At 39.9% G+C, this 576716-nt stretch overlaps 4 protein-coding genes, 1 long non-coding RNA gene, 2 other non-coding genes and 1 pseudogene across 10 annotated transcripts; 6 read left to right on the forward strand and 2 right to left on the reverse strand.

The window, feature by feature from the left end:
• Nucleotides 1-48525: 48525 nt before the first annotated feature.
• LOC138989581 (UDP-N-acetylglucosamine transferase subunit ALG13 pseudogene) lies at nt 48526-50726 on the reverse strand (annotated as a pseudogene).
• Nucleotides 50727-78127: 27401 nt separating this feature from the next.
• On the reverse strand, nt 78128-216235 carry LOC138989413 (uncharacterized). 3 transcript variants are annotated; one of them, XR_011465706.1, is made up of 4 exons: nt 216103-216235; nt 215259-215325; nt 79505-79834; nt 78128-78858 (listed from the first exon to the last, which is right to left on the reverse strand). It is a non-coding gene; the product is annotated as an uncharacterized lncRNA (long non-coding RNA). The 3 variants fall into 3 exon arrangements; XR_011465704.1 differs by lacking the exon at nt 78128-78858 and having other exon boundaries at nt 78866-79834; XR_011465705.1 differs by lacking the exon at nt 78128-78858 and having other exon boundaries at nt 78866-79834; nt 216019-216155.
• On the forward strand, nt 122507-122578 carry TRNAW-CCA (transfer RNA tryptophan (anticodon CCA)). Its single transcript has one exon. It is a non-coding gene; the product is annotated as a tRNA-Trp (tRNA).
• Nucleotides 216236-216304: 69 nt separating the features above from the next.
• Nucleotides 216305-225732, forward strand: ZNF770 (zinc finger protein 770). The gene is given in 5 exon segments (XM_070378262.1): nt 216305-216421; nt 220825-221276; nt 221279-221537; nt 221540-222414; nt 222416-225732. Coding segments are annotated over 4 exon segments (2142 nt in total). The 5' UTR covers nt 216305-216421; nt 220825-220880; the 3' UTR covers nt 223028-225732.
• A 7505-nt stretch (nt 225733-233237) lies between these two features.
• Nucleotides 233238-320516, forward strand: AQR (aquarius intron-binding spliceosomal factor). 2 transcript variants are annotated; one of them, XM_070378263.1, is made up of 36 exons: nt 233238-233509; nt 236774-236830; nt 238745-238785; nt 241895-241930; nt 247357-247477; nt 249491-249631; nt 251360-251428; nt 252502-252602; nt 255246-255322; nt 258130-258194; nt 259329-259445; nt 261211-261324; nt 263181-263284; nt 265973-266075; nt 268612-268732; nt 270599-270740; nt 273882-274060; nt 277010-277177; nt 278259-278428; nt 279493-279734; nt 281655-281801; nt 282548-282617; nt 284927-285037; nt 287682-287791; nt 290193-290328; nt 292402-292611; nt 294851-294988; nt 297499-297570; nt 298574-298761; nt 299455-299626; nt 301461-301631; nt 303471-303556; nt 308322-308496; nt 309176-309289; nt 313964-314324; nt 319868-320516. In XM_070378263.1, the coding sequence occupies exons 1-35, from the start codon at nt 233435-233437 to the stop codon at nt 314273-314275; spliced, it is 4455 nt and encodes a 1484-aa protein (XP_070234364.1). In that variant the 5' UTR covers nt 233238-233434; the 3' UTR covers nt 314276-314324; nt 319868-320516. The 2 variants fall into 2 exon arrangements, with proteins under 2 accessions (XP_070234364.1, XP_005892531.1); XM_005892469.2 differs by having other exon boundaries at nt 313964-320516.
• A 58977-nt stretch (nt 320517-379493) lies between these two features.
• Nucleotides 379494-384913, forward strand: ACTC1 (actin alpha cardiac muscle 1). Its single transcript, XM_005892470.3, has 7 exons — nt 379494-379633; nt 380221-380371; nt 381502-381826; nt 382597-382758; nt 382887-383078; nt 383860-384041; nt 384589-384913. The coding sequence occupies exons 2-7, from the start codon at nt 380243-380245 to the stop codon at nt 384730-384732; spliced, it is 1134 nt and encodes a 377-aa protein (XP_005892532.2). The 5' UTR covers nt 379494-379633; nt 380221-380242; the 3' UTR covers nt 384733-384913.
• Nucleotides 384914-416136: 31223 nt separating this feature from the next.
• GJD2 (gap junction protein delta 2) lies at nt 416137-419000 on the forward strand. The gene is made up of 2 exons (XM_005892471.2): nt 416137-416691; nt 417678-419000. Exons 1-2 carry the CDS (start codon nt 416621-416623, stop codon nt 418570-418572), a joined length of 966 nt encoding a protein of 321 aa, XP_005892533.1. The 5' UTR covers nt 416137-416620; the 3' UTR covers nt 418573-419000.
• Nucleotides 419001-471291: 52291 nt separating this feature from the next.
• Nucleotides 471292-471363, forward strand: TRNAY-GUA (transfer RNA tyrosine (anticodon GUA)). Its single transcript has one exon. It is a non-coding gene; the product is annotated as a tRNA-Tyr (tRNA).
• The last annotated feature ends 105353 nt before the right edge of the window (nt 471364-576716 follow it).

Below are 576716 nucleotides of genomic sequence, written 5' to 3' on the forward strand. Positions count from 1 at the left end.
GAGGTGAGTTAAGAGAGAGCCTACTCCTTGAAATGAAAGGGTTGAACAAGATGACCTCTGAGGGTCCTTCAAGATCAAAATAAGCCTCTGTAGTAGACTATAAATGGTAGAACTGGATTCAGATTTCAAAGCTATCATCAGGGCCATACATTCCATAAGTCCTTGAAGGTTTTAATTGAGTATACAGATTTCATACCTTGCACACTGACCCCTCCTCAGATTTTCCTTGACAATATTAAGGAATTGTATAGGCTTTCTTCTAGTTTAAGAGTTTCCACCTCTGTTTTTAAAACTGATGCACCTGAAATGCACTGTGAGTAGAGCTTATGGCTGCTGCTGCTGCTGAGTCGCTTCAGTCGTATCCGACTCTGTGCGACCCCCTAGACGGCAGCCCACCAGGCTCCCCCGTCCCTGGGATTCCCCAGGCAAGAACACTGGAGTGGGTTGCCATTTCCTTCTCCAATGCATGAAAGTGAAAAGTGAAAGTGAAGTCGCTCAGCGACCCCATGGAGCTTATGGCTAGGCCAGGCAAAGAGAAACGTAGCTTCTGACTGGTGAGCAAGGCAGACTTTTCTGCAGTTCTGTTTCCCTTTTACAAAATGAGAAGACTAAAGTGATGATGACTATGTCTTTGTCTAGTCCTACAGTTTAATAATTCTATGATTTTTTAATACTTTCTGTACTCAGAAATCTTCATGTAAAAATTGTCATGTACTTGGTAGCAGCTACCACCTGAAAGGTTTATTACTATTTACAACTCTGCCTTCCTATGTGGTAATCAGACTGAATGTTTCTACTGAAGATCAATAACTCCATGCCCTGTAGCTGTTACTATCCCTACGACTACTACTATTACTAATACATACCAGGTTGCTGTGTCACCTAATGTCATAGTCACCTACATTGGAATCCAGATTGCTCTAGTTTCTGCTTCAGTAGTAATTTAGAGCATTTCTCTGCCCTCTCTGTTTGGAAATATCACATGTGAGAGTGTTATACTCCAATTCGTTGCATATCATGCAGTTGTCTCTTCCTCATACAAGGCCAGTCAGCAGAACTATGTTTTGATGAGCATCCTTTCAGTTCTGGTCATCAGGCTGCTTTTAAGAACTTTGTAGTTATTACTCTTTTCTTGTCATTTGATTTTCAGGTGGGATGAAATTATTTCAAAAGGTTTGTTTTAGCAGTTGTTCATGTTTACATACCTGTTGAATATTAGACAGTAGGTTGTTGTTTTTATATTTTCATGATTTGCTGTGGTTTGGGTTTTCTGCCACATTAGAGCTATTTTTCTACATATGTCAAATTTTCTACATATGTATCTCTTCATTCAATTCAATTCTATTACTCTTGGTTAAGATCTAATGAAACCTTACAGAGTACATCATGAGGAAGGCTGGGCTAGATGAAGCACAAGCTGGAATCAAGATTACTGGAAGAAATATCAATAGCCTCAGATATGCAGATGACACCACCCTTATGGCAGAAAGTCAAGAAGAACTAAAGAGCCTCTCGATGAAAGTGAAAGAGGAGAGTAAAAAAGTTGGCTTAAAGCTCAACATTCATAAAATGAAGATCATGGCATCCGGTACCATCACTTCATGGCAAATAGATGGGGAAACAGTGGAAACAGTGGCTGACTTTATTTTGGGGGGCTCCGAAATCACTGCAGATAGTGACTGTAGCCATGAAATTAAAAGATGCTTACTCCCTGGAAGGAAAGTTACAACCAACCTAGACAGCGTGTTAAAAAGCAGAGACATTACTTTGCCAACAAAGTCAAGACTATGGTTTTTCCAGTAGTCATATATGGATGTGAGAGTTGGACTATGAGAAAGCTGAGTGCCGAGGAATTGATGCTTTTGAACTGTGGTGTTGGGGAAACTCTTGAAAGTCCCTTGGACTCCAAGGAGTTCTAACCAGTCCATCCTAAAGGAGATTAGTCCTGAGTGTTCATTGGAAGGACTGATGTTGAAGGTGAAACTCCAATACTTTGGACACCTGATACAAAGAGCCAACTTATTGGAAAAGACCCTAATGCTGGGAAGGATTGGGGGCAGGAGGAGAAGGAGACAACAGAGGATGAGATGGTTGGATGGCATCACCAACTCAATGGACTTGGGTTTGGGTAAAGTCCGGGAGTTGGTGATGGACAGGGAGGCCTGGCATGCTGCAGTCCATGGGGTCACAAAGAGTTGAACATGACTGAGTGACTGAACTGAACTGAATGAATGAAACCTTAAAGCAGAAATCCCTATAAATTTGCAGTTCCGTACTTCCAATAGAGAACTTTATAAACTGCCTGCACAATCTATGCTGCTGCTGCTGCTGCTAAGTCGCTTCAGTTGTGTCTGACTCTGCGGGACCCCAGAGACGGCAGCCCACCAGGCTCCCCCATCCCTGGGATTCTCCAGGCAAGAACACTGGAGTGGGTTGCCAAAGGCATCACTAAAGGAGCTCAGTTATGTTTAGAGCTATTGAAACTGCACACAGAATACTAATACCATAGAGTGACCTACTGTCTGAGTATCCTTTAAGGACACACAGTTCCTGGGCATTTGTTACCTTGACTTCAAATGTTACCTACAACCTATTGAATTTGAAGAATAATCCAGGTTTCCAAAAGCATGATCTAACTGATTGAAACTCATGGGCTCCAGCTGCATCCAAAGATACACAAAAATGTTTTCATTAAAGAAGATTGTTAGGAAACCCAGTTTCCCTCCATTTCTCCTGGAAAATGGGGCAAGTGATTCAGAGCAGTCAATCAACCTTAGTGCATAGGTAGCTATTTTTAAATCAACTTTTCATACTATAATGATCCTCCTGACCTTGCCACCTGAGTTTCCATGAAATGGAGCAAGTTTAATTAACCTTGCTTGGAGGTTTAGATCTGCTTCAGGCTTTGATGCCAATCCCATTACTTTGCAGAAGAAGGATTATGAATTTACTTTTGTAGCCTAGAAGACTCAGAATATGAGTTCCACTATCCCAGTTATTGCACTTCTTGGTTTTCTTTTTCTTTCCTTGAAAGATATAGAGTAGCTTTCCTAGAACACCATTGTCATTCTTCTAGAAGCATCTTGTCTATCAGATGGCTGAATGAATCCATTGCAGAAACTAAACCTACACAAACACAGCAAACAAACATAAGCATCAGCTTTGAAAATAATTTACAGAATTGTAAGAATATGCAGGTAATTTAATAATTGTTACATTTACATCTGTCACAGTTTGATTTGTTGGAAATTACATGAGTTGGATTCTATAGCATGTGTTTATTTTACTAAACAAACTGTGTCCCAACCTGTCTTATCTATCCTGGACATCTAGAATCTAGCAAGTGAATTTATGCTGATGGTTCATCAGCATCAACAGTGCTTTGGCACATCTAAGTACTACTTTTAGCCCCAGGAAAGGATCCTAATCTCTAGGAAAAAATTTTAAATAAAACCTTGGTAATATTCACCTCTGTAGGCACCTCAATTTGATTGATATTGCTGTTTCCTAAAAGATGATTATATTTGAACGTTGCACATGAAAGAATAAATCTTAGTTTAATAATTTGAGGTTGTGTTTTATCTAGCAAAAGTCATTTGCTTTTAGTTTGTATCATAATCAGTGTATTGCTTTGGCCCTTACATGGTTATGTTTTACCAATTGTGTAAGACTGATATATATTCTAAATGTTGTATACTGGTAATATACTGAATATTAGCTATTGCATGATATTTCAAGGAAATTTAACTTGAGCAATTACTGATTTCATCCAGATTCTGGTGTCTCTGTTTGTCAAGAAGTTAATGTTTTTTTAAAGATAAAATGACTTTATAATCTATCATTATTTTCTTATCAATTACAATTTTATAATCTCCTGATTAGCTGGCACTTGATGCTTAACTTTACGTGTTAGCTCTGCAGGGTCCTTTTAGACATTATTATTGCAAAGAAAAATCAAAAATCAAAGTGAATTCTTAGTATTATACTTGAAGCAATAAGGTACAATTGCTGAAACAGCAGCCAAGCATTGTACTATAGAACTAACTCACAGCTTGGTGCCCAGTCCCTGCTGAGAAGGAAATGTAGGGGAACTGGCAGAGTTTTCCTACATCTGCTCCCTGCTGCTAATGAGCTTTAACCTGTTTCATTCTTATTATGCTTACTGTTTAGATATTTTGCTTGCAAAATTAATTCTTTAGCTGAGAGAACACATGAAAGAGGATATGATTTGTAAAGTAGGACTGTTTAAAAATTAAAAGGTATCAACGAGGGAGATTAGAGGCTATAATGAGTGATGTGGTTACTTAACATCAATTCAAGGGCAGAAGCTCAGGGGGTAAGGCTGGCACTGCTTCTCAGTTTCTGTAATGTGGGCTACAGCTTTAGGAAGAACAGTTTTTGTTTTTCATTGTGCATCTACACCAATATGCTTCACATTTATCGAAAAGATGTGTTTTTTTATTTGAAAGCTACCTTGATCCTCTAAAAAGTGCCAAAGTTTTAGTGATGTGTAGCCTCTGAAAACAATTGTGTTTCAGCAACAGTACTTTATTATAATCAAGAACTAATGAATACCTATGCCCAACTATTGTAACCTATCCCTGATCACCCAAGCAAAAGCAATAAGAACTCAGAAAATAAATAGGCAGGCCCTGAGATTATTCTCAATAAATAATAATAATCATCATTTTTATAGCCATAGACTCTTGCTATGTAAACAGCTTTCACATATTCCTTTGTTCCTCACTTTAACTTTCTAAGGCAACCCTATAGGTATTGTTCATTTTATAGATGTAGAACTGGAAACTTGAAAGCACATTATTTATCTTAACTGGGTGAAAATTTGCAATGGGTCCATATAAATCAGCGCACATCCAATCAATGGGGAACAGGATGGTAATCTAGATCTGCGGAATCAACCTCACCATGCTCATTGTCTTTGTCAATAATCATTCACAAAGCTATCCTGCTTCTTGAATAGAAGCCAAATGGATTAGCTTTTCAGCCAAAATTGCACATTATTTTTGGTGATGACATGGTTTGAAACATTCTGCAAAAAAAAGCAAGTTACTCTACTACAGCATTTCTCAAACTTTTTCTTTAAAATGCTACAAAGTAAGAAAAAATGCTTTACTATCTATGCCAAAGCCTTTGACTGTGTGGATCACAACAAACTGTGGAAAATTCTTCAAGAGATAGGAATACCAGACCACCCTACCTGCCTCCTGAGAAATCTGTATGTTAAGAAGCAACAGTTAGAACCGGACATGGAACAACAGACGGGCTGCAAATTGGGAAAGGAGTTTGTCAAGGCTGTATATTGTCATCCTGTTTATTTAACTTATATGCAGAGTACATCATGGAAAGTGCCAGGCTGGATGAAGCACAGGCTGGAATCAAGATTGCCAGGAGAAATACCAATAACCTCATATACACAGATGACACCACCCTTATGGCAGAAAGCAAAGAGGAAATGAAGAGCCTCTTGATGAAAGGGGAAAGAGAGTGAAAAAGTTGGCTTAAAGCTCAACATTCAGAAAAGTAACATCATGGCATCCAGTCCCATCACTTCGTGGCAAATAAATGGGGAAACAGTTGAAACTGTGACAGACTTTATTTTCTTGGGCTCCAAAATCACTGCAGATGGTGACTCTAGCCATGAAATTAAAAGATGCTTCCTCCTTGGAAGAAAAGCTATGACCAACCTAGACAGCATATTAAAAAGCAGAGACATTACTTTGCTGACAAATGTCCATCCAGTCAAACCAGAGTCACCAGAGTCATGAATGGACGTGAGAGCTGGACCATAAAGAAGGCTGAGTGCTGAAGAATTTATGCTTTTGAACTATGGTGTTAGAGAAGACACTTGAGAGTCCCATGGACAACAAGGAGATCAAACCAGTCAATACTAAAGCAAATCAGTCCTGAATAAACATTGGAAGGACTGATGCTGACACGGAAGGTCCAATACTTTGGCCACCTGTTGCGAAAAACTGACTTATTGGAAAAGACCCTGATGTTGGGAGAGATTGAAGATGGGAGGAGAAGGGGACAACAGACGATGAGATGGTTGGATGGCATCACCGACTCAACGGACATGAGTTTGAGCAAGCTATGGGAGTTGGTGATGGGGTGGCTCAGACGTTAAGCATCTGTCTACAATGCGGGAGACCAGGGTTCCATCCCTGGGTTGGGAAGATCCCCTGGAGAAGGAAATGGCAATCCACTCCAGGACTATTGCCTGGAAAATCCCATGGACAGAGGAGCCTGGTAGGCTACAGTCCATGGGGTCGCAAAGAGTCGGACACGACTGAGCGACTGAACTGAGACTGAGACTGATGGACAGGGAGGCCTGCTGTGCTGCAGTCCATGGGGTCACAGAGAGTCTGACATGACTGAGTGAATGAGCTGAACTGAACTGAAGAAAAAATTCATGCAGATGTCCAGTTGTTGACTTCATTCTTTTTATTATAGTGTTACTTGTACATGTAACACTATAAAACTAGCTATGAGCTCCTCTCAGTTCAGTTCAGTCACTCAGTCGTGTCCATCTGTTTGCGACCCCATGAATCACAGCACGCCAGGCCTCCCTGTCCATCTCCAACTCCCGGAGTTTACCCAAACTCATGTACACTGAGTTGGTGATGCCATCCAGCCATCTCATCCTCTGTTGTCCCCTTTTCCTCCTGCCCCCAATCCCTCAAGCATCAGGGTCTTTTCCAATGAGTTAAGCCTTCGCATGAGGTGGCCAAAGTACTGGAGTTTCAGCTTCAGCATCAGTCCTTCCAATGAACACCCAGGACTGATCTCCTTTAGGATGGACTGGTTGGATCTCCTTGCAGTCCAAGGGACTCTCAAGAGTCTTCTCCGACACCACAGTTCAAAACCATCAATTCTTCGGTACTCAGCTTTCTTCACAGTCCAACTCTCACATCCATACATGACCACTGGAAAAACCATAGCCTTGACTAGATGGACCTTTTTTGACAGAGTAATGTCTCTGCTTTTTAATATGCTATCTAGGTTGCTCATAACTTTCCTTCCAAGGAGTAAGCGTCTTTTAATTTCATGGCTGCAATCATCATCTGCAGTGATTTTGGAGCCCCCAAAAATAAAGTCTGACACTGTTTTCACTGTTTCCCCATCTATTTCCCATGAAGTGATGGGATCAGATGCCATGATCTTCATTTTCTGAATGTTGAGCTCTAAACCAACTTTCACTTTCACAAAGTGAAAGAGTTCCTCTTTCACTTTCATCAAGAGGCTTTTTAGTTTCTCTTCACTTTCTGCCATAAGGGTGATGTCATCTGCATATCCGAGGTTATTGATATTTCTCCCGGCAATCTTGATTCCAGCTTGTGCTTCCTCCAGCCCAGCGTTTCTCATAATGTACTCTGCATATAAGTTAAATAAGCAGGGCGACAATATACAGCCTTGATGTACTCCTTTTCCTATTTGGAACCAGTCTGTTGTTCCATGCCCAATTCTAACTGTTGCTTCCTGACCTGCATACAGGTTTCTCAGGAGGCAGGTCAGGTGGTCTGGTATTCCCATCTCTTTCAGAATTTTCCACAGTTTATTGTGATCCATACAGTCAAAGGCTTTGGCATAGTCAATAAAGCAGAAATAGATGGTTTTCTGGAACTCTCTTGCTTGTTCCATGATCCAGCAGATGTTGGCAATTTGATCTCTGGTTCCTCTGCCTTTACTAAAACCAGTTTGAACATCTGGATGTTCACAGTTCACATATCGCTGAAGCCTGGCTTGGAGAATTTTGAGCATTACTTTACTAGTGTGTGAGATGAGTGCAATTGTGCGGTAGTTTGAGCATTCTTTGGCATTGCCTTTCTTTGGGAGTGGAATGAAAACTGACCTTTTCCAGTCCTGTGGCCACTGCTGAGTTTTCCAAATTTGCTGGCGTATTGAATGCAGCACTTTCACAGCATCATCTTTCAGGATTTGAAAGAGCTCAACTGGAATTCCATCACCTCCACTAGCTTTGTTCGTAGTGATGCTTTCTAAGGCCCACTTGACTTCACATTCCAGGATGTCTGGCTCTAGGTGAGTGATCAGAACTTTGTGATTATCTGGGTCATGAAGATCTTTTTTGTACAGTTCTTCTGTGTATTCTTGCCACCTCTTCTTAATACCTTCTGTTTCTGTTAGGTCCTTACCATTTCTGTCCTTTATCGAGCCCATCTTTGCATGAAATGTTCCCCTGGTGTCTCTAATTTTCTTGAAGAGATCTCTAGTCTTTCCCATTCTGTTGTTTTCCTCCTTTACCTATAGCTTTGTATCAACTATACAATCAAAGAAAACTTACAGGGTAAATAAAAATAAACCTACAAAACCAGTACAACTATGATTAAAGCATCACTTTATTGTGACACAGACTTTAATTAATTTTAAAATTATATAACTTTCACAAATATATACATCTTTATTGAGAAAGACAATTGTTTTAATAATCCTCACACAAATTAATAAATTTCAGGAACAAAGACATCCTATTATATATTTATTTCTACTCACTGTTAATGAACTGCTGCACATTAATATTTAAAATATAAGACTGACAATATATCTCCTGACCAAATAGTTGCTGACTCCTGTGTTTGACTTCTTTTCTGGCTGGTATAGCTATATTGCTGTAAACTCTAGAAGATGGTGAGGGACAGGGACGCATGGTGTACTGCAGTCTAGGGGTCGCAAAGAGTCAGACGCAACTTGGTGACTAGTCACCAACAACAGCTATACCGCAATGTGACAGATAAGGACTCATTTCTCCCACTGTTCCTCTCTGTATGTACCATTGTAAAACCTTCTTGGCCTCTACCTGTCATGAGGGCATCATTCATGCATTAAGTCCACCTACGTTCTCTTCCTGTTAGTGTAAGACTCAGTAGTACATTAATGTACTGCAATTTCCTGATGTCAAATCATAACCTCAATGTTATGTTTATTAAATGTCAGGACTCTGAAGTTTTATTCTATTAAAATATTTTTAAGGGTGAATTTTTACTACAAAGCAGTTTTGTTCTTATAACTGACAAAAGATCCAGAGCAATAATAGTGAATGACTGCAACATTCAGTGCCCATGTTTGTGTATGTACGCAGTCACTCAGTGTGTTCAACTCTTTGTGACCCCATGAGCTCTGCCAGGCTCTTCTGTCCATGGAATTTTCTAGGCAAGAATACTGGAGTGGGTTGGGATTTCCTTCTCCAATGTTTGTATATGTTAGAGGCAAATGATCACTTTAACCACTAGTACTTTAAATGGTCACTGTAATCAACAGGTCATAAATATATGTGCTGCTGCTGCTGCTAAGTCGCTTCAGTCGCGTCCGACTCTGTGCGACCCCAGAGACGGCAGCCCACCAGGCTCCCCCGTCCCTGGGACTCTCCAGGCAAGAACACTGGAGTGGGTTGCCATTTCCTTCTCCATAAATATATGTAGAAGTATCCAAATAAAAGGTGATCATCTAGACAAATCTAAATGTGCTTATATTATTCTCATAATGACACTGAGATGGGAATTGATCTATCCCTATTTCACAAGTGAGGACACTGAAAAGTTAAATGACTATTCTAAGATCACACAGCCAGTAAGTAGCAGAGCCAGGATTCAGGCCTCAGTTGTCTGGCAAGTATCAATATTCTTAGTCACTGGCGTTAACAGTTGGAAGGACAGTAATGTCAGCACAGCTGCATTCGTTAGTTTCTTAAATGCACAGGCTTATTTTTCTACGTGCCCTTTTTTAATGAAAAATATACAGAAATAGAATTTTTAAAATTACTGTTAATGAATGCCTATTTAATTGTGGGCACAACTAATGTATTTTTTTTTCACTAAAATAAGATCTTTCCTTTTTTCAAGAAAATAGAGTAAGCAAATTTATTGTTTGACTAATCAGGCTGTATAGAACTCACTGGACAAAAATATGTGTATGTGTGTGTATTCTATTGTAAAACCAAGTATCTTATTTCAAAGGCAACCCTAATTGAAAAGAGTCACTGGAGCTTCTTATATTGATTGTAAATATAGCAATTTCCATTTGAGAATATACTTCAAAGTCTTCCTCAAAGCTACCATTTTTTAAAGTTGTTCATTCATTGACTTGTTTGCTTATCCATCCATTTGACATTTAAAGAAAACATTTTTCTTATTATAATAGTAATGCATATTCATTACAGAAATTTGAAAAATCCATTAAAGTACAAAGAAGGGAATGAAAATCCCCTTCTCCCTTCTGTACCCAGAGCTAATGACTATTTTGTACCTGGTGCGTGTTCCTTCATAAAGATACCCTGATGTGGGTGGGCCCCTTAGGCAGCCTTGCTGTTTGCCTCTCAGCAGGACTCAGCACCTGATTGTCACCCCTCAAAGAAAATCTACCTTTACAAAGTACAAGATAAAAGTAAATATTTTGCTGAAATTTTCAGGAGGAGGCAGAGAAGAAGAAGAGTATAGCTTGCACAGAAAAACTCAATAGAGAATCTCCATTAGATATTCGGGTTCTCTGCCACATCCCTCGATGCTATTAACTGCCAACTGCCATAGTTCCTTGCTCATCGTTAATCCTGCCACACACAACCCAGCCTGTCCTGGGCTTCAGCCCCTCTTCTCTGCGCTTTCTCTCACAGATCTCTCCACTCAGTAAGTAAGGGCTCATCTTAACACCCTCCGGGTAGCACTAGTGGTAAAGAACCCTCCTGCCAATGCAGATGCAAGAGACGTGGGTTCCATCCCTGGTTGGGAAGATCTCCTGGAGGAGGGCATGGCAGTCCACTCCGGTATTCTTGCCTGGAGAATCCCATGGACAGAGATCCTGGCAGGCTACAGTCCATGGGGTTTCACAGGGTCTGACACGACTGAAGCGACTTAGCACGCCTGCATCTTTATACACCAGCACGGGTCTGCAAGATGCACTTGTTGATTTGTTGTTGTTGTTGTTACTTATAATGTATAAATGTTATACATTATAAGTAACAAATGTTGCTTATACTTACTTTTTTCTTATCTCAGATATATATGCACACACATATTATCTATGCATTTTAAGAATCTGTACCTGCTATTCTTTGATTTTTCTTCCACACAATGTATTTTATTTTCCTTTACTATTAAATGTTCTTTATAAGCATGGTTTTTAATAGGTCATCTATCAGAAGACTTCATTATCTGATATCTTATAATGTCTTTGACCCCTACTTCACTGTTGGGTATTTTGCTTGTTAATAATTTTTCTATTACATATGGCACTACAATAAACATCCCATATATCTCTTTTCTTTGTGCTCATCTCTATTTTATCAAATTAACTCTTTAAACTTGGAATTTGAGTCAGATTGAATGACCATTGGGAAATTGATTATAAATTGCCCTCCAGAAAAGTGTTAGCATGAAACACTCATTGAAGACGTTAAATACCAGGCACCATGCTACCTACTGAGGATTCAAAAATATGTAAAATGTATTCCCTGTTATTAAAGAGCTTATAGTTGAGTATTTGCTTTAATTAGATGGTGGCTCCTGCTACTGTCTCTGAAAAGTGTATTTGAATTTCCACTCAGTGAAATGGTTGAGAAGCTGCTGGCTCTAATCCTAAATTTAAAAAAATTATGTGTATGTATATATATATATATATATATATATATATATATATATATTTATACACCACTCTATTCTTAAAGTCAAATAAACTTTCATATACAATGTTTGCCAGCATCTAAAGCTATGGGCATATAAAATAGCTTTTGCCTTAGCCCCCAGATTATAATTTTTAAAAATGTATTACTTTTTATTTATGGATTAAAAATTATTTTCATTTGATCTTGAAGAGGAAATCATTGTTTTGTTCATATGTATATATTATATATAAAAACTAGCATTTTAAAACTTGGTTACAAATGAATGGACATTGATTAAACTCATGGACTTTGAAGAGTCAGCTGAAATGTACTTCACATTTGTTTTCTCCTTGTGTCTGGACACGGTAAACATTTACAGCCATTTTCAAGAGTACCAGAATGCAAGGGACATGAGACGGGGTGGACAGAAATGCATTAACCTCTGGGAAAGGCTGAATAACAGTGATTTCCCAGATTAGTAGAAGGGTAATGTAAACTGGCAAATATTGTACAATTACATTCAACTCTATGAATAGAATTTTAAGTCAGTTCTTATCGCCAACATGTTTAGGCAGAATCATGTGTTATGTGCTGTCTGTAATCATCTCTTACAAATGCAAAGGGACAGAATTCACATTTATGGTCTGAATTTGGTAGTTAAAAGAGACTTTTTGTGCAAATAAAGCTGCTAAACAATCTAAATGACAATAGAATTCTTTAAAGACTTTACAATGCGTAATTGATGGATAGCAAAGGTAGGCCTTGGAGAAGGCAATGGCACCTCATTCCAGTACTCTTGCCTGGAAAATCCCATGGATGGAGGAGCCTGGTGGGCTGCCCATCTATCGGGTCGCACAGAGTCGGACACAACTGAAGTGACTTAGCAGCAGCAAAGGTGGGCCTACCAACAGCCAAGCTTTTAGATGCCCTTCTCCTTCCTTTGTTTCTCATTTTAGGTGACTAAATGGTCCTTATTTTTCTAAATGTGACAGCACTTTTCTTAGGCCTGAATTGGAGATAGTTATTTTAAGAGGATTTAAAAAATCACTTGACTGTGTGGATCACAATAAATTGTGGAAAATTCTGAAAGAGATGGGAATACCAGACCACCTGACCTGCCTCTTGAGAAATCTGTATACAGGTCAGGAAGCAAAAGTTAGAACTGGACATGGAACAACAGACTGGTTCCAAGTAGGAAAAGGAGTACATCAAGGCTGTATATTGTCACCCTGCTCATTTAACTTATATGCAGAGTACATCATGCGAAATGCCAGGCTGGATGAAGCACAAGATGAAATCAAGACTGCTGGAAGAAATATCAATAACCTCAGATACACAAATGACACCACCCTTACGGCAGAAAGCAAAGAAGAACTAAAGAGCCTCTTAATTAGAGTGAAAGAAGAGAGTGAAAAAGCTGGCTTAAAACTCAACATTCAGAAAATGAAGATCATGGCATCCGGTCCCATCACTTCATGGCAAATAGATGGGGAAACAATGGAAACAGTAACAGACTTTATTTTTTGGGCTCCAAAATCACTGCAGATGGTGACTGCAGCCATGAAATTAAAAGACGCTTGCTCCTTGAAGGAAAGTTATGACCAACCTAGACAGAATGTTAAAGAGCAGAGACATTACTTTGCCAATAAAGGTCCGTCTAGTCAAGGCTATGGTTTTTCCAGCGGTCATGTATGGTGTGAGAGTTGGACTGTGAGGAAAGCTGAGCACCAAAGAATTGATCCTTTTGAACATTGGTGTTGGAGAAGACTCTTGAGAGTCCCTTGGACTGCAAGGAGATCCAACCAGTCCATCCTAAAGGAGATCAGTCCTGGGTGTTCATTGAAAGGACTGATGTTGAAGCTGAAACTCCAATACTTTGGCCACCTGATGCAAAGAGCTGACTCATTTGAAAAGACCCTGATGCTGGAAAAGATTGGGGCAGGAGGAGAAGGGGACGACAGAGGATGAGATGGCTGGATGGCATCACCAACTCAATGGACATGACTTTGGGTAAAGTCTGGGAGTTGGTGATGGACAGGGAGGCCTGGCACGTTGCAGTCCATGGAGTTGCAGAGTCGGACATGACTGAGTGACTGAATTGAACTGAACTGAACTGAAGAGTAAGGATAAAGGCAGATTTAATTTTAACAGCTCCACCACTATGACATACACAATACCTTACATTTTGAAAGAACTTACTACACTCAAAAGGAAAAGAAATATGTGGGTTTTGTGTGTACAGTGGCTTACACAAAATGATTATCATTTGCTCTCTGGAAATGAAATCCATCTTGGTCTTAAATTCTTATATTTCTTCACAGAGTTGAAATGCCATTTGAAGGCATTCAGAAATTTAAAGTAACTGATTTAACAACCTTGGACAAAGAGAGCATGTCTGAAAGTTTGTCTCAATGTTTGGCTTGACCTAGGAGAGTTTCTCTGAGACTTATTTTCTAAACAGTACCCTAGCACCTTGGGCCAGCAAAATGGCCTTTAAGCTTGAGTGAACAAGGTATTTCTTTTCCTCTATTGCAAAGCTTCACTATTTCATCTTTTCAAACTCTTTTACTGCACTCAGTGAGGAATTATATTGACAAGGGTAGAATTTATCTCCTAGAGGAGAATGCTATGCTTCTGTTAAGTGCTAATATAACATTTATGTGTTGGTACCTTAATAACAGCCCCAGCTTACCTAATGAAAGTTGAAAGCAAACAGTACTCTCTGAGATTTTATTATGACTGAAGTGACTGCAATTTGAGGCAAATTATCCCTATTTTTGTTCCCATATCAAAAACAGCGATGCTAAAGCAATTGCTACATGTTTGGTATGGAATTAGGTTCCACTCTCATTAATCTACAAGGAAGAGCATTTTTCATGTAAACAGCTCACGAGGGTCAGAGAGAAGAGCTGTTTCTGTGAAAAATGCTTGTCAATAACTTTGTGAGTGAATTCTGAAATAAAGTGCCTGTAACCTGTCATTATTCCTTCCTCTCAAAGTCGAGAGTGAGTGGATGAAAATTGAGCATGTGAATTGAAAGCAGGGTGAGTGTTATGGCCTTATCGACTTCAGGTAAAATGACTGTTTTAACTTGTTATTATTTTTCCATTCAGAGGTCAGGCAATGTACAATATTACCAGCATAGACTGCAGTGTAAGCAAATTGGTATACAAAAAGGCTATTACCCACACTCACAAAGCAAAGGAAAGTAGAAGTCACTAATATCAAGTGGGCTTGTGATCTCTACAAAAACGGAACAACCAACAGTGCTTTGAAAGAGAATGGCTCAGTATTTTAAGTATAACGCACTTTGGAGACAAAATATAAACCTGTTTAAATACAGATGCATATGTTTAGAAAGCAGTGACCATTTTTAAAATCACATATTAATCTTAGTTGTTTTTCAAAGGAATTATGGGACCTAAATGCTGAGTGTTAGCACCTCAACTATATGTCACCTTAAATCTTTTTTCTGCCTAAAATCATCTTTTTTAAAAAAATCTTTACTTATTTATTTTTGGCTGTGCTGGATCTTCATTACTGCAGGGCTTTTCTCTAGTTGTGGCAAGCAGGGTCTACTCTTCAGTTGTGGTACACAGGATTCTCATTGCAGTGGCTTTTCTTGCTGCAGAAGCACAGGTTCCAGGGGAAATGGGCTCAGTATTTGCAGCTCCCAAGCTGTAGGGCGTAGGGGCTCAGTAGCTGTGGTCCACAGGCTTAGTTGCTCCACAGCATGTGGGATCTTCCCAGATCAGGGATCGAACCCATGTTTCCTGAATTGGCAAACAGACTCCTATCCACTGAGCCACTAGAATCCCCTAAGATCATCTCAAAAGTAATAGGCTGTTGAGTTTTTGAAGTATATCCGATATATTCTTATCAAAAGAAAAATATTGCTGTGGTTTTCCTTTTCACCTAGAAAAAAAAAAAAAATCAATGAGACTTCAGTACACCAAAAACCCTTTCCTTGTTTTCTAAATTTTTATTTCTAATTCTGACAGTTTAAGAATAGTGTGGCTCTTTTAGGTATGCAAGGAAACATCTTTTCTCCAAGTAATCTCAAGCCCATGGAAAGTATACATTTAATACTATTGTTCAAACACCTTATCTTTTCTGTTTCAGAAAACCATCTAGCGTTTTTGTCTTTAATACTGATTTTTCCATTACAGACTCTATTGGTCAGAAAATGAGCAGATTGGCCTAGAAATTAAAAGAGGTTATAGAAGGATTCAATGATCGAAACCAAATTTAGGAGGAGAAAGGATTACAATAGAATTTTGAAGACATGTTCATATGCCTATTCAGCAGATTTTCCCCCAAATATCAAAGGTTTGCATTCTTTTATTTCTAAAAAGTTTTTCCTGCTTCAAAATAATTATAATAACCTAAGATAAATATATTGGCATTTCTTTGCTTTGTGTTTCCTCAGTCTGTTTCTTTAAACAGATGTTTACTACTTGGACATTGTGACAAGCATGATAATACAATAACCTCAAGCTCCATGGAGGCAAAGGTTTTTATCCACTTCTGTTCAGCAACATACCCTAACCACCTAAACCAGGACCTGGCACACAGCAGACATCTGACTGATATTTGTTGAACGCTGAATAGACATGATTGGGGCTTGCACAGTGTGTTTAAGAGGCTGTGAGTAGGTCAGGGAAGACTTTTCCCAGAGAAACATAGGTCTAACATTCAGGAATACTGACGTGATTAAACTAGAGAAAGTTGGAACAGAGCCTTAAGTATCAGAAGAGCAGAGAATTCCAAAACTGAAGTTAGCAGAAAGAAGACCACCTGCTGTTAATTCTACGTGGCTCGAGCTACAGAGTCGGGGTAGGGCAGACAGTTGTTTGAAGCACACAGGGGCCAGACCTGAAAGGCCTCAGAAGCCATGCTAAGGAGTTTGACGTTAGGTCAAAAGCCACTGAATGATATTAACCATAAAAGGGCTTTTAAAAAACCGATGTATCTTAGAAAAAGATTACTCTGGCTGAAGTATAACAGATGGATTGAAGAAGATTGGAATTGGTGAGACCAGTTAGGTCTCAGAAATCTAAGCAACATGTAAATGACAGTGGTCTAAATTAAAATCAAAGTAAGGGCACAGAAATAAATAGGCATATTTTCAGTGATTTAAGGAGTTAAAAATGACAAGACTTGTGACTGCTTCGAATGAAGTAGGGAGAAGCTACAGAAGACAGAAAAGACAAGGACAAGACTCTGCTCTCCAACTTTGGGCCACAGAATGGATAAATGCCATTTCCCAAGATGAGGCAACTGTATTTGGTAGAGAGGATGGCACATTTATTTTTGGACGTGCTGAGATGTTTAAAGTATCGAGTTGTTGTAATCTTGGTTTCTGTACCGATTTTCTTTTTCCTACACTCCCAATCTAGACTTGCACAAATCCATCACAAATGAACAAAACAAACCTAAGGACCTATCGGAGTAGTTATGAGCCTACTTTTCTCACAACAACACAATTTGTATTTTTCAATATAAAAATATTCTTTTTCCCCAAAAACGTCTTTTTCAAACACAAAGGAATGCAAAGAGTAAACTGTTTCTAAGACTTAATTGTAACTATCCTGAATGGTGACTAATAAATGAAAAGCATGACACCATAAACAAAGGCACCACAAATGAGGTACTGTTCCCTTAACGTGTTAATGTCGAGTGTTATCTGTACAGGTAAATATACTTCAATAGTTTTGCATTTATAGTTGTATGACATGCAGGAACTAACATTATAAGTTGAGCTGAATGTATATAGGCCCACATATGCGTTTGAATATAATATGATTTTTAATCTTTTCTCTCTCTTGATTCCACCAAAGACATTAAAATGAAGACTCAAAATGCAAACATATATGATAGGGCTCCTAGTTTGTATTGTAATCATGGGCAAAAATTATTAATTAATTAATTAAGAGCTAGTAAACAAAAATATGTTATATGTCACCTGTATTTCAACCTGTTTCCATTTATTACATAACTATTTAATTTACTAAATTCTTGCTCAAGTGTGTATATGTGAACCTAATATGGTTTCCAAATTATAGCAGATCTATTCTTCTGTCAACCTCCTGCTTTTATTTTGTTTAATTTCTAGGAAGAACACGAGTGTCGTGGCAATGCCAGGGACACAGGTAGCACCCTGGTGGTAGCGGTAGTTCCCTATCTTTCCAGAGATGCTGCTGTTGAATGGCATGTCATTGTGGTGGCAGATGAGCCATCTAGAGGGAAGCATTTTGCTTTGAAGAAAATATCTGGTGGTCTTCAAATTGAATGTAAAGCTATGATTTCCAGTCCTGCTTCTAGTTCATCTTTCTTCATTGCTTTAAGGTAGATGCTGCCCCCAATTTCCTCACCTGATTTAAACAGAACTCTAGAAGATCTGATGACTGTGTTTGTACAAGCAAGGAGAAGGCTCTCTGAAGACAACCAACCTGCACCACTGTGTTTTAGAATAAGACAGCATTAATGCCAAAAAAAGACAGCGTCAATGCCCATTTACTGCAAGTAGGTAACAGAACTATTAGAAAGATGAAAGGAAAGTACAGACTCTAGAATCACATCATGTATGCTTGTCAGAAAGAGAATTTGAGAGAGAAAGAGAGATGAATAACATGAGTAACGTAAGTAGCATGGGAGACTACTGGACTGCCAGTCTAGTTAGTGAGGGTGAATGTAAGATTGGAAACATGAACCCACTCTTTCCTCTATTGATCTCAGCTCTCTTATGCCTTTTGTGTTAACCTCTCACAGTCCTATAAATGATTGTAGTGTTTAAAGATATTTTTCTTCTATATAACCCTCTTTGTTATATTCCAAACCATACTGTACACTTTAAACATTTATCCGTACATATTAGTGAATAGGTTTGTGTACACAATACCATAAATACTATACTTTAGGGATGATCTATGGGATTTAAGGGCTTCCCAGGTGGCACTCAACATAAAGAACCTGCCTGCCAATGCAGGAGATGAAAGAGACACAGGTTTGATCCCTGAGTTGGGAAGATCCCTTGGAGGAGGGCATGGCAACCCACTCCAGTATTTTTGCCTGGATAATCCCACAGACAAAGGAGTCTGATGGGCTACAGTCCATTGGGTCACACAGAATCGGACACAACTGAAGCAACTTAGCAAACATGCATGCATGGGATTTAGACTAACCCAAACAGAAGCAGAAGATATTAAGAAGAGGTGGCAAGAATACACAGAAGAACTGTACAAAAAAGAGCTTCACAAACCAGATAATCACGATGGTGTGATCACTCATCTACAGCCAGACATCCTGGAATGTGAAGTCAAGTGGGCCTTAGAAAGCATCATTACAAACAAAGCTAGTGGAGGTGATGGAATTCCAGTTGAGCTCTTTCAAATCCTGAAAGATGATGCTGTGAAAGTGCTGCACTCAATATGCCAGCAAATTTGGAAAACTCAGCAATGGCCACAGGACTGGAAATGGTCAGTTTTCATTCCAATCCCAAAGAAAGGCAATGCCAAAGAATGCTCAATTTGCACTCATCTCACACACTAGTAAAGTAATGCTCAAAATTCTCCAAGCCAGGCTTCAGCAATACGTGAACCATGAACTTCCTGATGTTCAAGCTGGTTTTAGAAAAGGCAGAGGAACCAAAGATCCAATTGCCAATAGCTGCTGGATCATTGAAAAAGCAAGAGAGTTCCAGAAAGACATCTATTTCTGTTTTATTGACTATGCCAAAGCCTTTGACTGTGTGGATCACAATCGACTGTGGAAAATTCTGAAAGAGATGGGAATACTAGAGCACCTGACCTGCCTCTTGAGAAACCTATATGCAGGTCAGGAAGCAACAGTTAGAACTGGGCATGGAACAACAGACTGGTTCCAAATAGGAAAAGGAGTATGTCAAGGCTGTATATTGTCACCCTGCTTATTTAACTTACATGCAGAGTACATCATGAGAAATGCTGGGCTGGAAGAAGCACAAGCTGGAATCAAGATTGCTGGGAGAAATATCAATAACCTCGGATATGCAGATGACACCACCCTTATGGCAGAAAGTGAAGAGGAATGAAAAAGCCTCTTGATGAAAGTGAAAGAGGAGAGTGAAAAAGTTGGCTTAAAGCTCAACATTCAGAAAACGAAGATCATGGCATTTGGTCCCATCACTTCATGGGAAATAGATGGGGAAACAGTGGAAACAGTGTCAGACTTCATTTTTTGGAGCTCCAAAATCACTGCAGATGGTGACTGCAGCCATGAAATTAAAAGACGCTTACTCCTTGGAAGGAAAGTTATGACCAACCTAGATAGCATATTCAAAAGCAGAGACATTGCTTTGCCAACAAAGGTCCTTCTAGTCAAGGTTATGGTTTTTCCAGTGGTCATGTATGGATGTGAGAGTTGGACTGTGAAGAAGGCTGAGTGCCAAGAATTGATGCTTTTGAACAGTGGTGTTGGAGAAGACTCTTGAGAGTCCCTTGGACTGCAAAGAGATCCAACCAGTCCATTCTAAAGGAGATCAGCCCTGGGTGTTCATTGGAAGGAATGATGCTAAAGCTGAAACTCCAATACTTTGGCCACCTCATGGGAAGAGTTGATTCATTGGAAAAGACCCTGATGCTGGGAGGGACTGGGGGCAGGAGGAGAAGGGCACGACAGAGGATGAGATGGCTGGATGGCATCACCAACTCGATGGACATGAGTTTGAGTGAACTCCAGGAATTGGTGATAGACAGGGAGGCCTGGTGTGCTGTGATTCATGCGGTCACGAAGAGTTGGACACAACTGAGCGACTGAACTGAACTGAACTGAATGTGAATCTGACTCTGTATACATTACAAACTGCAAGCCAAGGTCTCATTCCCAAAACCAAGTCTGACTCAAAAGGGAGCCCCACTATTTGTGTTCCAAAGGTATTTTACTAATATAGCTTTGATTTATCCATCTAAGAGACAGAAACTACCAATGTGCACTTGGCATATTTCACCATGTGGCTGGCTACCTCAAACAGGAGGTCTGAACCAAAGGGCACTTTATTCTCATTGAGTCATGGTCAAGAGTCAGAACTAGTATCTGACCAACTGGTTAACTTCCAATTTGGATTGCAATGGGAAGTTCTTACTCTTCCTGGGCCCGTGGAAGTGCTCCCTCTTCCAGACCCATGGAAGTTTTGGTTTTCTTTGGACCAGCCTCATATAAATAAGACTGACTGAATTTGATTCAGAGTGGTCAATCCAAATTTGATATACTATTCCTTTATTGTATTAGCTTAAATTGTGTGCAAAGCACCTCAGTGGGTTTTCAATGCAGTTGGACCTCAGGCCTTGGGGTAGGTGAATTTGAATTCATTATTTGCAAATTGAATTGTGTTTTGAACATTTTATGGAAGTTAGCTTTTAAAATGCATTATTTCTTGTGTCAGATAGTTCTTAAGTAAGGTGAATAATTCCCTGCTCATTTATCTTTTGTTTAAGCACAGATTTTAATGTATAGAATCTGTCTAAATCAAGAAAGTTTCTAATATCTAACTAACATCTTTTCTTCAGTTTGTTGTTGATTGTTTTTTTGCAGACTAAACAGAGTAAAAACAATTGCATCACAACAATCCTGTGGTATTAATATTTCTCTATAATATGGGGAAGAGAGCAAGTCACAGGTGGTTCTGATCACCATGCCAAGAGTGGTCATTTGGTTCCTTAGGGGATGGTAAGGTATAGAATCCTCGTTATCTGCATTCTGAGTCCACTTCCTTCTCGCTACTCCAGGGTATGCTACAAGAAGGGGAAATAGGTGTATGGAAATTAAAGAAGTGGCTGCTTCCACATGTCATTAGAAAGCCTACCATAGCTTTGAAATTAGCTCATAAAGGGAAAAACAGAGACTATACTAATAAATTCAGTGCCTAATGAGCATAACTAAATCTTTTTTGCAGCCTTGAGATTTCCATAGTTTAATCCTTTGTGAAATAAAATTCACCATAATGGCCATCACAAGCCACCTTGGGACAACTCTAGTTTTGGAGAAATACTTACTACATACGCCTTCATAAAAATACTTCTGGGCATATCTCTTTGTACCTGTACGTTAGCATTTAAGGGCAGGGTCTATACATTCACATTTTATGAATATGATATGAAACATTAATCTGGATTAATTTAATAATGTAAAAGATGGTACTCTAAAGTCCCAGTATCCTATTTTCCCCTATGTAACCTGAAGCGATGTTAAAAGGAAATTCAACTTGACATTCTTTAATATATTTAAAACATAAGACAAAGAAAGCAATGAAAACACAGCAAAGAACAAGCTCCTCTCATCAGGAAGGAAAGATCAAACATAGAGCCAAACAGAATATGATGGCTTATTCTATAAGGATTAGTTTTAGAGGAAAAAAAAAATCACCTGGTTAAATGTATTTCCTTTCTGCAGCATGCCTACTTGATTGGACAATGCACAACATCATGATATTTTTTGAATAAATTATACTCATTTTGTTTGAACAAGAAATTTAACATATATTTAAAGAGTACAGTTCTGCGGGGGAGAGGAACTGTGCTGAGCTATGCGTTATACTAATGGCATAGGGTGTAGAATGAGTCATCACGGTTTTTATTTATTCATTCATCCTTAGATCCTTTTAAAAGTCTCCAAGGCCCTAACGACCATCATCATTATCATCAGTAAAAACTGCTTTCTGGTGAAAAGGCAATAGGCATTAAATTTAGAGGCAGCATTAAATTATCAGTAGAGAGGACCTGAAATAGTACTACGTGCTTATTCCAGGACACAGTATACTGAAAGTTCACACAGCACCGGTCAGGCACTCATCTTTATAAAGTCCGAGATTAAGATGTTCTCTTCTCCTTTATAAGACAGTGTCATTTAGCCCAGGAGAAAATAAAGGCCAGTTCCTATGCTCCAATGTCAAACACTGTAAGTCCAAAGAATGTCATAAGAAGATTCTTAATTATAAAGAAAACTTTAAGAATTATGAGTATCAAAACTTTAGTTCCTTGCAGGTATTAAATAAACACTGTCCACTGAGTGAAAAAATCAGTAAGAAGTGTTTTGAACTAAACCTTGTTAAGTCCTTTCTATCTCAGAAGAATTTAAAATATTCCATCATCCGTCAGCAAACATAATAGAGGCTTTACTCCTCTGGGTAATCTCCAGCACCAGATTCAGAGTCAAATTCCACTCATCTGCTCATCTGGTGATGAACTTAGTGTGTCATCTAAAAACAGGGAAAGTCAGTACCTTGTGATCAATTCAGAAGGGCTTCCCAGGGGGCTCAGTGGTAAAGGACACGCCTGCCAATGCAGGAGACATCGGTTTGATCCCTAGGTTGGGAAGATCCCCTGGAGGAGGAAATGGCAGCCCACGCCAGTATTCTTGCCTGGAAAACCCCATGGACAGAGGAGCCTGGCCAGCTAGAGTCCATGGGGTCTCAAAGATTCAGACATGACTGAGCAACTGAGCACGCATGCAAGATCAACCCAGAGGATTGTTATGCTTGCCAGTCCCAACCACCTTCCCTTACCCATGGTTCTATCACCATGTGGGCAGTTGATGCAGTTCAGAAAGTTATCATGGAAAGAGCAGACCAGAGAAGATGACTGCATTCCTTTGTGGAAACCTTGTTGGTAGTGCAGAGTGCTTTGAATTTTGAGCAAGACTGTTAGAGATTACTCTCTGCTATAAATGGTCCAGTCTGTTAAACTCCCTAAGCGTTATAAAAACAAAAACAACAGACATAAAGCCCTATTATGAAACAAAAGAAGTACCCTATATTGTAAAATATAACTTTTAGTATACTACTGTGGACAGATTTTTCCATCTGCATGAATGTGGTTCTTTTTTTATTTGGTCAAACATTTTTTAATCAAGAGTGACAAGTATCTTTTCGAAAGCAACTGGGAATTTCTTCAATGCCTCAACGTCCTTTTCCATAAAATGGAAATGCCAGCTAAGCTTGTCCACACACAGGGTGCCGACAGTGATCAACTGAGGCAACGTATGTAAAAGCGTTCTTGTTCATTGTTAAGTATTGCACCAGTGCAAACTGTTGCTGTTGTGTTTGTCGCTATCCTTCTGAGATTCCTAGTGGCTTTAAAAAGGATATAACTGGGGATTGACTCTGTAGCACATTCTTTAATACATAGGCCTCTGTTTGCCCCTATATTTGAAAGCATAGTTTAAAGATACATTTAGTTTTATTGTTGATCTTTATAAATAAAATTTCCTAGTCCAGACATATACTGAAATAGAAGTCCTCAAAGGGAATTTATGTTCATTCACACTCCTAATTCTTTTAACTCCATAGTCCTGCTGCTGCTGCTGCTAAGTCTCTTCAATTGTGTCCGACTCTTTGCGACCCCATAGATGGTAGCCCACCAGGCTCCCCTGTCCCTGGGATTCTCCAGGCAAGAACACTGGAGTATGTTGCCATTTCCTTCTCCAATGCATGAAAGTGAAAAGTGAAAGTGAAGTCGCTCAGTCGTGTCTGACTCTTAGCAACCCCATGGACTGCAGCCTACCAGGCTCCTCCATCCATGGAATTTTCCATGCAAGAGTACTGGAGTGGGGTGCCATTGCCTTCTCCACCGTATTCCTTCTAAAAAGTGGAAAATACATCCTTCCTTGATCAGAACCTTTCCTTCTATTGCTTTTTGCAAAATGTTTACTTCCCCTAAACTCCTCTTTCTCACTGTGGAGAGTGATAAGATATTCAACGTCCATTATGCCCGGCTTCCCTTACCAGAGCAGACTGGCCAATGCCTTGTCCAAGGTAGCAGGCTTACAGTGGGGTCCCCTGTGGGGAAAGAGTCCTACAATTCTGTTTTTCAGTATTCTTTTTGTTGTGATCCTTAACATGCAAAATATAAGCATTTCCTCATTTTTTAAAAAGAACTTTGAACAAAACATAGGGAGGGCTTCTTTTGCATTCTCGCTTGTTACTGGAGCATTATTATCATCTTTGTGTGTGTGTTTTGTTGTGTATTTGTGTGACTGTTTTTTTCGGTGCTGAAATCCAGGAATTAAATGTTATCATCTTTATAAACTCTATAAAATGCTAATAGGAGCCTAAGTGAGATGTTGTATTTCTGTGATTAATGATTTGGGGCTGGAAAAATTATTCTTAATTATTGGTTTCAAAAGTAAAATAATGTTTTATATTGGCATCAGTTTTGATGTGTATGTTCAGAATCCAGTAAGGAAGTCCTTTTAATGATGCTTTGACAGTAATTGGACTATTTTTGTTACTATAACACCCAGAGTTATTTGAAATGAGTTATATAAGAGCTAGACTTTATAGACTTACAGAATTTTACTGAACTCTGGGAGTTTTTGAACAATTCAGAACTTTCTAAATCTTGTACACTCTACACACTTCTGGAAGTAAAGTTGCAATTTAGGTTGTTCAAAATTTTAGACTAAGATTAGCTGGCTAGGTAGACTTAGGTCTTCAAATTAATAATCACAATGCCTTAACTAAACATGTCTAAGCTAATTAAAAGTTTAAGCTATGTTTGCAGTTAAAATAATTTCTGAACTCAGCATTTGTTTTATTTTACCTTACCAAGAACATGGTAAAATAATCCTCAGAAGAGGTTAAATTGATGCTGGCAAATTCAATTTAATACAGAATCTACAAGTATATTTATAAAGAACTGAAATTTGTAAAATAATTTGAGTTTCAAAACCTGTAGTTATGAAACCTGAAGCTGTAAGAAACAGAGAGCATTTATTGTTAATGATATAATGAAGGGTTCCCCAATGATGCTACCCTCCTTGACAAATTTTACATGGTTTAAAAAAGAAAATTCTTCTCTTCAAAATTAATTTTCATTTCCCAAAAGTAAATCAAAGGGTGTTTTCTGCCAGAGTGAACTATATAAGGTGAGGTATTGTTTTAACTGCACAAAACTCAGAACTCAAAATATTTTAGCAAGGGTACAGAGATTAATAACCCCTGCCTATTTGCAATTTAAGTGTTAAAATAAAGCAGGGATACGTAATGAAGGTGTTAGACTGAGAGCTCAGTGTGTGTCGCGACTGTATGGGGGTAATCATAGTAGTCCTAAATGCTAATCTGGAAGACATCTTATAAAGCATTTCTTTATCACACACCCTTTTACTCATCATGAAATAAAATTCATATTTTAAGACCAGACAAGAAATATTTTAACATAAATTTTTTTTCTTTACCCATTTGGGTCTCCTTCTTCTCTAGTGTGCATTGCTGTATGGTCAGGACACTCAAGTTGACTGTTCTCTTGCTCTCTGTGCATTCCCTGCTTGACCAGGCCCTGCTTCACTCACAGGACTATCCAATCCTCTTAATTATGGGGCTTAATTAGTAACTGCCTACGTGCTGTTCCCCCCTCTGGTTGCTGGTTTCCCTGGTGACTAATGAGCCAACCTGAGGTCCACTCCCCCTATAAAAGGAAGCTTCCCTCTCCCAGGAGCAGTGAAGGTGCTGTCATGTCCTGTTTGTTACCTGCTGAATGCCATGGGATATTGTTCCAGGCCCTCAGCCTCTGACGTTTTAAGACCCCTCAACAGTCTTGAGGCTGAACAACTCCAGGGCTTGCAGGCCTGTGGGGTGGAGCACAACAACTGGCAAGCCAGCTATGAGGCCAAGGGAACTCTGTGAGTGCCAGGTTGTCAGGAAATAAGAATGGGAAACTAAGTTTGGGGAGTTAATCTGTGTCTGTAAGCAATTATAGACACAGGCTTTAGGGGTTTTAACTCAGGCACAGGCTTATGAATTGGACGTGGCCTGTAACCCAGAAGGGTTTGGCTGGGGCCTGTGACAACAGCAAAATAATAAGAGTACCCTTGGGCTTCTGGTCCCAATTAGGGAAGCAGGCAGAGCAACAATACATTGTGATGGAACAACAGCCATACACATCTACAATGAGTTACAACAGATGGAGGACCTTATAGAAGGCCCACCTGAGTCATGAAGCAAGCCAAAAGAGCATGCAACATATGGGAACCCCGTGGATATGCATAGCAACCATGGAACTGAATTTACTGGCCAGGAAGTTTGGAATGGGCCGATAAAAATGACAAATGCTGGCATGTCCACCTGCCTTACCACTCCACTGCTGCCAGGCTAATGGAAAGGATAAATGGACTACTTAACAACAATTGAGATGGAATCCTGCCCTCTCAGCTGCAGACCAGGAGGCTAACTCATGTCCTGTGAGCCATAACTGAACATCAGGGCCTACACCACGTTCACCCAGAGGCAACACCATCCAAGTTCAGCTGTTGACCACCGAAAGACTGTTGCCAACTCTCGGACAGGACAGTAACTCACTTTTGCCCTGACTGCAGGGCTCGTCTACACCAGAGGAGCTCCCTGTAACACAGCCCTGTGACTGGCGGGTAAGTCCCCGGTGGCTCAGGTTTGCCTCCCCATGAGGTTAGGGTTGTAAAGGGACCTCGCCTGTCTTCTACCCAGCCCCACTTAAGACTACTAAGGCAATTAATTGAGGCCCCCCTACTGGAGAAAGGCATCATTGTATTAATCTTGTGGTCTGTCATTACACTGCCTCGGCCCTCTATTTGGCCCTGGCTGTGGGGAATGACGGAGAAGGCAATGGCACCCCACTCCAGTACTCTTGCCTGGAAAACCCCATGGATATAGGAGCCTCATGGGCTGTAGTCCATAGTCTGAGCAAAGGGAATCTGTTCATGGACTGGGTGACAACCGTGGCTTCACTGAAGAATGAATCTGATTGCTAGGTTGACAGTGAGATGCCATTGTCATCTTCCTCTGGACTTCTGTGAAAAATTGACCTGATACTCTTTAGCTGTTGGTGTCTGTAGTGCATTTGTGGTATTTGGTTTCCGTGCACCTCCACATACCTGACTGTGGCAGAAGAGGGGTGGACCAAGATTGTAAGAGTCAGGGAGGGTAAGTAGGGGTGGAGCGTGTGGTCAGGCCGTTCAAGCTGGCTATTCTCTTGCTCTCCGTGCATCCCCTGCTTGACCAGGCCCTGAGTCACTCACGTGACTATCCAAACCTATTAATCATAGGGCTTAATTAGTAACTGCCTATGTGCTTGCCCCGGAGAAGGCAATGGCATCCCACTCCAGTACTCTTGCCTAGAAAATCCCATGGACGGAGGAGCCTGGTAGGCTGCAGCACATGGGGTCGCTAGGAGTCGGACACGACTGAGTGACTTCACTTTCACTTGTCACTTTCATGCATTGGAGAAGGAAATGGCAACCCACTCCAGTGTTCTTGCCTGGAGAATCCCAGGGACGGGGAGCCTGGTGGGCTGCCGTCTATGGGGTCGCACAGAGTCGGACACGACTGAAGTGACTTAGCAGCAGCAGCATGTGCTTGCCCTCTGCCCCAGCCACTGGCTTCACTGGTAACTCATGAGACTACCTGAGGTCAATTTCCCCTATAAATGGAAGCCTCCTAGATATCTCTCTAGGATCTTTGCCTCTGACATGGATAGGAAATCTTAAAATAAACTGTCAATGTTTCCAATACTGTCTCTGGGCTCTTATTTGGATTTGAGTCTGGGCAACTGCAAGGCTCCCAGACCTGCAGTGGACAGACAACAGTTGTTCATCTGATTATGCATTAACCAGGCCTCACAATGGCAGAAATATTTGCTCAACTGTAAAGATCAATTTTTTTTTTTCAGGCACTAGCAATATAACTTCACAGAAGGTAGCATTCCTTTCTCAATCTTGCAAAGGGTCAAGATGACCTACCACTCACTTTTGTTCATGCAGAACTTTATGTACAATGCCAATATGTCATTTCCTGTAAAGATACTAATTGTTGTGGAACAGACTGGGTCAGACAGCCTGGAGAAATACTGAGCTGCACCTAATGGAGGTTCTTAGCTTAAACACTTACTTATGACCTTATTAATATTACTAGCTGTATTACTTGTATTTTGCCCATTTTATTGTTTCTTGCATTACAAATGTGTGACTGAACCTCAGATAAAAATGGAGACTAGCAACTTCAAATGACTGCCCAAATATATAGTTCTATAAGATCAATGATGATAAGAGTGTAACTCTACATACGGAAGAAGCAACAAGAGAGAACTATTTCCTGGACCATAAAAGACTAGTGAGACAGATGGTCCAGAGGCCTTGTTCTGTTAACAGAACTTAGTCCTGTAATAGCCCACTGAGTAGCTTGTCAATGAAACTGTCCCCTGACTTGGGAATGAGTATTCCTAATGCTATGGGACCAGTTGGTCATCATGAAATGCCTCGCAAATCTTGGCCAAAATTAAGTCCAACAGAGGAGGAAATGATAACATAATGTTGCTCACCATCCAGTTCCACAAGACCCATCATTGGCCACAGCAGTTGCTGACTTATAGTACACCCTCAAAGGAATTCAGTGTGATCAGTATGAGGCATCTGTCTTCTGGGGAAATGGCAAAACTGGCCCTTAGGTAGTTAAATATTTTCAGAAGAAAATTTTATGAACCCAGTTTCTTGTATCTTCCCATACACAGAAAAGCACTAACCATTAACTAAAATGCCTGTCCTTCATAAATAGCAGTACACTTCTACCAAGATGTGTGCTTAATTGTGTGTACTCTTTCACCAGAATCTCATATACATTGCCCTTCCCACTTAGCTCTTCAGAAAAGTTCTCAGAGCTTTTTAGTCTCAGCTAAAGACTGTCTCCTGGATTATAATCCTCAGACTGGCTTCATCAACCCTCACAACTGAGATGGGCCTCACTTAGGAGAAAATGTTATGTATGTAAACTTAGCAAACTGGTAAGTTTGGAGGGAGAGAACAGGTAAATTTATTCCATTATAAAGTAGGGGGGGTCAAGCTCTTTTCTAGAAAATTTATTATAAGATTATTTAAGTAGCAAACACTTATGGTAATAATAGTATAGAATCAATTTTTCAAAAATTCCACTTAATTCAATTTTCCACAGGTGACAGCCCATAAGACCAAAGCCTGGGGTGGTGATGGTTATAGATGAACATTTTGTATTAAGAGGACGTCTTTCAAAAGTTATACTGGATGCTTGGGGCTAGTGCACTGGGACGACCCAGAGTGATGGTATGGGGAGGGAGGAGGGAGGAGGGTTCAGGATAGGGAGCACATGTATACCTGTGATAGATTCATTTTGATATTTGGCAAAACTAATACAATTATGTAAAGTTTAAAAATAAAATAAAATTTAAAAAAATAAAATAAATAAATAAATAAATAAAGACTTTTTTTATGTTGACAAAAAAAAAAAAAAAAGTTAACATATATGGTTGGTATTTTTAACTCTTAAACTGACAGTATACCTCATTGCCTCAGCCAAAGCCGAAGGATAGCTATAAGGCATGGAGTGAGAATATTGAATATGACCCTTCTAAAACCTGGCTTTTCTCCCCACCCACACACACAAATAAACCCCACTACATTATGACTGAAAACAGAGTATAGGCAATGAACCTCTTTTTAATACTAGATTGTTAAGATGAATGCATTTAATATTTTAAAACTGGGAAACCATTGCTGACTGCATCGAGGAGGAAATTTCACAGCTGATTCTTAGTTTTTTGTTAAGAAAGCAATGATCTTGGCAAGTTTCATAGTTCAGGCATCAGAACTCTGCTGCTGTTCCAAAAAATAAAAATAAATAATAACTAGTTAAATTAGTGTTTGGGGAAATGGATTAGAGTGTAATGTATGCAAGCAATTAAGCAACACGGACTTGATTCACTGTGATGTCTAAAGTGGCATTTTAAAAAATGAAAGTAGCTAAATTTGGCCCTGATAAAATATATAGCAGCAATGGGTTAGGAATTTTGCAGTTTTGCCCAAAGAGTCCAATCAAACAACCCATATATTAGGTGGCTGTTAACATGCTGGCAGCTGAATTTTTTACATCAGTTTCCAAGGTTGCACAGTAATTACATCTACTGTGAGTCATTTTTGCAGCATATTTTATAAAACTTTTACAGGTTTGCTGGGAAGGGATTATTCAAAGTCACCTTTTATAGATTCTGCCATGAATATTAGACAGTTCTTTGAAAATGTTAGTGTTTACCACTTCCATTGCTTCTGGTTTAAGCCTAGTTGGCATTTGAGAGTTTATGTATGAGTGGAGCTTCCTTTTCTGTGTAGACCTGCTGTTCCCTAGCATTGCTAGTTTATGTTCCCACTGAGCTGCTGCCAGGATAAAATAAATCCAGTTGCCTTTTGCTGCTCAAGGCCAGCCTAGCAACCATGGAAAGAATTAGTTGCTCTGAGCACTTGTCCTTGGATGTCATTGGAAGGTAGTGATGTGCAGTTTCATGGTCAATACAGTCCACAGAGAGTGTGTTCATTTGAATGGCTGACTAATTTAGATTTAATATTTTGGTCCTTGCTCTTTATTCTTACTCTCAATTATATCCAGCCAGTGCCCAAAGATGTGTTGAAGACTGTGATTGGATAAATTACTTTGTATAACATTTAGATCCACTGATTATGGATAAATAACTTAGCATTACATTAGGTCCATTGCTTATTAAGTCATTTGTGCTTTAGTTTATTCTATTTACATTAGCACATTTTCACACCTGAGTGAAAAGTCCTGGTTGTTTCAGGTTAATATTTTAAACATACTCTTATATTTCATGGATGATATTGCATTCATTTTAGAATATTAAAGCCTGGTGAGAAATTTATTACATTTTGGAGATGGTGCATGATCTTCTTGGGAGCTGATGTCAGTTTTGGAATTTAGGATGGAGGAAGATAAATGTCAGGAAAGCTGGAGCTCCTTGGGAAGCTGAAAGGAGGGAAGGAAGCACACTGGTCTTCTCCACTGGAGTCATCAGCAACCTCAGCACCATCTTCAGCAAAGCTCCAATGAGGTGTGTTCACTCTAGTTCAAAAGATGTGGGACTGTGAAGATTGTGGGTGAGCAGTAGAACCAGTCTCTGCTCTCACTCAAGGATCCAAAAAAACATGTAATTTTGTTTTAAACACCTAGTTTCTCACATTATTTTTATGAGAATGGTTGTTGAGCTCTGCTGATACTCTAACTTGCCACTCTGAATCTTCTTGTCTTTCAAAAAACTAGTCCTGGCTATTGTGCCATTTGGATCTTTTTCTTTTCATTCAAAGAAGAACAGATTTTGAAAATAGATTTCAAACTTTAATGTTTGTAATTAGCAATGTCAGTATCTTTGGAAACTTCATTCAGCACATTTATTGAATGTTTATTCTTTAGTGGGATCTCTTCTGAGCATTGGGGATTCAGGGCTAAACTGATCTCAGAACAACTAAAAGACCTTGATCTCATCAGGCTTCTATTCTGGTGGAAGAAAAAGGTGATAAAGAAATTATTATAAGTGCAATGGAGGTAAATAGAGCAGATCAAGGGAGAAGGGAAGACAGGGTAGTAGCTATTTTAGATTCGGTGCTCAAGTGAAACTTTTGTAAACTGTGCCATTTGAACAGAGACCTAAAAGAAGTGAGGATGGAAGTGTTGCAAAACCCTGGAAGAATAGCATATCAGAGGGAATAATGAGCTCCCACAAAGATCCCAGAACAAGAACTAGATTGGTGGATTTAGAAGAAGCAAATGTAGTAAGAGTTAAGAAAACAAAAAATTAGAAGGAAGTAAGGATAGGGATACAAACAGTGGTAAGATCACAGAGGACCTTCAAGATCCACATAGGTATGATTTTAAAACCCAACAGGTAGGTTGGATTCATTCTGAACATCCTAAGTTACCATAGTAGTTTTCAGGCAGAAGTAACATTTTCTGATTTAACCTTTCTAAACAATGTCTCTGCCTGCTGTGTGGAGAATATTGGGTTGGTTTAGGGGATGGAGATATGAAAGTAGAAGCAGAGGACCCATTAGGAGACTTTGCAATAGCTTATGCTAAAGATGTAAGTATCTTGAGCTAGGTTAGTAGCACTTGAGGTGGTAAAAAATGGTCAAGATTCAGGAAATATTTTGAAGGAAGACCTGATAGGATTTGTTGGTGAATTAGGATGAGGAATGGTGTGTCTGGTGGTGGTGGTGGTGGTGCTGGTGGTGGTGGTCGGAGGGAGTGGAGCACTGGTAAAGAGTCAAGGATGCCTCCTGGCTCTCTGGCCTAAACAAGTAGATTCCTACTGGTGCATCTTATCAAAATGGGGTAGACTGGAGAGAAGCAGGTTGGAAGGCAAAGGGAATTGTATTAATCAGCACAGACTACCGTAACAAGATACTATATACTACTGAGCTTAAACAACAGAAAATCACCTCTCATGGTTCTAGAGGCTGTGAAATCTGAGATCAAGGTGTCTGCCACTCTGATGTCTGGAAACAATTCTCTTCCTGTTGGTAGACGGCTGGCTTCTCGTTGTGTTCTTACATAAAACCCAGGCTCTCTCCTATCTCTTCTTATAAGGGCACCAATCCCTTCTTATAAGGGCACCAATCCCATCAGAGTTGGGGTCCCAGCCTTATGACCTCATTTAACCCAATTTTCCTCCAAAAAGCTTATGTGCAAATAGCATTGTCTTGGGGCTTAGGGGTTTGACATATTAATTTGGGAGAGGAAACATGAAAATTTGGTCCTTAACTGGAAGATACAGTTTTGGCCATTTTTGTGCTTTTCTCTACTGCAAATATATCAATGATTTAAGTAAAAATGACCAGGCAGTGCATCTGTATGAAACTCAAGGAGACTATGAGGCTGGAAATATAAATAAAGAAGGCATCAGCATTTAGATTTTAAACCACAAAAGGGATGAAACATCTAGGGAGTTGAAAGCAAAGATAGAATGCTAAGAACTGGGGCTCCTTTTGGAGGTGAAAGAGTTGTAGGATTCAGCAAAGGAAACTGAGGGGGACAAATCTCACTGAGGCAACAGGAATGCTAGCAATGTATGGTATCTAGACATCAAAGAAAGAATGAGCTTCAAGAGAGACAGCTCAACTGTGTCGAATTCTGTTAGTAAGTCCAGTAAGCTGAGAACTAAGAAATGACCGTTGAATTTTGCTAGGAGAATTCTGGGGATCCTGATAAGAATGGTTTCTGTGAGTCTGTGGAGAAAAAAAAATGCTGAATGAAATGGGTTGAGGAAAAAAGGCAATGAAGAGATAGATACGCAGAGTGTAGACACAGAAGACTTTTACTCAAGGGAAAAGTTTTACTCAAGGGAAAGCAAAGAAATAGGACAATAGTTAGAGGTGATTTGGGGTTTAGAGAGAAGTGTTTTTTTTTGTTTGTTTGTTTGTTTTAAGGAGAACTACTATAGTCTGAATTTATGCTGATTGGAAATAATGGAGTAGAAAAGCAGAAACTTAAGGTACAAGAAAACGGCAGATTAATTGTAGGAGTGAAGTCCTAGAATGGTCCAGAAGGAATGTGATCCTTATACAAATGGAAAGGTCAGCCTTACATAGGTACATGGTCCCCCAGTGCAAAGGAAGAAAAGTCAGGTTACACGGAGTCAGGTTTGATAGTGGGAAGATGAAGTAATTCTCTTATTTTCTCAATTTTGAATTGAAATAAATGGTAAGATCACTAGCTGAGAGTGAGGAGGAGAGACAAGTGTTAGAAATTGGAGGAAAAAGGATAGAGTGTGGGTGTGAAACTGTTAGCTTAGAAAGTAGAAGAATAAACTGACTAGGTAAATGTAGTAGAATTGCTGAAGGCCCATTTAAAACCAGTAAATGTAATCTAGGGTGAGAAGAATGAGAATTTCTCTACTTAACGTAAGGTCACCTGTGTTTTTTCCTAACCACCTTTACTCTTTGGTGCAAGCAGGAGTAGGTGGAAATTTGGGTTTTAAGAGAATTAAGATTTCGCTAGGTGGGTAAGAGGAGAAGGCAATGGCACCCCACTCCAGTACTCTTGCCTGGAAAATCCCATGGGTGGAGGGGCCTGGTGGGCTTCAGTCCATGGGGTCACTAAGAGTCGGACACAACTGAGCGACTTCACTTTCACTTTTCACTTTCATGCATTGGAGAAGGAAATGGCAACCCACTCCAGTGTTCTTGCCTGGAGAATCCCAGGGACGGGGGAGCCTGGTGGGCTGTCATCTCTGGGGTCGCACAGAGTCAGACATGACTGAAGCGACTTAGCAGCAGGTGGATAAGATAGAAGAGAAAATGGATTTTTAAAGCTATTTCTAGTTGTCTTTTGCTAAAACTAATTTCCCTAACCAAAACTCGCTGTGTATTCTGATATGTAGGCATTCAGCTTTTTTCTTAGTCATGCCATAACTAAAAAACTCAAAAGCTGAAAAACAGCTTTCCCAACATAAGTACTATAATTTTTTCTCACTTATTTAATTCAAGTTGAGGACTCTATTTTTAAATTTTTTTAACCAGTTTTTCTTACCTAACAGCATAAGCTGTAGAGAAATAATTATGCATGTTATTAACATTGGTACTTTTGAGTTTCAAAACAACTTGTTATAAGAATGTCCAGGAAAATATGCTATTCATACAAAGAAGTTTATTTAAAAATTATTCAGATTATACTAAGTGAATGCATGAAACTCCATAATACCATGAAAACTATATGTGAATTTAGTTTTATTGAGCACCATGATGAAGGTAGTGTTCCAAACTGATCAAACAACTTGAAGAGATGGCAGAAGAGATGGCTATATAGCCTAACCAAGATATAAAAGCAGAGATCTTCATTCATTTGAAATATAGACTTTAGGTCTCACCTCTTTTTTTTTTTTTAATTTCCTTCCTTTCAATTCCCTGTAGAGAGGGGCCAGGATGCAAAGTGGTCACAAATAAAGAATTGGACACTGTAGAAATACAAAATACAGGAAGTTGTCATAATTAGAGCTCAGGGAAGGTAGATATTCCCTTCCCTTTCTGACTGGTTAGAACATGGTGCTAGTGGTAAATTACCTGCATGCCAATGCAGGAGACATAAGAGACCCAGCTTCAATCCCTGGATCTGGAAGATCTCCTGGAGAAGGGTGTAGAAACCTATTCCAGTATTCTTGCTTGGAGAATTCCACAGACAGAGGAGCCTGGCAGGCTACAGTCCATAGGGTTGCGAAAAGTCAGACATGACTGAAGCAACTTAGAAAGCAGGGATCCTAAGACTTAACGTGAAGTTTTTTAAATAGGAAAAGCAAAGTGATTATAAATCTAGAATAGTTGAAAAAGACTTCTTATTGGATAGATTTTTGGCTCCTGTTTGTAAGTACCTATGACTTGCATTGCTATAGCATCATGTCCAGGTAAAACTCAGAAAACTGCTTGCTTCAGGCTCTTATCTTAAAAAGGAAAGTGAAGAAGAAAACTTCAGTTCCTTTCATAGTTGTCCAACTAATTTATCAAAAGCAAGAATGACAGTTACAATTCAGGTGGATACCTTATTCAGAATTTAAAAGTGGGTATCCAGTAGAAGCAGCCATTCTGTATGTCTCTCATTATTAACTTGATTATGCTTGCATAGAAGCATGGGACCAAGGCTGAACCTCAGTGCTAGGCATAGTGGAGAGCGCTCAAAGGGGAGCCAGGAAAGAAGAGAAAGGAGTATTTAAACAGTCTAAGAACTTCTGTTTTAATAACTCTTGGGTACAGTTGTCTGCTTATTTATTCTTGGTGGTTCTTAACTTTCCTTGAGAATATAATAAATGCCATAGTTCACACACATATGCACAGCAACATTTTATACATATATATAAAACTTGGAAAAACATCAAAATTCCTGACCCCAAAAGTAGGGATACCCACATTATGATCTTAAAGATGCAACCAATCAATAAGTTATTTATGGTGTGACATCTTGAATTTGTAATGGGGGTGTAATGATGTCTTGGGTACATGTTTTTTGTGTGTGAAATCACCTTTATTTTCTCCATTAATTTGAAAGATATGCTGAAACAGAAATGTTAAAACAATCACTAACTGAAATGTTTATAGAATGTGAAAGAATATAATCAGAAACCTCATCAGATATTTTTAAGGTCTAACAATCTGTACTCGCCCTTCTCAGACTTGGTGCTATCTAATCCTATAGAAACTGCTTTTGTGAATTAGATTGGATCTTGATTAACCAGAATTATTGCACAGTTGACAAACTCAAAATTATAGCTGTGTTGTCAAGTACTACAGAAGACAATGTTTCTAAATCTCCAAAATATGGTTAAAAGAAGGCTTTTCTCCCATGGAATGTACCTAATAAGGTTCTGTAAACTGGATATGATTTCTAAGCTGGAGGCTAAGAGAGTTCTAATTCTGTGGTAGACATCTCCCTCAAATGTTTAGGTTAACATTTATTTTCACCACAGAGCACCTACAGACTGTATTTCTCTTTTTCATGGCCCAATGGGGCTTTCCTGTGCATCAGACTTCAAATAGTAATAGGATTTTTAGAGGAAAGGGAAAAGAGAATAATCAGATGAAGGCAGATAATCCACATCTCCAAGTCAAAACAAAGGTGTAAACAGCCTTTCTCAAATAGCCTGAATAAATTTGCATTCCCTAGTCTTTATCAGTTCAATTCAGTTGCTCAGCCCTGTTGACTCTTTGCGAGGCCATGGACTGCAGCACGCCAGGCTTCCCTGTCCATCATCTACTCCCAGAGCCTACTCAAACCCATGTCCATCGCGTCGGTGATACCACCTTTTAATCTCCCTCAAATAAAAGTGCCCCTTTCCTCATGTAGCCCTTCCCCCACAGCCCTCCCCACACATAGGTAGAAAGTTTAGTAACGCGGTCTAAACTTTAAAAAGAAGGTACAACTCTTTTCTCACATATCATACTAATTCAGATAAGAGGATTTAAATGTTAACATTGCAGATGTTTTAAAAAGGAAATCTAGTTTACGATTCCCAAATCAATTTGTGTTTTTTAATTGTAAAAAAATAAAAAAAGAAACTTGATATAGGCCATGTATCTCATATTTAATATAAGGAAAAAAACATAATGTTTTCTTTAAATCTGGGCTGGGATTCTCTAAGAGGGAATACAAGAATCATTAAGTATTCAAGATTCTCTTAACTTCTCAACTGTGAATCTCAATAAAGGTAAAAGAAAGGTAAAGCCATTTAAGCATCATCTGTGGAAGGAATCTTGGTCAAACACCAAATTTGCTCCATGTCCTTAGTAAAGATATGATTCCATAATATAATAGCTTTCAAGATAAATTTTATGTAAAATATTTCAAACTATGCCCAGGAAATATAAACATTTAAAAATTGGTACAGGTCTAATTTATTTTCAGTGAAACAAATATATGATTCAAGGTAATAATAGTAGCATCTCATAAAATAGTGCCATTCTCATGGAAGAACACACAATTCAAACAAGATTGAACTTCATCTCTGGTTACCTTTTCATAAACGTGACCCAGTCTCCCTCTAGCAGAGTGTCACTTTTACATGCGCATTCAAACATGATAAATGTCATCTTGGCATGTGTTTCACATAAGGACGGCCAAGCCCTTGGCTAACACAATGCACGCCTGAAGATGTGTGGTCTCCCTCTGCCCTTTACCCTGGGGTTTCATGAACCAAGTCCAGGAAATGCGGTAGAAAGGGCAGTGAACCAGGAGTTGAAAGACCCCACCTATCTCCGCACTTTCTAACTACGCAAGGGTACGTGAAACCCTTAATCTCTCAGCTTCAATATGCTTCTCTATAAAATGCGGGGCAGTCACACCCTCTTGGCCCACAGAATTGTTATAAGAATCAAATGAGATAATGTAAGTGAACACACTTGAGAAACCACACTGCACACACACAAGGTAAAGGAAAATCTGGATTCAAGCTTTTATAGTTCTTTGGCTCTTATGTGAGTTATGAGGAGTTTCATAAATCCAGTCCATTTTTATGGTTAGCTCTAATACTTTATAATGATCCAAAAAGGGTTGGGAACATGTGCTATAATTGTGCAGGAGAAGAGCTGCGACTTTTTCTTTTCCATCTCAATTAACCTCTGCTGAAGGTCACAGACAGGCCAGAGCTAAAAGTCTATTTTCCGTTTTGATCTTTTCACACCTTCAAATGTAAAGGAAAAAAAATAGCCAGTTGTAGAGTATTCAGTTTTCTAAAATACTCTGAGGAGAAAGGAACATTTTCCTCATGTGGGTCCTTTATTCACATTTTGCTTAAATGAATAGATTTTTTTCCCAATATCTTCTTTGCCTCTTTGTCTCAATCAAATTTGTGTGTGTCTGATTATAGTCATCAATGGTCTATGACATTTCTATGTGATATCTTACAACAGTGGAGGGCTGATTTGTCTCTGGGGCCTCATAGGTTTGACAATGTTAAGGCTAGTGTAAGTAAAAGGAACTTACCACTATAATAATCCTAATTTCATAACAGTTCAGGCAATTTGTCTTACTGGTGTTCCTTTCGGTCATAATCAAAATGTAAAAGCGCAGCACTTTTTAAAAGGTATACGTTGTTTCACAGTGGGTTACCATTTGTCATGGAGAGAAAAGTTTTTTATTTTATGTGCAACAAATACTGTTTGAACACCTATCATGTGCATGACAGTATGATAAGAATGATGACATAAGAGTAATGGAAATAATATTAACCACTACTTGAGACCCTACTAAGTGCCAGATACAGGGCTACAAGCCTCATATGAATGGTCTCATTTAAGCCTCACAAGTAAGTATTCTTGCCCCCATTAAACAGTAGAAGAAAGAGACTCAACAAAGATAAGTAACCTGTGCAATATCATCATTCAAAGATACTGATTGATTGTACAAGTCAGATACTAGCTGTGTTTTCCTTCCTCTGGAGATCTAGGTGAGACTGTCTTGAACAATTCAGTTACTCAGCTTTCGAATCCCAGTGCCTTCCCAAACTTTCCTGCCAATTCCCTGGTCTCCCTTCATCTCTTGGGTTCCAGCTATACCTGAAATATTAAAAATTTAATATAAAATTTATTTCAATTTACATTTAAATATAAAGCTTAAATATAAAGTCGTTCTTAGCTTTGGGAGAAATATCAATAACCTCAGATATGCAGATGACACCACGCTTATGGCAGAAAGTGAAGAGGAACTAAAGAGCCTCTTGATGAAAGTGAAAGAGGAGGGTGAAAAAGTTGGCTTAAAGTTCAACATTCAGAAAATGAAGATCATGGCATCTGGTCCCATCACTTCATGGGAAATGGATGGGGAAACAGTGTCAGACTTTATTTTGGGGGCTCCAAAATCACTGCAGATGGTGACTGCAGCCATGAAATTGAAAGACGCTTACTCCTTGAAAGGAAAGTTATGACCAACCTAGATACCATATTGAAAAGCAGAGACATTACTTTGCCAACAAAGGTCCGTCTAGTCAAGGCTATAGTTTTTCCAGTGGTCATGTATAGATGTGAGAGTTGGATCGTGAAGAAAGCTGAGTGCCGAAGAATTGATGCTTTTGAACTGTGGTGTTGGAGAAGACTCTTGAGAGTCCCTTGGACTGCAAGGAGATCCAACCAGTCCATTCTGAAGGAGATCAGCCCTGGAATTTCTTTGGAAGGAATGATGCTAAAGCTGAAACTGCAGTACTTTGGCCACCTCATGCAAAGAGTTGACTCATTGGAAAAGACTCTGATGCTGGGAGGGATTGGGGGCAGGAGGAGAAGGGGACGACAGAGGATGAGATGGCTGCATGGCATCACTGACTCGACGGACGTGAGTTTGAGTGAACTCTGGGAGTTGGTGATGGACAGGGAGGCCTGGCATGCTGTGATTCATGGGGTCGCAAAGAGTCGGAATGACTGAGCGACTGAACTGAACTGAACTGATGACAGTAATTGGCACTTTTTCCTGTAAAGGAACAAATAGTAAATATCTTTTTACTTTCAGGCCATAATCACGGTTGCAACAACTTAGAAAACACATTAACAAATGGACAGGGCTGTGTTTTGATAAAACTTTACTTATGAACACTGAGATTTGAATGTCATATAATTTTTGTACATTATTAAATATTTCAGATGTTCAAGCTGGTTTTAGAAAAGGCAGAGGAACCAGAGATCAAATTGCCAACATCCACTGGTTCATTGAAAAAGCAAGAGAGTTCCAGAAAAACATCTATTTCTGCTTTATTGACTATGCCAAAGCCTTTAACTGTGTGGATCACGATAAACTGTGGAAAATTCTGAAAGAGATGGGAGTACCAGACCACCTGACCTGCCTCTTGAGAAACCTATATGCAGGTCAGGAAACAACAGTTAGAACTGGACATGGAACAACAGACTGGTTCCAAATAGGAAAAGGAGTATGTCAAGGCTGTATATTGTCACCCTGCTTATTTAACTTATATGCAGACTACATCATGAGAAACGCTGGGCTGGAAGAATCACAAGCTGGAATCAAGATTGCCAGGAGAAATATCAATAACCTCAGATATGCAGATGACACCACCCTTATGGCAGAAAGTGAAGAGGAACTAAAAAGCCTCTTGATGAAAGTGAAAGAAGAGAGTGAAAAAGTTAGCTTAAAGCTCAAACTTCAGTAAACGAAGATCATGGCATCTGCTCCCATCACTTCATGGGAAATAGATGGGGAAACAGTGGAAACAGTGTCAGACTTTATTTTTTGGGGCTCCAAAATCACTGCAGATGGTGGTTGCAGCCATGAAATTAAAAGACTCTTACTCCTTGGAAGGAAAGTTATGACTAACCTAGACAGCATATTAAAAAGCAGAGACATTACTGTGCCAACAAAGGTCCATCTAATCAAGGCTATAGTTTTTCCAGTAGTCATGTATGGATGTGAGAGTTGGACTGTGAAGAAGGCTGAGTGCCAAAGAATTGATGCTTTTAAACTGTGGTGTTGGAGAAGACTGTTGAGAGTCTCTTGGACTGCAAGGAGATCCAACCAGTCCATTCTGAAGGAGATCAGCCCTGGGATTTCTTTGGAAGGAATGATGCTAAAGCTGAAACTGCAGTACTTTGGCCACCTCATGCGAAGAGTTGACTCATTGGAAAAGACTCTGATGCTGGGAAAGACTGGGGTCAGGAGAAGAAGGGGACAACAAAGGATGAGATGGCTGGATGGCATCACCAACTCAATGGACACGAGTTTGAGTGAACTCTGGGAGTTGGTGATGGACAGGGAGGCCTGGTGTGCTGCAATTCATGGGGTTGCAAAGAGTCGTACATGACTGAGCAACTGAACTGAAATACTCTTTTGGTGTTTTGGAACCAATTGAAATATTAAAATTTTAATATAAAATATATTTAAATTTACACTTAAATATAAAGTCATTCTTAGTTTCATACAAAAATGGCCATGAAGGCTATAGCTTGCCAACCCCTATATCATGATATCTTTTATAGTTGTGAAGGAAACATACTAAGTATTGTTAAATTTTTTTCTCTGCCCTGCCCTAGCTAAATCTCAAAAAAGATAATATACATAATAGAAAAAAGAGATACTTTTCCCACCAAGTACAATAAGCCTATCATTTCTTACCCCTTCCTCTTAAAAATGCAATGCAACATATTTAAATTTAGGGGATCTTTAAAAAGATACAAATGAACTTATTTACAAAACAGAAATAGGGTAGATGGTATGATATTTACCATTTAACTAAATGCTCACAGGAGTAAAGCTAAGCCTGTTTTCTTCTTAATTACAGACCCTTAGGTTTTTCAGAGCTTTTAATATCAAAATCATTTGAAACTAATGTCAATTATGACTCTTCAAGAGAATGATATATTGTTCAGTGATTCCTGTCTGCTAGCTATAGAACTCTTTCTTGAAACATTTCTAGAATGAATATTCTCAGATCTAAGTATCTTCTACTCAAAATGTAACTCATGGGGCAGCAGCACCAGATATACCTGGGAACTTGTTAAAAAGTACTCTCAGGCTGCACACCAGATCAGAATCCTCTGAATCAGAATCATTTTATTATAACTCCTAGGTGTTTTGAATGCACAGTAAAAATTTTAAACATTGCTATAGACCATAGTTTTGTAAATATTACTTTAAGCTAAAATAATAGCATAGATCAAGAAGCTAAAATAAGTCACATGAATTACTACAAAGTTTGGCTGCTCTGAATATAAAATTCATCTCTATTGGTAAATTTCAGTACCTCAACTTGTTACTTTCATTTTTTACTTCCTTTCTCATCATATTCTGATGTTTGCTTTTATTTATTTCTCTTTTTTTGGGGGGTTGGGGAGCGGGTTGGCAGGGCAGGAGAGAGAGAGCACAGTTGGAAAATACAACTTAAAGATACAATAACTGACTCCATACTCTGAATGTTTTCAAAGATTTAAACAAAATCATCTGGGAGCTAGAAATACGCCTCTTTTTTTGTTTCTGATTCTTAATAGAAAACAATAATCATCATCATTGTCTTTCAATATATCCACAGTTCTCTCCAGGAGCATCTGAATCTTTATTATCTATATTATTTTAGTGAATACAATGATTTTCCAGGTAAAAGTCCTAACACATGTTCTTCACCACAAATCTGCGTATGTAGGTAGGAGTAACAGCTAAATCTGACTGATGTTTACTGCAAGAAGATTTCTAAGGGCCTTATATAAAATTTACAACACAAGCTCTGCCTTCCAGACATATATCTGTTCAAAATCCCCATGATCCATGGGCAAATAGTTTTCTTATATTTGTAACTGCTTGTTATGAATAACAGCTGTGAAGTTGTTCTGTACTTCTCCATTGGCAGATACTGTTTGGAAACCAAATGAGATTCTTAAATGGGTTCAGATAACTTTTCATTGTGTACCACTAGTTCAAATAGCTAAAGAACCTCTCTATTGCTATTCTCAAACCCCACTTTTGTTGGTGGTTATTAAATTGCACCATATGATAAGAAATATGTTCCTGATTTTATCCTCCAGGTACAGCTCTAGATCTGTCATTTTCTCTCTCTGACACCTCAGAAAGAGGAATCTGATTTTAAAAGGTGGACATGAAGCACAATTGAAAATAACATCCACATTGTCTTTATTTGCAAAACTCTTTCCAGTTTCCAATCTGTTGGTCCCTTTTGTAAAACGGTTCAGCATATAAAATTAGAAAGTCATAAGACTTCCAGTGAACTGGATCCTCATTCTTCTCGGAGAAAGCCATTGAGAATATTCTGCATTAAAGAGCTATGTGGGCCATGATGCCGAACAAGCATCTGGACCACATGTGTAGTTAACACGGATGGAGATAAGTGATAAAAATATTTCTGTACTCACTGTGCAGTAGTGGCACTGAAAAGACCCTAACTCCAGCAATAATTCAGCATAACTCTAGTGCAATGATAGCCTGTGAACAGTTGACCCTAGCTGTGGTCTACTGCAGGATACTAAAGCAAGGTTTGTTCTTGTGTACATTCCCTGATGCTTAAGGCTTTCAGTTATTATAAAGTTCATCTGCTCAAATGTGTCAGCTGAAGATCCCTATAAAACTGAAATCTTTGGATCATATTTGATTATTCCCAAACAGTCAATAACTAGTTATTCAACTAAAAGGTAACAAGCCTGAATTACACCTCAAGTTCTTAAAAAGCTAACATGTGACCCAAGTTGATTTTTTAATTCAATTAAACTAAAACAAAATCAGTTCACCCATTTCTCTCATGCTCCATCCCCTGCCTCTAGCAACTACCAATCTGTTCTCTGTATCTATGCCCTTGATATATATAAATATATCTTTTAGATTCCACACATAAGGGAGATCCAGTACAACATTGTCTTTTTCTGAATGGCTTATTTCGTTTAGAATAATGCCCTGGAGGTCCATACAATTTGTCACAAATGGCAAGATTTCATTCTTTTTATGGTTGAGTAATATTCCACTGACACATACATAAGTATATACATATATATACATGTATATGTGTGTATATATATATATCATAATTTCTTTATTCACTCATCCATCATTGGAATGTTGTGCTTTAGTTGCTCATTCATGTCTGACTCTTTGTGACCGCACGGACCGCAGGCTCCACTGTCCATGGGGATTCTGCAGGCAAGAATATTAGAGTGGGTTGCCATGCCCTTCTCCAGGGGATCTTCCCAACCCAGGGATCAAACCCAGGTCTCCCACATGGCAGGCAGATTCTTTACCATCTGAGCTAACAGGGAAGTCCATTGCAAACTTAGGTTCTTTCAGTATATTACCTATTGTAAATTATGCTGCAGTGAACATGGGGTGCATATCTTTTCAAGTTCATCCTCTTGTTTTCTTCCAATAAATACACAGACATGGAAATTCTAGATCATATAATTTTTTTTTTCTTTTTGAGGTATCTTCATTCTATTTTGGATAGAACCTACATCAATTTACATTCCCACCAATAGTGCACGTGTTCATCTTTCTTCATATCATTACCAACACTTGTTTATGGCTAGTCTTTTTTATAATAACCATTCTAGTCGGTGTGAGATGCTATCTCATTGTGGTTTTGATTAGCATTTCCCTGATGATTAATGAGGTACAGCATATCTTCATGTGCTTCTTGGACATCTGTATGTCTTCCTTGGGAAAATGTCTATTCAGACCTTCTCCATGCTTTTAATTGGATTGTTTGTTGCTGACTGGAAAAGGTCACTTTTCATTCCAATCCCAAAGAAAGGCAATGCCAAAGAATGTTCAAACTACCACACAATTGCACTCATCTCATATGCTAGCAAAGTAATGCTCAAAATTCTCCAGGCCAGGCTTTAACAGTATGTGAACCATGAACTTCCAGATAGTCAAGCTGGATTTAGAAAAGGCAGAGGAATCAGCGATCAAATTGCCAACATACATTGGATCATCAAAAAAGCAACAGAGTTCCAGAAAAAACATCTATTTCTGCTTTATTGACTATGCCAAAGCCTTTCACTGTGTGGATCACAACAAACTGGAAAATTCTGAAAGAGATGGGAATACCAGACCACCTGACCTGCCTCCTGAGAAACCTGTATGCAGGTCAAGAAGCAACAGTTAGAACTGGACATGGAACAACAAACTGGTTCCAAATCGGGAAAGGAGTACATCAAGGCTGTATATTATCACCTTGCTTATTTCACTTATATGCAGAGTACATCATGCAAAATACTGGGTTGGATGAAGCACAAACTGGAATCAAGATTTCTGGGAGAAATATCAATAACCTCAGATATGCAGATGATACCACACTTATGGCAGAAAGTGAAGAAGAACTAAAGAGCCTCTTGATGAAAGTGAAGGAGGAGATTGAAAAAGTTGACTTGAAACTCAACATTCAGAAAACTAAGATCATGGCATCTGGTCCCATCACTTCATGGGAAATAGATGGGGAAACAATGGAAACAGTGAGAGATTTTATTTTGTAGGGGCTCCAAAATCACTGCAGATAGTGATTGCAGCCATGAAATTAAAAGACGCTTACTCCTTGGAAGGAAAGTTATGACCAACCTAGATAGCATATTAAAAAGCAGAGACATTACTTTGCCAACAAAAGTCCATCTAGTCAAAGCTATTGTTTTTCCAGTAGTCATGTATGGATGTGAGACTTGGACTGTAAAGAAAGCTGAGCACCGAAGAATTGATGCTTTTGAACTTTGGTGTTGGAAAAGACCCTTGAGAGTCCCTTGGACTGCAAGGAGATACAACCAGTCCATCCTAAAGGAAATCAGTCCTGAATATTCATTGGAAGGACTGAAGCTGAAGCTCCAATACTTTGGCCACCTGATGCGAAGAACTGACTCATTTGAAAAGACCCTGATGCTGGTAAAGATTGAAGGTGGGCAGAGAAGGGGATGACAGAGGATGAGGTGGTTGGCTGGTATCACCAACTCAGTGGACATGAGTTTGAGTAAGCTCTGGGAGTTGGTGATGCAGTGAAGCCTGGCGTGCTGCAGTCCATGGGGTCACAAAGAGAGGGATACGACTAAGCGACTAAACTGAACTGTATGAATTATTTATACATTTTGGATATTAGCCCTTTATCAGCTATATGATTTGAAAATTTTTTCTCCCATTTAGTATGTTCCTTTTTCATTTTATTGATGGCTTTCTTTGCTGTGTAGAAAACTTTTAGTTTGAAGTACTCCCACTCATCTAATTTAATATTGTTGCTTTTGCTTTGGTATCATATTTAAAAAATCATTGCCAAAACCTGTTGTGAAGCTTACCACCTATGTTTTCTCCTAGAAGTGTTGTAGCTTCAGGTTTTGTTTTTTTGTTGTTTTCTGTCAAACCTCAACATGAATCAGCCATAGGTATATATATATCCTCTCCCTTTTGAAACTCTCTCCCCTCTCCCTCCCACCCCACCCTTCTAGGTTGGTACAGAGCCCCTGTTTGAGTTTCCTGAGCCATACAGCAAATTCCTGTTAGCTATCTACTTTACATATGGTAATGTAAGTTTCTTTTTTTTTTTTTTTATAACACAACCACATTTATTTAAGAATGTATTCCAGTACAAAGGCAAATTTCAACAACACAAAAACCGCAATTACTTTTGCACTAACCTAATATTTCCTACTGTAGAAATCTTGATCATATCCAAGTCTAGTCGCAATGCAGATACTAAAATGTAATGGAGGACTGTAATTTAAACACTTTCTTAGTGTCTTCTCTTGCCATAAAAACCTCAAAATCACTAGCACCAGGAACAGTGTTGCTAAAAGAAAGATGTCCATCTAAAGATACAGCTAGGAACAAGGGTGGATAACTGGTCAGATGCATCCTACAAGCAGGATGTAGTATAACCCAAACATCATTCTCCTTTGGTTCAAGACCTTGTCTTTGTGAAAGCAAAAATGATTTTAAAGCACTCAGGATTATGCATGACAGATTGTCATGACAGGAAAATAAACTAGCAGCAGAAACTGGTACTCATAGTAAGAACACAGAAGAAATCAGGGGAAGTAATTAGAGAAACCAAGAGGAACCACAAAGTGACAAAGACAAGCACAACTTAATGTCAACCTAAAGAGTGAACATTTCAAAAGTTTGGTTTCAAGTACAGCACAAAGTGAAAGTGTTAGTAACTCAGTTATGTCCAATTCTTTGCCACCCCATAGACTGTAGCCGGCCAGGCTCCCCTAATCCTCAGAATTCTCCAGGCAAGAATACTGAATGGGCTGCCATTCCTTTCTCCAGGGGATCTTCCCGACCCAGGGATCAAACTCTGGTCTCAGGAAGCCCCAAGTGCAAACCAAATACCTGCCAAAAAGTGAACTCAGCCCTGGCTCAGAAGGCCCAGTGTGAATTCCAAACAATTCTAGAGAAGGATTTAGGTGAGACTTAGGCGTGAAAGTAAGAAAAATAAATGCTGTGGTTAGAAGAAGAGTCTGTGCCTGGAAATCTTTAAGTCCTGCAGAGGTCCTCTCCTCTCAGAATGCTGTGGAAAAATTACTTAGAAACTTGGTGACTGGGGCTTGGGAGCAGAACACATCATGAAGAGATTGAAATCTACTGGGGATGTATGATAAAGTAAGTTCAGAACAAAAAGGAAGATGTAACAAATGAAATTAAAGAGACAAAAAGAAAATGTCTACTGTCATTCCTGAAGGTGAGATTTTTCACTTGCCTTTTCAACTTGGGTGGCTATTTCAAGAAATGGTATAAAAAGCATGTGATACTGAGAATAGTAATGACAGAGGGAAGGGAAAAACTATTTCTCTAGCAGGGACAAAGGAAGGGAAGGAGAAATAATGGGAAGAGAATTATATATTACAGTTTTCTTTACCTTCCTAAGATGTACTGCCTAAACAGTAAAAACAAAAATTAAGTACATGAAGCTATCAAAGTTTAAATTAATCACAGAAAACAGAAGGTAGTCATTCAACTTCTTCACAGATATTCCAGTTCTCCTCCTAGGTACATGGGTATGTTGCTCTTCCTGGCCTCATCTAGTTAGGTATGGCCTTGTGGTTTGGACAATGACATATGAGCAGAAATATTGATACCCAGTGTTTAATTTCCTTATCTTCAGCTCTGCAAGATGACTATGAAAGTACATGGTCCATCAGCTTGGGTTCTTGAGTGACTCTGATGAACAAAAGCCTGCTACCAACATGCACTGGACCAAGTTTGCAGTAGATTCAGCTGTGCTATAAACACCTGAAGTGTCATAGTCTGGTTCTGAAGGATAAATATAATCTTCATGATATCCCCACTGTCACTCTGGCCATCACCCTCCTCTGAATTCAAAGGCTGTTTGCCTGAGCTATGTCCTCGCCTTGCAACACAGTATCTCGAAGAAGCAGGAACCATTGTAGAGGGCCCTCCATGATTAGGTAAAGCTGGATAAGCAGTTTCATCCCCTTCTTCAACTTCATAAAAAGTAATGGTTTCTTCCAAGCCCCTGGGCATTTCTGGAGCAAAGCTAAACTGGCACTCCTTATTCATACAATGCATCTGGCGGTGACTACGTCTAAAGGAACGAGATCTATAGAAGTTGTCATAGCTCTGGCAGCACCTTTACCCGGACCAGGTAAAACCGTTTTTAGGGCCTGCCATGTTGTGCCTGTTTATAAAGTGAAAAGAATCCCTGGGCATCCCATATCCCCGACCTTGTCTCTGAGATGAATGTTGAGGATGAAAATGTTCATTAGACATAACATTGCCAGCTGTCTGTGAGTAGTGCATTGGAGGGCCATGCCCATAATGCATACTGTGCTGAAGCCTGGGTGGGAGAAGGGTTCTGCCCTGCTGTAAGCCATAGTCATATAAACCTCTTTCCCTCTAACTTTCTTGAACATCTTCTTCCGTTGCTTCATGTCCATCTCTGACATAGCTATTTCTGGGATATAGCCCCAGAAATTTTCTGGTAACTTCTTCCTTTCCTACTGGGCATAGCATTCCAGGCAGGAACAGGTGTCACTTGGGTAACTGGTTTTAAGTCAACTAGTGGAACAACATGCTTTTCTGCCAGCTCTTCAATGAAGACTGTTACTGAACTGTTTTCATTTCCAACTTCCTGAATATGAGCATTATAATATCTTCCACCTGATTCCAAGCGAACCTGACATTTGTCTCCCAAATAGTACTGTCTCCCAGCATACTCCATATAATCAGATTTTTGAAGTTCTTTTCTGCTGTCCAACCAAACATCAAATTCTACATTACGATAGATTTCTGGATCCAGGGCTTTGAGCACCTTATAGGGAAGAGCATCTTTGATGGATTTTCTGGAGACTTTGTTTCGTCTGTTCCTTGATTGTACCCCTCTGGTATATTTTCAACATTGCAGCAGGCACCCCACTCTTCAGTCCTATCTTGAATTGAACTCTTGTAGTCAATATGGACATCCTCATTGCCAGTCACAGCATTGTTCCTGTTCTTCTTGGAACCACTTGAAACAACTCAACTGCAGTCTTCAACTCTTCTTCATCCACAACAAACACATCTTTATAGAGAATTTCATACAATACAGCTTGACAAACAGCTGCACTTGACTGAAATTGCTTTGAGTACACTGAATCATAATGACCATTACTTGAATAGCAGAGTAGAATCTTGTCTTCATAGCCATTATCTGTGACAGAAGTTGGAGGCTTGCCAGGATAGCGATAAAGAATGAAATCCGATTATAAATTAGAGAAAGAGCTCTTATTTCCAGCTGGCCAGCACTTTCCTTGGGATCTCCCAACCGTTCCAGGTATTTCTCAAAAGATCCCTCCACATAAGATTCAAAAGTTTGTTGATTTTTCTCTCATATATGAGACACAAGCCTTCCTGATTTCCAAGTGATGGACCTGGCTGCAAAACAACTGCTCTGAAATAGCACGAAAGAGGCAAGAGGCATCCTTGGCAGTCAGCTTTCGAAACAGCCCTAAGCTGCCTAAATATTCATCCATTGATGCCTCATTCAGAGGCTTCTGGCCGCAGTACTTTTTCCATCCTTTATGCATTGTGTACAAGGGATAGAGGTGGGCAGGGGGAGAAGGGAACACACGTGTGGCAAGAAGGAAAAAGCAGAGCGCAGGGAGGAATAGGTAGCAGTGACAAGGGCTTGCTTATGCAGGTATCCGGAAAGCAGCCCAAAGTCTAGGCATGAGAAGGCAGTTGGAGTCAGCGCTGCAGAATCTTGGCACTTCTCAGGAGCAGAAGCAACGGGCTGGCTTGCCCAGGCTAAGTCAGGACCCTGTGAAAAGAAGAGGAAGAGCCGATGCTCCTACAAACAAAGAACTTGATTTGAGAAGGAGACATGAGAGGGAGAAGGAACTTGCAGAGCTACCCAGTTGGGGAACGGTGGGATTAACCCAACCAGCCCAAGGTTGAGAGAAGTATTCACAAGCAGCTGAGCTTTCTGACTGGTAATGTAAGTTTCCATGTTACTCTTTCCATACATCTCACCCCCTCCTCTCCCCAAGGCCATAAGTCTGTCCTCTATGACTGTTTCTCCATGACTGTTTCTCCATTATTGCCCTGTAAATAAATTCTTCAGTACCATTTTTCTAGATTCCATATATGTGCATTAGAATATTTATCTTTATGTAATATAAACAATATTTATCTTTCTCTTTCTGACTCACTTCACTCTGTATAATAGGTATCTCCCTCATCAAAACTGACTCAAATGTGTTCATATTTATGGCTGGGTAATATTCCATTGTGTATATGTACCACAACTTCTTTATCCATTCATCTGTCGATGGATATCTAGGTTGCTTCCACTTTCTAGCTACTGTAAATAGTGCTGCAATGAACAATGGGATACTTGTGTCTCTTTCAGATTTGGTTTCCTCAGGGTATATGCCTAGGAGTGGGATTGCTGGGTCATATGGTGGGTTTTTTTCCCCTAGTTTTTTAAGGTATCTCCATACCGTCTGATACCTAACGGTGAACAATGTCAGATTCATGATCTCCAAAGAAAATTTAGCTTCAGGACCAGGGAACAGTCTTGATCACTCAAGAGCTTTTGTGTAGCGGAGTTTTATTAAAGTAAGAAAAGGGACAGAGAAAGTTTCTGATGTAGACATCAGAAGGGGGATGGAGAGTGCCCCCCTTGCTAGTGTTAGCAAGGGAGTTATATATGTTTTTAATTAGTTATTACAATAAATCAAAAGAATGTCTCAATGTTGTAAAGTTCTTACTAGACCCACTCCCATAATTTATGTTTTAAGATAACAGGATTAGCCAGAAGGTTTTCAGGAAGAAGAAACTGTCCTCAAGCAGGATACATTGTTGTTATATAATCCTTCAGTCAGTGAGTCAGTTCAGTCGCTCAGTCGTGTTCGACTCTTTGCGACCCCATGAATCCCAGCACACCAGGCCTCCCTGTCCCTCACCAACTCCTGGAGTTCACTCAGACTCACCTCCATCGAGTCACTGATGCCATCCAGCCATCTCATCCTCTGTCGTCCCCTTCTCCTCCTGCCCCCAATCCCTCCCAGCATCTGAGTCTTTTCCAATGAGTCAACTCTTCGCATGAGGTAGCCAAAGTACTGGAGTTTCAGCTTTGGCATCATTCCTTCCAAAGAAATCCCAGGGCTGATCTCCTTCAGAATGGACTGGTTGGATCTCCTTGCAGTCCAAGGGAAACTCAAGAGTCGAGGGTGGGATGATTTGGGAGAATGGCATTGAAATATATATAATATCATGTGTGAAACGAGGCACAATGCTGGTATGGGGAGGGAGGAGGGTGGAAGGTTCAGGATGGGGAACACATGTATACCTGTGGTGGATTCATTCTGATGTATGGCAAAACCAATACAATATTGTAAAGTTAAAAAATAAAATAAAATTTTAAAAAAAGCATCAATTCTTCAGCACTCAGCTTTCTTCACAGTCCAGCTCTCTCATCCATACATGACCACTGGAAAAACCATAGCCTTGACTAGACGGACCTTTGTTGGCAAAGTAATGTCTCTGCTTTTGAATATGCTATCTAGGTTGGTCATAACTTTTCTTCCAAGGAGTAAGTGTCTTTTAATTTCATGGCTGCAGTCAACATCTGCAGTGATTTGGGAGCCCCCCAAAATAAAGTCTGACACTGTTTCCACTGTTTCCCCATCTATTTCCCATGAAGTGATGGGACCAGATGCCATGATCTTCATTTTCTGAATGTTGAGCTTTAAGCCAACTTTTTCACTCTCCTCTTTCACCTTCATCAAGAGGCTTTTTAGTTCCTCTTCACTTTCTGCCATAAGGGTGGTGTCATCTGCATATCTGAGGTTATTGATATTTCTCCTGGCAATCTTTATTCCAGCTTGTGCTTCTTCCAGCCCAGTGTTTCTCATGATGTACTCTGCCTTAGTACAGAGTTTAAACTGAGTTTTGTTATGTAATCATCAGTTCCTTGCTTAAAGAAAAAACATTTTATGTGATTAAGAGTAAGGAATGTAGAGAAAACAAAAAGATGTTTGTCCTTTCCTCCTCCATAATAATTCCAGACGTCTCTCTCCTCGGGGACCCCCAGACTTCTTATCAACCTTCCTAGGAATTGATTCTCTCATTTCCCCCTTCTGATGTCTATGTCAGAAGCTTTCTCTGTCCCTTTTCTTACTTTACTAAAACTCTGCTACACAAAAGCTCTTGAGTGAGCAAGCCTGGTCCATGGTCCCAAAGCTAAAAATTCTTCAGAGATCACAAATCTGACATTGTTCACTGTCAGCTATCAAAGTCTTCCATACTAGCTGTATCAATTTACATTCCCACCAACAGTGCAAGAGCCTTCCCTTTTCTCCACACCCTCTCCAGCATTTATTTTTTGTAGACTTTTTGATGTTGGCCATTCTGACTGGTGTGAGGTGATACCTCATTGTGGTTTTGATTTGCATTTCCCTAATAAACAGCAATATTGAGCATCTTTTCATGTGTTTGTTAGCCATCTGTATGTCTTCTTTGGAGAAATGTCTGTTTAGATCTTTTTTCCACTTTTTGATCGGGTTGTTTGTTTTTCTGGCATTGAGTTGTATGAGCTGCTTGTTACTTTGGAAATTAATCCTTTGTCGGTTGTTTCATTTGCTATTATTTTCTCCCATTCTGAGGATTGACTTTTCACCTTGCTTATAGTTTCCTTTGCTGTGCAAAAGCTTTTAAGTTTAATCAGGTCTCATTTGTTTACTTTTGTTTTTATTTCTGTTACTCTAGGAGCTGGGTCATAGAGGATCTTGCTTGATTTATGTCATAGAGTGTTCTGCCTATGTTTTCCTCTAAGAGTTTTATAGTTTCTGGTCTTATATTTAGGTCTTTAATCCATTTTGAGTTTATCTTTGTGCCTGGTGTTAGAAAGTGTTCTAATTTCATTCTTTTACATGTAGCTGTCCAGTTTTCCCAGCACCATTTATTGAAGTGGTCGTCTTTGCCCCATTGTATATTCTTGCCTCCTTTGTCAAAAATAAGGTACCCATAGTTGCATGTGTTTATTTCTGGGCTTTCTGTCTTGTTCCATTGGTCTCTATTCCTGTTTTTTGTGCCAGTACCATACTGTCTCAATGACTATAGCTTTGTAGTATAATCTGAAATTAGGAAGGTTGATTCCTCCAGCTCCATTCTTCTTTCTCAAGACTGCTTTGGCTATTCAGGGTCTTTTGTGTTTCCATATGAACTGAGAAATTTTTTGTTCTAGTTCTGTGAAAAATGTCACTGGTAATTTGATAGGGATTGCACTGAATCTGTAGATTGCATCTGGTAGTATAGTCGTTTTCACAATACTGATTCTTTCTACCCAAGTACATGGACTATCTCTCCATCTGTTTATGTCGCCTGGTTTCTTTCATTAGTGTCTTATAATTTTCTGTGTACAGTTCTTTTGTTTCCTTGGGTAAGTTTATTCCTAGATATTTAATTCTTTTTGTTGCAATGGTGAATGGGATTGATTCCTTAATTTCTTTTTATGATTTTTTATTGTTAGTATATAGAAATGCAAGTATCCTGCAACTTTGCTAAATTCACAGATTAGCTCTAGTAATTTTCTGATACTATCTTTAGGGTATTCTATGTAGAGTATCATGTCATCTGCAAACAGTGAGAGCTTTACTTCTTCTTTTCCGATCTGGATTCCTTTTATTTATTTTTCTTCTCTGACTGCTGTAGCTATTATTCCAGAACTATTTTGAATAATAGTGGTGAGAGTGGCCACCCTTGTCTTGTTCCTGATCTTAGGGGGAATATTTTCAGTTTTTCACATTGAGAATGACACTTGCTGTATGCTTATCGTATATTGCCTTTACTATGTTGAGGTAGGTTCCTCTATGCCCTTTTATTGAAGAATTTTAATCATAAATGGGTGTTGAATTTTGTCAAAGGCTTTTTCTGCATCTATTGAGATTATCATATGATTTTTATCTTTCAATTTGTTAATATGGTGTATCACATTGATTGATTTGCATATATTAAAGAATCCTTGCATCCCTGGAATAAACCCAACTTGATCATGGTGTATGAGCTTTTTGATGTGTTGCTGAATTCTGTTTGCTAAAATTTTGTTGAGGATTTTTGCATCTATGTTCATCAGTGGTATTGGCCTGTAGTTTTCTTTTTTTGTGTTATCTTTGTCTGGTTTTGGTGTCAGGGTGATGGTGGCCTCATAGAATGAGTTTGGAAGTGTTCCTTCCTCTGCAAATTTTTTAAAAGATCTTTAGAAGGATGGGCATTAGCTATTCTCTAAATGTTTGATAGAATTCTCCTGTGGAGCCATCTGGTCCTGGGCTTTTGTTTTTGAGGAGATTTTTGACCACAGTTTCAATTTCAGTGCTTGTAATTGGGTTGTTCATGATTTCTATTCTTCTTGGTTCAGTCTTGGAAGATTGAACTTTTCTAAGAATCTGTCCATTTCTTCCAGGTTATTAATTTTATTACCATATAGTTGTTCATAATAGTCTCTAATAATCCTTTGTATTTCTGCATTGTCTGTTGTAACCTCTCCTTTTTCTTTTCTAATTTTGTTGATTTGATTCTCCTCTCTTTTTTTCTTGATGAGTCTGGCTAAAGGTTTCTCAATTTTGCTTATCTTCTCAAAGAACCAACTTTTAGTTTTATTAATCTTCACGATTGTTTCTTTCATTTCTTTTTCAATTATTTCTGCTTGGATCTTTATGATTCTTTCCTTCTACTAATTTTGGAGTTTTTTTGGTTCTTCTTTTTCCAGTTGTTTTAGGTATAAAGTTAGGTTGTCTATTCAATGTTTTTCTTGTTTCTTGAGGTAGGATTGTATTGCTATAAAATTCCCTTTTAGGACAGCTTTTGCTGTATCCCATAGGTTTTGAGTTGTCATGTTTTCATTGTCATTTGTTTCTAGAAATTTTTTTTATTTCCCTTTTGATTTCTTCAATAATCTGTAGATTATTTACAAATGTGTTGTTTAATCTACATATGTTTGTGTTTCTTACAGTTTTTTTCTTGTAATTAATATCTAGTCTCATAGCGTTGTGGTCAGAAAAGATATTTGATATGATTTCAATTTTTTAAAATTTACTGAGGTTCGATTTGTGACCCAAGATGTGGTCTATCCTGGAGAATGTTCCATGTGCACTTGAGAAGGAGGTGTATTCTTCTGCATTTGGATGGAATGTCCTGAAGATATCAATGAGATCCATGTCATCTAGTGTATCATATAAGACTTGTGTTTCCTTATTAATTTTCTGTTTTGATGATCTGTCCATTGGTGTGAGTGGAGTGTTAAAGTCTCCTACTATTACTGTGTTACTGTCAATTTCTCCTTTTATGTCTGTTAGTGTTTGTCTTATGTATTGAGGTGCTCCTATATTGGGTGCATAGATATTTACAATTGTTATGTCTTCCTCTTGGATTGATCCCTTGATCATTATGTAGTGTCCTTCCTTATCTCTTGTAATATTCTTTATTTTAAGATCTATTTTGTCTGATACGAGGATTGCTACTTCAGCTTTCTTTTGCTTCCCATTTGCATGGAATATATTTTTCCATCCTCTCACTTTCAGTCTATATGTGTCTTTAGGTCGAAAGTGGGTTTCTTGTAGACAGCATATATATATATGGGTCTTGTTTTTTTATCCATTCAGCCAGTCTGTGTCTTTTGGTTGGAGTATTTTAATCCATTTACATTTAAAGTAATTATTGACATATATGTTCTTATTGCCATTTTCTTCATTGTTTGGGGTTGATTTTGTAAATCTTTTTTCTTCTCTTGTATTTCTTGACTATATAAGTCCCTCTAATATTTGTTGTAAAGCTGGTTTGGTAGTACTGAATTCTCTTCACTTTTGCTTGTCTGAAAAGCTTTTTATTTCTCCATCAATTTTGAATGAGATCCTTGCCAGACACTGTAATCTTGATTGTAGATTTTTCCCTTTCAGTACTTTAAATATATCCTGCCATTCCCTCTGGCCTGCAGAGTTTCTGCTGAAAGATCAGCTGTCAAGCATATGGAGTTTCCCTTGTATGTTACTTGTTGCTTCTCCCTTGCTGCTTTTAATATTCTTTCTTTTAGTCTTTGTTAGTTTGATTAGTATGTGTCTTGGCATGTTTCTCCTTGGGTTTATCCTATATGGGACTCTGTGCCTCTTGGACTTGGTTGACTAGTTCCTTTTCCATGTTGGGGAAATTTTCCATTATAATCTCTTCAAAAATTTTCTCATACCATTTCTTTTGCTCTTCTTCTTCTGGGACCCCTATAATTTGAATATTGGTGCATTTGATATTATCCCAGAGGTCTCTGAGACTATCCCCAGTTCTTTTCATTCTTTTTACTTCATTTTGCTCTTCAGAAGTTATTTCCACAATTTTATCTTCCAGCTCACTGATTTGTTCTTCTGCTTCAGATATTCTGGTATTAATTCCTTCTAGAGTATTTTTAATTTCAGTTGTTTGTCTCTGCATGTTCATTCTTTAATTCTTCTAGGTCTTTGTTAAATGATCCTTGCATTTTTTTCCATTTTGTTTTCAAGGTTTTTGATCCTCTTTACTATCCTTATTCTGAATTCTTTTTTAGGTAGTTTGCCTATTTCTTTTTTATTTATTTGGACTTCTGTGTTTCTAGTTTGTTCCTTCATTTGTGTAGTATTTCTCTGCCTCTTCATTATTTTTTTTTTAAACTGATTGTGTTTGAGGTCTCCTTTTCCCAGGCTTCAAGGTTGAATTCTTTCTTCCTTTTGGTTTCTTCCCTCCTAAGGTTGGTCCAGTGATTTGTGTAAGCTTCTCATAGGGTAATTTGTGCTGAGTTTTTGTTTGTTTGTTTTTCCTCGATGGGCAAGGCTGAGTGAGGTGGTAATCCTGTCTGCTGATGATTGGGTTTGTATTTTTGTTTTGTTTGTTGTCCAGATGAGGCATCCTGCACAGGGTGCTACTGGTGGTTGGGTAATGCTGGGTCTTGTATTCAAATGGTTTCCTTTGTGTGAGTTCTCACTGTTTGATACCCCCTAGGGTTAGTTCTCTGGTAGTCTAGGGTCTTGGAGTCAGTGCTCCCACTCCAAAGGCTCAGGGCTTGATCTCTCGCTCAGCCAGAGAGGGGCTCAGTAGAGAGGGAGCCAGGTTTTAATGCATTTTAGTTAATTTTGTGTATTGTATAAGACAGTGGTCCAGTTTTGTTTTTTTTTTTTTTTGATGTGGCTGTCCAATTTTCCCAGCATTATTCATTGAAGAGACTGTCCTTTCCCTTGTATATTCTTGCCTCCTTTGTGATAAATTAATCATTTTTTTGTGTGTGTGGATTTACTTCTGGGATCTCTATTGTGTTTCATTGAGCTATGTGTCTGTTTTTATGCTGATACCATACTGTTTTAATTATTATAGCTTTGAAATACAGTTTAAAATCAGGGCATATGATGCCTCTTCCTTTATTCTTCCATAACAATATTGCTTTGGATATTTGGGGTATTTTATGGTTCCATACAAATTTTAGGATTTTGCTCTATCTGAAAAATGCCACTGGAAATTTGATAGGGATTGCATTGAGTCTAGATTGATTTTGGTGGAATGGCCATTGTAACAATATGAATTATTCCAATCCATGAGCAAGGGATATCTTTCCATTTATTTGTGTGTTATTCAATAACTTTTATTATTCATGTAGTTTCCAACGTACAGGTATCTTACCTTCTTGGTTAAATTTATCCCTATTCTTTTTGGTACAATTGTAAATGGGATTTTCCCTGAATTTGTTTTTCTCATAGTTCATTATTGGTGTATACAAACACAACAGATTTTTGTGTATTGATATTTTGTATCCTGCAACTTTACTGAATTTATTTATTCTAACAGTTTTTGATGGTCTTTAGGGTTTTCCATATATAATATGTCATAAGCAAAGATTGACAGGTTTTTTTTTCCTCTTTCCAATTTGGATGGCTTTTATTTCTTATTCTTGCCTGGGTGTTCTAGTTAGGATTTCCAGTACTATGTTGAAAAGAATGGTGAGACTATGCACTTCTCTCTTGTTTCTGATCTTAGAGGAAAAGCTTTTACCTTTTCACCATTAAGTATGATGTTAGCTTGTGACTTTGTTATAGATGGCCTTTATTATATTGAAATACATTCCTTCTATACTTTTCTATGTTGGTGTTTTTATTATAAATGGGTATTGAATTTTGTCAAAAGGTTTTTATACATCTATTGAGGTGATTGTATGTTTTTTATCTTTCATTTTGTCAGTGTGGTGTGTCACATTGACTGATTTGTGTATGATGAACCATCCTTGCATCTCTGGAGTAAATCCCACTTGATCTTGGTTTATGGTACTTTTTTAATGCTTACTATTGACTTCAGTTTCCTTAATATTTTGTTGAGGTTTTTTGTATCTGTGTTCATCAGGGGTATTGGCTTGTAACTTTTTTCTGTGTGGCATCCCTGGCTGCTTTTGGTAATCAGGGAAATTCTGGCTTTATAAAACAAGTTTGTAAGACTGCTCTTATTTTCTGTTTTTTTGAAAGAGTTTGAGAAGATTGGCATTTGCTTTTGAATGTTTGGTAAAATTTACCAGTGAAGCCATCTAATTCTAGACTTGTTTACGAGAAGTTTTTTTTTTTCCCTCCAATTCAATTTTCTTGTTAATAATTGGTTTGTTCAGATTTTCTATTGCATCATGATTCAGTTTTGAACTGCATTTTTCTAAGGTATTCATAGTAGTCTCTTATGACCTTTTGTATTTCAGTAATATAGCATCTCTTCTTTCATTTCTGATTTCATTTATTTGAGTCCTCTCTCTTGGTAATTCTAGCTACAAGTTGTAAATTTGTTTATTTTTTCAAAGAACTAGCTCTTAGTTTTTCATTGATCTTTTATATTATCTTTTTAGTCTCTATTTCACTTATTTCTTCTCTAATCTTTATTTCACTTACTTCTAACTTTGGGCTTTGATTTTCTTCTTTTCTAGTGCCTTAAGGTATAAAATTAGGCTGTTTATTTGAGGCCTTTCTTGTTTCTTGAGGCAGGCACACATCACTTAAGAACTTCTCTCTCAAGAACTACTTTTGCTGTATCCCATATATTTTGGTATGTTGCATTTCTATTTTTGTCTCGTTTTTTAAATATCTCTTTTGATTTTATCTTTGACACATTGGTATTCAGAGGCATGATATTTACTCTCTACATATATGTAAATTTTCCAGGGTTTTTTTTTTTTTTTGCCTTTACTTTAAAATTTCATAATATTGTGGTCATAAAAGGTGCTTAATATGATTTCAGTGCTCTTAAATTTATTAAGATTTGTTTTGTGGCCTAACATATGATCTACTTTGGAAAATGTTTCATGTGCACTTCAGAAGAAAGCCTATTCTGTTGCTTTTGAATGGAATGTTTGGTAAACATCTGTTAAGTCCATCTGGACTAATGTGTAGCTTAAGGCCCATGTTCCCTTATTGACTTTCTGTCACTGGATGATCTATCCATTGACATAAGTGGGTTATTAAAGTACCCTACTATTACTGTATTGCTATTTATCCTTTTGAAAGTGAAAGTGAAGTTGCTCAGTCATGTCTGACTCTTTGTGACCCCGTGGACTATAGCCCACCAGGCTCCTCCATCCGTGGGATTCTCTAGGCAAGAATACTGGGGTGGGTTGCCATTTTCTTCTCCAGGGGATCTTCCTGACCCAGGGATCAAACCCAGGTCTCCTGCATTGCAGGCAGACACTTTAACCTCTGAGCCACCAGGAAGCCCATTTATCCCTTTAGGGCTGTTAAAATTTGCTCTCTATATTTAGGTGCACCTCTGTTGGGTACATAAATATTTACAAATAAAACTTCTTGCTGGATTGACCCCTTTAGTGTTAGTGTTAGTCACTCAGTCATGTCTAACTATGATCCCATGGTCTGTAGCCCACCAGGCTCCTCTGTCCATGAAATTCTCCAGGCAAGAATACTGGAGTGGGTAGCCATTCCCTCCTCCAGGGAATCTTCCAGATGCATGGATCAAACATGGGTCTCTTGAATTGCAGGTGAACGCTTTACCTTCTGAGCCACCAGAGAAGCCCATAATCATTATGTAATACCCTTATTTGTCTTTTATTACATTCTTTGTTTTAAAATATATTTTGTTTGATATAAGTATCAGCTTTTTTGGTTTCTCTTTGTATGAAATATCTTTTTCCATCCCTTCAGTTTCTGTCTGTCTGTGTCCTTACTTCTAAAGTGAATCTGTATATGCTGTAGGCAGCATATAGATGTGTCTTTTGTCTTATTCATTCAGCCACTCTGTCTTTTGATTGGAGAATTTATCCCATTTGCATTTAAAGTAATCATTGATAGGCATTGCTTATTGCCATATTACTGTTTTCTGACTGTTTTTTTATAGTTCCTCTCTATTTCTTTTTTGCTTGCTCTTTGTGGTTTGACTTTCTCTGGTGGTATACCTATATTCCTCTTTATTTTTTGTGTATCTGCTATGAGTCTTTGCTTTGTGGTTACCATGAGGCTTACATATAACAACTTTTATATATGAGTTTATTTTAAATTGATGACAACTGAAGTTTGACACCATTGTAAAGCTCAACATTATTCCTATGTTTTTAATGTCACATTTTACATCTTTTTATCTTGTGTGTCCCTTAACTAATTGTTGTAATCAGTTATTTTTACTACTTTTGTCTCAACATTTATAATACCTTTATAAGTGATTAATACACTACCTTTACTATATGCTTACCTTTCCAGTGAAGTTTATTATTGTGTTCTTGTTACTATTTAGTGCTCTTTCTTTTCAGCTTAAAGAAGTCCCTTCATAACGTTTCTTGTAATGCTAGTTTAGTGGGTATAAACAGGTAACTTTTGCCTGTTTAGAAAACTTTCTCTCCTTCATTTCTCATAATAACTTTGCCAGGTTATCCTTTAAGCAATTTGAATATATCATGCTACTCCTTTCTGGCCTGCAAGTGTCCACTGAAAAATAATCTGCTAGTATATTTATGTAGGGGTTCTCTTGTATGTAACAAGTTATTTTTCTCTTACTGCTTTTAAGATTCTCACCTAGTCTTTAAATTTTGACATTCTAATTATAATGTACCTTGGCATGGGTCTCTTTTGGTTCCTCTTATTAGCACCCTCTGTACTTCTGAATCTGTATATCAGTTTCCTTTCTCAGGGAGTTTTCAGCCATTACTTCTTTTCAGCCATTACTTACTTTCTTCTATGAAATCAGAATAAAATTTCTGCCCTTTTCTCCCTGTCTTCTCCTGGGAGCCCTATGATGCAAATACGAAACCATTTGATGTTGTCCCATAAATCCCTCAAGCTATCTTCATTTTTTTTTTCTTTTTGCTGCTCTGATTGGGTGAGTTCCATTGCTTGTCTTTGAGTTGATTGATGGTTCCTCTGCTTCATCTCATCTGCTGTTGAACCCATGTAGAGTATTTTTTTAGTTTGTATTCTTCAGCTCTGTAACTTCTACTTGATACTTTCTTATATTGGGTTGGGCAAAAGTTTGTCCAGTTAGTGAATATGTTGTTCAATAAAGTTCTTGGTGAAAATAAATAAACATCTTTTATTTTCACTTAAAACCAAATAAACTTTTTGGCCAACCTGATATTTTCCATCTCTTTGAATTTCTCCCTGTATCCATCCATTCTTCTCCCTAGTTCAGTGAGCATCTTTATGACCTTTTCTTTGAATTTTTCATCAGGTAAATTAATTATCTCCATTTCATTAAAGTTTTTTCTTTGGTTGTTCTTTTGTTTGGAACATATTCCTCTGCTCCTTAATTTTGCTGACTCTTTGTGTTGATATCTCTATAGTAGATGAAACAACCACCTCTCCCAGTCTTGAAGGAATGACCTTGTATAGCAGATGAAACTTGACATTCAGCCCTGCCTCAAGTCTCGATTGTTTCTCAAACCTTTGTGTTTGTCCAAGCAGCCTACTATGTGTTCAGCGACTCCCAGTAACTGAGGATGTGCCAGTACCTGTCAGTGCACCAAAGGGGAGGATCTCAGCACCTATATTCAGGCTGACCAGAAGCCAGATCCTTAAACATCAGATTTTAATGGTTTTCAAATATATACAGATCTGTAGAACTGCAAGTTTTGTAAGTCCCACTGGCCACCAGAGACAAGCAATCTGGAGGTGTCCATTGGTCAGTAATCACAATAATCAGGTCTTCAAACAAATGTAGAAGCTCTTTTCTGGATGACACCAGTGAGCTGGAGAAATAAAGAGGGAGAGCCAAGATGGTACTGCTCTTGGAAGCAACAAGATGATGTCCACAAGCCTCATTCCTTGCGAGCAGGTTTTTAGGTCACTAAAGGTGCTAAATCTGAAGCCTCCCCCTCAGGATGAATCTCCAAGATAAGTAAAGGGGCCTTCACAGAAAGACTGAGGACTATACCTCAGTCTTCTGTCTGTGCATAGCCCTGGTGGTGATAGCCAGCCAAAAATTTTCTGTCAAACTTCCATAGTACAAAGCAACCCTGGAAAGAAAGCCTCTTCAGTCACCAAAGCCAGGCAATCAAAGGGTGTCCATTGGGCAGCAGCTACACAAACGGGGGCACCAGACACAAAGGCCAAGGCACCAGACAAATGACAAGCTCCCCTCCAAGAGACACTGGTGCTCAAGAGCATGGCAGAGGATGAACATTAGGATGGAACTGTCCTCTGAGGTCTCTGAAAAGGATTGCTGTGTGCCTCAAGATGCAAGTGTAATTAGAAGCCTGCCCCTCAGGCCACAATCACGATTAGTTAATAGGCCTCCTTCACAGAAAGACTAGGCTTGTAGGTGTGTTGTCTCTTGCTGTGCCCTGGAGGTGTTAGCCTTTTAAGAACATGTTCTCCTTTGGTTACAGTCCCATTGGTCCCACGGTTGAAAGTCCCACTGGCCACCAGAGCCAGGTGATATAGAAGGGTCCCCTGGCAGCAGTCATAAAATTAGGGTATCAATAGGGATATGAATTCCTTTCTGGGTGACTCTGATTATCACTGTGCCATGGGACCGATACAACCAATTCCCTGGCCTCCAGTCAAGTAATCATGAAGTGTGCCCTAGGTGGCAGCCACAAAAATTGGGGTATCAGCTATGTGTAAAATTTCTCTTCCAGGAGATACTGGTACTCTGGAGAAAGGGAAAGGGACAGAACACTAAGATTGTACCCATCAGTCTCTGTCCCCAGAGAGTGTTCCCTCAGGCTCAGAGATGTGTGTGTTAAATGAGATGCCTGCTGCTGCTAAGTCGCTTCAGTCATGTCCAACTCTGTGCGACCCCATAGACAGAAGGCCACCAGGCTCCACCATCCCTGGGATTCTCCAGGCAAGAACACTAGAGTGGGTTGCCATTTCCTTCTCCAATGCAGGAAAGTGAAAAGGGAAAGTGAAGTCGCTCAGTTGTGTCTGACTTTTCGTGACCCCATGGACTGCAGCCCACCAGGCTCCTCCATCCATGGGAGTACTGGAGTGGGGTACCATTACCTTCTCCGGAGATGCCTGCTCCTCAGGCTAATTCTGTAATATCAGCAGGAGAGTCTCTAGTATAAATCTGAATGCTGTTGGCTGCCTATGAGCTGAGCCACGGGGTGGATGAGCCCGAGTATGTGAGCCATTTAAGAGCCATTTCTCAGATCACTACAGTCTTATGAGTCTTGGCTGCTGATTCTGAGAGTTAGATATTTTGGGGGCTCTTCAAGTGTATGTCCTAGAAGTTAAGATGCCTGATGAGGGGTTTGAATGCTGTGCTCCTCAAGGAGAAGCTCTGAGTTTCAAGTTCTCTCCCAGTTGTGGGGCACCACACTAGGTGTGGGGTTTATGGCAAGTTTGCGTCCCAGCCTATCTTATACACACTGATGTGCTTTTCTTCTCATTGGCTCAATGTGTAGTCATCACTCAGCCAGGCGTTAGGTTTTTTTTTTTAAAGAGGACTTGTTCTGTATGTAATTGTAGACTCACTGTGTCCATGGAAGGAGGTGAGTTTGGGATCTTCCTATGCCTGCATCTTGAACCAGCAGTTACTCCTGGAATACCCCATGTTGATTGAATTAAGGTTTGTACAGTATTTTCACTGTTTTACTGATCACCTTACATCATCTTTCTGAGCTTAAATTCTGCTGTTTCCATGAAACCATATTTATTTCCCCAACCTGATAGCTTTTCCTCTTTTGAATCTCTAAAATATGCTGTCTCTCTCTCAAGGAACATATAATGTGTTCTGCCTTGTCCTATTTTTACATTCACGTGGAAGTGATAAGAGTACCTATTTCAAATGGTTGTTACAAGGATTAAATAGGTAAAGCTCTTCCTTGATAGCTTAGTTGGTAAAGACTCCACCTGAAATGCAGGAGACTCTGATTCAATTCCTGGGTAGGGAAGATCCCCTGGAGAAAGGCTAGGCTACCCACTCTAAGTATTCTTGGTCTTCCCTTGTGGCTCAGCTGGTAAAGAATCCGCGTGCAATGCGGGAGACCTGGGTTTGATTCCTGGGTTGGGAAGATCCCCTGGAGAAGGGAAAGGCTCCCCACCCCAGCATTCTGGCCTGGAGAATACCATGGACTGTATAGTCCATGGGGTCACAAAGAGTGGGACACAACTGAGCAACTTTCACTTTCTAAATAGGTAAATATATGTAAAACTCTTAGGACAGTGTCTTGCACATAGTACATGCTATGGAAACATTAATATTAGCTTCTAACATCATTAATGTAATATTTAGAAGGCCCCTTAGACTTCACATCTATGAAGGAATTCACTTGTTTTTTTTCCTAGAATGTTTGATTTTATTTTACATTTAAGTATTTGATCCATTTGGTCTTTCATTCTGATGAACAGGGTAAAGTATACAACTTTATATTTCTCTATACTGCTGCTATATAAAGGACTTCCCTGGTGGCTTAGAGGGTAAAGCATCTGCCTGCAATGCAGGAGACCCGGGTTCAATCCCTGGGTCGGGAAGATCTCCTGGAGAAGGAAATGGCAACCGACTCCAGTATTCTTGCCTGGAAAATCCCATGGACAGAGGATTTTAACCTGCTGCTCTAGAACCTCACTATCACTTACTGTCTTCCATTTCTCCCCCACTGATTTGAGAAGCCACTTTGATCAGATACTAAATCCCCATAGGTAACTAAATTCCCAGAATGGCACAATTCTCAAAGTTTGTAGTTTGCTTCAGTATCTGATAGATATAATCTCCCCATCAGTGATTTTCCTCTGGCTACACTTGCCATAAATTCCCAAATGACTCGAATTAGCTTGTTCAGTTTGGGCAGAGAGGCTGCTGCTGCTAAGTCGCTTCAGTCGTGTCCAACTTTGTGCGACCCCGTAGAGGGCAGCCCACCAGGCTCCCCCGTCCCTGGGATTCTCCAGGCAAGAACACTGGAGTGGGTTGCCATTTCCTTCTCCAATGCGGAGAGGGAAGAACAACAAAACCTGGTGGTGTTTTTTTAGAGGGTGAGGATGTTGTTAAATCTGCAAACTACCCTGTATGTGTTGTCACGCATCCCTCAGTACCTGACTCGTCTTCACATTTGTTTCAAGTGTACTTTGTGTTAATAAGGACTGTTTCTTCATATGTCTCTCACATTTTTTGTAGTGTTTATTTCTAAATATTCACTTTTTTATACCATTGTAATGTTTTTTTCAACTTTATCCTCTAAATGGATATTTGTATCATGAAGCCTTTTTAAAAGTATATTAATATAAAGCATCTTCCTAAACTATCTTATTGTATATAGTTTTTTAGCCAAGTTTCTTGGGTATTCCAGGTATATGATCATACCATCTGCAAATAGTATAGCTCTGCATCCTCATTTACAATTTTTACACCTGTCTCCTATATAATGTTATATCTTTCTCTTATACAAGTCAATAATTTAACATATTAATAATATTATTATGATTTTACATAATCACTTTCTCATATACAATTATGTTGCCTAATATCCCAGGTCATTACTGAACAGTAGTATGATGGCAAATAACCTTGTCTTGGTCTGACTTTAGGAAATATCTCCAGCATTTTTTTATTAGGTTAGATGCTGGCTTGGGGCTGAGATATGTGCATTTTATTAAGTTAATAAAGTATCTTGATTCCTTTTGTATTGGGTGCTTTTAAAAAAATAGCAGTTTAATTTTGTCAAACGCCTTTTGAGTGTCTTATGGAGATTATCATGATTTTCTCATTGGAGTTATAATATGATGAATAGTATTAACCTACTTCCTAATATAGAACCATTCTTGCATGTCTGGCATAAATCCTCTAAAGACAAAAATGATTCTGTAATTAATTGTTGGATTCTATTTGCTAATATTTTGTATTTTTGCAGTAGTATTTATAAGTGAGCTTATTTCTGTATTTTGTTTTGTATAAAATTTACCTAGATCCTAAAGGATAAGCAAGCAATATTATAGTTATATAGTTTATTAATCATTAATTCTATTCATTATTAGAGGGACTACATCTCTAAGGAGAAATTTTCCTTCCTCAAACACTTGGTTATACCCAGGTCTAGCTTATACTGAAAAGGCTAAATGCTCCATTTACTAATTTTTAGAATAATGAGTTTGTTTCCAATATTCCCCAAAGATAACGAATGAGGTTTTGTGGATCTCCTTCAGTATTTCTATGAATTCATTAAGTTTTAAGGTACTGATGTGTTTTAACTATTGCCATTTTTATTCTTACTGATACTCAAATTACCTCATTTTTGGCAAGGGAAAGTCTGTTTAGCTTGACTTCAGAGTCTTAAATAGTTTTCCTGCTTTCTTGTGTGTCAAGATTTCCAGGTTCATCTTGCGCAACTACCCTCTTAGGCCACAGCAGCCAGATCTTCACATTTCCCCTTGCTCAGCCATTGGCTCCAGTCCTACAAAAAAAGCACAACCTTGGGTGAGGTCGTTCAGCTCAGGCTGACTTTGTAGAACTGTCATTTGGAAGCTGTGTGTTGACTGCACCCAGCACAGCTGAGTCTTCAGTCCTTCCTGAAACTAGACTGGGGTAAAGTATCCTGTTCACTGCACATGTAAACATTTAGTCATGTGAGGCAAACAGGAGGAGTGGGTAATGTCTAGCCAATAGTGATTATGTGTTACAGCAACACTAAAAGGGTAAACAAAAGAGAAGCCCACAGAGGAAATGGTTTTTTTTTTTAAAAAGACCACCAATGAAGAAGGAAAACCAGGAAACTGTCCCCCCAAATTGTGTCCTTTGCACCTAGAACAATGCCTGGTCTATGGAAAGAATTGAATAACTGTTAAATAAACAAACAGTCCACTGTGTCAAATTCTAGAAAAGTCGTGGGAAAGTATTTGCTTTGTCAAAACAAAGGTGATGGGAATCATGACAATGGTAATGCAGAAGCTACTGTGGGTTGAGGAGTGTGTGGTACCCAGACAGTAAAGAGAGACCATGCTAAGGTCTGCTCTGGAAGTAGCTCAACTAAAGACGAGAGACTTATGATTTTCTTAATAAAGGGTTTTTATTGGTTTTGTTTGTTTTGCTCTATTTCTTAAGTTGGAAGGCACCTAAGGATATTTATAGGCTGAAAGGGAAAAGCAAGTGGGGTGGGGGAGATGTTACATACAGGAGAGAAGGGATATTATTTCCGAAACAAGTCTTCTGAGGAGGCAAAGCAGTTAAGACTCACAGTACACAGGTAGAGAGATTAACTTGAGCAGAAGAAAGGCCAAAGTTTCTTCTGGGAGGAGGAAAAGGATGGAAGCATGGTGAACATTCAGTAAGAAGTTTTTCAGTAAAGCATAAGAGTGATAAATTCAGAGCTTGGTGTCATAGGTAATGTTAATAGTCTTTTATATACACTCATAGTAGGTGGTATTTCTGTGCCCTTTTCCTAGTGTTGCAAGGAGCTAGTGTTTACAACATTTCATTACATAGTTACAAATTGAGACAGATTAGAATTAAAACAAAGTCCCTCTCTAAAAGCATGATAGCAGATTAGAGACAGGGCTGAACCAGAAATTGGAAAACCCAGGTTCTAGACTCAGCAGGACTACATAGGCCTCTCGGTTCAAAGAAATACTTAGCTTTTATGATTGTACACACTATAAGATATTTAAGAGAGATAATCAAGATCACATGTTGACTAGAAATGACATGGGAAGGGAGAAGAAAGAATCAAGAATGACTTCCAGTTTCTAATTTTGAATAACTGGATGGATGGTAGAAATACTGGAGAGAAAATAATAATACCAGATTATTAGGATAAAATGAGATATATTTAACCTACATGTAAATTGAGTTCTACAAAAGACACTGATGTTAAGAAACTGATACATAATGTTCACTGAAAATATGAAATATATAGAATAAATTATAATTAGCTAAAATGCGGTGGCAAACTATAGTACAGTCTTATAGCATGTGAGGTAAAAGGAAGAAAAATAATCTTACTGTTAATTTAAAAGAGATGGCAGGAATAGATGTAGAAGATTTCTAACAATTTAAATGTTCCTGTATTTTTCTTTATCCGGAAGTGCCATTGGTCTTGTTATTTAACTTAAACCTATTATTTCTTCTGAAACAACTGCATCACAGTAACAGTAGATCCATGTAACCCTAGAGTACGGTAGATCACTGAAATGTTGGTTGCTTTAAACAAAAAGAAGTATAAAATCCAGCCAGTATTCCAGATTGCTGTTCTCCTGGGCACTGATTCTTTGTTCAGGGCTGTCAAACAGTCTTGTCACTCCCAAGCTTCTGTGACATGCAGCACTAATTGTTTGCAGCCCAAGGCATTGCGTGTTCCACTTTCAAAGGCATCGAGACAAGCATCTTCTGAATTATCTAATCACTCTAATTCTATATTAATGGCACAATAACGGTGTTTTAAATTCTTTTGTTTATGATAGTAATTCTCACTCACCTACTGGGGTTTAATCAAGTATTCACTCTACTCACAGATAATTCAAATTATTTCAAACCATCTGGCTTAGTTTTAGATGCATTTTTAAGCTATTTATATTTTGAATAACTTTCTTTATAGAGCATAAAATGTATCTCAGTCTTTGGTCCAAATCTCTCAAAAGTCCAGATATATGAAATCTTTACAAATTTCTCCTACCTTTGGTGATCTGGCCATCTTCAAAATCCTAGAGAACTCATCTGAATGATTCCTTTATTACAGCGTCTATTGCCTGGTATTGTTTATAGTTTTATATTGTTCGCCCTGTCTAACTAGATTGAAAACTTCTAAGGACAGCAACAACTAATACCATTTTTCACATTCCTGTGCATAGTATAATAGTCTATATATTTTAAAAAATATGATCAAATATTTGCTGATAATATGGGATAATATGGCACTGGGATTAATATGAGATTAACATGGCCTGGTGTGAAATGCCAGCTCTGCTCCATAAGAGCTCCGTGACTTATCCAAACATTCCTGCTCCTCAGTTTCCTCATCTATTAAACAGGGATTTTGCTGTACACATTCATATAATTATTAGAGGAAGAAAAAGGTTAATATGTGTCAAACATTTAGATCAAATCCTTTTTTTTTTTTTTTTTTTTTTGCATACAGCCTGCGGCATGCAGGATCTTAGTTACTTGTCCAGGTATGGAACCCATGCCTCCTGTATTGGGAGTGCAGAATCTTAACCACTGTGCAGCCAGGGAAGTACCTGGACCAAATTCTTGCCATATAAATATTTGCTTGAGTTGATAACAATCCCTATTCAACTCCATTTAATTTTAAAGCTTAATTTATTCAATAACATTATATATAAAATATAATATCTATGAAGCAGTGTTTCCTTCAGGAAGAAAGTAATCAAAAGCATCATCCTCACCCTAATTTTTCTAGAGTTAGTAGCAATAGCCCCCAGGACATCTATGAACAGACTAACATTATGCTAGATCAGCAAAACAGCCTGATTAACTTCTTGGTGACATGTTAGATGATAAAGTAATGGTGTACATTCACTAAGTGAATGCCATTTTAAACAAAGGAACCTAGCCAATTTAGAGTTCAATATACCACTAACGTGCAGACCAAAGCAATGCCAAGAGATGCTGTGATGACAAACATTGTAAAGTCTTTCAAGTTCACTTTCAGTAGAACCATTAGTTGGTGCTTCTGGGATATGGCAAATCAACATGATTATTCTAGGAAAGAGAGGAAAAGAGTGGGGAAGAAAAGGGGGAAACGATATAGAAGGGCAGAGAATGGTAAAAGATGCACACACATGCACACACACAAAACTATAAGCCATTACATTCATCTAACCTGCAGCCATGAAATTAAAAGACGCTTACTCCTTGGAAGGAAAGTTATGACCAACCTAGACAGCATATTCAAAAGCAGAGACGTTACTTTGCCAACAAAGGTCCATCTAGTCGAGGCTATGGTTTTTCCAGTAGTCATGTATGGATGTGAGAGTTGGACTGTGAAGAAAGCTGAGCGCCGAAGAATTGATGCTTTTGAACTGTGATGTTGGAGAAGACTCTTGAGACTCCCTTGAACTGCAAGGAGATCTAACCAGTCCATCCTAAAGGAGATCAGTCCTGGGTGTTCTTTGGAAGGAATGATGCTAAAGCTGAAACTCCAGTACTTTGGCCACCTCATGCGAAGAGTTGGCTCATTGGAAAAGACTCTGATGCTGGGAGGGATTGGGGTCAGGGGGAAAAGGGGACGACAGAGGATGAGATGGCTGGATAGCATCACCGACTCGATGGATGTGGGTTTGGATGAACTCCGGGTGTTGGTGATGGACAGGGAGGCCTCAGATCAGATCAGATCAGTCGCTCAGTCGTGTCCAACTCTTTGCAACCCCATGAATCGCAGCATGCCAGGCCTCCCTGTCCATCACCAACTCCCGGAGTTCACTCAGATTCACATCCATCGAGTCAGTGATGCCATCCAGCCATCTCATCCTCTGTCGTCCCCTTCTCCTCCTGCCCCCAATCCCTCCCAGCATCAGAGTCTTTTCCAGTGAGTCAACTCTTGGCATGAGGTGGCCAAAGTACTGGAGTTTCAGCTTTAGCATCATTCCCTCCAAAGAAATCCCAGGGCTGATCTCCTTCAGAATGGACTGGTTGGATCTCCTTGCAGTCCAAGGGACTCTCAGGAGTCTTCTCCAACACCGCAGTTCAGAAGCACCAATTCTTTGGCGCTCAGCCTTCTTCACAGTCCACCTGGCGTGCTGCAATTCATGGGGTCGCAAAGAGTCAGACACAACTGAGCGACTGAAATGAACTGAACCTTTATATATTTTGGTGTTTCCCTTTAAGTGTGTTTGGATTTTTTTTGTTTGTTTTTATTTGGGTACAGGTCTATGAAATATTACACAAATACTACTGCAAAGAGGATTTAAAATATTTCATTATCCTATTTTTTAAATTATGCCTTATTTTAAAAAATAAAGCTATTTAGGAGAATATTTTGTGCTTCAAAAAAGTACATTGATAGACAGGTGGATATATAGACAGACATATCTCCAGCCATCCTTTACAGAGGGCAGAAATAAAGTTGTTCTTCACTTGCTGGTTAAGGTCACTTTAGAACTTGAAGATATTTTCATCCGTGTGTTCCAGTAAAGACAATGATTGTTAAGTGTTTGGGACTATATTGCAGCAAAGAGAAATAGCAGAATTTTGACAAACCAAAAGGATTTGTAACCAGCAGATAGGATGAGGGAACACATGTTTCTGAGGAAGCATGTTCTGGGCTCTTTAGAGGAGCTGCCAGTGTGTAGAACACGATAAGGGCTGGCTCCCCAGAACACTCATGTTGTCTTCTATCAGCCAATCACCTTCTAAGCAACATGTCCACCTTCTAACTCCTCTAATGGAGAGTCATGTCAATTGCTGGTCTTCCTGAATACAGGCCAGTGTGTTTTACATACAGAGGGTAGCAAAAAAGCAAAACTCACTGTGAGTGTAAAACATATAAAACATAGACCCTCCATGCTATAAACTCTAGGATGAGTTACATGGCAATGTAGGTATGCACACAAAAAGCTGAAAGGAAATTCACCAAATGTTAACCTTATACAAAGGTGGGATTATATGATTTTGGCTTTATTCTTTACATGTGTCTTATATGGCAGAAAAACATATTGTTAAAAAAATCAGAATAATAATTTTAATGAATAACCTAAAGAAGAAAGGCAATTAAGATGTAATTAACCATAAAGTTAGCATTTTTTTCCTATACTTAGATCTCAATGTGAATCTTTGCCTGAGAATCCTTAAAATTCAAAGCTCTTACCAAGAAAAGAAAAAGGACAAACCAAAATTCACTAAAAATGATATTATGAAAAAGTTTTCTTCAGTTCTTTTATTTATATCAACAATTTTAGCCAGGTTCTAACTAGGCCAGCAACTCAATTGCTAAAGCCCTTGGTTTATCAGTATGGCACCAGCCCCAGATTAACAATTATGAAAAATCCCTGTTTATTGGCACTGATTTTAAATAAGTTGAGTTAGATTTTTGAGAGGAAAGGAGACAGGAAAAGTCTAATCTTAAGGGCAGATGAAAAAAATATCTAACAAAAGATAGCTCTCTCACAAAATACTATGTATGTGCTAGAGGTGATAGAAATTAAGGCTTTGGGGGAATGGCCCCCAAAATAAGAAAAGAATATTTCAATTAAAATGAAAAGTTAATGGTCCCTAAGGTAATTTCTAACCTGAAAAATCTTTAAGAGGTTAACAACTTCATAAAGTTATCATTAATAAAACAGATTCCAGTCTTTCTTAATAGTTTACACCTTTTAAAATAGACTCCTGTAGACTATAAGTGATTTCCAACTACATTAAGTCTCTTAGAGTTATCAGTGTTTGGGGCTTTTTCTTTACGTTGTTTTTTTGTTGCTGTTGGGTTTTCTTTTAAATTAGTTTTCTGGTCCAGTTTATGTCAAATTAATTCTTCAATGGTTCTCAAAATGAGCCTTCTTCAAGAAGAATGAGGGTGAGACTTAATCACGTTCTCCTAGTATTGCTGTGGTAAGATTCATATTTAGATTAGGTATGCATTAAGTCTAAGTTTATATAAAGTAGAATGTAGACAAGTTTAGCAGTCAATGGATCAACTTTGGGTACCTTTGAATCGAATTTTCCTTTACACCCTTCATTTTGCCTGTGAAATACCATAGTAAGAAAAAAACCCAAGGCTCACACTAACAAAGGGAGGATGGTTAGCTTAGAAGATCCAATGCATGTGTGCTAGTCATTTGAGTCATGCCTGACTCTTTGCAACCCTATGGACTGCAGCCCTTCAGGTTCCTCTGTCCACTGGATTCTCCAGGCAAGAATACTGGGGTCCACTGCCATGCCTTCCCCATGGGATTTTCCCAACCAGGGATCAGGCCCATGCCCCTTACATATCCTGCATTGGCAGGCGAGTTCTTTACCACTAGCACCACCTGGGGAGCCCATATGGAAATCTTAAACAGGGCAGGTGGGGTGAGGTTCCCAAAGGCAATGAAGGAAACAGAGGGATCAAGAGGACCTAGCAGTAAGACAGAAGAGTCTGTCCAGTGCCCACCCCTTCAGAATCTCAGAATCTTCAGAAATCAGAATCTCCCCCACTGTTTAAGGGATTTTTACAATATAAATTATGGCCTGGATTAGGCTCTTATTCTGCTAATCCTCTTAAGGATCACATTTGAGATCCTGTGAGATTCTTTGAGAAACCAGAGAAAACTGAATGATTATGAAGTTGCTATGAAATGCTGACTAGAAAAGTCTGTCCTGAGGTGTCTGAAGCATTTGGTTTGTGAACTCACCCCAGCATTGCTTTCCTGTGTCCTTTGTCCTCTTTGCATTTATGCTGAATCCAATTCCCACTTCACTTAGAGATTATTACCCTGAGGATCTCATAATAGAGACAAGTTGTATACAAATTCCCCACACCCTGAGGAAGGACCCTTAGCCCCAGCCACTCCAAAGAGGGATGGCCACCTGCAAAACGGACGCATGACCACCAAGCACTACACTGCTTCATCTGACCTGGTTTCCTCATTTCAGATTTCAGGCACCTCTTTCTGGGTCCTATAATCTCTTTTAACTCACTCTAGCACTTCAGCAAAACCATTGTATCTTTGTACTACTTTTAAAAATGTAGAGTTTTCAAAGTTTTTTTTTTTTTTAGAGTAGTGCCTATCTTGGAATAGCTATATAGCTTTACTCAGTAATAAATAACTCTCTTTGAAAAAAGATGCTTAAGATGGATATCCTGCAAAACTCCAGAATTATTGTGAAATCACATTTTTATCTACCATTTTTAGAGTCCATTTGATTTATCCCAGCTTGGCATATTAGAGTAGACATGGGAATACAAACAGCCTGATAGTTAAAATTTTGTCTGCATATGAATCTCCTCTGGCTTCCTTCTCTGCCAGGAAAATTTTTCCTGTTGTCAGTCAACTGATCCTAATATCTTCTTGGAACAGAGCAAACATTTTAAAGTGCAAAGCAAAAGTCCTCCCCCAGCCTGGAGAGAAAACTTTTTTTTTTCCTTGAGCTGTTGATGTCTTTAAGAGAAATGACTTTAGTTGAACCAGTCAGATGATAGAGGACACAGTTAACTCCATATAAAGGAAAAATGTTTGAATACCAGTACCACTGATTTCAAGTAAGGTTTATTTGGGTAACATTGTTTAGGAAGATAATCTGAGTCATAAATTGCACAGAGGCTACATCCCTCTTATGCAACAGCAGAGGACTAATTTTGTTGTAGTTTTGAATTCTGTATGCTTATTTGAAAAAGTCTCATATTTGTATGCATTTTGAAATATTTTATCAGCTTAGAAAGGAACTCAGTCTTCCTAACTATTGCATTGCTTTAATTAACTGATCATTTCCAATTTTTTTAGAGTTTTGGTCAGAATTGGTTACTCTGAATCTAAAGAATAAAATGACACAGCTTTATTTTAAACACTAATAAAAGGTCTTATTTTAAGGTAGACAAAACAAGTCTTCTTAAGACAGCCTTATGATAATAGACCCAGAGTCTCTGAGCTTATTTCAGCTATTATCCAAGCACACATTAACTGTTGGCTAAACGTAAATTGATAGAAAACAGTCACCAGAGAGAACACCTAAAAACCAGACCATACTACTGATAGTCACAGAAAAGAGATTTAAACCGAATTTTTTTTTAAAAGCTATGTTAGAGTGTTCATAAAGCTCTTCAATGATCTTGTATTTTAGAAACATGAAGTATGTGTCAGGGATGATTCATGGACTGGATAAAAAAGGGGTGAGGAGCTGGGTAGAGGTAGAGAAAGAAACAACTCAGAGGACAGGAATATTGGGTAGAAAGAAATTCTCTTGAGCTTTTATAATTTTCATTATCAGTTTGAGATAAAAGGAATAAAATATTTTGGATCAGTTTAAACAAAGCAAATGAAAGGTACACAAAATGAGAATGGAGAATTACTTTTTTTTTAGACGTAATTAAGGTTAATGTCTTATTTGCAAAATGTTTGGGCAGTAATAGCTATTTAGGTAGGGTTCGCTTGAGGGGAACAGATCCAATAGGAGATGGGTCTTTCTTTATTTCTATCATCTATCTGCCTGCCTGCCTGCCTGCCTGCCTACCCACCAACCTATTTATAGAGACAGAAAGACAGAGATTTTTATGAAACTGACTTATACAATTTAGGGGGCTAGAAAATCTAAAATCAATAAGGCATAAGAAAATCATAAAAGAAATAAGGCAGGCCAGCAGGCTAGAAACTCAAATAAGAATTGATGTTTGCAGCCTTAAGCCCAAAATCTGCAACACAAGTCAGCAGGTGGGAAACTTGGGCAGTGTTTCTACGCTGCAACCTTGAGAAAGAATTGCTTTTTTCTCCATCTTTGCTCTTAAGGACTTCAACTATTTAGATGAGACCCACCTGGATTAAGAAGGATAATCTGCTTTATTTAAAGTCTTCTGATTGTTAATCATATCTAAAAGCTATTTTCATAACAACATCTAGACTGGTGCTTGACCAAATAATTGGGCACCATAGCCTAACTAAGTTTTCACACCACAATAGCTTTAGAGACTACCCTTAATTTTGTATGTTTCAGTTTTCTCATAGTGTCCAGGAAGAGTGCGATGATGTATTAAATAGTCAGTGGAATGTTAAATAGGATATGTATTTTCTAAGATTTTGGAGTTTGGTGTGCATCTGTATGTCTGTGTGTTAAAGTTTGTGCCATATGCTCAAAATTATTAGTGGATGCTTCTAACTTATACTTTCAAAACAAATATATGCTATTATAGCAATTCTCCTGCAACTTTGCAAAAGGAATATAATCTATACATTTCAAATATACAGTTAAATATGCCTCTAATAATTACACTTGATAAAAACTTCACTCCAGATTGTGAATCATATGGCTAATATCTTTGAAGAGGAAGGTACTTAATCATAAAAGAAATAAATGATCCATTAGGATATATGACTTCAGTAAATCTAGACATTTATCTTTTGCCCTTTGTTTTTTTTTGTTGTTGTTGTTCTTTTTTTTTTATTTTTTCCTTTTTTTTATTTTTTATTTCAGGTATACACATGCTCCCTTTGTTTTAACATTAGCAAGATAACAACATAGATACATGACAGAGTTCATTCAAGCCATGTGCATCACTTTTCAAAAATGCTTATAAACTTCAAATTCTTTGTTTTGCTTTTTTTGTTTTTACTTATATTTGTTTGCAGAGTAAGTCATTTTGTTGGCTGAGTGATTCGTTGGTTGGTTTTGGGACTCAAATTAAATATTTTATCAGGCTTAGGAAAAAAAAAGAACCTATGAATATAAATGGGAATTTAGAGAATTATTTGGAAGAAAATGATCATAGATTTTAGTTGGTTTTATTGGAAGTACCGTATCCTAGTAAGTATAAACAGTTTCACTTGCTTCTATAAAATAATGCATTTTTATCTCTCTAATACCTGCCTTTTTTTGTAATTGGATAAATAGTATATAAAGGAAAACCATCAAGAGTAACTATAAAACATATTCAAGTAAGTCAGAGTATCTAATTTGCAATTTATGTAATGGAGATAAGTAGTTAAACAAAAATGGCACCATTTTTGTTTAACTTAAATCATTTAAATGATAAAACTAATCATATTAGCAATTTAAATACTTATTTAACTTTGGTACATATATTTAAATATCTTTTATAGATATTCAGATTTATGTCCATTCCTGTTGTATTCAAAGCCAACAAATAAAAGCACTGTCTTTCTTTGCTAGGTTTCTAAATACTTGTTTTACTTAAAAATACAAAGAACTTTTTAACATTGTCCTTAAGGATTATTTTTTTCCATTTCATATTTTGACAGCCTTTCTCTCTTTTTTTAAAAACGTGTTTTCTATAGCTGCTAAAAAATTTACCTAAAACTTAGTAGCTGAAAACAACACGAATTTATTATATTTCTGTAGGTAAGAAATCTACAAGAGGTCTCACCAGGCTAAAATCGAGGCATCAACAGGCCCGCAAATCATTAGGATGCTCTAGGTGAGAATCTGTTTCCTTGCCTTTTCAGCCACATTTCTTGGCTCAAGACCCCACTCCTCCAGTGTCATTCAGCAGCATCAGCCAGGACCTTCTCACATGGCTATCTATTTGGGTCTCTCTCCTCTGCCTCCTTCTTGCACTTACAAAGATGCAGGTGATTAGACTGTTCCCTCTTGGAGAATCTTAATTCCATCTGTTACCATGATTTTTGCTTACCACGTAACCTAACACATTCACAAGTTCCTGGCTTCTTCAGGACATGGACATCTTTCAGGGGCCATTATTCTGTCCTTATAGGTTAATCATTCTTGCAGCTAGGTGATGGGTGCATAGGGTTCATTATTCTAGTCTATCAATTTTTAAGAGGCTTTAACTTTTCCAAAACAAAGAGGTAAAACATAAATTTAGGATCCTATATCACCCAAGGAATTGTGTCCAGAAGAGAATTCTAAATTTATTTACAAACTCATTAGTATTCAGCCACTTAGGAAATTTCCATATTTATTTTCATATTTATTTCCAGTGAGGTATCTGAAAAAAAGATAAGATAATGCAACAATTTTAATACTTAGAAGTATAAAAACATAGACATACATTTTGCCTCCAGCAAACAGCCCTTCCTCAGATTTCATGCCAAAATTTTTTTTAATAATTTTTTTCTAATGTTGATTACAGATTCTTGGAACTTTTAGGTTTTGAGAGCGCTTTCATATTATCTGGCCCAAGAAATCTCTGACACATGACTTTCATGCCAAATGATCACCCATACGTCTACTGAACATCCCTAGGGTAGGACTGGGTCACAATCTCCAAAGCAGTCTAATGGACAACTATGATTACTAAGATTTTGTTTAACCCATAAGGCTTTGGATGAAAAGTATAAAACTACGTTCACATAACAGTCTACAAATATTTGAAAGCAGCTCATATGTCACGCTGAGGCTAAAATACCTTTAGTTCCTATAGACCTTAGTGGCAACCTGAAATTGGTAAAGAATGAAGACCGTGTCCCTATGGAAATTTATGCTTGGAGCAAAATTTGTCAATTTAAATGAAAATCCTCAAACAACTCATTTATCTAATAAATTGAATCACAACACATTGGGAAAATCTAGAGAAAATTTTACTCATTTCTTTACTCCAAAAGCCATCCCCACAGACTTTTTGGGATTCTTACCCTTCCACAGAAAGGTATTTTAACTGGGTGGGAAGTAACCATTTTTATCCTGGATTGTTGTTCTTGTTCAGTTGTCAATTCATATCTGACTCTTTGCGACCCCATGGACTGCAACACGCCAGCTTCCCTGTCCTTCACTATCTCCTGGAGTTTGCCCAAGTTCATGTCCACTGAGTCAGTGATGCCATCCAACCATCTCATCCTCTGTCGCCCTCTTCTCCTTCTGCCTTCAGTCTTTCCCAGCATCAGGGTCCATTCCAGTGTGTTGGTCGGTTAGTCCTGGACATAACTGTCCTGCACACCTGTGAGCCATGAGGACAGATGACGGACCTAAGGAGACAAGAGTTGCTCAAAGTGTGATATGATTGAACTGAAGGGCTTTCAACCTTTACTGAAGGTCTTTCATTTCTTAAAGACCAGCTGAATTTCTGCTTCTGTAACTTGAGGGAGAAGGTAATATCTTTTTACCAATTAGCAGATTTGAAAACCGATTTTACCTGAAAAATAAAATGACAGAAAATGCACATTCCACTTTTCTAGTACCTAACTAGACATGATTTGCTGAGAAGCTTACAATGACAAAACTAAAAAAGAGGCCATGGCTTTGTAAAATTTAAAGCTTTTAAGACTTATTTAATATTTAATATATTTTATTACCTCAGGAAAACCTTAGTTCCAAGAAAACCTTAAAAGGGCCAGAGCCATGTTTTAGATTTCATTAGACAATATGGATAAACTCTAGATAGAGTTACAAGTCTGAAATGAGTGGGGGAAAATTTATAGAGGCCCAACTGATAGGCAGGAGGCTAAGTTCACACCACTGTAAGAGACAGTTAACTGCCTCAGCTTTTTGTCAGTTGGGGCCTTTATCCTGTACGGCTGATTGAAAATATAAACCAATAAAAGCCCTGGTTAAGACATTTTTTCCTCAAAGCTATTCAGTGACTTTTCAGAACTGAGACCGTTCCTCTTCAATGGCTTGTTTTACGTGTTTATTGACTCTGGCATAGAAGATCCTGGTGCAAGTCTATCATTTGTTCCTTTTCCAGAAACGATCACATATGTTTCCCCAAATTGTACACTTACTAGACCGCTGGACTCTTCACTCAAATTGTATACAACCCACATGCCTGACCAGTTATTAGCCTTAGTTATGCAGGGCTTTAAACTTAGCTATTGTGCTACAAAGGGCTACCACACCATCCTGCCAGTGACCACTTCATGACAGTATCTACCCAGAACATTTTTAGATTATGTGCAGCTTTTATTAACTTTTGCCTCTGTGGACAGGAATTAGTTATGGGTCAGAAATATGAGCTCAACATATACCATTCTCCTCACCCTATCCCTATTGTTGTTGTTTAGTTGCTAAGTCGTGTTCAGTTCTTTGTGACCCCATGCACTGTAGCCCACCAGCTCCTCTGCCCATGGGATTTCCCAAGCAAGAATACTGGAGTGGGTTGCCACTGCCTTCTCCAGGGGATCTTTCTGACCCAGGGATTGAACCCACATCTCCTACATTGGCAGGCTGGTTCATTACCACTGAGCCACCAGGGAAGCCCCCTCCCCCCGCCCCACCCCGCCACACCATCCCTATATTTACACAGAAATCATCAGATTACTGACATAAGAGTTAGTGTTAACCAGGATGTCTTTTAACACAGCATTTTATATTTTCATAGCTTGTGTTTCCCTCTCTTGAACTTGCTTCTAAACAACCGTAGAAGCATGTCTGGATATACTCAATTAAAACTTGCTTATAATAGAAACTATTCGGTTAATGCAATTTAAGTCTTGCAAACTCAGAGTAGCCTGAATACTCAACTGCCCCTACTAGCTAATCATTGCCAGAAGGAAAGGTTACATGTCAACCATTCTAAACCCAAAGTTAGTGTATTTGTTAGGTGGTGTTTAAAAATAACAAGCCAACCAGTAAGTTATTTATTTATTTGGATTGGTATAAATGTCACAAATAAGTCATCTTGGCAAATATTCAGGCAGTAGAATTATTAAAGACAGGCATTACATGAGCACTTTATTAAGACTGTGTTCTGGTGAAGGGGACATCTGGTTATATCTCCTTAAAAAAAAACTCTTTTCAAATGAAAATCATATCCACCATGATATAAGAAATAGAACATTATGGCCTCTATCACCCATCTGTCCCTCTGATTAAATGGTTCCAAAATCATTCTTTTGAAATACCCTGACCTTTTCAGTGGGTATAGTTTCAGCTTACTTAGGGGGTAGCTTGGCTTTCTCTCCTCAATTGGTTTTTTAACATTCATACAGAGATGGAAAATAGCTCCAGTGTCTGCCAAGGTTCATGGACATCTGCTCAGCGAGCCTTATTCCTAACTCCATTATATCCTCTCCTTCATCTTTTCTATCACTCTCATTTTTACTCATTTTATGCATGATTTTTGTGTACTGCATAAAATCATATATATATATATATATATATATCATAAATAAATGTGTAGATGTACAGAGGAATAGATGAACAAACTTGTCCTGCTTAATAATGAACCTGAGCCCTTTTCTGTAGTATGGCTTACTGTTTATTATATACACTCCTGAAGATCTTTCTAACCTCATCTCTTGACATTCTCCACCATATCCTTCATACACCAACAAACTGAAGTAGTTACAACTCCATAAACATACCGGTTTTTCTTTGGGACAAGTTTCTAAAACATTTGGGACCTGCTATTCTCATCAGAAAAATGGAATAACACCCATTGGGGTGGTTGTAAAGATTAAAACCATTAATTTATGAAAAGCTCATAACAGATACCTGCCCATATACCTGCCATATAGTAAGGGCATAGTACACATTATTTGTTTTTGTGATTGCTGTAATAGTGATGATCATATTTTTCCCCAAATCCATGGTTTTATGCATATTCTTCTTCCTAAAACACTGCCGTGTCCACCTGGCAAATTTGTATTTATTTTTCTCAGAGAGGCCCTTCCTTAACCCCTATAGGACAAGTTAGGGTCTTCCTTCTCATACTTTAAAACATTTTTGTAGACGTTTGTTTTTGTGCTTAATACATAACACTCTAATAATGCCTGATGTCTTCTCTTCCCTATGAGATTGTTAAAGGTCATGTCTCTTTAAAGATACCTCTTAGCACAGAACAGAGCACCAGTGTCTGGGGAGATGGAAGGAAGGAAAGGGAGAAAGGGGAATGAAAGGTTAAGGAGGGAAGAAAGTAAACAGAGGAAGGAAAGAGCAAGCAAATAAATGAATCCAGTCTTCTGGCAGCTGTCCTGTCCTCCATCATTCCTGGAAGACCCCCAACAGTGATGCATTGATCTCATTTACAAATTCTGTCAGTGCGCTGATTAACAGTTCCCAAGTTTATCACTCAGGGCATAAATAACTGTAGTTCTGCAAGATATTAATTCATTTGCAGTGACTAATTTGCCTCCTATTTGATGATAATGCCAACTATTGACTAAGGCAAAATCTCTCAGCTTGCCAACCCCCCAAAAATCACTTATTCAGAAAATGGCTCATATAGGAAAGAAGCAGCTGCTTTTGAAATTGACACAAATGAGCCAAAATTTTTTTCTTTTAGAAAAAAATCTTATTCAAGAGATCCATTTAGCTCCAGTGGTGAGGTTTTGGTGAAGACAAGTGGAAAATGAAGGATAAGGGAGCACAGAGTAAGTAAGCATATCGATTTTTGTCATCATTTGCTTTCTCTCTGATGATCTTCCCTGTCTTGATTTTCTAAGTTATAGATGCAGGGTTCTTATTGATCTAGCCTGTTATAATGGAGAAAGAAAATTCCATCAGAAAAATAAAATTAATTGCAAACTGGAAACATTTTCTCATAAAGAACAACAGTTTTTCTCTCTTGATGTGACAGAGATCCTCTTTAAAAACATCGGTTTTGGATACACTGTTCATTGGCAACAGAACTCATGAACGTGAGAAAAATCTTCCCATTTTATGAAACGATATTTCAAGCTCTGAAAATGCTACAAATATGTAAGTTTTATCCGATATCCTGTTATACGATCCTAATAATAATAAAGATCACCAATTTTTTTTCTATGGTGAAAAGATATGTGCTAACTAAAATAGAGATGAAGTTACTTTTCTCACACAAACACACACGTTCCCTCACCACTAATAGAATGACCAAGTGTAGATCACAAAGTCATCTCTCTTCTTTCAACCCAGGTTCCTTTTCAAGACAGTCTGTGCGTGAGACCCACGCACAGCTGGTGAACTCCGCTCTTTGGAGCAGGCTTGGTCCTTCTCCCAGGAACTTGTGGCACTTTCTCCTTTCTGCCCTCTGCATATTTCTCAAAACTACCAACCAAGACACATTCTACAGTTAATCCTACCCTCCTTACTCTTTTTCCATCTTCAAATAAACACTTGTGCTTTCTACCTGTTTTTTATTTGATTTCTTTTCTCCTTTTTGGCTCTTTTATAATTATTCTTGTGTTTTTGACTCTCTCTCATAACCCCCACCCCTCCGCCGCCATTCTTACTCCCCAAATCCTACAGCAGACATGTGATTTCTGCCCCTTTCAGCCCATCCTATCCACCAATGCCATATTACGTTCCTAAGTCACCATTCAGAAACAGTTCAAATTTCTGAGCTTATTGTAAGCCTTTGGCAGTCTGGTCACAGTAGCCTACTTTTCAGTCATATCACTCACCATTTGGACTTTTGATTTCCACCCTTCTCACCCAAACCTGCTCCCTCCATAGTCTTCTCTGGAGCAGCAACTGACATGACCAGACAGCCAGTTACTCAAGTGAAAAAAATCCTAGAAATTTTCCTTGAGTCCTCTCTTGCAGCCCCCACATCTAATCCATCACCAAGCTCCCTGATTCTACTTCCATAACATATGCCTACTTTGTTCATTTCTGTTCACTTGTACCACTGCCTATGCAAACCATCATAATTCAGCTGGACTACTGTTTGGTCTCTCCTGCATCTCCACAATCCAGTTCCCACACAACATCTGAAGAGAGTTTTGTGAAAACATAAATCAAATCACATCACAGCCCCACTTCTGCCTTTATGTCATCTGGCTCATATGAACCTCTTGGACCCAAGCCTTTACCACTTTATCTTCTCCCGCTATGCACCAGCCACTCTGGCCTTCCTTATAATCTTCTTACTCACATTTTTACCTGACAGCCTTAGCACTAGCTTTTTTTTTCTGCCTGTGGTGCTTTTCTTCCTAAACTTTGCATAGCCACTTTTGTCTTTCATCTCACAATCTAAATGTCACTAAATTCTTTACCCAATATAAAGTAGCTGCCAGGTCCTGTCATCATACCCTGAATGGAATTTATCTGATATTTCTTTTTATTTTCTATGCTTATCTTGTTCATTGCTGAATTCTCTCATATCTAGAACAGTGCTTGGTTCTCAATGAATATGTGTTTAATGAATGAATGAAAACATCTTTCCCATCTCTGTGCCCTGTCCTCAACACTGGACAATATTCCTAATGGAGAGTAAGAGAACCAACAACCAGAGGTGGGTTGAGTTGGTATGGAGACAGTAAGGCTGAGAAAAAGGGAGAGAGAACAACATGCCTAGAGGGGAGCATCTTTGTTGAATGATAGTTATGAGACACAATCAACTAGGATCTTCAACATTAGATTCAGAAGGTTTGGCTCAAACATGATTTATAGAGGATTCTTCTTAAACTTAGGGAAACAAAAACTGAGCTCCATGATGTTTGTTTTATCAATTCCTTAAACCCAATACCTAGAACAGTATTTGACACACATTGGCAGCTCAATAAATAGTTGAAGGCATAAATGAATGAATGAATATGATCTAACCATTGCTGCTGCTGCTGCTAAGTTGCTTCAGTCATGTCCGACTCTGTGCGACCCCATAGACGGCAGCCCACCAGGCTCCCCCGTCCCTGGGACTCTCCAGGCAAGAACACTGGAGTGGGTTGCCATTTCCTCCTCCAATGCATGAAAGTGAAAAGTGAAAGTGAAGTCACCGAGTTGTGTCTGACTCTTAGTGACCCCATGGACTGCAGCCTACCAGGCTCCTCCATCCATGGGATTTTCCAGGCAAGAGTACTGGAGTGGGGTGCCATTGCCTTCTCTGGATCTAACCATTAGCATTCTTACTTAGCAATAGTTTGTAACAGCAGTTCCCAACCTTTTTGAAACAGGGACCTGTTTCATGGAAGACAATTTTTCCACAGACTGGGGGTGGGGAGATGGTTTCTGAATGATTCAAGAAAATTACATTTATTGTGTACTTTATTTCTATTATTATTATTATATCAGCTCCACCTCAGATCATCAGGCATTAGATCCTGAAGTGTGGGGACCCCTGGTTTATAAGACCCAAAAGAGATAAGAAAAGTGTAGAATAAAATTTCTCAAAACCTGGGCAATGGATTATATTTAAGTGATTTATTAAAATTCAGCTTCCTGTGCCTTTCCTGAGACCTGCTGAATCATCTAAGACTGGGATCAGGAATCTGAATGTTATGAGTTTCATGTGTATTTTTTACACACAAACTAAAGTTTGAGAATTATTGCCTTGAGAGAGGTAAGATGATGAAAGACCTAAAGTAGGATCTATATTTGAGGAAATTAGTGAGAGACAAGTTGCCAGAATTTTGAGAAGTAGGGAGAAGAATCAAAATGACTGTGCAACCTGGCAGACAGAGAATTACACTGTCATTGGTAAAATATAGGAGACTTGTGCATCATTTTAAAAACATATAAGGTAGTAGATTTTTCACCTTTTGGAAGACAAAGTAAAGGCATATGTGTAAAGGTGAAATGTGAAACTAAACTAAGAAAACTATGTGTTCCCCAAACCACAGAAGGTAAGAAATAGCAAAGGTATTGCCACTGCATTCCACAGTGTGAGAACGCTAAAGACAAATAAGTCTCGTTTCTTATTGTCAAAACCCTTATTAAAGTCATGTCATTCCTGTTTATTTCACAGTGAAAGCACTGCATATGTCTCAGTAAATAGTTCCTTGTGCAAAAGATCCTTGAAATTAGCTTCCTCCCAGCCATAACACTGGAACACTGCTAGAACACAAGGAATGCTAGCAATCTAATCAGAGGAAAGATCTGAGTGCAATTATCTCCAGTAAACAGTAACATTTTAGAAAGTTATTTGGTTTTCCATAGTTCAGGTTTTATGCATAAGTGTAGGTTTCAGAATCTAGAATCTATACTTAGAATCAGATTTTTTTGATGTAAAGATGGGTTGAGGCCAGTGAATGCGACTCATGAGAAGAAATCTTAAAACTTGGGAACTACTTCCAGCATGTTAGCCTCTGTACTTTTGTACTGAGTAACCTGACATTTAAAATCCCCAGTGAGTTGAATACCCAAAAATAAGTTAGCCCTTCCCACCATGATGGACAGATGTTTAATATATACTTGAAGAATGTTCAAGTTCCTCTTGGCAGGTTCTAATTAATGACTATAATATGAAAGAAGTAAAAGAAGGCAGGTCGGCTGATAAGCAGTATTGGGAAATACCTGTAACTGTGCTCAGGAGACTGCTCACTTCACTGCAACCATGTGGAGACTGATTTTCTGAGTCTGTTGCAAAAGTAGAGGAGATTCTATGCAAAAGTATTAGGAGATTTTATGTGAATTGCTCTGCAGATAACACCTCTGTGTTTTCCTCTAACTAGAATAATAAGTAATGTTGACCTCAACTTTTAAACAATAGCAGAAAAAAAAAAAAACCACTGCTTAAAAGTTTACGCAACAAAATTTGGGACACACATTAGTAAGGTGTGGGGTACAATAACTAATCACTTCATTGTTCCTATCAAGGGAGCTATGAATGTGTCTTGCCAAAAAAAAAAGTCATAATCTAAGTAAGGCAGCATACCTGAGAGGAACAATTTCTGCCCCTGCCTGCCCCACAATCCTAGAAAGATTGTGAAGAGATTATTCTCTTCACCTGGTGAAGAGAATAAATTTAAATATAAGAAGAGCAGAATTTCTTTCATGGAGTTCTATCCTTCATAGATGACCATTCCTAGGGCATCTTTCATGCAGAAATTCTAGATCAAGAAACTACTGATGAGGGAAATAGTTAAAATCTTTAAAGTGTGCTAAAAATTACTACTCAACAATACCAATTCAAATACTGAAAGAAGGATCTTGGAGTTATTTATGCATTCTGTCAAATATCTGTGTACAACCTTAACTCTGCATGATATAATTATGTTTCAATATCAATTATCAGAATCTTACTTGACTTGATCCTACAGTAAGAAGGAAGTAAAATAATTCCTTGAAGATCCTCAGATCTAAACCACTAATTGGCTCAGGCTTAAACCACTAATCAGCATATAGCCCATGGCCTCTTTTGCTTGGTCCCCTCAGTACCTGAGCTACCTCGAGGATGTCCAGTGCAGAAGCAGTGGAGGGGGAAAGAAGTGATCCTTATCCAGAGGCTCAGAACACTGGACATAAAGCCAAGTCAAAGGTTTCAAAAGACAGGGAGCTTTTTTCTGTGTCCTTGGCTTGTTGTGAAATGGCTGACTTTAAATATGAAGATTCTCTCCCTTCATCTTAATACTGCATACTTCTATCATTTTTATCACTTTCCTCCACATGGATAAAGATCTAGTCATACACTAGAAGGAAGAAATGTTTTCTTTCTGAAGAGAGATATGTTTTCTATGTGTTAAGGACAACTGAACACAGAAGGCACAAATTAGATTTATTTAGAGGTCCGTCTTGTCAAAGCTATGGCTTTTCCAGTAGTCATGTATGGATGTGAAAGTTGGACTATAAAGAAAGCTGAGCACCCAAGAATTGACGCTTTTGAACCGTGGTATTGGAAAAGAATCTTGAGAGTCCCTTGGACTGCAAGGAGATCCAACCAGTCCATCCTAAAGGAAATCAGTCCTGAATATTCATTGGAAGGACTGATGCTGAAGCTGAAACTCCAATACTTTGGCCACCTGATGCAAAGAGCTGCTTTGAAAAGAACCTGATGCTGGGAAAGATTGAAGGCAAGAGGAGAAGGGGATGACAGAGGATGAGATGGTTGGATGGCATCACCGACTCAATGGGCTTGAGTGTGAGTAAACTCCAGGAGTTGGTGATGGACAGGGAGGCCTGGCGTGCCGCAGTCCATGGGGTCGCAAAGAGTCGGACACGACTGAGTGACTGAACTGAACTGAATTTTGCCCATCTCTGGTCCTTCTTTCAACAATAGCTAGTCTAATATGTTTAGAAAGGAAAAATTAAAATAAAATTTCATTCATTATATTCAACAACTACAAAATGCATTTAAAATTTTCTTTGTCATAAGATTATAATGTTTTTCTGTAAGGCATTAAAAAGACTTAGCACCAGAGACATAAATATAAAGAAATAAGTTACTTTCGATAATTTAGTTTTAAAAAAATTAGCTCTGGGCCATTTCTCAAAGTCAGTCTTCTGGGTTAGGAAAATGGAAAGTAATTTAGAGAAGCATAATACCTTTTACTAAATATTTCAAAGCCAGGACATCCATCTATATTATAAGTGAGTAGAGAAAAAAATTATTTAGCAGCAGTTCAGACACTGCCCAGCTATGAATAACCAACTTGCAAACATCAACTCTTGAGTAAAGGGATGTACACTTTCCTCTCCCCACAACAAAGCTCAACTGATGCTGCTTCTGAGAACTTTCCAACTTACATTTTCCTCTGTCCATTCCCTTCTTTACTTCAAGAAGACTGTGCACAAACCACACACAGCAGGTTAGCTGGCTTTTCTGAGATGGAGAGGGACTCAGCTTCCTTCCATTTATTGAGACTCCCCATATGTTGAAAATTTTAAATGTGTTAAAATGAGGTTACAAAATTTGTAGCATATTTTAAAAGTTCAGTCTTGGAAATGAGTCTCAGTGACAGTGTGGATAACCTCATTAGGAGACAACATCAAGCATCTGAATTTGAGGCCCTCATGAAGATGAGAACAGACTAATGGCTCCCCAAATTCTCTTTATAAATAGCCCCGCTATTTCTGCCCAGCGCTCACTCTGGCAGTTTCTAGCAGGTTTCCCTGCCACCAGTATTTCAGACTTCCAATCTATCCTCCACAATGCTTCCAGAATGATCTTTCTAAAATGCCCATTTGATCATATTATTCCCCTGTTTGACCCTCCTCAGATCTCCAGTCATCCGTAGAATAAGGCAGGCCACTTCACACGGGGACCACAGCCCTACCTGGCTGACGCCTTCACTTACGTCTCCTGGCAATCCTCCTCTCCCTCTAAGCCTCCTACTCTGCGCACTCTCATTTGTTCACACAGTTCCCAGAACCTGGATTGTTCTTACTCTCTCCCTCTGCCTGTAAAGTACCTGCTCAGCATTCACCACAAGCCTTTGAGGACCCCTTTGGGAGGCTCTGGCCATCTTTTTCTTTTTTGACCCCACGTAGCCTGGTGACTTTTTCACAGTCTTTATCACAAATATTGGGCTTAATAGTTTGATTCACCTTACTAAGCTTGAAGTTTCTTGTGAGCCAGGACTGTGTTTGATCCATTTTTTTTTTTTTAATCATCAGTACCTGGAACACAGAGAGTATTAGATTACCTCATATTGCAATATTTTCATCTCTGCTGTTGCTCTTCAGTTTACTTGATTTTTCTTCACATTTGTTTCTTTTCCTCTTTTCACTATTCTCTTTTTGAATTTTAAAAAGCACTTTCATCATAGCTGATAAGAGTTAAACCAGTGTTATTCAAAGACTTTTTATCATGGATAAGCAGAATTATGTTTTGGAGGGGAATTATACATAATTTTTAAAAAGCCATCAGCTTCTAAATTTCTTGAGAATATAAGCCTCTCCATGACAATTTCCATACCTCTCTTCTCTCATACTTAAATCTGTTTCTCTCCAAGCACTGAGAGACAAGAAAATTTTAAGGTTTTATTCAATTTTATTATTTCTATCTTTGGTTTTATTGCTGCAGTATTTTTTTTCTGCTACTTGTTCATTTCAAATGTATAATGTTTCTGCTATGTTGTAGATTAAGTGACTTTCATGGGCTGGCCTGCCAACCCCTGTACCATCCATAATAGTTTTTTTCTGTGGGGAAATATATTTTAAGTTGCAACCAATATGCCTCAAAATTCTTTTAGAATTCAGCATATTTGTAGGTTGTGGATTTCCACTAAGATTCTCCAGTGAAATTAGAAAACTTGTATTAATTTGTTATTCATGCAGCAAGTATTATTAACATTTAATCAATGTGTTGATGAACTTCAGGATGAGCTTCAAGTTCTGAGGATAGGGAGTGAGATGAATTAGGTGCCTGACTTCGGGGTGTTTGCAATCTACACATAAATTTTCCTAAAAGTCAGCCTGCCTCTTTAGTATTTGTCGTCCCTTGTGCAAACATATAAATTCTATTTATGATCTTAATGACATAAAAATAGTTATTATGAGAACTACAGTAACTTTCATCCTTCTGAGAAACACTTCATAGATATAAGAAATATTTTGTCATGTTAGTTTCCTTAAACACTCATTTGAGATCATAATCATCCAAGAATGGTTTTTGTTTTCACTTTTGTTTTCTGGCTGCACCGTACGGCAGGTAGGATCTTAGTTCCCCAGCCATGGATCTAACCATGCTCCCTGCAGCAAAAGCAGAGAGTCTTAACCAATAGACCTCCAGGACAGTCCCAAATGTCTTCTTTTTTAATGAGCTTCCCTCCATCTCAAAGAGATTTGTAATATTTTGTTATTTCATAATAACTACATTGATCCTTGAATACTCTTCTGGAAGCACTCCTCAAACGACATACTTATTTTTGTAGGCCTCTTTTTCTTTGGTCTAGACAGATGGATCCATCCACTATTTAAGGCTCTCATTTATTGTCTTCTACCAAGAGAAAAAAGATAATGGGTCTGGAGATGTAAGGTCTTTAACGATGTACAATCTTGAGCATTTAATATGTGAATTAGTGGTCTTAAATGGTTATCCTTTAATCAGATAAGAATTATTCTTGGAAACTAATGGATGTAATCTGTAAAATAAAATTTGTTCATTAGTGATAGGAAGGTTTCTAAGGGTCTTTTAACATGAAATAAATAAAGCAGTAGATCAACAGATGATAGGTACATTTCATAATAATCACTCTGGAAGAGCCATTCCAAGTAATAATTACCTACTCAGGAATGATGAGGAATTTCTAATGGTTATAACTATCAGGTTCACTTACCACATGGCAAGCTTAAAATGGAAACATTCTTTAATGGGAAAATAACGTCTTAATTTACTCTCTTAAAATTTTTAAAATAAATTAATAAGTGCAATGTTTTCATGTCTACAGTTTTATTTATTATTTTCCTAAGGATAATAGTTTTTAATTTATCCTCCCAAGAATTAAAATATTATAATAATAATACATTACAAATAATTATAAAATATAAATTAAACTACTGGCAAAACAGTATACTCTTTTTCTGTTTCCACAGAAGCCTTCCTTCTATAAGACATACCTTACATTTCCTGATAAAAGTTTTTATTTAACCTTTTCAACTTTTGGTGTCCTTTTTCCCAAAATCTTGAGTTTAAATCAGTTTATATTTTGTGGCTTGTCTAACTGAGGAGACCTCCTACTCTGAAATGGGTCACACTACCCAGAAAAAAAAATAGTTTTTTGGTGCCAGTCTGGAAGGAACAAAGAGGTCAGCTCCTACTATTTAGATGGTGATTGCAGCCATGAAATTAAAAGACGCTTACTCCTTGGAAGGAAAGTTATGACCAAACTAGATAGCATATTCAAAAGCAGAGATATTGCTTTGCCAACAAAGGTCCATCTAGTCAAGGCTACAGTTTTTCCAGTGGTCATGTATGGATGTGAAAGTTGGACTGTGAAGAAAGCTGAGTGCCGAAGAATTGATGCTTTTAAACTGTGGTGTTGGAGAAGACTCGTGAGACTACCTTGAACTGCAAGGAGATCCAACCAGTCCATTCTGAAGGAGATCAGCCCTGGGTGTTCTTTGGAAGGACTGATGCTAAAGCTGAAACTCCAATACTTTGGCCACCTCATGTGAAGAGTTGACTCATTGGAAAAGACTCTGATGCTGGGAGGGACTGGGGGCAGGAGGAGAAGGGGATGAAAGAGGATGAGATGGCTGGATAGCATTACCAACTCGATGGACATGAGTTTGGGTGAACTCCGGGAGTTGGTGATGGACAGGGAGGCCTGGCATGCTGCAATTCATGGGGTTGCAAAGAGTCAGACATGACTGAGCAACTGAACTGAACTGAAAGAGAAAGAAATTGTCACCATCTTTCTTGCCAGTTAATTCATTTGTTACCTATTCATTCAACCCAATATTTACTAAGTATCTATTTTAGACAGGCACTACTAGCTTGGGAACTAGCCAGGGAATGTCAACACACACAGTGAAAATTACTGTACAATACAAGACAAAACACCAGAAGTTTATGTGTGGCTCTCTAGCTTAGGGAAAGCACTAGACCTTCACAATACTGTTACAATTAGGTAATTTTTGTCCACTTAATAGATTCTACTCTTCCTAAGATTTCATGGTTTCTCTTACCAGGGAACTTCTGAATTATATGTCGGTCAAAGATAAGAACTGATTTCAGAAACTCCTTGGAAAGCTTCTATAAATAACCCCTCATATGGTTTTTAGAGCATCTACTGTTACCCTATCATTTTTATTGGAAAAAATGCATAGATCCTCAGCAATCATTGGTTGAATGTTAATGATTTTTACTGTTCTCAGATAATAGTTTCAAGCATGTACCTATGCTTAAGGCATCTATTGAATGAATCTAGCAACATCCCCTATACATCTCTTACACAGCTAACTCAACCAGACTTGTTTGAAACCAGGTTTCTTGGTGTGGGTGCCGTGGAACCTGAAAGATACTAATCATAAGAAGAGTTAATCTACCTCATGAATCAATCAGAAGCCTGAACTCAGAGTCTTGCCCTTTGTGTTAGACTTCCTCCTCCTGCACCACCTCTATCCCTTGAATTTCCCGTCAGGAAGAACTTTGAACCTTCTCTCAGTGGTGTGGCGCCTCCCTGCCTGTCCAGTAACAGATTCATCTTTAATATTTTTCAGCTTTGGTCTTTATATGTTGATTTTGACATATAAAAGATATACAATGTGTATTTTTCTAATCTAAAAATTATAATGTTTACCACATGTGAGACACTTTTCTTAGAACCTTGCAAGTCTGAACTCATTTAAGTAGCAATTTGTAGTTTTTCTAAAGTGAGGACTGGAATCACAGATACTTTTAAGATGCATCATTTAAATCAGTGAATGAGCCTGCCTGATTGCCCAGTATTTCTGTCTTACCATCTAGCACCTTATTACTGTTCAGCCTTGTTTTTCACTTGTTTTTAACAGTAACTGTCATGAAGAGTTATGAAGAAAATTACTCAAAAAAAGAAGGCCAAATGCTAACTAAGGCTGTTGACAGAAATAAAAAGGAAGGAAGTAATTTGGGAAAATAATGTTTCTGGATCAGACATGTAACATGAAAGAATTCACAAAACCCTCTACACAGAACAAAAGAAAACCATTTTAGAGAGAAACCATTTCATCTCCCAGCCAATACAGTAGCTGCATACCATGGAGAAGAAAGGTCAATGAAAGTTGAATTCATTTCCTTGGTGTTAGGAGGCTATGTACCAGAAAGAACTATCAGTGCAAAAGTAACTAGGGAGTAAGTCAGAAGTCAGAATAAAGTCAGAACAAATATTCCCACAATATATAAAATTGAGGATTCACAAAGGTCTCCAAATGTCGTTGTAAAAGTCATGAGTCTACTACACAGTTTAGGATGATTGCCTATGACATGGTTTTTGTTATTCACTGTGAACTTTTGAATTTTTATTTTATATTGGAGTATCATTGATTAATAAAGCTGTGTTAGTTTCAGGTGTACTGCAAAGGTGATTCAGTTATACATATAAATGTATCTAATCTTTTTCAAGTTCTTTTCCCATTTAGGTTATTACAGAGTATTGAGCAGAGCTCCCTGTGCTACAAAGTAGTTCTTTGTTGTTGTCAATTCCAAATTCCCAATTTATACCTCCCCCCATACCTTTTCCCTTTGGTAACTGTAAGTTTGCCTTTGAAGTCTGTGAGTCTGTTTCTGTTTTATAAGTAAATTCATTTGTATCATTTTTAAAAATTCTGCATGTAAGTATTATCAAGTGATATTTGTCTTTCTCTGACTTACTTTACTTAGTATAATAATCTCTAGATCCATCCATGTTGTTACAAATGGCATTATTTCCTTCTTGTAATGGTGCAGTAATATTCCATTGCATTTATATACCATATTCTTTTATTCTTTTTTATTTGAGTATATTAAAAGCAGTATTTATTGCTTTATACTGCTGTGTCAGTTACTGCTATACAGCAAAGTGAATCAGCCATGCATATAACATATATTCCCTCTTTTTTGGATTTCATTCCTATTTAGATCACCACAGAGCACTGAGTAGAGTTCCCTGTGCTAGACGGTAGGTTCATATTACTTATGTATTTATATATAGTGTGTTCAACTCAGTTTAGTTGCTCAGTCATGTCCGACTCTTTTCGACCCCATGAATTGCAGCATGCCAGGCCTCCCTGTCCATCACCAACTCCCAGAGTTCACTCAAACTCACGTCCATCGAATCGGTGATGCCATCCAGCCATCTCATCCTCTGTTGTCCCCTTCTCCTCCTGCCCCCAATCCCTCCCAGCATCAGAGTCTTTTCCAATGAGCCAACCCTTTGCATGAGGTGGCCAAAGTATTGGAGTTTCAGCTTAAGCATCATTCCTTCCAAAGAACACCCAGGACTGATCTCCTTTAGAATGGACTGGTTAGATCTCCTTGCAGTTCAAGGGAGTCTCAAGAGTCTTCTCCAATACCACAGTTCAAAAGGATCAATTCTTCGGTGCTCAGATTTCTTCACAGTTATTTGTATATAATATATATTGGAATATATATATCTCCCAATTCATCTCACCCCTCCTTCCACCTTGTCATCTGTTCTCTATGTCTGTGTGTCTATTTCTGCTTTGCAAATAAGATCATCTATACCATTTTTCTAGATTCCACATATATGTGATAATATGTGAATATTTCTCTTTCTGATTTCATTCTGCATGGCAGTCTCTAGGTCCATCTACATCATTGCAAATGACACAATTTCATTCCTTTCATAGCTAATACTCCATTGTATGTATGTACTATATGTCTTTTATTCATTCCTCTGTCGATGGACAGTTAGGTTGCTTCCGTATCCCAGCTATTGGAAACAGTGCTGCAGTGAACGTTGAGGTGCATGTATCTTTCTGACGGTTTTCTCTGGTATATGCTCAGGAGTGGGATTGGTGGGTCATGTGATATCTGTTTTCAGTTTTTCAAGGAACCTCCATATTCCTGTCCATAGTAGATGTATCAATTTACATTCCCATCAACAGTGTAAGAGAGTTCCCTTTTCTCCACACATTTTTCAGCATTTATTTCTCATGGATTTTTTTATGATAACCATGGCTCCCCAGGTGGCAATACTGGTAAAGAACAGCCTGCCAATGCAGGAGACATAAGAGATGCAGGTTTGGTCTCTGGGTCGGGAAGATAACTTGGAGGAGGGCATGTCAACCCACTCTGGTATTCTTACCTGGAGAATTACATGGACAGAGGAGCCTGATGGGCCCCAATCCATAGGGTTGCATAGAGTCAGACATGACTGAAGTCAGACATGAGGACATGACTTAGCATTCTGACCAGTGTGAGGTGATACCTCATTGTAGTTTTTATTTATATTTCTCTAATAATTAGTGAAGTAAGCATCTTTTCATGTGTCTCATAGCCATATGTATGTCTTCTTTGGAGAAATATCTATTTAGGTCTTCTGCCCACTTTTTGATTGGGTTGTTTTTTGATTTTGAGCTGCATGAGCTGTTTTTATCATTTGTATGCATATATAATTTATATATTTTTATATATGTTTATAATTTATATACACATTTATCCATTCATCCATTGATGAATATTTGGGTTGCTTTCACCTTTTGATTATTATGCATAGTGCTGCTATGAATACTGGTGTACAAGTAGCTGTCTCCGCCTTCAATTCTTCAGTGTATACGCCCATAAGTGGAGTTGCTAGATCAATGGTAATAGTACCTTTAACTCTTTGAGGAAACTCCATATTTCAACAGAAATATTTTCATAGAACTAATGCAGTTGGTATAATGGTAGTAAAGCTTAATTTTAAATAATACATGCCCCCACTATTGATTTTAGTAAACTAATTAAAAATCACATCCACCCTTTAATAGTCCTTATTTGCTGGTGCAGATATCTTGCAAACTTCTATTCTTTCTAGACCAGGATGTCTATGGCCATGAGTGTTCTCTGTCTCTCTGTGAGCTGTCCAATGATTTTCCCTGGTGATTCATAGCTTCTTGTTCTTAATTATTAACTCTTGGTTTGATAGCAGAAACTTAAAAGCTGAAGAATTATCTACTGTGAAACACGTTCATCAGAATTTAGGTTCATATTTTCTTTTGCCTGTAGTTCTTGCTTATTTTCTTATACAAGTCAGAAATAAATTACAGTTATGATCATGGTCTATTAACTTTTGATAGTTTATTTTACAATGTTTTCTGTCCACATTTGTAAGGAAATAACTTACTTAAATGATTGGGGATCTTTTTTCCTCCTTTGATTGCAGCCCTGTCAGTGGTAGTTTCGGCGGGTTTGTTGAGTGTCTTAATGTCAGAATACAGCTGTTACCCATCACAAAGACTTTTAAGAAGCCTTTTAGGTCAAAAGCTCAAATATTCAAATATCCACTAAAGTTAATACATTTATGAAAATAGTTTTTTTATCTCAAAGTTTGTATAAGAATCAAGTGTCAGACAAGCTGTTTTGTGTCTCTTGTTAACAGCAAAACTGTAGTTTAATTAAAAATGTCATTGATGAATTATGCAGGAAAAGAAAGGAATTAAAATAAAATTCGTGAAACATTTTCCCTAACCTATTTCATTTATGCATTACACTGCTGGCCCAGTAATGAACCAGATTTCTGTAATAATATTTACTTCACCCTGAAAATATGTGTAGCATCACATGTTGTGATAGTATAATCAAATTATATATAATATTCTTATTCTGGGGCTGTGATGTATATTGCTCTAAATTTGAAATCTGCTTACCTTTCTTTGCTTCAGAGTCTTAAATCAATTCAGATCTATAAGTGTGTAGCTTCATTTATTCTGAACCAAATATAATTTCCTTTTCAGGGTTGTAGTGTCTTTAAGAGGCTCATTAATAAAATCCAAATGAGGTATCTTGGGACTTAGGAGAATACTCATGTCATTTTTATGAGTTAAGTACAAATAGTTATATACATATAAGATTTCCTATCAAACACACAATAGCAAAATGTTCCTGACAAAGTCAGAACATTCTAAAATAGCTGAAAACTTTTCTAATGCCTTTGAAAAACACCAAAGCAATTATGCTGGTATCTTTTGAACCAAAAATTCTATTTTCTCATTGTGACTGAGTTTAGCTGACATACCTTTAAAACAAAGTGGAACTCCTCACTGGATTTGTAGCCCAGGTGGCCTTACACCTTTAACTTTGAGGCACAAATACCCTACTTCTAGAACTGTGTAAATACACAAATAACCATTCCATGCCAATTTACAAAATGAAAGGACTAGTTGAAGAAATATATAGGTAAATTAATAGGAATCCATGACTGAAGAATTGATGCTTTTGAACTGTGGTGTTGGAGAAGACTCTTAAGAGTCCCTTGGACTGCAAGGAGATCCAACCAGTCCATTCTGAAGGAGATCAGCCCTGGGATTTCTTTGGAAGGAATGATGCTAAAGCTGAAACTCCAGTACTTTGGCCACCTCATGTGAAGAGTTGACTCATTGGAAAAGACTCTGATGCTGGGAGGGATTGGGGGCAGGAGGAGAAGGGGACGAGAGAGGATGAGATGGCTGCATGGCATCACTGACTCGACGGACGTGAGTTTGAGTGAAATCTGGGAATTGTGATGGACAGGGAGGCCTGGCGTGCTGCGATTCATGGGGTCGCAAAGAGTCAGACATGACTGAGCGACTGAACTGAACTGAATGGCTAAAACTAAATATGGACAGATAATCATTGTATTTAATAAGAGCGCAATGTAAACCCAACAACAATAAAATTTTACCTATTAGTTTGCATCAAATGTAGGACCAGTGATCTGGAAGCATAAGAAAGGCATCAAAATTTTGGAGGCTGTTAAAATCATCAAAGGTCAAAATGCTTTTTCTAAATTTAGCAACAAATCCATCCTCCAACTCGGCTCATACATGGCCTTATGCCAACAGCTTACAGTTTATTACTGGGATCTGTAATACTGATAGAAATAATCACAGAATCATTGATCTGCAAGGAAGCTCAAGAAATTATCTGTTCTGCTCCCCAAACAGGAAGACAACCCATTTAAGACAAAGTATCAACCTGCTAGTTTTAGAGTTCTTCAGGAGAATTGCTGCTGCAGCTCTTTCTGTTCAAAGGTGATCTAACACATTTATCTGTTTTGCTTTGTGGCCCCTGAGTTCAGAACATAAACTACAATTATGTTTAATTAAACCAGCTTAAAAGTTTTGCTTTCTTCAATTTCTCTTTATCTAATCCTCAAAACTGCTGAGCTGATTTTAATATTAAAAAAAAAAAGACTTATTCCTAGGCTGTAACCCTGCATGACGAATTCCAGCCCAGAGCAACATTTTATGATCCAGTGTCAAGTTCTTGAAAAATGAAAACTGAGAGGAAAGAGAGGTTTAACTATAACATGGATACACTTTGGACTAGATGTTAGCCACCTGAATAAGGTGTATGTGTTTAATCATAAAAACTTACTGTTATTTTCCTTTTCTGGTTTGAGCATGTAAAACCTGTTATTTTCATAATCGGGACCAAATGTATTTTGTACTCTGAAATTGAACCAGAACTCAAAAGGGGGATGAATGAACATTACCCATGCAAGTAATAGGTTTGAGACAAGGTTTAATTGAAAAGGAAAATCCCACCACCTATTCACTTTTAAAGCATGAATTGCATTCAACACACAAATCCTTTATTATTCATACATGGAAATATGTGCTTAATGATTAAGTCTCTAAGGATTTGCTTGACAGAATAATCTAAATTTCTTCTTTTAAAAAGAGGCAAATGAAATGTAGTTTTTAATTCTTTAAAGGACAAGTCACAAAACATGTAAAAATATAACACAGGCTCTTAGTTTTTAAAAGTGTATCTATAATTTGCCTATCCATTGGTTTGTTCATCTGGATATCAGTAACATACAGACTTGATCTAATAATGGCTAATTATGCAGTTGTTTATCAGCTCATTTGAAACATTTTGAGATTCAGTCTAGCTCAGCAAATTACTGTGCTTAAGGCAGTTCTATATTCTAGAAAATTATAATATCCCCAGAAGGCAAAGAATTAATAAAAATCCTCTTTTGTAAAAGATTATCATTGCAGAGCAAATGGAGCAGATCTTCTCTATCCTACTGCATTTAATATTCTCATTTTTCCCTGAAACTTTGATGGAGAGGCAATGAGAATATCTCTGTTTTATTAACTTATTAAGAGGCACATTTATAGAACTCATGCACCATATTGATTTCTAAAGCCACAGTGCTGCTAAGAGCCAATAATCACATAAGAGCAGAATGATTCAGTTTATCCCAGAATGTTTCTGAAACTTGGTAGAGCCCAAATTTTCACCCAATTCAGAAAGCCTGGTTATTTAACATCAGTACAGTCCATGGGGTTGCAAAGAGTCGGACACAACTGAGCAACTGAACTGAAGCCTCAATTTATTCATGTATAAAATAGAGGTAATAAGAAAAGACAACCTCTGAATGTTATGACAAATAAATGAGACAGTGCATGCAATGCACCTAATACAATGCCTGTAGTAAATAATGTTAGTTTTGGTTATTATTATGATGAGTATTATCATTATCTCTTATGGTTTAGGAATCAAAGATATATGCATTTAATTAGCCATTTGCCTAATATTTATATTTTTCCAATAGAAATATCTTCATATCAGCTGGAAGTTTAACATGAACTTTCTGCTCCAGCACTTTGTGACCCAGAACTGCCTCAACAAGCTAACATCAACCCAGCCAGAATAGGTGAGCTACTATTACACAAGATAAATTATCTAGGCTGTAGTTGGGAATCATTCCAACTTCATAGCAGCTGGGCTTGACAACATAGTATTTTAAAAAGCACTTGATGCTGCCTCAATTGAACTATCCCAAAGAGTTTTGAACTTTTTCATCATGACTCAGATGTTTTTGTAGATTTTGCCACCTTCATTTCCTCCATATGGGATCATTGTATCATATTTTAAGAAGAAAAAAATCTTTAAAAAGAACTATTCAGTTACCTTAGCTAGAACATATGAGACTCTTTGCTTTATAGCATTATTTGCACAGAATACATGTACTGCCTTTTCATCTATTTTGTCAACCAGGACTACTTTTGGACTACCAGTAAAATTCAGTGTGCTATCTTTAGTTTATAAATATGGTTGAAGCCAACATATATGTGTGTGTGTGTATATATATATATATATATATATATATTTTTAAAACAACCAACATCTCCATTTGTATACTTCAAGAACTAAGTTAATAAGTGTTCCCTTAAAACCAGAAATCAACCCTAAAGGTAAACTTTGGAACTGATGATGACCCAGTTTCCCAATTCCTGGCTTCCAGATGTCTCTGCTTCTCTTTGTTCAAGAAAACAATTCCTGACGCAGGGCATTTCAACTTGGTGGAAATGGACACATTACTGATTTATTTTTTGCCCTAATATGTGAAAAGCAGACTATCCAAACATCAGGAATGAACTGCAGGCATTAGCTGCTCTTCTCATTGTTCAGTTGCTAAGTTGTGTCTAGCCCTTTGCAGCCCCGTAGACCGCAGCACTCCAGGCTTCCCTGTCCTCCGCTATCTCCCAGAGTTTGCTCAAGTTCATGTCCATTGAGTCGGTGATGCCATCTAACCATCTTATCCTTTGTTACCCCCTTCTGCTTATGCCTTCAATGTTTCCCAGCATCAGGGTCTTTTCCAATGAGTTGACTCTTTGCATCAGGTGGCCAAAGCATTGAAGCGTCAGTTTTAGCATCAGTCCTTCCAGTAAACATTCAGGGTTGATTTCCTTTAGGATTGACTGGTTGGATCTCCTTGCTGTCCAAGGGACTCTCAAGAGTCTTCTCTAGCAACACAATTTGAAGGCATCAATTCTTTGGTGCATAGCCTTTTTCATGGTCCAACTCTCACATCTGTACATGACTACTAGAAAAACCACAGCTGTAACTAAACAGACCTTTGTTAGCAAAGTGATGTTTCTGTTTTTTAATACACTGTCTAGGTTTGTCATAGCTGCTCTTCACTTCACTCTGTACCTAGTGTTTGACTTCTTATTTTAAAGTGAAAGTGTTAGTTGTTCAGTCGTGTCTGACTCTTTGCAACCCTATGGACTGTAGCCTCTGTCCGTGAAATTCTCCAGGCAAGAATACTGGAGTGGGTTGCCATCCCTTTTTCCAGGGGATCTTCCCAACCCTGGGATTGAACCTGGGTTTCCTGAATGGTAGGCAGATTCTTTACTGTCTGAGCCAATATCCTCGCATAATGGCATTTAGGGTATGGTTGTAAGTAAAATATTTACACTGAAAAAATATGTATGTGTTAGAAAACAAAATTCAACCCAGTAAATTTGAAGATACAATTGGCTTTATTCAAAGATTCATGAATCAGGCAGCCTCCCATCTAAGCAATTTTTATTAAATTTTAAAAACACCTAGTAATAGCCTCTTTTCCTTAATTATTCCTCAAATTTTCCTAAGGAAGATAGAATCCATTACACGGGCTACATATGTAGAAAAGAAAAAACGAGACCAAACAAATTAAAAATCCATGTAGGGTGCACCCCATGTTCACTGCAGCCCTATTCACATAGCCAGAATGTGGAAGCAACCTAAATATCCATTGACAGTGGAACGGATAAAGGAGATGTGGTGCATATACATATAATGGAATACTATTCAGCTATTAAAAAGAACAAATAATGCAATTTGCAGCAACATGAATGGACCTAGGGATTGTCATACTGAGTGAAGTCAGACAAAGAAAGACATATATGATATCACCTATATGTGGAATCTTAAAAAAATAGTACAAATTAAGTTATTCATAAAACAGAGTCACAGATGTAGAAAACAAACATGGTTACCAGGGGAGAAAGAAGGTGGGAGGGATAAATCAGGAGATTGGAATTGTCATATACACACTACTCTATATAAACTAGATAACTATATATAAAACAGATAAATAAGGACCTACTGTAGAGCACAAGGAACTCTACTCATTATCCTGTACTGACCTATATGGGAAAAGAATCTAAAAATGAGCAGATATATATATATATATATATAACAGATTCACTTTGCTGTACACCTGAAACTAACACAACATTGTAAACCAACGATACCCCAATAAAAATTATAAAATAAAGCTAACTTAAAAAAGATTGGATATATGTATATGTATAACTCATTCACTTTGCTATACATCTTAAACTTACACAACATTGTAAATCAACTATACTTAGCAAAAGATTTTTAAAAGAAAAAAATCCATGCAGGGTACAGAAGCTAACAGCTTTAAAAGAAGTGAAGACTTTCTAGAAAGCAGTGACTCTGGAGTGCATGTTTACTCTGTAGACTAATGAGACTTGGGCATTCTGAAGGAGAATGTTTTGAGCCCTTTCCATTACTAGAAACTGTTAAAATGGGTTATTGTCACTCTGCTTAATATAGTGGTGGTTTAGGAAAAAGCTAGACTGGAGAGGGCAAAGTGTCTTTCACCAGAGGCTTCCAGAATCCCAATCAAACCCTTTAGCATGGGGTCATGAAAGCACCACCTTTTCATCACTACCATCACAGCTGTGGTTGTGTTGCTGTTATTGTTTAATCTCTCTGTGTTCAGCCTGCAATAATCACCATAATTCACCCTAATGTTATGTGATTAGCAGTCTCAGTTGTGGTGAAAATTAAACACCACTCACATAGCACTTGTGACCTTTCACCCCTCGTGGAATGGGTCAGGGCTGCAATGGCTGAGAGACAAAATGCAGAAACTCACATGGTGCTGCCTGCACTCTCTCACGCTGGGGAATCAATGGAAATTTCATCTTCCAACCATATGTGTTGATCCCTCAGCAGCCATACTATGAAAGTTCAATTCTTCCACTTAATTTATTCTTATCCTGTGAAGATTGCAAAAGAATTTTGTAAAGTATTGCTGCAGTGCCTTAATACAGAGGCAAAGTGTCATTTTTAATAGCCAGAAATTCAATTTCATTCACACCATCATCTACAGATTAACTGAATATTGGACGTATTAAGAAGTTTGGCAAATTAGAAGCTTCTTGGTCTTACGCTGAAGCCAGTACAGACAAGTCCACTGAAAAACAACTGGCAAGAATGTACAAATAACTATCATCCTTTTCTATAAGGAATACATTTCCTTACATGCTAGAGTTCTAAGTTTCGTAGAACACCGTTAATAGTAAACACTATAGGAATCTGTTATTAATTTACAGACTTTTCAGATTATAGCAATGATTAGAATTTGAAAATTATTTCCTGACAACTAATTATGGCAGGGTGAAAAAGTGGTAAATTTTTCAATATATGAATGTTTAGGCATTTATAGAATGTTGCTATTTATCATGCCTATACTTTTAACCAGATTTGACAATATGTGGCATGATGAGTTTAATTTTCTATAGCACAGTACAAACTCTGCATTTTTCCTAATTATAGCTTCCTACATGTCAGCTCAAATAGGAATAGACTCACTTGGTTCAGCTCAATTTCCACAGCCTGACAGGCATGGATATCAAAATTAATTCTAGAATGAAACTTCATAAAAGAAAATCCTATTTGACAAAAGAACTACTGAGCTTGAATCACAGTTGCATTTGCATTGTGAAGTCCCATTTTTATTTTTACTGTATATAAAATAATGCCAAAGGAGAGACTGAATACCCAGAGAGAGTTCATTTGAGGCATCCTGAGAGTATCTGCCACGTGCAAGTAAAGCAGAAGCCTTTTTTATGACATCTTCAGAACTTGACGATTGAATTACAGTTTTAGTAATCATCCGTTCCCCTTCTCCAGTGTCACTTCTTTTGTAATATAGTGCATAGAAAAGACTTATGGTTCCAGTTTTATCAGCCTGCAATAAAAATATAACAACTGTTGTATTAAATTATTTAAGTTGTAAACCATTGTGAAAAAGAAAAAGTTTTATCGACAGGCAGGCTGAAAAACTGATTATAATGGAGAGCCAAATGTATTGTGCTGATTATTCCCAATTTTTCCCCTAGTTTAGCATATTGTAAATCTTCAAGATATCTTTCAAAAAAGGTCTGGGTATGTAGGGTTCTTTCATTTGTTGCTTATTTAGAACTGGACATGGCAAGAGACAAACAAAACCTGTATAGTTCCAGGTATCAGTTTATTTTAGTAGAGTTGTGAATGCAAATGGAGTAAGGTATTTGCATATAATACAGAGATACTTAAGGTTATGCAATGGAACAACAAGGTTAATATAGAATATATTAAGGTTAATATAGAGGTATATCTCTCAAGATAATATAGACAGACATTATATGGATATGGAAATCACTCAGTTGTGTCCGACTCTTTGCGACCCCATATTCTGTAGCCTACCAGGCTCCTCCATCCACGGGATTTTCCAGGCAAGAGTACTGGAATGGGTTGCCATTTCCTTCTCCAGAGGATCTTCCCAACCCAGGGCTCAAACCCAGGTCTCCCGCATTGTAGGCAGACGCATTACCGTCTGAGTCACCAGGGAAGCCCAGACAAACATTAAGTATCAATAAAAAATGATAACTGAAAGAAATTTAAATGTAAAATGAATGCATTTCTCCAGAGTGATACAGACCCAAGAGACTGTCAAGTCTTTTCAGAATTTTTTTTTTCTTATATTGATTTTACAGTCACTCAGTACTGCTACTTTCTATCAAATTATAGTATTCTGATGCTGCGTACAAAAGTTACTAGGCTAAGAACTTTTCTCACTCCAGTGTTCCTCCATTCCTCTAATAGGTATTTCTGTCTGTTGTTCAAGGGCTAAGTCATGTCCAACTCTTTGTGACCCCATGAATTGCAGCACACCAGGCTTCTCCATCCTCCACTATCTCCCAGAGTTTACTCAAACTCATGTCCATTGAGTTGATGATACCATTGAACCATCTCATCTTCTGTCACCCTCTTCTCCTCATGCTCTCAATCTTTCCCAGCATCAGGATTTTTTCCAAAGAGTTGGTTCTTCACATCAGGTGGCCAAAGTATTAGAGCTTCAGCTCCAGCATCAGTCCTTCCAATGAATATTCAGGGTTGATTTCCTTTAGGATTGACAGGTTTGATCTCCGTGCAGTCCAAGGGATTCTAAAGAATCTTCTCCAGCACCACAATATGAAAGCATTAATTCTTCTGTGCTCAGCCTTTATTATGATCCAACTCTCACATCCATACATGACTACTGGCAAAGTCATAGCTTTGACTATACAGACCTCTGTGGGTAAACTGATGTCTCTGCTTTTAATGTGCTTACTGTCTAGGTTTGTCATAGCTTTTCTTCCAAGGAGCAAGCGTCTTTTAATTTTGTGGCTGCAGTTATCATCTGCAGTGATTTTGGAGCCCAAGAAAATAAAATCTGTCACTGATTCCACTTTTTCCCCACCTGTTTGCCATGAAGTGATGAGACCAGATGCCATGATCTTATTTTTCTGAATGTTGAGTTTTAAACTAGCTGTTTCTTTTTTTAATTAACTCATTTTAATTGGATAAATCACTTTACAATATTGTAATGGCTTTTGCCATACATTACCATGAATCAGCCACAGGTATACATGTGTCCCCCCATACTGAACTCCCCTCCCATCTCCCTCGCTACCCTATCCCTCTGGGCTGTCCCAGCGCACCGGCTTTGGATGCCCTGCTTTATGTATTGAACTTGCACTGGTCATCTATTTTACATATGGTAATATACATGTTTCAATGCTATTCTCTCAAATCGTCCCACCTTTGCCATGTCCCACTGAGTCCAAAAATCTGTTCTTTACATCTGGGTCTCCTATGCGGCCCTGCATGTAGGATCATCGCCACTATCTTTCTAAATTCCATACATGTGCCTTAATATACAGTATTTGTCTTTCTCTTTCTGACTTATTTCACTCTGTGTAACAGACTCCAGGTTGAGACTATACTATATAAAGCTACAGTCATCAAGACAGTATGGTACTGGCACAAAGACAGAAATATAGATCAATGGAACAAAATAGAAAGTCCAGAGATAAATCCACGCACCTATGGATTCCTTATCTTTGAAAAAGGAGGCAAAAATATACAACGGAGGAAAGACAATCTCTTCAACAAGTGGTGCTGGGAAAACTAATCAACTATGTGTAAAAGAATGAAACTAGAACATTTTCTAATAACATTCACAAAAATAAACTCAAAGTGGATTAAAGGCCTAAATGTAAGACCAGAAACTATAAAACTCTTAGAGGAAAACATAGGCAGAACACTCTCTGACATAAATCACAGCAAGATCTTCTATGACCCACCTCCTCAGTTCAGTTCAGTTCAGTCACTCAGTCGTGTCCGACTCTTTGCGACCCCATGAATCGCAGCACGCCAGGCCTCCCTGTCCATCACCAACTCCTGGAGTTCACTCAGACTCACGTCCATCAAGTCAGTGATGCCATCTAGCCATCTCATCCTCTGTCGTCCCCTTCTCCTCCTGCCCCCAATCCCTCCCAGCATCAGAGTCTTTTCCAATGAGTCAACTCTTCGCAGGCAGAGTACATCATGAGAAACGCTGGACTGGAAGAAACACAAGCCAGAATCAAGATTGCTAGGAGAAATATCAATAACCTCAGATATGCAGCTGACACCACCCTTATGGCAGAAAGTGAAGAGGAACTCAAAAGCCCCTTGATGAAAGTGAAAGTGGAGTGAAAAAGTTGGTTTAAAGCTCAACATTCAGAAAACGAAGATCACGGCATCCAGTCCCATCACTTCATGGGAAATAGATGGGGAAACAGTGGAAACAGTGTCAGACTTTATTTTTGGGGGCTCCAAAATCACTGCAGATGGTGACTGCAGCCATGAAATTAAAAGACACTTACTCCTTGGATGAAAAGTTATGACCAACCTAGATAGCATATTGAAAAGCAGAGACAAAAAAAAGAAAAACAGAGACATTACTTTGCCAACAAAGGTCCATCTAGTCAAGACTATGGTTTTTCCAGTGGTCATGTATGGATATGAGAGTTGGACTGTAAAGAAAGCTGAGCGCCGAAGAATTGATGCTTTTGAACTGTGGTGTTAAAGACTCTTGAGAGTCCCTTGGACTGCAAGGGGATCCAACCAGTCCATTCTGAAGGAGATCAGACCCACCACCTAGAGTAATGCAAATAAAAACAAAAATAAACAAATGGGACCAAATTAAACATAAAAGCTTTTGCACGATGAAGGAAACTAAACCAGTTTTTTCATTCTTCTCTTTCATCCTCATCTTTAGTTCCTCTCTGCTTTCTGCCATTAGAGTGATATCATCTGCATACCTGAGGTTGTTGATTTCTCCTGGCAATTTTGATTCCAGCTTGTGATTCATCCAGCCCGGCATTTCACATTATGTACTCTGCATATAAGTTAAATAAACAGGGTGACAATATACAGCCTTGATATACTCCTTTCCCAATTTGGAACCAGACCATTGTTCCATGTCTGGTTCTAACTATTGCTTCTTGACCTGCATACAGGTTTCTCAGGAGACAGGTAAGGTGGTCCAGTATTCCCAACTCTTGAAGAATTTTCCACAGTTTGTTGTGATTCACACAGTCAAAGGCTTTAGCCTAGTCAATGAAGAAGAAGTAGATTTTTTTTTCTGGCATTTGCTTGCTTTTTCTATGATACAATGGATGTTGGCAATTTGATCTCTAGTTCCTCTGCCTTTTCTAAATCCAGCTTGTACATCTAGAAGTTCTTGGTTCATATACTGTTGAAGGCTAGCTTGAAGAATTTTGAGCATTAGCTTGCCAGAAAGTGAAATGAGCACAATTGTATGGTAGTTTGAATATTCTTTGGCATTGCTTTTCTTTGGGCTGGAATGAAAACTGACTCTTTCCAGCCCTGTGGCCACTGCCTAGTTTTCCAAGTTTGCTGGCATATTGAATGCAGCACTCTCACAGCATCATCTTTTGGATTTGAGACAGCTCAGTTGGAATTCCATCACCTCCAGTAGCTTTGTTCATAGTGATGCTTCCTAAGGCCCACTTGACTTCACATTCCAGGATGTCTGACTCCAGGTAAGTGATCACATCATCATGGTTATCTAGTTCATTAAGACCTTTTTTTGTATAGTTCTTCCATGTATTCTTGCCACCTCTTAATGTCCCTGACATTTCTGTCCTTTATTGTGCCCATCTTTGCATGAAATGTTCCCTTGGTATTTCCAATTTTCTTGAAGAGATCTCTAGTCTTTCCCATTCTTTTGCTTTCCTCTATTTCTTTGCACTGATCACTGAGGAAGGCCTACTTATCTCTCCTTGCTATTCTCTGGAACTCTACATTCAGGTGGGTGTATCTTTCCCTTTATCCTTTCCCTTTTGCTTCTCTTCTTTTCTCAGCTATTTGTAAACTGTTAATTTGTCTGTCTTTCTAGTACCATATCTCCTCCAGAACTTTCTGTCCATAAGGTGCCTCCTTTCCCTTGCACCTATAGGCCACACCTAGGGATCCTGGAGCATTTTCTGGTTTGGTCAGAATGTTGACATTTAACACTTTTGCTCTCCCACACTCCACTCCCTTTCTGCCTCCACAATTGCTGGATATTGAAACAGCTCAAATCAGTCACTCATACCTACCCTCCCCCTCACACACACACAAACACACACAGACGCCTCCTAGCCACCTGGAAAAAAAAAGGGATCCCCTTGACTAAATAATCAGACATTTCTTTAAAGGAAATTAGAATATGGAAGCCCTATATTTCCACCGAGTAAATCAAATCATACAGAGGATTCACAAAAACTATGGGTTAATGGATCCTTTATTCTTGTGCACAACAGTAATCCTGGCTCTCTTACCTGCTACCACAGATGTTTTCTCTAATCTAGACTCAACAACAAACTGGCCATATTCTCACTTTGATGGTGATTATAATAATGCAATTTCTATGTGCCAGGCCCTTTACATTAACTTATTCAACCCTTATACCATACCCATGAAATATGTATTATTCTGATTCTACAGGTATTTAAGACAGTTAAGTCTTGCTCAAAGTGGCATAGCTAAAAAGGGTCAGAATTATGATTCAGATTAAGCACATGGCATCCACATGCTTACCAAGTATACTACATTAATACAGAGTGATTCAATCTCTAAGTCATCATCACAAAAAGGAAAGAGTAGGATTAAAAAGAAGTGTGTTAGAGTGAAATGGTTTTATAAAGAAATTAAATTAATGTAAGCATTTTTAAAAAAAAAAAAAGAAAAATAAAAAGAAGTGTGGAAGACCTGGTGCTCCTCTCTGGCTTCTCTCTCTCACTCCTTTGTCATACATTTGCTGAGTACAGGTAATGTGCCAGTCTATCCTTGGTCTGAGAGTATAAAGAATAACATATGGTTACTGCCCTCATTATCCATTGAGAAGGAAAACCAGGTAAACAGCTGTGGTTCAGTATGATGTTGTAATTGAAAAACATAAACAAGGCATTATGGGAAGACTGGGAAGAAAATAAAGCCCAAGGAATTCAATGCTTTTACTAAACTTATTGACAGTCTATCTCCAGGAAAAGAGTAGGTTTTCTAAGGGAGAATCCAGACTAGCTCCATTCTAAACTAAGTTTTATGAAAAGTAACTGTCTGCTTGCTCTCCCTACACTAAAAAGGAAAAATACTAGCTAGGTCAACTCCATTCATTTACTTGAAATCAGAAATCATTTACTACCTTCTTCCTTCCTCACCTACAGTTTTATGAGGCAGGACTCAGATCAATTTGGACAATTTCAATCAGCAGTCTGGAACTGGCCACTTCCCTGACATCTAGACTCCCTAAAGGTACATTGCTTTGTTTAATTAGATCCTCCTACACCTTCCCTTCCAGTTCCACAGCAATGAGACTTGAAATTAAGTAAGCAAAGACACATGGATAACTGGTCTTTACTATTGATTCCTATTATTGAGACATTCTACCAAGCTGGTTTTATTATATATACATGGCCCAGAAGTAGTGAACCATACTGTTTCTTCCATACTTCCAGAAAGCACTAGATACTTCCTATTATTTATATTATTAAAAACCATGAACTTGAATTCAGAGTGCAGCAGTCAGTAGAGGTACCAGTCATTATGTTTAGCTTCCTAAATAGATAGCAGAGTTTCATTGTTGTTGTTGTTCAGTCACTAAGTCATGTCTGACTCTTTGCAACCCCATTAACTGCAGCATGCCAAGTTTCCCTGTCCTTCACAATCCCCCAGAGTTTGCTTAAACTCATGTCCATTGAGTCAGTGATGCCATCCAACCATCTCATTCTCTGTTGCCCCCTTCTTCTCCTGCCTTCAATCTTTCCCAGGATCAGGGTTTTTTCCAGTGAGTCGGCTCTTCACATTAGGTAGCCAAAGAATTTCATAGGAGAGCCAGAAATTGAAAACACCTTAGAAAAGCCAAGCCACAAAACTTCACAAACAATCCAGGAGAGCTAAAATCTCTTTTCTTTTCTCCTGAGTAACCCAGGTTCCATTCTCTCTTAACTAAGAATAGCTAGTATCTTTGTAATAAAAGTCTATTAATTTTTCAGTCAAGTCAAGAAACAAACAGTGTTTGGACCCTGGCAACAAAATCTATGGTATTACAACTAGAAAGGTCTAGAAAACAAGGTTACCTGACATACCTTGAATAAAGAAGGCTATTAGGAGCTTCAGCCAGAACAGGGGATGAAGGAAAGAGCATCTTCAGATGTTTGACCTACTGTGATGAGATCAGCTAACCAAAGACCAGGCCTGTGTGCTACCCAGCAGATCACTATGGATGCCCAGGTTGGGGTTAAAAGGTTCCTAAAGACAAATGTGTTAGAGAAGACTCTTGAGAGTCCCTTGGACTGCAAGGAGATCCAACCAGTCCATTCTGAAGGAGATCAGCCCTGGGATTTCTTTGGAAGGAATGATGCTAAAGCTGAAACTCCAGTACTTTGGCCACCTCATGCAAAGAGTTGACTCATTGGAAAAGACTCTGATGCTGGGAGGAATTGGGGGCAGGAGGAGAAGGGGACGTCAGAGGATGAGATGGCTGGATGGCATCACTGACTCGATGGACGTGAGTCTGAGTGTACTCCAGGAGTTGATGGACAGGGAGGCCTGGCGTGCTGTGATTCATGGGGTCGCAAAGAGTCGGACACGACTGAGCGACTGAACTGAACTGAACTGAAAGACAAATGAAGAATAACCATCTGACCCAAGAACTGCTAAGAATAATATTTATTCAGGGAATCTATCTATCTGCAGGACCTGGACCTGGAGTTTTTATTTAATGAGAAAAGATAAGAACACTATAACCTGCACTTCAGAAAAGACCTGAAAGGCAAACAAAGAAAGGAGACACACACATATAATCTCAGGAAAAGAAACATTTCTACAAAGGAAAGAATATATGATAGTTTGAGGCAACCAATCAGAGATCAGCTGGTTTCATTTGCAGGAAAATGTCCTACAGAAATAAATATTCGGTAACTAGATACAGCAAGCCTTGAAGATAGAAACCACTTTTGTTTACCATAGGAGATTATAAATGTGAACATATCTATGAATAATAACTAGCACTACTGATAATGCAATAATCTCTTACCTTTACATATAACTCAGACAATAAGTGATAACGTCTTTGAATACAAGGGACAATGAATTTGTGTGAGGGACTTAGTTGAAAGTACTGGTTTGTTTCACACCAGCTGTCAAATAGGCCTCTCAAAACTCCTTTAAGTATTGGAAACAGTGACCTGGGGATGAAAGGCCTGTAGCCCAGGAACTGATCCCTTGAGCCACCCAGATCTCGTCACTGACGATACTGATTAATCCATGCTGACAAACCAGATTTGAATCAATAGAAATTATCTGTAACAAGAAACTAATTGTGTATTTAGTAAGTTCAGGGAAATTTTGGGTGGCTTTAAATTTATATGGAAAAGACTCTATTGACTTTTGGAATCAAAATTCATACCACCTTAAGGCAATATTGCCTTGGGTTGTAATAACTTATGGTGTTCTATTTTCTCTCTTGAGTAACGTATGGTCTGAAGGCATGTAATCTGTTTACTCGTAGACTATGAAAATTCTGTAATTGTTATTTATGGGGACTTAAGATCTATGTACATAATGAGAAAAGCACAGAACATGTACCTCTTATACTACTTTCATACAAAACATCCCTGTTTAAATGAACCAGCAAATCACAGCCAATTTCAAGCCACTTTACAATCTCAGTTCAAATTATGCAGTGGCTTAGAATAGTAAAAAGATGTCCCTAAAGTTGCATCATCTTTAGGAGACAGGAGACCTCAGGTGTTAGAGAGCTGCTGAGAGGCAAAGTGGATGAACCAATGAACCAGTGCTGAATTTATATTGTACTTTTCACACAGGAAGATTATCTAGGCCTCCAGTACACCTACACGTGAATCCATGTGTGACATCTAACTCTTCACTTAATTTCCTTATGGACCATTTTTCTGGAAAGGAAGATGGAAAATTTCAGCCAGCCACAAATGGACTGAGACCCTCCGATCTCATTTCACATCGAGCAGGTGTCCCAGACAGGGTTTGAAACTGAGCTACAAAGGTGAAAAAAAGAGAGAGAAAATACTAATAGAGCTAAACAAATGGCCCTTCATAGGAGCTACGGCATCAGCTTAAACTAGGTTTGTCTCAGTATCTAGAGTAAAGCCTTGCCTTGTGCTCTTTGCAATTCAGTAGTATTAAAATCCTCTTTTTAGCAGAAACTGCTAACATATCTAACAGAAGGACCTTACTAATCGTTTCTCTCTCAAGGAGGAAAGAAGTCTAAAGGCCAGAGCTTGAGGTCACAGGTCTATGAGGGAATGTGGCAAGGTCTGTACTTTATCAAATGCAGGAGCCACAAGAAACCTTCACCTCTTAACCAGGTTGCTCTTTTTGTGGCCAAAAACAGAACTCTTCAAACCATTCTTTGCCTTAGATGGATAAAAATCCCTCTGAATATTCACCAGACCCCCTCTAGCATGACTGCATTGGTTATATTAAGGATTTTAGGCAGACTATTAGGATTTGTTCTGAATAGTTGCGCCACGGTACCAAGCACATGTAGGGCAATAGGTGAAAAGGTAAAGAACCTCTGTTTAATAGAGTTTACATGCTGTATGGGTCTAAATTGTTTAGCTGCCTGATAGAATTTTTATAAAGCCTAAAATAAATATCCATAAACTTAACAGATATGCAGGAGAACTTAAAAAACTGCTTGTTTTTTTCCTTTAAAGGTCACACTTTTTTCCCATAACAGTAAACAGCATGATAAAATGCCTTCAATATATCATAAATTATGGAAAATAACCACTGACTTTTCAAGATAGTTTAGGATATAAATACTTGGATAGTAATGCTATAGATGGTTTTCAAATATGAGTGAGAAGTATTTCCAAACTCATCACTGTTCAAATAAATTATGAATGTGATATAAATTAAAAATTAGAATATTAGCCACACTTAGAAAAAATAGTTCTAGAATAGTCCATTTACTCATTACATACATTGATTTGAAATTGTACAGATTTGAAAACCATTGACAATGGACCTAGGACCACTATTAATATATCTGAAAATCTATTTGATTTTATCCTTTGGCTGTCTCCCTGGTTCAGTGGTATCACCTAAAGATTCAAGTAATCCCTCAGTCCACTAATGTGTTTACCAAATATCCTAACTGATACCATTTAAAAGAAATAACAAAATAAAAGTAACCTTAAGAAGATATAACAGTAGTATCCTAGGCTGTCTTCAAAAATTTTCCCTATTCTCTAAACCACATCTCCAGCCCTGACTTGTCACAGAGCCCCATTCCTGTGTGTCATCTATGTATAACATATTTCCAATTGAATTTTCCTCAGTATCTCAGACATTATAAACCAGGGATGAGCAATCTATGACCCATGGCCAACTTTGGCCAGCAGTCTGTTTTTGTAAAGGCGTATTAAAACTCAGCTACCTATATTAATTTACATATGTCTGTGGCTTCTTTTGCCCTACAGTGACACAGTTGAGCAACAGATCATACAGTCCACAAAGTCCTTTACAGAAAAAAATCTGTCAATCTGTTATAAACACAAAAGAAAACTTACGATCTTTTCCCTAAAACATGTGCCTCTCTTCAGTTCCTACTTCCTGTTGTTGTTTAGTTGCTGTCATATCTGACTTTTGCGACCCCATAGACTGTAGCCCACCAGGCTCCTCTGTCCGTGGGATTTCCCAGGCAAGAATACTGGAGCGGGTTGCCATTTCCTCCTCCAGGGGATCTTCCTGACCGAGGGATAGAACCTGCGTCTCCTGCCTTGGCAGGTGGATTCTTTACCACTGAGCCACCAGGGAAGGTACAACTATAACTCTAATTTGGGGGCTTATCATGACACATTCATTTTATTGCCTAGCCTCCATTCTAGTTATATACTGCTGCGTAACAGAACACTCCAAACATAATGACTTTAAAAACCACCATTGTTTTATATCTCATGATTCTATGAATCAGAAATTTGGGCAAGATTCTGCCGGGCAATTGTTCTGCTCCATTTAGCATGAATGAGAGTTGCTCATTGGAATTTATCTGATAGCTGGCTTGTCTGGAGGGCTCAAGGCAGCTTCATTCACATGTCTGGTGCCTTCATGGGGACAGCTGGACAACTGGATTCAGCTGGGCCCTTTTGCTTGCCCTGTAGTCTTCAGTTTTGCTCATCTGACACCACCATTCCTTGGTGACTTTCACTGTGTACATCTTCCCTATGTTTGAGTTTGTTGAGGATGCTTTTGCTTGGCTCCTGTCTCCCAGAGTTTCCAGCACAGTGTCACTAAGCACTCAAATGTTATCCTATTAATAGGCTTTAACTTATGACCTGTTTGCTTCAAAATAATATCTTCTAGGCCTGACTAATTCTGTTATGCATCAGGGCTAGGATAATCTGCACTCCTGAAGAGCATCCTAAGGGAATTTAGGAGTGTTTTTCTGTTTAGTGCTACTATTACCTTTTGCCAGCCTGGATGAACATACTATGACAGAGACAGAGAGAGAGTAATTAGGGGTAGGGGTGGGGAAGAAGAACACAGGGTATAACTCAGTGTCATATATGAAGTAGATACCAAATAAATATTAAATGAAGACGATAAGCCCACATCATGACTGATGGATTTGTGCGGAGAAGCCAATGAATGACATTTTTAAACATGCCATAGTCCTTTGGGCACTTTTATAAAGCTCAATTAATTCTGGTATTAAGGAACAAATATAATTTATATCATTCTAAATAAAATCATAACAAAGGGGAGAAAAGTACCATAGAAAAGTAGGTATAATTAGCTAATTTAAAATTCAATCTCTTACTATGTTACTGAATCTGCGTTTGTTTATAGTTTCCCTAGAACCTTAACAGTGCCAGAAACATGAAGGTTAGTCAAGGAATACAATTCTCTGAAGCTATCTACTTGCCATGCTAGTATTCTATATGCTATAAACCCAAATAGATGGTGTTCCTGGCATGTAGTTACAAAACTATCTGAAGAAAAGGACTATTTTAGGCAAAATTAGGGGTTATATTTTGCAAAGTAACTAGAAATAAGAAAAGTTTGCTGTAATATTTACTGCTTTAGAACCCTCCTCCCCGCCACAAAAAGAATCTCTATTTTTTTTAATTTTAATTGGAGGCTAATTACTTTACAATATTGTAGTGGTTTTTGCCATACATTGACATGAATCAGCCATGGGTGTACATGTGTTCCCCATCCTGAACCCCCTTCCCACCTCTCTCCCCATCCCATCCCTCTGGGTCATCCCAGTGCACCAGCCCTGAGCACCCTGTCTAATGCATTGAACTTGGACTGGCGAAGATTCTCTATTTTGGACCAGAATATAGCTCCATTTGAATTGTTAAGATCTGGTATTACTTAACTTCACTTCCGGTGTTTTAAGATGACATCAGAAGGAGCCTTGCCTTTTCTTACAGAAAAGCCTAATGGCTAGCTAATTCTGGAAACGAATTTCTTCCCTGCTGCTATTCTTAGCCAGAGACAGTCATTTGAATGCTTTACACATACACACACACACACACAAAAAGGCCTCAAGCCTCCTCCTGTTTCACCTTTTCATTGCTCAGTGATCATTTAGAAAGCAGACTTGTTCCAGACAGCTTTAATTAAACTGTACCAAGGAAGCAGATAGATGTCAATGGGAATGATCCATAACATGAGGCTAAGCATGTATTTAACACTGTTCCATCCAGTTCAATCACCTTCTAGCATTTCAGTGGCTTTATATTCATGTGGCAAAGAATGAATGTGTATATGTGTGTTTTTTTAATCCATCCCATTAGTGGCCATATGCTTGGGCTTCAATGGATATAAGAACTGTCTGCAATCTGCCAGGGATTTAGGGACATCAATAATTTGTGAATAGTCATGTTGGTACTGGTCGAAGGGTTAAGTGCTCTGCACACCAGGGGCACCTCTTAGGGGATCTGAACTCTTAGTTGACTGTTAGGGACCTTATCCCCTGTGGGGCTTCCTACTACATGCTGCTTGTCAGATACATCCAGCTGTAGCTGGGAAGCATTATCAGCTTGGGGATTTAAAGATCTGTGTTAAGTACTGATAGAATGGTATCTTTGAGTTAAAAAGCGGGGAGTATATTGTGGCAAACTCAAGGAGGTTTTCACGGTCCATGTGAAGCATATGTTCTCTCCTTTTGCATGTTCTTTCATATATTCCTCATGGCTAAATAACACAGCATCCTTCTGAGAAGAGTTTATATTTAACATTTGCTCCCACAGTTGTCTGGTAGATTAGACTGTGTCAGTCAAAGTAGAAAGACAAATGTCTCTTTAAGAGAAATTTTGCCATAAAAGGCTTTTCTTCCTATTCCCCTAAAGAAGATGAGGGACAGGTAACGTGAATGAATTTTGAAGTACTGGTCTTCCCTGAAGATTTCTCAAATAAGGTTATTTTAATACTGAAAGAAACAGAGATCACATAAAACCTTTTGCATTATGTGTTAGCCCATGACTTCATGTCCACCTAAAGCCTTGTCTGTCTTACTCACTATTGCAGCCCCTGCACTTGGCACAGTGCCTGGCAGATGAAAGTGAAAGAGAAAGTGAAGTCGCTCAGTTGTGTCTGACTCTTTGCGATCCCATGGACTGTAGCCCACCAGGCTCCTCAGTCCATGGAATTTTCCAGGCAAGAGTACTGGAGTGGGTTGCCATTTCCTTCTCCAGGGGATCTTCCCAACCCAGGGATCAAACCTGGGTCTCCGGCACTGCAGGTAGACACTTTACCATCTGAGCCAAGTACTTAACAAATGCTTGTGGGACGAAAGGATGGATGGATAGATGGGAGAAAGAGAGGAAGGGAAGAAAACACTTGGGGGAATTCTTTTGTAAGTCTGACCTGCATGCAAGTAGTTGCTCTCTAGAATTTTCTAGGAGCTATTTTGGATCTGGGAATAGCTGTTTGGCAATAAAACTTTCCATAGTTTTAATGGATAGGGATTTCAGAGCAAACTTACAGTAGTATGACCTCTTAGTAATACTAGCACTTAGTTCTCTTATTGAGTAAAGATAGGAATAATTATGTTGTGATGACAGGTTTCCATCAGATTATTTTTGCTACCATATATCTAGATGTGGTTTTGTTAAAACAATATAACAATATTAAACAATATTAACAATATAAACAATATTAACAATATAAAACAATATTAAAATATGACTGGATACTACCATAGTAAAGCATACTGTGGTTTCTTAAAGGAGAGTAATGATGATGAAGTAAGCAGAGGGCTCTTCAGTCCTTCTTTCCTTATATGTGTAATCTGACCTTTATAAATATAGAGATAGTTTGTCTAGTTTACAGTTGAGATTCTATGTGTGTTCATTTCCAGTAATTCCAGCCTTCTTACCTTGGAGTCATTTTATCCATTCCTTAATTGTCCCTAGTTGATGTCTAGAAAGTCTTTTTAAACTTCTTAACTGCACAGTGAGGCCTCAGTGGACACCTAGATTGTGTCTGCTTGGGAAGATGCCAAGCACTAATGAGTATTTTGTTTAATGTAATGGAAACTGAAAGCGCATGGCTTCTTCCTTGACTGATCAATGCCCACTTCTGTTGTTTGAAGGTATCTATAGATTCTGAATTCTAGAAAAAAGGTCACAAAGGGGCAGCTACTTAGTGTCTGCCTAGGAAGTACTTGAGGATTCAGAAATTGTGCTTATATGGCGCTCAGTATAGGTAGAAAGTACTAGAGTTAGTACTTTAGCCTCTCTGTTCAGATAAGCCAGCCTTTCTTTCAAACCCAAATTCCATAATCTTAAACTTTGCCATGTTAATTTAAACTATTTCATGTTAATTTATTCCCTAATTATTATTTTTTTAAATCATGTTGTTAAATTTTAGGCCAAGCAATATACACTTCTATGTAATCATTTATTTTGGTATTATTTTATTATTATAAAGGAATTGGTATATATCATATTTGCTTTATTGTTTGCTTTTTCCAAGTTTAAGTCACAATGTGTTCAGCACAAATTTTAGTGTAAATAATTAAGACACTATTTCTTAGTTATATAAACAGATTTGCTGAAAAACCAAACCTTAAGCAATTCAGTAGGCCAACAAGATCAAGTATGTTTGAGTAAAAAGTAATGATTTCCATGTGTTACTAATGTTCTACACACAACTAAGTGGAAAGCGTAGAGGGTGTTTCTGAGATTTCATTGAACCATATCTGGCTGAACAGATACAGAGCTCCCTTTGGTTGTACTTATAATTTACAGCCTACTTGAATGTGCTAGATAATTTTCAAAAGTAAAGATTTCAAGCCACTTAAAAACTCAAAAGAGATTTACCTCTCATCTAAAGCTTCCTGGGTTTAAAGATCTCATAAAAGGTCCATGGAGATGGTAAGAAAAGATGGGTTTTAAATCTGAAGAATGGAAATAATTTAATTCTTCAACGTTGACTATAATGACTCACTTTCTCTTTGTTTATTTCCAAACTATCATCTTGCTTCAATCATACTATTATATACCTTTAAGAGACTCTGGAACAACACATCCCAAGCCTCCCTGAATTAGAGTTTATAATAGAAACCCTGCCTGACCCTTAATAATTGTTACTTTACTGAAATACTGTAATACTTAAACTAAGTTGCTTATTACACCAAACATGAAGTCCTTTGACCCTTAAGGTTCAATATTGATCAGCCCTACTTCTGTCAATACTCACCTCGAGTGTCAACAGTTTTCAATGTGGAATAAATTCAAGAATGGATAGTCTTTTTAATCCATAGAAATTTAAAACACTTCATTCCTACGCATTATAATTCTTACCCAGTTAAATAATTGCTTATTTCTTCCATACTCTGACTGGAGATGGGGCATCATTGTGAGTATATCATTCAATGTGATTACAATAAGTTAGCTATAAATGATTCTTACATTGGGTACAGGATTCATGTAAAAATTTTAACTGATAAAATGTTTCTCCAAAAGAAGACTTAAAGCAAGTGTACTGCAAATTCAACAAAAGTGGCTGAGCAATTTTTTAATCTTGAGATCATGAGGGGGAAATGCTTTTAAAAAGAATATTCAAGTGCTTGCTTTGCCCTTGGATAATGCAATAGCAAATTCACTTTTTTTAAGCTGTCATATTTTTCAGATTGTCAAATGCATATCAAAGAGCTATTCTCTTGGCAAATTTTATGAATTTCAGTTCCGTTTTCTTGACAATTTAAAATTCAATTATTCCAATTATAACTAAAGGTCATTAGTCTAATGTGGCAACTTCATGACAGTTTTAGTTACAAGAGAATTTCTCAGTTTAGACAGGAAATTCTGCCATATGAGAAATTTTTATTGTACTAAAAAGTTGGATGATAGTAGAAAAGATTTTGGTTTTCTTCTCATGCTTTTATTATTTACTAATGAAAACATATACTTATTATAAATATGTGATTGGAAGAAAATTACATAATATCTCATGCCTCACTTCTATGATTAACATCACCAAATTAATAGCAAATGCCTTCTGATATTGCTGGTTTTATCATCATTATATTTTTTCTTGAATATTTCTTTTGAATTGCATTCCTTTCTAATTTTAAATAACCTTAACCTGAACATCATTTTCAGATCTAGGGGAATACATTTTCATTTCAATCATGTTACAGGTAGAATTTCTATTAAGATGAAAAAGGAGATGAGTTGGAGACCTGGTAAATATTTTAACATTGGTTCTACTTGGTGTGATAATGGAGAACTCCTCAGGGAAAACATACCACAGAACCAGACACAGTGGGTGCTGAATGTCAGGCCCACAAAATACAAGAGTCTTTATCCTTGTCCTACCTCCAAAGAAACTGACTTTGCAGCGGCAGATAAATGGTAGATAAATGCATTCAACAGCTATCAGTTGTGCATCTGCTCTGTGCAAGGTCAATAGTGAAAACTCACCATTTTCTGTTTTTGCATTTTAGTGTTTCAGACCCTGTTAGAGGTACAGATGAACAAGATGGTACCTGCACTGGTCCCGGTACCCGTGATGCATTTACCCTGAGGAGAAATGGTCCATGTGGCTTGCCGGCAAGCACTTAGCTTGCTTGGGAGCAAGCTCTCCACACTAACTGTTCTCATCACCGTTCTGAAATCTCTGTGTCACGGACGCACAGCTGTCCTAAGGATTTTAATACTGCAATTCATAGGCCTTTTGTTACACAATAAGCCCCCAAATGCCTTTCTACCTAGATGTAAACATGTGTTTCCCTTCAAGATTTCAAAAATGTTCCCTAGCAACACAAACTCTCTGAACTTTTAGCTTCCTGCTAGAGTCGTGTAAAGTCAGCCTCTTCTGAGTCACTGGTTGATTTTTTTCTGGCAGTATGGTTTACCAATTGCCTCATCATTATCATTTCTTGTCCACTGACCAGAAAGGCTGGAGGTGTACATGACAGTTGTGTTTGGCATTCTATATGGTCTCCCTATCAGCTCACTTTTGAGGCCCAGTATTTAGCAGAGACTGTTCTTTTCTATACAGCAGCTCATTAGTTTCACCCACTATTGTGCTAAGCATGCATTTTACCTGCACTATTTCATTTCACCCTCACAGTGATCCTCTGTGGTGCAGAGATAAAAATGACTAGGACGTGATCACCACAAACTGAAGAACCAGGACATGAACCAGGAGGATCTGACTCCAGAGCTCTTGTTCTTAACCACTTCATTTATACTGCTTCTGCAAGAATGGCCTTTATATAATTAAAATTATATAATTTATTTTAAAAATTTATTAGAAGAGTAAATCCTAAGAACACAAAAACTAACTCTCGGTCAAAATGAACGCTTTTTTATTGGTGTGCTGAAGAGACTGCTAGAGAGACATGTACCTTTACTGTTAATTTACAAGTAGGACACAGGAGCAGAAAATGTGGTGATAAAAGACTATTTCTGTCTTTTTAGACATTCAGCACATTCTCCCATCACCTAATTGTTTAGATATGTATTCTGCAGTGTCCTTTAGCTTCCCTACCATAGTCAAGGCTTCCCTGGTGGCTCAGAGGTTAAAGCATCTGCCTCCAATGCAGGAGACCTGGGTTCAATCCCTGGGTTGGGAAGATCCCCTGGAGAAGGAAATGGCACCCCACTCCAGTACTCTTGCCTGGAGAATCCCATGGACGGAAGAGCCTGGTAGGCTACAGTCCACAGGGTCGCAAAGAGTTGGACACGACTGAGCCACTTCACTTCACTTCACTTCACTTCACCATAGTCAAAAGGTACTGTATAGCTATTTGCATGTAAGTGGTGAGGTTTATTTTGAATAAAGAGTGAATGTAACTTTCATTTTTGCCTGTAATATATAAACATGAATCGATAAAAATTCTTCCTGAATCTTCTCCAAGAAATGGCATGCATTTCCAATTAATCTCATAACTTTAACTGTTTGGCCATGTTCCACAATTGATAGATGTTATTTTAGTTCAGATACAAAGAAGAGAGAGAGAATACACCCAGGCCAGAGGATGGGGTGTATATTAACTTTTAATCACATTTTGCTCACCTAGTCAGTGTTTTTTTTGAAACCCAACATACTTTGGTTGATCTCTGGGACTATTGTTGTCAGTTCTTAACAAATTGCAAAAATGACATGCCCTACAGAATCCATCAAATTGGTGACAGAACTTACACAGGGTCTAGGACATCAAGGCTATCCGTTACCTTTCAAGGGTGGGTGTCCATGGAAAATCACTAAGCCTCTATAAAAGATGGCTTTTAAGGAGCAGTTTGGCTGATGGGCTGGGAGAGAAGGAACTTGAAGTCTGACTAAAGATATTCAATGAAAGTAAGAAAAACATAAGGCAGAAACTAAAGAACTTTTGAGATATTAAAAAACCATATATTTTCCTTCATTATTGTCTACATGACAGTATCCAAAACCCTTCATGCAAGGCCCTCCAGAAGCTGTGCTGACCTGTTTTTCAGGTCTTACTTCCCAGAATTCTCCCCTGTGTTTTCTGCCCTCTATCACACTGGGTGCTTTTTCCCAGCACCATGGTATACCTTCATGTCTGAGTGCCCCTGGTACCTTTCCACCTTTGCCCCTGTGTCATCTGCTTCACAAAATGCCACTCTCTTTTTATGAGAACTCTGCACCTCTCCTCTCTCCCACCTCCACTCACCACACCCAACAAGCACAAGTAACTGCCTTTTCCCCAAGCTCCTCTAGTTCTCTCAGTATCTTCTTTATCATGCTGACATTTGCTAAGGGTCAAATGCAGAGCCTCTTTCAAGGTCTTGTCTCCAAATCTAGTCACATAAAGTACTGGAGGTTAGGGCTTCAACATATGGATTCTGGGCAAACACAATTCAGCCCCTAAGAGTATCCACTACCTCATTCATCCTTACAAGCAACAGCTGCAGCCTCTCTGTACCTCTGCACTATTTTCACCATTAGTTTCGTCAAAAACACAGCGTTTCTGTGCCTAACTCTACTCCTTCCGGCTCCCACAGTCTAGACCTCAAGTCTGTTTATTTTGCAAAGGGACTTTGTTCCTTAATGAGTGAATAAAGACAATGGTTCCAAATTCCAGGGTTTCTTACAGAGTTTAAATTGTCAAATGCCAAGCCCTTGTGTCAATATAAGGAAACAGAAAAACAACTCCCTTTTTTAGCACCGAGAAAACAGAAAACAAATATATTTTGGAGAGGTTGCAGTCATTAAAAGCTTGAGAAAGGAATCTAAAGGTACATATACTAGCCATTTCAAGTGGACAAACGCTGGCCTAGTTAAGGAGGATGACTGGTGCTTACTACCTAGTGTATCAGCCTACATTCTGACCCTGGGACCTATGAAACACCCATGGACATGAAGGGATTCTTTCTTGTGAAAAAAAAAAAAGTGCTAACTTTTCAGAGGGTCCTAATTCCAGGCCAAAATGAGGAGCATTGACTAAAGCCTCTTTAGAATTCTGCAAACTTTCCTGTTTCCACATTCGTCAGGGGTAAGCAGGCGGACTCTTAGGCAGTATGAAGACACTATGTTAGAGGGCTCACCTATTTCCGTCTCCTCTCTCATAAATCATTCTCACACTGTGCCCAGAAAAAGCAATTACCTGCGATCCAACGCACTGCATTTGAGCTCCAAGTGGAAACCTGCAGTGGATGAAACTAACCATGACCTCAATTTGGAGCTGGCCTCATGTTAGGCCTCCTTACTTCAGAGGGGGAATCAGTATCCCCTGTGCTCTTTTCACTCAAGTGCTGCAAAGGGAGGAAACAATACAGACGTTCAAGACACGGTAACTCCTCTCCAATCAAGAATTCTTTTCCTTTTCTGCGTGGGAAAATTTGAAGTCATCCCTGTGGGAAGGATTGTTTTGGGGGTGAGGGACTGCTGATGCTACCCTTACCGAGCCTCTGTATTCTTCTCTCCCCCTTTCACTTCCTCGGGCTTTTAATAGATTACATCAAGCTTTTAACAGTTTACATCAGTATGGTGATGCAATTTATGCGTGTAAATAAATGGAAATAGCTAGTAAATATTCAGAAAGCAGCAGAACCATCTTTTAACACACGTTATACTGGTGAATATTTTTTCATACTTTCCCAGATCTACTGCTGAAGAGCATTTCCTAGAGATCTTTGTAGCAATGTATGCATCCAAATATAGTGTGAGGCATCACCTCACTGGAGTCAGAATGGCCATCACCAAAAAGTCTACAAACAATAAATGCTGGAGAGGGCATGGAGAAAAGGGAACCCTCCTACACTGCTGATGGGAATGTAAATTGGTACTGTCACTATGGAAAACAGAATGGAGGTTCCTTAAAAAACACTAAAAACAGTTACCATATGATCCTGCAATCTCACTCCAAGGCCTATATCCAGATATCTATTTAGAAAAGATACATGCATGCCAATATTCATAGCAGCACAATTTACAGTAGCCAAGACATGTAAGTTAAATGACCATCAACAGATGAATGGATAAAGAAATGTGGTAGATGTATACAATAGGGTATTACTCTGCCATAAAAAAAAGGGAAATATTGCCATTTACAAGAACATGGATGGACTGAGAGATTGTTATACTAAGTCAGACAGAAAAGACAAGTATATGAAATCATTTATATGTAGAATCTAAAAAATGGTACAAATGAACTTATTTACAAAACAGAAAGAGACTTACACACACAGAAAATAAACTTGTAGTTACCAAAAGAGAAGAGGGGATGGAGGGATAAATTAGGAGTCCGGGATTAACAGATACACACTACTATACATAAAATAGATAAACAACGAGGACCTACTGTATAGCACAGGAAACTATAATCAATACCTTTTAATAACTTATAATGGAAAAAAATCTGAAAAAGAACACATATATACATGTGTAACTGAATCACTGTGCTATATACCTGAAACCAACATACCACTGTAAATCAAGTATACTTCCAATTTAAAAAAAACTAGTCTATGCGGATGGCTATCAGAGCATCCAAAATACAAAGTTGTGTTAGAAGACTATCAGCACAAAGTTATAGGCAGTTATGGGAACATATGCATTTTTTAAAGGAGCCTTTAAAAAAGGCTTGTGTATATCAGGCTGTGAAAATACCTATTAGTAATTTTTTTTCCATATCAGTGTTGTGTACGTGCTTGTCTGCCTCGTTTGTTTCATCCTCTTTCTCATCACTCAGAATTCTTCCTGCTCTTTCTCTAATTGCTGGGCAGCACAGAGATGGAAGGATTAGGCTAAGCAAGTAGAGCCTGCAGAGAGCAGAAACAGATTTACTAACTTTGATGGCGGCTTCTAGTGAGTCCTTACCATACACATGGCTGGGTTGCCATAAAGCCAGCTGAGCTGATCACCCTAAATAGATTAAAAGATGACATCGACAGATTTTGAGCAGAAATGATTTCATTCTTTCCTCTCTCCAGTTACATGGTTAGCTGGTTCATGCACTGATTTGTTATAGCACATGGGGCTGGCTCGCAGTCCCTGCAAGCCTTCTGAAGTCTTGATAGCATCGGAAACTGTCTCCTGAGAATGTGCAAGAGAGGAGGTCTGAGCTCCTCTCCTTCAAGGACACTCTCTTCAATCCATTATCTCCTACTCAGGTGCAATAGTCTAGTCTATCAAAATACAGTGATTGAATAAAACTTTTATTTCAGATAATGAATGCACTGATTTAATAAAGGGTTTGTACTACATGGTATTATAGTTCCCTAAATGAACACTGAAATGCTAAAATGGAAAAATTTACCATTGGTCCGAGTTAAATCATAGCCACTTCTGTTAAACTGCATACCCTAACAAGATACCAATCCATTTGATACTTTTTTAAAAATGTGTTATCTTATATAAGTGCTTAACATTTTCCAGCTGTTTTAAAGCCAACTGTTTTTCCTATCATACGTACATCTGGCATCAGGCAAACAGATTATAGCCATGGACAACTGACTAATTTATGATGTTTTTGTATTTTCATATTTTTGGCAGACTAATCCAGGTTGATATATTAGCCTAGCTTTCTTAGATGAATCTTAAAATCTTGCATTCTTAACAACCCTTTTACCTTTTTCTCTCCCAAACCCTAGAATATTTTTGTCATGTCCTAAAATTTAATTAAAAAACAGAGACAGGGAGAATGAATTGAACCCTTATGTTCTGTCCTCTAGTGCCCCTTCTGCAGTTGACTTCCTAGAAGGAATTATGCATCTGTGTACCAGTGTTTCTTTTGAGAGATCTTTATACTTTTGATCATTTTTCTTCCTAAATTCATTAGGCACACTGACACTGGTGTTTGCATCCTACTGTTAGAATTGCATTTTGTCCAAATGCAATGGGAGCTTGGTAAGCCAAACCAAGCAGGAGTAGAATCAGTTGCTTGCCTTTGCAAAAGAAATATGAAGTTTTAAGCCACAGGGAATGGAGGCAAGACTACTTTCTGTGGTGGTTCTGTTTCTGCATCTTGAGTTAGAGAGGCCAAATCCACTCACCTTCTCAGACGTCTTTTTAATCTGACATCCCCTGGTGGGCCATCCCTTAGCTACTTATGGGAAATCATAACTGCTGGGTTGAATATGCCATATTCTTCCTTTAAATATCCGCCCAAGGCCTCAAAGTAATGGACGTGTTTTTAATAAATCTAATATATAAATCATTCATCAGATACACTTCAAAACAGAGCAGCTATCAGAACACCCTGAAAGATTCATTAGAACATTTTTTTTTGGCAGACATGTCACAGAGTTAAATAAATGTGTGTCAACTCAAAACTGAGATGAGAAATGGCAGAGTGTTTTATGGGTTGAGTCAAGAAGATAGGAATTCTAGTCTCATCTCTATTGCTGACTTGTTTAATGACTGTAGTAATATTTATGACTTACTCCTAACTACTCTTCCTCCTGGCCAAAAAAAACAGACAATGTCTACAGAGGATGTTGAGCTCCTAAGAGAAGGGCCCTAAATAAGTTCAGTTGGCAGTAATAAAGCCCTGCCTTTATAAGCATGGAACCAGTTTGCCTGGATTCAAGTCCCAGCTCCACCACAGCTCGGCATTCAACCGTGACTTAATCCACCACTGAAGTGCACTGGGTATTATACATAATACCACAATGAACATCTGTTAACACATAGATATGTTTATGCGTTTATATGATTATATCTGTAAGGAGAATGGAAAAGTGAACTTCTTCACTCTAAGGTTGGGGCAATTTTAAATGTTCATGTATATTCCTAAATAGTCCTCCAAAGAGGCTATACCAAATTTGTACTCTGGACAGTATACGTAAATTCCTATTTCTCTACACCTTTGTCCATATCATTCATTGGCGATTTTAATTTTTTTAACTTTTATCAGTCTCAGAAGTGAAAGATGGAATTTGACTTTAATTCAAATTTCTTTGAGTGAAGATACTCATCTTTTCATATTTTGATGGCCATTCATTAGTTTTATGCACATCCCAATCCCCATTTTCTACTGGATACCTGGTGAATTTTTTTTTCATTGAATCATAAAGTACTTGGTAGAGAAAGATTAAGATCTTTGTAAAAATATAATTTGGAAAGCAATTCTGATTAATTTTGGTCATGAGGGATATTAATAAATTTGAGAATTTTATGGCAATTGGCACTTTTTGTTGTTCTTGCTGTTCAGTCACTAAGTCATCTCTGACTCTTTTGTGACCCCATGGACTGTAGCACACCACGCTCCTCTGTCCTTCAGTATACCCCAGAGTTTGCTTAAATTCATGTCCATTGAGTAGGTGATGCTATCTAACCATCTCATCCTCTGCTACCTCCTACTAACTGAAAAAGGATAAAACCTCCCCAAGCATGAATAGTGAAAGGATATCACCTGAGTTATTACAATAACTATGGAAATAATCCAGATTATATGTAAAGCACAACGTAAAGGAGTCCAAGGTCTGATCTCTGCTGTTAAAGGATTCAAAGTAAATAACAGAAGACAAACTCACATGAAGTGATAAAAACCTCAGACGGTAAGAGGAAGAAGTGACCATAAATACTCTAAGAACCGAGGAAGGAAAGTTCATCTTCATTGGAGTGGTTAAAGGATACTGCTTAAAATAAAACCACATGCTGGAATAGACAGAGAAAGATTAATAAGTACAAAAGTGAGAAGCAAGGAGAGGAAACAGACAAAGGTGAATGGAACAGAGGCTTGGATGGAGGAATAGGGAAAAGTTTACACACAGAAAGGTGGGTTGGGTCAAATTACTGAAGGTCTTGGCTATCTGGTTTAGCTTGGATTCTACGTTGTTGGAGCAAATGATTTTTTTTTTTTTGTGAAGAGCACTGATATAATAAAAATAATTTTAGGATGATAACAAGTGAATGGAAAATACTGAGTTGCAAAAGGAGATGAGTATTTTATGAATACTTTCTGTGGGGAAGGATCAACTAATTCAAAGGAAGAGTGGTTTATATTTTCTTCAACTTATGAAACATAGAGCTATTATGGAACTAATGCCACATAATGTTACCTAAGAAAATAAGCAAGATCGCAAAACCCAGAATTCTTTGTGTATGTGTTGAGCATTCCAATGCAGTGCCTTTTTCTAAATCTGTGATTCAGCTTTCATACCCTTTCACTCACTCGTCCTAATGATGGTGAGCTTTTCTTTGTTCGGTCTGGAATTCATATTGGTCTTTTCACAGACTTAGAAATTCCAAACATGATATTGTCATTACACCTCATCTGTCATCCTAAGGAATGGCTTTATTTATTCCTGTGATTTAAAGAAATAAAGTGATTGTAGAAGGGGCTTAGAATAATGGGAGGAAGGTGCTGGCTACATAGAACCAGCAGTTTCTTTCTTACTCTATTTCCCTTACATGTTGGTAAGGGCTGGGCAATAGCTCTGAGAGTTCTCTGCACTGTAAATCAGCATTCATTCAACAAGTATTTACGGAGCACCTAGAATGCGTCATGGACCATGCAAGGCACTAGAAACACAGAGCACTGCTTGGAGGAGGGCACAGGGAGCTCTATTCAGTGCTCTGTGGTGACTAAATGAGAAGGAAGTCCGAAAAAGAGGGGATGTATGTATACATATCGAGGACTTCCAGGTAGCTCAGACTGCAAAGAACCTGTCTGCAATGCAGGAGACCTGGGTTCGATCCCTGGGTGGGGAAGATCCTCTAGAGAAGGGAATGACAACCCACTCCAGTATTCTTGCCTGGAGAATCCCATGGACAGAGGAGCCTGGCGGGCTACAGCCCGTGGGGTCGCAAAGAGTAGGACGTGACTGAGGGATTACCACTACTATTATGTATATGTATAGCTGATTCACTTCGCTGTACAGCAGAAACGAACAGAAAGCAACTATACTTCAACAAAAATTAATTTAAGAATAAAGCCAGTCTTTGCTCTTATGAAGCTTACAGTGTGGTGGGACAAATACAAACAAGGCCACATTCTATCGCTGCTGCTCATCACAGGTGACAGGGGGCTGGGCTCCTCTCTCAAAATTTTCCTACATAACAACTCTGTACTGTTGTTAGGGTTTACTTCATGTATTTCTATGTGTTCACTTTTGATAGGCATAAGTGGATAAAAGGAATTAAAGCAATAAGTATCTGGCAAACGTGAAATAGCAGACGTGCTAGTCGCTATGGAAATCACCAAAGAGTAACAATGGAAGCAAATCATAGAATTGGAGAGATACAGTAAATACATCCACCAAAGTAAACTTTCTAATGGGGGTAATGAGTACTAAATTGATGGCACAGATAGTAAGTGCCATGGAAACTCAGAGACTTCCAGAAGGCACCATGTCTCAAAGGATGGGTTGAGTTTGAACAAGGTAGAGGGCATATGAGGAGTCAGTGAGAGTTAGTGAAGCCCAACACAGACTGATTTATGCAGGAGTGGTTCGGGGATTCCCAGCATGGCTGCAAACTTGGGGTCCTATGATTTAAATTGGCTTCTCTTTCTCTCTCCATCTCTTGGCTTTGTGTTCCTCTGCACTAGACTCAGTCTCAGATGAACTGACTCTATACAGTAGCTGCAAGGCTTACATCTTGCTTCTTAACTACCCAAAAGACAGTGTCTCTTTTCCAATAGTTCTAAACAAACTCCTGGGATTCACCCTCATTGGATCAACTTATGTAATTTTCCCATCCTTGAGCCAATCTCTATAGTTAGGGGGTTGGAATTCACAGATTACCCAGGTCTGGGTTATGTCTCCACCCTTACAACAGAAGCGGGTGGGGTCAACCTTATTTAACTATATCAGAACAATATCAGGAAGGGGTTACTGGTTTCCCAGAGGAAACAAACTATGCTGTAATTAGAAAAATAAGAACCACCATCATCATCATTGGAAGCTCTCTATAATAAAGAATTACTATGTAAGTGGGTATTGAGCTAACCAACTTCTTTACATTACTTATTTACTCCTCCTAGCATCCCTGTGAGGTAGGTAATCATCCCATTTTCAGATGAGGAGACTGAGGCATGGGGATGTTAAGTAATTATCACATGGCTAGTAAATGGCAGACCCAGGAGTTGAACCCAGACTGCCAAGTTCATGCTCTTACCTGCTCTAGTACATTCAGATTGACTTCTATATGCATAGAGTAACACTTAGGTTCAGAAATGAGCAAAGTATATGAAGAACAATGAGAAGACCGGTAATTCAGCAAGATGGTAATTTTGATCTACTCTCACAGTTATGGAAACAATATCCAAAAAGCCAACAGGTTGGGCCATCCTCATGAAGAGGATGAGCAGTTTCGGGCAACCACTGACTGAACTCCCAAGGGAAATGAAATGGTCACCAGAGAAAAGGGAATAATTCCTCAAAGGCCTCTCCAGCCCAATTCTCTCAACAGCTTGTAGTTACACTTTGATACAATTTACCAAGGACTGATTTCATATCCATGTCTCTTTCTCTCCTGCTTTGAAACATCAGTCACACAACATATATAAATCTTAGTTAAAAACTAACAATGCATTCAAAAACACACACAAAATCAGAAGACTGCCATTTGGCATAGAGAAGCAGACCCAGGCTTGAGTCTGTTTATTGTGCATTTCGATGCAAAGAAAAGCAAACACAGTCGAGAAAACACCACAAACCATTATATGACGACAGCTCCTGCACTTCAGAAGAGAAATAGATACATTAGGAAAAGTTTTTCTCCCTTTGATGTAGAATATGCTATCTTTTTTGTATTAAAATGGGAGTTAACTTTAAATAAATAAAATTCAGCCTGTAGGCTTCAGAAAACTAATGCCCTATTTTGACAGTGTCATTTCTCTGATCCCTGAAAGCATTATGGGAGTTAACTTGGGCCTTCATCATGATTTTCCTTTACGGCGTGGAGAGCACATTACTTTTTCATCTCTGTTTTATTGATTTCCCCTCACTTCCTCCCACATTTTCTCTTTGCCAGCTGTTACCTGTGCCCCTTCTGCTCTCCCAAGCGCTATGAGGGTACATAGAGAGAATGTCCTCTGTGTTTTTGGCTGTGGGCAGAAGAAGGCAATGGCACCCCACTCCAGTACTCTTGCCTGGACAATCCCATGGACGGAGGAACCTGGTGGGCTGCAGTCCACGGGGTCGCTAGAGTCGGACATGACTGAGCGACTTCACTTTCACTTTTCACTTTCATGCATTGGAGAAGGAAATGACAGCCCACTCCAGCGTTCTTGCCTGGAGAATCCCAGGGACGGGGGAGCCTGGTGGGCTGCCGTCTATGGGGTCGCACAGAGTCGGACACGACTGAAGCGACTTAGCAGCAGCAGCAGCAGCAGTCCAGACACTGCTGCCTTAGTGCTCCATCCTCAAGTGAAAATCTCTATTCTGCACGATTTGGGAGGTCGGTGGGGGAAGATAAGCCAAGGACCTTAGACCTGCCTTCAAGAAGAGATCAAGATGAGCCTCATGTTCCTACAGTGAAATAGAGGAAGAATGTGCAATTTGTAGTTTCTGGTGGTTGTTTAGTCGCTAAGTCGTGTCCAACTCTGTGACCCCGTGGACTATAGCTGACCAGGATCCCCTGTTCATGAAATTCTCCAGGCAAGAATACTGAAATGGATTGCCATTTCCTTCTCCAGGGAGTCTGCCCGACCCAGGGATTGAACCCGCACCTCCTGCATTGCAGGTGGGTTCTTTGCCGCTGAGCCACCAGGCAAGTCCACAATTTGTATAGTCAGCATGCCTTTAATTGGACTTGAGGACAGGCCTCCTCCATTCAGGACACAGGGTGCATGAGACTGGGGGATAACAAACTTAATCTCTTTTGTGAGTTTTAGTTTTCCTAAAAGAGCCCCAAATAGTCAAATATTAGGTAATTTTAGTCCTCTAGAATTTGGTAATAGAATGAAGCCTTTTTTCTTTTAAACAAAATTACTCAAACAAGGTGTACTATGCGACATGAGAAAAACACTGATAACAAGTATTTTTACCCTTGCAATTGTTCATTTTGGCCATTCTTAGAGTTCTAGAAATTGCCTCTAAAAATAAGTGTATTTGAAAGATACACTTGTACAGGCAAGATTACAACTGGAAAAAGAAATTCTTTAATACAAAACAGTTGCCATGATTAAAGAGTTTTTCATAATTTCTTCATTATTAATAAGATTTGGAAACAGCTTCTACAGTTTAACTTTTTAAAACAAGAGGGGTGTGTGTGTGTGTGTGTGTGTGTGGCTAAAGAAGGTGGGGATTCATGGAATTTTATGCAAAACTGGGTATGCATATGCATATGTTCTTGTTCTGGAGAAAGGCTTGGTAGCTTTCATCAATTCTCAAGAGGGTTTGTGACAGGAAGCGTTCTCAATTTACTTGTCTCACTTGCTTTCCCCACACCAGCCCTCCTTTCTTCTTTGTAGTCAATAGTGCTCTGTCTGTCTTGCCAGCTTCCTATTTATCCCTCCCCAGATGAATTGGTTTTGTTTTCTGACCAAGTGAGGCTGGGCCAGGGGAGCTCAGGAGCTGTTTCGCTGGTGGTGATGCTGACAGACAGATGGCAAGACCGCTGGGAGTGGCAGTGAGTAGCTTCTGGGTTAGCTGTTAGGAAGATGAACGGAGCACCTTGACCCATTCTGAACAGCATCTTCTAGGTGGGAAATGGGGCATCCAAGATGCCACCCACGTAGACAAATCTCCATTAGAGTGAGGACAACGGCAAGGGGGAAACCTGAATCTGGCAGTAGTTTTCCCTGAATACTCCACTGTTATCTATTTGTTTTCATTCAATTATATTTTTATTTGATATTTTGGGGGATTTTTTTTTTTTTTTTTTGCCATTTTCCTTAGCTTCTGTACTGTCTTTCTATGGGACAAATAGGAAGTACTATTTCTGGCAAGACAGGATTTTCTGTCCTGTTGATTGATGGGTTAATTTTTATTGAGCACAGCACGCTACCAGCAGAACCAAAACTCCAAGACAGAATTCCAGCTCTAGGAATTTATGTTCTAATGAAAAGTATGACAGACAACACATGCAGTCCTCCTCCCAGTTTCTTTCTTTTATGAATATCCCCTCCTATTTCTCTCTCTTAAGATAAGTCTACATAAGCAAAAAGTGCATACTGAGGCAATTAGACATATAACTTGGGCCCAGAAAGGAAAGGAAAGGAAAGTGAAGTCGCTCAGTCGTGTCTGACTCTTTGCAACCCCATGGACTGTAGCCTATCAGGCTCCTCCATCCATGGGATTTTCCAGGCAAGAGTGCTGGAGTGGGTTGCCATTTCCTTCTCCAAATTTCCTTCTTCTTCTTCTCTTCTGGGCCCAGAAACATGCTATCAAAACAACAAAGACAGCCAATTGGATCAGGCAACCTGGTCAGGAGCTGGAGTCTGGTTTCATGGAAGGAGTTTCACTAATCATATTCGCTGAGCAGCTGCTCAATATCAAGCTTTAAAAGAATCAAATATTCCTCCAGATTCTTTTGGTTTCATTCTATATCAAGTTAGATTCAATTATGTCAGGTTAGATTTTTATTTATTTTTTTCAGGTTAGATTTTTAAAAGTTACATTCTTAAGAGTATGTAGTAGCTTAAAACAGAAATCCCTTCACTGAAATACAACTCAACACTGTATGGCATAACTTCATGAAGAGCTGATGATTTTTTGATTTTTTTTTTAAGTCATTTGAAGAATGTTTCATTGTCCCTCCAAGGCCATGATACAAGGATCCATATGATCATTTCTTCAATAAATTAGTGGCCCCGCCAAAGAAATTTCCCTTTCCAAACCATTCTCTCTCCCTTCTCTCAAGCACTCAGAGCTGAATAATTGGGTGGGTGTGTGCTTAGTTGCTCAGCCATGTCTCTTTGTGACCCCATAGACAGTAGCCTGCCAGGCTCCTCTGTCCATGGAATTCTCCAGGCAAGAATACTGCAGTGGGTAGCCATTCCCTTCTCCAGAGGATCTTCCTGACCCAGAGATAGAACCCGGTCTCCTGCACTGCAGGCAAATTCTTTACTGTTTGAGCCTAGAATGTTTTCCCATTTGCTTAAAGCAAATTTCAGTGGTCAAATGAACAAACTGTGTCACCCTGAATCAGTCACAGTATTCAGTATTTCCAAGCCATCATTTCTACATCTATAAAATGAAGTGTATTGGAGATGATGAAGTCCAGCTATGAAACACCAACACACACACACACACACACACACACATTCTTATATGACTTTTGAACTCATTCATATCTTTATTTAATTACAATAAAAGCTGCGTAAAAGCCCTGCCCATGGGCTGTATACCCTGGTTCCTGGCACATAAAAGGAAAATACTAAGGGGAGGCAGGTGGGAGGGGGGTTCAGGATGGGGAACACATGTGCACCCATGGCTGATTCATGTCAATGTATGGCAAAAACCACTACAATACTGTAAAGCAATTAGCCTCCAATTAAAAAAAAAAAAAAAAAAGGAAAACACTAAATACACCCTGAATGAATAATTATCCAATGTTCACAGCAATGTGTTCTGCTGCATGATGCTTTGATTCCTTCTTTGGAAGGAAGCAAAACCCATATTATAAATTCTCATAATTTATTTGTACATAATTCTCACACCCTATTTTAAAATCTTACATTTAATCTGCCTGTGTAGCTACAGCTAAAAACTTGCCATTTCTTTCTCCTCCACTTTTCTCTTACTGAACTCACTGTTGTGTACACTTTTCATAAAAGGCCCAATTTAAAATTAAAGCTAAAACATAGAACATGAAACTTGCAGGCAGGTGACTAGGGTTTGGCATGCTGGAAAAGAAGTGAGCATGGTCCCCACACCCATGGAGGCCAGGTTCGGTGCCGCCAACCTACCAGCGGACAGCCAATCCAACACCACCAAGAGGAAACAAAGCTCTTTGCTCCCTAACCTAACAATGTTAAACTCCCATGACCCCTAGCAATGGGCCTGATCCTGAAGAACTGGGCAGAATGAGCCAAACAGAGTCCCGGGAGACCCCTGAGATTCTTGCTGCCCATTGAAAGGGTCCACAGTGAGGCATATGGTCAAAACACTTCCAACAAGGTTAAATGTGCAGATTTTATTTGTTCCTAACGAGTCAGAGGTTCTCCTCTAAACAAAAAGCCTAGCCAGAATACGGAGATCGTGTCCTCGGATAGGTGGATGGCAGGGAGTTAAAAGGTGGATTATGGGAAAGACAGAAGAGGAACAGGAGAGATGGGAATGTAACTGTACCTGTGGAACTGGTTTTCCAGATACGAAACCTCCGGTGCATTTGATAGGCAATGCTTCCCTCTAGTGGACAAATGGGATAAGCACAGGTTCCACTTAAATGCCCATAACAATTTAGGACATGAGTTTGAATAAACTGGGAGTTGGTGATGGACAGGAAGGCCTAAGTCGGAGAAGGCAATGGCACCCCACTCCAGTACTGTTGCCTGGAAAATCCCATGGACAGAGGAGCCTGGTAGGCTGCAGCCGTCTATGGAGTCGCACAGAGTCGGACACGACTGAAGCACCTTAGCAGCAGCAGCAGCAGGGAGGCCTAGTGTGCTGCAGTCCATGGGATCGCAAAGAGTCAGACACGACTGAACTGTAATTGAACTGTAGCAATTTAGGAGCATTTCTTCTTGCTTGGGATTTCTGTCTAGTTTTAAGCTTCGCTGATGGCTCAGCAGGTAAAAAAAAAAAATCTTGCAATGCAAGAGACGCAGGAGACGCGGGTTCAATGGCTGGGCCAGAAATATCCCCCACAGGAGGAAATGGCAAATCACTTCAGTATTCCTACCTGGGAAATCCCATGGACAGAGGAGTCTGGCGGGCTACAGTCCATGGACTTGCAAAGAGTCTGATATGACTGAGCACATGGTACACACACACATCTAGTTTTAAGATTATTTTGTTTTTAAATATTAAAATGAAAAAACAAACCTTTTACCAAAACACAAAACTTCTTATAAAAGAATTTGTATGACTTTTCTCCTATTGCTTTCTCCACTTATTTCCCCATGATGTCCCTTTCTACTTCGGCTGTGCTGGGCCCTGTCAGCAAACCACTTGGTCCTGCTCCCTGAAATGGCCTGAGGAAGGTTGCACCTCATGTGCTGCCTTCTTGAGGCCCACAGGGAAGGGAACGGGGTGGAAATCTGCCCTCATTGCTCCCTTCTACTGGAAGGCTCTGTTCTTCCTTCCTCACATGGCTGCTTACTTCTCACCACTTAGCTCAGCTCAGAGGCCACCTGGCTATGGCAGCCCCAATCTAACCCAATCTAGCCCCACCTTCCCAGGGTGTCAATCCATGGCACATGATCATTCTTCTGGCTTCATACAATTCATCACTTTTCAAAATTATTTTGTTGTTTTCTTATTTTCTGATTCTCTCTCCCCCATCACAATATAAGCTTTATAACAGTAGGGATGTTATCTGGCTTTTTTTTCATTGATATATGTCCAAGCACTAGATAATGTTATAGGAGCTTGTCACACAGCAAGCTCTCAATAAATATTTTTGAATGAATGAATGATCAAGAATATTTATCTCCTAAGCCTCTCTTCCAATAGCAATGTTTTTGTCTAACATCTTGCCATCTCTAATGTTAGGAAAGTGGGGACATGGAAATGCAGAATTTCCCTTGGGAACTGCAAGGTATGAAACTTCTAACCACACACTGGCAGAGGAAGCAGATTAGGATTGAAAATTTCTAGTACTAGGTTTAATTTCTAAGTCTGATTATATATGTTTTTCCCTGTCTACACCGCAAAAAGTCCTATTTTATTCAGGCACGGTTATCTAAACAATAGAAAGTGAAAGTCGCTCAGTCATGTCCAACTCTTTGCGACCCCATGGAAGCTTTCAGGGAAGCATGGCTCTGTGCAAGGATGACACGCAAATCTGTGAAGTGTTCCATATTTGGGGGGGCTTCCCTCACAGCTCAGTTGGTAAAGAATCCCCTACAATGCAGGAGACCCCAGTTTGATTCCTGGGTTGGGAAGACCCGCTGGAGAAGAGATAGGCCACCCAGTCCAGTATTTGGGGGCTTCCCTTGTGGCTCACGTCTATGGGGTCGCACAGAGTCGGACACGACTGAAGCGACTTAGCAGCAGCAGCAGCAGCAGCAGCAGCTTGTGGCTCAGCTGGTAAAGAATCTGCCCGCAATGTGGGAGACCTGGGTTCAATCTCTGGGTTGGGAAGATCCCCTGGAGAAGGAAAAACAATAGAAATACACAGAAAAGATATAGAAAAGAACAAGATAACAAAGAAAAGTCTCACAGTCTTATTAATTATGCTTATTAATAAATGTCAGTTGGTAGTATGAGTCAGCCTAACTGATTTAAGAAAAGACATAAACTGAAGCAGATACACAACCCATCATCCCAGAACCATTTTTAAGAACACTGAACCCTTTTCTTGGTAATGCTAGTACTATGCTGTAGGGACCAAATACCTGCCTCCATTATGTCTTTTAAAGCAAATATTTTCATTTCCTTACTTAAGTGTAGAACCATCTTTATAAGACCTGTTTTGATAGCTTGCTTATATCAGGGCTACTTTTTCTTATTGTTTCATTTTTCCCTGCTTTTTCCCCATAGAAAATATAATGATATAATATACCACCCCAGTGCATAAAACAAACAAATCCTAGTTGCTCCGGTGTAAGCCATGTTAAGGTCCCGAGGTGGGGACCAGTGAGCCCCATCATCCTGTTCTCCCTCTTCCACCCTCTTCTCACCATGAAAACCACAGAGTTCTCTCTGTGAGGCTATAGGGCTCCTGAGTACAGATAGGAGCCAACAGATAATATCCATAGTGATCCCAAAACTTAAAAAAACATTCTAATATCTACTATTAATTACAGTTAAAAAGTGGCACTTGTTAAACTAGCTAGTGTGTGATTTTCATACATTTGTTCGTTTAGTAGACACTTTATTTGTGGATTGTGTTCTCATCACGTGTCAGGCTCTGCCAAGTGCAGGGAATACCTGTGAGACAGACAGGGACTCTGCTTTCACAGAGGTTAGTGTCGTGGGAGATAGTGGTAAACAAGCAGGTGAGTATAAGGAAGGTAGCAAGTGGGATGATAGAGCAAATACAGAGGGAAGAACATAGGGAGTACAGCCAGCGGGAGATTCACAGGCCAAGAAGGGCTTTCTGGAGGTGGAGATACAGATAGACGAGGAAGAGTTTGGAGAGAAGTTTCCAGCTAAGAGAATAACAAACATACACAGTTCCTCCTCAGCTGGAGGAACTGGAAGAAGCTGTTTCAATGGAGCCTCAAGTGTGTAGGGGACAGAACACGGAAAGGAGGGAAAGACGAGGCTGGAGAGGTGAGGGGGCGCACATCACAAAGGGTCTTGTTAGTCATTGTAGAAAGTCTGTATGTTAGTTGGACGGCAATGTAAACCTCTCGAGAGATTATAATACGGGAAATGATGTGACTGAGCTGCAGTGTGGAGAATGGCAGCAAGACTGATAAATGTGATCAATAAGGAGAATGTTGTAGCGATAGAGATGAGAGAAGATGGTGGTCTGAGTCAGAAAATGGTCATGGAGATGAAGACAGATGGATTCAAGAGATACTCAAGATTAGACCTGCTTAGTAGTATTCCCCATATTTGGGGGCAGCGGGGGTGAAGGTAACCAAAGTTTCTGTCTTGAGCCACTGACTGGATGGAGATTACATCACCAAAATAGGGGAACTAATATGGACATAAAGATAATTAGTTTTATTTGGACATGCTGGGGAACATACCTGAGGGACAAGCAAGTGTAAATAATCAAGATGTAGTTATGTATGTGAATTTGAAACTCAGAACTGTGGGCTACGGATAAAGATTCAGGAGTCATCAGCATTATGTGCTAGGTGGTCCTTGAAGACATGAAAATACTTAAGATATCCAGAAGATTTTATAGAGAAAGAAAAATAGAATCTACAATAGAACTTTGTGGGCCAACAATACCTGGAAGGGGCACACAGGGAAGGAGGAGGCCCATCGGAAACAGAGAAGGAAAAGAAACGGAGGTAGAAGGCACGTTTCTGGAAGCCAAAGGAGGAGAATGTCCCAGGAAGGAGAGTGGTTGTCTATGCTGAACTTCACTGGGAGATAACTTGAGATGTGTTCTTTAGATGTAGCCAGAAGGCAGTCCTGAGTGACCTTGGTGAAAACAGCATCGGCGGAAGTCATAGGATGAGAAGTCACACTGTTGTCAGGTCAAATGAAGATGGGAAAGTAGAAGCACTGAGACAATCCTTAGGAAGATTTTCTATAAAAGAAAAGCAAGTGGTATGGTGAGAGCACAATAGAAATGTGAGCTCAAAGGAGGTTTTCTTTTAGGTGTATGTGGAAATACTGACGGCAAGGAAAGTTATGATTATTTCTATTATATAGAAAATGAAAGAGGTGAAGCAATTTGCCTTAAAGTTATATAATCAACAGAACTAGGATTCAAACTTAGGTCTGTCTGGCTCCAAAGTCTTTGTTCTTAACTATAAAAAGTACACAACTTAATTCTGGGTACTGGCTTCCCAACAGAATTTACTGTGTTAAAATCATATTCCAATTAATACTGGGGAGAAAAGTATATATCATGTACCCCAGGCCTATTTAATAAACCAGGAAACTGAAGCTAACCGTGTCTGGCTTAAGCTTGCACAGCTCACTGGTAGCAAATCTCAGCTCTGAAGTTCAGTGCTGTCTTCTTTTATTCTAACTCTCATAACGTTTCCACTTGGTTTAGAAGCAGATGTGGAACTGGAAAGTAAAGCACAAAGTACCTTGATAAGACAACAAATTGGGTTATGCTACTTAGATTTGCTGTGTGAATATCTATGTCTCTCTTCATTAAGGCTAAACTGATCTCTAAAAACTCTGCTTAGCATTCTAAGATGTAAATAAGTAGAATTCTGAAGATACATATGGAGCCTCCCATATATTTATATTTCTAGTAAAAATTATCAAAATCAGCACTGTCAGCTCAGTCTCAGTTGGTCATTCACCTGGCTAAACAAGTATATAATTATTGCCAAAGTTATCTTCAGGGAAATAAGTGTATCATTTTTGCATGCCTGATTTGGTTTACCCAACAGGTACATAAATACAGATTGGATAATTTAGGGAAGTTATAAAAATGAGAGAATGTAAAACCATAGTGAAATAGAAAATAACTATTTACAAAACTCTGCAGTGGAAGCAGTCAACCTTTTCAAGTTTGTATGTGCATCAGATTCAGTTCAGTGACACAGTGGTTTAAAACATGGAAAAATAAGATTTACACACATATTCATAATCTCTTCATCAGATCTCAATACTTCCTAGTGAGTTCAGCTTCTGTCCTTCTCAACTGAATCTTTTTATAAATTTACTGATGAAAGTCTGTTCAGATTAGTATCTAGTTTTACTTATTGCTATTATTCACTTTTGCCTGATAGAGCTTTATCCATGCTATATATGCTTTTATTTTATGATTTTAAGAATCTTGCAGATATCATTTAATTAAACTTCCTGAAAAATAAAAAACAAACAAACATGGGAATGAATAAGTAGGTGAGGAGTGTCATCTAGACAGGGTAAGTCCTTGGCACCTGCCCAAACACCTCCTATATACACCTACCTGCACCCAAGTTCTTGTCTCAGATTCAGCTTTCAGTGATTCAAACTAAAATGCTACTTTCATGGAGCATGTGCTCTGAAATCAGATTGCCTAGCTCAAATGCTAATCACACATGTGCTAATTTTGTGACCTAAGGCAAGTTACTTACACGCTGCCCCTGCGCCCAGTCTCAGTTTATTCAGTAGACTGTGAGGATATACATAGTATCTTTTTGGGGGATACTGTCCTCTATGAGTCTCTCTTACTCCTACATACCTTGTTAAGACCCTGACAGCCCTTTGTTCCACACTTCTCATTTTGCCAAGCAAGCAGCCATGCAAGACAGAGATGACATCTTCCTCAGAGCAAAGCGTAGGCCTATTTACCACCCATTATAAAAGGTTCAGGTTTCCTAAGCTTAGGGTTCCCTTCCTATAACACCACACACTATATGCTTCTCTAGGGGATCTTCCCAGCTCAGGGATCAAATCCAGGTCTCCTACATTGCGGGCAGATTCTTTACCAGCTGAGCCACCAGGGAAGCCCCTATATGATGGCATTCCCACATAACTTCAGGGCTGGAGGAACTATGCACACACGTTGATGCTCATGCTGTGAGCTGAACTGTGAGTAATAAAGTCCTTTGTTTCTGACCCAGGAGACGTGTGTTCTGCCAGCATCCAAAAGCTTGCAAATAGAGCACAATTTCAGATCCTTTGCAGCTCCTGATATATAACAAAATTTAAAGATGAAATGAGTTTGTTCATTGAAAATGTTTAGCACTCTTCTTGGCACTTGGTAAGCACTCAGTAAATACTAGCTCTAACTACATTTGTGAACTCCTCTTTGCCATCAACATCTCAGTGACTACCACTATTCGTTTCTCATAGCAGAACCTCGCAGGGGAAGTCTTAGGACATGTTCATTTTATATGATTAGGAGAGATATTGTGAACATGAGGTGTTAGCCAAATAAACAAAGCTGAGTAGGAGCCACAGGTCTTATCACAAGGATGGTATCCATCAATATCTATCTTGCTCATTATTGTATTTCCAACATATAGCACAAGGCCTTCCAGGTGGCCCGCCTGCCAATGCAGGAGACATAAGAGGCTGGGTCAATCCCTGGGCTGGGAAGATCCCCTGGAGGAGGGCATGGCAACCCACTCCAGTATTCTTGCCTGGAGAATCCCATGGACAGAGGAGCCTGACAGGCTATAGTCCATGAGGTCACAAAGCGTCGGACACGACTGAAGCAACTTAGCACACACACACAGTACAAAGCCTGGCGTAAAGCAGAGGGTCAGCAAGTCTTTTGGGATGAATGAATGCTATTCCAGAGAGAAGTGAAGGGAGATTTTCTTTACCATCCATAAGACATCTGAGTCACTCCAGCGTTCCCATCCTCAAATTATCCCCACCAAACAGTGGGCAATCATTTTACCCACTACAAGGAGCTCCATCAAAAAATCTAAGATGAAAAGAAAATAACAAAACAAATTTTTGACCTACTTTGTTATGCACTGAAAGGCACACTTTGGCAGACAAAAAGGCTCAGTGCTATATAATTGTCATCAGTGTTTCACTTAATATTTTAATGAGCTGAACAACTGACATCTTGGCTGAATACATGTCTTTTGTCGGTCTTGTTACTAAGCAAAAAAAAAAAAAAAGTGGTATAAAAACTTGCCCTTTTAAAAAAACTCATAATTTCTTAAAACATAAATGTATCCCAATTGCCACTTGGATTTGTACAAAGATGATTCCTGTCACCCTTCCTCCTTCCTTGCAAGCCAGCTCTTCTCATATTTTCCTTCTCCTCCCTCAGAGTTGGGTTCCAGACTCCTATGCTGCTTCCTGGACTCAGAGAAGATCTTTCTGAGCCAGGACATGTCTGCCAGGACAGGCGGTGCCATTTTTAGCTATTTCTCTCCTCTCTTCTCCCTAATCCTTCCCAGAAAAAAACGTTGATACATTTATTTTAATATTCCTTCTTTCCCTTCTGCTGGCAAAGTCTTCTCTATATCAGATAATTTTCTCTCTTTGTTCCATGCAATTCTTCTTTCTTTTCTCTTTTTTCCCCCCTTTCATTTTCCTCTCTCTGGGGAGGGTGATGGACTGGGAACCCCAGGACCATCAAGAGGCAATTCTAGAAAAGCAGGGGAGACTGGTAACGTGATTCTAAATTGGGAGGGAACAACAGAAAGCTGACTATCCTTTAAGCAGTGTGGTATTTGCATTCCTTCTTTGCCAGCCTTTGAAAATAAGCATTAAAATTCTTCCCATCACATAGATGGAAAAACAAAGGACTGAAAGGTTAATTCGCCAACTAAGTCTAACAGAAGACAAATGGTAGCACCAAGATTTGGGCCCAAACAGTGACTCCAGGACCCCTGGTTATCCCTGTGCTTCTCCCGAGCCCAGATTTGAGAGACGCATGTGAGTTACCTAAACAAATGAAGGAGAAGCCAAGTTCTTCCAGGCAGAGGGCCGAGCATTATACAGAGACCTAAAGACGTGAACAAGTTTAACAAGTTTGGGGAACCACAGTGACCACAGGGAAGTAAGCAGGAAACAAAATAACTAGCAAACTTCAGAAACTCATTTATGACATAGCTGGGGAATGGCAAACACACAGAGTTCATATTCAGGAGATGATCTGCTGGAATGACAGCTCCATTTCTGGTTAGTGTGTTATTTAAACTCTCTAAGCAGCTATTTCCCCATCTCTAAAACTGGAACGACACACATTTCACAGTTTAATAGCAAAGATTTTAAAAAGATAACATAGGAAAAAGCTTGTAAACTGTGGCGTTCTATGCAAATGTCTTTCTCTCTTAGCTTCTCTCTCCCTGTAATGGAAAGTGGGTTCAGCACAGGGACTCAGAAAACAACTGTAGAGTAAAGGACATTCCAGGGGCCTGGAAAAATCTTGCAGGCAGCCTTCAGTCCAGAAGTAATTTTTTTCTAGCCTGAAGTCTGGGAGGTTTGTAAGACCCATCCTAACCCAGAGGTACAGAGAAAACGGTTTTGCCAAAGGCATTAGTCAAGCATTTTTCCACCAGAGGAAAGTTGTACCTTTGACCTTCAGCATTTTATGGATTTATGAAATATGATAAGAACATAAAAGACTAAAATGAAAAAAATACCAGACTCTATGTCTTAAAAATTGAACTTTGCAAAAATAACAAAGAATCTCCAGAATCTGTATGTACGTGTGCATGTGTGTGTGTTGGTCACTAAGTCGTGTACGATTCTTTGCGACCCCATGGACTGTAGCCTTCCAGGCTCCTCTGCCCACGGAATTCCCCAGGCAAGAATACTGGAGTGGGTTCCATGCCCTTCCAATCTGTATATTCGCTCTAATCCAATGAGCTGGTGTAGGGTGCAGGGTCAGCTTGGGACACAGACTGGGGTAAGAGCAAGGCTGATTAATAGGTGAAGAAATGGCCCGTGATGGAGGAAGATGCCAAGGCCGATGCAAGAGCCGCTTCCCCCAACCACCACTGGGTTTCAGTACATGGAATGATTTGGAGCCATTTGCAAGTTGTGTAATACTAGCTGGAAGAAAGGTCAAGCTGTCATGTTTGAGGGCCCTTCCCTATCCCCAGGCTCCACTCAAGGGCCCTCAGCAATAAACAGGCAACATCACTGCTCTCTTAGAGCTTATGTTCTGGGCCAGCTGGGTGGGGATAGAGAGTATAAATGAACTGAACAATTTCAGATAAAATGCTAAATGGCACATAGGAAGTGATTGGTAGTGTTTGCCAACTGGATGGATAGATAAATGAAGCCTAGGATCCTCTCTTCACCTTTGTACAGCAAGGCAGTAAAACCACCTGTCTTCATGGACAAAGCCATTTAAAGCAGTCATTCAAATTTAAGTCATTCAGCAAACAGTTCCTAAGTATCTAGTCTATGCCAGCCAGGCACTATGGTAGGGACACAAAGACAAAATATATCCCAGACACTCAACACCCTTTTATTGAGAAATCAGCTTCTGCTTGTTCTATCTTCTACTGAATTTGCCCATTTTCAGAACCAGCCTGCATGTACCTCCTTCCAGGAGGGACATAAAAGGCCTGATGCCTAAAGGTTTGCAGAGACTGGATGGTCCAGGCCTCCTGAGTAGGAGAAGCAGGAGGTGACGTTTTCATAAGGCAGGTGGCTCCTTGCTGGCGTTTCCCATCCCACTCAGAATCTCATGTTGAACCACTAGTGAGAATGAAGGTTAAGGATCAGGCAAGGCAGAGACCAATTCTCTCCCAAGCGTGAGTCCACATACTATTTAATTTGTAGACAAGTGATCCCACCACAGAATGTTCTGAAAGCCTAAGATGTCTAGAAACCTAGAATGTTTCAGAAGTCTAGAAGTTTGCCTTCTGTAAAGAGGAGTGGGAAATAATGACAGAGGAAGAGCATCCCTGGCTGCTATTTCCACACAGCTGAGAAGAGTCCCATGACTGTAGTATAGGTCCCCATACCACTGGCTCTCCAAGCCTACAAACATGCATAGAGACACAGGTAATTAGGATGGCTTTGGCCATCTTATTATTAATATTAAGATATGTGAGGAAACAAATCCAGCCAGTTTCTTCTCTAAATCCCATGGAACCTTTGGGGGAAAGCCTAATCTTTCTTGCCAAGATATAGAGCTTCTTCCAGGTGCTTGTTAATCCTCCTTTTTATTTTATTGTTTTTTATTGAGCTGACAAAACCATTTAATTTGTGGTCTCAAAGTTGCAACCAGAGAACACTGAATTTATGAGTTGTGTAAAGGTTTGGAAGGTGGAAAACAGCCCAGACAAGCATCTAGAAAGACGAAGGAGGAAATACAGGTGCTGAGAATGGAAAATAATCTACCCCAGAGGCAAATGAAAAACATAATACAGAACAAAAAAGAACACATGGGTCTACCTGCAACTTGCTGTGAATCTCTTTTCTTCAAAAAAAAAAAGGTGATTTAATATGTAAGAACAAATAGATGTGTCAACTGAAGTTGCCTTCAGGAAGAAAGTCAATCCATAAATCCAAGACATAAATAAACAAGCCACCATCTTAGACAATATGCTTGAAAAACTGACAAGGCAAATCTACTCTAAGTTGATAGGCTGAAGTTGGAAAAGTGGCCCTGGATTCTGCTTGCTTTCTGCTGATTTGATAAAGATTTATGATGGCGGTCCTCCCCAGCCTCCAGCCCTCCTCTCCCCACATTCATATACAGGCACTCCACTCAGAGATCAGTGTCTTTGTAGCATGTTGAGATATCACACTGAGGTGTCACACTCTGGCCTCTTTGGGTCCTAAGAGTCAGCAGGTCAGTTTTTCTAGATAGGCTTTGGTGTGACTTCTTACCCTTTCCTCACTTTAAGTGGTAGGAAACAGTTTTTTATTTGGAATTTACATGTATCATCACAGGACATGAGTGAGAACGACATGACTAATGTAAATTTTATATTCCATAATATCATTAGTATGGACTTTGATAACTCTCTTTTATTTTTGTTTTATTTCAATGATGGAGGAAGTCTGATTAGGACTCAAGCTTTCCTTCAAGGTGGAAAATTCTATCATGAACCCTAGATTCAGGACTCTGAATGGGAACCTTGGCCCTTTTTTTTTGGATACTGGGTAAGACTGATATATTCCTGGATAGATGGAAGGAGGAGGGTGGTCCCTGAACACAACCATCGCCCCTCTAGATCAGTAGCTATGTTTCATACCTTAAGTAACAGGACAAACTCAGTTGTAAAAGTCCTGTTCTAAAAATGAAGCTGAATGCTGTTCTAAAGAATGAATCCTGGAGGGGATAAAACAGACTACAAAGATGAGGGTTATCTTATCTTCAGTACTTAGTGTCTGGCATGGAGGAAATGTTCTATTAATAATATTTTGAATAACTGTAAGTACCCTTATCCTCATTGGTATATTTGTCAAGCATCTAACAAAACACTAAAAATCGAAGTGAAAGTGAAAGTCACTCAGTCATGTCCGTCTCTTTGTGACCCCACTTTATTCAAGTTTCTCAACTTCCCTCACTAATGAATATCTTGCTGATGGCAGAATGAACCTTCTGGACTGTCCTGTGCCCAGTCCTTCTCTCTTTAAAACCTGAAGGATCCCTCACCTATGAGACCTGCACTGGCCTTGGTTTGGTAGCTCAGATGGTAAAGCGTCTGTCTACGATGCGGGAGACCTGGGTTCGATGGCAACCCACTTCAGTACTCTTGCCTAGAAAATCCCATGGATGGAGGAGCCTGGTGCAGGCTACTGTCCATGGGGTTGCAAAGAGTTGGACACGACTGAGCGACTTCACTTTCACTTCACCCAGATTGCAGATGGCTGTTGCCTTGCAGCGCCCTCCCATCACAGAGATCAGAGAGCACAAGCTCTCAAGTCTTTTCTTATAAAGGTACTAATGCCATTCAGGATGGTCCCACCCCAATAATCTCATTACCTCCCAAAAGCCCCACCTACTAATACAATCAGATTGGTGGTTTAAGATTTTAGAATATGAATTTTGTGGGGACAAACATTCAATCCATAAGAGTGCCATCTGTCACTCCTGTGGCCTTGAAAAACAGACTTTGTATTTAATATTTTCATTTTTTACTTGTTTTAAGTTTGGTAAATCTTCTGAATGTAGACAAGATTAAAAATGAGTAATAAGTCTTAAGTTGTTCTTCCTCTTTTTTGCCTCTATCACTTGACACGTTTCCTGTTTCTTTGCTGGAGCATCTCCCTTTAGGTTTTAGTTTTTCTCTTTAGTTTTTAATAGCTCCATAAAGCCTCAGTCCTACCCAGCCCTACTTTGAGTTAGTTTGTCTTGTTATTTTTTGCTTTTGGTCAGTGGAGAAACTCTACAGCTTGTCAGGATGTGTCTCTGTAGGATGGGAACTAGAGAGAAAATTCTGACAAGCAGAGTATTTATTTGATAAGCTCTCTCATGTGAAGTCAAATCCTCTCTTTGACTTATCAGGACAGGTGGTAGAGAAGCTTTTTAGATCTTTTTTCTTCTAGGAAACCTTGCACATCTGGAGCAAAAGCCTCCTTTCTTATCTTTTGCCATATTGTTCAAAGCTTTTAAGGAAAAAAGAAAAAAAAAAACAACAACAACAGCAAAGAGAAAATCGGTTTTCATCTAGAGATGGCTCCTTTCGGAAGTCCTGGACTGCAGAGAGATATTTAGAAGGCAGGAGGTCACTCTTTTGAAGTCCGACAGCTGTCTCTTTATCATACTGACAATTTCTGGCTGAAAAGAACATCTGAAAAACATATTTCGCAACATGAAAGTTAAGGCAGCCCTTTACCCTGCCGTCTCCCGCTCTGGTCTCTACAGGAGTGCCTCCAAACAACCCTCCTGTTGTAGGAGTGGCAGCCACTCTTTCCATCCCATTCTGCTTCACAGCCTTTTGAAGGTCCCTTCTTATCCTCCTCTCTCTCAACCCCACTTCTGTAGCTGTTTTGAATTTTATACTTCAGAGATGAGAGGAAAGTCTAGTGTCTCAATGACAACATTCAAGTGGCATTTTGGCCCCTGCAGAAATGAATAAATCATCACATCCACTTTGAAACTGGGAACTGAGGGGGACTGTAGACCATATGAACTATAGGGACCTCACTTGGAACCCTCAGTAAGGTTCTGAGTGATGCTTTAGGAAGACATTTTACATCTTGCCATGATCCTGCCTGTAACCTTGAAAGGACATAGGGGCAACTATTTTCGCTAGTCAGAAAGCCCAGGAATGAGCTTCTCTGAGAAAAAAATAATTTATGCAATAAATATTTAAATAATAACAACAACCAATTTTATTGAAAATTTACTCTGTACCAAAAGCACTATAAAGTGTTTTTAGAAGCACTATCTCATTTAATCCTGCCACCAATCCTATAATTTCTTCATGTACAGATAAGGAAACAGAAATAAGTACAGCAAACCAGAAGGATATGTGTGTGTGTGTAGGTGTGTGTGTGTGTGTGTGTGTGTATGCATTGTTTGAAGTTGCCAACAAAATGGAAACGGAATGACCTGTCCATTAATAGAGAAATACGTAAGCATGTTTTTAAGTAAAAAAGTAATTTACAGTATAATAATGATTTTAAAACAACTCTCTTTTAGCCAGAGAGAAAGAAGAGAGGATCAAAAGAAATTTGGGTATGATTAAAAATGAACACACAGTAGGAGCCAGGAAGCCCAAAGCCTCTCAAAGAAAACTCTTGCCTCATTCTAGACCAGTTTCTTGGTCCTTAAGAAGCTTTCTGTATAGTATGTCTTACTGGACTGTCAAGCATAGCAACCTCTTTGGGATGCTGATGAAAGATCTAGTGAGGTGAACAGCTAGGGTGACAGAATTTATGATCCAAATCAGGACTCTCTTAAGAATAGAAGGGGTGTTATCACAACTGCTTTGGGCAACAGGCACGACCCAGGAGAATGCTGAGCAGACCAGAATGCATGGTCTCGTGCACAGGAGACCCTCCAGAGAACAAGCCCCAGATAACCCCACATACAGCTGTGACTCTGGTTCCAGGTCTGCCCTCCTTTGGCTCCAAGGCTCCATCCAGATCTAACATCCTGCTACTACATCTCGGTTTTCAAGTGTTATGTCTCTTTTCTTCTCATCCCCAACTTATTTCAGGTACCCCTGCCCCAGCAAACTCCCTGGGGTTAGTAGCTTCTACTCCTGTCTCCAAGGGGATGAGATCATTCTCCACCAAAGTCAACAGAATCAAGACCCTGTCTCACTCTCAGCCTCTGTGAATCACTATGTGACCACAGGCATCTGCATAGACTCACAGCAGGGCAAACACAACCGATGCCTGAGGAGAGAGAGACTGGCTCACAATCTCTTCTGCTTTGCTCAAGAAGACCAGACGGTCCTAAGCTCCAGGAGACTGAAGGAAAGCCAAAAAAACCCACAAAAAACCATGGCTGAGGAAATCCAGAAAGTAAAACTAACTCTATTCCACTCAAATTGTCTCCATCATTTGTCAGGAAGAAAGCCCTGGCCCTAAAATTAAAACATCCTCGTTCTAGCCTCTTTAAATGAAACAATGCAGATGGGAGATCCATCCTCTCCTTTCCTTGCTCACCTGCCACCGCCTGCCTCACATTAGTCACCAGAAGCCTTTTACGCAACATAAAATACAGCCCAGGAGAGGCCAGGCCCTTTGATTCATGAACTATATTTGTATCCATTTTATAGGGTTCTAAAGAATCCTAATTTCATGGAGCAAAAAACGTCACTTAAAATATTGTGCAGATGATTTATTAAATCCTCCTCCCTTATCTTTCCAGTGGTCGTTTCTTCTGCTTTGAGTTCCTTGGTTTAGTAGAAACACCTGCTAAACATTTTGTCCCAAACAGCAAGACGTGATAGAGGACTCTCTTACTCAGCTGTTGCGCTCAGTTGCTTCAGTCGTGTCCAACTCTTTGCGACCCTTTGGATTGTAGCCTGCCAGGCTCTTCTGTCCATGGAATTTCCCAGGCAAGAAAACTGGAGTGAGGCGCCATTTCTTTCTCCAGGGGATCTTCTCAACCCAGGGATTAAACTGACATTTGTGGCATCTCCTGCATTGGCAGATGGATTCTTTGCCACTGAGCCACCTGGGAAGTCAATTCAGCTTGTTACCCAGGTCAAATTATGTGAGTCAAATCTCATGCCATGGGAAAGAATGGCTTCCTGTGAAAAATGCCCCACCTGGCACCTTTAAGCAGTGTTTTCCCTGAGTTCTCATCCTAGCTGAGGTGGAGGATGAGTTGCTGCTAAGTCGCTTCAGTCGTGTCTGATTCTGTGCGACCCCATAGATGGCAGCCCACCAGGCTCCCCTGTCCCTGGGATTCTCCAGGCAAGAACACTGGAGTGGGTTGCCATTTCCTTCTCCAATGCATGAAAGTGAAAAGTGAAAGTCAAGTCGCTCAGTCGTGCCAACTCTTAGTGACCATGGGCTGCAGCCCACCAGGCTCCTCCATCCATGGGATTTTTCCAGGCAAGAGTACTGGAGTGGGGTGCCATTGCCTTCTCCGGAGGATGAGTTGAGGAGACATCAAAAGGACCCCAAGAACTCTGCTATTCAACCCAGAGTCCCTTGCCTCTGTAGTTACACCCTCAGTCAAGATGGAGAGTGGATGTGGTGCAGAGGGTCAAGTTTAAGGAAAGTCACCCTGGGTGGGGATTGGGGAAGAGGGACAGAGGAAGTTAGTGGACAGGCAAAGTGAACAGTGCTGTCCCTTCTCACACACCAACCCCTGTGCTTTCTGAATAATCACTAACACAAATGACTGAGCTGTCTTCAGTATCTCTAGCTTTAACTGGGGACAGAGGAAGATTCACAGAGACATCTACAGGTCACAGTTGGAACTGGATTAAAATAAAGCATGGCATATGCTAACGTGTCAATACACCCATTTGGACGATTCCCTCAAAAACTAAGGTCAATTTACTGGGAGTTAATTGGACTAAATCAACTAGGAAACAGTCATTTGTTTATCAGTATGAAAATTAATCAGTGTGAGGAGAAAAGAAGTCGACATTTGTTGAGCATTTACCATGTGATAAACCCTGATTAACTCTATATTCAGATGCCATCTGATCTCAGAACAGGTCTCGGAGGTAAGAGGTATGAAATCCACTTCACAGACAAGCACGGCTCATACGTGTCAAGTAACCCACCCAAGTTCCCACAGGGAGGAAACACAGTGGAAGAGATAGGTTCAAACCTAGGTCTACACAGGGTCTGAGCCTACCCTCTCTCCACTGTCCCACTACAGCCAGAAGCTTTCAAATGTATGAACTGACCAAACACACGGCTACTGACAATCATGTGTGTATGATGAGGTTGTAACCTACTCACTCTTCTAGTAGATGGGTAAAAAGGAAAACTGGTAGTTTTAGATAAATAGATGAACTATGTGAACTTCTAACTGCTGAGTAACCAGGAGAAAAATAATTAAGGTCCGATACGCTATAAACCTTGGTCCAAAGAAACCATTTAGTCCCTGTGTTTAATGCTCCACCTTTCTAGATAAAGGTACTCAGTGATGTCTCTGTCTTCCATCCCCCTTCCTGGCTCCTCTCCAGGACAGCATCTGAATACATGAGTACACACGAGATTGGGCTGTTGTTCTTAAACTTTGCAGTTTTGTGGTAGGGGGCCGGGGCCTCGAGCTCCTCGGTCTTCTGCAGGTCCTGGTCACCGGTCTATTCACTTGCGGGTGTGCTGTTCCTGGTGCTCGTAATGCCTGCAGCTTGTCCTCGGGTTTCTCTTTCCATGTCTGCTCAGTCGCTTCAGTTACGTCTGACTCTTTGCAACTTTATGGACTGCAGCCCACCAGTCTCCTCTGTCCATGGGATTCTCCAGGCAAGAATACTAGAGTGGGTTGCCAAGCCCTCCTCCAGAGGATCTTCCTGATCCAGGGATCGAACCCATGTCTCCTGCATCTTTTGCATTATAGGTGGATTCTTTACCTGCTGAGACATCAGGGAAGCCTCTCTTTAACCTAGGTTTCTCTTTAAGTTTGGCCAGATGCTGTGGTGCCCCCTAGCTCCTTAACAGCCTCACCTCCACTCTTGCTGGGATGCTTGCTTTGCTGGAGACCGTGTGGCCTTCCTACAAATCTCACTTGCACTCCAGACCAGTGCTGCCCTGAGTCTCCCCAGACATACACACAGACATATGTAGATACACACGAGCCAGGTGCCCCACTTAGCCTCTGGTGAGCTTGCCAGCCAATGCCTTCAGCAGTGTCAGCGCTTCTTCGGGATGCACAATGACCCCCGGGTACCTTCAGGGTAGGGTGGAATCTGGGTGAGACCCCCCAGGGAATTCAGGCCCTCCCTTTATGTCCACATGAGCCATGCCACAACTTTTCCTTTGATGTGGCTGCCACCTTCTCCAACACCAACAAATAATATTCAATCAGTTCTTCAGACTTCTGCACCACTCTTAGGTTTATTCAGCAGCCCAGCCAGCTTGGGCAAATGTGGGCCTTACTATTTTTACATAAGACAAAAATGAACTTGAATATCAAGAGAGGTCTTAAAAAGGGTGTGGGGGGTGGGGAGGAGTAGAAATAGGGAGCAATCTCAAAGACAGTGATCTGTGGGCTGAAAGATGACTGGAAGGGGAGGCAGCAAGAGGGCCCACTGCATGACAGATTAACAAAAGTAGCTGGAGAGAGAGTAGGGCAGAGGTGGTTTCTACTTATGTATTAGAGTGGCTGTTCATTCTCAATTAAATTTTTATCTTTTTCTTACTACCAACAAGATAACTTCCTTCTAGGAGCCCTGTGACAGTCTGGTCACTGCAGGGCAGCTGGGCCAACACAGAAATGAGCCTTTTTCTAGGCTGCCTCACCTCCCACCAAAGTCTCCCCAACTTCCCTCACCAGTATCTCCATTCCTGCTCTGTCTACTCTCAGGACCCCAGAGGATTAGTCCACGCACAGGGCCTGCCACCTCCGGGTCCAGCTATACCCTTACCCCAACAGGTTCAACACCACAGGTTGTATTTTATGCCTGGCAGATCTCTAACAGAGCTTTGTCTTTAATTTTAGGCTGTTTAAGCTTCCAGATGTCTAATTTCAAATATTTAAACCTTTTTTCCAACAAATCGCAAAAATACCAGATGTATAAATGTCCAGTATTAGAAAATATCTTTTTTCTCAAAATGTAACTTTAAATTTTATTAAAGTAACCAAATGTGCCTAAGTATTTCCAAATCTTTGACTGCCTCTGTTTAAAAGTTCAAATAAGATTGTTTAGGCTACCGTAGAAAGACCAGAAAGGCCCCTCCTAGGGGCTCAAGTGGAGAAGGCGATGGCATCCCACTCCAGTACTCTTGCCTGGAAAATCCCATGGATGGAGGAGCCTGGTGGGCTGCAGTCCATAGGGTCGCGAAGAGTCAGACACGACTGAGCAACTTCCCTTTCACTTTTCACTTTCATGCATTGGAGAAGGAAATGGCAACCCACTCCAATGTTCTTACCTGGAGAATCTCAGGGACGGAGGAGCCTGGTAGGCTGCCGTCTATGGGGTCACACAGAGTCAGACTGAAGCGACTTAGCAGCAGCAGCAGGGGCTCAAGTTCTAGCATCATCTATTACTTGAAATGTCTGTCCCCCCTAAATCTTGGTGTCAGGAGCTCAACATCACATTGATTGAAACCAGCACCCTGTGTCATCTGCACTCAGCCACTCTGCTTCATCCCCACAAAGCACTACTCACATAAGAATGTTGTAAATGCCAGCGACTTCCCTGGCAGTCCAGTGGTTAAGAATCCACCTTGCAATGCAGGGAATGCAGGTGTGATCCCTGGTCGGGGAACTAAGATCCCACATGCCGTGGAGCAACGGAACACACACGCTGCAACTACAGAATGTTTGCCTCAATGAAAGAGCCTGCATAACGCAACCAAGATCCCGTGTGCCTCAACTAAGACCGGTGCGGCCAAATAAATAAATATTAAAAAAAGAATGTTGTAAATGCCAGATTTTATTAGTTTGGGGGATTCATTCATTCATTTAGCAAGTATGTATTAAGCACCTACTACAGACTAGGCCTTGCTTGGGTTTTCAGGATTTAGCAGTAAACCAAAGAGAAAAAAAATTCTCTGCCTTCATGGAGCTTACATTCCAGCATAAATACTCAGATAATAGACACAACAAATAAGCCATTATAGACTGTGTCTGGTAATAGTAAATGTGCAGAGATTTAAACAAGGGGAAATAAAGGGGAAGCAGAGTGCTGGGAAGAAAGTGATTTTCTAAACAGGCGACTCAAGAAGGCTTCACTGAGAGGTCTTTACATTGAGCAGTCTTGAAGGAGGAGTTGGAGACAGGCATGCCCCGCCCCCTCAACCCCTTGCTCTGGGGGAAACACGTCCCAGGCAGAGGGAGCAGTGGAGCCTCTGATGGAGGAACAGCTAGACCAGGGTGGCTGCAGCACAGTGAAAATGCACTAGGGGAAAGAGGACACGTGATCAGAGAAGTTGGAAGTTGGCTGTGCAGGCCAGTAGGTCAGCATGGCAGCATTTGCTTTTACACAGAGTAAACTGGGAGGCTGCTGTAAGTCTGACTTACATTTTAGAAGGACCATCTGGCTCCTGGGTTGGAAAGAAGCTAAAAGAGGCAACAGTGAAAGCTGGATGACGAATTTGGAAGTTATCAGAATTACCCAGGATAGAGCTGGTGGCTGGAACCATTGTCCCAGCAGGGTGATGGTGAGTTTATGGGTATGTGTTGAAGGTCTGCCAAACAGGGTTTACTGATGAACCAAATGTAGATGTAAAAGAATGAGAGGAAGCAAGGATAAAACCAGGTTGGGGGCCTGTGTAACTTCAAGGTGAGCGTTTAATTTACTGAGACTGGAGAGGAGAACAGTAATAACAACGCAGTTCAGGAAAGAAGGCCAGGTTGGATGTTAGGCAGGTGAATTTCTCCCTGGTTGTGTCCTTCTCTCTCCAGGCTCTTTTTCTTTGCCCTCCTTCCCAGGACTCCAACTACCGACATTGAGCTACTAGACTAGAAACTCCAAGGTTCCTTTTTTTTTTTTTCCATCATATGCCAAAGAACAATTTAGTTCTTTCCATGTGATGAAAAAACTGAAGAAAGCAAATTATCAAATTAATTACAAGAAACATCAGCATTTTATTCTAAGCTTGCTACACTTCACACCAAAGAATTTGCTCTTAGGAGAAACATTTATGGAAAAGAAGAAAAAGGAAAAGGATGCAAAAGAGGAAAAAGGGAGAAGTTGCAAGAAAGAAGACATAGAGGACGATGAATAAATACAAGTCTGGTTGAAAACTGTCAGCTTGACACTGTCTGTTAGTAGATAGGTGGCTAACCAGCCTTCCAGACAAGGTCCTCCTCTCAGTAACATCAGTCCTGCACTTGACTGGAATGCTAATTACTTCCCATCAGAGGCCTGGTGCCTTTTAAACTAAGTAAGAAGAGCTCTGTCCACAGCAGGATTTGAGACTATGTTCTTTCTCAGTTGTCTCCCTTCTCTTTATCCACAACCAATAAATTCCAAATTCTGGCTAAGTGATGAGTACTACGCTTCCACTACGATGCTCAGAGTGACAACCATTTCTCTGTGTCTAGCCATAATATCTTTGTTCTGTTATGTTACGCTCTAAAAGAAAGGCTTTCACTGACACCATATTATGGTACCACTTCCTCACATGTTACTCTAAGCGCCATCAATGGCCTCCAGCCTACATTTTTGTGCCCAGAGCTCCACTGACTGTGGGCTCTAGAACAGGAGTCTGGTCAAAGAAGTAATGAAAGTACCAGCAGCTCTGAGAACCAACCGTGCTGGCATGGTTTTATTTAGGCTTTCTATGAAAAGAGAATTCTAACATACACAAAAAGTAGGCAGACTCGCATGATAAACTTTCTGTACTCATTACCAAGCTACAACAACTGTTAACTCAGGCTGACTGTATTCAACTGTTAACTCAGGCTGACTGTATTCGCCTATCTTCCCACCCACTTATATTCTTTTTGTATTATTTTGAAGTAAATCCTAGACATGGTATCAATTTAACTGCAGATTTTTCACTATGTATTTCTAAACTGTAAGGTTAATTTTTTTATATATAAACTACATATCATTATCAACATTTAAGAATTAACAATAATTCCTTAATATCATTAAATTTCCAGTAAGAATTAAAATTGTCAACTTCCTTATGAATATCATAATTTTATTTTACAGTGAGTTTGTTTGAACTGGGATCCATATAAGGTCTACTGTTTTGATTGGTTTGTTAAGTCTTTTGAGTGGTTTTTATAGGTTCCCCCTTTCTGAGTAAAGTCTCTCAGTCATGTCTGACTCTTTGCAACCCCGTGGACTGTAGCCTACCAAGCTCCTCTGTCCATGGGACTTTCCAGGCTGGAAAAGTACTGGAGTGGATTGCCATTTCCTTCTCCAGAGGCTCTTCCCGACCCAGGGATTGAACCCAGGTCTCCCGCATTGTAGACAGATGCTTTACCATCTGAGCTACAGGGAATGGCAATATCATTAAATTTCCAGTAAGAATTAAAATTGTCAACTTCCTTATGAATATCATAATTTTATTTTACAGTGAGTTTGTTTGAACTGCGATCCATATAAGGTCTACACGTTTTGACTGGTTTGTTAAGTCTTTTGAGTGGTTTTTATAGGTTCCCCCTCTCTCTCTCTCTCTCTCTCTGTCTCTCTCTTTCTCTCTCTCTCTCTCATTCTCACCTCGCAATTCGTTTGTTGGAGAAACCATTTGTGGTCCCGTAGGATTTCCCGTGGGAAGGACACTACCGCCCCTCACTGGCATAGTTTACCATGTTGCTGTTTACTTGCTCAGTCACATCTGACTCTTTTGCAACTCCACTGACTGTGGACCACCGGGCTCCTCTGTCCACAGGATTTCCCAGGCAAAAATACTGGAGTGGGTTGCCATTCCCTTCTTCTGGGGATCTTCCTGACTCAGGGATCAAACCTGGGTCTCTTGCATTGGCAGGCAGATTCTTTACCACTGAACCACCAGGGAAGCCCTAGTTTACCATGTACTGCCCGTTAATTAGTAGGCAGATCTAGACACTATTGGCTTTTTTTAAAAATCACAATTGCACTCTGTTAGTCCCGATGATCCATTATGAAATCTTACTATTTCTCACAAGCATCGGATTTCTCTTTCATGTTTTTTAAATCCTGCAATATTCTTTTAAGGTAAGAAATATTTGATACTTTTATTCCAAAAGGACTAACCACCTTAAATCAAATATTGAGAAAAAATTATTATTTTAGAACAAAGATCTGATAAGAACTTTTGATACAAAAGTTACATTCACATTGAGAATAAAAATTGTCCCAAACCTGGTCTAAGGCAGAACTTTCTTACATGATATAATTCACAGCCTCCTCTGGGATGTAACAGGTATTGCTGTTAAAATGCTTGAGCAATTTTCTGATAGAGCTAAATAAGATTAAGGACCTCTGGGAAGCCAGGGTTACCTACCCAGCTGACTGGCTAGCCTAATAATCTTTAACCAGACATTATTTTTTCCTTGTATTTGGTTTAATAATGATTAACCACTCACTTTTCTTACACTGACAGAGTCCTTAAAGGGAATCTTGAATCAGCACATTGAAAGGTCTCATCCCTTGTGACTAGCTCGAAACAGTTTTGGCCCAGTCTTTGAACTCATTTGTCTAAGAAGTTGTTTTAACATCATTTAGGAAGAAACATATTTTTTTTACTGCTTTGTGTGGCTACAAATTTTCATTGAAAGGTAGTAAATATATATAAATGTATATACAAGAGTCTTTAAATTAACAGAAAATTAGTTTCTTTGAATGTTCTGAGTACTTTGATTTGACTTATGGAGAGAAAATTCTACTTTGGAGAACATAATTCAAACTTAACTGCAATCCTCAAGTAAAAGATGTCCCTTCAGGTTCTTTCTATGAGCAAATTGGTGCCTTGGACATCAGTTCCAAGGGCCTTGAGAAAACATCTCTTGATAAGTGGAAACTGGTTTAACATTATGATGTAATTGTTGTATCAGATGTATCATGGATAATCTACAGACTCAAATGAATTTAATAGGTGAAGGCTGAGTTGGTAAGAAGTGAACTGACATCTGAATTTTAAAAAAATATATAAGCCCAATGAAAAGTAAAGGTGCATGCTTGGATAAAGTTTTAAACTTGATCATAAATAAAAATGGAATGAAAATATAATAAAAGGATAGATTATACATAAAATATGTATTTTAAAAATTATTTATCATGTCTGTACAATTTTGTTGACACTATCTGCAAACTCTTTTAGTAACCAAGGAAAAATATACAACCTTCCAATGTATATATTACAGCAGAGTTGAGCCCATACTCCTGTGTCTTTCAGAATGCCGGACTGTGTCAAATGGCTCACCTCAACCCCTGTGCTATGCTCAGTCTCTCAGTCATGTCCAGCTCTTTGTGACCCCATGGACTGTTACCTCACCAGATTCCTCTGTCCATGGAATTTTCCAGGCAAGAATACTGGAGTGGGTTGCCATTCCCTCCTCCAGAGGATCTTCCTAACCCAGGGATCAAACCTGCATCTCTTGCGTCTCCTACATTGGTAGGTAGATTCTTTACCACTGTTGCCATCTTAAACCTGTAGACCTCAAGGTCTGAGCAGGGCTACGAAGGGTAGGAGGGTAGGTTGAACATCACCTACCTTCAAGGGTTGACCAGCTAGATGTATAGGATTTTATGCTGATATGCAAAATAGCTGGCCCATTCTGGGAGCCAGCTCAGGTACTTTATACTGGGTTTTCTGCTTTCATTATCCCTGACTCTACATCAAAAGAGAACAGGACTCTTGTATGAAGAACATGATTCTAGGGGCCACAGGGAATAATAATAACTATTTCATAGAATTTTTAGGATTAAAAGCAATGGATGTATATAAAGTACTTAGCACAATGTTCAGTGGACTGGGAGAGACGATATGTTTTAATACATTAAATTATTAATAAATGTATTAAATATTAATAGACATATTAAGCTAATAATATTTATTAGATCCTTTTCTTTCCCAGAAAGTTGAGAGGTCCACTTGTGCCCAGAGTCACGGACTATCAATGAAGAAAGTATGATGTAACCAAAATAACTGTGTCTGCAGAGTGCTTTATAAACTACTAAAAGCTTTAACATGCATTACGCACTTGAACACCCAACCACCCAAAGTGTTCTGTGAGACAGGAATTAGTACTTCCACTTCACAGATCCCTGGGAACCTGGTGAGTAAGGATGTGATACGGCAGCCACACTCCTAGTGGACACCTGATTCTGTGGGCTCTGACTTTCAGATGTCACATCCACAGTCTCAGTTGTGGACCTCAAACCACAAACCAAACTCCTCTCCTCCACTGTCTTACCCTAGAGATCAACCTTCTTCATGAGACATATCCTGTAATTAGAGGAAGACTTAGAGGCGTCTCTCCCTTCTCATCCCTCACCACCCCCTCAACTTACGGAGGATCTGAAAACAGGGTTATTTGATCTTGGGAGAGAGAAGCAGACTTTTTGGACTTTCAACTGAGTCGTGGCCTCCCTCCAACAGCGCACGGTTGTAAGATTCCAATGTGGGTGACTGAGTACAGAGATTTCCGGTACACTAGACTTCCAGTGCTAAATCCAGGAAAATCCCAGGTAAACCAAGATGATTCAGTCACCCTAATCCCGAGAAAAATCAACACCAAACTCCATAGACCAAGAGTGCAAAAGACATTCGCCATCAGAGCCGTAGGAAACCTGCTGCTTAGCACGCACTGTAGAACTCCAAGGTTTACCTGGAGCGAGAACTTTACACGTTGTGAGCTCTCAGCTCTCCAAAGGAGGCAGACAGCAGGCTACAAAACATTTCTCTGCAGGGCCTCTGTCAAGAGGTTGGCACTGGTGCTAACCTCCCTCCGTGGTTTAACTGTACACTTTCTGAGGCTCGTCAGGTGTGTCTCAGCATGAGACTGGGTGATCACCCAGCTCAGGCTTCCCCGCTGAAGCAGGTGTCTGCAGGAGCACCAAGCAGATCTGCTACAGCTCCTCTAGGACAGCTGTGATGAGAAACTGTGTCACAGTGTAAAGGAGAGGGTACCATCTCCAAACCTCTCCTTTTAGGGAAATCTAAAAACTCCCTCTTGACATAGAGTTTTAAAACTTTGTGCGTTAAAAAAAGAGTGACGGCCTTTGCATTCAACGCTGATCCTCATTTTAGAGCCTGCATCCGGAGCTCATGGTACATTTCTCTTCCCCTTTTGGATCTAGTGTACATGAGCTCACTGCAGTACCTCTAGAATATCTGAATCTAGGGGGAAAAATCTCTAGAAGTAATGCTGAATCATAAAGCTGCACAGCAACACCTCAGTTCCCATCCAGAAAATCTACTTCTCTCTCCCAAGACCAAATAATTCAAATTCTCCATAAATTGGGAGCAGGGGAGGGAAGAGAAGGGAACAATCCCTCTAAGACTTCCTATAATTACAGGACATGTCTCATTAAAAAGGTTGATCTCTAGGATAAGGAGAAGAGGAGTTTGGTTTGTGGTTTAATGTCCATTGCTGAAAGGAATACAATTTAAAAAGGCATCAGAGAAAAATGCAGTTTCGTCATCAATGTGCCTACCAGGGGAGCAACCTCCACAAGACATGGGAGGCTAAAGAGCTATTGGACAAATCTGGAAGCCAAAGCCGCATGGAGACCCTAAGACTATAGGGCATCTTCTACCAACCATACTATATGACTACTTATAAAAATAGCTATCCACAGAGGAGAAATGACTATATAAGCTTATAAGAGAGAGTTCAGTGACATATTCGACTTACCACATGAAACCCTCTTATGGTATAAAGAGGCAACCTCAGCTGAGATCAATGACTCAGTGTGCCAGATATCTTCAGCACCAGCCCACCAGATACACTTTCTGCCCTCCCCAACCTTCTCTGTCCCCTGAGAGTTTGACTTATGCTCTTTGCATCATTCCAGCTCCTTTCCCCTCTGCCTTTTGATTGGATTCGCAAATGAGGAGATGCTTCCAAGAGATGGGTTGGAGACATGAGGATGGGAGAAGAAGGAAGCAGAGTGAGGCCAGAGGCCCTCCTTGTGTGACCAAGGGTTGGCAGTGGCTTCTTCCTTCAGGAGAAGTCCAGAACCCTCACCAGACTAGGTGCAGCGCTCTCTCAGACTGCTGGTAGCTTTTTCTTCCTCTGCCCCTACAAGCCTATCGCTGGTGAAGATTCCTAGCTTCTGCTAAGATTCCCTGGGGATACTTCACCATCCTCTTTTGGTTTCCCTTAAACCTGCCTACATCCTTATAAATAGCCTCTTTGTTAAACTCCCCTAATAAGCCCCTTTGAATGTGCCTTTGTTTCCTGTTGGGACTTGGACTGACATCCTTAGCATATCAAGGATGGTGCTAGTCTACACAGGGCATGCAGCAAAGTATACAAGCCAACAGCAAACAAGAGGTTAAGTGTTACGACTGTCTTCCTCCTCTTTCCCAGTTTCAGCTATCAGCCAAGGAATGTATACAATGAAGGGAGAGTTTGGTAATAAACAAGGGCTGTAGGGAATCTTTCTGAGATTTTGTCCCAGGATCCTAAATTCCTGGTCTTAATGACTTCTGAATGAAATGTCCAGAGGAGCTTTTCTAAATACAGTTAAAAGGGTCTTGAATAAATCATCATTTTGCTGACCCTGAAAAAGCTTGCTAACCCCTTCTTTTTCTAACAAAACAGCACATCTGGGTTTCTATTACTGTCTTAAAACTGAGCGGGACAGTTGGACAAACCAGGAAAAAAATGGAAACTTTCAGGGTCTGGGAGGCGTTAGAGATCCATACAGGAGGTCATCATGGCCAGACGATGACTGTTCTAAGAAATGATGCACGAGTCTAGGAAATGGGGCTGAAACAAAACATTTGGCTAAAGGAGAAAGGACAGGAAGAAGTGTAGACTCCGAGGACTAGAGAGCACGTGTCTATCCGGGCAGGCACAGAGCAGGCAGTTAGCAAGGATGTTCACTAGAGGCAGTCGGTGGGATCAATGAAGTCAGCAGCTGATATCGTGTCCCCATAGGGCACCTAGCCCAAGGAAAACAAGAGGAAAATAGCTAACACTCATTCTAGTAGAGCCAACAAAGAGGATCCACTCTGAGATGGCATGAGGCTCCTCACTGGCCCCATATTAAAGCCAACATTAGATCCCCATTTCTGAACAAGGAAGGCCCATAAGTGTGGGGTTAGAAACCCACTGCCAGAGCCAGAGGGATAGAAATAAAGCAACCATTGCAGCTAAATTGATGTGCCATAAATAAAGTTGGTGTTGAAATGTATTCATCTACCTAACTAGACAAAAGGGCACAGAACAAAAGATTTCTTTACAGAGAGTCTTTACAAAAATAAACAGTATTCTTATCTTACATTCAGTATGTGTTTAAGTAAAACTCCAAAACACCCACTATTTCTCCAAATATGATATATCAAAGAACAAAGGGAAGCAATGAATTCCTGCCAGAGATCTGATTGGGTATTTTCTATGCAACCAACTTACAGGTAAGGTTCTGAGCTGATGTTTTCCTTCTCATGTCAGTAAAACTCTTCTTTACCCCCCCCCCCAAAATAGGCAATCAAATATAGTTAGGGTGGTAGTCAGCAGGCAGCCGAAGCTGAAGAAGCAAGCAGTTGAAGAAAATACATGTAAAACAGGTGTGTGGCACATAATTAACAAGCAGAAATATGTACTACCTGAAGATAGAAGACAAAATAGTCTCCTAAGTGAGACATGAATTTTAGTCGTGTTGGGAAGGAAGAGCAAGAACAAGACACTTGAAGGATCTCACTTCTTAAAATGAAAGGAAATGTGGGAATTTGATCTTTCTCAAGACTCTGACGTTAACCATCACAGCTACATCAACATAAGGAGTTGAAAACACACAGGTGCGTGTGTGCCAAGTCTCTTCAGTCGTGTTAGACTCTGTGTGACCCCACAGACTGTAGCCCCCCAGGCTCCTCTGTCCATGAGATTCTCCAGGCAAGAATACTGGAGTGGGTTGTCATGCCCTTCTCTAGGGGATCTTCCTGAACCTGGGTCTCCCACATTGCAGGCAGATTCTTTACCATCTGAGCCACCAGGGAAGCCCAAAACCTGACACGCCACCTATTATGTACTGGCTTTGTATTAACAGAAAGACAGTACTTCTGTTGACCAGAAAACAAGTTGTTTCTCAATTGTTACATGAAACAATTACATGAAACATTCTCTTTCCTGGAATTCTGAATTCAAACATATATATGTTATGTTAAATATACTTTATATATAGTATATATAAACATATAAATATCTATATATCTACACACATTTATAATTATAGAATGAATGTCTGTATCTTTATATACCTATACTCATTTTATTCAGTCATTCATAAAAGAGTAATTGGCTATCATGTTTGATGCTGGGAATGCAGAGATGAATAAGATGTTTTCTCTATTACAACTGAGTTGAAGAAGCTAATTGATTCAATATATAAAATTAAAATCTAATGTGCTAATGTGCTATGCTATCAGAGAATAATAATAATTAGGTACCCACTGTCCATGGAGTACTATATACATACATTTATTAAAGCTCATAACACATTACTCAAGATGTGCTCTCATAGTTACTCCCCCAGCCTCTCAAAAAGCTGGACTACAACACTATTCACAGTGTGCAACAAGTGTTTGCTGTTTTAATAAGAATTAAATAGATAACACTATGAAAGTTCTCTGAAAAATATAAAATGTGACACAAACACAGGCAACTGTCATTGTCTATTCAATGAAGTTGAAAACAGAAACCCATTTAAAATAAACCCATTAAAGATCAAAGAGGGCCAACTCTTTAAAATAACAGCACTAAGAAGGTAAGTAGTATATTAACATGTCCAGGCAATATGAATCAAAATGGACCAATGTCTACCAGAGACCTGATAGCCAGATTTTAAATGATCACTCCCTTTTAAATCCAACCTCACATTCAGGAAAACTGTGAAATATTCACTATCCTAATAATTGTGTTATGATTTAAAATATTAAAGAAATCACTACATTCCAGCTTGCTTAATATTTCGCAGTGGAGATAAATGCTAATACAGGTTTTACTGAAAATTTCCATTTGTTGAACACAGTGGGAAAGTTAGTGGCAGCTGAGCTCTGCTGATGAGAAACCAATTTGGGTTAGACTGATATGAAAATTAAACTACTGTAGTGTATCAGGATGTGGTAAAGTGCTTTTAAATCTTAGCTTTAGTGATTTATTGAAAAGAAAGAAGTGACTTATTGGAAAGGAAGAAGTAAAGAAAGAGTACCGAGTGGAGTTAATGATGATGAAAAGATGGAAGAAATGATCAGGAAACCAGCCAGTTCCTTCCTTCAGTTTTTGCACCTGTGTTTTATTACATTAAAACGAAGGGCCTCCCTAATGGTTCAGTGGTAAAGAACCCACCTGCCAATGCAGGAGACTCAGGTTCAATCCCTGGTCCGGGAAGATTCCACATGCTGTGGAACAACTAGGCCCAAGCACCACCACTATTGAAACTGTGCTCTACAGCCCAGGAACTGCACCTACTGAGCCCATGTGCTCTAGAGCCTGTGCTCTGCAACAAGAGAAGACACTGCAGTGAGAAACCCGTATACCAAAACTAAAGAGTGGCCCCTGCTTGCCACAACTAGAGAAAAATAACTGATGCTTTTGAACTGTGGTGTTGGAGAAGACTCTTGAGAATCCCTTGGACTGCAAGAAGATCCAACCAGTTCATCCTAAAGGAAATCAGTCCTGAGTACTCATTGGAAGAACTGATGCTGAAGATGAAACTCCAATACTTTGGCCATTTGATGTGAAGAACTTACTCATTGGAAAAGAACCTGGTGCTGTGAAAAATTGAAGGTGATAGAAGGGGGTGACATAGAATGACATGGTTTGATGGCATCACTGACTCGATGGATGTGTTTGAGCAAGCTCTGGGAGTTGGTCATGGACAGGGGAGCCTGGTGTGCTGCAGTCCATGGGGTCACAAAGAGTCGGACATGACTGAGTGACTAAACTGACTAATGAGCAAAGAAAAGACAAAAATCTGAGCACTTAAAAAAAGGAAGGATATTATTTTCTCCCATTCTCAGGGTTGTCTTTTCACCTTGCTTATAGTTTCCTTTGCTGTGCAAAAGATTTTAAATTTAATCAAGTCCCACTTGTTTACTTTTGCTTTTATTTCCATTACTGTAGGAGGTGGGTCAGAAGAAGGCAATGGCACCCCACTCCAGTACTCTTGCCTGGGAAATTCCATGAACAGAGGAGCCTGGTAGGCTGCAGTCCATGGGGTCGCTAAGAGTCAGACACGACTGGGCGACTTCACTTTCACTTTTCATTTTCATGCATTGGATAAGGAAATGGCAACCCACTCCAGTGTTCTTGCCTGGAGAATCCCAGGGACGGGGGAGCCTGGTGGGCTGCCGTCTATGGGGTCGCACAGAGTCGGGCACGACTGAAGTGACTTAGCAGCAGCAGCAGCAGGAGGTGGGTCATAGAGGATCTTGCTTTGATTTATGTCGTCAAGTGTTTTGCCTATATTTTCCTCTAAGAGTTTTATAGTTTCTGGTCTTACATTTAGGTCTTTAATCCATTTTGAGTTTATCTTTGTACATGGTGTTAGAAAGTGTTCTAATTTCATTCTTTTACATGTAGCTATCCAGTTTTCCCAGCACCATTTACTGAAGAGGTTGTCTTTGCCCCATTGTATATTCTTGCCTCCTTGATCAAAAATAAGGTACCCATGGGTGCATGGGTTTATTTCTGGGCCTTCTATCTTGTTCCATTGGTCCATATTTCTGTTTCTGTGCCAGTACCATACAGTCTTGTTGACTGTAGCTTTGGAGTATATAATCTGAAGTTAGGAAGGTTGATTTCTCCAGCTCCATTCTTTCTCAAGACTGCTTTGGCTCTTTGGGGTCTTTTGCACTGTTGGTGGGAATGTAAATTGAAACAGCCACTATGGAAGATGCTATGAAGATTCCTTACAAAACTAGGAATAAAACAACCATATGACCCAGCAATCCCACTCCTAGGCATATACCCTGAGAAATCCAAAATTGAAAGACTCACGTGTATCCCGTTGTTCATTGCAGCACTATTTACAATAGCTAGAACATGGAAGCAACCTAGATGCCCATCAATAGATGAATGGATAAAGAAGTTGTGGGTATATACATACACAATGGAATATTACTCAGCCATAAAAAGGAACACATTTGAGTCAGTTCTAATGAGGTAGATGAACCTAGAACCTATTATACAGAGTGAAGTAAGTCAGAAAGAGAAAGATAAATATTGTATTCTAATGCATGTATAATGCATATATATGCATCACAGTCAACAAAAGAGTCTGAAATGCAGTACTTGGATGCAATCTCAAAAACGACAGAATGATTTCTGTCTGTTTCCAAGGCAAACCATTCAATATCACGGTAATCCAAGTCTATGCCCCAACCAGTAATGCTGAAGAAGCTAAAGTTGAACGGTTCTATGAAGACCTACAAGACCTGCTAGAACTAACCCCTGAAAAAGATGTCCTTTTCATTATAGGGGACTGGAATGCCAAAGTAGGAAGTCAAGAAACACCTGGAGCAACAAGCAAATTTGGCCTTGGAGTACAGGCTGAAGCAGGGCAAAGGCTAATAGAGTTCTGCCCAGAGAATGCACTGGTCATATCAAACACCCTCTTCCAACAACACAGGAGAAGACTCTACACATGGACGTCAACAGATGGTCAACACCGAAATCAGACTGATTATATCCTTTGCAGCCAAAGATGCAATCTATACAGTCATCAAAAACAAGACTGGGAGCTGACTGTGGCTCAGATCATGAACTCCTTATTGCCAAATTCAGACTTAAAAAAAGTGGGGAAACCACTAGACCATTCAGGTATGACCTAAATCAAATCCCTTATGACTATACAGTGGAAGTGAGAAATAGATTTAAGGGACTAGATCTGATAGACAGAGTGCCTGATGAACTATGGACAGAGGCTCGTGACATTGTACAGGAGACAGGGATCAGGACCATCCTCAATTAAAAAAAATGCAAAAAAGCAAAATGGTTGTCTGAGGAGGCCTTACAAATAGCTGTGAAAAGAAGAGAAGCGAAAAGCAAAGGAGAATGGGAAAGATATACCCATTTGAATGCAGAGTTCCAGAGAATAGCAAGAAGGGATAAGAAAGCGTTCCTCAGTAATCAATGCAAAGAAATAGAGGAAAATAATAGAATGGGAAAGACTAGAGATCTCTTCAAGAAAATGAGAGATACCAAGGGAATATTTCATGCAAAGATGGGCTCAATAAAGGACAGAAATGGTATGGACCCAACAGAAGCAGAAGATATTAAGAAGAGATGGCAAGAATACACAGAAGAACTGTACAAAAAAGATCTTCATAACCCAGATAATCATGAAGGTGTGATCACTCCCACTCACCTAGAGCCGGACATCCTGGAATGTGAAGTCAAGTGGGCCTTAGGAAGCATCACTACGAACAAAGCTAGTGGAGGTGATAGAATTCCAGTTAAGCTATTCCAAATCCTGAAAGATGATGCTGTGAAAGTACTGCACTCAATATGCCAGCCAATTTGGAAAACTCAGCAGTGGCCACAGGACTGGAAAAGGCCAGTTTTCATTCCAATCCCAAAGAAAGGTAATGCCAAAGAATGCTCAAACTACCGCACAATTGCACCCATCTAGTAAAGTAATGCTCAAAATTCTCCAAGCCAGGCTTCAGCAATATATGAACCGTGAACTTCCAGATGTTCAAGCTGGTTTTAGAAAAGGCAGAGGAACCTGAAATCAAATTGTCAACATCCGCTGGATCATCAAAAAAGCAAGAGAGTTCCAGAAAAACATCTATTTCTGTTTTATTGACTATGCCAAAGCCTTTGACTGTGTGGATCACAATAAACTGTGGAAAATTCTGAAAGAGATGGAAATACCGGACCACCTGACCTGCCTCTTGAGAAACCTGTATACAGGTCAGGAAGCAAGAGTTAGAACTGGACATGGAACAACAGACTGGTTCCAAAGGAGTACATCAAGGCTGTGTATTGTCACCCTGCTTATTTAACTTATATGCAGAGTACACCATGAGAAATGCTGGGGTGGAGGAAGCACAAGCTGGAATCAAGATTGCCAGGAGAAATATCAATAACCTCAGATATGCAGATGACACCACCCTTATGGCAGAAATGAAGAAGAACTAAAGAGCCTCTTGATGAAAGTGAAAGAAGAGAGTGAAAAAGTTGGCTTAAAGCTCAACATTCAGATAACTAAGATCATGGCATCTGGTCCCATCACTTCATGGCAAATAGATGGGGAAACAGTGGCTGACTTTATTTTTCTGGGCTCCAAAATCACTGTGGATGGTGAATGCAGCCATGAAATTAAAAGATGCTTACTCCTTGGAAGGAAATTTATGACCAACCTAGATAGCATATTAAAAAGCTTTACTTTTTAATTGTTTCGAATCATTACTTTTCCAACAAAGGTCCATCTAGTCAAGGCTATGGTTTTTCCAGTGGTCATGTATGGATATGAGAGTTGGACTATAAAGAAAGCTGAGTGCAGAAGAATTGATGCTTTTGAACTGTGGTGTTGGAGAAGACTCTTGAGAGTCCCTTGGACTGCAAGGAGATCCAACCAGTCCATCTTAAAGGAGACCAGTCCTGGGTGTTCATTGGAGGGACTGATGTTGAAGCTGAAACTCCAATATTTTGGCCACCTGATGTGGAGAGCTGACTCATTTGCAAAGACCCTGATGCTGGGAAAGATTGAAGGCAGGAGGAGAAGGGGATGACAAAGGATGAGATGGTTGGATGACATCGCCGACACAATGGACATGGGTTTGGGTGGACTCCGGGAGTTGGTGATGGACAGGGAGGCCTGGCGTGCTGTGGTTCATGGGGTCGCAAAGAGTTGGACACGACTGAGTAACTGAACTGAATGCATATATGTGGAATCTAGAAAAATGATACTGAAGAATTTATTTACAGGGCAACAGTGGTGAAACAGACATAGAGAACAGACTTATGGATATGGAGAGAGGGGAGGAGAGGGTGAGGTGTATGGAAAGAGTAACACAGAAACTTACACTACCATGTGTTAAATAGATAGCCAATGGAAATTTGCTGTATGGCTCAGGAAACTCAAACAGGGGCTCTGTGTCAACCTAGAGGGGTAGGATGGGGAGGGAGATGGGAGGGAGGTTAGAAAGGGAGGGGATATATGTATACCTATGGCTGATTCATGTTGAGGTTTGACAGAAAAACAACAAAATTCTGTAAATCAATTATCCTTCAATAAAAAATAAATAAATTTTTAAAAAGGAAGGATAAAAGTAAGAAAGCTGGCTAGGAAACAGACAGAATTGGTTCCTTTATGTAAGGTATTTTTGCCCTTCAAAATGGTGAAACAAAGTACCTTGGTAAAGGTTCAGTATTTTCTTTTTCTAATGTGTTCATCATCCTCCTCCTTGTTCTAGAATGTTTTTTAAACACTAACCACTATTATCCCCTCCTTCCTACTCTTTCCTTTAATATTTTACCATTTTCTTTAGGTGAGAATTTCAAGATCCATATAGTCTAAATATTGGAGCAACTGAATTAAGATTACTGTTTCCGGAACAAGAATACCAATTCTATGTGGTAAGACAGACCATCAAAAATGAACAGTGGCCCAAACTTTTGGAGTCCAAGCCATCCAAAGATTTTAGAGATGGTCAACTTGTACACATCATCCCTAAAGTTGGGATAAATATATCTGTAGGGTACAGAGTCATTGTTAGAATGAAATGAGTTAACGTTTATAAAGTTTCTAGCATGGGCTAGGTAATAGCAAGAGCTCAGTAGTTGGATTTTGAATTTAATTCAGTTTAAAAAAGGAGTTGTGCTTGAACTGTTTCAATAACTGAAGCATCAAAAATTTTCTTTAATCAAGGGAAATGCTTATTTTTAATAGATTCTTATTCTTTAATGCCTTTGAGATGTAAAACTCACAAAATACAACGACTCCAGGTGGCTCAGCGGTAAAGAATCTGCCTGCCAATGCAGGAGACTCAGGAGACATGAGTTTGATCTCTGAGTCAAGAAGATCCCCTGGAGTAGGAAACAGCAACCCACTCCTGTATTCTTGCCTGGGAAAGAGGATTATGGTGGGCTACAGTCTGCCATATGGGGTCTCAAAGAGTCGAACACAAATGAGCACACACGCACACACAAAGAGGTACTCAGAGAAGGAGTGATGGGAACTTTCCCCTAATGAAAACCTGGTCAAAGATTTCCTCCATTTTCAAAGAATAATCTGCCCCCATGCTCATGTTCTGACATCATGACCTTATACTCTTTCCTGTCAAGAAATGATCTCCAACCTTACATTCATCTAAACAGCACAGGCATGACTGCACCTCTCCAATTTTCTCCCAGTTTTTCTCACACGGATAGATAGTGTACGTAGATGCTAACACATCTGGCTGTCTTGCTAGAGGAGTACTTTAAAAAATAAATTCACGATGGCAATTTCCTCAAACGAAAGGGTAAAAAGTGTGCCAAGTAATTTAATTTTAAAAGTGACTCTAAGACAGGAAATCGGGAGCTAGTTTATGGGAATCTTGGAGAAGCCTGAGGATTAAGGTGGAGGCACAGATCCTGTACCACCCCAAACTTAGTGGAGTTGACCCCTGCCAGAAAAAGCTTGTAAGTCCTTTGTAGAACAATATCTTCCTTTCGGGCCTCTGACTGTCAGTCCTCTGCTCTGGTTAATGTCATCAAGGGAATCCTTGCCTGACAGAATTTAATTTAGGATCTATTAAATATGATTACTTGGCCTTGAAAATGATGGATATTGGACAGAATTATAGAATCACTTTACAAAAGAAAGGTCTCTTTTACATCCTTTCTTGTGGAGCCTAAAATGAAGCCTAGGGAAATCCCTCAGAGGGGTTGTGGCATTTATAGGTTAGGTTTATGAAAAAGGGAATTGATATTCATATTAAAAACTGTAAAGATTGAGCAAGGTGAAGATAGTGAGCATGCAGACAGCTGTGACGTGTGTCTGAAGGGTGAGTGGCACGTTGCCCAACTGATTTACTTGCTTTAATTATATTAGTAATGTGAAAGTCGACATGATTCGAAACAAGCTCTCCGGGTTTTTCATTCAAGTACTAGCCCCAAGTGACTACTTTTTATGGTCCTCCCAATTTCCAATTACTCAAATGTTCATAGCTGAAATACTTAAGAGTTCATTGCTGGGTTTGCTTTGGAGGTGGCCTGTGCTTGAGTTTTTATTTAATTACATTTTGTTCTTGGTTATAAAAGTAATATATGGTCACTGAAAAATTTATGGAACATAAAAACCTCCAAAAAACAAATTAAAATCACTAATAATTCTGCCACCCAGAGATTATCATTAACATTTTGCTGTATACCTACTAGACTTTTCTTTAATATATATGTATATATCTGTATTATTTTAATTACTTGATACAATGTCATATATACTACTTTCTAAAACTTTTAACAAAATTATAACATGATCATACTCCCATATTTTAAGTATTATTCTCTTATGAGGTATTTGGTGGTTATAAACTGTTCATTATATATATATGTACTATTAATTTTTAAACTGATATGCAATTGAGGAGGATTTAGAATATCTATTTACATTTCTTAACCATAATCAGATAACTTTTTTCACACATCCCTAGTTATTTCCTTAGGATACATTTCTAGAAAACTCACTATGTCCAAAAGTTTTCAAAATATTCAACTGTTTTTACCTGTGGCTGAATTGCAAGTTTTTTCTATCATTCAAAGTCTACATTACAGTTTTCCTTTTTTTTTTTTTTTTAAACCACTTCTGACTGTTTATCTTACAAGGACCAAAACAATGGAAGTAGCAGACAGAATTGAAATTACCACCATTTGAAGTTCTGGTTGGCAGTGAATTTTGTGTTAGGAATACTGTGGGAGCGGTATTAGAACTGTAAATTATCTCAAAAAACAAGAAAGCAGGAAGGGGGATGGGGAATTATTGTTTAATGGGTACAAAGTTTCAGCTTTGCAAGATGATAAGAGTTCTGAAGATGATGTTGATGGTTACACAACAGTATGAATACATTAATACAACTGAACTGTACACTTAAAAATGTTAAGAGTAAATTTATGTTACATGTATTTTACCACAGAAAAAATGGGGGGAAAATGAAGAAGAAAATGGGAAAAAATCTCTATTAGTACTACTTGTGTTGTAGAGAAGCACATTTGAAAAAAAAAAAAATAGGCTCCCCATATTCATGATATTTTCCTAATGTTAAAGAAGTCATAACCATAACAAACATGTATATGGCACTTTACAGTTTATGAGTGCTTTACAGCTTACAAATACATGTAATTTCATTGCCATAACAGTCTTGTGAAATACTTGACTATTCTCATTTTGTATATGAGAACTCCGAGACTAATGTAAAATAACTGTCCAAGATGATATGATTGGCAAAGAGTAAAAGCAAGACATCATTCCAGGGCCCCAGTTCCTTGCCCAATAGTACAGCAGTGAAGCTCTTGAGCAGGCAAAAGCACCAAGTATTTTCATTTGACAAGTCAAACATTTCATATACAAACTGAAAAGGGCAAGTATTTAAATTGCACTCAAAGAAAGGATTTAGTTCAGGAAACAACTTATTTTTCAAATAGCTTTGGATAGTTTAATAAAATACTGATTTTACTAATATCAATAATAACACTTCACTGCTTGATTCTTTATTTTGTGCTTTTTGCACTTTCAAATATCAATTTAATTTTTTAAATTGTCCCTCTATAGTATATTTATCATCCTAAAGGGGGAAACATGCAAGGTGACCAGTTATCAGAGTGGCCAGACAAGGTTCCAGAGATGAAAATTGTAAAATTTACAACAATTTAGCTCTCTTCATTGCCTCTTATCCTATTAAAATACAAAGAGAAAAGTTACACATTTTCAAATTAAATATTAGCATAAAAATAGACTTTTCAAATGTAGATTTTTCCCTTGCTCCTCAAGATTTCTTAGCATACTTTTGGATGAAGGATCTGATCAAAGATTAAAAATTGTTATTGGCTCTTATTTCTATTCAATATCTTTATTTGTAATAGATGATTTCTCCAACTTTTCAATATCTCCTAAGAGTTTTGTGTTTGGATGATTTCCAAATAATTTAATCTGACAAGCAGATTTTTTGGTAAACAGAAATCAGGTCTATGAGATTTATTTTGTCTGTCAGCCCATTTATCTTTGGATTTTTCCAAACATAAATTTATTCCATTTATCTTTGGAATTATAAGCATGGTAGATATCATGAATATTTCTTGTTCTCATATATGACTAACCACACGCATTCAATACCCTTTACTGTCAACCTGCTATGTGCCCAGTACTGCAAAAATAAAGACACAGTCCCATGGAACTCACACCATATTAATAAATAGAGAAATTAACACACACAAAAATTATTATAATATAATGAAATAAAATAAGTGCAGTACTAGAACAATGTATACATACTCTGGATGTCATAAAAGTATGATTTTTGCCTCTGTGAATAAGCTTCACAGAAGAAGAATCATCTGAATCGGAACTAAAAGGTTTTATGAAAAGGTTTTCATAAGGAAAGGGATGGGAAGGTTTATACACATATATTACTTTGTCCCTTGCCTTATGATTAGATATTTTTCTTCAATGAATAGTCTGGAGCCACCTGGTATCAGTCAACCTGACTGTAACATTAAAAACATCTTTAGATTTCATAGCCAATTCATCATTCTTTTGTACAGTCTTCATTCTCTTTAAATTCACTAAACTGTGTATCATTTTCTACTGTGCCTGCGATTGAGCAGACTGAAAAGAATTTATTGTTGATCAATAAATATTAAGCTTAACCATTAACTTCTTGATTCATTTACAACTGCATTTGTAGTGTCAGGATGCCCAGCTCCAAGGGATGCCATTCACGTGAACACTATCTATGGGCTGGGCAGTCTTCTGCACATCTCTCTGATCTAAAGCATTTGTTTCCATCGTCCTTGTACACAGTACTATTCTAACTACTGCATTTTCCTTTCCAGATGAACTATACACACAGCAGAATTTTAAGAAAACAAAAATTGCAGCTGACTATTTATACCAGCTACTTCTCTAGCTAGTTTGGTTAAAACAGATAATTCGGTTGAAATTTTTTAAAACAATAGTAATGACTTTCTAAAATATTGTATCATCATTTGGCCTAATCTCTTATTGGCATTGATGGAACATGTATCACTGGACAATGTAATCTCCATTGTGCAGTGGATATTGATAGTTTCTACTCAATTGATATACACCAGATTTATTCAGAAATCATACCAGCTTTGAGATTCCTGATCAACTCTGCTGAGTATTCTCAACCATTAATTGAATTTTGAAAAGGAATCTCATATATCTCTAACTTCTTTATTGATGGTCAATCAGGTCATAAATGGTCTATTGTCTAGAATTCTGAATGGCATCTACCTTACTTGTTCTTTGCTAACAAATATTTCAGGTTATTTTAACTATAGCTGTTTTTTATTACATATTTGAAATGAATGGATAATAGAACAATACTTAGATGCTTGCTCCAAACAAATTTGCTTCATTTTATAAAGTTGTATTATAAATTCCATGGACAGAAGAACCTGGCAGGCTACACAGTCCATGGAGCCCCAGTAAGTTGGATACAACTGAGTGATTGAATACATAGACTCTTCCATGCCTCTCAGTTCAGTTCAGTCGCCCAGTCGTGTCTGACTCTTTGCAACCCCATGGACTGCAGCACGCCAAGCATCCCTGTCCATCGCCAACTCCCAGAGCTTACTCAAACTTATGTCCATCAAGCTGATGATGCTGTCCAACCATCTCATCCTCTGTCATCCCCTTCTCCTCCTGCCCTCAATCTTTCCCAGCATCAGGGTCTTTTTCAATGAATCAGTTCTTCACCTCAAATGGCCAAAGTATTGGAGTTTCATCTTCAGCATCAGTCCTGCCAAAAAATATTCAGGACCGATTTCCTTTAGGACTCACTGGTTTGATTTCCTTGCTGTCCAAGGGACTCTCAAGAGTTTTCTCCAACATCACGGTTCAAAAGCATCAATTCTTTGGTGCTCAGCTTACTTTATAGTCCAACTCTTGCATTCATATGTGACTACTGGAAAAACCATAGCTTTGACTAGACGGACCTTTGTCAGCAAAGTAATCTGTCTGCTTTTTAATATGCTTTCTAGGCTGGTCATACCTTTTATTCCAAGGAGCAAGTGTTTTTTAATTTCATGGCTGCAGTCACCATCTGCAGTGATTCTGGAGCCCAAGAAAATAAAGTCTGTCACTGGTTCCATTGTTTCCCCATCTATTTGCCATGAAGTGATGGAACCAGATGCCATGATCTTGGCTTTTTGAATGTTGAGTTTTAAGCCAGCTTTTCCACTCTCTTCTTTCACTTTCATCAAGAGGCTCTTTAGTTCCTTTTGCTTTTTCCCATAAGGGTGGTGTTATCTGCATCTGAGGTTATTGTTATTCCTCCCAGCAATCTCCACACCTCTCAGTAAATGCCAAACTCACCTCAGTAGCTTTTTCTTTTCAGATGTTTCTCTAATGGTGAACGGACTTATACTAAATCTTTTACCTAATAATAACAAATGCTAATTAACTCTTTTTGAGCAATCAATATATACTGTCCCAAACACATAAGCATATTATCTCATTTAATCATTATCGCAACAATCAAAAATGACAGAATGATCTCTGTTCATTTCCAAGGCAAACCATTCAATATCACGGATATCCAAGTCTATGCCTCGACCAGTAACATTGAAGAAGCTGAAGTTGAAAAGTTCTATGAAGACCTACAAGACCTTTTAGAACTAACACCAAGAAAAGATGTCCTTTTCATTACAGGGGACTGGAATGCAAAAGTAGGAAGTCAAGAAACACCTGGAGTAACAGGCACATTTGGCCTTGGAGTACAGAATTAAGCAGGGCAAAGGCTAAGAAAATGCACTGGTCATAGCAAATATCCTCTTCCTACAACACAAGAGAAGACTCTACACATGGATGTTACCAGATGGTCAACACCAAAAATCAGATGGATTATATTCTTTGCAGCCAAAGATGGAGAAGCTCTATACAGTCAGCAAAAACAAGACCAGGAGCTGACTGTGACTCAGATTATGAAATCCTTATTGCCAAATTCAGACATAAACTGAAGAAAGTGGGGAAAACCACTAGACCATTCAGGTATGACCTAAATCAAATCCTTTATAATTATACAGTGGAAGTGAGAAATAGATTTAAGGGACTAGATCTGATAGACAGAGTGCCTGATGAACTATGGACCGAGGTTCATGACATTGTACAGGAAACAGGGATCAAGACCATCCTCAAGAAAAAGAAATTCAAAAAAGCAAAATGACTGTCTGGGGAGGCCTTACAAATAGCTGTGAAAAGAAGAGAAGCGAAAAGCAAAGGAGAAAAGGAAAGATATACCCATTTGAATGCAGAGTTCCAAAGAATAGCAAGGAGAGATAAGAAAGCCTTCCTCAGCGATCAATGCAAAGAAATAGCAGAAAACAACAGAATGGGAAAGACTAGAGATCTCTTCAAGAAAATGAGAGATACCAAGGGAACATTTCATGCAAAGATGGGCTCAATAAAGGACAGAAATGGTATGGACCCAACAGAAGCAGAAGATATTAAAAGGAGGTGGCAAGAATACACAGAAGAAATGTACAAAAGAGATATTCATGACCCAGATAATCATGATGGTGTGATCACTCACCTAGAGCCAGACATCATGGAATGTGAAGTCAAATGGCCCTTAGGAAGCATCACTATGAACAAAGCTAGTGGGGGCGATGGAATTCCAGTTGAGCTATTTCAAATCCTAAAAGATGATGCTGTGACAGTGCTACACTCGACGTGCCAGCAAATTTGGAAAACTCAGCAGTGGCCACAGGACTGGAAAAGGTCAGTTTTCATTCCAATCCTAAAGAAAAGCAATGCCAAAGAATGCTTGGCTTAAAGCTCAACATTCAGATAACTAAAATCATGGCATCCGGTCCCATCACTTTATGGCAAATAGATGGGGAAACAAGTTAAACAGTGACTGACTTCATTTGGGGGGGCTCCAAAATCACTGCAGATGGTGATTGCAGCCATAAAATTAAAAGACACCTACTCCTTGGAAGGAAAGTTATGACTAACCTAGACAGCATATTAAAAAGCAGAGATATTACTTTGTCAACAAAGGTCTGTCCAGTCAAGGCTATGGTTTTTCCAGTAGTCATGTATGGATGTGAGAGTTGGACTATAAAGAAAGCTGAGTGCTGAAGAATTGATGCTTTTGAACTATGGTGTTGGATAAGACTCTTGAGAGTCCCTTGGACTGCAAGGAGATCCAACCAATCCATCCTAAAGGAGATCAGTCCTGGGTGTTCATTGGTAGGACTGATGTTGAAGCTGAAGTTCCAATACTTTGGCCACCTGATGCGAAGAGCTGACTCATTTGCAAAGGCCCTGATGCTGGGAAAGATTGAGGGCAGGAGGAGAAGGGGATGACAGAGGATGAGATGGTTGGATGGCATCACCAACTCAATGGACATGAGTTTGGGTAAACTCCGGGAGTTGGTGATGGACAGGGAGGCCTGGCATGCTGCGGTTCATGGGGTCACAAAGAGTCGGACACAACTGAGTGACTTAACTAAATTGAAATGAATCATCATTGCAATTCTATGAGGCAAGTACTGTCAATAGTCCATTTTACAAATGAGTAAATTTACACTGAGGCACAAAGAGGCCAAGTGACAGCTTGAGGTTGCACAGCCAGTAAGTAGTAAAGAGTGTATAAAAAGTCAGATTTTTTGAGAGATGAGTGATACTCTGCAAGGAAAAAGCACGCTAGTCTTATAAAACAATGAGACAATTAAAGTTTTTCTTCTTCCATATGAGGATCATATTGGAATTTTTCCTAAAAGATTATTTTAGAAAGAAGGAGATGCACCATAAAATTATTCATGCTAAATTTTGGAGAAAAAAATTCCCCCAGGCAGTGACCTTTATTACTAAGAGTGGATTTGGAAGCCAATTTTTATAGCTCTGTTAAAAACTGCTAAACCCAGGCAGTTATATAATAGAAATGCTGACATGACCTTAATTCCAGAGGTGCAAAGGGTATAATTGAATTTAAGAACAATGTATCTCCTCCATTAAGTCATTAAATAGATAGTAATAATCTGACACATTTGGTAAGTACTACATGAAAGTGGTTAACAATGGTAATGCAAATAAAATGAGCCTGTGCTATTAGCTACTGTATTTTACTTGTGTTTGCCAAATATTATATTAAATTATAATATAGTCATTTAGAAAATATTACAGCAATATATTTTAAATGTTCCAGAACCTGATGCCAACATAGAGAAAAGAAATGTTAGATTATACAGGATATTGCCAAGTGCCTATGTGCAATTTAGATAAGTTATATTTACTATTCACAGAATTAAACTGAAGCAGAACTACATTCTTTTGACCCAAACCAGAGTTGCCCCGGTGGTATAGTGCACCTGGTTCAAGAGCATATACAAGGATGCCAACTAAATGCCAAAACCAGAACATTCCTCCACACAGATGTATATTTGGCTTTTTTGAAAAAAAAATCTAGATGTTTGGTATCATGCAACTAAATGCATAAATCTAAGTGAAATCATAAGTTAAACACACATTCAGGGAATATAATCAATGCAGACAATCACTTGGGCTCATTCTAGCATAAGCAAAATTAAGCCAAAACCCCATTCTTCTTTCATAAAAGCAGAGCTAGAGACCTGGATTTTCCATTTATATTGGTAAAAATCTTCATTTAATCTGACTGTTTCTAAGACCAATAATGAAGTGTACTAATCATTTCAGTGCAATAGAGAATCTAGGAGTGCAAAACACAATTATTTTAACTACATAGGACTTCCCTGGTGGCTCAGATGGTAAAGCGTCTGCCTACAAATGGGAGAGACCGGGTTCAACTCTTGGGTTGGGATGATCTCCTGGAGAATGAAATGGCAACCCACTCCAGTATTCTTGCCTGGAAAATCCCATGGACAGAGGAACCTGGAAGGCTACAGTCCATGGGGTCGCAAAGAGTCGGACATGACTGCGCAACTCCACTTCACACTTCTGTGTGTTTTATTTCCTTACCAAAATGCTAATATAGCAAATAACAGTTAATAAATAAGACTATATCTAATAGATTTTCCAGGTAAACAGTTGGTCACAATAACTGCAAATGTTTTCAAATGTCTTATTTTAGGTTTATATACGGCAGCAAGCCACAAAAACACATATAGATATATGTGTTAATGTAGGAGATATATGGGCTTCCCTGGTGGCTTAGACAGTAAAGAATCTGCCTGCCATGCGGGAGACCTGGGTTCGATCCCTGGGTTGGGAAGATCCCCTGGAGGAGGGCATGGCAATCCACTCCAGTATTCTTACCTGGAGAATCCCCATGGACAGAGGAGCCCGCCAGGCTACAGTATGGGCTCGCAAAGAGCTGGACATGACTGAGCAACTAAGTACACACATAAGAGATATACCATACAGTGATGTAAAAATTGAAAATGTCGGAAATCACTGCCATAGTAAAACAGATTTTTTTTTTAAATCAAGGATTTAAATTGTGTATATTGCATATAACTGACTCACTATGATAGATGATCACAAAAATGGCTCCAAGTTTTCCCACTTCTTACAATAAACCTATATAGCTCCTCCTATTACAATGTGACATTTATTTGTCCCACACTCTTACTCCTTGAATTAGGCTGTCTTGCAACTTGCTTTGGCCTCTTCAATGATTAGGTGCCATATTTAGCTGATCTTAAGTAGTATTATGCATACCCCTTGACTTGCTCTCTTCCTTTGCCATGAGAACAATTCTGGCCTGACCTGCTAAATAACAAGAGGCCATGGGAAGGAGAGCCAAACTGTCCCAGCTGGGGCCATACTAGACCAGCCAGCCTCCTGCTGACCCACCAGCTGATCACAGACGCACAAGCAAGCCCAAGAACAGCTGAACCTGGCACAGAAAAGCAGCTCCCACTCAGCTGATTTGTAGTCTGATGAAAAACAATACAGTAAATGGTTGTTTTAAGCCAATATGTTTTGAGGTGGTTTCTTATGCAGCAATAGATAACTTGATACAATTATCATCAGACAATATTTTTATAGCAAAACAATACAAATACCATGGTCATCTCCAAATATTAATGATCCTTGAATTTATATATATTTAATACTTTTAATGCACTGTCACAGACTTGGCTCATGCTACAAGTAAGACAAATACAATAATTCTCATTTTAAAGATGAGACTACTGACCCAAAAAAATTAAATCATGTGGCCAGGTATTAAGGAAAGGAGTGAAGGTAACATAGACAAAAGAGTAGAATCAAGTCCTTTTCTCTATAAGTCCATATCAATTTCCAATAATCTTCATGATCCAAACTGGCTTGATGGTGATTTTTGACTTAAGGATTAAAAATATCAGCATTCTGGTATCCCAGCTAATGTGGTAAGCTCTATCTTCACCATTAGGAGAACTAGGATATCACTGACTCCAACAAACCCACTAAACTGAAAAATGAGAAGATGCAAAAAAAACTTACAAATAATTTAACATTAACTGTTGCTGTTTTTGTCTTAGGCTTCTGTGTGCCTACCCTTCATTCAGAATATCTTAGGCATCTGTGGTGCTTACCCTTCATTCAGAAGAAAAAGGAGCAAGAGGAAAATTCACCTCTCTTACTCTGGTGTCAACCTTTAGACTACTTAATAAACCAGTTAAATTAAAGATTCAGAATGTACCAATCTTTACACTGAGATAACCACTGAGCAATCAATGATAATTAAAAAAATCAATTGGTCTTCTGTAGTAATTAAATTTGTCCACTTAGATATAATTGATATTGTTCACAACTAATTATCCAAGTAAAGGCTCTGAGGGACTTTTAGAGACTAAAGGATTGAGCCAAAGATTCTTCCTAATTTGAAATTGGACTGAATGCCATGTTTTCTCAAAAACTGATTAAGTCTTCCCTAGAAACACAGTATTGAACAAACTCAGATACAGTCAGGAAATCAGTCTTTCATTAGGAGCAGTTTAGCATACTCTCTGGTACTCCCTGTGTGACCATGGGCTAATCACTTAACCCCTGTTTTAGTGTCCTCATTTTCAAAACCCAGAAAATAACAGTAACCTACCTCATGGAGTTGTTGTAAGCATTAAATTATGAGTAGTAAAATGTTTAGAATAGTAAGCGCTGTGTTAGTATCATTTTTAATACGGTCATGTGGAACTTTTTTTTTAGAAAGGTAAGAAAGCCGCCAAGCATAAGTTTATTCCATCATTTTATTCTCGCTTGCACCTAGTTCCTATAGGCATTTTACATTCAAGGGTTACTACTGCCCTTTCCCATGTTACAAGATACGTTGTTTCCCATATTAAAAGATAAGTTGTTCTTTTGGGGATAAAAGATAGCTAAAACAGGGAAATAGGAAGTTCACATTTGCTGTGTGGCATATCTGATTACAAGTTATTAAGCCAACCTTCCCTTCCCTCTTCTAAGCAATTCATTTCTTAGCACCAGAGGGGAGGAATAATAATAAAACATGGATGATCTTATCACTGATGCTTAGCATTTGTATATTCACTTAAAAAGGTGGCAGAGCAATTTACTGCAGCCCTCAGGCGGCCTAAATGACATGTTAGCAAGTTATATAGATATGCTATTACCTATTTATTCTGATATTCAATGCAAAAACGTCAGGAGATCCCTACTTAAGTACATTAAATTACTGACTCCTAGGGCAGGAAAGTACAGTAGAAGCCATTAGCTATTGAACCCAGCCTCAAGATAAGAATCTATGGCCCATATAGATGCAAACCTTTCCAAGTTCTAGAGAAAGCTATTAAACTCTCTTCTATATTCTGATCCTCATTCTTCCAGGAAATTCTTTTTAAGGTACTCTGGCTTCAGCTTAAGTACATGTACATTTGTCCTGTCATCTGAGGGAATGAAAACAGCTGGTGAGTCTTCTGACCCATTGGCATTTTCTTGAATTCTCTCCTTCATCTCATACCTGTATTTCTAGTACCAGCAAGACAGCTTTATCTGAATGCCATCCATTTATCCTGTAACCTGTCTTCTCACCTGAGATTACATTTAAAATTCCCTGTGCACTCTGATTCTGAAAATGCAGGAATCATGACTTGAGCTGCAGTCCAGATATGGCTTCTCCAAACTTCTCCAATAGCTATCAATCAAATAAGGGTTAAGGAAAAAGAATACCCACAAGGTTAGATCCTTCTCAATTGTTAGTGCCAATATTGGGTTAAACTCTCTGGCCTAGGATCAGAACTTGAGCCAGAAGTCCAGCAACAATGGATCTTAACAGCACAGTTCATGGCACCTTGAAGCCCGTAAGTAAATGTAGAATTGAAAACAAGTAGATGTGAGTGAGATACAATAAAAAGCTCTTGGGCTTCTAAACATATTTCTTAATTAAGAAATTCTGGCATTAAACAAGTGGAAACAACCTGATGTTTCATGTAAGGAAAAACCAGAATTTGATTTTTTATATTAAGAAAGCTTTATAAAGCATCAGTTTCAGAATGGCAGACTGAGCACATCTATCTACCTCCATTTCTTTCCACTGTCATTAAAATTCCTATTTATTAATACACATTGGACTAGAAAACAAAAAAAAGGATCCAGCATCAGAGCACAAAGTTTCCAGTAATGTTAGAGGAAAAAAGTAGGACCAATAGAGAAAACAGAATAGGGAACTCTAAAGGCCAAATCACCAAAAGGTAAGAAAAATCCTCTCCAAGGAAGCCCTAAAGCAGGCCTGATTTGGGAATCAAGATTAAGCCTTGAGACACTAATCAAGGCTATTAATTTACAAACTTCATTCAGAACAACAGGGCGGGGTGGATTTCTCCTTTTCCTATTTCCCCACTTTCAGCTAAGCGTAAGACATAAAGCTAGAATCTGGTTTTTGTTCAAAAAGAAAAACCCAAACTTTTAAGAGCTCATCAAAGCTTTCAAAAAGTAGAAAGATAATTCACACAACAAAAAATGTTTTTAAAAATTCTAATTAGAAGATAGTAATGTCAGTCTAGGTTTTCCCAGGCAGCGATAGTGGTAAAGAACCCACCTATCAATGCAGGAGATGTAACAGACGTGAGTTTGATCCCTGGGTCAGGAAGATCCTCTGGAGGAGGGCATGGCAGCCCACTCCAGTATTCTTGCCTGGAGAATCCCATGGACAGAGAAGCCTGGTGGGCTGCAGTCCATAGGATGACAAAGAGTCAGACACAACTGAAGTGACTTAGCACACACATGCACAATGTAAGTCTATACATGTGACAGAATTGCACAGAGCTACACACACATATATGCAATCACATATCTGGTGAAATTTGAGTAAGCTCTATGGATTGTACTGATGTCAGCTTTTTGGTTTTGATATTGAAGGGGATCAGAACTTGCCACCTCAAAATATGCCAAGTTGGCATATTGATTATTTTGATCTGAAGGCACATGCAGGAAACAGCAGATGCAGGCAGGGCACTCTGACTTGCCCCTTTCTGCCTAAAAGCAAGTTTAAATTTTCCCATGAGAAAGGTGCCCTTCCTGTATGAGAATAGAAGAATACCCTATCAACGGAGATGAGGAACTGACCTGCACAAACCTACCTACCAAGATAACTCTTTATCTCCCACTGGTCTCCCCATATATTTCTAGTCACTTTCCCCTAATCTATCAACCCTAGAAGCTTAATCCCCTTTTCTTTTGCTACTTTTTCATAAGTTCATCATTATTTGTTAAAATGATATATAAGTGCTCAGTTATATCACCTTCTTTGAGTTTTTATTTCTTTTTATTGAGTTTATTAAACAAGAACTGCCTGCTATGAAAAAAAAAAAGAGTAATAAGAATAATAACAGAGTGCTAGAAAATCAGAAATGTGATTTTTTGAAATTAAAAAATTCAAGTTCTAAAAATAACTAACATGAAATAAAAATGAATTGGACATTAACAAAAAGACACTATGAAGAATAAACTGGACAGTACTAAAAATCAGACAAATAATAAAGAAGGTAAATGTAATGAAATTTTCTATTACCTAAAATAGAAAAACAAAGAAACAGAAAATATGAAACAAAATTGAGGGACAGTTGACATATGGGGAGAGGATCCAGGAATTTCAACATCTTTAGGCCCAGAGACAGGGTTGAGGGAGCAGAGTGCAGGCACAGAAGGAAAAAGAAAAAGAGAAAATTTTTCTGAGTTCAAGAAAAATATGAGTCTTGGGATAAAGATACCTACTGAAATAACCAGATAAACATAAGAGGAAAAAATAAAATGGATCCACTTCTCACACAAAAGCAAAATCCGAACAGATCAGATTTAAATGTAAAAATTAAAACCATACAAGTACTAGATGAAACTATGGATAAATTCCTCTACAACTAGGAGTGAGGGAAATCTTTCTTAACTATGACCCCAAATTTAGAAGCATTAAAAGAAAATATTAAGAATCTTGATTACATACAAATTTTAAATAATGTGGGTTTGTTTGTATTTTTGCGAGGCAGGAGTGTTGTTTTTTGTTATGGCCAAAAAAATACATCACAAACAAAGTAAGGTCAAATGATGTATTAAGAAAAAAATCTGCAACTTATATCACAGACAAATGGCAAAATTCTACAGCTTATATTACACAGAGCTAAAGTTTCTAGTGTATAAAGAGTTTCTAAAATTATTTTTTGAGAAGATACACACCAATGATCATATTAAAAGAAAAAAGGACTAGAGATAGGAACATACATCTTACAGGAAATAAAATGCAAACCACTTTTAAACATATAAAGGGATGGTCAAAAGCACTTACTATAAAACAAATGCAAATTGAAACCTCAGTGAGATACCATTTCTCACCTTTGCTTTTGGCAAAAATCCAAATGAAAATCCAAATGTTTGACACGTCTTGGAAAGGTAGCCATATATACTGTTAGCTGGAAAACAAAATGGTACTACCCTCTTCAGGGGAAATCTGACAATAACTAGCAAAAATACATATATACACTTACCTTTTAACCCAGTAATCTCATTTCTGTGAATTTATCCCAAATATACACTCTCCAATATACAAAAACTGATGTATGCACAAGGCTATTCATTGCACCATTATGTGTAATAGCAAAAGATTGCAAACAAGCCAAATGTCCACCAATGGACTGATTACATAAAGCAAACATCCATACAACAGAGTACTGCTGCTGCTAAGTCACTTCAGTCGTGTCTGACTCTGTGTGACCCCATAGACAGCAGTGCACCAGGCTCCCCCGTCCCTGGGATTCTCCAGGCAAGAACACTGGAGTGGGTTGCCATTTCCTCCCCCAATGCATGAAAGTGAAAAGTGAAAGTGAAGTCGATCAGTCGAGTCCGACTCCTAGCAACCTTGAGGACTGCAGCCTACCAGGCTCCTCCGTCCATGGGATTTTCCAGGCAAGAGTACGGGAGTGGGGTGCCATTACCTTCTCCGACAACAGAGTACTATGCAACTGCAAAAAGAAGTGAAGACTATATCTATGTACTGTTATAGAAAGATCTCCAAACTACAATATCAGGTGAAAGAAAGCAAAGTTAAAAAAAAAAAAACTATCTAATAAATAAAGTGAAAGTGAAGTGGCTCAGTCGTGTCCAACTCTTTGTGACCCCATGGACTGCAGCCCGCCAGTTTCACTCATCCATGGAATTTTCCAGGCAAGAGTACTGGATTGGGTTGCCAGAGGGAGGATACAAATATATTTTGTATTTGCTTAATTAAAAACAAAAAATGGAAGTATAAACCATGAAGAAATACTTATTTATCAGGGGAAGAGCATGAATAGAAGCTAAATTTCTCTGAATACACATTGTTTAACAGATTTGATTTTGGAATCATGGGAAAGTTTTCTGTAGTAATAAAAAAAGTCATATCAAAAATGTTAAAGGTATTTCTATCACTTAAAAGCAAAATGATACAAATGAACCCAACTGTGTATCAAATCCGTGACAACAATGCAGAGAAAATATATTTCAAATGACTTTAAAACATAGTCATTTGACTATGTATCCCTGGTGAGATCAGACCTAGTGATGAAGGGGAAAAAAGTCCTCAACTTTTCTCAGTAATCACATTATTAATACTATAATTCAGGAACCATACAGAGAGAAGTACAAAATGAGTAAGTAATCATATTAAAGTCTGAAGAACAAGGATTTCTGAGCAAGAGAAAAGAGATACTAACATAAAATCAAAGAAGTTTCATAGAGCCCTGAAATCCTAAATTCAAGCTAGAAATACTAGTGAAGAATTCATGATGTATTCCTCTTTTTAGGAATGTGTATCTTCTAGCTCTCACCACTAGAAGGACTAAGCAATAACCAATCCAGTAGCAGTGAGCACCACCTGCAACCAGGTTCTGGCCTCTAACTATGACTCTTCCTTAAAGGAGCCAGGACTCCACAGAGGAAACAAGCAATCACAGGTCTGGGACAGGAACTGTACCAGTTGAGCCTGGATATGCTGTCATCAAGAAATCAAGGAGGTTATCAAAAATTATGTGGGGTCATGTCAAAGGGTTCATGAGCTAACTTGAGGGAAATCAACAGAAATAATTACGGCAGTGGACTGCAAACACATCAAATATGTTACGTTAAAATCCATGAGTTTATGATGTTAAAAAAAATCTCATTGGTAACTTTTGGAGAATGCTAAGGAGCCAGCTCATAATTCTAAAATCTGGCAAATAAACAGAAAGAACCAAGCAGTTAACCTGCCTTTTTGTGTTGGATAATTCAGAGCACCACCCAAATCCCCCTCTTCAGGACTGAGACACTCATTCAAGTGCCAGGAGCATTCCCAGGAACTGTCTTTAAATAAAAGGAGCTATCTTACCCAAGCTTATATCCTCAACCCTGGGGCAGCCCACAAAAAATGATTAGTCGATGCAAGGATGGGAATGGGTACAAAGGTGCAGCCTCCACTTTCAAGGGCTACCCCAGCCTCAAAGCTCCTGTGGGACTGACTCAGTGAATCTGCCATCAGAGTTCAACTCCTCCCCCAGCCAGTCCCTGCTTCCCTCAATGGGTGTTTTTCCCTAGTGCTCTGCTTTTTAAGCCTCTCACATGCAAGCTTCATCTCAGAGTCTGTTTCCCAGGAAACCAGCCTAAGATATTTCCCATAAAAAACACAACTCAGGGTAACGAAGTAGCTGATGAGGTGATTCAACGAAAAGTGAGACCACTGGGTATTATGTGTATGAAATATTCTTGCAAAAAAAATTTAACGTAAATTAAACTGAAGGTCTGGATTCAACCATCAGTTTACAGGAAATGCAGAGACAGAGGGTCATGTTAAATGTATACCATAGGGATACAACAAAAAACTCAATGTAGGAGACTCAACTGAACAACCAGCTTTCTTCAATAAACAGCTTGCAAGGGGAGAAAAAAGGAAGGAGAAAAGTATCAACAAATTACAACAAAGGGATTTAATTTGGTCTGGTTTCTGATTTTAAAAAATAACTATAAGAAATTTATGAAACATTATTATTAGGCTACTTTGAACTCTCATTACATACTGGATACTATATTAAAGAAGTGCTGGGGTTTTTTAGGTATGATTATGATATTGTTGTGAATATTTTTAAAAGATCTTTATCTTTTTAGAGATATTACTAAAATTTCTCTCATTTGAAAAGACCCTGATGCTGGGAAAGATTGAGGGCAGGGGAGAAGGGACAACGGAGGATGAGATGGTTGGATGGCATCACTGACTCAATGGACATGGGTTTGGGTAGACTCTGGCAGTTGGTGATGGACAGGGAGGCCTGGCGTGTTGCAGTTCATGGGGTCGCAAAGAGTCAGACACGACTTAGTGACTGAACTGAACTGAACTGAAATTTTAATTTGAAATTTCAATATAATTTAATACAATATAAAATAATATAGGAAAACAATCCCACTGAGTGCTGAGCAGAATGAACAAAATGCAGTACCCTACCCAACATTTTCCACTGTGTAAAGTGGTGATTTCTTTTACTTGCCTTCAAATAATACATAGTGATATTATTAACTATAATATAATAAAAGGAACATAATGATAAAAATTCTTATTGACTTAAGGTTAAAACACAGGAGATTCCCCAAAATACACAAAATAATTAAAAAGGTAAAATAATCCTAATCTCCTATATAAAAAGATGAGTGAAAAACAATGTCTATTTTAAAGGCAAATGTAATTTTAAAGACACTAAATGAACTACAGAATGAATATTGCTACAGAACATTTTATTTTTTCACTACAGAATAATTAAAACAGAACTAAGGAAAAAGGAGAGGCCTTCAATTAAAGGATGCCTGATAAAAATACAGGATACCCAAATACATATGGATTTCAGATAAGCAATGAATATTTATTTTAGCATATGTCTCAAATAGGGCTTTCTTGGTGGCTCTCCTGCCGATTCAGGAGACCTCGGTTTGATCCCTGGGTCAAGATGATCCCCTGAAGAAGGAAATGGCAACGCACTCCAGTATTCCTGTCTGGGAAATCCCATGGACAGAGAAGCCTGGCAGACTATAGTCCACAAGGTCGCAAAAGAGTCAGACATGATTGAGAACTAAAACAACTGTCCTGAATATTTTTATTTGCTATATCTGGCAAACCTACTTCTAATTCCTTACCTTTCTTTTTTTCTAACCTTTTTGAGATATAATTGACACTTAATATTGTGTAAGTTTAAGGTGTACAACATGATGATTTGCTATACCTATATATTGTGAAATGTTTTCACTTATTTTTATAATTGATTTTTTTCTTTCTCACCACCGTTTGACTGCCTGTCTTAACATGTTACCCATATGGTACTTCATTAAAGCAACTATTATTTAAAACCTCTCCAGTTAAGAAGTCAAGGGAAATTTCTAGCACTATCACCTTGAAGATGACAGTTCTGGTACAGGTATTTAATTTTGAAATATCGGCAGAAAAATTATCCCCTAGAGAAAAAGGAATCTGGAAAGTGTTTTTGACAGATCCACCACAGTTTTACACCAGTAAATGCTGCCACTTACTTGGTTCTCTCTCCTCCTCCTATTTCCTTTGCAATAACACACAAACTGTATTAATCAACCAGATAATGGTGGTGGTGAGTGGGAGCTGATGAGGGCTCCACTGTACTGACTGTGCTGACTCTATCAGACGTGGATTGAGGTGGGGAAAATGGTAACCAGAGCACAGTCCCTTAGTTATAACCACAGCCTTTTAAAGATGATCACATACATACACTGCTGCTGCTGCTGCTGCTGCTAAGTCACTTCAGTCGTGTCCGAGACTCTATGTGACCCCATAGACGGCAGCCCACCAGGCTCCCCGTCCCTGGCATTCTCCAGGCAAGAACACTGGAGTGGGTTGCCATTTCCTCCTCCAATGCATGAAAGGGAAAAGTGAAAGTGAAGTCGCTCGGTCGTGTCTGACTCTTAGCGACCCCATGGGCTGCGGCCCACCAGGCTCCTCCATCCACGGGACTCTCCAGGCAAGAGTACTGGAGTGGGGTGCCATTGCCTTCTCTGATATACACTACTACATATAAAATAGATAACTAATGAGAACCTATGTATAGTACACGGAGTCTACTCTGTAATGGCCTAGATGGGAAAAGAATCTACAAAGAGTGGATATATATATATGTATAACTGATTTACTTTCTGTATACCTGCTAACACAGCATTGTGGATCAATGATACCCCCCCAATTTTTTTTTAATACAATAAAGATGATCCCATCTCTTCTATGTCTCCACTACTTCTATGTCTCCACTACTATCAACTCATATTGTTTTCAAAAGACTTCCCCAGACTGTCCTTCACTACTCAGAAAAGCTCTGAAAGATAAAGAGGTTAAGCAACTGGCCAAAAGTCACACATCTGTGTGAACCGTGTAGTCCTGACTTTCATCCTGGGATTCTTCACAGGATAATCTGAATAAGGCTGGGTTTTGGTAAAGTTAGGGATTCTTTCCAGTAGAATTCCTGTGACTTGATCACAGGTCCTGACCCAGCCTTGAATTCTTTTAAGTGAGGGGCTCACTACGCACTTAGTCTCAGATTCTCAGCTCATTCAGTCCTCAACACATACTTAATGAACACTGGACTAACTATGAGGAAACAATAGTGGACAATACAAAAAAGGCTCCTGTCTTCACTGAACTCACAGTTTAGGGGTGAATAGGCAATTAGGTATGCAATAACAATGAAATGTGAAGAGTACTAGACAGGAGGGTTGTTGGAACATGTACAAGAGCCTCTAACCTCTGTGTTGGGAGGCCTCCCTGAAAAAGGGATGCTTAAGCTGAGACAACAAGACCCATAAGACTAATACAAGTGATGGGAAAGAAGATGAGAGAGAACAGAAGAGTATTCCAAACAATGGGACTAGATGTGCAAAGACTTGGAGGAAAGAGGAGATGATGCAGGGGTGGAGTGAGAACAGGGCAGGACCAAAATGTGGGGATGCCTAAGCCAAGTCAATGATTTTGTGTGGGGAGAACACTAGTGGCCTCTCAGCTACTCCTCTGTGGTCCTAAACATGGACACACTTTGACCCAAACTTACAAAGCCTCTCAGCCAAATACAAGATCCGCACTGAGCAGGGCATGTCCTCCTTAGAAGTTGTTTAATGACCATCTATTGCTGAAGCAAGCTCCTTGAGGAGGGGCTGGTCCTCTCTTCCCATTCACTACCCCAAGAGGTTATTTTTCTTTTCAATTTTAAACACAGTTGAGGTTTCAGTAGAGTTCTACTAAAAATAATTTCTTCTATCTTGGTACATTTATATGTTTCATTTTAGCACCCTTCCCAACTGGCTGGTTTTCCACAATTCTGATATTATGAGAGAGACAGATGAAACTGAAGAATCAACAGGGGCCAAAGGTAGAGGGTTTTGTGCAGGGTGTGCAGTTCACATGAATTTCCTCCAGCATCACTCACTCACTGGGCAGAGTCTTCAGGTCCAGGCACAAGAACATCACCTGCCTTGTGGCTGATATGGAAACAGCAACGTGGAATGGAACAGCAGGCCTCAAACCTCCCTGACCAGCAAATCAAGAAGGCTTTTTAAAATACAAATTCCTTGGTCCCATTCCTGACCTAATAAATCATCAGAATTTCTAGGGATAGGATTTAGGAATCTATATTTTCCAAATTCTCCTTGAGTGAATCTGGTGTTAAACAGTTCTGGGACTCATTGGACTTTACTGTAAAAAACCCAAATTTCAGAGCCAGTAAAACCTGATGTCAAACTCCAGCTCCAGCACTTATTAGCTGCTGGTAAGTTGGAAGAGGGTTAAAATAGATTCTTAGGAAATACAAGAAGGCAGTAAGCAGGGCTGCAGCTGAGGCTGGAACCAGAATTAACTTGGCATCCTGGGAAGGTAAGATAAGGTAAGGTAGGTCACACGATTAGATCACACGATCTTGGATGAGATGTTTTGCCTCTCTGAGCTTCCAGTTTAAAATGAAAAGAAAGAGGAGGAGGAAAAAGAAATAATCTAACTAAGCTCATATTTTTAGAGGACTGAATGAAATCATGACTAGCAAGTACTTGACACAACAGTCTGTGAATGGTAGTAGTTACCTACCTTACCTTAGCTTAGCTTCCCAGGATGCCAAGCTAATTCTGGTCCAAGCCCCAGCTGCAGCCCTGCTTATCGCCTTCCTGTATTTCCCAAGAACCTATTTTAACCCTCCTCCAACTTACCAGCAGCTTCTATGGGGAATGACATGAGATAGTGGCTGCTGCCTGCTGAGAAAGAGGGCTGAAATTGAAGCCACAGGAAAAAACAAGAGTCTGTCTACACACTTCCCACCTCAGGCACAAACACTTTCCCAAAGAGTTTGCCATCCCTCCTGATGACTGGATCAAGTTGCTATTTAACCACCAAGGTCTCTTTGACTCTTTCTTGGACACCAGGGTCAGCATATAAAACTAGATCTGAAGTGGTAGTGGCTATCCTGTGCCTTTCTGATGACAGGGACAATTACTTCCAGGCACCTCCATTCATTATCAAGGAAAAAATGCTATGCATGGAGACATTGGTCAAAATTTTCTTTTAACATAAATACTTAGACTGTTTAGCTCATGTCTGTCAGAATTCAATTTAAGCTCCTGTTATTTCATTTTACTCACAACATCCTTATGAATTAGGCTAAAGCAATTCTTTCTATTAAAAACAACATATTTTCCTTATGGTAGTATCAGTATTTGTCCATTAAACACAATTTGGAAAGTAGTGAAAATACTATAGGAAGAAGAAAATTAAATCCATCTCTAGTTACCATCCGGAGAAGGCAATGGCACCCCACTCCAGTACTCTTGCCTGGAAAATCCCATGGATGGAGGAGCCTGGTGGGCTGCAGTCCATGGGGTCACTGAGAGTCAGACACGACTGAGCGACTTCACTTTCACTTTTCACTTTCATGCACTGGAGAAGGAAATGGCAACCCACTCCAGTGTTCTTGCCTGGAGAATCCCAGGGATGGGGCAGCCTGGTGGGCTGCCAGACGTCTATGGGGTCGCACAGAGTCGGACACGACTGAAGCGATTTAGCAGCAGCAGCAGCTAGTTACCATCTAAAGATAATAAAATTAACATTTTGATGTATTTTATAATCATCTATTTTTTAAAACTGGCATAACTCAATATATATACTTTCTGAATCATGCTTTTTCTCTCAGCATTATATTGTGAATTTTTCGTACATTGTTAAAAATTTTCAAAACTGGCATTTTAATGTTGATAATATTGTAGCATATAATATTGCATAATTTTTTATTTCCCTGTTGCTTCTATCTGGGCTTCCCTGGTGGTTCAGACGGTAAAATCGCCTGCTTGCAATGCTGGAGACGCATGTTTGATCCCTGAGTTGAGAAGATCCCCTGGAGAAGGAAATGGCCGCCCACTCCAGTATTCTTGCCTGGGAAATTCCATGGACAGAGGGTCCATGGGATCACAAAGAGTCCGACACGACTGAGCGATTTCACTTTCACTTTCTACTTTTTTTTTTTCTGTCATAAATATTAAGAGCTAACTTTCTTATTTGCAGTTTACCTTTGGGAAAACTTTCAGAGGTTAAATGGCTTGCTGCAAGGCTACATCTGGAATGCAAATTCTGTACTGTGGTTTAATTCTTATTTTCATAGGCCACAAATATTCATTTGTTTTAGCACTATCAATAAATGCTTAGACCATACTTGCCACTTGAGTAGATTTTATTTCCTGGCCTTCGTTTTTAAAACAAACAATACTAACAGTGTAGCAGAGTATGAACGAAGTTGAAATAGAGTCCCAGTGGGAGGCTAAATAAGACTGAGAGACTAATTCAAACATCTTACAGCTCCTGCTTCATTCCTACCTTTTCTCATTGTACCAACTTCCCCAGTTGAGTCATTTAACAATGATATCACTTCCTGGTTTTGACTCACAGGAAGAGACAGAGCTTCTCTGATGCTCAACATCCCCACCAAGACATTGGGCCCTGTATTTTAGTGCTTTCCCTCTCTTTCTTACCTGATTTTCTGCTTCTCTCTCTATCTCTCTCTCTCACACACACACACACACACACAGGCTTCTTGGTCTTTGATTTTCAGTGGAAACCATTGGTATCTGCCATTCTGCTCTGTCACACTGTTGAAAAGACCCACTTATAGTTTAAGAGCTACCCAGTGACCATCCTTCTTCCATGTCACTTAAAGTTAGACATCAAAAGGATTCAGCGCAGGGTTGTGGGAAAAAACCCAGTCCTGAGAACCTGGCAACCCAAGTTTCAAGTTTTCGGCTGAACTCTATTACTAACTTGCAGTCTGACCCTGAGCAAGTTGCCTTTCTTTGTAGTCTCAGTCTGTCTTTATTAGCTGATCTTCACAATTCCTTTCAGCCCTGACATGACATACTTTTGAATAGTCTTATTCTTTTAGATGCCTTTTTCAATCTCTTGAGACCTCCCTGTTTAAAAAATGTCTTGCTTAAGGTAGCTCCTTTCTGGCCAACAAAAGTCTTTGATTCCATTCTTTGTACAGGTCCAACCCAAGACAATGTCTATAGGAGGGCTCTATCCCAAAGGTGTTTCGTTAGCAGTACTGCTCTTGATCCAATCAACCAGAACTTCCTTCCTGGGTTCCACACTTTAGAAAGACATATTCTGGTCCTCCTCCTCCCTACATGAACCATGTTGGGGCTGTGAGCCCAAGGGTGTTCAACCATCTGTAACCTTCTTATCCTCTTCTAGACCAAGTTCTCCCTAACCAGAATCTTTAGAATTCCCTGCTCATGAATCTCTGCTTCCCTGCTTCCAGGGCCTGCTTGGGCTTCTGCTCCTCTCTGAACAATAAAGGACAGACCATATGGCCCAAAGTGAAGCCAAAAAATAGTCGTTTGTGTAATTTGTATTTGGAGTTATGGACAGAGCTTGAATATATAGGGTGTAGTCAGCATACTTATACACAGGTTTCTTTGAGGTCAGTATGAACAAAGGGTTGCTGCTGCTACTGCTGCTAAGTCACTTCAGTCATGTCCTACTCTGTGAGACCCCATAGACGGCGGCCCACTAGGCTGCCCCGTCCCTGGGATTCTCCAGGCAAGAACACTGGAGTGGGTTGCCATTTCCTTCTCCAATGCATGAAAGTGAAAAGTGAAAGTGAAGTCGCTCAGTCGTGTCCGACTCTTAGCGACCCCATGGACTGCAGCCTCCCAGGCTCCTCCGTCCACGGGATTTTCCAGGCAAGAGTACTGGAGTGGGGTGCCATTGTCTTCTCCAAACAAAGGGTAGGTGGCCGACTTAGCTTCGGGATGTGCGGAAATAATCATTTGTACATTCATCTCAGGCTCACAAATGGTAGAGATGTGCCTGCTTGTGGGGTATATTATCTTGCAAAGAGAGGTACAGGGCAGTCAAGAAGAGTGGTTCTTCAAAGATTCTGTGGTATTTGTGGCTACATAGATGGACGTACTAACTGGAATGAGGGGATAGTAGGAAGAGAATGGGGAAGCTACAGACCGCTCACCTTTGGCTCTAGCTGGATGCAAGTTTGCCAGGTGGTGAATTGGTAAAGAACCTGTCTGCCAATGTAGGAGACGTAAGAGACACGGGTTTAGTCCCTGGATCAGGAGGATCCCATGGAGGAGGAAATGGCAACCCACTCCAGTATTCTTGCCTGGACAATCCCATGGACAGAGAAGCGTGGAGGAGTGGCAAAGAGTTGGACATGACTGAGCGATTTGAGCACACAGTGAGAGCACAGGTGCAAGTTACAGACATAAAGGAAATTTATAATTTCTTACTGGTCTTCATACTGTCCACCTAGAGTCATGATCTTGTGGCCACAAAGTGTGATATTCTATCAATAGTAATGGCAATAGGTTATTGAGCCTCACTGATTCCTATCTTGATATTATTTTTCTCTATTTGTGTTGGTTCATTTCCCCTCAACTCCCTCCCTCACCAAACTTAGATAAAGTAAAGCAATCTCTTTTGGCTCACCTAGCCAACCTTCAACTAACTTGTACACCTGAGACCAGCGTGGCAAAAAATTGCCTATTAAAAAGTACGTTAATTCCAAATCTGTTTAACTGTCACATCACGATGTTTTTCAGAATTAGGAGTCCTGATTTTATAAATTTGAAGGTGTTAATTATATACATATGGTATTTCAAAAGGACAAAGATGGAGAAGTACATGGCCTTTAAAATGGCTTTAGTTGTAGTTCTACCCAAGCAAAAAAAAAAAAAAATAGCTTGGGAAAATTCTATCCAGCTTACAAAGTAACTGGATGACACAGAACAAGTTATTTACCCTCTTAGGGACTCAATTTCTTTAACTATAAAATGAGAGGGTTGGATTAAATGGTATCTAAGTTTCCTTGGAAGGAAAGTTATGACCAACCTAGATAGCATATTAAAAAGCAGAGACATTACTTTGCCAACAAAGGTCCGTCTAGTCAAGGCTATGGTTTTTCCAGTGGTCATGTATGGATGTGAGAGTTGGACTGTGAAGAAAGCTGAGTGCAGAAGAATTGATGCTTTTGAACTGTGGTGATGGAGAAGACTCTTGAGAGTCCCTTGGACTGCAAGGAGATCCAACCAGTCTATCCTAAAGGAAATCAGTCCTGGGTGTTCATTGGAAGGACTGATGTTGAAGCTGAAACTCCAGTACTTTGGCCACCTCATGTGAAGAGTTGACTCATTGGAAAAGACTCTGTTGCTGGGAGGGATTGAGGGCAGGAGGAGAAGGGGACGACAAAGGATGAGATGGCTGGATGGCATCACCGACTCGATGGACATGAGTTTGGGTAAAATCTGGGAGTTGGTGATGGACAGGGAGGCCTGGCATGCTGCGATTCATGGGGTTGCAAAGAGTCGGACATGACGGAGTGACTGAACTGAACTGAACTGAAGGTTCCTTTAAAAATCTAAGGTTTTTATGGCTGCCTATGATTTTATAAGCAGTTATGTCGAGAGCTATTTAACAGAGAAAACTGCAGAATGTGAAAACCTTTAGGACATAGCTAAGAAATAAAAAGATCATTCATCAGGAAACAGGGTCAAGTTAGACAGTGAAGAGTAGTTGCCTGAGCAACTCTAAATAAAAAAGAAATCATTACAGAGTTAAACAGAGACCTATGCTGCAGGCCAAGGAGAAAGAAAAGAAACAAGATCTCCATTTTTTTTTTTTTATTGTCCTGTTAGAGGAATCATATGATAAATGCTTAACTTTCTGGAACAAGGTGAAGAATAAAATAAAACAAACATATACAATACCTATCATAAGGTAGCAACAGTTATAACTGCTACAGTTTCTTTCCTAGTGCTTTTTTTCTTTCCTCGTGAAAGTCTGAAACTTCGAATGGCAGCTCTCCATGGGTACTTTAGTGGCTACTCCCAGCATGTTAATTTTCCCTCCCTCTTCCTGTATCAGAAATCCTCTCCAAAATCCTACAAGTAGATTCTATGCTGAAGCTGGTGTCAAAAGCTGGTGTCAAGCCCTCCAATCCTGTAAGTGATATTATGAGGAAGTAGGACATTCAGCTCTATTGTGACACTAAATCATAACACATCAGACAAGAATATAAAACTATTTGGTCAGAGTGCTCAGTCCAAGGCTACAGTCAACCATTCCAGAGATTACAGATGCCCCCAGGAGGGACCCTTTTACTCTGTATCTTTTTGCTGAAGAGGAAATTAAAAAAATACACAGTTTGACTTGGAAGTTTAACCATGAGAGAAACAAATCCCCTACTTAACTTCACATGCTTTGAAACTGATCAAAACACAGGATATTGCAGGGGCAGGATAAGAAGAAAAGAATAACAGAATACTTGTAAAATCTCAAATCTGGCTAGCCAGCTCTTCATTAAATAAAACTTGGCTATACTTCTAATAGTTATAGTAGTAAAATTTGAAAATGTGGGTTATGGGAATTCCCTGGTGGACCAGTGGTTAGGACTCAGCATTTTCACTGCCAGAGCCCAGGGTTCGATCCTCGTCTGGGAACTAAAGGCCCCACAAGCCTCATGGTGTGGCCAAAAAAAAAAAAACAAAACATAGAAGGAAAAAAGAACATGAAAATGTGGATTATAAAAATAAACTGTCAGTGAGTTTTCTATTATTTTCTTATGTTCAGAAAGACATGACCCCTGAGAATCCAATCTGTTCCTGTACTTACGTTTCTGAAATCTGACTCAATTTCTTCCGTGATATACATTTTTGCAAATCTCCTCTTCTTGTTAGACTATTTCGTTGAATACAAAGAACGTGCCAACAACTGTGAGGAAACAGACACCCAAAATCTGTCCATTTTTAACCTGCTTTTTTAAACCTAAATATCATTTCTCATTAGAAGTTTAGACATCCAGCATAAATCATTGAAATATAGGGCGTCTGTGAACACTGAGTAGAGAAACCTCCACAGTGAAGATCTGATAGGGAGGAGAAGGGAGATTTTTCACAAGACATTCTGAGCAACTTCAGCTATCCTTGAGCTTTGGGAAAGTTTCTCGAACAGTTGTTTCTTTCGGAGACTTCACACTCTCCATATCATTGTGTTATTTTATCAAACAAACACCCACGTGTGTGCTCAGTCACTAAGACATGTCCAACTCTTGGTGACCCCATGGACTGTAGCCCACCAGGTCCCTCTGTCCATGCTATTTTCTAGGAATACTGGAGTGGGCTGCCATTTCCTCCTCCAGGATATCTTCCCACCCCAGGGATTAAACGTGTGTCTCCAACAAACACTTGGATAGTGGTTATTATGTGCCAGGCCTGATAGGTGCTTTACAAATATTAATCTTTGAGTGTTCACAACAACCCCACAGAATAGGCAATATCATCATCATCACCATCACCAACCTTGTTTTCACTGAGGTAGAAATTGCAGCACAGAGAAGTTAAGTCATTTGCTCCAAGCCCACAGCTAATGAGTACATAAGTCTTAAACACCACTCTCTGCTCCTCTCACAAGAGCTCATTATTTGAGGCAATGGTGGAAGCAGAAAGTTAGAAAAGGTCCTGGATGCCACAGCCCTTTAGCATGTCACTTCCCTAGTGAGGAAACACCACTTAAACTTCTAGCAACTTCACTTCTTTAATCTGGAGATTCTTCCTCAGGTCTGTGCCTCTCAGATGTTCTTAAGATAAAAGATATGATGAAGTAAACACCAAAGAAGAATTTTAAGAGTAATCTCTAGAATGACCTTGCATAAGAAACTGAGATTAGTGAGCAAAAGAAGAAAACAGCAAGATATTAATAGTTCCTACTGGACCTAATTAAAGCTCAACATTCAGAAAACAAAGATCATGGCATCCAGTCCCATCACTTCATGGCAAATAGATGGAGAAACAGTGGAAACAGTGGCTGACTTTATTATTTTGGGCTCCAGAATCACTGCAGATGGTGATTGCAGCCATGAAATTAAAAGACACTTATTCCTTAGAAGGAAAGTTATGACCAATCTAGACAGCATATTAAAAAGCAGAGACATTATTTTGCCAACAAAGGTCCATCTAGTCAAGGCTACAGTTTTTCCAATAGTCATGTATGGATGTGAGAGTTGGACTATAAAGAAAGCTGAGCGCTGAAGAATTGATGCTTTTGAACTGTGGTGTTGGAGAAGACTCTTGAGAATCCTTTGGACTGCAAAGAGATCCAACCAGTCCATCCTAAAGGAAATCAGTCCTGAGTATTCACTGGAAGGACTGATGTTGAAGCTGAAACTCCAGTACTTTTGGCCACCTGATGCGAAGAACTGACTCATCTGAAAAGACCCTAGTAGTGAAGTTGCTCAGTCATGTCTGACTCTTTGCAACCCCATGGACTGTAGCCTACCAGGCTCCTCGGTCCAAGGGATTTTCCAGGCAAGAGTACTAGAGTGGGTTGCCATTAGACCCTAATGCTGGGAAAGATTGAGGGCGGGAGGAGAAGGGGACAACAGAGGATGAGATGGTTGGCTGGCATCATCAACTCAATGGGCATGAGTTTGAGTAAACTCTGGGAGTTGGTGATGGACAGGGAGGCCTGGGCATGCTTCAGTCCATGGGGTCTCAAAGAGTTGGACACAACTGAGCGACTGAACTGAACTGATCTGAACTGGACCTAAACTCTTAGTCACTTTTATCATTTGCCTAAAATTCAATAAAATGATTTTTTGTTGTTGTATTTATGAGTTAATATGAATGATTTCCAAGAGAAAGTTTAAGAAAACAGATGGTATGATTCTTTACATAGAAAACCCTAAGGATGCCACCAGAAAATTACCAGAGCTAATCAATGAATATAATAAAGTCACAGGATATAAATTAATACACAGAAGTCTCTTGCATCCCTATACATTAACAATGCAAAATCAAAAAGAGGAATTAAGGAAACAATCCCATTCACCATTGCAACAAAAATAATAAAATACTTAGGAATAAATTTACCTAAAGAGGCAAATGACCTGTATATAAAAAACTATAAAACACTAATGAAAGAAATCAAATATGACACAAATAGATAGAGAAATACCCCACGTTCTTGGGTTGGAAGAAATAATATAGTGAAAATAATTATACCATACAAAGCAATCTATAGATTCAATGCAATTCCTATCAAACTGGTATTTTTCACAGAAGTAGAACAAATAATTTCACAATTTTTATGGAAATACAAAAGACCCCAAACAGCCAAAGTAATCTTGAGAAAGAAGAATGGAATTGGAGATATCAACCTTCCCAACTTCAGACAATACTACAAAGCTACAGTCATCAAGACAGTATGGTACTGGCACAAAAACAGAAATACAGATCAATGGAACAAAACAGAAAGCCCAGAGATAAATCCACACACCCGTGGACACCTTATCTTTGACAAGGGAGGTAAAAATATACAATGGAGAAAAAGTCTCTTCAAAAAGTGGTGCTGGCTGTTTATAATAGCCAGGACATGGAAGCAACCTAGATGTCCATCAGCAGACAAATGGATAAGAAAGCTGTGGTACATATACACAATGGAATATTACTCAGCCATTTGAATGAGCCATTACTCATACATTTGAATCAGTTCTAATGAGGTGGATGAAACTGGAGCCTATTGAGTGAAGTAAGCCAGAAAGGAAAACACCAATACAGTATACTAACACATATATATGGAATTTAGAAAGATGGTAATGATAACCCTGTATGCGAGACAGCAAAAGAGACATAGATGTATAGAACAGTCTTTTGGACTCTGTAGGAGAGGGCGAGGGTGGGATGATATGGGAGAATGGCATTGAAACATGTAAATTATCACATGTGAAACGAATTGCCAGTCCAGGTTCGATGCATGATATAGGATGCTCGGGGCTGGTGCACTGGGATGACCCAGAGGGATGGGATGGGGAGGGAGGTTGAAGGGGGTTCAGGATGGGGAACACATGTACACCCACGGCAGATTCATGTCAATGTATGGCAAAATCAATACAATATTGTAAAGTAAAATAAATAAATAAATAAAACTGAAAAGAAAATACTCGGACAAGGAAAAAAAAAGTGGTGCTGGGAAAACTGGTCAACTATGTGTAAAAAAATGAAATTAGAACACTGTCTAACACCATACACAAAAATAAACTCAAAATGAGTTAAAGGCCTAAATGTAAGACCAGAAAGTATAAAACTCTTAGAGGAAAGTAGTAAGCAGAACACTCTCTGTTATAAATCACAGCAAGGTCCTCTAAGACCCACCTCCCAGAGTAATGGAAATAACAAAACAAACGAACGGGACCTATTTAAATTAAAAGCTTTTTTACAGTGAAGAAAACTATAAGCAAGTTGAAGAGACAGCCCTCAGAATGGGAGAAAATAATCACAAATGAAACAATTGACAAAGAATTAATCTTCATAATATATAAGCAGCTCATGCAGCTCAAAACCAAAAAAATGAACAACCCAATCAAAGAGCAGGCAGAAGATCTAAACAGACATTTCTCCAAAGCATCGCAGGAGGATTCTTTACCAGCTGAGCCACAAGAGAAGCCCAAGAAAACTGGATTGGGTAGCCTATCCCTTCTCCAGTGGATCTTCCCAACCCAGGAATCAACCCGGGGTCTCCTGCATTGCAGGCAGATTCTTAACCAACTGCACTATTAGGGAAGCTCCAAAGAAGACATACAGACGGCTAAAAAACACATGACAAAATGTTCAACATCACTCCTTATTAGAGAAATGCAAATCAAAACCACAACGAGGTATCACCTCACCCAGCCAGAATGCCATCATCAAAATGTCTACAAACAATAAGTGCTGGAGGGGGTATAGAGAAAAAAGAACCCTCTTTCATTGTTGGTGGGAATGCAAACTGATACAATCACTATGGAGAACACTATGGAGATTCCTTTAAAAACGAAGAATAAAACTACCATAGGACCCAGCAATCCCACTATTGGGCATATACCCTGAGGAAACCAGAATTGAAAAAGACACATGTACCTCAATATTCATTGCAGCACTATTTGCAATAGCTATGACATGGAAGCAACCTAGATGTCCCCCGGCAGATGAATGGATAAGAAGTCGTGATACATATACACGGTGGAATATTACTCAGCTATAAAAAGGAATGCATTTGAATCAGTTCTAAGGAAGTGGATGAACCTAGAGCCTATTATACAGAGTGAAGTAAGTCAGAAAGAGAAAGACCAATATACTATATTAACACATATATAAGGAATCTAGAAAGATGGTACTGACAATCCTACATGCAGGGGAGCAAAGGAGACACAGATGTAAAGAACAGACTTTTGGACTCAGTGGGAGAAGGAGAGGGTGGGACGATCTGAGAGAAAAGCATTGAGACACATACATTGCCATAGGTAAAACAGATGACCAGTGTGAGTTTGATGTATGATGCAGTGCACCCAAAGCCAGTGCTCTGTGACAACCCGGAGGGACGGGGTGGGGAGGGAGGTGGGAGGAGGGTACAGGATGGAGGGGACACAAGTTTACCTATGTGTACCTACAGTACCTATTCATACTGATGTATGACAAAACCATCAAAATATTGTAAAGTAATTATTCTCCAATTAAAATAAATTTAAAAAAAAGAAAATATATGTTATTAGTTTCCTATAAAATATATACTTTGGCCAAGGACCTTAGAGAACAAGGTCTTTCAAGTACAACTAAGAAGCAGTACAAGGATGCTAATCTGAAGGATTATTTGTCATCATAAAAACTTTAAAAGCCTATTTACCATCAGTTACAGAATGGTTAAAAAAAACATTTCTGCAAGAGAACACAAAGCAATCATTAATATTTACATGAAGAAACATGTAACATATCAAGTGAAATAGGCAAATTAAGAATACTCTCATTGTATTATGCCATTCTGTGGGAAAACAACACAAGAAATAACATTTGTTTTTGTATGTCTATAACATTTAGGCAGGTTTGGATACAAAACTGAAAAAGTGTACACACACCTCTTAAGAAAGGTTACCTCCAGAGAAAGTGCTGAAGCGGGGATGAGTGGTGGTGAAAAAGAGATAAATTTTTATTGTATAGACTTCCACTTGCTTGCGGTTGGTGAGATTCACAAAACACACATGAATTAAAGCACAAGCAAGCATATGGAAACAATTACACAATTAGAGAAAGATTAGAAGTAATCAAATTATAAATAGGCTGTGTAATAAGTTTGACAAAGTGACTCATGAGATACATCATATAATCACTTTATGTACCAGTTCTTCCATAATTATGCATAAATTGCTGTGCTAACTTTACTAGACTTTTATTTTGCTTAATGTTATAGATGTTTTGGTTTTATTTTCATTAAAACTTGCCGGGAGCCAGCATGAGGAACTCCGCCCGTGGCAAAGGTCATGAGGAAGGAGGCTCGGCATACGCAAAGGCAGGATCGAGCCTCAGGAATCCCCCTGGAAATTCTCAAGCATCTACCCCCAAAACCAGAGTCTGCCTACTTTACTGCTTTGTGCTCTCACCTACACCTCTGACTTTATGGGGGGCTGTCCCCTACCACCTCTCTCTGAAAAAGAGTTAACTTACAGCTCCAGTTAATAAAGTTCCTGGGCATGCCAAGGGTGTTTCAACCTATAAACTCCTTTGGAAGTCCTCTAGCCTGCCTGAATAGATTCTTCCGGCCACATGTGATTGTTCAGAGCCTCCCAACCGTGAGAGGCATGAGATGTTCTAAACTGTCTAAATACAGATTGCTCTGAGCAGTTAAAAGATGGATTAGAAATTGTATTGGTGAAGGGTTTTTCACTTGTTGGGCCAATGTTTGCTGTTAAGTTTCCATATCGCTTACCTACTATGTCCCTGGCAGTGTATTGATTAATATAATTGGTGTATAGGAATGTAAGTAGTAGCTATAATATTTGTAACCTTGGACCCTTGAGTTAATTCTTTTCTTGTTATAGCCTACCACACCTTTGCCCTATAGGAATGCAACTTTATCTAATGCTTTTGGAGGGTGGCGCCCGACTTTAGAATAATCACCTTTAGAGAAAAATAAGTTTTCTGAAGAAAGGATCTTAAAATGTTAACAGGCCTCTTGGCCAGAAGATGATGTAATTCACCTAAACTTTTGCATATAATAAGTTTGCAGGAAGAAAGCCTGGCTTACTGCTAACTCTACCCTTTACCCCATTATTCTCTATGCACAGCTTAAGGTATAAAAACTACTTTGGAAAATAAAGTGCGGGCCTTGTTCACCGAAACTCAGCCTCCCCGTGTCGTTCTTTCTCTCACCTTCTGGCTGAATTTCCATCTGGGGCATGGAGGCTTGTCAAGCCTACTAATTTTGCCTGGGCTTCTAAGATCGGACTAGGGAGGCCTTAGTGTCTCCTCTCCTTCGGGAGAATGGGAGGATGCCTGCAGCCTACGTAGGTGACGTAAATTCTTTATTTTGGAATTTTATTAGCTTTCCACATAAACCAAGTTATTCAGCCTCTTTTCTCCACTGAATTTTCTCACTGAGCTATCCTTATTTAACCACTCTTTATATCTTTAATTCTATCGTATCCTGATCGCCGAAGCCGTCTCCCCTTTGAATTCCCTGGATCCACCGGGGCTGGACCCTGGCAAAAACTTAAAGAGGAAAAAATTGTACCTTCCAAAGACTGATAAGTCTATAATTAACGCACTATCTCCAAGAGACGGTGAAGGACTGGGAAGCCTGAGGTGCCGCAGTCCACAGAGTCACAGAGTCGGACATGACTGAGTGACTAAATAACAACAATGCACTAGTCTTTTATTTCTACATATTTTTTTCAGACCCTCAAGCACACATTTATGTGAACCATCACCATATCTCAGACTGATTGGATGGTGCTGTGGTATAATAAAAACAGCACGGCATAGAGTTATTAGAAGACCAGTCCAGATTCTATCACAGACTCACTGGGTAATTACTGCCACTTAACACCTATGAGTCCCTATTCATTCTTCTTAAAAAAGTACCTATGGTGTAAAAAAGCAAGGGAAAGGTATCTTTTTGGTTGATGAGCAATGAACTACATCTGCTGTGCTGGCAAAAAGTCTTGTTCAGTTCAGTTCAGTCACTCAGTCTTGTCCGACTCTGCAACCCATGGACTGCAGCACGCCAAGCTTCCCCGTCCATCACCAACTCCCGGAGCTTGCTCAAACTGATGTCTATTGAGTCAATGATGCCATCCAACTATCTCATCCTCTGTCGTCCCCTTCTCTTCCTGCCTTCAATCTTTCCCAGCATCAGGGTCTTTTCCAATAAGTCAGTTCTTCACATCAGGTGGCCAAAGTATTGAGCTTCAGTTTCAGCATCAGTCCATCCAATGAATATTCAGGACTGATTTCCTTTAGAATGGAGTGTTAGGCAGCTTACTAAGCAGTGCTGAGCATGACATTTGAAATTGTCACAGTCTCCTCTTCTCGTCCCCTGCAGGTGTTTCTCTGATTCTTCCATGTTCTGTTCAAGTGTCATCTGTGCAGTTGTGGGAGTCACAAGAGCCAGCCTTTCACCACCCTTTGCCTCTGCTGCTCCTTCTCTACTGTGAGGTACCAGAGAAATGCCAAACCCAGGCCATCCCATGCTCTGCTGCCCAGGAAAGTCCAATCCAGTTTGTGCATGATAGCCAGAGAGATCTTTGTAGAACATACCTAACCTTGTCACCCCCTTTAAAGGTCTTTATTATAGATCCCCACCATTTACCACATCCATACTCTTGGCTTGGCATAAAAGCCTCTTCCTGTCACAGCTCCAGTCCACTTTTCCAGTCTCCTCCTGACTCCTAACTCCCAACATACAAAATCTAGCCATATGGAAATGTCTCCAGTTTACTTAAAAGTTTTCTGTTAAGTATTCACTTAACAGAAACCCCAGAGACCACAAGTGTTTCAGAATTCATATTTTTTAATATTTTCAACAGGTAATCCCATGCTTCTGTGTGTGTGTGTGTGTGTGTGTGTGTGTTACATAACACCCCAGATTGTCTAAGGCATCAGCTCACTTCAAACACATGAATATTTCTGCAGCAAACCTAGAATATTCACATTAAGTGTATTAAGATCACAAGTGGCCTCAATCAGTTGGGTCTGGCTTTGCCACTGAGTCATTTCCCTTGGCTCCTCCAGATCTTTTCCACCTGCTCTATGCCTAGAAAACTAACCTATCTGGGCTTCAGGCCCATACCCCATTGCCCCGGGATTCTAGCCAATGGGGAGCCCTGCAGGTTATCTGGAAACCTGGGGTGTTTCCTTCTCCTGAAGCACAGTCTCCTGGAGGCAGCTGTTCTTGAGGCAGTCTTATTCCCGTGACTCTTCCTTCTGGCCTCCAAGATCCACTCTCTCCTCTCGTCTCGTAGGATGTGTGTCTTGGTATTATCACAGCTCTGCTATCCCACTATCACATTCCCATCTCTTGTACCAGCACTCCACCCACACCTTTGAGGGAGTCTCCTTATTAAACCCTCTTTCAATGATCCCAATCTGAGAATACCATCTGTTTCCTGATGGATCTCTGACAAATGCTACACACCAATGCATTCAGATTGAGGCAGGTTTTCCTGCCTATGGATTAAGAAAAAGCTTTCAGCTTTTAAAACTTTCTGGACCTAATAATATAAGATATTGTAAACCCATCCATTTTACTGTTTCTTCGGTTTAATATATACTGCTACTTCTACCTGGAATGCCCTTTTCTCCTTGTCCAACTAGCTAACTTCAATTTAGTCCTTATACGCCATGTGAACTTCCAGTGAACTTCAAGGGTGAACTAGCCATTGACCAATGCCCTGTAGACAACACCTCATCCAATAGTCCTGGACACTTGTAAAGTCCCTGGAATAGCCTTGGAAAACTTATGTGAGTTGGGGCTTAAAGGGAAAACCCCACTGAAGGAGGTGCTGGACTTACAAGTACTGTTACTGTTACATACATTAAACACATGATGAACAAAAGACTTAACATTTCTTAATATTATTGCATGATTCTAACAACACTGGGTGAGCGCAGTCATAAACAGTTAAAATTTGCTGATTTTAAATTTCCCATTATTCACCCTCTTGTGCCAAAGACTCATGGACAAAACACAAATTTTTGAAAAATACTCGCCCTTAGCATGTGCAATGTACTCTGACATTTTCTAGCCTATTGTAGTCAATATCACTTTTTAAGAATATTGATCACACCCTAGAAACATGTCATACAATGCACAGTGTGAAAGACACCAAACAAAACAATATGCACTGACAAATGCTTCCAAACTTTGTCAAACAACCAAAAAATGTTAACTAAAATTGTAACCACACTTTAGTTTTTTGCCATTTCTACTTCCAGGTTGTTGCCCCCATCTTCAGAGTCCCTTGGACTGCAAGGAGATCCAACCAGTCCATCCTAAAGGAAATCAGTCCTGAATATTCACTGGAAGGACCAATGCTGAAGCTTCAATACTTTGGCCACCTGATGCCAAGAACTGATTCATGGGAAAAGACCATGATGCTGAGAAAGATTGAGGCAGGAGGATAAGGGTACAACAGAGGATAAGATGGTTGGATGGCATCACCGACTTAATGGACATGAGTTTGAGCAAGCTCTGGGAGTTGGTGATGGACAGGGAAGCCTGGCATGCTGCAGCCCATGGGGTCACAAAGAGTCAGACATGACTGAGCGACTGAGCTAAACTGACTCCCATTTTTAGTGATTTGCTCTCCTGAACAGAGCCCAGGAATTCCTGTCCTAAAGTTGGATGACATCTGGCTAGACCACATGACGTGTGCTGAGACAGAAACCAGAGCAGCAGGCAATCAGGGAGTTAGGATTGTCTTAGCCAATTTTGGAAATTTGGTCACCTTATCTGAGATTACATGTAAACTTAATTTTTTCAGTCTCTCAGGCAGCTTTTATTGTGTAATTTTAAAAGAATTTTTTTCCCTGTGTTGTTTAATGATTTGGATTAATTTTAAACAAGGGTTTAGGAAATGTGAGCTAGTGCCAAGAAAATGTGGATCAATTGTTGCTTCCCTAGAGAAAGTAGGGGTGCTTTTAATAATAGATTCTAGTAAAGTATCTATAATTCTTTTAGAACTTTAAAGGCAAAGCAAAATATGGGTTGGTAAAGGGATTTTGTGTGTGTATGTAGACAATATACACAGGCTTGACTAAGAAAAAAACATTGTTCTAATTAGCCTATTGTTTGCACCAAGCAGGCATTCATTTAGATGTCCTTGAAAAAAAAAAGGAGTTAATTATATGGACACTGCTTTATTTAGGATTAACATCGGCTACATGTGATAGAAATAGAAAACAGTGGTGGATAACAATCTTATATCAAATAAAATAGGTTTTAGCTCTCTTGTAAAAGACAAGAAGTAGGAAGTCCAGAACTGGCATGGCTTGATGACCTGGTCCAAGGACCAGGATCCTTCTCTGCTGCCTACTACTGAGATTGTCAACACATAAAAATTCTAGACAGCCAGAATGAGGAAGGGAGGAGGAATGGCATGCCCCATTCTTTAAGGTCCTTGCCCAGCAAATTACAGACAATTACAGACAAAATGTCCCCCATAGCCCCATTAAATGGAATATCATCACATGACTATACTTAGCTGCATGGAAGGTAAGGAAATGTAGACCAGATTTGTGGTCCAGATATTGTCCCAGGACAGTAAGATGAGCCAGGAAATTACAGCCAAGTGGGTGCATTGCAGTGGGGCCTTGTGCCCTTCTCTTTTACACCTTTCAAGTGTAAAAGCAATAGGCTACTGCTTCCTTTCTGCCTTCCAAATAGCATACAAAATGCTCCTTGTGAGGCTGACCAACCCCGAGTCTCTCAGGGAGGGGAATTCTGGAAACATCTTATCCTGGTGGCTCAGATGGCAAAGAATCTGCCTGGAATGCAGGAGAACCAGGTTTGATCCCTGGGTGGGGAAGATCCCCTGGAGAAGGGAATGGCAACCCACTCCAGTGTTCTTGCCTAGAGAATCCCATGGACAGAGGAGCCTGGTGGACTACAGCCCATGAGGTCGCAAAGAGTCAGACACGACTGAGAGATGAACACTTTCACTTTCTTTAACTCAGGATTAGCTAAACTGACATTATACATATTCTCCAAAACCCTTCACTTGACTCTAACATAGCAGCAATAAATATCACTTAAAAATTCAAATCATACAATTTTTTCTTCTTAAAGCCTTCCAAATGCTTTCTCCTGCATCTAGAATAAAAACCACTCTTGACCATAGTTTACAAGGCTGCATACCATCTGATGCCTACCATTCTCCAAGCTCATTTCATCTTGCACTACTTCCTCCTTGAACACCATTCCTGAGCCACTAGCCTTCCACCTGCTCCTCAAATACATGGAGGTCTTTCTTGTCTTCATCTTCTCATGGCCTTCTTCTGCGTGTCTGTGTGTCTCTCTGTGCCCTTCCTTTTCTTAAAAGGCCAATCATCACTGGATTTAGGGTTTACCTTAAACCCAAGATAATTTCACATCAAAATCATTCATTACATCTGGAAAGACCCTATTTCCAAACAAAGTCCCATTCACAGGTTCCCAGGGTTAGGACTTGAACATACCTTTTCAGGGAACACAATGCACCTCATCACAAGGCTAATGAAAGGTTCCTACTATGCCTGCTTCTTTTGAGACAGGATCCTTCGGAGATCAGAACTTGGGACTGACTAGTAGGACCCTGACTAAATGCTACACGCCACAAGAAATATAGACACTTTCAGGTTATGCAGAAAGGAGGAATTTTACATTCCCTGAACTATTAGAGGCATGACAGTTGGGGTATGGACAATAATTAACTGAAAGTTTGCAGAATCCAGAATTAGAAATTTACGTGATTGCAAAGCTTCCAATGCATCCCTTGGAGTATACTGGGTAGCTGAGTGCTTAACAATACTTTTGTTGTTTAGTCATTCAGTTTTGTCGGACTCTTTGTGACCCCATGGATGGTAGCCCACCAGGATCCTCTTCCATAGGATTCCCAGTCAAGTATACCGGAGTGGGTTGCCATTTCCTTCTCCAGGGGACCTTCCCAACCCAGGGACAGAATCTGCGTCTCTGCTTGGTAGAGGAATTCTTTACCTCTGACCCTCTGGAAGCCCCCTAACAATATGTGACAATGTGGTAAACTGTCTGGATTTGTAAGTTGGATTTTTGACAATTTAAGAGCTGAAAGGAGAAATGACCTTTGCAGTTGTGTTAAAACTTAAGCGGTTCTTGCCACAAAGCATCCATGTTGCTGTTGGAAAGCAGTCTGGAACACTCAGGCTTGCTGGAGAAAGTTGCTATTGGAGGATTTTAAAGCAAAACATTACAGGAGAAGCTCAGAATTTCCTGCAAAAATGTGAGCTACCCTTCCCACCCCTTGCTCTTAAAGAAGTTATCCAAGGGGAAGAAGAGAAGGAATGTTCAGGGTTAGAAATAAGGGCACACATCCAGCCATATAGGTACACATCAGCCCCTCAAGTTCAGGTTTCTAACTTCCAAAGCCCCCAGACTATGCGATAAGTGACTTCCTCACTTTGGGTTAGAGAACACACAAGAAAAAATCCCTGGGCCTTAAATCTGAACCATGACCACTGAATTTTTCTCCAGTTGGGAAGCCAGGTCCTAAACGAGAGATCAGTAATATCTCACATATTTGCCCCTGGAATCTAGCAGCCACTTCCCTGCTGCTTCCATGGTGGCTCAGACGGTAAAGAATCTGCCTGCAATGCAGGAGACCCGGGTTTCATCCCTTGGTTGGGAAGATCCCCTGGAGAAGGGAATAGCAACCCACTCCAGTATTTTTGCCTGGAGAATTTCATGGACAGAGGAGCCTGGCGGGTCATGGTCCATGGGGTTATGAAGAGTTGGACACAACTGAGTGACTATTTATTATTATTATCTAGCAGCCACTGAAGACAGCTTTAATATCCACAGCACCCCTTGGGGGTGGAGACTAAGAAGAAAAACACCTCCATATGTTCCAGTTCTTGTGAACATGGGCACTTTTTGGTGGAACGTGCTTGTGAGAAGAGGAGGGCACAGCAACTCACTCCAGTATTCTTGCCTGGAAAATCCCCGTGAACAGATGAGCCTGGCAGGCTATAATCCATAGCGTCACAAAGAGTTGGACACGACTGAGCAACTTAGCATGCACACGTGTTAGGACTGTCCTCCAGAAATTAAGATCCAGAGACAAGAGAAAGGTCTCAGTGTCAAGCTCTCCTGACCCCATATACAAAAACTCTTGGTAGCTACCACACCCCTGCCTTCCCTCCTTGGTTAGCCTCCACTCTGGTATTAAAATAGTTGGAGGGTCTCCAAAGTCATGAGGCTTCAATGGTCAGCCCTGACTTAAGGGTGAACAAATGTGGTCAAAGTCCTACACTGAGAATTCTGCCTGCTTTATGGTAACTCTAGAACCCCTATGCTACTGAATTTAAACTATAGAGAGTGCGGTGGGATGGTGCTACCTAACTAGACACAGAAATCCAATAGGCATTATCCACAATGGAGCTGTAGAAGAAAACTTCCAGCAACAATTTAGGAGATTGAGAACCAGCCTATGAGTTGGAGGTTGTTCAACTACTTTAAGTAAAATATCACTATACTATGTACTGTAATACCTCTGTATTTAAGTAAATACTATATTTAATATGGTATTTAATGCCATAATTAAATACCATATTTAATACTGTATTTAAATAAAATACCGGTTTGCTGTAAAATACCTTCTGATGCCAACTGACCACTCCCCAACCCCAGCATCAGTCACCCTTCCCTCAGAAATCATGTAGCAGAACATAAACAGACTGCAAATATTTTTCTTGAGGAAATACAAAATGAGGAGGAAACTGTAGTCACCAAGTCTTAGAAAGGGAGAGCTGTCTTTATTAGAAAAATTCTTTGAAAAACACCAGTTCAAAAGGACATCTGCACCCAGATGCGCTATTGTTTACGAAAGCCAAGAGATGGAAGCAACCCAAGCATCCACCAAGAGATGAATGAATAAAGAAGATGTGGTATATGTACACAATGGAATATTACTCAGCCATAAAAGAATGAAATTTTGTCATTGTGACAACATGGATGGACCTGGAGGGAACAATACCTAGTGAAATAATTCATACAGGGAGAGAATAAAACTGTATCTCTTCAGTGATATGTAAAATCCAAAAAATAAAACAAATGAACAATTGTAACATAATGGAAACAGACTGACAGAAACAGAGAACAAATTAGTCATTACCAGAGGTCGGAGAAGGCAATGGCACCCCACTCCAGTACTCTTGCCTGGAAAATCCCATGGATGGAGGAGCCTGGAAGGCTGCAGTCCATGGGGTTGCTAAGAGTCAGATACGACTGAGCGATTTCACTTTCACTTTTCACTTTCATGCATTGGAGAAGGCAATGGCACCCCACTCCAGTACTCTTGCCTGGAAAATCCCATGGACTGAGGAGCCTGGAAGGCTGCAGTCTATGGGGTCGCTGAGAGTCGGACACGACTGAGCAACTTCACTTTTACTTTTCACTTTCATGCATTGGAGAAGGAAATGGCAACCCACTCCAGTGTTCTTGCCTGGAGAATCCCAGAGATGGAGGAGCCTGGTGGGCTGCCATCTATGGGGTCGCACAAAGTCAGACACGATTGAAGTGACTTAGTAGTAGTAGTAGTAGTAGAGGTGGGAGGGGTGGAAAGATGAAGGGGATAAGAGGTACAAACTACTAGGTATAAAATAAGTGAGTTACAAGGATGCAATATACAACACTGGGAACGTAGTCAATATTTTACAATAGCTTTGTATGGAGTATAATCGTATCATATTTGTCTCTGTTCACATCTCGGCTATTCAATGAACTCTTCCAGATGACTCTTATTCACAGTAATTTCTCCCTTTTTTACATGGAAGTTTTTTGAAATAGCTCTCATGGTAAATGGGGGAGGTGACGAGACAAGGTATATGACCTTGGAGAAGAGCCCATCCACTTGTGTTCCACACTCCATATTTCTCAGGTTCTTGGTGCAAAGGCCTATCTGTTTTTGCAAGTAATGCACCTTTCATTGGTCCCCAACCTCGGGTAATAGTCTCTCATGATATTTAGATCTCTCCTAAAGACTTATATGGTTGGTGATGGATGCAATTATTTCCTTAATTTGACTGAGCTGAGCTTCCAAGAGAAGCTGCAGAAGCAAGCAAGTCTGGACAATCCACATCCCCACCCTGGGATCAGCACTCAGGATACATAAAGCTCTTCCTCTCTGCTTGTGTTGGAAGTTAAGGGCTTCAATCTTCCCAAATGTGATTCTTCCAAGGTTGCTTCCTGAGAAGCAAAAGCTTTTTCCTATTATCATTTCCCCATGTTACATCAAAAATACGAGACTTTTCATTGGCCCAATGTCTCCCTTTTTAAATAGAAGTGCATATACCAACATCAGAAATAACAATTTTTGTTTGCAATGGCTCTTGAAAAGTAATATAAAAAGATACTCACAGGTGAAAAACGTGCTTCTTAGTTCTCATTTCCTCGCCTCTTAAGCTGAGACAGTTACAATCAGAACCTGCAAAAGCCACAAAAAATTCTCCTCTGATGTCTTTTGTACTTAAAATTTTCAATAGATACTCAAGCATCTTAATAATAATGTGCCACCCTAGTTTGCAACTACACTACAACACGTATTCCTTAATTGTGCCTACATAATGTTGGGATATCTACAATTTGGGAGACAGTACTGAATTAAAAGGACTACCTGTGTTCAAATCCCACTGCCATCATTTATCAGCTGTGCGAAATTCAGCTCCTTAACGTCTCAGTCTCATTTTCCTCATTTTACAATGGGATTACTTTTACTTCATAAATTTGTTGTATTTAAAATAAAAATAGTAACTAATAAATGATAATGGTTATTTGGGGGGTTATTATGCACCGGGCATTCCATTGAGCATTTTACATCCATTTCATCTGTCAAATCTGAAGAAACTAACACTCTGAGCACAGGTCTTCGTACATTGCAGACGACCCGAAATACATTGAAGGAATGCTCAAAGAAGCTAAAAGAGTCCGCTGCTAGCAGGATATTAGCAGAGCCGAGAGTGAAGCCCAGGTTCCCTGACCCCTGCGCTGTACTCTGACGACGTGCAGAGTACCCAGGACAGTGAAGGCACAGAAAGTTCTGACACATGGCGTGTTATCACCGGCCCTTTTCTCTCGCATTTTAGAGGACTAGAAGAGTGGGCTTTGAACACAGGCTCACCAGCTTCCAGTAGAGCCTTGAGCCCACCGGTCAAGGCTATGTGGGTTTTCCTAGTCAAGCATTGAACTGAAACGGAAAATACACCTTCTTAACTCTGTTCGCTTCCCCCTACAACTGCAGTGCCGGGTGAGCAGCGCCGAGGTTGGAAACATCCCTGGAGCCGCATTTCACCGTAAGACTTCCAGGCAAGCCCAAGCGACTGCGGCCCTGGGCTGGTGGGGAGCCTGTTTCCAGTCGGACCGTGTCCCGAGGCTCTCCCGAACCCTGCGCCTGCGCACTCAGCCCATCTCCGTGCCGGCCCCGAGGACGTGCGCACGCTGCCTTTGCGGCTCCTGGCCCCGAGATGCGCGGCTCCCGGGCCCGTGACAGCTGCAGGTGCGTGAGGAAGATTTCAGGAATTCAGGTGTGAGGTGGAGCGACCCACGGGAAAGGTCGGGCCTGCCTCAGTCCCTCCAAGGTGCCCGGGGACCCAGAACGGGGGAGCCAGGAACTCAGCTCATTTGATTTTCTCGTTTCTCCAGCTCCTGACCGTCTCCTGGGGAGCAGGAATCTCTGAAAGGAAAATGCAAAAAGCATACTTTCCCGTGCAGTGAATCGTATCACATGTGGCATTCCCTCCCCGCGCCCCACCGTGGCCAAAGCAGTTTTCACCCTTGCCTTGCCTTTCCTGCTGTGGGGTTTTGCAGTCTCTGGTTCCTAGGTGCTTACTGGTTGTGGACGATTAAGGCGAGGGCCAGTTGTGAGGGCCCTGTGTCCTCTGCAACACCTCCCCCCACCAACCCCAGGAGAAAGAGGTGATGGTTCAAGGGCAAGAGAGTGGGCCAAGGGAAGTAGAGCAGAAGCTACAAAGAGGGAAAGTCCGTAATAAATGTCGCCAAAGATTATTCCCTAACTGAAAGTTCTCAAGTTTTTCTCAGTTCTTGTGTTTCTTGTTCAATGATTTTTATGATGTCCTCACTTCCTTTTAATGGTGCTGTTTGAGACGGGAAAGCCAGTAGGCTTTCAGCCTTAAAAGTTTCGTTGGAATTTTTTGAGATCAGTTTTTTCAGTATTCCAACTGTAAGAGTGTTTTGCTGTTGTCAGGATAATGTTGGGGTTGAACCATTGAGATATGCCGTTTTTTATTTTTACTTGAGTCTAGGAAAAATTACACAGTGTTGGTTTGTCTTTTAAAATATTATCGACCAAAAAAAAAAATCAGTTGAGAACACAAGATCCAGTTGAAGTGGGATTTGGAGTTCTAGCAAATTAACGTGCATGTGCTTAAGTACACGTGGGACTGCACTTGGAGCTTGGGGATCCCTGAGCTGTCACGTATAAATAGCAGATGAGATCACTGCTTGCCACCAATGATTCTAACAATATAGAGCTTCCAGTCAGTGCTTTCCACATGGTGTGGATGCAAGTGACAATAGGCTCCAGTCTTAGGGCTAGTGTTAGGTGATAATCCATGGTCTCTTTTTGGCACGGTAACTATAGGCAGTCAGTTCCTGGTATAATCAGAAATGGTTGCCATGTGTGTAGTTCTAGTGTGGCATTTTTTGCCAGTGATCCAAAGAAACTATTAAAGGAAAGAAGAAATACACAATAGGAGTGGAGGAACCTGGCTTCAAGCCAGAATAGTACGTGTGATCTTTCAGGCCCAACCGTAGACAATTTCGTGGCTTTGCCTGGCTGGCCTCATCAGGGGAAGCTGCTCTTGCAACACTGGACTTGTGCATGGCCAGTGCACTGCAGTTTTGTGGAGGGAATTGCAGTTGAGGACACACCAGTTCCCTCCCACTAGCCATGCTCATATTCTTCTGCATTCCTGGTTCAGGTACCTCCATTCTGAGGCCCAGGTACTTCCCAATTGCCTCCACCAATACCTCCCTTATTGCCAAGGGAGGGAATGTGGAAGGGGTACCCTTGACTGAGGTACTTTTCTCCATTTTGACTCAGGATCTTTCTACTTATAGCCCTTCCTTCCTCCTCCCCTGGCTCACGGGTCCATAAAGAGCCAGTAGCCTTTTTTTTCAGCCTTCTCCCCTGGGATATGACTGTGTGCACTGTTTTGTTTAATTGACCACTGGGTGACCAGTACTTTTTTAGCCTCTTGCTTGCACTGTTGCATAAGTGAATAAAGATTTGATAATTACTTGCAGTTTGGCTCATTGTCCTAATTGACACCTCAACACCTGATTACTTGACAGGAATTAAATAAATTGCCAAATTTGGGGCAATTCACCTAACTGTAATCTTCATAACTGCTGCTGTGTTAGCACTTTAGGGATTTGGAGGCTGTTCACCTGTAATTTCTCTTAACTCAGTATTGTGAAAATGCATACTAATAGTATCAACAGCTGATTGTTGCTAACATGGATATGTGGGTTATAGGGTGTATTTTATAAATTAACAGAGTGGCTTGCAGTCAGAATATTTTGTGTGTCATATTACCTTTGACCTCTAATTAAATTTTTGATAATATTTTGGGGTTATTTGGGTCAATTGAAGAAAATTAGTAATCCTTAGAAATTCCTGTCTTGTCCTGTGGACCCCAGTCTTACCTAATGGATTACTTGGCCACTTTTGGATAAAGTGATTGATTTGTTGTGGGTTCCTTTGTCTCCTGTGTGAAGAAATATGCAAGAGAACAAGTTTCACAAAGTTTGTCTCTTCCTATAGAAGTTTCACAAAACACTGTCCTTACCATATGTTATGCAATCTGATATTTTCTAATCTATTTTATTAAACAAAAATGCAGATCATGACCCATTAAATTTATTTCATAATCCATTAATGGATAGTGACTTGGAGATTGAAGGACACTATGTTAAAAAAACTAGTAGAAGATAATTTGCTCAATAAATGATTTTTTTCCTATTTTTAAATCAGATTGCTGACAAGCACTACAGTGGGTGTGTTTGAGATTTTGTGTTTAAGGTGTTTTCTAGACATCTTAAACACAAAAGCGGTAATAGCACACAGCACATATGCCAGATTGTCACTGAAAATGAAAGTGAACGTTGCTTGGTTGTATCGGACCCTTTGTGACCCCATGGACTGTAGCCCACCAAGCTCCTCTGTCCATGGAATTCTCCAGGCAAAAATACTGGAGTGGGGTGCTATTCCCTTCTCCAGGGGATCTTCCCAACCCAGGGATCAAACCCAAGTCTCCTGCATGGCAGGCAGATTCTTTACTGTCTGAGCCACCAGGGAAGCTCAGATATTCACTAAATCAGCTGACAAAAAAAACAGGGAGTCTCCTGTAGGCTTATCAACTCTCTTATCTCAACCAGAAGATTCACTTTTAGGATGAGAGAGCTGGAACACCTTTTTTAAATCTCTGACTTCCTTATTTAAAGAAAAGGGATTAGTAGAAGAAGGATAAGAAGAAAATTGGCTTTTCAGATACAATATATGGTATAAAATGGTTGTGAAAGTTCCTCATAAGCTTTTGCGTGTGTCCCATAGAGGCATATTAGGGAAAGTGTTGTTTATCTTTTTAATAACTCTTAAGACCAAAATGACCTTTTAATTATATTGCCTGAAAGTGAATTGTACTCAACCTGCAATTACTGAGCCATAGATAAATACGTAAGTAGCCACTGTGTCAATCTTATTGCCTCTATACTTGTCTTTTAGGACTTCTACAACAAAGTGGAAAGGAGGAATAAAAAGAACTATACATTTAGTGTGTTTATCTCTTAGTTGTTGCTGCTGCTACTGCTAAGTCGCTTCAGTCGTGTCTGACTCTGCGACCCCATAGATGGCAGCCCACCAGGCTCCCCTGTTGCTGGGATTCTCCAGGCAAGAATGCTGGAGTAGGTTGCCATTTCCTTCTCCAATGCATGAAAGTGAAAAGTGAAAGTGAAGTCGCTCAGTCGTGTCCGACTCTTAGTGACCCCGTGGACTGCAGCCTACCAGGCTCCTCCGCCCATGGGATTTTCCAGGCAAGAGTACTGGAGTGGGGTGCCATTGCCTTCTCCGATCTCTTAGTTAGAAACCCTAAAAATATTAAGTAGATTAAGTTTTTAAGTTTGATTAGTGTTGAGCTAAATAATACCTTACATTTATATACCGCTTTAGTTTTCCAGCACCTTCAGATGCATCATCTCCATTGATTCTCACAACAGTGATGTGGTAGGCAGGCCAGGAGGCACTTTGCCTGACTTAGAGCTGAGGAGTCTATATATTTCCTTCTCCTTGCCACCAAGATCATATGGTAGCAAATCCAGGACTAAAATTCAGATTTCCTGGAACATTTTCTTCCAGTTGCCTGTGTTATCTTTGTTGGTCCAAAGAAGTAATTAAGAGTAAATATTACTAACGATGTGGCTAAGAATTTTGATAATGGAAACATTCCATTCTCAGATCATATCCAAGGAGTGTTATAATTGAATGCAGATATGTCTTGTCTTATTTTTAGTATTATATTTCTTATAGTTTTTACCTTTCTAGTCCAATTTTTGAAAATGGCAAATCTACTTAATAGTGAACTAAGAAAATTGGAATTAAAAGGTCTAATTAATGTTAAGAAATCCAACTCAGTCTCTTTAATGTATTATCTCAACTAATTAGAAATACAGCTTAAAATTATATACATTTTTAAGTATTTCTTTTGAAGACTTCTTATTTCTCTATATGTGTGAAATTTGTTTAATGATTCTAAAGTATCTAAAATGGTTATTAACTTACTGTTAAACACAGGAAAATTTGAGGTTCCCTATTTCCTTTAATATCTTTAGCCAAAGGGCATTTTAAATTATTTCTTTTCACATAAATAAGTAATTTTTAAATTAATACATTTTTATTTTTAATTTTTAGACATCTATGGAGTTTAAGAACACTATGGAGCTCATCAGAGTATATCACCGAAGAATATGATGGCTGAAAACAATTTTAAAATGCTAAAGATTCAGCAGTGTGTAGCAGCAGCCAACAGGCTACCTAGAAACAGGCCATATATATGCAATATTTGCTTCAAGCATTTTGAAACACCATCAAAATTAGCTAGGCATTATCTCATTCATACTGGTCAGAAGCCATTTGAATGTGATGTGTGTCATAAAACCTTTAGGCAACTAGTTCACCTGGAAAGACATCAACTAACTCATAATCTGCCTTTTAAATGTAGTATTTGTCAACGCCACTTTAAGAATCTGAAGACATTTGTGAAGCACCAACAGCTTCACGATGAAACATACCAGAATGATGTTAAACAGGTCAGAAGATTGTTGGAGGCCAAGCAAGAAAAGCCAGTGTATGGAAATGTATCATACTTTTTACCCCAGAGGAGAGATGGGCATTACACCCATGCTCCAAGTCTGATCCTTCAAAGAAAAAAAAGGATATTCATGCGTGTACAATCTGTGGCAAGATGTTTCCATCACAATCAAAACTTGATAGGCATGCTCTAATTCATACTGGTCAGAGGCCTTTTAAATGTGTCCTGTGCAGTAAGTCTTTTCGACAGTCAACTCACTTAAAAATCCACCAACTCACACATTCAGAAGAAAGACCTTTTCAGTGTTGTTTTTGTCAAAAGGATTTAAGATTCAAAGCAAACTTTTGAAGCATAAACAAATCCATACCAGGAATAAAACTTTTCAGACTCTTTCATTAAAGGTGAAGAGTTCAGAATCATGTTCCCTGCCTAATAAATTAAATGCAAAGCAGGATGGCTTTGAAAATGGTAATATAGGTGCATCTGAAGAGAATAATCAACTTGATGTCCACTCTGTTTATATTGTCCCTTTTCAATGTCCTGAGTGTGAAGAATGTTTTGAATCAGAGCAGATTCTCAAAGGACACAAGTGTTTTCCTGCCAGAAGTGGCAAAATTCCAAGCAAGCTCAAAAGCAGCTACAACTATAAAACCATTGTTAAAAAAATCTTGGCTAAGCTTAAACGTGCTGGGGGTAAGAAATTAGATAATTTTCAAGCTGATAAAAAAGTATTTAAAAACACTTTCATGAAAAACCGTGATCTTATTTCTGGTGAGCAGAGGCCCGAACAGACCCAGAGAACATGTCTGAGTTCTCTTGGCAAGCATGGAACATATAAGACAGTTGGCAATAAAAAGAAAACATTGACTTTGCCATTTTCTTGGCAAAAGCACTGCCAGACCCAAAATATGGGGAAAAATGTAAAAGGTATTCTTACACCAGAAAACATGTTAACTATGGATAATCCTGTGCATAAAAAAGACATATCTATCTATGGTTCATCAGGTGAGGAATTCTTTGAAAACTGTCAAGTGCTCCAGTGTGGCTTTTCAGTTCCAAGTGGAAACATACATACTGGACATAAGATGTGTCCTTGTGACAAATGTGAGAAAGTGTTTCCTTCTGTTTCTAAACTACAAAGACACTATTTAATTCATACTGGACAGAGGCCTTTCGGCTGTAATGTTTGGTGGGAAATCTTTTAGACAGTCAGCTCACTTGAAAAGACATAAACTAACTCATATTGATAAGCTTCCCTATAGAAAATCTCTTTGCCAAGTGGAATTGGAAAATTTTAACAAACTTCTCATTCACCAGGGTGATAATGTTAGCTACAGTGCTTCCCAACAATGTCAGACTCTTGGTTTTCAAAAATACAAGGTCTCAGAGTCAGATCAAATGTCAGAAATAAAAGTGAAGGCAGAATCAGAGGATTTCATTCTTGGTGCCCCCTGTAGGAGCAGAGAGCCCTATCTCTCTAGCACACTTCTGGAATCAGAGCAGAGCCATCATAGTCATTGTAGTTATTCAGGGCGTGCGGAGAGGAATGATGGCCTTCTTTACCAATGCAGTGTTTGTTCTAAAAGTTTTAGATCCCCATCTAAACTAGAAAGACACTATCTAATTCATGCAGGGCAGAAACCATTTGAATGCTCAGTTTGTGGCAAAACATTCAGACAGGCTCCTCACTGGAAGAGACATCAACTTACTCACTTTAAGGAATGACCACAAGAGAAAATGGATATCCTAAATTCAGTTATGAAACTGACAGAACCACTGATACATTTGTGGTGTCTCTGGTGACCTTGTTCTTTAGCCTGTTATCATTTAAAATGTATTTTTATCAAAAGGCCTACATTAGATTGAATTACTTCATAAGCAGTTGCTTGTCCTGCATACTAAGAGGTAAGATACATAGGCATTTAATACAGTGTTTTAGGAGCAGCCAAATTAATTTTTAGAGGGGAAAATATGATTTGATGTCATAAAGCAAGCATTGATTTTAACATACACTTTGGCTGTATTGAAAATGTTATAAATCCATCATGGTACAAATAATTCAGCCTCATTTTTGAAGGAATTATTCCTTAAGACATATGATCTCCTTTTATATATACTCAAAAGACAGGCAAAAATTGGTTTTTTGGCTGCAGCAGATAGCATGACTAGATTTCATTTATTTCATAGATTTTAGGTCTATGGTTCAAATTCCCTTGGAAAATTTTTTCTTACAAGCTGAAAAATGTAAAGCCAATAAAAGTGAAGGTAGATGAGAAGATAATAACATTTTCATTGGTCTTTTCCAAGCTATTTATTCTTAGGACTCTGGTAACTTCACCTCCTGTTCTACAGGAGATTGGTGGTTTTTTGTTTGTTTGTTTTGCTCAGCCTGCTGTTTTTCCCTCCAAAATTTAAAAGGAAGAAAGAGCCTAGTATGTACCGCTGTACATTTACCATGTTTACTCATTAAATATAGTGTTCAAGTGCCATAATCTTTTTGTTGATGTGAATGCATTGTCATCTTTTCAGAGGAATGAATGTAAGTCATCTACATGCTTTTTCATAATTGATACCAGTCGACTTAAGGCTCACTTGTAGATTCCATTTCCACAAGACTTTTACTTTCTTTTAATACCTCTTTAATTGAGTGATTCTATGACTTAACTAAATCTGTTAAATTTAATCAAATGGCAGTGACTAGATCTAGTTTTTATTCCTGTTTTTTGCAAGATTCTAATGCTAAACAATGTTATTTTGATCATTAGTGAATTGTTATTTTAATTGATAAAGTAATCTTGTACAGAAATAAGATCTTTATGGAATTGAGAGTGTCATTCTAAATAGTTCTGTCATGATTTGGGAAATATGTAATCAAACTGTAAAAGAGTTATAGTCACACATTATCCTTCATATTTGCCATTTTAAATAAAAAATCCTTCAGTCAGTTCAGTTGCTCAGTCATGTCCGACTCTTTGCAACCCTATGGACTGCAACACGCCAGGCTTCCCTGTCAATCACCAACTCCCGGAGCTTGCTCAAACTCATGTCTGTTGAGTCAGTGATGCCATCTAACCATCTCATCCTCTGTCATCCCCTTTTCCTCCTGCCTTCAATCCCTCCCAGCATCAGGGTCTTTTCCAGTGAGTCAGTTCTTTGCATCAGGTGGCCAAAGTATTGGGAGTTTCAGCTTCAGCATCAGTCCTTCCAAAGAATATTCAGGACTGATTTTCTTTAGGATGGACTGGTTTGATCTCCTTGCAGTCCAAAGGACTCTCAGGAGTCTTCTCCAGCACCACAGTTCAAAAGCATCAATTCTTCAGCACTCAGCTTTCTTTATAGTCCCAACTCTCACATCCATACATGACTACTGGAAAAAATGTAGCTCTGACTAGTTGGACTTTTGTTCGCAAAGTAATGTCTCTGCTTTTTAATATGCTGTCTAGGTTGGTCATAGCTTTTCTTCCAAGGAGCAAGCGTCTTTTAATTTCATGGCTGCAGTCACCATGTGCAGTGATTTTGGAACCCCCCAAAATAAAGTCTGTCACTGTTTCCATATCTATTTGCCATGAAGCTAACCTAAAAATCCTTAAGAATGACACTTCCTAGTAATAAGAGAAAATAGCCATAATCTTTCTAAGGTGAAAAGAATGGGTGGGTATTTATCCAGCATACTCAGATATACTTGGTGGCAAACTCTCTATTAAAATGGACAAGTGAACAATTTTACATCCTACTGTAAGAACTGTCTTTGTGGGGTGGGGAGGAAAAGTTGGTCTGCTGTTTTTTACAAGTGAATTTTGAGAAACTTGGTTTAATTCACAGAGGTTAAACATAACAGTACAGATAAAATCCCAACAATTTACAAACATACAGGAGAGTCATGTTTTAAAGAGTAATTTCTTTTTTCCTGAGATAATGTTCCTCAAGTGCAAGCAAGATGCTGGTTTATAGAATTTGCTTTACACAAGAACATTTCTATTAAGTAAAAGCAAAGGACAACTAGTTCACGTTTTCCAAGAATAAAAGTTCAAGGTTTTTCCTTTAATATGTCTGAAAGTATCTATTTGGGGATTTTCCTAAGCTATTTATGTAATTTCATTTGAACTTAATGATTTATATACTCCTTTCCCAGCCCAAACAGAATCCTAACAGTGTTGTGTTTGTATGATTATTTGATTTTGTTTGCCCAAGTGATACTACTATACATTTTTTTTTTTTAGGCCCACGCCTTTTTAAGCTGTTTCATATTGAAAGTTGGAATATTGTAAAAATTTTGTCAAAGATGTACTGTAGTGCTATTTGAAGTACCTGTAATGGAACACTTTTATTATCACTGCACTCTTCTTGTGGGAACTTTATAGGAATGAAAATAAACTGTATACATCATGATAAGAAGATGAAACATTAGATGTTAAATGATTTGCTGCATGCTCAAATTGTTAGTATTGTTGAGTCAATTACTTCGGTTTTCTGAAAAAAAATAAAGTTTTAAATATCTTTCAACAAAAGTAGAAGATTTATTTTCATTTGGACAGGAGCAGGCTGTAGCATGATTATTTACTGAGATAGTTTGAGTTAGTGGAATTATTGTTTTGTACTGCCATAGGGCCTATTAGGGGATTCCCTGGTGGCACAGTGGTAAAGAATCTGCCTGCCAATGCAGGAAATGGAAAAGACATGGGTTTGACCCCTGGGTTGGGAAGATCCCCTGGAGTAGTAAATGACAACCCACTCCAGTATCCTCTGGAAGATTCCATGGACAGAGGAGCCTGGAAGGCTACAGTTCATGGGGTCACGGATGTGACTGAGCACACACACGGGGCCTATTGAGAGAAAATGTATGTGGAATGAAAGATGATGATTCTTGAAAAATTCAAATTTCAGAATATTTTTAAAATGTCAAATTATGCAGTTTGGACTTTTTTTAAAAGGGAAAATCATATAGAATAGAAACAAGGTACCAATAGGCAAACACTCCAGGGCCCACTCCAAGCTACCTTTTCCATTGAACTTTCTAACATAGTTAATTGTTTGCTTCCTTCTTCATAGTACGTTTCTTTGATAGCTTCTTATCACTTGCAAAAGGATATGTTAACTCCCTTGCATGTCACATGATATGCTTGTCCATTTATCCTCCTCATTGCCCTCCCTCTCCAGATTTGTAATGAAGAAACAAAGTTATTTCCTCCAATACATATTCTTGTTATTCCTGATTCCATCTTAACCTACATAAGAGCAGTGGCTGTGCGGTGCTGCTGTGGCGAGCAGCTGAGGAGATTACCCCACGCCCAAGGTCAGAGAAACCCAGTAAGACGGTAGGTGCTCAGAGAGGGCATCAGAGGGCAGGCAGACTGAAACCACAATCACAGAAAACTAACCAATCTTATCGCATGGACCACAGCTTTGTCTAACTCAGTGAAACTATGAGCCATGCTGTGTAGAGCCACCCAGGACAGACCGGTCATGGTCGAGACTTCTGACAGGATGTGGTCCGCTGGAGAAGGGAATGGCAAACCACCTCCGTATTCTTGCCTTGAAAACCCCATGAACAATATGAAAAGGCAAGAAGATAGGACACTGAAAGATGAACTCCCCAGGTCAGTAGGTGCCCAATATGCTACTGGAGATCAGTGAAGAAATAACTCCAGAAAGAATGAAGAGACAGAGCCAAAGCAAAAACAACACCCAGTTGTGGATGTGACTGGTGATAGAAGCAAGGTCCAATGCCATAAACAGCAATATTGCATAGGAACCTGGAATGTCAGGTCCATGAATCAAGGCAAATTGGAAGTGGTCAAATAGGATATGGCAAGTGTGAATGTCAACATTTTAGCAACCAGCTAACTAAAATGGACTGGAATCAGTGAATTTGACTCAGATGACCATTATATTTACTACTGTGGGTAAGAATCCCTTAGAAGAAATGGACTAGCCATCACAGTCAACAAGAGTCTGAAATGCAGTACTTGGATTCAGTCTCAAAAATGACAGAATGATCTCTGTTCGTTTCCAAGGCAAACCATTCAATATCACGGATATCCAAGTCTATGCCTCGACCAGTAACATTGAAAAAGCTGAAGTTGAAACGTTCTATGGAGACCTACAAGACCTTTTAGAACTAACACCAAAAAAAGATGTCCTTTTCATTATAGGGCACAGGAGTTCCAAAGTAGGAAGTCAAGAAACACCCAGAGTAACAGGCAAATTTGGCCTTGGAGTACAGAATGAAGCAGGGCAAAGGCTAAGAAAATGCACTGGTCATAGCAAACACCCTCTTCCAACAACACAAGAGAAGACTACACATGGACATCACCAGATGGTCAACAATGAAATCAGATTGATTATATTCTTTGCAGCCAAAGATGGAGAAGCTCTATACAGTCAGCAAAAACAAGACCGGGAGCTGACTGTGGCTCAGATTATGAAATCCTTATTGCCAAATTCAGACTTAAACTTAAGAAAGTAGGGAAAACCACTAGACCATTCAGTTATGACCTAAATCCAATCCCTTACGATTATACAGTACAAGTGAGAAATAGATTTAAGGGACTAGATCTGATACAGTGCCTGATGAACTATGGACAGAAGTTCATAACATTGTACAGGAAACAGGGATCAAGACCATCTTCAAGAAAAAGAAATGCAGAAGAGCAAAATGGCTGTCTGAGGAGGCCTTACAAATAGCTGTGAAAAGAAGAGAAGTGAAAAGCAAAGGAGAAAGGAAGGATATACCTGCATTTGAATGCAGAGTTCCAAAGGATAGCAAGGAGAGATAAGAAAGCCTCCCTCACTGATTGGTGCAAAGAAACAAGAAAACAATAGAATGGGAAAGACTCTTCAAGAAAATGAGAGATACCAAGGGAACATTTCATGCAAAGATAGGCTTGATAAAGAACAGAAATGGTATGGACCTAACAGAAGCAGAAGATATCAAGAAGAGGTGGCAAGAATACACAGAAGAACTATACAAAAAAGATATTCACAATCCAGATAATCATGATGGTGTGGTCACTCACCTAGAGCCAGACATCCTGGAACATGAAGTCAAGTGAGCCTTAGAAAAGCATCACTACGAACAAAGCTAGTGGAGGTGATGGAATTCCAGTTGAGCTATTTCATTCCTAAAAGACGATGCTGTGAAAGTGCTGCACTCAATATGCCAGCAAATTTGGAAAACTCAGCAGTGGCCACAGGACTGGAAAAGGTCAGTTTTCATTCCAATCCCAAAGAAAGGCAATGCCAAAGAATGCTCAAACTACCACACAATTGTACTCATCTCACACGCTAGTATGGAGAAGGAAATGGCAACCCACTCCAGTGTTCTTGCCTGGAGAATCCCAGGGATGGGGGAGCCACCAGGCTGCTGGTGGGCTGCCGTCTTTGGGGTTGCACAGAGTCGGACACGACTGAAGCGACTTAGCAGCAGCAGCACACGCTAGTAAAGTAATGCTTAAAATTCTCCAAGCCAGGCTTCAACAATAATTGAACTTCCAGATATTCAAAACTGGTTTTAGAAAAGGCAGAGCAACCAGAGATCAAATTGCCAACACTGAAAAAGCAAGAGAGTTCCAGAAAAACATCTACTTCAGCTTTATTGCTATGCCAAAGCGTTTGACTGTGTGGATCTCAACAACTGTGGAAAATTCTGAGAGAGATGGGAATACCAGACCACCTGACCTGCCTCCTGAGAAATCTGTGTACAGGTCAGGAAGCAACAGTTAGAACTGGACATGGAACAACAGACTGGTTCCAAAGGATTATGTCAAGGCTGTATACTGTCACCCTGCTTATTTAACTTATATGGAGAGTACATCGTGAGAAACACTGGGCTGGAAGAAGCACAAGCTGGAATCAAGATTGCTGGAAGAAATATCAATAACCTCAGATATGCAGATGACACCACCCTTATGGCAGAAAGTGAAGAGGAACTAAAGAGCCTCTTGATGAAAGTGAAAGAGGAGAGTGAAAAAGTTGGCTTAAAGCTCAACATTCAGAAAACTAAGATCGTGGCATGCGGTCCCATCACTTAGAAAATAGATGGGTAAACAATGGTGGACTTTATTTTGGGGGCTCCAAAATCACTGCAGATGGTTATGCAGCCCTGAAATTAAAAGATGCTTTCTCCTTGGAAGAAAAGCTATGACCAACCTAGGCAGCATATTAAAAAGCAGAGACATTATTTTGCCAACAAAAGTCCATCTAGTCAGAGCTATGGATTTTCCAGTAGTCATGTATGGATGTGAGAGTTGGGACTATAAAGAAAGCTGAGTGCTGAAGAATTGATGCTTTTGAACTGTGGTGTTGGAGAAGACTCTTGAGAGTCCCTTGGACTACCGGGAGATCCAACCAGTCCATCTTAAAGGAGATCAGTCCTGAGTGTTCATTGCAAGGACTGATGCTGAAGCTGAAACTCCAATACTTTGCCACCTAATGCAAAGAGCCAACTCATTTGACCTGACCTCAAAGACCCTGATGCTGGGAAAGATTGAAGGTGGGAGGAGAAGGGGACTACAGAGCATGAGATGGTTGGATGGCATCAACAACTCAATGGACATGAGTTTGGGTAAACTCCAGGAGTTGGTGATGGACACAGGGAGGCCTGGTGTGCTGCAGTCCATGGGGTTGCAAAGAGTTGGACATGACTGAGTGATTGAACTGATCTTACCTACATAGTATGAATTTAAATTAGATACAAACTTTCATACTCTATTCAAAGAAGAGATTTAGTTGAGCCAGGTTTAATTTGTTTTAATTCCATCATTATAGAAGGAAACTAAAGTTTAATATGCAGAAATCAGATTTCAATTTATATTATGTAAGATAACCAGTGATAATTGCACACATTTTTAAGGGGATAGCACCATGTTTGAAGTCTGCATGACTTTTAGGAATCCTTTATTAGAAGTGATGTTGGCTAGGACTGTTTCATGCAGAGTCTCTGCTCTTCAGAAGCAGTGAAAGAACACACTTAATTCCTTTTTGTTGAGGTTTCTCTTATTGTCAGTTAGGAGGGGTTAGAATTTCAGGGCTAACTGCTGGAATTCTATTAGCACTATTCCATTAGAGAAACAGAATTCTATTAGAGGAAAAAAAAAGAACTAAACTGAAAAAGAAAAGTGGTTCAGTGGTGTTATTAAACAACATTGAACATGTAATATTTTACATCTGTATTGACTAGCTTCTATTCATTCTTTGAAGTTTGAACTTAAACACTGCTTCCTCTGGAAGGCTTTTTGATTTACCCTAGCATTCCATTTCCAGTGCTCCCACTGCTTTTTCTTCTTAACTATGTTAATTGTCCCTGTTGATTAGTGGTTTTCAAACTTTAGTGTGCACTGGAATCTTCTAGAGGGCTTGTTAAAAGCAGAGATTGATGAGCTGCACCCTCAGAGTTTCTGATTCAGTATTTGGGGCTGGGCCTGAAAATCTGCACTTACACAAGTTATGTTATTGCTGTATTGAAGCTACACTTTGAGAACCATTGAGTTAAACTGTTGTTAGCAATACATGTTTCTGGAAAGCAAGAGAAGGCATGATTTTATGTTTTAAAAATATAGTATAAAACAGTGTCTGATGTTGTTACGTTCTCAGATGTATGCTGAATATATAAAGAAGGAAGTGAATGGAGTCATCATTACAAGCTCTTATCTGTAAATCTCTATTCATTTAGAGCCTTTCATTCACTCTTGGAATGAGTTTGCCTTCTAATGTGTTGAGGTCCCTCCCTGATGTTTGTCAAAATCTTATCTATCTTGCAACACTCATCATAAAAGCTATTCAGAAAATCTTATTTTACCTTTTGTTTTATAGACTTTATTTGTAATTAAAGTGTAATTAGATACTTAATGTATTCATAATCTGTTGCATTTAAAATTATGATCATGCAAATCATCTTTAGTTCTAAAAACAAACTTTATACCATAGAAATTAGGAGAAGAAAAGGACTCCATATTTAATTTTCATATTTACAGACACTTTTGTTTACCTTCACAACTGTTTATTCTCAAACAGGCTATAGATATTACAAAATTCAAATGTTTCAAAAGGGTATAAAATGTAAAATAAGACTTCCCTTGCTCCTGTTCTTCCCTCTCCCAGTACTTTCTCCCTAGAGGCAGCTGTGTTACCAGCTTCTTGCCTGTGGTTATCCAGGCAAGGTTTACTAGAGACACATGTTTAATTTTTGAATGGATTTGGGAGTGGTAGAAGTATGCATTCAAACTCAATGATAAATACAACTAGCAATTCAATTAAAAAATTGGGCAAACAATTTGAATAGAGGATTCCACAATCATGAATGGCAAAGAAGCACAGGGGACACTCAACATCATTAGTCATCAGGGTAATACAAATTAAAGTTACAATGTGATATGCCACATAACTATTAAAATGGCAAAAATTAAAAAGACTATACCAAGTGTGGATGAGAAAAGTGGAATTGGAACTCTCATACACTGCTGTTGTGAATATAAATAGTACAACTACTTTGGAAAATAGTTTCTTAAAATTTAAGCATACTCCTACCATATGACCCAACTATTCCACTCCTATGTATATACTTGAGAAAGGGAAACACATGTCTACATTAAGAATGCTTTTAGTGCATTATTTGGAATAGTCAAGAACTGGAAACAATTCAAATGCTCGTCCATAGATGTGTAGGTTAACAAACAGTGGTATGTCCATAGAATAGACTACTACTCAGCAATAAAAAGCAATGAACTATTAATACATGCATCAACATGGATGAACCTCAAAATAAGTATGTTGGACTTCCCTGGTGAGAATCCACCTGCCAATTCAGGGGCCACTGGTTCAATTCCTGGTCCAGGGAGATTCCACGTGCTCTGGAGCAGCTAAGCCGATGCACCACAACTACTGATCCATGCTCTAGGGCTTTCCAGTCACAACTTCTGAGCCCAGATGCGCAACTACTGAAGCTCGTGTGCCTGGAGCAACAGGAGCCTCTACAAAGAGAAGCCTGTGCACTGCAAAAAAGAGTAGCCTCTGCTGACCACAACTAGAGAAAGCCCAAACACAGCAACAAAGACCCAGCTCAGCCAATAAGATAGATAAATAATAAAAGTCATTATGTTGAGTGAAAAAAAGAAAGAAAAAGGTACATACTATATTATTTCATATTTGTAAAATCTGATTAAAAATATGTTAATCTACAGATTAATATACTTTAGATTAATAGATTAGACTATGGATTAATATACATTATTAATCTGTAGGTTAATATAGTTTTAATAGGATTTTACAAAAATGAAATAATATAATATATATCTTTTTCTGTAGTGACAGAGAGGCTTTCCAGGTTGCTCAGTGGTAAAGAGGATCTACCTGCCAGTGCAGGAGATGTTAAGACACAGGTTTGATCTCTGGGTCAGGAAGATCCCCTGGAGAAGGAAATGGCAACTCACTGCAGTATTCTTGCCTGGGAAATCCCATGGACAGAGGAGCCTGGTGGGCTGCAGTCCATGAGGTTGCAAAGAGCTGGACACGACTGATGCGGCTTAGCACGCATAGTGACAAAAAGATCACTTCTACCCAGTGGATACGAATGGATCGCACAGGAGTAGTAGGAAACTTTTAGGGACACTGGATATGCTTATTATTATGATTTTGGTAATGGCTTTACAGATGTGTGCCTATGAAAAAAATATCAAATTTCACACAAAATATGTGCAGTTCATTATAGACTAATTTATATTTCCATGAATCGGTTTAAAAAGTTAAAATCAAGCCTTGCCTCCCCGTCTAATTTTTTTTTCACTACTACTTTTTTTTTGTTTGTTTTAGGGTTGAAAGATATCCCAAGTCTCCCTCTTCCTCCCCAACGCTAACAACATAACCTCCACCAACACCATCTATCAGGCCACTGAGACAGCATTCCAGTCTCGCTGGTGTTTTTCTGTCGGTTTCCCACTAGGGGGCAGAAGCGGGAGAGGGCGACGCTCTTGCTTCTCTAGCGCAGAGCCGACACCTTGCATGCACTTCCGGCCTTGTTGTGTTCCGCTTCCCGAAGAATGTACAAGCTGCGGTACGCCTTCCTAGTGAGACTGTAAACCTTGAGGATATTCTGCCCCGCCGAATTTTTGCATCTCAGAATCAAGCAGCCGCAATCGCCTCTTAGGGGAAGTTCATCAGATTCACCGCTGCTCGGAGCGGTCCTTTCTTTTCCATTGGAGCGGAGAGAGTGCTGCCATGACGGCCCCTGCTCAGCCCAAGAAAATCGTGGCCCCTACGGTGTCCCAGATCAACGCAGAGTTCGTGACCCAGGTGGGCTAGGGCGAGTCTGGTGTGTATGAAGGGATGAGGACTCTGAGGCCAGGGGGTGGAATTTTCTTCGGGAAGGGAGCACCCAGGAGGCATTTGTTCATCGATTCATTAACTCAAGTCTTTTTACTGAAGTGTATGTGCTGTGTGCCAGCCACCGCACTAGCTCTTGGGGAAACCATGGTTAAAGAGACTCTGCCCTGAGGAGTTCACATTCCGGGGGATACAGATACATGAAAAGAAAGCTTTTATGTTAGAGTTTGTCGCTCGAGCGATGAAGTCGCAGAAGGAACACCCCAGTCTACCTGAGACTGGCAAGATTTCGTAGCAGAGGTGATGTTGAACTGAGTGTTGAAGAAGGAATAGGCTTATTCTTATCCTTAGAGTAACCTCGATCTTTGAGCGGAGCGATGAGAGTCAGACAAGAGACTTGCTCCAAATAAATGCGTCTAGAAAGAGCAGTCTCCGACGCTAATGCGTGAGTGTTCCTCTAGAACCCGTTACTGTGTTTTATTGTGAACCGCGGTTGGCTTTGAACAGGGAAATACAATCCCCGGTAGCTCTTAGCAACATTCCTATCCTTATTTGTTGTTTGGGGTATTGACTAACAGTGCAAGTAACTCAAGGTAGAACTTACTACTCACCAACTTCTCTGTGCCCTGTCTCAGCAGATTTGCCAAGGCAGAAGCATAGGAGTCACTTTGAGTCCTTCTTTTCCTAGCCTGCACTTTGCTACATTCTAAATGTCTCCTAAATCTGTCTGCTTTCTGTGCCCTAAGCCAAGTTTCCATGGTTTTCTTTCTGAACCTAGGTATCCTAACCTGTGTTCCTGTATTTCCACTTGCTCTCCTCAGGCTCATTTTTCATATTGTTGTCAGAGTGATTTTACCCAAGTACAAATCTGATCACCTCACTTATCTTCTTACAATTTCTAATAAGTTCTAATTGCCCTTAGGATAATGACTGGAATCATCCAACGCGTTTTATAGTCTAGCCTGTGCTTATATCCAGTTTTGTCTGTTATTTCCCCTTTTCTAATTGTGTTTTAGCCATACTGAACTGCACTTAATTGTGCTGTGCTATCTTTCACCTCCTGGCCTTTCAACATTGTTCCCTCTACTTAGATTCCTAATCCTCTCTGCTCCTCCCACCCTTTTCTTATATGGTTAATTTGTTGTCATCAATTTACATTAATTTGGAGAGGTTTTTGCAGATAACTTAATACTAGATTGTTATGGTTGTTCAGTCGCTAAGTTCTGTCCAACTCTTTGCAACCCCATGAACTGCAGCACACCAGGCTTTCCTGTCCTTCACTATCTCCCCTTTGAATTCATGTCCAGTGAGTCACTGATGCCATCCAACCATCTCATCCTCTGTCATCCCCTTCTCCCCCCGCCTTCAGTCTTTGCCAGCATTAGAGTCTTCCAGTGAGTAGGCCTTCACATCAGGTGGCCAGAGTATTGGAGTTTCAGCTTTAGCATCAGTCCTTCTAGTGAATATTCAAGATTGATTTCCTTTAGGATTGACTGGTTGGATCTCCTTGCTGTCCAAGGGATCTCAAGAGTCTTCTCCAGGACCGCAGTTCAAAAGCAACAGTTCTTAGGCTCTCAGCGTTCTTTATGGTCCAACTCTCACTTCTATACATGACTGCTGGAAAAACCATAGCTTTGACTATACGGACCTTTGTCAGCAAAGTGATGTCTCTGCTTTTTAATATGCTGTTTAGGTTTGTCATAGCTCCAGACTAGATTAGAACTCTATTTTCCCATATACTTGAAATTTTGGGTAGAAGTTATTAGTTCCCTCCTCTCAGGGAGCTTACAGTTTAGAGTCAGTAAATGAACAGTGTAGTTTCAGACAGTTATCATTGCTATCAGGAGAATGAAACGGCATTGTGACAGAGCAGGTGGAGTGTATAAGAGCAGTCGGGAAAGTCCTCTCGGAGGTGGTTTTGACCTAAGACCTGAATGCCAAAAAAGGAGCCAGTTGGGGAAGAGCAGGGAGTCTTGGGAGGCAGTGCAGATGCCTTATGATGTGCATGTAAAGAAGCCAGGAGAGCGAACTTGTGAAAGGAAGGATGGTAGAGATGGGACAGAGAGTATGTAGGGATAGTACCGTTTCCCTGCCCCTCCTCCTCCATTATTTCTGAGCACCTGGTGCACCTGACCAGAGAAGGTGCTTTCTAATGATTATTGAGTGAATGAGTTGTAGAGGTTGAAATTTAGTTATAAAGAAGATCAGATACCTGAATTCTGTGATCTCACTTTTTTAATGATAAGCACTTTTTAGCAATAAAGTATTCTTAAAGTATATACATGGTTTCTTTTGAGACATAGTGCTGTCACTTAATAGACTACTGTTATTGTTGTTTAGTCTCTAAGTCATGTCTGATTCTTTTGTGACCCCATGGACTGAGCCGGCCAGGCTCCTCTGTCCATGGGATTTCCCAGGCAAGAATACTGGAGTGGGTTGCTATTTGCTTCTTCAGGGATCTTCCTGACACAAGGATTGAAACCTAGTCTCCTGCATTGGATCCTTTGGCCATCTGATTCGAAGAACTGACTTATTAGAAAAGATTCTGATGCTGGGAGGGGTTGGGGGCAGGAGGAGAAAGGACGACAGAGGATGAGATGGTTGGATGGCATCACTGACTTGATGGACATGGGTTTGTGCAAGCTCCGGGAGTTGGTGATGGACAGGGAGGCCTGGTGTGCTGCAGTCCATGGATTTGCAAAGAATCGGACATGACCGAGTGACTAAACTGACTGACTCCTGCATTGGCAGGCAGATTCTTTACCACTGAGCCACCAAGGAAGCCCTCCTGAGTGTGCTAATCACTTAAAGATTTATTATTTTGCAGATCAACATTCCTGAGGACTTTGAATCTGGGTTTAGTACTGGCTCACTTGTTAACATTTTATTGTGGGCAGCTCATTTAATTTTTCTAAACCTGGGTTTCCTTAGCTCTATGCTGAAGATGTTTGACTGTGGTTATTAACTTTCCCCTAGGAGTAATTAGAAAAGTATGTTTTGTTTTGTTTTTAAAATCACAGTAGCAGGTTGCCATGCAGGGCATTACTGACATTCAGCGGATTGTAGCCAAAGATGCTAACTGATTTACAAGCCCATGTAGTCCCCTTAGTAGGTAAATGACTCTTATCTAACGTGGCTCTGTGCCAGAAGTGCTTGTTACTGAATGATCTTGGTCTCTTAGCTCTACAGCCATATGAATATATGACTTACTGTTTATACTGTTTACTTTTGCAGTTAGCATGTAAATATTGGGCACCCCATATCAAGAAAAAGTCACCCTTTGATATAAAGGTAAGTATTTTTGATTTGCAGTATCCTTTATGAATAAGTATGCTCTTTGTATCTCTTTTTCAAGAGCTGATTCATCAAAAGGTTTTCACTTTTTTTTAAGTTAAAATGAATGGTTTTCTAAACTAATGATTGCTCATAAGAGAAAATTTGAAAAATACAGAGGCTACACATAAGAGAATAAAAGGTCATTTCTCAGTGATAACCTCTACTATCATATGTTGTATTTCCTTTAAGCTTTTTAAAAAGTGCGTGTGGATTTTCCTGTTCAGAGATTCTTAGATTGTTTTTGATTTATCATTATTAGATGACCATGTAATGTTGTAAATATACAGCAGTTTTCCTGCAGTTTTTTTGACAGTTCACCTAGGATAGAATCTATTGTTTTCTGGTTGATGAACTTCAATAAAGATATGTAGTAATGGTGGAAGAGGGGCGACTTGTTTAGTGTAGAGGATCAGATGCGTGGGGCCAGTCATATTCAGTTAGAGAGTGAACTTAGGATTCATGTGACACAGTTTAGAATAATTGAAAAGAAAAAAGCCTAAACCTAAGATTAATTCTTACTGAAATAGGTTCTTAAAAAGAGGTCCTTACATGAAATAGAGCTGACATATTGCATGCCACTTAATGTGTAGTAAAGACAGATATAAAGCTTTGCCATTATATACTTCCAACTCCAAAACCTGAATTCTTAGGGATTATACCATTCAAGCCCCCCAACCCAAGTAAATGGAAACCTGAGGTTTTATCATGCATTCGGATAACAGAATGGCGTTTGTTTCTGTTATTTCTTTGTGCTTTCAGTTTGCTTTCTGATTTTTGAAAACACATTGTTAAAACGCTTAGGTGAAGCCCGCTAACATTTAGTATACCTTGTTAAAACTATGTTTTAAAAATTATCCTGATCTTGTGGTAAAGGCAGGAAGATAATGAGGCAAGCAAATCTTGAATTTATATGAAATTTCTGTTTTTTTCTGCTTTATTTTTATCAAAATCTAAATTATTAAAAAATAATAAAATGCCTTTACCACCCACAAACATTTATTTGACAGATATACTCTGAGCAATTAAAAGATATCATAGTTACCATAAAATTATATTATACCATGTTAAAGCACTTTATAATTTTAACTTTTTTTTAAAAACTACTCTTATCACTAGTACTACTATTATTTCTGCTACTGTTAACTATTATTTAAGGCTCACCATATGCAAGGCCCTGGGCTGAATTCTTTATGTGTGTTGTCTTTTAGCAAACCCATGGGGCTCTTAGTAGTATAATTAGATCCTTTTTGTATACTGGGAAACAGCCTTAGAGCAATCAGGCACTTGCACAGGTTATAGCCATCAGCAGTGAAGGTGACTGGTTTGAATCAGGCTTCCAACTCCAGAACCTGAATTCTTAGGTATTATACCATTTTATCCCCCACCAACCCAAGTAAATGGAAACCTGAGGTTTCATCATGCATTCGGATAGCAGAATGGCGTTTGTTTCTGTTATTTCTTTGTGCTTTCAGTTTGCTTTCTGATTTTTGAAAACACATTGTTAAAACTCTTAGGTGAAGCCCACTAACATTTAGTATACCTTGTTAAAACTATGTTTTAAAAATTATCCTGATCTTGTGAATTTTTGTTTTCCCTAGAAATGAAATAAATACATCATTTTAATAATTATTTCTATAATTATTTTTATGTAGACATATTTATTTTTCTACTACTTTGCTTTCTTGTTATTTTACATTTTGAGGAATATAATGGGGTTATAAAAACAATCTCTGAAGTATTATTTCACTAGCAGTAATATTTGATAGCTTTCCTAAACAACTTGTTTTGTGTAATCTCAGTAACTAAAAACTCTCAGAGTCTGAAAAAAATTATTTGAGATATTAAACATTTTTATATTTTTAACAACAGGTGATTGAAGATATATATGAGAAAGAAATTGTCAAATCAAGGTAGGAATGAGTTTAATTTTTATACATAGGAATTAGATGTTTCTAACTTGGATCTCATCTGAGCGTCTAAACTAAATGTAATTATAAACTTGGAACTTTCTTTTCTTTCTTGATTTGGTCATCAAGGAGATGGTAGCTAGAAAAATTACATCTAGCTGCTGAAGAGTCATAAGATATTTCTTTGCCTTGTAATTTTTGACTCAGATTAGAGAGATTTAGGGTTTATTTTCTTTTTGAAGGAATGTGAGGAAGACTGAACATAAGAGATTTTAAAATTTCAGTTCAGTTAATACTAATTTTCTTACCATTTTCTGATAAATCTTTTTAAAGGATTATTTAAAAATTGGAAAAGTAAACATACATGATAATTAAATACCAAACAAAGAAGTATTTTGTACAAGCTATATATGTAATAAAAAATTATTTTGAACAATACACAGAAGGCGATAAGTTTCAGTAAATCTTCTTCCCTGGCCCTTAACCCTCAGTGTCTTTATTTATGTATACACCTGTTCCAGTTCCCTACTCCTGTGATTTTTTAAAAACTGCGTCTTGGACATTTTTCCATATTTGCACATTTTTCCATATTTGCACATGTAGACATATATGCCCAATCAGTATTTTAAAAGGTAATTGACTAACCGTTTTAGTATGAAATGGAAACATTCATGTTATGAATGTCATAGAAATTATAAAATGGCAGATTTTATTTTTTTCATGTGTTCCATGAAATTAGGAGGTGAATTTTGCTAAATATTATAAACACAGTGTCAAAATAAGAGGTTAGTTGTTTTGTTTTAATGATTGATTCTTGAGCCTGATTGATTCTAGAGCCTTTGGTCCTAACAGGACCAAAGACCATGTTAAGGTTTTTTTGTTTTAAATTTGAAGAGCAGTAGGAAACCAGCGAAGCCTGATGGTGGTATTTTAAAAATGCCCCCGTTGGGGGGCAAGAGGCAGGTAGTTAGCTAGGTGAATATTGTTGTAGTCTGGTTAAAGATCATAATGGCATGGGTTAGCATGGGAAGTTGAGATACAGAGGAGTTACCAGTTTGAGAGAGAGGGAAGTGAAGAGATGGTTGGTGGCTGGATGTGATGAGTGTGGGAAGGGAGAAATCAAGGATGACTCCACAAAGTTTTTGGCCAAGGTAGTCAGGTGATTAGGTGCCATTCCTGACTTTTGCTGTTGTTGGTGATTGGATTGGGTATAGAAATGTTGAATTCTAGCTACTAAAGAGCCTTATAGATGTAGTATAAGCAGTTAGGTATCTAGGTGTAGAGTTATGAATAGAGGACTTGGTTGAGCCTACTTTGAGCACCAACCACCATTCTAGTGCTAGGGGTGCATCAGTGAACATGGCAGGTAAAGTCTCATGTTAACTCGTGGAGCTTATGTTCTAATTCTTACTTAGACAGATAACACATGCAAATGTAGCATCGGCAGGTCGTGAGTGCTATAAGTTAAAGTGGGATTAGGGTACAGCGACAAAGACTGCTACTTTAGGTTGAATGATCGGGCAGTCCTCCCTTAAGGTGTATCACATGTGAGCCGACACATTAACTATTATCTTCCTTTTATGGATGAGAAAACTGAGGTACAGAGAAGTAACTAGCCCGATGTATTTTACCATAGGTAGATGAAGAGGCTGCTCCAGTTATTAAATCCTTGTTCTCTGGCTCTTATCCAATACTCTGTTCTTAAATAGGACAGGGTCCAGTTGCTCTTTAGGACTCTCTTAACCCATACACTGTGATTAATTGTTAATCCAATTATGAATCCATCCAAGTGATTTTTATACTGAAGAAAAAAGGATAACTTACAGAGCAGTTTACTTTTGCCAGTGTTTAGATTTCTTTTCATTAAAAATATTTAATCCTCTTTACAATGAAATTAACAGATACTGCATAAAATGTACAGAAATGTATAGCCTTCTGAATTTTACCACCACCAATGTTGGAAAAAAACCAACACCAACATTGTCAGCATCCTAGAAACCCTTGTATGGCCCTTTGCTTTACCATTTAAATATGGAAGTATGCAAACATGAATACTGTAATTTAATTTTGCTTGGTTTTAAACTTTAAAAAAAAATGGAACCACATAATATGTACTCTTTTGTGCTGGCTTCCTTTGTTCACAGATGTTATTTGATTTTTTAATCTGTGTAACAATCAAATCTGGAGTAGATAGCTCAGAAGTTCATGTCAAGTCCTTGTCAGCCTTTTAACAAACTTTGTATAAGCAATATTTGTTATCATTACTTGTAACTTTTCGCCCTTTAAAGATTTTCTGGCATGTCTAGTCTCTAGACCCGTTTTTATATCTTACATATATATAGCATTAGTTAAGCTCTTTACCTGTCTCAGCAAGTTTAATTTGCAAAACTGGAAGCTTATATCCAGTGGCATGGTTCTGGTCTCGTTCCTTTATTTCTAATATACAAAATGATAAAGCTAAATTAGTGGACATTTGAACCTACCTTTGCAGAGATACCCTAACTACAGGATCATTTATCCATATAAAACAAACACTTCTGTTTCTTAAAGTATATACAGAAATACCTGATACTGTCTCTACAATTTTCTAATATTTTAGATTTAATATCAAGACTACATGACATGCCTGTAATACAAATATGTGTCCCTTATATAGGAAGGCATGCATGACTTCAGCAGAATGTTTCCATTTGATTATTATTAAATGAAAGAAGATTAGTGCTTAAGAAATTGAGGCAGACTAGCTTTTGGCAATGGTGATCCAATAATATTGGTGATCCAATATTATGAATATTGATGAGCACTTGTGTTTTGATTAAATCTACTTGGCTTATTAGTTTGTGTGTTATATCCTTGTATGTCATGGTGCTAATTGTGTTTGTTATATGAATAGGATATAATTCTTCTTAGATAGTTTTTAAAAATAAATAAACTGAACAAAATAAAAAATATATAAAAGCAAAATTTGCTTTCTTCAGTGTTTTATTGAATATAATTATTCTGCTGTATAAGTCAGTATTAAAACAAGATTCCAGAATACATCTGTATTAGTAACTCAGAAATGTTATATTCCCTATTTAAATATTTTTACTATTGACTTTTATATTTTTAGGTTTGCTATCAGAAAGATAATGCTCTTGGAATTTAGGTGAGTTAAAAGACTTTACTTTGATGAAGTTAAAGATGACAACATGACTTAACTTTTAACTAGGTTTACTGTACACTTCTGTGAGTTGGTAAGAAAATAATTACTATAGACTTTTCAAGGTTTATATTTTTGTGTTTGGCTTATTTTGGAATATGTGTATGATGTCTTTTATTTTCAAGGATGTTGTTCCATTGTTAGTGTAACTGAATTTTGAATTGTTTCTCACTAATTAAGATACTGTGTGCTGAGCAATTTCTGAACTCTTACTTGGTTCCTCTAGTTACAATGGAAGTAAACTGGAATGCATTCTATAGCCATTTTTTTTCCTTCCAAGCTTATTTATTATGACCAAACCAACCTTGTCCTGACCTAAACCACTTAAAGATATTTCAGGCAGAAGAGGATATGCAATTTTTAGATTATAATTTAGATTATATTACAGCTAGGTATGGCCAGTAGACTGGAAGTAAAAGCCAAGATTGTTGTTGATGATAGTAGTATTTGTCATTTATTGAACCTTGTGCTAGACATAATGTTAAACATTTTATATATAGAGCAATCATAGCAATCCTGCAAGAAGTCACTATACTTTCCATATAGTGAAGGAAAAAAACTGAGATCAGAGCAGTTAAGTAATTTGTTCAAGATAATGCATTTAAGTAATTGGTGGAGCTAGGATGCCAGTGTCTTATGCCAAAGCTCATGGTTTTTCCACTTCTCCACACTCCCTTGAGGTATAGTCTGCATCAGAAGTCAGTCTCTGTTTTAATGACTGTAACTCCAGGAGATAGTGAAAGACAGGGAAGCCTGATGTGCTGTAGTCCAGGGGTTGCAGAGTCAGACATTATTTAGAGACTGAAAAACAATAGCAGCTCCCTTCATAAACTGATTTGATCCTCACAAAAATGGCATAAGACTAGCAATCACTTCAAGAAAATTAGAGATACCAAGGGAACATTTCATGCAAAGATGGAAACAATAAAGGACAGAAACGGTATGGGCCTAACAGAAGCAGAAGATATTAAGAAGAGGTGACAAGAATACACAAAAGAACTATACAAAACAGGTCTTCACAACCCAGATATCATGATGGTATGTTCACTCACCTAGAGCCAGACATCCTGGAATGTGAAGTCAAGTGGGCCTTAGGAAGCATCACTAGGAACAAAGCTAGTGGAGGTGATAGAATTCCAGTTGAGGTATTTCAAATCCTGAAAGATGATGCTGTGAAAGTGCTGCACTCAATATGCCAGCAAATTTGGAAAACTCAGCAGTGGCCACAGGACTGGAAAAGGTCAGTTTTCATTCCAATCCCAAAGAAAGGCAATGCCAAAGAATGCTTAAACTACCACACAATTGCACTCACCTCAAAATTAAGATGAGTAAAGTAAGCTAGTAAAGGAGTGCTCAAAATTCTCCAAGCCAGGCTTCAACAATACATGAACCGTGAACTTCCAGATGTTCAAGTGGAATTTAGAAAAGGCAGAGGAGCCAGAGATCAAATTGCCAACATCTGTTGGATCATCGAAAAAGCAAGAGAGTTCCAGAAAAACATCTACTTCCACTTTATTGACTGTGTGAAAGCCTTTGACTGTGTAGATCACAACAAACTGTGGAAAAGTCTTCAAGAGACAGGAATACCAGACCACCTGACCTGCCTCCTGAGAACTCTGTATGCAGGTCAGGAAGCAACAGTTAGAACTGGACATGGAACAACAGACTGGTTCCAAATCGGGAAAGAAGTACGTCAAGGCTGTATTTTGTCACCCTGCTTATTTAACTTATATGCAAAGTACATCATGAGAACTGCTGGACTGGATGAAGCACAAGCTAGAATCAAAAAGATTTCTGGGAGAAATATCAACCTCAGATATGCAGATGACACCACTCTTATGGCAGAAAGTGAAAAAGAACTAAAGAGCCTCTTGATGAAAGTGAAAGAGAAGAGTGAAAAAGTTGGCTTAAAGTTCAACATTCAGAAAACTAAGATCATGGCATCCTGTCCCATCGCTTCATGGCAAATAGATGGGGAAACAGTAGAAATAGTAAGTGACTTTATTTTGGGGGGCTCCAGAATCACTGCAGATGGTGACTGCAGCAATGAAATTAAAAGACACTTACTCCTTGGGAGAAAAGTTATGACCGGCCTAGACAGCATATTAAAAAGCAGAAACATTACTTTGCCAACAAAGGTCCATCTAGTCAAGGTTATGGTTTTGTAGTCATGTATGGATGTGAGAGTTGTACTGTGAAGAAAGCTGAGCGCCGAAGAATTGATGTTTTTGAACTGTGGTGTTGGAGAAGACTCTTGAGAGTCCCCTGGACTGCAAGGAGATCCAACCAGTTCATCCTAAAGGAGATCAGTCCTGAATATTCATTGGAAGGACTGATGCTGAAGCTAAAACTCCAATATTTGGCCACCTGATGCAAAGAACTGACTTATTTGAAAAGGCCCTGATGCTGAGAAAGATTGAAAGTGGGAGGAGAAGGGGACAACAAAGGATGAGATGGTTGGATGGCATCACCAACTCAATGGACATAAGTTTGGGTAAACTCCAGGAGTTGGTGATAGAAAGGGAGGTCTGGCATGCTGCACTCCATGGGGTCATAAAGAGTCTGACATGACTAAGCGACTGAACTGAGCTGAACTGAGCTGAGGTGTTCTTATTATTACAGAGAAAAATTGAAGTTTGTAGCTATGAACTAACTAGTAAGTGAAGTGCCTGCTATATCTTAAGAACTGTATTATTATTAAATACTTGATCTCATTTAATCCTCATAATAATTCCAGTAAGATTTTCCTTATTTTATAGAGAGCACTTAGGCTAGAAATTGGATCCATATGACCCTTAGATTAATACACTTTTTCATCACACTTTTTCTTCATCTTTCAAGAAGAACAATAAAAATCAAGTGGATGCTGTTATACAGTTAGGATAAAACCAGAGTTCTATGGTCCTGGCAAATATCAGATACCAAGAGAATTGCAAGAACTAAAGGAGAAAGCAGCGGAACATATTTAAGGCACCAATGACAGTGAAAGATTTTTAATAACTGATAAAGTGGGTCGTTACCTTCCAGGAACTTTTATGTAATTTCTGGGTGAAAATGCCATTTTCTCTGTGCCAGCCCCCAGACACAATAATTCTCAAGTTTGTAGTAGAGATAATTGATGGTCTCTTGCTAGAGTGGAAAGTGAGTTGGCATGGAGAAGGTGTCTAGGTATAGGAGAGTGAACTGAATCTTGAGAAAACTCATCAGAGGGGCATGTTATTATATAGATTACATTTGCTGCAACTGCCAAAATAGAATCAGGGAATTAGTGAACAGTCCTTAAATTTGGTTTAAAGAGATATAGTTTGGAGTGTGGTCAGTATCATCTATATATCACAGAGATAAGTCCATCATCTTGGGCAGATCATTGACTCTCATATTCTCAAATTCCTTATCTAAAAAATGTAAAGAATAGGTTTGGAGTTCACTATGTAATCAGATAATACCCATGATATTACTGTTAAAAACTGTGGCAAGCCAATGATATCTGTGGGGCATCTGGTAGAATCAAACATAAAGATACTCTGAAATGATATGTATTTCATCTAGACTGCCAAAAAAAAAATCCTACAGCTAAAACCTTGATGAATGTGAGTCCAGACTCTCAAATTACAGGGCACATTACAGCAAGATTTAGTTGAAACAACAAAGAACAGAATTAGAAAACTCCTCAGAAAACCACTGGTAATTAAATAATATATATACTGTCAAATCATGTTTAAAATTATTATGAGTATAAAAGAAGAAATAGAATATGTGAATAGAAACAAGACACTAAAAATGGACAGGTTTGGGGGGAAATGAAAATAAAAGTCATTGAAATTAAAAAACTCAGTGGTTAAGTTGAATAGATTAGACACAGCTAAAGAAGGAATTAGTGAATGGGGATTTAGAGCTGAGAAAATTAACAAATAATAGAAGCATACAAGGCAGTTAAGAGATATAGAGGGTAGAATGAGAAGGTCCATTAGAAGAGATTTAGGGGAAATGAGGGAGTGGCAATTTAGAAGAGGTGATGCTTAAGAATTTTCTACAGTTAAGATATGAGTCTGTAAGATTCAGAAAGTATATTTAGCAAGCTGTGAACAGAGCAACAGTGACAAAAATCTTAAAATCTACTAGAGGAAAAACGATTACTCAGAGGAAGAAGAACAAATTGATTGTAGACTTCACAATTGCAGTAATAGAAAAGATAGTAGAATGAGTCTAGTAAATAGAAAAATAGAACTATCGACCAAGAAAGAATTCTATCACCAGCTAAACTGCATGAAATAAACAGATTTCAGACAGATTCATACTAACAGACTTGCTAGCAGAAGTTCTGAAGGGCGTAATTTAGGGAAAAGGAATTTAAACTTGTAAAAATAGAATGATATGAAGTTTCATGCATTTCCTATATGAAAGAGTAGTTATAACTTGGAGCCTTTTGGCAGTTATTTAGGATAAAATATTATTTACCAGTTTCCTAGGCTCTTGCAAACTAAGTAAGAATGATTCCTAAAGGTAGACCCATGGAAATATCAACATGAGGAGACCTTTGACTCTTAAGAGGAAGTAGAAAAATTCTGTGTTACAGCGCCATCTGAAATGCACAACTCTGTGTGTGCACCTGTGCCTGCACGCATGTGTACATGAAGATGTAAGTGAAAGTTACACTGAAAAGTTATACATGTGGAGTGGTTCAAAATAGAAACTAGTTCTGTGTTCTACATTAGTGCTCGAGAGGATTTTACAGCCCACAACAGTGATTGATGTTTATAACTACTCTGAACAAGAAATGGTTAAGTTTTGTTTTGAAAATCAGAATTACTTAGTTTAGGAATGTTTTCACCAGTCTTAAATAAGAATTTTGGCATTTTGAAGAGAAAATGCCAGTTACCTTGAAAACGGACGTATGTTAAATGCCTTGTAAATTAAGTAACAAATCCTCTTTTTGAGTAAGTCTTTTTCTTAGTTTTCAGAAATCATTTGGTCCTGATATGTGTTTGTGTTAATTTCTCAGTTACTTTTGTCTGTGAAGCTGTCTATCATATGATTTTAGAGCTGATATTTGTCAGATATTTTTGTTTTTTACTCTGTGAAGCACCTTAGATAAGGAAATATCCAGTGCTCTAATGGTGATAATTATATATGTCAGTAATCTTTGATGTTTTCCTACTTTGAAAGTATAAAACTCTCTTCTCCAGAGCCATATTTGCTACATATGTTTGCAATAGTAGGACTGACCTACATTATAGATTAATTTGTGAAGGGCTCTCAGACTATCAATACAGATTTTCAAAAAGTTGTAAGTAATTAGACTTTTTCAGGGGAGTGATATAATGAGATGGTAGTAACTAATGAAATATTCTATGCCTTTTTATTCTTCGTAGCCAGTATCTTGAAAATTACCTCTGGATGAATTATTCTCCAGAAGTGTCCAGCAAAGCCTATTTAATGTCAATCTGCTGTATGGTGAATGAAAAATTCAGAGAAAATGTCCCTGCATGGGAGGTAACAGATTTAAATTACTTCATAGCTTTCTTACTTTGCTCACTTAAGCTGTTACAAAGTAACTTTTTTACTGATGATAGTTTTAGAACAGAAGTTTATCCAAAAATAAAGTAAATATTGAGAAGAAGAACGGATGTATGAAAAATGCTGGGTTGGCCAAAAAGCTTGTTCAGGTTTTCCCTAAGATGGTATGGAAAAAGCCAAACAAACTTTTCGGCCACTCAATGATATTTTTTTTGGTTTCAGTTCTTTCTTTAATATGCTGTGAATTGAAAAATTATGAATGTGAAATTTTTTTTCTCCTTTGTGCTTAAAACAAAGAATGGCATGTATTATAAAGACTTTAATAAAGACTTTTACATCAGATAAAGTATATTTTATATTAAGTAGCTCAAAGAGTCGGACATGACTGAGCAACTGAACTGAGCTCAAATACATAATGTTCAATGAGATAATATTTTTCAGTGCCTTGTTTCACAACAGAGAGTATGTGTTTATAGTTTTTCCAGAGTAAAGTAGTATGTCTAAAGTCAAGACAGGTGCTTATATTCTAATTTCAGTCTTCTCTTTATCTGATTTGGGATCTGTTTTCTCTTTTGAAATTTATAATTGACATTTTCTCTTTGGCTACTATAACAGAGCCTTGATCAGCTAACAGAGGTCCAAAATCTAGGTTTTCTTTGGCCATTATGAAATGGTCAGCTCATCAAAAGAGTTTCTTCCCCTCAATCATACTTCTTTAAGTGAAGGAAAGCCATGTATACTTGCCATCTCTTTTGAGGGGATGGTCTCAGTACCATCGTATAAGGGCCTTGTGTCTTATTGAGAAATCTTAGACGTTTCTTAAAGTTGCTTTCAACCGCCAGAGGAAGGGAGAGGGACACCAGAGAATGACTTCATCAGTTTTCATGTTGTAAAGATCACTTTGGTGATTAGAGTTGATACAGATACAGAGAAGAGCTTACACACAGATTTGGAAAGTAAAATTGATTGGATTTGATAATTGAAGTAGCTTGAGGGAGGGGATATTATTTTCAGTAACCTTCCAGGTTTGGGCAACTGAATGTAAAAGATGAGAGGTGCCTCTTACCAAGATAGGTAGAAGAGGGTTGAGGAATACTTTGGCGGGTACAAAATTGTTGAATTGAGTTTTGGACTTTCTGAGTTTAAGTTGCTTTTGGAATATCTAGATGTAATTGTAGTAGACAAAGCAATCTAAGGACTGAAGAAATCTGGACTGATGATGTGTCTTTAGAATCATTAGCATATGGTAGTTGAAGTAATGGGAGAGGGAGAAGAAGATTGAGGCTAGATCCCCAGGGATACTGCCTTGTAAAGTGACAAGAGAAACCTTCGCATCAAAAAGGAGTTGAGGGTTGGTAAGCGTCCTTAGGACTTGACAGCTGTAACAGCTTCAGGGGAGTGCTGTACATGGAAACTTGTTTTAGAGAAGTAAGTGAAAACAGCTAGTGTAGGTCATACATTTGGAGCACTTGCCTATGAAAGAAAAGAGAGCTAACAGAAAGGTGGGGAGGTAGATCACAGAGAAGCTTAAATATGTTTACATTATTTACCTTTTCTTTTTAAAACATTATTTGTATATTAAGAGTAAAGAGATAATATAAAGGAAAGGGTGTCTTTGAGATTAAATAGAATAGGAAGACTTCCGTTTTTGCTAAAGATGTTTCTTTGTTTAAATTAAAAGAATTAAAACACTTTAGATCTTTAATTAAAAAAAACAAATCCTAAGCTAATTACCAGCCTAATACTTGAAGAAAAAATGAAGGAATCAAAGCAATTATTTTATTAGCTGAAAATTTCTGCAACTCTCACATTGTCCTACCAGAAATCTATATTTGACTTGCTACAGTGAATTTTAAGTAAGCAAGTAATCTTTTTGTAATTATTATGTTTGGTTAATAGACTCCTAAAAAGTCTGCCAGTGTTTGCTTACAGGAGAAAAAGAGGTGAGCAAGCCATTTCAAAATGAATTTTTATTCTTTCTCTTTTCAGACTTTTAAGAAGAAGCCAGATCACTTCCCATTCTTTTTCAAGTGCATCTTGAAAGCAGCATTAGCTGAAACTGATGGTGAATTTTCACTCCATGAACAGACAGTCTTACTGCTTTTTCTTGACCACTGCTTCAATAGTTTGGTAATTTTACTTTGCCTTTGGGGAGAATGTTCAAATTTTCTTATTCTTTTAAGTTGACTGTAAATGAGATGAGCTCTAGAGCCAACTCCTCATAGTAGTGGAGAATGAGGACAATGCTAACATTTCAGCCCCTTCTTGGGAAAATCATCCTATAGGATCTGTTGGCTTTTTAATAGATTTGGACTTGATCCCTTCTTTTTTCTATCTAGCTTCTAAGTAAAATAATAAGAATTGAAATTCTCCAAATATAGAGCAGCAAAGAGTCTGCTAACATGAACATTAAGTAATGAGATCAGTATCATAAACTATACACAGGGACATGGCTTCATTACTTCTCAGTCACACCTCATACGTAGCCCAGCAGGTCTTGTTTTGAGTTGACTGTTTAGGGGTGATTATGGATGATCTTTCAAAATCTCTTGAGTTGCGTATGATACATTTTTAATTCTTCGTAAGATTATGCTCTAAAAAATAAACATTTATAGTAATTAATATTTCATGTGTACTTCTCTCCTGTGGTTATCTGAAGGTATTTATCTTTAAATAAATAGGTATATACCTGTATGTGTATGTGTATATATATATATATATATATATATATATATATATATAGAGGTGCTCCTGAATTGATAGTGCATTTAGACCCATGCAGGAGAATGCATGAGGTTCTTTCTTACCCTGAAAACAGTGTTGATAGATGTATATTTCCATGTAGTACTTCACATGGGTCTCTTTAACATTTATTAAATTAAACAAAGCAAATATAAATAGATGTGATTCCTTGTCAGAAATGGTACAAAACCAAGATTTAATTAGTATTGGTAGTTTGGTGCTAGTTGAATTAACTTAAAAGCTAGCTTATTATTGGTACTTTTTTTCAGTTTACCACCAGTATTCATTATTTGAGGTCGTTACGCTCTAAAAAATAGCTGTGAACACAGAATTAGCTAAAACCGAACCACTGCTCTTAGGGAAAATACAGAGATAGTTTCATGCAAGCCTCTGGTCACATTTTCATCAGGCGATCAATGTATAGCCTTGTTTTATGTGTTTCTGTTTAAAGTCACTTTATATATATTGTTGATTTGTTAACTTTGAACTTGTGACCAACAGTGCTTTAACTTATGTCTGAACAAACTTCCCTAACACACAGTATTTTCTCTTTAAGGCGCATCACAGCATTCTTTCACCTGGGAACACTGAACAGCACTGAAGCCCTGTGCTTAGGGACATTTTCAATAGCAAAATCACCAACAAAACTCACAATATTGTGAGAAAGTAGCACTCCAGTGTTCTTGCCTGGAGAATCCCAGGGATGGCGGCGCCTGCTGGGCTGCCGTCTATGGGGTCGCACAGAGTCGGACACGACTGAAGTGACTTAGCAGCAGCAGCAGGACTAAATAGACCAAAAAGAGATGTGAGTGTAAGAGAGCTGAAGCAAGAAGGCAGAGCCCACCTTGTCTGACCTCAGCTCAAAATGTGTGTGTTGGGCAGTTCACACTTGGCTCTGCTCTGTGCTGTCACTGAATGACAATGAAAGCATTGGGAGTATTGAACTGAGGGCTGCAAATACATTCTGCAGGTTGATGAAATCACAAATATGGAATTTGAAAATCATGAGGCTTAGCTTTATCTCTTTAAAAAATGGATTGAACTTCTTAATAATAAAAAAATCATTAATTTGGAAGAATTGATGGCATATTTTCCCCTCATGACTGTTTTAAACAGGAAGTAGACTTGATACGGAGTCAAGTACAGCAGCTTATCTCTCTCCCGATGTGGATGGGCTTACAGCCTGTAAGTATCTCAGTTCAGAAACTTACATGTATTTGTAAGTGGAACATGTGGTTTTAGATGGTGTAGCTTTGATATGGATTAAAATGACAGTTAAAAATCCCCCACCAAATTTTTCTAATTTACTACGCATTAACTAATCATAGGTGTAGTTTTTTTCACTTTTAAAGCTTTTGTGTGTAAGCCAATAAATGTTTCTCCTAATGTCATTATTTTAAGGTGAAATAAGGTAATATCTATTGAGCTCATAAAGGGAGTTAATTTAGTAAAATATTATTTTAAGGTGAAATAAGGTAATATCTATTGAGCTCATAAAGGGAGTTAATTTAGTAAAATATTATTATTCATAGATATGTCTCTGGATGAGACTAAATACAGACTTGAATTTTTAATTTTCCTTGAATGGAATGTACATACAGCTATAGGAGAACATCTGAATTATGTTTAAGAACTTCATTTTTTCTGTCAAAGTCTTATTGGATAATATGGTCGAGTATCAAAGCCAAATTAACAGATTTTAGGGAGTAAAGTTAAAACTATCAGATTTCTATATAATACTGTATTCAGAATTTCATTTCCTGCACGTGGGTGGTTTTGCAGACATTCAGATATGCAAGCTTATTCATAGGTACCAGTTGATGAAGGTTAAAACAGGCACCTATAAATAATTATTACCAAGTTAAAAACCGATAAATGCCATGAGAAAGAGTGGTGGTATGGACCTTTCCTTATTATGATAGCTGTTTTATATGCATTGTTTCAGACTGACTTTTGAACTTTAAATGTTAATGCCCATATTTTTCAAACTGAAGTCCTGAATTTTAGAAATAAGAAAGAAAATTTAGAAATAAGAAAGAAAATTTATTACTGAGCTTAAAATCTTAACAAGAAATTTCTTTTGTCTTATTTTTTTTTTCTATTGACAGGTATTGGAATTGAACTAGTTTTTTAAAGTGTAGATATTAGTTTCTTAGGTTCCAGCTTTTGTCACGTTTCTATCTGGTTTTATCCCATTGCTCTATCTTATAGTCTTACATTGGGGTTATGGCTGATTTAATGCCACATCATTCTTTCAGGCACGATTGGAATTAGAATTAAAAAAGACACCTAAGCTAAGAAAATTCTGGAACTTGATTAAAAAGAATGATGAAAAGATGGATCCAGAAGCAAGAGAACAGTATGTTGCCAGAGCTTTGTTCCATGTTGGTTTGTTATACTGAGTTGTGAGTCTTAGATGCTGCTGACTTGTTTTGTTCTTCCCTTTACGTAGTGCTGAACCAATTAAACGATTAAGAAGTGCTTTTGCTTAGACCGTCATAGAAATATTTTTTACACAGTTTCAGTGGAGATGCCACACATCCTCATTTCTCCTTTCCCTTATCTCTGCCCCCATTGCAAGTGTTATCAGTGGTCTTCCCTTTGCCTGTTGTCCATCATAGTTTGTTCATCATGGATGGGTCTCAATTTTCTCCACAGTCTTTAGGCTGTCAGTCTAAGTTTCTTTCTTTTTCCTATTCCCCCACTCTTAACAATGACTTACGCACTACACTTTATACGCTTCATTCATTCAATAAATTTAAGTGTTTATTATTTTATTGGGTACTATTGTAGGTGTAGGCGAAATGGCATAGAACAAAATAGAAAGTAATTCCTGCTCTTGTGGAGTTTACGTTCTAGTTGGGGAAAGCAGCTAATAACAGATGGATTTTATGGTATATTATCCAGTGGTTCATGCTAAGGAGAAACATAAATGAAGTATATAACGAGTAAGGAAGCAGATGAGGGTTGCAGGTTGTTTTAATAGTAATTATTATCAATTGGATAAAAGTCTGGTAGCAAGCATTTATGTCAAGTTCTATTAGTAGGAAGGAAGAGAAGAATCTGTATACTCTTAAGACAGCAGTCCTCAACCTTTTTAGCATCAGGGACCAGTTCATGGAAGACAGTTTTTCCACAGACGGGGGCAGGGAGTGGGAATGGTTTCAGGGATGATTCTCATAAGGAATGTACAACCTAGATCACAAGGTCTGTGCTTCCATGAGAATCTAATGCTGCTGCTGATTGGACAGGAGACAGCTCAGGCAAGTCATGGGGAGTGGCTGTAAATACAGATAAAGCTTCACTTGCTGTGCAGCCCAGTTCCTCACAGGGTTGGGGACCCCTGCTCCAAGAGGTTTGTTCTGCTCTCTCTTTGAAGCTAACTGGTCTACCTGTGCTCTTGCTTTATTTATTCCGTGACTCTTCTAGCAATGATCCTTTTTTCTTTCTTCATCTTCAAGTGTTCTTTCCACTCATTTTTTTCCTCCCTCTGCTTATGTATATATGTTTGGGACTCACTTCTTGAGCCTACGATAACTTCTTCTCTTTTTTTTTTGTCCACTTAAGGATAATACTCTGTTCACCCATAGATAGCAGCTGAAGTCATAGGTATGAGTAAGATTATCTAATGAGGTATATAAACTGTGAAAAGAGGGTTGAGGACAAAAGTGAAGCGTGGAGTTGTGCTGGTGATCACTGAAAACGAGAGAAACTGAAAAAAGCTGGATGTCAGAGAAACGAGTTTGGGAGTAAGGAAATGAGAAGTGTAAGGACAAGAGAATAGGGTCAGAATAGGAATATCCTTTCTTTAACTTCAGCCTCCAGTCTCATCTCTTCCATGATATCTTTCTAATCAGTAACCTCTTAGTGGGGCTACTTACATGATATCTTTGCATTATTTGACTACTTTTTAAAAATTTAAACCCTCTCTTCCCATTACCTCAGTATGATTTAATTCCAAATCAATAGACTGTTCATGGTTTCTTAAACATTCCTTTCCTAACCACCTTTGCCCCTCTGCTTCACTTAATTGAGGCTAACCTTTTAAGCAGTCTTCCAGACCAAGTACTAAGCCTGCAGTGCTTTCTTCCGAACTAAAACACACAGTGTTTTCATTGAAACATCAGCTCTTTTTGTAATGGTTAGACTGTGTATAGTTGTTTAGAGTGTAAGTTCTATGATCAGACTTCCGTAGGTTTCATACCCACCTGCTGTGTAAGTTTGGGCAAGTTACTGCGCCTCTTTGAGCCTCAGTGTGCAGTCAGGACAGTACAGTACCTGTTGCGTAGGACTGCTGTCAGCATTAGACTATCTTGTATGATGTCCTTAGCACAGCTCAGATCCTAGCACAGTAGGTGCTCAGTTAATGTCGGGCAGTTTTACTAATTAATGTTGGCTTGTGTTACTGATTATATTTTATGACTTGTCGTCATTTTAAGTATATTTTAGTCATTTCCCTCCTTGTTATTTCCAGCAGGGCTGGCATAATCATTTGTAGCTGTCCAATATGTGATGACCGGTTTTTGAATAGTTGGTACATGGTGCATCTTAAATTAGTAATGAGTAAAAAGTTGTTTTTTAAACTAACAGTTAATTTTTATACATTATAATACTCTATTTAATAATTTAAGCATATTAAAGTATGAAATTGCTCATTTCAACTACATACTTAAGTATTAGATTTTTAATGTTGAAGGCAGACTATAAATGAAATTTTGAAAACTCCTTTCTAGTCCTGACCTTTAAATCACAAGTGAAAACTTTTATAAGACAGAGATACTTTCTTCACTTGTTATTAGGCCAGTAATGAGGCTCCTGTTTTCTTCATGTAATGCTGTATTTCTGTCAAGGAAGAAGCTGTTTAAGTTATGGTCCTGATTTCAGAGAGAAATGAAACAATTTGAGCAGTATAAGAAAGGCTGTTCAGCATTTAAGTTTTACTTTTGAAATAATTATTTCTCAAAAATAATTTGCTCCCTGTTTGTTATCTCTCTGATTTTAGAGCCTATCAAGAAAGAAGATTTCTTTCACAACTCATCCAGAAGTTTATCTCTGTGCTGAAATCAGTCCCACTTTCTGGTAACTATCTTCCTTTTCTCAGCTCATTTGTGAAGTTACCATTCAGATGCCCATCTGGTATTTATATTTAGTCTAAAAACTGCTCTCCAAATGATTTTAAATTATATTGACAAGGAGTTATGTCCTTCCCTTTTCAAGTATGCTACCAGTCTGAGTATTGTGACTGCCATAGAAATTCATATCATTTAAGGGCACCAGCATGGTTATTGAAATGTTCATTTATATAGCAATTATTTTTGGAGCTTCCTTATAACACACAGGTTTTGAACAAGGTTTCCAGGACATGGTGAACAAGATAGGCACAGACCCTATCCACGTGGCATTTATAATTTGGTACTGAATAATGTTTTCAAGCCATATCAAATACTGTTTAGGAGCAGAAAAGGAGGATTATTTTGAGATATAAGCTACAAGATGAAATGGGAAGTATTTTCCTCCATTGTGGTCCCCATTTATTATGAAACAAATAGAAGTATATACTGTGTGGAGTATAAACTTCAAAATATATTATGATTATCCACTGTATATAGATACATATATGTGTGTATATGAGTATGAGCTCGATGTACCAAGAGGATCTAACTACATTTTGCTGGGTTGGCAAGATTGACATAAGCATCTAGTGAGTGCAAATAGGGTATTGTTTACTTAATAAAAGTATGTGTATGCTATGTATGATATATCATTGGTTGTTAATATTTTATTTTCTAACTGAAATATAATCTAAGAACAGTTCAATAGGTGTACCACATTTATATGCACCAGAGATTATACCATACATATGAATCAGAGATTGTAGCTTTGTTTAAACTAAAATACAACAATGTGTACTTATAAATGTTGACTTTCATCAAGTAATAGTTTACAGCTGGAAGTCACACCTGTAATTCAGTGAGGAATAGATAATAATGCTACAGATGCCAATTTATGGTACCAGATTTGGGGTATATTATTACTACCAGTATTAGTATAAAGAAAAAATTGTCATATGCTTATAATCTGTCACCTAATTTTTATATATTTAAATCTTTCAGTTAAGCACCATGAACCTGGAAAGAGGACTTAGATTGGGTTTCCTTGACCAAATGATAATAATGAGAAGCAGTGATGTATAACAGTTAGTGTCAGGTTGGGAACCCCCTGGTCCACAGTGCAGGTGGGTCTTGGCACTTGCACTACCTTGGGCTCAGGTTCAGCCTCTGGTCAGGGAACCAAGACCCTACAAGCCATGCACTGTGGCAGCACCCCACCACCTCGCACCCTCAAAAAACTGATGGCATCTAGAAAGGTCTGAAAGTCAAGTAAATATAACAATATAGGGCCTGCAGAAATTTTAATGACTCACAAAGCACTAAATGTTGCCATTGTCATAATATGTTGTCAGAAAACAAAATTTCTTAGATTGATCTTGAGCTTTAATCAAAATTTATTAACTTGCTGGCAAAGGAAGCAACAGAGATGAAAATAGTGTGCCAGTTTAGAAAGGGCATAAAACCAGATGGATTATATAGTTAGAAAACAGAAAACTAATTTTTAAAAGATTGAGTGTAGTTCGATTTTGCAAGGTTATTGCAAACAACTGTCCACATCAGTTGTTATAAAGGAAATCTGTGTAGGATGATTTGAAATGTCAGGGCTGCTATCAAAAGAAGGAAAGAACACAGTACACATAAAAAGCAAGTGATAAGAATTTATTGGTGTCCAAAATTGGAATAACAGGGCTTCAGCTCTGAACAGCATGCCTCGTAGGGCCAATTAGTATAAAAATATGCAGCTTTATCCACCAGAACTCAGAAATTGAGTGCCAAGCATCATGTTCTAATTTTAAATAGGCCATTTCCAGTAATTTTCTCAAGCTATAAATAAAAATATGGAATACAGATTTTGCTCATTTTTAAATTTTGGACAAAATTATTTTCCTTTGCCAGTAATAAGAACAGAAGATACAACAGAGGACCAGTTTGAACGGATTTAATTTAAAAGTCACTCATTTAAATTCTTTAGTTTTAGCAACTGTATGACCTAGGCTGTGACTCAGAAAACTGGATTCCACTTCTAACCAGCCAAAAATCAAGTCGTTTTCCTCTGGTCCTTAGTTTCTCACCTATAAGATGAAGAGCGAGTAAGATGTTGTCTGAGATCTTTTCTAGCTGTGAAATTCTATAGTTATGTTATTTTAGGGTTTGAATTACGGGCATATGTTACTTACAAAAGTATCCATATTCTTCCTTCACATAAAGCCTTCTATTTGCCTATGTACAACAAATAAATAAGTAGATTTAAATAAATTCAAATAAAGCATTTGTAGGACACCTTCTGTAGGTCTAGCACTGGGTTATTCACTGCTGGGAGTCCTTAGACTAGGGACCCTAAGTTTTTCTCCTTTTCAATTGAAACAATCTTGGCAGGATGGTTTCAGATGGTAAAATAGCAGAACATTTTCTGACATTAGAAAAAAAAGAGATTTGTACTCTGAAAGTATATCATGTCACAAAGTTGTACTTATTTTAAAAATGAAAATGTTCTTAAAAAAACACTTTAGAAATATGTTTGCAGGTCTGATTTTTAAAATGTGTCTCTGATGCAAGCTATGTTTTTCATTTTCTCCTACTTATAGAGCTTAATGTAAGGGTAAGGCCTGCCCTTTTTGAAAATATGTGAGGTCTGTACTCTGAATCACAGTCCAATTCTGATGAATGAGATGAATAACCTTGTTTAAATAACTAAATAACTGCCAGTTTTAAGATATAGTACCATAGAGTGACCTAAGTAAGAAAGTTTTAACATGTTTTCTCTCTTATGTTTAGATCCTGTCACTATGGACAAAGTTCATTACTGTGAAAGATTTATTGAACTTATGATTGATCTAGAGGTAAGAAGTGTGCAGTGATTTTTCCGTTACATAATCATTAAGGAAGCTAATGATTATATATGTAAGATTAAACCCATGACTATTTATGAAATATTATCACCTCAAACTGGCCTTAGTTTGTTTGTACCTATTTCAAGTGTCTTATAGAGAAGAAAGTCTAAAGTGATTGACTCTTGAAGTTTCAGATGACTGTCAAAGGGCTGTGTTTGTATTAAAAACCTCATTTAGTAAATCAACATGAGTCCAGCAAGGGCAAGTTATTTTCTGTCACAGTTAATTACCCTTTCATAGAGTTTTAAAAAGCTGAAGTCATAGGTTTATGGCCATCTTTTAAATCATCTTACTTTTCTAACTGTGCCTGCTATTGTTGATGAAGAAAGATATAGCTGCTTGCTATTGTCAATTTTTAAAATTAAGATTCTTAAAATAAAAATTTCATGCACTAGGTGCAAGATTTTGATGCAAAGTTCAGATGCAGAGCTCGTGTAAAACTGGATTCATTTCCTTTCATTTCCTCTCCCTTTTTAATGCAGGAAGTTGAAAGAAAATCCTTTTTCTTCATTTCTTATTGGGAGAGCTAGGGTGGTTTCTAGACATGAAGATTAGAGTACTAGACTAGCTGTCATTCATGAGATCTTCATTCAGATTCAAGTTCTGCTAGAAATTACAATCTCTGAGGATCTCAATAACCTCCCCTTTAACATGAGGGTATTTGACCAGATTAGTGGTTTCTGAACTATGTTTGTCATAATTTCTCAGTATTATCTTGCTGACTATCACAGGACGATGTGGGAAGGAGACACTGAGAAAGGAATCTCCAGCTAGGGATTTTCACTCCCTTTCCCCCATTTCGAAATCTACACACAGTATATATTGGGATTTGACATAGGATTTTGTTTCAAAACTACTGGCCAAGATAGAATCTGAGATTTTTTTCCAGTGCTGTACTTTGTTTAGTAACATGACCACTGAGTTCATTTGCAGCATGGACTAGACCCTTTGCCTTGTGCAGTGTCTTTTGAGGGGCTGAGGGTACTCTGTATGTGATTAACACTCCTGCACTGAGTGTCAGTGGACTTCACCTCCTGCTGGGAGAGCATGCAGACTTACTGCTCTGGTGATTATTTTGTCTAGGCCCTACTCCCCACAAGACGCTGGTTTAATACCATCCTGGATGACTCCCACGTTTTGGTTCACTGTTACCTTTCCAATCTTGTTCGTAGAGAAGAGGATGGCCATCTTTTTTCCCAGGTAATCATTGGTGTATCTGAATATACTTACTGTTTTCATTTCTAAGTTGATTTTTTTCTTCCTTTGCCATGCAACCGGGAGTAGCAGGGCATGGCACAAAGTAAATTTTTGCTAAATATTTAGTTGAATGATGTAAATTCCAAATTAGTCATTTTAAACTGAAACCAAGTCTTAATATACAAAGTGGAAGCCTTCTCGTGTAGGTGACCTCTACTAATGTTATATCATCATCTTTTTTTCTCTTCCAAATACTCATTTTATTAATTAAACAGTAAAACAATTAAGCATTATTAAGTTTGAGGGGGATCGTTAATTCAAATAAAACTTTTGTTAATATGTGATGTTATCATTGGGCTAAATTATGCATGATATAGTTCCACATGCTCATATATTTTGATTCTGTGTCAGTGACTACTGTGGACTATAAATAGATGATAAGCATTAATTTCAAGCGAAGTGATTTAATGTCATTAAATATTAGCAAAGAGCCTAATGTCATGGCTCTCTTTCCATGAGGTGATGGTGACGGGGCGGTTGGTAAAGTGGAAGTGTGCATATGCTTCGTCTGCTGCCTTGGGTTGAAAGGCAAGTGCATTTGGTTTACTGCTTTGTGTAGGAAGACAGAGTAGTAGGGTTTCCCATTTCCTATAATGTCATCCAGAAGAAAAGTCTTCTAACAAACTTCTAACACTTGCCTTTGGTGTGGTCACAGCTGGAGATAAAATTTTTGTATATATTTACATACTCTCCTAAAAACTCTTATCTGGTGTCTGTGAGCATTCCTTCTTTTCCTATTCTCATACTAAATTTTACCCAGTGATTGGTTGCATGTATTAAAATACATTAAGTAATCCTAATATTGGGGAGGGGGAATAAATTGGGAGATGGGACTGCCATATACACACTACTGTGTATAACTAATAAGAACTTACTATACAGCACAGAACACTCTACTTGGTACTCAGTTATGACCTATTTGGGAAAAGAATCTAAAAAGAGTGAATGTATGTGCATGTATAACTGATTCACTTTGCTAGATAGCCAAAACTAACACAACATTGTAAATCAACCATACTCCGATAAAACTTTGATTTAAAAAAATCCTAATATCTGATTTGCTGTAGGTTAGAATTAAGAATAATAAAAATGGGGGGCAGATGCAGCCCCAAATTCTGTTGATGCTGCCATCACAGGGGGAAAGGAGGCCTTCAGCAGTCGCAGGAACTAAGCCAAAGAAAGGGCTTGATGGCCATGGAGACTGAAGAGAGGAACGAATAACTTAGCTTTTCCTCTTACCTTGCTATTTTTTTTCAATATAGAGAAGAGTATCACTAATTGTGAATTGCAAAATTCTCATCAGAAAATTCTGAGTGGCATAAACCCTCAGGAGTTCCTGCTAATTGTATGGGTCCATATATTTACAGTGATGTAGAGAGGTTTTTTTTTCCCATTAAAATGATTGACTTCCTTTGATTAGTTCCTTAATGTTTCTTTAGTATTGGGATTGCAGTTTTAAGTTCTTCCCTGTAGACGTAGACCAAGTATATGAGATAGACTTAACAATTTATTCACTGTGTGTACTTTATTCTCACCTAAATAAAACATTTGTACACGTTCTGAAATGTTTGCTGTAGTGTTTACATTCCAAAGCTTTTTGGTACCTCTAAGAAGGTATGTGGACTTATTTATTATTTTTAATAGTGTCTGTTTCGGCCTTCTTGCTCTCATGTTTGCACAGTTTGTTAATTTAAGTGTCTCCTTTCAGCTCTTGGACATGCTTAAGTTCTATACTGGTTTTGAGATTAACGACCAGACTGGAAACGCTCTGACAGAGAATGAGATGACAACTATTCACTATGATAGAATCACTTCTCTCCAGGTAAGTGAAATGCATTATAGCCTTTGCATCTGTTCCATGAAGTTGTGTCATAAATAATTTAGGTTTTATATAGTACAAATGGAGAAGGCAATGGCACCCCACTCCAGTACTCTTGCCTGGAAAACCCCATGGACGGAGGAGCCTGGTTGGCTGCAATCCATGGGGTCTCGAAGAGTCAGACACGACTGAGCGACTTCACTTTCACTTTTCACTTTCATGCACTGGAGAAGGAAATGGCAACCCACTCCAGTATTCTTGCCTGGAGAATCCCAGGGACAGAGGAGCCTGGTGGGCTGCAGTCTGTGGGGTCACACAGAATCGGACACGACTGAAGTGACTTAGCTTTTTAGCTTTATAGTGCAAATAGGAAAGGTACTTATTTAATAGTATGCTCATCTTGAATTTTTAAAATATTGCTAATTCTGATGGATTTATGAAAAAGAAAGTTTTCTTTTATAGTCCTCAGTCTTGAGAATCAGTATATTGATATTTGACAGTCAAAAAATATTAGTTATTGGGCAAACTTGGTACATTTAAATATCAACTTTATTTTATGAAAGAGTATTTCAACTTGACAAAGTAGATGTGCATACTTCATACATTTTAAAGATAAAGGCATGTAATGGTACTGAAATTTACCAATGCAGCTCAGATATGCCCTAAAAGTACCTTTGTTTTTATTACTGAGCTCATTTTGCTCTTGAACTCCATTTCCTCTGGTGGCAGAAAGAGACTTTTATTTCTCAATTTAAAGTAATTGAGATCCTAACCTTTTAAAGAGTCTTTTGCGGGGAGGAGGGCAGGGAACCTGTACAGACACAGCCAAACTTAAGTTCAGATTATCTTTCACCATCAGGTCCACTGTCTCTCAAGGTCATTGCTCTTCCTGCACACAGTCCCAACTCAGATATCTTTTCCTGCTTTTCTCAGAGGGTTAGTGTTTTTGTTCCTCTGCCTCTGCCCTAGAAGTGACCATGGCTGGTGTGGTGTGTGCTGTTCTCTTGGCACCGGCAAGGCTCAATGATTGGTCTCTTGGAGGCTGTTTGTCAGCCTACTGACAGGGTCCCAGTGCTTGATCTTGATGGTGCCGGAGTCCTCCTGGGAGCTGACTGCTTCATCTTCTAGCTTGGGGAACTCACTTGCAGGCTTGGTGCAGGGTCATTTTGCCATTGTCTATGGTAATCTCATGGCAGGCCGTTATCCATAACCTTGGCAAGCTTTTGTGCAATCCTCTACAGGGAACTTAAAAACTTGTGGAACTTTTACCTTGGCATTAAGGAGGACTAGAGATGTTACCTCTCACACACTTAATCAAATCAGCATAATGCTGCTCTTTCTGTTTTCTTGCAGCTTACCCCATGTTGATTGGAAGTGTTACCCTGGAAGGGCCTCTCTTTCCTGAGTTCCAAAGTCAAGCAGGGTGCATGCACACTAAGCTGTAGGCCCCTCCCTCAGATACCTCTTCAGTGGGAGTTGCCCTTGAGACTTCCTTTTAGTTTTGTTAAGCCAGTTCTTTATTTTATTTATTTTTTTAAGCCAGTTCTTAATAATGAAGTGTTTTGTTCTGTTTTTTGTCGTTTCCTGTCAGTGAAGCTGGCCTTCCTGGGTCTTATCATGTATATTCAAAATGTGACTTTAGAAATCAAAAACTGAACATTGACTCTGGTTTTACACTCTTGCTGGAACAATTCTGTTTTCTTTTCCCATTGTATTTAGTGCTTTTGAACAAGGCAGAGGTCACATTTGAGAAGCATATAAGAAAGAGAAGTGCATTAATATTTTTTTAAAATATTTTTTCTGTTGTGCAGTAAGTTGTTATATGTAGGCATTAATTTTTTTTTTCTGTTCTTTTCTAGAGAGCTGCTTTTGCACATTTCCCTGAACTCTATGATTTTGCTCTCTCAAATGTGGCAGAAGTAGATACTCGGGAATCCTTGGTCAAGTTTTTTGGACCTCTTAGGTAAGGCAGTATGAAAGGACGACTGGATTTTAATTTTCTTTATTTGCTTTTAGTTATTTTTGCACTGCTTTAGGTGATATTATTTGTTGCACTACCATTTATTGACAGTTAAAACTAGCTTCTCTCTAGCTTTTCTTATCTTTGGGTCACTTAAATATAATTATACATCTCTCTTTTTTGTAAAATTTATATTTTTGTCTTAAAAAATTTTTTTTTTTCTTTGTCATATCTTTCTTTTTATATTTTTTATAACTTATACAGTTTTCCTAGGTCATCGGGTTTGAACCTAAGTAGTTGGTTGTCTGATTTCTGAGCCCTAATTTTTTTTTTTTTTGAGGAGTAATTGACATAAAACATTATATTAGTTTCATATATATAATGTAATGATTTAATATTTATATTTATTATGAAATTGATCACTTCAAGTGTAGATAGCATTCATCTTCATGCATGTAGAACTTTTTTGGTCTTGTAATGAGGACTCAGCTAAGATACGAATTCTACCCAAATTCATCTATAGATATAAGTGTGTTCCAGTCAAAATCTCAGCAGGAAATTTTATAGAAATTGCCAAGCTTTCTCTAAAACGAATATGGAAAGGCAAAGGAACTAAGATAGTCAAAACCATTTTTAAAAAAACAAAGTTAGAGGATTTCTACTACCTAACTTCAAAACTTACTATAAATTCACAGTAATCAAGACATTGTGGTATTGAAAACAAGGTAGACGTGGATCACTGAAACAGAGTCGAGTGAAACAGACCACAAATATATGATTAATTGGTTTTTGACTCAGGTGACAAGTCAACTCAATGGGAAAAGGCTAATTTCAGCAGTGGTGCCAGAACAATTGGACATCCATATGCAAACTATGAAACTTGACCAATTCCTCATATCATATACACAGATTAACTCAAAATAAATCATAGACTTAAATATCACAATTAAAACTTAACAAGAAGTATAGGAGAAAATCTTTGTCATTGTGCTTTGTACAAAGTTTTCCATAGATACCAAAGCACAGTCCATAAAGGGAAAAGATTGATAACTGGACTTGGTCAAAATTTGAAATTTCCATTTGAAAGACATTGTTAAGAGGATGAAAAGAGAAGCCCCATACTGGGAGAAAATACTGGCTAAATTCATATCTGATAATGGACTAGTATCCAGATGTCTTAGTAACAAGAAGACAACTTAATGGCTGTAGATTTGAGCAGGTACTTCACCAAAGAAGATATGTAGATTTCAGTGAGTCTATAGAAAGATACTAGTATCATTTGGCATTATTAGTTATTAGGGAAAAGCAAACTTAAACCAAAATGAGATACCATTACAGACCTATTAGAATCGTTTATAAAAGCAACAAGGTACTGAGTCTTAACAAAGATGTGGAACAATTGCAGTTCTTATATATTGCTGACGAGAATTCAAAGTGGTCGTGCCACTTTGGGAAAAATTTGATAGTTGCTTACACAGTTTAGCATGCACTTACTGTGTGATCTAGTGTTCTCAGACATACCCAAGAGAAATGGAAACTTAGATTTACAGAAAAATCTGTCCAGAGACTTATATAGTAGCTTTATTCATAGTTGTCAAAACTGTTATTTTCATTGAAGTGACAGGTTTATTATTGTTCAGATTTTCTGAAAGTGAAAGAAAGTGAAAGTGAAGTCACTCAGTCGTGTCCGACTCTTTGCGACCCCATGGGCAGTAGCCTGCAGCAGGCTCCTCCGTCCATGGGATTTTCTAGGCAAGAGTACTGGAGTGGGTTGCCATTTCTTTCTCCAGGGAATCTTCCCGACCCAGGGATCGAACCCAGGTCTCCCGCATTGTAGACAGACGCTTTACCATCTGAGCCACCAGGGAAGTCAGATTTTTTGCCCTTATTCAGATCTGAATAACCATAGTTGTCAGTCATTCTTTCAAGTAAAAAGCGTGTACAAAGTATGTACTTCCTGTTCTGTTGCACAGAATTTCTAAAAAACAGATACTTAAGTCCACATTTAATAACATTAATAAATCTTTGCTGTTTCATCATGGACATTTTTAAAATTGACTTTTTTAAAAAGAGCCAGAGTGGTGGCTCAGAGGTTAAAGCATCTGCCCATAATGTGGGAGACCTGGGTTTGATCCCTGGGTCAGGAAGATCCTCTGGAGAAGGAAATGGCAACCCACTCCAGTATTCTTGCCTGGAGAATCCCATGGACGGAGGAGCCTGGTGGGTTATAGTCCACGGGGTCGCAAAGAGTCGGAGAGTCGGACACAACTGAGCAACTTCACTTTCACTTTTTAAAAAAAATGACTATGGCAGCAGGAATGCCATGATCACTTCTTACAGCACTGGATGGTGCCACTTCCTTGATCCAGGCCGCCAGTTTTACCCACCGTCACATTTGCACTGTCACTATACATGTAAAGACAGTGAGAAAAAGCCCAAATAATGTCTTGGTATTGATATGAAAAAATGTCCTTGAAACCTCCCTGAAAAGATCTAGGGACTATGAGAGGTTTGCAGAAGACTTTGAGAAGTCTGTATTAGAGGTTTAATATTCATATATGATTTCATATATTTGTTGCTGTGTCATAGGATTATATTTTCTAGGTAAAACTTTTCAAGCAGCCTGTAAAATTACTTTTCAAAAGTCAAGTTATAAGACAATATTCTGATCTCAATATTTTTATTCTGCAGTTCCAATACCCTCCACCAGGTGGCATCATACCTCTGCTTGTTACCAACCCTTCCTAAAGCTGAAGACACGACTTTTGATAAAGGGTTTCTTCTAGAATTGTTGGTAAATATTAGTGTTCCTTGAATTATGCGTGTTTTTCCTACCTTTTTGAATCATTCTTAAAGATGTAGGTTGGTAGAGATTTTTTTTCTGGGCTAAAAAATTGGTTGATTCTTTTACCTGGTTTGGATCATATCAGCATTTGACTTTGTCAGATTTCTTTTTCATCTCTTAGATTACTTTTTTCAAGTCTCTTACCTCTTAAAACTGATTTCTGGTGTGGATTCATTCCATGCAGACATTTATGAGCAACATCTATGTCAAGCACTGGATTAAAGACGTTGGGGATACAGAGATGACCGACAGCATTTCTGCCTTTAAGTGATCACAGTTTACATTTACACAAACACACATACATGGATAATATATGTATTCATATCATTTATCTGTTTATTTTTAACATTATTACTTAAATATAGCACCTCAAATATTAAACCATACCTTTATCACTAGAGAATTCATGAATGTTTAGAAATAGAGAAAATTATCACTTCCTCAGTCATTTTGGGAAATGAGTATTAGTTTGAGCATTAACTCAAGCCTTTTGTAAAGTTTTATTTTTTTAGTGCAGTTTTAGATTCATAGCAAACTTGAGGGAAATGGATATACCTTATGTTTTAAACTTCCATGAAATATTTCCTAAAGAGGATGATTATTTAACTGTACCTTACCATGAGGATCTAGGCTGTTTGCAGTGTTCACTCTTACAAATAATGATGCAGTCTTGATATAGGCCCCTTTGTGCTCAGATGTGGGCCTTTAGGAGAGGTGCCTAGAAGTGAAATTATTTGACTGAAGCATGTGCTTATTTAAAAGATAAAAGATGTAGTCTAACTGTCCTTCAGAAGCTGTGTGTTCCCATCAACAGTGTGTCAGAGTCTGTCTCCTTAAGCTCTTTTCAGCATTGGACGTTATGAGTTTCCCAGTTTTGCCAGTCTCATGCATCAGTAATGCCTAAAGCGGCTCCTGAATGGAGTCTCATGGTTTTTGTTTTTTATTTTTAAAAAGCTTATTTTAATTCTCTGTTTCCTGATTACTATAAGAATGAGTTGTCTTTTGTATGTTTCAAACATATTTTTATACCTATATAAACTTTCACTGCATGGAGGTGTGTTGTATATATCTTTTTTTTATACATAATAATAGGCAAATGGTTTTGAGATATATTTCAAGCTAATATAAGGTTTAAAACACAGTTCCTTACTGTAAAGAGGAAGATGATATGCTTGTTTTTGGGTAGTAACAGGAAACTATTGGTAGCAGGTGTTTTAAGCCTGGTGACAGGTGTTTAATGCCATTTGGAGAGAAATTCTTGGGAAGGGTTTTAAATTAACCAAGTATGAAAACTACTTTTTATCCATATACTCACTTGGATGAATTGTGTGTCTTGGGTCACTTTCTTTGCCTGCCTTCTTACAAATCACTTTTCATTGTCTCTGACTGGAAGTGCTTTCTAAAAATTCCTTGTCCTATTTTCTGACAATGTAAAATCTTCTCTGGTAAGTCAGGTTTTGGAGATTAATAATAAATCCTTACTATAGAAAGAAATGAAGATTTTTCCAGGAACCTTTCTAATGGAAAATAGGTTTGAGTATAAAATTGATCCTGTCTATGCCTTTTAGGGTCTTACAGCTAAAATTTCATCCTTAAAATGTAAATAGTTATGTGAAAAGAAAACGGTTTTAAAAATTTATAGTGCGATATCATTATCTTTCATTTTCTCCCTCTCTTAAAAGATTTTCACAGGCTTTGAATTCTACTAATAGCCAACCAAATTATGATTAAAAAGTTAGAATATGCATATTCTTTACATAATAGTACAGTGTCTTCTTTTCTAAAACAATACTATCTTTACTGAAAAGAATGTGACACATTTTTCAAATATTATTTTAGTATCTCTTAACTAGGTAACACACTTATTTCTGTATTTGAGATAGATCTCTAAAATATTAACAGTGGAGGGGTACATAGAGATCATTAAGTCCAGCTCTCTCATTCTCATTTTACAAAGACTACTGAAGCCAAGTTATTACTAAACTTACCCAGACTGTTTAACCAGTTAGTACAAGAATGAAAACCGTAACTAGGACTTAGGGCCCCCATCTTGTTCTTCCATTAATGAGTGCCGTGTGCTATAGCATTCTCTTTTTTAAGGTCTCGGCGTGTGCCGAGCTCTCTGACACTGTTTTACAGGATTCCATTTCATTTTTATAGGAAACCTAAGAGGGGAGTTAATCTGTTTTACTGAAAAGGAAATTAAAATCAGGGAGTTTGCAGTAACTTGCCCAGCATCCACAGAGCCCGTAAGTAGAGGTGCTGGGAGTTAAACTCAGATCTGCCAAACTCCAAAGTTCATCACAATCAGTACCTCTTTCGTATTTGATTTATGGAGAACGTGGAAAAAGGAAAAAGCATCTCTTGTTAAGTTTTATGAAAAATATGAAATGTCTCATTCCATACTTCATGGAGAATTTTTTAATAAGTTATTTTGATTAAAGAAAGATGTTTCTGACTTTCTTCCTAAACTTGTTTCTTTTAGGTGTCTCGTCATGAGCGTCGAATTTCTCAGATTCAGCAGTTGAACCAGATGCCTCTGTATCCAACTGAGAAGATCATATGGGATGAAAATATTGTCCCAACTGAATACTATTCTGGGGAAGGTATGGTAATGAAGTACAGCATTCAGATGTAACATGAAAGTTAGTGTAGAAGTCATCATATCTACCTGAACATACTTCTATTTGCTATATCAGTCAGTTCAGTTCAGTCTCTCAGTTGAGTCCGACTCTTCACTACCCCATGGACTGCAGCGCTCCAGGCCTCCCTGTCCATTGCCATCTCCCAGAGTTTACTCAAATGCATGTCCATCGAGTCGGTGATGCCATCCAACCATCTCATCCTCTGTCGTCCCCTTCTCCTGCCTTCAATTTTTCCCAGCATCAGGGTCTTTTCAAATGAGTCAGTTCTTCACATCAGATGACCAAAGTATTGGAGTTTCAGCTTCAGCATCAGTCCTTCCAATGAATATTCAGGACTGATTTCCTTTAGGATGGACTGGTTGGAACTCCTTGCAGTCCAAGGGACCCTCAAGAGTCTTATCCAACACCACAGTTCAAAAGCATCAACTCTTTGGTGCTCTGCTTTCTTTATAGTCCAACTCTCACATCCATAAAAGACTACTGGAAAAACCATAGCTTTGACTAGACAGACCTTTATTGGCAAAGTAATGTCTCTGCATTTTAATATGCTGTCTTGGTTGGTCATAATTTTTTTTCCAAAGAACAAGCGTCTTTTAATTTCGGGGCTGCAGTCACCATCTGGAGTGATTTTGGAGCTCAAAAGAATAAAGTCTGTCACTGTTTCCATTGTTTCCCCAGCTATTTGCCATAAAGTGACAGAACCAGATGCCATGATCTTCGTTTTCTGAATGTTGAGTTTTAAGCCAACTTTTTGACTCTCCTCTTTCACTTTCATCAAGAGGTTCTTTAGTACTTTTTCACTTTCTGCCATAAGGGTGGTGTCATCTACATATCTGAGGTTATTGATATGTCTCCCAGCAATCTTGATTCCAGCTTGTGCTTCATCCAGCCCAGCATTTCTCATGATGTACTCTTCATACATTAGGGTAATTTTCTGGTACCCTCAAGTGCAACTGTAGAAGCTAGAAACTATTCAGTGTTTTGAATGCTTAGCATTAAGAATTTATTAAACTTAAGCATTCCCTAATGAATAGTGGTATGTGTGTGTGTGTGTGTGTGTGTGCATCATGCTGTATAAAATGTGCCCATAAAGCTGTGTTTTAAGGAGACCGAATAATGCTATAAGTGTAACTTTAGTTATGTCACTGTAAATGTATTTTGGGGTTCTTTTTTGACCTTTTGATGTAAGTGCTGAGTGCTTGGTTATTTATTATCCAAGGTAAATAGTGTTACATGAGGGTAATGGAAAAAATTGTATTCATTAACATTGTCAGAGAAGGAAAGGAATTCCAGGAATAACATAAAGTCAATGCCTTATCCTTAAAGTCTATCAGAAAGGCAAAGGTTCAGAACACAGTGGTGATCACTGAAGATAGAGTTGTGTAATATAATATGCTAATTCAGTTTCCTTGGTAAATTTGGTCATGGGCTGTGTTTATGGTAGCATTATTTCCTTTGAGATTTGCCAAATGTAAATTAGGTGGTAAGGAAAGAATTTTTTAGACCACTTGTGTCAGTTCTTTTAAGTATCTTTAAACACTGTTTAGAAGTACTGTTTGCATATGAGTCATAGATGTACAGACTACATATATTAATGAAATTCATCCTTATTCCCAATCTTAATATATGGCATTCATTAACTTGGTTTCAGTTTCTGTATGGAAACAAAAATAAGACCTTTTCAAATATGCTCTATTTTAAATATTATTAAATTAGGTTCTTAACAAATTTGTGGTGCCTTTATAAAGGCACCACAAATTTGTTAAGAACCTAATTTAATAGTAAAAAAAAAGAAAAATTCAATATGTATGTTATTTTCCTTTTCAGGTTGTCTTGCTCTTCCCAAGTTGAATTTGCAGTTTTTGACCCTTCATGATTACCTCCTAAGGAACTTCAATCTCTTCCGCTTAGAATCAACTTATGAAATTAGGCAAGACATCGAGGATAGTGTCAGCAGAATGAAGCCATGGTTAGTAAATTGGTTCCACTTGCAACAAAGAGATGCAAACAGTGGCTGACATACTTCTGTCAGAAACCTCACACATGTATTTGGAAATAATACATCTGGTGAAGATGCACTTTAAAATATGAAATATTTATTCTTTGAGAAATTATTTAATGTGAATTAGATATATCCAAAATACTAAAATAGAAAATATGTTTCTGGGTACTTGGGAGTGAGACTGAGGGAAAGGGAGGAGAGATCACTGCTCTGGGAGGTGGGGTGGGAGTGGGAGTAAGTCAGGCGATAGTAAAAGGGTAAAGAGGGGAGGGGATGGGCTGGCCAGCAGGCGTGTACTAGGCAGGGCAGTTTAAGTCCTGGAAGAAGCTTATGATAAAGGGGTATTCTGTTACCCCAACTGCTCTTGCGGCTGTCACCACTAGTCTCGGTCAGCCTCTCTAAAGGACCTGGCAGGAGATGAGGGGCATAGCTGAATATTGCACAGAGCAGACTGTTGGAAAATCTTCCCTGGCCCTCCCTCCATAGGTTGCCTTGAAGAGACGGAATCGTCAGCCCTCACTTTTAGGGCCTGTTGAGTAGGTTCCATTATTTGAGGAACTTTTCTGGCCCAAACTCAACTTTCCACCTGCTAGCTTACATCTGGAACTCCTTTAGCTAGGAAAAGCCTTTCATTCTGTTATAGGCAGTTCTGCATTATAAGATTTGTGATGGTTAGTTTTGCTTTTCAGACATGACTGACTTTGGGTAAATGCCCTTCATTCACTGTTTCATTTGAAGTATGAAATTGTTACCGGCAATAAGTTACATATCACAAATGACTGAAAACGAGTAAAAGAATTCTATAAAATGAATTTTTCATCACATGAGTGTCATCCCATGCAGACATATATATATATAATTATACTGCATTCTTTGTGAAAAGCTTAATGTGTTTTAAATGTGAACTGATTCAGGTATCTTCCAGGCTTCTCTCCTGACTAATTACAGAGAGCTGCATGGACACTGTGATTATGATCCTTTTTTTTTCATTTCCATATTTTATTTCATACACAGTTCTATTTTTTAATTAATCATTATGTGGAAAGTTATTCTGGGTGAGATTGTAAAACACAGCATAAAGTATTTTTGACTTAATAATCAGTTGAGTCAGTGGGCAGGCCAGCACTGTGAGATTTGTATACTCTCTGGCTGATCATCTCTGCCCACAGCTTTGCTGAAATCACTGCCCATTGTTTGGACCCCGGGGGAGTGCTTGATCAGAAAGCTGCCTTACAATTTATGGTTACCTTACACTTATATGTTCAGATTCTGGACCAAATTTTGATCATTTTGCAAAGTAGGGACTTTATAGGTAGCAGTTCATCAAGTAGAATGCACTTATACTTTACTTAAATGCCAAATAAAGTAATAAATACTTAACAGTTCTTATGGTTTATTAATAAAGTAATTTTTTAGCTTACATTATTTTCTATGAGTAGAACATATGTCTTTTTGGAGATAACTTCTGATAATAAGTTTTTCTAAATTTTGAAAAATTTATTTTTCTGCCCATCATTGAAAACTGTTAAAAATAATGAGGTCTAAAAGGGTGGGTCTTCTTTCTGTTTCATGTCTTGAAGGAGGAAAAGTAGTAGAGGCATTGTTACTCATTACACAGTTCTAATCATACTTTCAGGCTGTGAGCAGTATAAGAGGATGTGCTTATGAGGGTCAGAAATCTATACTTTTAATACCTCGTGTTGCAGGTAGATTTTATAAAGAGGGAAGGAATTGGAGAGAGTAGACTAGTGGTTGCTTAGGAGTAGGAACAGGATTGACTAAAGTGGATGAGGGGGATCTTTTAAAGCATGATGAAAATATTCTGTAATTGGATTGTGGTGATGAATGAACAACATTATAAATCTACTGAAAATTACGGAATTACACATTTACAATGAATGAATTTTATGGTCTATCAACTATATTAAAGTTGTAAAGAATGGAGAAGGTGATAGAAAATTATTACAGAAGCTTTTATGCTCAAGGTAATGCCTTTTTAAGGGGCTTCCTTGGTGGCTCAGATGGTAAAGAATCTGCTTGAAATGCAGGAGACCCAGGTTCAGTTCCTGAGTCTGGAAGATCCCCTGGAGAAGGGAATGGCAATCCACTCCGATATTCTTGCCTAGAGAATTCCACAGACAGGAGCCTGGAGGGCGAGTCCATGAGATCGCCAAGTCGAACATGCCTGAACAACTAACACACACACACACACATTGCCTTTTAGAAACTGTTTCAGTACTAACCAAGTCTTTGGAATAGCAAACTTTATTTTTAATTAGTTTCACTCTTTAATGTCATGTAGTTTTACAATTTTTTGTTATTTACAAAAGCCTTAGGATATTGATTTTCTTTATCTTGGTAAGCATGTGATTTTAGGTAGTACTTTCCAATATTGGAGTGTTGCTGCAGTTTTTAATATTACACATTTCCCAAATACGCTATTTAATGTAAAAGCTAAAGCACTAGTATAAGAAGCAATAATGAGTATTTGCATGTTAGTGGTTCTCGTTATTAGATCTACCTTGATTACTCCCGTTCATGGCAATATCTTTTCAATATCTTAAATATTGTCCCCTAAAGAAAGCATTTGCGTAGATATCATTTGCTTATCTTTAGTTTTTTTAAATCTAATTTGTTCTAAAAATTTTTGAAACAACTTTTAGAAATATTCCCTGATGGCTCAGATGGTAAAGAATCTGCCTGCAGTGCAGGAGACCTGGGTTTAATCCCTGGATCAGGAAGATCGCTTAGAGAAGGAAATGGCTACCCATTCCAGTACTCTTGCCTGGAGAATTCCACGGACAGAGGAGCCTGGCAGGCTACAGTCCATAGGCTCACAAAGAGTTGGATACAACTGAGCAACTATCTGAAGAGGGAGAAAGGGCAAAAATATAAAACTAAATGCTGGATAATTTTATTCTTTGACAAAATGGCTCAGCTCTTACATATATAAATTATATGTTTTTCTTTAGTTTAGGAATAAGATTCCATATTATTGTTAGGACTTAAATACTAGCTAAACATGTGTATTTAGTTACGAGTTTAACTTGTCTAAAAGTTGAGCAAAGTTATGTTTTGTGTGAGTAATCATCTGCTCCTGCTCTTTAGGCAATCAGAGTATGGCGGTGTGGTATTTGGTGGTTGGGCACGAATGGCCCAACCCATTGTGGCATTCACCGTGGTTGAAGTTGCCAAGCCCAACATAGGTGAGAACTGGCCAACCCGAGTCCGTGCGGACGTTACCATCAATCTGAACGTCAGAGATCACATCAAAGATGAGTGGGAAGGTAATTTTGTATTTCAAGAAGTGGTTACCTTTTGTCTTTTACTTTACAGACTTTTGCTTACAGCATTAACAAAAACACATATACTAAATATTGCCCTTTTAAGTGTACTAAATTTTATCTTTAAAAAGTTTGGCTTAAAAAATGACAATTGATTTATAATTATTACTAGTAAAAACCAAGGATCATACAGAATAATAATTAAATACCTTAATACTTTACTAAAAAGCATAAAATAGCATGTATATCAGAGTGTTTTTAAAATTGCAGTTGGCAGAGCTGAGAGGAGAGCATTTTACATGTTAAAATGTGTCAGAAATGGCTCGTAAATGGATTTAAATTGGCACTTTTCTCTTCCCAGCTGCCTGTGACAGCTCTTACTACCCTGTTAGGAGAAACGGGCACTGGCGGGCTTTATTTCCTTCTACCTTTGTGGCGTGCCAGAAGGAAGGGATGGTCCCTTAACGGATCAGTTTTCAGAAATTACTGCTCTCAATATAGCTGTTTATAACCTCAGGGACTGTATGATAACATTTGTTAAATAATTTTGAAGGAATCCAGTAACAAAGCTGGCCAGATGTTTAACAAATGGCCACCGTAGTGGGTAGCATTTGTGACAGATTGTTTTTACGACTCCTGTATCCCTCAAAACTGTTCCAGTCTGGCATATTATACGTCTATAATAATGTATACTTTCGTTATTGCTGAATTGTGAGAGAGGCATTCAGTTGCTGAGGAAGGTCTTAACGTTGACTGCTCCTTAGAGCTTGAGGAGGTATTAAGTAAATACTGTTTTACATAGTGGGTAATGAACTGAAGTAACTTATTGGCCACCCCAGAAGTTCTAGTGATGCCTGGAAATAAAACTTGGGGGGAAGCAAAGACCCTTTGTAGAGATATATAGACAAGCTGTCTTTATGATGTTAAGGGGGGAAAGAGGTTCTTTACCCCAAACCCCTTGGGAACTCCTTACTTCCATTACTTTGGAGACAGCTAATCAGAAGCCCATCAAGTCATCTTATTTTTTTATTTTAATGGACCTCTGGCAGATGAGAAATACAATGGATAAATTTTGATGGGCAAGATAGGAAACAATAGGGTATTGTGGGATGAGAGATTTATTTGGGGCAGTGGTCCCCAGTCTTTTTGACACCAGAGACAGGTTTCGTGGAAGACAGTTTTCCATGAATGGGAGTAGGGGAATGGTTTTGGGATGATTCAAATGCACAACATTTATTGTGTACTTTATTTCTATTATTATTACACTCTGATATATAGTGAAATAATTATATGACTCAGCATAATGCAGAATCAGATCATCAGGCATTAGATTGTCATAAGGAGCATGCACCATAGTGAGGTTCACGCTCCTATGAGAGTCTAATGCTGATCTGGCAGGAGGCGCAGCTCAGGTAGTATGCGCCTGTGGCCTGGAAGTTGGGACCCAGTCAGGGGCATGGTGGGTAGAAGAGTATTTTCTGGGAAGCCAGAGCCAAAATGCAGGCCCTTTATTGGTTCCAGATAGAGCAACAAGATAAAAAATGAGAGAGAAGTTCTGTAAACAGTAATGAGCATTGTCCTGTAAAAAACAAAAGTTTTGCGGAAATGAAACTAAATACTATAAAAGATCGTTGTCTCTTCAAGAAAGTATGAAGCTCAAGTCATTATCTTCTCCATTACCCCATTTAAAATTATAGAAACAGAATTAATGAAACTGAAATATCTAGAAGACAGAGCCAGGATGGAGTAAATGCAAATGGTTGAAAGAGTTGAGATTATTGTAATACAAGTATTTTTAATGTGGACTGAGACATCCCACAGTATCCCTCTGTGATGCCAAAAAGTGACGTTGGTAGGGACAAAATTACTTCTCAGGCCCAATTCTTTGACTGTAAGACTTGGAGGTTTCAATGAGTTGTGTGCATCAGAAGCTATATAGGCAGTGCCACTCACATAGTAGATCATTTCCCCTTCATTTTCATTGTTCTCCTGCTTTATTGCCTAGAATTTGTTGGGATATAAGCAATCAAATCATTATTATGAGTCAGTTATTATTTCTAGCACACTTGAACCATATTCCATATTGAAACCACCAGAATGGTGCTAATACTAGCCACACTCACATTTACTGATTTGATTGAGTTGTTTATCTTGTTACCAAGGTTATAAGTAAGCAAAATGTTCAAATTTGCATTCATACTATACAATAACTAACCAAAAATGAATGAGAAAAAATGATATATAACATTACATGCTGTGTGGTCTAAATAAAAATCCCTCATCTTCCAGTATGTCTGCTTTTAATAGAGGTGGGAATCTTATTTAATCCACTATTTGAGCTAATGAATGGGAAACTACAGACTTTGGCACAAGTATCCCGTTTCTTGACATTTGCTTATGAAAATTTCAGTATTTGCCAACTGAAGCAACGTCTATTTGGCTGTCTCCTCAAGATGCTGTCTGTAAACAATGTTTTCGTGCCTTGATGAATTATTCTAGAGTTGACCTGTTCTGGTGAAATGCAGTTAGGCTATTGTTGAAATGACACTGATGGATAGTTTAAACTGATGTTAGAAACCTGCTAAATATGATACAGATGCCAGCCATATTTTTGGTTACTTATTAAGAATGTTAAAAATAAGAAAGATGACAAGCATCTAATTTTGGAGTTGTAACATGATCTAGAGAATTTATTCAGTAATGTATATATGGCATAAATTTCCTTATTTTAATATAAAGAGAAATTTTTATTTAATTATTGCTTTAAACATTGAGTATTAAAGGCATAGGAAATCTATAATTGTATTACAAAGTAAATATAATCATTGATCATCTCTGATGTTTTAAATATTTTTTATATCTTTTCCAAAGATAAAAGGAAGAGAATTTACCAATGGAAGACAGAAAACAGCAGCATTCTAATAAGTGAAAATGTGTTTTATGTTTTACTAGGCCTTCGGAAGCATGATGTATGCTTTTTAATTACTGTGCGTCCCACAAAACCTTATGGTACCAAGTTTGACCGAAGAAGACCTTTTATTGAGCAGGTTGGCCTAGTTTATGTCAGAGGCTGTGAAATCCAGGGCATGCTAGATGATAAAGGGCGTGTCATTGAAGACGGTATGATGATCTTTATTTTTGAAAGACTGTGTACATAATGAAAAATTTCTTTGCCTTTTTGTGTACTAGGTAATGTTTTAGTTGTTTTATATACTAAATCAGCACAAAGGATTATATATATAGAAGTGTGTAGGGTACCTACCACCCAGTTTTAGAGATAAATAATATGGTTTCTGGACTTCTGTATTATATTTTGGACAGGCTCTTTTGAAATTGCCTATATTTAAAACTCTTCCTTTTATGATACTTTATTGCTTTTAAAAACATCTTAATACCTCCTACAGTTGTTCCCTGATATATCTTCCTAATTTCTCCTTTTTAAGTTTCACTGATCTGATTCATGATAGCAGTGGCTCATAAATGGAAACCACACTCCTGTGATTTAAAATGCATGGTGGTATCTATGATGTCATATAACTGGCGTAGGGAAGGGATGGTCAGCTATTAATGTTTGATGGGTGGGGCCAGGAATGTTAAGTACCTCAGCAGAACTGTCTTCTAAAAGGATTTATCTTACCCAAGATGCCAGCATAACCCTATTTAGAAGCATCTCCTTGGGGCTTCCTTGGTGGCCTGCAGGGGAGAAAACCCAGGTTCAATCACTGGGTCAGGAAGATCCCCTGGAGAAGGAAATGGCAACCCACTCCCGTATTCTTGCCTGCAAGAGGAGCCTCATGGGCTACAGTCCATGGGGTCGCAAGACGAGTTGGACACAACTGAACAACTAACATAGCACACACACACAGAAGGAGCTATGAGTAACTGACACAAGTAAAGCTCTTTGATTTGTAAGACGCCTCTTCCAGTTGAGGGCGTACACAAATAACTGCAGTTCATGGCATTGTACCATAAACATCACACGATTGTTCTGGGAAGAAATAGTAACAATTTAGAGAACGGAGAAAATCTTTTCAGCTTGGAATTGGAAATGGATGAGTGAAAGTCATTCTAGTTGGAGGAATGGCTTGCAGTTAAGTCTGAATAGTTTACTCATCATTTCTAGAAAGGGAATACTGCTAACTTACTTTGATATTTGAAACATATATATTTCATTTAACAAACTTTAAAAAAAAATGTCTAGGACCTGAACCCAGACCCAGTCTTAGAGGAGAATCAAGGACTTTTAGAGTGTTTTTGGATCCAAATCAGTATCAACAAGATATGACCAATACTATACAAAATGGAGCAGAAGATGTGTATGAAACTTTCAATGTAATAATGAGAAGAAAACCAAAGGAAAATAACTTTAAGGTAATTTCTGGGCTATACAATTAAAAGTACTGTATCTTCATTTGAATAACTTTTAAGGCATAACTACATAGATACTAGGTTTAAAAAGATGTAAAATAGTGATCACTGCTTTTGTTTTGATTTTAAACAAATCTCTTAAATTCTTAACTTATAGACTAAATATAAAATACATTTATTTGCTAAATCTTATTTTGTCTTTTGATGAGACTAAGAGAATTTTAGGTTTAAAGATTAGTTCAAGAAAATAAGATAAGTGTGATTAACATACACTATCTTGTTATTTCATTATCTTGTTGGATGTATAGCATTTATAATATAAAAATACCTGGTTTTGTTATTCTTTGAAATTAATTGCCTAACCTGATTTTCGTATGTTGCATAGATCACTTTGTTGAAATAATTATTGGAAAGTCTTAAGAATCTGCCTTGGCTTCTAGTAATTACTTTTGACAATGTATATATTAACTATTATGGGGACCTCTTACTGTAGTCCTAATTCTTTCATTCTGAAATTTAGACATTTCATTTTTATCATTGTTAATTTATTTTAATTTCTTATCTCTAGCAGTGCTAATTTTAGTATTTCTAAATTGTGGTATGTTTCACAATCAAGGCATACATTAATGTGCTTCTGGTTGTATATGTCTCAGTAATGAGGAACTATGGGCTATAAGGTGGAGGAAACTGCAGTAATTTCTAAGAGGAAACATTTTTTTCAAGGGTTTGTTCTGTAATGTTTTCTTGCTATTGTGTAGACCTGATCAGATTTTCATCCTACTCAACAGAAGTCAAGTGGTAAACTCATCTATGACATTCTGTCTAAATGATCTCCTAATGGATAAACTGTTCTTGCTAAATTTGGTCTTTTGTTTAACTCAGTGTATGGTATCAGCTGGAAATATAGCTGTTGATTCAGTCTAGCCAAGCACCTGTCAGCAGAAAATAGCTTCTTGCCTTGAAACACTTGGGAATTCTGGATTAGTGCAGCCAGCTCTACATTCCACTGAAGTGCAAATGTTTGAGATGTCTTCCTTACAATTCAATTTTTGTCGTCTTACTGACAGGCTGTGCTGGAGACTATCCGGAACCTGATGAATACTGATTGTGTGGTACCTGACTGGCTGCATGACATCATTTTAGGTTATGGGGATCCAAGTAGTGCACATTATTCCAAAATGCCCAATCAGATTGCCACCCTTGATTTCAATGATACATTTCTCTCCATTGAACACTTAAAAGCCAGCTTTCCTGGTCATAATGTTAAAGTAACTGTGGATGACCCAGCTCTACAGATACCCCCTTTCAGGTAAAGTCAAAACTGGATATACTCCTTTCCAAGCTTTCTGTAGTCATTCTGAGTGAGGCCATCAGGACTGTAGCTAAAGTAAGTTTTAAGTATCATATCTAGATTTTGTTTGGGTAGTTTTCACCTTCCCCATATAATCACTGGGATAAATTTATTTTATTAGACTCTATTTCTAATTCTTTGTGTAGTAGCTATTTTAAGACCACAGTAAAAGTAGCCTTTGTCTTACAAGGAATCAGTTTGAAGAGTATTATATAGATATATTTGTGGCCTTTGACTGAAGAAATAAGTCCTAATTAATATAAAGAGCCACGTGATTTTGAACTCTTGCTTTTTAGGGAAAAATTCTTCTTTTAACCCTATTTGCTTTCACAATTTTAAATATTAATAATATTGTTATACTCAAAATTAAAGGAGCTTTGAATTAGTTTTAGTAAAAAAGAACAGAGTACCTGAAGTACTGAATGCTTCGTGAATTCCATCATATGAATTAGTGGCAAAGCACTAGGTAAACTTGGGATGTTAGCAAAGGATTTAATTACTTTCTTAGTTGCAAATTAGAACATATAGCTTTTAATTAACCATTAAATATAAATATAATAATTATACATATTAAAAACATGTACCCTTTTTAGTTCTCAAACCTAGTCTTCCTCCATACGTCTCTAATCTTATTAATGGCAAAATCAACTGAAATCTCAGCATTATTTTTTAACCTTTCTATTCCCATCACTCCTGCTGTGTCTTACAGATTCTGCCTTAAGGATACATTTTTTTTTTCAAATGTCAGTCCTGATGGCTCCCTCTCTAAACCCTCAACACTTTCAGTCTTTGTAATGGTAGTGTCTTTCCTGCCCCTTGTCTCCTTTCTTAAATCCATTACATGATGCCTACTGCTAGAGTCATTCCACTGTCTGATGAAAACTGACCTCTTAGTTTCTTTGGTTCTTAGCTTTTTTTTTAATCTGTTTTTTTCAGAATGTGAACAAAGACTGGAAAAAGTACAAATAGAGAATTAACTTTTTAGTTTAATCTTAAGAGTTTTCATTGACTCTCCACCAGGTACCTATGGGAAGTTGCTTCCTGGGGTATCCCTGACGCCAGGCTAAGAACTTCTGCCTTAAAGGCTTGATATTCCAGAGGTGTCATAACCAGGTGCCAGTCTAGCCTCTCTAGTTTTCTCTACTGTATCCTAAACTTCTCTAGAACTGGCTGTTTGTTTCTTCCTGGAATGTCTTTTGAAATTCATTTTAGATACTATCTTTCCCATAAAGCCTTTTCTGATTAAATGAAGAACAATGTGTAAAGCACTTTACAGTGAATATGCTGTAAGTATGTAAATTGTCTTTTGTAAACATTATGCTAAGTGAAAGAAGCTAGACAGAAGAGAACAAATACTATATGATTCAGTTTACACAAAATGACCGGAATAGTCTGATATAAAAACAGAAAGTAGACTGATTGCCAGAGGCTAGGTTTGAGTTGGAATACAGAGCGACTGCTTAATTGACATGGAGTTTCCTTTGGAGTGATGAAAATATTCTGGCTTTAGAGTAGTGATGACTATACAACCTTGTGAATGTACTAAAACCGATTGAATTGAACCTTTTAAAATGGTGACTTTTATAGGAATATTATCCCAGTTAAAAAAAAGTTATTTCCCATAGGAAAAAAAATTAGATAAATGTTTCTTCTTTGATTCTCCCTTAATCAGGTGGCCTTTTTCTTAATCTAAATACCTGTAACCACATTTCAGTGCTTTTAAATCTACTTTTTTGAAATTTATATGCAGAGAGTAAATTCCTTTAAACCATAAATGATTCTTGCTCATTACTGTCCTCTGTACAATGTCATGCATGAGACAGTTACTTGGCAAATCGTTGTTAATTGTGAAAATAAACAAAGGTTTTGGTCTTGTAGGATAACTTTTCCAGTAAGAAGTGGAAAGGGGAAGAAGCGGAAAGATGTAGACGGGGAAGATGAAGACACTGAGGAGGCAAAAACTTTAATTGTCGAACCTCATGTTATTCCTAATAGAGGTCCTTATCCTTACAACCAACCCAAACGGTAATTTCACTGCCTCTGCTAATTCTAGTAATAGATAATAGTTTGCTATTTCACATGGGTTAGTAATATTTAAGAGTTTTTCTGATTCTTTGAAAATTTTAAGAAACTTCTGTTTCTGGACCCTCTTTACTTTTCTTCTGTTAGTTGACTCAATAGTTCAGACATTTTTGACCATTCTGTAATATTTCAAAAAGAAACATTTTCAGGTGCTATGAACAAGAAATGTTAGCATCTTCCTGAGTGTGACCCAGGTTCTCACTTCACGACCATGTCGTGCATTTACAGCTACCCTGGTGCACGTGTGCCATGAGTAATAACGTGGCACTGTGTCTGGTGTTAGATGGGGAACCAGTACTTTGACACTCCAGTTAAGATCTGGGCTAACCATATTGAAAAATATCTGTCGTCTTTTCTTTCCACAAGATTGATTCAGTTTTAATTGGTCTGTGGAGGGGCAGAGGTAAAGAAAGTCATTCAGAAAGACTGGGTCAGTCACGTGATCTGCTGTGCAGCATTGTGCTTATGGTTAACAATACTGTTCTGTGCATTTAAAATTTGTTAAGAGTATGTCTTTATGTACTTTTTGCTGCACACGCACAGCACAGAAAGGGCTCGGGTGGGAGGAGAAGAGATTGGGAGACCAGGGACAAATACAGAGCACATGTCCAGACCTCTCCTTGTCTAAATTCTTATTAACGTCATCCATCTTCATGTTTAACCAATTTCTTATCCACTCTCATTTGCAGTAATACAATTCAGTTCACTCATACACAGATAGAGGCCATCCGTGCTGGAATGCAGCCTGGGCTAACTATGGTAAGAGAATTACTGTTCTACTAGTTCTTAAATGGATTCAGACTAGAAGTAAGCATCAGATTTTCAGACTATATTCCATTTTTAAGCACAGAAACCCAACTGAATTAAGTATTTATAAGTAATTGTGGCATCTTATGTCATTGGACACTACTCATTTCAATGTTCATAAAAAATGTTACATTAGAACTGAGCTATGGCCATTTGTTTATGTACTACCTATAGCCTTTTTATGCTGCCACAATGCATAAAGTGTTTATTTGCTGGCTCTTTGCAGAAAAGTTCTGTTGATACTGATTTAGAAGTGTGTTTAATTTCTAGGTATTGGGAGGTTTTCTTGTTGTCTTCCAGTTACTGGTTTCCTGGTCTATATCCATTATGGTCAGAGAGCATATTGAATACTTTCTGTAATTTTCATTTTTTTAATTTAGTAAGGTTTGTTTTATGGCCCAGAACATGATCTGTTGGTGACTATTCCATGTGCACTTGAATATGTGCTCTGTTGTCTTGAGTGGAGTGTCCTCTGTATGCCATTTGGTTGTTGCTGCTGCTCAGTACTCCTCTGTCCTTGACAGAGGAGTGTTGAAGTCTCCAACTGCAGTTGTGAATTTGCTTCTCCTTTGAGTTCTGTCAGTTTTTGCTTCATGTGTTTTAAAGCTTTATGGAGATGTACGTACCCTTTCAGGCTCATTGTGTCTTATTGGTTAATCGATGCTTCTGTCATGTATAATGTCTGTCTTCATCACTGGTAACTTTCTTTGCTCTAAAGCCTACTTTGATATTAATACAGCCAATGCAACTTTCTTTGATTAGTGTTTACATGACAAATCTTTTACTGTCCTTTCACTTCTAACCTACCTGTTATATTTAAAGTGAGTTTCTTGTAGACAGCATATGTTTGGGCATTTCATTTTCCCTCTATTCTGAAGTCTCTGCTTTCAATTGGTGTGTTCAGTCCATTTACATTTAATGTTCTTATTGATGTGTTTGGATTTAAGCCTCCCGTTTTATTATTTCTTTTTTATGATTGTTCCCTTTTTGTGTGCTCCTATTTCCCTTTTCCTGCCCTTTTCTGAGTTATTTCAGTAGTTTTTAGTGTTTCATTTCTACTTATCTATTTTGTTTATATCTCTTGTATAATTTTTCTTAATGGCTACTCTAGAGAATTATAATATACATACTTATATTTTTTCACAGCCTACTTAGAATCAATATTTTGGCTCTTAAATTGAATGGAGGATCCTTGCTTCCATATAAGTCCCTTTACCTTCCCATTTTATGTTGTAGTTGCCATTATTTTACCTGTAAATCCATTGAAAATACTATCACACAATATTAAAATTTTTTATTACAGACATCAAACATATTTTAAAGAACTCCAGAGGAGAATAGTCTATTACATTTACCATTTATCCTTTATTCCTGATATCTTAAGTATCCTCTGGTATCATTTCCTTTTTTTTTTTTTTTTTTGTTGCTGTGCAGCATGTGGGATCTTACTTCCCTGACCAGGGATTGAACCCAGGCCCCCAGTAGGAGAAACGCAGAGTCCTAAACACTGGACCACCATGGAATTCCCTGGTGTCGTTTCCCTTGTCTGAAGAATTTCTTTTACCAATTTGAAGAACAGATCAGCTAACAATGAATTACCTTTGTATTCCTTCATCTAAGAGTATCTCTAATTCATTTTCGTTCTTTAAAATATTTTTCACTGGACATAGAATTTTCATTGATAGTTTTCTCTCTTTAGCCCTTTAAAAATGTGATTCCACTTCCTTTTGGTTACCATGGTACTGATGAGAAGTGCACAGTCATCTGAAATGTCTTTTTGCTATATGTAATATATCATTTTTCTCCAGTTACTATTAAGATTATTTTTTTCTTTAGATTCCAACCATTTAATTATTATATGTCTGGTCTTAGATTTCTTTGGTATTATTCTGTTTATGCTTCAGTGAGCTTCTTGAATCTGTTGATTTATGTCTTTTGCCAGATTTGAGAAATTTCCAGCCATTATTTCTTTAAATACTTTTCTACACTGTATACTTTTCCCCCTCTCTAGAACTTCAAGGTTCAGACCTTTTAATATTACCCCATAGATTCATGAAGGCATGAATCTTTTCTTCTGCTTTTTATTCAGGATGGCTGATTTCTATTGATTCATCTTCAAGTGCACTAACTCTTACCTTCTCCGTGTTGCATTGAACTTACCCAGCAAATTTTTTAACTTGTTTCATCTTTCAGGTTTAAAATGTTCTTTTTCTAACATTGTGGTAATTCAGTAGTTTGCTATGTGTTCATCTGCTTTTTAGGTTGTGGGCCCACCAGGTACAGGAAAAACAGATGTGGCAGTTCAAATTATATCCAACATCTACCACAATTTCCCAGAGCAGAGGACTCTGATTGTTACTCATTCCAATCAGGTAAGAAAAAGGGAATGTGTGTGTACATGTGTGCTCATGTGTGCACATGCTAGTATGAAGTGGATGTGCATGTATGGAACAGGAGATGCATGGAAGCACAGTGTAGATTTCTGCATATATGATAACCTGATTATGGGCACACAGCATACCAGCAAAGGCTGATGGCCATAGTGTTTGTTGTTGAATTAATCTTGGATTATCACTGATTATGACCAGACCGTTCTAATAGAGGCAGTCCACATGTGGAAAAGCTGAGAGGAATATTTGGATACGTGGTAATTGACTTTTTCCCCCCATCTTCCATTCTTAGCTAGACCTTTTTCTTTAAAAGCATTACCCCTTGCTAGTAGTATTTTTCTGCTACTAGAATGGATATTCCTAAAAGACTGAACCTACATCATACTGACACTGGGTTGAATTTTAAGTTCCTATGAAGTATACATATGAATATGTGTATTACATGGGTGGACTGTTTGAGGTTGCTGGTCCAATACATAAAGCATGTATAAATAGCTGGGGCTTCCTTATGGCTCAGATGGTAAAGAATCTGAGCTGGTAAAGAATTTGCCTGCAATGTGGGAGACCCAGGTTCAATCTCTGGGTCAGGAAGATCCCCTGGAGAAAGGAATGGCAACCCACTCCGGTATGCTTACCTGGAGAATCCCACGGACAGACAAGCCTGGCAGGCTACTGTCCATGGCGTCGCAGAGTTGGACACGACTCAGCAACTGACGCTTTATAAATAACTAAAACAAGAAAAACAAACTCCTTTCTTGTAAATAATGGATGAAAAATGATCTTTATATGTGTGCCAGAGTATTTATTCTAAAGCTGTCATAGAAATAAGGAAGAACAAGTAATATTTATTAATTCTCATGTAAATGTGACAGGCAGCTCTCAGAATCTTCTGAAACATGTTGTGAAACTTGCACAGTAGTCTGTGCCAAAGGTACTTGTTTTCTCTGAATACATATTAAAAATAGTGCTTTCGGTTCACTAGTTTTTTTTTTTTTTTAAACTGGTCTGTGAAGAAGCACTGGGTTTTTAGAATGTTCAATGTTATTTATTCTGTTATTCATCAACTTTTAATCCCAGAATGTTAAAACTATTAACTGTCCATCCAATTCATTCACTCTGTTTTCTTATCTTTAATGTTTGTAAGTAACTGGCATGGTATACTAAAATTGTGCAGGGGAGAGGGTAATTGAGACTTTATCTTGATAAAAGAAGCAAACTGTGTAAAGACTTTTTCTTTCTTCTCTTTAATGAAATTTAGTCTGTAATAATTTTACCTATTTTCAACTTCTTAGAATGAGTAAGATATTATTCGTGTATTTTAACACACTGGTTTTTTTTTTTTTAAACAAATTTTGTCATAACTCGATAATGACTTTCTGTAGTATCCTCTACTTATGACTGACTTGTGTAGCACTGTTTTAGAGATGATGTTATTTTGCAAAAATAGCCAAAGATGTCTTTGATCCTCTGATAATCAAATCATCCTCTTTAATACAAATTGTTTATTTTTCAGAGTTTGTATACCAGATCTTGGTTTGAATATGTGATTCAAGCCATTCTCCAACATCACTTTAATTCATGATGAAATCTTACAGTTTTTTCTGAGATTGCCATGTGCGAGTATTTTTTGCCCTCTAAATCTATGTGGTTCATAAGTTTAGATAGGGAAGGTTTAAATAGTGAGTAATGCCATGTGGTCTGATCTATTGTATCTCAAGTTTTAGATGGAGAATATTAAGAGTTTGGATAGTGTGAATTATTTTTTCAGAAAATTTTGTTGTATCTCATCAGTTTCTGAGCTCTAATTGCTAGAATTTTGGTAGTAAAAGATGGCTGGATACTTTATAGCTTGGATGTTTACAAGACTGGCTATTGACTTCATGGTCAGGGCTAGACTAGTGGTAAATTCAGAGAAATATTTGAATGGGGGCTGATTTTTAAATGTCATTTTTATTAGTGTATCTTTAAATGCAATGAAATGTTTGCCTTTCTACAAAACCTTATGACTATGGATGTTCAGATATTAAGTGCTAGGATTTCAGGAAGCCCCAAAGATGAACATTTCATGGGTAAATGTCTTTCATCAGAACAGTTTACAATTAGTGCTCTGCTCCTTATTGTGTCAAGAGCTGATTTAGACTCTCAGCCTAAGATCTGAGTGCTGCACTTTGGGTTCCTCTCCGAGGTCCTCTTGATGCCTTCTACCAGCACACCTCCTGGGAGGCCTTCTCCAGCCACAAAACCCTTCCAGTTTTCTGCAACTCATAGAAATTTTGTTGAGTAAAGTGAAATTTGATGTGATTGTTAATTATTTTAGTAATTATTACTACTTGAGGGAAATAGAAACTGAGCCAGAGCCTTATGTTTTCATAAATTATCAGAGATGTAATAGACAGATGACTTTTTATGATTTCCAGTTATTATTTGACTACACATACATATACTGCATTATCACAAATCAATAAAAACACTATTTCGTTTAAATTATAAATGACCTAATATGTTTCCTTCTGATCTCACTGGGCAATACTCATTCATTTCTACCCTTGTGATCATTAGTTTTTGTTACTTTTAAAGGAGCCTACTGATTCTTTAAAACTCACTCGTTCTTTTTTTTGTTCTTCAGGCCCTGAACCAGTTGTTTGAGAAAATCATGGCTTTAGACATTGACGAGCGCCACCTCCTGCGTCTTGGTCATGGAGAAGAAGAGCTGGAGACAGAGAAAGATTTCAGCAGGTGAGCAAACAGGGATGAGTTTTGAAATAGTATACGAAGAATTTTTAACCTTCTCCTCTTTTTCTTTAATAAAGAAAAAAACAACAGGAAAGAGAGCAGTGAATAATCCAACTGAATTCTGAAGGGTTTTAGCATAACCTACATAGGTATACTAGGTTGACCCCAAAGTCTGGTCATTGATTTCCCTCTGCTCGAGTTCTACATGTTTATGTCATTTTTCCCCTCAAACACATGGTTATTTCAGAACAAGAGTTATCTTGTTCATCTTTTTTAAATTGCAGATTTCCATTTGCTTTCTGTTTACTAAAGTCAACATTGCCAAACCCAAACTATACAACTTTACACAATTGCTTTTTACATTTCATCTAGACATTTAATTTCATTTAATCTGGGCCCAATTAGGTAGATTCACTTAACAAAATGCAATTGGAGATTAGTGATTGTATAAACTTTGGGGTTGCAAGTATTATTTCAGGAATTTATTGCCAGTTTAGCTGGACTTTATGTTAATATGACATAAAGTGACTAAAATTTTACAAGTCAGATTTCTTCTGCTATTAGTATTTTGGTTTTTCCTTCAAAGTTGCTGTATAAAAAACAGCTCGTTTCATTTATAATTAAACTAGTTTTTAAAGCTTGATTTCTGACATAGACATAATTAACAGCTGTACATAATTAATACAGCCTTTGACTATTGAACATTACTTTTGTAATCATTACTAAATTGATTATAGACATCAAAAGAACTTAAAAGAGTATTAAATTACTACATTGCATTTATTTAGAGTTCTTATATTAAAGAGCTCACCAAATATTTTTTAGCTTCTAAAAAGTCAGAGGGCAAGATCAACACACCTTAAGTTACTTAGGGCTCTGGATTCTTAATTTTTGAACAGCTGGTAATGCTTCTGAATTCTTCCCATGGGTATTTCTTCTTGTTGAACCTAACTTATTAAGTGGACTCAGCTCTAAAAATCTGCTAATCCAGATTTCAGTGAATGTATTCAGGCTGATGAAATGCTAAGTACTGTAACTATAAGTGTATTGCAATATAATTTATAGTTTTTAGAGAATATTATAATAGAAAAGAAGTAGAATTTTTAAAGTGATTTCTGGTACTACCAATTTTCTTGGGGAAAAACTCTTTTTGCTTTCTGATGGGTAAGTCAAGCTCCAGGCCTTATTAGTAATGTGTGTGTTTATTTGATTGTGCAATTATTTCATTTTTCTCTTTGTCATAATTAAAAAGATGAGGGAATAACCAATTGATGGAGCATAACACGTAGTCAGAGCATGCTCATTCATCAGTTAAGTTTGCCATCTTACATGGGCATGGTTCATGGCACCCCAAAGTGGTTACAGTGATAATGTCAGAGATCACAGAACACAGATAACAAATATAATAATAATGAAAATGTTTGAAATAGTTCAAGAATCTCCAAAATTTGATACAGACAGCAAATGCTGTTGGAGAAAAATGACAGTGGTAGACTTGTTAAATGCAGTGTTGGCACAAACCTTCAATTTGTAAAAAAACGCAGTATCTGCAAAGTACAGTAAAGTGAAGCCCAATAAAATGAAGTATTCCTGTACATTGCTTTCCCGTTTTAAAATTAATTGAGACTTTTTAATATAGTTTTAGATTTACAGAATACTTGAGCAAATGTTACATAGGATTCCATTGTATACTGCTGCTGCTGCTGCTTTTTGGTGGTGAGGAATTGTAGCAGGCGCTTTGTTATGGTGGGAAGAATTTGCACAGGCTTTGGGATCCAGTTCTGGTTCCCCTTTTTTTCCTTAACTACCTAGCTTTGGGCCAGGTACTCTCCAAATTTCAGTTTTCTTACACATTCAGCAAATATTTATGAACCTATTTGGACCAGATGCCAAGCTGTGTTCAATGCCAAAGAATAAGCAAATAAATTTTGAAATTACATTTCAAAAGTTTTAGAGCTAACCTCCTTTTATGATAGTGGTATTCAGAGTAGCCAGTTTGTAAACTATATTCTGGTTTGTTACGAGATGAACTAGCACTTGAATGTACTATGGTGTTTTCTTCTTTGCAACGGTCTTTTTATGAAGAAAAAAGAAAAGATAGCTGAACTAAAGGTGTTTAATAATATAGTTAATTTTCCTTTCTCACAGACCACCAACACATTTGCACAACATCCTTGATCCAGCAGTAGATTTTAAGTAGCTTTGGTACCAAATAACTAAAGAAATACCACTTGAGTTATTTTATACCAATGCTACCTAGTAAATGTAAGCTATGTTTTCTACCTTTTATTTTCTTTGCCCATTTATTATTTCTGTTATGATTTTCTTAAATATTTTGCTGACAATTTCCTTGAAAGTGTCTTCATAATATAATTTTGCTTTTTTACTTAATTGAAATTTTTAGGTATGGAAGAGTTAATTATGTCCTAGCTCGAAGAATAGAACTTTTAGAAGAAGTCAAACGATTGCAGAAGAGTCTAGGGGTTCCAGGAGATGCTTCATACACTTGTGAAACTGCGGGCTATTTCTTCTTGTATCAGGTATAAGAGATTAAAGATATTTAAATCATACTTTATTGGAATATACTCTTTATTTAGAAACTGGGACGGGTTCTGGAGATCCTTTCTTGAAAATTATTTTTTCGAGTAGATTAAAATATATGCTGTTGCCAAAGCTATATTTGTGGATGTTAAATGTTTTGTCTCCTATTGTCTTCAATTTTCTTTGCTAAATAACTTGATGACTCATTCAGTGAAAGGCCAGTGTTGCTACTTTTAAATTTTTTTCTTCTCCTTTTTTGTTATTGACAAAGTTTCTAGTCTCTTTTTTTATTTTTTCATTTTTTTTTCATTACTATAGAAATATAACTAAATAGCTACCCAGTGGTAACAGATGCAGTTTTTAACTTACTTTTAATATGCATATTAATCAAGGAATAAAGAAAAGCATATTTTCTGTTTAAATTTCCAAAAATACATTTTGTTATAGAATTGATTTCAAAGTAGGAGTTTAAGTTAAAAATTCTTTGACTTCAATTTGGAGGTATGTTTTTGCTTTTGTTAGAGTTAATTTTGGGAGTGTGAAAATTAATGAGTAATAGACAGCCAAATAAAATGAATAAGCATAAAATTTTAATACTTACTTGGTTTACTAGTAATTTTAAGTGGACTGAACATAAAATAATGAAAATTTTTGTGTAACTCTATTTGTTCTCTTTGTACTAATGCTATTTGCATATTTTAGGTATAAATCACAGTGTTGAAATTTTTAAATGTATATGAAAAAAAGTTTATGCTCATTATAAGCTGATAAACCAGTTGAGTTCATTCAAAATGAGTATATTTCATGGTTCCTATGGAACATGGGACAGATACATGGTGTTGCAAAGTTATCTTCATTTTGGCCTCTTCAGAACTTTGGATAATGGAGTAATGATCATGCTTAGGTGCATGTTTGTCACAAGATAAAAATCACCAGGCTCTTAGTGAAAACTACTTTTAAGAGTAGTAGAAATGACATAAATTATTGAGGCCTAACTAATAAATTTGAGAAATATGAACTGGAGGCCTCACAGTGTACATCAACAATTTTCAACACACAATAATCACATTAGGAAAATCGTTGAAAAGGAAAATTCTCAAGCTCTGTCCACAGAGACTTTCTTTTAATACAGTGTGATATCCAGGAATCTACATTTTTATTTAGCTTCTCAGACATTCTGCCTAAGGACCACAGTTTGACAAACACTGAAGTAATAACGGAAAAACTGAGAGAATTACAAAAATTAAGTAGGAACTGAGTGGGGTCATAGTTAACATTTACACCAGCATATATTTAAACTATCTATACCCAAAAAGTCATAAAATGAGCTTTCAAATACATAGGCAGCTTAACCAGAAGTTTTTTATATGTATACTAAAGAGAATTCAAAAAATTTTGAAGATCTAGGAGAAGAGTTGACAAGTGCTAAATTGATTAAAAAGCTACTAGAGCTGGACTTAACCATATATGGAAAGAAACTGAGATAGTGAAAAAATAAGGAATTTCTTTGTTCAAAGAGGGCTTTTTGGATCATCGATCATAAACTGTTTTGAATATGCATGGGAAGTCTGAAACATCTGAGATAAAAAGTCCCATGAGATGATTCTAGGGTTCTTTCCCATCTGTACATGTTTTAAGGGTTTTTTACCCTACAGTCTTGAAGTTTACTTTTATAAAAGAAGAGCAGTTTGTCAGTGACTTGGATAAGAAATAGTCTGGTTGGGTCAAAGATTGCTTTTCTTTTCCTTTTCCTACTGGACCTCCAGAGAAGACTAAGCGCATTTTTGTTATTTTATTATTTAAAACGTTGTTGTTTAGTCACTCAGTCATTTGGACACCAACTCTTTGCAACCCCATGGACGGTAGCCTACCAGGCTCCTCTGTCCATGGGATTTTCCAGGCAAGAATACTGGAGTGGGTTGTCATTTCCTTCTCCAAGGGATCCTCCCAATTTAGGGATCAATCCAAGTCTCGTGCACTGGCAGGCAGATTCTCTCCCACTGAGCCACCAGGGAAGTCCATCTAAAACATAAGGGCTGGCCAATTTAACCTCAGGTCTCTTTTTCTTACAGGTAATGTCTCGTTGGGAAGAGTATATCAGCAAAGTGAAAAATAAAAGTAACACGATGCCAGATATTACTGAAGTCTCCGCTTTCTTCCCTTTTCATGAGTACTTTGCAAATGCCCCTCAACCCATTTTTAAAGGCCGATCTTATGAAGAAGACATGGAAATTGCTGAAGGATGTTTCAGGCATATTAAGAAGATCTTTACTCAGCTTGAGGTAAGGATTCTCAAGTTCTTTTTACTTTCTTTTAAAGGTGTTAAGCTTAGCTGGTTTTCTTTTTTTTTTTAAGTAAGTAGAATATTCAAATCTAGCAAACAAGATTATTACTTTTAAGTGGAATTATTAGAAGCATGTTGAAGAAATAAGTAAAAATTATGGTATGAATTGAATTTCCTTTTTTTTTTTTTTTCCTGGTTTGAAAGTATTCGTATTTAAGAAAGGAATGCTTTTTTTAAGGAGATTTGACAGTAGTTCCTTGAATGGGAATTTGGCCATTCTAAATTCTTTATGCCTTTGACTGGTGGGCAAAAAGTGAGGTTGCTGTGTTATCCAAGATGTTCCTGATTATTAAGATGAAATAAGAATCACGGCTATACACAGGGGACAGAGAAGAATGTTTGGGACCCAGGGCCCTGGGATGCTTCCTAGTTTTCTCATTCCTTATTGGAAACATCCCTAGAAGACCACAGCAATACTGTAAAAGGACCACATTTCAGACTCACGTTCCTCTCAGTTAGAAGGTTTAGGATTACTTCAGATTAAAAGGGCAAAGATCATCTCTTCTGAAAAGTCTTTGTACCTTTTAGATATGATTTTATCCCTACTTCCTACGACGATATCTGGCAGATAGTAAATATTCAGTAAACATTGACACATGGTGTGAGTAGGTGGATAGAAATGGATGAATGGTTAGTACAGAATAATAAATATATAATTATATACATATGTAGTATATATGTAGTATGATAATGATAAATAAAATTGTAAAACCTGGAAAACTGTGTTGTGGTATGCTTATGATTACATAAATAGAATATAAAAGGATAAAAACATATAATTTATAATAATAGCTGTCTGGGGAGAGAGTGGGAAGAAGGAAATATAGGGTACCTCCACCTGTGCCTGTGATGCTTTATTTAAAAATAAATAAACCAAAACAAATGTTTAAAAGTCTGACATAAGTATGACATAATGTTCAGACTTGATAAAACTTGATATTAGGTACTCTGCATGGCTCGTTTACTCCTTACATCCATCTATTGTCAATTCCCCTACTCTGCTCTGGGATCCTCTGCCATGGTCTGGACTGAGACTGGTCCTTGGAGTTTTGATTTCCCAGCCTCTCATGTCAGCTGACTTCTGGCTGGGTTTAGCCAATGAGAAATGTGACAAAAATAGAGGAAAGAAGGAAGCTAGGATTTTTCACCACCAGCTCTCTTGCCTGGGGTTTCATCCCTTACATGACTCCAGTTTCTGCTGACCTGGTCCACTGCTGTTCCAGCTTATAATGATACCTCAGGTTCTGGGCTTAGATAACACTTCCTCCTCTTTATCCTTCCTAGCCTACCGGAGAAGGCAGTGGCACCCCACTCCAGTGTTCTTGCCTGGAGAATCCCAGGGACGGGGAAGCCTGGTGGGCTTCTGTCTGTGGGCTTCCGTTTATGGGATCGCAGAGTCAGACACGACTGAAGCGACTTAGCAGCAGCAGCCTACAGATGGTCATAATATTCTGCTGTTGCCAATCTCTGGGTTACTTCACCATTTGCTGGTTGGCTTTTCTACTCCTCCATCACCTGCATAATGGGTTCCTTGCAGTAAATTCCTTTCATTATGAATGCTTGACATAGTGTCTGTTTTCCTGTAGGTACAAGGGTGATCGATATTCAGTATTCTTGTTGATACAGTAAATATTTTACCTTATACAAAAAAATCAGTCCAAATTGTAGCTTTAATATCAGTTATTATTTGAACTTAATTAGTAACTTATTAATCATGGACAGAATTGTTCTGTCAGTTCAGTTCAGTCACTCAGTCGGGTCCGACTCTTTGTGACCCCATGGACTGCAGCACGCCAGGCTTCCCTGTCCTTCACCAACTCCCAGAGCTTGCTCAAGCTCATGTTCATCGAGTTGGATGATAGGCTTAGTTTATGCTGCTGCAGCTAAGTTGTGTCTGACTCTCTAAGCCTATGGACTGCAACCCACTAGGCTCCTCTGTCCATGAGATTCTCCAGGCAAGAATACTGAAGTGGGTTGCCATGTCCTCCTCCAGGGGATCTTTTCAACCCGGGGATCAAATATCTCACGTCTTACCTGCATTGGCAGGTGGGTTCTTTACTACTGGCACCACCGAGATATTTATATTAAGGTTGTACATAAAGTCTCATAAACTGGATTATTGAACGTATGCATGATTTTCCTAAAACAAGTATCTCATTGTTTCCCCACTCCCATAGGAATTCAGAGCCTCTGAACTGCTTCGAAGTGGACTAGACAGATCTAAATACCTTTTGGTGAAAGAAGCCAAAATCATTGCTATGACCTGTACTCATGCTGCCTTAAAACGACATGATTTAGTCAAGTTAGGTTTCAAGGTAAAGACTTGTATTTTAGTTCCTTAATTCATCTGTGCAGCTGTTAGTTCCTTTCTTTTCTCTTCTCTCCTTAGTACTTGGCCTTTTCCCTTGAATGTTTGCTTCTTACTGAAGTTTGCATGTATAATTACTTTAAAATGTTTCTAAAGTGATAATAGTCTCCCATGTTTATACGATTAGTAAACTGTCATAAATCTAATTTTTCTAAATTTAGTTATTAGATGCATTAATATGTCTTTAAAGTAACATTATAGCCATATGACTATCTAAATAACTTCTAATACTTTTTAAGGTAAATTAACTTACTTTCACTGTGTTAAAAGAATCTCCAAACAGAACTAAAAACTTGATGAAAACATTCGACAGTGTTTTTCACCTATTAGAAATCTGTATGCTTGCCTTATTTACCTTTTAAGCACTCATCCACTGCAGTTATTTGTTCATTCAGTAAATGAAAAGCGTTCTGTATGAGGAGATGGAAACACTTGTTTAGACTGTCAACCAAGATATTTAAATGACTCCATCTCAGGATAAGGACTGGAGAGCCAAGGGTAAAGACAGCCTGTTACTTGTCGCTCAGTTGAAATGTAACGTAATAATTGATCAGTAAATTTGAGTTTGCAGACACTTTGTGACTTTGCTAGTGGTACTGACTAAGCTCTGATTTTAATGCAAATCATTTAACTTCCCTCCAGCTGGTTTATCTGATGTTATTAGTGTTTTGTATACTGGTTTGAATTCAAAGTTAGCAAAACACTTGTTATGGATGAATATAGCTGACTTTTTAAGTTTATGAGGTCACTGGAAGATAAGTGCTAAATAAATTCAAGGTGATAGAATTGTTGCAATCTTGGATTAAAGTTTCCTCAGCTAGAAGGTAGGACAAATATGATAATTTATTAAAAGGTAGTGTGAACTTAACCTAGTGGTGTGAACTTACCTTTTGCAAATTAGTGAAAATTCTGCACCTAAATATTTTGTTCTTGCTTTGGGCTGACACATAAAATATACTTTGGATTTGCTATTAAAGCATATTACTTTTCACAACACAGGGAAATGATACAATCTAAACTGAGCATTTTATGCTCTCATGCACCTGTTCACTTGCCTAATCTACAAAACATTACTTGTAGCTTATCACATTTTCATTAATCATTTTCTTACACTGTGCTAGTAAGATAGATACTGTGAGTGCTGAGGGTATCCCTCCCCACTCCCCAATTATCTAGTCTTTCAACTCTTTTAATATTTCCTTTGTCCTTTTCATTTATATCAATAAAAAATGCTAAATTTCCATTTTAGGCATTGTCTTTTGATTCTGTGTTGTCTCCAAGGAGACATGCAAGCATTTTTCTGTACTCTTTTCCTTCCTCAATATACCCAGTATAGTTGTATCATAATTTTGCTTTGCAATTAAAATCTCCTTTTTAACAGGAGCTATAGATATATTTTTATAAGTTAAATCACTTTAGATTTTCAGAGTGGTTTCTCAGGAAGGAGTCTCTTTAAGCTGTCATCTTTGAGCTTTTCCCATTCTGTTCTCCATATTGTGTCTATCACCTTGAGACCCCACGTGGGAACTTCTGAGAAAATATGACTCTTTGAACCCCCTCCTCCTAGGTTTCCACCAGGATGACCTAACTAATCATTGTAATAGGGAAATTTAGCATCAGATAGAGCTAGAGAAGATACCTACCCACATGCCTAAAACTTAAGGTAATTTCACTAGAAAACAGTACAGAATTGAGCCTTAAATTTCATCATGTCCAATAGAAATCCAGCTCCCAGTCTTGAACAAATACAAGCATATTTTGGTAAAAATGAGTAGCACAAAAACTGCTGCTGCTAAGTCACCTCAGTCGTCTCTGACTCTGCGACCCCATAGACAGCAGCCCACCAGGCTCCTCTGTCCCTGGGATTCTCCAGGCAAGAATACTGGAGTGGGTTGCCATTTCCTTCTCCAGCACAGAAACCAGAGGATATATAAACAATTAACTTAAAAGAAAAAAAGTTAATTAAGCATTAAGAGTAAATATACTCCCCCTACCATCCACTTCCTTGAAAAAAAATCAGGGGAGAAAACTTTGAAAATAGAAAACAAAGGAAGTCTACTTTGTGCTTAGAGTCTCAAAGAAGGTATTTTATGAGGAATAGGATATCATACTATAAATAGCAATCAGAATTAGAAGAGGAAGGGAAAGATAAAACCTGAGGAGAATAAATCTAAAAGAAATGGAGCAGATAGAAGATTCACAAAGAATGAAATTTCCTTCGTTTGGAGCAAGACTTGATTTTTCATTATTTTATAGATACACAGTGCCTAACATTCCTGGAAATGAGTATTCAAGCACAGTGGTAAAGAAGATCATGAACTTTCTGTTTGAATAATTTGTATGTTATTTTTATCTGAATTATTTGAGAGGTTTGGGGATGCTTATTACAGTCATGGTGGTAGCTGTTTGGGTTTCAAACTGTCTGTTTCACAAGCTTTCTTTTTCTCCATTTCTCAGTATGACAACATTTTAATGGAGGAAGCTGCTCAGATTCTGGAGATAGAAACTTTTATACCTCTTCTTCTACAGGTAAGATACTGAAATTGAGACAAAGTAGAGGTTTAAGAATTCTGGAGGGTGGAATCAGAAAACTAGAGTTTGGAGGTGCTGATTGCTATGATTATGTATTCTCCTTAACTTCGTGATGTTTAGTATTCTATTTTAAGCATATAAACTTCCTTTAATCTATTCACTGGTTATTGAGTAGTTTGTATTATTGGGAGTACTATATAAAAATTCATAGTTTGTCTCTAAGTTTTGAAAAGACAGCAATTTTTCTCAAAAAAATTACATTTTTATGCAGTTTGGAGGGAAGACAAGCTTTTTTTTCATTTCTTTTAGAGTTGTTTCTGGAATTATTTTTGATCCCTGGGTACATTATTTTTCTTTATTTTATACCTGAAATGTTTTAGTTAAATGATGATGTTTAAGGATGTTTTCTTTTATTGTACAATAGTCTTTACTATGGAAGTGTTAAAAAAAAAATGTGGAATTCATGATTGAAGAACAGAGGCTCCTCTAATTTATAGATAATTGGGTTCCAAAAGTTGTTTTATAAAGCCAAGTTATCTGGTATTTTTATTTTATCAAAATATGTTTCAAGAAACAAGGAGACATGTAGAGTAGGAAATTGAAGTAATAGAGTAGGAAATTAAAGAAGGTATAATTTCTGCTGCCTGTAATTGTGATACAATTTGACATCTTTCTATTTCCCTGCTTGGGCATCTGTTTCTGTGCACCCTTTGCCTGATTAGGACCTAAGCCTCCCAGACCTCTTTGGGTTACCCTGTGTAGGGTGAGTCCATGCCTGCCTTCTCAATCCTTCCAGCCTCCCTCACACACTGTCAGTGGGTGGTACCCATACAAGTCATTCTGTAAATTTGCCAGATTCTTCTCTGTGGAACTGGTGAATGGCAAGAATTAGTAAACAGTTAAAGCCATCATGTGAATAGCAACAATCTTGTGCCATGAATTAGAGATTAACAGGGTACTACATTAATTATTTTGCCATTTCCCCACTTTTTATTCCTAGAATCCTCAGGATGGTTTTAGCCGACTAAAACGCTGGATTATGATTGGTGATCATCACCAGTTACCTCCAGTCATTAAGAACATGGCCTTTCAGAAGTATTCAAACATGGAGCAGTCCCTCTTCACTCGCTTTGTCAGGGTTGGAGTTCCTACTGTGGACCTTGATGCCCAGGGGAGGGCCAGAGCAAGGTAAAGGAGACTGGGCAATGGGAGAAGGGAGCAGGGGACTGGATGTTAGGGATACTACTCCTGTTTAAGGACATCAGTTCCATGATCCAACTATTCAATAGCATCTTCTGTATAGACTCTTAGCACTCTCTGCTATCTAGGAACTTGCCTGGATACACATCTACAAATTGGAAAATACCTTTATTGCCTTCAGCGTGGGTTGTGAATTGAACAAATGAGTTCCTTCATTTTATTCGTTGAGATTAATTTAAGTGACTTATAAACTAAGGGCTTCCTTTCACTGTTACCTCCTTTTTCTGCATGGCCCCAAAAGACATATGATTAATATCACTTTGAAATCTAAAGCTAGAGATGAACAAGAAGAGAACACACTAATTCTTATTCATAAAATATATAGGTTCCCTCTCAGAGTTACTTGTAGTACTTGTAGTTGATTTTCTTATTTAAGGAATAAAGATAGCATTTACCTTAGAAAACATAATAGAGTTATCATTTCTGTAATATACAGTCTCCTGATTTGCTTGATGGTAGGGAGACAAAGGTTCCGAAAACATTATTGCTAAAACAATGAGCACAAAGTAGGTAATATGGAAATTAACAGGAAGAACCCAGTTCCTTAGAAACCCCCTTAGGCGTATTAAAAGGGAATGCACACTGCTAATGTTTCCTGTTGGGGGGATTTGTCTTTGAAAGCTTGTGCAACCTCTACAACTGGCGGTATAAGAATCTAGGAAACTTACCCCATGTGCAGCTCTTGCCGGAGTTCAGTACAGCCAATGCTGGCTTGCTCTATGACTTCCAGCTCATTAATGTTGAAGATTTTCAGGGAGTTGGAGAATCTGAGCCTAATCCTTACTTTTATCAGGTAAGAAAAAACAAGAAACTTTTACGTTTATTTTGTATTTTCCTGGCTTACTATCTGAATTAGTATTACTGAACCATTTAGCCAACCACTGAATAAAGGAAAGTTAGATTTCCACTTCACAGACAACACACACTTTTCTGTTTCAAATGGATTAAAAATATATAAACCAAAGAAAAGAAACAGTAAACATACTAGAAAGAAGAAAATATTGATAAATATATAATGTTGGGATGAGAAAGGTTTTTTAAGCTTACAAAATCCAAAATCATAAAGAAAAATACTGATTTAGAACAGAATTTATTTTCATCATTTAACAAACAATTAACAGCCAATAGAAAAATATAATAAGGACAAGAATATACAGTTCACAAAGATACATGTATAGCAAGTATAAATCACTGGAGCATATTTTCACCTCTGTTACGTTAGGTTTGGGAAATTCTATACTCATGCAATGCTAGTAGGAAAGTTATGTGGTGGACATATTCTTAGTACTTATTAAAAGCAATATTCTTACTTCTATGAATTTATCCTTTAAAAAATAGACAAACTTGCAAAGACTTATATGGTAAAATGTTCAACACATCTTCCTTTACTTCAAATTATTTTGGAAAAGAAAAACAACCTAAATGTTATCAATAGGAATTAATTACACCTTTACCTATTCCATATAATACTGAATAGCCACTAAGAATAATATTATAACTTGGTTTACTGACAAGGAGAATTTTTATGCTATCAGGTCAGTTCAGTCGCTCAGTTGTGTCCAATTCTTTGCGACCCCATGAACCACAGCACTCCAGGCCTCCCTGTCCGTCACCAACTCCCGGAGTCCACCCAAACCCATGTCCATCGAGTCAGTGATGCCATCCAACTATCTCATCCTCTGTCGTCCCTTTCTCCTCCTGCCTTCAATCTTTCCCAACATCAGGGTCTTTTCAAATGAGTCAGCTTTTCGCATCAGGTGGCCAAAGTACTGGAGTTTCAGCTTCAACATCAGTCCTTCCAATGAACACCAAGGACTGATCTCCTTTAGGATGGACTGGTTGTATCTCCTTGCATTCCAAGGGACTCTCAAGAGTCTTCTCCAACACCACAGTTCAAAAGCATCAAATCTTCGATGCTCAGTTTTCTTTATAGTCCATCTCTCACATCCATACATGACCACCATAGCCTTGGCTAGACGGACCTTTGTTGGCAAAGTAATGTCTCTGCTTTTTAAGATGCTGTCTAGGTTGGTCATAACTTTCCTTCCAAGGAGTAAGCGTCTTTTAATTTCATGGCTGCAGTTACCATCTGCAGTGATTTTTATGCTATATTAATGAAAAAATCAGGTTGCAAAGTGTATCTATAGTATCCCACTTTGTTTTTTAAAAACAAGACATAGATATAGAAATACGGACAGATAATTACCACATACGGTATTTTCATGTATCATTGTTAATTTAGGATAAGTTAATTGCTCAGTTTTATGAGAGATATTCACTTGTCCAAGATAGTAACTTGTCACTTCTTGAGGTGTGATGAACGAGCAAATTGTACTAGTTAACAGTTTTCTCTATATGTGCTGCATGCTTAAGTCACTTCAGTCGTGTGCAGCTCTTTATGATACTATGGACTGCCAGGCTCCTCTGTCCATGGGATTCTTTAGGCAAGAATACTGACATGGGTTGCCCTGCCCTCTTCCAGGCAATCTGCCCAACCCAGGGATCAAACCCGCATCTCTTAGGTCTCCTGCATTGGCAAGCAGATTCCTTACCACTAGCCTGGAAAGCCCTGATTTTTGTCTATAAAGGGAAATAAATGCACAATCTGATTGATGTTTTCGTTACAGAATCTTGGAGAGGCAGAATACGTAGTGGCACTTTTTATGTACATGTGCTTACTTGGCTACCCTGCTGACAAGATCAGCATTCTCACAACGTATAATGGGCAAAAGCATCTTATTCGTGACATCATCAACAGACGATGCGGGAGCAATCCATTGATTGGAAGACCGAATAAGGTAATTTTATAATATGTTCTCTTATTCATGTTGTTGGCAAGATAGAAAGATTTATATTTGAGTTATTTATGTTGTTCTACTTTGCTATCTCCTTTTAAAATATGTGAGAAAATGAAATAATAAGAACTCTGTAAGTTATTCTCTGACACTTCTGACAGTGTTGTTGATTTACTGTGAATGTCTGTCTCACCTATCACATGGAAGATTTTTGTTGATAGTAACCAGAAATAACTGTTTCTAAAACTTTTTGTTGGTAAATGATATCTAATTATATATGTCCTTTACAATAGAAATAGGAATTGTAGCATTTTTTCATCTTATTTTACAAAGGTATAATTCATACTGCTTCTTAGTGTGTGTGTGTCTCTGTGTGCATGTATACACGCATAAGAAAGTGTTTTTCTTGGGGATAAAGGAAAATCAAGTATAGTCAGACCTCAGGATTTTTTTTATTATTTTTTTTGTTTCTTATGTGATATGACAGAGTGATATCAAATAAAAATGAAGATCCCTGATTTTATCAATAAAAGTTAGAAAAATTAGAATAACAAAATGTAAATATAGTATTAGTAATGAAGAAATTAGGACTTTGGTTGTGAACGTAGCTGTATAAAGCTCTTTCATCTTTTCTTGGAAATCATCCACAAGTAAGAGGAAAATGGGAGGAGGAGAAAACAAATGACACTTTTAGTGAGACGGCGTGTAACTCAAGATCGGGAAGAAAATGTAGGGGAAGAGAATCGAGGGGATCAGTCTTGAAAGGGACAGCAAAAACACACTTTCTGAAAGTGAGTGGCATACTTTGAAGTGTAAAAGCCACATTCCTACTCAACAGTGGATGTGGGTATTGGGGTGAGCAGAAGCCTTTCAGGTCCCAGATTGGTTCAGAGGAAACTATAGGTGAAAAATATTTGGGAAAAAAAGACTGTCTGTAGTAACAGAGAAAAAGAGGACCATCTGTTGTGAAAATCACTGAGCCTTTAGGAAACAGTTGTGCTCACCCCAGCCTATCTTCTTTATTAATACATAGTTAATCTAAGAAACCCACTTAATCAGTGGTGAAATAGAGGGGAAAAGGAAACTAGCACAAGCTCAATTTATAAACACACTAGTTGATAAGATAACATACTCCAGAAAGCATGTTGGCCTAGAACAGATGAAAATGTTGAATGCATACTTGGGTATGAATTTTAAAATGCTTAATGAAGTAGCCACTTCTGTAAGGGAAGGCTACAAAACAAAGAAATTGAAGAACCCAGGAAGAGATAAAATGGAAACTAGCAGAAAGTAAAATAAAATCAGAGCTGGAGACAAAAGGAATGGGGAGGAACAGACGCTGTGGAACATTCCTTAAGGGATATAGAGAGTGAAAATGAAAAACTAATAACTTTGAAATATAGAAAGTTTAGAAATATAAGAATCTCTATCTCTGTTCTTTTACTTATAAGTAACAAAAAAAACTTAATAAGGAAAGTTACTCTCTCTTATATCAAGAAGATAAAAGGGATACTAGGTATATAATGAACAAAGATGGTCCCTGCTTTCATGGGCTGAGTAGTCTAGTAGAGGGAAGACTATTAAAACCACAAATAGTTACTTCATTATCCAAAGTTAAAGATGAGTGCTCTAAGTGTGACATAGGGACATAGCCTAATCTAGTTACCATGGTTTATTTCATAGGGTTCATTTACTTGTTCCTTCAGTTCCAACTATATAGTTATGTTCTTTTGGGACTGATTATTTTAAGGATAAGCTTTTTATGTCTAGCATATTATTTTAATGATCTCTCATGAGTTTTTGCTTTTGAAAATCTACCACATTCCCCTTTTTTCCTCCCAGGTGACAACTGTTGACAGATTTCAAGGTCAACAGAACGACTACATTCTTCTGTCTCTAGTACGAACCAGGGCAGTGGGCCATCTGAGGTATGTAAGCAAGCATTTTTATAATAGTGTTGAATCTTACTATCTGCTTCAATTTTGAGCTTTCATAGCTAAGTAGTTTTCAGGTTTAATTGTTATAGTTAATTGTTATGGCAATTTTTGGTGCTTTTTGTTGGAATGTAACAGTATCATATTCTTTGTGTAATCATTGCCATTGCTTCTGAATTTTTTGAATCTTAAATATTTTAGTCATTTTAACTTTTTTTCTCTTCAGGAGCATTCAGAGATAGCATTTGATCATAAAATATTATACATACACACATATATTTATATATATGTATCCTATATCTGTTTGAAATTTAATGTAAGAAATTAAAGGAGGTAAAGTGGTAAAAAGTCTCAAGTAAATTTTTCATTGCACAGGATTTCTGACTTTACCCGGCACAGTCTTTTAGCTCAGTGTTAGAGAGGATAAAGGAACCATTTGTTCTCTCAGGATTAAGAATTGTCAAAACAAACAGTAACCTATTTTTATCATTTATTGTGATGTATTTATGTGCTGGAGATTTTGTGGGAATAATATCTCCTTATTACAAAGCAGCCATTTAGTTTTACATAAACCTTCATCTCATATGACTTACTAGCAAAAATGTAAGGAGAGTTCATTTTATTATTTTATTTAATGGATATATAAAGAAAATTCTGTATGCTCTCTTAATGTTGTCATTAAGTCAAGATCTATTTGATATTTAACCCAGAGTGCTCATGTTCCACTAAGCCAATAACTTTTATGTAGGAGTAAACAAAAGATGTAATGTTTCAAGAAATAATTTCAAGACTATAACATTCTAAAATACAGTTTATTTTTACTTAAGTGTCAAACATGTTTTTGGAAACTAACTTTTCCAAAAAGCAGTTCCCTTTCCACATTGAAATTTATAGCTGCTGCTAAATAGGGCATCATTATGATTTACCTAGTTAAAATCTCTTTATCCAGGCTCACAGTATGAAGACAAGAATACTGCTTCCTCCTCTCCCCACCTTTTCTCTTACTCTGTAGTACTTTTGTCTTTTCCACATTCCCATGACTTTATCTCTATGCTGTTCTTTACCTGAATTTTCCGAAAACTCAACTAAATAAAGAGAAAGATGATGATAATAAAATGCTTATAAATGAAGACTTAAAAAAGAACCTGATTTCATTATTGTCTCACATATCCAGCTTTTCTTTATCCAAATAAATTAATCCTCTTTATATCTGCCAAACTTTTGTTTTGGAAGTTCAGCTTCTTCGGTGGCTGCTGGTAATAGTGATGGTAGTTTTATTGAAGCACAGAGGGGGAAAAACTTAATTTGCCAATTACCTGTAATTCAGCTATCCAGATAGTTTAGGTATCTTCGTGAGAATTTTATCAAGCTCCTCATAGAATTTTTGGTTTGTAGATGCAGTCTTTCATGTCTTTGTTTTTTTTAAGAAGCAGTAAAATATTTTGTCTTTCAAATTTCAGGATACCAAGGAAACCTTCCGTCTTCCATATTTTCTTCTTAGTAGCATTTTTATTGAGATATAATACACATGCTGTACAATTCAGTGTGTAAACAAACTATTTTTAAGTGTATAATTCAATGATTTTTTGTGTATAAATAAACTGTATTTTAAGTGTACAGTTCAATGATTTTTTAGTATGTTCATAGAGTTATACAACTATATTCACAATTTTAGAACATTTTCTAAAATAGCAAGAGACCCTATACCTATCAGCGGTTACTCCCTTCCTCTCCCCGTCAAGTCCTTGGCAACCACTGTTCCACTTTGTCTATAGATTTGCCTGTTCTGGACACTTCATGTAAATGAAATTACTTGGCATAGTGTATTCAGGATTCATCCATGTTGTAGCATGTGTTGATACTTCATTCCTTTTAATTGCTAAATAACATTTTGTTTTGTGAATATTTTACATTTTATGTACCCATTCATCAGCTGATGGACGCCAGGATTGTTTCCACTTTGTGACTATTTGGACTGCTGTGAACATTCATGTACAAGTTTTTGTGTGAAACTATGTTTTCCTTTCTCTTGGGTGTAGACCTAGGAGTAGAATTGCTGGGTCTTGTGGTAACTGTCTAACCCTTTAAGTTAGTACCTGCCATATTTCTTTTACCCATCCAGATAGACTAAGCAGGTGGTTGTGTAGAAGCTAGATTATTCAGCTTTGATTCCAGAGACCTGTTTTGGGACACTGTGGAGCTGTTCAGAAGCTAGAACAGTGAGACATTTCTGGTCCCTTTTCCAGCATTCATTGTTCTTGTCCCTACTGACTTGAATAGTCCAGCTACAAATAGAAATGCTTGTGACTCGTTCAGAGCAAGTCAGTGAAACTGTCCCCAGCCATCCTCTGGAGATCATGAAAGAAGGTAGCAGTTCCCATTGCCCCAGTTTCAAGTTACAGCTCCAAGGAACCCGATCTCTTCATGCTGCCACCCTGTACTTTTTTTGCCTGGTAGTTTGTTATGTTTGTGGTGTTTGATCATTTATTTAACAGATATTCTCAGATCCTTCTGTTATTTGGCAGTATGCTAGGTTCATGATATATAATGGTAAATCTAACATTCATTATCTCTCCCCCCATGAAGCTTAGAATCCAGTGGGGGAGACATTAAACATGTCTTTGGGAAATAGCTGCATTTGATTCTGCAGAAGATTTTAGTCTGTACAGTGGAGATGAGCGTAGTAGAGCCACTTAACTGCACTGCCGTACGGGGGACTAGAGGGCAGAGTTCCTCAGAGGAGCAAGTGTGCTGCCCCTGCAGTAGCGCTGTGGCTGTGCTCTGCCTAGAGACAGAGCCTTCTAGAAGGATGAGAAGAGGAGAACTGAATAAAGTTTTAATACTTATGTGAGAGCTCATGCTAAGTATTTCTAGCATTGTACCTCTATTACTAGTTTTGGAACCACCCACCTATGGCATGACCCCTTGGGCTTCTAAGGAAGGTGGAGGAAGTGAAAAACAATTTGACTTGCAGTAACCTAAAGATAACATTTCTTTCAAGAATCCAGTGTGTCACAAATGTAGAAATTCATGAGAACTTCTGTAAAAGGGTATGCTTTCTCCTTCCACCTAAATGAATTTCTCTTAGTTCGGGTTGGTGGGGTATAGGGGTTGTACACCCCTCAACATAACTGCTATTATATATTGATATTGTACAGTTCCTTCTGATAAGGGAAACTAGATCCTTATCAAGGCCATAAAACAACAGAAAATGAGACTGAATAGAGATATTCCCCAAATATCTCACATTATGCAGAGACAAAAAGCCATTTGATAAATATTTCAATTCCCAATTTTCTGTCTGGTTATTATATGATCTTTGTAACATTTGGTCCCTATAACACTCTTTAACACTTTTTTTCAGGTATTAGGGATGCTTATACCAGATTTTGTTATTATTCATAAACATCATCTCTTTCGTAGAATACTCAAAAATTAAATAGCCATCTAACAGCATCTTAGGAAAACAAACTGTCCTCCATATTGAAAACGAAAGCCATGTTTTCTTACTAAAACACATTGTAACTAATGTGAAATAATGAAGTGAAATCAGGCTTGCATAGCTACTCTTTTATTGTTTTTTTTTCTTTTTACAGTAGATCCTTGTTGTTTATCTGTTTAAATATAGCAGTCTATACTTATCAATCCTAAACTCCCAGTCTGTCCCTCCCCACCACCCTTTGCTCCAGGTAACCATGAGTTCATAATCTGTTTCTGTTTTGTAAATAAGTTCATTTGATTCAGGTAAATTCAGTAAAATTTTAAGAACATATTCTTCCTAAAAGATAAAGGAAACTGCCATCATTCATCATTTGGCCAGCTACCTGTGTAGCTGAAGCATGCATTTTGGCATTTTTATCACTGTTTATGTGAACACTGAGACCTATTATAAGCCAGGGATTGGGCGTAGGTACTAGAGTAAATGCATGAATAAGACACGATATTATTATATCATATCATCATTTTGTATTTATGTTTGTATTGTAATTATTATTATAAATATGTATAAAGCAGTGTGATTAGAGTTATCCAAGAAGTAAAATTTGACCTATTAACCTTGACAGAGCATGGGAATTTGGTGGGTTGAAGTAGAGGAAGGGCTGGTTTGGATTGACTTAATGGTGGTGACACAGTAAATTGGTAACTAACAACTGAACTACTATTGCTACTTAAACCTTTTTTTAACTTATTTTATATTGGAGTATAGTCAATTAACAGTGTTATGATAGTTTCAGGTGGACAGCAAAGGAACTCAGCCATCCATATACATGTATGCATTCTTCCCCAAACTCCCCTCCCTTCCAGGCTGCCACATAACTTTGTATTTAAACCTTTTAAATCAGTGTATTGGTTATTTTGTGATTTCCCCCTACTCTCTCCACTCAGAAACACTTAGAAGTTGGTAATAAAGCATTAACTTCTTACTTGGTTAACTAGTTACATAGCACCCATTAACTTAATGCTTATCCTGTAAGTTTTTAAGAAACCTAACCTAACTCTTTATTTGGAGAAGGAAATGGCAACCCACTCCAGTATTCTTGCCTGGAGAATCCCAGGGACAGGGGAGCCTGGTGGGCTGCCGTCTATGGGGTCACACAGAGTCGGACAGGACTGAAGTGACTTAGCAGCAGTAGCAGCAGCAACTCTTTATTGCCACAGCTTAGCAGTAATATTTAGTAGAATGTTTACAAAATAAAAGGCTACATAAATATATTTTTAATCGTGATATATTTTAATTAATTTTGTTTGTTTCTCAAAGGGATGTCCGTCGCTTAGTGGTTGCCATGTCTAGAGCCAGACTTGGACTCTATATCTTCGCCAGAGTATCCCTCTTCCAAAACTGTTTTGAACTAACTCCAGCTTTCAGCCAGCTCACAGCCCGCCCACTTCATTTGCATATAATTCCAACAGAACCTTTCCCAACCAGTAGAAAGGTAAGACTTCTTTCTTCATTGTGTGGGACAGCATTTTTTTAGGTGACTGCATTGTTTGAGAGCACCACATAGGTCGTCTGATCACTGGTTTAGAGTGCTCCTTACACTAAGGAACTGAATTAGATCTTCTATGTAAAAATAATACCAGCTATCATAGTAAGGAAATCCTTACTGGATTCTAACACTTACCGCTTAATGTCCTCTTACTGTTCTTATGTCCTCCAAACCCTAACAGTGTTCATACTTAAGTTGGAGACATGAACTTCTATTGAAGTGTTATCTTTCAGTGTTTTTCACTATATACTTAACTTTCTTTTTCTGTTTTTTAAAATTTATTACTGAAGTATAGTTGATTTACAGTGTTGTGCTAGTTTCTGGTATACAGCAAAGTGATTGAGTTATACATATATATACATTCTTCTTCATACTTTTTTCCATTGTGGTTTATCATGGGATATTAAATATAGCTCCCTGTGCTACACAGTATATTGTTTATCCATTCAATATATAATAGTTTGCATCTGCTAATCCCAAACTCCCAGTCCATACCTCCCTCACCCACTCCCTTGGCAACCACAAGTGTGTCTGTCTGTTCTTTCATAGATACGTTCATATGTGTCGTATTTTAGATTCCACATATAAGTGATTGTACTTAACTTTTCTTTTTGCCTTCTTCTAGAATGGAGAGAGACCATCCCATGAAGTACAGATAATAAAGAATATGCCCCAGATGGCAAACTTTGTATATAATATGTATATGCATTTGATACAGACCACACATCATTATCATCAGGTAAGTTTTCTCGGAATTGACTTACTATTGTTCTTGCTGTAGAATCTTCTCTGTTGGCAAATAAATCTTTAAAGTACTTGATTATTCCTTGTGAGACACCAGCTAAACCAAAGTAGATTGCTATTCATATAACATCTATATTTTAAAAACATCTTTTGTAGATACGATCTGGTATATAATAAATTCCACATATCTAAAGTATACAATGTGATATGTCCTGGTATTTGTATGTACCCATGAAAAGCAAAGGAGAAAAGGAAAGATGTAAACATCTGAATGCAGAGTTCCAAAGAATAGCAAGAAGAGATAAGAAAGCCTTCTTCAGCAATCAATGCAAAGAAATAGAGGAAAACAACAGAATGGGAAAGACTAGGGATCTCTTCAAGAAAATCAGAGATACCAAAGGAACATTTCATGCAAAGATGGGCTCTATAAAGGACAGAAATGGTATGGACCTAACAGAAGCAGAAGATATTGAGAAGAGATGGCAAGAATACACAGAAGAACTGTACAGAAAGATCTTCACGACCCAGATAATCACGACGGTGTGATCACTGACCTAGAGCCTGATATCTTGGAATGTGAAGTCAAGTGGGCTTTAGAAAGCATCACTACGAACAAAGCTAGTGGAGGTGATGTAATTCCAGTTGAGCTCTTTCAAATCCTGAAGATGACGCTGTGAAAGTGCTGCACTCAATATGCCAGCAAATTTGGAAAACTCAGCAGTGGCCACAGGACTGGAAACGGTCAGTTTTCATTCCAATCCCAAAGAAAGGCAATGCCAAAGAATGCTCAAACTACTGCACAATTGCACTCATCTCACATGCTAGTAAAGTAATGCTCAAAATTCTCCAAGCCGGGCTTCAGCAATATGTGAACCGTGAACTTCCTGATGTTCAAGCTGGTTTTAGAAAAGGCAGAGGAACCAGAGATCAAATTGCCAACATCCGCTGGATCATGGAAAAAGCAAGAGAGTTCCAGAAAAACATCTATTTCTGCTTTCTTGACTGTGCCAAAGCCTTTGACTGTGTGGATCACAATAAACTGTGGAAAATTCTGAAAGAGATGGGAATACCAGACCACCTGATCTGCCTCTTGAGAAATTTGTGTGTAGGTCAGGAAGCAACAGTTAGAACTGGACATGGACAACAGACTGGTTCCAAATAGGAAAAGGAGTTCATCAAGGCTGTATATTGTCACCCTGTTTATTTAACTTATATGCAGAGTGCGTCATGAGAAACGCTGGACTGGAAGAAACACAAGCTGGAATCAAGATTGCAGGGAGAAATATCAATAACCTCAGATATGCAGATGACACCACCCTTATGGCAGAAAGTGAAGAGGAACTAAAAAGCCTCTTGATGAAAGTGAAAGAAGAGAGTGAAAAAGTTGGCTTAAAGCTCAACATTCAGAAAACAAAGATCGTGGCATCCGGTCCCATCACTTCATGGGAAATAGATGGGGAAACAGTGGAAACAGAGTCAGACTTTATTTTTCTGGGCTCCAAAATAACTACAGATGGTGACTGCAGCCATGAAATTAAAAGACACTTACTCCTTGGAAGGAAAGTTATGACCAACCTAGATAGCATATTCAAAAGCAGAGACAGCCTGGCGTGCTACGATTCATGGGGTCGCAGAGTCGGACATGACTGAGCGACTGATCTGATCTGATCTGATGACTAAAATTGAGATTATGAACAGATACATTATTCCCCCCCTCCAAAGTTTTCCATGTACACCTGAATAATCCCTCTCATCCCTCACCAGTTCTTATTCCACCTTCTCCAGGAAACTGAGGATCTACTTTCTGTCACAATAATTAGTCACCATATTTTAGATGTTTATGTAAATAGACTCAAACAACATGTACTCTTTTTCCCCTACCTGTTATTGCTCAGCATTATTTTAATATTCATTTGTACTTCAGAATGTATCAGTAGTCCTTTTCCTTTTATTGTTGAATAAGCAATCCATTATACAGATGTGCTAAGTTTACCCATTCATAATTGATGGACATTCGGGTTTGCCTCCAACATTGGCTCTTACAAATGAAACTACTATGAACATTCTCCTACAAGTCTTGTACCTTCTCTTTGGTAAATTTCTAGGAGTGGAATGGTTGGGTAGTATGGGAAGTATGTATTCAACTGTTTTTAAGAAACTGCCCACCTGTCTTACAAAGTTGTCGTTGGTCAGTTGCTAAGTCATATCCGTTTCTGCAGCACTGTGGACTGCAGCTCGCCAGGCTTCCCTGTCCTTCACTGTCTTCTGGAGTTTGCTCAAACTCATGTCCGTTGAGTCAGTGATGCCATGCAACCATCTCATCCTCTGTCACCCTATTCTCCTCATGCCCTCAAGTCTTCCCCAGCATCAAGGTCTTTTCCAATGAGTGGCTCTTCACATCAGGTGGCCAAAATATTAGAACTTCGGCATCAGAACTTCCAGTGAACATTCAGGGTTGATTTCCTTTAGGATTGACTAGTTTGATCTCCTTGCTATCCAAAGGACCTCTCAAGAATCTTCTGTAGCACCACAGTTCAATTCTTTGGCATTCAACCTTCGTTATGGTCCAACTCTCACATCCGTACATGACTACTGGAAAAACCATAGCTTTGACCATAGTCTTACAAAATTGTACTATTTTATATTCGCACCAGCAATGTGTGAGTGCTCACACATACTTACGCTTGATCTTTTTTATTTTAGCATTCCAGTAGGTATGTAGTGGTCTCATTGTGGTTTTAATTGGTGTTTCTCTAATAATTATTGATGAACATCTTTTCATGTGGTTATTTGCCTTCTGTATATCTTATGTGAGGATGTGTCTATTTAGATCTCTCACTCTTTTGGATTGTTTTATTATTAATGAGTTTTGAGAGTTTTAAATTTTAATCTGACTGCAAGTTCCTCATCAGATGTTTGTTTTTACAAATACTTCCTAGTCTGTGACTTTTTTTTTTTTTTTCATTTTTAGGTGTCTTTCAAGTCCCAGTGTATCAAGTTGTTTCTTTGTGATTCATGCTTTTTATGTCCTAAAAGCATTTAGCATTACCCAAAGTTATGGTTTTATTCCAGTGTTTCATTCTAGAAGTTTTATAGTTTTTTTGTTATATTTATAAGTATGATACATTGTGAGTTAATTTATTTGGTGCAAGAGTTGAATTTTGCTCATTTCCATGTGAACATCCAGTTATTTCAACACCATTTCCTGAGGAGGCTGTTTTTTCCCCTCTGTTGACCTGACTTTTTTTTTTTCTTTTTTTTTTAGATTAAAAAAGCAATTTTTCAAATTGAGATCTAATTGACACATAATTTTATGTTAGTTTCAGGTGTATAAAATAATGATTTGGTATTTCTATACATTGCAAAACAATCACCACAATAAATCTAGTTAATATCCTTCACCACACAAAATTGCACATTTTTTTTCCTAATGTTGAGAATTTTTAAGATCTTGTGGTTTTAGTAAAAAAAAAATCCATTGACTGTATATGTGAGAGTCTTATTTTTGGGCTTTCTGTCTTGCTCTGTTGATCTTTGTGTCTTTCCTTTTGCCATTACACTATCTTTCTTAGAATTTCTTTATAGTAAATATTGAAATTAGATAATGTGAGTCCTGGAAATTCCCTTGGTAGTCCGGTGGCTAGGAAGGACCCCATGCTTTCACTGCCAAGGGCACAGGCTCAATCGCTGGTCAGGGAACTAAGATATTGCATGCCACACATTACGGCCAAAATGATAATAATAATAATGTTACTCCTTCATTTTTGTTGTTCTTTTTCAAAATGTTTTTGCCTATTCTAGTTCCTTTGCTTTTCTCTTTACATTTTAGAATCAGCCTATCTCTTTCTATCCCTAGACAAAAGCATGCTGAGGTTTTGATTAGGATTTTTGAGTATTATTGCTTAGGATCAATTTGGGAGAAATTAACATAACAATAGTTAGTCTTCTTTCCATGAGTATGATATCCCTCTCCACTATATTTAGGTCTTTGAATTCTCTCATCAGTGTTTGGCAGCTTTCAGCCTACAGCCTTCATACATATGTTGTTAGTTTTATCGCTAAGTATTTCACATTTTGTGCTGCCATTGTGAATACTGCTTTAAATTTTTTTCAGTTTCCAACAAGAGAAACAAAATTCCTAAAGAAAGAAGCCAAGCCTTAGCTCCAGAAAGGGAAGCCGAGTATATAGGGCTGCTCCAGTGCTCTGGTTAAGTGGGACAGAAGCCCTGTACCTGCTGCTCTCTCCCTGCCTTGTCTCAAGGCTTGGTTCATCTTCCCCCTCACAGCGCTCCTTGATTGAAGTGGGCCTTTTCTTGAGTTGGTGTGCCAGTCAGTCCTAATCAGCCACTCTTTTCCAGTGTTTATAATAAGTTCCTTTATGAAAAAATTTAATAGCTTTTGATATTGGTTTTTCTCCCCAAAGATTTAATATATATTCTCATCTTATTATCTGATATCTGTGTAAGCATATTCCATGGAATTGACAAAACCTAGGCCATTATCATCAGAGTTGTTACCTCTGCAATATAAAACAGCCCTCAGTGTTTTGGAGCTTTCTAGGGTGACAGTATCTATTAGGAAGATAATGCGGGAGCGTAACTTTATAAGCCAGGTGGATTTTTTGTTTTTTGATTCATTAATGTTTTCCCTCTTTTTTTTTCTTCATCAGACTTTATTACAGCTACCACCTGCTATGGTAGAAGAAAGTGAGGAAGTTCAAAGTCAGGAAACAGAATTGGAAACAGAAGAAGAGGCCATGTCTGCTCAAGCTGACATTGTACCTGATGAAGCAACAGATGCCAGCTCCAGTCAGGAAACCTCAGCCTCTGAGACTGAAACCACCCCCAACCAGACAGGAGCCAGCTCCAGTCCAGAGGCTATCCCTGCTGAGTCTGAGATCACTGGGACAGGACCGGTAACTGTACCATCGGAGAATAACACCCCTCATGATGTCACATCCACTCCCGGAGAAACCGAGTAGCCAAGCTGTAGCCCTTCTTAGAGAGAACATTTCATTAACAAAGTCATAGGTAAAGTTACTTCTTGTATTTTATATATGCTTCTGCCATTATAATGGCACTAATTAATATTCAGTCCTTATTTTTGTTAGCTGATTGTCAGTGTTTGTCGTCTTGGATATATTAAAAAAGAATGTATGTGTATGAACAACTCCAATTTTATTTGTTCAATCAGAAGAATAAATAACCATTCCTTTGCTATTTTGATCATTAACTATGTCTGTAATCATACCGACATTAGAAGAATTTTGTATGGAATAATAGTTCACATTTTTAGTGAACTTCTCTAAAAAAAAGGATAAAATGTACTGGAATTAACCATAAATGACCTTAATTAAGCAAGTGTCCAAATTGGGGAGGAAATCATTTCTTCTATCATAGTGTGAGATGATCAGGTCATGTGTCTTTTCTGTCCTTCATTTCTTTGCTGTCTTCCTTGATGGAAAGGCATTAACACCACAGGATATAGACTACTCCAGTCCATCGAAGAGGACATGCATTTCCTTCCCCCAGACCTCAGAGTGTGTTAGAGTCACCTAGAATGTCTATTTATTCTTGAGGCTGCTCCAGAACTAATGAATCAGAGTCTCAGGGTTAGAGCCCAGGAGCCTGCATTTTTATGTTTACAGGTGCTACACCATTAACATTTGAATTGCTGACTGAATGGCATTGGATTAGTCTGGTGAAGACTGAGCCAAAATTCGTCATTCAGCTAAACAAGAAGAATCTGGCAAATCCATCTGGGCAGGAGCAAAGGTCCAGGGTCCAGGCAGTGAAAATCAGTGAACTTATTTAATTCCTGTATTCATGATGGATTTCTCCCAACACAGAGGTTCTAAGTTTTCTGTCTTGTTTAGTTCTCCTGATAGATAGCCAACTACAAGGAGACCTCAAGGTAAAATGTGCTTCAGATTTGGGAAAGCAACTGTACTAGGACCTTGCTACTCAAGTGTGGTTTGCAAATCAGCAGCATCAGTGTTGCGCTGAAATTTGTTAGAAATGCAAAAGTTTGGGCTGTAGCCCAGGTCTACTAAATCTCAGTCCACATTACCACAAAGTCCCTTGGTGATTCATCTGCACTTTGTAGTTTGAGAAGCACTGTACTGAGATTACTGTGCTGTCCTCACATGAGCCAGAGGTAGAACAGTGATTCTGTGATGATAGAATTTACAGTGAGTGTGACTTATGTTTTCTGACAATGAACCTCTACTTACAAGGTCCCTGGGCATGGTGACCAGAGAAGAGATGAATATGTATATGTGGGGAGGGTGAGATTGCCCACTGGCTCTCTTCCCGCTTTCCACATCTGCTGGAGTGGCTAAGGGGCACATTTCCCCAAAGTTCTCCTCCAGTGCATCTACCTTGAGGCCTGACCATGTCCAACAAAGTTTTGAAGAATTAAGCAAGAATTAGCACAGTGCCAGTGAAATGCTTCTCTGGTCTTAACATTTCGAAGGAATGATGAATTTGTCAGGACATTAAACCCAGAAAGTCAAGTCCCTGATATTTTTGAGTAACTAGTGTTTACTTAACTTTACAAGTCTATGGTGGGTGTCATTTAGACTCTCATCTTGATGCTTCCCGCAGCATCAACAATTGTGTAAAGATTGGATGGGGAGGGGGAAATGAAGTGATAGGATAATGAGGAGAGTGAAATGCCAAGGAAACTAAACTCAGAAACCCACCTCTGTTTGTTAGCAGAGCCAGGATGGCACCAAACGGTCTGTTATGTAATTTCTCTGGGTATAAGCATTTGAAACCAGGTGTTGTGGGCCTCACCTAGTGTGAGGACTACTCTCAGAATTATTTTCATTTGTGAATATATAGTATCAGGCTAAGCAAGAGGGAAAGCAGCTTTACCGTATTACTGTCTTTCCTAGAAAAGATTGATTTTTCCCTCTAGCCTTTAGAGGATATGAATCATGGTACCTGAAACCAAAATAAGCAAACTGTTGTGCTGTCTTTCCTTAAATAAATCATTTCCCTAAGACTGTATATCACTCTGTCTAACTCGGTGACTGAACTTTTTTATCGGCCACCTGATTTTTATCACTAACAAGAAAATTTTAACTGGAAGGTAAATAATTTCTTTGCCTTCATCAAATTAAGAAAGGGATAATGAAAGTGGGACTTGAATTATTTTAAATTGTTTATTCACTAGAAAGGCCAGTGAATTGCAGTTGACTATAAAATTGTGTAATTTTTAAAGGAACTTAAGAGAGCTTTTCTTATTTTAAATAATGAGGAAACTGAATCAGAGGTTCTTAACCAGGGTCACAACTGTGGGAGACTGGGGTAGAATCCAGTTTATAGACTAGGGCAGTTTTTGCTTTTTTTTTTTAAGTCAACCACACTTGAGCACTTGCTTCATAAATGTAAAAATTTTCTATTTAACTTGGAGTTACTACAGACACAGGTATTCTCGCCAGGTGACCATTTCAGATTAATGTTCCCATTGCTCTGCATCCTGTTTTTCGTATTTGAATATGTCATGATTTTGGAGTTTATTTTTAAAAGCAAACCAAAAAGACACATGCCAAGAGAAATAGCATGAAATGAAGCAATTCAAGTATTTAGACTTTTTCCCACAAAATGCTGAGTTAAGAAAGTTCATTACCAGCAGTTGAGAATAAATAGCTGTATTGATTTGGGCAAGTGAGTGGAAAGATCTAAATATTATCAGTTCCCTTGAAGTTAGTGTGATGATAAAAGATATTTTGTTAGATACGAGAAAAATAGTACAGATGGACCATTTGTGCTCCTATAAAAAATGAAGTTTTTTATGATCAGGAGACAACATGATATTGTAAAACAGACTTTGGATTCATCCAGTCCTGACTTAAATTTTACTTCATTTGCTCATCAGTATTTGGTTTGACCTTGACAAGTATTATAACCTCTCTAAGTCCCAGTTTTGTTATCTACAAAATGGGGGAAAGATCTGTTTGTTTGTTAATAGGGTAATTCTTACGAAAATATCTGCCACCTGGCTGCTCAGTAAATACCAGTACCCACCCCACCCCACCCCACCCCCGCCCTCCATTTTCCTCCAAATCTTTTATTACCAAATAATTCTCTGACTCGAGCACCTAGCTATGCCCCGACCCAGGGAGCATGGAGGACGATGAAGGCCAAACGTGGCGGCAGTTGACATTTGAGATCAAGGGTCAAATTTACTGATTCAGAACCTTGAAATCAGCCCATAACAACATTGAGGAAGGTCTCTGCTGAAATTAAAATATCTGGCAGATGAAGATGCTAGGTATCATTGTGCTTGGGATGTACTGATAACATCAGTTCTGTATCCTGTATCACCCACCTCAAGATCATCTATATTATTGCGCTTATCTAGCTTGAATATGCTTTTTCCTTTTCATCTTGCAGTCACTCATATAGTGTTTTAGAGATGTTTCTTCAATTAAAATAAGATTAAACAGATTGGAAAAAAAAAAAAAACGACCTTTTTGCACACGCCAGAAAAGCTCTTAAAAACAGGCAGTGCTTTGCTTCCTGTGAAAAATGCTTGGCTGTTAGCCTTTGTAATTATGAAGCAGTCATGTTAATAGATGTTTAAGAATGATAACAACTGGAGCTGTACTGAGCCAGTAATGGAAATGAGCATGTGAGACTGTTTTTTCTTTATCCATTGCTACTCTTCAGTGCCCAAGAAAGGGTTCTAATTCAGAAGTATCCAAAAGCTTTGGACATTCTTGTCTTCCTTCATAGAGACAAACCCCAGCTCAGCCTTCTGGAGCATGACTCAGAATGCAGCACAGTTGCTGTGCAGACTGACAGCTTTATTGCTGGCTCTGCCTTTTTGTTTCCATTTAACATCACTGCCTACTTAAACTTTTGCACTTACATATAAAGATGGCTGATCCCAGTATTTCTCAACATATGTTACAAAAACCATTCATCTGAAAGAATACTTGGAAAAAAACACGTTCCATGGTCAAATAAGTTTGAGGAACATAATTAATTATTATTCCCCATTTGTAGACTAATAGTGCATTGTTAGTTAATGAAAGGTTATTTACTGCTGGAAAAAAATCAAGTTAACTTTATTTAATCTAGCATTTCTCAAACTTATTTGACATTGGAACTCTTTCTTTTTCTTCTTTAAATTAAGACATTCCAGGGAACTGGTTCTGAGGTTTGATATTTTTACATTAGCAAATGAACTTTGATTCCCCCTTAGAAAATTAGGGGGGTAAGAATATACAAGCCCCAAATATGCTGCTTTGGCAAAGGAATATTTTGAGCTGAAGGCAGTTGAGAAGACGCAGATACAGGAAGTTTTCTCAGTCCTTTTGCTTCTGCCTGAAAGCAGGGCATGAATTTCCCTTTGTAAAGATGTCCCCTCTCTCCTGAACTAGGAAGAAAACACCCCTTATTACTACACACAGAGATGATGCTGAAATGAGTCTGCATAAACCTTACTAAAATAACTCACCCTTATCTTCCATTAATTTCCCCATATATTTACTTTCCCACAATTTACAACCCCTAAAAACTCAAACTCCTTTTTTTGCCTTATTTACTTTTCCATAATTTATTATCTTTTGTTAAAATAGTATATAAGCTTAGAAGCCTAATAGTCTGGGTGGAATTTTTACTTCTTTTCTGTGCAACTCCATGGAAGTAAAGTTAAAAAACATCAATTAAATTTATATGCCGTTTCTCCTATCAATTTGTCTTTTATCAACTTAATTCATAGGCCCCAGTTACAGACCTAAGAAGGCAGAGGAAAAGTTTTCTCTCCCCTACAAAAATAAGACTTTAATACATTGTTTTTCCACAAGTAACCAGAGGCTCAAGTAACAGCAGAAGAATCTAGAGGTGAAGTGATTTGTACAAAATGTCACAGTGTAATTTGTTGAGTGTCATGTGGTATTAATAGCAACATCCTGAAAATGCAAATGAGTAAAAATTTGATCAGTGTACCATGACATTTGTTCATGTGAGCCTTCGAAGAAAAGGTCACTGAGCATTTTCTGTTTACATTTTAATTTTAGGCTCCAAGATTTCACACCAACTTTTTCTCATTTTTTTTTACTCTGCAGTAAAAGAACAGTCTATGTATTTCCAATGTGTGTTGTTTTCTCAGTTCTCTAAATGTGTGTTTTCTTTAAAAGTTTGTTTCAAAAAGGGAGAGGATTTAACATGGGCAACGGGTGCACCAGAAATAATAGAAGAAAATTTAGACAAATATAAAACATGAAAAAAATTTCCTTTCAGAAAAATGTAAGAGAGAAGACCCCAAAACTTACCTTGCATCAGACATGTTAAATTCTCTCTTACTTGATCTCCAGAGATGACTGCCCACTTCTCTCTTTCTCTCCATCTTTGACTTAACTTGGTACATTCACCTGAGACCTCATCTCACAGTAAATCTAAGGGCAAGAACTTCAATGGTAGCTGTTTCTCCTTGGGAGATGCCTGGTTTAATATGAATAGCTATTTTGAGAAACTGATTTTATCAACCTGTTTTTTAAAAAAGTCAAGAGTTCCTGATAGAAGGTGGTCATGTAAAATATTATCTTTTTCTTCTCCAGGCATTCATTCACTTTGAGGGGAGTTTTCTTCTGGCTTTTAGTTCAGCTGTTCACGATGAACGTGGTTCTGTATGACTGTGTTTCTGTCACCCCTCTGCGTATAGCAGCACTTCCCAGTGCTGGTTTCTTCTAACCCCAGACTTCCCCAGGAACAGTAGTGGAACAAGAATAGACGAGGTTAATTTACATTTTACTTTGCTGGTTGACTGCTTGTCACAAAAGTGAATTAAGTTATACATAATAAACTGTTGGAAGATATCTTTGAAACGGTCTAATTCTTGACTATTCCTAGACTGAGTCTCTCCTGTGTGACAGGCAACAATGCCATAGTTCATAGAGGAGAAGCACCGAGGCATTGGCTGGTTTGCCTCGGACACGATGGTTAGTTTAACTGGGACGAGAACCACCATCTGATAAGCAGGCAGATCCCTCACCTCACAGATGAGTAAGGCAAACCTACCAAAGAGTTCCTCTCGCGGGAATTCCCTGGTGGTCCAGGGGGTAAGACTCCACATTTTCACTGCCACGGTCCCAGAGTTCGATGCCGGGTCAGGGAGCTGAGATCCCACAAGCTGTGCAGTGTGGCCAGAAAAAAAAAAAGAATTCCTCCCAGGCTTAGAATACCAAAGAGAAGACTAGGTTGCCAGAATCAGGATAGAGAATAAGAGGTCTATAAAAAAAGATGCACTTTGATGTTTACAGTGTTTATACTTAAGGGTGAAAGCCAAATTAATATTTCTTTTGGATTAAAAAGAGTATGAGAAACATATAATGTGAAGGGACTGTAGTAAGTAATGTTTAATTGTCAAAATGCTAGTTAATTATCCTAAAGCTATTTTTTATTTTTAAGCAAAGCCAAAAGAGGTTAAATAGCAATTTTGAAAGACTGTAGTAAATGATAAGGGAAAAGCTAGAATGTACCAAGACCTGCACTTTGAATTACTATTATAGGCATACCTCAGAGATACTCTGTGTGTGTTCCAGATCACTACAATAAATTGAATATTACAATAAAATGAGTCACAATATTTCAGCTCCCTAGTACATATAAAAGTTGTTTACACTAAAATGTAGTCTATTAAGTATGCTAAATAGCATTATGTCTAAAAAGATGTACACACCTTCGTTTAATATTACAAAAAAAATCTCTAACCATCATCTTAACATTTAGCGAGTCATAATCTTTTTGTAGTAATAACATGCAGGATCACAGATCACCATAATAAATATAACAATAATGAAAACAGTATGAAGTATTATAACAATTACTAAAATGTAGCACAGAGACACAAAGTGAGCAAATGCTGTTGGAGAAGTGACACTAATGGATGCCAGGTTGCCACAAACCTTCAATTGTTAAAAAGTAGGATCCATAAAAAAGTAGTATCTTCAGTGCACTGTTCTATAGCCTTTGTCACAAATCAAATAATTGTGTATGTGTGGGTCTGTTTCTGAAATAGTTTCATTGGTCTATTTTTCTTTTCTGGTGCCAGCATTTCACTGGTTTAATTACTGCAGCTCTATATTAAATCTTGACGTCTGGTTGTGTATTCTCCCTTAGCTATATTCTTCAAGATATTGGCCACTCTTTAGTTATCTGTTTTATAGATAGTATATATATTTATGTCGATTCCAGTCTCCCAATTGAAAATCCATAAAAGAAGGGATATATATATATGGCTGATTCACTTAGCTGTACAGCAGAAAGTAACACAACTTTGTAAAGCAATAATACACCAATAAAAAAAATTTTTTTAGGCTATTGACCACTCTTAATCTCTGTATACACTTTAGAATCATCTTGTCAATTCTATTAAAAAAAAAAAAACTTGCTTGAATTTTTATTGGGATTGCATTGATTTTATAGACCAATTTGGAGGAAAGCTGACATCTTTATCATCTAGGAATGAGTCATCTCTTTCCGTTTACTTAAGCCTTCTTTAATCTCAGTAATGTTTTGTAAGTTTTCTAGATTAAGGTTCTGGCCATCTTTTGTTAAATTTATTTATATTTGATTTTTTATACTATAAATGGTGCTTTAAAATCTATGTTTAATCATTATGTTTTGTCATTGTTTGTTACTGGTATATAGAAATACAGTTTATTTCTTGTGTGATATGTAACAATCTTGCTGAATTCACTTATTTCTTATAGTTTGTAGATTATTTTGAATTATCTACATATATAATCAAGTCGCCTATATAAATAATGGTAGTTTTATTTCTTCTTCAATCATTGTACTTATTTCCCTTTTAATCTCTGTGCCTTATTGACCTATTGAAGACTTCCAGTACACTGTTAAATGGAGGCAATCAAAGTGAGTATCTGTGTCTCCTCCCAGTCTTAGAAACAAAGCTTTCAGTATTTAACCATTAAGTATAGTGTTTGCCATAGGTCTTTGTAACACCCAGATTTTAAGAGTTTCCTTCTATCCCTAGTTTGTCAAGTGTTTTTCTTTTTAACATGAATAGATGTTGAAATCTCACAAATACTTTGTTGAAATCTCACAAATACTTTTTCTGTATCCATCAACATGATTATATGCTTTTTCTCCTTTATTGGATTAATGTGGTGAATTGCACTGGTTTATTTTTCTATTGATTTTTTTTTTTCTTCAGGTCATGGGCCAAAATTATTCTTCAGGTGCCTAATAACTTTAGTTGAAAACTAGAAATTACAAGTGCTATGTGTTTTAATGTTTAGATTTTATTGTCTTCCTGTAAAGACTGTTGAAGTCTGTTTTAGCAGGCAGTTAATTGTGGGTATTAGGTTGATTTTTGTGTTTTTTGTTTTGGTTTGGTTTTGGGGGGTGGGGCACAATACATGTCCTGCAGGATCTTAGTTACTTGACTAAGGATCGAACCCTCACCCCCAGCAGTAGAAGTGTGGAGTCTTAACCACTGGTCCATCAGGAAGGTCCCTAGGTTGATCTTTTTTGTATTTGTTTTTAAACTTTGTTACGCAAGTATAGTAGGGCTTCCCTGATGGCTCAAACGGTAAAGAATCTGCCTGCAATGCAGAAGACTCATGTATGATCCCTGGGTTGGGACGATTCCTTGGAGGAGGGCATGGCAACCCACTCCAGTGTTCTTGCCTAGAGAATTCCAAGGACAGAGGAGCCTGGCGGGTACAGTCCATCGGGTCACAAAGAGTCAGACACGACAGAGCAACACAGCAGAGCACACAGGTATAGAGTACTTTTAGGTCTGTCACTAAATTGTGACCTTTCTGTGGTCACTGCCCCAGGTGTTCAACTGAGGTGTCTGTACTAGAGCTGGTAGAAATTTAAACCTTGATTTTCGTGTGAGCTCTGGGAAATATTTAGCTTATAGTGCCCAGATTCTTTGATTGACTTCATGGAGTTTCACCCTGTATATGTACAGATGAGTATTCAGCCAAAGACTCGAGGGAACCCCTGTTCAAACTTCTGGACTTCTTTCTACGCATAATTCTCTCCTTTCGTAGACTCTGCCCCCAAAGTCCACCCAGCTCAGCCTCCTCAGGTTACAGTTCCTAAAGTCACTGAGGCTGCTGGGCTTCTACTCAGGTTCTCCTTCTGTGTGCTGCTGTTTGGGAAGTTCCTTTTTGGCAAAAAGCCAAGGCAATCACAGAGCTCACTTTATTTTATTTCCTTCAGAGATCACAGATCTTTGTTGCCTGTTGTTCAATGTCTGAAAATAGTTGCTTTGTATATTTTGTCCAGTTTCCTAGTTGATTATAGTGAGATGATGAGTTACTATGAGCAAAAGCAGAGGTTCTTACATTGATTGGATTTTCAAATATTAAAGCGACCTCATATTCCTATACTTTGGCCTCCTAATGGGAAGAACTGACTCAATGGAAAAGACCCTGATGCTGGGAAAGATTGAAGGCAAGAGGAGAAGGGGACAAGAAAGGAACAGAGGATGAGATGGTTGGATGGCATCTCTGACCCGATGGACATGAGTTTGAGCAAGCTCCGGGAGACAGTGAAGGACAGGGAAGCCCAGCATGCTGCAGTGCATGAGAATGCAAAGAGTCAGACATGACTGAGCGACTGAACTGAACATATTCCTAAAATTTAAAAAATAATTGCTATATCAAGTGTACTAATGCTTTTATTAGGATTCTTGCATCTGTGTTTATGTGAGGTGGTTCTATAATTATGATGATGATGATATTAGTTTATCAGATTGAGTATCAAGATTACTTTGACCTCATAAATTCAGTTGAATTTTCTGTTTCTTTCCTGGAAGTGATTTTGTAAAAGTGGTGTCATTTTTTTTTTTAGCATTTGGAACATTTTACCAGTGATGTCACCTCAGCCTGGAGATTTCTTTGTGAGAAGGTTTTAAATTTCAGATTAATTTATTTAATGGTATAGGACTATTCTGCTTCTTGTTGTGTGTTGGTTTTGGTTAGTTGTTTTTCCATAGGTATTTGTCCATTTAAGCTGAATTTTCAAATTTTTGTGGGCAAAAGTGATTATTATCAATTTTTTAGCACAGCTCTAGCTGTATTGCACACATCCCATATGTTTCCATTAACATCCATTTCAAGATATTTTCTAATTTCCACTGGGACTTTTTTAAACACATTTTTTCATATTCTTTGAAAATGTTTTGGAGCTTAATAGATACGGTAGTTGCACAACATTGTAAATGCACTAAATACTACTTAATTGTTCCCCTTAAGATGGTTAACTTTATGTTACATGAATTTCACCTCAATTAAAAAAAAAAAAAAAAAACACCTTTTAAGAAGTGAGTCTCTTAATTTCTAAGCATTTGGGCATCTTTCTTATCTTTCTGTTATTGCTAGCTTTGTTCCACCATGCTCAGAGAACTACGTTGTATGATAATAATCCCTTGAAATTGTCAGGACTTTTATGGTACATGTTTCATATGTCCTTGAAAAGATTGTGCATTTTGTAGTAGTTAGGTTCCCTGAGGTCAAGTTTGTTAATTGTTTTGTTTGCATCCTTATATTCTCACTTTTTTTTTTTTTTGTCTGCTTGTTTTATCAGTTACTGAGAGGTGTGTTTAAAAAAAAATCTGAGTGTGTTATAGACTTGTTTATTTCTTCTTTGAGTTCTCAAGTTTTGCTTTGTGTATTTTAAGACCCTGTTATTAAAAGCGTACAAACAGAATTATCATACCTTCTTGATGGGTGGATTTTTAATTATTTAGAAATGTCTCTCTTTAAATATACTTCTTGCCTTCAAGACTACCTTGTCTAACATTTATTATAGTTATACCAGCTTTCATTTGTTTGCATTTTATATGGCATTTTTTTCCATTCTCTTACTCAAACTTTCTAGGTCCTTTATATTTAGGGTTTCCTGTTGTAAGCAATATATTGTTGGGTTTAGGATTTGATTGTACCTATTTATAAACAATAAGTGGAAGACACAAAAGTTCTGGGTGAGAAGCCAAAGACTACATCTTGCACAGAATAGCAAGCAACATGGACATGTTTGTTTGCATCAGATCCTCTTGCTCTCCAAGTCCCACAGTGGTGACCGGAGGCCCCGAAGGGTGCCTGCGTAGTCACAGGTTATGTTATAGGAGAGGAACAGTGGGGAACCCCCTACTTTTACAGTAAGCAGAAAGCAAAACTGTTCGTAGTCCCAGAGGGAGACACGTCCTCATCCCTCAGAGTGTTTTTGCTGCACACAACCCTCTTGGGAAATGGCCTGAGTGAAGTGCAGCCTGGCATTCTTGACACACCCCCTGAGAGCAGGCTGGGATACTCTGAGCTTATTTATTTCTCCTTGTATTCTTTCAGCTGTTCCTTGATGTATTGTCCCCTTCGTGGATCACAGCCTTGTCATGGCAAAGGGGCTTGCGTAACTCAAATGAAGCCTTGTCATTCAGGGCCACCCAACATGGATGGGTCACAGTGAAGAGTTCTGACAAAATGTGGTCCATTGGAAGAGGAAGCGACACCCACTCCAGTATTATAGCCGTAAGAATCCAGGGAACAGTTTGAAAGGGCAAAAAGATGCTTGCCCCTTGGAGGGAAAGCTGTGGAGGACGAAGGAACCTGGTGTGCTGCAGTCTGTGCGGTCACAGAGTCAGACACGTCTTAATGACTGAACAACAGCAGTCAAAAATCTTATACCTTCTTGATCAACCCTGTTTTATCATGAGAACATGCCCCTCTTTAATAATGCTTCTTGCCCTAAAGGCTACCTTCTCATATTAATTTAATAACACAAGTTTACCTCAGGTTAGATTTTCCACTCCATATCATTTTAAAAACCATCCTCCTTCTCAATCTTTCTGTGTCTTTGATTTTTTCTTTTGTAAGCAACTATTATTTAATTTTATATACTTGATGGTATATCGGGGTTTATTTTAACCATTTTACTCTCCTGTGTTTTTAGTTCACTTTTCATCTTTCTTGCCTTCCTTTGGGTATATAAAGTATTTTTTATTATTTAATTTTTCCCATGCTATTAATTTATTAAGAATACCTTCTCTTATGGTCTGACACTGTGTGAAACATCCCACAGGCCTTGGATGACGCTTTCTTCCTGCAGAGAGGATTCCCCCTCTCCTCTCACAGGCCGCCTGGAGGCAGATCGCCTCCATCCAGAAGGGCCACACCTCTCCCAGACTGGTGTGCCGTCTTCGGGAAGGTCAGCTCTTACTCTCATTCCTAGGATATAGCCATGTAGAGGTTCCAGCTGGGAGTCTGAGATTTTCTGGGGGACCAGTACTTTTGGGTAGGTTCTGAATTCAGTACTGGTCTCCGTAGCATTATGAAATGGTCAAAAAATTCCGCTTTGCTTTTCCACCCACTTTCTATTTGGCTCTAAGCCTCTTGCCTACACACCTTAATCAGTAAATAACTTGAAGAACACTCATGTTGATGTTGGGGTCACACTTTTGCACCCCACTTCTCTGGGATCTTGATTCTGCATGTCCATTACCTGGGCAGCTTCAAACTTCAATTTTTGTCTTCCCACCCCCATCACATTACTGCCGACTTCTCAGCCATTTGCCCTGCACTGAGAATTGCCGAATGCCATGTCTTTTTCCATTTGGATTGCTTTAACAAAAATACCATCAACTGGGTGGCATAAACAACAGACATTTCTCAGTTCTTGAGTCTGAGGAGTCTAAGATGAAGCTGGCAGATTCAGATCGGTGAGAGCCTACTTCCTGGTTTGTAAAGGACTATCTTTTCTCTGACCTCACATGTTGGAAAGAGGGTAAGAATATTCTCTGGGGTCCCCTTTAAAAGGGCAGTAATCCCATCCATGGGTTTCCCAGGTAGCTCAGTGGTCAAGAATCTGTCTGCCACTGCAGGAAACAGGTTCGATCCCTGGGTCGGAAGTTCCCCTAGAAAAGGAAATGGCAACCCACTCCAGTTTTCTTGCCTGGAAAATCCCATGGACAGAGGAGCCTGGCGGGCTACAATCCGTGGGGTCACAAGAGTCAGACATGACTGAACGACTAAACAATAACAAAAATCCCATCCATAAAGGATCCACCTTCATAATTTAATTATTTCCCAAAGGCCACACGTCCAAATAATCATCACAGTGCAAGTTAGAATTTCAACCTAAGAATTTGGAGAGACTACCCATTCACTGCATATCCCTAGGCACAGAGCAATGTGCAGAAACTTGGAAATCACTTCAGTAAGTACCTTTCTCTCAAGTCCTGGCTATGTCAGCAGGTTTCTAGTACCTCAAGCATTTTTTTTCCCTCTATTTTTTTCCAGCTTTTTCGGTTGTTCTTGATGAGTGTTGGTCAGCCCATCCCATCAGAGCTGGACTGGACCACCTTTGAACAACACTGATTAAATGCCTTAGTGTACCTATTTCATAATGTCTCATTTCCCTTACTGAACTCTTAAGTCTCTGCAGAATTACCATTAATTCTCAGCTTGATCAGAATAGGCCATGTTCCTGAAACGACTGGTTGGCTCTTCTTTTCATTAAGGAATGTCTCAACCTAGCTTTAACCCTGTTGTTCAGTCGCTCAGTTGTGTCCAACTCTTTGCAACCCAGTGGACTGTGGCACACCAGGCTTCCCTGTCCATCACCGTCTCCTGGAGCTTGCTCAAACTCATGCCCATTGAATCAGTGATGCCATCCAACCATCTCACCTTCTGTCACCCCTTTCTCCTCCTGCTTCAATCTTTCCCAGGATCAGGGTCTTTTCTAATGAATTAGCTCTTTGCATCAGAGTGCCAAACTATTGGAGCTTCAGCATCAGTCCTTCCAATGAATATTCAGGACTGATTTCCTTAAAGATTGACTGGTTTGATCTTCTTGTAGTCAAGGCACTCTCAAAAGTCTTCTCCAACACCACAGTTCAAAAGCCTCAGTTCTTCAGTGCTCAGCCTTCTTTATGGTCCAACTCTCACATCCATACATGACTACTGACAAAACCATAGCTTTGACTATACTGACCTTTGTCGGCAAAGATAATGTCTGCTTTTTGGTAGGCTGTCTAGGTTTGTCATAGCTTTTCTTCCAAGGAGCAAGCCTTAACCCTGACCTCTAACCAATCCTGGGACTCACTGGGAAAAGGTGAAAGAAAGGCATGCATCACAGACTAGCCCGTGATCCGCAGCTTCAGGTCACCCCTGCTATCAGACAGGCTCAGAGAATGTTCATTAGACACAGGCAGTTCCAGGTTTCAGTGGGCCCAGAGTGTATACAAATTTAAGAGCCGTGTTTAAGAAAAAGGATTCAAAATTATGATCACAAAATAAAGTATAAGGTTTTAGAAGAGGTCATACATGAGTCTTGAAACTTAACTTTCATTAGCTTCATACTAACTCTATGTCTGGTATGGGTTTAAATTTTTGGTCCTAACTTTCTTTCCCTACCTTTTTTAAACCCCTATTTTAAGGAGCAGCTCCTCTAGAAGTGTTTCCTTCACACAAGCTTTGGATTCTAATGCTGTACCTGGCCTAACTGTATCCCTAAAAAGGGCTGGCAGGAAAGAATGTCCTAAGGTCCTCCAGAAAGAAGGACTATGGAGTCAGGAGAAGGCAGCTCAGAATCGATAAGAGACAAAAGATGTTTACTGACTACTGCTAAGTCACTTCAGTCGTGTCCGACTCTGTGCAACCCCATAGATGGCAGCCCACCAGGCTCCCCCGTCCCTGGGATTCTCCAGGCAAGAACACTGGAGTGGGTTGCCATCTCCTTCTCCAATGCATGAAAGTGAAAAGTGAAAGTGAAGTTGCTCAGTCATGTCTGACCCTCAGCCACCCCATGGACTGCAGCCTTCCAGGCTCTTCCATCCATGGGATTTTCCAGGCAAGAGTACTGGAGTGGGGTGCCATTACTGACTACACTATCTGTCAAATACTGTGCTTTTACCTGCCTTCTCTCGTTTAATTGTCTCAGTGACCGTGAGACTTAGCTATTACTTTAAAACCCCTACTGTACAGATGAGAAAATTCTAAGCCTTATTTGTCCAAAGTAATCAAATGTATAAGTGAGAGAACTAGGATTTGAACTTTGACTCCAAAGTCTATCTTTCTCTAAACTGCTTCAAAATATAACCATTTCATTATATTTAGCTACAGAAGCCTGGCCCATAGGTGGGTTATATTGTCTTTGATGATACTGGAAATGTTGCTTTATGATGTTGCGATCATGATGCATCACAAATCTACTTTCTTATTAACTGGAGGTGATAATGTTTTGCTTATAACAGCCACAGAATGTGCTTCAGGCAGGTCCTCTTTGGCTCAGTCACCATGGTTATGAATTTATTTACATCATTTTTATTTAAGCATTTTTTAATTTCTTGTGAATCAAGTGTCAGAGAACTCTCCATTGCAATTTATTCCTAGTTCGTACCATAGTGCATTTAAAGTATCATAGGGAGGGGCTTCGGAGAAGGCAATGGCACCCCACTCAGTACTCTTGCCTAGAAAATCCCATGGATGGAGGAGCCTGGTAGGCTGCAGTCCATGGGGTCGCTAAGAGTCAGACACGACTGAGCGACTTCACTTTCACTTTTCACTTTCATGCATTGGAGAAGGAAATGGCAACCCACTCCAGTATTCTTGCCTGGAGAATCCCAGGGATGAGGGATCCCTGGTGGGACCCCATCTATGGGGTCGCACAGAGTTGGACACGACTGAAGTGACTTAGCAGCAGCAGCAGGGAGGGGCTTCCCTGGTAGCTCAATGGTAAAGAATCCGCCTGCCAATGCAGGGGACATGGGTCTAATCCCTAGTCCAGGAAGATCCCACATGCCTCAAAGCAGCTAAGCCTGGGCATCACAGCTCCTGAGCCTGTGCTCCAGAGCCTGCAAGCTACAACTACTGAAGCCCGCGCACCTAGAGCCTGTGCTCGGCAACAAGAGAAGCCACCACAAGAAGAAACCCACACAGCAAGGAAGACCAGCCCAGCCAAAAAGAAACATAAATAAAGAAAAATGTTACAAATTATCATAGGGATACAAACTCTTGATCATTTCATTAGTTATTACAAGAAGAGTCCGTATTCCTCCGGGACCAGAAGAGAAACCCAACAGTCACTGTTTCATCCCGGCAGGATCTGTAGTTGTACTGCTGCCTTTTGTCAGCTCTGCTTATGTAATTCCGAAGAAGAGCACTTAGCACTGTTTAACAGACTTTTTCTCAGAGAGGGCCTGGGTGTGCAGCACCCTGCCAAGTTTCCCATTAGATATAGAGAAAAGCCATTTGTATTCTGAAATTGCGAATCAGCCAGGCAATCACCACACAGAAATAGCCCCCATGAAAATAAAGCAGGGCTATATTTGAAGCCTTAATCATGTATATTTATAGACCTGAGTTTAGTTCTATTTGGAAATTTTCACATTATACAGTAACGTCGTGATTACCAACATGCTCAGAGGGTGAGGGGGATGGGACGTTTGATCCACTTATATTTTCTGAGTAATGGGGACTTAGTCACAAAGAATTTTTCTGTCCGTCCTTTGCTGAATGCCTTTCAAAAATCGCTTTGGTCACCTCATAAGGCGATCAGAAAGCCACCTGTGAAGTATTGGGGGCAGGAGGAGTAAGGGAGTGTGTCACTCACCAGATTTGTCATTTGACACATTAAAAATCCACCATTAGAGATTCAGTTTTATGGCTTAGGACCTTGTTCCCATATTAAGACAAAAAGTGCTTGGGTTGGCTAAAGCATTGCACATATTAGTGTTTCAGGACTCAATGCATTTATTAGGAAAGATTTCCTGAGAGAAGATTCAAAGATATGTAGGGCATCTGAGGCTGGAGGAGGGCATGGCAACCCACTCCAGTATTCTTGCCTAGAGAATCCCCACGGACTGAGGAGCCTGGCGGGCTGCAGTCCATGGGATCGCAAAGAGTCCTACATGACTGAGTTACTAACCACAGTACAGGGCAGCACCTGAGGACCTTTGGTACCTGCAGCTAGAGAGCAGTTCACCTGTTTCCAAATGCTGCCCAGGGCCAGGCCTCTTGGCAACAGTCTGCCCCACTTCAGGGATATTCATCACCTGTCTACGTGGCTCACATTTCGTTGGCCCCTCAGACTCACATGCAAATGACTCATGAGCTTCCACACTCTCACCCCTGTTTTGTGACATCCACTCTCTCCCTGTCTCCTAGTCATTCATGATGGTGAAGAAAAGCCCCACTGAGCAAACACTGGAAGGAGGTGAGGCAGAGAGACATTTTATATCTAGAGGAAGAATATTGCAGACAGAACAGTAGTGGAAGGTCCTGACCCAGGACGTGGCTGAAGTGTTTAAGACAGATGAGGTGGTGCGTTTTGGAGCCAAGTGGACCTAAATTAGAGCTCTCCAAAGGAGCTCTGCTGCTTGCTCACTGGGTAACCCTGAATCACATGGCTTTAGTTTTCTCATCTGTGTAATTGGGGTAGAAATACCTTCCTTGAAGAGTTGTTATAAGAATCAAGTATTTTGAGATACGGGATTGAATAATATAATGCCGGACACAGCAGAAACTCTGCAAATGCTAGCTGTCATCACCATGATGATTATCTACTGGTCCATGGCCTATTAGAACTGGGATGCACCCCAGGAGGCGAACGGTGGGCAAGCGAGTGAAGCTTCATCTGTGTTTACAGCTGCTCCCCACACTTTGGGTGTCACTGTCTCCCATCCCATTCAGATGGGACTGTCCAGGTTCAGGGAAACAAGCAACCCATGCAAGAAATTATGAAACCCATTCAAGGTTTTCACAGCCAGTAAGTGGTGGAGCCAGGATCTGAACCAGGAAAACAAGCTTAGGGCTCCCACTGATTCTGCATTACGGTGAGTTGTATAATTATTTCATTATATATCACAATGTAATACTAATAGAAATAAAGTGCACCATGAATGTATATATTTGAATCATCCCCAAACCATTGCCACCCACCCTCTCTGGTCCATGGAAAAACTTGTCTACCACAAAACCAGTCCCTGGTCCCAAAAATGTTGGGGACCGCTGACACCCCTGAATGGTGGGGTTACCACCTGATGCTACAGTTACTAGCTTATGGATCTTCTCTCCCACATTAGACTGGATTCCAGAGTGGCTTTCCTGTTTCAAGCGGGTTAGAAGCCTCCTGATATAAATAAGGAATATATGCCTTGGTTTGCTAGACAAAAAATTTTCCAGGAATCATTTGTTTGGCTAAAAATGTTTAGAGCACTCTTACTGTGTAGCAGCATCCTTCCATCAGACAGACCAATAGTATGACAAACATGTATTAATACATCCAAACCTGCTTTGCATGGTTTTAAATATTTGCAAAGATCCGGTCAAGAAGGTTCCTTCTTAGTCCTGACAGTGTCCAAATCCTTCTCTGTGATACCTTGGTTTAGCAGAACAGTGTCAGCGGGTGGCCTATGAGATGCTGTGGCTGTTGTCTGGCTCTGACACAGAGAAGGCATAATCTGAGTTGGGGAAAGCCCTGAGACAATGGCAGTGATGATGTTGATGGTGTGAATTAAGCATTTATACTTCAGATACTGTGGTATGTGTTTTACACAGATGGTTACATTTGATTCTCACAACGACCCTAGGGTAATAGATTTCCTATTTTATAGATGAGGACATCGAAGCCTAACAAAATTAAGATTCCCATTCAAGGTTTACACGGTCAGTAGTGGAAGAGCCACTACTGAACTAGAATATTTGAGTGCAGCCTGGCATGCTGCAGGCCATGGGGTCGCAAAGAGTCAGACATGACTGAGCAACTGAACAACAATTTGAGTACAGGGGCCAACAGAGGATGAGGTGGTTGGATGGCATCACTGACTCAAGGGACATGAGTTTGAGTGAGCTCTGGCAGTTGGTGTGGACAGGGAAGACTGACGTGCTACAGTCCATGGGTTCGCAAAGAGTCGGATACGACTGAGTGACTGAAAAACAATAACAATTTGAGTACAGGTCTGTACCTGTGACTGGTTCAGGCGTGGAGGTGCTACCCAGATGGGTGGACCCAGGTTTTGGGAAGCGGGAGAGAGTGGCAGGTGTGTGTTCATGCCACCAGGAAACAAGGTGGAGTGTTGAGAGGGGCCAACTGAGGTAAAGAGGGCACAGAGTCCATTTTCATCTGCTCCTGAAATAAGTGTAGTAAGCGAGCAGACTCTGTGCTGGGCTGTGCTTGTGCTTAGTCGCTCAGTCGTGTCTGACTCTTTGTGACCCCATGGACTGTAGCCCGCCAGGCTCCTCTGTCCATGGGGATTCTCCAGGCAAGAATGCTGGAGAGGGAGTCATTCTTTTCTCCAGGGGATCTTTCCAACCCAGGGATTGAATCCAGGTCTCCCACATTGCAGATTCTTTACCATCTGAGCCACGAGGGAAGCCCAAGAATACTGGAGTGGGTAGTGTATCCCTTCTCCAGGGGATCATCCCGACCTAGAAATCAAACCGGGGTCTCCTATATTTCAGGCAGATTCTTAGCCAGCTGAGCTACCAGGGAAGCCAAGCAGCCTCACTCTGGCCTCTCAAATGAGTGTAAGTGCTACTTGGCTTTCTGGAGTGAATTTCTGGTGGTGGTGATCCACGGACAGAGCCTCGCGGGTTGCTGCTGGTCACACGCTACCTTTCCCTTGGCACCATGGGCAGAAGCATCACTGATGGGCAGGATGTGTTCAAGGAGCATTCATTCCCGAATGTCACACTGCTCTGAAGATGGGACTGCTTTTATTAGTAAAACACATAACGGGTTCGCTCACATCCGTTCTGAAGGGAAAAAATCAGCTCCTCCTCAATCATTTTTCTTTTTTCAGAAATGACTAGAGACTTGGCTTCAATAAAGGATGAATGACTGCTGGGTGCTGACTCACCATTCAGCTGCGACTGCCCAGCCAAGGGCAGAGGCGGGGTGGCGCCCTGGGACATCAGTGCAGAAGCTGTGTCCTGCCCAGGTGGCGCGTGGTCAGGGACAGCATCTCAAAGCCTTCTCTTCTGTTCTGGCTCACAGCCCAGGCTCTTCCCTGGGTCCCTTTCTGCTCCTCCTCATCAACATGTGCCATGACCTCCCAGTGTCTGAGATCTTGAACACCTCGCTGCACTCCCCAGACCCATTCCAGTGGCTGTCCTCACTGGCTCATTTTCACCTCCACTGGAGCGTCCTCTCCTGCGTTCCTGCTCAGGGCACAGAGCATCGCTTACCTCCCACTCCCACCTTGCCCCTTCAAAATGTTTTCTTCCTCCTTCCTTTGCTGTGATAGATGAGCTGTGCAACAGCATTTAGATGGAAGCAATGCAAAGTGCACACCTAACCCCAGCAGCCATGCTCTGAGAAGACCTCAGGGCCATTCCAGCCCTGAGCCACTCTGGCTAAACCCTGCCTAGAGCTTTAAACAAAGAAGGCCTTTGCCATCACAGACAAACTAAATCATCAAACATTTGACCACTGGGGGGAAAGTGGTCCACATGCATACAGAGATGTCCGCATGGGGAGAGGAGCTGGGAGAAAGCGCATCAGCTAAGGTCACCTGTTCAGCATGTGGCCAGAACTTTGCTAGGATGATGTCGCCTGAATTTTTTTTCAAGCCTGAGAGGGTAGCACAGCCCCGTTTAACAACTCAACAGGAACAGTTTTCTGCTCATGTGCCCGTGTGTTTGGAGCTCTGGAAGGATGCTGGCCATGCTGCGGCTTTATAGTTGCTCAGGGTCAGCATCAACTGTTACCTGCGGTGTGTGCTGTGCTCAGTCGCTTCAGTCATGTCTGACTCTTTGCACCCCACGGACTGTAGCCTAACAGGCTCCTCTGTCCATGGGATTCTCCAGGCAAGAATACTGGAGTGGGTTGCCATGCCTTCCTCCAGGGGATTTTCCCAACCCAGGGATCCAACCTGAGTCTCTTAACATCTCTTGCATTGGCGGGTGGGTCCTTTACCACTAGCACCACCTGGGAACCCCCTAAATCATTACCTAGAAAGCTCTAAATGCTCACTCAGTGGCATGTAGTGATATACTTACAAAATCTTGAACTGGTGGAATTTACATCTGGGTGTCTTAGCTTCTCCCCAGGTATTAAAAAAACAAAACAAAAACAAAAAACCACTCATTCCCATACCTGAAGAGCCAAAGAAATGCCATAATATTTCTCAACCACTATCGTCACCACCAGCTTACAGTGAGAGGAAACCAGTCAAGCGTCCTTTTCACAGCCCCTCACTACCCCAAACTGCTTGCAGTGTATGTAATCCATTCAATTTTAGAGCTAAATTAAATAGAAGTTCTGTGATATCGATTATTGACTGGAGGAAGCATCAAGGTGTTACACAAAAGTTTCTTCAAACAGAAAGAGACTTCTATGAGGAAACTAGATATGAAGGCCTTCCCATATCTTTGTCCCAGGAAAACAGGTGAAACCTGCCTTGTCCCCAGCTCCAGAGAAATTGAAGACCCATCATGCCTATGTTGTGGGCTTTCCAGTTGGCTCAGTGGTCAAGAATCTGCCAGCCAATGCAGGAGATTCGGGTTTGATCCCTAGGTCAGGAAGGTCCCCTGGAGAAGGAAATGGCAACCCACTCCAGTATTCTTGCCTGGAGAATCCCGTGGACAGAGGAGTCTGGCAGGCCACAGTCCACGGGGTCGCAGAGTCAAACACGACAGCGTGCACATATGCACGCAAACCCATGTTAGAAACGTGACACTGTAGAACTACTCAGCTTAAGAAAATAATAACGACTCAGTGCTGGAAGACAGTCTGTAAATAAGTGCATCCTGCGAGGACCAAATTTGGAAACTATGATCCTTGAAGAAAAAGTGAGACTCCACACACACATCCATACCTGTGTGACAGAAATAATTTGCACCATAAAGATGGGACCAAACAGATGACATTCCCCATCCACACTGGTTAAGGGTTACCAGCAGCTTCTTCATGATATTGATACTAGAATCCTCTGTATTCTCTTTACAATACACTAGAGTGTGGGTTGAAATTCTCAAAAAATCCCCCTTGTCATCATCATTACTTGTTTTGTCAGAGATAAATGACCTTTTGGGGCACAGTTATTTGTAGATAGCGAGATCTCCCTATCCCATTGTTGAAAGAAGCCTTACATAAAAGAATACATAAATAATTCAATTTATATAAAATTCAAAAACATGGTCACAGGAATCTATGGTGAGAGGAATCAGAACAATAATTGCTTGTGAGTATAGAGATCGACTGGAAGGGGATCTAAGAAAACTTTCTGCATCTTGACGAGGGGTGTTGGTCACATGGTGTATACATATTTTAAATTCATCAAGCTACACACTTCGATATGTGCACATCAGGTTTGCAATTCTAAGGTAAAATTTATAGAATTTTAAGTCAACCTAAAAGAAAAAAAAATTGTCTAAGCCGTTAGGTTATTATCGTGGATAGCACTTTCTAGAATAGCCCTTTCATCGGAACATATTCTTACCTCGCAGGGTCTCAAATCCCTCTTCCTTTCTAGTATCTGGAGAGTTTCTTTTTATAGAGACTTCTACACACTTATAAAAATATTTTTTTACTCAGCATTTCTAGTTGTTTGTCCTAGGCTAAAGATTATCCTGGTTCACTATCTGCTAAAACCAGAAGCCTTCACATTCTGTAATAACTTTGCAGTACATTTTGCCTTGCCTTTGAAATGTATAAATATATACACATTTCTCTCTGTGTGTGTATATATACACATGTACTCATACACGTATGTAGAGAAGTCTATATTCTCTTTAATAGCTTTGAGATTCTTATATTGGATTAAAACATATGCTTTAAAACCATTGTTCAAAATCTGCTAGTGGACAAGCCAGGTTATATGTCAGGAATACCTAAAAGCAGTTACCTATTATCAGTAGCATCGCTCTCAGTCCTGTACCTGAATGTCGCTCACCAAGCAGCATGCTACTGGATAAAACATCGAAAAAGGAAACAGAAAACACCATCATGAAAGCCAAGAGGTCCTTTGGGAGCTGACAGATGGCTATGTCATCTTCTATTCTTGTTTATCTTTTCTCATTTACCTTATAGTTTTCTCCTGTGGTTAGGAGCCATGTTTAACCTCCCCAACAAATGTCACATCTAACCTCTTTATTGAGTTTTAGAAAGTGATTGGTCCTAAATAATTGGAATTATAAAAATCAAGATAAAAAATAATCTATTTCCCTTTGTGATATGATTTAAATGTCTCTGAACACAATGAAAATCAATGTTGGGATCACCACTGCTGTTTATACTTAGCCATGTTCACATGTGATGTTTAGAAGTTATTCATCTAATTTGGGAATTTCCTGACTGCAGTAAATTTAAACTAAGCATGATATCATCACACTGAAATTCTCATTTTCACTGTAATATCTAAAGAAGGGAGAATGGCACCCGACCTGTGAAAACTGCCTCACGTATGTGAGAAGTGTGCTTCTCCTGATGGCATGTGTTAATCAGGACGTGAGGTTGAAATAGATTTACTGTGATGTTGGAGGTTTTCCCACATAGATAATGATGATGGTGTGTGTGTTTGAGAGATATGTTTTTATATATTGAAAATAAATGCTTATGAGAAAAAAATACACATTATATACGTATGTCCTTATAAAAACATTAAGGGACTTCTCTGGCAGTCTAGTGGTTGAGACTCCGCCTTCCAGCAGGGGATGCAGCCTTGATTCCTGGTTAGGGAACTAAAATCCCACACGCCTCATGGCCAAAATACCAAAAATACAAAAGAGAAGCAATATTGTAACAAATTCAATAAAGACTATGAAAAATGTCCACATAAAAAAATCTTTAAAAATGATGTTATATATTACCTAGATTCTAAGATGTACCTTTCTCTCTACTTTAACATTTATAACGATGAGTTGGACACGACTGAGCGACTGATCTGATCTGACCTGATCTGATACATTTTATAGAGTGACTTCTTTTTTCCCAAACATCTGTTGTTGAACTGATGGTGCACTTACAGTCAATAGCCTCCTAGTCATGGGAATATTGTACGCACCCATGGAGAACTGAGAATTTTGGTGGAAGGGGTAGCATCCGAACATGCATTTCCTCAGCATGCAGATGCTCATACCTGCTAAACCAGTAGGGAACTTCACAGAATCAACATTTTCTGTTTGTTAGGTTGTACTTTCTGGGGACACTTTGAATATACTTTTCAGATAACTCAAGCCCCCCAAAATACCACATTTGAAAAATATTTATTTTAATTAAAGGAAAATTGGTTTGACCAACATTTCTTCAAAGAAGTTAGGTTAAATGAACAAATGTGTAACCATTTTTATGGCATTCACTGCAGATGGTGACTGCAGCCACGAAATTAAAAGACGCTTACACCTTGGAAGGAAAATTATGACCAACCTAGATAGCATATTCAAAAGCAGAGACATTAGTTTGCCAACAAAGGTCTGTCTAGTCAAGGCTATGGTTTTTCCTGTGGTCATGTATGGATGTGAGAGTTGGACTGTGAAGAAGGCTGAGCGCCGAAGAATTGATGCTTTTTTTTATTTTTTTATTTTTAAACTTTACGTAATTGTATTAGTTTTGCCAAACATCAAAATGAATCCATCACAGGTATACATGTGCTCCCCCTCCTGAACCCGAATTGATGCTTTTGAACTGTGGTGTTGGAGAAAACTCTTGAGAGTCCCTTGGACTGCAAAGAGATCCAACCAGTCCATTCTGAAGGAGATCAGCCCTGGGATTTCTTTGGAAGGAATGATGCTAAAGCTGAAACTCCAGTACTTTGACCACCTCATGCAAAGAGTTGACTCGTTGGAAAAGACTCTGCTGCTGGGAGGGATTGGGGGCAGGAGGAGAAGGGGACAACAGAGGATGAGATGGCTGGATGGCATCACTGACTCGATGGACGTGAGTCTGAGTGAACTCAGGGAGTTGGTGATGGACAGGGAGGCCTGGCATGCTGCAATTCATGGGGTCGCAGAGTCAGACACAACTGAGTGACTGAACTGAACTGAACTGAAGATATATAGACTGGATGCCACCAGGAGAAACATTGATAGGTAGAAATAAGGAAATACATTTTAAAACTTTAAAACTTAAGAAACTTGGAGAATAAATCTTCCACATTTTGGCCTGTTTGATAGTAGCAAGCACAGTGTCTGGCAAGTGTTTATTTAATGATTGTAAATATTTATTTAGTGAATTATATCTACCTGTCAAAAAAGAATACTTTCAATCTTTCAATGAAAAATAATCAGTCTGCAATGCTAATACCAACCTAGATAGCATATTCAAAAGCAGAGACATTACTTTGCCAACAAAGGTCTGTCTAGTCAAGGCTATGGTTTTTCCAGTGGTCATGTATGGATATGAGAGTTGGACTGTGAAGAAAGCTGAGCACTGAAGAATTGATGCTTTTGAACTGTGGTGTTGGAGAAAACTCTTGAGAGTCCCTTGGACTGCAAGGAGATCCAACCATTCCATTATGAAGGAGATCAGCCCTGGGATTTCTTTGGAAGGAATGATGCTAAAGCTGAAACTCCAGTACTTTGGCCACTTCTGTGAAGAGTTGACTCATTGGAAAAGACTCTGCTGCTGGGAGGGATTGAGGGCAGGAGGAGAAGGGGACAACAGAGGATGAGATGGCTGGATGGCATCACTGACTCGATGGACGTGAGTCTGAGTGAACTCCGGGAGTTGGTGATGGACAGGGAGGCCTGGTGTGCTGCAATTCATGGGGTCGCAAAGAGTTGGACACGACTGAGCGACTGAACTGAACTGAACTGAATGCTAATACTTTGCTTGACGCAGATATGATCTGAGATGCTCTTTCTCAATATCTTCTCTTCACACTATTGGCTGTTACATTCAAATGTAGATATAGTTGAAAATTCTGGAATGCATGCAAGCTAAGAAGTGCATTTGGAAGACCTAAAACTTGGCCCCTTATCTTGAGATTCATTTCTTTCACTCTAGTTAGGAAGGACTGACTACTGAGCTGTTGGAATCATGAGCAATATTGTTTTTAATACAAACTTTCTAAGTTGATTCCGTAAAGTAATAATAGAACAATAGAAAATAAAAGTTAATTAAAATGAAGTATTAAAAAGTTAATTAATGAATGAAGTATTGCTTGGGGCTGATGCACTGGGATGACCCAGAGGGATGGTATGGGGAGGGAGGAGGGAGGAGGGTTCAGGATGGGGAACACATGTATACCTGTGGTGGATTCATTTCGATATTTGGCAAAACTAATACAATATTGTAAAATTTAAAAATAAAATAAAATTTAAAATAAAAATAAAAAATAAAAAGTTAATTAAAATGAAAACACTAACTCCAAGTGGAAAATATAACTGTAGTAGAGTCTAGGTGGTGGCTTTTCTTATTTCAATTTTAGTGCTAACTGCCCAAAGTATCTACCAATATTAGCATATCAGAAATAAGACCATATGCTAAAATAACATAACTTCAGACCTCATTGCTTTATAGGTAAATGTGGGGACTTTTAGCTGTAATGCTGAAGAGAATAAAGGTCCAGCCATCTTTCCTAGTCTGTTGCGTGCCAAGCTGTGCATTCTCCAGTTCATATTCAATTCAATTCAATTCATTCCGTTCCTCCCATATTTTGAAAACTTTCTGGTTAGATTGTTAGCTTTGATTCTTCCTCTACTTCCACATAATCTTTTGGGTCTGTGGTTTTGTTTTATTCCTGAAATATTAAAGCAAGTCAGAAATGCATCTGATTCTCTGTTTTGGAGAGAATTAGATTTTTAGCAAACATTTCATAGTCACATCTTTTACTAGAATTTTCTCTTTTGACAGTTTTATAGTCCATTTCATGAAAAACATTACCTTTATCTTTATTCTGGCTTGATGGTCTGTAGCATATCCTGTAGAAACAGCATATCTTTCTCTTCTTTTTTGCCTAGGCAAGTATCCTCTGCTTATGGCTATCCATGACCATATAATTTAAGATTTCTATATAATTTAAATACAGTTTAAAGATACAGTTCTATACAATGTAATAGCAAAATAAAAATCTGATTTTAAAATGGGCAGAGGAACTGAATAGACATTTTCCAAAGAAGACATACAAATGGCCAACAGGTATGTAAAGGTACTCAACATCACCAATCATCAAGGAAATGCACATCAAAACTACAATGAGATATCATCTCAGAACTGATAAGATAACTGTCATCAGAAAGACAAGAAATAGTTTTGGCAAAGATGCGGAGGAAAGGAAATCCTTGTGTACCATTGGTGGAAATGTAAATTTGAATAGCGGCTATGGAAAACATTATGGAATTTCCTCAAAAAATTAAAAATAGAATGACTGTATGACCCATCAATTCCACTTCTGGGAATACATATGAAGGAAACAAAATCACAATCACTATCTTGAAGAACTATCTGCACCCCCATGTTCATGGCAGCATTATTTACAATAACCAAGACATGGAAATGGATGAATGGACTGAGAAGATGTGGTGTATACATATATGGAGTACTATTCAGCCATAAAAAAATACGGAAATCCTGCTATATGCAACAACATGGGTGTGCCTTGAGGGTATTATGCTAAGTGAAATGTGCCAGACAAAGACAAATGATGCATGATATCATTTATACATGAAAACCAAGAGAAAATGAATTCATAGAAGCAGAAAACAGAACGGCCATTACCAGAGATAAGGGGCAGGGGGTTGGTAAATTGGGGGAAGGTGATAAAAAGATATAAATTTCAAGTTATATGATAATTAATTTCTATTGATATACAGCATGTAAACTACTTAGAAATATACAGTAATTAACTATACTACTGTATACAACTATAGTTAACAATACTCTGTATTATACATTTGAACATTGCTAAGAGAACAGATCTTAAAAGTTCTCATCACAAGAAAAAATGTTGTAACTATGTGAGGTGATGGATATAAATAAACTTGAATATTATTTCACAAAATTAAATAATTATGTTGTACCTTAAACTAATTAAATATTTACATCAATTATAGCTCAGTAAAACTGAGAAAATCATAAAAATGCAATTCTATGCCCCTCAGATTATTTTCAACGTGTCTTAATTATGAGTTTTATTTCACCAAGTCCGTGATACCTAGGAGATAATTCCAAGTTAATTTATTGTCCATGGATGTGTGAAATATATAAAGAACTCCCAAATGAGATCGGTGGCTATTTTTTCAGAGCTGTCTATAGTAAGGGACTCACCACCTTCACTGGTGTTTAGCAGAGACTCAAAAAACAGATGGGCAGTGGAAAAGTTTCATAGTCCAAAAAGGAGAAGGCCTGACTGAAGACTGTTGACCTGAGGAAGCTGGAGGGAGGCTGACTAGAAGCAGGGCATCTCCCAGAACTGGTCTGGGGAGCATATTTGACTTTCTCTGATTGGTCCTGCATTGGAAGCAGGGATTAAACATAGGAAACCTGGCAGTCATTATCCAAGTTCTTAACCATTTTAGGCTCGTTGCTACAGGGGTTGAGGTTTGGCTTCCTGGATTGGCTGCTACAGACCTGTGGGTCAGAGTTTTATGATCATATATACTGTCTTACTTTACTGTTGTCTGTTTACATACTCATTCTCTGACGTTTCAGAGTTTTGGCTTAGTAGCTATTTGAATCAGACCCAAGAATGGCTGGTAACCAAGACATGGAAATTACTGAAGTGTCTATCAGTGCATGAACAGACCAAGAAGAAATGGTGTATACGTATACAAAGGAGTACTATTCAGCCATAAAAAATAAGGAAATATGAGGTGGGTTCACTTGGACATGGCTTAGGAGTTGGGACAGCTAAAGGAGCATCCTCACATCTGACAAACCAAATTCTACACAGCAGACTATGGGTAAATAGCATGGATGGGAAACACATGTAAGGATTCCAAAGACTTCCTTTAATGCTAAGAATCTCAAGATTCTATGAGATCGTTGTTGAGAAATGCAGTCTTTCAGTTCCTGCTCTGCTACATGAGAATGGGCCTTGGCCCTGGAAACCTTAAGAAAATAAAGAGCCCTTACGTCCTGTGCTGGGTTTATTGCCTTGTGTTTAAATATCTTTTCCTGTTCTAGACTCAAGTGTACTCCTTCTGTTCTGTGTAAGCCTGTGTGTCATATGGCATTTGGCTGACCCCACTACTATATCCATTACTGAGGAGGAGGGAACCGGGTCCCTCTCTTGCAGTACAAGAGGGATGTGTGCGGACCATCACCCTGCATCAGCTGCAGGGTGAGACCCACTGGCTGTGGGGGAACCAACACCCACCGCTGAAGTTGATGTTGCTCTGTCTCATCTCTGTTTGAGTGAAATGTTTTTCCATCCCGTGCCTGTGTGCATTGTATCCTTCTTGGTGACCTTGAACCATGGAGTGGATTGACATCTGAGGGCTGCCACTCCTGGTGGACTGGGACTCTTCCCCTTGAGGTGATGCTGGGTGTCACTTGCCTGACAGTTGTCATCAAGGAAATCTGGCTGTAGAAAGAGGGAACTCAGACACAAGACTAGGATTCCAGAGGAAGATTTAAGCCCTAGGTTCTAGAGTACTACCAGGTCCCTTGTAGGCAGATGAATGAAGGGAGGACTGAGAAGAAGATACAACCCTATCCAGAAACTTACCAGGATGAAAAAATGGTGCTAGATCTGGAAAATAAGGTTCTCTGCCAGAAGCCAGGCACCATTAATAGAACAAGGACATAAGGTCCTGCTTGATGCTGAGTTACTCAAAATTGCTCACGATTAGAAATTAAATGGGCCCCAGACAACTTTATGTGAAATGGCAGCTGCCTTCCAGGCAGCATCACAAGCCATGGGTTTCCTTTAACCCAGGGCCGAGCTGACTGCAGCAGGCTGTTGACTGGACTGTTCATGCTGTTCCTCCGAGCACACACCCTCTCTCCTTGCCTCCTTTCCAGAGTATTCCTGTGCCTCCAGAGCACCCACCAGATCCCCAGTTCCCTCGGACCTCTGATTCAGGACTTCCCTGGCGGTCCAGTGGTTAAGACTGCGCTTCCACTGCAGGGGCATGGTTTTAGTCCCTTGTCAGGTAAGTTTCACATGCTGCACAGTGAGGGAAAAAAAAAAAAACTCTCATTCAAACACCTCATCCCTCCACCTCCTCTGGCTCCTCTCTGAGGTCTTTGGCCACCAGCTCATCAGAAGGGCCCCTAGCCCTCCTCTCACGCTCCTCCAAGTCCTCTTTTCCCACCTGTCACCTCTGTTGCTGTCTTTTGTAAGAAGCATCCTTCTTTGAAGCTATAGTATCCTGTTCCTGCCTCTAAGTCTATCATTTCACTGTTTAAATCCTTTTGATACCTTTCAATTTCTCTTAAGATAAAGACCAATATCCTTAATAAGGCCATGGAAGGTGCTAAGTGAGCTGGTCCTTGCCAACAGCATGATGAATACGTTCCCACAAGGCATGTGGATCTATGTAGTAGAGAGTTTAACCTAAATGAACTTGCTCCCTACCTCAAAGTACAGACTTCACCTCAGATTCTTGAGCATTACACTCATCCAACAAGTGTTTAAGTCATACGTGCCACAGGGCACTGATGCAGACACTGAGCAGTCAATAAAACAAAACAAAAAAACAGCAGATGTGATCCTTGCCCCTCAAGGAGTTAAGACTCTCTCCATTGGCTCTCAAACTTCAGAATCACCCTGGGGGCTGGTTAAAACCTGAAATGCTGGGCCCCACCCACAGAGTTTCTGACTCAGTAGGTCTGGAGTGGGGCTGGATGATTTGCATTCCTACCAAATTACCAGGTGATGCTATCAGTCCACAGCATACACTTTGCGAACTCCTGCTCTAGCAAGGCATAAAAATAAAACAGTTAATTACACAATACTTTACTTACTATGTATGCCAAGGAGAAGTATAGGGTACTATAATCTAGGTTAGCCAAGGCCTCCTTGAGAAATCATTGAGCAGAACCCTGGGAATGAACTCAAATGGGATGGAAGAACAAGGAGAGGGAGTAAGATCCTTCTAGGCAGAAAGCCTTTGTGAAGTTTTGATGCATTTGGAGGAATGAAAGAGGGCCTCGGTTGGAGGTCAGAACAAGAGAAAAGGCATGCTTTCAGATGAAGCTGGACTCATCTCCCTTTACTTAACAGGTGGTGTTCACTGTTGATTAGCTAAAAGAGCGTGTCTCCAACCAGGGTGCACACTGGAATCACGAGGAGGAAGTTATAAAACTACTAATGCCCAGAAATTCTAATTTAACCAGTCTAGGATGAGACCTGGATTTTAATAATTTAAAAAAATTTCCCCAAGTGTTTCTACTTTGCAGACAGGGTTGAGAATCTAATAAGATTGTAATTTCCATTTTTCCTCTCACTTCTCCAAAGGACTTGTTTCATTGTTTTCTTCTTTTCCAGTGGGTTAACATTTCTATATTCTAATTCTCCACCCTCCCCTTTAAAATATATCCTCTGGGATTTACTGTAAGATGAGAGAAACCAGCACAAAATTCACTAGTAGTCTCTCCTTTTAAGCAATAATCAAAGTAAAAATTGAAACAGGAGAGAAAAAGACTGATTTTAATCAGCTAGGAATCTTAAATTGGGCTCATTGACTTTTAGGTGATAGAATTTCTGTTTGAAGGTGAATTTTTGAAGGTGAATTTTTGAATTTTGAAGGTGAATTTCACCATGTAATTTTGTATTCTAAGTAAAGTGGAGTTTTTTTCACTCATATATGTAGAGCTATAAGCATCTAGATAGAAGGATTACGTCTTATTAGTGAGACATTTCCCACAGAACCTGGTTTGCAATGACTGAATAAAGAGCTAAGGTAGAATTAGTCATTATTTTGTATTTTATCCCTATCTACCTATGGGCTCAGGCCTCCCTGGTGACTCAGTGGCAAAGAATCCTCCTGCTAAGGAGACTTGGGTTTGATCCCTGGGTCGGCAATATCCCTGGAGAAGAAAAGAGCAACCTACTCCAGTATTCTTGCCTGGAGAATCTCATGGGCAGAGGAGACTGGCAGGCTACAGTCCATGGGGTCCCAAAAGTATCGGACGCGATTTAGCGACTAAATGACCACCACCACCTATGGGCTCATGATTTTTCCCCATTACACTCCTTTAAAAGAAACCAATATTCTTCCACTCAGTATATGTATGTCTGATTCATTTTTATTGTACAGTTGAAACTGACACCACATTATAAAGCAACTAAACTCCAATAAAAGTTAAATTAAAAAATTATTCCACTCACCTTGTCACTCTAGTCAATGAATACTTATCAAGGGAAAAGACAGAAGGAAGGAAGCCTGAGAGAATGGGGAGCGGGGGAGGAGAGAAAAACACCAAGATCAAGACTGACCTCAGGAGTCTGCCCACATAGCAGAAAAGAAGCAGCAAGGGGCCACCTGTGGGTGGTGTGCCCTCCACACACACTGCTTCATTTTATCCTCCCAAACACCCTGGACAATGGTCCTATCATTCTTATTTTGCTCACAAGGAGCCAAGACTGAGAGAGCTTAAGCTTACAGATTTTTTCACTCTATGCTAGACACAGTGTTAAGTATGTTCTGTGAATTATTTTTTCAAACAGTCACAACTACTTGAGTTTGGCACCATGATCCCCATTTTACAAAAAACCATTGGGGAGAGACAAAATCACCTGCCTGGTCATACACACCTAATCAGAGGTGCAAGTGGGACCTGAACTCAGGCAGGACCTTCTCACCCCAATTCTGGACTGTTCACACAAAGCTGCTTCACAAACTGAAGCAGGAAGGAAGTGGTTCTCCGTGACCCCAAGTCCCTGGCTTTCTCAGTGATCCCACACTGCCAAGGAAGAAGTTTATGTCTGCAGCACAGAAAAAGGAGAGTCAGTCAAGAATGGACTTAGGAGTGGGGACATGAGACACTAGAAGACACTGGTTGAGGGACTTTACTGGTGGGCCGGTGGTTAAGACTACGCACTTCCACTGCAGGGAGCACAGGTTCAGTCCTTTGTTGGGGAACTAAGATACTGCATGCTGTGCTGTGCGGTCAAAAGAAAAATAGAAGACACTGGTTGATGCTTATTTGTGTTGTCTTCCTGGGACAACCTGTATGGAACTCCATACCTGTATTTGGGCAGAGGACAAAAGGGAGAAAAGTCATGACTTCTGTTCTTAAAGACTGAACAGAGGATGTAAATAGATATAATGGGCATGAGGACACAAATGGAAAAATGACACTGTGTGAATAGACCCAATTAAAAATACACATGTGCTAGGGGCCCTGCTAAAACTGGACCAAGGATCTGGAGCCAGGGAGGGTCAATCAGGGCAGCAACTGTGAGCTGGAATGGAGGTGAGTTGGTGGGAAAGAAGGGGTGGGCAGGAGAAATGCTTTGAAGGTGACCGTGTGAGGAGCAGAGGATGTGGGCTTTGCCAGGATGGGACGTACTCATCAAGAATTGAGCCAAAATGTGACAAAAGATGAGGGCAGTGGGGTCACAGAGTTGAAGGGTTGGCAGACCTCACTAGAGTTCTTAAACCTGCTGAGTGTCAATGAAAAGTCCTACACAACAGGCCAAGCAAAGTTCTCCAGCCAGAGCTGGATAGGACCTTAGAGGTCATTGGGTCTGATGCTACTCAAAGGTGGTCTGGAGAGCTTATTGGGCTGCCTTGGTGGCTCAGATGGTAAAGAATCTGCCAGCAATGCAGGAAACCTGGGTTCAACCCCTGGGTCAGAAAGATCCTCTGGAGAAGGAAGTGGCAACCCCCTCCTGTATTCTTGCCTGGAGAATCCCATGGACAGAGGAGCTTGGAGAGCTACAGTCCATGGGGTCACAAAGAGTTGGACACAACTGAGTGACTAACAAACACACACACAGAGCTTATTTAACATGCAAACTCTCAGCACCCTCCCAACTCCTGAATTAGGATCTACATTTTAACAAGACCCTCCAGTAACTGTATGCACACTGAAGTTTAACAAGCACTGAAAGAGAGTGCCTAAGGGATTAAGAGTCCTTGCCTCTTGTCATTGTTGAAAAGAACTAGGTCCAGAATGCTAAGAAATGATCATTTCCTGGAAGAGGGATGTGGCTTTTTAATGCTTCTTATCATTTAATGCTTCCCTGGTCCTGCAAGAATATTGAACTTCTTGAGAGATAAAAGGTGAGCCCTCACCCCTTGGAGCAGTAGAAGATGTGGTTTGGCCTCCTACAGGTCTAAGTCAGTAAGTTCAGAATGCTTCAGTCAGCTGATCCTAGTTGCCCTAACTCTATTATCAGGCACAAAACCCCTACAAAGTCCAGGAGTCAAGGCCCCTGGGAAGAGTGGTCTGAGGAATGAGAAGGGAGCTTGGTGCGATGCAGGAGATCCAGAGAGCCAGACGTGATTCCCAGGTTCTCGGTGGCTGTCAAATATTTCAAGCTGGTGGTAGCTTGAAATCAGATGTGGCAGGAATCTTTATATCACAGAAGTCAACAAACAGTACAAATCCAGGCTTTATTTTTTTCAGAGAGCCAGTTTAGCAGCACTTGGCTGTGGGAAAGTACAGGTGGGAAGAGAGAAAGCCCAAGAGTCAGTATGTGTAAAGTGTGGAGGGAGAAATTCAGCGAAGAAGACAAGCGAAATCCTAGAAAATGATGCTACTAGGGGACCCTCATTTCAAACTCCTGGTAGTGACTGGGATTCATCAATAGCCTCACTTCTAAAAGCCCTTTTCAGAGGTCTATCTTAAAAGTGGGAATTCACTGAAGCTTTGACAAGCATGAAAAAGAGTGAACTAATGTGGAGAATAACACCATAAACTGACTAGAGAAACATATAAAGATTACTGGGCAGCTGCTGCTCTATGGGGTGAAAGGTCCTGGTAAGTTTTCACCTGCTAGGGTATAAGCCTAGAGAAAGTGCCTGGCAGGTTCATCTGGGCTGGGGGCTTTTCATCAATCCCCTGGATATGTGTTTAATTCTTATTATGTTTGCACCCAAACCAATCTTTTCTGTGACTTACGTTTATCCTTGTGCTTCTGATATTATCACTACTTTTAGTTAAAAAACAAGTGTCTGAAAAAGAATCATGTCATAAGAATGCACCTCTCTCTCTTTTTTATTTAAACTGTCAAATGCATTTAATAAACTATATCCACCAACATCTCTGCTTCAGTCAGGTCATGTTTCTTAGTTTCCATTGAAAATGTCTTGAACTCTTCCACTTCTATGGCTTTGGTTTTTCCGTGCCTCTTGTTTGGGATGCTATTCCTTTTCCTGTCCTCTTGGTCAACTCTACTCGAAACTTAAGACCAAATACTACCTCCTCCAGGAAGTCTTCTTGGATTACTCCAGCCTGTAGTAACCTCTTTCTCCATTCTATGCTGATTGTCTGAACAATGTCCTTGGGATTGTGTCTTGTACTTTCCCAAGTGAATTTTAGGAGGTATGGTCTATCCGGGCTTCCGTGGTAGATCAGCTGGTAAAGAATCTGCCTGCAATGCAGGAGACCCCAGTTTGATTCCTGGGTCAGGAATAACCCCTGGAGAAGGAATAGCTACCCACTCCAGTTTCTTGAGCTTCCCTGCTGGCTCAGTCAGTAAAGACTCTGCCTACAATGCGGGAGACCTGGGTTCGACCCCTGGGTTGGGAGGATCCCCTGAAGGAGGTCATGGCAACCCACTCCAGTTCTTGCCTGGAGAATCCCCATGGACAGAGGAGCCTGGTGGGCTGCAGTCCATGGCGTCGCAAAGTATCAGACACACCTGAGCGGCTAAGCACAGCACAGCAGGTAGTCTATCCACTGCAGAGTTCCAGCTATGGAGGTAGGGCCCCTGATAAAAATACACATTTTTCCCCTTCACATATCTTCTCTCCACTGTCAAATTCCTCAGTAGTCTAAGTATGCCACCTTATGCCAGTTAGCATTCTTGTCTGTCTCTTTGTTCTAAAACTAGACATTGTGACAATACCAATGGCACCACTGCCCCTCCTTCCATCCTACCAGCCAGCTCAAGTCGGTAAAAAGGATCAGCTGACTTTGGTTCTGATCTAAATCTTTGCTTTGAGATGATCGAATTGCATAAAACCTAATTTAAGTAAACAAGAATAAGTGCATAAATAATATAATAGGCTTACCCTTACTGGGACAAAGGGAAAAAAATAGATATCTTGATAATCCTAAATGAGTCTCTTATTAGCTAAATAGAAAGGGATATACTTTTGCGAACTGGGAGAAGGGAGCAGGGCAAATGTTCCCAGCCTTCCTCCCTGGCACCCCAGGAGACCCATGGCAACACAGTTGCGTAGTAGGGTGGCCTGATCATGTGGGTACCCTTCTTACACATACACAATATTTTCCTTGAAGAGAGGATTTTTTTTTTCTTTTTTTGCCTCCTGATGCCTCATGAAAAGCTTAGACTAGCTCGTGTCACACAGAGACGTGACCAGATCTCTAGAAGAGCTTCTAATTATAAACATGTTGTTTATTTTCCTGGCTTCGTGTCATCTGATTTTCTTTTCATTTATATGAAACAGGAGACATCAGCTTTGAAGACTTGCTGACACTTTAATGAAAAGAACTTTGGTTGTGAGTTGGGTGTTTTTATTTGTTTCCACATAGTCCCTAAACTGAATATCTCAAATTCACTTTGGAGCTGAGATTCACATCCTACTTTCTACTAGAGAAAATCCATAAATTAGCACAAGATAGGAATCTGGCCCTGACTCCCAGTTATTATACTCATATTTTTGGGGTTTACAATTTCATGTGATCCTTTCTCATAGGTTCCAACCCTTTGATGAAATTCTCTATTTTGCCATTTATTTTCTTGAATATATTCATCAGGTTTTAAAAAATATATCTCACATCCTTGTCAGATAACTTCAGTGTCCGGATCTCCTGGTGCTCTCTTTCCATTGTCTATAAGTTTTTCTCACAGATTTTTCAATTATTTGGTCTTGCCAAATACTCCTTTATTATGTACTAGTCAGTATGCATGAAAAAGTGTAGAGATACTTTAAAGCTCTGTAGGACATCTTTGGGCTTCCCAGGTGGCACAGCGGTAAAGAATCCACCTGCCAATGCAGGAGACCTGGTTTTGATCCCTGGGTCAGAAAGATTCGCTGGAGAGGGAGATGGCAACCCACTCCAGTATTCCTGCCTGGAAAATCCCATGGACTGAGAAGCCTCAGGGCATACAGTCCACGGGGTCACAAAGAGTCCAACATGACTGAGCACACATGCATGCAAGGTATCTTCCTCCAGAGGCAATTTACTTTTGATTTTGACTGACAGGGTAAGGCCAATTACTCTAAATTATCCCAGGATTGAGCTGATTCAAATCCTGTTTACTGTCAGTCTGTCTTTATTCCTGGGGTGTAACCCACTTCAAACAAATGTTTTTGTATAAATAAATGCTTTAAATACATACCTTCAACTAAATGCCTTTTTAAAATGCTTGGGGCTTCCCTGGTAGTCCAGTGGTTAAGACTTTGCCTTCCAATGTAGGGAGTGAGGTTCAATCCCTGGTTGGGGAGCTAAAATTCTACATGCCTCATGGCCAAAAAAACAAAACAGAAAACAGAAGCAATATTGTAACAAATTCAATAAAGAATTTTTTAAATGTCCCACATTAGAAAATTTAAAAAAAACCTTAAATAAATAATTTTTAAAATAAAATCCAACTTTCCTAGTTAGTACTGGATGGGGGACATGCTAGTCCATCGTAGCCAGTGGAGGTTTATGTGAGTTAACGATTCATCAGCAACTTAGTGTTCACCAACCACTTAGGGAATGGTTTTCTATGAAATATCACTGTGTCAATAAACTTTATGTTAAGCAGTCTTATCTACTCATCTGTTTAAACTAAGAAAATACAACTCGAGAACAGGATGGCAGAGGAGTAAGTGGACATGGAGTACGTCTCTCTCCACAGAAACATCAGGGATACACTTTCAGACACAGAAGTGCATGCACAACACCAGCTGAGAGCAGACAGGAATGCTTGGCCAGAGGAAAAGAATGTATAGAACCACAAAAACTCGGTAAGAAGAAGAAACTAGGGGGGAAAACAGGAGTGTTAGTAGGACTGGACCTGCTCGGCGGGTGGGGGACTGATCAGATCAGATCAGTCGCTCAGTCCTGTCCGACTCTTTGCGACCCCATGAATCGCAGCACGCCAGGCCTCCCTGTCCATCACCAACTCCCGGAGTTCACTCAGACTCACATCCATCGAGTCAGTGATGCCATCCAGCCATCTCATCCTCTGTTGTCCCCTTCTCCTCCTGCCCCCAATCCCTCCCAGCAGCAGAGTCTTTTCCAATGAGTCAACTCTTCGCATGAGGTGGCCAAAGGACTGGAGTTTCAGCTTTAGCATCATTCCTTCCAAAGAAATCCCAGGACTGATCTCCTTCAGAATGGACTGGTTGGATCTCCTTGCAGTCCAAGGGACTCTCAAGAGTCTTCTCCAACACCACAGTTCAAAAGCATCAATTCTTCAGCGCTCAGCTTTCTTTATAGTGCAACTCTCATGTCTATACATGACTACTGGAAAAACCATAACTTAGACTAGAAGGACTTTTGTTAGCAAAGAAATGTCTCTGCTTGTTAATATGCTGTCTAGGTTGTCATAACTTTTCTTCCAAGTAGCAAGTGTCTCTTAATTTCATGCTGCAGTCACCATCTGCAGTGATTTTGGAACCCCCCCCCAAAATAAAGTCTGTAATTGTTTCCATAGTTTCCCCATCTATTTGCCACAAAGTGATGGGACCAGATGCCATGATCTTAGTTTTCTGAATGTTGAGTTTTAAGCCAAGTTTTTGACTCTCCTTTTTCACTTTCATCAAGAGGCTCTTTAGTTCTTCTTTGCTTTCTGCCATAAGGGTGGTGTCATCTGCATATCTGAGGTTATTGATATTTCTCCTGGCAATCTTGATTCCAGCTTGTGCTTCATCCAGCCCAGCATTTCTCATGATGTACTCTGCATTTAAGTTAAATAAGCAGGGGGGCAATATACAGCCTTGACGTACTTCTTTCCTGATTTGGAACCAGTCTGTTGTTCCATGTCCAGTTCTAATTGTTGCTTCATGACCTGTATACAGATTTCTCAGGAGGCAGGTCAGGTGGTCTGTTATTCCCATCTCGTTCAGAATTTTCCACAGTTTGTTGTGATCCACACAGTCAAAGGCTTTGGCATAGTCAATAAAACAGAAGTAGATGTTTTTCTGGAACTCTCTAGCTTTTTTGATGATCCAACAGATTTTGGCAATTTGATCTCTGGTTCCTCTGCCTTTTCTAAATTCAGCTTGGACATCTGGAAGTTCACGGTTCACATGTTGTTGAAGCCTGGCTTGGAGAATTTTGATCAATTTTTTACTAGCTTGTGAGATGAGTGCAACTGTGAGGTACTTTGAGCATTCTTTGGCATTGCCTTTCTTTGGGATTGGAATGAAAACTGACCTTTTCCAGTCCTGAGGCCACTGCTGAGTTTTCCAAATTTGCTGGTATATTGAGTGCAGCACTTTCACAGCATTATCTTTTAGGATTTGGAATAGCTCAACTGGAATTCCATCACCTCCACTAGCTTTGTTCGTAGTGATGCTTCCTAAGGCCCACTGGACTTCACATTTCAGGATGTCTGGCTCTACATGAGTGGTCACACCATTGTGATTATCTGAGTCGTGAAGATCTAGCTCTTCTGTGTATTCTTGCCACCTCTTAATATCTTCTGCTTCTGTTAGGTCCATACCATTTCTGTCCTTTACTGTGCCCATCTTTGCATGAAATGTTCCCTTGGTATCTCTCATTTTCTTGAAGAAATCTCTAGTCTTTCCCATTCTGTTGTTTTCCTCTATTTCTTTGCATTGATCACTGAGGAAGGCTTTCTTATCTCTTCTTGCTATTCTTTGGAACTCTGCATTCAAATAGGTATATCTTTCCTTTTCTCCTTTGCCATTCACTTCTCTTCTTTTCACAGCTATTTGTAAGACCTCCTCAGACAACCATTTTGCCTTTTTGCATTCCTTTTTCTTGGGGATGGTCTTGATCCCTGCCATCTGTACAATGTCATGAACCTCCATCCATAGTTCTTCAGGCACTCTGTCTATCCCAGATCTAATCCCTTGAGTCAATTTCTCACTTTCATTGTATAAATGTAAGGGATTTGATTTAGGTCATACCTGAATGGCCTAGTGGTTTTCCCTACTTTCTTCAATTTCAGTCTGAATTTGACAATAAGGAGTTCATGATCTGAGCCACAGTCAGCTCCTAGTCTTGTTTTTTCTGACTGTATAGAGCTTCTCCATCTTTGGCTGCAAAGAATATAATCAATCTGATTTCAGTATTGACCATCTGGTGATGTCCATGTATAGAGTCTTCTCTTGTGTTGTTGGAAAAGGGTGTTTGCCATGACCAGTGTGTTCTCTTGACAAAACTCTATTAGCCTTTGCCCTGCTTCATTCTGTACTCCAAGGCCAAATTTGCCTGTTACTCCAGGTAGTTCTTGACTTCCTACTTTGACATTCCAGTCCCCTGCAATGAAAAGGACATCTTTTGTGGGTGTTAGTTCTACAAGGTCTTGTAGGTCTTCATAGAACTGTTCAACTTCAGCTTCTTCAGCATTACTGGTTGGGGCATAGACTTGGATTACCGTGATATTGAATGGTTTGCCTTGGAAACGAACAGAGATCATTCTGTCATTTTTGAGATTGAATCCAAGTATTGCATTTCAGACTCTTTTGTTGACTATGATGACTACTGCATTTCTTCTAAGGGATTCTTACTCACAGTAGTAAATATAATGGTCATCTGAGTGAAATTCACCCATTCCAGTCCATTTTAGTTCGCTGATTCCTAAAATGTTGATGTTCACTCTTGCCATCTCCTGTTTGACCACTTCCAATTTGCCTTGATTCATGACCTAACATTCCAGGTTTCTATGCAATTGCTCTTTATAGCATCGGACTTAACTTCCATCACCAATCAAATCCACAGCTGGGTGTTGTTTTTGCTTTGGCTCTGTCTCTTCATTCTTTCTGGAGTTATTTCTCCACTGATCTCCAGTACATATTGGGCAACTACCGACCTGGGGATTTTATCTTTCAGTGTCCTAACTTTTTGCCTTTTCACACTGTTCATGGGGTTCTCAAGGCAAGAATACTGAAGTGGTTTGCCATTCCCTTCTCCAGTGGACCACATCTTGTCAAACTCTCCACCTTGACCCGTCCATCTTGGGTGGCCCTATATAGCATGGCTCATAGTTTCATTGAGTTAGACAAGGCTGTGATCCATGTGATAAGATTGGTTAGTTTCCTGTGACTGTGGTTTTCAGTCTGTCTGCCCTCTGATGGAGAAGGATAAGAGGTTTATAGAAGCTTCCTGATGGGAGAGACTGACTGAGGGGAAAACTGGGTCTGATAGGGCTGTAACTCCTGTGGTAGAGGCAGTCTGTGTCCCTGCACACTTGGCACCTCCAGGGGCACTGCAATCCAAGCAGCTGTGCCACCTTCACGCTCAACTCTCACTGGGGTAGAGCTGCCACAGACAAAAAATGTCTTGCATCTATGTGCTCAGGGTTGCTTCAGTAGTGTCTGACTCTTTGTGACCCTGTAAACTGTGGCCTGCCAGGCTTCTCTGGCAGGGAGGGGGGTTCTCCAGGCAAGAATATTGGAGTGCATTGACCAATACTAGTTGCCATACCCTTCTAGAACTCTATATTTCCTTCTGCCCTAGCCGCCAACTCCCCGAGTACCTGGTGCTTCCAGAATCCCTGCAACCGAAGCAGCTGCACCACCTCCACACCTGGCCCTCACAGGGGCAAACCCAAGTCCTCCAGGGTAGCCTCAGGAGCAAACCCCAGTGGACGACCCACTTGCAGAGGTGGAGATAAAACCACAGTTGAAATCCAGGGGCAGAGTGGCTAAGGAAGAAGATCTAAAACCTTCCCACCAGCTTTTGAGCTTTTCTCTCAGTCATTTTTTTTACTGTCATTATAAACCTCTGCCTCTACATTGGGCTTTTGCAGTTCTGGGGAGTTTTCATTTTTTTCTCTCTCTTCTTTTTTTGATTTTAATTTTTAAACCTATTATTATTTTCTCTACATTTATTCCTTTCTTTTGTTACCCTACTGCTCTTTTGCCCTTGCAGTTAATCTTTAACATATATAAATCTTCTTTATCTATCTCTATTTAACTTTGCATATCTATTCTTTTTTTCTTTTCTTTCTCTCCTTTCCTCTCAACATATTTATTAGTTTTATTTTCATTGTTTTATTCCCCAATTGGCACCTTGCTTTAGTTTTGTTTTCTAGTTTGTGCTTCAGTTAGTTTTGTTCTGGTAGATATAATTTTTGGTTTCCTTTGTTCGCCAGGTCAATCTACTATACTTAACTTTTGTTGGACTGTTTTGATTTTGCTTATGGGCGTATATGTATATGTGTATATTCAGTCACATTTTTATTGTTGTTATAAACCTCTGCCTCTACGTTTGGTTTTTGCAGTTCTGTGGCATTTTCTTTTTTCCCCTTTTTTTTTTCTTCTTCCTTTTTTTTTCTCTTTTAATAATTTTAATTTTAATATATTTTATACATTTACTCCTTTGTTTGCCTTTCCTACTGTTCTTATCCCCTTGCAGTTAATCTTTAATGTATATAAACCTTCATCTACCTATATTTAACTTTGCATATCTATTCTTTCTTTCATTTCTTTCTTTCCTTTCCCCTCAACATATTTGTTACTTTTGTTTTCATTGCTTTATTCCCCACTTGGCACCTTGTTTTAGTTTTGTTTTCCAGTTTGTGCTTTAGTTAGTTTTGTTCTTAACTGGTAAACAAAAATATCGATTTGCTTTGTTCACCTGGTCAATCTGCTGTAATTTATTTTTTTGGACTGTTTTGACTTTGCTCATGGATATATATGTTTAAGTGTGTATATTCCATTATTTTAATTATTACTTGCCTGGTTTTGTAACTGCCATTTGTCTGGGGTTCATCTTTGGCTTCTCATTTTTGGATATTTGTTTTAATCTCACTTAATGTTATAACAAACCACTAGTAGAATCTTTGTTCTTGACCAGAGATCAAGCCCTGAACCTTTGGAGTGGGAGCACTGAGTCTAAGACCCTAGACTATCAGAGAACTAACCCTGGGGAGTATCAGAAGTGAGAACTCACACAAAGGAAACCACTTGAATACAAGACCCAGCATCAGCCAACCACCGGTAGCACCCTGTGCAGGATGCCTCATCTAAACAACAACAAACCAAAAAACACAAACCCAGTCATCAGCAGACAGGATTACCACCTCACTCAGCCTTGCCCATCAGAGGAAAAACAAACAAACAAACAAAAACTAAGCACAAATCTCACCCTATATGAAGCTGACACAAACCACTGGACCAACCTTAGGAGGGCAGAAACCAAAAGGAAGAAAGAATTCAACCTTCTTCAAGGAAAGAATTCAACCTTAAGGAAAGAATTCAACTTTCCTTGAAGCCTGGGAAAAGGAGACCTCAAACAAGATAAGTTAAAAAAAAATAATGAAAAAGCAGAGAAATATTACACAAATGAAGGAACTAACTAGAAACACAGAAATCAAAATAAATGAAAAAGAAATAGGCAAACTACCTGAAAAAGAATTCAGAATAAGGATAGTAAAGAGGATCAAAAACTTTGAAAACAAAATGGAAAAAAATGCAAGAATCAATTAACAAAGACTTAGAAGAATTAAAGAATAAACATACAGAGACAAACAACACAATGATTGAAATTAAAAATACTCTAGAAGGAATCAATAGCAGAATATCTGAAGCAGAAGAACAAATCAGTGAGCTGGAAGATAAAATGGTGGAAATAACTTCTGAAGAGGAGAATAAAGTAAAAAAATGAAAAGAACTGAGGACAGTCTCAGAGACCTCTGGGACAATGTCAAGTGCACCAACATTTGAATTATAGAGGTCCCAGAAGAAGAAGAGCAAAAGAAAGGGTATAAGAAAATTTTTGAAGAGATTATAGTAGAAAATTTCCCCAACATGGAAAAGTAACTAGTCAATCAAGCACAAAGAGCCCCATATAGGATAAACCCAAGGAGAAACACACCAAGACACATACTAATCACATGAACAAAGACTAAACACAAAGGAAGAATATTGAAAGCAGCCAGGGAGAAGCAACAAGTAACATACAAGGGAAACCCCATACGATTAACAGCTGATCTTTCAGCAGAAACTCCGTAGGCCAGAGTGGATGGCAGGATATATTTAAAGTACTAAAAGGGAAAAATCTACAACCAAGATTACTGTACCCAGCAAAGATCTCACTGAAAATTGATGGATAAATCAAAAGATTTTCAGACAAATCAACAAAATTAGAAATGAAAAAGGAGAGGTTACAACAGACAATGCAGAAATACAAAGGATTATTAGAGACTATTATGAACAACTATATGGCAATAAAATTGATAACCTGGAAGAAATGGACAGATTCTTAGAAAAGTTCAATCTTCCAAGACTGAACCAAGAAGAATAGAAATCATGAACAACCCAATTACAAGCACTGAAATTGAAACTGTGGTCAAAAATCTCCTCAAAAACAAAAAGCCCAGGACCAGATGGCTTCACAGGAGAAGTCTATCAAACATTTAGAGAAGAGCTAATGCCTATCCTTCTAAAGATCTTTCAAAAAATTGCAGAGGAAGGAACTCTTCCAAGCTCATTCTATGAGGCCACCATCACCCTGATACCAAAACCAGATAGAGACAACACAAAAAGAAAACTAAAGGCCAATATCACTGATGAACATAGATGCAAAATTCCTCAACAAAATTTTAGCAAACAGAATTCTGCAACACATCAAAATGCTCATATACCATGATCAAGTTGGGTTTAATCCAGAAATGCAAGGATTCTTCAATATACACAAATCAATCAATGTGATACACCATATTAACAAATTGAAAGATAAAAACCACATGATCATCTCAATAGATGCAGAAAAAGCCTTTGACAAATTTCAGCACCCATTTATGATTAAAACTCTTCAAAAAATGGGCATAGAAGGAACCTACCTCAACATAGTAAAGGCCATATATGATAAGCCTATAGCAAACATTATTCTCAATGGTGAAAAATTGAAAGCATTCCCCCAAAGATCAGGAGCAAGATAAGGGTGTCCACTTTTGCCACTATTATTCAGCATAGTTCTGGAAGTCCTAGCTACACCAATCAGAGAAGAAAAAGAAATAAAAGGAATATAGATCAGAAAATAAGAAGTAAACTCTCCCTGTTCACAGATGACATGATACTGTACATAGAAAACCCCATAGATAGTATCAGAAAATTACTAGAGCTAATCAATCAGTGAATCTAGCAAAGTTGCAGGATACAAAATCAATACACAGAAATCATTTGCATTTCTATATACTAACAATGAAAAATCAGAAAGAGAAATTAAGGAATCAATCCCATTCACCAACAAAAAGAATTAAATATCTAGGAATAAACTTACTCAAGGAAACAAAAGAACTGTACACAGAAAATTATAAGACACTAATGAAAGAAACCAAAGATGACATAAACAGATGGAGAGATATTCCATGTTCCTGGGTAGGAAGAATCAATATTGTGAAAATGACTATACTACCAAACGCAGTCTACAGATTCAATACAATCCCTATCAAATTACCAGTGGCATTTTTCACAGAACTAGAATGAAAAATTTCACGATTCATATGGGAACACAAAAGACCCCAAATAGCCAAAGCAGTCTTGAGAAAGAAGAATGGAGCCGGAGGAATCAACCTTCCTGACTTCAGATTATACTACAAAGCTACAGTTATCAAGACAGTATGATACTCATGCAAAAACAGAAGTATAGACCAATGGAACAAGACAGAAAGTCCAGAAATAAACCCACGCACCTATGGGTACCTTGTATTTGACAAAGGAGGCAAGAATATACAATGGGGCAGAGACAGCCTCTTCAATAAATGGTGCTGGGAAAACTGGACAGTTGCATGTAAAAGAATGAAATTAGAACGCTTCCTAACACCATACACAAAGATAAACTCAAAATGGATCAAAGACCTAAATGTTAGACCAGAAACCATAAAACTCTTTGAGGAAAACATAGGCAGAACACTCAATGACATAAATCAAAGCAAGATCCTCTATGACCTCCTCCTAGAGTAATAGAAATAAAAACAAAAGTAAACAAGTGGGACCTGATTAAACTTAAAACCTTTTGCACAGCAAAGGAAACTGTAAGTAAGGTGAAAAGACAACCTTCAGAATGGGAGAAAAATAATAGCAAAAGAAACAATCGACAAAGGATTAATTTCAAAATATACAGCTCATACAACTCAATACCAGATAAACAAACAACCCAATCAAAATGTGGGAAAAAGACCTAAACAGACATTTCTCCAAAGAAGATATACATGTGGTTAACACATGAAAAGATGCTCAACATCGCCCATTGTTGATGCTGCTGCTGCTGCTGCTGCTGCTGCTAAGTCACTTCAGTCATGTCCGACTCTCTGCGACCCCATAGACGGCAGCCCACCAGGCTCCCCCGTCCCTGGGATTCTCCAGGCAAGAACACTGGAGTGGGTTGCCATTTCCTTCTCCAATGCATGAAAGTGAAAAGTGAAAGTGAAGTCGCTCAGCCGTGCCAACTCTTAGCGACCCCATAGGCTGCAGCCCACCAGGCTCCTCCATCCATGGGATTTTCCAGGCAAGAGTACTGGAGTGGGGTGCCATTGCCTTCTCCCATTGTTAGAGAAATGCAAATCAAAACTACAGTGAGATCTCACCTCACAGCAGTCAGAATGGCCATCATCAAAAAGTCTACAAACAGTAAATGCTGGAGAGGGTGTGGAGAAAAGGGAACGCTCTTGCACTGTTGGTGGGAATGTAAATTGATACAGTCAGTATGGAAGATGTTATGGAGATTCCTTAAAAAACTAGGAATAAAACCACCATATAGACCCAGCAATGCCACTCCTAGGTATATACCCTGAAGAAACCAAAATTGAAAGAGACACATGTATCCCATTGTTCACTGGAGCACTCTTTACAATAGCTAGAACATGGAAGCAACTTAAATGTCCATTCACAGATGAATGGATAAAGAAGTCATGGTACATATACACATGGAATAATACTCAGCCATGAAAAGGAACACATTTGAGTCAATTCTAATAGAGTGGATGAACCTAGAACCTATTATACAGAGTGAAATAAGTCATAAAGAGAAAGATAAATATCGTATTCTAAATCTGTATGCAGGTCAGGAAGCAACAGTTAGAACTGGACATGGAACAACAGACTGGTTCCAAATAGGAAAAGGAGTACTTCAAGGCTGTGTATTATCACCCTGCTTATTTAACTTATATGCAGAATCACATAAGCTGGAATCAAGATTGCCAGGAGAAATATCAATAACCTCAGATATGCAGATGACACCACCCTTATGGCAGAAAGTGAAGAGGAACTGAAAAGCCTCTTGATGAAAGTAAAAGTGGAGAGTGAAAAAGTTGGCTTAAAGCTCAACATTCAGAAAACAAAGATCATGGCATCCAGTCCCATCACTTCATGGGAAATAGATGGGGAAACAGTGGAAACAGTGTCAGACTTTATTTTTGGGGGCTCCAAAATCACTGCAGATGGTGACTGCAGCCATGAAATTAAAAGACACTTACTCCTTGGAAGGAAAGTTATGACTAACCTAGATAGCATATTCAAAAGCAGAGACATTACTTTGCCAACAAAGGTCCGTCTAGTCAAGGCTATGGCTTTTCCTGTGGTCATGTATGGATGTGAGAGTTGGACTGTGAAGAAGGCTGAGCACCGAAGAATTGATGCTTTTGAACTGTGGTGTTGGAGAAGACTCTTGAGAGTCCCTTGGACTGCAAGGAGATCCAACCAGTCCATTCTGAAGGAGATCAGCCCTGGGATTTCTTTGGAGGGAATGATACTAAAGCTGAAACTCCAGTGCTTTGGCCACCTCATGCGAAGAGTTGACTCATTGGAAAAGACTCTGCTGCTGGGAGGGATTGGGGGCAGGAGGAGAAGGGGAAGACAGAGGATAAAATGGCTGGATGGCATCACTGACTTGATGGACGTGAGTCTGAGCGAACTCTGAGAGTTGGTGATGGACAGGGAGGCCTGGCGTGCTGCGATTCATGAGGTCGCAAAGAGTCGGACACGACTGAGCGACTGAACTGAGCTGAACTGAATGCATATATACAGAATCTAGAAAAATGATACTGAAGATTTTATTTACAGGGCAACAACGGAGAAACAAACATAGAGAATAGACTTATGGACATGGAGAGGGGGATGTGTGGAAAGAGTAACAAGGAAACTTACATTACCATATGTAAAATAGATAGCCAGTGGGAATTTGCCTTATGGCTCAGGAAACTCAAACAGGGGCTCTGTATCAACCTAGAAGAGTGGGATGGGGAGGGAGATGGGAGGGAGGTTCAAAAGGGAGGGGATATATGTATACCTAAGGCTGATTCACTTTGAGGTTTGACAGAAAACAGCAAAATTCTGTAAAGGAATTATCCTTCAATAAAAATAAATTAATAAAAAAACAAGAAACTACAACTCATCTGTTTAAATTAATCTATTAAATTAAATTAAGAAAGTCAGAAATTTAGCCATGCTTTAAAAACAAATGATGTGCTTATTTTATTTGTCAAGTTGGGTTCTCAAGTCACCACATATGGCAATGCTCTAGCTTTTAAATGACACATTTCATGCATTATTTTGTTTGCACACTTATGAAAGCTTAAATGAGAGACTTCATACTTTTCTCAAACTATAGCCCATTGTATCTGAGCTGCCCCAAATAATATATTGTAAATTCATAAAAAGTAGCAGTAAGAGGAACACTAGATCAGTCTCAGGAATTGGAAAAGAGTAATGACAAACTATGTTTTATTTAAAGCATGTGTCAGTCCCCTGCCCCGAGAGCCTGTGACTCCTTAGATTTGAGGAAGAAAATTTCCAGATGATTCCTTTGCAGATAATCTGAGAAACACTAGTTAATAGATTTGATTCCAGGAATTTCCAATGTCTATTCTTACTCAATTGTATCTGTATTTCATGAAAACCAGAAACTGATCTGAAGTTTTTGGAGTTCCATGTACATTTAATTTTTAATAAATTATATCCATGACCACCATAAAAAAATTCTACAAATAATAAATGCCAGAGAGGGTGTGGGCAAAAGGGAACCCTACCACACTGTTGATGGATTTGTTAATTCATATAGCCTCTATGGAGAACTGCATGGAGTATGAGGTTCCTAAAAATCTAAAATTAGAACTACCGTATGACCCAGCAACCCCACTCCTGAGCGTATTCTCAGAGAAACCATAATTCGAAAAGATACACGCACCTTAATGTTCATTGCAGCAGTGTTTACAGCAGCCAAGACACAGAAGCAACCTAAATATCCATCAACAGAGGAATGGATAAATAATATGTGCTACATATATACAATGGAATATTATTCAGCCATAAAAAGGAACAAAATGTTAATAGTGCCATTTGCAGCAACACGGATGGACCTAGAGACTGTCACATTGAGTGAAATAAGTCAAACACAGAAAGACAAATATCATATAATATCACTTATATGTAGAATCTAAAAAAAATGGGTACAAATGAACTTACTTACAAAACAGAAATAGAATCACAGATGTAGAAAACAAACTTATGGTTACCAGGGGATGGGGTGGGGGAGGATAAATTGGGAGATTGTGATTGACATATACATGTGATAGATAACTCATAAGAGCCTGCTGTATAGCACAGGGACTCAGTGCTCTGTAATGGCCTATTTGGGAAAAGAATCTAAAAGAAAACAGTGAATATATGTTTACGTATAACTGATTCGCTTTGTTGTACACCTGAAAAGCATACAACATTGTAAATTAACTGTATTCCAATAAAGATTTTAAAAATTATATGTAATTACTATCCAAAGCAGTGAGTATTTATTGCATTGCTGCTGCTGCTGCTGCTGCTAAGTCGCTTTAGTCGTGTCCGACTCTGTGCGACCCCATAGATGGCAGCCCACCAGGCTCCGCTGTCCCTGGGATTCTCCAGGCAAGAACACTGGAGTGGGTTGCCATTTCCTTCTCCAGTGGATGAAAGTGAAAAGTGAAAGTGAATTTGCTCAGTCGTGTCCGACTCTAGCGACCCCATGGACTGCAGCCCACCAGGCTCCTCTGTCCATGGGATTTTCCAAGCAAGAGTACTGGATTACATTAGTGTAGTGTATGAGTTTGGGAGTTTCCCTAATGTTTAAATTCTAGTCTCATCCTAACTAGCTATGTGACTTTGGAAAAGTAATTTAACTTTTCTGAACCCTGTGCAGGGATTAAATTGTTATAATGTATGAAATGTGTTTATCAGTGATAAAAAGCACTTTTTAAATACTGATTATTACAACAACCTTCTGAGTAGATGGCATAAGGTTTTTTTTTTTTTTTTTTCCTGAAGGGAAAGTTTAAGTCTAGAAAATTTGAGTAAACTATTTAAGATCATGTAGTTACTGAGAGGCAGAGGCAGTGGTGAGGCTCAGGTCTTTATGAGCCGATTCATTGGCTCTTACTCTAAACTGCTTCCCGATTTCCAATGTCGCCAGCACCCTCACCACCTGGTGGGTATAAATGTTATCTCAGCAAACATTTACCCTAGGTCAGCACCACTCAGAGTGTGTTCCTTCAGCATCAGCATCTTGCAGGAACATCTCAGAAGTGCAAATTATCATGCCCACCTCAGACCTACTGAATCAGAAACTCTAGGGGTGGGGCCCACCAATTTGAGGCTGACCAAGCTCTCCAGGTGATTCTGCTGTAGGTTTAAGTTGGAGAAGCACACAGTTAGATTGATGATTCTCTAGGGACTTCCCTGGTGGTCCAGTGGTTAAGAATCCGTCTTCCAAAGCAGGGAAAGCAGATTCGATCCCTGGTTAGGGAACTAAGATCCCACATTCCACAGGGCAGCTAAGCCAGAGCACCACAACTACTAAGCCCACTTACTCTAGAGCCTGTGGTCCAAGACAAACCAGCACGCAGCAACTAGAGAAAAACTGTGTGCCGTCACAGAGAGCCTGCTGCAACGAAGACCCAGCACAGGCAAAAACAAGTAAATGAAAAAATAAAGAGTGCTGAATTATTCCCGTAAAAAATTTCCCAAATGCCAGGTGTACCCAGACCAATTAAGTCAGAATCTATGGAGGCACGACCCAGCTATCAGCTCCCCAGTTGATTCTATGTGTGCTGAGATTGAGAACAACTGGCCTAGATTTTTGTCTGCTAGATGCCCCTATCCGCACAACTGATGGTTCCCATCCCCATCCCTCATACACTCCTGCCTTTTTTAGGTTCCCAAAAGTCCCTGGGGATACTTCATGGATGCTCAGGGTAAAGTGTGGGCTGTGCCTTTTGGCTGCAGCCATGCCTCGTCCACTCTGGCCATCATTTGAGCATCCTGTGCCACTTGCTCCTTACTGCCAACATTCCAGCCCCACTGACGCCTTCTCCTGGTGCTACATCTCAGGCTAAACACCATTCTCTGCTCAGCTGTGGATCTGGACCAGCTCAGGAAACTGGATTCCCATCCTTGAAGTTCTGCTTTTTTACTCTGGGATGGCTCTCTTTGTTGGCAAAATAGGCCTTCCAGTTCAAGTGTTTACCTGCAGCAGCAGTAGCTCAGCTGGGATGTTTTAAAGAGCTACCATGCTATTAATCAAGAGCATCATCCCTCTCCAGTCTTCCGAGTCTGCTGAGTCTGTTTGTGGTACCAGATTCCACCTTCAGTAGGTGTAAACTCTCTCTCTGGGGTTCTTCCATCACGCTGTGGTTTGCCTACTGTCATCAGGACCTGATTCGTCAGACTTGCCCATGGACGTTGGAACGTCTTCAGCCTCAGTGGCGCCTAATTGCACCTGCCAGATCTAAACTGGGCCAGCCAGTATTCTTGCTATAAATACAGAAAAGGAGATATATTTAATATGACTAGTATTTAAATTTCATAACTACGGCAACCTGAACATAGGAACTAATTCATTCAGAATCTGACTGAATGGAAAACTGAAAACACTGGATTTTAGAGAGCGTACCTTGTGTTTTATTTTCAAGACTTTTATATTTTGAGATAATTGTAGATTCATATGCAACTATAAAAAACAATCCAGAGATCCTGTATACCCTTCACTCAGATATAACTATGAAATCCTTTATTCTTATTAAACCATATCATAGCTAAGAAACTGGCACTGATGCAATCCATCAGCAGCATTCAGATATCACCAGTTTTAATTTTACACGCACTCATGTGTGTGTCTATATGTGTATTTGTTGTTGTTTACTCACTAAGTCATGTCCAATTCTTTTGCAACCCCCATGGACTGTAGCCCGCCAGGCTCCTCTGTCCATGGGAATTCTCAGGCAAGAATACTGGAGTGGGTTGCCTTTTCCTTCTCTAGGGCCTCTTCTCAACCCAGGGATTGAACCTGCATCTGCTACATTGGCAGGGGGATTCTTTAACACTGAACCACCTGGGAAGGGCATGAATGTATTCAGTGCTATGTAATTTTATCACATGTAGAGATACATATGGCCACCAAAATACAGAACAGTTCCATCACAAGGATCCCTCATGCCATCCTGCTGACACCACCCTGGTGGGAGAATAGGAGCATTGCCCATTGATAACAGGCAGGAAAGATTAGATCAGCTCCCAGATCATCCTACCAATACCACCAGGCAAGAGAATTAGAGCACCACCACCTGCCTCTGCAGAGATGGGGTGGGGAGAAAAATCAACTCCCCATTCTGCCCCACTGAAATGAAGGGATATTGGGATGCAATTTCCTTAGTGTTTGGCTGGAGTGGGGTAGGTATTGCCACAGAGGCTTTCCACTGTGAGGCCTCTCTTTTGTTGGCCCCTTGACCAGAGCCCTGATGGTTCAGACGGTAAAGAATCTGCCTGCAATGCAAGAGACCTGGGTTCTATCCCTGGGTTGGGAAGATCCCCTGGAGAAGGAACAGCCACCCACTCCAGCGTTCTTGCCTGGAGAATTCCATGGACAGATGAGCCTGGCAGGCCTCAGGCCATGTGGTCGCAAAGAGTTGGACACGATGGAGCAACTTTCACTTCACACTGACCAGAGGAATTTTTGTAGAGCTTCCTTAGAGCTTTTCTTGGGCTTCCCTGGTAGCTCAGTGGTAAAGAATCTGCCTGCCAATGTAGGAGAGGTGGGTTATATACCTGGGATGGGAAGATCCCCTGGAGAAGGAAATGGCAACACACTCCAGTATTCTTGCCTGGAGAATCCCATGGGCGGAGGAGCCTAGCTGGCTACAGTGCCTGGGGTCTCAGAAGAGTCAGACACAGCTCAGTGACTAAACAACAACAGAGCTTTACTCAGTGCTTCCTTTATCCGTGCCCATTGGCAGTTCCAGGATGGAGGCCACTAGAGTTCCTGTCTGGGGTCTATGGAAGGCGATAGGGGAAACTATAGAACTCATCACTGTCCCCAGGTCCCTATGAGTCCACCTCTTTCCTCCTTTGCGTCTTCCTCTGCTTGCTTTTTATATAATGTCCACAGTTATAAGAGGGAGGATCTGGGAGGAATAGTATGCTTTATCTTGGCCAGAACTAGAAGTCAGATCTATATTTGATTTTTTTTAAAGTCTTTATTGAATTTGTTACAACATTGCTTCTGTTTTATGTTTTGGGTTTTCAACTACAAGGCGTGTGGGATCTTAGCTTCCTGACCAGGGATCAAATCTGCATTCCCTGCATTGAAAGTCAAAGTCTTAACCACTGGACCACCAGGGAAGTCCCTATACTTGATTTTTAAGAGGAATAACCATTAATAGATAACAGGTATGTTGATACCAACAATTATTTCATATAAGCGACTTTTCATGATTACAATTTTAGTTCAGCTCAATATTCTGCATCTGTCATATATATTATGCCATAGTATTTAACAAGAATTCATTTTCAAAATGAAACCATTCTATAAATAACTCCTGAAACATCAAAGAAAATTAAATTATCTTCTCTGTAGTTTTGTGTAGATGTACTTAGATGAGTTTAATTCTCCAAACAATGGTTGTTTTCCACAATGGTTGTTTCTTGTTTTATTAACAAGAAACTCAATACCTAACCAATTTAACTAAAAGAGATTTTTATTGCACACAGAAAACTTGGAGCAGAGTGAGATAATTGACCAAATATGAGGACAGTTTTAAAAATAGCATTACTGGAGAAAAAGATCCTAAACAACACTCAGAGATGCAATATCTTTCTTCAAGTATGTGGAGGCTATTAATGTAGAAATCGCCACTGGCTAAGCAAGACAAAAGCGTTGATTGAATCAACAATATCTTGATGTTAATGGCTAACCCCATTTAGCCACAAAATTGGACTCTTCCTCTTGTTCATGTCTGTATTTGCAAAATAAGCATCATTCTTTTGATCCTGCTTAGTTAGAAATAATGCTTTTTCAAATCAGAGGGTTTATTCATTTAAAATATTTTGCTCAGTGACTTGCAAAATGACAGACTAAGAAAGCATTTAAGCATACACATAGGTGAAAGCAAGCCTGAATGTCTCAAAGAAATTATTTGAAGCCCTTTGTTCAAAATCAGTCATTGAACTGAATATCTTCTTGGTTGATGCTGAGAATTTAAATAGTATTCAGAGACACTAGGAGGGTAAAAAATATTTTATTAGAAATGACACAAACTCCAAGAACAGGGTACCAAATTTTCCTAGCATGACACTTTTTTGGATGAAAGGTATATTGCCACATATCAGTCTCAGAGTGGTGACATTATGAAACGTTATCTAGCCCTTCTACTCCCACAAATACCTAAGGAAATAAAGAACATTAGTTCATTCTTAGCCACTGCCCAACACCAACCTTTTAAAAAATTTATTTTTTTAATTGAAATATAGTCGATTTACAATATTGTGTTAGTTTTAGATGTACAGCAAAAAGATATAGTTGTACACATATTCATCTTCAGATTCTTTTCTAAGTTATTACAAAATATTGAATACAGTTTCCTGTGCTATAATACAGTAGGTCCTTGTTTTTCTATTTCACATATAGTAGTGTGTATATGTTAATCCCAAATGCCTAATTTGTCCCTCCCTGTCACCCTTTCCCCTTTGGTAACCATACATTTGTTTTCCATGTTTGTGAGTCTATTTCTGTTTTGTGTATAACACCAACTTTTTAAACATTCTGTCTGTGTGATTGTGGTTAAAGCAGATGCTTTGGGAAGGTGTGCTTGGTCTCGCTACAGCAATCTTTTTACTAAATAGAGGAAACAGGAGCAAAAAGATTTTTACTCAGAGTCTCTCAGATTCACACAAATATGTTCCAGGTGAGCAAGTAGGCAAGCTTAACATTTAAGCTTTCATATTCAGTCAGAATAAAGGTTAGTTTCCAGGCAGATCAAAGAAAACTCTTGAGTACACGAAGATATAAACTATGAAACACTATTTTAAGATCTTTTCTTTAGGCCTGAGGGGCTTCCCTGGTGGCTCAGTGGTAAAGAAGGTAAAGAACCTGCCTGTCAGTGCAGGAGACCTGGGTTCAATCCCGACCCCCTGGAGAAAGAAATGGCAATCTATTCCAGTATACTTGCCTGGAGAAGCCCATGGACAGAGGGCCTGGTGGGCTATAGTCCATGGGATTGCAAAGAGTTGGTCACCACTTAGTGACTAAAGAACAACAACAACTTCAGATCTGAAGTGTGGGTACTTCTAGAACATTGGAGCAGTTCTAATAAACGTTTTGTGCCTCTTAGAATCACTTTTGCCGTTTCCATTACCATTCTGGGGTGCACATCCCTGAGCAGGACAAGATGAGCACAGTTTACCTAAAATTTTCCACTGCCCAGTGTGAAAGCAAAGCATCAGGGTATATCCAATGTTTCCCATTTATCATTTTTCATTTCCTATTCAGACAGAAACTAATGGGGAGGGTGGAGGGGGCATAGGTCTGTACCCCCACCATCTCCCCACTTGTTTCCCTCTTTCTCCACCACCACCTTTGGCAATACTTGAGTGAACACAGAAGGAACTGGTTGTGCCTGTCTAAGGGATCCCTTTCTGCACCCTCAGGAGTAGGGCTCTGAGCAGAGGATACAGAAAGAAGATAGCTGTACCTACGATGGAGAGGGGAGCCCAGCATAAATCTACAGATGTTGAGCTACAAAGTTATATAGCAACTGTGAACTCCCTGGAAAACAGCATATTTAAATAGAGTTTACAAAAGGGTTAACTGAACAGAGGGCACCCTTCCTGTTCATCCATAAAGAATATTCTCACTTGAGGGCTGTCTAGTCCTTGCAAGTGTTTCTTGGGTGATGTGATACTTTACGTGGTTACACCCTGTGGGTCATGCTCAAGATTGTTCTGATCACTTTTCAAAGTCACATCAGGGCTCAATGGTGGATTCTTTTCTCAGCTCTCAAAGACTGGCTCATCTCTCTGAAATGCCATATACGTGGAGACCTGGTTACATGTGTAAGTGCCAGCATCTTCACTCAAGTAACAACTCAAGAAGACTTTTCAATTGTTTTTTTTAATTGAGTTGGCCAAAAAGTTCATGCATTTAGTGAATACATTGTTCAATAAAGTTCTTGGCAAAAATAAAGAGTATGTCTCTTATTTGTACTTAAAACTGAACAAACTTTTTGGTCAATCCAATATTTTGGAGGAACAACCTCAGTTTCCTATCTCTGGTGAACACAGGCTTCAGGCAAAGCCTTTATTTTTATTACTTTTTAATTTATGAAATTAAGTTAGAGGCTATAAAGGAAAGAGGAGTTGGTTATTTGTAGTCCTAAGAAGAGTTTGGAAATATTGATCATAAAGTAGCTATAAATATGCTCCCTAAAAACAACTGTTTTCAGACTCTTCACAAAAGGACAAAGCCTTCAGCAATACAGTTGCACCATTTAATTTTATGTTCATGATAGATTCCTCCTTTTAGACTAATTTTGAAACAGTTCAACAGCTGGGTTGGCAATGAAAACCCACCCTCGAAAATATAAAAGTGAAATGTAGATTCTGTAATCCTAAGGGCAGAGCCTGTTCCCGGTTTGGCATTCTTTGGTTCCAGCTGTTGACTAGAGATAATTTAGATTAATATAGTAAAACCAAAAAAATGCTTTTAATGCAAATTCCTTGCATTGCTTGTCTCTCTTTAAAGAGCAAGTGGACATTCTTACAAACGACCAGAATAGGAGGAATAGATATGGAAACCAAGGCCTCATGAATTTTATGTCACATTTAATTTCATTTTAGGGAAGTTAAAATGGAAGGCTTTAAAAACTCAACCAGACATGTCATTTTCTTTGTCCTTCTCTGTTTAGTGTTTCCTAGTTTACCACAATAAGCACTTATTATTTTTATAGTGAGGGAAAGGTTATTTTAAATTGCCAAGTAGATTTACCATGATGTTAAGAGGAAAATAAAAAAGATACAATCCCTCACAGGCAAAGGGTGTTTTCATGAAGCATATATGCTTGCATTTGGAAGGAAGAAACCAGCAGACATATGCAAGATATCTTGGATTCTTGGTTACTTGATCACCCCAATTTCAATTTCAAATATTCTCTCCATGGTCCCATGAGTTCATTTTTATCTATTTATCCATTCATCCTTTGTTATCTCTCATAAAAGATGCATGGCAGCTTCGCTTATAAAGATAGATGGACATAGAAAAATTTAAGGTGGAAGAAAAAAGAAAATGAAAAATAGAAGTGGATGTGCAAGACAGATCATAATGAAAACTGGGCCACAAGTATAGTTTTCTGAGGTTTTTCTTGTGCTGTGCTTAGTTGCTCTGTCATGTCCAACTCTGGGTGACCCCATGGACAGAGTCCATTCTTCAGGCAAGAATACTGGAGTGGGTTGCCATGCCCTCCTCCATGGGATCTTCCCAACCCAGAGATCAACCCAGGTCTCCCATACTGCAGGTGGATTCTTTACCATCTGAGCCACTGGGCAAGCCCAAGAATGCTGGGGTGGGTAGCCTATCCCTTCTCCAGTGGATCTTCCTGACTCAGGAATCAAAGTGGATCTCCTGCATTGCAGATGGATTCTTTACCAGTTGAGCTTCCAGGGAAGCCCTAAGGGTTTTCTTGGCCACTGCCAAAAGAAAAATCTGATCAGTCACTAGATTCAGGATCTACAGGATCAAAACAAACCAGTTACTTGGTAGAAATCCTTTGTTCTTGGTACAAGAACCAGACAGGAAATTCTTCTAAGAGGCTCATAAAGACCATACTCTATGTATTATTGCTGATTTGCATTGTTTATGGCAGAAAACAACACAACATGGTAAGCAATTTTCCTCCAATTAAAAAATAAATTAAAAAGACCATATCCTATGAAGAATACCCATGGCAACATCCTTGCAATGGTGTGACTTGTTTCCTACACAGCCTCTTCATATAGGCTACTAACATCATATTAAAGAGTAGGTCTGTAAAAATGGAATAGCGGTCAGTCCAGCTTCATCTAGAAGCTTACTATGTTGATCATGTACACATATGAAGTCTCAGTATAGTGCACGGACCCAGTATATACTTTAAAAATGTTAGCAGTCTTACCGCTACTTCTGTTGCATGTCAGATGTGTGCCTACTTTTTAAAAAAAAAATTTATTTGCAGTATAGGTGATTTACAATGTTGTGTTAGTTTCAGGTGTACAGTAAAGTGAATCTGTTATGCTGCTGCTGCTGCTGCTGCTAAGTCGCTTCAGTCGTGTCCGACTCTATGTGACCCCATAGACGGCGGCCCACCAGGCTCCGCCGTCCCTGGGATTCTCCAGGCAAGAACACTGGAGTGGTTTGCCATTTCCTTCTCCAATGCATGAAGTGAAAAGTGAAAGGGAAGTCACTCAGTCGTGTCCGACTCTTAGCGACCCCATGGACTGCAGCCTACCAGGCTCCTCCGTCCGTGGGATTTTCCAGGCAAGAGTACTACACATATGTATTACAGAGCATTGAGTAGAGCTCTTTGTGCTATAAAGTTCTTATTAGTTATCTATTTTATATATAGTTGAGTCTGACTCTTTGCAACCCCATGGACTGTAGCCTACCATGCTTCTCCGTCCATGAGATTTTCCAGGCAAGACTACTGGAATGGGTTGCCATTTCCTTCTCCAGGGGATCTTCCCAACACCCAGGGATTGAACCTGGGTTTCCCGCATTGCAGGCAGACGCTTTACTGTCTGATCCACCAGGCAAAATCCCTTGGAGAAGGAAATGGCAATCCACTCCAACACTCTTGCCTGGAAAATCCCATAGACGGAGGAGCCTGACAGGCTACAGTCCATGGAGTTGCAAAGAGTCGGACACGACTGAGTGACTTCACTTTATATATAGTAGTGTGTTTATGTCAATTCCAGTCTCCCAATTTATTCCTCCCCTACTTATCCCCTGATAACCAAAAGTCTGTTTTCCATATCTATGACTCTATTCCGGTTTTGTAGATAAGTTCATTCATACCCTATTTTTAAGATTCCACATATAAGCAATATCATATGATATTTGTCTGTGTCTGACTTATTTCACTCAATATGACAATCTCTAGATCATCCATGTTGCTGCAAATGGCACTATTTCATTTCTTTCGATGGCTGAGTAATATTCCATTGTATATATGTACCACATCTTCTTGAGAGATGTGAGTGTTGGACCATAAATAAAGCTGAGCACCGAAGAATTGATGCTTTTGAATTGTAGTGTTGGAGAAGACGCTTGACAGTCCCTTGGACAGCAAGGAGATCAAACCAGTCAATTCTAAAGGAAATCAGCCCTGAATAATCATTGGAAGGACTGATGCTGAAGCTGACGCTCTAATACTTTGGCCACCTGATGCAAAGCACTGACACATTGGAAAAGACCCTGATGCTGGGAAAGACTGAAGACAGGAGGAGAAGGGGATGACAGAGGATGAGATGGTTGGATGGCATCACCAACTCCATAGACACAAGCAAGCTTCAAGAGTTGGTAATGGACAGAGAAGACTGGTGTGCTGCAGTCCATGGGGTTGCAAAAAGCTGGACACGACTGAGCAACTAAACTTGTCTGACCACATCTTCTTTCTGCATTCCTGTATTGATGGACATTTAGGTTGCTGCCATGTTCTGGCTATTGTAAATAGTGCTGCAATGATTACTGAGGTGCATGTATGTTTTTGAATTGCAGTTTATTTACTCTGAGTGTATGCCCAGGAGTGGGATTTCTGGGTCATATGGTAGTTCTGTTTTTATTTTTTAAGGAACCTTCATACTGTTCTCCATAGTAACTATACCAGTTTACAATCCTACCCAGTTGTGCCTACTTTTGACAAGGCAGAGATGGACTCCACACACACAGCTGAGGGAATGTGGCTGGCAGGAGGATTGCTGAGATCACAGCTCTCACCTCCCACACAGACCCCCTAGCTCTTGTGTGATCTCAAAACTTAGGCTTGGGTTTGGGTGATGCCACATTTGGGCTCTCTGGGGAAGACAGGATTGCTCCAGGTAACACTTGAAAAGTCGAAACTCCATAAATAGTTACTGCCAGTGTGGGGAGCAAGCCAAATCTGAGCTAAGAGGAATACCTTCCAAGCAGAAACCTGCGAGCTTCAGCACTTCATTCTAGAAGGATTCAAACTCCTTTTAAGGAATTCAGATTAGAAATCCTTTGTGATTTCCCAGGATAGAAGAGAGTAAAGATTTGGCTTTTCAAGCATTAGTCCCAGGTGACTCAGACTCAGAAGGACGCCCTTCTACATGATGTTCCCCTTCCCTCATCGTCTTTTCTCTAAATCTCATTAAATGGTTCATCACAGTTGCTCCTATCATGTCAGAAGGCAGTGACTGCCAGAATCTGCCTAGAACAGAATCCATTTGGAGTTGAAATACCCTCCCCCTGGGTTAATCTTCTCGGCGGTTGCATGTAAAACATGGGGCAGCATGTGGCAGAGATTAGGCATGCCCCGGTATTGAATTCTGAGCGCCAGGATGTGTGGGGGCCTGCATCCCTCACAACCCCGTCACTTTCCTCTTTTAATGAAAACTGAAGCCCAGCTCCTGCCAGAGGGCAGGGGGAGTGGACAAATGTGTAGGAAAAGAAAATAGAAATGGTTAGGAAGGGTGGCTCCCTGACCCCTGGTCTGGGCTAGAAAAAGCACCTCCCCACACTGCCTCCTAGCACGTGGAATGCAGGAGGGGCTACAGAAGGAGCTAGGAGGGCTCCTGGGGAGGAATTAAGTGTGGCTCAGTCTGTTTCTGGCTTCTCTGTAAATACTGTGACACCTCCGAATGGAGGAACAGCTGAGATAAGTGACTGTTAATCCCCCAGTGCCGGGAGGAGGCCGGCCGCTCCCTTGCAGATCCCAGCAGATGGTGGATGAAACAGGCTTCCCTCGAGGCAAGGGCAGCAGGAACTGTCCCACCTTCTGTTCCTTCAGCCAGCCCTGCACGTCTCCCTCATGGCCTGTCCCTGCCCAGAAGGGCCTTGCTGGCCCTCGAGAGCCTGGGGACATGCCCAAGTTTGGCTTTTGCCATCCCGCTGGGATGTTCAAGGTCAGCCAAGCTGGATTCAGGCCGGTGCTGGCAGCTTGGGCAGCCTTCAGCACAGCTCCTCGGGCCTGGGGAAGAAGAGCCAGGCAGTGCCTGCAAGTTTGTCTGTGAAGTACCTGGGGAAGAGGGGTGGTGACTTATTTAAAATGCAGATTCACTGTTCCAGGGTGAAACCTGGGAATCTGCATTGCTATTAGGCAGTCCGGGTAATTTGGCTACAAGTGGTTGCAGCATTCCACTCGGAGAAACAGCAGTCTGAGTGGACTACGTGGCATTTGAGGTGGTGGTTAGGATTATGGAGTGGTCTGGTGCCTGGATTTGAAGCCTCACTCTTCCATCTGCTCACCCATGTGACCTTGGGCAAAGCAGGCACAATGGTTCTCTACCATGTAAAAGACAGTCTTTCTCAAACTGCAGGGCACAGTCATTCCTGGATTTTTGAAGTCAATTTATTCACAAGTTGCATCAAAAACTGGGAGTTTGTCTGGCTGCACAGTAATGTGAATGTACTTAACACTACTGAACTGTGCAATTTTAGAGGATTAAAGTGGTACATTTTGTGGTATGTATATTTTACCAAAATTTTTTTAAAAGTCCAGAATGCACCACAAAAGGTAAGTCACTTTTCTATACTTAAGTAGACACTATCAACTTTCAAATTAAATGGATCCATGAAAAATGGTGTCAAAGGAAAATCAATCTTGGAATCTTATATTCCCATTGACTTAAATTTTAAAATATATAAAAACAGGGTTTAGAGTTTTAAAATGTGGAAATTGAATAGTATTACAATGAACAAAGATCGAACCATCATGTCTTGAATGGGAAAAAGTGTTCTTACCATAAGTATAATGCATAAGAAAATATGTTTTGTTCTAAATGGGAAAACATGAAATTATTTTTTAAACATTTTAAGGATGATGATTATGAAACTGGTTTCAGTACTCCACCGACCTACTCCCAGGGCAGACTGATCCCTAGGTGGGTGGGGTGGAATTGGTGTCCTGAGCCCTGGAAGTATTTACAAAGGGTTCAGAAATAACCATGGTGTTTGGTGATCTGCTAAACTTTCCAGGAGTTCCCTTTACACAAATGGCAGTGAATGTGGGAATGTGCCATCAGTCACTCCCAAGGAGAAACTGTTTCTTTCACACAAAAAGTCCTACTCTACTTTAAAAGTAATGAAATATTTCCTCAGGAAGCCTTTCTCTGAACTCTTTTTTTGGTGGGGGAGCGTACCACGAAGCATGCAGAACTTTCCCTGTCCAGGGATCGAACTCATCCTCTGAAGTGGAAGCTTGGAGTCTTAACCACTGGACTACCAGGGAAGTCCTGAACCCTCTTTTTTTTTTTTCTGAACCCTCTTTTGAATCCCCATTTTTGTGACGATCCCAGTGATTCTTTGTCCTTCCCAGCACATACCATAAATAACTGTCTCTGACTCCTTTGCAGTTGCTCTGCAGTATGAGTCCTGCTCTGTTTTATTGCTCACTATTTCCCAGTGACAAGCACAGTTCTTGTCCCAAAAATATTTGCTGAATCAATAAGTGAATGAAATTGACCCAAAATTTCAAGAGTGAGAACTACAGCTGCCTGTGTTATTATTACTGAATTGTAATAGTTACTATTTGCTTTCTATCTTCTGTGTGGCTTATATCACTTGTCTCTAGTTATTACTATAACTAGTAACCCCTGCCGAAAAGAATTGTATCCGTTTTCAGAGGGTAAAATTGGGGCTTAAGACAGTGAAGCGATTTGCCCAAGAGCAAAACAGGTAATAAGTGATAGAGGCGAGGGTCAAACCCAGGGATATTGGCCTGTATCACCAGTCACATTTCTGCTTTTTCTTGGTTCTTCTGCATCTGCCTGAGCCCAAGCAGCTCTGCTCTTTGCCTCCTGTCTATGGGCATTTTCACTGAAAAAGGCTTACCGCATTGGCAGAACAAGCCCAGCTGGCATGACCCTCACCTGGCTCCATCACCCAGCCGCCCTCAGGCTTTCTTCTCCAGACCAACCCAAACATGGTTGGGGAGCTCAGAGGGGAGGACCCAGCATTCCCCAGTCTGGACAAGTATCTAATCAGCAGGCCTCCTTAGCATATCAATCCAAGACCACTCCAGAGATGGATGCCTGTGCCCAGTTTTCTATTTTTAACTGGTGTGAACGGGAGGAAAAACACAAGCATTAAAAATCAAAGTGCCGGTCAAGAACTGAGAATACAGGGCACCCCAGGGCAAACCAGGGATCTGTGTCCTTCTATCTCTCTGTTCCTTTCTCGCCTCCTTCATTCATGTCATCCCTTTCTCCAAAATCCCCAGATCCTCCACAAAGGAGCTGATATCGTTTATACCTGGGCTTTTTACACATCGACATACATATGAATCAACCAAGCATCTTGCTAGAAAGCAGCTTCTGCTTCAGTAGTTCTGGGGTGGGGCCTGAGACTCTGCTTTTCTAATTCATGCCTGGTTATGATGATATCTCTTTGGTATGTTCATAGGTTGAAGTTGCTGCTATCTTCTTGACAAGAATAGTTCTCTTTCAGTCTTGTCTTCACCTGGAGTAAAGGCCTTGGCCCTCAGTTTATGGATGTTCCCCTGTGTGCGTGTGTTAGTCACTTAGTGGTGTTCGACTCTTTGTGACCCCATGGACTGTAGCCCGCTAGGCTCCTCTGTCCATGGAATTCTCCCAGCAAGAATACTGGAGTGGGTTGCCATTCCCTTCTCCAGGGCATCTTCCCAACCCAGGGATTGAACCCAGGTCTCCTGTATTGCAGGCCAACTCTTTACCATCTGAGCCACCAGGGAAACCTTCATCCACCAGCTAATGGACAAGTCACCTTTGGCATTTGTTCCTTCATTTACTTTTACAGCAAGGAGTCCTTTTCTGGCCTAAAGACTGGAGTCTGAGTTTGAGCAAAACCCTGGAGACATGGAGGAAAGCCACCTGATGTCTGGGCCGGGGTACACCTGCTCTGTCCCCCAGCAAGACTAAGCAAGCTCTCAGAGCAGCTCTGTCTGGCCTCTTCCTAACCAGCCCCTGGAACCAAGCATAAATCGGGGACCAAGGTGGCCTTGGTTAATCTCGGCTTTCTGCCACAAAAGAGTACAGATCTCTGAGCTGTCATGCAGGTTGGTGGGGACCAGCCCAGGAGGGTGTCCTGTGCCATGCGCCCCTTTTCTGGCCCCCAATTGTGCTGCTGGGGTGCCGTTAGGGCCCATGAGGATTCCCAGGGCTCTGCTCCTCCAGCTCCCAGAGCAGGAGGATGACAAGCTGCCGTCACTCCCCGGCTGCCTTGGCCCAGCTGTCAGGACCCCTCAGCAGAGGGCAGGGCGCCAAGCCTTCCCACTTGTATGTGGCTTATTGTCTCTTAGGCTGGCGGGGCTGCGGAGGAACCAGTCCGACGCACACCCAGGGAGCACCCCCACCCAGGAAGGGGGTGGGGGTGGGTTGGCGTCACTCAGTCTTCCCCTGCCCCCTACCCTTCACGGTCTGCCCCTCCCTAGCTCCCTATTTGGCCATCCCCCTGGTTGCCCCCTCCCCTTCCTTACATGGTCTGGGGGCCCCCTGGCTGATACTCTCCCCTGCCCTTGGCTCCATGAATGGCCTCGGCGCTCCTCAGTGGTGCGAAGGCGACCAAATAAGGCAAGGTGGCCGACCGGGCCCCCCACCCCTGCCCCCGATCTCTCCAACTGACCCCGTCCATCAGCGCGCTATAAAGCCGCGCGCCGCGCGCGGGGCACCAGCGCCTGCAGCCGTCTGAGCAACCGAGCAGATCCCGCCCCGCGGACCGTGAGTCAGCGCCGCCCGCTTCCGCGCCTCCCTCCGCCCCGCGCCCTGAGCCAGTGCCCCGCGCTCCCGCCGCTCCATCACTTTTCTTCTTTTAAGACCAAACTTTCCATTTGGTTCTAACTTCTTTTGTCCTGGGTCTCGATCTTCACAGGAGAGGGGCTCACAGGAGAGGGGCTCGCAGAGGGGGAGCCTTGCGCCCCACTGGGGGTCCCTGTTGTCTTGTGCTTTTCTCTCCCCCTGGGGCTGGAGCATGGATGGGAGTGTGGATGGAGCCGTAGTGGGTTCCCAGTTTGTGAAAAGGCGAAAGTGTGAAGGGCTGGGGAGGACCTTCTAAGGGATGGCTGTCCCTCTTGCCCTGGGGCAGAGGGTGAGCCTGCTGGCCGGGGAGCCTGTCCGGGTCCTCACCCCCTGCTCCGCAGCTTCTTCTCACTCTTTTTCTGCCCCAGGGGAAGGGAGATGGCAGGCGTCCCCCGCCCCCGACTCCCGCCCGCGGAACCCCCTCTGCTCTGTCCCCTCCTCCGGGGGAGAGGACTAGGCCAGCTCCGCAGGCACTGAACTTGGGCCGCCTTGCTCTGCTCCACCTGCAGACCCCGCTGAAGCTGTGCCAAGATGTGCGACGATGAGGAGACCACCGCCCTGGTGTGCGACAACGGTTCCGGGCTGGTGAAGGCCGGCTTCGCGGGCGACGACGCGCCCCGCGCCGTCTTCCCTTCCATCGTGGGCCGCCCGCGCCACCAGGTAAACTTCACCCCGCTTCGTAGTCCCCAGCCCTATTGCACACCCTTCTCCTGCCACCTCTTCAGCCCAGCAACCAAGGAAATGACTCACTTGACCCTCCTGTTTCGTGAACTTTTTAGGTCAGATAGAAAAAGATGAATTAGCTTCAAATCCGAGCTGACAAGTAACAACTTACAGCCGCCAACAGACCAGGAAATGTGCATTCCACACCCCACCCCAGTCCACTTCAGGGACACAGCTCGCCAAGGGTCCAACTCCCTGGTGTGAAAAGGCAGCAGCTTCTCTCAGTCCTCTCTTCCTCTTATACATTTCACCTTACTCCTTGGCCTTTTTTTTTCAGTCCTGTTCAAAACTCATAATAATACAACTTCTCCCAGCCAACCAGGGGCCAAGCCACATTGCTCCCTCTTGTTCACAGCCAGTTTTTAGGGCTCCCAAAAGATGCAATCTATCTGCTTCCTGGCCATTGCATTTTTAGAAGCCAGGCGTGACAGAGGCAGTAAGTGCGTAGTGATAGTGACATACCACCTTGTTTATTAAAAGAGACACGATGCTCTCTGGCTGTGCCATAATGCCTGGCCAGACAGACTGCCAGGGAGGAGAGGGTATTCCTCAGTGTGGGTGACCATGGGTACTCCAGGACACTCTAGATTTCACTCAGGCTGGATTTCACAGACACAACGATAATGGCATATCTGTCCTTCTTTTTAGGTTCACTTGATGAATGTCAAAATCTTTTCTGAGGAGACATACAATGTGTCATTAATACAGTCATTCCACAATGTAGTCATTTATATTCCAGTTGACATAGGTGATAAGCTTAATAATTTAATGAAGACATTATGGCAATTTAAAAATGAGATGAAGCTCAGCTTCTTCAGTGAAATAGCTTCATTCCTCCTCACCCCCAGTTATATTCTAAACAATAGAATTATGCCTCCTGAGAGTGGGGTGGAGAAAGGTGCAGGACTGATTTTAAATGATATTTCTGAATCGGGGTAAACTATTGTTTATTATTTCTGGTATTCATAAGATGCCCCTTGATTTGGGCAGTTAGACAAATTAATTAGGCATTGAATACATTCCTGACATGGAGGAAGCTTGATTTTCTAATCTCTTTCTTCTTGTAGGGAGTCATGGTGGGTATGGGTCAGAAGGATTCCTATGTAGGTGATGAAGCCCAGAGCAAGCGAGGTATCCTGACTCTCAAGTACCCCATTGAACATGGCATCATCACCAACTGGGATGACATGGAGAAGATCTGGCACCATACCTTCTACAATGAGCTCCGTGTAGCCCCAGAGGAGCACCCCACTCTGCTCACCGAGGCTCCACTGAACCCCAAGGCCAACCGTGAGAAGATGACTCAGATCATGTTTGAGACCTTCAATGTCCCCGCCATGTATGTGGCCATCCAGGCAGTGCTGTCCCTGTATGCTTCTGGCCGTACCACAGGTGTGTTTGGATTGTAAGGTGTGCGATCATGAGATAGTCTGTCTTAATTACACTCCCAAGTCACTGACCTTGCAAGGTGTGCGATCATGAGATAGTCTGTCTTAATTACACTCCTAAGTCACTGACCTTGCTGTGAATCAGTTTCCCCAATGAAAAAAGAACGATCTCTTTCCTCACACTCTCTGGGAAGGTGTCTGTGCCAAGAGAGAGAGGTAGCAATAGTACCCTGAGCACGCTTATTTCTAAGAGCGGAAAGAATATGGAGTTAGAGCCTTGCCTTGCCTAAAATATGTGATGTCAGATATTGAGGCTCTGCACAAACTAGTAGCCTGGAATGTAGCAATCGGTGTGTGTTCACATTATCTCAGCCCCTGGGCAAACATCTCCAGTAGAGACAACCCAGAGAGAACCTACATTCCCTACGAGGTCTGAGTCAAAAAAGAGAAATGTGTAAATTAGATGTGAGGAAAAACAAAAAAACACACCTGGAGGCTTGCATAATATGCTAATGACTGGTAAGAAGGATGGTCATTTGAAAGTCTCCTGGGGAAATTCTTCTACCACAATATTTAAAAGGATGAGCTGTCGCTGGCTTTAGGCTTAGCATTCATTATGCTCATTTTTATTCTTCACGTCTAAGGGATCTAATTTTATCTGGATCTTTGCCCAGTGCTAGTATCTCTTAGCCAAGAGTGAAAGTAGGCTTTGACATGGCGAAAGCAGTGGTGTCCTCAGAGATTTACCTTGTTTTTGCCTACTTCCTCTGACAGGCATTGTTCTGGACTCTGGGGATGGTGTGACCCACAACGTCCCCATTTATGAGGGCTATGCCTTGCCCCACGCCATCATGCGTCTGGATCTAGCTGGTCGGGATCTCACAGATTACCTCATGAAGATCCTCACTGAGCGTGGCTACTCCTTTGTCACCACCGGTGAGTCTGTGTGTGTTTCATCTGCCACAGTAAGTGTCTGGTTTTCTCCTCCACCGGTGACCCCACCTACCTCTCCAAAGCTGATGTCATTCTTCAGAGCTTACCTGTGACCCCCTTTATTTCTGCAGCTGAACGTGAGATTGTTCGTGACATTAAAGAGAAGCTGTGCTATGTTGCTCTGGATTTTGAGAATGAAATGGCTACGGCTGCTTCTTCCTCCTCCCTGGAGAAGAGCTATGAACTGCCTGATGGCCAAGTCATCACTATTGGCAACGAGCGCTTTCGCTGCCCTGAGACGCTCTTCCAGCCCTCCTTCATTGGTGAGTTGGATGGTCTGGTGCAGAAACGCAGCTTGGGGCTTCCAGAGAAAAATCTATTATAATCAACAATGATTAAGGGGCCCTTGTGTTGAAAGTAGTCATAGCTTGGAGACCCACACAGTTCAGCCTCAGGTCCTGATGGCTTTTGCAGGGATGGCCATTCCTCCTCTGCAGCAATGATATGATAAAGCATGACACACCGGCTTCATCTTGAAACAAGGAATGAGATAGAGTAGTAACGGAATAATCCATATCTGCAAGGAAGAGCTGATGACTCAAGAGTGCTGACTTATTCTGGTAGATTCCATCACCAAGTAGTTAGACCTTACTTCTGAGTCACTCATTATTAAGTGTGATAACAATCCTACTTATAGTAATAACTGGACACTCACGTGTCACTGAACATCTTTCCTAAGCAGGGATTTCCAAGAGGAAGCTTGCCAGTATCTTATTTTAGTCCATAAATAAGAATGGCATTCATTTCACATGAATGTGTGTCTCATGCTTTTCTATTACATCTCCATAGGTCTGATGGGTACAGCGCGTGTTCCCTCCAAACAGGTGCTAAAAGCAGTTGTTTGTGTCTTGGCAGTCTGTTGTAGATTACTCTCAGCACTTTTAAGACATCTGTTCCACAAAACTCTGCAGTGTATCTTATAGAGGAACATATGTTTCAGAGACAAATGGTGACAGTTTACCAACACAGAGGAGTCTTGTTCTCTTCCCTCCACCCTGGCCCCATGGCCTGAATGCACTGTGACTTTTTTAAACTTGCTCATAGGTATGGAATCTGCCGGCATCCATGAAACGACTTACAACAGCATCATGAAATGTGACATTGATATTCGCAAGGACCTGTATGCCAACAATGTCTTATCCGGAGGTACCACCATGTACCCTGGTATTGCTGATCGCATGCAAAAGGAAATCACTGCCCTGGCTCCCAGCACCATGAAAATTAAGGTAAAGAACTTCTGTGGTGGGGTAGGGGGAACCAAGGCAGGTCTCCATATACCAAGCAGAATTCCTAACTCCTTTCCCCTCACACAAATAGCTTCCTGTTCTCACAGAAACCTTTTGCTTTTATAGCACCTTTTCTGACTTTTCTGGCACTTTTCCCAAGATAGGAGATTTTAAAACACTTTGAAGCAGTGGATAAAAATAAATCTTTGAGGAAAAAAAAATCTAAATCTTTGAACACATTTTAAAAGACCCCAACTTTCAAACTAGGCTTCACCATGCCTATAGCTTATTGCCACATATTCTCTGGTTCAGAGAAGTGGGGAACTTCTATTTTACAGAGTCTTTGATCATGGAATTGATGAAATAGAGAAAATGCATTCATCGTGAGTCAACCATATTCATTTGTAGGATTACTGAGCTTATTCATTTGTATCACATTATAGCAACTTGATCACCAGTGTATTTTCTGTGAATCTCCCCACCATGTTGCTTTCTCTGTTGCTTGGAACCTCAGAGTTCACTGGCAGTTTTCGCTTTCCTTCTACAGATTATTGCTCCCCCTGAGCGTAAGTACTCTGTCTGGATTGGGGGCTCCATCCTGGCCTCCCTGTCCACCTTCCAGCAGATGTGGATCAGCAAGCAAGAGTATGATGAGGCAGGCCCCTCCATCGTCCACCGCAAGTGCTTCTAAGGTGCCTTCTCTCTTAGTCTACATTACATTCAGGATGATGGTATGATGCTTTTTGGAGTCTTCTGAACCACCCTCCCTCATCTCTCATCAATCATTGTACAGTTTGTTTACACACGTGCAATTTATTTGTGCTTCTAATATTTATTGCTTTATAAATAAACCAGATCAGGACTTGCAACCTACAAAAGCAAGCATTTCTTATTTCTGTTTGGGGTTTGGGGAAGGGGTGGGATGGGGCCAATGTTTGCTTGCTCAGTCTGTGAGCTCGTATACTGATGGCCTTGATACCATGAGCTTTGTAATATCACAGCACCACATAAGTTCATCAGTGTGACTTTTAGCTGGGAGCTACAATATTAAATTTTGATTTTACCCTTTGGGACTGAATCATGAAGATAATTTATATCTGAAAAGCAGATTCGGTTTTCAGTTCAGTTCAGTTGCTCAGTCATGTCCAACTCTTTGTGACCCCATGAACTGCAGCATGCCAGGCTTCCCTGTCCATCACCAACTCCCAGAGATTGCTCAAACTCATGTCCATTGAGTTGGTGATGCCATCCAGCCATCTCATCCTCTGTCATTTCATTAGTGTGATTAGGTTTAGGTCCACATAAATGAGAAATGGATTGGAGAATACAGTTTGTGAAGATTAGTTTCTATGATAACACTGAAAATTGTGGTTTTAGCACATGTTCCAGTTATTTTTGTGACTTTGCTGAAGCCACATAGATATGGGTAATGAGAAAGTCAAATGTTATTTTAAATAGATTAGTATAAATTCTCAATTCACAGTCTTTTCCGTTGTCTTCCTGAGGGCCAGGCATGTTAACAGTGAAACACTGAGGCCAGCTGACAGAAAAGCCCAGCCATACCCCATTCCAAATACTCCCTAAGCAAATCAAGACCACTGTGAACGTTCAAAACAAACGTGAGGATGGGGAATTCTCTGGAGGTCCAGCTGTTAGGACTCCGAGCTTTTATTGCTGTGGGAGCAGATTCAGCCCCTGGAACTAAGATCACACAAGCCACATGGTGTGGCCAAAAACAAACACCGAAAGAATGTGAGGAAACAGGCACCAGATACCTCCGCCTAGTCAGTGACTGACTTGTGGGACAGACATCTTCAGGCTCTTCAGTTCTCTGAAATCTTGGGATCTTGGGTTGAGTAGAGTGAAGGCTCTAAAGTCCTGAGGGGTTAAGGGGGCAGAAACGCACAATATTCCCTTCACTCTGTGCTGTACTCTTTGCAAAGGACGTTGGGGATAGCACCTCTATCATACTCTGTCTTTGAGGGGTTCACATACACACTACTCAGAAGCTCCCAGTGTATGTGGTTTGGGAGGTTTCAAGGAAATGGACATATGAGTATGGGTCTTGAAGGGTGGTTAAGAATTAAAGAGGTGGGAAAAGGAGGGAGAAAATCTCAGCAGGAGACAAGGCAGACACCATCACACAAAGTACAAGGCAGGCTGGTGGGAACTGATGAATTTTAGGCCATCAATTTGGAAAGGTAGATTTCAACCTGATTGCAGAGCTTTAAAAATTTTCACCTTCAATTTAATTGTTGATGAACTGTTAGACCATTTGTATGGGTATGTGTGTGTTTCCACTCAGTCGTGTCCGACTCTTTGCAACCCATGGACTGTAGCCCACCAGGCTCCTCTGTCCATGGAATTTTCCAGGCAAGAATACTGGATTGGGTTGCCATGCCCTTCTCCAAAGGATCTTCCCAACCCAGGAATTGAACCCAAGTCTTTTACATCTCCTGCATTGGCAGGCAGATTATTTACCACTAGTGCTACCTGGGAAGCCATGTAAGACCAATTGAATGAAGTTAATTAAACTTTTATCTATTGATGAGAGAATTAAAACACAGATTAAGCAATGGGTACAATGTTATATGGGCTTCCAGGTGGTGCTAGTGGTAAAGAACCACCTGCCCAGGCAATAAGAGACACAGGTTCGATCTCTGGGTCGGAAAGACCCCCTAGAGTGGGAGATGGCAGCTTACTTACTTACTTCTTGCCTGGAGAATCCCATGGACAGAGAAGCCTGGTGACTTATAGTCCATGGGTTGCAAAGAGTCGGACAAAACTGAGTGCACATGCCCACACAAACACACACACACACACACACACACACGATGTTATATAGCTTCTTTGCGGAATACCCAAGGCAGGAACCCAGATTTTTTGGCATCTAATCTAATGATTCTTCTACAACAATCTTTTCTAACTTAGTCATAGTTTATCAAAAGTAACCACATTCTATCACACACTCTTTTGAGAGTCTGGGTTCAAAATTCAGAGTATTTATAGCTCATCAGACAATCTTAATAAGTTCCCAATGTCATTATCATTCAAGGTAGTAATTATGTCTTTATGTTCATTCACTTATAAAAACATCTCTTGATCCTTGATTGTGGGCCAGGCACAGTAGTAGGTGTGGGGGACACAAAGATGGAACAGAGCACATTGGCTGCGCTTAGAGCTCCATATTTAGCACAGCTAAATGGAAGTCTTTCTTTGCATTAAGGGTTAGAGAATAAATAATTAGTGACATTTACATAAGATACAATAAACTTTACTGTAGATTTTCCTTTCTTCCCCCAACTATTTCTTGTAGCACAGATAGATTGATTTAAAAATTAAGTATCAACCAGAGACAGATTTGGAGCATGTATGGGAAGATACTATTTAGCCAGTCTCTGTGTCTCTTTTTTCTCAAATTGAAAAGGTTGTAAATTATGAATTTTATTCTCTAAATACAGTATTAATACTTTAGGTTTAGGCAACTGGCTTCTGTATCACCTGTGGTTCTTTCTATGTGTGAATGTAAATGAAATGGGTATTGTTTCTGCTTAAAAGTGGAAGTTTTTGGAATCAGTTTCTGATATTTGTATCAAAAGTGGAAAGTACACAGGTTCTTATTGAATTTTGAGGTTTCCTCATCTCGGCTTGATAGGGTATAAGATATTAGAACAAGTGACTCTTCTAATAATCATACTTAAGAAAGGTATTAAGGCAATAAGATTTTTCTTAAGGCCACCCTCACATGTATAAATTGAAATGTCTACAGTAAATAGATCTTGGTTAAGATGCAATGTAAAACAACCCATATTGATCATGATATTTTTCTCAGTCTAAAATGAAAGAAGTAGTTGGATTTATTTCTAAGATTCTAAAACACTGTGTCTTTATTTTCCTTAACAATGGTCACTTCTTAGCAATGGTTATTATGTAGATGTGTTTAAATAATTAAAGTGCAGAGTTGGAAAAGGATAATAACTGAAGAAAATGGAATAGAGAGGTAGGATCAGTTTACTATACCCTGAGCTAGATACAATGTCAGCCTAAAACTGGGTCTCCACCTTCCTCTCCACTTCTTCTATGGAATCCGTTATGGCCTGAATTATGTATGGCACTCCCAACCCACCTTGACCCCTGCCACAATTGCAATTCATATGTTGAAACCCTAACCTCCGCAACGTGACTGTGTTTGGAGACAAGACCTTTAAGGAGTCATTAAGGTTAAATGAGATATAAAGGTGGGGCCCTAATCCAACAGGACTGATGTTCTTATAAGAAGGTGAGCTACCTGGAGTGTGCCCATACACAGGAAAGGGCAGGTAAGGGCACAGCAAGAAGGTGACTGTCTGCCAGCCACAGTGCAAAAAGAAAGAAGAACACAGGATCCCTACACCTTTGTTCTTTATCTCCAACCCCTGACTGCAAGCTCCAACTTGATTCTCCTAGATTCCCTATGGAGGGGAAACACAGTTCTTGAGGCATGAGCCTACTATGTTCTCTCCTCTACTGGCTTGATGATTAAAGCCATTTTTCTGCTTCCTCCAAACTGTCTCCGTATTTTCATACTTGGCTCCGGTGGGCAGAGAAAGCCAAGATTTTGGCGGCAACAATCTCTCCAGACTCCACTGTGGCCTGGGGATCCAGAAACCCAACAATCTCTATAAGACTTGATTAGCCAGATGTTGAAAAGGAAATAAAAAGTCAGACTCACTTTATGATTAAAATTACATAAATACCATAAATATTTCCTAGGAACTAATAGGTAGGGAAGAAATTTCAAGTCTTTTAGGCCTGAAATAGCAAAAGTTGTCTATATTCAACTTGAGCTCTTCCAGGCTCATTATAGAAGGAGTCTCTCCTTCAGGCAGAGCTTGGCCATTGCTATGGCAACCAAGCCGATATTAGGAAGAAGGGGGAAAATGCAAAAGTCTGCCTCTGGTCACTGGTGAACTCAATGCTAGACAGTAATTTCTGCAATTCACACAACGGCTCTGCATGCAACAGATGTAATCAAGCTTCCTTTCAGGCTCTGTGGTAAAGAATCCCCTGCCATTGCAGGAGACTAGGGTTCAATCCCTGGGTTGGGAAGATCCCCTGGAGAAGGAAATGGTAAACCTCTCCAGTATTCTTGCTGGGGAAATCCCGTGGACAGAGGAGCCTGAGGGGCTAGAGTCTATAGGGTTGCAAGAGTCGGACACGACTTAGCAACTAAACAGCAATAACAAAGATTGACTAGTAGGATAAAGAGCTTCAGTCAAGCATAGCTCTCTTGAGTCCTCTAGTCCTGGGCCATCTCTCCTGCCAGGGAAAGGGAGCTGAGTCAGAAGAGATGTAAGCAGGGGTGGTCTGCAGTTCCTCCATGGCATTATTTGCTAATTGCTGTGCACTGTTTTACTGCAGCTTCCTTGGGAATCGGGGTTGGGGAAGAGAGGCAGAGAGAAAACAGACCCAAGGGAAGATTGCAGTAAAGCTGAACTAAAATGTGGCATCAATAGTAAATGAAAAGTGAACTCTGGAGTCAAGGGTAAGCAAGAGATTAAGTCAGTAGGTTTAGTGCTGAACACAGAAAATGATTTGAGGAACTCTGGAAATACTACTGGATGGTGACATCATATTGGGTAGGATATGATAGAGCAGGCAACGTGTGGGAAATTTAAAAGCAAACCTGCCTAAGCAAAATACTTAAATTTTCCCAAGGCATCTTTAACTCTAGGATCTACGCTTTGGACTTCTTTTCCAGTGCCTTGAACCAAGGCTGGCCACCCAGGAAATTCTTCCTACTACTCATATGGTGATGACACTTGCCTGACCTTTATATGCATTCCTCAAAAGCAGGCTATGCTAATTAACATATTAGTTACATAATTACCTAATCTGTTCCTGGGGAAAAGTTAGAACATATATTCCCACTAGAAAACACACTCATAATTTAACAATAATTTTTGGCGTTGCATGGGCTTTCAGTCAAAAAAGATTTGAGTGCAAATCCTAGTTCTGCTGTTGACTAGTTGCCAACTAGTGAAGTAAATTAATTACCTAAACTCTCTAAACTTTAGAACAGAAGGAGTAACTAAAATCATGGTCCAAGAGTTGTCATGGGAATGTAATGGTATCATGCATTTAAGACACTAAGCACAGTGCCCCTCAGGAGGGCATTTGGGCTCCAGATAAACAACAAAGTTTACTTCCCTCTCTCCCCTTTTTTTTGTTTCTAGCATAGATTTTGGGGGCTTGGGTTGGGTGGTAGACAGGGAGGTGAGCTGTAAATGTCTCTTTACATTGCAGTGGTTTCTCTATTCATTGCTGTTTAGCCACTCAGCCATGTCCAACTCTTTTGTGACCCCATGAACGGGGGCCCACCAGGTTCCTCTGCCCAGGGACTCTCCAGGCAAGAATACTGGAGTGGGTTACCATGCCTTCCTCCAAGGGATCTTCCTGACCCAGGGGTCAAACCCACGTCTCTTATGTCTCCTGCATTGGCAGGTGGTGCCAGGGGTCTTTACCACTAGTGCCATCTGGGAAGCCTGTATTTCCTGGTAAGATCTTTTAATTCTATTACTTAGAACTTTTCTTCATTCCTCTGCCCTCCAGACTAGCTCCTATATGTTTGAAACTCAGATCCAAACTTGCCCAGATGCTCATGTATCCATTTTGGGAAACATATCATCAGTCACAGAGAAAGCATGAGGGTCAGGGGGTGTCTCTTCAGTGTTTTCACAGTGCCTTGTTTCTGACTCTACAAAGCATTTACAGCACATGACTACAACAGTTGGTGCACTTGTGAATCTCCTTAGACTGAGCTCGGGGGAGAGGTCTATGTTATTAATGTGTGTGTGTGTGTGTGTGTGTGTTAATCGTTCAGTTGTGTCCGACTCTGTGAACCACTGTCTGGAGGCAGCCAGGCTCCTCTGTCCATGGAATTCCCCAGGCAAGAATACTGGAGTGGATTGCCATTCGCTTCTCCAGAGGATCTTCCCAACCCAGGAATTGAACCTGGGTCTCCTGCATTGCAGGCAGATTCTTTACCATCTAAACCACCAGGGAAGTCCATGTTACTCACATGAGTATCCAATCCTATTACTCAAACAGGGATTGCTGATAATAAGACATTAAAGTTTTCTTCATTAAAGACATTGAAAGGTACTTTTATTTACACATTACTCTGGGCTGCTCATCCCAACTAACCGAAAAGTATGATGATATTTTCTTTTTTATAGTAAACTACGGATTTGGCTCTGTGCCCTCATCCTTGCTTTTGCATAAGGAAGAAATTATTCCATTCCCAGAGCTTATTAGGCGGCTGGCCAGACAGTTTTATCCCCTGAACAACTGCAAATAGAAAGCAAGAGGGGTCAGTCTCTGGCAGTGTGATGGTGGGTTGAAATGTCCTTTGACCCCAAACCTTTGGGGAAACATTTTCATCTCTAGCATCAGATACATGGTGCATAGTCTTCCTTTGTTCCTCCCTTCTGACTAGTTCCTACAAGCTATAAGAAGTCAGTGTTAGTTGCTAAGCCATGTCCAACTCTTTGCAACCCCATGAACTATAGCCCACCAGGCTCCTCTGTCCATGGGATTCTCCAGGCAAGAATACTAGAGTGGGGTGCCATTCCCTTCTCCAGGGGAATCTTCCTGACTCAGGGATGGAATCTGGGTCTCACACATTGCAGGCAGATTCTTTACCGTCTGAGCCACCAAGGGAGCCACTTAAGGTGGCTACAGTGGCTAAGTTCCCACAAGCTGTTAGAACAGCCAGAGTGGGTGAGAAAGCAGGCAGCTGCAGTGCGGTAGCAGCCTCCCACTGCTCTTCCCAACCCTCTTCCCGAACAATTGCTTATACACGCTCTTCTGCAGCCAGTGGATGTCCTCAGCAAGGAAAGCAGATATACAGGATATACTTATGTTTTGCCGAACTAAGTTGGGTTAGAAACTTAGCTTACGTAGTGGGAATCCTTACTGCTCCCTGGAATGAAGTAGACATGGCTTCTTCTTTCGGGAGGCAGCTTTTTATCTTTGTGCTTCTCACATTGGCCACCTTTAGACCAAAGCAACTTGACCTCACCAAAAGGTTGGGTGCCTAAAATAATGATGAGGATACTAATGTTATTATTTAACAATGACTAGGCCCTTACCTATGTCCTCCACTGCACTTAAACCCTTCAAATCTATTATCTAATTTAACCAAACAATGAATTACTATCCCCCTCCCCACCCTTTTTGATGAAAACTGAGAGCTGAAGAGGCCATTTGCCTTAGGTCAGACTGCTAGTAAGTGGCAGAGCTGAGCATCAGCACTCTTGGGGTGTGGCTCCAAGTCCCCCGTCAGCAGTCCAGACAGTCTCAGCATCAGTGAGGACAGCTAGAAACCAGAGGACACCCTCTCTCAGCATGCAGTCAGATACTAGTCCAGTAAGGAGTTTCTGAATTCCGGTCATATTCTCTGTGTTCAGAAAGGATATATATATATTTTTCTTTTTTTAGAAAGGAGCTTTAAGGAGAAGGGGGGAAAATGGTGGGATGAAGTGAGAGAGTAGCAGCGACATATATACACCACCACATGTAAAACAGAGAGCTAGTGGGAAGCAGCTGTGTAACACAAGGAGCTCAGCCCAGTGCTCTGTGATGACCTAGAGGGGTGGGGTGTGGGGTGTGGGAGGGAGGCTCAAGAGGGAGAAGATGTACGGATATACTTACAGCTGACTCACGTTGTTGTACAGAAAGAACTAATGCAACATTGTAAGGCAATTACCCTCCAATTAAAAAAACATAACCTGCCAAACAGTTTAAATCTGGCTAGGGGAATTGACTGTTTGATTGACTAATTGATTAGACCAACGTTTACTCATTGAGATCTGTCTACTGGGTGCTGGGGACAAAACAGACATGGCCACTGTACTCACGTGGCTTACAGTAGAGTGGTCCAGGGCGCATGTGTGTGTGTTGTGGGGGGAGGGGAGACAAGCAATAGATAAATCTGCAAATACACAGCTACCCAGATAGAACATGATCTCAGCCCATGGAAGGAATAACAGAGTGCAGTGAAAGGAGATTCTAGTTGAGAGGAGGGTTTTACTTAGATAAGGCTGTCAGGAAAAGCCTCTTTGAAAAGGTAACATTTAATCTGAGAACTGAAGAAGGAAAAAGCAAGCAGGGAAAACAACCCCTGCAAAGACCTGGAGGTAGGAAAATCTATCATGTTCAAAGATGTGGGAGAACCCAAGTGGATGGATAGTGATGGGGGGATGTGGGGAGTGGGGTAAGTGATGCTAGAGAGGTGATCAGAACGCCCATCAAGGGCTTCCCTGGTGGTCCACTGGCTAAGACTCCATGCTCCTAATGCAGGGGGCCCAGGTTTGATCCCTGGTCAGAGAACTAGATCCCACATGCTGCAACTAAGAGTTCTTGGGCCACATCTAAAGATCTCGCAGGCTGCAAATTAAAAAAGAAAAAAGGATCCTGCATGCCACAATTAAGACCTGGCACAGCCAAATAATAAAAAGAACACCCGTCATACAGAGCCTTTAGACTACACTGAAAGTTTAGATTCTAAGTGTAACAGAATGATCCTAAAAGGTTTAAAACATAGAAATAGGAACCATATATTTTAAAAGCTTGTTCTAGGTACCAAGTGGAGACAGGATTTGAGAAGCAAGAATAGAGACAAGTAAACCACTGAGAAGCTCTTTGATGCAGGTGGGATATTGTGGGTCTCAGACCCAGAGGAAGCTGTGAAGATGGAGCGCAGTGTGGACAGGGTCCAGATGGATCTCCTAGAAGCCATGACAGGATGTACTAGTGGGCTAGAGAGGGCCAGGCAAGAAGAGAGAGTGCCACGGAGGCTGCCCAGGCTGTGGTCTTGAGTGGACAATGAGTCTTCAGGGAAATTAAGATTTCAAGGTAATTCAAATGCAGCTTCAGCCCAGCATTGGAAAGGAACGTTTTGCTCTCTCAAACCTCAAAAATGGGATCTGCTCTGGGTCTTGGAACTGCTTTCTGGGAGAAAGGGAGAGAGATTGAATGAGCAGGGGGTGGTTTTGGGGACAGGGAGGTGGTGAACCGAGTGGGGAGTGTGTGTTGGATTGGGACCTGATAGGGTAAGGGCCACAGCACGGATTTTACAGGCACAGGTGGGCTGTGTTCTTGCCTATAACACACAAATGATGATAGGACTGTCCTTTGAGGTTGCTGGTATGGGGTGAGGTCAGCACTATGCTCAGGCCTTGGCACACACTGGGAGTTTAACTAATGCTCAGTAATTATAGTTATTGATATTGTTGTATTTGCATATATTTATATTTGGCACATATATATTGCATGTTAATATACATGCATATGTATGTGTGTGTGTGTTAGATAGAATTGAAAGACAAATGTAGAAATTTGTATTTGATAAGAAAGTGTGCGTGGTTCTGCTGATGACACTTCCTGAGAAGTGGTTCGCTGAATGATATTTGAATTCTGGCACCTGGGCCCAGAGCAGTCTAGTGATTAGAGAACCTTATGAACCACCCAATAGTCCAAGAGCAACTAGAGAAAGTAGGGAGCGCATATTCCAAAGACTGAGACTGTGGAGTTAGATTCTCCTTCATCTATCAAAGAAGAAAGTCAGGAAAGTATGGCTTCATGATACAGGATATAAAGAGTTTGATTAACAATCATCATGGCCTTCCATTATAGAAACTGTTAAGAAAATCTAAATTGGCTTCCTGAATTCTCAGTGCAGGAAGAACTTTTTATACACTTTTGAGTCTCCTTTCAAGTTGAAGGAATTTATTTTAAAACTGTTTAAATCCTACAGCAAAGGGCAGCCATATTCTCTTTTATACCCATTACCCTAGAGTGTCAATTCCATTGTGTTCTAATAACTGGTTTGATTTTAATACATAAAAGGAAACTCCAGCACTGAAATATAGTCTAAGGATTCCAGTCTTTAAAAAGAAAAGTGTAGGTTGGTAGGGAAAAGAGATTCAATAGGAAGAATTTGATTAGTGTTTACTCCAAACATAAATCTTAACTTGGAGGATATAAAAGTATGCATCCAAACTCTGAGAATAAAGTACGATACAAGGAATAAAAAATCTACTGTAATGTTCACTTGCTGATATTGAAGCCTCCATCAGCCTGGGTCCTCACAAGATTAGAATGAGCAGCACCCTCTGCAGACTGAAAGCATGACTCAGACACAAACTGACCACTGAGACTGTGCTTGTTACCACTGCACAACTCAGCCAGTTCTGGCTATTATCACCAGCTTTTCACTCACCTCTAGATGATTTCACTTTGCGCTGGGGCTCTGAGGTGACTGAATGCCAATGATGAGCAATACATTTCGAATAACAAACATAATCCTGGACGGTTTTTATTTCAGTCAGGATGGTTGTTCAGGGTGTCCAAAGTGCCACACTTGTCAAAAATGAGTTTAGTGTTGGGCAATTTTATTCCATGTTTGGAGGGAGGGCATGGAATTTTGTTTTTCTTTGGCATGTGAATGAAATAGAAAATGTATCTGAAGTTACCCCACATACATCTTGTAGGAGATGAGTAGGAGGCTAAAAATGAAGAGTTTCATCCAGGTTACTTTGCTTAATCTATGTTTAAAGTTTGCACCTGAACTGGCCTCATCTTGGAATTATATAACCTTATTGTTTTACAGCTTCAAAATATCATTCACATATACAATTCACTAAGATTTGGACACGACTGAGCAACTGAACAACAAAAAAAATACAATTCAACTGTTTTTTAGTAGTTTCACATGTAAGTGCTACCATGGCCACAGCCAACTTTAGAATGTTTTCATCACCTTAAAAAGAAGACTCAGTACTAAAAACTAAAAAGGGAAAAGAGAAGAAAAGGAAGAAGCCTCAGACTCTATAGCTCTCACTCCATCGTAACCCACCCCTCTTCTCTCACCTCCACAAGGAATTAGTGGGATGATCTGCTTGCATGTATCTTCTCTCCATGGGAGAGTAAAATTAGGATTCTTGTCTTAATAAAGTCCTCTATTGCAAGAGACATAAAAAGAATGATCAAGGTTTTTGCTCATGTGATTCTTTCTGCATCAGCCTCTTTCCTCCTGGTGGCCAAGAACCTCCTCTGCAGAGAAGCCTTCTTGAGATACCCTTCTTGGTTGCACTCCTGCTTCGCCTCCACTCTTTGTTTGCTTGTTTTATATCTCATATTATGTTTGTTTCAACTTAACTTGATTAACATGTAATTTAAATAAAATAAAATGTGCCATCCTAAGCATGCAATTCATTTTGCCAAATGCTTATAATCCAGTAACCACCTCAATCAAAGTATAGTACATTCCATCAGCCCCTAAATTACTGCTCCTCTTCCAGATTTAACCCTCTCCATCTCAACGCCAGAGAACTTTTTTGTCACTATAGATTAGTTTTGTCTGTTCTCAAATTTCATAATAATCATAATAATTTAAATTGTTCATTTCTTTTCAGTTTCTACAACTAGATTTTTTATACAATTCTTTTTTATTGAAGCATAGTTGATTTACAATGTGTTAGCTTCAAGTGTATACCAAGGTGATTCAGGTGATATATACACACATATATATATATTCTATATATATATATATATATATATATATATATATATATATACTTTTTCAGATCCTTTTCCGTTATAATTTATTGCAAAATTTTAAGTATAGTTATCTGTGCTACACAGTAGGTCCTTGTTGATTATCTATTTTTTTCTGTAAATTGATATTAGAGTAGAGTTGTTTAACAACATAGATTATTTTTTTACTCACAATTTTCTAGCACAAGGCCAGGCAATGCCAGAATGAATAAATGCCAAATCATTCTATTTATCAGCTTTAACTTAAAAAATTGAAGCAGCTAAATATTTGAGAGTAACAGTGTAACAGTGAGGATTTGATTGCAAGGGTTAGGGAACAGGAGTCTTATTCATCTTGTTTGCTTTCTTTCTTTCCCTACCTTTCCCCTTTTCATCACAACAAGGACAAAGGAAGCCTCGGATGGGAGAGAAAGCTGTGTTAGGAGTCACATTCCTTTGCCTTTGGGCAAAATGTGTTACCATTTTGAATGAACAGGTAGAAATAGTTTCATTCATTTGTTTTGTAACTTTCAACTTTGAGCTTTCAATTTCCTTGATGAAGACATTTTAAATCTGTGCCCTTGATAAGATACGAGATTCACTCAAATGGGATCTCAGTTTCTGAAAATACAGCTGAGATTTGTGTTCTATCAGCAAAATCATAGCAGCTCTGTGAATTTTCGGCAAGATATTTCTCTCAGTGCATTGTAATCAAGCCTCATCACATACCTGTGAACTGGCCTCTCTCATTCAAGCACAGGAGAGGAACGGGTCATGCTCAGCGTCTCTTCCTCACAGAGGCAGGAGCTGAGGCAGAGACTCCTAAGGGCTGCTTTTCCTTGCTTCTTTCCGTGCATTCATTTCCGGTTTGGCAGTGTCTGCATCCCCCTTCAGCCCAAGTTCTAAATCTCTTTCTCTCTCACTATCTAGGACACATGAGAATTAACCTACTCATGTAGATTACAGGGCCCCAGCCCTCATTAACCTTAATATTGAAAGAAATACAGCTTTTGGAGTAGGAGAAGTGAAAATGCCTTTCCTTTCAGCATAAATAGTGGCACCAGTGTGAGCCAAGGAGATGGGTTTTTTAGGTGGTAGTTCATCCCACACACGCATTTGCATCCAGTCACTGATAATTTCACATGGATGATATTTCTGGATTTGTGGGCACCTTGATACAGCCTTGTAAAATTGCAGCCCTGAGGTGATTTTGGAGGAGCTCAAGATGCTGTCTATTCTGTGTTTTCTTCATGTCCTTTGAATTAACAATTCTGTCCTGAAATTCTCATCTTCCTTCCCAGTGGATATTCAACTGGTACCTGCTGCAGGACAGAAGAGCTGACATTTCTCTCTCAAACGCTGTAGTCAATGTTCCCTTGACCTCTTCTTTGCCAGACATCAGGTGCTCCGTCTGTCCCCTATTTGCCGGGCCTGACCTTTGCTTTAATGAGATTTGAGTGCTGAGCAGATCTCAGCCATGTCCTCATCCCTCCTCTATGGAAGATGCAGCTTTGGTTGATGACCCTTGAGTTTGGGGAGGACAGTAATGATTATTCAGGGATGGGGAAGAGGCAAGAGGGGACAGGATATAAATTCATAACTCAGACAAGGTTAGAGGAATGCCGAGGATGGGCTTGAACCTCAGAGAAGGCAAAACCAGAAGACAGGTGGAATGAAAAGCTGTTTAGAGCAGCCCAGGCCATGACCTCTGGCTAGCAGTACAGTTTCTAGAATCAAATAGAGAAGTTGGGCAATGGGCTGATGTACAAAGAAGTGGGAGCTTGTCAAACTCTTTCGTTTCTAAGCCCGATGACACCAGAGGAGGGTCAGGCTTTCCCAAGAACACTGGGAAAATTTTCATTCATTCTCTTCCATTGCTCCCACTTGTCTCTTGATTCAGGCCAACAGGAAAATATTGATTTGCCTCCAGAATGATCTAATACCATTTAGACCTGTGTTCTTCAAACTGTGGATCAAGATCTATTAAATGAGTTTTGAATCAGGTGAGTAGGTTTCAGCTAGCACATACACTCCCAAAACAAGCAGGGCAGAGAACAGAAAATATCAGAGTATACTGTATGTAGTGAGAGTAAATAATATTTTGTGAAACTGTTTTAGTCTCTATGTGTATGTATTAAGTTGTAATATGGAATGTATTTTGTGGATCATGGTAAAAAAAAAGTTTAAAATCAATGGTTTACAATGATCAATTTTCATATATTATTAAAAAACTTTTTAGTAGGAAAATATAGATAAATAATAACAATAGCAAATTTACCTAAAATAGCAATATAGTAAGATAGACCCTGTACATCATCATCTAGTTTCCAAATTGTCTTTTGTAGATACTACAGTTCTATTTATTTCCTTCAGTAATTAAAACTTTTTTTTTCTCCATACTACTAAATTCAGGGGAGGTTTCAGGTAGAACTGAAGTTATCTTTCCTAAAGGTTCAAGCTGTGACTATTTCAAGTCAATTAGGAGCCTTCCTGAGAGGTTAATTACTGGGGAAAACAAGTTTGGAAGAAAAATGGAGGCAAATCTCACAGATGCTGCTTGTACCCAGGGCTCTGTGCTTTTCCTAGAGTCAGTGATGTCTCCTGGTTTAGTTCAATGTTCTCCTTTGTCCCCAGCCCCCTTACAGAATAGAGAAAAGTAGAGCTGGGTGGGACTGGAGAACACTCAGTCCAACTTTTGTGTCTTATAGATGAAGAAACTGAACCCTAGGAGTGGGAACTGGGTTATTACCCAAGAGAGCCTCTCATCTCAAGGCCCTTATCCCCCATGCCAGGAGCCATGTATATTTCAGATACAGTGAAAAGTTTTTTTTTTTTATACTCAGCCTTAACCTCCTTCTCTGTTTTTCCTCCAATCTCCTGAAATGGGCTCTTGCTCTTCTAATCCACGAATTGGTATTCTTTATATATTTGTGCAAAGAAATAGAGGAAAACAACAGAATGGGAAAGACTAGAGATCTCTTCAAGAAGATTAGAGATACCAACGGAACATTTCATGCAAAGATGGGCTCGATAAAGGACAGAAATGGTGTGGACCTAACAGAAGCAGAAGATATGAAGAAGAGGTGGCAGGAATACACAGAAAACTGTACAAAAAGATCTTCATGACCCAGAAATCACGATGGTGTGATCACTGACCTAGAGCCAGACATCTTGGAATGTGAAGTCAAGTGGGCCTTAGAAAGCATCACTACGAACAAAGCTAGTGGAGGTGATGGAATTCCAATTGAGCTATTTCAAATCCTGAAAGATGATGCTGTGAAAGTGCTGCACTCAATATGCCAGCAAATTTGGAAAACTCAGCAGTGGCCACAGGACTGGAAAAGGTCAGTTTTCATTCCAATCCCAAAGAAAGGCAATGCCAAAGAATGCTCAAACTACTGCACAATTGTACTCATCTCACACGCTAGTAAAGTAATGCTCAAAATTCTCCAAGCCAGGCTTCAGCATTACCTGAACCATGAACTTCCAGATATTCAAGCTGGTTTTAGAAAAGGCAGAGGAACCAGAGATCAAATTGCCAACATCCGCTGGATCATTGAAAAAGCAAGAGAGTTCCAGAAAAACATCTATTTCTGCTTTATTGACTATGCCAAAGCCTTTGACTGTATGGATCACAAGAAACTGTGGAAAATTCTGAAAGAGACAGGAATACCAGACCACCTGACCTGCCTCTTGAGAAACCTATATCCAGGTCAGGAAGCAACAGTTAGAAATGGACATGGAACCACAGACTGGTTCCAAATAGGAAAAGGAGTACGTCAAGGCTGTATATTGTCACCCTGCTTATTTAACTTATATACAGAGTACATCATGAGAAACGCTGGGCTGGAAGAAGCACAAGCTGGAATCAAGATTGCCAGGAGAAATATCAATAACCTCAGATATGCAGATGACACCACCCTTATGGCAGAAAGTGAAGAGGAACTAAAAAGCCTCTTGATGAAAGTGAAAGAGGAGAGTGAAAAAGTTGGCTTAAAGCTCAACATTCAGAAAACGAAGATCATGGCATCCGGTCCCATCACTTCATGGGAAATAGATGGGGAAACAGTGAAAACAGTGTCAGACTTTATTTTTTTGGGCTCCAAAATCACTGCAGATGGTGACTGCAGCCATGAAATTCAAAGACGCTTACTCCTTGAAAGAAAAGTTATGACAAACCTAGACACCATATTGAAAAGCAGAGACATTATTTTGCCAACAAAGGTCTGTCTAGTCAAGGCTATGGTTTTTCCTGTGGTCATGTATGGATGGGAGAGTTGGACTGTGAAGAAGGCTGAGCACCGAAGAATTGATGCTTTTGAACTGTGGTGTTGGAGAAGACTCTTGAGAGTCCCTTGGACTGCAAGGAGATCCAACCAGTCCATTCTGAAGGAGATAAGCCCTGGGATTTCTTTGGAGGGAATGATACTAAAGCTGAAACTCCAGTACTTTGGCCACCTCATGCGAAGAGTTGACTCATTGGAAAAGACTCTGCTGCTGGGAGGGATTGGGGGCAGGAGGAGAAGGGGACGACAGAGGATGAGATGGCTGGATGGCATCACCGACTCGAAGGATGTGAGTTTGAGTGAACTCCGGGAGCTGGTGATGGACAGGGAGGCCTGGCGTGCTGCGGTTCATGGGGTCGCAAAGAGTCGGACATGACTGAGCAACTGAACTGAACTGAACTGATACATCTGCCAACTATCTATATACCTACTAAATATTCCTGTACAAAGTATAGGCTACTGCTTCCTATGTTTTACATTTATACGAATGGAGTTATAGTCTACTTACTATACAGCATCTTGCTTTTTTCACTCAATATTTAGTTTTTGAAATCTATCTTTGTTGAGATATATAGATCAATTTCATTCATTCCTCACTTCTGAGTATTATGGTGTGAGATGACTAAATCACAGTTGGATACTTCTATCACTGAGTTTTGTGTTTTTCACTTACTATGTTTTTTGCTTTGCTTTGTTTCCTTTTCTTCTTTTACTGACAGTTATGGGTTGAATGTATCCTCACAAAATTCATATGTTGAAGCCTTTAACTTCACTGTGATGGAGGCTGGGCCTTTGTGAGTAATTAGAGTTAGATGAGCTCATGAGAGTGGGACCTTTATGATAAGATTGACTCAGACAGTAAAGAATCTGCCTGCAATGCAGGAGACACCAGTTTGATCTATAGGTTAGGAAGATTCTCTTTAGAAGGAAATGACAACCCACTCAAGTATTATTGCCCACAAATCCCATGGACAGAGGAGCCTGGTAGCTACAGTCCATGGGCTTGCAAAGAATCAGACACGACTGAATGATTAACACTTTCACTTTCAAGAAGAGACACCAGAAAACTTGCTTTCTCTTTTCTCCATTTGAGGACATGGCAAGAAGGTGGCCATTTGCAATTCCTGGACTGCAGGAAAAGATCCCTCAGACAAAGCAGCTGGCATTTTGATCTTAGACTTTCAAAAACTGTGAGAAAATATATTTCTCTTGTTTAAGCCACCCAGTTGATTATATTTTATTTCGGCAGTTTGAGCAGACTAAAACACTGACCTCTACTGAGTTGATGTTTTCTCTACTAGTCTGGAAGTTTTTACATTCTATTTCTATTCTTTCTTAAATTTTCTCTAAAGCTCTTAATATACATTAAAATAAATACAACCTAAAATTAATTTCTATGCCTCTCCTATTATGTGGGCATTCTTAGTCACTCAACTGTGTCCGACTCTTTGAAACCCCATGGACTATAGCCCACCAGCCTCCTCTGGCCCTGGAATTCTCCAGGCATGAATACTGGAGTGGGTTGTCCTGCCTTCCTCCAGGGGATCTTCCCAACCCAGGGATCAAATCCAGGTCTCCTGCATTTCAGGCAGTTTCTTTACCATTAGGGGTAAAGCCACCAGGGAAGTCCCTCCCGCCTTGATTTATCCCCATTCTGCCCACATTAAGTATTTACAGTAGATACTTACCTTTATAAACAAGACTATCTTTCTTTTTCATATTTTTTTTTCTCATACCCCGCTCTAGGTTTAATTTCTTTCTTGACTGTTAGTTCTTCACTATTCTTTCAGTGCAGATGTGTGTATCAGAAACTCATTCTTTGTCTGAAAAAAATATCTTGCTCTCCCTCTTTAAGATAGTTGGGCATATAGGCGAAGAAAAATAACTGCAAGGTAGTGCTTATATCTAAATGGAAATACCACTGGCAGTTTTCTTCAGTTACTTGTGCATTCTAATTTTTCTAGGTTGAATATTTGTGTAATTTCTCAAAAGTTAAAAAATACACACCAAGATGCAGTAGGGTGTGAAAATCCTTTGATTGGTGCCTCATCCAATCAATGCCAAATCTTCAAGTATTCTGATCCTGTTTCTGCAAGATTTTCTTCAGGGGAACCATTGAAGGTGATGCTGTTGCCATGGCATCATAGAAGTCGTCCCCTGAGATATTGAAATGGAGGAGTCTCCTCATTCTAGGCTCAGGTTTCAGCTGCTCTGGGCTGGTTTTATTTGCATACCTTCAATGCAAATGTGCCTTTAATCTTGCTTTCTACTTGACATTAGAAATTCTTCTTCACAGTGATGGAATGTAATGTCTGTCTTCATGCAAGACTTGAAGCTAGAGTGTAAAAGAATTCAGACCAGCACCCACTATACCTGGAAAGTGTGGCTACATGCCCTCTCTGCTTTCAAAGCAGGCGCTTTTTTTCTCTTTTTTTAAAATGCAAATGATGCTCCATTTGGCCTTGAGAGCAGCATCTGTGCATGAGATGGAAATCCAGAGCACAATCCAGGTCCTCTCCAAAGTCACCGAATTTCAAAGGACAATAGTGAAAATTAGATTTCTAGAGAGCAACAGATCTTGAGTGACCTTGAGCTAAGATCATTTTCCAGCTGCTCAAGGAGCTGGTCAGCTGGAGAAATCTGAATTCTTTTCACACAGAACTTCAGTTAGTCAATTAGTCTACACTGCTATTTTATTTTTAGTAAATTATGTTTGGATTCTTATTTTCTCTTGGGTTTAGGTTTAAAAAAATGTTTTTTCCTGGCTCCTATCACACTGCATCCTACGGATTAAATGGGCTCCAAATTAGCTTCTCCTCACATTTAGTCAGTAGATTTATTTAAGAAAGAAACCACGTGCATTTACTTTCATTTGCTCTCTGTCCCTTCAGAAGTCTCACGAATAAGATACTAAAAGGACTTTTAAGAAGTCATAGTCTATACAGGCAAAGAGAAAAGGAAACTGGAAAGCAGATAGATACACAGTGACAATAATTAAGCTCAGATATAGAAAAAGCTGAGCAACAAGTATTTTGTTTAGTAGAAACCCACCTCTGCCCACAATGAAGGTTTAGAAACTGGGCATGAAGGGGAGGTAAGAACGTAGCTAAAATCAGGATGATTGCTTAAAAATCTATTTAAGAAACTAAAATTCTATGTTTCCATTTCCCATTTCATACAGCCAAGTGACTCCCTTTCCTCCAGCCTAGAAGAAAACTGGATGCTTAGCCTCTGGAGGGGGTTTCTCTGGACTGAGGGAACAGTGGCTATAGTTGATGGTAAGGAGACAATATTGTCAACAGAGTGATTGCCCACCAACTGTTAAAACCATAAGCCCACTATTCCTGGTTTTTGGAATACTGGAAGACTGGACTATCCCCACCATGCAGGAGGCTGGTAGGTTCTTGTCTGCAGAATCTGACCAGACCAAGAGGAAAAAAAAAAAACAATCAGGAATTTTCCTAACTAACTGGTCCAACGAGATACTCTATATTAGGATTTCTCAACCAAAACTAGACATTCGGGACAGGGTAACTCTGTTGTGGAGGCAGTCCTGTGCTTTATAGGATGTTTAATAGCATCCCTGGCCTCTACCCACTATATGCTAAATGCACCACTCTTCACTGAAGCCCACGGGTAGCGGGCCCAACTCATGCACTTGGTCTTCAATCACTTCCTTAGTGCTTTATTCACTTTCCAATGTGAGCTGACACTCAAAAGTCAGAAGACACCTGAAGAGGAAAGCCTTTAATGTGAAATATAGACATGAAAACAATGGAAATGTTTTTCCATTGGAGGATGGTGGATTGGGGAAGTGCACAGAGATCTGCAGGGCTGGAGTGCAGACATTGTGTGGGAAGAGAACAGGCCTTTAAACTAGAGAAGTGAAGTGAAGTGAAGTCGCTCAGTTGCATCTGACTCTTTGCGACCCCGTGGACTGTAGCCCACCAGGCCCCTCTGTCCATGGGATTCTCCAGGCAATGGAGTGGGTTGCCATTTCCTTCTCCAGGGTATCTTCCCGACCAGGGATCGAACCCAGGTCTCCTGCATTGCAGGCAGATGCTTTAACCTCTGAGCCACCAGAGAGGCAGGTACAAACCAGATCTGAGGAACTCTTATGGGTTTGTGTATGGTCAGGCCACTAAGACGGCTGTACTCTTGCTCTCTGTACATCCCCTACTTGACCAGTGCCTTCTTTACCTGCATCCTATTCACATGAATGTGTTTACCCCCAGCTCCAGCCAGTGATTGTTCTAATCCTTAGGCCAGAATGGTTCCACCAGCTAATTTATTAAAGGGAAATATCTGCCCTTGTGATGATCGTTAATCTGAGGGGCTGTGCAGGTTTCCCTGCCCCAGCTGCTGGTTTCCCTGGTAACGGATAAGCCAATCTGAGGTCGTGCTACATGCTCAGAGGCTTCAGTCATGTCCAACTCTTTGCGATGCTACAGACTGTAGCCCGCCAGGCTCCTCTGTCCATGGGATTCTCCAGGCAAGGATACTGGAGTGGGTTGCCGTGTCCTCCTCCAGGGGATCTTCTTAACCCAGAGATCGAACTTGCATCTCTTTTGTCTCCTGCACTGGCAGGCGGGTTCTTTACTACTAGCGCCTGCTGGGAAGCCCAACTTGAAGTCAAGTCCCGCTAAAAACAGTTGCTGCATTCTCTCCAAGGAGTGAAGACTGCTGTCATGTCACTCCAGGACCCTGTTTCAGACATGTAAAATCCCCTCTGATGCACCACTTATGTCACCATCACCATATCCAGGCTTTTCCACGGGACTTGAGGCTGGGTGATTGCAAGGCGTGCAGCCCTACAGGGTGGAACCCAAGAGTTTGCTAAAGAGTCTGACCTACCCAGAAGGCAACAGGAAGCACTGTAGAACTGTAGTTGGCTTGTTACTGTAATAATATTCCCAGTAAACACACTTTGAGTCAAAGGTTAATCTATCCAGTATGACCTATCCATTCATCAAGAAAAGCTATGCAGTCTCTCACCTCATATTATCAACACACAGACTTGACAGTGTGAACCACAACGTATTTCAAAGTAGCTCCTCTGTCTACTACTTGGAAGGTCCCAAGTATGCTTCACAGCATGCCCCAGTACACAGAATATTTCAGGAACTTGCTTGATGTTATTTGCTCTGGAGCTGGCCAATGTGTGTATGAATATTTTCAGAGATGGCAAACCCACACTTCGAAGGGGAGTTTGATTTTGTAAATAGCTGAAAGTCATTAATGGACAACACAAGGAAACCTTCCAAACCTGAATGCTGAAGAAGCAGAAGGAACCTGAATCCCAGCTCACAGTTGGCAAGAAACTCTATATGATGCAGGTGCAAATCATTTTGTCTCCCTTTTTTAAATTTCACTCATTAAAGTATGTATTTTAGAAGCTACTAATGAAAATAAATTGGGTAATCAAAGTGGCTCATATACCTTGTAGTATAAAACAAGGGGTGATTTTTCAAATATGATTTTCTTACATGTTAACAAGGGGTGATTCAAGTGCATTATGTTTATTGTGCACTTTTATTATTACTTCAGCTCCACCTCAGATCATCAGGCATTAGACCCTGGAGGTTGGGGTCCCCTGCCCTAGATCATTTCACTGAGAGCAGACAGGCTTAGATACTGGAGGCGCTTCCCTGGTATAGCCACCCACTCCCACAGGAAGGCAGGCAAATGCATATGGGTTTTACTGAGTGTAGCCCATCAGCAGTGGTGGTGTGGTCACTGGTTTCCCTGCATCCAGCCTTGCCCAGCCCCTCCAAACTATTCTGTCTACAATGCAAATAGACTGAGCTTTCAAAAACAAGCCTAATTATGTCAATCTCCTCTAAAGCCGTCAAAAGTGGCACATTATTTTTATGGAAAAAGGCAACTGCTTTACCCTGGCCTGTGGGTCTTTCTTGGTGGCTCAGAGAGTAAACAATCTGTCTGCAATGCAGGAGACCTGAGTTTGATCCCTGGGTCGGGAAGATCACCTGGAGAAGGAAATGGCAACCCACTCCAGTCTTCTTGCTTGGGAAATTCCATGGACAAAGGAGCCTGGTGGGCTACAGTACATGGGGTCACAAAGAGTCGGACACGACTGAGTAACTAACAACAACCTTACTCTGGCCTGTAAGGTTCTGCTTGATCCGATTCCTACCAGTATCTCTAGCCTCCCCACTCCCTACCCTCTTGCTTCGTGGACCACCATATTAGCTCTTGCAGTTCTTTGAAGATGCTACTTTTCTCCTGCCCCAGGGCCTGTTCACTCCTGTTCCCCCAGCCGAGAAGCAATGCTTTCACCCTTTGCCCTTGGTTTACTCCTCCTTCTTTAGATCTCAGCTATAGACTACCTTCTACCCCTACCCTTTACCACAAAGTAGGTCAGCCCCTCCCTGCTCCATTCTTTTTTTAAAAAATTATTTATTTATTTGACTATTTCAGATCTTTGTTGAGGCACTCGGGATCTTCATTTCTATGCTCCAGCTCAGTTGTTCTGTGGCCTGTAGGATCTCAGTTCCCCAATCAGGGATTGAACCTGTGTCCTACGCATTGCAAGGTGGATTCTTAACCACTGGACCACCAGGGAAGACCCCTTGCCCCATTCTTTACTCAGGGCTACAGATCTATCTCAGAGTTATCTAGTAGCACTTAGCTCAATTTTAAAATTATACATTAGTATTTGAGATTATTTGATTAATTAGTTTGTCTCTCCTAATAAACTTTAAATTCCATGAGGTCAAAGTCCGTGTTGTTCTACTCACTTTTGTATCCCCCTGGCACAGAGCAGGAAATGAATAAATCTTCACTCAAATGACAGGGCCAAGAATCTATGTGCAAATAAAAAAGGAATCTATGTGCAAAGATGAAATGTAATGGGTTGGTAGAATTTGGTTGTAGCATAGCATATATTGCTACATGGTAGATACACTTGCATCTCTGTCAGTTTTTTAAATGTATGTTCTAGGAAGGTAAAGGGGCAGGCGAGGACATGACTAGTTAATACAGGATGAAGTGAAGAGTAAAAGTGTTAGTTGCTCAGTCAGGACCAACTCTTTGCGACCCCATGGACTGTAGCCTAGCAGGTTCCTCTGTCCATGGAATTCTCCAGACAAGAATACTGGAATGACTAGTCATCCAGAGGATCTTTCCAACACAGGCATCAACCTTGAGTCTCCGGCATTGCGGGCAGATTCTTTACTGACTGAGCCACCAATAAAGAGTGAATAGCATGTTAATTAATCCATTCATTCATATTTCACTCATTTTTGTTCATTCAGATGTCACAATATGGAAAGACTTCCTTTTTATTTGAACAGTTGGCACTCAAATTTCCCTTTGGAAAAGAACTGTCTTGATTGCAACAACACAAAAGACTATGGTAAGTATTCAGGTTAAGTTGGTCCCCCCACCCTCCACAACCTGCAACCCTTTCCTCCTCAACTGAGAAGGCAAAAAAATATAGTCTAAGCATGTGACTTTCTGACCATCTGTACTGTTGCAGAGGCAAAGCCTAAACAAACTAAGAAAAAGTTATTAACTTAGCTCTGAGGTGATCCTTCTTGTGTACCAACTGTCACAAGTTAGTTATTAATATGAAATATATGATGGATATTTAAAAACAGAGACTACTAACAAGTGGTTTATGCTCTTCACTGAAATATCTATATCACAGATACCAGGCAGCAAAATTAAAAGTTTATTGAAAGCAACAATATTATTTGATTTATACTCTTACCTTAATGGAAGACCATGCCACCTCTGCCTGAAGTAGAAAGGATAACTTAATTAGTGACATCATGACAGAAACGGTGATGCTGGAGAAAACACACGGACTCTTCCTGTGCTCTGAATAAAAGATGTAATCGGATGCAATCATTTCATTAATACACACATGGCTCTGTAATGGGAAGACAGGGGACCAGATGGCCAGGAATGGACTGAGATGAAATGAGATGGGTGCTTGCAGTTTAGCAACTAACTACTTAGCCTGTATGGATTATACTAAGTCCTTACAGAATCACAGGAACACATTTTCAGAATGAAATTCTGGCTTTGTCTCCAGAAGCACCATTCCCAGCACAAGGAGAAAGCCCATCTTATGGGAGTCCTATGGGGCAATTGTGTATAAGTAGTTGATGGTGGTTATAATTGCACTAGTGCGCTCGTGCTCAAACTTAACTGCATATTAGAATCACTTGGAGAGTTCTTTAAAAAAAAATACCAATGCTTGGGGCTCATCTCCAGAGATGCTGGTTTAATTGGTCTGGGGTCCAGCCCAGGCATTGGAATTTTTCAAAGCTCCCGGTGATTCAAAGGTGCAGTAAAATTTAAGAACCATTGCATTAGTGTAATTCCTGTATTTATACAAATAAGCCCACTTCATAGATCAATAAAAGAAGCCAGTTCTTGCATGGTATGATTTGGGACAGCACAGAACATCTCTGGCCCTCAAATAGCTATTCTCTCCTTCAGTGTTTGGAAAACTCCCTAGAAAAATTCATTTCTTTGAATGAAGGCTTTGCAACTTAAATGAGGATAATTCCTCTGAGAAGGATAATACATTAAGTGGTTATCAGTTATTAACACCCTGGTGTGCCTGTTTATCGGATTACTTTCCTTAATGGTGGGGGAATCAGGGGGCAGGGAATGAGTGAAGCATGATGGTGGGAAGCTCAAAGGTCAATAGGATGTGGATTCAGGGTGAGTTCCAGGGCTGGGGATATGACCAAAGGCAGTCTATAGGCAAGAGGGAAGGATGAGTCTAGACCAAAAAGATAAATCTTTGTGTGAGATTCTGAAGGTCAGAGAAGACTGTGAACCAAATCCAATGGACAAGTGGGAGAGTTGCCTTGACAAACCCTTGGCTGACTATCCAAACACTGCAACCAGGGAGCTGAACATGTGAGTGACAAGAAAGTGGGAGCCCCTTTCCAGTCTCGCCCATCTCCAGAAACAGGAGGTTCTCTGGACCAGACTTGGATATTCAAGAGGGATGAGAAGGCAGGTAGATTGACAAGAACTGGAACATCACAAAGGCCTCTGGGTTGATCATGCCTGAGTTGCCAGAATTCTGACAAAAATGGGAACTGGCTAAATTTCAGGAGGTCAAGATACCAGGCAGCCAGGAGTATCCATGCATGATTGATTGAAGAACCTTGAAAATCAGCTCCAGGTCTTAGAGAGGATTCCTTTGGGGACAAATATCAATTCAGCATAATTATCTTGGCTGTAGATATGAGGCAACAGGATGAATCCAGCTTTTAGCAGCCTACTCTGATGTGGCAAAAGTGCAGGAAGGGCACCTATGGGAACTAACGTATATTCTCTCAGCTTAACGATTGTGTCCAGGTCCTACCCATGTGCATTTCCCCTACAATTTCCTCATCTCTTCTAAATAGACTGGAAATGCACTCAGCAGGAAGCCCAGGTATATCCCTTGTGGCTGGGATTCTATCTGGACCATGACAATGACAGTGTAAAGAGGCGGATGTTCACCACCCAGGCAGGCTCTTCTGCACTGTAGCTGAATGACTTTTGAATAATGTTGACTTAAAAGAAATCTCTTCCTGCAGGTTTAATGAGCCCCCCTGGGAAGCTCCTGATGTGAATGGGGATCACGACTTGACATAAACATGAAAGATTATGTGTCAGCAGGCCTGATTTGATTCTTAATGAGTGTTAATTTATTTGCTGTGATTTCACACATCTGCTTTGGCCACAATGTCATATTACATTAATCCTGAGATATTACTACACATACTATATTTTCTATACACAAGGTGGGGAATGGGAAATTAGTACATGTGATGTTTCTTAAAGGGATACACACCCTTTAATGCAAAGGACTAGTAGGCAGATGTTAGATTTCCCCACTATTTGGATATACAATCTCTTGAGGCTAAAACATAACTTGGCGTTTGTGTCCGTGACATTGCAGAATAGTTTCCATGGTAACAGGCTCAGGGGAATCCTAAGGTACACAGTAAGCTACCATATTTAGGGTTACTTATGATTGGTGGATTGGACAGTTCTACTTCTGTATGGAATATGATTTTCTATTACTTTGTCTGGACAATAAAATCCAAAAGGTGTTTCCCTAAACATATAAGCCAGGGCTTAAACAGAGGGAAGGAAACACACACAAAAGACGAGAAAAATCACTTTGCGGCATAAAGAGTCTGTTTCACCTGCCACTTATATTCTTTCAAGTCTCACAAGACAGTTTGGGTTTGTTCTGTCAGAAGACAAATTTGATGGCTTCATTAGTAAACAGATGTATGTAGGCCACTGGGGGAGATAAAGCTCAGTTAATCCTAGCTGTTTGTGAATGAAATGTGGAGGACTTTAACACAGAGACCAATCCCAAACCGAATGCAGTCCCTCACAAATCCCGGAGGCTACAGATGCTGGCGCTTCCCAGAGGCTGTGTATCCAGAGCTGAGATCAGCTTTCTGAGGCTGCCTCTCTGATGCTGAAGCCCAAATCTTGCACACTCAGCAGCATTTTCCGGGTTAGTTCAGTGGGTGTTGGGATCACACTGAGTAAAAGCAGCACAAAGGTGAGAGCAGGGGACTAGTGGTCAGCAAGAAAGCTTTTTAGTGAGGGGTCTGGCTGCCCTAAGTGTGTGGGATTTTCACTGAACAAAGGGAACTTCTTTCTTTTCTTGATTTGAATGTAATCTATAGTTGTGCAGGAGCCAGGATCTGCCTCTGTTCAAAGAACATGCAACTTTCCCGGGTTGATGGTAATACAGAGCCAGAATAGCTACCCTACTCCTCCAACAAACTTTAAGTTTCCATAATGCTAGTTTCCACAACACTATGGAAAGTGCTGTGAGGTATAATGCATGCCCTCTGCTCTCCAAGAATTTATGATCCAGGAGAGGACAGATCAGTGGATTCACTATCATTCTTACACCTTACAAAGTTCCTAGGGGGTTTCATTTACCAAGTATTTGAAGCTACTAAGCTAAGCTACTAAGCTACTATACCTGGGAATCTGAGGTTGAAAAGAGAATGAATCTGGATGAAGGTGCTCAAAAGCTACAGACCTCCAATTGTAAGATAAAAGTACTGGGGATAGAATGTACCTGATCAATTTTATTAACACTGCTGTATGTAACATATGAAAGTTGTTTAAGAGAGTAAATCCTAAGAGTTCTCATCACCAGGAATAAATTGTTTCTATTTCCTTTATTTTGTATCTATATGAGATGTGAACTAAATCTAAACTACATCTAAACTTGTGAAAACTATTTCATGATGTATGTAAAGTCAAATCATTATGCTCTACACCTTAAATTTATATAGAACTGTATGTCAATTATATTTGTAAAAAACTAGAAGAAAAAGAATAAAATTCTAAGCATATATAAAGATAAGAGCAAATCCAGATATATCCATGTAGAAAATTGGATTATTCTTAGTAACTCTTCATTTCCACCCTGTATTAGAATATTTAACTAGGCCATTTGCTATGTGTCTTTACAGTTTTTTTCCCACTAGACATGGAGAGTCTTTGCTTCGTCTACCAAGGGACATTTCTGCTTGGAAAGACCTAGCTTCAGAAAGCCAACAATCCAGGTATGATTTTACTTTAGATGCTTTCAGGTGGCTATGTCCCCATGACCCAAACCATGTTTAATTTCTTCTTCCTTTCTTAAAAGTCACCTTTTCTCATCTTTTGAAATTATTTATTCCTCCTCTCTAGGACCCTTAAATAGCACTTTATTCATAGCTTTTTCCTTAAGTACTTGCATGACTTTAGGTACCTAATCTTTGGATCAGTTTTAACATCTATCAGAGCTATTGGTGAGAACTTGATAAAAATGCAGGTACCTAAACCTCATTTCTATAAGATTTTAATTTAGCAGATCTGGGAGAGGACTCCAGTATCTGTATTTGTATTGAGTATCCTTAGATGGGCTAAGATACACCAAAGTTTATTCTTCAAGTTCTTTTTTTTTCATGCAAAACTATTATTTTAATAGAGTAGAATGAGTTTTAAATAAGAATTAAAGAACTTCCCAGTTGTCTTAAATGGGGATCTTCAATCAGGTGGGAATTGAGTCAGAATCCAGTTGTTTGAGACAATGTACTGAGGAAACAGATTCCCAGCTCTACACAGAAGCTTTTCATATAATTGCAGCACAACCAGGAGAATTTATTAATTAAGAGTATTGGGCTCAAAAAAATACATAAAAAAAGAATGAAATATTATTTGCATTGATAGGGATACACTTGGGGGACTTTATGCTAAGTGAAATAAATCAGAGAAAGATATACTGTATGACAGGGGTCCCTAACCCCTGGTATCTAATGCCTGATGACCTGAGGTGGAGCTGATGTAATAATAATATAAATAAAGTACACAGTAAATGGAATGCACTTGAATCATCCTGAAACCAACCTCCCCCACTCCACTCTGTCTGTGGAAAAACTGTCTTCCACAAAACTGCTCCCTGGTGCCAAAAAGGTTGGAGACCGCTGCTATGTGATATCATTTACATGTGGAATCTAAAAAATACAACAGACTAGTGAATATAATGTAAAAAGAGACAGATTCACAGATACAGAGAACAAGTCAGTGGTTACCAATAGGGAGTGGGGAAATGGGGAGAGGCAATGTGGGACAAGAGATTAAGAGGTACAAACTATTAGATATAAAATAAATTATAAAGATATACTGTACAACATGAGCAATGTAGTCTGTATAGTAACTATAAAGGAAGTATAATCTTTAAAAATTGTGAATCATTATATTGTATACCTGTAATGTATATATTGTATATCAACTATATGTGAAAAAAAATGTTTAAAGGTTAAAAAAAGGAAACATAGCACAGTAATGTAAGACAACTTATAAATGATTTTTAAAAATAAAGAGTTCATTTTTTCAAGGTGTAGTGGGGAGAATAAGGTTTTTATCTAAAAGAAGACTACTGAATCTAATAAATGAGTCTTTTAAAAATACGGATTCTGTATATAGGTGTTTCTGTGTGTTTACACATGTATACACATGTGCTCATGTGTTAAATCTATATGTCATGTTAGTGTAATTTTAAAAGTTAATTAAATGATAAACAATTTAGTCATAGCCCAGAATTTCAAAACTGCACTGTGAGAATGTTTGAAACGTCTCTCCTGTGATCTATGTCCTTAGGATCACCATCTTAAAGGGTTTGGGAAAGCCACATGTATAGAACATCATGCAGCCTATTTTGGGGACATTTAAATATGTGAAACAGATTTCCTTAGGGACTTTCTAATTCATTCACTCCTTGTCTGAGACCCTTCACCCCAAAGAATCTGCTAGGGAAGGAGGAACTACAGGGAGCTAGAGCCAAAGGGAGCAGATGGAAGTCTGAGCAAACACACGAAGTCTGAGTTGGGGGATCACCATTCCATCTGGAGGCAGATTAGGTAATAGGCTATCCAACCACTCCCATCTTTGTACCTCTTCTCTACCCTGCAGGAAACAAGGAGCATTTGCCACAGCCTTAATGTTCCATTTTCAACCTACAACCTTCTCCATTTTCAGTGGACTCTTTCCTTCTTTGCAGTGAAAACCAACTTCTTTGGTCTAAAGGTGTCAAGTCTAGGAGAGATCTCACTGATTCCTCTCTCACTGAAGCTTAGGTTGTGCCTTTAAATGTCATTTTATGTAGAGGTGCACTGTGAGTAGACTCAAGCCCATGCCCTGTACCCAATTCTTCCCAGTCTCTGCGCCACCAACTAGCCAACTAACTTGTATGGTCACAAACTGAAGGCTCATCATGATGTAGCTTACATAATACATACATAATAATATGTGCGATGATCCCTGTGGATAATTAAGGCTGCGTTACCTGTCTAGAAGGGAGCTAGCAGCTCTTTCACAGCTGTGTTTTTTAAAAGGGTGACAACCACTTACTGTGCTTTTTGTACATATATATAAGAGAGTCTCAACTACTATGTCTCCTAATACCTAGTTCTGTGCAGGCATGCTCAGTCACTCAGTCCTGTCGGACTCTTTGTGACCCCATCGATTGCAGCCCAGCAGTCTCCTCTGTCTGTGAAATTCTCCAGGCAAGAAATACTGGAGTGGGTTGCCATTTCCTCCTCCCCAGACTGAACTCACATCTCCCGAGACATCTGCATTGGCAGGCAAGGCAGATTCTTTACCCCTAAGCCACCTGGGAAGCCCCTCCTAATACTGACCCCTGAGCTAATTAGTATCAGTGTGATTGTCTTAATTTTCTAGCTACCAATTAAGCAGTTGCTCCAGAGAGAACTGTCAGCAATATGTAAATTTAAAAACAGAAACCAGGAGCTGCTGGTTGACAGTATAGAAAGTCAAGGTTGGAAAACAAAAGTGATGGTGGAGTGAGATTGTGAGTGGCTCTTCTAGCTAGTTGAATACTGAGCTTCCTTATGATCCGATTAGCTCACAGTTTACCCGAGAAGTACCCACTCCTTCAAATAAATAAGTAAAAGATAGATACAGAATAGCAGAGCGTCTGGGTTTGCGCTGGGGTAGCGAGTCCTTTAACCATGGCCATCCATTCGCTCAAACTAGGCACCTATTTGGTAGTCTTGCACAAAGACTTTGAGCATTTGAGGATGATCAAACCCCATCCTCAGAGACAGCTTCACTCCTACATTTAAGCTTCAGCCTAAATGGACACGCATCGAGCCTTCCTCATTCCTGTATCCGATTCACGATGGCACCGACCGCGGACTCACTCTTAAGTCACGCAGTCCTCTCTTAAGAGAGACTGAAAAACGTCCTATTGTTGCCCCCGCTTTCCTTCCCCCAACCAGCATCTTCATTTAGAGAGGGAATTTCAGTTGCATCACCAAACACGAAAAGCAAAAGGTGAGGGATGCAGGGAGAGACGATAACTCCCTACTCAACACCCCTCCCCACTCACCCACGCGTCGGCTCCCGGCTCCCCCTCCTCCTGCCCCGGGCTGGCGGTCAGGTGAGGTTACCTGGGCGCCCCGAGAAGCCTCGAGGGGCGCAGCGATCCTTCCTTTCGAAGTCGCCCCATTCCCCACCGGGCCCCCAAGACTCTGGCCCCTTCTCCCCCTGCGCGCGTCCCCTGCCCCTCGGGCTCCGGCGCGCAGCGACAGCCGCACGCAGCGCTCGGCTCCCCTCCGCCGACCTGGCGTGACGCAGGCGGAGACTACTTAAGGCCAGATTAGAGGCGGCGGCCGCGGATTCCCGAGCCCTGCAACCGGCTCCGCGCGCTCCGCCCCGGCTTCGCAGGCGGCAGCGCGGGAGCGCCCGGTGCCCGCTGAAGTGCCAGGCGCGGGGATTGGTGCCCGGACCTTTCCTCGGCCCCTAACCCCCGGGAGTGAGTGGCGCTCAAACACCTCGCTCGGGCGGGCGAGAGCTCGCGGACCTGCACGCGGCCACCACCGCTCCGCCCCGCCCCTCGCCCGGCCATCCCCCGGCTCCAGACCTGACCCCCGGACGGCGCCCGAGGTTCGTGCCCGCTCTCCGGATCGCGCCAGCTGCCCATCAGTTGGACGCGCTTGGGTTTCCTTCCCCATTTTCCCTGTTTTAAGTACAATAAAAGGGAGAGGGGGATCTTGGATTTTTAAAAATTTTGTTTGATTCTTTAATTGGGGGGCATTTCGCTCCCAGTCGGGAGGTGCGGCCCGGGGAGGGGCCCGAAGCGGGAACGTGCCCTGTGCTGCCCCGTCTTTGTCTGCTGCCTCCGGATGCACAGCGATGGGGGAATGGACCATCTTGGAGAGGCTGCTGGAAGCCGCGGTGCAGCAGCACTCCACTATGATCGGGAGGTAAGGGCGACGAGCCGGCCATCAGCGGGCCCCGTCGGGCGGCTCCCGGGAGTCCTTTCTAACGTCCAGACCGAGCCCCAGCAGCCCTCAGACCATCCTCTGTCTCCTTCCCATCATCCTTGGTCCATGCGCCTGTGTTCCCAGCATTGAGGGATTGCCTGACGCCCAGTGAGGCCCCCCTCCTCCAGCTGCTCCTCATCAGGAATCCATCCCTTCCCTATGAAGCACCACCAGGGGATTCACTTTTCTTCCATTAGCAAAGGAGTTATTGGCTCAGTCGTGGTACCCCCACTCTCTGGAGTCAGAGCCAATCTTCATCCAGTTCCCTAAATAGAATCTACAAAGAAGGCAGGATTGTATTTGGACAGAGAAGGGCAAATGGGGAGATGGATTTGCTCTTCGGAGCAGATATATCTTTCCCCAACAAATATTTAACAAGCTAAACTGATTTGCCTGTTAAGACCTACAGTGTCAGAAACCTACATGCCCAGTTGATACATTTTGTCTCTATATATACTAATATATTCGTGTATATATGTGTATATATAATTATAACTGTTTATGTAAAGCTTAAGTTCAGTATTCATATTGAGGATAAACTAAATATCCAGTTGGAGTACTTACATATACATACTCTGTGTGTAGACTTTGTATTTGCTGTATTCAGCTATTCCATGTGCATTTGCCATATCCAGAGGGAAGTTATATTTTGTGCCTCTCTACATTCCATCTGTTGCAAATACACCACGTCCAGTGTATGGAAATACACATGCTTAAGATCCCTGTAGTATGAAGTGTTCCCAGACTACTAACACCCAGCAGAAGGGGAAGAGACCAAAAGGTTTGCTGAATTCCCAGTTCAGGACCACGCTGGATGGATAGCTCCCCAGTCAAGGACAGAGCTGGGAACTGAGCAATAGGGCTTTTCTATTGAGTCAGTGACTTAACCCTTGAGAACCTCTCTCCCTCCATTTTCCCCTGCTCAGGATCCTCTTGACTGTGGTGGTGATCTTCCGGATTCTCATTGTGGCCATTGTGGGGGAGACGGTGTACGATGATGAGCAGACCATGTTTGTATGCAACACACTGCAGCCCGGCTGTAACCAGGCCTGCTATGACCGCGCCTTCCCCATCTCCCACATACGTTACTGGGTCTTCCAGATCATAATGGTATGTACCCCCAGTCTCTGCTTCATCACTTACTCTGTGCACCAGTCTGCCAAGCAACGAGAACGCCGCTACTCTACTGTCTTCCTGGCTCTGGACAGAGATCCTCCTGAGTCCATGGGGGGTCCTGGAGGAACTGGGGGTGGGGGCAGTGGTGGTGGCAAACGAGAAGATAAGAAGTTGCAAAATGCCATTGTTAATGGAGTGCTGCAGAACACAGAGAACACGAGCAAGGAGACAGAGCCAGATTGTTTAGAGGTGAAGGAGCTGACCCCACACCCATCAGGGTTGCGCACTGCTTCTCGATCCAAGCTCCGAAGGCAGGAAGGCATCTCCCGCTTCTACATTATCCAAGTGGTATTCCGAAATGCCCTGGAGATTGGGTTTCTTGTGGGCCAATACTTTCTCTATGGCTTCAGTGTCCCAGGGTTGTACGAATGTGACCGCTACCCCTGTATCAAGGAGGTGGAATGTTATGTGTCCCGGCCTACTGAGAAGACTGTTTTTCTAGTGTTCATGTTTGCAGTGAGCGGGATCTGTGTTGTGCTCAACCTGGCTGAACTCAACCACCTAGGATGGCGCAAGATCAAGCTGGCTGTGCGAGGAGCCCAGGCCAAGAGAAAGTCAGTCTATGAGATCCGCAACAAGGACCTGCCCCGGGTCAGTGTTCCCAATTTTGGCAGGACTCAGTCCAGTGACTCTGCCTATGTGTGAAAGGGCAGGTTTTGGGAAGGCCTAGGGGATGACAAGTAGCCCCAAGGCAGATGACTATGGAGGGTGGCTCTATCGGCCCTCATTTTTGTGACTGTCATCATTGAGATATAGAATGAGGCTGGTTAAGAGAAGATCTTGCATCAGTTGGAGAGGAGAGAAAATAGAACCGTTACCACATCACACCACTGGTTCCAGAGACAACTGGACAAAGTGATGAGACTGATGAGTTGGACTCCTTTGGGCCCTTTTCTTTTGTGGTCCAGTTTGATCCCATAGTGGACTTGAACAGCTACCAAGTAGGACTTAGCTCTGCTAAGCTCTGTATTCTGGTGAATGGCATGAGTCAACTATTTTACTGGTACAAAATTTGTGACCAGCTCAACACATCCCTTCCTCCTGGGCTGCAGGACAAACATCCTTGGGGTATCCTTCATGTAACTCCCCCATCAGCATGCCCCTCTCCCTCAACCCAGGACAGCATGCCAGCTTTCTCCTCAATCTGGCCTTACAGTAAACCTAATATGGTTTATCTGCAAGCTAGAGGGAATTCTGTGGGGTGCTTTTCAGAGAATGGCCATGGCATAGGTTTGCATCATAGCCCCACCTGATTGGCCCTTAGTCATTATGAAAACCTTAGGAATGTCTCAATATTTCCAGTTTTCTAACTCAAACTGCACTGGTGCTGTTTATTAGGGGCAGGGGTTGGGTGGGAGGGACGGGATTGCAATATGCAACTATAACAGTCCTATGGGATGGTCATTGCACTGTTAGGCATGTGGTTATGAGCTTTGGGATATTTCTGCCTTCCAGATTGTGGACTTTGGACATTAAAAACAATTTTGTTGTTCTTGTTAATATCAAGGGTGTCTACCCAAGCCACAGAATCTCTAACTGGTGTATTTAATTCATTTTCTTATATAGTTTTGTTGTGCAACACAGCTGCACTTCATTTTGCCATGGTTTGAATTGACCTGTGTGCTCACACCAGAGACCTTAATCAGTCCATGTCAATCCTGATTTATAATTTTATCAGTTATTTTTGAAACACATGCAATCACTGGCTTAAGAAACCTGAAACTAAACACTATTGGCTAACATGCGTTTACGGATACTTATTTGAGACATATACATATACCAAAGGTTCAAAAACCTGTTGCTTTGGACTGTGAATATGTTTCCTTCTCTTTGCTCTTATTTATTTAAGTGCCATACTGTACCTTTCATATCCACTGTTTATTTAGTTAAAGCATTGGCCAAGAGTAATGTTTGGATAAATGTGCTTTTATGAAGCCCTCCATTTCCTTTGCATTATCATTATGATTTTTGGTTTAGGTAACAGACGTGATGTAATACACAACTGAGGATATGTTTAAAATAAAGTTCTTGCCTTTTTTTTTAATGGGAAGAGTCTGCAATTTTATGTTTTGATTTGGATTCTATTTATTTAAATATATGTTCAAAAATGTTTTGTCACATATTTAAAAATCGGAACTGTGAGGGCAGGAAGTGATGGATGGTTGAATAGTACTTGGGGGATGACTGATAATGTCTAGTCACTAACAGATGAGACAAGACTGGTACATTTTGTGAAAGTTTAGAAGACTGTGATGAGGTATTCAAATAGTGGTGTTTACTAACTCCTTTCCATTTTAGTCCAAGATTTCTCTGCTTGTCTAAGGATATTTCTTGTAATAAAATGTCAATGCTGCAACATATTAGTTTATTCCAGGAGTGGAATTATTTTTCCCATTTTACCATACTTTCCTGCTCTCAGCTGTCACATTTGGCAGCAGGCCGTGCTCCCTGTGCTCATCTATTTGAGACCTGATGTTTAAATGATGCTAATCCAGTAGTCAAACAGAACCTTCTAGACCAGCATTGTTCAATACAACTTGGTGTAGTGACAGAAACTTCTGTTGTCTTTGCTGCTTAATATGACAATGACTATTGAGCTCTTAAAATGTGGCTAGGACAATTGAATAACTGAAATTCTAATTTTATTTAATTTTAATTAATTTAAATAACCATATAGGGTTAGTTGCTACTGTATCATAAAGCACAATGATAGACTTTTAATCAAGCACTTCTTACTGGGTTATTCCAAAAGAGATTAATCCTTTGCTTATGTGTCCTAAGATATTACTTTTTAGCAACACATTTTACTAACATATTTGGCATTTTCTTTCTTTTTTAGTTTTTTTTTTTTTTTAAAACACCTTTTTATTTTATATTGCAGTATAGCTGATAAACAGTGTTTGTGATAGTTTCAGGTATACAGCAAAGTGATTCAGTTATAGATATACACATATCTGTTCGTGTTTGGCATTTTCTGTCTACATTAATGGTCCCCTTAGTTCCGTAAACTAATGCTCTTCCTCAGTTCTTAAATGCTATTCACCTTCTAATTCCAATACGCCCTTCATCTGAATATTGCAAAGCAACGTGAAATTTCTTGGATGATTGCTTTTCAAACACGATTGTTGCATCCTTTAACTATGACAGTGTGGATGCCAATTTTAGAATGAAAATCTGTTTATTTCCATCTATAGGTTTCCATCTGCAGTATAAATAGGCAGTTGAAAAGGATTATTCTTGAGTAAAGAAACAGATCCTCCTCTGTTTTGTGTTTGGTGAGCTAAAAATGTTTTAAGATGCCTCCCAGAGATGGAGGAAGAGTGTTGCTTGAAAGCTCTTAGCATATGCTTGGGTGTGAAAGAAGTAGGAAGCTGTGTGGAAAACAAGGGCTGTTGTATTTATGCCACAATGTGAGATTGGGAGAACGATAGTGTTTCCTGGTAGAAATGCATCCCGTATCAGTGGAGCTCTGTGATGTTTCCAAACACCTGCAAATTCAAGATTAATTCACTTGTTGGTAGTAGAGAAGGGAACACGCCTTCCACTAGGCTTATAGAGTCATTCCTCAGATTTACTGAGTGTCAGTCTGATTCTTTCGCTTTCTATTTAATGAAGGAAATACACTGATGATTTGATGGTTCACATAGCTATGTGATGGGTATGATCTTAATCTGTACTTTTGAGAGGACAGAACCAATCTCTTCTTATAAATTTAAGAGCCCTATAGTGAACCACAGGGCTTCCCTGATAGCTCAGTTGGTAAAGAGTCTGCCTGCAATGCAGGAGACCCTTGTTCGATTCTTGGGTTGAGAAGATCCACTGGAGAAGGGATAAACTACCCACTCCAGTATTCTTGGGCTTCCCTCATAGCTAAGCAGGTAAAAAAATCTGCTTTTGATGTGGGAGACCTGGGTTCAATCCCTGGATTGGGAAGATCCCCTGGAGAAAGGAACAGCTACCCAGTCCAGTATTCTGGCCTGGAGAATTCCATGGACTGTATAGTCCATGGGATTGCAAAGAGTCGGACATGACTGAGTGACTTTCACTCACTCAGTAGTGAACCATAGGCCCTTTTGGCCTGCGTGTGCATAATGTGTGTATGTGTGTGTGTGCGCATGTTGGTGGGGGTGAGGGGTGGGTGCTAAGGCATAAACTGAGTCTAAAAGTTTGAAGAATAGCCTGGAGAGACTGAAGTTACTTAGCCTGGGGAAAGGAAAGCCTGAAGTACAGAATTTGTCATTTTTAAGTCCTCAAATATTTAAAGGGTTAAAAAGTATAAGGGATAACAGCTGTACTTACTGACCTCTGAGAGCAGAGGAAAAAGACTGGATTCAAAATCAAGGGTGTAGAAAATAAAGTACCAGAAAGAACATGGTTTCTCTTTCACCTCTGCTTTTCTTTCCTTCTTCTTCTTCTTTTTTTTTTTTTAATGCTGTTTCTTCTGCAGTGAATACCTGTCTCACCACCTTCTTTCACTAAGTGTGTTCCTCTTCACTCCCTAAAAATTCTCGCACAGGAACCTATTCTAAACTCTCCTCCAGGCTGGCTTAGTGTGCCTGTGGTGAGCCTCCATAAAAGTCTCTCTGTCGCTTACTGCTTGGAGGTGAGATGTTTCTAGATCAGTGTGTGGGTCCTTGAGGATGGGAACTGTGCCTTAGCCATTGTAACCATATGTGGCATTTATCATCATCGCTACATCTACTACAAGAGAGATGGATGCTCAGTGTTCCATCTGGCAACAGCCTTACAGACTCAGTGTATGGAAGCTAAAAGCACCTTACAGAGACATTAAGTCAAACTCTTTATTATATGGTTGAGAAAACTGAAAGATCTATAATTGGGACATGGAGTTTCTTGGAAAATGATGTAACTGTTCATCTTGGAGAACTGTAATATTTAGGAAATCAATATTTATGTTGGTTTTACTTACTTTGTATTTTACAAGGTGTATTCATCTACTTGGGCTGCTGTAACAAAATATCACGAATGGGGCGGCTTGAACAAGAGGAATTTGTCTTCTCACCACTCTGCAATCTGCAAGTCCAAGATCAAGGTGCTGGCAGGATTAGTTTCTTTTTCGGCTTTTCCTGGTTTTGCAGATGGTCACCTTCTCTCTGTGTCCTCACGTGGTCACCCCTCTGTACATGTGCATTCTTAGTGTCTCTCTTGTGTCTTAATCTGCTCTTCTTATGAGGACATAAGTCACATTGAATTAGGGCCGACCCTAATGGCCTCCTTTTAACATAATCACTTCTCAAAAGACCCTGTCTTTAAATACAGTAGCATTTTGATGCAAGGGACACAGTTTAGCCCATAATACTAAATATTTTCAAACCTTTAGGTACCCTTTTGCTTGGGAGTGGTTACATAATTTACTGTACAAAATGGGTTATCTTTGAGAATAAAAGGGGCAGGATATCTAATTGAATGGAACACCAGACCTGGGAATGTAAATTGGATCTGTCCTTAAGCAAACCAAGTTGTGTGGCTGCTTTACTTAAGACAATCAACAATCATTGAGCTCTTGCTCCAGGGCCTGGAACCCTGGAGATAATGACACCTAAGTCTCAGCTCTTGAGAAGGGCTATGAACTGCTGTCAGACAGAGATAAAAATTTATGTCAGTAATAATCAGGTGGCACTAGTGGTAAAGAACCTGCCTGCCAATGCAGGAGACGTAAGAGACGTGGGTTCAATCCCTGGGTCAGGAAGATTCCCTGGAGGAGCGCATGGCAACCCACTCCAGTATTCTTGCCTAGAGAATGCCATGGACAGAGTAGCCTGGCGGGCTACAGTGCAAGTGTCTCGAAGAGTTGGACATGACTGAAGCGACTTATCACTCAATAACGGGAAAATAATATTTTTAAAAATACATATGTCTTTGCCCTCCAGACAACCTAACTTAGAATCTCTGATGCTGTAGCCTGGGCATTTCTTTCCCTATTTCTAGGGGATTGAATGTGTAGTCAGGATGGAGGGCCACGACATCAGAGACCTACATTAGCATAAAATAACGAGAATCAGATATTTGGAGAAGTTAGGAAAGGGGGAGAAGAGAAGTGTGAGGTTCTCAGTGCTGCCCTTGCTTATGTCATGTGAAAAGTTAGTGATGAGAAGCTCTAAGTAGAGGACTAACAGCAATTCTCAGGGCTTTAAGAGTAGAAACAGTGGCCTTGGTGGTAAGAGAGGCTAACCAAGGATAGAGCCTGGAGTGAATGGAAGAGGAGAGGCCCAGTTTAAGGGCTGACAGGGCAAGTTGCAAAGTGGTTTCATAAAGTTCAAGGAGGTGGAATCTCAAGGAAGAAGGTCTGTTCTGAGTATTCAACTTATAGTAAGCATTCCGTTAGACTAAAACGCTAAATTGAAGCTAGTTAAAGCTTCCAAACCATCCACTAAACTTGGTGAGTGAGTGGGAAGTGATAAAGCAGTGAGCACAGACTGTCCTTTGTTTTGGATACTTCCCAGACCTCCTGCGGTTTCACTGAAACAGTTAAAGTCAGAGCAGGTGAACAGAAAATTATCCATCCCATCCAAGCCAGGGCTCTGAGACTCAATCAGGCATGGCAAGCCAGCTTTGTGACTACTCAAAGCTTATGTTCATTTAGGGCATATTATACACCAGGTTATAATGTACTTTAGCTCAAACAGACCTGATAGAACACAGCCTAAATGAATATTGTGGCTAAAATGTGTTTAGTGGCTCTTGTCATCTTAGGATCCTGGGGCTGTAAGCAAGGACAGTGTATAAATATAGAGGCCTCTGGGAATTCCCTGGCTGTGGCTAGGACTCCACGCTTTTTCTGCAGGGGACATGGGTTTGATCCCTGGTTGGGGAATTAAGATCCCACATGGTGTGCGCCATGGCCAAAATAAATTAATTTAATTTAATTTAAAATATGAAAAAAAGGAAAAATAGAGGCCTCTGAGAGGATTTTTGTTGTTGTTCAGTCGCTAAGTTGTCTCTGACTCTATGATCACATAGACTGAACCATGCCAGGCTTCCTTGTCTTTCACTATCTCCTGGAGTTTGCTCAAACTTATGTCCATTGAGTTGGTGATGCCACTCAACCATCTCATCCTTTACGGCTCCCTTCTCCTCCTGCCCTCACTCTTTCCCAGCATCAGGGTCTTTGCCAATGAATCAGCTCTTTGCGTCAGGTGGCCAAAGTATTGGAGCTTCAGCTTCAGCATCAGTCCTTCAAATGAATATTCAGGATTGATTTCCTTTAGGATTGACTGGTTTGATCTCCTTGCAGTCCAAGGGACTCTTAAGAGTCTTTTCCAGCACCACAGTTTGAAAGCATCAATTCTTTGATGCTCTGCCTTCTTTATGGTCCAACTCTCCCATCTTTACATGACTACTGGAAAAACCATAGCTTTGACTATATAGATCTTTGTCTGAGAGGATACTGGTACCAAATATCTATGCAGCATTTGCTGTTGTGAATCAGATCCTTGGTTCACCCAGACCAGTATTCTAAGTCTCTAGCATCTGGGGCTGGAGAAGGCAATGGCAACCCACTCCAGTACTCTTTCCTGGAAAATCCCATGAACGGAGGAGCCTGGTAGGCTGCAGTCCATGGGGTCGCTAAGAGTCGGACATGATTGAACGACTTCAGTTTCACTTTTCACTTTCATGCATTGGAGAAAGCAATGGCACCCCACTCCAGTGTTCTTGCCTGGAGAATCCCAGGGACAGGGGAGCCTCATGGGCTGCCATCTCTGGGGTCTCACGGAGTCAGACACAACTGAAGTGACTTAGCAGCAGCAGCAGCAGCAGCAGCTGGGGCAAACCCAGTTCTGAGGAGTGGGCCAGTTCTCTCTGACTCCAAAGACTAGGATGCTCTTTAAGTTAGATAAGTCTATCTAACTTAAAAAATAAAGGACCTATCATCTATAACTACACCCCAGCTCCCCAGTCCCCAGTCCCTTCCTTGAAAGTCTCAGTCCCTCCAAACATCAAGCAATAGAAATTCATTCAATTCAATTCAGTGCTTTCTTGAATGCTGATGGTATGCAAGGGCTTGGATTAGGTATTAAAGAAAATTTACAGATAGGTGTGATGCCCTCCCTGCCCTCACAGGTCCTACAGTCTATCTGAGGGGAACAAATCAAGTTCATAAAGAACATGAAGTGTCATGTTCAAAGCTCAAAGTTTTCTGAGATCTAAGAAGGAAGCCATCGCTCCAGTATGTGTGTTTGTTGAAGGTGGGAAGCTACAGAAAACATCACCAACAAACTGGTATTGAGTTGGGTCTCCTTGAAGAATAAAAGAGGTATGGACCAACATAACCATTTATCTCTCAAGTGGTGCTAGTGGTAAAGACCCTGCCTGCCAGTGCAGGAGAGAAAAGAGACAAGGGTTCTATCCCTGGGTTGGGAAGATACCCTGAAGTAGGAAATGGCAACCCACTCCAGTATTCTTGGCTGGAAAATTCCATGGACAGAGGAGCCTGGTAGGCTACAGTCAATGGGGCCACAAAGAGTCAGACACGACTGAACACCAGCCCACTGGGACATAGTGGAGAATTGGGAGATTGCTGTTTTGTTTGGAGTTCACAGAGAGAAGTGGTGGGAAGTGAGTTTGGAAGGTGAGGAGAGTGGACCACGTGGTATATTCGGCAAAGAAATCTGCACTAAACTGGGAAAAAATGTGAAGAAACACCTTTCAACAAAGCCCCTTCATGCCATCATTTTGAGTACACTTAGGTCCCCAGGCATCAGCCACACTGTCCCTTTCTGACCATGCAGAAATTCCATCTCAGGATCAGCCTTGATTTGGAAAACACATTTCAATCTCAACAGTAACGGATTGGAGCAAATATCCAGGGTGAAGGTTGGGGATTTGGCAGCATGGCCCCATTAACATTAGTGGGAGTTAGTCTGCTAAATCCTAGACACTGAACAGAATCCTCATGTTTATTCACCAGGATGACCTTTCTGCTGTAAATTGATACAATATTTCAGAATCACTTAGAACCGATTAAGCTTTGTAGCATCTCTCTCCTAAAAGGGAAATCTTTTTGAAAATTGCTGTTCTGTTCACTGAAACGTCTGTATTTGTGGGCAACTCTGACCAGCAGGAACATATGGGCACCTAAATATAGAATTGGTGAATTTTTATACCTCTGAGACGCTTAATCTGGGGAACTTTGTCTGTTGTACCTGTCTCCAGGTAGGGGCCAAGCTTTTTGCAAATGATTGCTTTCTCCAAAAACTTTTTTTTTTTTTTTTGCATAATTTTCTACTTTCTTCCTTTCATATTTTTAATTTTCTTAAATATAATTTTTTAAATTCTGAAGGTTTTTTATTATGAAATTCTGATCTCAATAATAGCAAAGACGTATTAAACATTTCCCCCTTAACCTTCACAACGGCCCTGTAAGAAGAGTGCTAAGTATGAGTACATCCATTTTTCAGATGAGGAAACCAAAATATGTAGATGTTAAGTCAATTTCCTAGGGCATATAGCTAGTCCACAGCTATGTTTAGACTTCAGCCCATGCAATGCGACCTTGAAGCCAAGTTTTAACACTTCTTGACCTTGCAATTAAGAAAGCTCTGCAGGATGAGGTCTCGAGAAACCTGACACATTGGTCTGTTACTTTGCTCTCAGTACATTTTTCTCCTCCCCAAGGAGGACGTTTCTCCTCCCCAAGAAGAATGTTCTTTTCTTGGTATGTCTCAGTGCAATGTGAGACTGTGATGTTTTCCAAGGTGTTACCACATCATAGTCACCTTTGTTTCTGCTGGTACAGATAGAGCAAGACTTCATACATGTCTACTGATTGGATAAATAAATAAAAATATAGATTTACAGGACCTTGAGGTGGGATGGGAAAGGTCTTTCCGTTCACTCCTTCATTTTGTAGAGACAACTTAGATCCAGAGAGAAAGCCTAAATAAAGAGCTCCAGGTTAGAAAGACGTTGAGGCAGGGTGTGATTAAGATGTAGCTCATCAAATTGTCAGGAAAAGACATCCTGGGTGGACAAAGGTCACTAGCAGTGGCTGGCAATGTCAGAGCTCCTCTGATTCCTAGTCCAGTTTCTCCAACCACAGGTCATGGGAACCATGAGTTGGCAACGGTTTTGGAGAACCATGAACCATTGTCTTGGTTTAGCACATAGCCCATCCAGCTTCTAGGCACCATATTCCTGAGCTTAGTCCTGGTCAGAGGATAACTCAAGGTCACAGACTCATGGCCTTGACCCCCAGTTATGCACATGAGTGTGTGTCTATCTCTGGGAACACTTTGGGCAACTTCACACCCCTTACTCTGAGAAACCATCTTCTTGAACATTTCTTCCAGACCCCTGGTAGTGTATGTGTGTGTGGCGGAGGCGGGGGGCATTCACAGATGGAACTCAGGCTTCCCTAGCTAGAAGAAGACCCCTGACCCTCACCCATCCTAACTGCAGCTTCTCTGCAGATTTTTCTCTGTTTCTTCCAGGAGCCCATGGATAGATAACCAGTGCTGCATGCTCATTAGCTAGTATTTCCCAGTTCTGTGTAGAAGCTTCTCTTTCTGCCCCATTTTGTCCCATCACTAATGCTTTGCCTGAAGCCAGGCACTCAGGGACTTCCCTTGTGGTCCAGTGGTTAAGATTTCACCTGCCAGTGTTGGGGAGCTGGGGTCCCACATGCCTCACAGCCAAAACAAAAACAAAACAGAAGCAATGTTGTGGCAAATTCAGTAAAAATCTTGAAGATGGTCCACATAAAAAATCTTTAAAAATAAAAGGTACTCAGAAAATTATTATTTTTGCACATGTAAGCTAAATGTAGTGTTTATACATGTTCAGTTCTGAGCTAGGCACTAAGGATACAGAAGACATGTCAGAGAAAACCAAAGGAAGCAGCTTGGGGCTGGTCTTGCTTTATAAGAAAAAAAATCAGAGGTGAGAGATATCCAAGCACAATGGGAAAGAGCATGAACACTAGAGTTCCAGGCCCTTCCTCCAGAGAAGCAAACAGACTATATGCATCTGAAAACATAAAGGCAAGTCTTTTCTTTTATTAAAATATATAATAATATAACCTCAAATGATGCTATAGGCCAAAGGTAACTTGGTGAGCTGGGCATAAAGATATTGTTTCTCCTTTTCCAAAAACTAAATTCAAATTTTAAGATCAGTGACTGATTTTCTTCAGTTATAAGAACTGTAATAGTGATACTAATGACCATGATACAATCATGCTAGTGAGAATAAACATTTGAGTAGATACGTTTTCTCACTTCTTCCTTGTGTATTGTCTTATTTGGTCTTTGCAGCCCTGTCTAGGAGTGGGCAGAGTACAGAACAGGTGGTACTTGTTTCTCCTTAAAGGAACAAAATCGTAGAACTTCAGTTTTCGTGGTTTGTCCAAAACTACAGTTAGTTTTAATATGGTAGGACAGAGCCCTTTTCTCTGCCTTGTAATCTGATACAGTCAAATGTTAAGCTTCAACTTGTCAAGAGAGAGATCTAGAAATGATAGGAGGGAAATGAATATATTCTTAGAAAGTGGCTTCCTATATTTTTAAAGAAGTTTCAGGGAAATGTGGCAGACTAGTCTTTAGGGAAGGACATTGCCTTGGTCTCCTGGGAACTGCAATTCATTCAGGAAAGTTAGAACTGAATTTTTCTGGACCTTGGACTGCAAACCAGAGAAAGTGAAGTGAGAATCCTGGCAAGGCAGCCAGGTCTGACATGGTTTCTTCCTCTTATCTATTTTCCTTGATTCCAGAGATGAGAGAAGAAATAAAAAGCAGCACTTTTTCTTTTAAAAAAACACTCTGCACTTATTTCCTCTAATTGCCAAAATAATACAAATTCAGGGCAGAGAGAAGCACAACAAAAACATTTTGTTACTCAAAGAGAATCATCATTTGTCCTTTGGTATAAGACTTCTGTTCAGTAGCTAGAGAGATGGGTGCACATAAGATCTTGGATATGGAGTTCCTAGAGGTAACATCACAGGGTCCATACTGTTTGGTAGGCTTTTTTCCACTTAGAAATAGATAGCCATTATTTTTCACATATCAAATAGCTGGAAACAAGCTTTTGATTAGTGGATACATGTTTTGTAATACGGTGGAACCACAATTTACTTGGACAATTCCCTAGTTTTGGACATTTAGCTTGTTACCAGTTGTCTCTGTCTTACACAATAGTGGGGTAAATTTACACACACTTCCTAGATTGCTTCTTCAGGATAACTGGATTACAGAGCAGGCATTTAACATTTGCTGCTGCTGCTGCTGCTGCTAAGTCACTTCTGTCATGTCCGATTCTCTGCGACCTCATAGATGGCAGTCCACCAGGCTCCCCCATCCCTGGGATTCTCCAGGCAAGAACACTGGAGTGGGTTGCCATTTCCTTCTCCAATGCATGAAAGTGAAAAGTGAAAGTGAAGTAGCTCAGTCGTGTCCAACTCTTTGCAACCCCATGGACTGCAGCCTACCAGGCTCCCCCGTCTGTGGGATTTTCCAGGGAAGGGTACTAGAGTGGTGCCATTGTTTCTCCAAACATTTGTTGCTACATTTTGCCAAATTTTCAAAAGATGAATATGAAAATGTTAGTAGATATTGGTAGCTAATGAGAAAATTTAAGAAGCAGATATTTCTGAGATTCAGGCAAAACTAACTTACAAGACAGGAAGATGCAGAAAATCTCTTCAAATTTGTTTTGGCGGGGGGGTGGGGAAGGTGAAGGAAAAAGTTAAGGCTCATTTTTGTCTCTTATTGAGAACAATCAGTATGTGTGTGTGTTCAGTCACTGAAGTTGTGTCTGACTCTTTGTGACCCTATGGTCTGTAGTCTGTCCGGCTCCTCAGTCCACAGGATTCCCCAGGCAAGGATACTGGAGTGGGTAGCCATTCCTTTCTCCAGGGAATCTTCCTGACCCAGGGATCAAACCGATGTCTCTTATGTCTCCTGTGTTGGCAGGCAGGTTCTTTACCATTCGTGTCACCTGGGATGTGTTAATAATGGGAGCTAACCCTTTAAATCAGGGATCCCCAACCCAATGCCTGATGATCTGAGATGGAGCTGATGTAATAATAGCAGAAATATAGTGCACAATAAATGTAATGCACTTGAATTATTCTGAAACCATCCCCTCATCCCCAAGTCTGTGGAAAAATTGTCTTCCACAAAACCAGTCACTGGTGCCAAAAAGGTTGGAGACTGCTGCTCTACATGTGTGTTAGTTACTCAGTCGTGTCTGACTCTTTGCAACCCCATGAACTATAGCCCACTAGGCTCCTCTGTCCAAGGAATTCTCCAGGCAAGAACATTGGAGTGGGTTGCCATTCCCTTTTCCAGGGGATCTTCCTGATCCAGGGATCGAACCTGGGTCTCCCACATTGCAAGCAGATTCTTTACGGTCTGAGCCACCATAGTCTCAGCTGCTCTAAATACAAGATGTCAGTACTGAGACTCTGGGAAGCTGTGACTCCTGAGTTTGAGACAAAAATAAGGTTGAGGAAGAGCATAATGCCCAGCCAGATCAGGGAAGCAAATTGGAGTATCCATAAAAGGATGGCAAAGTTGTGAGTGAGAAAACAACAGATAGAATTAAATACTGAAGGCCAGCTCACACATTGGACCATGAAGCAGTCTTCAGTAAAAGAATCATACAGTTTGAAAACCATTGCTGAGTGATCAAAACCCAGCTGGGGAATCCCAAGGAAGGGGTGAAGCCCTAGCTCCTGGTCGCAGAGGTGGCATTCCACTCACCCACCAAGGTTTCACATGCCTCCACTCAGGCCTATGCTTGGGCTAGAACCCAAATGGACAAATGGCTGAGATGGAGATTTGATAAGGGAACAAGTGTCAAGACTTACATGTTACATATCTGGGGATAAAAAGCAGGCTAGAAAGGGCACATAATATAACCAGTCCTTATTAAAAGGAAAACTTATTTCAAAAGAAACCCTTTTTCTTTATCAAATCACTCTGGAATTCATTTAAATGTAGGTGCACTTGATAAAAATAGCAGTTTCCTTTTCTGTGCCTGGGTGCTAATGAGCTCGACAGGCATTGATTCTTCACTTTGATAAATTCTCTTTCCTCACCACACCTCTTTCTGGTGCTCTGAGGGTCCTAGGGTGTTGAGATGAGAGTGGCTGGTACTTAAAAAGACTTTCTTAGGTGAGAAAATACAATGACGTAATGACTTCTTTTTTAAGGACAAGAGAGGGAACAAGAGAGGTGAGTGGTGGGTAGAAAAAGTATCGTTTTAAATAAATTGAAAGTTAAACTAACTTCACTTGTCTGCATACTTTGTATGTGGGGGTAGATTTCATATCTAGCATGTGCTCGGGGGCTTTCTAGGGTCAAAGGAATAATAATAAATGAGGAATATATAGGAGAATGACAGATAGCTGACAAGTAGTTGCAAGCGCAAGCTTTAGAGTCAAATGCCCTACAAATAGAATAGTAACTTGCAATTTAGTAGCGTCCCATGACCATCTTTGATTAATAGTGACATATTCATTCTATGGGCTTCCCTTGTGGCTCAGCTGGTAAAGAATCTGCCTTCAATGTGAGAGACCTGCGTTCCATCCCTGGGTTGGGAAGATTCCCTGGAGAAGGGAAAAGGCTAACCATTCCAGTATTTTGGCCTGGAGCATTCCATGGATTGTATAGTCCATGGGGTCACAAAGAGTTGGACACGACTGAGCGACTTTCACATTCATTCTATAAGTATTTACTGAGACACAGCTGTGGATCAGACACTGAATTAGCTTCATGAATCTTACTTTCTAGTTGTGGGATCTGGGCCAGTTACTTAACCTTACTAAACCTCAGTTTCCAGGTCTGTGAAATGGAAATAATAAAGCCATCTATCTCATTGGTTGTTGGGAGTGACAAATTTGATTACGTTTACAAAGAGCTCTTTTCATTGTTTGATAACCAATAAGTACTTAAAAAATGTTATTGATTTATTATAATAATGGTCAGGCTTTTTGGGGGGGGGGCTCCAAAATCACTGCAGATGGTGACTGCAGCCATGAAATTAAAAGACGCTTACTCCTTGGAAGGAAAGTTATGACCGACCTAGATAGCATATTCAAAAGCAGAGACATTCCTTTGCCAACAAAGGTCCGTCTAGTCAAGGCTATGGTTTTTCCTGTGATCATGTATGGATGTGAGAGTTGGACTGTGAAGAAGGCTGAGTGCCGAAGAATTGATGCTTTTGAATTGTGGTGTTGGAGAAGACCCTTTGAGAGTCCCTTGGACTGCAAGGAGATCCAACCAGTCCATTCTGAAGGAGATCAGCCCTGGGATTTCTTTGGAAGGAATGATGCTAAAGCTGAAACTCCAGTACCTTGGCCACCTCATGCGAAGAGTTGACTCATTGGAAAAGACTCTGCTGCTGGGAGGGATTGGGGGCAGGAGGAAAAGGACGACAGAGGATGAGATGGCTGGATGGCTTCACTGACTCAATGGACGTGAGTTTGAGTGAACTCTGGGAGTTGGTGATGGACAGGGAAGCCTGGCATGCTTCGATTCATGGGGTGGCAAAGAGTCGGACACGACTGAGCGATTGAACTGAACTGAACTGAACTGAGGTGACTGGATGTGATTATTGGTATCTGGAGTTCATCACAGCCCTATCTGAAGAGGATACTGAAAAAGGAGAAAAGAAATATAGAAAGAGGGATCTGGCAAGGACATCAGCTTCTTCTCATTCCACAGTTTGTCTCAGGCCAATGCCATGACTCCTAGAGTCAATTTGATGGGAGGAGAAGGTGATGTGTAGGCAGCACATGATGCAATCCAGCTTTGACACCAAAGAAGGTGGGTCACACTGCCAAGACACGGGGCTCCTTGCTGAAGAAGTAGTTAGAAAGCGATATGGAAGATCTGGAAATGCCTTTTTATTTACCTAGAACTCTGCTTTGTTGCAAGATCTAAATAAGCAGCTTCTGTTTGTGTAGACTTCTATGTTATCCTACAAGATGCTATCATCAGCATTCTCCAATGAACCTTTGTCAGCAGCCTTGTAAGACAGAGTGGAAAATACCCTATCTTACAGATGAGAAAATGACATTTAGAGACACTTTATTTTTTTTTTTTTTCAAACTTTTTATTTTGTGTTGGGGTATGGCCAGTTAACACTGTTGTGATAGTTTCAGCTGAACAGCCAAGGGACTCAACCATACATTTACATGTATGCATTCAGTTCAGTTCAGTTCAGTCACTCAGTTGTGTCCGACTCTTTGCCACCCCATGAATCGCAGCACACCAGGCCTCCCTGTCCATCACCAACTCCCAGAATTCACTCAGACTCACGTCCATCCAGTCAGTGAAGCCATCCAGCCATCTCATCCTCTGTCGTCCTTTTCCTCCTGCCCCCAATCCCTCCCAGCAGCAGAGTCTTTTCCAATGAGTCAACTCTTCGCATGAGGTGGCCAAGGTACTGGAGTTTCAGCTTCAGCATCATTCCCTCCAAAGAAATCCCAGGGCTGATCTCCTTCAGAATGGACTGGTTGGATCTCCTTGCAGTCCAAGGGACTCTCAAGAGTCTTCTCCAACACCACATTTCAAAAGCATCAATTCTTCGGCACTCAGCCTTCTTCACAGTCCAACTCTCACATCCATACATGATCACAGGAAAAACCATAGCCTTGACTAGACGGACCTTTGTTGGCAAAGGAATGTCTCTGCTTTTGAACATGCTATCTAGGTTGGTCATAACTTTCCTTCCAAGGAGTAAGCGTCTTTTAATTTCATGGCTGCAGTCACCATCTGCAGTGATTTTGGAGCCCAGAAAAATAAAGTCACACTGTTTCCACTGTTTTCCCATCTATTTCCCATGAAGTGATGGGACCGGATGCCATGATCTTCATTTTCTGAATGTTGAGCTTTAAGCCAACTTTTCACTCTCCACTCTCACTTTCATCAAGAGGCTTTTTAGTTCCTCTTCACTTTCTGCCATAAGGGTGGTGTCATCTGCACATCTGAGGTTATTGACATTTCTCCTGGCAATCTTGATTCCAGCTGGTGTTTCTTCCAGTCCAGCATTTCTCACGATGTACTCTGCATATAAGTTAAATAAGCAGGGTGACAATATACAGCCTTGACGTACTCCTTTTCCTATTTGGAACCAGTCTGTTGTTCCATGTCCAGTTCTAACTGTTGCTTCCTGACCTGGATATAGGTTTCTCAAGAGGCAGGTCAGGTGGTCTGGTATTCCCATCTCTTTCAGAATTTCCCACAGTTTCTTGTGATCCACACAGTCAGAAGCTTTGGCATAGTCAATAAAGCAGAAATAGATGCTTTTCTGGAACTCTCTTGCTTTTTCGATGATCCAGCGGATGTTGGCAATTTGATCTCTGGTTCCTCTGCCTTTTCTAAAACCAGCTTGAACATCTGGAAGTTCACGGTTCACATATTGCTGAAGCCTGGCTTGGAGAATTTTGAGCATTACTTTACTAGCATGTGAGATGAGTGCAATTGTGCGGTAGTTTGAGCATTCTTTGACATTGCCTTTCTTTGGGATTGGAATGAAAACTGACCTTTTCCAGTCCTGTGGCCACTGCTGAGTTTTCCAAATTTGCTGGCATATTGAGTGCAGCACTTTCACAGCATCATCTTTCAGGATTTGAAATAGCTCAACTGGAATTCCATCACCTCCACTAGCTTTGTTTGTAGTGATGCTTTCTAAGGCCCACTTGACTTCACATTCCAGGATGTCTGGCTCTAGGTCAGTAATCACACCATCGTGATTATCTGGGTCATGAAGATCTTTTTGTACAGTTCTTCTGTGTATTCTTGCCACCTCTTCTTGATATCTTCTGCTTCTGTTAGGTCCATACCATTTCTGTCCTTTATCCAGCCCATCTTTGCATGAAATATTCCCTTGGTATCTCTAATTTTCTTGAAGAGATCTCTAGTCTTTCCCATTCTGTTGTTTTCCTCTATTTCTTTGCATTTATTGCTGAGGAATGCTTTCTTATCTCTTCTTGATATTCTTTGGAACTCTGCATTCAGATGCTTGTATCTTTCCTTTTCTCCTTTGCTTTTCGTTTCTCTTCTTTTCACAGCTATTTTTAAGGCCTCCCCAGACAGCCATTTTGCTTTTTTGCATTTCTTTTCCATGGGGATAGTCTTGATCCCTGTCTCCTGTACAATGTCATGAACCTCATTCCATAGTTCACCAGGCACTCTCATTATCAGATCTAGACCCTTAAATCTATTTCTCACTTCCACTGTATAATCATAAGGGATTTGATTTAGGTCATACCTGAATGGTCTAATGGTTTTCCCTACTTTCTTCAATTTAAGTCTGAATTTGGTAATCAGGAGTTCATGATCTGAGCCACAGTCAGCTCCTGGTCTTGTTTTTGTTGACTGTATATAGCTTCTCCATCTTTGGCTGCAAAGAATATAATCAATCTGATTTCAGTGTTGACCATCTGGTGATGTCCATGTGTAGAGTCTTCTCTTGTGTTGTTGCAAGAGGGTGTTTGCTATGACCAGAACATTTTCTTGGCAAAACTCTATTAGTCTTTTCCCTGCTTCATTCCGTATTCCAAGGCCAAATTTGCCTGTTACTCCAGGTGTTTCTTGACTTCCTACTTTTGCATTCCAGTTCCCTATAATGAAAAGGACATCTTTTTTGGGTGTTAGTTCTACAAGGTCTTGTAGGTCTTCATAGAACCGTTCAGCTTCTTCAGCATTACTAGTTGGGGCATAGACCTGGATTACTGTGATATTGAATGGTTTGCCTTGGAAACGAACAGAGATCATTCTGTCATTTTTGAGATTGCATCCAAGTACTGCATTTCAGACTCTTTGTTGACCATGATGGCTACTCCATTTCTTCTAAGGGATTCCTGCCCACAGTAGTAGATATAATGGTCATCTGAGTTAAATTCACCCATTCCAGTCCATTTCAGTTCGCTGATTCCTAGAGACACTTATTCTTTAATACCAAACAGCCAGGCCCAGAGTCAGGATTGAATCAAAGCTGCTCGGAACCCAAATTTCCTGTTACTAGAATGTTCAGCTATTCCTAATACTGACCCCTTTACAGTTTACGTGAATATTTGTGCTCTTCTGAGGCCTTCTCTGGGCAGAGGGAAGCTTAGTTTAACCTTGGCCAGAGAAGAACATGATAAAATTAGCACAACTTTTGTAGACATAGCAAAGCATGTAGAGACTAAAGTCTAAAGTCATAGAAAAATTTGAGCATTACTGTTACTTATTATCCATGACCTTGACCTTGGCTTTTGTTGAGGCACTACTCATGGACTCATTTATTGAATTAACAGATGTGAAACTTTTATGAACAGTGTCTGGCATGTAGCATGTCCTCAATGGAGTCCTGTATTGTTGTGTAATAAGTTGTCTTTTATTTATTGAATGCTTATTAGGAATTTTACATGTAATAATGAACTTAGTAACCAAAACAACCCAACGAGCCCATTTTAGAGAAGAGGAAGCTGAGGCCCAGAAAGGTTCCAAAGCACTAAGTGTGGTATGAACTCATTTTTGGCTGTATATATTTGCATGTAGAGAAGTCAGCAAGGAATGTGCTTCTCTTTGCTCATGCTTGTGCATGCTGAGTCTTGTCCAACTCTTTGTGACCCCATGGACTGTAGCCTGCCAGGCTCCTCTGTCTATGGAATTTTCCAGGCAAGAATACTGGAGTAGGTTGCCATATCCTTGTTCAGGGGATCTTCCTGACCCAGGGATCCGGAAGGGTCTCCTGCATCTCCTGTGTTGGCAGGTGGGTTCTTTATCACTAGCACCACCAGGAAAATCCCACTGTTCCTGAGTGGTAGACAAATTTAAATTTAATTCCACTTACAGATTTTCCACAAACAATTCTAATATATGATACTTTAATAAGATATGACTATGATATATTTAATTTTATAATTTTCAGGAATTTTTGCTTACTGTATTTAGAGAAAAGTATGAAGTTTAACACTGTCTGGTCTTCTGTGGCTTTTGTCAATTGTTTATTCATGAAGTCTTCTTAAAACACTCAGATTAAATATGCCACCAACATCCAACCTGGGCCCTGACTGACACAAGCATCCATTCTATGTTGTGCTAATGCAGTGTCCTTGTGAGAAAGGTATTTTTAGACTCAGTTTACAGGTGGAAAAACTGAGGTAAGTCGCTATCTTGCCCAAGGCTACAAGGAGAGAATGTGTAAGTGCTAAGTCACTTCAGTTATGTCTGACTGTTTGTGACCCCATGAACTTTAGCTGGCCAGGTCCCTCTGTCCATTGGATTTTCCAGCAAAAATGCTGGAGTAGGTTGCCATTCCCTCCTCTAGGGGATTTTCCTGATGCAGGGATCAAACCCAAGTCTCCCGTGTCTCCTGTATTGCAGGAGGATTCTTTACCAACTGAGCCAGCAGAGAGAGGGTACCTCATTACAAAGCCTTTTGCTGATTTTGTCTTTACTAGACTCTTATAATGGGCTTAAGGGAACAGTAGGAGATGGAAGGGCAGAGGTAAAAGCGCAAGTCACTGACCGGTAAAGAGAGGAAGGCTCTTGGTTGAAGTTACCCTCCCGCTGAAGATCTTAGGATTCTGACACTGAGCATGGCCTAGTTGGGTGGAGTAAGGGGTAAGGTCAGGGAGGCAGTGCACAGCTGTGAAGGTTGGAATCTATATTGAAAGTGCCCTGGTAAAATTGCTAGATGTTTGAGATGCTGGGGCGGAAATATTTGTAAGAGATACTCTACAAGTATTTGAGAAATTCTAAAGATGTCTCAGCCCGTGTCAGACTTTGTCCCAAACGATTGTAGTGTGGGTAGATTTTCTCATAGGTCTGCTTTCCACCCTCCCTCTCTCCTTCCTTCCTTTTTTCTCTCTGTTCATAATTTTATGGGGCCTCCATCTTTTCTCTCTTGGTAGAGGGGGCAGATTTTTTTAAGTTCTTTCACTCCAAGGATGAAGTTTTAAAATTACTATTTCTTTAAAAAAAGAAAAACACCTTAGTAAAAGAAAAATATTTGGCCCCAAAGAAGATATTACTGACGATGGAATTTCAGGTGTCAATGAAGGTCTTTTTAAGCAGAATTTTCTAACTCACTCAAACAATACCACAGGGGCCTCTCCTACTTTTATTTTTTATTTTATTCAAGTACAGTTAATTTACAGTATTGTGTTAATTATTGCTGTACACTAAAGTGACTCAGTCATATATATACAAAATCATGAAAGAATGCATGTATATATGTGTGTATACATACGTATATATATATATGTGTGTGTGTGTGTACATATATACATGCATTCTTTTTAATATTCTTTTCCATTATGGTTTACCATGGGACATTGAATACAGTGCCCTGTGTGATGCAGCAGACCTCGTTGTTTATCCATTCTATGTATGATAGTTTTCATCTGCTAATCCCAAACTCCCAGTCCAACCCTCCCTCACCACCCCACCCCCACGTGGCAACCACAAATCTGTTCTCCATGTCTATGAGTCTGTTTCATAAATAAGTTCATTCGTGTCAGATTTTAGATTCCACATATAAGTAATGCTAAGTCGCTTCAGTTGTGTCTGACTGTGTGCGACCCCATAGACGGCAGCCCACCAGGCTCCCCTGTCCCTGGGATTCTCCAGGCAAGACCACTGGAGTGGGTTGCCATTTCCTTCTCCAATGCATGAAAGTGAAAAGTGAAAGTGAAGTCGCTCAGTCGTGTCCGACTCTTCTCGACCCCATGGACTGCAGCCTACCAGGCTCCTCCATCCATGGGATTTTCTAGGCAAGAGTACTGGAGTGGGGTGCTATCGCCTTCTCCGACATATAGGTAATACCATATGGCGTTTATCTTTGTCTTTCTGACTTACTTCACTTAGTATAATAACCTCGAGGTTCATCTATGTTGCTGCAAATGGCATTAGTTAATTCTTTTCTATGGCTGAGTAGTATTCCATTTTATACACACACCCTATCTTCTTTATCTACTCATTTGTGGATGACAATTTAGGTTGCTTCCATGTCTTGGCTAATGTGGATAGTGTTGCTGCTAGGAAAGGGGGCTCCTTCCGGGGCCTGAGATGGGGTTCTTGTCTAACACGTAGAAATGGATTGTCGGAGGAGACACACACGCTGACCAAGCAGGAAAACTGCCATGTGGCTCACAGTCTCAGGTTGTATGGTCATTGGGTTAGTTTCTGGGTTGTCTCTGGCCAGTCATTCTGACTCACAGTCCTTCCTGGTGGCATGAGCATCTCTCAGCCACCGTGAGGATTTCTGGGAGGTTGGCAAGATGTACTGTCTCCTCCCTCTTGTGGGCTGGCATGTTCCCCACCTCCTTTCAGCCCCTCCTGAATTCTCCCGGTTAGTTTTCTACTGGCAGCACCTCCTTCTTTATTGGGACCTCCTGTTGTGAGACAACTCAGGCAAGTTGTTATCATTGTGCCTGGCCAAGGGGGGTGGTTTCGGTCAACAACTCCCTAAATGTGCTATGAACATCAGGATGCATGTATCTTTTTGAATTATAAGTTTTGTCTGGATATATGCCCAGAAGTGGGATTGCTGGATCATATGGCAACTCTATATTTAGTGTTTTGAAGAACCTCTATACTGTTTTCCAGAGTGGGTGTACCAATTTACATTCCCACCCACAGTGTAGGAGGTCTTCCTACTTTTTATCAGCCATTCAGAACGCTCATAGACTCACAGGCTCCCGGGGTGGCAGTGGTATTGTATGCAGTTAGTCCAGCCTCTTCTCAGATATTTGAATTCCCTGCACAGCATCCTTCCTCAGTATTTGCTCACATCTGCTTGTGAGGGACTGGTTTCATTCAAGAGAGTCCATTCTGCATCTCTGATTGCTTCAGAGTTCTTCCTTGTGTTGAGTTGAAATCTACCCTTTCAGACAAGAGCCCAGCAGAAAAGGTGCTTGTTTTTTCTTCTCTAGTTTCTTCCCATTCAGACTCACATGGTTCACTGCTAGTAGTGGAGTTAATAGCTACATGCTTTCCACTGGAAAAAATTGTTATTGAGATGGTGCCTGATACAATGCACTCAGGAGGGAGGAGAAACTCTTGGAGTTGAGGGTTTGAAATTGGAAAAGGCAGGGCATAGAGCTGTGTTGGAACATCAGAGGTTGTACACACTAGATTCAATGGTCGTCTCTCTTTGCCAGGAATACAAATAGTTCATTCTGAGGAAAATAGAGATAATGAAATGCAAGTAGCAAGAGCATAATTTACTCCCCACACAAGCAGTAATACTTGTACCAGGTTCACATTTGGAAAAATAGACAAGTTTGTTCATTCAGATCGAGTTGGTACCAGATAACTATGAATTCCATATGTTGCTTTTTCTGTTTGGGTTGCTGGGCACAAGGAACTCATGGGAAGCTTACTAAATATGCCTGACACATTTTGCATGTGAATTATAAATATTGATGGATTCTTTTCAGGAGTGACTGTCATTTAGAAATAGATCCTGAATGAAGCTTTCTTCCCCAAGAATGAGACCTGGATTTCAGGCTGAAAAAGGCCTGAGTGTGGGAGGCTGGTTCCCCGGGTATGATGTTAAACCGTAGTAGAAATGTCAGTCCTTTACAGTTGCATGGTATTGTGAGGTTCACAGAATGCCTCCCCATCACAATCTTATTTGATCTCCTAAATTTCCTGTGAGATGAGTATTAGGGCTGTCATCTGCCTCCATCCCAGGAATAACTTCGTGGGCCCAAAGAGTCGTGATGGGGGAGAAGCCCCCAGCATGGGAATCTCCTGAGAATGACTCTAGCTCATCTTGGCAGTTCTGGGGCTGGGCTTCTTAGTGTGGGAAAACACACTCCGCTACCCTGCTGAGTCCAGCCATTTCATTTCTTATCTTGGTTTACTCAGTACCCAGCCAGTGGCGCTTACATAAATGTCCTTCTGGCAAGAGGGAGAGAGAGAGAGAGAAGGGAAACAGCAGCTGTCAGCAGAGTGTCAGGCTGTGGAGCTGCCATCTCATTGAACAAAGCTCCGGTCAGTTCCTACAGTGTCCTGGGTGCATCTCTAATCATGGGTGATGGGATTGTCCCCAGGCTCAGGGTTACTCCCTGCCCTTAAAGAGAACAGGGAGAGAGAGTCCTTTAGCTGTTACTAAGGTGTCGCTTGTAAATCATTAACCAGGGCAGAGAGGAACCAGAGCAAGATCAAAACAAATGAATCCTGATCCTGAGGCCTCTCAAGACCTTATCTCAGTGGTAACAATTGAGCATAAATCATACTTGGCTATCACAAACAGGCCATATGTTTAGAAGTGGGGCGGGGTCTACATTTTGCATTTCTTTTAACTCTAAAGGGTCTTCCAATATGTAGCATTTTCCACTGAGGCTGGAAAAACACCCTCTGGGGTGATGCAACCCACCTTCTTGCCTCTGACAGCACCGTAGACCTCTCTCCTCTTGGCAGCCGTGCTTCTTTGAGTTCAACACCTCTTATTTTTCTGCAGTTCTCCACGGAGGATCACCGCACAACCATACTGTGGACCCCACTCCAAGGCCTCAAACCCTAAAGAGTTCTCTTCTCTTTGACAGCCCCCAGCTTACAAGGCAATCAAGAAACAAGTGTGGTAAACGTGTATAATGGTTGAAGTTGGTCAATCAGTTCATGTGGGAATCATACTAGTCTGTCTGCGTTATGAGTGTAAAATCTATAGAATAAAATTTTTAAAAGACAAATGGACTTGACAGAATCACAAAGAGGAAATCTTGACTCAAGCTCTGAAATCCATCTGGTCTGGGATCACATCCCAGCTCTGCTACTTTCCTGTAGTGATTGGACATGATACTTAACCGTCCCAAAACTTCATCTGTAAAATCAGAGAGAGATTAGTTACCCCAACAGGTTTCTCTCAACACTAAATGATATAATAAAGTTTTATTTTTTCCAGTTTTTTAAAAAAGTGAAGTATAGCTACTGTATGGGCTTCCCAAGTGGCACTAGTGGTAAAGAACCTGCCTGCCAATGCAGGAGACAAAGATATGCTGGTTCAATTCCTGGGTTGGGACAATCTCCTGCAGGAGGGCATGGCAACCCACTCCGGTATTCTTGCCTGGAAAATCCCATGCACAGAGGAGCCTGGTGGGCTACAGTCCATAGGGTCACTAAGAGGCAGACACCATTGAAGCGACTTAGCACACACACATAGTTGCTGTACAATATTACAGAAGTTACAGGTGTACAACAGAGTGATTCACAAATTTTAAAGGTTCTATCCCATTAGCTTCTACAAAATACTGGCTGTATTTCCTGTATTATATAATACATCATTGTAGCTTATTTATTTTATTCATAGTAATTTGTACCTCTTAATCCTCTACCCTTATCTTAATGAGTAGTTTTCTTAATAAGGGATAGAAATCACCTTTAATGAGCTTTTAAAAAGAAAGAGAGAATGCAGTATATGGATATAAGGGTATTTTTAAAATTCTAAGATGGGAGTATAGCTGATTCTCAAGAGTACATTGAAATCAGGGACTCCAAGGGCATCAGGACCACGTTTGGTCTGACATCTCTGTGACTCTCTGCATGATCCGTCTACTCTTCTCTTTACTGCAGACCAGCTTTCTGTTGGCCAGTCTGCATAACTGAAAAGGTGGTCGCTCTCAGTAGCTCCCAGGTTTCTATTTTCTCAATTCATTAGCACAACCAGCCTGAGTTTGGATCCCCTGGTCTGGATTCCAAGTTTTCTGGGGAGATCTTTTGTCTAGCTTGAACAAGAAGTCTAGTCTACTCCTATACCCAACAAAATGAGGGCTGGATCTAAGGTCATGCTGTGTTAAAATGGAGGCTCCAAGGTGGTCAGACAGATGGAGCTGGCCTGGTGAAGTTTCCAGAGGAAGGGAAAGCAGTCTCCAAATACTGCTCACGGTGGGTGTGGGGATGGTGGGTGTGGGGATGGTACTGGGCAGACAACACAGTGAGAGTCAAAATGCAAAATGCTTAGAACACAGCCATTGAAACCTAAGTATTGGTTCCTACTCCTTTGAATCGACCCATTTTTCATGCCTCAGGGAAAAGTTGTAGGTTAGCCCATCTAACATGAAGGAAGGAGAACTACACAACTGTTCATTCATGCCTTCATTCCAGAGTGCCTACTCTGAACCAGACAAAGAGGATACAGCAGGGAACAGACACAACAATCCCCGCCTTCATGGAATTTATAACGAGAAGAGAAGACTGTGTGCTCAGTCATGTCTGACTCTGTGACTCCATGGGCTATAGCCCACCAGGCTCCTCTGTCTATTGAATTTTTCCAGGTAAGAATACTGGAGTGGGTTGCCATTTCCTTCTCCAAGGGATCTTCCTGACCCAGGATCAAACCCACGTCTTTTGTGTCTCCTGCATTGGCAGGCAGATTCTTTACCCCAGCACCACCTGGGCATTCTTTCAGTTCAGTTCAGTCGCTCAGTCGTGTCCAACTCTTTGCGACCCCATGAATCGCAGCACGCCAGGCCTCCCTGTCCATCACCAACTCCTGGAGTTCACCCAGACTCACGTCCATCGAGTCAGTGATGCCATCCAGCCATCTCATCCTCTGTTGTCCCCTTCTCTTCCTGCCCCCAATCCCTCCCAGCATCAGAGTCTTTTCCAATGAGTCAACTCTTCACATGAGGTGGCCAAAGTACTGGAGTTTCAGCTTTAGCGTCATTCCTTCTTTAGAAATCCCACGGCTGATCTCCTTCAGAATGGACTGATTGGATCTCCTTGCAGTCCAAGGGACTCTCATGAGTCTTCTCCAACACCACAGTTCAAAAGCATCAATTCTTGGCACTCAGCCTTCTTCACAGTCCAACTCTCACATCCATACATGACCACAGGAAAAATCATAGCCTTGACTAGGCGAACCTTTGTTGGCAAAGTAATGTCTCTGCTTTTGAATATGCTATCTAGGTTGGTCATAGCTTTCCTTCCAAGGAGTAAGCATCTTTTAATTTCATGGCTACAGTCACCATCTGCAGTGATTTTGGAGCCCAGAAAAATAAAGTCTGACGCTGTTTCCACTGTTTTCCCATCTATTTCCCATGAAGTGATGGGACCAGATGCCATGATCTTCGTTTTCTGAATGTTGAGCTTTAAGCCAACTTTTTCACTCTCTGCTTTCACTTTCATCAAGAGGCTTTTTAGTTCCTCTTCACTTTCTGCCATAAGGGTGGTGTCATCTGCATATCTGAGGTTATTGATATTTCTCCTGGCAATCTTGATTCCAGCTTGTGTTTCTTCCAGTCCAGCATTTCTCATGATGTACTCTGCATATAAGTTAAATAAACAGAGTGACAATATACAGCCTTGACGTACTCCTTTTCCTATTTGGAACCAGTCTGTTGTTCCATGTCCAGTTCTAACTGTTGCTTCCTGACCTGGATATAGGTTTCTCAAGAGGCAGATCAGGTGGTCTGGTATTCCCATCTCTTTCAGAATTTTCCACAGTTTATTGTGATCCACAGTGATCGCTAAATGACCCATTTCTAATGGGATAAAATCTGGAATACGTCAGTTGCTCACTGTAAGAATAACAGGAAATTATAGACAGGGTTGCAAATGGAAGGCCCAAATGTGTGAAAGTGCCAGTACAATCCTCACCTCCAGGGCACTGTTCTCTATCAAGCAACTGATAGCTCACAGTGCTGGGGAGAGAACTGAGGTTTCCATGAAAGTGTGAATGTCCTTTTGCACACATATGGGTCAGTGAGGGAAGAAAATGCAAGACTGGGAAGGAAGAAATTTAATAACCATGTAATAAAAGATGGTTAAGATAAAAACCACTTAATAAAAGATGCCAACATAGTCATAGTTTCCAGTGCCTTTGATTCTGAATCTTGATCAAGAGATTGTCCATGTCATCCCAGAGAACACCCCTGTTATGCGATTGTGCCCCAGAGTCCTTTTTGCAATGATCATAGCCGAGGATTTGAAGTGAGGACATCAGCTACCAAACAGCTAGGAGTAAATGAAAAGGGAGAGCTGGAAAGATCCTTCCCTGCTCCCAGGAATTTAGTATCAACCCAAAGCCCACAGGGATGTGCTCTTTTCTGGAAACCATGATTTGTACAGCACAAGAATGGCTTGTACTCTTGAACAGAATGTAGTTCACTTCTGAGCCTTGGACAACTACATACAAGAAAGAACATGTGGCGATTGGGTGAGGGACTCCAGAAGTTAAGCACCTGTCAAACATATGGGCGGAATGAAAGAGGAAAATGTAATTTAGAGACAATGAATTACAAAGGAGAAGCACAGTAAATCCACTCCTCCTGTAGCAGGCAGTCCAGGAAAAAGACAGGGTACAGGATAAGCCTCTTCAGTGATCTAGATTAGTAACAATATTCCCCTCTTTAATAAGTGATTTTGATGATTGGAAAAGCGAACTTTTTTCTGTGGTTTGAATAGGTGGTGTCTCAAGAAAGAACCATTTCTAACAGGTAATTTGAATCTATCTTTAAACTCATGAACTTCCTAAGAGGCTCAGTAGGAAAGAATCTGTCTACTAATGCAGGAGACACAGGAAATGTGGGTTTGATCCTGGGGTTGGGAAGATCCCCTAGAGGAGGAAATAGCACCCCACTCCAGTATTCTTGCCTGGAGAATCCCAGGGATGGGGGAGCCTGGTGGGCTGCTGTCTATGGGGTCGCACAGAGTCGGACACGACTGAAGCAACTTAGCAGGAGCAGCAGCCAGTATTCTTGCCTGGAAAATCTCATGGACAGAGGAGCCTGGCAGGCTACAGTCCATGGGGTCACAAAGAGTCGGACATAACTGAGTGTCTGAGCATGATAACTACCATTTCTTTCTTCTGGGCACCTTTGTTACCAAGAGCAGAGGATTTCAGGGTAATATATTCCAGATCACACTGTATCACAGAACATATCATTGTTAAAATGTGAGTCTATCTATCTACCCATTCTATCTACCTAATAAGCAATACAAATAAATAGCACAAAATTCAAAGGTTACATACATTCTTCATTTTCCCCAGAGACAAGAGACGTTATGAGCATCTCTTGTTTAATGGTACCATACACACTATTCTCACATTGCCTTTTCACTTAACAAAATAACACTGGGTTGGCTCCATATAGTACTGTGCCTCATTTTCCCCAAAGGCCATATAGTATTCCATTGCATGTTTGCTCCATAACTTATTTAACCACTCTCCTGTGCTGTCCTATTCTTTGCAACTCTATGGACTATAGCCCTCCAGGCTCCCTTGTCCATGGGATTCTCTAGGCAAGAATATTGGAGTGGGTTGTCATGCCCTTCTCCAGGGGATCTTCCCGACTCAGGGATGGAACTCACGATTGTCACATCTTCTGCATTGGCAGGAGGGTTCCTTACCACCAGGGCCTCCTGGGAAGCCCCAAGCTTTCATTGCTAAGTCACTTCAGTCGTGTCCGACTCTGTGTGACCCCATAGATGGCAGCCCACCAGGCTTCCCCATCCCTGGGATTCTCCAGGCAAGAACACTGGAGTGGATTGCCATTTCCTCCTCCAGTGCATGGAAGTGAAAAGTGAAAGTGAAGTTGCTCAGTCATGTCCGACTCTAGCAACCCCATGGACTGCAGCCTACCAGGCTCCTCCATCCATGGGATTTTCTAGGCAAAAGTACTGAAGTGGGGTGCCATAGGGGATGTCAATTAGATAGCCAGGGAATTTCAGAGGTCTTTAAGATAAGTGTAAATTCTCAGCTGAGATGGCTTAATTGCAATCCTGCTTCAAGTGAAGGGATGAATAAATGGTTGTGAGAGTTCTTTCCAGTACTAATGTCATACCACAACCACATAAAGACTCAAGAAATGCCACATTAAGTCAGTTCACTGGTTCCAGCCCATGATTCTTTTTTCTTCCCGTGGCCCTAAGAGCTGTTTGTGGGAGGATACAGTTGTACTCCAGTGTATCACCTAAAGGTGAAGGATGCCCTCCAGCAGCCTTTTCCAAACTCTATGAACATCCTTCTCTGCCTCCTATGTAGTGCCTTTGGATATCATTTCATTGCTGCTGTTTGGAGGACATCCTTGTTTCCCTATAAACTGTTACTTGTCAAAATCAAAGTCTGGAAGTTAAATGTTTTCAATATAACTTTGCTGAGCTAAATACCTGGGATAAACTTGGCTTTTGGCCTCTCCCAAAGAGTGTTTTTTTTTTTTTTTTTTTAAGTGAGACCTATTGCTGCTGCTGCTGCTGCTAAGTCGCTTCAGTTGTGTCTGACTCTGTGCGACCCCATAGACGGCAGCCCACCAGGCTCCCGTCCCTGGGATTCTCCAGGCAAGAACACTGGAGTGAGTTGCCATTTCCTTCTCCAATGCATGAAAGTGAAAAGAGGACGTTGCTCAATCGTGTCCGACTCTCAGCGACCCCATGGACTGCAGCCTACCAGGCTCCTCTGCCCATGGGATTTTCTGCATTACCCAATTCTTTTTATTCTGTTATTATAATAATATAACATAAACATTGCCATTTTAACAAATTTTAAGTGTAAGATTTAGTGGCATTGATTACATTCATGATAGTGTGCAACCGTCACCACTGTTATCAAATTTTTTTCATCCTCCCCCGCCCCCATCCCTGCAAATGGAAACTCTGTAACCGGTAAGCAATACTGCTCCATCCCTTCCTCTCCCCAGTCCCTGGTAACCTGAAATCTATGATCTCTAAGAATTTGCCTATTCTACGTATGTCATGTAAGTAGAAAATGCAATATTTGTCCTTTTGCAACTGGCTTATTTCACTTAGCATAATGTTTTTGGGTACTCAATTCTTGATATGTGCTGGGAAAGATTGAAGGTGGGAGGAGAAGGGGATGACAGAGGATGAGATGGTTGGATGGCACCACGGACTCGGTGGACATGAGTTTGAGCAAGCTCCGGGATTTGGCTATGGACAGGGAAGCCTGGTGTGCTGCAATCCATGGGATCGAAAAGAGCTGGACACGACTGAGCAACTGAACTGAACTGAACTTCTGTTCAGATTGGATATGTTTTCCTTCCCTTCCTGTTTTAGGAATCATTTTGTGACTTCTTAACTGTCATCCTGGAAGAGAAATTGACCTAAACACACAAGGCCTTCTTCAAATGTGATGTTCTAAAAACATAAAATGATGAAGAAATAAATTCAACTATGTGAAGATACTCTTTTACAAACCTCAATAGCCTTAAAATTTAACAACCATAATTCAGATGAACTATCAATGAAATATTTTCTTCTATCTTTGTATTGAGACAGTTGAGGTCATAGAGCTACTGATTTAAATATTTTTTCAAGGCTGCCAAGTCCCTGACTATCTCATGATGGACTATAAGTGTTTAAACACAACCCAGTCCTTCAATATATAAGAGGGCTAACATGTCCATGCATCTTTAATGCATGATTAATCTTTTTTGACATTTCTCTTCAGTGCTGAGGAAGATGGTTGAATTTGCTTGTGGCTGCATCGACAATAACTTATCTCTTCCTCTTTCATTCCTGAAGAGAAATGTCATAACAAGAATCCACCATTAAATAAAACATGTACATCACAGGTTTTTTGCTTTTTTTTCTGAAAAACAAAAGAGGATGACCTCACAGTCAGAATGAATTTATAGTGAGCAGAGACAAAGTGAGGCCTAAATGTAGAATCTGCTTTATTTGTTTTAGCATTTGTTATTAATAATTTTCCTACAGCAAGAAAGCTACTCCAAAGAATAAAACAATTGGAAAGTAGCTACTGCCCACTTAGGTCAGTAGATTGTAAAATTATCTGCTTATACTAATAGAAAAGTATCAGCACTGTAATGTGTATAGTTTAGAGTTTGGTTCATATAATCACTTATCCATCCTCCCAGCCAATAAATGTTACTATGTGTCTACTTTGTGAAAAAGTACAGACATTATCTGCTCTGCCCTCTGTGGCTAATGGGAGCCACTAGCCACATTGGACTTTGAAATGTAAGTTGGATGAATTCAATAAATAAAATCCCTTTGTTGTACTAGCCGTGTTTCAAGTACCCAACACTCAGGGGTGGCTGGTGGCTACAATCTTGGACAGCAAAGATAGTAGACCATTTTCATCGTTGCAGAAAGGTCTACTGAGCATCACTGTTATAGAGTGTCAAAATGTATAATGCATGGGGGGGGAGGGATAAGTTAGGAGCTTGATATTAACATATATACACAGTTATATATAAAATAGATAACCAACATAGTCTTACTATATAGCACAGGGAACTCTACTCAGGATTTTGTAATAACCTATAAGGGATAAGAATCTGAAACAGGATATATATGATTGAATCACTTTGTTGTACGCCTAAAACTAACAAAATGTTGTACATCAGCTATACTTCAAAAAAAAGAGTATAAGACAAAGTTATTTCTTTAAAAGATTCTGCAATTTAGTTGAGGAGACTGCATATATACATAAAAGTATAATTCTTGTTTTATTCAGCAATACATGACAGTAATAAAATCAGAGGGGCTGCCCTTTGGGGAGCATGTATGATGTGCCAAGTCGTGCTAAATTCTTTACGCATGTGGCAGAACATAAATAACCCGAGTGTTTGGCCTTCTCCCTGTGCTTGTTGGCCTTTCCCCCTTCCTCCCCTCCAAGTGTGTGTGTGAAAGTACCGGCCTTTGTCATATCAACTGTGTTTGTTCTGGAGACCTGTAGGAATGGGGAGACAGACACAGAATTGGAAGAGAGGAAAGGGGTACGAGTAATATGCCAGATTATTATGGTCTAAAACTTGGAGTGGAGTTAGTTGAAAGTTATGGAAAGAAGGGTTCTAAGCAGCTATGGGGTGTAAGGGAAACATATAGGGAAACGGGGGGATTATAAAGGGTTTCTGGTGGACTATATATTCCTTCCAGGTATAGAGAAATGTGAGTAAAAAGTTGAGATATTTTGAAGCTAATGTTTTTTAATTGGACCTTGCTCTTTGATAATTACATTCTGAGATAGGGCTATATGAATCACACATGAATCATATGAATCACATATAAAGTAAGGTTGTACAATCGTTATTCTCGTTAATTTAACCTTCTCTACTACTCTGCAAGGCAGGTCATTATTATTCTTGTTTTCTAATACACAGCCTGAAATTAAGAAAGTTAATTAAACACATGCCCACAGTCATATAACCAGTTAATTGGCAATGTCAGATTTGAACCTAGATGTATTTCACTCCAGGGGCTCCCTAGGTGGCGATAGTAGTAAAGAACCTTTATGCCAATACAGTAGACATACGCGATGCGGGGTTTGATCCCTGGGTTGGGAAGATCCCCTGGAGGAGGGCATGGCAACCGACTCCAGTATTCTTGCCTGGAGATTCCCATGGACAGAGGAGCCTGAAGGGCTACAATCCATAGGGTCGCAAAGAGTCGGACACGACTGAAGCAACTTAGCAGGCATGCACATATTTGACTACAATGTCAAATAAGCTTTTAATAATTCTGACTTACTGCTTCAGTACAAGAAGGATCAGGTAGTATGTGACAGTGGCAAGAAAGCCATACGGACAGTAATATTGCCTATGAGATCCAACGAAACAGAGATTATAGTGAGCTGGAGTAACTAGTACATGCTTCATAAAGAGGAAATACAAGCTTCCCTTGGAGGACAGATAGGATTTAGACCAGGGGCAGGGAGAGGGAGATGAAGGCATATATAGGGCATAAACAAAAACCAGGAATGTTGGCTGCAGCAGAGGTTTATGGTCTTTTCATGATGATATCCTAGAAGCTGGACCGAATTAGGGGTAAAAGACCAAATGCATACAGACATACATATTTTGATAGAATTCCTATTGGAGGTATTTAAAGATTTAAAGATAATGTCTAAAATAATATTGAGCTGGCCAAAAAATTTATTTGGGTTTCATGTACGATGTTATAGAAAGCTTGAACAAACATTTTGGCCAACCCAATACTTTTTTTTTTTTTTTCTTTTTTTTCTTTTTTTTTTTTTTTTACTATTCCAACGTAATCATCTCCCTTTGTGAAAAACAGTTTTTCTATTCAGGGGTCTAAAATGATGTGGGGGTTTGGAAGAAAGCTAAAATCCCCAGCTGGTGGCTACTGGACATCAGAAGCAGTTCTGGGTACCTTTGAGATCAGGTGTAAAGATGTGTAGTGAAATTGAAATTGAGAAGGTGGAGTCTTGGAACTCAAAATTCATCTTGGAACAAACAGCTGGCTCTCTGGCTCTGATGCCTTGATCCTGAACACTGTCCAGTCATTCACTCTTATCACATGGAACCCCATATATTTTCTTGGTTACCTTTGGTCACTCAAATTTTGGCTTCTCTCTCGTTTTATTTATTTTTTTTTTATTTTATTTTTTTTTAATTTAATTTAATTTTTTTAATTTTTTTAAATTTTTAATTTTTTTTTTTAATTTCAGGTATACACGTGCTCCCCATCCTGAACCCTCCTCCCTCCCCCCTCCCCATACCATCCCCTGGGCCAGTCCCAGCCCACCAGCCCCAAGCATCCAGCATTCCAAGCATCTTTTCTGACCACAATGCAGTAAGATTAGATCTCAATTACAGGAAAAAAAAAAAAAAACTACTAAAAATTCCAACATATGGAGGCTGAACAACACGCTGCTGAATAACCAACAAATCACAGAAGAAATCAAAAAAGAAATCAAAATTTGCATAGAAATGAATGAAAATGAAAACACAACAACCCAAAACCTGTGGGACACAGTAAAAGCAGTCCTAAGGGGAAAGTTCATAGCAATACAGGCACACCTCAAGAAACAAGAAAAAAGTCAAATAAATAACCTAACTCTACACCTAAAGCAACTAGAAAAGGAAGAAATGAAGAACCCCAGGGTTAGTAGAAGGAAAGAAATCTTAAAAATTAGAGCAGAAATAAATGCAAAAGAAACAAGAGAGACCATAGCAAAAATCAACAAAGCCAAAAGCTGGTTCTTTGAAAGGATAAATAAAATTGACAAACCATTAGCCAGACTCATCAAGAAACAAAGGGAGAAAAATCAAATCAATAAAATTAGAAATGACAGTGGAGAGATCACAACAGACAACATAGAAATACAAAGGATCATAAGAGACTATTATCAACAATTATATGCCAATAAAATGGACAACGAGGAAGAAATGGACAAATTCTTAGAAAAGTACAACTTTCCAAAACTCGACCAGGAAGAAATAGAAAACCTTAACAGACCCATCACAAGCACGGAAATTGAAACTGTAATCAAAAATCTTCCAGCAAACAAAAGCCCAGGTCCAGACGGCTTCACAGCTGAATTCTACCAAAAATTTAGAGAAGAGCTAACACCTATCCTGCTTAAACTCTTCCAGAAAATTGCAGAGGAAGGTAAACTTCCAAACTCATTCTATGAGGCCACCATCACCCTAATACCAAAATCTGACAAAGATGCCACAAAAAAAAGAAAACTACAGGCCAATATCACTGATGAACATAGATGCAAAAATCCTAAACAAAATTCTAGCAATCAGAATCCAACAACACATTAAAAAGATCATACACCATGACCAAGTGGGCTTTATCCCAGGGATGCAAGGATTCTTCAATATCCATAAATCAATCAATGTAATACATCACATTAACAAATTGAAAACAAAACCATATGATTATCTCAATAGATGCAGAGAAAGCCTTTGACAAAATTCAACACCCATTTATGATAAAAACTCTCCAGAAAGCAGGAATAGAAGGAACATACCTCAACATAATAAAAGCTATATATGACAAACCCACAGCAAACATTATCCTTAATGGTGAAAAATTGAAAGCATTTCCTCTAAAGTCAGGAACAAGACAAGGGTGCCCACTTTCACCATTACTATTCAACATAGTTTTGGAAGTTTTGGCTACAGCAATCAGAGCAGAAAAAGAAATAAAAGGAATCCAAATTGGAAAAGAAGAAGTAAAACTCTCACTATTTGCAGATGACATGATCCTCTACATAGAAAACCCTAAAGACTCCACCAGAAAATTACTAGAACTAATCAATGATTATAGTAAAGTTGCAGGATATAAAATCAACACACAGAAATCCCTTGCATTCCTATACACTAATAATGAGAAAACAGAAAAGAAATTAAGGAAACAATTCCATTCACCATTGCAACGAAAAGAATAAAATACTTAGGAATATATCTACCTAAAGAAACTAAAGACCTATATATAGAAAACTATAAATCACTGGTGAAAGAAATCAAAGAGGACACTAATAGATGGAGAAATATACCATGTTCATGGATTGGAAGAATCAATATAGTGAAAATGAGTATACTACCCAAAGCAATTTATAGATTCAATGCAATCCCTATCAAGCTACCAACAGTATTCTTCACAGAGCTAGAACAAATAATTTCACAATTTGTATGGAAATACAAAAAACCTCAAATAGCCAAAGCGATCTTGAGAAAGAAGAATGGAACTGGAGGAATCAACCTACCTGACTTCAGGCTCTACTACAAAGCCACAGTTATCAAGACAGTATGGTACTGGCACAAAGACAGAAATATAGATCAATGGAACAAAATAGAAAGCCCAGAGATAAATCCACGCACGTATGGACACCTTATCTTTGACAAAGGAGGCAAGAATATACAGTGGATTAAAGACAATCTCTTTAACAAGTGGTGCTGGGAAATCTGGTCAACCACTTGTAAAAGAATGAAACTAGAACACTTTCTAACACCATATACAAAAATAAACTCAAAATGGATTAAAGATCTCAACGTAAGACCAGAAACTATAAAACTCCTAGAGGAGAACATAGGCAAAACACTCTGACATACATCACAGCAGGATCCTCTATGACCCACCTCCCAGAATATTGGAAATAAAAGCAAAAATAAACAAATGGGACCTAATTAAACTTAAAAGCTTCTGCACATCAAAGGAAACTATTAGCAAGGTGGCCAACCCAATACTTAAACTTCAGTCTCATTGCAAATTGCTCAGTCCTTCCTGGCAGCTCTTTCTCAGGGAACAGTAAATAGTGGAGCTGGCTCCAGATCCTCTTTTTATGAGATTCTATGTATGTGTGATGGTAGATTTTATGTGTCAACTTGATTGGGCCACAGGGTGATATCTAATTTAAAAATTACCCTAGATATTTCTGTGAGGGTATTTCTGAATGAGATTAATATTGGAATTGGTAGGATGACTAAACCAGATTGCCCTCTCCTCTGCAGGTGGACCTCATCCTATCTTCTAGAGGCCTGAATGAAATAAAAAATGGTCAATAAGGGAGAATTCATGCTTTCTCTGTCTGCCTGTTTTTGAGCTGGAACATCAGCTTTTCCTGCTTTCAGATTTGGACTAAACTGTGGCTCAGCTGGTAAAGAATCCACCTGCAATGTGGGAGATCTGGGTTCAATCCCTGGATTGGGAAGATTTCCTGGAAGAGGGCATGGCAATCCACGCCAGTATTCTTGCCTGGGGAATTCCGTGGACAGAAGAGCCTGGCGGGCTACAGTCCACGGGGTCACAAAGAGTCAGACACGACTGCATGACTAAGCACACGCACACACACTATCAGCTCTCCTGGGTCTCCGATTTGGGACTTCTCAGCCTCCATAATCCTGCAAAACAACTCAGAGTAAATCTCTTATATACCTATACATTCTATCGGTTCTGCTTCTCTGGTGAACCTTGAGTTCTCCGGAGAACTTCTGTGGGTTGATCATGATGAAGCAATGAATCAGGGAGTTCAACTATCTTCTCACTCCCTAGTCATACAGCTCCTTAGGGTATGAGTCCAGAGTGAGGAGTGGGCTCTCCTGCCCTCTCAAATCTCTAGGTCTGATCTGGAATGGGAGGAATTCCTATAAATCTGGATCAATAAGATCTGGAGGCCAAGGATTGTATGTGAGTGATATTCCTATGACTGAAGACTTAGTAGTCTCCCCCAGACTTCTAAGAGAAAATTTATTCAAACAGCATGACTTTGGGTAACAAATAAAACAATAAAGGGAAAAACAGACTATCCAAGAAAGGCATGGGAGTCTTGTCACCAGACTTGGGCTTGGAATGTTACATTCATAAGCCTACCTGGTATCACTCTGAAAATCATCGGCAAGTACAGACAAGTAATCCCAAAATAGAAAAATGACCAAGCTTCAGTTCTTCAGCTAAGTAGGGCTTGTTCCACTGAGTCAGACTCTGAGGTTAACTCTGTTCCAGCCAGAATATGGACTTCTTTGTCCAGAGTAAGCTTTGCCACATGAAACACTTAGACCAACAAACCAACAAACTTGGAGCTAGGGCTCTTCCTCCAGTATTAAGATTTAATTATTTGAGCAACAATTTAGCACAAATAAATTTTCAGTACTCTAGTAATTCTAAAATGCAACTGGGATTAAGAAGCACTGGTCTAGACCACTCTACAGTAATATTCCATATAGGACCAAGACATAAGATTAGCCTACAAATTCTGAAGACAATTAGATTCCTGTAATTCTCTTATATGTAATTTTGCCAGAATAAGACAGCACACATCAGTCCTGTCCTACTTTCCCTGTTTTGTAGCAATTCAGGAGTCTTTTAGGGGGCCGCTCGCCCATCTCTTTCCTCCATATTTGTTTGATCCCTATCACCCTCTTCTTAGACTAAGCCTCTGCTTTTTAAAGTATGGTCCTCAGACAAGCCCCAGTGCCATTACCTGGATAGAAATAGGGCTTCCTTTGGTAAAGAAAGGTGGTAAAGAATCTGCTCAGATGGTAAAGAATCTGCTTGCAGTGCAGTAGACCCAGGTTTAATCCCTGGGTCAGGAACATCCCCTGGAGAAGGGAATGGCTACCCACTCCAGTATTCTTGCCTGGAGAATTTCATGGACAAAGGAGCCTGCTGAACTACAGATGGTGTTACAAAGAGTCAGACACGACTGAGCAACTTTCACTTTCACTGATGGAAATGCAGAATCCCAGGCACCACCTAATGCGTCAAATTCTGCACTTTAATAAGATCTTCAGGTGATTTTTGTGTGTTTTAAAATTTGTGGCCCACTGCTGTACCCCATCTCTACATAGATCCCCTTTTTAGGCATTTTTCCTTTTCAGGGATATATGCCTGAAAAGGCCTTGACACCAGGATATTTATTATGCACTCCGTTCCTTCTTTTATCTCATAAGAAATGAGGTTATTAGTTCTTTACCATAAAGCCTGTTCATGTCATTCACAAAGTGAAATTAATTTATATTCAGAGTCAAATATATATGTGTATGTGTGTATATACGTGTGTGTGTATTTATGGGGAAAGAGAGGGGCCACCAGTTGTCTCTGCAGTTGGCCAGACAACAACTGGCTGATGGAGGGGTGAGGATGGGGGAGGGAGGAGATGCATCAGATGTCAAAGCTCAGCACTCAATTATGTACTCAATGCACAACAGCTGAATGTGTGAGCTGTTCAGATGCCATCCATGTTTCTTGGGCCTTGTTTTCTCCTTAATTTGGCTGGGGGGCTCTCTTAGCTTGTGTCAGGTGGGATCTCTTTGCTTTATGATCTAGTGACTGTGGGACAGACCCTGGCAGCTGGGTCTGAGCAATGCCTTAGATATTTGACTATTTCAACAGGACATGCCAAAGGGCTGCTGGATCTGAAATAAATCTCTTGAGCACATGCTGCTCTTTATCTCCTCATTATTGGTCAATGATGGAGTCTTCTGTTGAGAGTAGAAGTCCAGAGAAGTTTAAGTCAAGGTGAGGTTCCTCTCTCACACATTCATTTTGATCACCACCATTTAGTGAGGACTGTCTCTGGTTCCAGTGAGGGCAGTGTAACAATACAGTACATAGTGCTGAAATTAAGAATACGGTTTTTGAGAAAGAGACTCACAGACTTAGAAAATGAACATATGGTTGCTGGGGGGAAGGGACAGTTAGGGAGTTTGAGGTGGTTATGGACACACTGCTATATTTAAAATGGATAACCAACAAGGACCTATTGTATAGCACCTAGAAATCTGCTCAATGTAATGTGGCAGCCTGGATAGGAGGGGGATTTTAGGGGAGAATGGATACATGTGTATGTATGGCTGAGTCCCTTTGCTGTTCACCTGAAACTATCACAGCATTGTTAATTGGCTGTACCCCAATACAAAATAAAAAGCTCAAGAAATCAAAAAAAGAATATGGTTTCCGGAATTAGGAAATTTTTGCTTGAATCCCATTTCTGCCACATCTAAGCTTTGACCTTGGAAATGTTTCTTCTTATGTTAAATATACAGTACATAGCATTGCATCAAGTACATAGAAGGGCTCCATAGATATTATTAGGATCATCATTATGATCATACTCTGAGTTTCATGAATTAGCAATCACTACAGATCCAAGGTGAGCCTGGGATTCCCTTAGGGACTGTGGTCTTATTTTTTTAATGAAATACAGTTAATGTACAATATTATATGTTACATGTATACAACATAATAATTCACAGATTCAAAGGTTGTACTCCATCTATAGTTATTGTAAAATATTGGCTATATTCCCCATGATGTACAATATATTTTTGTAGTTTATTCTATACCTAAGAGTTTGATGGAGAAGACAATGGCACCCCACTCCAGTACTCTTGCCTGGAAAATCCCATGGACAGAGGAACCTGGTAGGCTGCAGTCCACAGGGTCACTAAGAGTTGGACACGACTGAGCGACTTCACTTTCACTTTTCACTTTCATGCATTGGGGAAGGAAATGGCAACCCACTCCAGTGTTCTTGCCTAGAGAATCCCAGGGACGGGGGAACCTGGTGGGCTGCCATCCATGGGGTCACACAGAGTCAGACACGACTGAAGTGATGCAGCAGCAGTAGCAGCAGCAAGACTTTGTACCTATTAGTCCCCTACCCCCAGAGCACCCCACTGGTAAACACTAGTTTGTTCTCTATGTATGTGAGTCTGCTTCTTTTTTGTTATATTCACTAGTCTGCTGCATTTTTTATATTCCACACATAAGTGAGATCATACAAGATTAGTCTTTCTCTGTCTGACTGCATAATGTCCTCCAAGTCCATTCATGTTGCTGCAAATGGAAAAATTTCACTCTTTTTTTTATGGCCGAGTAGTATTCCATTGTGTGTGTGTGTGTGTGTATATATATATATATACACATACACATACACGTTTGCTTCCATATATTGGCAATTGTTAATAATGCAGCTGTGAACATTGGGGTGCATGTATCTTTTTGAATTAGTGTTTTTATTTTTTTCAGATACATGCCCAGGAGTGGAATTACTGGATCATATGGTAGTTCTATCTTTTGTTTCTTGATAAACTTTCATATTGTTTTCCACAGTGGCTGCAACAATTTACCTTCCCACCAGCAGTGCATGAGGGTTCTCTTTAGTATACATAGTGTTCTGTGTGAGTTGCTTTGAGACTAAAGAACATAGACATCCTTCTCCAAAGAATAGCAGGTATATTTAATAATACACAGGCATCTAGGCTCCTGAGGAAATACTTTTTGAAGAAAAAGGTACAAGCTGAGGTGGATTCCTGTGAGTCTTAAGAATTCAAGAGTGTACGGAAACAAAATTCAAGTCCTAATGCAAAAGGATTTAGCACCATGCATGTTTGTTTAAATAAAGCTGCTGCTACCATGGTTTATTCATTGCGTTTTTTTTTTTTTTTTTTTGAGCCATGCTCTAGTTCCAGCCAAGTGCTAGACTGCATTTACTGTCTTCAGCCTGCTGAGTTTCCCTGTGACAGCTCCATCTCAACCCTTACTGGAATGGAAGAGATTTTAGGCAAATGGTTTGAGTCCCTGGATGCTGGGTTATTCTTGGCAATAATCCACCTTGGCCTGGATGGAGTCATGTGGCTTTATCCTCATCGTCTGGGGCTAGAACCAGGAGTAATCACATCTGTGTGGAGTAATGCAGGCATGGAAACCCCACCAAGGCACAAACCTACATATAATGAAAGGGTAGATAGGAACCACTTTTTAAGTAATAGAATCCCCTATCACACAATGAAGTAGCCCCAGACAGAAAACAGACAAGTTTTTTTTTATTGTTGTTGTTCTGGTTGATAAATATGTATACATGCGTAAGACACTTTCAGAGCCTCTGTTTTTCCATATAGAGTCACCCTTCCATATCTATGGGCTTTGCATCCACAGATTCAACCAACTGGGGATCAGTTGGTAGAATCAGTGGATGCTGAACTGGCAGTTGCAGAGGGTCAGAACTTCGCCAGTTTATGGATGTAAGCATCTCAGGATTCTGGTATCCTTGTGGGTCCTGGAACGGATCCCCTGCGGAGACCGAGGGATGATGTACTTACTGCTGTGAGTACTTGCTATTTCACACACGTGCACATACTCAGTGGCCTCCCCACTGAGGAATCCCCAGGGCTTCTTGAACCTTGTTTAAAAATCACTGCATTAACTGATGTCCAAAGCATACTCAGCTCTTGTTTTCTATTATACCAGTGAACTCACTATAGCTTCAGGGGTGTAAGAAAGGGTTCCTTATGCTGAGGTGGAGGTTGGCTGATAGAGTCTGTACGAAAAGCCAAAGCTCAGAGAAGGGCCTGAGCCTAGGGCTGAACAGAGAAATGGCAAAGGGGCCCAGGGAAGGGCTGAGTGGTACTAATAGAGATGAGCAGCATTTTAAGAGTGAATGAGGCAGGAGGGGATTATTTCTGGGTTCTCAGGCATGATACACTTGCCCCTAGCTCACCCGAGGCAGTGTTTGTCATCCATTTGCGCCCTGGATTGTTCATGTACCATCAAGGTATCAAACCTGCTTCCTGCACCCAGCTCGCTAAGACATTCCTCCTCTGTGGTCTGCTGCTCCTGTGGGCCAAGGAGGAGGCCTGGGAGGCTAGCAGAGTGCAGAGGGCAGTAGAGGTGCCCAAGCTTCCGTGCATGAAGTCCAGGCAGGACTCCAAATCTCTAGGCCTCTTGAGTTACTTATTTTTATAAACTGTGTGCTTGAGAGCATTTTAGAAGCTTTTTATATCATATTTGAGATCTGTAAGATAGAAGTCTGACATTTGGCCAAATACCCTCATGACTAATTCTTAGAAAGACAGAACCATAGTGAAATGAGTGATCTAGACAGAAACAGGGAAAACATAAAGTAGCCCCTGGGTTAGGCAAACATACTGGCAGGATTAGAAAATTTACAGGAAAAGAATACCAGCCACTTTTTGAAAAACTGAAGTATATATATATGCACATATATATATATAAGATTTATTCTATTATTTGGCTGTGCTGGGTCTTTGTTGCTGCAAGGGCTTTCTCTTATCATGGTGAGTGGGGCCTTCATTGTGGAGCATGGGCTCTAGGCACTGGGCTTCAGTTTCAGCACAGAGGCTTCAGTGTGTGGCATATGCAGCTTCGTTGCTCTGCGGCATGTGGAATCTTCCTGGACAAGGATCAAACTGGTGTCCCTTGCATTGCAAGGTGGATTTTTAAACACTGCTGCTGCTGCAGCTAAGTCGCTTCAGCTGTGTCCCACTCTAAGCGACCCCATAGACGTCAGCCCACCAGGCTCCTCCATCCCTGGGATTCTCCAGGCAAGAACACTGGAGTGGGTTGACATTTCCTTCTCCAATGCATGAAAGTGAAAAGTGAAAGTGAAGTCATTCAGTCATGTCCAACTCTTAGTGACCCCATGGACTGTAGCCCACCAGGCTCCTCCATCCATGGGATTTTCCAGGCAAGAGTACTGGAGTGGGTTGCCATTGCCGCACCGGATCACCAGAAAAGCCCTGAAGTATAGTTAATTTACAATGTTGTGTAAGTTTCAAGTGTACAGCAACCCTCCTTCAGTTATATAGGTCAAAAAGACCCACAGAACCAGAGACAAACCCCTTTACCTGCTAGATATCGTCCTGACTTCCATTTTAGATACTTAAAGCTTTAGATTTGTACAACTCTCTCACCGAATCTCTAATGAAACCTGTAAAAATGCTTTTTTCCATGATCCAGAATATGCTTCTTTCTGCCTGGGCGGGACTGATGATACCTACAAAGGAGTTGTCAAGCCATCAAGATTGATTTCAAAGTCAATTTCATTTCAAAATTGGGCTTTCTAAGTTGAAGTGTTCACCCACTGTATTTTCTTTTTTTTCTTCCACTCTCCTTCCTGACCTGTCTTGGGAGTGCAGCTACTAAAGGAATTACTGGTCTGCTCTGTCCAGTTCAATGTAAACAGGGGAACAAATGGACCAAGATTATGGACAGGAGGAAGCAGCAGGACTTGCTCTCCATGGGCACAAAGGGGCTGCTCCACATAAAAAACCGAGGCCTTTTGGCCACTGAAACACCTTGAGAAGGAAGTGTCCTGGGAGCAGTGGCAATGAGTGATTTCCTTCTCCTAATTTAGACACTGGGGTGGTGATTTCCTCCCAGTCATCAATTCCATCCTGGAGTCTGGACTTGGGCAGATTCCCGTGTGGATTTAAAGAAAAACCCACTGTGATGGGAGTGGAAACAGAGTGGTGGGGAGGCTGGAGGATGGATCAAGAAGTAAGGAGTGGGTTGGGGTTGTAAGGAATGGGAGGTAACTGAGGTGGCTTTTGCAGACTCTGAACATAGTGAAAGTAAGAGAGCTGGGTTTCTCAGAAGGGCTCTTCTAAGAAATCCCACTGGCACCAGCCTGTCTGGTTTCGACTGTCCTAAGGCTTTGATGGGGAACTGGCTGCCTCTGTCTAGTCCCTGTCTCCTCATTGGGCAGTGAGTGGAGTCATGGATGCGAAAGGACTTGCGCAGACGCCTCCCTGTACACTGCCTCCGCGATGTGCAGGCGCCCAGCATCTGCTCCTGCCGCCTGCCCGAAATAGAACGTCTATTTTGTGATGGATTAGTCCTTTGGCTCCGATCCTGCCCGGGTCACCAGCTCAGCCTGCGACGCGTGCTGGGAGGGTGGTGGGGTGGGAACAGGGGGGCACTTAACTCGTTCAACACATTCCCTCTTCTCTTCTGCGGGAGTGCCTGTCCAGTTGCCCAGAGCGTAACTTATGTGGAAAGCTGGGGCTGGCAGGTGCTCAGAGGCGCCTCCAACAAGAGGATTGTCTGCCTCGTGGATCCCTGCGTCCAGAGAACCAAATTAAGGAAGATCTTTCCTTTCTCTCAGAACATTTACTTTCTACTTCTCACTTAACCTATTTGTGTTTCAATGTCCTCATCTATAAAATGGGTTAGTAATCCTACCTTATATACATACATACATATATTCGATCAATTGCTCAGTTGTGTCAGTCTCTGCAACCCCAGGGACTGTAGCCCATCAGGCTCCTCTGTCCATGGAATTTTCCAGGCAACAAAACTAGAGTAGGGAGCCATTTCCTCCTCCAGGGGATCTTCCTGACCCAGGGATCAAGGCTGCAGTGGCCTGCATTGGCAGGCAGATTCTTTACCACTGTGCCACTTGGGAAGCAAAATCTTACCTTATGGAGCTAGCATGATAATTAAACAAGTTAAACGGCATGAAGTGCTTGTAACTTCACAAAAGTATGGATACTGAAGGACACCAGTTGTACGAGGTATCTGCTGCTGCTGCTGCTAAGTCGCTTCAGTCTGCAGCAGTCAGATTCACAGAGACCAAAAGTTAGAAAGTAGAATGCAATTGCCTGTGGTTGAGAGGAGGGGGAATTGAAAGTTATTGTTTAATGGGCACAGAGTTTCAGTTTAGGAAGATGAAAAAGTTCTGGAGGTGGATGGTGGTGATGGTTGCATAACAATGTGAGTGTACATAATGACACCATACCCTTAAATATGCTGTAAACGGTAAATTTTATGTATGTTTTACCACAATAAAACAGACACAAACTTTCCCGGGTTTATGAGGAGCTATGGCATTCTAGTTACTATTTATTATTATTATTCCCTTCCCACTTCATTTTATACACATTTTTGTGTGCATATATATATCTATATATATATTCTCAAAACAAACCAAAGAAAAGCCTTTTGCTCATGTATTAGGGAGGTGTCCTGTCTCCTCACTCATGGACAGCTTCATTTTATCCACACAGAATGAAAGAACAGGTTTGGGGCCAGAAAGTAGAGTCTGTCCAAAGTAAATTCTGTTGCCTATAACCTCTTGACTTCAAAGGAGACCATGGTCTCCTCCAGTGGAAATTCTGAAGGCAGCCTAGGTAAGACTCTTGGAGTGATGACTGTTACTGGTTCTCCAGTTTATTTGGTGAATTGGTTTTGGAAAAGTATAGTGAGAGCTGCTCAGGGACTCACCTCAGGACATCCTGTGTTTGGAGGACTGTTTGGAAACAGAGTCAGGATGTCAGGAATTCCGAGGGCCCCGCCTAGGGTAAACTTGAGACTTCATTAAAGATTCTCTGTGTCTGTGTCTCCATTGCCTCCCTGGAGAAGGACAGGGTGGGCCAAATAGAGTAGCATTGAAATATACGCATTACCATATGTAAAACAGTCAGCCGATGGGAATTTGCTGTATGACACAGGGAGCTGAAACCCAGTGCTCTATGACAACCTAGAGGGGTAGGATAGGGTGGGAGGTTCATATGTATGCCTATGGCTGATTCATGTTGACATATGGCAGAAACCAACACAATATTGAAAAGCAATTATCCTTCAATTAAAAATAAATTAATTTAAAAAAAAGATTCCCCATGCCCGTCTCCCAGGACTAGCCCTTAAGCAACCCAGCCTTTGGAAGAAGCAGAGAGTCATGCATCCTGCCATAGTCACTATAAAGGCCATCCTCTCACAGAGCTGTGCTCTCGTATTTTCTCACCACCTTATCACCCATCCAGAGTGAGTGAGGACAAGACAGCCAGTCTGTAGTTTTCAGTGAAGTTCCAAACCTGACTGGAGTGAGTCTTATAAGACATTATTTAAGAAAAAAAAAAAAAGACTAAAAAGCCCTTGGATCATCTCAGAGGATTCTTTGGAAAGATCCCAGAAATGATTGATTGTATCTTGTAAGTCTGGAGGAAAACCAGAGGGAGCAATTTGGGGCTAAATATGTGAAAACTCTTGACTCACACAGTCAGCATGAGGCTATTTCTGTGTGGAATATTTTCACAAGCTCATTGGGGGTGTGAGGCTCCATCAGAAAACAACATTTCACCTTGTGGGAGATGAAAGTGAATTTTCAAGGACCTTAAACAACCTTTGGCCCTGGCTCGGGAGGCTGGGGAAGGAGGGGGAGTTGAGTGACACTGGGCAGCAGAGAGGAGAAGCCACAAGGCTGATGATTAAAATGGTGGCTGGAAAGGGCAGGAGAGCACGACGAGCCAAAGACTTGAAGATGATGAGAGAGCACCAAATGGAAAAAGTTGAGGCTCTGGCCCCAGCCCTCCTGCTGACCTGAATAGTTTCTGCCCCACACTGACCTCCAGTTTCACACACTTGGGTCTTGTAAAGCGGATTTTGCTTAAATTCCCTGTTAGCTAGAGATTACAGATGAGTCACTGTGTATCAAGGGTTGTACCCTCTGTGCCACCTTGGGAAGGCACATTCTGCTGAGTAGGTCCAAATGCAGCAGGTGACAAGTCGATGCCTTGCCAGCCAAAGGCTCCCTTTTGAAGTCTCCCCAGGGGGCCTCTGCAGGGACAAGGGCAGAACAGCCTGTGGGAGCTGGGAACCTGATCCAAGCTGCGTGACGGCTGCTCCCGCACATGGGATCAGACATAAAGATGCCACCCTCACAGGCATCCTGAGTCCATTCAGACCCTCAAGATCAGCTTGATGCACCCACTCACCACGGGTGTGCGTGCGCACACACGCACATCCCCATAGAATCTGGGACCGGCTTCTGAAGCCCATGGAAACTTGTTCCAGAGGGGGATGGAATTGCCTGCTAGAAATAGCAGGCTGCTGCTTCCAGCCATACACAGTCTGTGTGCACTTTGCATGCAGAGGCCCGAAATAAAAATTAATACAAATAAAAATATTTGACATTCATGCTAAAGTGAAGAGAGACAGTGACCAGAGAGAATCAAGAAGTACTTGTTTTTGAATCCAGTTCTGCCGTTGGTGACCTTGAGCAAATAATTTAATCTGTGTTTCTTGATTTCTCTAAATGTAAATCAGGGGCCACGAGTCTGACCAGTGATTCAGCTACACAGAGGAAAATTGGGGTCAGGGTGGTCTGGAGGGGAAGAGAGAATGTTAGTAAAATTTCTTGTCTATATACAAAAGTATGAAGTGTTGAGGAACGCAGTAAAGCCCTTATAGTGACATTGGGTTTACATGTTGTAATTTCTGTCTCCATCTCATATCTTTGGGCTAAGTGTTCTTACTAACTCAAGCTAAGATACATCCACTCAATGCTGAGCACCCCATAAACACTGCTTGCTCCAGTGATTATGGCGAAATGAAATAGAGCATACAGCCTTACCTTACAACCTTACCTGCCAACTGATCAGGTAAATCTTAGTGAGATTCCTGGCTTATCATTCATGGACGTTTATACTTCAGGCTTCTTGTTTTGCTCAGGTTTCTTAAAAATTTTTGTTTTCCCCATATTCCACAGTTGAAGCCTCCATGTAAAAATGAAAATGTCATCATTTTACTAATTTAAACTTGATGTTTCTAAGAGCTGATCACTTTGGGATTTGGATATGGAAATACTCAATTATTCTGCACTTGTCCGAAGCAGAAATAATGGTTTCTCTTGAGAGTCATGTTCTGTTCAATGGGATTATGAGTTACAAATCAGTCTTCATTCATTCCAACAAAATCTCATCTGCTATGAACCTCTTCTTCATGGCTTACATATTTGGATCTTCATGAGGATAGACTAGGAGAGATAGGCTGAAAAATATGTGTAAAATCTATAACATTCTATCAAGGGATGGGGTAAAGGAAGTTACTGATGTAAATATTTCATCCATGTCTGATAGCCAGTTTGTTGAGACAGTGAGACCTAGCCTTTTTGGTCAGTCTTCTGTGGAGAGACTGCTCTGGTATATTTCTGTTTTAGTTAGATTCTGTGCTCTAAAACTAAACAGTTTGTTGCTTTGAAGTAAAATAAACTAAGTTCTCTTCAGCCAGTGCAATTATTCTCTTTGACTTGAATATTCTGCATGTCTGTGTTATTTTCTGCAGCATTTCAATATAAATGTCTAACAAGGTGACCAGAAATAATAAGCTCTTGACATTTCCCTCCCCCTCGCCAACAGAACCTAATTATTCCCTGACACCAACTTTCCTTGTCAGGAGAGTCCCAGAGAGCCTAGAAGCAAGGACATTTTAGACTTTACAGATTAGCAGAGCTGAGGAATTTGTACATGTAGCTTTAAAATAGCTGAGCTGTCAAGCAGGGGTCAGTTTTCACGTAGGACATTTATGGTGAAGAGTCTGGTAAGTAACTCACACTGCTTAGCATATTTATTTATAGTAAATTAACTGTTGCCAAGTTTAGTGCCAATTTATTTCAGGGGCTGTAGGGAAGTCCACACACACACACACACACACACACACACGAGACAGACATCATTTAAACACCTATTTCTTCCAGCTTATTCTATCTTCTAAAAATGATTCAGAGAAATTCGAGAGGAATTGTCAGAATCAAATTCCCAAAGACTTTATATAAAAACAAGACTGTCTTTACAAAGCGGAATTTCCATTAGCTGATTTTGTACATTCAAGTGCATCTTAGCATGGACCTGTCCTTCTCAGAGCAGGAAAGGCTCTTCCCAGCTCCCTTTCTGGGCCTTCTGTCCCCTTTTCCTCACTCTAACCATCTTCATCTTCCAAAAACTGGGAGCTCTTCTGTGGGATCAGGGCTGAAAGCAAGCTGAAAAAGTCATGACCAGTAAGAAATTGGGGGTTTGCATGTTAAAGGAGAAGCCTAGAAAAGACTCACCTTGAAAGAACTATATCTCTAATGGTGGACTAGTTGGGGGTCTTGGTGGAATAGGGGTGGAAGAAGAAGGGGGTGGTTGTTTCGAAGGGAAAGGCATCTTCCCTGTGACCTTAAAAACATACCAGAGATGTCACCTTCTATTCTCTTCACTTATAACGCCGCTGCTTGGCCCTTCTAATGGAATTTGGTGTTTTAACACAAGAAGTTTGGTTCCCACTTGCTTTATTCTTTCCCAGAAGATGTTCCTACAACTGTGAACATGTTTATTAGTAAACACTGTACCTGCTTTTAGCAACAAGCTGTCTGATAAACCTTTCCAGGGTTTCTGGCAGATGGGCCCTGTGTACCCCATGTCTGTTCTTTTTCAAACTCTTTCCTGACACAATTTTCCTGGTCCAGGAAAACTCACACAGTCCTGTCCATCTATTACTGCTGTTCCTGATGAGCCTGGATCAAAGGGTTAAACACCCCTCGTTCAGGGGGGATGGATGTCAGTCCACTGCGCACAGCAACCTGCATGCAAGGACAGCCGACATGACGTGCCAGGTCTGCGAGGTTCCTGCCTGAGGAGCAGCAGGGTCTCGTTCTGGAAGGTGAGGGACAGCCTGGTCACTGCGGAGGGCCGAAGGGCAGGAAACACCATGTACTTTCCAGTCTCTGTCCAAGCTGTGCTGGCAGCTGGATGGAGCAGAGAAGCCCGGAGGCAGCGAGGGCACGTCTGTTCACCAGCTCTGCGCCTCCCGAGCCACAGAAACAGTTCAGTCATGAGGAAGCCTGTGTCTGTTCACACACGTGGCTTCCCTCACCCGGACACAAAGAGCACAGCCCTCAGAAACGATCGTTATGTATGTCCAGCTTTTCAAGCTAGAGCTGGTTTTCATACTCAACCAAACTCTGGGGAAGGGTAGTGAGGTGCTGGGCAACCGAGTTGAAGGCCGGAATTCATTGGTGTTACTGAACACAGTTTACTCATGGTTGGTCTGAAAGGATGACGGCCCTTGGTCAGGCTCCTATTCCACCTTCTCTGCAGTTTAACTCAAACTCCTCTACCCCAGAGTCCTCGAAATGAGATCAACTGTAGCTTCTTTCTGGTAGATTAACTCTGTCTGGCTAACTTGATTGTCCCTAACTTTCCTTCCCACATAATTGATATTTCTCTAACATCTCAGAGATGGCAGGACTTGAAGAACATCGATTGCTGTTATTATCTGTGTCTTGGTTGGAAACCGTTTTCATAGGGTTCCCTATGATGCAGCTCATGGAGCCCAGAATACTGGTTTGGACTCTGTGCTTCTACCCTACTTGAGGGACCAAGCAGCTTGGGATTGGGTGTGGTGTGTAGTCACACAAGCTGTTCTGCAGGTGTGTTTACCCCATGTTGCTTTCTTTCTCTGGGATTTTGGTGCCCAGAAGCAGTTCAACAAGTGCTTGTTGAGTAAATGAACAAGTTTTAAAATGAAAATGCCCTCTTCTGGACTTTCAGTGCAGCGTCTTGTATGCAGCAGCCACTCAGTAAGTACCTGGTTGATAATGTTATATTTCATCTCACTGTATATACAGAACTTAGAGCCTGATGTCAGCTACTTTGGCATTGTGTTGCTTTTAAGATGGATAAGGGGTGGTACTCAAGGTTGCTCATACCAGCACCCTGTGAGTAACGAGGGTGCAGGTATCTCTGCAGTGCAGTGAGAGGCACTGCAATTCTGTGGCTTCACTTGGGAAACCCAAGCAATCAGGAAGATGCAGTGGAGTCACTGTTGACCCTAAAGAACAAGTGGATCCATTCTTCCAAATTCTCATTGAATAAAAGAGCTAGACATAGCCATACCTAGCTGTGCCCAGCCAACACCCTCCCTGAGCTTCTGGTCAGAAACGTAACTCCACTTATGTTTCTTTCTGGGTCCTTGTACCATGAGCAAGCACATCTTGCTTATTCACAACCTCAGGTCCCCCAGCACCTGTGTGGAGCAGAGGGTGCAGGCCCATCCACCACTCACATGCTTTCCCCAAGTCAGAGCAGAGATGTGCTGTGCCTTTGGTCTCGTCTTGTATGCAACTTGTCATATGTATGTGGTCAAGACAGCGCATCAAGGAAGTCCTTTTCCTTGAACTGCCTCATGTCCAGGTGTGGTTGCAAGTATAGCCATGTTATTTCCGTTAGACAAAAATTTATTGTATTATTAAGTATTAAATGAGTATTAAGTGAGTATTAAGGGCTTCTGAGGTGGCTCTGTGGTAAAGAATCCACCTGCCAATGCAGGAGACACAGGAAATGAGGGTTCAATCCCTGGGTCAGGAAGATCCCTTAGAGGAGGAAAATCTGTTTTCTTCCCAGGAAAATCCCATGGACAGAGGAGCCCAGTGGGTTATAGTCCATGGTATTGCAAAGAGTTGGACACGACTGAGCACGCAAGAGAGTTTTAAAAGGGTTATTCTTCTGTTTGCCGACAAATTCACCAGCCTCAGTGTTTGTTAAAGTGAGTGATAACTGACCATAGAAGTGAGGACTGGGGTGAACAGACAGACCTCAAGTTTCAGGAATTTATCATGAAATGAAGGGGAAAAATAGTACTGCAACTGTGACAGAAGGCAATGGGAAATTGCAACTGGCTGCCCATAAAGTCACACGCACCTGAAAGTGATTATTTCTGAAAAGCTTAAGAGCCCATTGGAATAAGTATTTTACCATCTCTGAATGAGGCTGCATGAAGGCTGTGCCTCTTTCCAGCAAGGAAAGATGTTTGTCTGCATCTCTGTGTTGTGATAGGTATAGAGTCTAGCTTATAAGTGCTTCACAGGAACAATTAATGTCAAATTACTGAAACAATAGTGCATTTTCCATAAGCCCCTTCCACCTCCTATGCTCCATCTGCTAAATGTGCTCGAGGCCTTGTATGGTGCAGCATTTAGAATGTTCCAACCGTCTGAGGACAAAGTGACCTTCCCCCAGGTTGGAGAACGTTGTGCTATGACCCAATGAGGACATTCCCTTCAGATCCAAAAGTCAAGGACACTTTCTCCTCTGGATGCGCTCATGATGTCTGCTGACCAGCTTGGCTTCCACTCCTGTGCATCCCTGCACATAGAATGGCCCGTCAACAATTGAATGATTCCAATATTCATATGGTCCTGTACAATAAGGAACTCCTGTAACTGCCTCTGAAAGTCAGCCTTATTCATTACCATTGTTATATAATATATTGCTGTCAAACCGAGATACTTACAGTTTCCAACGATGAATTCTCCTTCCCTTGTCCACACTCACCCAACTCCCCATCTCCTTGTTTACCTTCTAAAGTCCTCTGTGTTATTTCAGGCTGAGTTCATGTGTCCTTTGCCTGCAAAGCCTTCCTGGTTGCCCCAGGTGTAAGAAAGCACTTCTTCACTCACATTCTTTGTTTTAAAATTTGTGCTATAACATAATTTTCACATTATATAGTCAAAGATTACATATTCAATGTGGACAACATTTTAAAGTTGAAACATAAAGAAAATAAAGATTATTTATATTTGTATCTTTATTCCCCAAAGACAATTTCATCTGAGTAGAGCATTTTGCTGTTTCCACTTACAGTTATTTTCACACACATATACACACCAGCCTCCCTGGTGGCTCAGACAGTAGAGAATCTGCCTGTAATGCAGGAGACCCAGGTTCAATCCCTGGGCAGGGAAGATCCCTTGGAGACGATCCACTCCAGTATTCCTGCTGGTGGCCTACAGTCCATGGGGTCGCAGAGTCGGACGTGACTGAGAGACGAGTAACACTTTATATACATATAATCTCATACTTTCTGTTTCACCTTACTGTTTGTGTTTGGGTATTGTTTTAGAGGGTAGATATATAGTACCAATAATGTAGTGTACTTATCATTTTTATGATTATTTAATGTACAAACAGTGCAATGTATCCCATACTAGACTGGTCTCCCCATAGACCAGGATTCTTTTTATTCCTATGGTGCTGAGCACAGAGCTATACTGAGTACAGTTATGTGTATGTTTGTTGAAAACCAGAATAAAGTAATATACTTCCCTGAACACCTAGAGAAAATCTCAATAAACATTACCCGATAACAATTAAAGAGCTGTCATAAAAAATTTATTTCTTTTATTCAATGAACTACTCTTATTAGTTAATTGTAGTGAAATGTTCAGGTTTTGAATCTTGTAAAGTCATGGGGAACCAATAAGCTAAGGCAGGCAATAGTCAGTTGATTCTGGATATCCAGTAGATTCACAGACTCCCACTCTTACCTTCTTAACGGAAGTGGGAAAGGTATAGGAGATGTAGGGAGTATGTTCTGGAAACTCTGTTCCTAGTCCAGCTCTTCATGTCCCTAATAGGGGTGCATGTTCCACCTCCAGACCTTCCATCATTCCTGGGAAATATGTGGTTTTTAGATGAGAAGCTAAAGAGTATGACTAGCTCAGTGCTCACATTTTTAAAGTACCTACCTGACTTTAGGACTGCCCTCTTCCTGTGCCATAGAAAGCCATTCTTTACCCTGGCCCTAAAGGAAATACCCATATCTTGCTTTGTAACTGAAGCTAGTGTGGTTGCTGAGTGCTTATTCAGAAAATATCTTCATGGGAGTGGAATGATTGTTCAAGGGCTGAGCTGCCCAGTTCAATTTTTCAGATGACTCACATGGTGAGAGCTGCACTGACCTGAGGGAGCCAGCAGGCTGGATGCAGGGCTGGTAGGTGAGGCCCTGCCCTGGCATTGGGGTGGATATGTGAATCTGTGCTGTCACATCCCTTCTTAGGAGCTACAGAAAGCAAAAAGAAAAAAAGTGGCCCTTAGAGCCACTCTAAGCCTTTTTTAGGAAGTAATGGGGTTGTTCAGAGCCTGGCAATGGAAATTGAAAAGGACTACAGTCTGTAAAGATGCTGATGGTGTGTTTTATTGTCCTTGCTGTGATCATGTTTGTTTGTTTTGAAAATAATACTTTTTTTTGTTTGTTTTTACTAATTCAAAGCAAAGTGCAGGGGAAAAAAGAGTAATTCTGAGTTATTAGGAGAAAATGTGTGTTTATTGTGGGTAATAGGTATGTCTCATTATTTTATAGTGATATATAAATATACTATTTTTCATTCTAGAAGTGCTAAGCAGAGTTCAAGATAAACAAGTGGGGAGTTCTCAGTTATTTGGGAGACACACTCTGGTAATGATGATTTGGGGGCAAATTAAAAGAGATCTAAATGAATGTCAGCTCCAGGGACTGGGCTGCTGTTTTGGTCTGAGTAGCTCTGCAAAGGCTGACATATGCTGCAGGAAATCACTGCTGCATCTGCCCAGGTGAGTCAGTGCCTGTTAAGGAATAGTCCATCTTCCTTCAGGAAAGGAAGGTAAGAGGAAGTCTTCAGGATAAGAGTGTTCTCTCCTTGGAGACATTGTAGGCAGGATGTTGTGTTTCAAGAAAACTAATTCACAAAATGAAGCTTTCTGTTTTCATTCAGCTTCCTGATTTTTGTTGTTCAGTCTCTCAGTCATGTCCGACTCTTTGCGACCCCATGGACTGCAGCACACCAGGCTTCCCTTTCCTTCACCATCTCCTAGAGCTTGCTCAAATTCATGTCCATTGACTCTGTGATGCCATCCAACTGTCTCATCCTCTTCGTCCACTTCTCCTCCTGTGTTCGATCTTTCCCAGCATTAAGGTCTTTTCCAATGAGTCGGTAATTCACATCAGGTGGCCAAAGTATTGGAGCTTTAGCTTCAGCATCAGTCCTTCCAATGAATGTTCAGAGTTGATTTTCTTTAGGACTGACTGGTTTGATCTCCTTGCTTAGTTTCCTAATAGTAAGAGAAATTTATAATATTCCAAATACAAAGAGAAGAGCCCCTCTCTGCAAGACATTGTACATTTTGCTGTAAAGTATGTCTCGACTGAAAATCATTTTCATTGGTCTCCTGTGAGACCACAGAGCCCAGAATGCTGGTTTGGCCTTTGTCCATCTACATTATTTGAGAAAACCTCTTCCACTTTTCTGTTTCCGTTCCCTCATGTCTGAGATAAAGGTTTTTCTCTTTCTGCCTCTTAGGGATGCTGTCAGGTAGGGAGTAAAGGAATTGAGGAGGTTCTGAGGCTAAGACTTAAGACCCTTCAAGGTTGCCAGGGGAGAGCTACTTTGGCTAGGAGACAGGGCCATAGCTTTAATCCTACCTCTGCAGCCTCTTCTAACACAGGAGGGATGACACAGCCTGTAGTAGGTTTTGTTGTTATACAGGTTGTCCTCTGGGTGTGTTTACCCCACGTTATATTCTTCATCACTGGGACCTCAACCCCTGGGAAGAGTTTAACAACTGCTTGTTGAATAATCGAATGACTGGCTGGATGAAATGCTCTTTTCTGGACTTCAAGTGCAGTGCCCTGTGAGCCTGGACATTGAATAAATGCATGGTTGATGATAAACTGTTACACTGCAACCCGCTTTGCATACAGAATTCAAGCCTGCTATTGTCTGCTTTGGCATTTTGTCACCTTTAAGATGAATGAGGGGTGGTACTCAGAATACACCATCATCCTATTGGCATCAAGGGTGCAGATACCTATGTAGTGAAAAGCAGTGGCATTCTGTGGCTTCAGTTGGCCAGTGAAAAGCCTGGTTACCGGTCTTTTTTCTACTTCTTCTAGTTTAAGGCTTGGGCTTCACAATGAAGAACTCTGTTGAAAAGCCAGCAGCTAGGACAGTCACATTTAATAAGTCCTGTTGAAATCTGTTAGGATTCTGCCTCATAATGACCCTGTTCATGTGATGACAAAGGAGCCCTCTTAGGTAAGAGCTAATGACTCTGAGCAAATGAGTTAAATACTGGGTAAGCAGCACAGTTGGAGGAGAGATGGGAAAGTCTGACGCCTAGTGGTCATCAGGGAGGGCCTGGAACTAACTACACATGATTCAAGGAGGAAAATGTCTAAACGCATCTCTTAAACCTAGATCTTGATGAGACTTAATGAGAACCATTTCTACCTTAAAAACAGATTTTGGTTTTTGGTTTGCTTTAAAGATACCAGATCTGAGATCCTGCCTGCATCCTGACTCTGGTGTACATGGTGAGGTTGGTTAAAATTGTGGTGGAAGGGACTGGTTACCATAAAAATATAGACCCAATTAAAAAAAAAAAAAATCTAGAGCTTATAGCACTGGAGTGGCAGGATGGCTCCATGTCAAGTTGCACACACCAGCCTCCAATTCAAGGAAGGGCTGAAGAGAGAAGCCCTCTAATCCAGAGGTTACACACCTTCCTTCTTCAATTTGCCTATAATAGACTTAGATGAAGTGATTTCAGTAGGTATCGCCAGCTCTGAAACATCTCAAGTTTTTAACAGATGGATATATAAGTGCTTCCCTGGTAGCTCAGTGGTAAAGAATTTGCCTGCCAATGCAGGAGACGTGGGTTTGATCCCTGAGTCAAGAGAAGGAAATGGCACCCCACTCCAGGAATCTTGCCTGGAAAATCCCATGGAAAGAGGAGCCTGGCGGGCTACAGTCCATGGGGTCGCAAGAGTTGAACATGACTGAGACTGAACAACAACGACACATGTAAGTACATCAGTGAGTGATTGAATCATCTTCAGCAAGCCATTGCTTCTCTCTATGCCATTGTCTATGAAAAGGGAAAAGTAATTCTATTCCCTGAAAACCTTTCTGAAAGGTAACTCCGCTGCAGTTAACCCAGGAGTTTAAAAGTGCAAAATCTCTTAAATCCAGAATCTGGGATTAACCTCCTAAGAAAATCATCAAACAAGTGCTGAAAGATGTATAGATGAGTTATTCATTACAAAAAAATGTTAAAAACAGTCTAAATGTCCATCCTCAGTAAAGAATTGATTGAGTCAAGTACTTTTACATAGTAGGATACTATAAAGGAATTAAAAATATTAAACTAGGTCTATTATTCTAGTATTGTAAGATGTTAAGAATATCTTGATAAAAGCAGTCTACAAGACATGATAATCTTTTTTGGCAGTGAGTCAAAATGTATACAGAAATGTTTGAAAATCTCAACACTCAGTGGTAGGATTATGCATGTTATCTTTTACTCTTTATGCCCTTTTGTATTGTCGGATTTATTTTTGGCAATGAGTTTATACATCACTTAGTCATTTCTGACTCTTTGTGACCCCATGGACTATAGCCTACCAGGCTCCTCTGTCCATGGAATTCTCCAGGCAAGAATACTAAAGTAGGTTGCTATTTCCTACTCCAGGGGATATTTACAATCCAGGGGTCAAACCCATGTCTCCTGCATTTTAGGCCGGTTGTTTACCATTTGAGCCACCAGGGAAGCCCTTCTTATATAAAACTTTGTGACAACAACAACAACAATAATAAAACAACTCAAATTTTTCATTCCTATTCTTGTATCACCAAAAACTCTCATTTTCACCAAGAAAATGAAAAGGTAAGAGGGGACAATGTATATGAAAGCTGTTAAAGCTTTATTCTAAAGCACATGACCATTAGTAAGGCACTTTTACTTATTTATGTTATTTTTCTCTTAGTAGTGATGTGCTTGTAGATTTTAAAAATATTTTCTTGGTGACCCCATGAACTGTAGCCCTCCAAGCTCCTCTGTCCATGGGATTTCCCAGGCAAGCATACTGGAGTGAGTTGCCATTTCCTTGTCCAGGGGTCTCCTTGACTCAGGGATCAAACCCATGTCATTTATGTTGGCAGGCAGACTCTTTACTGCTGAGCCACCAATGGTGCACATGACCAGAAGCTAACTTGGTGCAAATGACCTAACCTCTCTGTCTCTAGTTTCCTCAATTGCAAAACAAGGAATGGAACCCTTACCACACAAGGCTGTTATGAGGAGTCAGGAAGTTAGCATCTAGAAAGTGCACAATAGAGTGCAGCACACAGCAGTAAGCATTTGTCATCTTTATTATGATCGTTCTTAATGTTTAGTATTTTGCATGTGTCATCTCACTGAACCCTAGCAGTAAGTTTAGTCATGTAGGACATTAAGGTTTGGGAGGTTAAATAACCTGTGAAGGAGAAGGGACTAACCTGTGGAAGGGCAGGGATTCCAACTCAGATCAGGGTCCAGAGTGCTCCCTATGCAACTGTCCATGCTGGCCATCTTACCAAGATAATAATGCAATGTCATCAATTTGGGAGGACTGTTGAATTTACTCTCTGCATTGTAGCAAGAGGATTTATTTCAGAGTACAAGAAAATACTCAAGTTTGTTCCCGAGGCTACAGCAATGTGATTATATTTTAAATGTCTGTGTAAGTCAGAACTTTCTCAGTGAGAGTGAAAACAGCCAGTTTATTCACTGACTAAATGAAATACCCCAGGATAGATCTTCCTGATATTCAGATGTGACTTGATCCAAGTGTCAAATGATGTCACTAGGAATATTTCTCTCTCCATTTATTATCTTTCCCTCTGTTGGCTTCTTTTTCACTCAGGCTTTACCCTCTTCAAGGCAAGATGATTACCAAGGGCTCTGGGCTTTTATCTTAATAGTCACATCTATTGGACAAGGGCTTCTCTCTCCCTTTGATGGCATCTCATTAACCTGGAGTCACATGTCCCTTCCTGAACCAAACCACGTGGCCAGGATGGAATGCTCTGACTGTCCAGGCTTGGCTTGAGTGGTAATCCTTTGCTGCCCCCAAACCAAAGTGAGACACATGAACTTAGAGTGGGGATCAGATGAGTTTCTAAAGGAAGCTTAATTTGCTATACTAGAAGAAGGAGGAATGGATGCTGTTTAAGCAGAGAGGAACTATGCCTACTACCACTGTGCTGTTCACTGGTGGAAAATGGTGTCGTGAACTGGAGTGAGGAGACTGGAGTCCATTGCTGACTAACTGAGGAAACTTAACACAAATCCTGTAACTCAGAGCTTCAGTCTTCCCATCTGTAGTAACATCTAACATATACATATAGACCCATTTATTTCTTATAATAACCCCAAACTGCACGTACGTTCACTAGCTTGTAACTTTCATTTTCCAGTATTGAAAAACAAAGTACAGACAAATAAATCACTTGGCCAAGGTCACACAGCTGGAAAGTGGCTAAGCCAGGATTTGAACTCGGCCAGATTGACTTGCTGAACCTCCACTGTTAACCACCTGATATTTACTGTGATGATGAGACTGGAGACGATGAGGTTTTTTTTTTTTTTTTTTTTTTTTGGCCTCAATGTTTTTGCCTCAGTGAAGAAGGAGAGGAATGGGAAGAAAAATTAATAATAGAATGGAAACTCCTGAAAGCCCCATTTTACAATAAGTGCTAATTTGGAGGCATAATGTAGACCTGGTCTCTTGGTTTCATGTACTCTTATCTTGAGTGGATGTTCTCTGAATCTTTTAACAGGAAAACAGTTGCTCTGTCATTTCCAAATAATTTGGAGTCTATCCTTTATAACAGCCAGCACACCAAGGACTTTATTCATTGTCAGTTTAGTTGCAGAAATACAATGATTTCTTAATGCAATTGTGTAAAACACACTACTTAATGAAAACTTAACAGCTGAATATGACTGTGAAGAGGCTATTTTTCCTGCCCAACAGTAACTTCCTTTTCATTGTTTTCTTTTGATGAATTATTGAGGAAACATCAAGCTGCCTTAAATATTCTCCTGCTTTAAGCTGCTTATCTTCAAAATATACTTCTGGAACAGTGCTTTGTCACCAGATGACTTAAGGTAAAAGCAGTCTATAAATTAGTAACTTACATCAAAGTGAAAAATAGCTACTTAATGTTGAATAATGAATAAGGCAAAGCCTTTTCAGGTTAGCAGTTCATGGTTAAATAAATAAAAATAGCCATAAAATATGAAAAGTTAACTTTTTTTAGACGGTTCAATAATACAAAAATTTAAGCTATAGCCTTTGGTATAAAAATGCCAACATTAAATATATATTATATTCATTTTTAAGTTATCCAGCAAATGGATACTTACCTTACGCTTCGTGGTGCCTTGAAGAAATTTTTGAGTTTATGGATTGCTCTGGTGCAGGGGTGTATGTTCCAAATTTTCTGCTTCTTGTTTGGGATGGTTTGTTCAAACTTCTCCCTTCTGTGACATATTAAGATTTTGAATAGGTTATGACTGGTATCATGATTCTAATTGTCTCTATGATAGTCATGTGACTTGTTCATTACTAAGAAATATGTAGCAACTATGAATAATAATTTTCTTCTGAGCTCCCTTCCTGAAATAAGAGTGGTAAATGTAATAATAACTACAAATATAGCATCAGCAACAACTACTATTTATGCAACATTTTCATTGGGTCAGGCTTTGTGCAAAGTATTTTACTTACATTTAGTCATGTAATTCTAACAAGTCTATAAAGTGGATGCCGTTGTTTAGTCGCTCAGTTGTGTCTCTTTGCAACCCCATGGACTGTAGCCTGCCAGACTCCTCTGTTCATGGTATTTCCCAGGCAAGAGTAGATTGCTATTTCCTTCTCCAGGGGATCTTCCCAATCTAGGAACTGAACCTGCATTTCTTACATTAGCAGGCAGATTCTTTACCACTGAGCCACCTAGGAAGCCCATAAAATAGATATTGCTATATATATTGTTTACAGTGAGGGTAAGAGAAGTTAACTAAAATTTGCCAAGTTACTCAGATGGTAAGTGATAGACATAAGATTTAAACTTTCTTAAAATCCTATTCTGAGGCTAACATCTTCCTCTCAGGTTTAGATAAATTTAAATTCTGAACTCTAACACAGGCCCTGTATAAAATATCCCCTTGCCACTCTGTTGAGATCTTAAGTTTCTGAATATCTTTCATGGCCTCCCAAGGGCTAGATCTATAGACTATTTTGTAGGAAGAGTCTTGATGGTGAAAAAAGGTGACCATGAATTTGGTCCCATACAGATCATATGTTATATTGAAACTGTGCTTGAATCACTGGGAAGTTTTTCTCTTTAAGCCACTGGCATTAATTTTTTTTTTTTTTTTTTAGCACAAAACACCACATGTATTATGCTGTCATCAGAGCCATCCTCGGTGATAATTGCAACATGCCAGCAATAAAAACGCCCAGCCCTAGCTCCCATGGCCTACTTCTGAAAGAAACTGCATGGCTTTACAATTATCACTCAGACTGGTAGGGAGAAGGGGAGGGTGGGAGAGCAGCAGGAGAAGAAATCTTTTCAATCTGGATGAACAGATCAGCTGCCTTGGACACCATGCTGATCTGACCAAGCCAGGGTTCCTGTGACATCATGCCCCACTCTCATACTGTCAGCAAAATTCCCTGAGGACCACAGCTGCCACTGCCTACAAATGAGTGTTTCTGCTCACTCCATTCAAGAATGCATGCCAAATCCTCCTTTCTGTGAGGCTGCTCATCTCCTTTCTATCCCCTAGAGATGCTGAGTTCAGTGAGGATAGGGATGCTGGAAGAACATGTTTTCATGATAGAGGACCACAGGAGAGGTTACCAAAACCCAACAATCTCTAGAGCTTCGCTATTAGAGAGCCACAGATAGGTTCTAGGTGAGCAGAGATGTAGGTCTCTTACCTTTGAGTCAGCAGGAAGAGGCATTGATAGGTCAGAGCCCAGCAGCCTCCTCCATTTTTCCAGGGTGCTATTTGAAGATTATTACTTGTATCAGGATGTGATAGAGTTTGGGAAGTACTCATAAAATAATGAGGGAAAGACTCAACCTTCATCTGTCCACCTGTCTATCTACCAATAATGTAAAATTACAAAGAATCTTATTTCCTGGAAAATAGAGGAAGCATATCAGGTATCTAATTTCTGCCTATTAATAATTTACTTTATAATCTATGTTAAGACTGTAACTGTGTCCAAATAACCATAAAATGCAAATGTCAAGGTTTTCATGGTTCGAAGTGAAGGCTCTGAAGCATAGTCCTACAGTATGGTGGCATTATTAAGGCCTCTGAATTATTGAAGGTTAATAAAGTGTTTCCTGTCATGACTGGGTATTTGTTTATAGTCTAATTCATCACAAAATTGTAATCCATTTATAATGTGACATTAGAATATTTTACAGTTTTATCACTGTAAGTTTAGCTCTTATGAAGTACTTTGACTATGATTAAGGTAATCTACCAAATCCTCAATAATCAAATAGTGATTACACCTTGGTTATGGAGTTGTGACTTTATTGCACAGATTTCCTAACTTCGTTGCTTTGTCAACCAGGTTAATGGAGAGTCTGCCTTGGTCTTCTACTCAATAGTCATTACTTTAATTGTGAAGGAAATTTTAAACATACTATATTCCCAAAAAATGATACATAGGAGAAATGTTTGAAGTAATTTAATCAAGAAATATTTTCTACTAACCCTTAACTTCTATCCATTAGGGCATTAAGTTGACCTTTCTCTCTACATCACAGTGGATTTTTTTTCTTCACTATAAGAATAGATCATTCTTGGGAATTTGTCTACAGGTTCTTAAGATTCTAGATGCATTTGGTATGAAAAGTCTTTGAGATGATTTTCCCAGACAGCAAAGCAACCCACCTCTGTTTCATTTGACTGCTGGTCTTAAACCATCACTCTTGTCATCCTCTTGGGTTCCACCAGTCTTCCTACTTTGTGCTAAGTCACGTCAGTCATGTCTGACTCTGTGCGATCCCATAGACGGCAGCCCACCAGGCTCCCCCGTCCCTGGGAGTGGGTTGCCATTTCCTTCTCCAATGAATGAGAGTGAAAAGTGAAAGTGAAATCTCTCAGTCGTGTCCGACCCTCAGCGACCCCATGGACTGCAGCCTTCCAGGCTCCTCCATCCATGGGATTTTCCAGGCAAGAGTACTGGAGTGGGGTGCCATTGCCTTCTCCGTCCTACTTTACATTTAACTACAAATATCAAGAGAGACTATCATGTTAGCATGCTCTCTGTATGTAATATTCTCCACTCTTATCTTTTTCAATCAAGATTTCTTCTGCACAATTTTCAAAGAAAAAATTTTTCTAGCTCTTCCTTTCTGCATTCAGGAATCTAGTTCTTACATTATGCTTACTAGTATTTTGTAGATGATCATGTTCTAAGTAACCAACTTGCCTGTAACAAAACACTTGTTCAACACAATCTGTATACACCCTATAGATCATTTTCTGAAGAGAAATTTTAGGAAATGTCTCTAATATTTGAGAAAATTGTTAGACAAAGATGGTGGCTCAGCTGGTAAATAATCTGCCTGCAATGCAGGAGACCCCTGTTCGATTCCTGGGTCAGGAAGACCCCCTGGAGAAGGGAATGGCTACCCACTCCAGTATTCTAGTCTGGAGAATTCCGTGGACTGTATAGTCCATGGCGTCTCAAAGAGTCAGACACGACTGAGTGACTTTCACTTTCACACATGGTAAATGCTCCATAAATACTAAATTACATATATACAATTTATTTGATATTTATTTTGCTGGTCAATAATAACATTAAACTGAAACATGTGCATTCTTGGAAAAATGACACAGTATAAAATATTGCCTCTGCCTTACTGAATTGGCAATGAGTAGGGATTAAAAACTAATAAGGGCCAACAAAGAATACAAAATAGTTTGGGGTAGCTGCTGAATGTGTGACAAAGACCACCCGTATTGCCAAGTGTGGAAGGATGACTGAAAACGGGAGTGGTTAAATACAGATTTTTGAAGGGGGAATAGATGAGCCTGGGAGAATCTCAATCATAAGGAAGAAGACAGTGAAAACACAAGGGCAAGAGCACACACAAAACCCACCCCAGATCTTAACCAGTTTCAATTAATTTGGGCTAAACTAATTTAGTGCAACTAAAAAGAAAGAGGAAAAAAGAGAGCCATATTACTCCATTAGGAATGTCTTTGAAAGGCTAAAGCATGTGCCTTCCCGTCTTCCAATATGTAATTTCTTAGCCTATTCCCAGGCAAATACAAGTTAGAGCTATTTTGAAGTTTTCTCATTGTTTCTTTTTTACTTTGGCTATGCTGTGTCTTCATTGTGGTGCAGGGGCTTTCTCTAGTTGTGGTGCACAAGCTTAGTTGCCCTGAGACGTGTGGGATCTTAGTTCCCCAACCAGAGATTGAACCCGTGTCCGCTGCATTGGAAGGTGGATTCTCAACCACTGGATCCCCAGGTTAAGTCCCCAGAGCTATTTTTAAGGACCTAAAGAGGGAGATTTCACAACCTTCTTCAGTGACCTGGCCTGTTAACAGCCCTTGTTAAGAACTAAGCTTGCCTGTAAAGATAATGTTATAGTCTCGCTACCCTATAACCCAGCTTCTTTCTTGTTCTGTCTTCGTGATGTTAAACAGACATGTTGATGACTCTTCTTTTGGTCAGATGCCCTCTGTGGAATGAAGTCTCTCTTTGGTTTTCTCTTCCTTTTTCTTAATCTGTTTCTGAGTTCAGGCATCCCGTTTTCTTCTCTGCCTGGTTTTCCCCTGTTCATTCTGATTTTGGCAGTGAGAGGCCCACATCCCCTTCATTCCCAGTGGGTGTAATGAGAAGTGATGACCTGCCTGGGTGAGGACTATCCTCTCCCCCTGGGCACTCAGGTCACACTGTACTGCCCCTGTGGGCATCTGGGCCATGCAGCAGGTGAAGAGGGTAGTCTGGTTTCCAGCAAAGGCTAGAAAGTGAATAGATTATAGCTGCATCTCATTAGCAGCCTTTGGAACATCTAGCAAACCACATCATCATGATCTGAGAGATGTGGGTTACAGAGAAAATGAGAACTGTGAAAGGGGAGAGAATTGCCTTCCGTTCCCATTTCTGTGCTGTGCATCTAGGCCACAGGAATGTGACTCTTCTACTCTAATTGGAAGTGTTCATTTTCATTAAATTATCTGTGGAAATGGGAGGAAGTGTCACTTTAACTAGTGATGGCCACTGGCTTCTCGTCCTTTTTCTTCATACTGTCCCCCAGCTCAGGATCATGACAATGGCTGTCTCATGCCTGCAGTGCCAACTTGGAATTCCTTTGCCTGATATTAAGAGCATCCAATAACCTGGTCCAATCTATCCTTTCAGTCACATTTATCATGATTTCCTGGGGAAAGTCTTTGCCCTACCAGAAAGATCTATCCACCCACCCTAGCATGGTGGCAGTGGTGGTTTAGGTGCTAAGTTGTGTCCAATTCTTTGTGACCCTATGCACTGTAGCCTGCCAGGCTCCTCTCTGTCCATGGGATTTCCAGGCAAAAATACTAGAATGAGTTATTATTATTATCATTTCCTTCTCCAGAGGATCTTCATGACCCATAGACTGAACCTACATCTCCTGCTTGGCAGGCAGATTCTTTACCACTGAGCCACCTGGGAAGCTGCTATTCTAGCACAAGCCACTATTATTCCTACCAGTGTCCTTCATTAATATGATATGGAAAGCTGTCCCTTCTTGTCTCCTGTCTACAAAATTTGATGAATTTTTCCAGACCCATTTCAATTTTCTCTTAGATTCACTGATTCTCAAAATCAGAAGGAATGACTACTACTAAGTCGCTTCAGTTGTGTCCGACTCTGTGCGACCCCATGGACTGCAGCCTACCAGGCTTCTCTGTCCATGGGATTCTCCAGGCAAGAACACTGGAGTGGGTTGCCATTTCCTTCTCCAATTCAGCAACAAGCTTATAATAGAAACAGACATTTTGTAAATATGTGTAGATGAATTAATGGGCTACATCTCCCCTAGACACTTCTGCTGAAAAAATATTCTGTCATATCTATTCAAAGTGTATTATGAGTCAGAACTAAGGCTAACTAGGTTCTCCCCAACAACTCATCTTAAAAATTTCAGTTCTAATTTTCAAAGATCTGGGAAAAGCCATTTAATGGCTTGTGATTATTTTTAATTCCTTGTAATTATGAAAATATGCAGCAGTTGTTTCAAATGGTTAGACTGAACCATGGAGGGTACCTTGGTTCAGTAAGGCCTCCATCAACACTTTAAGAATTTTAGACCAGGGAGCTCTTTGTTAAGGGCATTTACACCTGCTAATTCATTCTCTTAAACTGGCAGAAAGAAAGGACAGATAAGGAGTAAGGGATGCCTACCAAGTATTAATATGTGTGTGTATGAATAGTTGCTATCTTATCTTTTAGGGATGGTATCACTGACTCAATGGACATGAGTTTGAGCAAACTCCAGGATATAGTGAAGGATAGGGAAGCCTGTCATGCTGCAGTCCATGGGGTCACAAAGAGTCAGACATGCCTGAGCAACTGAACAACAATGACATCTTTTAGGGAGGATAGAGAGGACATTCCAGAGCCAGAGGAGGTACTGGACTTTTCTTATATGTAAAATGAAGAAAATAACAGTACATGGGAGGATTTTTAGAGAAAAGTAAGAATTGCTTCAGTCAAGCAGTAAGCACTCCATCTGATAAAAGGCAACTATATTTTTGTTGAAGAAAAACAATGAAAAGTAAAAGGGAGAATAGTAAGAGTTTTTCACTTTCTTTTTTTTTAATATAAATTTATTTATTTTAATTGGAAGCTAATTACTTTACAATATTGTATTGGTTTTGCCATACATTGACATGAATCCACCACGGGTGTACATGTGTTCCCCATCCTGAACCCCCCGCCCACCTCCCTCCCCATCCCATCCCTCTGGGTCATCCCAGTGCACCAGCCCTGAGCATCCTGTATCATGCATCGAACCTGGACTGGCAATTTGTTTCACATATGATATTATACATGTTTCAGTGGTATTCTCCCAAATCATCCCACCCTCGCCCTCTCCCACAGAGTCCAAAAGACAATTCTATACATCTGTGTCTCTTTTGCTGTCTCGGATACAGGGTTATCATTACCATCTTTCTAAATTCCATATATATGCGTTAGTATACTGTATTAGTGTTTTTCTTTCTGACTTACTTCACTCTGTATAATAGGCTCCAGTTTCAACCACCTCATTAGAACTGATTCAAATGTATTCTTTTTAAAGGCTGAGTAATACTCCATTGTGTATATGTACCACAGCTTTCTTATCCATTCATCTGCTGATGGACATCTAGGTTGCTTCCATGTCCTGGCTATTATAAACAGTGCTGCAATGAACATTAGGGTATACATGTCTCTTTCAATTCTGGTTTCCTCGGTGTATATGCCCAGCAGTGGGATTGCTGGGTCATAAGGCAGTTCTATTTCCAGTTTTTTAAGGAATCTCCACACTGTTCTCCATAGTGGCTGTACTAGTTTGCATTCCCACCAACGGTGTAAGAGGGTTCCCTTTTCTCCACACCCTCTCCAGCATTTATTATTTGTAGACTTTTGGATCGCAGCCATTCTGACTGGCGTGAAATGGTACCTCATAGGGGTTTTGATTTGCATTTCTCTGATGATGAGTGATGTTGAGCATCTTTTCATGTGTTTGTTAGCCATCTGTATGTCTTCTTTGGAGAAATGTCTGTTTAGTTCTTTGCCCCATTTTTTGGATGGGTCGTTTATTTTTCTGGAATTGAGCTGCAGGAGTTGCTTGTATATTTTTGAGATTAGTTGTTTGTCAGTTGCTTCATTTGCTATTATTTTCTCCCATTCTGAAGGCTATCTTTTCACCTTGCTTATAGTTTCCTTTGTTGTGCAGAAGCTCTTAAGTTTAATTAGGTCCCATCTGTTTATTTTTGCTTTATTTCCAATATTCTGGGAGGTGATCATAGAGGATCCTGCTGTGATTTATGTCGGAGAGTGTTTTGCCCATGTTTTCCTCTAGGAGTTTTATAGTTTCTGGTCTTACTATTTAGATCTTTAATCCATTTTGAGTTTATTTTTGTGTATGGTGTTAGAAAGTGTTCTAGTTTCCTTCTTTTACAAGTGGTTGACCAGTTTTCCCAGCACCACTTGTTAAAGAGATTGTCTTTTCTCCATTGTATATTTTTGCCTCCTTTGTCAAAGATAGGATGTCCATAGGTGCATGGATTTATCTCTGGGCTTTCTATTTTGTTCCATTGATCTATATTTCTGTCTTTGTGCCAGTACCATACTGTCTTGATGACTGTGGCTTTGTAGTAGAGCCTGAAGTCAGGCAAGTTGATTCCTCCAGTTCCATTCTTCTTTCTCAAGGTTGTTTTGGCTATTCGAGGTTTTTTGTATTTCCATACAAATTGTGAAATTATTTGTTCTAGCTCTGTGAAAAATACCATTGGTAGCTTGATAGGGATTGCCTTGAATCTATAGATTGCTTTGTGTAGTATATTCATTTTCACTATATTGATTCTTCCGATCCATGAACACAGTATATTTCTCCATCTATTAGTGTCCTCTTTGATTTCTTTCACCAGTGTTTTATAGTTTTCTATATATAGGTCTTTTGTTTCTTTAGGTAGATATATTCCTAAGTATTTTATTCTTTTCATTGCAATGGTGAATGGAATTATTTCCTTAATTTCTCTATTTTCTCATTATCAGTGTATAGAAATGAAAGGGATTTCTGTGTGTTGATTTTATATCCTGAAACTTTACTATATTCATTGATTAGCTCTAGTAATCTTCTGGTGGAGTCTTTAGGGTTTTCTATGTAGAAGATCATGTCATTTGCAAAGAGTGAGAGTTTTACTTCTTCTTTTCCAATCTGGATTCCTTTTATTTCTTTTTCTGCTCTGATTGCTATGGCCAAAACTTCCAAAACTATGTTGAATAGTAGTGGTGAGAGTGGGTACCCTTGGCTTGTTCCTGACTTTAGGGGAAACGCTTTCAATTTTTCACCATTGAGGATAATGTTTGCTGTGGGTTTAACATATATAGCTTTTATTATATTGAGGTATGTTCCTTCTATTCCTGCTTTCTGGAGGGTTTTTATCATAAATGGATGTTGAATTTTGTCAAAGGCTTTCTCTGCATCTATTGAGATAATCATATGGTTTTTATTTTTCAATTCGTTAATGTGGTGTATTACATTGATTGATTTGTGGATATTGAAGAATCCTTGTATCCCTGGGATAAAGCCCACTTGGTCATGACGTGTGATCTTTTTAATGTGTTGTTGGATTCTGATTGCTAGAATTTTGTTAAGGATTTTTGCATCTGTGTTCATCAGTGATGTTGGCCTGTAGTTTTCTTTTTTTGTGGCATCTTTGTCTGGTTTTGGTATTAGGGTGATGGTGGACTCATAGAATGAGTTTGGAAGTTTACCTTCCTCTGCAATTTGCTGCAAGAGTTTGAGTAGGATAGGTGTTAGCTCTTCTCTAAATTTTTGCTAGAATTCAGCTGTGAAGCCATCTGATCCTTTGTATTTCTGTGTTGTCTGTTGTGATCTCTCCATTTCCATTTCTAATTTTATTGATTTGATTTTTCTCCCTTTGTTTCTTGATGAGTCTGCTAATGGTTTGTCAATTTTATTTATCTTCTCAAAGAACCGGCTTTGGGTTTTGTTGATTTTTGCTATGGTCTCTTGTTTCTTTTGCATTTATTTCTGCCCTAATTTTTAAAATTTCTTTCCTTCTACTAACTCTGGGGTTCTTCATTTCTTCCTTTTCTAGTTGCTTTAGGTGTAGAGTTAGGTTATTTATTTAACTTTTTTCTTGTTTCTTGAGGTATGCCTGTATTGCTATGAGCCTTCCCTGTAGCACTGCTTTTACAGTGTCCCACAGGTTTTGAGTTGTTGTGCTTTCATTTTCATTCATTTCTATGCATATTTTGATTTCTTTTTTGATTTCTTCTGTGATTTGTTGGTTATTTAGCAGCGTGTTGTTCAGCCTCCATATGTTGGAATTTTTAGTAGTTTTTTTCCCTTGTAATTGAGATCTAATCTTACTGCATTGTGGTCAGAAAAGATGCTTGGAATGGTTTTAATTTTTTTGAACTTACCAAGGGTAGATTTATGGCCCAGGATGTGATCTATCCTGGAGAAGGTTCCATGTGCGCTTGAGAAAAAAGTGAAATTCATTGTTTTGTGGTGAAATGTCCTATAGATATCAATTAGGTCTAACTGGTCTATTGTATCATTTAAAGTTTGTGTTTCCTTGTTAATTTTCTGTTTAGTTGATCTATTCATAGGTGTGAGTGGGGTATTAAAGTCTTCCACTATTATTGTGTTGTTGTTAATTTCCCCTTTCATACTTGTTAGCATTTGTCTTACATATTGTGGTGCTCCTATGTTGGGTGCATATATATTTATAATTGTTATATCTTCTTCTTGGATTGATCCTTTGATCATTATGTAGTGTCCTTCTTTATCTCTTTTCACAGCCTTTGTTTTAAAGTCTATTTTATCTAATATAAGCATTGCTACTCCTGCTTTCTTTTAGTCTCTATTTGTGTGGAATATCTTTTTCCAGCCCTTCACTCTCAATCTATATGAGTCCCTTGGTTTGAGGCAGGTCTCTTACAGATAGCATATATATAGGGGTCTTGTTTTTGTATCCATTCAGCCAGTCTTTATCTTTTGGTTGGGGCATTCAACCCATTTACATTTAAGGTAATTATTGATAAGTATGATCCCGTTGCCATTTACTTTATTGTTTTGGGTTTGAGTTTATACACCCTTTCTGTGTTTCCTGTCTAGAGAAGATCCTTTAGCATTTGTTGGAGAGCTGGTTTGGTGGTGCTGAATTCTCTCAGCTTTTGCTTGTCTGTAAAGCTTTTGATTTCTCCTTCATATTTGAATGAGATCCTTGCTGGGTACAGTAATCTGGGCTGTAGGTTATTTTCTTTCATCACTTTAAGTATGTCCTGCCATTCTCTCCTGGCCTGAAGAGTTTCTATCGAAAGATCAGCTGTTATCCTTATGGGAATCCCCTTGTGTGTTATTTGTTGTTTTTCCTTTGCTGTTTTTAATATTTTCTCTTTGTGTTTGATCTTTGTTAATTTGATTAATATGTATCTTGGGGTGTTTTGCCTTGGATTTATCCTGTTTGGGACTCCCTGGGTTTCTTGGACTTGGGTGATTATTTCCTCCCCCATTTTAGGGAAGTTTTCAACTATTATCTCAAGTATTTTCTCATGGTCTTTATTTTTGTCTTATTCTTCTGGGACTCCTATGATTTGAATGTTGGGGCATTTAACATTTTCCCAGAGGTCTCTGAGATTGTCCTCATTTCTTTTAATTTGTTTTTCTTTTTTCCTCTCTGTTTCATTTATATCTACCATTCTATCTTCTACCTCACTTATCCTATCTTCTGCCTCCGTTATTCTACTGTTGGTTCCCTCCAAAGTGTTTTTAATTTCATTTATTGCATTATTCATTATATATTGACTCTTATAATAAAATTCTTCTAGGTCCTTGTTAAACCTTTCTTGCATCTTCTCAATCCTGTCTCCAGCCTATTTATCTGTGATTCCATTTTAATTTCAAGATTTTGGATCATTTTCACTATCATTATTCAGAATTCTTTATCAGGTAGACTCCCTATCTCTTCCTCTTGTGTTTGGTTTGGTGGGCATTTATCCTGTTCCTTTACCTGATGGGTATTTCTCTGCCTTTTCATCTTGTTTATATTGCTGTATTTGGGGTGGCCTTTCCATATTCTGGCAGTTTGTGGAGTTCTCTTTATTGTGGAGTTTCCTCGCTGTGGGTGGGGTTGGACCGGTGGCTGGTCAAGGTTTCCTGGTTAGGGAAGCTTGTTTCAGTGTTCTGGTGGGTGGAGCTGGATTTCTTCTCTCTGGAATGTAATGAAGTGTCCAGTAATGAGTTATGAGATGTCAGTAGGTTTGGAGTGACTTTGGGCAGCCTGTATATTGAAGCTCAGGGCTATGTTCCTGTGTTGCTGGAGAATTTGCATGGTATGTCTTGCTCTGGAACTTGTTGGCCTTTGGGTGGTGCTTGGTTTCAGTGTAGGTATGGAGGTGTTTGATGAGCTCCTATTGATTAATGTTCCCTGGAGTCAGGAGTTCTCTGGTGTTCTCAGGATTTGGACTTAAGCCTCCTGCCTCTGGTTTTCAGTCTTATTTTTACAGTAGCCTCAAGACTTCTCTATCTATACAGCACTAATGACAAAACATCTAAGTTAAAGATAAAAAGTTTCTCCACAGTGAGGGACACCCAGAGAGGTTCACAGAGTTACGTGGAGAAGAGAAGAGGGAGGAAGGAGATAGAGGTGAACAGGAGGAGAAGAAAGGGAATCAAAAGAGGAGAGAGCAAGCTAGCCAGTAATCACTTCCTTATGTGTGCTCCACAGTCTGGACCACTCAGAGATGTTCACAGAGTTATACAGAGAAGAGAAAAGAAAGGAAGAAGACAGAGGTGGCCAGGAGGATAAAGGGGAGAATCAAAAGGAGAGAGACAGATACAGCCAGTAATCAGTTCCCTAAGTGTTCTCCACAGTCCGAAACACACAAAGAGATTCACAGAGTTGGGTAGAGAAGAGAAGGGGGAGGGAGGAGACAGAGGTGACCTGGTGGAGAAAAAGGAGAGTCCAAAGGGGGAGAGAGCAGTCAAGCCAGTAATCTCGCTCCCAAGTAAAAATGGGTACTGAAGCTTGGGTTCTTAAAGGTACAAAATTGATAACAAATACCAAAAAGCAAAGATTAAAAATCTAGAGTAGAGGTTGGATTCTCAAAAATAAAATATTAAAGAAAAAAACAAAGTCACAAAAATTATAATATATATATATGAAGTTTTCTTTTTAAGAAATAGGGTCTTTTTTTTTTTTGCAAAGTATGCTATGCTATGCTATGCTATGCTAAGTCACTTTAGTTGTGTCTGACTCTGTGTGACCCCATAGACGGTAGCCCACCAGGCTCCTCCGTCCCTGGGATTCTCCAGGCAAGAACACTGGAGTGGGTTGCCATTTCCTTCTCCAATGCATGAAAGTGAAAAGTGAAAGTGAAGTCGCTCAGTCGTGTCCGACTCTTAGCACCCCATGGACTGCAGCCTACCAGGCTCCTCCGTCCGTGGGATTTTCCAGGCAAGAGTACTGGAGTGGGGTGCCATTGCCTTCTCCATTTGCAAAGTAATAGTAGGTTATAAAAATGAAAATTAAAGGAGTAATGCTGCTGCTGCTGCTGCTAAGTCGCTTCAGTCGTGTCCGACTCTGTGCAACCCCATAGACGGCAGCCTACCAGGCTCCGCCGTCCCTGGGATTCTCCAGGCAAGAACACTGGAGGACTTACAAATTAAAATTTTTTTTTGTAATTTAAAAAATGATAATAGTAAAAATATATCTAGGACTTTCTCTGGTGTTGTTGTGGACAGTGTGGGGTCAGTTCATTTTCATATAGGTCCTTGATCTGGCTTACACTTCCAAAGATCTATAGGCCCCTTCCTATGCAGTCGGTGCTAACTACAGGGTTTTAATCTATTGCACCTGTCACTTCCGAGGCAGTTTCCTCTGTTTGTTTAGCTTCTTCTGTTTATTGGTCTCTTCAGTGTCTAATTTCCGCCCTGACACAAGGGGGCGGTGGTGGACACTTTTTTAGGCTGGCTTGTTCAGTAGTGCTGTGGGGAGGGAGGAATACTCCAAACAAATAACACTGGCGTGTGCTCTGCTCGCAGTGTCTCGGCCACACTGGGTTTGCCCCCGCTCAGGGCGTGTGTGCTTTCCCTGCCTACATTGCTTAGGCTCTAGGTTGCCCTGCCGGGAACTGCCTGAGGCTAGCCCTGGGTCGTGTGCATTTCCAAGATCTAAGCCGCTCAGGTTCAGGTACTCAGGGACTCCTCAAAGGTACAGACCAGGTCCGAGCAGCTCAGGTGACCAGGTGCTTGGCTAGCGTGGTCGCTGCGACTTATCGCCTCCCCCGTCCCTGCCACTCAGTTTTCTGGGTGTGCAACCGGCGCACCTTCTCAGCTGTGCCATGTGTCTCTTCTGGGGAGCTGATCTCTGGCTGCGACCCTCCCAGCGGATGTCGACCGTCCAGAATCCCAAGAAGTCTTGGTTAGCAACAAAGCCTGCTTGCAGTTTGGTAGATGATGCCTCTCTGGGGCTGCGATTGCCCGCTTCTGGCTTTGGCTGCCCTTGCCTCCCTGTCTCCAGCGGGGAATGGGCCGGTCTGCGGCTCTGCTCAGTCCTTTGTTCTGTGAGCGGTCCTGGCGGTGTCTTAGGTTAGGGCTTTTTCCGGGATAGCTATCCCACAGTCTGGTTTGCTATCTAGGCCTGGTCATTACTCTAAGCAATGCAGCCCGCGCCTCCCTGCCCAGCTTGCTAGTGGTGGATGTGGCCGTCTGCGCTGCTTCTCTGCTGGGAGTTACTGTTGGGCACGTAATCTGTGGGTTTTAATTATTTATTTATTTTTCCCTCCCAGTTATGTTGCCCTCTGAGGTTCCAAGGCTTGCCACAGACTCACCAGTGAGAGTGTTTCCTGATGTTTGGAAACTTCTCCCTTTTTTAAGACTCCCTTGCCTGGACGGATCTCCATCCCTACCTCTTTTGTCTCTTTATCTTTTATATTTTTTCCTACCTCCTTTTGAAGACAATGGGCTGCTTTTCTGGGTGCCTGATGTCCTCTGCCAGCATTCAGAAGTTGTTTTGTGGAATTTTCTCAGCGTTCAAATGTTCTTTTGATGAATTTGTGGGGGAGAAAATGGTCTCCCCGTCCTATTCCTCCACCATCTTAGGACCGCCCCTGAGTTTTTCACTTTCTAAAACATCACTTCTTGTTGACAGGGGCAAGGAGAGGAATGAATATTTTTCTATTCATTCAAAACAAACAGAGGGAACCGCCTTGGAAGTGACAGGGCTCAGGTAGAGGAATGAATATTTTTCCAGGGGGAGGGGGTAATAATAAATTTAAGATTTTGTAAATCATGAGACGAGGTCATGTGAAAGATTTTCATGTAGCTTCACACTGAGAGCTCAGTCCTGTACAGACATTACAGAAGGTTATGGGTGTGATGGGTGTGAAGTTAGTAAAAAAGTAAGAATAAGTCCCTTGGAAGCTGGACTGAGGGTTCCAGCAAAACAGTAAGATTGGGAATGCTATGGATGATCTGAGAAATAGGACAATTCCTGGGTATGAGAATATGGAGGAAAAAAATAAAACATTTTATAGACCAGTGGCTGAAAGGCCCAATGTGGAGTCCTCTCATTGACCGTTGCATTGGCCCAGAGTGAATACTTAACCTTCCTGAAAGCAGTCCATAGAGGAGATGGGGCAAAGGAATGTGCATTGAAGGCAGATGAAGGAGGCATGTGGTTGGGAGGCTGAGGCAATCCCGCAGTTTTAGGGACCTGTGCTATCATATTGCTTTTCTGTTAAGGTTCAATATTTGAAAAATGATGTCTTTGGGAAGAAGTGGCCCCAGGCAGGATCAGTATAAACATAATTTGCCTTCCTTGCTTTATGGAAGTGTTTGTCCTAGGGCATGCTGTAGGTAGCTCCAGGAGTTCCAAGCAAGACTTACATGCCTAAATTCATGTTTCATTACTCACATTCTGAAATCACTGACCCTTACTGGTCCATCTTTGGCCTTGAGAGAAGAATTTGCACTGCAAGCTCTGCTTGTGCTGTTCCCCAAAAAGCCAGGAGATCAACGGGTGTCAATGTTGGCTCCTTGAGAGAGGTCACTTTGCTTGGTGAGAGAGTATAAGTAAAAATAGAAGTCCCAGTGTAGCCTCTTGGGCAAATGACTTATTCATGGGTTCTAAATTATTAAGGTCATTGAAGAGAGTGCTATTTTTAATCTTTGAGAGAGGAATAAATGGGGTGAACTGGGTTTTAAGAAAGGCTATGTCTCCATAGGGCAAAAGGTAGATGATGCAAACCCCTCTAAAAGGAGAGGGGTGGGTGTGCTTGCCTGTGATGGGCATGTGCTCTGTGGGTGACTTTCAGAAGCCTTATGTCTGTAGACCAGTCTGCCTCATCAGCGGCCCCTGCAGAGCTGGGCTGGCCCCTGCACTTTAGCTGGAGCAATTGTATAGAGTGCTGGTAAGAGCGCTCTGCCACCAAATACAGTCCCCACCTTTTGTCGCTCCTCTAGAACTCAAAGATCTTGTTTTTCTCTTGAAATGGAAATGCTTGTTGAGGAGCTGCACACATTGATGACTGGTTTATCAGCTGCCACCCTCATTTTTGGTGAACACCTTTGCAAAAAATCAATGAGTTGGTAGTTGATTAAGAGCCAAAATGGAAGGCAGAGAGTCCTTGGGGTGAGGGGAGGGGAGGAGAGTGGCAGTAGGAATGTAGAAATGAGGATCCTGAGATAGGAGGGGAAATTGACAAAACTTGTTTGAAAACACCTTATTTCCACTGTACTGTCTCTAAGCTCCTTAAGGAATTCCAGATGACTTTCCCTTCTATTCATTTTTCATCCTCTTATAACAACTTCTTACCCACATGGATCAATAATACTATAGATAGCCAACAATTGGTCAAGTCTGTGTGTGGATTTGCTGATTCTTCCATTTAATAGTCTTAGAATCCTTCTTTCCTGGTGCCCCCAGCCCCGACCATTTAGCCCTCTTGCTGACTTCCCACTGAGTTTCATTTCTAAAATTGGGAAATCCCCTAATTTGTGAGGCAGAGCTTACCTCCTACTAAAGAAGCTCCCATGCCACTGTGACATGAGCCCTAACCTAGCCCACCCCAGACATGAGTCTGTACCCACACAAAACTTGGAATTGGAAGGTGATGGCCCAAGGAAGCAGGGATACTATAGAATGGCCTCTGGGGAGAATGTGTGCAGTAACCTACAATTCCCAGTGGCAGCATTCAAGGTCCGCATTGTCTCCTTGGCAACCTGCAGTGTCTGTTGTTATCTTTGCCCTTCATGCCTGTACTATCTTCATGGGCCAGCTCTGCCTATCTATTCATCCCAGATATTCTATGAGCTAGACAGTACCCTCTTAATAAAGTCCAAATTTCTTTAAACTGACAAAGATTGGTATTTGTTTGTGCAACTTAGACGTCTGTTTTTTTTTTTTATTTAACTTATACAAAATTTTCTATGTACCAGCACTTTAAAAATACATTAGCTCATTTAATCAATTAAGTCTTTAATCCTAACACTCAGTAGAGACTATTATTCCCATTTTATACATAAGAAAACCAAGATACAGAGATGACACATAATTTACGTTTAGGTAACTCAGTTGGTCAGCGGTAGAGCTGGGATTTAAACCCAAGCTCTCTCTCTCTCACTTTCTCTCTCTCTCTCTCTTTTTTTCTTAGCTGTGCCATGCAGCATGCAGGATCTTAGTTCCCCAACCAGGGACTGAACCCACCCTCTTGAAGTAGAAGCACAGAGTCTTAACCGCTGGATCGCCAGGGAAGTCCAAAACTCAAGCTCTTAGCCACTGTGTTCCCTTGCCTTCTAGGCAGATCTTTCCCCATTGTCTTCCTTTACAGTCTTCCCCACCACTTCTGTCTGCCTTCATGCTTGGGCTTCCCCATCCTGAAGTGAACCATAAGAGCCTGTGTCTCAGACCTGCCTGGTTACTTCACTGATTTACAAACCTAAGTTGTTTTTTTAAAAAAAAAAAGGCTAGATGTTTTCCTCCTGAGACCTAAAAACATTTTATTACAATCGTGAGAAATAATTTCTCCTGAAAAATCTTAGGGTTTGTCTTAACTAAATAGCTGTGGGAATTTCTAATAGTTTTTAGACATAAGGAAGATATATTGCTATCAGTTAAGGAGGAGCAAGGCCAAAAGAAATACTGATATTAATTCAAGCCAATTTATGAGAACTTTCCCTGTGTGCAATAGCTTATGATGAAATTTTGAATAAAGTAGGTTATTTCTATGTAGGATATTGAATAAAGTAGGTTATTTCTTATGCCGTTTCTGATTTTTTTTTTGTTTGTTTTTTTTTGACTTCTGTTTCTCACCATCTTTCTCTTTCCAAGCCTTCTGTCTTCATATTAATTTGCCCCTGATTCTGAGCAAAACACTAATTGGCATCTAAGAGGAAATGTCTTCCATTTGACTGGGAGCCCTGCAAGGAGTACTGTGGCCCCAAAGACCTGTCAGTGCCCTGTTACCATTTATTCCTTCTGGATCTGTCAAAGCGTCCCAACAACTTGATTCATTCTGCTGGCTGTTGCTAAGTGTCCATCATTCCCTTGGAGGAGGATGAAAACCAACACAATTACATTCCACTTAGGTCACATTTACCCTTAAGAGATTTGACAGAAGGCTGCAGTATGCAAAGATATTTTCCACAAATGGGAGGCAATAGCAGAGGACTGGATAAGAGAACAATGGTCATCCAAATCAGCAGTGTATCTGAGCAAAAGGCTGAAAGGAATTCTCAGGTGGCAAAAATACTGAGTTAGAGAGACTCTCAGATTCTCCTTCTTGGGTTTTTTTTTCAGTACAGACAATTGCCAACCAGAAATTAGAGAGTAGTCCTGCCTTAAAGCATGAGTAGCTATCCCGCTTTGTCACCCAAGTGGCCCTGATAGGCTGAATCTATAGGAAGTTTCAGGAGGTCCAGGGAGGAAGAGAAAAAGTGAAGAAAATGGAATTAAGCATGCCTGTAATGCTGTGCTTGTCAACATTCCCAAGGACTTGACAAAGCGTGTGTCTAAATTAACAAAAATGCCAATAAAGGGGTAGCCAGTGCATAGATGAACAAAAATGTTAGGTTCACATGTTCTACAAAGTAAAGAAATACATTCTTTGACCCAAAGAATGCTCATAGACAAAAAAGTAGGACTCTAGGTGGCATTTTAAGGAGTCTCTCCATTTATCTGCCCCAATTGCCTGAAATGCTGTTTATTCCTTCTTTTCTCAAACCTCATTTGGTCTTTATGACCTGACCCAAAACCCATCTCTTCCAGGAAGCTATCAATGGTGACTCTAACCTTGATTAAAATTTCCTCCAAAATCCTGTTAAATTCAGAGTCTGTGGATACTTACCATCTGTATTGGATTGTTTGTCCTTGTATGTTAGTCTCATCTCCCTGTCAGGAGTTAAGCTTCATATGAGACCAGTTTATCCTCTGCTTTTATATCTCCTGGGCTTCCCCTGTGGCTCAGCTGGTAAAGAATCTGCCTGCAATGCAGGAGACCTGGGTTTGATCCCTGGGTTGGGAAGATCCCCTGGAGAAGGGAAAGGCTACCCACTCCAGTACTCTGGCCTGGAGAATCCCATGGACTGTATAGTCCATGGGGTTGCAAAGAGTCGGACACAACTGAGCAACTTTCACTTTCACTTTGTCTCCCAAACTCCCTTCAGAGTAGGAAACAACTTTACTTTCAGTTGCAAGTAACTGAAAACTCCAACTCAAACTAGCTTAAGCACTTAGGACATGTCAGGTAACAAGAGGGTCAGCAGTTGTGTGGGCTCCAAGTGTGGCTTCCAGCTCCACCTCTCTCTGTGATGCTGATGGCTCCAGCTTTCTTTATAAGTTGACCTCCCTCAGCTGCAGGGAAATGGCTATGGCCACTCCCAAGTCCCTTCAATCATGACACTGTCTGAAAGGGGATCATCTCCTCCTGTGCCTCTTGTCTAGGAATGAGGAAATTTCTTCCACAACTCCTTCAGCAGACTTTACCTCACATCTTATTACCCAGAATTGAGTTACATGACCTTTAACTGGGCTTCTCTGGTAGCTCAGCTGGTAAAGAACCCACCTACAATGGAGGAGACCCCAGTTCGATTCCTGGGTTGGGAAGATGCCCTGGAGAAGGAATAGGCTACCTACTCCAGTATTCTTGGGCTTCTCTGGTGGCTCAGATGGTAAAGAATCCTCCTGCAATGCAGGAGAACTGGGTTCAATCCCTGGGTTGGGAAGATCCCCTGGAGGAGGGCATGGCAACCCACTACAATATTCTTGCCTGAAGAATCCCATGGACAGAGGAGCCTGGCAGGCTGCAGTCCATGGGGTAGAAAAGAGTGAGACATGACTGAGCAACTAACAACTAAAGCTACTATTATCTGTGCTTCTGATGTTATTGATAGCTGTGTATCTGTATGGTGAAAGTGCCAAATAATGGTAAGCTACAGTGCATCACCCCCAACTCTGCATTCAGTAACATCATGTTAACTATTTGAAATGGCAATGGTGTGAGTACTCAACCATGGAAATAGTCAAATGATAGAAATCATGGTTTGATTTATTGTTTTGCTGATTATCTAGATTTAACAAAGTGATGGAGAAAATGTGTCTAATGAAGATGAAACATAAAAGTGTGGTGTGTCCACATCCATTTTATTGTGAATAGCACAAAACATCAAAGAAGGGTTCTTCCGGTTTTCAAAAGCCATTATTTGAACCAGTGAAGTCATTCACATTGACAAATGAATGACATATCTCTTCTTTGTTTTACTTTCATATTACTTTTATTATTACAGTAACATAAATGAAAATATCAACCAACATTCAGATCAGAATTATGCTCATTTATTAATTGTAACCATAAAATGATTAGGGATACAAGAGTTCAGAAAAAAAATCAACAAAAGGATGCTGTGAGAATTGGCTCTATGGAATTTGCAATGAAAATGTTATATACTTAATAATTATATATAAATTGTATGTTATATTAGTAAAACTTATAACATATATAGGTACTAATATATCATATAATACTAAAATATGTAGTATAATACTAATATACATAGTGTAATATACATAGTATAATATGTGTGTGTGTGTGTGTGTGTATCCCCCGAAAGCCTCTTATTACACATTTATCAGTACAACACTGGGACTATCAATATATTTAAAGATCTACAGTATCTTCAATGACCAACCATGGTTAATTTTGTTTGGGTGTCATTTAGAAAATATATTAATCTGATTTTAGATTTCTTCAGTAAGTTAAAAGATAGATTCAAAATGGTTCAGTAAGTTTATTTTGTGGAAGAAAGTCTTGAATGAACAACTCTGCTTTGGTTTAGTTTGATGGTGATTTCAGCAATCAGTGAAGATATTGAGTCCATAGTCTGAATCAGTTCAAGTTCCTGGTAATAATAAGCCACACTGACAAAGAGATTTACCATAATCACATTATTCTCTCTCATCATGATGAATCCTCCAGGATATGGCGCATCTAGGCATTTTAACACCCGCTGAGCCAGTGCTCAGCTCTGAGCTTACACCAGGGGAAGCAAGGAACTTCATTCATAAAATGTTCCTGCCTCCTTTTTGACTTGCTTTCCCTTAGCGAACAGATTAGGGTTCACCTGCAATTCTTTCTATACATAAGTCATGTTATCCAGTGGTGAGAGGAAAGAAGAGGTTTTGGCCCCTGGAAATGCACATTCAAGATTTGACTCTCAGGAATTTCCTGGCAGTCCAGTGGTTAGGACTCGGAATTTTCACTGCTGTAGGCCTGGGTTCAATCCCTGTTCAGGAAATTAAGATCCTTCAAGCCATGTGACATGGCCAAAAAGAAAAAGAAAATCAATTTTTAAAAAAGATTTGAATCTCTTAGGCCAGGCGTGAGTTGAAGATGTGCCCTCTTTGGGGAAGTTGCCCTCTGGGCTTTTTTTTTTTTTTTCAAGGAATGGTTTCTCTTCTCAGTAAATGTGGTGGTTTATGTTGAAATGGGGAATGGTGGGAACCCAGTCATTATAGTTTCCTCTGTAATCTTATATCTCTTTGTTGCTTATTTCAGCAGTGTTTTTCCTTTAAATTCTCAACATAGTTAAACAGATCTCGACACCTCAGGTGTTATTGTTGTTGTTATTAATATAAGGGGAATGGTAGTTCTTATCGATCCTTTGCCATGTTTAAGTCAGTAGGCCAAATGCTTACCCATATCTTCTCTAATACTCAGAATAACTGCACAGGTAGAGGTGTGTGTGCTAAGTCACTTCAGTCATGTTCAACTCTTTGTGACCCTATGGACTGTAGCCCACCAGGCTTCTCTGTCCAAGGGATTCTCCAGGAAAGAATACCGGAGAGGGTTGCCATTTCCTTTTCCATGGATAATCATTGTCTTTTCCAAATAATAAAACTGAAGCCCAAAGAGATTTAATAAGCAAGGTTTTAACCAGAGTCTGTGTGACTCTAAAGCTCTCATTTTCCCCTCTATGTCAGGATTTCTCTCTTTCCTCAATAACTTTTTAGGGCTTAATCCTATCGGAGAAACATACTGAATGAGGAAAGTTTTCAAAAGTTGCATTTGGTTAGTATAGGTCAATAATCCACATTAGGACATTCTTACTTTAAGCTTGACCATTTGCTAATACTGATTTTTTTTAAAAAAAACGCACTTTTGGTGTCCTTACAAGTCTGCAAAGGTCAGGTGGAACCAGAGCAATAAGTGCTCAGGGACACTTCCTGAAAACCTAGGAGACTCTCTGGGGCACAGAGTCCTGTTTCACTGGCTTCATGGACCTCTTGGTATTTGAATCTCAGAAGGCAGGCCAACGCCACATAGAGTTTTTTCATTTTGTAGCTGTAATGCCATGAAGGTCCAGCAGTTTGAGAAACACAGCATGCCTTGTCTAGTTTTCCTTGTGAAATCCTAGCTTTCAGGTCAGAAAAGAAATGCGTCAGGTGTAAGGCCAACCAGATGAGGAGCAAGCAGCCTCTCAACAAGATGATCCAGTTCCTGTTACAGAATATTGTTCTAGTCCTGCATCATACAATCAGAAGAAATGAAAAAGGCCAAAACATCAGTGTAGAACCATGGCAACGCCTGGCACCCACAACCCAGTGGCAGTATGCCTAGAGAGAGAAAGGCTATTGCTGGCATCCTTTTACTTGCATGGATTGCGCCTAAACATCAGAATCAAAAACAGATGGAGATGCTTTACACCATAACAACTGAGGTGCTCCAGCATCATTACAGGCCAGGATAGGCTTGTCCACATTTGTAAGCTCAGCACAGTCCTCAGACACACAAGTAGGTTCAGCCTCATCAAAGAAGGTTCTCTCCAGCCCTCATCAAATCATTGAAATGAGCAACTGGGGTAGCCTTGAAATGAAAGATGTATCACTAAAGGGCAACCAAGCCTATGGCAGTGTATTCAAAATGTTTTCCTCCTGTACCCACTTAACAAATTAGGAAAAACAATATACCCCTGATATACTTTTACGTTTACAAGTTTTATCCTCAATTTTTTATAGTGGCAAAGGATAGTTTCTGACATACTATGCTGTGCATGCACGTTCAAGATCTTTTCAACAAAACTCTTGAAATTACATATTTAAATAGCATCCAATTTATTGAAAAAAATCTACCATATCTAATTGACAAAAGTGCTCCTCATTGTCAAACTAATAAATCAGGGATGCTTTGTGTCAGAAAAAACAAGTAATTATAAGTAATTCAAGTAAATGATTGAATATGCATTTCCCCCTGACAGTCTTCTCCCTTCTGAATAATAATTGTGAAGAGTGTGTCAGTTGGATGACACAAAGTTACTGTTCTCTCCAGTGTCCCTTAATCAGTCCTTCTTGGCTTTCTCCCAGGGTCCTCTCCCTCTAGAATGATGTACTCTTGATTTGACCCTTTGTTTTTACTCCCAGAGCAATGAACCTTGGTATCACTGGGGGTGGTTAGTGTGATTTTCTTTTTAAAGTTGGAGAAGTTCTGCTGTGAAAGTGGAGGTGGGGAAGGAGAACCCGTGGCAGCAGGAAAGTCCTCAGGCCGAGCATTCAGCAAAGGGCTGTAGGGAAGCTGAGTCTGAAAAGTTATTCTCTCAAAGCTCTTAATACTGCATATCACTTGGAAAGCCTCTTTTATGCCCAGCATTAAGCAATCTGTTTTTAAGAACCAGTGTTCCAAGCCATGGAAACAAATATGGTTTTGTTTCCAGGACACTGTGTTTATGAATTTTGAGGGCCTTCTTTATTTCTTTTTCCCTTTTCCTTCCTTTCTCCATCCCTGGTGGCTCAGATGATAAAGGATCTGCCTGCGTTGCAGGAGACCTGGGTTCGATCCCTGGGTCGGAAATATCCCCAGGAGAAGGGAATGGCTACCCACTGCAGTATTCTTGCCTGGAGAATCCCATGGACAGAAGAGCCTGGTGGGCTACAGTCCATGGGGATGCAAAGAGTTGAACATGGCTGACTGACTAATAATTTCATTTTCCCTTCATCAACAGATAGGAGTATGGAGGATGTGTTCCTCCTCAGTATCTGATGTCCCTACAGCCATTAACATTGCTCCTTCCCCCCAAACTGAGAAATCCCTCCCTCCTTGCCGTGCCTTAGTGCTGACATACAGAGTTTACACTGAGACTTGGCACAGAGGAAAATTTACCATGAAGATCATTGTGAAGGTGAAGTGTCAGAGTCCCTCATGTTCACAGCATCTTCCAAGCTCTTGGGAGGGTCCCTAACATGTGTAGCAATATCATGTACTTCTGCAAACTTTTTAAAAAATGTATGTCCCTATTCTCTTACTTAAAAAGGATCCCTCCACACAAATATAAGCTTCCCATCCCATTAGAATTTCCAGATTTAGCAAATAAAACTTCAAGATCACAGTTAAGTTTGAATTGAAGATAAGCTATTGATAATTTTTGATTATTCCAAATATTGCATGGAACAGAGTTATACTAAAACACTATTTGTTGTTCATCTGAAATTTTGCCTAGCAGCCAGTTTTGTCTATCAGCTGCCCTTCCTCCCTCAAAACTTTGATCCTCTGCTGTTTGGACCAAAAATGATAAGACAAACCTTGCTTTTCCCAAATCGGATAAAGAATTGTTTAGTTTATGTTGTAAACTCTTCTCAAACTATAATTTGAGACTTTGAAAGTCAGTCCTGACCAATCTTATGCAACCTTATTTTTTGGCACATTTTTTTGCTGCAGAAACACAGATTAAAATAATTTCCCAACTTTGTGGGAAAATGAGAAACTCTCCTGTTGTCTGGCGAGAGACAAGAGAACTGTGAAATGTCACTGTTGGGCTTTGAGTTGGGATCCAGAGTGGAGCATGTGTTTTTGGAAAGGAAGCTCTGTAAATGGCTGCAGGAAATCAGTAGCTAGTGGGGGAGGAGAGAATCCTGGCTCAAGAAGATTTGGGTCACAATAAAAAGTACTAGGGGCTTTCCTGGTGGCTCAGCAATAAAGAATCCACTTGCCAATGCAGGGAATGCAGGGTGGATCCCTAGGTCGGGAAGATCACCTGGAGAGGAAGTGGCAACCCACTCCAGTACTCTTGCCTCGGAAACCCTGTCGACAGAGGAGCCCGGCAGGCTAAAATCCTTGGGGCCACAAAAGAGTCAGACAAAACTTAGCAACTAAACGACAAGGAAGTACTGGAGAGTATTTCTCAATCTTACACCCTGATCTACAGGGAGAAACACATTCTCCATCATGACCCCAAATTTGCCTCTCTGTATATGTGATTGAAACCAAAGTTTTATGCAGCATTCACCATTACTACATGTACAATTACTGTGTAATGCACGCTGATATTTTCTACTCTAATGTATATGATTTTTTTTTAAGAGCTAATTGTACTCAGTTGATTTCACAACAAACTGATGGATCATTAACTTAAAAACTGCTTAAGTGGCTTAAAAACTACTGCATGGGAGCACTGCTATTCAAAGGCACTGCTCAGGGCGCTGGCTTTAGTGGTCTCCAGAAGAAAAGGAGCCTGTGGGAATTCCGTGTTTACAGTGGTTAAGACTCTGCACTTTCACTTCAGGGACCTAGGTTTGATTCCTGGTTGGGGAACTAAGATCCCGCAAGCCACGTGGTATGACCCAAAAAAAAAAAAAAAAAGAGAGAGAGAGCGAAAAGGAGCTTGTGTCACAGTGTAACTCAATGAGCTGCTCTCTTCCTTGAGAAAATCTTTCTCTGAAAACAGTGTCAGCTGAAGATAACACTTAGGGACAGTGGAGTCATCCTCTGGTGAGTTCCTTACCCTCTCACAATGGGTAACAAACGATTCGCAAGTGAGTACCAGTCCTCCAATGACCCTTTGAGAAGCAGTGTGGGCTGGAGTGTGGCACAGAAGAGATGAACTAAACCCGTGGAGCAGGGGTTCAGAGGAGCCCAGAGGGAATGTAGGCTAGAGTGGAGGGGAGGGAAGCAAGAGCAGGCGCTCTGTGCCACTTCAAGCATCCGTGAGAACACATCCCTGAGACCAAGGGGCCTGTTTTGGAGAAGGGGAAGCCCCTTTCCAGGGATGCCATCCACCCAAAGGAGAAAGTCCTTTTCAGACATCTGGTCCAAATACAAAAATATTCCTGCATTCAGAGAGATTCATCAGAGAAAATGTGAAGATTTTACCACAAAGAACAAGATATGTTTTTTTTAACCCTGAAGAAAGTAAATTTCATCTCTCTTTCTGTCTAGTACCTATGTCAGACCCTTTCCTTTATCCTGGAATCATCATTTCTTTCATTTGGTCTCCTCCCTCTAACTTAATGACCTTTCCTTACACTTCATAGTGAAAACAGAATTTTTTTCATCTTTTCTCCACTAAACCTGCCAGTCCACCAACACAACCCTCCATCTCCCCTCCCAAGGAATGTACTGCCTGGTGATGTGAGGAATTATGAGAACTTTTATTATCCCATTACGGTGGGGGTCTATACTCCTTCAAGTCTAGTATACAAACACTGAATTATATTGCTGTCTTCATTAACAGGGAAAATGACTGTTGACTAACACTTAGCAAAACAGATATATTCTGGTTGTCAAACTTCATTTATTTATTTCATTGCACTCTGTATCTCTGAATTTGAGAAAAGAATAACATGGAATCTTTTGCATTTCCATACAAATTATGAAATTTTTGTTCTAGTCCTGCAAAAAATACCATTGGTAGTTTGATAGGGATTGCATTGGATCTGTAGATTAATTTGCTGTCTCTGCAAGCATCTTCCAGCATTCCCTCTCTACCAGATGCTTTCCCAAGCACTCAGTTTATCCCATCTTTTAAAATATGCCTCCATTGATTCTGTCTATGCTGTCTCTCTACACTATTCACAGATAATTTTCTCTAAAGAATTTCCATCTCCATTTATTTCCCTTTGCTACTCTGCCTACAGCACCTACCACCCTACCAAAAATATTCTGGCTATAAAAGTCATCAGTGGCTTCTATATTGCTAAATCTAACAGAGACTTTTCAATTCTCACCTTCCTCGGCATTTTAGCAGCTTTAGACACAGTTCCAGCTCCCTCCTCCTTGAACTGCTCAGATCTTGACCTCGCTGATGACATACCTACTCCCTGGCTTTTCCTCCTATCATACAGTCATCTATTCTTTCCTGGCTTATCCATCTTTCATTGGATCTTTGCTTGTTGGGAGATCCCCTCCTTCCATCAAGAAAAGGATACTCCTTCCCCAGTGGCTTAGGCAGTGAAGAATCTTCCTGCAATGCAGGAGAGCTGGGTTTGATCCCTGGGTTGGGAAGATCCTCTGGAGAAGGAAATGGCAACCTACTCCAGTATTCTTGCCTAGAGAATTCCATGGACAGAGGCTACAGTCCATGGGGTTGCAAAGAGTCAAACATGACTGAGCAGCTAACACTTTCACCTTGTATCCCTGACTTAGGTAAATGGCAACTCCATCCATACAGTTGTTCCCTAAAACAAGCCCTCTTGATTCCACTTCCAGTACACAACTCACATCTGTTCATTTTGCTCTGTCTCCATTGCTCCTACCTGAGACCAAGCCACCATCATACTTCATCTCTACTCTGCAATCATTTCCTTACTGGTATCCCCATTTTTATTTTTACCCTCTACCCAGAAATCTGTTCTCCATATAGCAATCATCATCATATTTCTAAAACATAAATCAAGTTATGTCACCTTTTTGCTTGGAAAGAATAAATCATTTTCCCACTGAACTTCAAATAGAATCCAAGCTCTTAAACTTGGTTTGCAAGACCCAGAGTGATCCAGCCCCTGCCTATTTCTCCAGCCACACCTTCCATTTCCCCTTCATCTACCACTCTTCTGTAGCACAGCCTTTCTTTGTTTCTTACAGGATCAAGATCTTTCCTGCTTGAGGTTCTTTGTACCAACTGTCCCATTTTCTGAGGTTGATACCCCCTCTACTTCACTTGCTCCTCTCCTGTGACCTCCCTCTCATCTGTCCATTAGGTAAAAGTTGAAATGTTAATTCTTGAGAAAAACCTGTCCCGAGTCACTCATTCCCAGCTCATCATCAATCTGAATTAAGTTCCCTTGGTTACATTCCTTAGCATCCTGCATTTTCTTCATAACACATTCTACAATTTATAATTGAGCAATTATCTGTGTTTTTCTGCCTGCTTAATATCTTTTGTCTCCATTTAACTGTAGGCCTCATGAGGCTAGTGCCTAGAACAGTACCTAAAACATTAGGAAGTGCTCAACAAATTGTTTAATTTATGTATTTATTTACTTTTGGCTACGCTGGTTCTTTGTTTCTGCATACCAGCTTTCTCTAGTCACGGAGTGTGTGGGCTAGTCCTTCTTGCAGTGCACGGGCTTCCCATTGTGGTGGCTTCTCTTGTCTCAGAGCACATGGGCTTCAGGCGCACGGCGCATCTCTAGGTCCACGGGCTTCAGGAGTTGCAGCATGAGGGCTTCAATAGTTGTGTCACGCAGCCTTAGTTGCCCCACGGCATGTGGAATCTTCCCGGACTAGGATTTGAACCCGTGTCCCCTGCACTGGCAAGTAGATTCTTAACTACCGGACCTCCAGGGAAGTCCATCAGCAATTTTTAACTGAATGAATGAGGGATATCGTGACTAATTTTTCAAATGTATGCTAAACATTGACAATATTGCTTTCAACCCCAAGGCTGTTGGCAAGTATGATTCATGCAGTGAGTGTGAAATAGGTCAGTTTCCTGTATATTAGTGTCCATCATTGGTGTGCTGGAGCACACCAGTTAAGAGAACCAGTTCTGGGCATCTTTCTTCCCAACTTCACATTGAGTGACAATGTGTTGGTAGCTGTGATAGGAGTATGTATACCACAAAAATAACAAATGCTACAAATCATAGCTTGTTTTTCCCCTTTGGAGAGCCAGGTTACTGGCATACCACTGGTATCTACTATATATCCAACATGTTAGGTATTATGGAGTCACCATTAAAAAAATAAGTCATTGTCCCACACCAGCAATAGTTACCACTCTAGTCTAGGGAATATGACATACATCAAGAATCAAGGAGAATCAGGGTATAGCTATGGCATGTGAGCACATCCATGGTCAGGGAAGGATAAGGTCAGTAGGGACTGGAATAAGTACCAGTGGGCATCCAGGAAGTGGAGCCAATGCTAAAACTGGTGGATTGAGAGGATCTATGTACCTGGACCATGGAAGGTAATCCCAGCAGAGGGACAGTAAGGACCTAGGGCTGGTCATGAGCCAGGGAAATGTAGTTGGAATGGGAGTAGACAGAAGTAGGAAAGATTGTCTTATTAGTTGTAAAGAGTTTCTCTTGAGATTTCTTTGTGCATGTAATTTTGGTAAATCAGATGGTATTTTAAAAATGAATCCAGATGTTCAAGAATTCTTAAGGCAAATTTGTTTCAAAAAAAGAGAAGTGAAGGGTAAACAATTTTACTTTATTTTTCAGACTTAGGTTTTACTGGAATAATGTTTCCTTGAAGCCATGCACATCTCTACTACATACCCTGCCCCCTGCCCCCCCACCCCCAACCACATCTTCAACCTGCCAGATGCTCTGTCAGGTTGGAGATTTCCCCTATTTTCCCTTGGTTCCTTATCTGTGAAATGAAAGGGTCCAACTTGATTGTCTCTCAGATCCTTTATAGCTCAGAAAAATTGCATTGTTCTAAGTGGTCAGGCACATGAACCCTATTTCTAAATGAGTCTAAGAAGAAGGCCAGGAAAACACTATTCTGAAATGTCCTTGCCTGGGATTAAAGGATGCTGAGGGATTCCATTTGGGGATAACAGGGTGAAGTAACATGGTCCTCTTGCTGCAGAGTTAGGTCAGTTTTCTTTTAGTTAAAGAAGAGATTTGACATCTAAGGATAGTGGGCGATCTCATGGGTTTTCCCTATGAGCATCATTAGGTAAATCCAGTGACCATTTGACAGGAAAATAACGGCACTATTTTTAAATCAACAGGAAAAGGGCAGAGCAGCAAGATAGATGATTTATCCTGTGGCCAGAAGTGCACAAAATTGACTGAAGAAACTAATCGAATCAGACTTGATCAAGCTGATGCTGCCTTACAGCCCCTGTGCCTAGAAGCTTTGTCGGAGCTGGTCTGCCACGGACCCTGATTTAGGATAGAGGCTGACTCATTCATGTCTTCTGAGTAGCAGTGCAGCTGCACACATTGCTATTATTGGTTTTTAAAAAATTACTATTAAGTGTAACATGAGGCTTTGATGATGCTAAGTAACAGCAAAAGGCTAGTGTCTATTGAAAGAAACTGTTTCTAGGCATTTTTGGGACCCTGGCTGGCTGTGGGCTCCTAGGGCCTTCTTTTCCCTCTCCCTCTCTGCCTCCTCCTCATTCCTAAAGGTCGAAACGGCTGCTGCCAGGTTGGCTTGTTCAGTCCACTCCTCTCAAGTCTCCCTAAAGCTGCAGCACAGCAGGAAGCCAGAGAAATGTGCTTTCCCCCATCAGCACAGGCCAGCTGTGGCTCTGCTCTGCTGCAGGTGGCCATGCTGATATCTGGCTCAAAGAGAAGAAAACCTGAATGAAGTCTTCTGAGTCCGGTGTTACCCAACCCAAATGGCTGTGGCCCTGGCAGAAAATGCGGGTCAGTGCTCAGCTACCCCAGAGGGCAATTAGATATTTTGGAGGGCCTGAACCTTTTGATCTTTCCAGTTGGAGGGTGAAGACAGTAAAGATCTGGTGCTCAGAATGGTTCAATTCACCATAGATTTAATAAGTGCCTGCACCAAGGGTAGACAGGTAAGTACTGTGAGCCAAGAGGAAAAAGGACACGGTTTCTGCATTTGAAGAGTTCACAGTCTCACATTTTACATGAACAGAAACTTTCAGTGAAACCAGATAAGTGGTAATGTAAACATATGCACAGGTTGCTATGGGAGCCCAGAGGAAGGATCTTAGACCAAAAGGCGCTGTCACCTAAATCGTGTTGTGAAAAATAAGGAAGAGTCAGATAAAGCAAGCTAGTTCCCAGGCAAAGGGAAGTGCACAGAGAATTAACAACATAGCACCACTGGGGACTCACAGGCAGTTCGGTGTAGGAAGGTGTAAAGTGGAAGACAGAGCTTGAGAAACATACAGCTGGGATGGAGGCTGCAGCCAGGTAGAGAGGGACTTGAGAGCCTTGGTAAGGAAACAGAACTGAGCTCTGTTCTGCAGGAGTTTGGGAGCCGTTGAAGGACAGCTAGTAAAGAAGTTATATGATCAGTTTGCATGGATTGATTCCTCTAGTGCATGGAGAGGATGGATTTAAAGAGAGTGAGATAAAAGGCAAGCAAATCCACTAGTTCGTGCAAAGGTATGGGTGCTCCAAGGCATTACTCATATAGGTAGAAAGGAGTGGGCGAGACTGAGAAGCATTTAGGAGTTAAGATCAGAAAAACCAGAAGAACTTGATAAAGGACTGAGTATGTGGAATGGGGTGACGGGAGAGGGATTTGCCTAGGATTGTTGTCATGTTTCTTGCCAAGTATATAGATCTGTGTTTCTCAAAGTATGTGCCTTGTAATACCAGCTCTATTGGGTGCGAGAAGGCATTGTGTCAAAAGCGACTATATCCACAAAAAAGTCTGAGAAATAACAGACTTAAACAAAAGTAAACAGAACTCTTTAGAACTTCTTAGAGCCTTTAATGTGGTACTGCTGCAAATAACAGTAATTGCCATTATTAAGCGTTTATGAGTTCCATTTATCATGTCTTTGAGCAACTGGGAAAGAAGGAAAGCCCCAAGAAAACTATTCTGAAACTTGAAAATAATGTGTGAGCCAGTACACAAATATAAACAAATAATATTGGCTACCAAGCAAGAAGTTCCTAGGGCAGGTGATATGAGCCTGCCTTTTGGGACATGGTCCGGTGCAGGACTAAATATTTGATATACATTATTTCAGGTTCCCATAACAACACTGTGAGGTATGCATTTTGTACCTATTTTACAGGTGGGGAAACAGGGGCTCATAAAGATTAAATAACTAACCAAAATTGCCGCACATGTGGTAGAGTCGAATCTCACTGTTAACATTGATATCATATCATTTCTGTATGCTAATGTATATAGTGAGTCTGCAAGACAGGGAAGGATGTAGCATGCTGTGTCTTCTGTTGAAAAGAAGCAATAAAAGGGCCAGTCATTTTTACCAGCTTTATTCAGGAACAGCAAAGAAATGCAGTTCAGGACATGTAGTCTGTGGAAACCACAGGGAAGTCTGGAGAACAAAGGAGAGGAGCATTCTGTTATAAAGTAGAAAGGGGAGGTGGGATGGGGCTGTTATAAACAGAGTCCTTTGGAGGAAACGGGATCCTTTTCAGTGGCTGAGCTGTGAGTCTCTCACTGGCTGCTCTGTTGCCAGGTGAGAAGAAATTCTTCCTTCCTCCAGGTGGGTAATAAAGTGGTGATTTCTTCCTATTGGAGACGCAAAGGCACATTTCTTCCCTTCAGTCTGCAATTGATGTTGAGTGGTAGGGGGTGACAGTGCCCCCTTCTGGCCTCCTGACTGCATTTTAAATGAGGCTTCTGTTTATTAATTTTCATTCTCCCAAACTTAAATGAATCTTCATTCTCCCAAACTCATTTCACATGCTAGCAAAGTAATGCTCAAAGTTCTCCAAGCCAGGCTTCAACAGTACATAAACCAAAAACTTCCAGATGTTCAAGCTGGATTTAGAAAAGTAGAGGAACCAGGGATCAAGTTGCCAACATCCGTTGAGTCATAAAAAAACAAGAGAATGCCTGAAAAACATCTATTTTTGCTTCATTGACTACGCTAAAACCTTGACTTTGTGGATCACAACAAACTGGAAAATTCTTTAAGAGATGGGAATACCAGACCACCTGACCTGCCTCCTGAGAAATTTGTATGCAGGTCAAGAAACAACAGTTAGAACCAGCCGTGGAACAACAGACTGGTTCCAAACTGGGAAAGAAGTACGTCAAGGCTGTATGTTGTCACCCTGCTTATTTAACTTATAGGCAGAATACATCATGAGAAGTGCCAGAATGGATGAAGCACAAGCTGGAATCAAGATTGCCAGGAGAAATATCAACAACCTCTGATGTGCAGATGACATCACCCTTATGGTAGAAAGTAAAGAGGAACTAAAGAGCCTCTTGATGAAAGTGAAAGAGAAGAGCGAAAAAGCTGGCTTAAAACTCAACATTCAGAAAACAAAGATCATGGCACCTGGTCCTATCACTCATGGCAAATAGATGGGGAAACAATGGAAACAGTGAGAGACTTTATTTTCTTGGGCTCCAAAATCACTGCACATGGTGATTGCAGCCATGAAATTAAAAAATGCTTGCTCCTTGGAATAAAAGCTATGACCAACCTAGAAAGCATATTAAAAAGCAGAAACATTACTTTGCCAACATAGGTCTGTATAGTCAAAGCTATGGTTTTTCCAGTAGTCATGTATGGATGTGAGAGTTGGACTATAAAGAAAGCTGAGTAAAGAAGAATTGATGCTTTTGAACTGTGGTGTTGGAGAAGACTCTTGAGAGTCCCGTGGACTGCAGTCCTAAAGGAAATCAATCCTGAATATTCATTAAAAGGACTGATGCTGAAGCTGAAGCTCCAATACTTTGGCCACCTGAGGCCAAAAGCCAACTTATTAGAAAAGACCCTGATGCTGGGAAAGATTGAAGGCAGGAGGAGAAGGGGACAAGAGAGGATAAGATGGTTGGATGGCATCACTGACTCAATGGACATGAGTTTGAGCAAGGTCTGGGAGATGGTGAAGGACAGGGAAGCCTAGTGTGCTGCAGTCCATTGGGTCACAAAGAATCAGACATGACTGAGTGACTGAACAGCAACAACAACAGAACCTAAATGACAGAATGCTGTGTTAATGAAGTATCTTACAGAATTATTGGTACTTGGAAGACATTTTGTGGAGAATAATGCTTTAACTAAGATCAAGAGTACAGGTTGATAAGAGAGAAGTTATTTTTATGTTAAGTCATGGCAGTTTAGTATAAGGTTGAAACTTGCCATAATAGAAATATAACTGAAATGTAACAGAAAGTCAAGGTGGGCAGAGATTGTTTCCAATATTAGTGTTCAGAGGAAACATTCAGTTAAAATGCTGTAAGCATCAAGTAGCAGAAGACCCAACTAAAAATGGCTAAACAAACAAATTTATTAAAGCACAAAATCCAGAGGTAGAACAATCCCACTATTGGTTAACTCAGTGTTTAAACAAAATCATCAAAGATGCAAGGTTTTTTTTTTTTTTTTTTTTTGTTTTTCTGCCTTGCCATTTTCAATATGTTAGATAGTCCCCTGAGGTCCCAAGGTGGCCGGCACAGTTCCAGGTGTTGGATGCCAGCAGCGCACAGCATGTCAGGACTGATAGAAGAGTACCACGGCTGCACATTAGGCTCTCAGAAAAGAGAGGTTGAAGAGGTGGCTATTAAGTGATGCTACTAAGAAAACATCTCCTCATGCTGCAAGAAGAAAGTGACGCTTCCTGCTAAAGAGCATTTCAATCATTTTTTGAGTCCATCGCACAAACAGATTGAACTGGGCAAAGTTCACCCAGTCACGGGGCGCTTAGGTTGAGAGAGACAAGCTGCCATGAACAAGCAAGATGCCGGTGCTGCCCTGAGCCAAACCTTGGTGAGTACTGTCCTGAAAGTTAACTGTGAGTCAGCCCAGAACAACTATTAATTTTGAAATTAGCGGCCTGCTGCCGAGAGCCTGGGCCAGGGCACTGTGGACCTGAGACACAGAGATGATCAAAGTTGATTATCAGTTCCCTAGTGGATTGGGTGATAGACTGTCACACGGGGCCTCAAACAAAAGGAATGTTGGGAGTGTGCCTTCTGCCGGTTCTCAAAAGTCCTATTATTATTTTCACAACTGAGTGATCAAGACATTTCAGGGCTTGTTATTTGAGGTATCTGGACTAGGTGAGACCTAGCTCTGGCTCAGACTGATTCTAAGAATCAAAATGATCACAGTTAAGGAAGTCTGTCTTATGGAGGCTCGTTTCTGAATTACAAAATCTCTTGGTGAACTGTAGGTCCCTATGCAAATAGTAGATCTGTTATTAGGAGGCATATTGAATGAGTTCTTGGCATGCACTTTGGAGGACAAAAAAAAAAAAAAAAAAACGCACAAAAAAGGGAGGGATGGGAATTCTCTGGTGGTCCACTGGTTAGGACTCATGCTCTCACTGCCAAGGTCCTGGGTTTGATTCTGTAGTTGGTGAATTAAGTGCCCACAAGTCTTACAGCATGGTAAAAAAAAAAAAAAACACAAAGCCAAAAAATCCCATAAAAAATGGGGGGGGATTAAAAGTAAATAAAATAAAATGAAAATAAATGTGGAATAATTTAAATAATAGAAAACAAAGAAAATCTAAGAGAACCATCTCTGGTGTCAGTTTTCTTACAGATCATTTCCATTTTTCAATAGCCTCAGAGATGTGGTAGAACTGATAGGTTCTCATTTTATGAGAACTAATCATGGTGTGATGGAGTATCAGGGCAAAAGCTATCAGGAGGCATGTCACACGGCAGCCTTGGGAACAGCTCTATTGTTTAGTCCCTTGGAGTTTCAAGCGTTAAGACAGGAGACAACAGGAAAAGTGTACCTGGTTCACATTTCATCTCCAAGTGTTGCAGAGTGGTGAGAAAGGAGTGCTATGCTGAAGAGCAAAGTTTTCAAAAACAGAACAGCTCAGCCTACAAAACGATATCAGAAGGAAGTTGCAGAGGAGCATGTGAAAGCCAAGCACCTAAAAATGAAAAGCAGGCATGGGTGAGGCTGGAGAGGCAATTGACATTTATGGGCATGCAGCTGCTCTGCTAAGTGCTTTCACACCTCAAAACATTTAATCAGGAAGGTATCATTTCAAGGCCGTATCAAATAACATTTAGACTTATAAAACAGAATTTATGTTGCAGGCTAAAAGCACTGTCAAGTTCTGGAGGAAGAGACACAATGTCTGCCCAAGAGACAGACATGGGAAGAACAGCAACAATTCGTTTCAGAATGACCCCTAATAACCCATCATTGGCCAGGGTTATCAGGAAAACCCTGGATGTGCTGTGGTCAGAAGGAAAGATTTATTGGGGGTCTTATTGAAAAAGCAGGTATTGTGGGATCTGGAGGATTCTTTCTCCCAGTTTCATGTCACTATTTGGAGAAGGCAATGGCAACCAACTCCAGTACTCTCACCTGGAAAATCCCATGGACAGAGGAGCCTGGTAGGTTGCAGTCCGTGGGGTCACACAGAGTTGGACACGACTGAAGTGACTTAGCAGCAGCAGCATGTCACTATTGGAGGGGGCTACAGCTTCTTAATCCATCTCTTCCTCTCTAAGAAAGGAGGGATAGCTTATATAATTGATGAGCTTGGGAGAAGTGAAAAGTGCCTATCTCAGCCCCATTCTCCTTGCTCTTTGGAGATCTGCCATCCCTCAGAGCACACATCCTGCCTTGGCACCCACAGGGGAGACTTGGAGACCTGGCACCACCATGACCCATTGAGGAGCTAAACCTGAATGAGGGTTGCACACTGCACACTGAGGAACCCATTTTTGCTGCACTCAAATACCATGTCCTCCAAGTCCAACCAACCCTGTAGCAGATCCCTGGTCCTCTCCTTACTTGCTGCAAGTAAAAATAAATCCCCTCCTTCTTACTTTTGGCTTGGTTGTGTCTTTTGGCTCAACATCCACCAAAAGGTGAACCCAGTTGTTCAGTAGCAATGCTAATATATCCTTGCATGTGATCTAACACTGCTTTCCTGTATGTGCGCCACAATCCGATTTTGCATCATGCAGGAGCACACGAAGTGCTTGTCTGTCTCAGTCCCTTCACTCCGGGTGATCCCCCCAAGTGGAAAATTTTGCCCATTTTTTCACACCTATATTCTGACCTGTTCTTCAAGGACTAACCCAAATTTCACCAAATCCATACGTGCTTCTCTAACAGGTTCTATTTAGAGGTTCCCTACCGACACTCATCCCACTTTCTTCTTTTTCCACAGAGTCTCAATTTTTCTTAGTTCATAGATGACTATATACTTCCAACAAGGCAGTGCCTGTGACTATCTGAACCAAACTAGGGAGTGCCATTCCCCTTGCCAGTGACTGATTTGGGAGTGAACATGTAACTCAGTTTTGGACTTGAGCCATAGAAAGACATTGTCAAGACTGAGAAAGTACTTTCCACCCCAACTTTGGATACTCTGGAAACACTTTAAAAAAAAAAAGAAAAAGGTTTATTTATTTATTTTTATTTTTCACTGTGCTGGGTCTTTGTTGCTACACACGAGCTTTCTCTAGTCGTGGAGAGAGAGGGCTACTCTTCGTTACATGTGCAGGCTTCCCATTGGGGTGGCTTCTCTCATTGCAGAGCATGGGCTCTAGAAACACAGGCCTTAGAAGTTGCAGTGCGTGGGCTCATTAGTTGTGACACATGGGGCTTACTTGCTTCGTGGCATGTGGGATCTTCCCGGACCAGGGGTCAAAGCAATATCCTTTGCATTGCATTCTTAACCATTGGACCACCAGGGAAGCCCCCTCTGGAAATGTTTTTATTAAAACTTCTTCAATGCTAGAAGTTTCTCTTTCAGCAGCATTTTCACCTCCCTCCTTTTTCTCTCAGTAAATCACCCTGTCTTCTTTCCTTTTCTTGTATTCTTGAGGACATTCTGTTTTATTCTTCCTTGCCCTCCCTTGACTTTCTTTTCTCATAACCTTGACTCCTGACTTCATTTGGCCTACCACCAACCCTTCACCTCTCACCAATTAAATGTATTCCAGTGAATTCTCTCCTAGAAATGTCTGTTTTGGTTTGTGAATCCTTTGGCTCTACTCTCCTGCTTGAAAGATTTCTACATATTATACAATCGTCCGTTCCACCTCTTGGATACTTTTAATTTGCTTCCTGTTAAGAAGTGCACCACTGTTTTCAGACGGAATTCACTTTAGCAGTTTTAGATCTTTATCTTTCACTTTACATCTGACAATGTCTAACTTTTCTTGCATACGAATTATATCAATTCACCAACTTACTCCCCTTTCACTGTAAAATACAAATGTCCAAACTACAATAAATAAGTAATATTTAATCTTTTTTAAAATCCCAATTCTAAATATTTGGTTTCCTGGCTGCTACTGCTGCTAAGTCACTTCAGTCATGTCCGACTCTCTGCAACCCCATAGACGGCAGCCCACCAGGCTCCCCTGTCCCTGGGATTCTCCAGGCAAGAACACTGGAGTGGGTTGCCATTTCCTTCTCCAATGCATGAAAGTGAAAGGTGACAGTGAAAGTGAGGTAGCTCAGTCATGTTTCATGGATCACTTCCTTAATGCAACTCCTTCTGCTACCAACCCTCCTGAGTGGATCCCCAACAAGGGTCCATCTGCCCAGTGTTGCTCAGGCAAATAGAACAAGACTGAGTTTGATACAGAAGCCAAGGAAAGCTTTATTCTTGCATCAAAGTATGGAGAGATACAAGCTTGTGCTCTAGAGAACACACTGCCTCCCCGCCCCTCACAGGCCTTGGAAGGGCTTCGTCACAGGCCGCTGGTCTGCAGGGAGGGGGCGGAGTTCTGGCCTTCCTTCATTTGCATGTTGCTCACAGTTTCACCCCCATCTTGCATTGCAGTGTCTACTGCAGCTTCTGCACATAGCCTGCTGAGCCTGAATGTCAGTGCAGCTTTTTCATATGAGGAACTCTGGTCTGAAGTGAAGTGTACAAGGCCCCCTGCACACCACCCCTATGAGCAAGTGACACTACACTCAGCACAAAGGAAAACAAAAATGTTAGACTTTATTTTTGACCCAGGTTCTATTTTTATTTCTCAGGAATTGTTAATGGGTTCTGCCAGTGACACTTTCACTTTTGCCCAAAGTTATGTTTAAAATTTTGTTCTAAAACCCCCTTCCCGGTCTCAGTAGGAATGGCTCCCAAAACATAAGAACCTGGGATCATTTCCTCTCCTAGCTTTCCTTATGCATTGTGGGTAGAGGTGTTTCTTCCTAATTCACATGGCAATCCCACGTTCATGGAAGCAGGGTAATGAACAGATAAATGTATTAGTATCTTTTTTTCACCAGCTTTCCTATGCCTTTCTCCCTCTTGCCTGCTAGGACAAAGTAAATGACAATCCTTTTCTAAGAGAGAGACAGTTAGAGATGGGAGTCCCTGGTAAAAGCTGGAGAAAGGTTCTAGCAGAGAAGCCAAGGTGCTTCATAGAATAAAAATCTGGGTGAGAAGGAGAGAAGATTCTGAGAAAAAAATTAAAGGAGAGGAGGAATTGGGGAGGGGGCGCAAAAGAGAAAGAGATTTGTGTTTAAGAGGCCCTAGAACATTCTCCATCATGAGAAAACTAAGGAGGAAAAGGACTTTTGAGAAGCTCTTGGGAAGAAATTGCTGGCAGTGTAAGCCCATGTGAACAATGAGAAGCCAATAGTTTTGCTCCTGGTACCATCTTTTCATCTATTTCAATTAAAATTAAAAATCAACGGAGATCTAATCAGAGCAGAAAGAAATTGGCCTCCCCACCAAATCCTAAATTTCTATGAATGTATGAGGCTTAGATTCATTATTTTTAACAGTGAACCTTGAGACTTTTAACCATTATTTTTAACAATGAACCTTACCAGTTGGTAGATTTGGTAGTAGTGTAATCTGCCTTCAGGTGTTTGCTGAAGTCTTCATGGATAACTCAGTGTCAAAAGTATTATTTCTTCCATCTTTAACTCTTCCATCCCTTTGATATGTTTAATTTAGAATGAGTGCAGTATATTAATGTGGCTTCCCTGGTAGCTCAGACAGTAAAGAATCTGCCTGCAATGTGAGAGACCTAGGTTCAATCCCTGGGTAGGGAAGATTTCCTGGAGAAGGAAATGGCAATCCACTCCAGTATTCTTGCCTAGAGAATTCCATGGACAGAGGAGCCTACAGGAAAACATATATATGATTTATAAAGAAAATATGAGTATATTCGGAGGGCGAGTGCTTAAAATCTTTTGTTGATGGGGTTCATAGTCAAAATTATTGAAAGACTGCTCCTTTATATTCTATACTAGGTACAGGTCCGGTATCCACTGCGCAGCCAGGACTTCCCTGGTGCTTTGCACTCTGAAAAAGAGGTGGCATGGGGACATTAGATAATTAAGAGGCAATGAAACATGAAGAGACTCTTGCCTGACCCTCCTATTTAAAATACTAACCCATGCCATTCTCTATGCCTCTCCTAACCTCATTTCTCTCTGTAGCACTTATCACTTATCATATTCTATTAAATTCCCTTACTCCATTTGTATCTATCTCCCTCCTACTAGGCTGTGAACTCTTTCAAGGCAGATTTTTTTTTTCCTGCTTTGTTAATTGCTATATTTCTGGTGCCTGGAACATTTCCTGACATATAGTAGACCCTCAATTAATGTTGGTTGAATGAAAGCATAAAATATCTATTCATCTCTGAGAAGCAGTTCCAAGAGCACTCAGGTTGGTAGATTTGGTAGCAGTTTTTAAAATTTTTGTTTGTTTATTTTTTGCTGTGCTGGGTCTTCATTGCTGTGAAGGCTTTTCTCTAATTGCAGAGTGGAAGCTATTTCTAGCTGGGATGCGTGGACTTATGTGGATGGCTTCTCTTGTTGCTGAGCATGAGCTCTAGGGCATGTGGTTTCAGTAATTGTGACTCCTGCGTTCTAGAGCACAGGCTCAATAGTGGCGCATGGGCAACTAACTAAGTGCTCCATGGCGTGTGGGATCTTCCCAGACTAGGGATCGAACCCATGTCTCCTGCATTGGCAGGAGGATTCTTTACCACTGAGCCACCAGGGAAGTCCAATTTGACAGCAATTTTAAGCCATTGAATCTTCAGCAGGATAAGCCTTACGTTGATAAAGTTGCCAAGACGGGAAGTCTTCTCTGGTTTATTTCCATCTCTTTTGTCCACATTCTTATATTGCTTCCCTGCTGCCAAGAAGGGATGTAATGTTCCCCCCACCCCACCCCAACTCGGTGCAGTGTTTATGTGCTGTACTTCTATCTCTCCTCCCTGTCCCCTGATTCACACACACCTTAGGTTTCTGTTTCAAATATCATTTCTAAGTGAATTGGTATGCTGCACAGAGCCATGGCTGATTTTTGATCAGGTCCATACCTGCATCACGACTTATAACTAATGAAGGAATGCCCCAGCTGGGGAGCCTGACTCTAACGGGAGCATTTCAGAATCCTGAGCAGAGAGGTCTTTGGTACTTTACGGTTTCTTCAAATCACCCTTTTGGGGCAACTGCCTTGGGGTCAGCCTTCACCCTTACTGATATACAGATCACCCTCTTCTTGCTGCTCTTAGGTTTCCAGGAATTGCTGAGTTGAGAAATGGGCTGGTGATAATGATCAGTAGGCACTGGTTAGGTGCTCCTTGCTGGCCAGTGAATCTTTCAATGGAGGGCCTGGGTCTGAGATTCAGATTGTTTTGTGCTCTGGGTGGGTGGTGTCAACAGAGGCAGACAAAGAGGCTCTTGCTGTGCTTCCTTCTGCTCTAGTTGGTACGATTGTTGCAGACACTAATCAGGACTGAACAAACATGGTGTTCCCTAACTCAAATCTTAAGGGGAAGCCATTTGAAATCTCCACAAGCCTAAAAACCAGAGACTTGTTTTTCTAGCACATGCTAGGTTTTTAAATAAAGCAACAGATGTTCGGTTTTTGCCTCTTTCTTTCCTGTTCATGGCTCCTAATGTGGGTGATATTAACCAAGTGTGACAGGTTTCAGATTTTTATTTATAGCAGTAGAAAATGGTTTTTATGTCTTTGCAGAGTTCTGGGCCTCTGAGGCTGTCTTTCTACAGTCTCAGCTTAAAATCCTGAGGATTGAACACAAGAATCTTAAAGGCTCTAGAAATTAGAAGTTGCATTCCAAGTGTGGGAGAGAGCATGAGGAGTCAGGCAGGATTTTTAAATCTTTATTTCCAATGTCTAGCATGATGCCTGGCATAGAATATGTCTTCTATAAATCTTTGTTGAAAGTTGCATGAATGAATGAAGAGTATAGCAGAATTGAGAAAACCATATTTGGAACTACTTGTAGTTGCTACTTTACAAAATTATCATATGACTCCAAAGATTTATATTTTGCATATCTTGCCCAGATCAGTTCAGACGCTCAGTCAGATTTGACTCTGCAGCCCCATGGACTGCAGCATGCCAGGCTTCCCTGTCCATCACCAACCCCTGGAGCCTGCTCAAACTCATGTCCATGGAGTCAGTGATGCCATCCAACCATCTCATTCTCTGTCGTCCCCTTCTCCTGCTTTCAATCTTTCCCAGCATCAGGGTCTTTTCCAATGAGTCACTTTTTCACATCAGGTGGCCAAAGTATTGGAGCTCCAGCTTAGGCATCAGTCCCTCCAATGAATATTCAGGACTGATTTCCTTTAGGATTGACTAGTTTGATCTCCTTGCAGTCCAAGGGACTCAGTCTAGAAAAGCCTTCACAGCAATGAAGACCCAGCACAGTTCAAAAGCATCAATTCTTCAGTGCTCAGCTTTCTTTATAGTCCAACTCTCACATCCACACGTGAGTACTGGAAAAACCATAGCTTTGACTATATGGACCTTTGTTGGCAAAGTAAGGTCTCTGCTTTTTATTTATTTTTAATATAAATTTATTTGTTTTAATTGGAGGCTAATTACTTTACAATATTGTATTGGTTTTGCCATACATCAACATGAATCTACCACGGGTGTACACGTGTTCCCCATCCTGAACCCCCCGCCCACCTCCCTCCCCAAGTACCAGCCCCGAGCATCCTGCATTGTGCATGGAACCTGGACTGGTGATTCATTTCATATATGATATTATACATGTTTCAATATCATTCTCCCAAATCATCCCACCCTCGCCCTCTCCTACAGAGTCCAAAATACTGTTCTATACATCTGTGTCTCTTTTGCTGTCTCGCATACAGGGTTATCATTACCATCTTTCTAAATTCCATATATATGCATTAGTATACTGTATTGGTGGAGAAGGCAATGGCACCCCACTCCAGCACTCTTGCCTGGGAAATCCCATGGACAGAAGAGCCTGGTAGGCTACAGTCCATGGGGTCGCAAAGAGTTGGACACGACTGAGCAACTTCCCTTTCACTGTTCACTTTCATGCATTGGAGAAGGAAATGGCAACCCACTCCAGTTTTCTTGCCTGGAGAATCCCAGGGATGGGGGAGCCTGGTGGGCTGCTGTCTCTGGGGTCGCACAGAGTCAGACACGACTGAAGAGACTTAGCAGCAGCAGCAGCAGCAGCAGCATACTGTATTGGTGTTTTTCTTTCTGGCTTGCTTCAGTTTCATCCTAATAGGCTCCAGTTTCATCCACCTCATTAGAACTGATTCAAATGTATTCTTTTTAATGGCTGAGTAATACTCCATTGTGTATATGTACCACAGCTTTCTTATCCATTCCTCTGCTGATGGACATCTAGGTTGCTTCCATGTCCTGGCTATTATAAACAGTGCTGCGATGAACATTGGGGTACACGTGTCTCTTTCAATTCTGGTTTCCTCGGTGTGTATCCCCAGTAGTGGGATTGCTGGGTCATAAGGCAGCTCTGTTTCCAGTTTCTTAATGAATCTCCACACTGTTCTCCATAGTGGCTGTACTAGTTTGCATTCCCACCAACAGTGTAAGAGGCTTCCCTTTTCTCCACACCCTTTCCAGCATTTATTGCCTGTAGACTTTTGGATCACAGCCATTCTGACTGGTGTGAAATGGTACCTCATTGTGGTTTTGATTTGCATTTCTCTGATAAAGGGTGATGTTGAGCATCTTTTCATGTGTTTGTTAGCCATCTGTATGTCTTCTTTGGAGAAATGTCTATTTAGTTCTTTGGCCCATTTTTTGATTGGGTCATTTATTTTTCTGGAGTTGAGCTGTAGGAGTTGCTTGTATATTTTTGAGATTAGTTGTTTGTCAGTTGCTTCATTTGCTATTATTTTCTCCCATTCTGAAGGCTGTCTTTTCACCTTGCTAATAGTTTCCTCTGATGTGCAGAAGCTTTTAAGGTTAATTAGGTCCCATTTGTTTATTTTTGATTTTATTTCCAATATTCTGGGAGGTGGGTCATAGAGGATCCTGCTGTGATGTATGTCAGAGAGTGTTTTGCCTATGTTCTCCTCTAGGAGTTTTACAGTTTCTGGTCTTACTATTTAGATCTTTAATCCATTTTGAGTTTATTTCTGTGTATGGTGTTAGAAAGTGTTCTAGTTTCATTCTTTTACAAGTGGTTGACCAGTTTTCCCAGCACCACTTGTTAAAGAGATTGTCTTTTCTCCATTGTATATTTTTGCCTCCTTTGTCAAAGATAGGATGTCCATAGGTGCATGGATTTATCTCTGGGCTTTCTATTTTGTTCCATTGATCTCTATTTCTGTCTTTGTGCCAGTACCATACTGTCTGGATGACTGTGGCTTTGTAGTAGAGCCTGAAGTCAGGCAGGTTGATTCCTCCAGTTCCATTTTTCTTTCTCAAGATTGCTTTGGCTATTCAAGGTTTTTTGTATTTCCATACAAATTGTGAAAATATTTGTTCTAGCTCTGTGAAAATACCGTTGGTAGCTTGATAGGAATTGCCTTGAATCTATAGATTGCTTTGGGTACTATACTCATTTTCATTATATTGCTTCTTCCAATCCATGAACATGGTATATTTCTCCATCTATTAGCGTCTTCTTTGATTTCTTTCACCAGTGTTTTATAGTTTTTTATATATAGGTCTTTTGTTTCTTTAGGTAGATATATTCCTAAGTATTTTATTCTTTTTGTTGCAATGGTGAATGGAATTGTTTCCTTAATTTCTCTATTTTCTCATTATCAGTGTATAGGAATGCAAGGGATTTCTGTGTGTTGATTTTATGTCCTGCAACTTTACTATATTCATTGATTAGCTCTAGTAATTTTCTGGTGGAGTCTTTAGGGTTTTCTATGTAGAGGATTATGTCATCTGCAAACAGTGAGAGTTTTACTTCTTCTTTTCCAATTTGGATTCCTTTTATTTCTTTTTTCTGCTCTGATTGCTATGGCCAAAACTTCCAAAACTATGTAGAATAGTAGAGGTGAAAGTGGGCACCCTTGTCTTGTTCCTGACTTTAGAGGAAATGCTTTCAATTTTTCACCATTGAGGATAATGTTTGCTGTCGGTCTGTCATATATAGCTTTTATTATGTTGAGGTATGTTCCTTCTATTCTTGCTTTCTGGAGAGTTTTTATCATAAATGGATGTTGAATCTTGTCAAAGGCTTTCTCTGCATCTATTGAGATAATCACATGGCTTTTATCTTTCAATTTGTTAATGGGGTGTATTACATTGATTGATTTGTGGATATTGAAGAATCCTTGCATCCCTGGGATAAAGCCCACTTGGTCATGGCGTATGATCTTTTTAATGTGTTGTTGGATTCTGTTTGCTAGAATTCTGTTAAGGATTTTTGCATCTATGTTCATCAGTGATATTAGCCTGTAGTTTTCTTTGTTTGTGGCATCTTTGTCAGGTTTTGGTATTGGAGTGATGGTGGCCTCATAGAATGAGTTTGGAAGTTTACCTTTGCAATTTGCTGGAAGAGTTTGAGTAGGATAGGTGTTAGCTCTTCTCTAAATTTTTGGTAGAATTCAGCTGTGAAGCTGTCTGGTCCTGGGTTTTTGTTTGCTGGAAGATTTCTGATTACAGTTTCAATTTCTATGTTTGTGATGGGTCGGTTAAGTAAGGTTTTCTATTTCTTTCTGGTTCAGTTTTGGAAAGTTGTGCTTTTCTAAGAATTCATCCATTTCTTCCAACTTGTCCATTTTATTGGCATCTAGTTGCTGATAGTAGTCTCTTATGATCCTTTGTATTTCTCTGTTGTCTGTTGTGATCTCTCCATTTTCATTTCTAATTTTATTGATTTGATTTTTCTCCCTTTGTTTCTTGATGAGTCTGGCTAATGGCTTATCAATTTTATTTATCCTCTTAAAGAACCAGCTTTTGGCTTTGTTGATTTTTTGCTATGGTCTCTTTTGTTTCTTTTACATCTATTTCTGCCCTAATTTTTAAAATTTATTTCCTTCACTAACCCTGGGGTTCTTCATTTCTTCCTTTTCTAGTTGCTTTAGGTGTAGAGTTAGGTTATTTATTTAACTTTTTTCTTGTTTCTTGAGGTATGCCTGTATTGCTATGAACCTTCCCCTTAGCACTGCTTTTACAGTGTCCCACAGGTTTGGGGTTGTTGTGTTTTCATTTTCATTCATTTCTATGCATATTTTGATTTCTTTTTTGATTTCTTCTGTAATTTGTTGGTTATTCAGCAGCGTGTTGTTCACCCTCCATATGTTGGAATTTTTAATAGTTTTTCTCCTGTAATTGAGATCTAATCTTACTGCATTGTGGTCAGAAAAGATGCTTGGAACGATTTCAGTTTTTTTGAATTTACCAAGGCCAGATTTATGGCCCAGGATGAGATCTATCCTGGAGAAGGTTCTGTGTGTGCTTGAGAAAAAGGTGAAATTCATTGTTTGGGGGTGAAATGTCCTATAGATATCAATTAGGTCTAACTGGTCTATTGTATCATTTAAAGTTTGTGTTTCCTTGTTAATTTTCTGTTTAGTTGATCTATCCATAGGTGTGAGTGGGGTATTAAAGTCTCCCACTATTATTGTGTTGTTGTTAATTTTCCCTTTCATACTTGTTAGCATTTGTCTTACATATTGTGGTGCTCCTATGTTGGGTGCATATATATTTATAATTGTTATATCTTCTTCTTAGATTGATCCTTTGATCATTACATAGTGTCCTTCTTTGTCTCTTTTCACAGCCTTTGTTTTAAAGTCTATTTTATCTGATATGAGTATTGCTGCTCCTGCTTTCTTTTGGTCCCTATTTGCATGGAAAATCTTTTTCCAGCCCTTCACTTTCAGTCTGTATGTGTCCCCTGTTTTGAGGTGGGTCTCTTGTAGACAACATATGTAGGGGTCTTGTTTTTGTATCCATTCAGCCAGTCTTTGTCTTTTGGTTGGGGCATTCAACCCATTTATGTTTAAGGTAATTATTGATAAGTATGATCCCGTTGCCATTTACTTTATTGTTTTGGGATCAAGTTTATACACCCTTTTTGTGTTTCCTGTCTAGAGAAGATCCTTTAGCATTTGTTGGAGAGCTGATTTGGTGGTGCTGAATTCTCTCAGCTTTTGCTTGTCTGTAAAGCTTTTGATTTCTCCTTCATATTTAAATGAGATCCTTGCTGGGTACAGTAATCTGGGCTGTAGGTTATTTTCTTTCATCACTTTAAGTATGTCCTGCCATTCCCTCCTGGCCTGAAGAGTTTCTATTGAAAGGTCAGCTGTTATCCTTATGGGAATCCCCTTGTGTGTTATTTGTTGCTTTTCCCTTACTGCTTTTAATATTTGCTTTTTGTGTTTGATCTTTGTTAATTTGATTAATAAGTGTCTTGGGGTGTTTTGCCTTGGGTTTATCCTGTTGGGGACTCTCTGGGTTTCTTGGACTTGGGTGATTATTTTCTTCCCCATTTTAGGGAAGTTTTCAGCTATTATCTCCTCAAGTATTTTCTCATGGTCTTTCTTTTTGTCTTCTTCTTCTGGGACTCATATGATTCAAATGTTGGGGCATTTAACATTGTCCCGGAGGTCTCTAAGATTGTCCACATTTCTTTTTTGTTTTTCTTTTTTCCTCTCTGATTCGTTTATTTCTACTATTCTATCTTCTACTTCACTAATCCTATCTTCTGCCTCCGTTATTCTACTATTTGTTCCCTCCAGAATGTTTTTGATCTCATTTATTGCATTATTCATTATATACTGACTCTTTTTTATTTCTTCTAGGTCCTTGTTAAACCTTTCTTGCATCTTCTCAATCCTGTCTCCAGCCTATTTATCTGTGATTCCATTTTAATTTCAAGATTTTGGATCATTTTCACTATCATTATTCAGAATTCTTTATCAGATAGATTCCCTATCTCTTCCTCTTTTGTTTGGTTTGGTGGGCATTTATCCTGTTCCTTTACCTGCTGGGTATTCCTCTGTCTCTTCATCCTGTTTATATTCCTGTGTTTGGGGTGGGCTTTCTGTATTCTGGCAGTTTGTAGAGTTCTCTTTATTGTGGAGTTTCCTCGCTGTGGGTGGGGTTGTATGGGTGGCTTGTCAAGGTTTCCTGGTTAGGGAAGCTTGTTTCAGTGTTCTGGTGGGTGGAGCTGGATTTCTTCTCTCTGGAATGTAATGAAGTGTCCAGTAACAAGTTATGAGATGTCAGTGGGTTTGGAGTGACTTTGGGCAGCCTGTATCTTGAAGCTCGGGGCTGTGTTCCTGCGTTGCTGGAGAATTTGCATGATATGTCTTGCTCTGGAACTTGTTGGCCCTGGGTGGTTCTTGGTTTCAGTGTAGGTATGGAAGTGTTTGATGAGCTCCTGTCAATTAATGTTCCCTAGAGTCAGGAGTTCTCTGGTGTTCTCCAGATTTGGACTTCAGCCTCCTGCCTCTGGTTTTCAGTCTTATTTTTACAGTGGACTCAAGACTTCTCCATTATACAGCACCATTGATAAAACATCTAGGTTAAAGATGAAAAGTTTCTCCAGTGAGGGACACCCAGAGAGGTTCACAGAGTTACATGGAGAAGAGAAGAGGGAGGAGGGAGTTAGAGGTGACCCAAATGAGATGAAGTGGAATCAAAAGAGGAGACAGCAAGCTAGCCAATAATCACTTCCTTATGTGCGCTCCACAGTCTGGACAGCTCACAGATGTTCACGAAGTTATACAGAGAAGAGAAGAGTGAGGAAGGAGACAGAGGTCGCCAGGAGGATAAAGGTGGGGAATCAAAAGGAGAGAGACAGATCCAGCCAGTAATCAGTTCCCGAAGTGTTCTCCATCGTCTGGAACACACAAAGAGAGTCACAGAGCTGGGTAGAGAAGAGAAGGGGGAGGGAGGAGATAGAGGTGACCTGGTGGAGAAAAAGGAGAGTCTAAATGGGGAGAGAGCAGTCAAGCCAGTAATCTCGCTCCCAAGTAAAAATGGGTACTAAAGATTGGGTTTTTAAAGGTACAAAATTGATAACTAATACCAAAAAGCAAAGATTAAAAATCTAGAGTAGGGGTTGTATTTTAAAAAATACAATATTAAAGGAAAGAAAAAAAGAAAAAAATCACAAAATTACAAAAATATATATATATATATATGGTTTGCTTTAAAAAATTGGGTCTCTTTTTTTTTTTGCAAAGTAATAGGTTATAAAAATGAAAATTAACTAAGTAATAGAGGACTTAAAATTTTTTAAAATGATAGTAAAAATAGTAAAAATATATCTAGGACTTTCTCTGGTGTTGTGGGCAGTGTGGGGTCAGTTCATTTTCAGCTAGTTCCTTGGTCTGACTTATATTTTCAAGATCTATAGGCCCCTTCCTATGTAGTCAGTGCTAACTACAGGGTTTTAATCTATTTCACCTGTCACTTTCAAGATGGTTCCCTCTGTTTTAGCTTCTTATGTTTGCTGGTCTCTTCAGTGTCTGGTTTCCGCCCTGACACAAGGGGGCGGTGGTGAACACTTTTTTAGGCTCACTTGTTCAGTCGTGCTATGGGGAGGGAGGGACGCTGCAAGCAAGTAACGCTGGCGTGTGCTCGCTGTGTCTCAGCCACGCTGGGCCTGCCCCCACTCCCGGCGCGTGTGCCCTCCCTGCCCACACTGCTCAGGCTCTAGGTTGCTCTGCCAGGAATCATCCGAGGCCGGCCCTGGGCTGCTTGCACCTCCCAGGTCTAAGCCGCTCAGGTTCAGGCACTTGGGTAGTCCTCAGAGGCGCAGACTGGGTTGGGCCTGTGTTTTGTGCCTTTCCCAGGTCCAAGCATCTCAGGTGATGAGGTGTTTGGTGAGCGCAGTCGCTGCGACTTATCACCTCCCCTGTCCCTGCCGCTCGGTTTTCTGGGTGTACAACCAGCACACCTTCTCAGGTGGATGTTGACTGTCCAGAACCCCAAGAAGTCTTAGTTAGCAAAGAAGCCTGCTTGCAGTTTGGTAGATAATGTTTCTCTGGAGCTGTGATTGCCCTCTTCAGGCTCTGGCTGCCTGTTACTGGACGGGGATGGTCTGCAGCCGGCTATCTCTGTTCAGTCCTTTGTTCTGAAGCGGGCCTGGTGGTGTCTAAGGTTAGGGCTTTTCGCATGGTAGCTATCCCACCTGGTTTGCTAGCCCAAGTTAGTTCCCTCAGATTGCCCTCAGGGCATTTAGGCCCAGTCCTTACTCTAAGCAATGTAGTCCGCACCTCCCTGCCCAGCCCCTGCTTGCTAGCGGTGGGTGCAGGCATCTGCGCTGCTTCTCCGCCAGGGGAGTTACCTTTGGGCTCGTAATCTGTGGGTTTTAATTATTTATTTATTTTTCCTCCCTGTTATGTTGCCCTCTGTGGTTCCAAGGCTTATCACAGACTCGGCAGTGAGAGTGTTTCCTGGTGTTGGAAACTTCTCTCTTTTTAAGACTCCCTTCCCAGGACGGATCTCCATCCCTACCTCTTTTGTCTCTCTTTTTGTCTTTTATATTTTTTCCTACCTCCTTTCGAAGACAATGGGCTGCTTTTCTGGGTGCCTGATGTCCTCTGCCGGCATTCAGAAGTTGTTTTGTGGAATTTTCAAAAGTATTTAAATGTTCTTTTGATGAATTTGTTGGGGAGAAAGTGGTCTCCCCATCCTATTCCTCCTCCATCTTCGAAAACACCTTCTCTGCTTTTTAATATGCTGTCTAGTTTGGTCATAGCTTTTCTTCCAAGGAGCCAGTGTCTTTTAATTTCAAGGCTGCAGTCACCATCTGTGGTAATTTTGGAGCCCAAGAAAATAAAGCCTTTCACTGTTTTCCCACCTATTTGCCATGAAGTGATGGGACCAGATGCCATGATCTTCATTTTTTGAATGTTGAGTTTTAAGCCAGCTTTTTCACTCTCCTTCATTTTCATCAAGAGATTCTCTAGTTCCTCTTTGCTTTCTGCCATAAGGGCGGTGTCATCTGCATATCTGAGGTTATTGATACTTCTTCCGGCAATTTTGATTCCAGCTTGTGCTTCATCCAGCCTAGCATTCCTCATGATGTACTCTGCATATAAGTTAAATAAGCAGGGTGACAATATACAGCCTTGACGTACTCCTTCCCAATTTGGAACCAGTCTGTTGTTTTATGTCTGGTTCTAACTGTTGCTTCTTGACCTGCATACATATTTCTCAGGAGGCAGGTAAGGTGATCTGGTAATTATCTCTTTCAGAACTTTCCACAGTTTGTTGTGAGGCACACAGTTAAAGGCTTTGGCATAGTCAATAAAGCAGAAATAGATGTTTTTCTGGAACTTTCTTGCTATTTCTATTACCCAACGGATGTTGGCAATTTGATCTCTGGTTCCTCTGCCTTTTCTTTTTTTTTTTTTTTTTTCACGTACATTCTCTGTCAGATGCAATTTATTTAACTGATTTTTTTTTTTTTTTGGTTTGGGAAACAAGGTAATATTTTTTATTTTTATTTTTTAAATTTTATTTTATTTTTAAACTTTACATAATTGTATTAGTTTTGCCAAATATCAAAATGAATCCGCCACAGGTATACATGTGTTCCCCATCCTGAACCCTCCACCCTCCTCCCTCCCCATACCATCCCTCTGGGTCATCCCAGTGCACTAGCCCCAAGCATCCAGTATCGTGCATCGAACCTGGACTGGCATCTCGTTTCATACATGATATTTTACATGTTTCAATGCCATTCTCCCAAATCTTCCCACCCACTCCCTCTTCCATTGAGTCCATAAGACTGTTCTATACATCTGCCTTTTCTAAATCAAGTTTGAACATCTGGAAGTTCTCTGTTCATGTACTGTTGAAGCCTGGCTTGGAGAATTTTGAGCATTACTTTGCTAGCGTGTGAGATGAGTACAATTGTGCTTTATCTTGTTAAAGATCCATAAAAATGAAATTCCTTTAGCACTCCTTTGTGGTTGTTTCGTTGCTAAGTTATGTCCAACTCTTTTGCAACCCCATGGACTGTAGCCTCCTAGGCTCCTCTAGCCAGGGGATTTCCCAGCAAGAATACTGGAGTGGGTTGCCATTTCCTTTTCCAGGGGATCTTTCCAACCCAGGGATCAAATCTGCATCTCCTGCGTTGCAGGCAAATTCTTTACCTCTGAGCCATCAAGAAAGCCCTTAGCACTTTTTACCCAAAACATATTAACTATTAGACTATGATTCTTTCCCTATGCAAAGCTCTTAATTTTTTGAGACTTCACTTTTACCATCTTATTCTTATTTAAATTTCAGTCATAGGGACGTCCTCTTAGCTGTTTCTATGCAGTTACTACAGTATCCCTTTCTTTCTTGATAAAACAGATATGGAAGTATAACTTAGAATAAAAGGAGAAAAGTCAGGGCATTTTTTTTTTTTTTTTTCTGTTTCACAAGCTACTCATGCCCATGAGATTTTCTGCCTTAGAATCATTCTACTGGTCTCTTAAAAATGTTCTCTTGCCTGGGGCAGGTATTCTGAGAAGGGAAAGTTACCCAAAATCTCCTGAGCAAGTTGTAGAATGTTGAATAATGAATTACGAGTACCCTTCTGGCCTGACCAGTTGGGGTTTATCCCAGGGATGCAAGGATTCTTCAGTATTCACAAATCAATCAATGTGATACACCACATTAACAAATTGAAAGATAAAAACCATATGGTTATCTCAATAGATGCAGAGAAAGCCTTTGACAAAATTCAACATCCATTTATGATAAAAACTCTCCAGGAAGCAGGCATAGAAGGAACATTCCTCAATATAATAAAAGCCTCCCTCCCCATCCCATCCCTCTGGGTTGTTCCAGTGCACTGGCTTTGAGTGCCCTGTTTCATCCATCGAACTTGGATGGTCATGTGTTTCACATATGGTAATATACATGTTTCAATGCTATTCTCTCAAATCATCCCACCCTCACCTTCTCCCACAGAGTCCAAATGTCTGCTTTTTGTATCTGTGTCTCTTTTGCTGTCTCATATATAAGGTTGTCATTACCATCTTTGTAAATTCCATATATAGGCATTACTATATTGTATTGGTGTTTTTCTTTCTGACTTACTTCGCTCTGTATAATAGGCTCCAGTTTCATCCACCTCATTAGAATTGATTCAAATGTGTTCTTTTTAATAGCTGAGTAATATTCCATCATGTATACGTACACAGTTTCTTATCCATTCATCTGCCAATGGACATCTAGGTTGCTTCCATGTCCTAGGTATTGTAAACAGTGCTGCAATGAACATTGGGGCACCTGTGTCTCTTTCTGTTTTTCTCCATGTGTATGCCCAGCAATAGCATTGCTGGGTCATATGACAGTTCTATTTCCAGGTTTTTAAGGAATCTCCACACTGTTCTCCATAGTGGCTGTACTAGTTTGCATTCCCACCAACAGTGTAAGAGGCTTCCCTTTTCTCCACACCCTCTCCAGCATTTATTGCTTGTAGACTTTTGGATAGCAGCCATTTCTGACCAGTATGAGATGGTACCTCATTGTGGTTTTGATTTGCATTTCTCTGATGATGGGTGATGTTGAGCATCTTTTCATGTGTTTGCTAGCCATCTGTATGTCTTCTTTGTAGAAATGTCTGTTTTGTTCTTTGGACCATTTTTTGATTGGGTCATTTATTTTTCTGGTATTGAGCTGCATGAGCTGCTTGTATATTTTTGAGATTAATTCTTTGTCAGTTGCTTCATTTACTATTATTTTCTCCCATTCAGAAGACTGTCTTTTCACCTTGCTTATAGTTTCCTTCATTGTGCAAAAGCTTTTAAGTTTAATTAGGTCCCGCTTGTTTATTTTTGCTTTTATTTCCATTACTCTGGGAGGTGGGTCATAGAGGATCTTGCTGTGATTTATGTCAGAGAGTGTTTTGCCTATGTTTTCCTCTAGAAGTTTTATAGTTTCTGGTCTTACATTTAGATCTTTAATCCATTTTGAGTTTATTTTTGTGTATGGTGTTAGAAAGTGTTCTAGTTTCATTCTTTTACAGGTGGTTGACCAGTTTTCCCAGCACCACTTGTTAAAAAGATTGTCTTTTCTCCATTGCATATTTTTGCCTCCTTTGTCAAAGATAAGGTGTCCATAGGTGCGTGGATTTATCTCTGGGCTTTCTATTTTGTTCCATTGATCTATAGTTATGTCTTTGTGCCAGTAACATACTCTCTTGATTACTGTAGCTTTGTAGTATAGTCTGAAGTCAGGCAGGTTGATTCCTCCAGTTCCATTCTTCTTTCTCAAGATTGTTTTGGCTTTTGAGGTTTTTTGTGTTTCCATACAAATTGTAAAATTGTTTGTTCTAGTTTCATGAAAAATACCACTGGTAACCTGACAGGGCTTGCACTGAATCTATATGTTGCTTTGGGAAGTATACTCATTTTCACTATATTTATTCTTCTGATCCATGAACATAGTATATTTCTCCATTTATTTGTGTCATCCTTGATTTCTTTCATCAGTGTTTTATAGTTTTCTATATATAGGTCTTTTGTTTCTTTAGGTAAATTTATTCCTAAATATTTTATTCTTTTCATTGCAATGGTGAGTGAGATTGTTTCCTTAATTTCTCTTTCTGTTTTCTCATTATTAATGCATAGGAAGCAAGAGATTTCTGTGTATTAATTTTATATCCTGAAACTTTATTATATTCATTGATTAGCTCTAGTAATTGTCTGGTGGTGTCTTTAGGGTTTTCTATGTAGAAGATCATGTCATCTGCACACAGTGAGAATTTTGCTTCTTCTTTTCCAATTTGGATTCCTTTTATTTCATTTCCTACTCTGATTGCTATGGCTAAAACTTCCAAAACTATGTTAAATAGTAGTGGTGAGAGTCGGCACCCTTGTCTTGTTCCTGACTTTAGGGGAAATGCTTTCAATTTTTCGCCATTGAGGATAATGTTTGCTCTGGATTTATCATATATGGCTTTTATTATATTGAGGAATGTTCCTTCTATGCCTGCTTCCTGGAGAGTTTTTATCATAAATGGATGTGAATTTTGTCAAAGGCTTTCTCTGCATCTATTGAGATAACCATATGGTTTTTATCTTTCAATTTGTTAATGTGGTGTATCACATTGATTGACTTGTGAATACTGAAGAATCCTTGCATCCCTGGGATAAACCCCAACTGGTCATGATGTATGATCTTTTTAATATGTTGTTGGATTCTGTTTGCTAGAATTTTGGGGGATTTTTGCATCTATGTTCATCAGTGATAGTGGCCTGTAGATTTCTTTTTTTGTGGCATCTTTGTCTGGTTTTGGCCTTAGGGTGATGGTGACCTCATAGAATGGGTTTGGGAGTTTAACTTCCTCTGCAATTTTCTGGAAGAGTTTGAGTAGGATAGGTGTTAGCTCTTCTCTAAATTTTTGGTAGAATTCACCTGTGGAGATTTCTGGTCCTAGGCTTTTGTTTGTTGGGAGATTTTTTATTACAGTTTCGATTTCTGTGCTTGTGATGGGTCAGTTAAGATTTTTTTATTTCTTCCTGGTTCAGTTTTGTAAGGTTATACTTTTCTAAGAATTCATCTATTTCTTCCAAGTTGTCCATTTTATTGGTATCTAGTTGCTGATAGTAGTCTCTTATGATCCTTTGTATTTCTGTGTTGTCTCTTGTGATTTCTCCATTTTCATTTCTAATTTTGTTGATTTGATTCTTCTCCCTTTTTTTTCTTGATGAATCTGGCTAGTGGTTTGTCTATTTTATTTATTTTCTCAAAGAACCAGCTTTTAGTTTTGTTGATTTTTGCTATAGTCTCCTTTGTCTCTTTTTCACTTATTTCTGCTCTTATTTTTATGATTTATTTCCTTCTACTAACTTTGAGGTTCTTCCTTTCTTTTACTAGTTGCTTTAGGAGTAAAGTTAGGTTATTTATTTGATTTTTCTCTTGTTTCTTGAGGTATGCTTGTATTGCTATGAACCTTCCTCTTAGCACTGCTTCTATTGAATCCCATAGGTTTTGGGTTGTCGTGTTTTCATTTTCATTTTCATTTGCTTCTATGCATATTTTTATTTCCTTTTTTATTTTTCAGTGATTTGTTGGTTATTCAGAAGTGCGTTGTTTAGCCTCCATGTTTGTATTTTTAATAGGTTTTTTCCTGTAGTTAACATCTAGTCTTACTGCATTGTGATCAGAAAAGATGTTTGTAATGATTTCAATTTTTTTAACATTTACCAAGGTTGGTTTATGGCCCAGGATGCAAGCTATCCTGGAGAATGCTGTCTGTGCATATGAGAAAAGGTTGAAATTCATTGTTTTGGGGTGAAATGTCCTATAGATATCAGTTAGGTCTAACTGGTCCATTGTATCATTTAAGTTTGTCTTTCTTTGCTAATTTTCTGTTTAGTTGATCTATCCATAGGTGTGAGTGGGATATAAAGTCTCCCACTACTATTGTTTTACTGATAATTTCCCCTTTGGTTCAGTTCAGGTCAGTTGCTCAGTCGAATCCGACTCTTTGCGACCCAATGGACTGCAGCACTCTAGCCTTCCCTGTCCTTCACCAACTCCCAGAGCTTACTTAAACTCATGCCATTGAGTCGGTGATGCCATCCAGCCATCTCATCCTCTTTCGTCCATTTCACCCACATTCAATCTTTTCAGCATCAGGGTCTTTTCCAATGAGTCAGCTTTTTGCATCAGGTGGCCAAAGTATTGGAGTTTCAGCTTCAGCATCAGTCCTTCCAATGAATATTCAGGATTGATTTCCTTTAGGATTGACTGGTTGGATCTCTTTGCAGTCCAAGGGACTCCCAAGAGTCTTCTCCAACACCACAGTTCAAAAGCATAAATTCTTTAGCGCTCAGCTTTCTTTACAGTCCAGCTCTCACATCCATACATGACTACTGGAAAAACCATCGCTTTGACTATATGTACCTTTGTTAGCAAAGTAATGTCTCTGCTTTTTAATATGCTGTCTAGGTTGGTCATAACTTTTCTTCCAAGGAGCAAGCATCTTTAAATTTCATGGCTGCAGTCACCATCTGCAGTGATTTTTGGAGCTCCCAAAAATAAAATCTCTCACTGTTTCCAATTATTTTCCCATCTATTTGCCATGAAGTGATGAGACCAAATTCTATGGTCTTGATTAGCTAAATGTTGAGTTTCAAGCTAACTTTTTCACTCTCCTCTTTCACTTTCATTAAGATGCTCTTTAGTTCTTCTTTCTGTAAGTGTGGTGTCATCTGCATATCAGAGGTTATTGATATTTCTCCCAGCCATCTTGATTCCAGTTTGTGCTTCATTCAGTCCAGCATTTCTGATGATGTACTCTGCATATAAGTTAAATAAGCAGGGTGACAATATACAGCCTTGATGTCCTCCTTTCCCAATTTAGAACCAGTCTGTTGTTTTATGTCTGGTTCTAACTGTTGCTTCTTGACCTGCATACAGATTTCTCAGGAGGCAGGTCAGGTGATCTGGTATTCCCATCTCTTTAAGAATTTTCCACAGTTTGCTGTGATCCACACATTCAAAGGCTTTGGTGTAGTCAATAAAGCAGAAACAGATGTTTTTCTGGAACTTTCTTGCTTTTTCTATGATCCAACAGATGTTGGCAATTTGATCTCTGATTCCTCTGCCTTTTCTAAACCCAGCTTGAACATCTGGAAGTTCACAGTTGACATACTGTTGAAGCCTGTTGGAGAATTTTGAGCATTACTTTACTAGCATGTGAGATGAGTGCAATTGTGCAGTAGTTTGAGTATTCTTTGACATTGCCCTTCTTTGGGATTGGAATGAAAACTGACCTTTTCCAGTCTTGTGACCACTGCTGAGTTTTCCAAATTTGCTGGCATATTGAGTGCAGCACTTTCACAGCATCATATTTCAGCATTTGAGATAGTTCAACTGGAATTCTATTACCTCCACTAGCTTTGTTCATAGTGATGCTTTCTAAGGCCCACTTGACTTCACATTCCAGGATGTTTGGCTCTAGGTGAGTGATCGCACCATTGTGATTATCTGGGTCTTGAAACTCTTTTTTGTACAATTCTCCTGTGTATACTTGGGACCTCTTCATAATATCTTCTGCTTCTGTTTGATCCATACCATTTCTGTCCTTTATCAAACCCATTTTTGCATGAAATATTCCTTTTGTATCTCTAATTTTCTTGAAGAGAATTCTAGTCTTTCCCATTCTGTTGTTTTCTTCTATGTCTTTGAATTGATCACTGAGGAAAGCTTTCTTATCTCTGTTTGCTATTCTTTTGGATCTCTGCATTCAGATACATATATCTTTTCTTTTCTTCTTTGCTTTGCTTCACTTCTTTCCTCAGCTATCTGTAAGGCCTCATCAGACCATCATTTTGCCTTTTTGCATTTCTTTTTCTTGGGGATGGTCTTGATCACTGCCTCCTGTACAATGTCATGAACATCCATCCATAGTTCTTCAGGCACTCTGAAAGATCTAATCCCTTGAATCGATTTCTCACTTCCACTGTATAATCATAGGGATTTGATTTAGGTCATACCTGAATGGTCCCCTTTCATACTTGTTAGCATTTGACTTATGTATTGAGGTGCTCCTATGTTGGGTGCATATTTATTTATAGTTGTTATATCTTCTTGGGTTGATCCTTTGATTATTATGTAGTATCCTTCTTTGTCTTTTTTCAGTCTTTATTTCAAAGTCTATTTTATCTGATATGAGTACTGCTACTCCTGCTTTCTTTAGGTCTCCATTTGCATGAAATATCTTTTTCCAGACCTTCACTTTCAGTCCGTATGTGTCCCTTGGTTTGAAGTGGGTCTCTTGTAGACAGCATATATAGGGGTCTTGTTTTTATATCCATTCAGCCAGTCTTTGTCTTTTGGTTGGGGCACTCAACCCATTTACATTTCAGGATGGGGAACACATGTATACCTGTGGTAGATTCATTTTGATATTTGGCAAAACTAATACAATTATGTAAAGTTTAAAAATAAAGATAAATAAAGTAATTATTAATAAGTATGATCCCTTTGCCATTTACTTTGTTGTTTTGGGTTCAATTTTATAAGCCTTTTCTGTGTTTCCTGTCTAGAGAAGATCCTTTAGCATTTGACAAAGAGCTGGTTTGGTGGTGCTGAATTCTCTCAGCTTTTGCTTGTCTGTAAAGTTTTTGATTTTTCCTTCATATCTGAATGAGATCGTTGCTGGGCATAGTAATCTGGGTTGTAGGTTTTTCTCTTTCATCACTTTAAGTATGTCCTGCCATTCCCTTCTGGCCTAAAGAGTTTCTAATGAAAGATCAGCTGTTATCCTTATGGGGTGTTATCTGTGTGTTGTATCCCCTTGTGTGTTATTTGTTGCTTTTCCCTTGCTGCTTTTAATATTTGCTATTTGTATTTGATCTTCATTAGCTTGATTAATATTTGTCTTGGGCTGTTTCACCTTGGGTTTATCCTGTTTGGGACTCTCTGGGTTTCTTGGACTTGGGTGGCTATTTCCTTCCCCATTTTAGGGACATTTTCAACTACTAACTCCTCAAGTATTTTCTCATGCCCTTTCTTTTTGTCTTATTCTGGGTTGCTTTTTCTTTCTAAGATTTTTTGATGTGGACCATTTTTAAAGTCTTTATTGAATTTGTTACAATATTGCTTCTGTTTTATGTTTTGGTGTTTTGGCCAGGAGACATGTGAGATCTTAGCTCCCCTACCAGGCATCAAACCCATACCCCCTGCGTTGGAAGATAAAGTATTAATCACTGGACCACCAGGGAAGTCGCCATCCCCTAGTCTTTATTGATGACCCAGCCAGTCCTTTCTGCATTCACACTGCAGTAGTCATATATGCCTATGACAGCTGTACTTCCAGAAGTCCCCGATTTGGCTCAGTCATTTCAACCAGGGATCACCAAAACTGAATTACCACTCAAACACTCTGAGAATACTTGAACACAGCTCCTGGATCCCTGGGTGCTTCTAATCATCAACCAGGGGGAGCAACCATTCAGCTAACCAACAGCAAGAAGGTGGAGAAATCACAGACCCAAAGCTGAGGGAAGGGGAGAGTGAGAGCTAGCTGACCTCGGGCTCTGAGAGCCTTCCCTCTTACACCTTCCCACGGTACATCTCAGTTTCCTGTATCACCTAATATTGATGTTACAGCAGCATCTGGGCTACTTCAGATTGACAACCTTGAGGGCTGCAGCATCATGTCAGCTGTCACTTTGAATTCACCCTGGATCATCGGAGTAATTGCATAGAAAGGCAGCAGAATGCTCAGGCCCCACCCAGCCCCTCATATGGTTCTCTCTTCTGACTTCTCTCATTCAAAATACAGCTTCTGAGCAGAATCACCCTTTTCTCCCAGCTCCCACCTCCATCCTGTCTTCAAATCCACTCTTCGAAAATCCTCCTTCCTAAAGTGCACAGTTGTTATAGAATATTTTTAAGTTACAAAGGGATTGTACATATTCCAAAAATTTCCTTGTTGAAATTTCTTTGGAACTCAAAGCACATTTCCCCAAAAAAATGGTGTCAGACAGATTCTTAGATCACCCATAAAGCTCTGTTTAACATATGATTAGATTAATTCATCATACTTTACTCTTTTAGTTACTGCTTATGTGATGGATGAGTAAACCAAGGCCCAGTGAAAGTGAGTTGCCCAACCCAAGGCTCTCAAGGAGATTGGAGTGAGGACAGAGAATACTTGGAGGTTGTGTGACAGGTGGCTTTGATGGGCTGGAGCTCAGGCAGTGGAGAACATGCTGGAGACAGGGTTGTATGGACACAGTTCGAAAGGCATTAGAGGAAAAGGGATGGAGAGTCTCTGAAAATGGATAGAATTTCAAAACTGAATATCACAAACTTTAGTCTCCAGTAAAGACATAAAAAATAACCAAAGAGTGCAGATCTAATATGTGGAAATTGTCATGGCAACTCATTCCAGGGTCAGGGAAAGCAAGCATCTGAGAACTGCATAACCCTGTCTTCTGACTCTTTATCAGGGGACTGGGCGATTAAGGAGAATGAGAGGGCAGCTGTCAACACAATCACAGTAAGTGTCTCCCTTTCTTCACTGCCCACACCACCTCCCCATCAGTCATAGATATCTCACAGGTGGGCCGTCCATGATAGAACATAACCCTCCTTTAAGGAAGGGAGTAGTGTTTCCCACGGAGAAGGCAATGGCAACCCACTCCAGTACTCTTGCCTGGAAAATCCCATGGGCGGAGGAGCCTGGTAGGCTGCAGTCCATGAGGTCGCAAAGAGTCAGACACGACTGAATGACTTCACTTTCATTTTTCACTTTCATGCATTGGAGAAGGAAATGGCAACCCACTCCAGCGTTCTGGCCTGGAGAATCCCATGGACAGAGGAGCCTGGTGGGCTGCCATCTATGGGGTCGCACAGAGTCGGACACGACTGAAGCAACTTAGCAGCAGCAGCAGCAGCAGTGTTTCCCATTCTTGCCTTGATTCAGGCCTAGTATGTAAGTGTCCGGAAAGCTGGGAGGCCCCTCAGTTTCTGGACACACCATGGGCCTTGGAACGACTCCAACACTGGAGGGGAGGGGACCTGGGGAATGTCTTCACTTGCCCCTGGCGAGAAGTAGTGTGGTGAACTTGGAGCAGTGGCTCTGTCGCAGTGGTCCTTTAATTTAAGTGAATCTTCAACATATATTGAGCACCTGCCATTGTGTGAAATATTTCCACATATTGATCTTGAAGTTTGCTTTAATTTGACTCTATCTATATAAAAATAAGTAAATTGAGGGGGCAGGAAAGGTACTCTTCCACTCCTGCTTTCTAAGTGAATATTTATTTTATAGTTTTCCTGTCATAAGCATATGAAGAAGGCCCACTCTGTGTAAAACCTTGTGATCAATTGTATGTGTGGCAGGAAAGTTTGCAAATGTAAAAACAGTCCTTCAAAATACTTTGCAGTTTATATGGGAAATCAAATGTGCCTCAATCATATGTGGAAATTAGGTAAAGGAATGCTGATTGTGGAAGAGGTGTACTAAGGGTCAGCCTTGATATTCCAAACTGGGGTTCTGCTCTTATGAATCCACTTTTTCATAGTTCATTTCTTTTGAATAAGTAAAGCATGCCTGGCAGGCTACAGTCCATGGGGTACTCCCAAAAAGTTGGACATGACTGAAGCGACTTAGCACACATACATGCATGCTCACAGTACAAACTCCAGTAGGGACAAAATGATATTCAATGAATAGCCTATCTCCCCTTCTTCCCAGTCTTCTCATTTCTGTCCCCAGATGCAACCATATTTATAATTTCTTATACAACCTTTCGGAGTTTTCTATGTATTTACATATGTCTGTTATTTTCTTCCTCTTTGATTTAATTAACAGCATATCTTAGAATACTTTCCAGAGTAGTGTTTACATAGACTTCCTTGTTTCTTTAAATTAGGATGGGCAAGATGCAGCCTACAGCATCATATCTAGTCTCTGTCTATTTTTGTAAGTGAAGTTTTATTAGAACACGATCACCCCCATCATCCACACATTGTCTGTGGCTGTTGTTACACCACAATGGCAGAGCTGAGCAATTGTAACAGAGAATGTACGATCTGCAAAACCTAAATGCCCTTTACTGAATAAGGTTATGACCCCTGTTTTAAATGACTGCCTAATGTTCTATGTATGAACTGTCAAAACTTAAATAGCCCCCTATTAAAGGACAATTCAGTTATTTCTAATGTTTTGCTATAAATACAGCTATAATTGACATATTACTATTTGTGTTATTCTCAAATATGTGAGTATATCTCTATAATTACAGGAGGAGACTACTGGGAAAAAAATGTCATAGATTTTTCATGAATATATGTGTTAATGATGTGAAAGAAGGCTAAGACCAGAATATAGACCAATAGCAAGAATGAACTGAGAGCTCTGGGCTGCTAGGAGATAAAATGAAGAACACTATTTCAAAAGAGAGTAAAGGTGGTTGCTTTCATCCATTTCCCTGAAATGGGACTGTGGGAATCTGATGGATAGAAAGTACATTGTTGTTGTTGTTGTTTAGTTGGTAAGTGTCCAACTCTTTTGTGACCCCGTGGACTGTGGCTCACCAGGCTCCTCTGTCTATGGAATTTCCCAGACAAGAATACTGGAGTGGGTTGCCAATGTCTTCTTCAGGTGATCTTTTCAACACAGAGATAGAACCCATGTCTCCTGCATTGCAGATGGATTCTTTACCAATGAGCCAACTGAGAAGCCCACATAGAAAGTATGTGTCTCATTCACATAATCTACTGATGTATCACAACCGTGGAAACCAATGCAAGAGCATTCACTCCTGTGAAGGTCACTCTTTGTCCTGATTGCAAACTCCTCTCCACCTCCCTCCCTCTTCTCATTGCCCAAAAAGAGCTGCGTCAGAGCCTTGGAGGCAAACACGTTTGACTGTCAGAGCTGCCGCTTTTGGGGACAGCTGCATAGATCACTGGGGTCAGGGAGTTTGACTTTGTGTGGACAAGTTTGCTTGGCTTTGCCTTTACTAGACTGAACGGGTCTCGATGATGGGGCTCTGGGTTCCCCAGCCTAGGAAGCCAATTTGAGTTCATGTCCTTGGAAATGTGGATCAGGAGTCAACGAGCTTTGGGAAGAAAATCTCTCCAAGAGACTCAGAAGAGTTCAGATCTTCTCTGTAGAGAACAAGAGGTGGATCCAAGAACTAGGAGCAAATCAGGCTTCTTCTTTCACCCACTAATGCCCTTCTGGGTGCCAAGCCATATGCTAAGAGTGAGCATGTAGGGATTAAGAAGAGAACTTGGATGCCTGGCCAAGGGCTCACAGCCTAGTGAAGGGAAACAGGAAGACTTGCAGTTCTCAAACTGTGTGCACCTTTTAAATTTTCAAGAAATACACATCAATGCCTCTGTCAGACATGGCACAAACAGCTGACTCAAAGTAGTTCACAGCTTCAACTTTAGATTGAAACAATCCTTTCAATAATGCCATATCTTTGCAAAGCTAGGCTGTTGGCGGTTATTGTAATAAAAAGAAAATAACACATAAAATTCAACATAGAAGAGAAAACATGGCACAAACAGCTGACTCAAAGTAGTTCACAGCTTCAACTTTAGATTGAAACAATCCTTTCAATAATGCCATATCTTTGCAAAGCTAGGCTATTGGAGGTTATTGTACTAAAAAGAAAATAACACATAAAACTCAACATAGAAGAGAAAATGAGGGTGGTAGTATCCAGTTTGACTTCAAGTTTGAGAAGCTATGTATGCCAAGTGGGTACACACATCCCACTGGTAAGTGAATGTGGTTAAGAATGAAATAAAGAATGACTTTTTTTCTCCCAATTTATACATATATATTGTTTTGTGAAATGGCTACTAAGTTATCAGGACAGAAATATTTATAAGTAAATGGAACTATTACTACATTTTTTTTGGCCTTTGTGCACTAGGAAAGAAGTTCAGGAAACACTAGGGCACTGAGAACTGAAAATGTTTAGGAACTCTGAAATGGACATGTAACACTACTTCCAATATTGTGGCCTAGTGAAAGTTAACACTCCAAGCTCAACTACCAGTTCCTCAACTATAAAATAGGGATAATAAGACTGAATACCTTTGGGAGGCTATTGTGAAAGTTAAATGAGATAATGCAAGTAAAGAAACACTGGCAAGCCTAAATCCACAGAACCTTGGGTACCATAAGAGAAGTAGAGTTTAGCCCTAACTACACTGACCTACACGAGCTTCAATCCATTTGTAAGCCTTTGGGTTCTCAAATCAAGTGCTGTTGCCATGGTAACTGTTGTAATGTCTGTAATATCTGGTGTCAATCAACTCATTCTGAAACCAGAAAATTAACAATCCCCCTGAGATTTGTCATGGTATTATGTGAATGATTTCACCATCAGTCTTTCATTAGGGCTTTCCTCCTAACATTAGTTCACAGACTGCTTATTCTGTTTGAGAAGCCTAAGGATCCTTGAAGAAACAAATTTAAGACAAATTGTATCAAAAGTATTCTCAAGAGTCTCTGAAATATTTCTGTTTCAAAAAGCTCAATTGGCTTGACTATGGTACGGTTTTATTTTGGTTTATACCTATTAAAAACCAATTTTGTGTCTGAGATCTTATTTCCCTCCCAAAGACAACTATATAGTAAGATTTATTTGAAAAAAGAAACGAACAAGAAAATCCTTCCATTTTGGATGCCACCCTAATTCCAAAGCATCCGTGAGGATGGCTGTTTCTATCATTAAACAGAGCCTTCCAAACCTTTCAGCAAAGCTGGTAACTTTTCTGCTAGTTACAGATGGGTTTTAAGAACTTAATAGACGTGTAAACTTTAGGAAAGATGATCTGATTAGATAAAAGAAGAGAGAACATCCACACTCTAATTGTCTAAATCAGTTGTTCTCAAATGGCGTGGGGCCGGAGGGGGAAGCGTGTTCACACATTAGAAGACATTTGGCAATGCCTGGAGACATTTTTGATTGTCACAACTGTGGAGGGGACATTGCTACTGGCATAGAAGCCAAGGTTGCTGCTAAATTTCTTAACAGTGCATACTGGACAGCCCCCACAACAAAGCTTTATCTGACCGCAAATGTTAAGATGACTGAGGTTGAGAAGCCCAAGATGGCCTTGCTATTATTCCTTTTCTTCATTGAATCACACTTTTTGATTCTTCCTTCTAATACCTCTTCTCCTGACCTTATGGATTTCTTTGAATAATTAGCTTCCGAAATTAGGTTACAGTAGCTGTGGAAAAATATCAAGTTTTCCTCCAAATCAGTGGTCCTCAACAGTTCTGCACATTAGTATAACCTGGGAGAACTTTCAAATTATGTCAGTGTACAGACTCCACCTTGACCAATTAAATCCATATCATCAGGGTTAGGACCTAACTGAGTATGTTTTTAGTTTCCCAAATGACTCTAATGGGCAGCCAGGGTTGAGCACCAGGAATCTAAATTAAGAGAAAGGTTATTTACTATACTGTTCATGCACCCATGAAGAGAGAACTCAGTTACAAGAGGGTGGGTAGTGATATCTTTATCAATGTAGAAATGCTTTTTCCCCCCAGGGCTCAGGTTGACTATTGGAAGGAAGGGCTGTTTGAGATTTTCACTCATGAGGCTTGATCACCTGTAATATTTCACTTTTTGGTGGCTAAACTATGCATGACCAAAATTTTATGTACTTATAAGTTCTCAAAGCTTTCTTAATCTTTTTAAAAAAATTACAAGTAGAAGAGAATTATATAGCCCTCTTACAGTACCCCCAAAACTTGACTTTCACCGTTCCCCGAGTCTAAAGAAGACTGGAGTATTTTTTCCCTTGGATCTCATTCACCAGTGGAACCTGGTGCTTCTTAGCATGCTGAAAGGCCAAAGGAAGGTTTTCCGATTTACCCTTTCTCTGTCCCTTTCACCCTCACCCGCAACCCCCTTAGCAAATGCTGCTTGAGCAGATGGTTTTGGTGTGATGCCCCAGAGGTTAACAGATGTTAATTCTGATGGAACAAGAGGACAGAACTTTTCCATTGCCACATTCAACCTAAACTTATGGTGTTCCCCCAACAAACAAATGGTGCTTCAGATGGCTGACTTTAAAAATCCAAGCCAGGGTCAAAGAATTCCAAGAACAAGGGGAGAAGTAGAAGTCATCAAGGGAGAACTGATTTCAGCATCACAAGAAATGAAAAATTTTTAGTAGGCAACCTACTTCTAATTTCCCAAGGATTACCACTGTCTGGCCCTGCCCAGTGTCCTCCTTGAAGGACACCAGATATTTAGGGAAGTAGACCTCTTTCTCTTGATGGACTGTGATAAACTATAAGTGTTCTATCAAAATGGAGCAAAGGCCCATAGATATATCCTCAAGAGTTCAAGAGTTTCTTTTGATGAATATTTTTAGTATCATGCTGTCATGTCATTCTAAACAGTATGCGTTAGTCTCTCAGTCGTGTCTGACTCTTTGAGATCCCGTGGACTGTAGCCCACCAGGCTCCTCTGTCCATGGGGATTCTCCAGGCAAGAATACTGGAGTGGGTTGCCATTCTCTTCTCCAGTTCTAAACAGTCTATTAGCACAATTCTGATCATCTGAATAACTACTTTAAAATTAAGATGCCACTCTCTATAGGTACCTGAAATTGTGTTTGTGTTTATGTTCAAACCCCGCAAAGGGTCAGTAATGTTGCTGAGTGTTGCCCTAAAGCTGCAGTAGTGGTTTGACTACAGAAAGATAGGATAATGGAGTTATCACCTTCCCATAGCATAACAATCCTACAATATTTGTTCTATGAATGGATACCCTGCATGGATACCAGTTGTGAACATACCACCTCGAGCCAACAGTTATTGACAGTAAGCAGAGTAACATATAGACAATAAAGCACTTTTTGTTCAATTCAATAAAAATATTTTAATTATTACTATTAACACCATTTTATAATGTCTCCTTATGATAACCAGTGTTCACTACTTTAATGCTTTTATTTTGAAGTATAAAATGACTAAATTTAGAATTGTACCAGAGGCTACTTCTTTCTAGCATTAAACTCCAAATCATCTTTTTTGCTTCTGCAAATCATTATTTATCATATTTAATTGGTATTTTAAATTTAATTTGCATTAGTCTTATATTTTGTTTATCCTTAATGTACACATTTGTCTGTGCTTTGTATTCACATAAAAGCCATAAGTATATACATGTTTATATTTAGGGAATATTAAAAATGTTAGTTCTTACTGGAATTCTATGAGCACTCATTTTTTTTCCTTAAAGATTTGCACATTGGTCCATTTTGAGAAATGCAGGACTAAAATGTTTCTTTTGAAACCAAGGCTGGTTGAAACCTCAGATTTAGACTAGATCTGAACTTGGAGCCTAGGTGAGCCACCAGATTGACGTTCTCCACTCTTTTGAGAGGATATTAAGACAGATTTTACCCAATTTTCCCTGCCTTTACCAGAAGATAAATAGCCATATTTTCTTCCTTCCTAGGTAGACTTGCTGAATACTTGTTCAATAATAACGGGAAGGAAAAAAGAAGTTTAAAAATAGACAAAAATGAATAAATCTGAAAACAAGATTACCAACAGGAAGAATACAGATTGTAAACTTTACTTCCTATTGGTATAATTTCAAAACTAATACCCTTAATCCTTTTATCTAAAATCTACTGTAACCTATTTCAGTGCATGATCCCAGACCCCGGCAAAGTCCTCCTGATCATAGAGCTCAGTGTTCTCAGTCTCACAGATGCTCATGAAGGCATCTGGTCAGATACCATGAGATGCTGACCGCTTCTTTCCCTGCCCCTGCTGGCAGCTCTGTAGTGGCCAGTCCCTCTGTCTCAGTTACCATTTGCTGAACACTGCCCCTGATGCCTGTGCTCTTGAGTTAAAAGCATTGGGAATATCCCCCGCCTCTTTTTTTATGTAACATTTTGTTAGCAGGATACCAAAGGTCTTGTGCTTTTGTGTCTTACAGATTTTCTATTTAAAGGGAAAAAAACACAGTTTTTATCTTTAGCTCTCTTTCCCTAGGACCAAGAAGTAGAATTACTAATACAAAGGGAGAAGGGAAAAGACAGGTATCTACAAGGCAAGGTGAGAGTCCCCAAAAGATGCTAACTCTGCTGACACCTTGACTGTGGATCTCTAGCCTCAGAATTATGAGAAATCGATTTCTGTTTAAGCTACCATGTCTGTGGCACTTTGCTGTAGTAGACCAAGCAAACTGGTACAGGCAGAAAGAGCTTGGGGCTTTCAGAAATCCACAAGTACTATGGAGGGGCCCGTTATATGGTGTCAGTCTTACTTTTCTGCAAATTTCTCTGTGTGATCAAGTGACCTGTCAATAGATTTCCTTAGTATACAGTGAAACATTAGTTCCCACTCTTTCCATTCCAGGTTATAATGTTCTCTGAGCTCTCACAGACATCTTACTTGCACCTTTATTATAAAGCTATGTCTTATGTTTAAACTGTCTGTTTCAACCGTTGTCCAGTTCTCCAGAAGATAATGAGTCTGAAGAACAGGGACTGTGGCTGTTTTTTTGTCTTCTAGTAGATAGTAAGTACTCAACAAATGTTTATGGAACAATGATTTAATAAATGAATATGACAGGGATTTCCCTGTCAGTCCAGTGATTAAGAATTTGTTTTACAATGCAGGGGAGACAGATTTGATCCCTGGTTGGGAACTAAGATCCCACATGCCATGGGGCTGCAACTACTGAGCCCATGCACTCTAGAGCCCATTCTCCACAACTAGAGAAAGTCTAAGTGCTGCAAGGAAGACCCAGTGCAGCCAAATTAAAATAATAATAATAACTAAAAGTAAATGAATGAGAAGTATATTTTAAAAGAACAACAAAAAAATAAATACATTAATAGAAAAAAGCCACCTTTTTATAATTTATTTATTTTAACTAGAGTCTAATTACTTTACAATATTGTATTGGTTTTGCCATACATTAACATGAATCTGCCACGGGTGTACACGTGTTCCCAATCCTGTACCCCCCTCCCACCTCCCTCCCCATACCATCCCTCTGGGTCATCCCAGTGCACCAGCCCCAAGCATCCTGTCTCATGCATCGAACCTGGACTGGCAATTCGTTTCTTATATGATATTATACCTGTTTCAATGCCATTCTCCCAAATCATCCCCTCTCTCCCTCTCCCACAGAATCCAAAAGACTGTTCTATACATCTGTGTCTCTTTTGCTGTCTCACATACAGGGTTATCATTACTATCTTTCTAAATTCCATATATATGCATTAGTATACTGTATTGGTGTTTTTCTTTCTGGCTTACTTCACTCTGTATAATTGGCTCCAGTTTCAACCACCTCATTAGAACTGATTCAAATGTATTCTTTTTAATGGCTGAGTAATACTCCATTGTGTATATGTACCACAGCTTTCTTATCCATTCATCTGCTGATGGACATCTAGGTTGCTTCCATGTCCTGGCTATTATAAACAGTGCTGCGATGAACATTGGGGTACACGTGTCTCTTTCAATTCTGGTTTCCTCGGTGTATATGCCCAGCAGTGGGATTGCTGGATCATAAGGCAGTTCTATTTCCAGTTTTTTAAGGAATCTCCACACTGTTCTCCATAGTGGCTGTACTAGTTTTCATTCCCACCAACAGTGTAAGAGGGTTCCCTGAAAAAAGCCACCTTTATCCAAAAGATAACTTGAAGGAGATTTTTTTCCCTGGGAGACTTAGACTAAACCAGTTAAAATTATTTATCTAGCCCTTAAGTCAAAGTTGTGGTGACAGCTGGGCACCAGAGTGGTGCCACTTTTTGGAAGCTACCCAAAAGCCACTGCCTACGTGCCCAACCATGGAAGAGGTCATCTACACCCTGCACGTTCTCTGGAGGGAAGAGGCCCCCAGGTGCTCTGCCCTGGGAAATCTGCAATGGCCTCCTATCCCTGGGAGGGACCTCTGTTAAATGCTAGCAAGGGAGAAGCTGACTGAGGTAAAAAATTTGCTCACTCAGACACATTTGTTGTTGAAAGGGTTTATCGCTCCCCTTCTGAACCACTTTCTTTTTAGGAGCTACTTGATGCTGATCAGTTTTCCTAGGCAGCATACATTTTCTGTAAAGGGCCAGATAATCAATCCTTTGGCCTGTGTGGACCATGCAAATATGCAGGTAAATATTTCTAGAAAATAATGGACACTCTACTCACTCATTTCCAGCTCACTGAGAATGAGCAAACATCAAGGGCTGTCCTCAAAGACTGGAAGAAAATGAAGATAAAGGATACTGGAAAGGAAATAAGATAAAGCCACGTTTAGCCCAACAAAGCCTAGGTTGCCACCTGCAAAACAGCTCATTTAGGTTACAGCTCAAGTTATGTTGATTTTTCATTGAAAAAGGATGAGCTTATTTCTCTCATCAGAGTAAATGCTCTCATTTCAGACAAACCAAGGAAACTGGTGACTCGCTGACCTCAAATTCAGTGAATGCCCATGAGGGGTTGGCCTGGTCCTCGGTACGAAAGAAGGAGAACTCACAGCTGATATGACCTGGTGTTGTGCCAGTCTGTGCAGAATTAGAAGATGGATTATTGTGGATTTGTTTTCCTTTAGGAATTAGGGCTGGCACTGGCTTAGCTTCAGTGCAGCTGAGGTATTAACTGAAATGCATTTCTATCTTAACAGCCACATCCCATTTAGCCCAGTGACTTTGGGGTGACTTCCAAAACAATCTCATCAGAATGAGTTGGCAGATTAGGGCTAACTTGCATGTCAGAACTGCAGGCAAGGAGAAATGAAATGCACGACATTGGTCCTCCTTCTGCTTGCTGCAGAAGATGAAACTGCACAGTATGAGGTAGGCAAATGAGTATTGGTTGAACTTTCAGATGTATCTCCTTTAGTCAGCTAGCTTCAGGAAGATTCAAAGCAGTGTAGAACCTTCACGACTAGGTAAAAATATGCCACCATGTCTGGCCACGCATGATGCTGGAAGGCTTTCTAGGTTCCATGTCAGCTCTGATTTGAAGTTTTCCCCTATCTCCTTACCTGTTTGGTGAATTCATGCAGTTCAATCAGAACAAATATGTGCACATGTACTGAGCATAACTCCCTCTAGATGGCCCTCCCCTTAACTGAGAAGTCTCCTAGCTCTGGAAGGCTCAGTTTTCTTATCTGCAAAATAAGGCTTAGCCTCCACATCTCACGATTGCTGTAAGGATTAGAGCAATAATGTATGATAACACATGTGAGGATGGCTTATAAACTCTACCAACATTGGCTTTCATTTTACCCTCTCTCCTTGCCTAGAACCCAAACAGAATGTGTTCTATTCAGCTGCCTGGAAACTGGGGAATGGACAGCTGAGTCAGTGACCCAAAAACTTGATCTCTCATGGTCTTCTTGCCTTTTGCTTCCATCAATCAGCTCTTATCAAAAGAATGTATGCATTAGAGCAGGAGACATTTGCTTTACAGAAGCATGTATTTCTTGAAGGATTGGGACTAAAAATATTTTTTCAGATGCAATTCAATTTGTTAGTAGCTCCTAATTTTTACCTGTCCATCCCTGCCAAGCCAGTTCTGCACAGATCTGTCCTTTAAACACATATAGAAAATCCCTAACACAGTACCATGCAAATAAGCACTACATACACACAGAATCAGTCTTACAAATGGACAGCCAGGTGATCACCCATATTCTGTAATATAGGAATGCTGCTGAGGTTTCTCTGCTGTAAAATACCTCTCTACTAACTTGGGCTATATTCCCCAAATGCCACCATTATGGAGTTGTTCACTTAAAAAAAAAATTTTTTTTTAATTTGTATATATTTGGCTGCAACAGCTCTTAGTGGCGGCATGCAGATCTTCATTGTGGCGTGTAGACTCTCTAGTTGTGGCACAAGGGATCAGCAGTTGCACCAGATAGGCTCAGTTGCTCCACAGCGTGTGCGATCTTAGTTCCCTGACCAGGGTTAGAACCTATATCCCCTACATTGCAAGGTGGATTCTTAACTATTGCACCCACCAGGGAAGTCCCTGGAGTTGGTCACTTAACTACAGAATTGTCCCTTTTAAAAAGCAAATATTTCTTAGAAAGGTAATATTTTGCAACAACCAGATATTAACAAGTTCATGTAAATTTCTTTATATCTTTTCTAAAGTGCAGCCAGGAGCTTCCTTTAATCTAGTAGAACAGAGAGGGGTACTGGGGACACAGAAAGGGATGTAGCATGTATCAAAGAAAAGAATATTCCCATTTCATCCCATGTACTGTTCTGTAGCACTTTCCAGTGGATTCTTGACTATCTCCTCAGCTTTGTGTCAAATGCACCCTAGGGAGTATTCATTTGATTGGTCAACCCCAGGTGTCATGTCCATTCCCTATCTGCAGAGTTGGGGATGTAAAACTGCCAAGGTTTCCACTTCTTGAGTGGGAGAGGTACTCTGTCTTATGTTAAAAAACAAAATCCCACTGGGTAAATTTTAAAAATCTTACTGGCTCTATTCAGCAATTCCTGAATCAGGCAATATCCAATCTGGCAGAGAGGAAGGAGCTCTGAAGAGCTGAACAAGGAGAGATTTTTATAGGCCAAAGTGAGCAGAAACAAAGAAGTTATCCTGTGTATTTGCTGATTGGTCGAAGCAGAGTTTGTTTCCGTATATGGAACAAAGAGAAGTCTTAGAGCCAGGTCAGGTAACTTGTGCTAAGTAGACAAGAGCTAATTGGCTGACCTAGGCCTGCCTTTTCTGGGAGAGTAGCATATAGAATCTTAGTTTGGGCTTGCTGATGTGGGGCTTAGCATGAGTGAATCCATCTGGGCTTGTTGATGTAGGGCTTAGCATGAGTGACTCCATCTCCAGGGCCCAGTTTGGTTACACTGATAGCATCAAGACTCATATAGTGAATAATTCCCTCAAATATAACAGGAGTGAAATGGTAGACAGTTTCCAAAATGACAAACGCCCTTTATTCACCTTTCATATGTCAAGTACTGTGTTCAATTCCAGGGATAAAACACAGCCACTGTCCTTAAGTAATTGATAGTGAAATGGGAGAAACAGACATGTCAGGGGACAGCTACACAGCTGTGCCCATTATAACAGTACTTAATAGGTTGCAAAAAGTACTATTGGATCCTGCTGCAGAGAGCGACTAAAACCCAGAAAACTGGAAAAGGCCACAGTGAGGAAACACCATTTGAAATGAGTCTTGAAGGATCAGTAGAGTTTGCTTCCTGCAGAAGAGAGGGAGGTAACTACCTTTCTTGTGTGGGGAGGACAGCTTGTAGAAAGGTGTGGAGTCATAAAAAGTGAACCACTCGGAATTCTTTGTTATAATCAACTTCCACTGATTTAGGCCAACTTATTTTTTTTTTTAGTTTTTATTTACTTTTTTATTTATTTTTGGCTGTGCTGGATCTTCATCGCTGCATGCAGGCTTTCTCGAGGTATGGTAAGTGGAGGTTACTCTCTAGTTGCGGTGTACCTGCTTTTCATTACGGTGGCTTCTCTTATTGCAGAGCACAGGTTCTAGGGCACGCAGGCTTAGTTGCCCTGTGGTATGTGGAATCTTCCTGGACCAGGGATTGACCCTGTATCCCCTTAATTGGCAGGCTGATTCTTAGCCGTTGGTCCATCAGGGAAGTCTGGTCAACTTAATTGGAAAATGAATTCATGAGATGTTAGGTGATAGCTCAGAGTTAATAGAAAGTCTGGAAAACTGGTAGGAATCAAGGGATTGTAGCTAAAGGGCTGGATCTTGCCCTAGTAGCAGCTTGTCAGGATCTCACCACTGTCCTTTAACACGGAATGTTGCTGCCACTGCCACCGCAGAATGGATTATCGATGGCCTTTGCATCTTTCAAAGTCCTGGGCCAGAACACTCAAGTCACCAAACCAGAGGGTACACCCATACTTTCACCACTCCCCAGTGAGAATGCCCTTGGACTCCCACCCAAACTCACCACTTGGGATTCTCCCCAAATACGAAAAGGGTTTGTAAACTGAGCAGCCAAAAAAGTAATAAATAAACTAACATAGGTTCTCAGCAAAGAGTATGGCCTAGTCTGAGACTATTCAGAAATTCTTATTGTTAGATTCTAGGGTAGTGGAGGAAAGGGATGATAGAGGAGGTTGGAGAGAGAAGAAACCAAAATTTTGAAGACTTGAATGACCACCTCATTAATTTGAACTTTCTCCCATAGGCAGAGAGGGTCAGCAGAGATAGTAAGAGCCAAATGACTGTGTGCAATTCTTGTCTTTCCAGAAAGATAATGTTGGTGGCATTGTGGACAGTGAACAGAAATGGAAAGAGATGGAGAGGAGGGTCAGTCAGGGCTTGTTGCTGGATTACAAATGAGAGACACAGAGAACTTGGGCTTAGACAGTGGTGGGGCTGGAATTGAATGACAAGTAGTGGGATTTGATCAACTTGAGGTTGCACAGATTTTACCAGCTTCACTCCCCTGCTCAGTGACTTCAGTGTGGAGAGTAATAGAGAGCCAGGAAGCAGCTGCAGATAAAGAAGCCTATCTTCCCCACTTATCTATGCCTACCCCAGGAGCCAGCCGAGGTACTTGTGGGTCAGGGCAGAGAGGAGATCCTTTGTGTTTTCCTCATCGAGGCAGGACCCTGTATTCTGAGGCTCCTTAAACACTCTCTACTGCTGGGCCTTAGGGGCCTAGAAGAACTGAAGGTGTGATGATGTCCTGGTACCCTGCTGAGAACTCAATATCTGCTCCACAGTCAGCTCATTTTAGAAGTGTGGACCTTAAGTTCTCAGCAGTCTTGATTTGTATGTTGTCACCCTGCTTATTTAACTTTTATGCAGAATACATCATGTGAAATGCTGGGCTGGATGAATCACAAGTTGGAATCAAGATTGCAGGGAGAAATATCAATAACTTTAGATATGCAGATGACACCAACCTTATGGCAGAAAGCAAAGAGGAAGTAAAGAGCCTGTTGATGAAGGTAGAAGAGGGGAGTGAAAAAACTGGCTTAAGACTCAACATAAAAAACAAAGATCATGGAATCCAATCCCATCAGTTGATGGCAAATAGATGGGAAACAGTGACAGACTTTATTTTCTTGGGCTTCAAAGTCACTGTAGATGGTGACTGCAGCCATGAAATTAGAAGACGCTTGTTCCTTGCAAGAAAAGCTATATCAAACTTAGCATACTAGAAAGCAGAGCTATCACTTTGCCAACAAAGGTCCATATAGTCAAAGCACTTCCCTGATAGTTCAGTTGGTAAAGAATCCGCCTGTAATGAGGAGACCCTGGTTTGATTCCTGGTTCAGAAAGATCCACTGGAGAAGGGATAGACTACCCACTCCAGTATCCTTGGGCTTCTCTTGTGACTCAGCTGCTAAAGAATCCAGTTGCAATGCAGGAGACCTGGGTTTGACCCCTGGGTTGGGAAGATCCCCTGGAGAAGGGAAAGGCTACCCACTGCAGTATTCTGGCCTGGAGAATTCCATGGACCATATAGTCCATGGGGTCACAAAGAGTTGGACATGACTGAGCAACTTTCACTTTTCATGTTTTTTTCTAGCAGTCATGCACAGATATGAGAGTTGGACCATAAAGAAAGCTGAGCACCAAAGAATGAATACTTTTGAACTGTAGTGCTGGAGAAGACTCTTGAAAATTCTTTGGACTGAAAGGAGATCCAACCAGTCCATCCTAAAGGAAATCAGTCCTGAATATTCATTGGAAAGACTGATGCTGAAGCTGAAACTCCAATACTTTGGCCATGTGATGGGAAGAATGTGACTCATTGGAAAAGACCCTGATGCTGGGAAAGATTGAAGGCAGCAAGAGAAGGGGAGGACAGAGGATGAAATGGTTTGATGGCATCACTGACTCAATGGACATGAGTTTAAGCAAGCTCCAGGAGTTGGTGATGGACAGGGAGGCCTGGCATGCTATAGTCCATGGGGTCACAAGGAATTGGAACAACAACAACAATTCTTGAGAGCTTTATTGCCTGAATTAATTTCACTCTGTCATCCATTCTATGGGCTAAATGTTATTATAATACACATTTTACACGTTACTAAGCTGAAACACAAAATTAAGTAAACTGTGCAAGTTTAGAAAACTGACAAATAGGAGAAACAAGACTTAAGGCCAGAAATCTGGCTTCAGAGGCCATACTCAGCAGCCCCTCAAGAAAGGAAAAGGCAAGAAGGAAGTGATCCAAGAATACTGTGCCTATTAGCCCTACAGTTCATATGGATTTGACTGAGAACACCATGGTGTCCATGTTCTGGAGCAAGGTCAGCAGTGGTCTTCATACCTGAAAACAAGTGCCCCCCATACATATGCAGAGGCTTTCCAAGTGTATTGAGGGTGCAGTCAGTTTTAAGGGGACTGATTTCCATGTCCTCACCTTCCATGTGTTCTTTCCTAAGATGGATCTTCTTCAGAACTTACCGGCATAGACAGGCAGGCTCTCCTTCCCATCTCCCTTCCATTAACACCCAAAAAGCACACCTCTTGTCCTTCCCAACTATTGACTATCCCAGATTGTAGGGCCTCAGACAAAGGGACAATTGGAAATTCTGGAGCTGAGAAAGCAAATAACTCTAATAATTGGACAACACAGTCTTTAGAAATAAATGTTTCCAATGCTTGGCTTTCAACAAGACTGAAACACTACCTAATAGGGATAAGAAGGGGACGACAGAGGATGAGATGGTTGGATGGCATCACCGACTCAATGGACATGGGTTTGGGTGGACTCCGGGAGTTGGTGATGGACAGGGAGGCCTGGCGTGCTGTAGTCCATGGGGTCACAAAGAGTTGGATGTGACTGAGTGACTGAACTGAACTGAATAGAGATAATGGATCACTAAAAATACTTGTTGATGCTAGAGCACTACAGGACTTCTGGCATATAATTCAGGAGTCTGAATATTGGATGACACTCCTATAGAGAAGGGCTTCCCAGGTAGCGCTAGTGGTGAAGAACCCACCTGCCAATGCAGGAGACATGAGATTCGATCCTTGGGTCAGAAAGATCCCCTGCAGGAGGGCATGGCAACCCCTCTGGTATTCTTGCCTGGAGAATCCCATGGATAGAGGAGCCTGGTGGGCTACAGTCCATAGGGTCACAAAGATTGGACTAGAACAACTTAGCATGCATGGATGCTTATAAAAATACCTCTTCAGGTATGCAAATATGTGAACAAGATTATTTAGTACTCATATCTGTTAAAATGGAACTAGGAATATAATTTTACCTTCATTTGAAATATCCACCCATGGGTATATAGCACTATTCAGCCATGGATATATGATTAATTGGAGGTTGGAGGTGACACCCACTAAAGATGTATTTCCCAAAGTTTTACTTTTATACTTCTTTTAATTGAAGTATGGTTGATTAACAATATCATGTTAATTTCAGATATACAACACAATGATAAAGTTATACACATACACACACATTCTTTTTCAGATTCTTTTCCCCTCTAGGTTATTACAAAATATTGAGAATAGTTCCCTGTGCTATACAGGAGGTCCTTGTTGGTTCTGTATTTTACTTATAGTAGTGTGTATATTTTAATCTCAACTTCCAAATTTATTTCACCCTCCTTTCCCCTTTAGTAACCATAGTTTGTTTTCTATGTCTGTGAGTCTCTTTCTGTTTTGGAAATAAGTTATCTGTATTTTTAAAAAAATTTTTTAAAGTAAGCCAGGCAAAGAAAGATATCATGTGATATGGCTTATTTGTGTAATCTACTTTTACCTTTAATAATCATCAAAATTTATAATATAATTATATTGTCTTGATATATTACACACCAATAGTCATTTTGATGATACCTCAATGCAGAAAACTGTTTTTAACACTTAGACAAAAGGTTCTCAAAGGTTTTATTGTGTCATAGCCCCCTTATTGAACCAGAAGTATTTCCACTTAATGATATTTATATCCTAATAACATAGTAGACATTTGCAAAAATTAAACACATAAAGTGAAAGGAAAAATAATATTTCTATTTCATTCTTAAATAACCACAATTACTTAATAAGACATGTGCACCTGTTGTACTCTGCACAGCTGCTTAAACCTGGTGGTCAGATTGGGCACCACACCCTCATCGCCTGTCCCACACTGACTTTGTGCTGACTTGCTTTCAAATCAAAGCAACTCCCGAAAAAACAGTTTTTCAAAAATGTAACCTCATCAAAGGAATGTAGAAGCTGTAACTACTTCTAAACTGGCAGTTGACACAGTGTTTCCCTTGCAAATTTAAAATATCCCACAGTTCCCCCATGAATTCACTGAAAAGCCCCTGGCACACCTCTTAAGTAGTTTGGGAGTGGCTGTCTTAGAGCCTTAGAGTCACAGGAAATAATTCCTTTAATTTCAATTTATGCATCTCTTTTGTTGCAGAGAAAATGATTGTATAATTAATAAGACTTACAAGCATAAACTACATTTTGTTGGAATAATATTCCATGGAGGAGGTAGAATTTAAATACCCTTTTTCATGTGTCTTTTTAAAAAGATGCTAATATGTGGCAATTTGATATGGTATTTAAATATCACTGGATACATTTAAAGGAATGATATGACCCTTATTTTAAAATATTTATTTTTCAATTTCAGAATTAATGACATATCAGCTGTTAATATGCTTTGCCACTGTTTAAGTTTGTGATTAAATATTTACATGTCAACCTATGTGTGAAGGGGCTACATTTTTTCAAAATTCCTTTAGGGCAGGGCTTCTCAACTTTAGCACCATCGGCACTTGGGGGAGCTGTGGAAGTCTTTGCTGGAAGGGCTGCTCTGTCTGGTAGGTTGCTTATTAGCAGCAGTCCTGGCCTCTTTCCACTATAGCCAGTAGTATTTCCCCTGACCATTTTGACAACCAGAAATGTTTCCACTGCTGCTGCTGCTGCTAAGTCGCTTCAGTCATGTCCGACTCTGTGCGACCCCATAGACGGCAGCCCACCAGGCTCCGCTATCCCTGGGATTCTCCAGGCAAGAACACTGGAGTGGGTTGCCATTTCCTTCTCCAATGCATGAAAGTGAAAAGTGAAAGTGAATTCACTCAGTCGTGTCCGACTCTTCGCGACTCCATGGACTGCAGCCTACCAGGCTCCTCCGTCCATGGGATTTTCCAGGCAAGAGTACTGGAGTGGGTTGCCATGGTCTTCTCCGGAAATGTCTCTAGATATTGCCAAATGTCTGGGATGAGGGTGGCAAAACATCCCAGTTGAGAGCCATTGTTTTTGTGATATTTAAGTAAAAAGGTACAAAGACCATAATCTAGACTTGACTTACGTGAGAAGCAATAAAGCATAATCCTTAGGAATTTATGTTTTAGAATTTCTGGTCCTACTCTTACTTGTCTTGGGTGAGAGACCCGATTTCTCTAAACCCATCTCTTCATCTATAACCAGAAACAAATTTTATTAGCACTCCAGAGAGCTGTTGTGAGCCTTAGATGAGAATATTTGTGTGAGAGCCATAGTGAATCTGACACACAGTAACCTGTTGATAAATCTTAGGCATTATAAATAGTTATGCCCAACACTTCTTCAGAATGTACTTCCCTATGGAGGCTCCTTGTCTATAGCATCATTTGCCTGAACTCCTCTGTCTAGATATTCAGAACTTTTATCATCTGTCCCCACATTCTCAAGCTAGCCTTACGCCCTAGTGAGGAAAACATTGCACACCAGACTCAACATGATGCAGTCTGATTTTTGTCTGAGTCTAGTTTCTGATTTTGTCACCAAAGACCACTGTGATCCACTAGACCTATTTCCTGGTGTGTGTGTGTGTGTGTGTGTGTGTGTGTGTGTGATGGTGTGTGTGTTTGTGTGTGTGTTAAGAAGTCTGCAACAAGATATCAGTTCATTTCAATCACTCAGTTATGTCCAGTTCTTTGCAACCCCTTGGACTGTAGCACGCCAGGCTTTCCTGTCCATCAACTCCTAGCGCTTGCTCAAACTCATGCCCATCGAGTCAGTGATGCCATCCAACCATCTCATCCTCTGTCATCCCCTTCTCCTCCTGCCTTCAATCTTTCCCAGCATCAGAGTCTTTTCCAATGAGTCAGTTCTTCCCATCACATGGCCAAAGTATTGGAGTTTCAGCTTCAGGATCAGTCTTTCCAATGAATATTCAGGACTGATTTCCTTTAGGATGGACTGGTTGGATCTCCTTGCAGTCCAAGGAACTCTCAAGAGTCTTCTTCAACACCACAGTTCAAAAGCATCAATTCTTTGGCACTCAGCTTTCTTCACAGTCCAACTCTCACATCCATACATGACCACTGGAAAAACCATAGCCTTGACTAGACAGACCTTTGTTGGCAAAGTAATGTCCCTGCTTTTGAATATGCTATCTAGGTTGGTCATAACTTTCCTTCCAAGGAGTAAGCGTCTTTTAATTTCATGGCTGCAATCACATCTGCAGTGATTTTGGAGCCCAAAAAAATAAAGTCTGACACTGTTTCCACTGTTTCCCCATCTATTTCCCATGAAGTGATGGGACCAGATGCCATGATCTTCGTTTTCTGAATGTTGAGCTTTAAGCCAACTTTTTCACTCTCCTCTTTCACTTTCATCAAGAGGCTTTTGAGTTCCTCTTCACTTTCTGCCATAAAGATGGTGTCATCTGCATATCTGAGGTTATTGATATTTCTCCCAGCAATCTTGATTCCAGCTTGTGTTTCTTCCAGTCCAGCATTTCTCATGATGTACTCTGCATATAAATTAAATAAGCAGGGTGACAATATACAGCCTTGACGTACTCCTTTTCCTATTTGGAACCAGTCTGTTGTTCCATGTCCAGTTCTAACTGTTGCTTCCTGACCTGCATATAGGTTTCTCAAGAGGCAGGTCAGGTGGTCTGGTATTCCCATCTCTTTCAGAATTTTCCACAGTTTATTGTGATCCACACAGTGAAAGGCTTTGGCATAGTCAATAAAGCAGAAATAGATGTTTTTCTGGAACTCTCTTGCTTTTTCCATGATCCAGCAGATGTTGGCAATTTGATCTCTGGTTCCTCTGCCTTTTCTAAAACCAGCTTGAACATCAGGAAGTTCACGGTTCACATATTGCTGAAGCCTGGCTTGGAGAATTTTGAGCATTACTTTACTAGCGTGTGAGATGAGTGCAATTGTGCGGTAGTTTGAACATTCTTTGGCATTGTCTTTCTTTGGGATTGGGATGCAAAGTGACCTTTTCCAGTCCTATGGCCACTGCTGAGTTTTCCAAATTTGCTGGCATATTGAGTGAGCACTTTAACAGCACCATCTTTTATGATTTGAGATAGCTCAGCTGGAATTGCATCATCTCAACTCTTTTGTGTGTAGTGATCCTTCCCAAGGCCCACTTGACTTTGCATTCCAGGATGTCTAGCCCTAGGTGAGTGATCACACCATCGTGGTTATCTGGGTCATTAAGATCTTTTTTGTATAGTTCTTCTGTGTATTTTTGCCACTTCTTAATATCTTCTGCTTCTGTTAGGTCCCTACCACTTCTGTCCTTAATTATGCCCATCTTTGCATGAAATATTCCCTTGGTAACTCTAATTATCTTGAAGAGATCTCTAGTCTTTCCCATTCTATTGTTTTCTTCAATTTTCTCTATACCAAGCTAGACTTGTTAATCTCAAATTGTCTCATTGAACTTAAGTGAAAGTTGTTCAGTTGTGTCTGATTCTTTGCGAGTCTTTGGACTATATAGTTCATGGAATTCTCCAGGCCAGAATACCAGAGTGGGTAGCCTTACCCTTCTCCAGGGGATCTTCCCAACCCCGTAATCGAACCGGGGTCTCCTGCATTGCAGGTGGGTTCTTTACCAACTGAGCTATCAGAGAACTTAAGAAAGAGGAGAAGGAAAGGAAAAGGAGAGGAAGAAGAATTCAGAAAGGAGAATTCTGTAGACCATGGCATGAAATTCTTTACTTAAGGCAAAACTCTCAGTTTGATGTCTTCCAGGCCACACTCCCTGCCTTTATCTGTGCTGTCCCTGCTCCTCTCTGCCATTGTGATTCCCTCAAGCCAGTTTAGATTCCAGTCTCCTAAACCTGCTCTGCTCACACAGTTGTCTCTCACCTCTCTAAACTCCTTTAGCACTGGTGATCTGTATCACACAGTGTAATGCTTAATACCCTTGTAGTACCCACTGTAATACCCTGTAATACCCAGTGTAGTGCTTATACCCTTGGGTCACGCCCCTTGTTCTTTATGTCTGTTGCATGGCCCCATTGAGATGAGTTCTTTAGGGCAGAAAGTACCTTACATCCTTTTTAGTATGTGTGTGTGATGCTCAAATGACAGCACACAGCATTGAGTCAAGACCGGTTAATCAGTTAATTGTCTGGATCATTATATTTTGGCATGTGCTACTCATGACATGTGTGTCCTAGGAAAGTTTATTCAGAAATTATCGTGGGATTTGAAAATAAATAGCTCCTCAAAGTTGTGCATGCATAGTCAGACGAGGCTATGTTGTGGAAATCCCCCGGTTGTTTCAGATTTAATATGTCCTTCTGTGATTGAACGCTGATGGGAAGGACAGGGAGCATTAGACACCCAAGCTCCTCTTGTTCATGTACGTTTATAGTCTCTAGTGTGCTCTCCTAAGTAATTCCCTCAACTGTGCTTCATTAACAGCCGTTAACAGCCCCTTCTGGCCTTAATTAATTACCTTGCTTTGGAGTTAAAGAGGGAGAATGCTTGTCAAGGGCATTATTTGCTCAATTACCCGAAAGCCATAGATAATGTGTGGTAATGAATTGGAAGATGGAACACCCAGCCCTTCTCCAACCCCATAGTGGTAAAACAGTTCTGCCCTTCAAGGTGTGTAACGTCAGCCCTTAGAAAGAACTTGTATTCAGGACGACCCTAAATGAAATGAGAGGACATAATATCTTCATTTTCCTTCCAGCAGAAACACTAAAATTCTACATTAATGACACGGCTCGGTTTTTTAGATGATTCAAGGACCAATTACCAAGGCTTCTTGCTTTTCTTTCATTGCCTACTCCTCCTCATGGTCTGCTTTTTTGGTCATTTCATGGCTATTTCATAGCTGGCTTCATCCCTAGGCTAATTATATATTGTACGGTATAATTAGACCTCTTTTTGCAGGGGCTTCTGTTATAAAACTACATTTTACTTTTGTTTGCTTTTTAAAAAGCATATTCTGTTAGGCTTGGGTTTTAAACTATAAAAGGAATACTTTCTCCTTTATTAAAGAAAGAGTGATCTTCATCAGACTGGAGATAAATCTGATCCTCTTTGAGATAATTGCTCAGGAGATAGTTGGTATTATGTGGAAAATAACAAGGCTTCAGTGGGTAAAGAGCTAAGGTGAAGAGAAGGAAGACAGAAGCCAACCACCTCTTCTCTAATAGGAAAGTGAAATCATGGCATTTTCCTTCTCTAATAGAAAAATTATATATTTTATGTCCTTGAGATCTTTATCTTTGTACTTGAACCAAGGGAATCTGAAAGCAAATTTTTTGATTGGGTCATGAGTTGTCAGTAATTGTGACTTCCTTCTATCTACCTATAGCAGATTTTGAACTGATATTGGCTTGGGGTCCTGAAACTATGACAGTTCTAGGATCAGTGAAGGGAGTGAGTAGGGATGGGGTTGGATTAAACAGTGGTTGCAAACCACTTGGGAATTCACAGCACTTGAAATGTTGTGATTCTGTACAGTATTTAGATATAATTATTAGAAAATGTAAGGGCTTCCCAGGCAGCACAGTGGTAAAGAATCCACAGGAGACACAAGAGACATGGGATCAATCTCTGGGTCAAGAAGATCCCCTGGAGGAGGAAGTGGTGACTCATTCCAATATTCTTGCCTGGAGAATCCCATGGACAGAGGAGCCTGGTGGGCTGCAGTCCATAAGAGTTGCAAAGAGTCAGATATAACTGAGTGACTGAGCATAAGGAAATTATTGTTTAAAATTGTAAGATATGTGTAACAACAGGGGTATATCAACTTGCACGGCTAGCACTGAGAAAGAGTCTCTAACTTTCTGGTGGTGGAAGGGGGGCTCTATGAGGTGTGTGCGCTTGGATGTATGTTCACGTATGTGGTTGGTGCATGAGTGTGCAGTATGTGTAAGTATCCACGTTGTGGTATGGTGGGGTGTGTGTGTGTGTGAAGGCTTCATTCAGAAGGTAACTCCTGAGCTGAGTCTTGAGGAATGAGTGTCCCAGGTGGATAGAAGGGTGAAGACCTTTCAATCAGAATAAACAGCACTTCAGCAGTAGAGAGACAATGAGGAAGCAGAAGCTAGATTCAGCTAAAGTGGAGAGTGCAGGCTGGAAGATGAGACTGTATGAGCGGCTACACACCAGCTTACAAATGCCTTGTCTGCCCATGTGCTGTGTTGTGCTTAGTCGCTCAGTTGTGTCTGACTCTTTGCAACCCCATGGATTGCAGCCCATCAGGCTCCTCTGTCCATGGGGATTCTTCAAGCAAGAATACTGGAGTAAGCTGCCATGCCCTCCTCCAGGGGATCTTCCTGACCCAGGATTGAATCCAGGTCTCCCACATTGCTGGTGGATTCTTTACCATCTGAGCCACCAGGGAAGCCTAAGAATACTGGAGTGGGTAGCCTAACCCTTCTCCAGGGAATTTTCCCCACCAAAGAATCAAACCAGGGTCTCCTGAGTTACAGGCAGATTCTTTACCAGCTGTCATATTTGGCCTGAGCAATACTCAGGCCAAATATGACACCTGAGGAGAGGGCAGCTAGTTGATCATTGATCAGATAACTATTAAGCTGGCAGCATGGAGCTCACCCTTTTGTGCTGAGGCCTGGCCTCTCTGCTCCTCAGCCATCTCCTCAGGTTCCCTTGTCCTCAGAAGCTAACCTAAGCCAATTTGTTTAGACTCACTGGATTCAAACTTTGGTCTACTCCCTGAGTCAGCCTGTTACGGCCTATGTGGCAGACACTTTAGGCTTTGACTCCAGTTGCCAACTCTGAATCTGATTCTTTTCAGCTGAAGGGCACATCCACATCCTTCCTTAAAATGGAGGTTCCAGATCGTTGCTTTTGTACATACCTCATTTCTGTACCCTTCATATCCACCTCCTCAACCAAGTGTTTATCTTATTTTTATTTATTTATGGCTGCGCCGAGTCTTTCACTGTTGTGTGCAGGCTTTCTCTAGCTGAGCGGAGGGGGCGCTACTCTTCATTGTGGTGCGTGGGCTTCTCATCCCGGTGGTTTCTCTCGTTCAGGAGCATGGGCTCTAGAACTTCTGGGCTCCGGTAGCTGCAGTGCATGGGCTTAGTTGCTCCATGGCATGTGGGATCTTCCCAGACCAGGGGTTGAACCCATGTTCCCTACATTGGCAAGTGGATTATTAACCACTAGAAGTCCCCAAGTGTTTATTTTGAACATTCTTTTCAGTTCACGACACAAACTTCAAATATCTCTTCTTACCTATTTGAATAAAAGATTTATTTTGTTTTGTTGTGTCTTAAAACACCATTGACTGAAAAACTATATGCCATCCTTCCCCCCACTGTGGCACAATAGGAAATATATTTGATCTTTGTCCTCAGCAACTTGGGATTTCCTGAGTAATAGGAATGTCTTTTGTCATTCATAAGGAGTGCCTTTGAGCCTACCTGAGTTTATGTTAATGAGGTCACTTAGTTTTGATTCAATAGACATGAGTTTGAGCAAACTCCCAGAGATAGTGAAGGACAGGGAAGCCTAGCATGCTTCAGTCCATGGGGTCACAAAGAGTCGGACACTACTGAGCGACTGAACAACAAGTGGCCCATAGGTAGCCTCAAGATGCGGCTGGTCACCAGAAATCCTAAGAGATTAGAAAGCTGGAATTTTTAGTCCCACCTACTGACCACTGTAAGGAGTGGCTGCAGATTAAGTCCTATAAAAACTCTTGAACCACAAGAGCTGATGGGACTCCTTGCCGGTAAGGGTGGTACACCTCAGTTTTGTGAGAACAGAAACTTCTGTGCTCGGGGTGCTTCTGAACCTTACCCTATGTATCTCTTCATCTGTAGCTTTTTTAATATCCTTTATAATAAACTGATAAAAGAAAGAAAATGTTTGACTTCTGTAAGCTGCTCTAGCAAAATGTTTTAATCCAAGGAGGAATCACAGGAACCACCAATTTAGAGCCAGTGGGTCAGAAACACAGGGAACAACTTGCACTTGTAAATGCCACGGGAAGTGGGCCAGTCTTGTAGGACTGACCCTCAGCCTGTGGGGTCTGACACTCTCCTGGTAGATAATGTCAGAGTTGGGTTAAATATGCAGTACACCCGTATGACCACTAAGAATCGGAGAATGGCTTGGTGATGTTAGACAACATACACCAAACCCACTAATCAACCCCATTTGGCCATTTAGGCCAAGAGGTCTCATTATCACTGTTTCCCCCATCCTTCATCAGTCATGGTTTGGCACAGTCCTTCTAGAAGATAGAAAAACAAATTTGGAATCTACCAAAGTTCTTCCAGTTCTCATTACTTCATGATTTTATCCCTAGGTTTATTTGCAGCTCATAAACGCAAACAATGAAAGCTAAATAATACTTTTTGCATAATTTCTTTTTCAATTTCTCATCCCTGTATATCACTTTTCTGTGTCAGAGGAAAGCATGTTGACACTCTGTCTCACAGAAAGAAGGAAATGTCCCCAGGAGCTCCCCAGCTGCCACTCCTGATGCCAGGATAATGAGTGCTGATACCCTCACTAGTATCGAGGCATCATCAGCCTGGAATTTTTGCATGGGCTCCCTCATTCTGGGAGGGAAACATAATAATGTTTAATTATTAATGTTTAAACACATAATGAAAACAGACAGAATTCCTGATTTCAGTAGGCACTTGACATCCAAGAAACTTGACTGTAGGACTGTGAGATGATTTTAGCTCACATTTGATCATATCTCAGCGCCTGGCTCAGTTTGATGGTGTCACCACTATCTCTGGAGGTCTGGCACACCTTAGCACCTCATCCAGATTTCTTAGTAACTCCACATATTTGCAGTTTGTAAAATGATCAGATCTTGTCTTTGTCGTTTAGGCTGCTATAACAGAAGTATTAATACCATTGAGTGGGGGCACCTAAACAACAAATATTTATTTCTCTCAGTCTGGAAGCTGAGAAGTCCAAGACCAAGGTGCCAGCAGATCTGGGGTCTGGTGAGTCCTGTTCCTGGTTTGTAAATAAATGTCTTCCTGCTGTGTTCTCACATGATGGAGAGCTAGACTGAGAAGAGACAGTATTACGGACTGAAGCGTGTCCCCCCAAAATTCATGTTGAAGCCCTAACCCCAGTACCTCAGAATGTGTTTGGAGATAGGGCCTTTAAACAGTGATTAAGTTGAGGACTTAAGAGTCAGCCCTAGTCCAGTCTGATCAATGTCCTTATAAGAAGAGGAGATTAGGATACACAGAGAGACACATGGATGACCATGGATGTCATGGTCCATGACTGGATGCACACAGAATGACCATGTTAGGGCATGGAGAGAAGGTGGCCATCTGCAAACAAACAGGCCTCAGAAGAAACTAATCCTACCAACATCTTGATCTTGGACTTCTAGTCTCCAGAAATGTGAGGAAATTAATTTCTGTCTTTTAAACCACCCAGTCTGTGATATTTTGCTATTGCAGCCTGTGTGGTCAGGCCATTCAAGACGGCTGTTCTCTTGCCCTAGGTGCATCCCCTTGCTCAACTAGCCCCTTCACTCACATGACTATTCAATTCTCACTTGACCTTCCAATCCTCTTAATTAGAGGGCATCATCAGTAACTGCCTATGTACTTGCCCCCTGCCCCAGCCACTGGTTTCCCTGGTAACTGATGAGCCTACCTGACAGTAATTCCCCCTGTAAATGGGAGCCTCCTTCTCTCCTGAGTAGCGTAGACTGCTGCCCAGGCCTGCCTGCTGTCTGTCCTTCACAGTGGGGTGTTGCTCCAGGACCTTTTGTTTCAGATTTGTAAGATTCCGTATTCAACAAACTATTGATGTCTCTATTGCTGTCTCTGGGCTCTTTCTTTTGTCTCGTGGCTGGGCAACTGGAAGGCCTGTGAGATGCAGCGAACACAGCCTTAGCAAATTAACACATATCCCAATAGACAATTGTTAGTAAGCATTTAAACAAATAAAATAAGAAACTTCTTTTTGCAGTCATCATGTAAAGCAGAAATAGAATGACCTAGTGATTTTGCAGTCTTATCCTTGTTTCCAGGGTGTTTGGAGGAAAGCAGCAGCACCATAAGCCCACTGAGAACTGAATTGGGCTGATTCTGGGTCTGAATTACTGCCACTACTCAGGTGCCTGTGCGTGCATGCCCATGCTCAGTCATGTCTGACTCTTTGCGACCCTATGGACTATACCCCACCAGGCTCCTCCGTCCGTGGAATTTTCCAGGCAAGAATATTGGAGTGGGTTGCCATGTCCTCTTGTGGGGAATCTTCCTGACCCAGAGATCGAACCTGCATCTCTTGAGTATCCTGCATTGGCAGGCAGACTCTTTACCACTGCACCACCTGGAAATCCCTATTCAGGCGCGTAGTAGTGAACTATGGATCATATGTTTTCACCTATTGTAGATCAGTTACTGTCTACCGCTTCTTTTCAGTGCCCACTTTGACTTTGAAATGTGTCCTGACTTATATGAGCAGTGATATAGTCATCTTTATAGGTAAGTTTAGGTAACAGGCTTTTCTACAAGAAATCTCTTTTGAGCTTGGATCAGATCCATTATACTGTGGGATCTCCTCCATAGGCCCATATATATTTATGCAGATGGAGCAAGTAAAATTGAATGCCTTTATTTTTTTTAATAAATATGTCAGTTTTTAAAAAAATATTTTTTTACAACAGTTTCCCTGGATGATCTGCTGAGGGAGAAAAGGTGCCAAGTGTCAGTGGCAATGTGGCAAGCTCATACCACAAAACAAATGAGCAAGCTAACAAATAAAAAGCAAGGTTTGTTAATGGTACATTGTTATAGGCCTCAGTAACTGCCCCCCACCACGCCATCAGCCTAGAAACACACCATCAGCCTAGAAACCCTCCACCACCCAAGTGCATGCATGGGGTTGCATTTCACCTGACCTCTCTTCCTCCATGTTCTTTCAAAGGGTTTCTAGAGGATTTTAGCTTTGATGATTTCTCCCATTAAGCCTGCTTTTTAAAGAAATCCAGTAACTTCCACTGATGGTCCAGTCTAAGACTCCGCACTCACAGGGGCTCAGGTTTGATCTCTAGTCAGGGAACTAAATCCCACATGCCACAACTAAGACCTGGCACAGCCAAATAAATAAAAATATTCTTTTTTAAAACTGAAATATTTATTAAAAAAATAAAGGCATTCAATTTTACTTGCTCCATCTGCATAAATATATATGGGCCTATGCAGGAGATCCCACGGTATAATGGACCAGCTACCCTTGACTTCCTGTCTCTGCACAGAGAGCGGAAGGATATTTTCCCTTCCTGCAAGTAAATTTGCTTACAGGCAGAATGAATGCAAATAAAATTTTTAAAGAGTAGCTGTAAAGAAAGAAGATCCTAAGTGTTCTCAGTGCATATGCACACACAATGGTAATTATGTGAGGTGATGAATGTGTTAATTAACTTTAGTATGGTAATCATTTCATAATATATACACATATCAAATCATCCCCTTGTGCATCTTAAATTTACACAATATTATATGTCAATTATATCTCAATAAAGCTGGAAAAATGAAAGAGCAGCTATGATGAGGAAGATGGCTAGCAAGTAACAGTAGCTTAAGGAAAAATAAAATCTTTATATGAAATAACAGAAAGCTTGGGAAGTAGCCTCCTAGATGCTATTTTTATTTTCAGCATTTCAGGTTAACACAGATTGAGTTAATGATGTTTTCCTATAGCTCCCAGGCAGCTCAGCAATGGCAGGGCTCAGACTAGCAGAGATGCACTTCATGCAGATTTGGAAGAGAAGAGAAGTCAGGCCTGGGGGGTGTGCTGAGTCTCCAGACTGCAGACATAGAGGAAAGCAGTATTATGTCAGGGATTTCCTACTGCACCCTAGACACATGGCAATTTTCACAGGTCTTTTCCTTGTCAGTTTAACCAGTTTGACTCAGCTACCCAATTTCAATGGCTAACAGGCTTTTTTATTAAAGTAACCCCAGAGGTTCAATGATGGAAAATGAGCCGTATTAGAGCAGAGGATCATTTAAGAATCCTGAATTCCATTTCACCCCTGGTGTTTATGTTTTCCAAGGGAGAGATAAAATTGTGTATGTTCAGAAAAAGGAAATTTCTGAAACCCTAATGGGAAAGTTTGAGATGCTTCCTGCTGCAAATGGATTGTTAAAGACTAAAGAATCAGCTCAAACTGAGGTCCACTTTTTGGTTGACTGGTGATTGCTACTTAGAGACTTTATGTCAATCTGTTTCAGTCAATGAAGATTGGTTGAGACATTTTGAAGTTCCAGTTCCACTGTCTTTAGAAACATTTTCTCAATATATGCCTTTTATGGAATTATTTTCTCAACATTATTCAATTATTCAAAAACCTGACTCATGAATGCTTCATGAGTTTCAGCAAGTTGTGTCTGTGTGTGTGTGAGTGTGCACACATGCTCACATGCATGTGTATATTTCCATGTGCACTCTTTGGGCAACTCTCTTAAGTTTTCTGGACAATTGTCTGCATTGGGGTCATATTCTTTGAATCATAAGCTCCAATAGGACTACTCCTAGATCACTGAGTATTGAATTCTATTATTGTATGATGCTTAAAACATAAGCATAATAGAGATGGTGTAAGATAGAGGGTTTTCCTGAAAAGGGAATTGGAATTTTTTGGATATTCCTATCATATTATAATTCATATTATCAATGCACATTGTCATATTTTGTTATTAAATTAAAATGGTATAGGTTTCGTGTATCCTTTTTTGCCCTCCCCGGCCCCAAAATGCATTCAAGATAAATGAGATAAAGACAATCAGCCTGATGTGACCTATAAAAACAGACGTCATAAATGTTTGGTCTTCCTATCAAACTCTTGACCTTTAGGCAGCATCTGTTTCACATCAAATGCACTATTGTGTTTTTATTGACTTGTTTTATTGTGGCAAAAGCACAGAACATAAAATTCACCATGTTAACCATTCTTAAGTGTACAGTTTAGTAGGGTTAAGTATATTTCATTGTTGTACAAAGGATCTACAGAACTTTTTCATCTTGTAGAACTGAAAGTCTATACCCATAAAACAACAACCCTATCTTTCCTCTTTTTCTCAGCCCCAAGTAACAACCATTCTACTTTCCATTTCTAAGAATTCAATTACTCTCATGTAAGTGGAATAATAGGTATCTCATGTAAGTGGAATAATACAATATTCATCCTTTTTGTGATTAGCTTATTTCATTTAGCATGATGTTCTCAAAGTTCATCCATGTTGTAGCATCTGACAGGATGTCCTTCATTTTTAAAGGCTGAATAATATCCCATTGCGTGTATATGTCACATTTTGTTTATCCATTCATTCATTGATGGACATTTGAGTTGCTTCTACCTCTTGGCTATTATAAATAGTGCTGCCATGACCGTAGGTATGTAGATATCTATTTGAGGTCCTGACATCAATTCTTTTGCATGCATACCCAGAAGTGGGAATGCTGGATCATACTATAGATGTATTTTGAAATTTTTGAGAAACCACTGTCTGTTTTCCATAGTGGTTGAATCTTTTTACAGTCCTACTAACAGTGCACAAAGGTTCTAGTTTCTCCTCATCCTCATCAACAGTTGTTATTTTCTGTTTTTCTGATATTAGCCATCCTACTGGCTATGAGTCTTATTGACTTTTGATTAACAGGTTCCACAACTTTTTTTTAGGATACATTTCAGTCGCCTATAATCCTCACTATTGAAATTTCTTGGTTTCTGTTTCTTCACTCAGCCTTCATTTAGCACTGACTTTGTGACAGGGATAAGGGGATACAAAGACTTTTTTAAAAGACACCTTACATGCCATCAGAGAGCTGACAGTCTCATCAGGGACAGACCCGTAAATATATAATCATGTATTTACATGTGATAAACATGTTACATGTACATTACATGAGCAATGTGCCAAGTGTCAAAATACACTCAGATACAGTGTTACATGGCAGTGTTAAGGAGGGAGTACTTAACTGCTTGGGGAGAGAACCCCAAGGAAACAGTGGTTGAGCTGATTCTTGAAACATAAGACAGAGAAGGAGACAGTAAAGGCTTAGGGATTTTGCACGCGCAGAGGTACAAAAGAATGGAAGAACATTCCAGCTTAGGAAACCAGCAGGTGTTTCTTCTGGATATGGTCAGAGCGGCATATGTAGAGAAGTGTGGAAAGGCACAAAGGAATGTGACAGAGGGAATGGCAGCGTTGACACTAAAATGTACGCAAGAGTCATATACGAAGAGTCTGTGTGTCACGCTCTGGAAGAGGATGTCACTTCCATGATTAGGGAAGTGACAGGGTTGCAAAGTGCGATGGGGCTGGAGGAGGGTTGGTGGGGACAGGAATGAAGATAAGGAGGACACTTCAGAAATTTCAGTTGTCCTCTACAAGTTAAATTCAATAGAGATGTTGATGTTGGCCAGATTCAAAAGAGGCTTAATGGTTGAATACACGGGGTCTGATGAGTCTTTTGAAGTGATGCATAATGGAAGGTGAGGAATCTTGTATGGCTCAGATTTCTGATATTTCTCATATTTCTGAAGGGTGATGGCATTAGCTGAGAAGAGAAAACAGGAAAAAGGACAAGCAGGCTGTTGGTGTTTGTCAGGGTGAGACTCAGGAAGATGACAAGGAGATAGAGCGGTAAGAAGCACCTGTGAGATACAGAAACAAAGATGCTTAAAGATGTAATTGGAAAAACTAGGCTGGAGTCCCAGAATGAGGTCTGAGCCAGAATGGCATAGATTTGGAAGTCACCACTGGTGAGTTAGTAAAGCCATGGGAGGGGATGACATTATTTAAGCAGACCATGCTGATCAGGAGAAGGTTGAGTACAAAGCTCCAGGGAGCCCTGTATTCACAGGGTGAGGACTTCTTTAGAAGAGCCAGAAGGAAAGGGTTCTCTGGTTAGCCAGAGAAGTGACATAATGACTGAAAATTGTCCAGTGAACTTGGTAACCAGGTTATAGTTACCTTGGCAAGAGCATGTTCAGTGGATTAAAGGCTTCAGAACTCAGATTGCAGTGACCTGAGGGAGGTGAGGACTGAAAACCCTAAAGGCAGAATACTCTTTCAGGATTTTTGTAAAAAAGAAGAGGAGAAGGTAGGAGAAATAGCTGAAGAACCAGAAGAAAGTTTTTTATTTTTCACTTTTTTTGGTTGTTAGTTTTTCTGAGGTGCATATTAGGAACCAGTAAAGAATAAAAAGTTGGCAATGGAAAAGAAGGGGGAAAATGGATGAATTGAAAATTTGGATGGATTCAAAATAATAAGTAAAGACAGCATATTTGACTAAAATAGAGTCCCTTCTTCTTCAAGAAGATAAAAAAAAAAAAGATGTTCTAGAGTATACATCTGTATATGTAAGTGGTATCATTCCTATTCTTTATAGAAAATCTCTTAATTCTCAGCGAAGATAGAGAGTGGATCAACATTTTTCTCCATTTGTAAAACAATAACAGAAATACAAATCCTTCTATCTAAATTTCTACTCCTCTTAGTCATTAGAACTCCAATTAAATCTTTTGTAAAAGTCACCTTTGATTTGAATGATCCAACAACAAACAAAAGTTTTCTCCTAGGCATTACTCTTTAGGATTTCCTAGCAAAAGAGGGATCCTGAGTTCATTAATGGTGAGGTTACTATGCAATGATGGCACTATCTAATATCTACCACAATGGCCCTTCAAAGCTTCTAAACCAGGTAAGTAACAATGTGTCCAGTATATTCATTAAAGGACAGGGGATAGTATTACTCCTAGATCCTGCATAGAAAACTAATGAAATTGATGAGTAGATATTTCTTGAAATGAGATCTAGAGTTAACACTTCTCTCACCTTCCAGATTAGAACTCTCTGGTTAAGAGCACAAAACTCTGGTTACCACAGTTCAATTAACTAAACAAGGAGGCCATGAGAGTGGGGTGGCTTTACTTCTATTGTGGCCCATTGTGCCCAAAGCACAATCTCAGCCTATAAATGCCTCCAGGTTACAAAATGAAGCCTGAGGACAACCAATCACAAACAGCCAAATTGCTTAAACTATACTTGATCAACAATTTCCTTGCTCTGTCCCACCCTTTCTCTAAAAGTCTTTCCCTGAGCTCCTGTTTGGAGAAGGAAATGGCAACCCACTCCAGTATTCTTGCCTAGAAAATACCATGGACAGAGGAGTGTGGCAGGCTACTGTTCTTGGGGTCATGAAGAGTCGGACATGACTGAGCGACTTCACTTGAGCTCCCGTTAGTGGAGCACTCCTCACCACTTCAGATTTGGCACTATTTCAAATATATTTTTGCTCAGATATGCCTCAGTTTATCTGTTAACACCACTCTATAAAAACTATGGACTGGATGAATGAGGGAAAAACTTGGTGAATAATACCTGGATTCGATTTTGCAATTCACATCTATTCAAGCAAATGGTCTTCTCTTTCCCCTAAGGGCTATTTCACTGCAAAATATACTCTGGTCTGCCTCCTCAGTGAGATGTTCCCTCCCAAGGTAATGGCCTCTACAACACTGCTGTGTCTCTAATGCCTGTCATGGGAATCTACTCAATATTTATGTCAGGCTTCTGGCAATGATCCCTGCTATCTATTCCCTCTAGAAAGCACTTCAAACATTCTAATCTAGTTGCCTTCCTTCAAGATCTGGAGAAAGAGATTTTGGAATATTAACTACCATCTACCTAGAAGAAAATAACTGGCTTTTCAAAGGTGGGTGTGTGTGTGTGTGTGTGTGTAGCACACAATTCTGGTACATTTTGAACAGGCATCAGATTGTGTTACTACATCCGCTCTTCATATGAATAAAGACTGTAGGTCTGAGATACAATCTGTGAGAGTCAAATTTCCACCCATAAAGACAGAGCTACCTTGAAAAATGCATATCACTGAAATTTTATTCTAAATGAATATTCAGAACTGCTGCTGCTGCTGCTGCTGAGTCGCTTCAGTCATGTCTGACTCTGTGCGACCCCATAGACAGCCTCCCACCAGGATCCCCTGTCCCTGGGATTCTCCAGGCAAGAACACTGGAATGGGTTGCCTTTTCCTTCTCCAATGCATGAAACTGAAAAGTGAAACTGAAGTCTCTCAGTCATGTCTGACTCTTAGCGACCTCATGGACTGCAGCCTACCAGGCTCCTCTGTCCATGGGATTTTCCAAGCAAGAGTATTGCAGTGGGATGCCATTGCCTTCTCCATTCAGAACTAGACATGCAAATTAATAAATTGATTTTAATACAGTAAAATTGATTTCACCATAGTTCTAAGAAACTTGGAAAATAGAACTTCACACTTGGCAAACTTGGCCATAAAAATGCACTAAGGTATTTCATTCTTCTCATCAACCATAACTTTTGATCAAAAGTGAATGCCTTACCAGAAAAACAAACGACCCAATCAAAAATGGAAAGAAGACCTAAACAGACATTTCTCCAAAGAATACATACAGATGGCTAATAAACACATGGAAAGATGCTCAACATTGTTTATTATTAGAAAAATGCAAATCGAAACTATAATGAGGTATCACCTCATATCAACCAGAATGTCCATCATCAAAAAAAAAAAAAAAAAACACACAAACAACAAATGCTGGAGAGGGTATGGAGAAAAGGGAACCCTCTTCATTGTTGGTGGGAATGTAAATTGATACAGCCACTATAGAGAACAGTAGAGAGATTCCTTTAAAAACTAAGAATAAAACTACCATATGACTCAACAATCCCATTATTGGGCATATACTTTGAGAAAGCCATAAATGAAGAATACTCATGTACCCCAATGTTCATGGCAGCACTGTTTACAATAGCTAGGACATGGAAGTAACCTAGATGTCCATCGACAGGTGAATGGATAAGGATGTGGTACGTATACACAATGGAATATTACTCGGTCGTGAAAAGGAACACATTTGAGTCAGTTCTAATGAGGTAGATGAACCTAGGGCCTGTTATACACAGTGAATTAGGTCAGAAAGAGGGAAACAAATATCATATATTAACACATATATATGGACTCTAGAAAGATAGTACTGATGGACCTACGTGCAGGGCAGCACTGGAGACAGACTTGCAGACACAGTGAGGGAAGGAAAGGGTGGAATGAATTGAGAAAGCAGCATTGAATCATATACATTACCATATGTAAAATAAATAGTGGGAATTTGCTGTATGACACAGGGAGCTCAAATCCCGGGTTCTGTGATGACCTAGAGGGGTGAGATAGAGTGGGACATGGGAGGGAGGTTCAGGAGGAAGGGGACATATGTATACATACGGATGATTCATGTTGATGTATGACAGAAACTAACAATATTACAAATTACAATTATCCTCCAATTAAAAATAAATTAAAAAAATAAATGCCTTTGTTATCTACAGATTTGTTTGTTTACCTCTGTCAGAGACTCAAGCTGTCCATAAAATTTCATGTGTTCATGTGGATCCATATTGGCTAATTTTTCTTAAAAGGCATGGATTTGAGGACTTTTCTGCCCTGTTTAGACACAAAAATTATCCTAAACTGAAAGATGTTTTGTGTTCCTTTACTCCCCTCTGCTGGTAAGTTCTAATATAGTGCTTAACTATTGAAAAGTTGATAGAAAATGTTCACTGTGTTCTTAAAACCATAAGAGAAAATAATGTTGAAAATCATGCAAAAAAGTTTGCAATTCTTTCAGTTTTATTTATTAAACATTATTTTCTAGAATAAATCATTGGCCTCAGTTCAGTCACTCAGTTGTGTTTGACTCTTTGTGACCCCATGGACTGCAGCACGCCAGGCTTTCCTGTCCATCACCAACTCCAGGACCTTGCTCAAATTCATGTCCATTGAGTCGGTGATGCCAGCCAACCATCTCATCCTCTGTTATCCCCTTCTCTTCCTGCCTTCAATCTTTCCCAGCATGAAGGTCTTTTTCAATGAGTCAGTTCTCCTCATCAGGTGGCCAAGTATTGGAGTTTCAGCTTCAGCATCAGTCCTTCCAATGAATATTTCAGGACTGATTTCCTTTAGGATGGACTGGTTGGATCTCCTTGCATTCCAAGGGACTCTCAAGAGTCTTCTCCAACACCACAGTTCAAAAGCATCAATGCTTTAGCGCTCATTGCCTATATAATTTGTTTCTAGAGTCCACATATGGTTTTCCCCCATACTTGTATTTAATACATAGTCAAGAGAATGGAGGACTTCCCAGGTGGCTCAGTGTAAAGAATCTGCCAGCTAGTGCAGAAACCACAGGAGAAATGAGTTCAATCCCTGCGTTAGGAAGATCCCCTGGAGTAGGAAGTGGCAACCACTCCAGTATTCTTGCCTGGAAAATCCCATGCGTAGAGGAACCAGGAGGGCTACAGTCTGTGGGATCACAGAGCCGGACATGACTGAGCAACTGTGCATGCATGCACCCAAGAGAATAGAGTCACATGGAATAATAGAAAAAGGGCATTTAGCCATAAGACTGAGTGCATTTACAAACTGAAATAC

Source organism: Bos mutus, chromosome 10 (genome assembly GCF_027580195.1).
Source record: "Bos mutus isolate GX-2022 chromosome 10, NWIPB_WYAK_1.1, whole genome shotgun sequence".
NCBI classification, from domain to species: Eukaryota; Metazoa; Chordata; class Mammalia; order Artiodactyla; family Bovidae; genus Bos; species Bos mutus.

Coding starts and splice junctions, on each gene's coding strand:
- AQR (XM_005892469.2), top strand. CDS start 233,435: ATGACGGCCCCTGCTCAGCCCAAGAAAATCGTGGCCCCTACGGTGTCC. Junction 268,733..270,598: donor TGAATACTATTCTGGGGAAG/GTATGGTAATGA, acceptor TTTCCTTTTCAG/GTTGTCTTGCTCTTCCCAAG. Junction 287,792..290,192: donor ACAGAGAAAGATTTCAGCAG/GTGAGCAAACAG, acceptor TGAAATTTTTAG/GTATGGAAGAGTTAATTATG.
- ACTC1 (XM_005892470.3), top strand. CDS start 380,243: ATGTGCGACGATGAGGAGACCACCGCCCTGGTGTGCGACAACGGTTCC. Junction 380,372..381,501: donor TGGGCCGCCCGCGCCACCAG/GTAAACTTCACC, acceptor TTCTTCTTGTAG/GGAGTCATGGTGGGTATGGG. Junction 381,827..382,596: donor TGCTTCTGGCCGTACCACAG/GTGTGTTTGGAT, acceptor TTCCTCTGACAG/GCATTGTTCTGGACTCTGGG.
- GJD2 (XM_005892471.2), top strand. CDS start 416,621: ATGGGGGAATGGACCATCTTGGAGAGGCTGCTGGAAGCCGCGGTGCAG. Junction 416,692..417,677: donor CACTCCACTATGATCGGGAG/GTAAGGGCGACG, acceptor TCCCCTGCTCAG/GATCCTCTTGACTGTGGTGG.